At 41.2% G+C, this 557,189-nt stretch overlaps 12 protein-coding genes across 24 annotated transcripts; 6 read left to right on the forward strand and 6 right to left on the reverse strand.

The window, feature by feature from the left end:
• The first annotated feature begins 69,196 nt into the window (after nucleotides 1-69,196).
• Nucleotides 69,197-146,450, forward strand: alcama (activated leukocyte cell adhesion molecule a). Its single transcript, XM_010901756.5, has 15 exons — nucleotides 69,197-69,456; nucleotides 116,358-116,464; nucleotides 116,783-117,002; nucleotides 119,311-119,375; nucleotides 127,680-127,767; nucleotides 128,159-128,329; nucleotides 131,166-131,290; nucleotides 133,298-133,430; nucleotides 134,220-134,332; nucleotides 134,668-134,794; nucleotides 137,064-137,185; nucleotides 139,104-139,231; nucleotides 140,964-141,078; nucleotides 143,873-143,996; nucleotides 144,852-146,450. Exons 1-13 carry the CDS (start codon nucleotides 69,399-69,401, stop codon nucleotides 140,992-140,994), a joined length of 1,488 nt encoding a protein of 495 aa, XP_010900058.2. The 5' UTR covers nucleotides 69,197-69,398; the 3' UTR covers nucleotides 140,995-141,078; nucleotides 143,873-143,996; nucleotides 144,852-146,450.
• Nucleotides 146,451-154,167: 7,717 nt separating this feature from the next.
• On the reverse strand, nucleotides 154,168-278,308 carry cblb (Cbl proto-oncogene B, E3 ubiquitin protein ligase). 3 transcript variants are annotated; one of them, XM_010901758.5, is made up of 19 exons: nucleotides 278,037-278,308; nucleotides 276,170-276,347; nucleotides 275,600-275,850; nucleotides 238,062-238,208; nucleotides 218,613-218,769; nucleotides 199,608-199,729; nucleotides 189,239-189,376; nucleotides 180,127-180,214; nucleotides 179,906-180,037; nucleotides 176,963-177,166; nucleotides 171,488-171,673; nucleotides 170,818-171,183; nucleotides 167,558-167,649; nucleotides 165,316-165,459; nucleotides 163,942-164,006; nucleotides 163,476-163,583; nucleotides 160,808-160,957; nucleotides 158,528-158,656; nucleotides 154,168-158,310 (listed from the first exon to the last, which is right to left on the reverse strand). In XM_010901758.5, exons 2-19 carry the CDS (start codon nucleotides 276,335-276,337, stop codon nucleotides 158,051-158,053), a joined length of 2,907 nt encoding a protein of 968 aa, XP_010900060.2. In that variant the 5' UTR covers nucleotides 276,338-276,347; nucleotides 278,037-278,308; the 3' UTR covers nucleotides 154,168-158,050. The 3 variants fall into 3 exon arrangements, with proteins under 3 accessions (XP_010900060.2, XP_010900061.2, XP_010900059.2); XM_010901759.5 differs by having other exon boundaries at nucleotides 160,808-160,951; nucleotides 171,488-171,676; XM_010901757.5 differs by having other exon boundaries at nucleotides 171,488-171,676.
• Nucleotides 278,309-280,529: 2,221 nt separating this feature from the next.
• LOC105028783 (T-complex protein 1 subunit zeta) lies at nucleotides 280,530-296,316 on the reverse strand. The gene is made up of 13 exons (XM_010901760.5): nucleotides 296,071-296,316; nucleotides 295,512-295,575; nucleotides 291,727-291,861; nucleotides 291,425-291,598; nucleotides 290,063-290,166; nucleotides 289,407-289,677; nucleotides 288,094-288,176; nucleotides 287,633-287,729; nucleotides 287,214-287,361; nucleotides 284,812-284,945; nucleotides 284,364-284,466; nucleotides 282,126-282,198; nucleotides 280,530-281,931 (listed from the first exon to the last, which is right to left on the reverse strand). The coding sequence occupies exons 1-13, from the start codon at nucleotides 296,205-296,207 to the stop codon at nucleotides 281,859-281,861; spliced, it is 1,596 nt and encodes a 531-aa protein (XP_010900062.1). The 5' UTR covers nucleotides 296,208-296,316; the 3' UTR covers nucleotides 280,530-281,858.
• Nucleotides 296,317-297,758: 1,442 nt separating this feature from the next.
• On the forward strand, nucleotides 297,759-379,605 carry cfap54 (cilia and flagella associated protein 54). Of its 8 annotated transcripts, none has more exons than XM_020047754.3 (67): nucleotides 297,759-297,951; nucleotides 298,253-298,358; nucleotides 300,519-300,662; nucleotides 305,330-305,498; nucleotides 305,919-305,977; nucleotides 306,076-306,333; nucleotides 309,535-309,636; nucleotides 309,751-309,943; nucleotides 310,059-310,157; nucleotides 310,501-310,616; nucleotides 311,527-311,644; nucleotides 311,741-311,829; nucleotides 311,935-312,072; nucleotides 312,178-312,328; nucleotides 315,898-316,091; nucleotides 316,568-316,724; nucleotides 316,973-317,071; nucleotides 320,586-320,707; nucleotides 329,277-329,468; nucleotides 330,060-330,152; nucleotides 330,535-330,720; nucleotides 330,937-331,061; nucleotides 331,715-331,862; nucleotides 334,273-334,428; nucleotides 337,390-337,512; nucleotides 337,798-337,923; nucleotides 339,466-339,601; nucleotides 341,222-341,317; nucleotides 341,423-341,549; nucleotides 341,825-341,921; nucleotides 342,038-342,132; nucleotides 342,513-342,713; nucleotides 342,857-343,041; nucleotides 343,510-343,712; nucleotides 346,287-346,496; nucleotides 346,685-346,881; nucleotides 347,035-347,170; nucleotides 348,301-348,424; nucleotides 349,997-350,152; nucleotides 352,146-352,352; nucleotides 354,626-354,713; nucleotides 356,554-356,730; nucleotides 358,649-358,715; nucleotides 358,919-359,104; nucleotides 359,384-359,470; nucleotides 360,912-361,031; nucleotides 361,109-361,162; nucleotides 361,420-361,570; nucleotides 361,833-362,020; nucleotides 364,152-364,306; nucleotides 364,397-364,526; nucleotides 365,678-365,843; nucleotides 366,821-366,981; nucleotides 367,932-368,078; nucleotides 368,390-368,516; nucleotides 368,650-368,889; nucleotides 368,996-369,104; nucleotides 370,968-371,118; nucleotides 371,218-371,316; nucleotides 371,473-371,599; nucleotides 372,138-372,284; nucleotides 372,802-372,971; nucleotides 374,806-374,931; nucleotides 375,111-375,217; nucleotides 378,622-378,781; nucleotides 378,950-379,033; nucleotides 379,327-379,605. In XM_020047754.3, the coding sequence occupies exons 1-67, from the start codon at nucleotides 297,803-297,805 to the stop codon at nucleotides 379,444-379,446; spliced, it is 9,426 nt and encodes a 3,141-aa protein (XP_019903313.2). In that variant the 5' UTR covers nucleotides 297,759-297,802; the 3' UTR covers nucleotides 379,447-379,605. The 8 variants fall into 8 exon arrangements, with proteins under 8 accessions (XP_019903313.2, XP_019903316.2, XP_019903317.2 ...); XM_020047757.3 differs by having other exon boundaries at nucleotides 370,992-371,118; XM_020047758.3 differs by having other exon boundaries at nucleotides 342,914-343,041.
• A 12,823-nt stretch (nucleotides 379,606-392,428) lies between these two features.
• LOC105028787 (amine sulfotransferase-like) lies at nucleotides 392,429-393,310 on the reverse strand. The gene is made up of 2 exons (XM_034293432.1): nucleotides 393,026-393,310; nucleotides 392,429-392,586 (listed from the first exon to the last, which is right to left on the reverse strand). The coding sequence occupies exons 1-2, from the start codon at nucleotides 393,243-393,245 to the stop codon at nucleotides 392,459-392,461; spliced, it is 348 nt and encodes a 115-aa protein (XP_034149323.1). The 5' UTR covers nucleotides 393,246-393,310; the 3' UTR covers nucleotides 392,429-392,458.
• Nucleotides 393,311-397,791: 4,481 nt separating this feature from the next.
• LOC105028784 (protein NipSnap homolog 2-like) lies at nucleotides 397,792-415,438 on the reverse strand. 2 transcript variants are annotated; one of them, NM_001304067.1, is given in 10 exon segments: nucleotides 397,792-398,692; nucleotides 399,077-399,160; nucleotides 403,628-403,722; nucleotides 404,262-404,293; nucleotides 407,517-407,657; nucleotides 409,080-409,150; nucleotides 410,283-410,377; nucleotides 410,499-410,544; nucleotides 411,992-412,131; nucleotides 415,311-415,429. In NM_001304067.1, coding segments are annotated over 10 exon segments (888 nt in total). In that variant the 3' UTR covers nucleotides 397,792-398,627.
• Nucleotides 415,439-416,089: 651 nt separating this feature from the next.
• On the reverse strand, nucleotides 416,090-417,977 carry mrps17 (mitochondrial ribosomal protein S17). Of its 3 annotated transcripts, none has more exons than XM_010901764.4 (3): nucleotides 417,868-417,977; nucleotides 417,484-417,630; nucleotides 416,090-416,923 (listed from the first exon to the last, which is right to left on the reverse strand). In XM_010901764.4, the coding sequence occupies exons 2-3, from the start codon at nucleotides 417,604-417,606 to the stop codon at nucleotides 416,588-416,590; spliced, it is 459 nt and encodes a 152-aa protein (XP_010900066.1). In that variant the 5' UTR covers nucleotides 417,607-417,630; nucleotides 417,868-417,977; the 3' UTR covers nucleotides 416,090-416,587.
• A 59,642-nt stretch (nucleotides 417,978-477,619) lies between these two features.
• On the forward strand, nucleotides 477,620-495,017 carry LOC105006776 (glycine-rich cell wall structural protein 1.8). The gene is made up of 12 exons (XM_034293031.1): nucleotides 477,620-477,722; nucleotides 485,242-485,691; nucleotides 485,833-485,973; nucleotides 486,080-486,106; nucleotides 486,219-486,407; nucleotides 486,493-486,519; nucleotides 487,192-487,680; nucleotides 488,872-488,898; nucleotides 489,031-489,237; nucleotides 494,071-494,247; nucleotides 494,359-494,773; nucleotides 494,937-495,017. Exons 1-12 carry the CDS (start codon nucleotides 477,647-477,649, stop codon nucleotides 495,001-495,003), a joined length of 2,292 nt encoding a protein of 763 aa, XP_034148922.1. The 5' UTR covers nucleotides 477,620-477,646; the 3' UTR covers nucleotides 495,004-495,017.
• Nucleotides 495,018-498,406: 3,389 nt separating this feature from the next.
• On the forward strand, nucleotides 498,407-522,094 carry LOC117592755 (fibroin heavy chain-like). Its single transcript, XM_034293378.1, has 34 exons — nucleotides 498,407-498,421; nucleotides 498,585-498,893; nucleotides 499,378-499,391; nucleotides 499,526-499,743; nucleotides 500,802-500,852; nucleotides 501,130-501,168; nucleotides 501,414-501,503; nucleotides 501,789-501,896; nucleotides 502,013-502,048; nucleotides 502,943-502,960; nucleotides 503,270-503,332; nucleotides 503,451-503,525; nucleotides 503,611-503,643; nucleotides 504,010-504,030; nucleotides 504,132-504,158; nucleotides 504,373-504,396; nucleotides 505,234-505,293; nucleotides 505,449-505,781; nucleotides 505,885-506,037; nucleotides 506,138-506,170; nucleotides 506,368-506,754; nucleotides 507,856-508,152; nucleotides 510,828-510,860; nucleotides 511,028-511,807; nucleotides 511,932-511,964; nucleotides 512,037-512,402; nucleotides 512,516-512,548; nucleotides 512,630-512,932; nucleotides 517,178-517,246; nucleotides 518,075-518,122; nucleotides 518,216-518,260; nucleotides 520,367-520,399; nucleotides 520,698-520,763; nucleotides 520,869-522,094. Exons 1-34 carry the CDS (start codon nucleotides 498,407-498,409, stop codon nucleotides 520,913-520,915), a joined length of 4,260 nt encoding a protein of 1,419 aa, XP_034149269.1. The 3' UTR covers nucleotides 520,916-522,094.
• Nucleotides 522,095-524,801: 2,707 nt separating this feature from the next.
• On the forward strand, nucleotides 524,802-526,311 carry LOC117594748. Its single transcript, XM_034293455.1, has 3 exons — nucleotides 524,802-525,070; nucleotides 525,171-525,453; nucleotides 525,584-526,311. Exons 1-3 carry the CDS (start codon nucleotides 524,889-524,891, stop codon nucleotides 526,169-526,171), a joined length of 1,053 nt encoding a protein of 350 aa, XP_034149346.1. The 5' UTR covers nucleotides 524,802-524,888; the 3' UTR covers nucleotides 526,172-526,311.
• A 3,487-nt stretch (nucleotides 526,312-529,798) lies between these two features.
• LOC109615912 (keratin-associated protein 10-9-like) lies at nucleotides 529,799-530,792 on the reverse strand. Its single transcript, XM_029120981.2, has 2 exons — nucleotides 530,713-530,792; nucleotides 529,799-530,631 (listed from the first exon to the last, which is right to left on the reverse strand). The coding sequence occupies exons 1-2, from the start codon at nucleotides 530,745-530,747 to the stop codon at nucleotides 529,812-529,814; spliced, it is 855 nt and encodes a 284-aa protein (XP_028976814.2). The 5' UTR covers nucleotides 530,748-530,792; the 3' UTR covers nucleotides 529,799-529,811.
• Nucleotides 530,793-533,437: 2,645 nt separating this feature from the next.
• LOC105006773 (LIM domain kinase 1) lies at nucleotides 533,438-553,454 on the forward strand. The gene is made up of 15 exons (XM_010865441.4): nucleotides 533,438-533,750; nucleotides 537,066-537,204; nucleotides 545,265-545,374; nucleotides 545,574-545,756; nucleotides 545,849-545,954; nucleotides 546,696-546,979; nucleotides 547,163-547,331; nucleotides 548,758-548,844; nucleotides 549,693-549,824; nucleotides 549,985-550,044; nucleotides 550,464-550,529; nucleotides 550,672-550,909; nucleotides 551,686-551,741; nucleotides 552,214-552,371; nucleotides 552,534-553,454. Exons 1-15 carry the CDS (start codon nucleotides 533,707-533,709, stop codon nucleotides 553,072-553,074), a joined length of 2,373 nt encoding a protein of 790 aa, XP_010863743.2. The 5' UTR covers nucleotides 533,438-533,706; the 3' UTR covers nucleotides 553,075-553,454.
• The last annotated feature ends 3,735 nt before the right edge of the window (nucleotides 553,455-557,189 follow it).

Consider the following 557,189-nt stretch of genomic DNA (forward strand, 5'->3'; position numbering starts at 1 on the left):
GTATAAACTCCACTTGCCGTGTTTGGAGGAAAAGAAGGATGAGTAGAACCCCAAGAACACCATCCCAACCGTGAAGCATGGAGGTGGAAACATCATTCTTTTGGGATGCTTTTCTGCAAAGGGGACAGGACGACTGCACCGTATTGAGAGGAGGATGGATGGGGCCATGTATTGCGGGATCTTGGCCAACAACCTCCTTCCCTCAGTAAGAGCATTGAAGATGGGTCGTGGCTGGGTCTTCCAGCATGACAACTACCCGAAAAACCCAGCCAGGGCAACTAAGGAGTGGCTCCGTTAGAAGCATCTCAAGTCCTGGAGTGGCCTAGCCAGTCTCCAGACCTGAATCCAATAGAAAATCTTTGGGGGGAGCTGAATGTCCGTATTGCCCAGCGACAGCCCCGAAATCTGAAGGATCTGGAGAAGGTCTGTATGGAGGAGTGGGCCAAAATCCCTGCTGCAGTGTGTGCAAATTAATTACTTTAAAATCATACAATATGATTTTCTGGATTTTTGTTTTAGATTGAACTTCAGAACTGCCTCTCAGATGTCCAGTGACTCTTTAAAGGCACTCTAACCTTCAGAGGTGACTGTGACATCAGTAGAATGGATCTGGCACACAAAATAAGACGACTGCCTTTGAGCTGCTTTCCTTTCTCTGTGAGAACATTTGAGTGATCTGGCCATCATGAGCATAAATCATGACGTGGGCAAACGTCCTATGGCACATCATTGATGATTTTGCCTCAAGAAAGTGCTGAAGAGGATCATTTTGATGTTAAGATTTTTATTCAAACATTCAAATGTTTACACACTTAGTAACATCTAAGATTGTACGGCAAAAGGGCATTTGTGTTAATACCTGCTTAACTATGTGACATACTCTGTTTCTTCCAGACAGTCCAGTTAGACTGGTGCCCATGCTGATGCTGAAAATGCCCAAGTTGTAGAGGGAACCAAAGTTAATCACACAGCTGTATAGGTTTCATTTTACTATGTCGAGACATACAATATAGCTGCAGCCATATTCTATAGGCTTACATTTACATTGTATATAAAAAGCTAATTATATAATATTGTGAGGACTGGACTAATTACCAGGCATCAAAGCCAAAGCACAGTGTTATATTATATAATTTTTTACATTTTGTTTTCTTCTTATTTCTGTTAATATTCATTTAAGATTCTATTGAAAATATTATATTCAATAAATATTGTTTGTTTATACCTCTTTCTGTTCTGTATAGGTCAACTAATTCTTAGACCAACAAGTGGAGCGAACTGTTATAAAGGAGGAAGGATGGTAGTGTGGGAGCACTGGGGTGTCAGGTGTGAATATCCTGTGTGGCAATGGAAAATGGTTTACATGGCTCACGGTTCAGCTAGGAGGGCCCTTCAGCAGAATTTTGCATAGGGCCCCAGGGAGGTCAGGACTGGCTCTGTGCACCTGATTCATACATTAGATATTTTAGTCAATTAAAATGGTCAATGGGTGAACTAACTTTTTCTGCTTAACAAAATTTTTATTTCTGTTGATTATGAAAAATTCATGATTTGTCAAATTGTGTTATCTTTATCATTTAACGTGTTTAGAATCTAGCTCAACTATTAATGTATCCAAATAAAACCAAAAGCTTAAAATTACCTTCCAACTGGTGTGTGCTGACTTCTTCATTTGACTGTAAGTTATAGTGTTAACATTTCACAAGGCAATTTCAGAGAAACAGATTACCATTATAATAGGCATAGAAATTACTTTTGGGTGCTGTCAATTGTATGTTCTGTTGGACAATTCCTTGACAACAGATAGAAATGTACTTTTCAATGCAAGCCAAGGTAGGTCATCTGTACATCAAACAAAGTGATAATAAACTTGACACTGTGTATAACATGAGTTTTATGTTATCAAAATGGGAAGTAGTCATTTGGACTAACAGGTTTTTGTATGACTTCAAAGCATCTTTAAAAATACACAGAATCCCATAAACGTACACCATTTCCTTCATTTAGACAACCAAACATTTGTGAAAGTTAATTAATTAGCCAGCATAATTGGGGTAACTCAGAACATCTGTCAGCAATGAGCCTGATGATAGCATGTAATTGTATTGGGTTCCAATCTAGGTGTTCATCACCCAAATCTGACATTTTCAACCTATCTACCTGTATGAGTATAAAAGACTACTAAACATGCCAAAATGTATGCTGAATAGAAAGAACCTTTATCAAAGTTTAAAAATCTCTGTGAAAGCAGTCCACTTAGTCACAGCAGATTTGAGTCAGAGATGAACCCATCTACATACTTTGAACTATTGCACACTGAGTTGAAGATCTATGTTTTCGTCCTTCTTGGTGGCGTTGCTATGGAGAGGGTCTAAGTCCCCAGAGTGACACATAACCCTAATTACTGCCAATCTCCGCCCACCTGTGCTTCAAATGATGTCAGAAGATAACCTGCCATCCATCACTACGGAACACAGACATGATCAAAAGCCAAACATGCACAAGGAGGAGAAAGAAATTGGGTAGTTATGGGGAAATATGTGCAGCACAAAACATCTCAAAATGGGGGAATCTACCCTTTATACATGTTTTGTCTTTCGAATGTGATTAACAAATAGATTTTTTAACAAAAATATCCATTCATTAAGGAATGATTAATTATTTCACATAATTCCTTCTTCCCCATCACTGAACCTAATATGGTTTGAATATTCCTATGTTCCTTTGCTGAGACAAGGGAATCAATGCAAATAAATGATTTGCTATATACAATGGCCAACAGCACATTTAATTCCTTTGATACTAGGTGGACACGTTTAACGTTTTACACCCCATTGATCTTTCCCTGTATCTATTTTTCTTAACCATTTTTTCAACACATGGATCAAAACTCTGATTAATGCTAACCTGACTCAGAACTTTCGATTTCAACTTTTTAAGAGACCACTGCAAAAATATCAGTTTCTCTCATTTTACTATACTATACAGTGCGGAGAACAAGTATTTGATACACTGTCGATTTTGCAGGTTTTCTTACTTACAAAGCATGTAGAGATCTGTAATTCTTATCATAGGTACTCTTAAACTGTGAGTGACGGAAAATTAAAACAAAAATCCAGAAAATCACATTGTATGATTTTAAAGTAATTAATTTGCATTTTATTGCATGACAAAAGTATTTGATACATCAGAAAAGCAGAACTTAATATTTGGTACAGAAGCCTTTGTTTGCAATTACAGAGATCATACGGTTCCTGTAGTACTTGACCAGGTTTGCACACACTGCAGCAGGGATTTTGGCCCACTCCTCCATACAGACCTTCTCCAGATCCTTCAGGTTTCGGGGCTGTCGCTGGGCAATACAGACTTTCAGCTCCCTCCAAAGATTTTCTATTGGGTTCAGGTCTGGAGACTGGCTAGTCCACACCTGGACCTTGAGATGCTTCTTACGGAGCCACTCCTTAGTTGCCCTGGCTGTGTGTTTCGGGTCGTTGACATGCTGGAAGACCCAGCCACGACCCATCTTCAATGCTCTTACTGAGGGAAGGAGGTTGTTGGCCAAGTTCCCGCAATACATGGCCCCATCCATCCTCCTCTCAATACGGTACAGTTGTCCTGTCCCCTTTGCAGAAAAGCATCCCCAAAGAATGATGTTTCCACCTCCATGCTTCACAGTTGGGATGGTGTTCTTGGGGTTGTACTCATCCTTCTTCTTCCTCCAAACAGATGGTCATTGGCAAACTTCTGATGGGCCTGGACATGCGCTGGCTTGAGCAGGGGGACCTTGCCCCCTTTTAATCCATGACGGCGTAGTGTGTTACTAATGGTTTTCTTTGAGACTGTGGTCCCAGCTCTCTTCAGGTCATTGACCAGGTCCTGCCGTGTAGTTCTGGGCTGATCCTTGATGCCCAATGAGGTGAGATCTTGCATGGAGCCCCAGACCGAGGGAGATTGACCGTCATCTTGAACTTCTTCCATTTTCTAATAATTACGCCAACAGTTGTTGCCTTCTCACCAAGCTGCTTGCCTATTGTCCTGTAATCCATCCCAGCTTTGTGCAGGTCTACAATTTTATCCCTGATGTCCTTACACAGCTCTCTGGTCTTGGCCATTGTGGAGAGGTTGGAGTCTGTTTGATTGAGTGTGTGGACACGTGTCTTTTATACACATAACCAGTTCAAACAGGTGCAGTTAATACAGGTAATGAGTAGAGAACAGGAGGGCTTCTTAAAGAAAAACTAATAGGTCTTTGAGAGCCGGAATTCTTACTGGTTGGTAGGTGATCAAATACTTATGTCATGCAATAAAATGCAAATAAATTATTTAAAAATCTTACTATATGATTTCAGGATTTTTGTTTTAGATTCCGTCACTCACAGTTGAAGTGTACTTATGATAAAAATGACAGGCAGTTTTTCGGTAGTTGTTCGTTCCCTATAAACAACCCTGCCTTATTGGTTTTCGTCGGGAACGCACAACATGAACAGCAGTACGTGTCCCTTGCCCTTATAATTTTTGACCCATGGAACCTGTTCTTTTCATGAAAACAAATATGATCACATTTGCTTTTCCTCGTATTATACCATATTTGGGTCCTGATCTAGAATGCATTATGAATTATGATTGGTCAAAACAGACGAGCCATCAAATTTTATTTGTCAAAAAGATTATACTGGAAGTGTACCACACTGAGGGGGGAGAATAAGCTCCACAGACGCATTTTAATGTGAGAGCAAGTGAAAATTGAAGCGGGAAGAGTGACAAAAATGACAAGCAAACGTTTCTATACAATACTATTAATTTAAATGGGGAATCTGAGAACTGGCCCAGTGACTGTCTTTGTCTACTGGCCCAACGTTAGGTCTCATTGGCCCCGGGCCAGCAGGCCATCGTTAATGTTGAACCCTGGTTCCCAGTCAACTTGCGCATGCAATTTATTAAAAAGTGCTTTTATGAAATAGCAGGTAGATAATAACCTACATTGAATACTTCATATATAAATAATGTAGACCCTATGATGTTTACTGTTGTATATTAAACACAGTATACCCCTTTCATAGGGTTCCCCAGAGTGATTGAGGCCATTGATTGCACCCATATTCCAATAACAACATCACTGGATGAGTAAAGGCGATGTTGTTAATCACAAGTCATTCCACAGCCTCAACATTTAGATAAAGGAAAAATTAGGATAGTCTTTGTTTGGTCATACTGGTCATTGCCTGCACACCAAGGGTTTTCAGAAAAAGCAGTAGGATGGACAATTAAAGGTAAATCCTTTTTAGCACATATAGAAGTATTCACACAGCACAGGTGTCACAGTTGGACTATCGTTCTCCCCTACCATGGAGTCCTTACAAGTGCACATTGATATTTGACTTTTATACTTTTCATATATTTTCTAACATTTGCTACCAAAACGCCAGACTGCCAGGTTTGCAACTGAAAGCAAATGTCTTACACGCCATAAGAATTCATCCAAGCAACACATACATTTAACACTAGAACTGCCAAGCCTTTCAGACGAACATTAACAGCCAAAATGAAAATTACACAGCCAATATAGGTAACATGAATTGTCTACAGGTGACATGAATAAGTTATCGAGAGGAGTTGTTAGAAAAAGACGAGGTCCAATATGAATAGGTTATGTGAATGGCACGTCTTTGCAAGTCTCTCCCGGGGGTTTCAAGTGCAGCTATCGAGTATATTTCAATCGCCAATGCAGTGCTGTAGTCTCCTAGATTAATGATATGCACCGATCAACCATAATATTATGACCACTGACAGGTGACGTGAATAGCACTCATAATTTCATCATCATGGCACTTGTCAGTGGGTGGGATGTATTAGGCAGCAAATTTAAATTCTGTCCTCAAAGTTGATGTGTTAGAAGCAGGAAAAATGGGCATGCTTAAGGCTCTGAGCAACTTTGACTAGGGCAAAATTGTAATGGCTAGACGACTGGGACAGAGCATCTCCAAAACTGCAGCCCTTTTGGGGTATTCCTGGTCTGCAGCAGTCAGTACCTACCAACAGTGGTCCAAGGAAGGAAAAGCTGGCGACAGGGTCATGGGCGACCAAGGCTCATTGATGTACGTGGAGAACAAAGGCTGGCCCGTGTGGTCCGATCCAACAGACGAGTTACTGGAGCTCAAATTGCTGAAAATGTTAATGCTGGTCCTGATAGAAAGGTGTCAGCACTCTAAATGCATGGCAGTTTGTTGCTTTTGGGGCTGCCTAGCCGCAGACCAATGAGTGTGCTCATGTTGACCCCTGTACTGCCGCAAGCGCCTACAATGGGCACGTGAGCAGCAGAACTGGACCATGGAGAAATGGAAGAAGGTGGCCTGGTCTGATGAATCACATTTCCTTTTACATCACGTGGATGGCCGTGTGCGTCGCTTACCTGGAGAACACATGGCAACAGGATGCACTATGGGAAGGAGTCAAGCCGGCGGACACAGTGTGATGCTCTGGGAAACTTGGGTGCTGCCATTAATTTGGATGTTACTTCGACACATACCACCTACCTAAGCATTGTTGCAGATCATGTATGCTGGACTGCGGTTGTTTGGTTTAGTGAAGCCAGCTAACAAGAATAAATCCAGGGAATGTTGAACTTGATTTGTAGTATAAGCCTCTGGTCTCATCAGCTCCTTATTTAGTTCAGTTCATTCTGTTAGTTCTTTTGTGAGGTATTGTTGACTCTACTAAGCCCTTTTCCTAGCTAATTTATGAGATGCAGTTATAGCCTTTTTCCATGTACCGACCAGTATATATTACGGGACCAGTCTTCTGCCCTAGTCTAGCCCCTGTTGTTATGCTACCTTCAGTCCTAGTATTTGATCTTCTGTCTAAACTTGACTACAATTCTGCCTTATTCTTCTGGATTGTTCACCTGCCTGTTTGCCTACCTGTGTATGACCATTGCTTGCCTGTGACCACGATTCCTGCGTTCTGTTTTGGCGCAATAAACACCTGCCACACTCTGCGTGTGAATCCACACTGTTATCTTCCTATTCATTACACTTGGTCCTTGAATAATTTAATATTTGGATTACACACAAAATTTTTCAAGAGAAAAATATGAATGCTTAAATTTTACAAATGAAACCAACCTCTATTCCTCACCTATTTTCTTCTTCCTACACAACCCCCCCCACCCACCAAATGCTGAGCATCCTCCCACCTGCCCCCTAGCCAGCCCAACCCCCCCCAGATCACAAATATTTTGTTGCAATCCCACTGACAAGCTGTTTATTTGCATGCTGGGCCTTTCTCGCATGAGCTTGTACATTGGGGAGAACAAGTATTTGATACACTGCCGATTTTTTTTTTTGATTTTGCAGGTTTTCCTACTTACAAAGCATGTAGAGGTCTGTACATTTTTATCATAGATTTTCAAAAATCCAGAAAAACACATTGTATGATTTGCAAAAAGGAAAAGCCTATCCATTATTTGATGCAAAATTGAATTGTATTACCTAGTTTATTTATGTTGTGGCTATGTTGCTGTAAACAGTAGTCTTTGTACAAAAGGCACTATATACTAAGAAATGTTATCATCACAGTGATCATAATTTTTTGACTATGATGGATCTGACTACATGATACATCCAAGTCAGCAATAACCAGCAATGCAGAACATTCAGGACTTCTTTCTTTTGATACCAATCACCTATGTCAACTACCCCTGGTCTAAGCACATGGAATTCTGTGCAGAGACAAAATAACTCATTCAAATGGTCCATAGACAAAATACAAAGTCAGCCCATGCTGACCCCTGTTGTGACGACTGTGCCTTCTGCTGCCTCTCCTCCCCCTGCAGCAGACAAGCTCCAGCGTTCGACGTCACCGGCCTTCTGACACCGCCGCCCATCTCATTATGCATTTCACCTGTGTCTTGTTTAGCGCACCTGGTTCTCATCCTCATCATTCCCCCCAGTATATATGTTCCCTCTGCTTCCCCTGTCTTTGTGTGTTATTGTCTCTCTTTGTAATAAGAGTACTGTTAAGCTTCGCCGTTGTCGCTATAATTAAACACAGCAAATACACATTGCCTTGTTCTCCTGCTTCTCCTTCCCTCGAAGTCCTTACACCTGTCCACTGCCGAAAGCGCCTACAATGGGCATGTGATCATCAGAACTGGACCATGGAGCAATGGAAGTAGGTGGATCTTCTTTTACACCACATGGATGGGCAAGTGCCCGTGTGTCGCATGCCACCAGGATGCACTATGGGAAGAAGGTAAGCTAGCGGACGCAGTGTGATGCTTTGGGAAATGTTCTGCTGGGAAACCTTGGGTCCTGCCATTCATGTGGATGTTAGGTCGTATCATCATGTGACACGTACCACCTACCTAAGCATTATTGCAGACCATGTGCATCTTTTCATAGAAACAGTATTCCCTGATGGCATTGGCCTCTTTCAGCCGCATAATGCGCCCTGCCACAAAGCAAAAATGGTGCAGGAATGGTTTGAAGAACACAAAAACAAGTTCAAGGTGTTGACTTGGCCAAATTCATTCCAATCAAGCATCTGTGGGATGTGCTGGAAAAACAGGTCTGATCCATGGAGGCCCCACCTCACAGCTTACAGAACTTAAAGGATCTGCTACTAGTTTCTTGGTGCCAGATACCACAGCACACCTGCAGAGGTCTACTGGAGTCCATGCCTCAATGGGTCAGGGCTGTTTTGGCGGCAAAAGGGGGACCTACACAGTATTAGGCAGGTGGTCATAATGTTATGACTGATCGGTGTATATATATATGTAAGGTGCAAGATTTTGTCCATTGAGGGCTGTGTGTGTATTTGGGCATTTTGTGGTCTGCCACAAATAGTTTGGATGAGTACACTGATGCAGTGACATCATGAGGACAGCTGCGTACCAAAACAGACCAGGGTGAGTTACAACAACGACAAACTCTGGTTCACAGCTAAACTCAGCTGGCTGCGTTTGGAAACAATAGTTCTCAGCGAACGACTCTGATTGGAGTGGCCTCCAGCAAATAGCCTAAATCCCCCACTCCATTAATGACCTGCGACTTAATGAGTTCTACTGCAGATTTGAAAGACAAAGGGCAGTCCTGACAACATACCGTCTCCCTGTGTGTCCAGCCATCCACACCAGCCCCCCACCATTGGGGTCCATGCACAATCCTCCATCCCAATTATCCCCTCCTCTGCCACTGCAATAGAACTTTCAATACCGGTGTCTCCCCATCCACCCTAAAGCACTGGGCATATCAATCAATCATTCAAATGTATTTATAAAGCTCTTTTTACAACAGCAGTTGTCACAAAGTGCTTTAAAGAGACACCCAGCCTTAAACCCCAAGGAGCAAACAACAGTAGTGTTGAATTTCTGTGGCTAGGAAAAACTTCTAAGAAGGTCGAATTTTAGGAAGAAACCTAGAGAGGACCCGGGCTCAGAGGGGTGACCAGTCCTCTTCTGGCTGTGCCGGGAGAGATATTAAGAGTCCAATTGGAATAATAAATACATTTCTCTGGGCTAAATCCAGAGTCTATTTGATTTTAGACTAGGTAACACCTTGGAACTGAGAGGGGGGGGGGGGTCCGGTGACACTGTGGCCCTACCCGGGGGAGGCCCCGGACAGGGCCCAAGAGGCAGGAAATCAATCCACCCACATTGCCAGGCATCAACCAAAGGGACACCCACCAACCGCAACCCCCCTGAATGAGGGCCGAGGATTGCTAGCAGCGTACAGCCCAATTGCACAAGTGCGCAACAGAGAGTCAACAACAAGCCAGTGACTCCGAAAGGCATTGGAGGGAGGACATCCCATTGGTGACGAGAGCCCACCTGGCAAGACAGCAAGGGTGGACAGTATCAAGCCTACTGGTCACCTTCACGCCCCCGGGCCAGGCTACACCTAATTATAAACCGTGCTGTAGAGATTAGTTTTTAGTAGACAAGTTTGCACTGAGTTTGCATTTCTAACCTTAATTGGCAAATCATTCCACAGGAGTGGAGCTCTATGAGAAAAGGCCCTGCCGCCAGCTGTTTGTTTAGAAATTCTAGGTACAATTAAAAGGCCTGCATCTTGCGATCTAAGGTTACGTGTAGGTATGTATGGCTTGATCATTTCAGCAAGGTAAGTAGGAGCAAGTCCATGTATTGATTTATAGGTTAAGAGTGAAACCTTAAAATCAGCCCTAACTGTAACAGGCAGCCAGTGTAAGGACGCCAGGAGTAATGTGTTCAAATTTTTTTGTTCTAGTTAGGATTCTAGCAGCCGTGTGCAGCACTAATTGAAGTTTATTAATTAATTTGTCTGGATAACCAGAGAGAAGAGCATTGCAGTAATCAGGTCTAGAAGTAACGAAAGCATGGATAAATTTTTCTGCATCAGTTTTTGATAGAAAGTTTCTTTTTTTTGCAATGTTTCGAAGATGAAAATAAGCAACTCTTGAGACATATTTTATATGTTCTTCAAAGGAGAGGTCAGGGTCAAGGGTAACGCCAAGGTTTTTTACAGTTTTCTGGGATACGACCATGCAGCCGTCGAGGTTCACAGTGAGATCTGCTAACAACGCTCTTTGTTTTTTGGGTCCTAAAACAAGCTTTTCTGTTTTAGTTGAGTTTAAGAGCAAGAAATTCTCTGTCATCCACTTCCTAATATCTGAAACGCATGCTTCCAAAGTAGCTAATTTAGGGGCTTCTCCATGCTTCATTGAAATATATAACTGTGTTTCATCAGCATAACAGTGAGTTATATTAACAAGTTAATATTGTGATTTCGGATTACATCGCCCAGAGGGAGCATAGATAGTGAGAACAATAATGGGCCCAGAACCTAGCCTTGAGGAACTCCAAAGCATACCTTTGACTTGTCAGAGGATATGCCATCCACACTAACGAACTGATATCTTTCAAATAAATAAGATTTAAACCAGGCTAGAACATGTACACGTAGCCCAATATGGGTTTCCAGTCTCTCTAAGAGAAGGGAGTGATCAATAGTGTCAAAAGCAGCACTAAGAACAAGAAGCAACAGGACGGATGCGGAACCTTTGTCTGAGGCCAATAGAAGGTCATTTGTTACCTTTACGAGTGCAGTCTCAGTACTATGATGGGATCTGAAACCGGACTGGAGTATTTCATAAATGTTATTTGTCTTTAGGAAGGCATTCAGTTGTTGGGAAACACATTTTTCTAAGATTTTTGAGAGAAACGGGAGGTTCGATATTGGCCTATAATTGTTTAATATGTCGGGACCCAGATTATAATGTTTTAGAAGAGGCTTAATTTCCGCAATTTTTAGTGAGTTTGGTACGCATCCGGAGGAAAGGGAGCAATTTATTATGTTCAGCATTGGCTGACCTAGCACAGGAAATAGCTCCTTAAGTAATTTTGTTGGAATCGGGTCTAGCTGAGAGTTTGTGGGTTTAGAACTCATTAAAAAAAATTTAAATGTGTCGAGCGATACGGTATCAAAATATTCAAGTGTCCCCATTGACACCTGGTCAGGGAGGTTCAGGCCATTTTTTGGACAACTGAGATTTTGAGGACCATAACTACTTAAGGAGTCAGTTATTTGTTTTCTAATGGTGACGATCTTTTCATCAAAGTAGTTCATGTATTCATTACAACTAAAGTGAAGACCCACTTCACTTGCTAAGCTTTGCTTTTTTGTTAACTTTGCAACTGTATCAAAGATACATTTTGGATTGTTTTTTTTCGCCTCAATCAGGTTGGAGAAATAAGCTGATCGAGCAGATGTGAGTGATTTTCGGTATTGTAGTGTACTGTCTATCCAGGCTAGTCTAAATACTTCCAACTTGGTGGAGCGCCACTTTCGCTCCAATTTTCTGGAGGCTTGCTTAAGTGCTCTAGTATTGTCTGTGTACCAGGGAGCGAGTTTCTTGTTGCGTATTTCTTTTGTTTTTAGTGGTGCAACTGTGTCTAATGTATTTCACAGTATTGAGTTTAGATCCTCGATTTGATCGTTTACAGATTTATTTACTCTGTTGTAAATTCTTGTAAGAATATCAAGGAATTTATTTGTAGTCCGAGAATTTATAGTATGGCTTTTGAAACTCATTGTTTGGGGGGCAAGTGGATTTGTTGTTTTAACGATAAATGTAATAAGACAGTGATCTGATAATCCAGGATTTTGGGGGTAAATTACTAGATCTACAATATCTATTTCTCGTGACAGGACTACAACTAAGGTATGATTGTGGCAATGTGTTGGACCTGAGACATGTTGGATGAAACCCATTGAGTCAATTATGGCTTCAAAGGCTTTTTGAAGAGGATCATTGGACTTGAATATGAATATTGAATATTGAAAATATATGAAATATATGAAATGAATATTGAAAATATATGAAAATTAGAATACTATCTGCCATGACTACAAGGTTAGACAAGAATTCTGGAAATCCATTGAGAAACATTGTGTATGGCCCGGGGGGCCTATAAATAGTAGCTATGTAAAACGATTTATCGGCCTGGTTAACTTTCATGAGTAAAACTTCGAGAATGAAACTCAGTGATATGTTTGAGAGTAACTGTATATTTACTGTCATAAATATTAGCAACACCCCCTCCTTTTCGGGACGCACAAGGGATATGATCTCTAGTATAACCAGGAAGAGAGGCCTCATTTAAGGCATTTAATTCATTAGGCTTTAGCCACGTTTCACATAAACCAATAGCATCTAGTTTATGATCAGAGATTAATTAATTTATTGCAACTGCCTTTGGAGCAAGGGATCTAACATTTAGGATTCCCATTTTGAGATGCGAAGTGATACAATCATTTTTATTTTTGACCGAGGTGGATGGACATATCAGCTTTCTGCTGTGTTTACTGAGATTTTTAACACCTCACTGGAGACATGCTGCATCCCAGCCTGTTTCAAATCGCCCATCATTTTCCCAAGTCCCCAAGAAGTCAAGGATCATAGGACTTAATGACTATGGACCCGTTGCCCTGACCTGTGGTTATGAAGTCATTTGAGCACCGTGTACTGTCCCACCTCAAGACCATCACCGACCCTCTACTAGACCCACTGCAGTTTGCCTACAGAGCCAAAAGGTCTGTGGATGTTGCGGTAAACTTGGCTCTTCACTTCATCCTTCAGCATCAGGACTCCCCTGGAATTCAACAGCATAATTCCCACCTTGCTCCAAGATCTCCAGTTGGAGTGTCGGAGTCCACATGCAGTCAATCAATCAATCAAATGTATTTTTAAAACCTTTTTACAACAGCAGGTGTCACAAAGTGCTTTTACAAAACACCCAAACTGAAACCCCAAGGAGCAAACAACAATAGTGCTGAATTTCAGTGGAAAAACACCCTAAGAAGGCCGAAATTTATGAAGAAACCTAGAGAGGAACCAGGCTCAGAGGAAAGACCAGTCCTATTCTGGCTGTGCCGGGTGAACATATTAAGAGTACAAATTGTAATAATTAATAAATGCGTGTGGGCTGAGTCCAGAGTCTATTTAAACCTAGTCCAGGTCGGAAGCATGACCAGATGGACAAGGATAGGGACAACACTGGGCCCAACACAGGGCCCAACAGGCAGGAAATCAATTCACCTTGCCAAGCATCAACCAAAGGGACACCCACCAACCGCAACCACCCTGAAATGAGGGCAGAGTAGGTGGATCACAGCCTTCTGGTCCAACAGGAGGCAACATGTGAAACTGGGGAAGCACTTGGCTGACCCCCTGACCATCAGCACCGGCTTCCCTCAAGACTGCGTCTGTGGATGACACCACCCTTATCTGACTTATTTCTGATGGAGACGAGTCCACCTACAGGTGGGAGATTGACCATCTTGTGTCCTGGTGCAGTCAAAACAACTTCGAGCTCAACGACCTAAAGACGGTGGAAATGAAAGGAGAAGCCCAGCTGCCCTTCTTCCATCGCCCTGGGTGGCTCCCCAGTCAACTCTGTAGAGTCCTTTTGATTTCTGGACACCACCTTCGACCAGGATCTCAAGTGGGAGCTGAACACCTCTCTTACAAAGAAAGCACACCTCTCTTACAAAGAAAGCACAGCAGAGGATGTACATCCTGTGGTAGCTGAGAAAGTTCAACCTGCCAAAACTATGCATTTCTACACTGCCATTATTGAGTCCATCCTGACCTCCTCCAACACAGGCAGGTTGCCATGCATCATCAGCTCTGCAGAGAGGGTGATTGGCTGCAGTCTACCGTCTCTACACAACCTACACACCTCCAGGATGCGAAGGCGAGTGGGCTGATACGTCTCACCATGGAAACTGACAATTCAGAGCTCTCCCCTTTGGCCGAAGGTTGAGGTCTATCAGGACCAAAACCCCTCACCACAAGACTTTTTTTTTTCTTACAGCAATTGGCCTCATGAACATGCCCACAGAACCAAACTGACTATAGCCCGCTCCCTGCATGCACACACAACCCTCAACTGGACAAATCTATGGACAAATCTGTTGTTTAGAGTAACCGGGCACAAGTTAGCAACAGTTGTTGCACTAAGTGGGACAGATAATGGCAGTGGAAGCATGAACTAACCCAAGACACTCCATACAAAGGATTGGCGAAAGCAGTGTTAAAGTCACATGACATAAGATGTGATCTAAAACATAAAGACAGCTTGGAAGCCTACTTCAAATTATACTGAACTCATTGCCTATAACTATACAGACAAAAGCACCAGCAGTGTTTTGGAGAAAATGCTAAACTCTTTTTATAGTGGATAGCCAATCATTCTTTTTTTTAAATAAACTTTTAACACAAAATAAAAGGTTAGGAAATTAAGTAAGATTGATTTCTGGATTGATGTGTGATTAGTCTTTTTTCTACCTTGTTCATGGAGAAACTAGCCACATATAAGAAATTGTGATTTAATAACAAAGAATTTAGAAACTTTATTATTGTTAGTGTGATATAGGATTTGAGTTCAGACATCTGCTGAATCTGAAATAATGTTTACTTCTTTGTGGTTTTGTCAAACAACAGAGATTCTGGGATGAGTTGACTAGTTACAAGTTTGATAAAAAAAAATGTGACTCTCCATTCTTTGTGAATGAGAGGGAAAAGTCTGAGAATGAAATGCTTTGAAAGGTATGATTCAAGAGAATACTCAGGTAATGATGTGAAAAGGGCATGTCCCCATTGTGTTGTACTGAATGACAGACAAAAGAAACCTTTTTTTGCCTTTTGAAACTTGAAGAATGTATAGGTTAATTAGCGTGTGATTTATTTTACTTGGTAAAACAGGTTAACATTTGCAAAGCCGCATAGACAAACTGACTAACAGGGTAATGCATGTCACATAACTTCATGCGATTTGGACACTGCCCCTAATACAATTTGCAATCCAACCCAGACCAATCTACAGACAACATCATCTTGATCGCGATCCAAACTGCCCTCTGCACATCTGATCAAGGGGAATTCTCATTTGAGAATGCTGCTCTTGGACTACAGCTCAGCATTCAACACCATAATAACTTCCAAGCTCTTAGCTAGCTAAGGATACTGGGGCTGAACCCCTCTCTCCGCAAATCCTGGAGTTCCTGAAGGGAATTTCACAAGTGGCGACAGTAGGCAACACATCCGCAACACTCACCCTGAACACATGTGCCCCTAAGGGGTGCATGCTCAGTGCCTTTCTACGCTTCTTGTTCAGCAATGAAAGTTTGTAAATGACCGAAAGACCAAAGACAACAAGACTGTCTATAGGGAGGGGGTCATAGACACAATCTCACCATCAGCAAGATGATGGAGATTATCAACAAGCAAATGTATTACATTCTCAATACGGAGAATGCCCACATCAACAAGACTTGAGTGGAAAGGGTAAAGAGCTCCCCTGATCTGACACATGCTACTGCATTACCCATAACCCTAGAAACATTATACAGTGAAGGAAAATAAATTTGATCCCCTGCTGATTTTGTACGTTTGCCCACTGACACAAATATATTTTTAATGGTAGGTTTATTTGAACAGTAGAGACAGAATAACAACAAAAGAATCCAGAAAAACGCATGTCATAAATGTTATAAATTGATTTGCATTTTAATGAGTGAAATAGATATTCGACCCCTCTGCAAAACATGACTTAGTACTTGGTGGCAAAACCATTGTTGCCAATCACAGAGGTCAGACGTTTCTTGTAGTTGGCCATCAGGTTTGCACACATCTCAGGAGGGATTTTGGCCCACTCCTCCATACAGACCTTCTCCAAGTCATTAAGGTTTCAAGGCTGACGTTAGGCAACTCGAACCTTCAGCTCCCTCCACAGATTTTCTATGGGATTAAGGTCTGGAGACTGGCTAGGCTACTCCAGGACCTTAATGTGCTTCTTCTTGAGCCATTCCTTTATTGACTGGGCTGTGTGTTTTGGGTCATTGTCATGCTGGAATACCCATCCAAGACCTTTTTTCAATGCCTTGGCTGAGGGAAGGAGGTTCTCACCCAAGATTTGATGGTACATGGCCCCGTCCATTGTACCTTTGATGCAGTGAAGTTGTCCTGTCCCCTTAGCAGAAAAACACCTCCAAAGCGTAATCTTTCCACCGCCATGATTGACGGTGGGGATGGTGTTCATGTGGTCATAGGCAGCATTCCTCCTCCTCCAAACACGGCGAGTTGAGTTGATGCCAAAGAGCTCGATTTTGGTCTCATCTGACAACAACACTTTCACCCAGTTCTCCTCTGAATCATTCGGATGTTAATTGGCAAACTTCAGACAGGCCTGTACATGTGCTTTCTTGAGCAGGGGGACCTTGCGGGCACTGCAGGATTTCAGTCCTTCACAGCATAGTGTGCTACCAATTGTTTTCTTGGTGACTATGATCATTGAGAAGATCCTCCCGTGTAGTTCTGGGCTGATTCCTCACCGTTCTCATGATCATTGCAACTCCACGAGTTGCAACAACTGTTGTCCCCTTCTCACCAAGCTACTTGGCGATGGTCTTGTAGCCTATTCCAGCCTTGTGTAGGTTTACAATCTTGTTCCTGACATCCTTGGACAGCTCTTTGGTCTTGGCCATGGTGGAGAGTTTGGAATCTGATTGACTGATTGCTTCTGTGGACAGGTGTATATTATACAGATAACAAGCTGAGATAAAGAGCGCTCCCTTTAAGAGTGTGTTCCTAATCTCAGCTCGTTACCTGTATAAAAGACACCTGGGAGCCAGAAATCTTTCTGATTGAGAGGGGATCAAATACTTATTTCACTCATTAAAATGCTAATCAATTTATTGACATTCTTTTGTTTTGTTATTCTGTCTCTCACTGTTCAAATAAACCTACCATTAAAATTATTGACTGTGTCAGTGGGCAAACGTACAATATCAGCAGGGAATTAAATATTTATTCACTCACTGTATACCAACTGCACCATTGAGAGGATTCTGGCATATTGTGTCACCACTTGGTACGGTGGGGAAGGCACAAAGCACTTAGAATGTTGGGGCAATGCCTGATTCCCTCATCCATTTTTCAAGTGTTAACATTAACCTGTCATCCAACACCATTAAACCTAATGTTTCTCCTCTGCTCCCCTCACTTGTCTGTCATTGTTGCTTGTCTATGTTAGTGATTGTATGTGTTGAGTGTTTATACCTTTTGTTTCGTATGTTTTTGGTGCTCGTTATTCTTTTAAATTAAATATCACATCATCGACTGCCACTCTGCCTGCGCCTGGTTCCTTCCTTTCCACCCCTACGCCAACCAGTGACACATTTTGGGGTACCTAATGCTTTTGTACATTGTTTCTTTGTTGCGATTGGCATACCTGGCACATACACAATAACACAGCCATGATTTAAAAAAGATAAAGTCAGATAAAGGACAGCTTGCACCCCGGCCCGGCGTCACCACGCTTCACCAGTGGTGTGGACCAAAATGTGTGGCACCTCATTTCCTCCCTCAGGGAACGAAGGTTAAAGACATAATCTCTGGCTTCCTTTCGATTGGTCACTTCGGTGCCATAATGGGGACAATACACAGTGATGCTAAGCCGGAGAGGGAGAATATTGATGTGAGGGGCCAAGGCTACCCACCCAAAAACACGGGCCACAGGAAAACAGCCCTCATGGGCAAGGCTGCCAGGCCATCCATCCCCCAAGCCAAAATCACCAAAGGCGACAGGCCCGGCGCGGAGACAGAAAAGGAGCACAAAATAGATACCTGGAAAAAAAAGTGCCACGCAAATATCAGCCATAGATAAATCCACCCAAGACACACAAGGGCCGCCCCCTCCCTGGTGAAGTGAATACACACCCTGAGAGACAGCATCTGACTCCCACCACAGCCATACACATGCCCACGACAAACCAGAGGAAGAGACATCGCCTGGAGAGCTCACTGCAAGACAAAACAAACACCAGACCGGAACCCCACAGTCTGGTCCAGACAATGCGGAGGCACAACTGTGCAAATGCTGCTGGTCAGTACACGTAAAGGACAGTGAGCACAGCCATACATTCCCACAAGAAAGACCCATAACAATGGTGGAAAAAGAATGGCCTGGCCTCATAACACCTGCAGGAAAGCAAGCACATCTGTGGAACACCCACGCCCTCTCCCAAGGTCTCATTCTATTCCTTTGACCTGCGGTCGAGGTATGGCAGCATTTCCCAAGAGATTTCCGGTGTGGGTGCCTCTGTCTCTCCATTTGGCTGCCCTTCTGGCTTGTCGGGCTCAGCGGGCCGTTTCGGCCTTCTTCTTTATGTGGTTGACTCTTCCGCTGGCAGTAAGCGTTAGAGACATGCCTGACTACCTCTGTGGGGTGGTGAGGGAGGTGTCAGACCTAATTTCTCTGTTGGCACCCCACTGCATTTCCTCGCCATTGGTGTGGGACATGGCTCCACCATGGACCCTCACTCGGTGATGCGTAAGTCTACTGACTTCTGTTTGCTTGTGGCCAGGCTGTTTGGTCTCCCCTTTGGGTTCCTCTATGCACGTGTGGTGGGCCTTTGACCCTTGGTGCCGTACTGACACATGCAATGGCAAAACACAAGCTCACCACAAAGGCAGGCAACACGCCTGCACATACAAAGCGCTCACTCCCTCTTCACTCACTCAACCAGGTGAGCATGGCCGTAGCAACAAATGCAAAGCTGAAGATCGAGGTGAAACGGACCCATTCAACAACAACGTGAGTCAGTTTCAAAGAGACACAACCAAGAAAACCAACAAAACTTTGCCATAAAGAAAAAATAATAATACTCCAGGGGCAGTAATGACCCAACAAGAGAAAACATTTGAAGAAGTGATATCATACAGGCACCTATCATGCTAACAACTTACTTTTTTCTTTCATTCATGAATGACATTTATACAGTAACTATCAATAAAGGTGACGATAACTAACCTTTTCATCAAGTGAAAAGACAAGAGAATCGTGGAATCTACCAGAAATAATGAATAAATGTTGTTGCTCTCAATAGATTCAAACATAGGTCTTCCATATGAGAGACACTGTCTTTAACCACTACGCTACGGCATTACAAGTTTCAGCAGTCGCTAGACTCCATTGTGTTAAATAGGCTTACTAGAATCTATTAACTTCCTAGGAATAATCATGAGAATTGAGCAATTGCTAGCGAGACTGAAGATTAACTATTCCATGCCAGAAACAATATAACTGTATACAATTTCAGTTAAGGCTTAAGATATCGTAACTATGTTGTTAAGTCAGCTAATGTGTTTGTCTATCCTGACCCAAAACGTATGCACGTATGTGTACTTCGAAAATCCACCAGAAAAAGGCGCAGTATAACCGTAAACTGTTTTATTTCAGGCTTACCATAATGTAGATACTAACGGTTTCAGCCAGCAAAGTTTTCGTCTATACGAATCATTCATAATACATACTACGCATCGCCTGCGAGCAGATACAAACTGGAGACCTATAGTTCACAAATCCGCTTCTCTAACCACTACGCTATTTAACAAGGGGTAGTCAGTCAGTCACTCACTCAGTAAGAGACATTCGCTCTTTGTAGCCGGCTTTGCTTACGCAGTCCTGCAAAAAATCTAGTAAAACAGACTTGGGATCTGCTAAATAAGGAAGTATGTGAAAAGCGGTAAATTGGTGAATACAGGTGTAGCTGGGTAATACATTTACATGTGGGGCGCCCAGTTGCTACACACCTGTACGGCCATATCAAGCATGATTGTGTTTGTATTTATGGATATGCTTGACGCATGCCTGTCCCCATGGTTGCACCAAAGTGACCAGCCAAAAGGAAGCTAGGTGTCTAGGTCATTAACAGAGGTTGAAGTACAGTTGTCAAATGAGGTTAGTGACAACAAGATAGCCTTCATAAACAATTCTTTAGTGTTCTCATCCATATAGCGTTTTTGAATAGTATCTGATCTAATATGGATGTCAGGAATAATAGACATACAGCTCACGAAAAAATTTTGAGACCACTGAAAAACTATCAGTTTCTCTGGTTTTACAGTTCATAGGTATGTGTTTGAGTAAAATGAACATTTTGTTTTATTCTATAAACTACTGACACCATTACTCCCAAATTTCAAATAAAAATATTGTAATTTAGAGTATTTATTTGTAGAAAACAACTGGTCAAAATAAACAAAAAAATATGCATTGTTTTCAGACCTCAAATAATGCATAAAGAAAACAAATTAATATAAATGTTTCAACAACAAAATACTAATGTTTTAACTTAGAAAGAATCAATCGGAAATGTGGAGCACTCTACCTTGGAAAGTGGTGTCTCAAGCTGTCAATATCTGCATGTTTATACAACAAAAGACAGTAATATAGCGTCTCGAGTCGTTTTGGAAAATGTACCCTTATTATGAACAAACCCAAAGACCTCTACTCCAACGAGGCTAAGTTCCATAGCAAATTCCATGACCCCTCATCCATGTATGACTAGTGTCAAGCTTCCAAGGCCACATTGCTTCACACCTGGAAATTAACTTTTTTGTGCCTGTTTGAATGTTTACTTGTTTGTTTGATTCTATTTGCTATCCTAGTTCAACTGTAAATGATTCTGCTAAATCCACTTGCTTACAGTTCAAGACAACTTTGACAAAAAAATTACAGTGCTACCACATAGTAGACAAAGTACTTCAACTTCAACCTCTCTAAGTGGCAGAATAAAAATGGGGAGTAATGGGGGAAGTAGTGTTTAATAATAGCATGTAGGAATGGAACGGCAGTTCCCCTTGTGGGTCTGTAGGCCAGTACCATGGTCTTGTAGTTGATGTGAGCTCCACTGAAACTGGTGGAGTGTGCAGAGTAGTTGGGTGACATGGGATGTTGACATGTTGTCTGACATTTCTGGGTCCACAGTGGTCTGTCTAATGCTTTTCTGGATGGAGGAGCAATTGTCTTGTTGGATATTTCCCCAGTTACCTATTTCTAGGAAGATCTTAATTAAGACTTCATGTAGGATGAAATTGATCAGTGTTTAGAATCTTTTCATCCAAGTTTATGGTCCCTGCGAATTCTAAAACATCAAGATCTGTATCTATTTACCTGCCAATCTTGCCAATACAAGCCAGATATTCCGCTGGGTTAATAAAGGTTGTTCAACTAGTGTAGTGTAACGGTCCCAGCCTGAGGAGACCGTCCCACTTCGTGTTTTCTGTTTGCCCTTGACTTGTCTTGTCATTGTATGGTCTTTCCTGTTCTTGTTTCAGTTTATCAGTCTATTCCTTTTACCTGTGTTTAGCCCCCACCTGTTTCTGTTCTCCTTGTTAGTCTGTGTATTTAGTTCAGCCATTTTCTCACTGTCCCTGGTCGGTCATTGTGCTTGTCATGTTATATGTACTCCTGAAACTTTTTGTAGTGCCCGGCACTCTGTTTTGCTTTATTTGTTCATTAAAAGAGAAACGCCTCAATTCGGCGCCTGCCTCCGTCTCCCTCTATGAAACGTGATGTAGAGTGACAAATGTCCGGTAACATTGTTCTCAGTGTGCACAAACGTAACTGAGTGGGAACACCTCAATCTAATTAAAAGTCCCATCCCCATATTGCATTTGGATTCCACAGTCATGCAAACAATACCTAAAAAATGAAATATATAAATACATAATACACATTGCATTTGCATGTTGTACACTTCTGCATCGTCCAAATGCAATAGACATTTCAATTGGATGGTGTGAAGTTGTGTATCGTCCAAATGCAATGGTGCAGGACCTAACCTATTTGATAGAGATGTCCTCATTGTTTTATGCTTGGACCGCAATTGGACATTTGAGAGCAAACTATCAGATGAGCACTGTCTATCAAGTACCACACAAACAAGTTTCAGTGTTTCCTTGTCAGTTATGGATACATAATTAGGTCGCTTTAAGAACTATTTAACCTGTGGCCTGTTTTCAGTTATTTTCATCATCACGTGGAGGACCATAGAAGTGTGTGTGTCTTGGTTGTGCCAGGCTGCCAGCACTGTTCTATAGCACAGTAGTAGGAGTAAACCTTAAGTTATGTCTTACAGCCTTCTGAAAACCAGAAATAGTTACTTAATACATCTATACATGTTAACATAAATTTAATGTTATTGTTTTCCACACTAAGCACTCAGGTCAACCAAATCCAGCTAAAATGTAGCATTTATATCATGAACAATAACTCAATTTCTTTGAAAATTTATAGCTACAGGCCTGTGTAGCGTGTATGTGTCCTGGGCCAATAGCCAGTCATATGGCACACCATTTTTGAGGAACCTCCCCAGTTTTCTCTAAATACGCTCTTTTCAAACTCTCTCTACCCACATAAGCACCAGGGTTTGACAGGTTATAGTAAAAACTTTTCATATCTCTTCAGACATCATAGAGCATTGGGTCAATAATGAGATGTAATATGTGTTAAATATGATTTTAATAAAGTTTTTGGAAGTACATAATGTCCAAGAGTGTTACATACAGCTTTCGTATTATCATTATCCATGTATACATACCTATTCTCACTCAGTGTCTGTATGATATACGACTCCGACTTGAGTTTGTGCAGAAATGGTGTTGGCTACCATGTACATTTTTGTCAATGGTGTTTGAAAACCGAATACATCCAAAGCCTTGGCCAGTACATGTTTCAGTCGCAATGTTAAAACTGTCTCCACAATGTCATCATAATGGGTGTCCAAAAAATAATCAGGCGGGTCAAGACACGAACGTCTTCTTTGGTTCGGGTGGTCCACTTCACATCCATGCATGCTTTGTGGAGAATAGCCGCAACAACATTTTCCAGAATCAAACCCAATGTTGCTTTGATAATCTTTAAAACCTGCGGTGCAAGGCATTTATCCAGTTTGTCATAACTCTTGTCAACATTTGACAGGTATGATAGATTAAGAGGTCCTAGCTGAGAGCCAAGCCGGTCAAGCCAATGGTAGTTTTGTGGTGGGTAAGACGGCTCGAGGGATCAGGGTCCGGGACAGCGTAGCTGGATTCAATGTTGTCATCCAAATCATCACACAACCTCAGCCTTGGGTTCTTCAAACCTAAGGCGGGGCTTCAGGTTTGCACGTCAGTTGGACCGTGTGCAGTCGCAGTGACTCTTTAACACACCAACATTGTCCAGAAATAGCTTCAATAAAACAGAGTCATACTGCTTTATTCCTTCGACGACTCTAAACAGCACATCTACCGTATTATGCGCCCCCCTGCTTTGACCCCAAATAAAACACTTTTTGAAAGGTGATCCATAAACTGGCATTAAAGATAATTTGATCAGTCACACTCTGCTTGAACACCTAGCCTTCAGACAATTCATAAAATGCGACTTTATTTATCAGGGTAAACACCTCGCCTTCGGGGTTGAAAATGTATCCACCAATTTGCCTGTCTTCCAACTTCCATTCCTGTGCTAACATATCCTGGTGTAGTTGGTGAATTCGAGCTAAACGCTGCATCGGTTTCTTCGGAGGTGGCATCTTCATCGTGTCACCCCCCCAATTATATTCTCTTGGCGACTTGCTTTGCAGTGGTTAAGCTGCTAACTTTCACTGATGTTTCAAAACCAATGTTGATCGCCGTACAATCTGCCATGTTTAGTAATGTACACATAGGTTTACTCAGGCTGGTATGAATAACCAACACCAGGGTGCGTGGTTTATAACCAAAACCACTGCGTGGTTTAAATTCACAGACCAAGCCAGCCACCTATGGTGTTGGAAAACATGAAAGGGTACCACCCTGTTTATAGACCATCTGTTGCGCACACATAGCAGTTATCGCAACATCAACTGCCTGGTAATTTAACATTCCTGAACCCTAGAGCCCTATTGTTGAACACCAAACAACTCACTATATTATTGTAGATTTTTTTGCCTAGGGAATTGAACATTCCTCAAACCCTGGCACCTTATTATTAAACATTAAACTTATCGTTACTTATCGTAACATTGAATGTCTGGGGATATAATAAGCCAGACCCATGGAGCACCATTGTTAAACATCCAAGCCACCATAAATTACAAACCACACAGCCCCATACCATATTTCATCCCCCAGAAATGCATATGTCATACCGGACGTTACAGCTCCTAACATACGTCACACAGGAAGTCCCACACCGTGCATAGGTCACACCAGATGTCCCACCCCCGAGCATACGTCACACCAGAATTCCCACCCCAGCATATGTCACAAATGAAGTCCTGCCCCCAAAACCAGAAATCCCACCAACCTGTCAATCATTCATCAAAAGTGACAGAACAAACCCTATATTAACTACTATCGTGAGACCCCTCCCCTTAGTGGAGGCCTCAGAGAATAAAACATTATCAACGCAGTAAATGCGTTTAGCTCTAAATTATATCAAACATGACAAAGCACAACAAAACAGGCTATTTCTTGAATACCTAAATATTTACCATCAAAGTGCTTCTCAAATTAATATTCAATTAGATAAGCCTGGCCATTAACAAGAAAAGTGTTCAGATTTCCAGCTTTCTTGTATGTTTAGGTACGATACATTTTTGGAAATAAACATTTATTTCCCACCTTACGACCCTTGTCCTCTCTCAGCCATCTTGACTTTCTTTTGTCTTTGCTCTTCATATGTACCACATCCTCCATCAGTCCTCCATTCACGACTTCATCAGAGTCCATCTTGCCTAGCCGGAAAACTTTATTTTTCTTTCTGTCCATTTCGATTTCAGGCATCGTTGGTAATGATCCATTTTGTTCTTGTTGTTGTCCATTTTGCGCCATTATATTTAAACCTGAGCACATGCACGTCAGAGGCTGCAGTTTCCCTTCTCCTGTCGTATTTGGACAACAGGATGGCATTATGTTTTATTTGTACAAGTCGCTGTGGAACCGCAGAAAACAAAATATCACATTATGATCTCGCACAAATAACAATGTTAAGCTTCTGCACACTACTGGTGCGGACTCTCTCATTATCACCCGAAGAAAAGTTCACCCAAGTAATATTTCTACATGGCCTAGACACGCAAATTACTAGGACTTACTCATAAGCTTCTACACACTACTCAACTAGTGCAGACTCTCTTATTATAGCGTGAAAAGATATTCACACACACAATTACTTTGTGGCCTAAGCACCAGAGTTACTATGTCTTGTCCTCTCCAGTTTTCCACCCCTAGAAAGTTGCATGATATTAATCGTGGCCTAGTCAGGGACTAACTAGGTCTTCTTTTTGACTACCTAAGCTATTGCTGTCTTGCTTTCATTTGTTTATATGGTGTAGTTTTACGACTCACTTTTCAGTTGTTTTCAGCAACCAGTATTGCTTCCTTGCAATTGCAAAATGAGTAGGCCCATTAGCTCCACAGTTGATTTTCAAAACAACTTTGCGATGTTCAGTAGAATCAGTAAACCTTGTCCATCCGGATTGCTGCAGCATCTGTTGAAATATATATCATTCGTAAAGTGGTTACCTTAGTAAGAACGTACTCGATCGAAAATCAAGGGAGAAAGAAAAGATTTAGAAAAAGCACCATAGCAGAATTGTCTGATCTTCAATCGATCTCACTGTGAAGATCATACCTAGTATGAAGATGGTTGGGAGCAGTTATATACATTGAAGGATGTGTCTATCTAGCACAGATTGCATTTGTTTCACTTTCCTGAGGTTGGCAGAGTGTGACCTACTGAGAGAGTATCTAAACGCATATGTTTCTGTTTTTCTCATTATCTAGGCACATTTACCTTTCAATGAAACATATATTCATATGGTTCTACGTAGCCATTATCCTGTTAAGCAGAAATCAACTGAATTTTTATCAGAAGTATATCTGACACATAAAAGATGACATGAGGTAAAGATCATGTCCTTAATCCCCAGCAAAATTAGCATAGATTTAGTCTATTGTTTGAAGCTATTAATTTTTCATGCTATAAAAATGTGATGCTTATATTGATGTGAACCTCATACACTCACCTAAAGGATTATTAGGAACACCTTACTAATACTGTGTTTGACCCCCTTTCGCCTTCAGAACTGCCTTAATTCTATGTGGCATTGATTCAACAAGGTGCTGAAAGCATTCTTTAGAAATTTTGGCCCATATTGATAGGATAGCATCTTGCAGTTGATGGAGATTTGTGGGATGCACATCCAGGGCACGAAGCTCCCGTTCCACCACATTCAAAATATGCTCTATTGGGTTGAGATCTGGTGACTGTGGGGGCCATTTCGGTACAGTGAACTCATTGTCATGTTCAAGAAACCAAATTGAAAGGATTCAAGCTTTGTGACATGGTGCATTATCCTGCTGGAAGTAGCCATCAGAGGATGGGTACATGGTGGTCATAAAGGGATGGACATGGTCAGAAACAATGCTCAGGTAGGCCGTGGCATTTAAACAATGCCCAATTGGCACTAAGGGGCCTAAAGTGTGCCAAGAAAACATCCCCCACACCATTACACCACCACCACCAGCCTGCACAGTGGTAACAAGGCATGATGGATCCATGTTCTCATTCTGTTTACGCCAAATTCTGACTCTACCATCTGAATGTCTCAACAGAAATTGAGACTCATCAGACCAGGCAACATTTTTCCAGTCTTCAACGGTCCAATTTTGGTGAGCTTGTGCAAATTGTAGCCTCTTTTTCCTATTTGTAGTGGAGATGAATGGTACCCGGTGGGGTCTTCTGCTGTTGTAGCCTATCCGCCTCAAGGTTGTGCGTGTTGTGGCTTCACAAATGCTTTGCTGCATACCCCGGTTGTAACGAGTGGTTATTCCAGTCAAAGTTGCTCTTCTATCAGCTTGAATCAGTCGGCCCATTCTCCTCTGACCTCTAGCATCAACAAGGCATTTTCGCCCACAGGACTGCCGCATACTGGATGTTTTTCCCTTTTCACACCATTCTTTGTAAACCCTAGAAATGGTTGTGCGTGAAAATCCCAGTAACTGAGCAGATTGTGAAATACTCAGAACGGCCCATCTGGCACCAACAACCATGCCAATTTAAAAAATTGGCTTGGTATTACCTTGGTATCGCATGTGCAATGCTGCCTTCAAGATTAAACACTGTATGGAACTTACCCCATCATTTGATCAGAAAAGATGTGTTGGGAAGCACTCTGACCAAGGATGATTATTTGCCTTTGACGCGGCCACATCAACTCCGTCCATGCAGGTTGGCCATGTGAATCTGCTTGCTTTGTATCTCAGAAAATTTTGTTAATTGGTTATCATTGGCTGCTGACGTTATTTACTTTAAGCTAAGAGTGCAGGTTTATAATCACAGTTTATTTCTTTCATTTGCGTTTTGAAAATCCATCACTCGTGGCCATAATAATCGCAGGTTACATTTGCGCTGGTAAATCATATTTTTATGTGGGTGTTCACGATTGCAAACGTGCATTCGCATACCAGGATTTACTTCAACATTTTAATAATGTTGGTTGTGGAGCAAATCATCAGACTACTGCAGATCTTATGCACGAAAAGCTACAGATATCTTAATACACAACAATGTCAATACCCTTTTTGAGTAATTGTTTTTCAATAATGTTTTGAAGCAATTAAAAACATGAATAAAACACAAATAACAGAACAGGCATGATTAGATTTTGGGTTATGTTCAGATAAAAAGTCAGATTCTGGAAGATCAAGGTTTATTGGATTAATTGGAATGACTGAATATCTGACAGACCTTTAGTGTTATGTAGAGATGTAGCCTAAACATATTGAAGTAAAAAGCAATGGTTTAGAAACCCATTTCCAAAGGCCTACACAACCCAAAAGGTCAAATGCAACTTCCATTTTTGGCCAACTATGTAAACCCTAATAGGTGGTGTAGGCTACAGTGCCTACACCAGGTGGTCAGGTGGTTATAGGCTATTCCTGTTTGTTTTCCAATACCTCTTAATATGAAAGTAATCTAAAAGTAATTCAAAGTAATCAGATTATGTTACTGAGTTTGAGTAATCAAAAAGTTACGTTACTGATTACAAATGTGGACAGGTAACGTGTAACTGTAATGGACTACATTTAAAAAGTAATCTACCATACCCTGTGTATGGAGGTTAAATACTTAAAAAATGTAATGTATGGACATTTTGTTGCAAATCTTGAACTTTGACATCAGTAGACTATTGTGATCTGACTTTTTTCCCTTCTTCACCAGAAGGCATGAAAGGTATCTAAAAGTTTCTAGTAAACACGTAAGTGAAACTGTGATCAGGCATTTGTAACACAAATAAAGAGGAAATGAAACGTTATTGGACAAAATAGTAAGGCGGCTGATAATAGAGGACGGTGGACGATAATAGGGATCGTATTTCTTGCCACGTCACTAAACAACTAGCTGAAAATAGTAATATTTCCACTGGAATTTCAGAAATGATAATTAATGACATGATAGTTAACATTTGTATGTATCTAATAATCACTAAACATTGACCACTTGATCAAATGATTACTCAGTACAAGATATTTTTCAAAATGGCTGTTGGCTATGCCGACTGTGCTTGTGTATTATTCATTTATTGTGGTGTGTTTGTGTATATTTTTCTTCTTAGGAAAGAGAGAGAGACACAGACTTCCTTAACGCGCTGAACGACATGGACGACACTAACTGGGCCATCCTGCAGCGAGGACAGGAGCAGCAGGACCAGTATATGCAGTTGCTATACTGAGGAGAGCCGCGCAAAAAGCGATGAGGCGAGAGTCTCAGACGGAAGAAACCGTGTTATGTATACTAACCAGTGGAGTTTTTATATGTAAAATATTTATGGGGCACAAAACATTTCGAAATATAGGATACATACCAGTAAAGCTACAAAACTCCCTCTTGCTACTGATGTGTTTATTTAACACATCAACAAAAAGCGTGACCCCACAAAACACTTTTAACAACAGAGCGGCTTGCTTCTACCAGGTGTTGGAGTACACATACTGAAGAGAGAGACCTTCTTGTGTAATTGCTCTCCTTCTCTCTCACAAACATGTAAAATAGAAGACAACTTTTTAGGGATACAGATCCATTCTATGACAACAACCTTAATAGATAAGCATGGACATTCTGACACTCGTCCCCATCTATATCAATCGATCCAGCACAAAAATATGACCAATGCATGGACCAGCACCACAAAGGCAGGATGATAAAATAAGTTTTCACTCACCAAGGCTGAGGGCTCACTTGAAGAGAAAGGCGGTTCTTCCTCTGGGCAAACTTTTTGATGACTTTGGGAATGTAGCTGCTGAATCAGCTGACTTTCGATGGGCAACGTGGCCAATGAGTTGAGTTGTGGCTGAAGGTTTTTACCCTCTTCAAGGTAGAAAAGTTCCTCTCTGACTCAGATGTCGTCATAGGTATTGTTATGATAATTTTCAGCAGAGTGACGGTCTCAGCAAAAGTCTCCCCTAGGTTGTTCTCATGGATGGAGCTTAACAGAGACAGGGTTGTCTTACTACTGTGAAGCTCAGTGTGGTGGTACAGAGTGGTCAGCTCAGACTTCAACTTTTCCTTGTTTCCTAGATGCCATAGTTTCACCGCACAGTCAAGCTCAGATGTAGGGAATGACAGGACAATTTGTGGTAAGAGCGAGCTGTCAACCAGCTTGGCTGTGATCAGGTGGTCACTTTGTGAAAACCTCTGCTCCACCTGGAAGATGACTGTGTCGGATGCCTCCTTCATCATCGTTGCTGTGTTGGTTACTCGTCGGCCTGGCTAGTCTTTTCCATCGTGAATGGTGGCAGCCCACTCATCAGTTTGCTTCCACATATTCTGGACATTCTCCATGAAACGGGTGAGCACACTGCTAATCGCAGATGCATTGATGCTCTGTTTTTGCAGAGTTGTATGAAACAAACTTCTGGCATAAGGAAGAAAATAAATTCCAGCAGCTGCAGAAAGGCTCGGTCCCAGAGTTTTATTGACAGGCCGTATGCCTCACTTATGGTGGCCTCATCCCATTCTGGTTGTGTGCGTATGTCTTCCCTGCACAGGAACAGCGCAGCACGGTTTTCCCAAACTGCATTGACAGTTCTAGTTTTAAAATTCCATCGTACAGCGGGCGGCCTTGGAAAGCGTCTCTCTGTTGCCTCAGCAAGTGCTGCAACACATTTGGAGTGCAAAAGGTGGCAAAAGCAGTTAAATCTGAAAAAAAACACCTTTGGGATGCTCATCCTTGCTGAACGAAGTTGATGCAAGGTCAGGTTCAGCTGGTGAGCATAGCAGTGAACAACCTGGGCATGTGGATATGTCTCTTTCATTAGCATCTGCACCACTTGGATGTTTCCACTCATTACAGCTCCACCATCATAAGTCTGAGCGATCAGCTTTTCTCCCAGCTTCAGTGGTTCCAGGACATCCTTGATGCTATTAGAGAGGCCGAGTCCAGTTTTATCTTTGACTTCCACAAACTCCAAAAACCTCTCTGTCACTGCACTGTCAGGCAACATGTATCGCAACACAACCACCATTTGGGATTTACAGGAGACATCAGTTGTCTCATCTGCCTGCATGGCAACAAATGATGTCTCGTCCACTTGCTTGGCCATCTCCTCCCTGTACACTTCATACATACATACAACTGTACAACAGTTCGTTTTGTACAGTGTTAGATGTCCCTTTGAAGATGGGCTGAGCGTCATAGTGCCTCTGACATGGAATACAGAAGAGTGCATTCTTTTGTATGCTAACTGTTAGAAAATGTTTCTTCAAAAACCGCTCCACATTAAACCCAGTTACTTTTTCCAGCAGTTTGAGTGATGAAAATATCCCGTGGCTGATGGGCACCTTGTCGTTTTCCTTCAAGTTTCTCCTCCAAATTAAGGGTTTCAAATTGGTGCTTGAGTATGAAATCCATCCATCCATCTTCTTCCGCTTATCCGGGGCCGGGTCGCGGGGGCAGCAGTCTAAGCAGGGATGCCCAGACTTCCCTCTCCCCAGACACTTCCTCTAGCTCTTCCGGGGGGACACCGAGGCGTTCCCAGGCCAGCCGGGAGACATAGTCCCTCCAGCGTGTCCTAGGTCTTTCCCGGGGTCTCCTCCCGGTGGGACGGGACCGGAACACCTTCCCAGGAAGGCGTTCCGGAGGCATCCGAAAAAGATGCCCAAGCCACCTCAGCTGACCCCTCTCGATGTGGAGGAGCAGTGGCTCTACTCTGAGCTCCTCCCGGGTGACCGAGCTTCTCACCCTATCTCTAAGGGATCGCCCAGCCACCCTGCGGAGAAAGCTCATTTCGGCCACCTGTATCCGGGATCTTGTCCTTTCGGTCATGACCCAAAGCTCATGACCATAGGTGAGAGTAGGAACGTAGATTGACTGGTAAATCGAGAGCTTCGCCATGCGGCTCAGCTCTTTCTTCACCACGACAGACCGATACATCGACTGCATTACTGCAGAAGCTGCACCGATCTTTGGATTTGGAGGTACTGATTTTCATCCCCACCGCTTCACACTCGGCTGCAAACCGTCCCAGTGCATGCTGAAGGTCCTGGTTAGAAGGGGCCAACACGACAACATCATCTGCAAAGAGCAGAGACGAAATCGTGTGGTCCCCAAACCTGACACCCTCCGGCCCCTGGCTGCGCCTAGAAATTCTGTCCATAAAAATTACAAACAGAACCGGTGACAAAGGGCAGCCCTGCCGGAGTCCAACATGCACTGGGAACAAGTCTGACTTACTGCCGGCAATGCGGACCAAGCTCCTGCTTCGGTTGTATAGGGACCTGACAGCCCTTAGCAAAGGACCCAGGACCCCATATTCCCCAAGCACCCTCCACAAGATGCCGCGAGGGACACAGTCGAATGCCTTCTCCAAATCCACAAAACACATGTGGATTGGTTGGGCAAACTCCCATGAACCCTCCAACACCCCGTAGAGGGTATAGAGCTGGTCCAGTGTTCCACGGCCCGGACGAAAACCACACTGTTCCTCCTGAATCCGAGGTTCTAGTATGAAATCCACTTTATAAATTTTCTCAAGTTATCTGGCGTTTGTGAAGCTAACAAGCTAGCTAAAACAATCTACCCCCCTCGCTCTTCTTGCCGACTAATGTTGGTGCCAGACAGACAGACAGTCAATCAGGTCGGAAATACGAACTGACACTGTAGTGAGGCTACCGGCTGTCAGCCCCACTTGGCATCAAATTTGTGTGATCTACATTGATCACACTAACATTCTGAGCATGCGTATTAATATTTACACACGTACAATGTACATTTCATTGTGAGAAAGGGGCTAGCCCCACACATAGCTGTTTGTGTAAATCTGAAAACAGAAGAACTTCCACACACTGTCTTGCTCACTGCTGAAATATTTATTAAATCACAGATATAGAACAAACATGTAAAACCCAATGTACTGTAGAGGCCAAGAGTCTAGACTCACATACAAGTCTAATGATGTACTTCAGACCTTCCTGTATGTGTGTTTTATTGGACTGTGTTTTATGCTTGGAACACTGTGATTGGACACTTGAGAAGAAACCATTAGATTAGGGCTGTCAATCATGTAGCACACAGAAGAGTTTCAGTGCTCCCTTGTCCGTTATGGATACATAATTGGGTCGCTTTGAGAACTATTCAGCCAGAGAATTTATGTAATTAGCATGTGGCCTGTTTTCAGTTAGACAATTGCGTAATCAGGTGGAGGACTGGTAAAGTGGGTGTGTCTTGTTTGTGCCAGGCTGCCAGCACCGATCTATAGCTCAATAGTAGGCATAAGCCTTTATGAAATATACAAATTTCACCGTAGCATTGTTTTTTAGTTGCCAATAGAATAAATAAACGCAAGGTGTTAAACAGAGGGAGCTGGGCCTGGTCGGGACAGGCTGGACAAAACAGACAACTTAAGTTTTCCACTTCCCTGTTATAATCGGATTTAACAATCATAACACAACGTTTCTCCCAACACCCATTCAAAATGGTATAGGCCTGAATGTATCAGGCAGACTACGCATAGACCTAAGCAATCTAACATGCCTTATCCAGAGCGGCCTTAATGAGATACTGAAATCGCTTTTTCCTTTCTATTCTCCGTGAGTTGGGACTACTGGTATGTTGTGTTTGTTTCACCATTTATGCAGGGAACACAAGCATGCAGGGTTGCCAAAATAAGTGCGCTGTGCAACTGAAAGATTGTTAACATCTATTGCCTGGTTGCTACTGTTGGTTAGTGGTCAATGTTGTCTCAATATCTTTCTCTAATTGTGTAGCCTCCTAGAAACTATACATTTGAATGGACTTAATACTGCAAAGGATTTTTTTTTTAATACCAAAACTAGCCCAATTTAAAACATGAATTTAGAAAGAATTAGAAAAAAAGCATGGTGTGCTTTGTGGTTTTGGAAAACTGCTTTGCACTTTTTACTGAGAATTTAATATCAATCAAATGTATCATGGCATAATATCGAGTAGGATGTAATTGAACAGTATTGAATATATTTTCATACAAGTTTATGGTGCCTACAAATTGTACCTAAAACGTCTACAAGACCTATATCTGTTAAAACAGCCAATACTTATCGGATTCTTCTGGGTTAATACACATTGCATTTGCTTTGTGTACACTCATGCATCATCCCAATGCAATAAACATTTCATTTGGATGGTTTGAAGTTGTGAGTTGTCCAAATGTAGTGGGGCAGGACTTAACCCATTTGATAGAGCTGTCCTCATTGGACTGTGTGATTTACGCTTGGAACACTGCGATTTAACACTTGAGCAAACTATCAGATGAGTGCTGTCAATCAAGTAGCACACAAATGAGTTTCAGTGTTTCCTTGGGCCGCTTTGAGAACCATTCAACCATTCAATTTATGTTGTTAGCATGTGGCCTGTTTTCAGTTACTGTCATCGCATGATCGGTGGAGGATCGGAAAAATGTATGTGCCCTTGCTTGTGCCAGGCTGCCAGCACCGTCCTCTTTACAAGTTATGTCTTAGAGCCCATCCAGAAAGATACAGATTTCTCTGTAGCATTGTTTTTTAGTTGCCGATAAAATACATAGACGCAATGTGTTAAACAGAGGGAGTTGGGCCAGGTCGGGCAGGCTGGACAAAACATACACAACTCAAGGCATGTTCTCCAGTTTCCCATTTTAATCAGTGTTAATAATAATAACACATTACTCCCAACACCCCCCAAAAATATATATAGCCTAGGCCAAAATGTAGTGGTAAGATGAGATGCCAATGGTGAGGTAATAGTCTCCTCTATTCCAAGACACACACACTTCCTGTCCACCACCTGATCATGCCGTTGCCTCGATGATAGTAACTGAAAACAGGCCACATGCAAAGCACATGTTAACACTAGAACCGTGTATTGGCAATTTCTAAAGTCCAAACAATTTACAGAAATGGTAGGTAAGACCAAGGAAAACTCAATTGCACAATAAACAGTTTTATTCTTGCAAGGAGAGAGTACACAGTTTACCAAGTAACAGTGAATAGTCTCTAAAGCATTTGGAAGTACATTCAATACTTATAGAGGAATGGGTGGGGGTCAGAATCTGCATGGTCGTACCATAAAACAACAAATGTTCCTTATCCATCCTACCCCCTGTTGTGTATCTTGCTCTATCCTGTCCTAAAACCCATTGATCTGCATCAACCCCCGTCCTACTGAAGATTTACATTTACCTCAACACCTCATACTTGCTTTCCCACAGCACAATCAACATTCCTTTTCTCATCTAAACATGGGGGCTCAGTCGTTTAATCATTAAGAATACATCAGTTCAAGAAATTTCCATAACAACCGCCAGGCCTTTTTTACTCCCTATAACCGCCAGAGCCGAACACAGTTTGGCGTCATTAGCATACGATTGTCCCTATTAGCACGGACATTCTCCTCCGCAGCATCACCATCCAGCCAGAGCATCAGTTCATCTACTGGGTCATCATCAAACTAAGTCTAAAAAATAATGAATTACAGAATTTGTCTTTTGTATTTTTCAAATTAACAATTTAAAACAATGTGTTTGAATTGTAGGTCTCATCATACAGAAAAATTACTAAAATAAGAATACATAGAAAGAGACGAGGTCTGAACAAGGTGAACGGCGCGTATTTGCAGGTTTATCCTACAGGTTGTAGTGGGGCTATCAAGATGATTTCATGCCGATGCATGGCTCTAGTCTCATAGATTATTGGCATATAGGATTCTTCTATAGGGGACAAGAATAAGTTATCGAAAAACAGAGAGGAGTTATTAGAAAAAGACGAGGTCCGAAATTAATAGGCTGTGAACGGCACGTATTTGCAGGTTTCTCCCGTGGGTTGTAGTTGGGCTATCGGGTTAATTTCAACGCCAATGCATGGCTCTAGTCTCATAGATTACTGGCATATACAGGTGCTGGTCATATAATTAGAATATCATCAAAAAGTTTATTTATTTCAGTAATTCCATTCAAAAAGTGAAACTTGTATAATGTATACATTCATTCCACATGGACTGATATATTTCAAGTGTTTATTTCTTTTCATTTTTGATGATTATAAATGACAACTAATGAATACCCCAAATTCAGTATCTCAGAAAATTGGAATATTGTGAAAAGATTCAATATTGAAGACAGCTGGTGTCACACTCCGTTACGCCCTGTAACTAGGGGTATCAAAGCATAACATAAAACCAGTTGGAATGAGGTAATAGAAAGGATATTTATTATGGAATCAGGCAAATAATGACAAACAGCGCTCAGCAAAGGATAAGTGGGCCGATGGGTGCTGCAGAAATCAAAAACAGAATATAACAAAAAGGAGAACTTCAAAAGGAAGACTATGTCTAAAGCTAAAAGGAAACAAAAGATTAAACCTGAACCTGATGAGACTAACACACCACAAAGTGACTAACTGCAAGAAGGGTATCAGTTTTTAATGCTTACTCCTAGGCCCACGTCCTTGCAGTCTCAAACAAGTCTGGTCTGGCCGCCCCTCTTCAGCTGCAAACGAGTGGCCTCTTTAAGCTGGAGGCAGACACCTGACTCCTCCTGATTGGCCGGCCAGTGGGGAGCACGCCGCACCAATCAGCAGCTTCTTCCTCCAGGTACTAGGCGGGTCCTTCCTGGTCCATACAATCGCCAGCAGTCGGGAGGGCACAGCCCGCTTTGCATACACCATGTCAACAAACAGGAGGGCATTGACGGCGGCCGTAACACACTCTAATCAGCTAATTAACCCAAAACACCTGCAAAGGCCTTTAAATGGTCTCTCAGTCTAGTTCTGTAGGCAACACAATCATGGAGAAGACTGCTGACTTGACAGCTGTTCAAAAGACGACCATTGACACCTTGCACAAGGAGGGCAAGACACAAAAGGTCATAGCTAAAGAGGCTAGCTGTTCACAGAGCTCTGTGTCCAAGCACATTAATAGAGAGGCGAAGGGAAGGAAAAGATGTGGTAGAATAAAGTGTACAAGCAATAGGGATAACCGCACCCTGGAGAGGATTGTGAAACAAAACCCATTCAAAAATGTGTGGGAGATTCACAAAGAGTGGATTGCAGCGGGAGTCAGTGCTTCAAGAACCACCACGCACAGACATATGCAAGACATGGGCTTCAGCTGTCGCATTCCTTGTGTCAAGCCACTCTTGAACAGCGTCAGAAGCGTCTCGCCTGGGCTAAAGACAAAAAGGACTGGACTGGTGCTGAGTGGTCCAAAGTTATGTTCTCTAATAAAAGTAAATTTAGCATTTCCTTTGGAAATCAAGGTCCCAGAGTCTGGAGGAAGAGAAGAGAGGCACAGAATCCACGTTGCTTGAAGTCCAGTGTAAAGATTCCACAGTCAGTGATGGTTTGGGGTGCCATGTCATCTACTGGTGTTCGTCCACTGTGTTTTCTGAGGTCCAAGGTCAACGCAGCCGTCTACCAGGAGGTTTTAGAGCACTTCATGCTTCCTGCTGCTGACCAACTTTATGGAGATGCAGATTTCATTTTCCGACAGGAAACCAGTACCTGGTTTAAGGACCATGGTATCCCTGTTCTTAATTGGGTATTATGAAGAGAAAGATGCGATACGCCAGACCCAACAATGCAGAAGAGCTGAAGGCCACTATCACAGCAACCTGGGCTCTCATAACACCTGAGCAGTGCCACAGACTGATTGACTCCATGCCATGCTAAATCCTTTTTATGTATTGGTCTTTAGTAATATTCTGAATTTGGGATTTTCATTAGTTGTCAGTTATAATCATCACAATTAAAAGAAATAAACATTTGATATATATCAGTCTGTGTGTAATCATTGAATATAATATACAAGTTTCACTTTTTGAATGGAGTTACTGACATAAATCAACTTTTTGATGATATTTTCTATTATATGACCAGCATCTGTAATATTTATAGGAGTTACTAGAAGAGTATTCATTTTGTGAATAATTGTTTAGCTTAATACATTTGTATAATGTATCCTCTGGGAGTACCGCGCATTTATCCATTGACGTCATGCATTCAGCGAGGGGTGATTACCCATTCGGGTACCAACTGGTATGGGCTGTTGGCAGATTAAGTCGAAAAATAGGTTAAAAAAAAAAGGTAAATAGTCTCTAAATAGTTTTCAGTTTGTCAGTTTAGACGGAACTGAACAATGTAAAGGAAAAGCCTATTTAGGAGAATCATGGAAGGTAGCTTTCAAATTGGAAGTTTGATTTTAATTGGCATAGGCATTTGGCGGTTCTAGTGTTAAACAATTCTCAAAAACAGACATGGAAACAATGGAACTTGTTCGTGTGCTTCTTGATTGACAGCGCTCATGGGATAGTTGGCACTCAAGTATCCAATCAATGTATTTATTACAGCTTTGTCAATGTATTTTTCCCCAATCTTTGCCTTGATGCCAAATCTTTATACATTTTTGACAATATGTACAATCTTGGCATTGAAATGTCACCCACAAGAAATTGATACAAAACAGTCTGATGAGTAATGCAGGAAAAACTAGTGGATCCTAGTTTTTTTTCAAACCCAAGCATGTCAAAATATTCCATTAAAACGTAATAACCTCAAACTACATCTAATCCGCAAAACATGTTTTTAAACTTTTCAGGTGACTACTAGTAGCCTAAAACTAGAGATTTGTTTTTAAAGAGAGATCGCGAGACAAACAAAGATGACAGGTGAAAAGACCATCAAATTAGGGTATGTACTATCACCAAAAACATGAGGTTATATTTGCAATATATGAACGTAACAACACTGGATCAGCGACAGCAGCAGTCAAGGGAGATTAACGATGTGGCATCAAGGCAAAGATTGGGGAAAAATAACTTGTGGCAAGTGTGTAATCAGGTTAGGATGTCCAAAGTCCAGTTTCAGAGAGGGGAGCTGATTCCCAGGTCATGGAGTTTGTTGACCAGCCTAAAGGGGATTACTGTGTTGAGTGCTGAGCTGAAATCTATGAATAGCATTCTCACATATTTGTTGGTTTTGTCCAGGTGGGTCAGGGAAGAGTATAAAGCTATGGAGATGGCATCCTCTGTAGACCTGTTCGACCAGTAGGCAAACTGATAGGAATGTTGGGGGGAGGCAGGACTTGTCTTTCAAAGAACTTCCTTGACAAAGCTGTAATAAATACTGTAGTATTACTAAACTACTAGTATTGGCAAGATTGCCAGGTTAACAGATACAGATATTGATGATGATTTAGATAACATTTGCAGGGACAATAACCTTGGATGACCAGATATGAAATACTGGTCAATATCATCTTACTCGATATTATGCCACGAAGAATAAGACTGATAGTTTTTCTACGTAAAACATGCGAGGCATTTTTCCAAAATCAAAAAGCACATCTTGCTCTCTTTTTAAACAAATTAGCATAATATATTGGGCTAGGTTTTGGGAGTTGAAAGAAAACATTTGCTGTATTAAGCCCATTCAAATGTGTCATTTCTAGGAGACACCACAATTAGAGAAGGGGTGCATATGAACATAATACAGTAGGCTGAAGATTGTCCTCCAACAATGACCACTGACCAACAGTAGCAATCGGCCAATAGATGATAACTACGCACTTATTTTGGCAACACTGCATGCTTGTGTTCACTGCATAAATGGTGAAATAAACACAACATACCAGTAGTCCCAACTCACAGAGAATAGAAAGGAAAAAGCGATTTCAGTAACTCATTAGGCCGCTCTGGATAAGGCATGTCAAATTGCTTTTGTCTATGCGTAATCTGCCTGATACATTCAGGCCTATACCGTTTTGAATGGGTGTTGGGAGAAACATTGTGTTATGATTGTTAAATCCAATTATAACAGGGAAGTGGAACACATGACTTAAGTTGTGTCTGTTTTGTCCAGCCTACCTGGACCTGGTCCTTATGTTTAACACCTTGCATCTATTTATTCTATCGGCAACTAAAAACATTGCTACGGTGAAATCTGTATTTTTCATACCTTCTAAAGGCTTATGCCTACTATTGAGCTATAGATCAGTGCTGGCAGTCTGGCACAAACAAGACACACCCACTTTACCAATCCTCCACCTGATTACACACTTGCCACAATGAAAGTAGCTTAACTGAAAACAGGCTACATGCTAACGACATACATTTTCTGGATAATGTAGATATATTGATTGTATAAGTTATTGAACTGTTGTAAGCAATGAAGCAAAATATTAAGTGTTTGTAACATGAGCTAAAACTGAAGGTGCAAGTAGGAGAACAGGAAATCCTGTTCAAGCTGTTTCCGGGAAGAGAAAGGTTTAGCATGTCTGTCTTCGACAAAACAGGAAACAGGTTAACGACACACACACATAGTCTGACAGACAAGACAGGAAAACATAAAGGGCAAAGATGACGCTTGGGCTGCATTTACACATATAAGGTATAGAACATAAATTGGACCAATGGCACACTTGCTTGGCTAGCTTAACGCCTCCACTTTTAGGCGTGTTTGAAGTATAAGTAATGCTGATGTGACTGTTGATCTTCAAACATTGTGCAGCGACACTCTGTCTCCGGAAGCTTCTGTAATAAATGGATATACGATACAATATTTGACCTGACTCCTGGTGTGTTATTCTCCTTTCCAATAAACCAACTCGGGGAAGTGTTAGACTTCAACAGTAAATAGTTCTCTAAGTGACCCAATTCTGTATCCATAATGACAAGGGCGCATTGAAACTCGTTCATGTGCTAGATGATTGACAGCCTCATCTGATGGTAGGCCTGATCAGTGTCCAATTACAGTGTTCCAAGCATAAAACACACAGTCCAATGTGGACAGCTCTATCAAATGGTTGATGTTGTTGTCAGCGCACCATGGCGCCAGTCACTTTAACTCCTACCTGTAGGCTGACTCGTTATTGTCACTGATCAGGCCTACCACCATGGTGGCGTCTGCAAACTTGACAATGGTGTTAGAACTGTGTACAGGAATGCAGTCATGGGTGAAGAAGAAGTACAGGAGGGGGCTCATCACACAGCCTTGTGGAACACCAGTGTTCAGGATCAGGGTAGAGTAGATACATTTGTCTCTGCAACTGGACTTTGGTTAGGATGTCCAAAGTCCAGTTTCAGAGAGGGGAGCTGATCCCCAGGTCATGGAGTTTGTTGACCAGCCTAAAGGGGATTACTGTGTTGAGTGCTGAGCTGAAATCTATGAATAGCATTCTCACATATTTGTTGGTTTTGTCCAGGTGGGTCAGGGAAGAGTATAAAGCTATGGAGATGGCATCCTCTGTAGACCTGTTCGACCAGTAGGCAAACTGATAGGAATGTGGGCGGGATGCAGGACTTGTCTTTCAAAGAACTTTCTAATTGTGGGGGTGAAGGTGTCAGGTTGTAAGTCATTCAGGCTAAACGCTGTCAACTGCTTCAGCAGTGGCCCAATGTTGGGACAACCGCCTGGTGCAGTGAATGGTTGAAAATGTCAGTCATGACTTGTGGTAGCTGCCCAGCGCATGCTCTGAGCACACGCCCCAGGACGCCATCAGGACCAGCAGCCTTGCGTGCATTCACTCAGTGGTACACACATAGACAGCTGTCCACGTGATGTACAAGAAAATGGGACTCATCGGATCAGGCAAACTCCTTTTAAAGCTCCAAGGCCAAGTTCTGATGCTCGTGTTCCCATTGGAAGTGCTTTCGATGGTAGACAGGGGTTGTCATGGGCACTCTGACTGGTCTGTGGCTATGCAGCCCCATACTTGCACAGTACGGGAGGACTGTGTTGTGACACACAGTTTTCCTCCCGTAACCATAATTAAAATCTTCTGTGATTTCATTGACTACTAGAACTGATTGATCACTTACAATGTAATCTGCCCAGACCTTGACATGTGCCCTTGGTAGGAGATGATCAATGTTATTTGCTTCACCTGTGAATGGTCATAATGTTTTGGCTCATGTGTGCATATGTCTGTTAACATGGTAAGCGCCATTAAAATATAGCATTTCCTAGTTTTAAGCAAAGCACAATATCCAGAATTCGTAGCGATGACCAGCTCTTATTGTAATGATAAATCATGAGATGCAATTTTGTTTTGCCATCTCAAAACTACTAGCTAGCAAGCTCCCAAGATTCTGTAAAAGGAAATAGCCTTTCTTTTAATATGCAAATGGTGAATCACAAAGTCCACAATAATTGATGCAAAACATGACAAAAAATGTAATTTGAATCAAAATGTAATTTTGAGTCAGACAGCAGGCTCAATCAACCAGTGCCGTGATTGGTTGAGGTTTCCCAGTGCTAAATGAAAAAATGTCTGCTTTGATGCTTTACAACTGAATGTTGTACCAATGTGTTTCATTTTTGTAATAACTATAACTATTATTTTCTTACTTTAGTTGTGTTAGTTATGTAGAAATTAGGGCAACTAATGTTAATGAACAGAAATAGGTATGTTTATAGCCAGGGAAAAACCTTTGTCGTAAGAATAATGGGTTTCAGTACTACTTTAAAGTGCAAAATGACATAACTTTCCCTTTAATACCTGCACTACCAGTGAAAGGTTTTAGAACACCTACATTTTTAAATTTTTGAAATAATCATGGAATTGTTTTGTTTAACAAAATGTAATCTGCAAATTTGACCCATCAAAGTAGCCAAACACACTCATGGCATTCGTTCTACAATGGAAATCCAATATTGTTCAGAAGGTTCTTCCCAACAATGTTGCAGAAGTTCCCACAAATGTGTTGCGTCTGTAGGTTGCTTTGCTTTCATCTTTCTGACCAGTTCATCCCAAACCAAAGCGATGGGGTTTAAGTCAGGAGACTTAAAGTGCTAGCCATTTCATGATTTGAATCCTACTCTCTTGTTCTTTTCTTCTAAGGTAGTTCTGACATAGCCTGGACATATGTTTTGGGTCATTATCTTGCTGTTGGATAACCTGCTGTGATAGCTGTTTTGGTTCAGGGAGCCACTCTGTGCAAGTCGCCTTCTCTGAATCCATTTTGGACAGTTGGTGTCACACACAGATGAACCTCAAATAGTCAACACCCTACAAAAACTCTTCATGATGAATTGTAGATTTCAATTTAATTTTGATTGATCAGTCCATAAGATTTTCCAGTCTTCAGTATTTGGCCATGCTTAATGGGCAAGAGAGGCCTCCATTTCTTATTTTGCCATGTTAGGCTTTCTTACTGTCACTCGACTTGACAAACCTGCAGCTCAAATCTTCTCTTCTCAGTAGAAACTGAGATTTTCTTACTTAGAGCAATGTTAAGCTGTGCTTGAAGCTGTTGTCCTGTGAACCACCTATCACACAAGCTGTTGACCCTCAGAAACATCTTATGATTCTGTAGTGGCTTTGGGTCTGCCAGACCTCTTCCTGTCAGATTTTTGTCCTGTTTTTAGGTGCCTTTTCATGGTGTCGGAAGCTTTACTCACTGATACTTGGCCTTTCTTTTCTATTTCTCTAAATGAAAGACCTACATTTATAGGCTTAATAAAGGTCAATCTGTTCCTATACTACTTCCTGCAGTACTATACTGTTCAAATCATGCTTAAGAGAGTGTAGTAACACAGTCTGTTCCAACACTGCTTTCATACAGTTTAATTGGCTAATGAACCTTGTTATGCACTCATTACCGATGAATGTTAAATAGACCTTAACAGTGTATGAGCCACAGAATACGAGGTGAGTACTGTGTACTGTGTTACACACACCTCCTAAATGAGACTAAAACTAGTGTTTATCTCTCAGAACCCCTGAAGGAGACAGGGTGTCAGGAGAATAAACCTGAGATGCCCAACACAACAATGCCTGTCACAAAAGACAAGCACCGGGAGTTTCCTAAATGTCACAGAAAATTTGATGGGAACCATATTCAATGTTATACGACAAAAAATCTGCTTTTTGGCAACAAACATCAGAGGTGGGTAGGACATAAAATAAACCGTGGTCATGGAGAAAATAACCTAATCCCCACTTTAAAGAATGGAAGTGGATCTATGATGTTGTGTGAGTGTTTTACTTACAAAATACCGGTTGCTGGCCAGTAATGGCAACAGAACAGAAATAATTAACCAGCATGAATAAATGTTTCCAATTTACTGATGCTGGTTAATTATTTATGCTGGATAAATACAGTGGGGAGAAACAAGTATTTGATACACTGCCGATTTTGCAGGTTTTCCTGCTTACAAAGTATGTAGAGGTCTGTAATTTTTATCATAGGTACACTTCAATGGTGAGAGATGGAATCTAAAACAAAAATCCAGAAAATCACATTGTATGATTTTTTAATAATTAATTTGCATTTTATTGCATGACATAGGTATTTGATCACCTCCCAACCAGTAAGAATTCCGGCTCTCACAGACCTGTTAGTTTTTCTTTAAGACGCCCTCCTGTTCTCCACTCATTACCTGTATTAACTGCACCTGTTTGAACTTGTTACCTGTATAAAAGACACCTGTCCACACACTCAGTCAAATGGACTCCAACCTCTCCACAATGGCCAAGACCAGAGAGCTGTGTAAGTACATCAGGGATAAAATTGTAGAACTGCACAAGGCTGGGATGGATTACAGGACAATAGGCAAGCAGCTTGGTGAGAAGGCAACAATTGTTGGCGCAATTATTAGAAAATGGAAGAAGTTCAAGATGACGGTCAATCTCCCTCGGTCTGGGGCTCCATGCAAGATCTCACCTCATGGGGCATCAAGGATCAGCCCAGAACTACACGGCAGGACCTGGTCAATGACCTGAAGAGAGTCTCAAAGAAAACCATTAGTAACACACTACGCCGTCATGGATTAAAATCATGCAGTGCACGCAAGGTCCCCCTGCTCAAGCGAGCGCATGTCCAGGCCCGTCTGAAGTTTGCCAATTACCATCTGGATGATCCAGAGGAGGAATGGGAGAAGGTCATGTGGTCTGATGAGACACAAATAGAGCTTTTTGGTCTAAACTTCACTCGCCGTGTTTGGAGGAAGAAAAAGGATGAGTACAACCCCAAGAACACCATCCCAACCGTGAAGCATGGAGGTGGAAACATCATTCTTTGAGGATGCCTTTCTGTAAAGGGGACAGGACGGCTGCACCGTATTGAGGGGAGGATGGATGGGGCCATGTATCGCGGGATCTTGGCCAACAACCTCCGTAACCTCAGTAAGAGCATTGAAGATGGGTCCTGGCTGGGTCTTGCAGCATGACAATGACCCGAAACACACAGCCAGGGCAACTAAGGAGTGGCTCCGTAAGAAGCATCTCAAGGTCCTGGAGTGGCCTAGCCAGTCTCCAGACCTGAACCCAATAGAAAATCTTTGGAGGAAGCTGAAAGTCCGTATTGCCCAGCGACAGCTCCGAAACCTGAAGGATCTGGAGAAGGTCTGTATGGAGGAGTGGGCCAAAATCCCTACTGCAGTGTGTGCAAACCTGGTCAAGAACTACAGGAAACGTATGATCCCTGTAATTGCAAACAAAGGATTCTGTACCAAATATTAAGTTCTGCTTTTCTGATGTATCAAATACTTATGTCATGCAATAAAATGCTAATTAATTACTTGAAAATCATACAATGGGATTATCTGGATTTTTGTTTTAGATTCCGTCACTCACAGTTGAAGAGTACCTATGATAAAAACTACAGACTTCTACATGCTTTGTAAGTGGGAAAACCTGCAAAATCGGCAGTGTATCAAATATTTGTTCTCCCCACTGTATGTGTATATATATATATATATATATATATATATATATATATATATATATATATATAAAACACATACATAAACAATTTGCATTCATACTTTATAAGGATCAATCAACAGATGAGACTACAGCAGCCAGTTTGTCCCCAGAGAAAACACACTTGGAGGCCTTTGGAGCACCATCACATTTTGAAAATTGAAACACAAGTCAACCATGGCAAAGCTTTGTCTGGAGCTCTTTCAGACCCCAGGGATATGCAAACCATTCTCTAAGATGATAGAAAAGGTGTCCCAAAATGAGACAGAGAACCATTCCACTGGATTCTGATCCACTGGCATGGTTAAAGTGCAATGAGGGCAAGTACTCTCATGTCACTTTTCTCATGTGATGGTTAGGGGTTACCTTGCTGTTATCAGAATCGCTATCCCTAGTGAGAGGGTGTTTTCTGCTGCAGAGGGCATTGTAACAGCCACCAGATCTGCCTTAGTAAGGAATGTGAACATCATCTCTGAATAACAGGGGGGAAAATGAATCAGTTACAGCTAATGTACTGGGGCACTATGATCATGAGGCACTGTGGTCTATAATGTTGAACAGTTTTTATGTTTATGATGTATGCTTACTAATCTTTATTTTGGATTTCTGTAACATTATTTAGAAATGTTGTATGTTAATTTAAAAAATGTTTTAATTTAAATGTAAAAGGATGATAACAGTACAGAATATATATATATATATATATATATATATATATATATATATATATATATATATATATATATATATATATATTTATATTCTTTTCATGATTTGGTGAAAATATTCCAGGACAGGCCTATATCGTACAAGGCATGATTAAATAGTTGGCTCATTTGCATATTGGTCTTTATTTTAGATAATGTTCTTGAATAATAATAGCTCAATCTATTCCTGTGCGGAACTGTACATTTTGGCAAATACTATTATAAAAATTAAAACAGATGACAATTATTACACAATAAGAGAAGTTAGTCACAATAAGAGACTGAACACCAAAACATCCAACTATATTTTCCACTCCCCCACCACCAAGAGCCCTGCCTTGATGGAATATGTCAGGCAGATGGGCAGATTGGAATGTCATTTAAACAAAATGCATGTTTGTTTGAGGTTGGGCTCACTTTAATACAACATGAAAACAGAGGGTGTACATTTTTTCAATGCTGGGAGATGCTTTTTTTTTATTTTGTTATTTGGTACTGTAGATATCTTTCTTTTCAGTTGTTTAGACAAGGCAAATGGCCCCTCAAGAATCTCTGTTCATTTCGAGGCTCTGTGTGCAGCAGGTCATTTGATAAGAAATTGTCAAGGCACTAATTTTTCCTACATAATTTCAAGAATATAGGCACACACATAAAGCCATTCTAAAACCTAGCCAAACTCTCCCACTTTCTCCAACAATATTTATGGGGAAATATAAACAAACAATTGCGCTCTCCTTATCCTTCATGACTAATTCTTCTCTAGTTTTGCGTTTTGCTAGTGTCCTTGTCAGTACTATAAGGAGGCGGTACAAGGATGGAGCATGCAGTAAAATGTAGAGTTATTATTAATGAGTAGTAGAGGCGTAACCTTCAGTACAGGACGTTCGGGTAGTACGCGTTGCAAACCCGAATGATTATAGTCTAATTTTAACCACACACGTTACTTTTTTGTGTACAGAACTAATGGAGCTAATCCACTGCATGGTACCGGCTTGATTGAAATGGGTTAATTTCAGTGCCAGTGCATAGGACCATAGCTGTAATTTAAGCGATCGTTTTGTCCCAAAACCCCTCTCGGTTTGTACCTATGCACTGGCGTTAAAATCAACTCATTATCCCCGTGAGAGGCCCACAAATACGCGCCGTTTTTGTAGCTTACAAAAAGACCTCGTCTTTTTCCTCCTCTGGGTTTTTCTATAGGCTAACTGGCATACATTGCACTGGTCAAAGTAATAATGCCAATCCAAACAGAAGCAGCGTACCACGCTTTCTAACCATTTTTGCAGTCTGCAATGTCTGCAGTCTGCAAAAGTTGCTGCTCACGCGTGCTTTCTCGCAACTACCGGGTAAATGCTGCCTCGTGTACTAGTGATGGGAAGTTCGACTCACTTTACTGATCCGAATCGTTTTGAATCATTCAGTAAAAAGAACGAATCTTTCGACTAATTTCGTTAATTTGAGTCAGTTTAATCCAGTCCTGACAGTTACAGTATTAAAAGTATATGTACATTACATAATCACTTGACAGCTGAATAACAGCCGACTCCTAATATATATTTTCTTACATTGGATCATTAAGGATGATGATGATAAATTAGACACTTGTAGATCAGAAAGATTGAGAGACGTATTTCCTCATCATTCTCAGGTGATCCAAAGTACCTAAAGATTCATGGATCATCGTTCATCATTCCTTCCGGTGAACGAGATTCGGAGATTCAAAAGAACCATGGATCATCGTTCATCGTTTTTTTCCGGTGAACGAGATTCGAAGATACTACTGAGATGAATCGTGAATCATCAAAAAGAACGAATCTTTCCCGAACGAACCATCACTATTGTGTACAGTAGGTTACTTGAGCCAGTCCGCGTGGTATTATAACTGGCAATTAATAAGGCAATTGTTTATACTGTTTAATCATGATGGAGGGGTTATGTAGGGTGTTTTAAATGTGTTGGTGTTGAGTTGTTAAGTGTATACCCTTAAATCTAACAGAACATTGCAGTTATGTCTTCTTTTATACTGCAGGGCTATAATTCTAATCTAGTTTTTCACTGTTTTTCAAACAGGGTCTGTGACCATGTTATCCAGATTTAGTTTACTTTTGATTTGCCACTTTACGTTCAAAGCTTGTCAATTTAAAAGAAAATTGATGAAGGATCAAGGCAGGAACTTCATAGAGACATGATTAACTGATAACTGAACGCAGACTATAATAATTAATATAGTTAGTTGATTACTGATGCCATGAAAAAAAAACAGAAGAAAACAAGCAAGGAGTCATTCCCTTTGCCTAAGTAAAAAAGACTAGTGAATGACTGACTCGGTCAGTTTAATCGTTCAATTGGACGGTTGTTTCCTTCATTTGAACGACTAGCAGCTGTGTTCTACCCAAACACTGAGTACGCTGTTAGTTTTACTTTAGAAAAAAATAGACCAAGACAGTAGCATTATAAAGACATGTTTGTAACAGATAATTGGACACATGGTAGGTCTAAAATAATTAATGTAGCAGTTGATTGTAATGATAAACAAATTAAATTGTACACTGTGCCTTTGCCAAAGTAAAAAAGACTTGTGAAGGACTGACTCAGTCAGTTTTATCGTTCTATTGAACTGCTGTTTCATTCATTTGAACATCTGCCAGCGGAGTTCTACCCCGATTGCTGGCTTCCAGCTGTCGACGGGAGTGTGTGATATCTAGTACAGTTGTTGCTCCTCGCTCCCGACATTGTAATCCTTCTAAAAAGCGTCTGGTGACCTAAGCATGTTGCCACTGCAATATTGACCTTGTGATCTTTGCGATTGTGCATCCATAGATACTTTTTTTTTATAACAGCAGCAGAAAGGAAATATATTGTGTTGGTTAACGTGTGTAGTACTGTATTGTTGCAATGACGAATGCCATGTTGGCACAAACCATTTCAAAATATAGGATACCAATCAATAAAGCTACAAGTCTCCCTCTTTAAATTTCTGATATGTTTAAAGAATATAAACCGAGCAGGGCTCTTAGATCCATGAACACAGGTCAGCTAGTAAAGCCCAGAGTCCAAACTAAACAGAAGCTGCGTTTAGCACTTATGCAGTACACAACTAGAATAAACTACCAGAAGATCTTAGACGTGCCCAAAACTTATACATTTTGAAATCCAGGTTAAAAACATTTCTCTTCTCAAACGCCTCTGACTGATCACATAAACTTAGCCACACAGTTTAGCCTCATAGCTTCCTATGTTTTTATCCTATTTTTAATCTTTATGTTTTCTTATTGTATTTTTTACTATTATGATGTATTCATTTGTTTTGATGTTTTCATTTTAGTATTTGTTTTTATGTTATTGTACTTTCATATATTTGTCTTTGTAAAGCACATTGAATTGCTTCAATGTATGAATTGTGCTATATAAATAAACTTGCTTGCTTGCTCTTGCTAGTGATGTGTTTATTTAACAGATCAACAAACAACGTGGCTCCACAAAACACTTAACGACAGGGCGGCTTGCTTCTACCAGGTGTTGTAGTACACATATTGGAGAGAGAGAGAGACCTTGTGTAATTGCTCTCCTTCTCTCTCACACACAAGTAAAATTATCACTGTCACATTTACAAACCTAAATTAGGAATGCAACCAAGCTCAGAACCAATGTGCCTACAGGGCCATTCGCTAACAGCAATGAGCTCAACACCACTGAAGGCCACAACAAAGTGGAAAGACAACTTTTTAGGGATACAGATTCATTCTATGACAACAACCTTAATAGATATGAATGGACACAATGACACTCGTCACCATCTATATCAATCGATCCAGTACAAAAATATGACCAATGTACGGACCAACACCACAAAGGCAGGATGATAAAATACGCTTTCACCCACCAAGGCTAAGGGCTCACTTGAAGAGAAAGGTGGCACGGCGGTTCTTCCTCTGGGCAAACTTTTCGATGACTTTGGGAATTAAGTAATGTAGCTGCTATATCAGCTGGCTTTCGATTGACAACATGGCCAATGTGTTGAGCCGTGGCTGTCCCATGGTATTGTGCCACGGTATTATCCCAAGGTTTTTGCCCTCTTCAAGGTGGAAAAGTTCCTCTCTGACTCAGATGTCATCACAGGTATTGTTATGATAATTTTCTGCAGAGTGACGCTCTCAGCAAAAGCCTCCCCTAGGTTGTTCTCATGGATGGATCTTAACAGAGACAGGGCCGTCTTACCACTGTGAAGCTCAGTGTGGCGGTACAGAGTGGTCAGCTCAGACTTCAACTTTTCCTCGTTTCCTAGAGGCCATAGTTTCACTGCACAGTCAAGCTCAGATGTAGGGAATGACAGGACAATTTGTGGGAAGAGCGAGCTGTCAACCAGCTTGGCAGCGATCAGGTGGTCACTTCGTGAAAACCTCTGCTCCACCTGGGAGATGACTGTGTTGCATTGCCTCCTTCACTGTGTTGTTTACTCATTGGCCTGGCTCCTCTGTTCAATCATGAACGGTGGCAGCGCATTCATCAGTTTGCTTCCGCATATTCTGGACATTCTCCTTGAAAGGGGTGAGCACACTGCTAATCCTAGATGCATCGACGCTCCATTTTTGCAGTGTTTTTTAAAACAAACTTCAGGCATAAGGAAGAAAAAAAAATCCAGCAGCTGCAGAAAGGCTCGGCCCTGGAGTATTTTTGACAGGCCGTATGCCTCACTTATGGTGGCCTCATCCCATCCTGGTTGTGTGTGTGTGTGTATGTCCTCCATACACAGGAGCAGTGCAACACGGTTTTCCCATACTGTATTGATGGTTCTACTTTTAAAGTTCAATTGTACAGCGGGTGGCCTTGGAATGAGTCTCTGTGTTGCCTCAGCAAGTGCCGCAACACGTTTTGGAAAAAGGTGGCAAAAGCAGTTAAATCTGCAAAAAAACACCTTCAGGATGCTCATCCTTGCTGAACAAAGTTGCTACAAGGTCAGGTTCAGCTGGTGAGCATAGCAGGGAACAAACTCTCTTTCATTAGCGTCTGTACCCCTCGGACGTTTCCACTTATTACAGCCGCATAAGTCTGAGCGATCAGCATGTCTAAATACATTTTACGATTGAGCAATCCATGTGCGTTTATCTGTCGTACATATTGTCCGTTGAAATCTCTGGTTTAGGTTGAGCGCAATTAAACCCAGCTGTGTTTGGTAAACACATTTTTGGCCCTTCAAATCTTGGACACTTTGATTGTTAGAGCTTCAGACTTTGTATACGGGCCAGGTAATCGTCTGCAGATTGAGTTGATTGGTGAATCTCTGATATCCCCCGTACACGTGACCATGAGAGCAGATTCATATAATGAACACAGGTTTGGTAATTTACTTGAAAGTGTTATGCAGAGTAATGCTGAGATTATGATTGATGAATCACTAGAGCTGGTGGTACAAATTGTCAAAAACCGTGAGGGTGGTGCCCCGCGAGGTAAAGCACAAACACTGTTGATAGAGCAGATTATCAATAAAAAAAGAAGGCATTTATTTGGCTGTTAATAATGATTCTACATGTTTTTCCGTTTGTTTGATGGGTATGTTGAACCCGCAGTACACATATCCTTAGGTCCAGGTTAGTGGTCGTGAGTTACATACAGGAGCTGGTTTAGCGTTAGATGATTGTGTGTCTTTCTCAGATATTGTTCGGTTTGAAGAAATGACAAGGTATAAAATTGTTGTCTTTCATCGAACACGGGATGGTCACTTTACCAAGTTTCAAAACAGCGAGGACACCCACCCTAGAACCGTCTTTATGTACTTACACGATAACCATTTCTATGGCATCATAAATCTCAAGGCTTTTCTGGGTGTGTTGTATGTTTGTGAGTGGTAATATACAGGTTTCACCACACGTGGTGATCATGGCTGTAAACAAAGCTGTAATGTCTGTCTTCATGAAGATTGTCATACCCAAACCTGTAACACAAAGCAGTGCCCTTACTGTAAATGGATATGTTATTCAGACTTTTGTTATAGACCGGATAAACGCTTGAAACACCACAAAAGTGTGGATCGTTGGGTTAGTAGGTGTGACCAGAAGAAATACTGTGTCGATTACGGCCTTCATTACAAAGTTAGTATTACCAACTATAAAGCGCACAAGTGCATGGATAACATGTGTCCCAATTGTAACATGGATCTGGCGGTTTAAATTAATCATCAGTGTTTCATAAAACCCTCTAATCCTGAAGACCCCATTGAGCGCTACATATTTTATGATTTCGAGACAACTGCCAATCTGGTGAACAGGGGCGGCGGAAGGCCGCGGAGCAGGAACAGGGGCGGCGGAAGGCCGCGGAGCAGGAACAGGGGCGGCGGAAGGCCGCGGAGCAGGAACAGGGGCGGCGGAAGGCCGCGGAGCAGGAACAGGGGCGGCGGAAGGCTGCGGAGTAGGTAGCGGGGTGCGCCTAAAAGCCAGTCTACAGCCTGGCCAGCCTGCTCGGGGACGCTGAGGAACGGGGCCGGGAGCAGACCGGGATGAGCCCAAGGCGGTTTGTTGCCGGCATTGGCGTCACCATGGTTGACGCGGGCCAGGGCTCTGTAGTGGCCACTGGGGTGACTAGCGGTCTAAGGGCTGAAGGTAGGGGTCCTCCTCCTCGGAGTCTGAATCAGGCCATCCGAGGAGTCTGAATCAGGCCATCTGTCACGTTTCAGTAAGGGAGACGGAGGCAGGCGCAGAATTTCTTTTTAATAAACAAAAACAAAGAAAGCAAAAAGGAGTACCGGGCACTGCAAGATACTCAGGACTTCAGGCACACAAAACATAACAGGCACACAAGCACAATGACCAACAGTGACAGGGAGAAAATGGCCAAACTAAATACACAGACAAACAAGAACAGAAACAGGTGGGGGCTAAACACAGGTGAAATTAATATACAGATTAACTGAAACAAGAACAGGAAAGACCATACAAGGACAAGACAGGGACAAACAGAAAACACGAAGTGGAACAGTCCCCTCAGGCAGGGACCGTTACAGTTGCTGTTTTGAAAGGAAATGTTAACTTATATTCACCAACGTGGTATTTAACTGATCAAAGTATAGTCGGGACATTAATGATGTAAAAAACATTTAAGTACATACTGTGACAACTCAATAACACAGAAAACGTTAAGTTTAATTTAAATAAACCAAATGGGTTTCAGCTGGGTTGAATATAATGGAAAATTATTTTCTAGTACCAAACAAGCATTGTAGAATTATTTAAGGATGAGGTGTTGTAAAAACGTCCCTTAGTGTCTTTCAGAATTCACCTAGAAAATGTACACACTGAAAATGGAAAATACTATTGCAAATAATTTTAAAACTAGCCAAGCACCTTTGACATTTCAGTTAGTAAAATACAGGATTGGAACTTTGTTTTTTAAGTGAGGGTGATATTTTTTTTGTAAAGCTCCTGAATTCAAAAATTGTACACAATTGAATATCCTCCTGAGACATGGTGCACCAAGTCATGTAGCCTGAATTACCATGGCAGTGAAACATGTAGAACGTCATTACAGCATGACAGAATGTTTTAATATTAAATAATTTGGTAGATAACTGATAGACCCTCTGATCTCTCCTTAAACGTCCTAATATCAGTCGTCAATCTCTTAGATGATTTCATCTTGACTGATGCTAGATGAGTCAATCAATCAATCAATCAAAATTTATTTATAAAGTGCTTTTTACAACAGCAGTTGTCACAAAGTGCTTTACAGAGACACCCGGCCTTAAACCCCAAGGAGCAAACAACAGTAGTGTTGAATTTCAGTGGCTAGGAAAAACTCCCTAAGAAGGTCGAATTTTAGGAAGAAACCTAGAGAGGACCCAGGCTCAGAGGGGTGACCAGTCCTCTTCTGGCTGTGCCGGGTGAGATATTAAGAGTCCAATTGGAATAATAAATACATTTCTCTTGGCTAAATCCAGAGTATATTTGATTTTAGACTAGGTCAGAAGTATGACCAGGTGGACAAGGACAGGAACAGCAACGGTCCCCCCAAACCAGGTAATCCGCAGGTGTGGACCAGGACCTCATCTCCTTCTAAAATTTAAAATTGGAGGAAACTGAGAAAAGTTAGTAGTACATCCCTCATGTCCCCCAGCACAATAATATAGCAGCGTAACACCTTGGAAACTGAGACGGGGGGGTCCGGTGACACTGTGGCCCTACCCGGGGGAGGCCCCGGACAGGGCCCAACAGGCAGGAAATCAATCCAACCACATTGCCAGGCATCAACCAAAGGGACACCCACCAACCGCAACCCCCCTGAATGAGGGCCGAGTATTGCTAGTAGCGTACAGCCCAACTGCACAAGTGCGCAATAGAGAATCAACAACAAGCCAGTGACTCTTCCCCCGAAGGGCATTGGAGGGAGGGCATCCCAGTGGCGACGAGAGCCCACCTGGCAAGACAGCAAGGGTGGACAGTATCAAGCCTACTGGTCACCTTCACGCCCCCGGGCCAGGCTACACCTAATTATAAACCGTGCTGTAGAGATGAGTTTTTAGTAGACACTTGAAAGTTTGCACTGAGTTTGCATTTCTAACCTTAATTGGCAGATCATTCCACAGGAGTGGAGCTCTATGAGAAAAGGCCCTGCCGCCAATTGTTTGTTTAGAAATTCTAGGTACAATTAAAAGGCCTGCGTCTTGCGATCTAAGGTTACGTGTAGGTATATATGGCTGGATCATTTCAGCAAGGTAAGTAGGAGCAAGTCCATGTATTGATTTATAGGTTAAGAGTAAAACCTTAAAATCAGCCCTAACCCTAACAGGCAGCCAATGTAAGCATGCCAGGACAGGAGTAATGTGTTCAAATTTTTTTGTTCTAGTTAGGATTCTAGCAGCTGTGTGCAGCACTAATTGAAGTTTATTTATTAATTTGTCTGGATAACCAGAGATAAGAGCATTGCAGTAATCTAATCTAGAAGTAACGAAAGCATGGATTAATTTTTCTGCATCAGTTTTTGATAGGAAGTTTCTAATTTTTGCGATGTTTCGAAGATGAAAATAAGCAACTCTTGAGACATATTTTATATGTTCTTCAAAGGAGAGGTCAGGGTCAAGGGTAACGCCAAGGTTTTTTACAGTTTTTTGGGATACGACCATGCAGCCGTCGAGGTTCACAGTGAGATCTGCTAACAACGCTATTTGTTTTTTGGGTCCTAAAAGGAGCATTTCTGTTTTATTTGAGTTTAAGAGCAAGAAATTCTCTGTCATCCACTTCCTAATATCTGAAACGCATGCTTCCAAAATAGCTAATTTAGGGGCTTCTCCATGCTTCATTGAAATATATAACTGTGTGTCATCAGCATAACAGTGAAAGTTAATATTGTGATTTCGGATTACATCGCCCAGAGGGAGCATGTATAGTGAGAAAAGTAATGGGCCCAGAACCGAGCCTTGAGGAACTCCAAAGCATACCTTTGACTTGTCAGAGGATATGCCATCCACACTAACGAACTGATATCTTTCAGATAAATAAGATTTAAACCAGGCTAGAACATGTCCACGTAGCCCAATATTGGTTTCCAGTCTCTCTAAGAGAAGGGAGTGATCAATAGTGTCAAAAGCAGCACTAAGATCAAGAAGCAACAGGACGGATGCGGAACCTTTGTCTGAGGCCATTAGAAGGTCATTTGTTACCTTCACGAGTGCAGTCTCAGTACTATGATGGGATCTAAAACCAGACTGGAATATTTCATAAATGTTTTTTGTCTTTAGGAAGGCATTCAGTTGTTGGGAAACACATTTTTCTAAGATTTTTGAGAGGAACGGGAGGTTCGATATTGGCCTATAATTGTTTAATATGTCGGGATCTAGATTAGATTTTTTTTTAGAAGAGGCTTAATTTCCGCAATTTTTAGTGAGTTTGGTACGCATCCGGAGGAAAGGGAGCAATTTATTATGTTCAGCATTGGCTGACCTAGCACAGGAAATAACTCCTTAAGTAATTTTGTAGGAATCGGGTCTAGCTGAGAGTTTGTGGGTTTAGAACTCATTACAAATTTTGTAAATGTGTCGAGCGATACGGTATCAAAAAACTCAAGTGTCCCCATTGACACCTGATCAGGGAGGCTCCGGAAATTTTCCGGACAACCGAGATTTTTAGGACCATAACTATTTAAGGATTCAGTTATTTGTTTTCTAATGGTGACGATCTTTTCATCAAAGTAGTTCATGTATTCATTACAACTAAAGTGAAGACCCACTTCACTTGCTAAGCTTTGCTTTTTTGTTAACTTTGCAACTGTATCAAAGAGAAATTTTGGATTGTTTTTGTTCGCCTCAATCAGGTTGGAGAAATAAGCTGATCGAGCAGACGTGAGTGATTTTCGGTATTGTACTGTACTGTCTATCCAGGCTAGTCTAAATACTTCCAACTTGGTGGAGCGCCACTTTCGCTCCAATTTTCTGGAGGCTTGCTTAAGTGCTCTAGTATTGTCGGTGTACCAAGGAGCAAGTTTCTTGTTGCGTATTTCTTTAGTTTTTAGTGGTGCAACTATGTCTAATGTATTTCGCAGTATTGAGTTTAGATCCTCGATTTGATCGTTTACAGATTTATTTACTCTGTCATTTAAGAGCGAACTAGTAAGAATATCAAGGAATTTATTTGTAATCCGAGAATTTATAGTACGGCTTTTGAAACTCATTGTTTGGGGGGCAAGTGAATTTCTTGTTTTAACGGTAAATGTAATAAGACAGTGATCCGATAATCCAGGATTTTGGGGGTAAATTATTAGATCTACAATATCTATTTCTCGTGACAGGACTAAATCTAAGGTATGATTGTGGCAATGTGTTGGACCTGAGACATGTTGGATGAAACCCATTGAGTCGATTATGGCTTGAAAGGCTTTTTGAAGAGGATCATGGGGGTTTTCCATATGGATATTGAAATCGCCCAAAATTAGAATACTATCTGCCATGACTACAAGGTTAGACAAGAATTCTGGAAACTCATTGAGGAACAATGTGTATGGCCCGGGGGGCCTATAAATAGTAGCTATGTAAAATGATTTATCGGCCTGGTTAACTTTCATGAGTAAAACTTCGAAAGAATGAAACTCTGTGATATGTTTGAGAGTAAGTTTATATTTACTGTCATAAATATTTGCGACACCCCCTCCTTTTCGGGATGCACGAGGGATATGATCACTAGTATAGCCAGGAGGAGAGGCCTCATTTAAGGCAGTGAATTCTTTAGGCTTTAGCCACGTTTCACATAAACCAATAGCATCTAGTTTATGATCAGAGATTAATTCATTTACCGCAACTGCCTTTGGAGCAAGAGATCTAATATTTAGGAGTCCCATTTTGAGATGCGAAGTGATACAATTATTTTTATTTTTGACCGAGGTGGAGGATGGCTTTATCTTAATAAGGTTGTTTTTGTTAGCACTACCTTGTTTAACTTTTCTCAGCCTGGAACGAGTCACAGTGGCAATAGGTAAAGCTGTACTAACTACTCTGGCTATGCTATTGACAGACTCCACTATGCTAGCAGGCTGGCTAACAGCCTGCAGCCTGACCTGCACCCTATCTCATGTTAAAGCTATAGGAGTGAGACTCCTGTCAATGTTCCTAGACAAAAGAAGAGCACCACTCCAGCTAGGATGGAGTCCGTCGCTCCTCAGCAGATCAGGCCTGGCCCTATTTCTGGGAGAGTCCCAAAAAGAAGGCCAGTTATCTACAAACTCTACCTCCTGCGACGGGCAGAACTCCGTTTTCAGCCAGCGATTGAGTTGCGCAAGTCTGCTGTAGAGCTCGTCACCACCCCTAGCTGGGAGGGGGCCAGAGACAATTACTCGATGCCGACACATCTTTCTAGCTAATTTACACGCTGATGCTATGTTCTGCTTCGTAACCTCTGACTGTTTCATCCTAACATCGTTGGTGCCAACGTGGATAACAATATCTCTGTACTCTCTATACTTGCCAGTTTTAGACTTCGCTAGCACCAACCCCAGATTTGCGGCTACGTCGGTGGCTCTGCCCCCCGGTAAACAATGTACGATCGCCGGCTGATTCTTTAGTCTAATACTGCGTGTGATGGAATCGCCAATGACTAAAGTTTTCAGTTTTTCAAGTCCACCGGTAGAACATGCCTGCCGACCATTCCCCTCCGAAGACGGCTCGGGTCTTGACTCCGACTCCAGTGGGGAAAACCTGTTCAAAGTCTCAGTTGGTTTTAGCAACGATTCAGGTTTAACTGGTCGACGGCATTTCTTCCCAGTGACCAAGAGAAAGTTATTGCCCGGCTGCAGGAGCTGTGCCGGGGGGCTAACAAAACTATCGTTTCTACCTGGTGGCACTGACGCAGATTTTTCTATTTCTACACTAGCATAATCCTTGCCTGGCATTTGCGTCAGAAGCCGAGCCTCTAACTCTGCTATCTTTAACTTAAGACGAACATTCTCCTCCGTGTTGTTGCTACAACAATTACAGTGAAAAGGCATTGTAATGATACTTAGCCTCGGGTTTTCAGGGGTGAGTAGTTCTGTTAATTATGTCCAAAAAGAGTCCCGGTGTAGAAAAGTTGGGTAAGAGGTCAACAGATAAATATTGCGTTGGTAAAACTCTAAAATAGAATTTTGACCAATTAGTTTATATCGAGTAAATTCGAAAAAGTTTGGCAGGTAGCCAGGTAGGTAACAGCAGGCAGGGTACAGCACGTCAACAATCCCACAATGCAGTTCGTCTCAGGAAAAAGCCAGATCAGCTGATGAGTGATCTATAGCCGATCTTAAAACAGATTTGTTAGCTTGTTTATAGTGTAGCTCTCCAGCACAGCACTAATCAACTAGCTAGCGAACTTCATGTAGTGCAATTAGTAAATTAGCTAGCTACAATACTGCATACAAAACAGCTGTAAGATGTTTGGTCGTTATCTGCCATCAACCTTGTTTGATATAGGAACTATCATTAAAATAGCGAGCTAGAGCGGGCAATGTATGCTTTACCTGCTTGTGCACAACATTGTGAGAAATTAGGTTGCTAACTAGCTTAATCAATCACACCTTACCATGCGATATAATGCTTCACTTCAGGAAAACTCACACGCAAGCAGCTTCTGTTGCAAAGAAGTCTAGCTACACATACCAGTACCAGAAATGATTATGAAAAAAAGAGGCGAGATGCCAGAGTTTGATACCCTCTGGCTCTGAGTACTTTTCTGTTGCCTTGACCTGCCTGCCACTATAAAATTATTGCCAGGTGCTGAAGCATGTCATCCTAATTAAGAGAGGCACAATAATGCAATTTCAAAATGCGGAGGGGACAAGTCCCTAGAAAAAATGTCCGCCTATGTAAAATACCATCCATCTTCTTCCGCTTCATCCAGGGCCGGGTCGCGGGCAGTCTAAGCAGAGATGCCCAGACTTCCCTCTCCCCAGACACTTCCTCCAGCTCTTCCGGGGGGACACTGAGGCGTTCCCAGGCCAGCCGGGAGACATAGTCCCTCCAGCGTGTCCTAGGTCTTCCCCGGGGTCTCCTCCCGGTGGGACGGGACCGGAACACCTTCCCAGGAAGGCGTTCCGGAGGCATCCGAAACAGATGCCCAAGCCACCTCAGCTGACCCCTCTCGATGTGGAGGAGCAGCGGCTCTACTCTGAACTCCTCCCGGGTGACCGAGCTTCTCACCCTATCTCTAAGGGATCGCCCAGCCACCCTGTGGAGAAAGCTAATTTCGGCCGCCTGTATCCGGGATCTTGTCCTTTTCGGTCATGACCCAAAGCTCATGACCATAGGTGAGAGTAGGAACGTAGATTGACCAGTAAATCGAGAGCTTCGCCTTGCGGCTCAGCTCTTTCTTCACCACGACAGACCGATACATTGACCGCATTACTGCAGAACCTGCACCGATCCGTCTGTCAATCTCCCGTTCCATCCTTCCCTCACTCGTGAACAAGACCCCTAAATACTTAAACTCCTCCACTTGAGGCATGCACTCTCCACCAACCTGAAGTGGGCAAGCCACCCTTTTCCGACTGAGGACCATGGCCTCAGATTTGGAGGTACTGATTGTCATCCCCACCGCTTCACACTCGGCTGCAAACTGTCCCAGCGCATGCTGAAGGTCCTGGTTTGAAGGGGCCAACACGACAACATCATCCGCAAAGAGCAAAGACGAAATCGTGTGGTCCCTAAACCTGACACCCTCCGGCCCCTGGCTGTGCATAGAAATTCTGTCCATAAAAATTATGAACAGAACCGGCGACAAAGGGCAGCCCTGCCAGAGTCCAACATGCACTGGGAACAAGTCTGACTTACTGCCGGCAATGCGGACCAAGCTTCTGCTTCGGTCGTACAGGGACCTGACAGCCCTTAGCAAAGGACCCAGGACCCCATATTCCCGAAGCACCCTCCACAGGATGCCACAAGGGACACAATCGAATGCCTTCTCCAAATCCACAAAACACATGTGGATTGGTTGGGCAAACTCCCATGAACCCTCCAACACCCCGTAGAGGGTATAGAGCTGGTCCAGTGTTCCACGGCCCGGACGAAAACCACACTGTTCCTCCTGTTTCCGAGGTTCTACTATCGGCCGTATTCTCCTCTCCAGAACCCTGGCATAGACTTTCCCGGGGAGGCTGAGAAGTGTGATCCCCCTATAGTTGGAACACACCCTCCGGTCCCCCTTCTTAAAAAGAGGGACCACCACCCCGGTCTGCCATCCCAGAGGCACTGTCCCCAACCGCCACGCGATGTTGCACAGGCGTGTCAACCAAGACAGCCCCACAACATCCAGAGACTTGAGGTACTCAGGGCGGATCTCATCCACCCCCGGTGCCTTGCCACCGAGGAGTTTTTTGACCACCTCAGTGACTTCAGCCCGGGTGATGGACGAGTCCACCACTGAGCCCTCATCCTCTGCTTCCTCAATGGAAGACGTGACGGCGGGATTGAGGAGATCCTCGAAGTACTCCTTCCACCGCCCGACGACATCCCCAGTTGAGGTCAACAGCTGCCCACCTCTACTGTAAACAGCGTTGGTAGGGCACTGTTTCCCTCTCCTGAGGCGCCGGACGGCTGGCCAGAATCTCTTCGAGGCCAGCCGATAGTCCTTCTCCATGGCCTCACCGAACTCCTCCCAGGCCCGAGTTTTTGCCTCCACAACCACCCGGGCTGCAGTCCGCTAGGCCTGTCGGTACCAGTCAGCTGCCTCAGGAGTCCCACAACCCAACCAGGCCTGATAGGACTCCTTCTTCAGCTTGACGGCATCCCTTACTTCCGGTGTCCACTACCGGGTTCGGGGATTGCCGCCTCGACAGGCACCGGAGACCTTATGGCCACAGCTCCGAGCGGCCGCTTCGACAATGGCGGTGGAGAACATGGTCCACTCGGACTCAATATCTCCAGCCTTCCTCGGGATCCAATCGAAGCTCTGCCGGAGGTGGGAGTTAAAGATCTCTCTGACAGGAGACTCGGCCAGACGTTCCCAGCAGACCCTTACAGTACGCTTGGGCCTGCCGAGTCTGTCCAGCTTCCTCCCCCGCCATCGGATCCAACTCACCACCATGTGGTGATCAGTTGACAGCTCCGCCCCTCTCTTCACCCGAGTGTCCAAGACATACGGCCGCAGGTCAGATGAGACGACAACATAGTCGATCATCGACCTGCGGCCTAGGGTGTCCTGGTGCCACGTGCACTGATGGACACCCTTATGCTTGAACATGGTGTTTGTTATGGACAAACTGTGACTAGCACAGAAGTCCAATAACTGAACACCACTCGGGTTCAGATCAGGGGGGCCGTTCCTCCCAATCACGCCCCTCCAGGTGTCAATGTCGTTGCCCACGTGTGTGTTGAAGTCCCCCAGTAGAACGATAGAGTCCCCAGTCGGAGCACTTTCCAGCACCCCTCCCAGAGACTCCAAGAAGGTCGGGTACTCTGCACTGCCGTTCGGGCCCGTAGGCACAAACAACAGTGAGAGACCTATCCCCGACCCATAGGCGCAGGGAAACGACCCTCTCGTTCACCGGGGTAAACTCCAACACATGGCGGCAGAGCTGGGGAGCTATAAGCAAACCCACACCAGCCCGCCGCCTCTCACCATGGGCAACTCCAGAGTGGTGAAGAGTCCATCCTCTCTCAAGGAGTGTGGTTCCAGAGCCCGAGCCGTGCGTAGAGGTGATCCCGACTACCTCTAATCGGAACCTCTCAACCTCACGCACTAACTCAGGCTCCTTCCCTGCCAGCGAGGTGACATTCCACGTCCCTAGAGCCAGTTTCGGGCTGAGCCCGGCCGGGCCCCATGGGGGAAGGCCCGGCCACCAGGCGCTCGCATATGAGCCCCAACCCCGGGCCTGGCTCCAGGGTGGGGCCCCGGCTGCGCCATACCGGGCGACGTCACGGTACTCAAAATCTTATACATCATTAAGGGGGTTTTGAACCGCTCTTAGTCTGACCCGTCGCCTAAGACCTGTTTGCCTTGGGACACCCTACCAGGGGCATATAGCCCCAGACAACATAGCTCCTAGGGTCACTCGGGTACTCAAACCCCTCCACCACGTTAAGGTGGCAGTTCTTGGAGGGGCCGTTTTTCCAATAGGACACAAATCTAAATCATGTCCATAGCTGTAAACAATATCACATGTATGGTTTTTCCTTTTCACTAGTATCCCCATGTGGCCAAATGGAAACATCTTCCATATAAACTAAACTCACAACCCTGATGATGTGTACCAAATGTAATCACACTTTAATTCTATTGCATCAAATGACCGATGTTGTGTTTGAAAAAAAAATCATAATGAAAAAACATAATGCCCGATTTAATGGGTCCCAAATGCAAATATATTCCTTATGAGGAGATGGATTTATTTACCTCTTTTCAAGGCCGTATCTCAAAAGGGTTGAGCATGGTTACCTTGCTAATGTGAAAAACCTCAATAGCGCCACCGTGTTGTTGATAAACAAAATCCCTGTAGTATTTTTTCCGTATGGTCCTTGTCAACATACGTACCAAGTATATTACTATATCATTATCCTTATAGGAGATGTCTATGTGCAAAACCATGCCCCCTCACATGTTTATTGGTCAATAGCATCCATGTTTTTTAACATACTTGTCACGTGCTGGGGTGTGGAAGGACACAGGCACAGAGTCGAAATAACAGGGATAATCCATGTTTAATAAAAGAAAGACTCAAACAAAACAAAAAGACGCTGCAACCAGTGACGTGGGCTAACTGATACACAGGAAAAATCTAAATGAACCACACTGGAAGTGCAAAAACTTAAATAGGGTCCCCAATTGGAGGCAACGACCGACACCTGCCTCCAATTGGGGAGCCCAAAAGGATTGGAGGTGGCTAGATGTGCCACCTCCTGTCCTGTCCTGACTATGCCCCCAGCCCAGCGCAGAGATGGCTAGAGGCATAGCCAGGACGTGACAATACTGGCCTGATTGATATAACTTTTGAAGACCATCGACCATAGATGCCAAATATCAACGCACGTGAAGATCGGACATTTGGTGCCTGAAGAGTACATTTTATTGTGTTTTTCACAAATTAAAAATGGCTGTCAAACCATTAAAGCAAAGTTAATGAGTCCCAATGGCAAATAGGTTCCTTATGAGGAGGTAGACTTACCTACCTCTTTTCAAGGCAGTATCTCAAACGGGGTGAGTATGGTGACCTTGCTAATGTGAAAAACATCAATAGTGCCACGTGTGGTTGATTAAAAAAATCCTTGCCGTTATTTTTCCCGTATCTTCCTTGTGAACATATGAACCAAGTAGAATTATTATACCATTATCTGTGTAGGAGATGTGTGCATCAATGTGCAAAACCATACCACCTCACACGTTCATTGGTCAATAGCGTTCATGTTTTTTGACAATGTTCTGGCTGATATTGCATTTGAAGAACATGGTCCCTAGATGCCAAATATCAAAGTATGTGAAGATCGGACATTTGGTGGAACTGCTGAAACCCTAATAATAATAATAATAAACAGGAAGAAACACAATAGGGTTTCACCAGTGAACTGCTGAAACCCTAATTTAAAAAATGAACCAGAACAAACACAATAGGTATTCACCAGTGAACTGCTGAAACCTTAATAATAATAATAATAAAATTGAACCAGAACAAACGGCCCGCCAGCAACAGGCCGGTTATAATGTCGTACAGCCAGCGGGCCACCAGCTTTTGCCGCTTTTCTCCTGATCTCAATTTGCCTAAGCTAATATGCATCTCAGGCGGCTTTCCACCAGCGGCCCGACTGCGTCATGCTGGTGGCTAGCCGCCGAAAAGAGGGGGCGTGCGCTTTAGTCTGCTGTATCTGTTTGTGTTGCCATTTTCTTCCAGCAGATATGCTATTGTACCCCTTTTATTCTTACTGATTATTTGATTTATTTTAATATTGTTAAATCTTAGTGTACTGAATTTTGGTCAACATTGGTAGTTAAAATAGCTTGTGTAAAGGACCTTTGTATAGACATGTACAGTAAATACATCTAGCCATTGCTTACCATAATATTTTCCTGAACTAATGGCCATTTTCCACTGCATGGTACTGGCTCAACTACTCGTCTATAGCCTCGACTTTAATGCTTCAGGGGGATAGTTATTTACTGTGTTTAAACAATGCCGTGTCCGTAGATGGCGCTATAGCGAATTGCACATGTGTAAGGCAAGACAATCGCCATATGGATCCCACGCTGCAGTATCATGAAAACTAGAAGGAACATTCATTTTAGCGACTTGGTTCTCTCGTCAATTCTTTTTCAAAGTGTGTAAGGTATAAGCTATATGCTCTGAATTGGACAATACAATGTGGATTATCATATTGTTTTATTACAATTTGATGAACTCCCGATACAAATGAAGATCAAGGATATTTTGGACGCCGAGTTACCTTCATAGCTATGGTGAGTTCTGTTCTGCGCTACTATAAATGACTAGCGTTAAGTGTTGTTAGGTTACTGAGTAAGAACGTAATGACTGTTTTGTATTAAACAATGTTTGCAATATTCTATTAACATTCAAATTCTTTAGTCAAGTTACTGGCAGCTGAATGCAAGTTCTAAACCATTGGCGGGAATACAAGTTATAGAAACTTAGCCTGGAAAAAACAGCGTTGGCCTGAGATTAAATACCTACAGTAACCCTTGTTTCTTTGTGTGTCCACAAGTTTGGTTGCTTACTATTTTTTGTTTCTTTGTTTATCCTCAAGTTCTGATGTTTTGTACTTCTTCGCATATCAACAGTTGAACAGGTATGGTAACATCGTTAGCTAACTTGTCCAAATCGTGTTTCTTAGGGTATCAACAAGTTTGAATTTTATAATATGTGCTTAATCCTTGTACCTTTTATCAACTGATACATAATGTTGGCTAAATCGTGTTTCTTTGTGTAACGTTATCCACACCATGTGGGTAACGTTACTTTTGGCAGTAAATTTAGATGGACTAGCTAAACCTGGACTGCAATTCCGTTACTGACGTGTCTGTGTATCCACATTGTTCTTAGCTAGCCTGTGTGTGTCTTATGCTGATGTTTTTTTAAACCTCTTTTCTAAACATTGCTTTCAGGTGATGACGTTTTCTGTAGTTTTGTTCCCGGAGGAGGATGACTGTGTGGCAGCAGTTCCACGCCTGTGGCTCAAAGGAGGACTTTGCTACTGGCCACCAAACAGCATCACAAGCAGGAAGTCTTTCAGCGACGACAAGTTTGCCAACTGAAGACACCTGGGAGGCTGTCCCTTATAAGTTCATCAAGCATGCCGGTGAATTTGAAAACATAATAACAATTTGAAACATGGAATTAAAATATGTTTTGCAGGGTAAATGCTTACAAAACCTTAACTTTTCCTAGACACGTGAGAGACCGGACGTGTGTATCGCCAGAGGAGTGAAAATCGTTCCAGCGTGGGCCCCTACCCCCCCAAGGACGCACGTCTACACCACAACACCCTGTGGATTGCAGCCCTGGAGGTACAGTGTGGCAAAAAAGTATTTAGTCAGCCACTAATTGTGCAGGTTCTCCCACTTAAAAAGATGAGAGAGGCCTGTAATTTTCATTGTAGGTACACTTCAACTATGAGAGACAAAGTATGAAGAAGAATCCAGAAAATCACATTGTAGGATTTCTTATGAATTTATTGGTAAACTATGGTGGAAAATAAGTATTTGGTCAATAAAAATCTCAATACTTTATTATATACCCTTTGTTGGCAATGACAGAGGTCTGTAAGTCTTCCCAAGGTTTTCACACACTGTTGCTGGTATTTTGGCCCATTCCTCCATGCAGATCTCCTCTAGAGCAGTGATGTTTTGGGGCTGTCACTGGGCAACACAGACTTTCAACTCTCTCCAAAGATTTTCTATGGGGTTGAGATCTGGTGACTGGTTAGGCCACTCAATTTGTTACTTTGGTCCCAGCTCTCTGCAGGTCATTCACTAGGTGTGGTTCTGGGATTTTTGCTCAACGTTCTTGTGATCATTTTGACCCCACGGGGTGAGAACTTGCGTGGAGCCCCGGATCGAGGGAGATTATCAGTGGTCTTGTATGTCTTCCATTCTCTTATAATTGCTCCCACAGTTGATTTCTTCACACCAAGCTGCTTACCTATTGCAGATTCAGTCTTCCCAGCCTGGTGCAGGTGTACAATTTTGTTTCTGGTGTACTTTGACAGCTCTTTGGTCTTGGCCATAGTGGAGTTTGGAGTGTGACTGTTTGAGGTTGTGGACAGGTGTCTTTTATACTGATGACATGTTCAAACAGGTGCCATTAATACAGAGGAGCCTCTTAAAGAAGAAGTTACAGGTCTGTGAGAGACAGAAATCTTTCTTGTTTGTAGGTGACCAAATACTTATTTTATCGTGGAATTTATCAATAAATTAATTAAACCCTTGAAAAGAGGTAAATAAGTCCATCTCCTCATAAAGAAACCCAGATGCTTAAATTGTTATTAAAGCAAGTTGCTTCCAATTTTATTTGTAAATTTCAATTTATTTTTAAGAGCAAGAAGGCAGAGGTAGGGGGACATTTTAGCTCTGCTCATAAAGGTAAGAATGGACATTTTGCTGGACACTGCGATTTGAGTTAGGACTGAATAATTAACTGTTTGTCTTTACTTTCAGAGCATTTGGAGGAGATCAAGTGGCTGACTGAAGAGAAGATCGAGCTGAGATTGTAGAACTGGCTCTACAATCAGGTCAAAACAAGACTATAGTTGCGCTAGCATGTTGTCTTCATGAAGCATTTCATTTGTCTTGAATGCCATGCAATTCTCAATTCTCTGATTACTGTATTACAGGGGTCATAAGGAAGAATCTTTCCAACCGGGATACCACTGATGAGGCTGTCCTGAACCAGGTCCCCAGGTAACAGAAAGGGGCAGCTGACCGTGCAGGTGGGAGATGTCGCACCGGTACAAGGGACCTGCCGTGAATATGAATGAAATCTCCAGCACAACCAATATTGCTGCTAAGCTTCAGTACTGTATTATTATTATTATTTTTTAACTGCTGCTGTGTACAGTGTTATATATGTATGATTGCATTATCCTCTTAATATATTTATAACTCTGTGTGAATGTTCTTAATTCTGACTGAGGTTGTAGTGTTATGCCACCATTCATAAGCTTATTGCACTGATGTATTTATGATATTTAATAACTATTGATTGCTGCTAGGTCATACTTATGTATATTACTGCCATTCTAGCCCTTGTTTATTTTGTATTGTATTATGTATATTTTGTACTTTCAAATTCAAATACTGTAATTTTACTATCTGTTGCTGGACACGTTTTCTTGCACTATTTGATATTGTAACATTTTTATTTTAAATTAATTTGCACATGCTTATTTTGTATGCTTGCTGTATAATTCATGTTTTTTTGTATGCATCTTGCACTATTTTAAATAAATTGTTTAGACTTTATTCAGTTCCTTGTCATTTGTGATATGACCAAAATTATTATAAAGGATTATTATAAATAAAACCTAATATTGGGGTGTTAGGCATCCTTCTGGGTTTATTGCATAAAAGTAGCTAGCCGCCGTCTCGCCGCTGGTGAGCCGCTGATTAGGGTATTGTTAGAAGGCGTTGTCATGAAAGCGGCCCGACTGCGACGCGCGGCTGCCGCAGTGGCAGAGACGCTCGGCAGCCGCAGCCGCAAAAAGCTAGTAGGCCGCGTGTTGGCCACTGGCGTGTTGCTTGCTGGGTATATCGTAATTTTTTTATAATGACATATACCTACTAAAATAAAATAAAAAACTTCCACTATATTATATTATTGCCTCAGCAAATTGAATGGAAAATATAATTAGCTGGGAAAGCTTCTCTTGATTATTAAATAATAGTAGCAGGCTAAATTAGCACTACCAATTGTGTCTTAACTGACAGCAGAATCATCAAATTCAGCAGAATCAGACCTAGCATTCTGCGCCGTGTGGGTGACGTAAGAATATATGTTTTTAATTAACTTAGTATGATCACGATAATGACATTAAATAATAATATAATATATGAATCCTGCAAATTGTTCATACATGTAGCAATACACGTTTTGAGCACAACCCTAGTCAATTATTCCGCAAAATTCGAATAATTTCGATTTTACACTAGATTGGGTTGAGGAGATTTTGAATTATGACACAGGTAGCCTGTAATTGCTGACATTAATAAATTAAGTAATTGTTTTATAGTGAAATGCCTCTTTAAGAATCTTAAGCAAGAGATCTACATAATCTTTAAAGGTCAAAGAAAAAATGAATTTGCAGCAATCGTCTTTATACTTCCAGGTATGAATTAAACCCAACAAAACAATAAAAATAATACGTTTTGAATTTATTTTGCATATTTTATTTAGATTTTTGACACACTATATGACCATATATAAGTTTTTACATTCAGAAACCGAAAACGGAAGACGAGGCGTATTTCGATTCAAATAACCAATGAGTGGAGGATTCGGCGACAGTCTCTGCTCCTTCGAGTCCTTGCGTTTTCACCTGCTCACTTCAGCCGAGAACCAGCACTTCACTTGTTCGGACTTTCCTGCGTTCGAGAAACCAATTCAAAAGTGGGGAAAGAAAATATTATTAAATCGTGTATTATATGACAAGTAAATTCGAAAGGAAGAAATCCTGATATATCGAAGAATGGATTTGACTGCTTGCTTCTTGATCTCCCTTATCACTGCTACGATGTTTCTTCAAGGTAAAGATTCATACGCTGTAATACAAATACAGTAGTTTAATATTTGGTATTGCCTATACTTACACTGTCAGAGCACAAACCCTTGTGAATTATGTTTTTTTTTAAATATAATAGTTCACATGTTTAATATCGTTATTTGGTCCGATCATAAAGAAAAACTATTGCGATAAAAGTTGTATTGCTGTCAACATTATTTTACGACTTACCTATTAGTTTTAATGACGGCAGTATTTTTTTATTTGCGTTTTTTACTTAAATGAAACACTATGGTCTAATGATTATATTGTACGACGATGACGGCTAGACAACAGTAATACAAAGCAGAAGCTCAAACGGCTGAAACATAATCAAAAACGCCGAGCGGGTCTGTATTTAGTCTACTGTCGACGAATGAAATTAACTTCTAAAGCAAGACACTCATTTCCGATAGGGATTTACGTGTAACCGTAATTTTATATTCATGACTCCTAATGTAATTTAGAAGTTTATTTTTATATCCTGGGACAGTGTATGCGTTATTTATTCACTGTATTAAGCGTGGGTATTTTAGATTACGTCACTTTCACGTGTGCGTTTTCATATCTCTAGTGTTCGTGCGTGTGTGGTGGAAGGGGGTAGGTAAATCGAGAATTTTGGAATCGCAAACCATGTGACGAAGCATGCGATCTCATGCGAAATTTCAAATGTTAATTACCTCAGTAACAGTGTGTTCTATGGATGATTCCTTTTGAATTTAATGGTTCTAACCTATTAGGATAAACTTTTTTTTTGTGTACTATTTTCCATCCCTTATCTTTTGCATTATCTGTCATTCCACACTGTTGCTGTTAATAGCATTTCTCTTTGTTTAAGTGACAGGGAGCCATCTGGACATTGGGTGGTATTATTCCTATCTGGTTAGCCATAATGACTGACCCATGAAAGGTGGGCACCAGTTATTTTAGTTTGATTTAAGCCATGCTGAAATTTGCACAGACCTCTGATGACATGATGGATGGTGTTTGATGTTGGTTTGTTGCCAGAGTAGTTGCTCAGTCAAGTGGTCCTTTAGTATTTGAAAAAATCATGTAACTTTTTTTTACTTGCTCAATGGCATTATGGCCTGATCTTTTCCAAACTGCCTAACATTCCAATGCGACTGATTTTAAATTTTATGTTACACAAAGGTGGTTTTATTTCTGTTGAAATGGAAATGTTTCCTTTGGGATCTGTTTCAGTCAGAATATGTTCTATAACAGTCACAGGTGTGTTCCTTTAAATACAATGGTTTAAATGATGCACACAACATGATGTTGGTGACAAATAAGGTGTGGTATTCAGTTTTGGTTTATCTCAGAAGGTTTAGGCTCAGGTAGAAAGATTGTTCCTAATGCTAGTGACCATTGTCTCTGCATGTTAAACCCTCTAAGTTGTTGTTACCAGAAGGAAATACCTTGGTTTAACCCCAGTACAGTGGGGGAGTTCCCATGAGTCACAAGTGCAGTTCTTGTAGTGATATACTGGGTAGATGACCTCACATGGTATTTACCTTCAATTTCCACACAGTTTTGAAAAGGTCCCTTCTGAGCCATTTGAATCAGCATTGTTTCCCCATCAATACAACCGATTCAGTGTGATGATGTTGAATCAATGTTGATTTAGCAAAAGCAAAGTTTTTTTTTTTTCAAAATGTTTACTTAAATTCAATGACATTAGGACTTTCTGCATTGATTTAATGATGGAAGCTCAATCAAATGTAAATCAAAACTAGACTGAATTGACATTTGTGCCTAGTGAGTCAGTGTCCTTTTGAAGCACCCCTGTAAAGCAGTGCCTGTCAGGGGGCCTCAGGCCTGTATGCAGAAAGGCTGCTTGCTTTTGGTGCAGTAGGATTCACTGTTCAGCAGACAGCCTTGAGGTTTAGTGTACAATTCATTGAACCTTTCCCTCACACTCACACATGTAAATACAAAAGGAATGATGCTCACTTCTTGGCTTTCTGTGCATCATCTTTACCAGCCACATTTATTTTGTCAGACTACATACCATGATTAATTAAGGGGCTTCTTTGTAACTTTCATGCTCTTGTTATGTGCCTCTGAACTCTTATGCTGCCGTTTTACACTATAGGTTTCATGCAGAAATAGTTTTTTGTCTCTATAAATGTTTACATATTATTACACAACTGGAGTACCACAACAAACAAAATCAATATCTTGTCAAAACACCACATGTTCCTGATAAAAAGAGTACCAAATAAAGTAATGGGCAACCCAGGCCCTCCTTTACTTTTACATGACCAAATACATGATTCACCCAGACCAGACTAGTAAGTGCATTTTGATTGAAAGCGACAGACAGTTCCTCTTTGCTGATGTCATGGGTAAAATGTAATTTGACTTCCCAGGAACATGTGACGGTATCAGAATGGGGAAGTATAACACATTTTTTGCTCAAGTTTTCGATTTAATGTGAATGCTTTGTTTAATGTGCAGTAAAATGTAAATTCTAGTCCACCATGCCAAAAAGGGACTCCGTGGGGAAATACAAGCTCCAGTAGCAGAATGTGGAGGCTATAGAATGTGCCCATGTTTTCATGCAACTGCATTTTGATTTGTGGACTGAATTGTTTTTCAGCATACAGGGACCCTAGTCAATTCCAATTGGATTTTGAACTAGAAAGTGTGTGCGTAGTTAAAATGGGATTGGCAGATTTCATGTTTTTATTCAATTCATTGAAGCACTGTTTGGGAAGACTCACAGGTGTTTTAAGTAAATGCTGCTTCTGATGACATGTCACCCTCATGAATTAGTCCATTTATTGGTTTTAGAAACCTTAGAGACCACTAAGATGATGTGACAGCTAAGGTAAAATTAAGTAATTAATTTGAAGGTAAGCTTCAAATACATGATCATTTGTGTGCAACCCTCAAAAGCCTCTCACACTTTATATCAGAGATGTTCCTACAAGATTTAGCAATTACTCTTATTACATACCCAGCAAACCCTGGTATCCTGACACCACCTCCTGATGTTCCTGGTCAGTCCTAACAACACTTCTTGGTTTCATAGTAAGCAGCTATCGCTTGGGGCCTGGCTGCCAAGGGCTAGATTGGTGGAGGAGGGGAGGTGAAAGACACCCTTTGCAAACCTGTGATATATTACTGGAAACCTAGGAGTTACCAGTAAACAAACAGAATTTTTGTCCCTTTCACAAATTGAATGTCATTTCTGTGCCGATTTGCACCTCCATCTGCTGAACCACCCAGACACTGTCCATTTAGATTATATGTACACATGGAAAATTCCTGCTATGTATACTTTTGGTAATTAGGGGAAAATATATGTCTATCATATCCGGTAACTACGGTAATTACTGCATTTTAAAAGTTCAAGTAGATTAATTCAAGTAGAAAATACCATATTTTACATAAAATGACCTATATTTTTGGCTATTTACCAAAAGTATAGAAGATGCCGGTAACTTTAAAAAATACTGCTAGCTTTGCAACACTGTCCCTCATCATCAAAGGGTTTTACAGCAAATTGCCTTGACCATGTAACATTTAGAGCATCTGTTAGACTCTTTACACACCACTCCTCCCCCTCAACCCTGACGCCTACACCAACCCCCAACAATCCCCCATTTTTATTGGTGATGCTCAAAAGGGGCCTCTTTATCTGTGAGAGTTTTAAACTTGGATTGTTTTATTTAGATGAGACTTATTGCCAGGTTTGCAACGGATATAAAAAAAAAGTGAATAAATTGTTGCACGTCACCTTCGGAGGAAGCGTGGGACATTTTTCTGACAGATACTCTCTGTGGCTACTGAGGTCTAAAGATGATGTCTCGCTCAGTGGGTTTTTGCAGTGGAATGACTATTGATGTAGGAAGTCTGGTTCTGTAAGTCCTTCCAGCTTCATGAACAGAATCGGAAAAAAGCATATAATTGGAAAGCAACTAAATATATCTCACACTGGCACTGAAACAATTCCACTATCACCAGCAACAACACTTGTGGGAGAGTGGAGAGTTAGTTAACAGGTTACTAACATTGTTAGTAGGTTTATACAGCTTCCAGGTCAGTCTTCCCAAACCGCTCTGCGCTTTGCACTTAGTCACTGTGAGAATGTGCCGTTGCTTGTGTGAATATGAAAATGTATTTACATATTACGTTATTGCTACAAAATTGAAATTGATACAGAACAGTATTGCCTACAGCCAACTCTACAAGACCACACTCTTTTTCTTTATCCTGATAATGTTTGCTGCAACCTGGGTTTACTATTTCAATTTTTACCAACTTTTACCAGCATTTAAAGTATGTATTCAGAGAAAAAAAATTATGTGAGAAGACAAGTTATTTAATATTTGATTGTACTGTATTTGTAAATGTACTCAAATAGAAGTGAATGTATTCCTATAAACTATCCATTTAACCCAATTATTTTGTTTCTGAACATAAACATGAACATAAACAAATACTGAAATAAAGGTATCCAGGCTTATTTAGGAAATAAAGAAATTCACACAAATGTTATTTGAAATACATTTTGGGAAAATATTAAGTACACGTTTTCAACCCCCAGGTACTGTTTTCTATACCCTACTCCCCAACAGACTGGCAATTAAAATAATGTTCTCTGAGAGGTTTTTTGGGGGGTTGGATTGACAGAGTGATCGAGGATTTAAACAGAGTCTGTGCTTGCATGGGAAGATTATTGTTCTCTGTCTCAAAAGACGCAAGGTTCCTGGCTTCTTAAATCACACAATGGAAACTAGGTTTTGGCTAAAATCCTCAGAAAAATACGTTTTGAGTGGGAGACACTTTTAGTCCTACACACAAATTTCTTCATCAGGTATTATGGCCACCAAGTAGGGAAGTTTAGGAAGTTTCTAGAAAAGTGCCTCCCTTCCTCCTGCCAACATAAAACACAGTTTTGGACTGCATTTATTTGAATTGGATTGTGAAAACCTCAGGGCGACCTGTCAGAACTCACTTAAGAGGAAATCAATAGCCATCAACGAAATCTTAACTGGACATGGACTCCTGGGCTGGCAGTGAGGGAAAATGCACCTAATTCTTCCTAGAGAGAACCAAAAGTGGTGATTATGTCAGTCTAGCCTGCTATGAGCTGTTCATGAAGCGAGTGGGATTAATGAGAGCCACCCGCAGCACACTGATCCTAATGAGACAGGCAGTTAACAGTATTGTCCTCTGTGTTCCATGTCGTGTGGTCACAGTCTCAGCTGGCTAGCGAAGCAGACTTTCCCAGACTCAGAACCGGATATCATTTGAAAGCTTTTTACTTGGATGGATCTTCCAGGCAGTGCCGTTTCATCCGCTTTTAACATTTTAGTTCAATACAGACCAAGTAAACCTCTGTAAACGTGGTGATGTTGCAGTCAATGCTGGGGTTGGAGGTCAGAGGCTAAATTACAAAATTACTCTTCAGAATGTGCTTTTTACATGCATTTAGGGGCTATAGCTGCTCCACTCAGCAGTCCACTGACACCTGCTGTGACTAATCTTAGAGCCTACCTAGATTACAATGATAGTTGTGACAACAATTTAATTAAAATTAACATAATATGAAAATACAATGTTCAATAGGCTCTGTGCACAAGTGTATGGACGAACTTCCGCTTTAGCCAGATGTCAGCATATCAGTTTTCGGTTTACTTAAGGCGATCACCCGCGTCGCCCAAAATATCAGTTTTTAGTAGATGTCTCCAAGACCTGCCTAAAATAAGCATTAGTGATGTCCATCGAATTGTTGATGCCTGGTCCCCTGCTCCAACAAGCAAGCGGAACAAGGGATTCAAACTCTACGTATCGAGTTATCTGCACAACTACGAGGGTAAGTAATTTACTGTGGTGTGCCGGCTGGCTATCGGCTAAGCTAGTTAGCGACGTGTTCCTTTTTAGTGTAGTATTAGGCAGGACAATAGAACGCATAAAAATTCACCCCTAGCCTCAAAAACGGCAAAAGAACGCTGGCTGAGCTGGAACGCTAGCGCGTCCCCATAGCAAGTGAATTGAAACGAACCTTCATTCAGTCTCTTCTAACCTGAATGAAGCTTAAAATTCCATTGCCTCAAAAAGCACCAAAACAGGACTTTTATTTTACTACTGTAACCTCATTTCAAAACAAAACTGAAAAAAAAACTACTGGCATAGGAAGTAAACATCTGGTCCTATATGGTATTAATTGCGCTTAAACCTGTGTTACGTGGAAGTATATAAAAAATCGCCTTTTCTAACTGGATGAGTATTAGTAAGTAAACCGGAAACTGCAATGCCGACTTCTAGACAAAAGCGGAAGTTTGTCACTACACTGGTGCACAGAGCCTATTCACACTAGCAACTCAAGGGATCAACCCAAGCGTGCACCATGCCTTTGCCAGACCCCTTACCTGGAAAGCATATAAACCTACTGACAATGTTGTTCGCTTGTTGACTAGGATGTCCAGATTATTTCAAAGCACTGGCTATAACAATAGTCTTAATTTTTGTGAAATGGTCTTGATCATAGTGAAACAGCACAGCATTCTTTCCAATCTAAATTATGACTTAACTTATTCAAGTTTTCATTTGGCAAATTTTAGATTTCAAACTTAATTTACTGTGGTAAATTAGTGTTGTAGATAATACTAGGAAGTTAGCGCACCAGGAACAGGATAGGCAGCCCTGCTTTAAGAGGAACTCATGTTGCTTGTGACATTATGAGAAATTCTAATCAGGAAATCTTATTATTCTTTTCTTTAAATTTTATTTTCTGTCTGCCATTAAACAAAATTTCTGGCAGACAGAATAATTTTTCTGCCTGCCACAAATCGTTTAGTGTCATCAATGGTGAGCCCATTCAAACATACAATGTAGTGACATACTATTGTCTCAATGGCCTTTATGAAAATCTTGAAATAGCTTGATTTCCCCCACTTGAACGTTTCTTTTTGTCTTGTATGGAAGACACAACCAAGGGCGTGTTATTTATCTGAGTGATAATCAGAAGTATATTTGTTCCTGTAACTTGATTCTATGTTATGCCTTGAGCAGGGCTGCGGTAAGTATGGTCAACAACACCTCTTCCCGGCCACCACCTGTGTGTGAAGGGAAGGCAGGCAGCGCAGCACTGGGTGGTTAGTGTGTACACACAAACACACATCACAGGATGGCTTCAGTGCAAGCCGGTTAATCTTGTACAAGGGAAGTGGAGCATAGCCACTCACTTTACAGTGCTGCCTCTGTTCATAGAGACTGATTGCTCCCAACATGGGTGCAAAAGAATTCCAGACAAAGCGGGTCGCCTGCACATTGTTTGCTCTTTATAATTGTGATCTCCCTATGCCTCAACAATATACTAATTCAGCAGCTCTGGGATTTCCCACCTAAATCAAAATGTTTTTGTTAGACCTTTAGGTACTGTTCCCACCTAACAATCTGCCCACTACTAAAGCCATTCTTGTAGAGGCAATGCGGGCCAAAAAGTTCTAAATATTTGTTAAAAAACCAACCAACTGGATATATTTTGAGCAGTGATGATGGGCAGATATCAGTGACTAGACTTATAATTTAGAACTATTTACTTCCTGTAAAAGTAGAATGATGCCTTTTGATACCATCAGTCAACTAAAGTAGAAAAAATACAAAGCAGATCAAAGCTGCCCAACTTTCTTTAAGAGATTATGAATCTGCTGGAATTTAATCTTTCCTGAGTGGTTTGAACATGCTACATAATGGTATTGAAACAGGGTCAAGTGTTATTGTTCACCCCGATTTCGTGCTTGCCTCCCTGTTTTTAATAGGGCTGTATAAATCAAGTACAGGATGCGCCTATTGTTGTCAACATAAATAAAAAATATAATTTAGGTGGTTAGTATGGGGCACCAAGGAGGGAGGTGGGGGGGTTGTGGCTAGATTTTATAATTTTGTATGGACACAGATGAGCTAGATGAAGACCTCCCCAGTGGCAGCTGGCTTTAAGTATTCCTTACCTAGGGGGTCCTGAAATTAAATAAGATTTGAGCTTATTGTTGTGTAACTAACCTTGAGCAACTTGGGCCCTTCATTCAGTGATAACAATAAAAAGTTTTTCGGACATTCAATACTGAAATATTATTCTACAGCAGACAGAGTTGAGGTTGTTTTTATGTTTCACAATGTATAACACTTTTATTAAATGAATATAACTTTAGACCTAGCAGATGAGGACGGGGGTGTTATTTGCCTTATCTCTGGAAAGCTGGTTAGCAGCTTTGATAAAAAGTTGAGAACTTCCAATAGTTCTCAACATGACAATATTGATCTTAAAGCCTCCATGCTGCCTTTATAATTATATTCTAAAATCATCACCATGTCTGTGAAATCACTATCTGCTTGTGTTGTTAGAAAGAAAATTCATATTTATAATAATTAACCTGAGCCTCCTTTGTTAGTCTGTGTAGGCATTTGGAGAAAAATAATTGGCTGATAGGATGGTCTATGGGCAATAGTTCTCTGACATATTGAATAAAATTTAAGAGGCTAGATTATTTTGTTGTGTTAACTTGCAGATATCAATAGCCTGAGATGCCACCTTCCAAGCCATATTTTTGATAGAGCCCCCAGAGAGTTTTGTAAGTGTTAAGACAATTCTGTCAGAATTGTATCAAGTTTCTGTCCAGTCATTGGTCTATTTCAATCAGACTTTTACTACTTTGTGACATCATTTAGCAGGTCAAAAATAACACAAAAGGGGCATAATAATATATATATTTTTTAAATGTGATCATTTTCTTCAAGAAAACAGGGAAATCAAAATTGTTGACTGCACTGGGTCTTTAACACAATTATTTATATTACCTTTTCTCATTATTTTCTGGGAGATGGATCTCCACCGCCCCAGGTAGTTCTTGTAACCAATCATGAGTTAACAAAGGCTTTTGGGGTAATTAAAGCAGTCTCCATACTACAAAGTCAAGATAGAAGACAATTTTCATGAATCAAATTAGTAGCAGCTCACTAGTTCTGGTGTGCATCTCCGTTGCAGTACTGTGTTCTCTCAGAATGGCCTAGCACATAGTGTAAATGATCAACCTTAGAGGATTGGACTTCTGCTTAGTGGCTAAATAATCAGTTATCAACAGGAAACATTTTTCTAGCAGCCCTTTGACACAGGCATGGTCTGTGACTCAAATATTTAATGTTAATGAGTTGTCGTTACTCAGTCCACTCGTTGTGCAGGAGTCAGTATCTTTTTAAACTTATTATACTGTTAAATATTATATTTTTTTATTTGCCCCAGCGTAAGGTCTGACAATGGGTCTGAGGATTTCATCATGTTACCTAACAGCAGTCAGGGTACCGTTAGTTAGCACATGGAGGGCTGTGCGACCCTCCAAGGATATGCCTCCCCAGACCATCACTGACCCACCACCAAACTGGTCATGCTGGATGATGTTCTAGGCAGCATAACGTTCACCACGGCGTCTTCAGACTCTTTCACGTCCGTCACATGTGCTCAGTGTGAACCTGCTCTCATCTGTGAAGAGAACGGGGCGCCAATGCCGGACCTGCAAATTCTGGTTTTGTCAAACTGCACAGTGCCGTGCTGTGAGCAATGGTCCCACTACAGTATGTTGGTCCCTCATGCCACCTTCTTGTAGCTTGTTTCTAACAGTTTGGTCAGAAACATGCACACCAGTTGCCCGCTGGAGGTCATTTGGTAGGGCTCTGGCAGTGCTCCTCCTGTTCTTTCTCACTCAAAGTAGCAGATACCGGTCCTGTTGCTGGGTTGATGCCCTTCTACGGCCTTGTCCAGCTCTCCTTGTTTAACGGATCGTCTCCTGGTATCTCCTCCATGCTCTTGAGACTGTAGTGGGAGACACCGCAAACCTTCTTGCAATGACAAGGACACTAGCAAAATACAAAACTAGAGAAGAATCAGTCAGGAAGCATAAGATGAGAGCAATTGTCTTTGGCCACCACCTGCAAAACCATTCTCTTTTTGGGGGTTGTCTTGCTCTCCAGTGCACCTGTTGTGACTTTCATTTGTATTAAAACAGGTGACATTGATTCACAATCACTTATGTTTCCTAGGTGGACTGATTGATTTCCCTGAAGATTTATGGACGTGGTGTTATACTGTCATGATTACATTTTCCCTTAACTTTTTTGTGAAGTGTATTTGGAAAATATGAAATAATCATACGTAACATACAGCACCGGAATTTATTTATTTCCTTTCCAAAAAAGTTGAAAAGAAAAGTTGAGTGAGGAACAGAAGCGTTCAATTTGCAGTGGTCTCTGTTCCTCACTCAAAACCTTCCTTCAACTTTTTTGGAAAGGAAAGAAAAAGGTGCAGTGGTCTCTTATTTTTTCTGCAGCTGTATAGGGGGGGAGAAAGTGTGAGAGGCTTGATCGTTACAGCAGCACACTCCAGCAACAGGACAGGCATTTTTCTTACAGGAATTTTAATGAATTTTATTTCTCTTTGACAAAAGTATGGTTTTATCTGTCCAAATTGAGTTTTTCCACAAATTCTAAAACGCAGAAAATAAATCTTTGCCATCATTGGTTTGATTGCACTCTTCACATGGACTCAATTTTTTTTTTTTTACCAGTCTGAGGGGTTAAGTACAAAAGGTAACATGTAGAAAAGGGTTGGGCTAAATCCAGCATTTCAGAGTAAAGCTATGCAAGTAAATGTTCAACTATGAACCTAAGGACATAAAGACAGTGGACAGAGCATATTTTCCCCTTAGGTGATGGTCGTCCATTGACCTCAATTTAGCCTCCTGCAGGGCTTTGAGGGATTGCCTCCCAGCCCAACCCCCTTGACTTTGGAGGTCCCTCCAGAATCTTGTCATTGATCAGCCTTTGTGTAAGACTTGAAGAGATGCTTAAATCTTGCAGCTTAACTGGGCGAGTGAGGGTGTACACGCATACCAATGTGTGTGGTTACCATTTGGGGTGTGTGTACGCACATGGGTGTTTGTATACACACACACACTCACATTCAAATAAAAATAAACACTTAAATCCGATAAAAAGTTAGAGTACTCAAAGTGGCTTTTGGCACTCATTCATCATTCTCCTTTTCAGTGATGATTCATAGTTCTCTAAGTGAATTTCAGCAAACATAAGCTGTGTCCTTGACTGGTTGCATTAGCCTGGTGCACTGAAAGAAAGGGCAGAACCAATTGCATGTATAGCCATAGCGTGGCATGCATGGAAGTACATGTTGAAAGCCAGGAGGAGATAATGCCCTCTCCTTTGGCTAATTTTAACCTCTGCGTTGACGGGATCCACTTCTTTCGGCCTTATATGGGATATACTGGACATTGTCAGTGTATAAGCCGAGATAACGGCAAGCTTTTTGAGGATGTCCTCATAGTGTTGGTATTTAAAACAGACATTCTTCCTTCAGGACCCAACCTGTTTTACTCACAGGAAAGGTGTTTTATCCGGAATGATGCTTAAAAATCTATACCCTGGACATTTTTCCTAGCACACTCTAAACCTTCAAAAGAAAACCACACAGCCAAAAGATTTTTCAAAGTGTGTTTACCAGAGATAAGAGAGCCGAATGGTTTTTTTCATGGAACTGCATTTCGGGGTGAATATATCTCACCTGCTCGAGAGAGAAAGACAAAACACTTTTTGTTCCAGTGAACCCACACATGGCTCTTATAAGAGTAGTCATCAGATAATGAAAGTTACCACCATGGTAACCGAGTCCTTTCCGCTGTAGCCCAAGTACAAAGGCCCTTGGAACGTGAGGTAAAAGAAAAGGCCACTATGCAGCCTTTATTTTGAAATTTGAGCCAAATGCTTTATAGTGAAGGTGGCAATTTTCTCTGGCCAATATTAGCCTCTTTCCCAGACACATAGTGGCTAATGGAGCCAGCTGGAGGCTATCCAGGAAGTGGGGCAAACAGAACACAACTGGAGTTTATTATCTTGTCTCTGAAAAGTGAATGACAGTAAATGGTGTGTGCCGGTGGCATGTGGCTCGAGTCTCACTTCCCTCCTCTCTTTCCAATTTTGCTGTGTTGATGCCTTCAGCTCTCTGTAAAGGCTTGCTCTTCATGTGGACAAAAACAGAGCCCCCAAGGCCTTTCCAGAAGCGTCCATAGCCTACTGCCCATTGCCATTTTGTTGGTGTCCAATGCTCAGTCCAGGTCTTACACTAAAATAAATTGGATGTTTCTGAGTTACCTATGTCTGTTGATATTGCCTTGGATAATGCATGGACTCTCATACATCTCTGTCCAAAAGCACTGACTTCGTCCTTGTGAAAATCTCCTGGGTTCTATGTTATGGCTTTTGTCTATTTAATTCCCTATAATGATGTCACGTGGGCTCGTGGGAACTAAATCCTGATGGTGTTTACAGTTTATTACAGTTTGTTACCATTGGATCCATGTATGTTGACATGTGTAGCAGCAGAACTAGAACGCCTTTTGTTCCAGTTAGTAACACCTTTGGGTGTGGCTTGGTAGCCCAATGGGTGATGCAAATCACCATGGCCCAGGCAGATTTGCATTTCTAACTGAGATTATCAGGTGAGAGAACATTTGCTGGACGAGCAGTTTGGAAAAAGGCTAAATATCTTCACACAGATAGGTGAAATGGTTGCAGTGATCTTCAGATCTCCAGAATCCACAGGGTATTGTTACAAGGAGACAGGGCAGTAGATACAATTGCATATTATTATTTCTTTTGCCGATTTATAATTTCCAAAGTTCTTCAAGCTCTGTCACGGTGTTGGGGATCAGATTTTCAAGAATTGCATTACATTTTCAATCAGATTTAAGTGACTATAACTTCACTGCAGCTCTAGTCAAGATTTGGCCATCTGTTCCAGGTTTATTGTCCTGCTGAAAGGTGCATTCCTCTTCCAATTCCTCTCAGCCTGTGCTTAACTCCAGCCCATTCCTTTTGGTTTGGAAAAAATCCTGTCTTTGCAGATTTCAAATAGATTCACCACCATGCTTGAAAGTAAGGAGACTGTTACCCTGGGATGTTTGATTCCCCCCCACATACATAAAGCTTTGAATTAAGACCAAAATGTATTCTATCGCTTTTTTCTGCAGTATTACTATTTTACAAAAAGCATGCATGGTTGCATACAAAGAAGATCCACTGGAAATAGTTCATCTGATGCTTTCGGTTTATTGATTCCAACACCCTACAGTACCGGGTGCCCATCATGGCACATTCTAATCTTAATCTGACGTACCACATTGTATGAGTAGTATGTGAATTGGAATGGGACCATTGTTTAGGAATCGCTTAAATGGTATTTATCAACCCCTACTTTTTCCTATCAAAGTTGTTGAACATAATCCCAGCACCCTTACCCCCTGGGTGGTTTAATACATCATCCACATGATAATTATTAACTTAACAATGCTTAAAAAGACATGCAATGTTATTTGTAATTGTTGACCATTTACCAATCACTGCCCTTCCTCAGACACTTTTATATCTCCCTGGTCTTTGTATTTGAATCTGTGATTGATATGGCAAACTTCATAAAGATGTTTTTTGCACAAGACTGTTATTTTAAAAAATTACACTTATAACGTATAATTCTAAAAACTTTTGCCCGTCAATTTCCAAGGTATTATGAGAAACTTTCCACAAAGATATACGCTTCAGTTACATTGGTCAAAACACAAATGCAGTACTCCTTGAATTTGCTAATTTGATGGAAATAGTTTTGATGGTCAATATTTCCTTTGCGGGTGTGTCTGTGTACCTTTGCCGCTTGCTTTTCGTCTCAGTTGAATTTACTTTTGCTCGCAATATCTCTTAAGTGTTTGTGTACAGATGTTTTTAGTAAATATTGTACCTTACCGGCTGAGAAAAAGCTCTTCAGCCTTTATGACTGGGCTGGTCCAGAGGCATCTGTTAACATCCCTTGTATGGCTTTGCCAGAGGCTGTTTTGCATTGCTTGACATGATTAAAACAACATAAAAGATTCCAGTTTATCCTTTCATTTGGTTCAGGCAGCACAGGGGATTTATTTTTGTCTCTTTTAAATGAAATTTCAAACAAATCTGAAATCAAGAGCAACGCCAAAAGGTAGACCCGGCCCCGAGCAATGTTTAAAGTGAAGTTGGTGTTTGTTTTTGTTTTTTTATCCTTCTCTTTTACTTCACATAAATGGCTACATGGATAAAGGCTTTAAAGGGAATTGATTCAGATCAGTCATTAGGGTCCCACATAAAAGTGTTTATAGATTTGTCAACCAGCTGTTTTGCGGACATTTTCATTGAATGTGATTGAACAAAAAAGCTATAAAATGTTTGACTCCAGTACCTACCATATTTCGTTAGTCCACTTTTCTATATATATCTCATCTCAATGTCCTTTACCACGATGCTCAAAGAGACAATGTGTGGTAACCCAACATCTCCAGGCAAAAGGCTATTTCTCTTTTGTTCTCTTAGAATAGCCTACGCTTATAGTGTATGTAGTTTGGTAAGAACCCAGTTGCAGGCCAACCTGCTCTCAAATCCTTACCGCCCTCCAACGAGTGGTTACAACAAGGGGTTTTCTGACTGACATTGAGCCAAGTAACTGTGGGTTTTGCCCACATGAGACAACCAATGCCACATAAAAGATGTTCAATGTTTAGGATCTGTTGCTGATGATTGGTGGAGGTGTCAGTGATGAAAAGAATCATGTGATGATCCTAAAGCAAGGGTCTTTAACTCTTAAGGGTGGGGCACTCTGCAACGATTGTAGGCTTTGTGATCACCTGCCGTTCGTCATAGGGCTTGTTAACATTATGCTACTTTTTAGAACACATAAAAGAAAATTTGAGGCTAGATTATGTTGTTGTGTAATCTTGCAGATTTTGATTACATTAGACACTACCTTCCAAGGTACTGTGGGAGAAGAGTGGGTTTTTTTATGAGTGAGGACTTTATATTTCCTGCATGCGCGCCCAACTTAACTGAACACATAGCATTCTCTGCTGAGAATGTCCAGTGTGAATGCGATTATTGCTAATGGGAACTCATCTGAGAGAGATGCTAATTGCTGTAGCATGTAAACACAAACCAAGCGCCTATGTGTGCAGGACCCTTTACCTTTTGAGGGCTGGAGCCTGCTGGTCTAAGTCTGAATAAGTACCTGCTTAGAATATTGCAATCAAAAAATGGGCTATACCCCTGTCCTACAGTGTTCTGGCAACCTTTGGGTTTATAAACATAACTTGAATGTAATGTTTCAGTTTATTTATTTGTTTTGTTTATTTTTCATGAATAGGTATGGAACTGTATGGAACCCAAGACTTAGTCGGATAGTTTGCAGAATTATATGCACTTCTTTGGAATATTATATGGCTCTTTGATGTCAGAGGCTTATCAGGATTCAGGGATCTGTCAATATTGTCAAACTGGTCCCTTGATTCAATTGACCTAGAAAGGTTTCCATATTTTGTATTCTTCTGAAGCAGTTCATTTCAAAACAATGGTTGAACATACTGCAATGGTTAAAAGAGAAATCTTCCAACTCCAAGAAAATAATAGAAGAGTTACTGACAAATGCCATTCTCAAAGTTAAACCCACCCTGTTGTGTAACAGTCAATTCACTTAATAACTCAATAATAACTGTTTTTTCTTGTGTGAGTGGACACCCAGCTGTCAGTGAGCTGCATGTAACCATAGTGAAGAAAACCATCACTAACCCTCTCTTTGGCCCTGGGCACAAACTTGAGAGAATCTTCAACCCCAGCAGAGGTTACCATCCTCCACCTTCTCCTGATCTCTATTGTTCCAGTGGCAGATGGTCTTTCACACCTATGTGTTACGGCCTAGGTTGCCAGGGAACAGAGTCAGCTGACCTGGTCAGCTTGGTCCAACCCTCATTCCTGCTTGCGCTTCAGTTGTTACCAAGAGGATAGGTTGTGTAGGATCTTTATAAACTCCTGTTCTCTTCACAACCAGAAAAACAGGTTTTTAGCTGGCTGCATGGCCAAGTCTTCACTGAAATTTCCTCCATCTATATTTTACCGTATTCACTATTCAATACATTGGAAATTATTGGACCTCCCATCAGACTAAAACTATATTTGAATGGGAGAGGAGTGGCTCCCCTGAATGCCATGTCTCTCTGCTTTAATCCAACTGATATGAATGAGAGCACATAGCAAAGATCAAAATCTTCTCATGATTTAAATATGAAGCCTGTCAGGCAGGGCGCACAGCTTTGCCTACAGGCCCAGAATTCAAAGGGGTGTGTGAAACCTTCAAAAATGTTTCCTGTGGCTATCCACTTCAAGACTTTCCCACTCTTCTGTTACTGTTTTAATATATACTGTATTTGTGCACGTCTGCGTGGAAGCATGGGTGGATGCAACATCATTTGGGATAAAGGTGGTCCCAAGTACTTATTTGTTGTACCAACTTCAAAAATCATTTGTGGTTACAATGTAAGAATTGCAGTGCAAAATAATATTTTTTATTTGCATTTAGCTCTCCATGTATGTCATTCTTTTGGTAGTCGAGAATGATCCAGTTTGTTTGAATTTTTAAGCAAACATATTTACACCGGTGTGCTGTTATTTCATGGTTTTAGACTACTGTCAAATTTAGATGCCCTGAATTCACCCTACAGCATGAGGTTTTTCAGGCTCTCTCTGATTATTTAAAATGATGCTACTTTGAAATCCTTGATTCTTATGCTGTTGGACATACTTGGCCAACATCATAAATACACAATGTTGACACCCTACATCTGTAAGACATAGAAAACCAAAGCAGTGGGCCCTTTTTAAACCACAAGCTTGTTATGGCCTAATTATGAGCAAGTTAAAAATGCACCAAAGTCAGAAAAACTCTTTACTCATTCATTTCTCCCTGTTAATTATTCAAGAAATTTGAGGAATCATCTCTGTTTAATACTCACAGTGAGATAAAGCCTGTCTCCGGCCTGTCTCTGTAAATGTCTGGGAATAAGCTAAATGAGCTTTATTGCAGGCTTTGTGTAACTATATTCACCCTGCCTCAAGAACAGTTTTTTTTGTTTGTTTTCAAGCTATTCTTGTTTAAGCTGTTACATTTTTTTTGTTGCCAGTCACACTGAAGAGCCATTTAAGTGCTGTCACCTCAGGATCATTCAGGTAGTTGCTTGGTTACACACGGCATGAGCAAACATGTTACCCAACCAGAAAAATACCTGTAACACTACATTCTTTTGCACATTAGTCATGTAATCCTATCTTGGTGCTCATTTTAATGCAACTTGTCGATGTCCTCTTTCACTGCTCCTGAGACAGTATTTGTTAGAATGTCAGTACCACTGACAATGTTCTTCAATGCCATGGGGAAAATTAGAGGTGCCTTTCACAGATTTCAATCACTCTTCGGCCCTTGGCAGCCATTAACACCGCATTTGACAATGTGACCTCATCAAAGAGAGCTTGGATGCCACCAAAGACCAACGTAAATCCCCCAATCTCAGTTCACGCACGACACACTTACTTGGTTCAGTCCTGACCACGGTATAATAAAGTGGAGGGAACATTTTGCTCCACACAACATTCCACTGAATCAATTTAGAAGCATCTGAAATGGCAGCTCAATACGAGAGATAGCACAGTGTAAAATAAACTTGCGTGGCATTTCATTTTGAGTAATGGATGTGCCATGAGCCATTACAAAACCATTCCTTTTCCAGTTTTTGCTGTTGCCCAAGGCTGGAGGTGAAATTATGTGCAAAATACAGTATGTATAATAAACTGAATGTCTGATTCCTTGATACTTCCCCATTCATTTAATCAGTAGATGGTTGCATGGTCTTTGGTGGTATTTAAATTATCACCAGTGCATTAACCCTTGTTGGTTTTCACTTTAATTGTTGCATTGGAGTTTTTAATGCCCTCTGCAGCATTCATTGTTGGTCTCAGCACACCTCTCACTCATTGTTTTCATACATGCTTAACTTCCCTGTGGAACTGTAGTTTCCCTAAGTATTTAATTTGAATCCTAGAAGAGTATTTTACTTTTCATTGTATCGTATCATTCAGTGACTTATTTAATCCTGGGACACCCAATTAATTTCGTTTATCTACCAGGTAGATTAGAAAACTAGCAGTACTCTGTGTCCCTGGGCTCAGTGTTGAGAGACACCTAACCTGGGGTGTAATATCATATATGTGCTATTGTGCCCTATGTCATTGCAAAGTGGTGCCCTGGCTGGGCCTTTCTCTGTTGACTTATTTCCATGCTAGTTTGCTTAAAATCTGTGTGCTAGGGTGTGTATGTGCTTGTTTTTATGTGCATAGGTGCCATTTGTCATAACATATTGGAAATCCAAATACCTCACAAAATGAAAATTTCATGTCAGGGGACCTTTAAGCTTTCGGCTGAGGCTAGACATTTTTCGTTTGCCTGGCTTCGATGTGCTTGTTTTCCTAATACTGGCAGTTGGTTTTCCGGGGCTCATCCTTTTTCAACTGACCACATCTCGATATAAAGACAGCTTAAGCGAAGGATGTGCAAAAAGGCATTTATTGTTATGTTTGAAATTTCACTACCAATTACTTTTAGTTTGAGATGTTTAATTGGCAATAATCAACATGTTTTTTGTACTCTCCTTTTTAAGGTAAATGAAACATAAAACAATATGGATGGATAAAAAATAATGTGTCACGTTCGATCTGCATTCCATCTCAGTTTGATCTGTATATCAGTGAGTGAAGGGGACTTGCTGTCATTTGGACCACAGGAGTTTTATATGTTCTTTGTCTGGGACACAGAGGAGGGGATTCTTTCACCTAAATTCAAGCCTAGACTGCTATTTCATTGTTCTGTTTGTCAATTCTGCATACAAAAATTATGTAATCAGACCGTATCCCATATCCACTAGTTAGCCGTCTACCTCTAGCCTAAGTAGAAAGATGAGACTGAAATACTTAGGAAATGAGATTAGAGGAACACAGAAAACATGACCTCAATGTCTGGCTAGTGGCTGTCTGCCTGCTAATTTGTGCAAAGATGAATTGACGGATGACTGATGGATGAATTAAATAATAAAGACACCAAATAAATGAATGGACAGCTTTAACTAAGGTAATCTCTGTAATTTATGGATCCATGACAAGCACTGCTGGAATGGGCAAAGCTAACCCCCCACACATCATTTCTTATTACTTCCTAAAATAATGGAAACCTGTGTGGAGCATTGGTTCAGTGGGATCACTCCTAGGTTCAAGCACTTATATGGCTCCCCGCTGGGGACCCTTGCCCGATGCCCTTCTCTACCCTTCACCACCATGATTCCTCTTTAGCTGTCTCCCTATGTCTCCCACTGTCAATAAAAGTATGGAAAATTACAATTAGGAGAGCGAGTGTCTACTCCTTTAATAGGAATGTATAGTATCTTCAATATAAAATGTTAATTATTTAAAATTTGAAACTAATGGAAACCAAACCAACCTAAAAACATTACTTGCTCAGCACTACTTTCATGCCCCACATAATCACATTTAGCCTTTTTGAAAAAGCCTGCGGTCCAGGCATTTCTCAGATAGGGTGACCAATTCTTCCTTGAGCATCTTAACTTGCTACTTAGAAGACTGAGGATTGTGTGGCCAACTACTCAAGTTGGACCAGCGTGGCGTCTTGGAGGTCCAATTTTATCTGAAAGTGCGTGGTAGTCTGTGTTATCTCAGTCTGTAGTGTTTCAATGTGTTATTTTATAATAGAGAAATTCAGCAAGGATCTCAACTTTCAATGATGCCATGATTTCTGGGAGGGTCTCAGTGTTGGCCTTGGTTTGTTGTTGCCTTAGCATGCAGGAGTACGGGTTCAGCCCACAGAGGATCTCACCCCCAAAGTCAAGGTTGCAAGCAAGGTGGATGTTTAATTTTCCCCCTGTTTTCCCTGGTCCTATGCAACTTAAAATGTTCTGCTCATTAACGGATCCTTTGTTGCTCTGGTATTCCAACAAACGTAATTATTCAGGTTTCAAATATTATACATTTTTTGAGTTTTGTTTTAAGAAAATCTATTTGTTTATTATGTTTTATGGAGTCACCCTGGGATGAAACCCACCTTTCCTCTATTAACAGCACCCTGTCATCAGCAATTCTAAGTCAATCATCTAAAACTGCAGGCGCACATACTTTCATTTGCAATTCCTAACCAATTGAACCCAAATTACTTTAGGAGGGAGACAGAGCATTGTCGTACCAATAGGTAAGCATAAACATTTTTAGGTTTGAGTCTTTTCTGAAATGCAGAGGCGGTGTTATTTTTACACCCTATTATCTGTGACCTAATCCTTAGTTACACCGAACCAACATGGTCTTGTTGTTGTGGGGAGATACTGCAATCAGTTTGATGACACGAATTAATGAAGAACTGAGTCTGACATGAGATAGGAATGTGATGGATGGTCAACGGGGGATTAACCATGTGCTCGTGACTGTGTGCTACAGTGCATGTGTGCTGCCTTGTTTCCAGAGGATGAACTACCACTTATGAAGGCTTAGATTTCCTCTTGAAATGGCTGCAACAATGGATGAACGCCATTAGTACCTTATTTAATCCAGCATAACTGCCAGTAACTTTACAGGCCAGTGTGGCAGACACTGTTTAAGTGTGGATTTAAAAAATCAGGCTTAATGGACATAATCTGTGTCCCTATATCAAATACAGTTGTACTGTAAATCTGTGTGGGTGTAGTGCCAGTTGTGTTAATGTACTCAAAGCCACTTTAGAACTGGCGATATCACACTCCAACCACATCTTCCCTTGACTCGCATTGTAATATTCCAGGAAGTTTAGATCAGTGCAGAACTCAGTGCTAGTATATTTCTCCCTCACTCCTCTCTTCTGGTGGGAATGCATGGCGATGTCTTGAAAAGGACAAGAGGTCGCATTGACATGGCTTGTGTGACAGACGGTTGAGGTCCCTTTGGACCCCTTCTCGCTTGCAGGTCAGCTGCAGACTTTGCCTGGTGCTCCACCACTGAATCCTAACGTTCACAATTTGTTTGCAGACGGTGATTTCAAAATTGAAAATGACTAGCGAGGGGGAGAGAGCGTTTCTACAGCTGCCAAGGGTTGATTTGTATCGGTTTTCACTTTCAAAATATTTTATTGGAAAGGACACTAATCTGTATCAGTTCTAAGTACTGTATATGTGAGTGCCCTTAGAATCCCGGAACCGGAGGAAATTGAGCAGTGATTTGGACTGTCTCAGGAGACCCCAAACAACATTTGTCTGCAAAATATGTTGAGTCCTCCTGAGTGACACAGCCAGGATTGCATTTGCATTCCAATATTTTGCTGTGCTTTGTAGATTTTTATTTTGGGACCACTGTGCAACAGAAAAAATACATTGGTTTTCGGGGCTGGTCCAGTGGTAATGCAGTCAGCTTTTAGACCACATTTACCACCTAAAGGCAGCAGTTTAATCCACCTTTCCCTGACTTTTGAAGCTTTACCACTCCCTCCTATATTCCCATCTACATTTCTAACATATATCCTCTTTCATCCTTGTAGCTGCCCTGTCAGTCAAAAGCAGGGAGCACACAGATAGTTCCTCCATGCTGTGTCTGTTTTTCCCAGCATGATCTCAAAAGATCTTTCTGGAAAGAAAACTAAATGTGAATAATTATGTTTAAGGAAGCTGGCATGCCTGACTAAATGCAAATAAAGCACTAATGCTAAATGTTAACTAGCTTGCAAAAAGTGCTTTCATAGTAATGATGATAATAGTAATAACAATATGTTTCATTGGTCGACACCTTTCAGGGCACTCAATGACATCTTACATTGAAAGTAGACCTGCATAAAATCTGGTGTGGGACCTAAGGTCATAAAATCAAGTAGAGTACATTAGCTAATGCAACAGCTATGAAGTAGCAAATGTTGGGGTTATTGCAGGTTGCAACCAACTGTTGTTTTATTACCATGTTTGTGTAATGGCATGTTCATATTCTAAAACCTATTCTATATTGTATAATTGTTAAATTGATTATGTTTGGGTCCCCTGGAAAGCAGGACCAGCAATTTGGTCCATACCAAAATCGCATTTTCACTTTTGGTCACACCAAATGACACCAAGAATGTAATTACAACAATCACTGAAGTGTTTTAGTATTTTGTATCCTTTTTTACCAAGTTCTCATTTACTGAAAAGACCTGAGAGTAATTAGAATAACCTGAATTGCTCAGGGATCACCTGACTTGCTCAGAACAACTGATTTATCACCTTTGCCGGCTCAGGGATTTGATCTTCAACCTTACTGGTTATATGCTCTAAACACTAGCATACCTGCCGCAGGTCAAACTGCAATATTGTTTGGAGAAATAGCAATGTAGCATAGAAATAATACAAAAATATATCTTCTTCAGGAAATAATTCCCAGAAGCTTGAGATATAAAAATGGTGTTAGGAGGTAATTAATAACCATTCAATAATCAAAATCTGCCAGATATAGGCCACTTCTGCATAGAGCTGGATGATATGGACGAAAAGTAATATCACACACATTGATTTATTTTATGCTGTGACAAGTAAGACATAAAAAAAACAAGCTATTTGTTCTGAAATGTTCAGGGAATATATGATGACTGCTTTGATGTGAAGCATGTCCAGGATGATAAGATATCAAGTTTATTTACCTGTGTCTTTATTTTGTGTTATCAGAAATATTGGTTATACAGACAGAAAGCTGAGACTTTTAACAACAGAGTCAAAGACATATTCACTCCCTGTGCAGTGGGGAGAGGGAGGGCGTGAACACTCAAACCAGTAACAGGCCAAACACAAGGCATAGGGCCGAACAATCACATCATTATTGAGATGACTAGGCTTCAAATCTGCTACTGCAGTCTCTCCTTCAACGCTTATGATCAGACAATCCTTATTTGCTAACTACAAATTAGCTACAACTGAACAAATTAGTACTCCATTTCTAAGGTGCACTTGTGAGTCGCTTTGTTGATGATTTCAGTGGAACATAATAAATAATAAACACAAAGTTTTTTGAGTAGTTTCCATCACATTTTATCACAGACTGTTGGTGAAAAACAATCTTTCTTTAAATCACTCTGAAGTGTTTGACATAAACATACACATTTTATTAGCATATTTTAATGATATCGGGAGAGCTCTTTTGCATAGCCCCTGAGACATTCAAGAGTGGGCACTGGCAGATAAACCTGCCTCTCATTACCAGAAACACCAACTCTCTGAACTTTGCCTCTGTCTGTTGGTGTTCTCTAAAACAATGTGAGATTTGCCTTGGGTGGCAAGAGAGAGGCTGGTACCCAATGCTCTGCCGGAGCGGCTGGCCCTTTTCCCAGGATCCCTGTAGTAAAACAGCGGGGGCTGGCTGCCATGACAAGGCCTTCACAGGGCTTATCTTTGTCCGTATGAGCAGATGGCCCATTCCAATGGGCCTCCGTCCTCTGATAAGGTATCATCTCTGGGATTCGGTCAGGAGATCCTCTGACTTGCGGACGGGGCGAGAGCACAGGGATACAGCGGGGGTGGCTCTGAAATCGGGTGACCTCTGTCATGAACATGTGCAAACACGTACACACAAACTGCCAGAGCAGCCAACAGCGGGGCCTCTGTCGCCAGCATCAGTCCCCCCCAAATGCCCTTGTCCACACAGAGGTGGGCAGCTTGTCTTAGGAGCCTGGACTACTATCAGCCAACCCCCACTTACCTTCCTATAATGATTTCATTCATTGCATCTAGGCCAGGTTTCCAGTCAGTCACACCCCTCTCGTTGTCTCATCCTTGTCTTATCCACCCCTCTCAAAGGCTCCATTATTGGGCCTCAGTGAGAGGACTGGCTGGGGCAGGGGTAATGTTCCGCTCGTCATGACAACCTCCCCCTATACCCACGTTTGACCTTCGGGGTTTACTTGCGCCCTTGGTGCGAAGAGAGAGACTCTCCCTGAAATAGATTGAGATTGCGGTTCCGGGTATAGATAAATTACAACACAATATTGTCAGTTTTCCCCCCCGGCTCCATTAGTTAATTTGATACAGGGAGTCTAGAATGACATTGGTTGTCATGTTAACATTGGTGCAAATCCAGATTGCGACAAAGGCCAGGACTAATAATCTTTATTTTAAATTTTTTACTGGTTTGAGCCATGGATTTTAAAATAAGAAACCAAATTCCCACTAGTATGACAGAAATATACTTTTTCCTGTTCATATTGTGTTGGTAACTGGTTCTTTCCTGTAATAACCCACATCAGGGGTTTGCGGTATATTGGCCATATACCACACCCCCTTGTAACTTACTGCTTAAATACATCCTGGATTGTTAGGCTTTGAGGGAACCAACTGCCATATTGGTACTACCCAGAGAAATAATCCATAGGAATTAATGGAATGCTAAAGTATTTCAATTTAAATGTTTGGATAGAATTAAAAGTATTTCAGTATTTATTAATTGAAGATGGTGTGTCAAAATTCTGCCCCGATCCATCACTTTATGTTGCCACTAAGAAAACTGGTTTGATTGCAAAGCAGGAAGTAAATGCTGAGTAAATGTGTGAGCTCTCAGATTAAACCACTACTCAGTTTATGTACAATCTACAAAATAACACGGTTTTATTTAAACAAATATAGATTAGAATGTTCTAAGTAAAATTGCTTATGTTAGTGACCTTTGATATCATGGCTAAATATAGCAACATGGTTATAAAGGTTTCTGTCAAACAAACAATATGTAAAATATATTTAAGAAATAATAATCATCCAGGATACGCATCGTAGGTAGGGACTGCCTTTTGAAATCATTAATGGCGGGGACTGAGTGATATCCTTGCTCGTTAATTTGTCAGGGTGAGAACGTGGGAACTCATTCTGGCGTGGTCATTAATGTTAATCTTCTACCAGGGAAGCTGGGGCAAAGGACATTGAGCTGTTCTCTCTTTTCAATGTCTCAATTTTCATTCCACTAGGCTTTATTTGTCTCAAGGCCAGGATTTTTAAAAGCTACATATCCGGATTTTGCATATCAGATAATTATTATTAAATGCAACGAAATACAATGAACAGAACTGACAAATCATTGAATTGAATAGTGATTCCTGTTCTATTCATTCTATTTGTATGCATTTTATCCAATCCAGCAGCTAGTCAGGATAGGTTAACTTTAACTTTATTAAAAAAAAACTCACAGGGGAGAGTTGCTCAAAGTGACTCTGCAGTCCCAATCAATTCATGGTAAAAATGAGATAACCAACAGACACAAAATTATTTTGTAGTCTTTCATGTCTTTTAATCTTGTTTGTTATCACTGGTCAGGTCAGGACCTTCTTGCCGAGTTGATGGACGTCTGAGTGGGAGTTCTAAGCAGAACCATCCAGCCTGAAATGAGAGATGGTTATTCCTTAAGATTAAGGCTCTGTTTGGGCTCTATGACAACAGCACACTGCTCAATGGAAGGTCAAATAGACTGTGTTTGAGCTAACCCCCTTCCAGTCCCTCCCACCTCCTCTGTTCCCCACCTTCCGGCAAAGAGCCAAGTGTCTGTTTGACGATGAACATGTCAGCGGTTTCAGCGCATAGCCAGTGCAGGAAGCACTTTCACCTCTTGCTCATTTGCTGGAAAGCATCAGTTGGCAGCATGTACCCATTAATATCCACTCAGATAAACATGCAGAGCTAGCTAGGGATTTGGTTCTCCCTTTCCCCTTCCTATAATGGCCCCCCTTCTGACAGTGTTAATTTAGTCAACCATAACTAAGACAAAAAAGTCTCAACCCAAACTTATTTTTCCATATTTAAATGAACAACAGTAACCAGGCTAAGTAAACCAAGTTTGATAGATAAATTGTCAAAGACAAGATGCCCCTAAAAACGTGAAATTGATTAGGCTACCAATTGCTTTTCATTTTTGACAAAAATATAACAAGATGAGAATTCCACATGACACTAATTTACATTGAAGCTCCTTTTCATCTGTTTCGTCCTATCGTAAGCAGACTCCCCTCTTTACAGAATACACAAGGAAAATCTCTCATTGCTTGATAAGATCAGTCTGTTGCATGGCTTATTTAGTGGATCTGGCTGTCCCACACACGCGCGCACACACACACAGCTCCCAGTAACTTCAGTAGCTCATCCGTCTCTCCTTTGAACTGATGCTCAGCCAGGATACTTCAGTAGAAACAAACTAACCTCATTTGGAAACAATTATGTCTTGATCATCTTTCTTTTATATAGGCCATGTTAGCTCTGATCACATTAGAAGCTCTGTTTTGTCATGTGAGCTGTTCATTTGTGTTCCTACTCTTACAGTCTAAAGCGAGTTACAGATGCTTTAAAAATAAATCCCATAATATTAGGAGTATATTAAATTATTTGACATTATTGAAATGCTAATTGCCCATTCAATAAAATCACAGCTATATGCCTCCGCACTAACGGGATATAATCTGAGCAAAATGATTGGCTTAATATTCAATATTATTAGATGGCCTTAGTTACGGTATTGCAACTAAGGTATTCAAAGCAAAGGAAGTAGACCTAGTCGGACATGGCTGAATGTTCTTTAATTAGAACAAAAAAAGGACTATGACTGAAACTAGACTAACAGAGTTTTCGTTGACTGAGAATAACTCAAACGTGTGTCTGCGTGTCTGTCACTAATTAGAAGTCACCACTGAGACTTCATGTGGCTCTCTGTGTAGAGGCAGATTCAATTGCTTCTAAGCCAGACGATTATGTTTATATTTATAACACCAAATCGAGGGCACTCACATGTTTCTCAACACCTTTTCTGAAATGTCGTTCATCCCCTTTCTCATGACAGTTTACACATCTCTTGTAGAAAAGAGCAATGAAAGACCTTCAGTTTTTGTACTTTTAGTTTTATTTGTGGTGTGGCTGTCGATCACCAGTATGTTTTTTTGTTGTTTTTTTACCACTACACAACTGCGTAGATTAGAAGCACAGCCTGATACCAGCTCCTCTACTTCAAACCCTCCTGACACATCTGTGGGTAATAATGATTTCTTCTTATTCTGGACATCATGGTGCCGTGAAGGTTTTGTTTGCGTGCCGCTGTGTCTCGAGGTGACAAACCAAAAGAAATGCTCAGAGGGTGTTCAACTTAGTTTTCCCCTTCTCCCTCCCATCCTCCATTTCAAACACCCGCTGAGGAATTAGAAGTGGCCTCATTCTTTCAGATAGTAATTAGAGAGCATTCGGCTTTCTTATTTTATTTATGGTAAGCAGTGCAGAATGTGTCCCGTTCCGTGCGGATACGCATTAGTCTCCAGACATCTCGGTGCCTAGGTATTTGAAGGCAACTTGCACTCCGTGGAGTTTGAATGAGTGTGAAGTCTCCTGGGTATTCTGCTTCTCCTCAGGGTGGGGTGGGGGGGGGTGGGGTGGGCTAGGGTGGGGTGGGGGGTGACACGTGTGTTTTTCTAAGGTGTGCTCGACTGTATACCCAGGTTTGTGCGCACGTTTCCTTACCAGATGTGCATGTGTGTGTGTGCGCTTCATGTGAAATGCTGTGAGAAGCCAAGAGACTGCCTCCCTGGGGACCCGAGACACCCGGAACCCATAAGCAGGGAGGGTCCTTCTACCGAGCATGAAATTAGCCGTTGCAGTTGGCTCAGTTAAGCTAATGGAATTGGTTCCTGGAAATCATGGTGCGTGCATGTTTCTTTGATAGGGGACCCCTGTAACGTCTCAGTTTGGACCAAATCACTGAACAGAATCTACGCTCCAATGGGAGAACTTCCTATTTTGTGTGATTTAGCTATGGTTATTCTCTATTCTTGCCACGCAGACCACTTAATCCGTAATTATCACCTCATTGCCTTTCAAACATTCCCACTGGATTAATAGGATGCTGCTTTGAGAAGGAGTACGTTCACCTCCACATACCAGACACGTTGTATGTTATCAAGCAGCAATTTTCTTTTGCTTGTACTTCTCTCCTTGCCTTGCGTTACATTAGTTTTAATAGAATTCCCCCCCACAATGTATTATCCCATCTAGCGAACAAAGGTATTACACATGCTGGCTAGGAGAAGAACCGGTCTGGATCTGGTTTCCCTTCCCCCCCGTCACGATGGAAACGAAAATAGATGACCCCCCTCAGAGTGTTCAAAGTAACCACAACATTCCACAGTCGGCAGGCGGTCAGGCAGGCAGGCGGGAAAGGGGCGAGAAAGGTAAATGCACTTATAAATCCTAGCCTCATCCATTTTCCAGCGTGTCTAGAGGGCCACAGCCACTGCCTTGATGACAAAAGCAGCTGCCAGGAAGAGGAGACCACCGCTGACCTCACGTCAGTTCAGAGGCAGAGCGGGATAGTTTGTTTGAACTCTCCTGACCTCCCTCTCCACTTACTTTTACAAGGTGTCTAGAGGTAGAGAAGGAGAGAAAGAGAAAGCGAGGGAGAGAAAACACTGTTGCTTACAGCCACCTGTTCTGATTTCTATCTCCTAGTTAATTAATGTTTGTTGTGTGTACATTTGCATATCCTGCGTTACACCGATTAACTATGCCGAGCAGTAGCTCTCGATGTTCTGCTGGACGTGGGCGGTGGAGAGAAGGACTGGCTTAAAGTCCAGTGGCACTGCCGCTACTCGTACATCCCATGAGAAGACAAATTGAAATAGAATGGAATTGTAATGCCAAGATAAGAATGGAGGGAGCTGATGTTTTATTGTGCTGATGACAAAATACACTCTGTTTTAATCGAGGTCCAAGCCGCTGCCTCCAGTGCATGTACTGCTGCGGCATGGGTCGAATCTGACCTTCTGCCTTTCAGGAAATAATTATTTTCTCAATTTGTTTCTACTTTCCTGTCCAATAAAGCTTGAAATACCTGAAAATATATCAGCAACATCCACAAAGAAACACTGTGTCAGGCATAGAGAAAGGAACTTGACTGCTACGTTCATTTTCATGTTTTTTTTGGGTCCCTGGGAAAGATAATGTGCCAAAACTGTACCTCTTCAGAATGAAGGTTTGGGTCGGCAGCTGTTTGTGGGAACGAAATAATCTAATCTCAGATTAGAGAGAAGAAGGAAACATTTAGAACATGTAGACTCTCATACCTTTGAACCGTCGGCCCTTGATTTTTGTAGCAACTCTGTGTTTTTTTGTCTCCTCAGCCCTGTAACTTCAGCTTCACGGGTCAAAGCCCTGGCTTTGACATCGTGACCAGCCTTGACCTCTGTCACAGCTAGAGTTGCAAAGGGAGCGCATACGACTAGAAACTTTCAAAGTATACTACCAGAAATATGGCAACTTTGTGGTAAATTAAGGATTTTGTGTGCTTTATCACATCTAGCTACCCTTTTTGAGTACATCAGATTATCACAGAAGTCTGTAATCATGTCTGGTCCTCTGTTTGGCCTTCTCACTACACTTGGCCAGCGCTTCTGAGGCTGTATACCTATTCAAATAGGCAGTTCGGTTCACAAGTATAATTCATTAACTGATCCCTCCTGATGAGTCAGTTGATAACAGTACTGTCAGAGGTGATCCCAAATATACATAAAGCATACACTTAGTAATTACCATTGGTATTTAATTCGATTTTTGCTCTGTCAATATGTCTTGGCATTTTGTCTCCAAACTGGTGGAAGTTGAGGCAAACAGTCAATAGCTGGAAAAGTCACAGAATTAATTAAAAACAACAGTGTGAGGGTTTATTTGAGGCATTTTCCATGAATTAGGCTATTCAGTCTCTAACCATATGGTCCACTAGGAACTCATGGACAATATGGACATTGATAGATTTAAAAAAAGTTATTTAAGTCCAAATGACCAAAGTTAACAAAGATTGCAGTAGACTATCTGGTAATTACCTAATTACAGAAAATGCCTGTGACATTGGTAACGTCCAGGGACTTCTACAATCTTAGTCACAGCTAAAGTCACCCACACAGCAGGAATGAAATAACAAGCAAAACTCCCCAGAACATTCCAGAAGTATCGGTCTAACAGACAAAGAGTCATTCAGTAGCTATTTTGGTCCTAGTAGGGGTAAAGAAAGAAGGGTAAATCACCAAACCAGCGGGGATGTATACAAACTAAAACTCCCCTCAAAACATACCAGGGGGTAAAATCTCCTGTGTTGTTCTTTTCTCGATGTGGTCAATAAAAATGATTTGAACCAAAACCAACAAAGCAGTAGTGTCGGTAACTAGGAACAAGTCATTCAAGAGCCTTTTTGGTTCTGATAATGGGGATGGCTGACACCAATTGACCATTAGCCAGATTTACGGAGCCAGGTTCGAGACAGGGTGACGCTGATAAGGCGGCCTTGTATGACTCCGTTCGTCCCAGTGCTTGGTACTAGTTCCGCATCAAACAGGAAAGGGTTTTCTTATCATTCTATCCTCACCCTCCCACTTCCTCCAGCTACTCTGCCTTAGTGCCTTTCTCCCACATCATCTTCCACGGTGAGAAGGAAATACCATCATGCCAATTTAGCAGAACGGAGGAGCAGCTCGGCCACAGGCGTTTTGATTAATGGTTTTGGATGCGGGCGGTTCAGGCTGCCGGTGGGGCTGAGGTGTGTGTTGGCATGTTGCTGTGTGAGTGTGTCCTCAAACGTTTCTGTCCAGAGAGGAAGCAGTAGGAAGCAGACCAATATGTCCATCCAAAGGGGATTATGAAAGCTATATACCGATTGGTCTTTCAAGGAACGATTCATAGCAGCAAAGTGTGGGATTAGGGGAAGATCAAAGAATTTTGTTGGGATTTAGGATTTGGTTATGAATGGTCATGAGAGAAAGAGGCAAACTAATGACAGGGGAGAAAATACACTTAAACATCACTTCAGCACAGCATTGGCAATGCACCAAAAACCTATCGGGATTAGATGGCGCTTTTTTATGTTTCGGGCGTTGTTGCAAAAAAAATAGTGTTTCTGTAAGTAATAAAACATTGTCATTTGTAGAACATCAGGACTGTGACTACATTTAAACTCCTGGTGACCAACTTCTTTTCAGCATTAGAGAAATCGTGGTTTTGATAAATCTTTTGCTCTGCAGTTCTGTTTGATCAAATCTTTCAAGTGATTAAATTTTCTGACACATAGTCTCCTGGAAATAGGTGGCCAGCAAGGTAACAGGTTTTTTGAGCTGGCAAAGAGCAGCACCATCTGCTTCCAATACCCTGCAGGCCCATTTTAGTAATTGCCCTCTGGCTTGAAGTACTGCAAATTTTTTCCCCCTTTTTAAATCAGATCAGTCTTTCCATTTTCATTTCTACTGGGGGAATGGGTGGAACCATGGTTGAAGGGTTAGAGAGACACACGACATGGGTCCTGTAGCAAAAGCGAGCAGATACTAAAGGAGCACATACTGTATCACACGGTGGCATGTTTGGGATACATTTCTTTTGAAAGTGAAAGGCTTGGTTTCTGTCTCCATTTTGAAGTCCATCCTGTGTCATTGAGCTCGCCATTTTAAGTCTGCGTATAGGTGTGTGGGGGTGTTGAGGTGTTAGTAGGTAGTGTTAGTGACACTATTCTCTATAACCACTGACCAACTGTATGTGCTGCACTGGGCTCAGATAAAAGGGTGTGATTCGACCAGCTACTCAAGGGGCACTTCAAAGGGAGGAGTTATTGGGTTGGGGGTCCATGTTATGCGATGAGGGACCACTCAATGCTATGAAGAGGGCGTGCCAAGGTTTTGGTTATGACAGGTCACTGGGCATGTCCCATGGGCTGTTCTTTGTCATTGTGTACTCTTAAATGGGAATACAGCTTTGCTGGCAGCTGGTCTCTGATATAGAATTACCAACTGTCAATTTACCAGCCTGCACGTTTGATAGACTTTTTCAACGTGAGTGTAGTGATGGAATAGGTGCTCCCAATTCCTTCTTTTCTCCTCATTCTGAGAAGGCCTCCTCAGAAAAATGTCATATAACAGCATAGAAATATCCTACTGTGTGTTTTTGTGTTTTGGCGGATCCATTTGCGGCCATGTTTCAGCTTCCTGTCAGTGGCAACAATGTTTTGGACTAAGGTATATGAGTATCCGGTAAAATTGATGATGCAGTTGACCTTACTAAATCCCCAAACACCAGTGAATGTACAATAGTGAAAGATCCACTGCCGTATTTTACAGTAGGTTTGGCTGAAGAGCTCTGATTTCATATCATCCAAAACATGTAGTCTCCTGGAGTTTGCTGAACAGCATTAGTGCTTGGATTAGAACCAGTGCTTTGGTCAGGTTAGTTTGGTGTTGAAATGAAGCTAAGTTAACAAAATATTTGTACTGACAGTGACAATTTAATTATATATCACATAAGACCTTAATGAAAGCTTCAAAGAGAAAGATTCAAGAAGGTTTCATATAAGGGGCATGTTTAATGGAAACCATTTCTAATAAAACTATATTTGTTACATTGCCTGTCCCATTCACCCCTCTATCTTTACAAGACTGTAAATTGGTCGGTATTGCTTCCCGTCTTCATGACAAAAAAAAATCATATGGATATATATAAAAGTGCTTTCATTTGAAAATTATTGACTTTATTTATGGAATATCAATGTGACCTTCAACGGAACAACCCAGTGCCAAATTAATATTCAAGAAATGTTTTGTTTCAACTGTAGTTTTTTTGCAGGGTGAGCAGTTGTATTCCTTTCCACTCTTGAGCTTTGTAAATTGAGGGACCATTTAAATCCAATTCATTTTGTAAACATAACATTGAATGCAAAAGAGGAGTCGTGGAGAACTGGATGGGCAGACTTGGTTGGTTGACCCTATGACCATGACTTGTCTGGCTTTTCTTCCATCTGGGTAGAATATCAGGCTGCTAAGTTGTTCTAATTGGTTTAGGACGGGAAGCAGATGCAGGGAAATGAAACCATTGTTCTTTACCTGCAGACTGCCAATGAGATTGGACTGTAATGATCGCCTGCAGCAGATTGACTGGCAGATGTTGTTGCTGGTACCCCCCACCCACACCCCACCAAATGAGTGATGTTATGAAATGGTCTCTCTATGGCTAATGGTACTAATTTAAACCAGAGAGATGGTTGGAGGAGGCTGTTCTGGTCCCACAGTCTCTCATGTGAGCGTCCCTTGTCCCATCACTTCAGGTACTTCCTGGAAACCCCACATCAGCCCAGCCTACAGTACCATTACCGCCTTAGGGCTTCCCTAAGCCAAGGACATTCATTATTAACAACGTTTTAGCTGTGATTGGAGGCTGCACTTAGTGTATGCATTATATAAATGCCCATCTGTCATGGCATGGCAACTATTTTCTGTTCCTAGCCAATGATGTTCCTATTCATATTTTTATGCCAACAGAAATGTAAACAATATTTATTTGTTGTTGAATTTTTCTGAAAGAATACATAAGCTTCATGCATTTCAGACCTATTGGGTCCTGTTCAAAATAGATTCTGGGACACCTTTTCCTATGTGTCTGATTACCAGACTGTCAATCTCTGCCTATTCTAAGAAACTAAAAAAGTCTGGAGTCTGCAATTTTCTAAAGAGTGGCTACAGGCAATAAGCTGCTTTGGAAACCTACACCCCATGTTGATTCCTCATCCAAGGCTTTGGCAATATAATTTAACAACAATGTGGTCCTGTAACCAGGTTTAAAACCACATCTGTTAAGAATGCAGTTAAAATTTAATGCAGATAAAACGTCAGCAGCTGTATATTTACCAACAACTCCAGAATGCAAGACAGTTTAGTGATGGGATGATGATTGGCATGGTTATATTGTCCCCCATACTTGGCTGCACAGGGGCGGTTTTCTATACTTTTGGAATAATCCTGGAATTAGATTTGTATAATTTCAAAGCGCGATAGTTTGTCTTTTAAAATAATGTATAGTCTAGAAAATCTTTAGAAAAACCGCTGAGTTATAGGGACAGAATACACCAAGCATACTGAGTGAATTATAAACAAAAGTCAGCATTACATAACTGCAGGTAGCAGTAAGTCACCTGCACTTCATTATACTTTGTTTTCAGTTTGTGTTCCAAATCATAACTTGAAAAAGAACTTCTTCAGATTGTAGATCATTCCCTCAGTGGCAATGCCCACGCTCTCACAGATTTAAGGCTGAGTTCTGAGTCACAAAATGAAAGCTAGTTTCCCTAATTCACTCAGTTGATGTATAGAATCAGTTGTGATGGACATTAAACATCATTAAACAAGAGGTGGATTGGGGTCAACTTCAGCTCACCGATCGCCAAGTAGAGTTTCTACAAGGAAGTGAAAGCATAAACCGTAACACGCTTCAGAATGTAAATGCAGTTTGCAATGATACCTTTTTTGTAATGCCCTCAGGTGAATTCCACAAGTAAAATATTAACTCAGTGACTCAAAATCTTGTCAAGAATCTTCACATGGTTTTGTTATGTAATACATGGTTCCAGTGGCCACACCCTCATTCTTCTTTCCACTCATTAGCGTCCTGTTGTTTTGGCGCTTTTTCACAGGTATGACAAACCATTGAGGATAAGATAGCTTGCTGAGTAGTCAGCGAGTTCCTTTGAAGGCAGTACGGCCACATAAGGGCTGACAAGAGTTCAGATTGCAAGGGCCAGTGAAAACCAGTTAGGCATAGTGGAGTTTATGTCAGAAAGAGCTACCTCATGTTATTGACCCATTGCAGTTAGTCGAGTTCCTGAAAACTAAATTTATGTTTTTGGCCGTTAAATAGATTATCCTCCAAGCTCATATGTATTGACAAATTATTCCTGGTGGTGAGCAGTTTGAATAGAAGCAGAAAGGTTTGGTGAGATGTGTTTTGGAGGACAGGTCTCAATCTTTAGCTCTCCTAAGTCTGCTGTATTGCAATATCAAGAGTTTGTGCAAATAGTGTGCTGGCTAGACTGTGTATGAACAGTAAAATTGGTGCTTCGTTCATGTTGTTATCAGACTCTGTAATCAACAGAAGCTGTAACTACAAATAGGAGTTGGAAAAAGAAAATTGTAATACACAGAGTGTGGAAGGAATTGAGTTGTGAAGCAACTAAAATCAAATTTAGTTTTGTTTTTACAGGCCACAGCCTATGAATGTTTAAATTACACCCCCTTCGAGTTATGTTGCAGCAGTAGATACATTTGTAAATTGTTCTATTTCCTCACTTTGAATTATATGTGCCAGAGAAAAAAGTGGAACACAAAATATCTGTGCTTGTGCATGCGAGGTTCTTCACGAGTGCCTTTGTCTCTTTGCACCTGTGTGTCTGTCTGTCTGTGCGTGTGTGTCTGTGTGTGTCTGTGTGAAAACTCTCCTGGCTAGGCTAACTGAGTGTCGTACTCTGGTGCAGGTGGATGAAAAAATGCAACATCTGTCAACTAACCATACAGCAGGGGCTCCTTGTTTGCGTTAGATCACTCACAGTGCAGGAGGCTGATGAAAATTCAGCACCTGTTTGCACACAGTCTGGGACCTCACGAAGAAGATGAAATGGCAAGATATTAGATTTGCCTGCTCTTTTATCTCCGGGGGAGTCCATTGAATGTACGTCTTTTCTTTTTCTTTGTTCACTTTGAGGTCTCATCTTTTCATCGCTGATAATCTTTTTGTGGGCCTTTCTGCAGTGATTTTCAGAGAAATAGCATGGCAAAATGATGAGATTTGACTTTGGCAAACAAAAAGTCAGATGAATAGTCCCCTTAAGAGCTGCCTGGCAAGGTCTGGGGGGACTCCCGTTTGAAATGCCTCCCCATGCTTCATTGACGAAGCACAGGTTTGCTATCAGTGGAGACAATTTCTCAATGCAGACTGGCCCATTTGTGCTGAGCTGGAAGTGCCAACTTTTCCCCTGCAGTCACACAGAAACTCATTGGCTGAAAGGAACAGAGAAAGAGTGTGAGGAAGCAGAATACACATACACATGTGCGTACGTACCTTCAAAGACTTTCTTGGCTGAATTTTGCAGGTGCTTCTCTTAACACCAGATATGTCTCTTTAAAATGTTATTCCCTTCTGTCCCATAATGCAATGTGACTCACACATTTAGACCTGCTTGGCATTGCCAGTAAAGGCCATCCTCTAACCCTAACCCATTTCTAGTGGAGAGATGTGGAGTACCTCTTGGAACATTAACGGTTGGTGCTGCCCCTCTGATATGATGTGGATTATGATGGGTGCTGATTCTTGAGTCTGATCAACCCACACAGGGGAAAGATATAATCGGCTTGCCCTTAAGTTCCAACTGATATTTTGTTTCTGCGTTTACCCCAACCCCCTCTAAATTGGAGAGGTGCGGGGTGCTGCCACTATGAGCGCCAGGGAAGCAATTAGGGTTAACTGCCTTGCTCTGAGACAAGTGTTTTCTCCCTGCTGGCTTGGGGATCTGATCTATCAACCTTTCAATTACTAACCATGTTTCAGTAAAATCTATGATGGGTTAGTCTTTCACTACAGCATTCATTCCAAAGTCCCATAGCTAAGTAACCTTTACCAAAGTCGGGATGAACAGCGAGTGGGTTACACCTCTTACACTATATGTAAGCCTAACACCAGGTTCAAAGGCTTGGGGGTCACCTGTAATCAGTTAAGTGGAAAAACAGAAGGTAAGTAAGAGTTATGGTCTTCAACGTGGTGTAAAAGAGAAAATCATCAGTGAGCTGGAGAAGGGTTTGTATACAGGTTGTGGGCGCATACTTATTTGCTTCTCTTCCGTCTCACACTAACAGATAGGTGACATTCAGCTATAGGACTACAGAATGATTCCCATAGTGAAACACAGATTGACTAATTGAATGAGAACTGCCTGGGGTGAATTAATTCTGCTAAATAAAATGTTACGTTGAACATTGGCAAACAGAACTAAACAGTGATCACCTGACTTTGTCCAAATAAAAATCTGTTTGACGCTAACATTTGTATATTTCATTCATTCTGCTTAGACTCTCATCCAGAGCCACTTACATACATGAGTGATGCATACATTCTACAAAATTGGATTGGAAATTGTTGTAGGACACCAGGCTAAACACCCAAACTCCTCCGATAACATCCCATTCGAAAGACGACACCCTAGGCAGGGCAAAGTCCTCTTCACTGTCCTGAGGCATTGGGATGTTATCTTTAGACCAGAGGGAAGAGTGCCCCCCATTGAACTTCACCATTGGGATGTTATCTTTAGACCAGAGGGAAGAGTGCCCCCCATTGAACTTCACCATTGGGATGTTCCTTTAGACCAGAGGGAAGTGTGCCCCCCATTGAACTTCACCATTGGGATGTTCCTTTAGACCAGAGGGAAGAGTGCCCCCCACTGAACTTCACCATTGGGATGTTATCTTTAGACCAGAGGGAAGAGTGCCCCCCACTGAACTTCACCATTGGTATGTTATCTTTAGACCAGAGGGAAGAGTGCCCCCCACTGAACTTCACCATTGGGATGTTATCTTTAGACCAGAGGGAAGAGTGCCCCCAACTGAACTTCACCATTGGGATGTTCCTTTAGACCAGAGGGAAGAGTGCCCCCCACTGAACTTCACCATTGGTATGTTATCTTTAGACCAGAGGGAAGAGTGCCCCCCACTGAACTTCACCATTGGTATGTTATCTTTAGACCAGAGGAAAGAGTGCCCCTCACTGAACTTCAAACACTACTTGCAGCTATATTTTGTCTCCCATCCAAGGAGTGACCAGCATCAACCCGCTTAGCTTGAATGGCAAGCCAGCAGTTGAATGCTGCTGACAAAATGTTCTGCAACTAAAACGTTACGTTTGACAAAATGAATTAACCCTAACTGGTAATTAAACTGACTGACGGAGCAGACAGCTGTTACTTCGAAAAACATCAGCCTGTGTGACCTCCTCACATCAGAGTTGACAACAAAGTTTGGATGTGTGTTGTCCTTGTTTTCATATTGGAGCAAAACTGACTGTGTTGTAATGGACAAGATGTTTTTCTACCATGAGCAGAAAATGCAGATATCCTGCAAAAGCACCCTGTGGGCTTTCCGGGCTGGTTGTGTTATTGAGCAAAGGGCCGGAACACGGCTCTAGTAATTAGTGCATTTCCTACTTCTCTCACAGTGATACCTGTGTTACTCAGTATTTGTGCCAGCTCTTATGAAGACTAAGTCATCTGAGCAGCATACCACGCAAACTTTTTATATAAGTGGAAGTTTGCATTTGGACATTTTTTGTAACTTTTTAAAGGTTTTTTTAAAGACTGGGGGGTCATACTCCTATCATAATTTGTAGCTGTAAGAGTTTTTTTTTTATTACTGTGAGTGTGAGTCCAATAGGCACAGGGATGTAATTGAACCAATACTCAAGCATACTTTAGATGTGTGCTTGGGTTAACAGCTTTAACCTTTGGACTACACAGGCCAGCATTGTTAAACTTTTGCAAGACTAGTCCAAACGGATCCCCTGTTTTTGAGATGTTTATAGTCCATGGAAGAATGTTAAGAGCTGGTTTGTAAAATTGACAAAACTGCCTTCATTGTGGGTAAAATGGAAGAAATTGGATTTTCTCCTTTCCCCCAGAAGACTAACCTCAGCCCTCAGCATTGTTAGCTGTAGTATTAATCTGAGGATCCACCTCTACAGTATGTAGTGTTTGGTGAATTTAAATTTTTTATCTCCATTTTAATGGTTGTGTTCTCTCAGTAAAACATCAGGGAGCCTATGGTTTTGAGAGTGAATTAAAAATATTATTGGTATCTCAGATTTTTCAGGAGATTATCACGTAAGCATCAGTATGAAAGGACATTTGACATTCTTACATTTTTATCACGAACCATTTTTGAAAATTGCATGACGCAAGTTTCATATGCTGCCATTTAAACACTTTGTAAAACATTTTTTTTTACCATATATGGATCATGGGCACATATTGCCTAATCACAGCCCTCCTATAGGATTGTATATTCAGCAGCCCCAGCAGGGAGATGTGTCCATGATTTGTGGGTTATTCAGTTCTGCACCCACAGCTCTAGTCACCACTGTGATTGTTCCTGTCTCACCCCAACAAAGAAGCAGATGGCCTGTAGTGACTTTTGGTTTGACAGAAAGGCCTGCTCCTGAGCACAGCCAGCTCCCTGCCGCAGTTCCTTAATCAGCTGGTGTAGCAAGCCAGGAGAGAGCAACACCAGCCAGAGAGCATTGTGTGTGTGTGTGTTCTCTTGTTTGTGTGTGTGCTTGTGCCGGTGTGTGTGCCACAGGGATCTGTCGAGAATGGTCTACTTCATTTCATCAAGTCCATTATTTAGTAACACCAGGCTCCCTCTGCCTGAAAGTCTAAACATTGAATAGGTCAATTAGCCTTCTCGCTCATGCTCCTGGAATTAAGACCAATTTATAGTAACACCATAATCAAGATGCCACCTTGCTGGAAAAAATAGAAAATAGGGTATCCGTGCTGAACAAACAGTAGTAGGTACAGTAAAACGTTCAAAGGCCTGATTTTTTTTTTTACTTCAGAAATACTGCACCCAACACCTTAGTTAGATATCACATCCCCCAATGAAATCCCCTCTCCCCTCCACATTGACTATAGATTCCTTATCTTGGATTCATTCTGTCATATTTGAAGTAGTGGTACTGACGTCCTTCATATACTGTGTCATGGAGGACAAAAATCTGTAACTGCCACTTCGAAGCACGTCTCCACGACAGAAATCAATAAATTTTTTCTTGATAAGCAATCGAAAAACACAGTGTATTGGCACATTCAGTCACTAATATTTGAAGTTAATATTTTCCACCACATGCCTTTTCATGACCTCATTTAAAACCATTATTAACTTGACAAATCATAACATTTGTATCGTCACTCAGAGGCGTTTGTTTAAACTACCATCTTTGAGCCTCCTGACTGGGCCTCCCAGTGCAGAGATTTGCCGTTAAACCTGGTTCTAATCCAGCTGTCCGTGACCAGGAAGCCCCAATAGGTGCTGCACAGTTGGCATTGGGAGGGTAGTGTTATTCCTTGTTGCATTGAGCTGACTGAATTCCACAGTCAAATTTTTTTTCTTTGTGTACATTGGTGCAGCTTGGCTGTCTCAGTCTTTACCTCTTATCCCATTATGAGTAGCTGAGATGACACAATGTTCTAACAGAAAATTGGGCACTCCAGTTTTAAGGAAGTATTAGAAGGATGGCACCAGTGTTAAAGTTTCAGTGTCCTGTGGTGTTTTGATTGCACACTTCCCACTCACAATGGTGTGTGCATGTATTATGACTACATTTTGTGGCAAATTGGTTTTGGTCCTTTTAAGTGTTTGAATGAATGCTGTTTGATGCAACTCTCTTTAGGTTCCATTGATCAAGTATGGATTCAATTTTAGAACAAAGCTAGGAAGCAAATGTCAGCTCCACTCTAAAAAAATAAAATCCTGATTTATTTCGTCAAATAACTATCTGAAATTGTGGCATTGATGTTTAAATCATAGAGATGATTAGAGGACTTTACTGGAAATGATTGAATTCTAGTATGGACATAGCCATTGAAGGAATCAGCCATTTTAATATAATCAACTGGGTGGGACTTCTGAATTTATTGGGTGATTGTTCCTAATGGCCTGGTTGATCATGTGATCAACAAGATCATCAGAAGGAACCAGACAATTATACTGAAATTGACTACTTCCACAGCATATGCAGAGACACTGGGATGGCCTCAGTGGCTCTGCTTATGCTGGAACCAACTTTACAATGGCACAGATACAAAGATAAAATCACTCCACCTCTTTCTGGTTGCAATTTATTTTATTGCTACAGTACATACAATCCTTGACAGGTATTTTAAAACAATCTGGTAAAAAGGGGTTTAAGGAGCAACCTAAACTAGACTTTTTCTAAATTAAATCCCTATATGTTCTGGGAAATGCCGATCACTTAATCACTTTCCTTGCCAAATCAACTTATTAGCCTGACAATTCATTAGCCTGACTTAGTCATGCAGCGCTTGACAGACTGGAAACAAATTGAACCCGTCAGCTGAGGAAACAGAAGGGGAAAAAAAGGGATAGAATAGAAGTGTAGATAAATGTTTGTCTGAGGGAGCGATGTGGATACAACTAAACAAAAACCCCTTTTTACGGCAGTCAGATTTGCACAGTGTAGTAACCATCAGCGAGACGATTACATCCACGCCACTGTAATGCCTACACGTCTTCGACACAGCACACTAAACCGACAGCCTCATACATACAGTAGCAGCAGAATTCATCTTAGTGCTCCACTGACAGATCTGAACCCTGGCAGACTAATGTGAGAGACGTAACAATAGCCGGCTGCATTGAGCAGGAACAATTTCCAAAGTCTTTCCATCTATTATATAAACCAAAAGGGGAAATAAGCGTGCAGCTTTTTGTATTCAATTTCTGCTTTCATGCCTGTAAAAGGTAATTCTTATGGTTTGAACAATGTCCTAATCGAAGATAATTACATGCAATCATTTCCATTCAGTAGGTGCAGTGGCCTCCATTTCTTAAAAAAATATATCTAAAGCATATACATGTTCAGGTATTTTTATATCCTTTATTTATAGAGAAACTGAGGAAATATAGAGGGCAGAGTTTTTTGCTGAAAGGGCAGCGGGCTGGATTAGAACCCATGTTGTAGCAGTACATGTGCACTGGAGCCAGACGCTAGACCACTGGACCACCCGAGGCCATCTCCAATACATTTTTAATTCGACTAGCACACGGGACCTCGTGTCGTTACAGATGGCTGCAGAGACTGTTATCGACGTTAATCACTGCACTTATGGAGCGCTTGGATTTTCACAAGGGAAAGATATCCGTTAAGTGTGAGGCAGAAACTGGATCCAGTGGAAGGGACTGACCCCAACCCCTTGGTCCCAAGCCATGGAAGGTGTCCTCTTTCTAAAAACAAACGGGTGTCTGGCCTTGAATGGTACAAGTGCATCCTTTTAAAGTGCTTACACAGAGTCCCCAATTTCTCCCTGCTTGCTTGGCCAAATCCCTATGTTGAGTGAGCCCTTGACTCTTAACCCAGGTCCCCAGAGGAAAGGAGCCAAACCGTCTTGACGGTTCGGAATAAAAATAAGGATTAGGGAAGAGATGGAAGGATCAGACGCTAAACCCCCTGGAGTTTAAATTAGATTTACCTGTGCATTCTTGCGCCCATCGTGACAGCCAAGATGAGTTATCTTCATTCTGAGCGGTGGGTGTTTTGGCTATTTTTCTAAGAATAATTCATCAGAGCGCCTCACCTTCTGGCAGCAGAGTCTGCTCTTAGATCTCATAGCGATGCGTCACCATGCCTTCGCAAAAGCGCGATGCATTTCGATTATCGAAATCCCTAATTAGGGTTTTCTTAAGCAGAACGCTCGATTAACCCTATTTGTGAGACGGTCAAAGGTCAGTGGCATATCACTGCAAGCCCCAGAGGTTGTTTTGGAGCGCGGGAGTCATGCTTGGCCACCTCAAACTCCTAATGTGCTACCCGCTTGGTGTGAGATGTCACCCATGGATCACGCCAATGCTAATTGCCATCTGCTGCACCCACACTTCCCGGACCTGCCACATTACTTGTTTTCAATTACATCTCTTTAAATAAGATTACAGCTCTTATTTTCAGAAGAGTGTCGGGATCATGTCAAACAGGTGAGAGCCATTATGCTGCCATTATGGAGTTCAAGTGGCTATTATGTTTTCCGTCTCATGTTAGATTAGGGCTACGATGGGGTACAGCTGTCTCCCCTTGCTTCCTCCCTCTGGTGAGCATCTTAAAAGGTCGGCTCTGGTTCCTCCTTTGCTCAAAAGCAGCACTTCCGTTTCAAAAAGAAGGTCCAGATCTGTGGATTTCTGGCTGCTTTGAAAGGCTCTGAAATGTTTTTTATTTATTTTTTCTTAACGATCCGTTTTCGCTTTTCCCTGTCCACCCTTTTTTTTATTAAAGCGATGTGAAAAACATGCCACATAACTAACAGGCTATTGAGGGAAGAAAATAAGGGTGAGTTGGATTTTGTTTGGATGTCTTTTTATGAGAACGGGTGCATCGGATTTAGTTTCACTGTCTTTCTACAAATAATTTATTTTTAATGACATTTTGTGTTGAGAACTGAATGTCTATCCTCCACTAATAGAATTCCGCTGCATTATGGGCTTGACGGGAGCTTCATTACTTTCATCAAACCCTTCTTTTGGGATGCATCTAATACAGCCTAATTGATTTAAGGCGTATCTTATTAGGACCTTTGTTCATTCTGAAATGGTCTACAGGCTCACATTACAGTATTTTCTACTGAATACCACAACAGGGGCTGTTGACATTGATCACCAATATTGAGACCGTAAAACAAGAAAAAGAACACAATGGCTAATAAAGCCCATGAATCTAACCACAACTGCCTCATTTGCTAACTTTTCTGTGGCCATTGGCACAATATGCATGCTTCCAATATTGGCAATACAAACAATTTCAAAACACAAGTACATTGTGTCCCTATGCAAGGAACCAGGCTGGTTGTGGGCATTAGGAGGGCAGACATTTAGCTGTCTTACCCTTTTGATGCAGGCCTAGTTAATTTATCACTCATCTTTCTGAGGTAAGAACAGAGGTACTATACAGTCTTTACTGTCATTCCTGCAGTTGGGGCTTGATTGCTTGCGCAGCAGTCATCTCCCGACGGGCACATGCACACATACTGTGCACGAAAAGATGTGGGAGTGTTGATTGACCCGGTGGCAAACAATTTCCAGCTCTGCATCTACCGGGGGAAGCTCTTGCTCGTTAGATGTGTGTGGTTCTACAAGAGGGCAGAGATTTCCTAAAGCTCCGACATGTTATGCCTGGTGCTCGTTGCTGTACTGTCGCCATATGCCAATGGACGAAATTGGGCCATAGGAGGATTGTTTCAAAGTCAATTTGGATGGAACAGTTGATATGAGTAATTACAGTCCAGTGTTTCTGAAAGGACTACAATCTGACTTTAGGAAATAGGTTCCAACACTGGCCAACTTCAGCAATCCTCCTCATTCTTTCAATGTGTTTTCTCAGCAACAATAGCATTGCAGGGGATAGGGTCTTTATGTCGGTGAAGGGTCTTAATGTCTTTATGTCAGCTTTGTGGAAAGGTTTGAACCCTGCAGTAGAGTAGATTCTGTGTATCCATAGATGGTATGAAACATGGACAAGGACAATTTATATTGGATGATAGTGGTTGAAAGAAAACAATATATTTCCCCTTTCTCTCTAGTCCTCCTCATTGCGTCATCCAGCATGTCCTGGTTCCTATTGGTCTCTATGAATAGACTGCTGTTTTAATTTAAACTACTATGACTATCCCTAACCCTCAGGAATGTACTTAGCTGACTAGCACGCTTTGGTTGATTAGCAACTTTGTAGGTGCATAGTAAAGTATACACATTTAGTATAGAGACATTAATAACCCTACTCTTGTTGAAATCAGACACTTTTAGATTTTTGTTTTGTTATAATGGTTGTTAAAACGGTAACATTTTGTTAATGTTTTTAGTTTCTGTAGTTGGGTAGGTACTCTCTTTTTCCACACTACAACACATTTTAATCCTGTCAGGTTGGAATTGTAATAAATTCACAATGAAGATTCAGGTATTGTTTAAAAAAAAAAATTATTGGCACAATTCTTGGGGAGAATTGTATCTTCATTAGCAAAGCACATTTCTCAGTACTTTATCAGTTCTAAGAAATCCGAAATTATTACTATTAGAGGTGGGTGAAGCATGTTATTAGTTTAACTCCCCCTGTGTTTCATCCAAATCCATGTATTACATTTATGACAGTAAAAAAACTGTTCACCAATAATTTCCAGATAGTACAAATATAGTGTCCACTTTAGGAAACCATTTAAAGAATGTAGGTTTAATTATAGCTAGATGACATAGGCTTACTGGAAGTCATACACGTCCCACCCTGTGTTAATATTAATTTGTTATTAGCTTCCTTATTCTAGAGTAACCGTACCTCTGACTTCTTTAGATAACCCTTCCCCTGAAATGCTGTTTGAAGGAGTGCTGGGTAGCATATGTTAGGGTAGGGCAAATATTTTCAGACAGTTGTTGAAAATAGTTTGTAGCATTTCAGTGGACAATAAACCTGGAAAACCTTGATTGTGTTTTTCAAAATTAAGTGGATGAATGCACTACAACTCATTTTCTCATGCTTGTTTCAATTTGTATGAAATTTGAATGAAGAGCCTTTTGGGAGCCAAATGATCGATCTTGAAAGATGGCTCATCGAAAACACTCAGTGCCCATCACCCTTTGGAGCTCCGCCCACGAAACATATTTGATTGGTTTGACCGGTTTCCTAACCCTTTTTATAGATAGTTCCTATTATTGACTTCTCCATGTTCTGGACGAGGCTAGCTTCCCTCCATCTATCTGATAACTTGCTCAGTCATATACTTGAGAATTGAAGTATATAGTAGTTGGGTAATATTGTTTAAAAATATAAACACAATGTGGTTTTTCCATATTTCTCACACATTGATGAGTGTTTTTATTGATGTTGGTGGATCGGCGTTAACGGTTCAGGTTAGCTCAGGTTCTCCATAGGGAGTTGGGCCTGGTAAGGATGTGATGAAAGGACCTGGCGTAGGATTGCTTTTTCCGCCTCATTGCCAAAGGCAGGGGTGCTTTGGCCTATCAATCCCACTGAGGAGAATGTTTGTAGTAAGCCGTCCCTGAATAGACATTGCTGAGAGATGCCCTGAACCCCCTTCCTTTCCTTATGCCTTATTACCTGTTGTCATGGTGTCCCTTACCTGCCGTGGTAGGAAGCTAAAACCATGCCACTGTTTGGTTTACCCACACTGTCTGCCTCTTAAGCAAACAGCATTATTTAAACACAACACAGGCTTTTGTATGTGTACACTGGGAGGCTCGCACCTGGATGGTTTTAAAGGGAACCCAGGTCTCTGATGAGACTGGGCTGTTCAATTCACACCAAAATTCCCTGGTTTCCTTCTTTTGTCATGTGCTTCTAAACAAAACATCTGACCGGTCCAGGTCTCAACAGATGCAAACAGCCTTCATTTGGGGAAATGGATTGAGTGTTTTACTTGAATTAGGCGGAAAATAATAGGTTGTGTCCCATTTGAGTCTGTAAATACACCGTCTTTAAAAAGGCTTGTGTATTCTCAGATTCCAAGCAATAAAATGTGTCGGTGTTTTGTCCCAAACAATGAAGGAACTGTCACATATTTCAACCGATTACTCAATCGAGCTTTGTCAGTTATATTTAGATTTTAACTTTAGCACAGCCCTGTAGCTTTGTGCTGGACTGTCTTGTACCCCGTGTCTTGTATTAGGTGAAAATCACATGTTTTTTCATCAGTGCTGTAATACAATTACATGTAGGACAATGAGGTTGTAAATAGACTGGGAACATAAGGCTACTTTGACAAGTGCAAATGCCCTTCCCTGGCTGTGCGCTGTTGGGGTAGTGTTGCCAATAGCTCAGTGTGTCGGTATGACCAGAATTTGAATTCGGCCTCTTTGGAATGAAAGCTCAACGACTGCAAGGGACATGTGGAAGTGGCCAGAGCATGAAGACCCATCTTGTCCTGCTCCCACTGACCTAAACCATTCTTCTCCTCTGCTACAGCTCTCCATCCCATTTGCCTAGTGGGACCTCTGGTGTCTACGATAGGGTTGGTTCTGTTTGCCTGGAAGTAAATGGGTAGGGACGGGAGCCTTGTTGGGGTGTTAGATCCTATTTTACCACTGTAATGTATATCTCACAGAGAAGCACTTTGAAATTGAAAACATATGATCCAGTGTTTGTTCAGGAAGTTCCTCACCAAAAGTGCAGCACTCAGTGAAATACCCATATCCTTAGTAAGAAAGAAAAAGAAAGATAGATTACTCAGATGCATACGTTGTTTGCCTTCACAAACCTTTTCCAGGTGTTTGTATTACTTTGTTCAGGGGCCCTACAGAAATCTAAAAATGTGTTAATGTAATTTAACATTCTTTCATCTTTTGTTTTTCAGTTCAGTGCACAAAGGCTGTGATCGGCTTGTACGGCCAGACAATCGAAGTGCCGTGCAACAATGGAGCTCCCAAGCCGGATGATCTGATCTTCACTAAATGGAAATATGTGAGTAGCTACTCTTGCCACTGTCCCATTAACCATTGTCTCCCACTGACTGTTTCAGAAACAGATGTAACTGGAGACATGACTGTGTCAGTCAAACTACTTTTAAATCAACACATTTCACAAAGAAATACTCATGATGAAATGTAATGGTAACTTGACAGAAAGCCTGCCTTATAGTTGAAATACAGCTCTCCTGCTGTATTTCACACATATTATTATGAAGTGTGTACCAATTTGGCACAAGATGAAAACCTCTGGCATCTGAATTAAGTGTGAAACCTGATAGTGAGCCCCATACGGCTTTGTTTTTCGAATCAGGATATGGAGGATGGCACTTCCGGAGATCTCCTTGTCAAGCAGGCACATAAGGACGAGGCCCAGATCAAGGCCTTGGATGGCTACAAGTACAGAGTAAGCATCGCAGCCAACTTCAGCCTCATGATCCAGAATGGTTCCATGGTGGACCAGAGGACCTTCACGTGCATGGTGGTGTATGGTTCCAACCTGGACGAGCATCGCGTCAGCGTCTCGGTCTACAGTAAGTAGGAGCTGCATCTGGGTTTGGTTTTGTCAAACAGGGAGGGGCAATCTGACTTTGACCAATAAGGAAACACTTTTTTTCTCTCTGAAACACTTTGCCAAGACGTACCCTAACAAACGTGTCCCAGGGGTAGCTAACTAACCAGCCTGCTGGGAGAGCTACTGGGCATTGGAATCTTTAGCCCTAGGCCTGTTTGAACTAATCAGATGCCCATTAGGATTAGCTGAAGTAACTGAATAAAAGCCTACATATCCCCAGTAGCTGTTTTTGTCCAGCACCTGACATATTTTTCCAAATTTCTTCGGACAGTTTGCTTCCCACCCTAACACTGATAAGCTATAGTCTATCCCTAGGGCGGAAGTGACCTCCCCCAGGCTAACAGTTGGTTACAGTTGTTAGTGAAAACTTTCCCTGTCTATCCAAAAGTATGTAACTTTTGGAGATGTGTTTATGATACATATCTTCACAACTTCGACTATAGGTCTGAGATTTCAGGTCTTTTGATGTCAATACACCCACTTCTTCTCATATTAAACATACTTTTTACCACACCAGTTGTAAACACTTCTAGAAATAATAACACAACACATTTTATATTGCACTTTTAATACTAAGAAAATCTTAAGATGCTTTAAAAAACAACCCATTCGTTGAGTTCTGGCAATGGCTAGGCTGATAGTGTTTGTTTTGATGGATGATGAGTTTTGAGGCAGTTGACAACTCTTTAGACTTGTTTCAGGATTCACAGTACTGAGATTAATTTTGTTTGAAGTCATTAGAGTCAGGACTATTGCATGAAAATAAATAGTATAATATTTGATATATACAGGTTTAACATTGTGTCTGAAAGTCAACACACCCCTGTTTAAATGCCAGGTTCTTGTGATATAAAAGAATGAGACAAAGATAAATCATGTCAGAACTTTCATTCCACCTTTAATGTGACCTATAATGTGAACAATTCAATTGAAAAACAAATTGAAATATTTGAGGGGGAAAATAAAAATTTCACAATAACCTGGTTGCATAAGTGTGCACACCCTTAAACTAATACTTTGTTGAAGCACCTTTTGATTTTATTACAGCACTCAGTCTTTTTGGTAGGAGTCTATTAGCATGGCACATCTTGATGTGGCAATATTTGCACACTCATCTTTGCAAAAGCGCTCCAAATCTGTCAGATTGCGAGGACATCTCCTGTGCATTGCCCTCTTCAGATCACCCCACAGATGTTCAATAGTATTCAGGTCTGGGCTCTGGCTGGGCACTGATGCTGCCACCACCATGCTTCACTGTGGGTATGGTGTTTTTTGGATGATGTGCAGTGTTGTTTTTGTGCCAAACATACCTTTCGGAATTATGGTCAGAAAGTTCAACCTTTTGTTTCATCAGACCATAACACATTTTCCCACGTGCTTTTGGTAGACTTCAGATGGCCTTGGATGTTTTTCTTTGTAAGAAAAGGCTTCAGTCTTGCCACCCTCCCCATAACCCATTCATATGAAGAATGTGGGAGATTGTTGTCACATGTACCACACGGTACTTGCCAGAAATTCCTGCAGTTCCTTTAATGTTGCTGTAGGTCTCTTGGAAGCCTCCCCTCCCAGATTTCTTCTTATCTTTTCATCTGTTTTGGAGGGACGTCCAGTTCTTGGTAATGTCTCTGTTGTGCCATATTTTCTCCACTTGATGATGACTATCTTCACTGTGTTCCATGGTATATCTAATGCTTTGGAAATTCTTGTGTACCTGTCTCCTGACTAATATCTTTCAACAATGAGATCCTTCTTGTGCTTTGGAAGCTCTCTGCGGTGCATGGCTTTTGCTCTGAGATGCAACTAAGAAAATGTCAGGAACAGCTGAACTTTAATTTTGATAAATCGGAGTCACTTTAAATGATGGCAGGTGTGTAATGATATTTAACATGAGTTTGAATATGATTGGTTAATTCTGAACACAGCCACATCCCCAGTTATAAGAGGGTGTGCACATTTATGCAACCAGGTTTTTGTAAGGTTTCTATTTTTCATTTTTCCCCCCTCAAAGTTTTCAGTTTGTTTTTCAATTGAATAGATCACATTATAGGTCACATTAAAAGTGGAAAAGGTTCTGACATGATTTATCTTTGTCTCATTCTTTTACATCACAAAAACCTGCCATTTTAACAGGGGTGTGTAGAATTTTTATATCCACTGTACCTTTGTGTTTAGCATTTAGTTCTTATTTTTGAGGAAGCATTTTTTGCAGTGTGATTGAAGCATTTCCATTATACACAGAGTGTATTTTGTATTTTCTTGTTTTGCAGAGATGCCGTTGCCCCCACAGATAAAAGACAAAGCCAAAGAGCTGGAGAATGGCAAACTGACACCGGTGAGTAAAATAAATGTTGCATAATGTAATGATATAGTGGACTTAACTCACCACCACAGGTACAACATTTTTAACAGCCTTGATAAAGATGAACAAAGAATGTATGACTATCAAATAAGTAAATATTGGATACTAACACAATTGCTTAGAAAATAGTTTTTGTGAAACAAGTAATACTTTTCCCACTTCACAAAAAGATGGGTGTCACAATTCTTGGCATCCCTGTTTTCCATACCTTTCAATACATCACCTTGCAAGTATTTACTGCCACATTGTTGTGGTGCTGAGACCACATTGTTGTGGTGCTGAGTTTATCAAGAATGTTGAAAGATTCTCTACGGAAAAATGTGTTCTCCAATACTGCAAAGTCTTTTAAAAACAGGCATATTGCTGTCATCATTTCCAAGGTGAGGTATTGAAAGTTATTGGTGACAGGGGTGGCAATCATTTTGACACCAACATTTTGTAAGATAACAAAAAATAGCTTGAGGAGGAGGCCATTATAAATACATTTCTTCTCTGGGCAATTGTATTTCTCTGTTAGTATTACAGTGTTTGCATTCGCTATCTGGATCCATATTACAGTATTTCTATTATTCATTTTTAACTGTACTTTTTGCAGATCTTTATCAAAGGTGCCAATAATATTGGACCTGACTTTAGATGGAAACTGTTTGAGTCAGTCCACCAGAAAGCAATGTACATTTAATATGGATTGAGTCTGCTTTTTTATTACTATTCCTGCCCAACAATTTAAACATTATTGAAGGGCTAGGGGCACTTTTGTTCTGTGTGCATGAGAGAGAGTGAGCAAGAGAGGAGAGAGAGGGAGGGACGTCTGGAATGATAACCCGTGAAAAGGATGAGAGAAGGCATGCATGGTTCATACTCCAATCTAATTACAAAAGTACGAGGAAAAAATATTACCTCTGGCACTTGGCAGTCTTGAAATATGGAGGCTTAGAATTATGTGAAATAGGGACTTCACTTTTGCCTGGATACAAGAAACCTGAATGGACCAAGATGTGAGGAATTTGTAATACCAAGTTATTATGTTTAATAAGAATATATGTAATTATTAGAGAGTTGTGTGTGTGTGTGTGTGTGTGTGTTCTTATGACGTCTGGGTTCATTGGTGATTAAAGTTTCTGGTGGTGGTGGCTTTACTGGTACTAGGTCCCTTTTCCTTGTAGTCCTTTCTATATCTTTAAGTGTTTGGGTATGTTGATACTAAGAGAAAGAACTGCAGGGAGGTGGTGGTCCTTTTTTTGAGTGAATGCCCACTGAGGTCTGCTATGTTCAAAGGTCTCTTTTGCTCTCTTAAGCTCCTCTTTCTTTCTTTCTTTCTTTCTCGCACACAATATACCAAATGGAGCACCTTCTCAGACAGCTTACTTTAAGAGCAATGATTCACTTCAACGCCAAAAAATTCCAATTTCAAGGTCACTGGTGGATATGTACAGTTAGTGGCGACTGGTCATTAGGGGCAGGTGGGGCACAGCCCCACAATGTAATGTACATTGTACGTGTGAAAATATTAATATGCATGCTCAGTGTTAGTGTGATCAATGTAGATGACACAAATTTGATGCATTTTCGAGACTGTGTGAGGGCGATTCAAGACTTCAGAGGCACTATGATTCTTCAAAGGGACATCTAGCACTGTACAAAACGAACTGTTAGACTGTATGTATGAAGTGTACAGGGAGGAGATAGCCAAGCAAGGTGGATGATACATCATTTGTTGCCATACAGGCAGATGAGACAACTGATGTCTCCACTAAATCACAAATGGTGGTTGTGTTGTGATACATGTTGCCTGACAATACAGTGACAGAGAGGTTTTTGGAGTTTGTGGAAGTCAAAGATAAAACTGGACTTGGCCTCTCTAATAGCATCAAAGGTGTGCTGGAACCACTGAAGCTGGGAGAAAAGCTGATCGCTCAGACTTATGATGGTGCCTGTAACGAGTGGAAACGTCTGAGGGGTACAGACGCTAATGAGTGAGACATACCCACATGCCCAGTTTGTTCACTGCTATGCTCACCAGCTGAACCTGACCTTGCAGCAACTTTGTTCAGCAAGGATGAGCATCCTAAAGTAGCTTTTTGCAGATTTAACTGCTTTTGCCACCTTTTTCTTGTTCCAAAATGTGTTGCGGCACTTGCTGAGGCAACACAGGGACGCATTCCAAGGCCACCCGCTGTACGATGGAACTTTAAAAGCAGAATTGTCAATGCAGTTTGGGAAAACCGCGCTGCGCTGCTCCTGTGTATGAAGGACATACGCACACAACCAAGATGGGATGAGGCCACCATAAGTGAGGCATACGGTCTGTCAAAAAAACTCAGGGGCCGAGCCTTTCTGCAGCTGCTGGAATTTATTTTCTTCCTTATACCAGTAGTTGATGTTTTGTACAAAACTGCAAAAATGGAGCATCGATGCATCTGGGATTAGCAGTGCGCTCACTCGTTTCAGGGAGAATGTCCAGAAGATGCGCAAGCATCTTGAATGGGTTGCCACCGTTCACGATGGAACAGACGAGCCAGGCCGACGAGTAACCTACACAGCGCCGGTGATGAAGGAGGCATGCGACAGTCATCTCCCAGGTGGAGCAGATGTTTTCGCCTGATCGCTGCCAAGCTGGTTGACAGCTCGCTCTTACCACAATGTATCCTGTCATTCCCTACATCTGAGCTTGACTGTGCGATGAAACTATGGCCTCTAGGAAACGAGGAAAAGTTGAAGTCTGAACTGACCACTCTGTACCGCCACACTGAGCTTCCCACTGGTAAGACGGCCCTGTCTCTGTTAAGATCCATTGATGAGAACAAACTCAAGGACGCTTTTGCTGAGACCGTCACTCTGCTGAAAATTATCGTAACAACACCTATGACGACATCTGAGTCAGAGAGGATCTTTTCCACCTTGAAGAGGGTAAAAACCTTCACTTGCAATACCATGTGACAGCCACGACTCAACACATTGGCCATGTTGTCCATCGAAAGCCAGCTGATTCAGCAGCTACATGACTTCATTCCCAAAGTCATCGAAAAGTTTGCCCAGAGGAAGAACCGCCATATCACCTTTCTCTTCAAGTGAACCCTCAGCTTTGGTGAGTGAAAGCATATTTTATCATCCTGCCTTTATGGTGCTGGTCCGTGCATTGGTCATATTTTTGTGCTTGATCAATTGATATAGATGGTGACGAGTGTCAGTGTGTCCATGTTTATCTATTAAGGTTGTTGTCATAGAATGGATCTTTATCCCTAAAAAGTTGTCTTTCCGCTTTGTTGTGGCTTTCAGTGGTGTTGAGCTCATTGCTGTTCACGATTGGTCCTGTAGGCACATTGGTTCTGAGCTTGGTTGCATTCCTAATTTAGGTTTGTAAATGTGACAGTGATAATTTTACATGTTTGTAAGAGAGAAGGAGAGCAATTACACAAGGTCTCTCTCTCCAGTATGTGTACTACAACACCTGGTAGAAGCAAGCCGCTTTTTGTTGATGTCTTAAATAAACACATCAGTAGCTAGAGGGAGTTTTGTAGCTTTACTGGTATGTGTCCTATATTTTGAAATGGTTTGTGCCCCACTGATTTTTTTCCATATAAAACACCACTGTGTAGAGTATAGACAGTTTTTGTTAATGTGTTTGTTTGTGTGTTTGTGTGATTGTTTGTGTTCGCATGTGCGCACTCAATGTGTATGACATCAAATAATTAGTTGTGTTCCCAGACACTTCCTGCCCAAATACGGTGAAGGTCTGTCTGAACAATGCATCAAACTTGGACTTGTTTGCCAATAAGAATGCTGTGAGAAACTGCTGGAGCGATAGCAGTAGCTTAATCGGCTTAGTCTACCAACCAGTCTTCTCCCACAAAAGGTTTCCCCCAAAGTTTCTTGTGGACCTAAACACCAATCCTTACGTTGTGACATTGTTGTGAGACAGCGGAGTGTACAAGTGCAGCTGCCACTGAGCTGTCACGATACTGCTCGACTTAAAGCAGTATAGGGCTAAAACTGTCTCATTAATTCATTAATTAATTAAAGTAATGTTACTATTGTAGCTAGTTGGTTATCTTCTTTTGTATCACGCTAAGTGGCTGGCTCCGGGTGAAGTTTGGATATCACAAGCAAGTGTTTGCGTGTGTTAAACGCTTCACTGTATTTCGATTTGCAAAAATGTCAGGTGACACGCTTTACTTTGTATTGTCACTTCTATTGATTTATAACGTCACTCCCGCTAGGCCGGGACTTTTTGGTTGAGTCAGGCTTGTGTGCGCTGTGCACAAAATTCCTGTGGAGGAGTTAACAATTGCCATTGGAAGAATTTTAGCCTTGAATTTTTGCTGGCTAAAAATGTTATCCGAGTGGCACAGAAGATTGGGATTCTTTGATTACTTTGCTCGTCAAAATCAGAGACAAACTATCTAGATCTTAAAACAATAGCCTTGTTTATACATGATGCTAACATGTTGCCTTTGTCCTGGACTCCACATTCAGACTGCAGACACATTTATAAAGCTGTAGACCGTTAAAAAGGCATTGTGAATGTGGTTGTGATGAGAAATTGTAAGTGTAAACCATCAAGATAAGTTTGTTGACGTATGTTAAGCCCCGTTAATATCTCATTATAACATGCATCTCAATCTTGATAATGTCCATATACCCCCAAGATAACTGTTCAAAATCAGATACCAATGCATTGTTATCAATTGCCCGACGTATAAACAGGGCTTTAGAGGCTGGTATGAACAGGGATTAAAACCAGCAACCACTGGTTAGAAAACAACTGAACCCTCCTGGTCAAAGAAACCGCATTGGTCTTGAGTCTGCATCCCATCCACATGGGAAGGCTGGACCCCGACACAAGCCGGCAGCAGTGAAGGAGGGCAACAGGATGTATTATTGACGCTGGATTCTCTCTGAGGATCCATTATCTGATACAAGCGTCCAAGTGGGCACCTTTTCTACTTCTGGCGGTGGGTTCGCTTTCTCATTCCACTCAGCACTCCCGAGCCAATGCATCAGTGCCACAAGGCCTGCAATTACGCCCCAACCCAACATGAGCTCTATATCCCCCCCGTCTAGCATATGCATACCACAAAGTTTCCCGCACCACACCTAATCCTGTCAAGTCTTTATTGATGATGCTCCGGCTTCTCCCCTAATAGTCTTTTCGCCCTTCCATTTTTCTCCATCCGACCCGGGTCGGTTGTGTTTGTCAGGGATGTGCTGCCTAACTAAGCCCCTTGCCACCCGGCGCCGACTGTCACACCAGAGCTTTTCCAGATCTTTCACGGTTAGAGAGGGAGCAAGCTGTATCGCTAAGGTAGACAGCCTTTCCTCTTTGAATTTCCAGGATATTACAGGTCTATAGGTCAGTCCAACGGGACACTTTCTGACTACCTGTTCCAGGCTGTTATTCTGGACAAATATTATATTATGAGTGTCTTCATCAGTTACGTAACTTATAGCACTTTGCTGTAAATTTGATCATAAGGTTCATTATAGATTGACATTGTACACTGATGAGCCAAAACATTATGACTACTCACAGGTGAAGTGAAACATTTTAGTCATCTCCTAAAAAGGGCACATGTCAAGATCTGGATAGATTAGATGTTAAGAGAAAAATCTGTTCTTGTAGTCAATGTGTTGGATGCAGGAGAAATGGGCAGTTCTTATCTGAACCGACAGAAAGTCTACTGTGGCACAAGTTAGATAACTTTTTTATGGTAGTTACAGGAGGAATGTGTCACACGACACTGCTGCATATGGGGCTGCGTAGTCGCAGACCAGTCAGAGTGCCCATGATGACCCCTGTCCACCGTTGAAAGCGCCTACAATGGGCATGCAAGTGTCGAAACTGAACCTTAGAGTAGAAGGTCGCTTGGCCTGATGAGTCTTTTTACATCAAGTGAACGTCCGTGCACGTGTGCACTGTTTACCTGGGGAAATGATGGCATCAGGATGCACTGTGGGAAGACGACACGCCGGTGGAGGGAGTGTGATGCTCTGGGCATTGTTCTGCTGGGAAACCCTGGGTCCGGGCATTCATTTGGAAGTAAATTTGACACATGGCATCTACCTAATCATTGTTGCAGACCAGGTATACCCATTCATGGCAAAGGTAATCCCTGATGGCAGTGGCCTCTTTCAGCAGGATAATGCGCCCTGCCACACTGCACACGTGATTTCAAGGTATTGCCCTGGCTTTGAAATTTGCCATATCTCAGTCTGATTTAGCATCTGTGGGATGTGCTGGACCGACAAGTCCAATCCATGCCGGCTCCAATCTTGTAACTTAGAGGAATTGAATGATCTGCTGCTAATAGCTTGGTCCTGGATACCAGGACACATTCAGGGGTTTTGTAGAGTCCATGCCTTGGCAGGTCGGCGTTGTTTTGGCAGCACTCGGAGGACCAACAGCATATTAGGCAGGTGGTCATAATGTTTTGGCTCATCAGTATATATCCATATATCATAGTGTGGTACATTAACAGGAAATGATCTTATGCCCCTAAAACAGAAAAAAGTCAAACACTCTTTAATGATTGAATATTAATGCATCGGAATCAATGTTTTTTCATACTCTGTATGTGGATGTGTCATAAAATCTTTTCAAAATAAAATCATTTCTATTGGTAAACACACAGGTCCTATGTAAGTGTGTGCTGAGTTAAATTGGTTAAAGTGGTGTTTAGCATGATCAGAAATGTCCTCAATATAATCTGTAAAACCTATAGAACTGCTGGTTGTTTAGAAGAAGGACTCAGCTGAAACCCATGTGGCTGAAACTGTAGAATAGGAAATGACACATGATTCTTGTATGAGTAACCTTTGTACTTGTTTCCTCTGATGACGCTGAATGTTTTTACTCTGGTACATTAACCCTAACCCTGGGTTTCCAGCAGTGATTCACCACTGAACTCGTGAGTTCATTCATAAAATGGCTGTACATGTCTCTTTCTCTTTAGTCTTTTAGCACTTGTTCCACTGACACAGATTTTAGCCTGTATCCAATCAGCTGTATATAGGCATTGCAGATATAGCATTCCCCTGGCTCTCCCCTTTTCATTGATGGATTACTGGTTTGTGTCACAAATGGTGCGATATTTACAGATGTCTTAATATCTGTCTCCATTAGGCCACTCCGACACCTCAAAAAGACAGCAAATGACGCATTCTGGTAATGCATTGACCATATTGGCTTATATCGCCTGGTTCGCAAGACTCTGCCAAACAGTAAAAGAAAAAATTGTGCGGCCAGCACAAACATTACAGGATCAGGCAACACATACTGACATGACCACACCCGCATGATGATACTCGTATGGATTAAAGGCGATTCATAGGTTGAATTGAATGACATTTAGAATTAAATAAGTAAAAAAAGATATACTTTCTGTATTGTTACTAACATTGCCTTTAAAAGCCACTGCCTATAACAACCGGATTGAACAACTGCTCTAACTTAATACACAAAGATAACCCGCTTGATCTGTGTATAGGGAACTGTTTTTTTATGTCAAATGTGACAAGGCCCGGGGTGTGGAACCAAGCGCGGACAGAGAGGCAGAGAGGCAGAGAGGAGATGTTGTGCACAGATGTTTATTGTAGGAATAAGCAGGCTCGTGGTTGACAGGCAGGCAGAGGTCATAAAATTAATCAGAATCCTAGAGGTACAGAGGAATTGGCTGGTTCGAGGTTGGGGACAGGCAAAGGTGGTAACGAGGTGTTCTACAAGGCAGAAGCACAGGGGGCAGGCAGGCTCGGGGTCAGGGACAGAAGGGGTTCGGTAACTGGGAAGGCTGAGCAGAGAACGGGTAACAGGAAACCGGTAACTCAGGTGTAAACGCTGGAAATGCGTGAAAAGACAATACAATCTGGCAGCGGGCGAACAGAAAACACAGGCATAAATAAACAAGAGGTAACGGGAACACCTGGTGGGGGGGTGGAGACAATAGTGAGACAGGTAAAACCAATCAGGGTGTGACATAAATGCAGATTTAAATATATGTTATCATCAAAATTTTTATATGTAATGTATTTGAAGTCAACTATATGTTTTGCATTAGAATGTAAATAAAATTTTTGCACTGTCATAAGTATTTAGATACATTTAAGTGAAATACATTAAAGTTCTAATGAAATATGAATTAAGTGCATTAAGTGAAATACATGAAATATATTTGAAATTCTAAGAATTCAGAAAAGTTTATATATATTTAAATATATAGAACATGTTCTTGGGGTAGCTGTTCCTTCTTTGATTTGTTGTGTATATTTTGTCCCTTTCAGCTAGGTGTGTGTGTGGCTGCTGCGGCCAACCCGGCCGCTGAAATTGAATGGTCCAAAAATGGCACACTGCTGGTCTCTGATGACAAGAGTATGTCATCACATCCTGTCCCAGTCTAAAACAATCACAGACACCAACAGCTGCACAAACACAACAGTCAGACAACATTTAAGACAACAGCTACACAACAGTCAGACAACAATTAAGACACACAGGCCGACAACAGTCAAAGCGAGATTCACAGCAGTTCTCATAACATTTTAGTGGAGCATTTGGATCAAACAAAACTACAGAATTATAGAGAAGACACACATACACAGAAAATACTGAGAAATATTAATCACACCGTAGATTACAGTAGTACAACAAAGTACATTTGTCATAATGAAACCCATAATTTTTAGAGAGTCATTATTTTTATTCTCTTTTTACTAACTGCTACTACTAGCTGACTTGTGTTCTTGTTTCTTTACTCTCACAGACATCGCTATCACAACCACCGTGACGGTGGACCCGACAACCGGCTTATCCACCACAAGGTCCAGTCTGCGCTACACGGCGGTGAAAGGCGACATCGGAGCCAAATTCACCTGCAGCGCCAAACACTACCTGCAAACCCAGCAGTCCCCTGCCGAGACCTTTGTCATACACTGTAAGCAGACCGCTTCGCCCCCTGGATGTCTTTGACCTGCATTGCATGTACATGGGCCTGTCACAAGAAGGATTGAGGAATCTTCACGTATTAATAGTCTGTGCTAGGAGTTAATCAGTGGGATTTACAATTAATCCGCACACAGGATATTCAGTGGAAACCAAAAGCAAGAACACTGAGGATGATGGGTCGGGGATTGTCCATCATATTTGTTTTTACGTTTGCGGCCTAGGGTGGTCTGACAGCCTAAGCCTCTGTCTACGCTGCAGTATGAGTTAGAATCTGGCCCACAGCTCTTTCAGGACTGTGTATATCCAATAAAGCATACATGCCTGAAACCTATTTTAGTTTTCTATTTCAAATCCCTTCACTAATTATACAACCCTGGTGCCACAAACCTTCTGCTTCAACCAGCTGAGCCAGAGGAAACATTGCATGTAACCACAGTTCCAAGGTAGAGATGGGATCGGCACAGAGTTGGAAAGGTATTTCAGTTTGGAGAACAGTGGATATGGAAGCTTTCCAGTTATGCTTTCAGACCGTGGAAACCTCCCGCCATGTGGTACAGTGGGGAGAAAGTATTTGATACACTGACGATTTAGCAGGTTTTTCTACTTACAAAGCATGTAGAGGTCTGTACTTTTGATCATAGGGACACTTCAACTGTGAGAGACGGAATCTAAAACAAAAATCCAGAAAATCACATTGTATGATGTTTAAATAATTAATTTGAATTTTTATTGCATGACATAAGTATTTGATCACCTACCAACCAGTAAGAATTCCGGCTCTCACAGACCTGTTAGTTTTTCTTTAAGAAGCCACTCATTACCTGTATTAACTGCACCTGCTTGAACTCGTTACCCGTATAAAAGAAACCTGTCCACACCCTCAATCAAACAGATTCCAACCTCTCCACAATGGCCAAGACCAGAGAGCTGTGAAGGACATAAGGAAAAAATGGTAGACCTGCACAAGGCTTGGATGGGCTACAGGACAATAGGCAAGCAGCTTGGTGAGAAAGCAACAACTGTTGGCACAATTATCCGAAAATGTAAGAAGTTCAAGATGATGTTCAATCTCCCTCGGTCTGGGGCTCCATGCAAGATCTCACCTGGTGGGTATCAATGATCATGAGGAAGGTGAGGGATCAGCCCAGAACTACACGGCAGGACCTGGTCAATGACCTGAAGAGAGCTGGGACCACAGTCTCAAAGAAAACCATTAGTAACACACTACGCCGTCAGGATTAAAATCCTGCCGCACGCAAGGTCCCCCTGCTCAAGCCAGCGCATGTCCAGGCCCGTCTGAAGTTTGACAATGACCATCTGGATGATCCAGAGGAGGAATGGGAGAAGGTCATGTGGTCTGATGAGACAAAAATAGATCTTTTTGGTCTAAACTCCACTCGCCGTGTTTGGAGGAAGAAGGATGAGTACAACCCCAAAAACACCATCCCAACCATGAAGCATGGAGGTGGAAACATCATTCTTTGAGGATGCCTTTCTGCAAAGGGGACAGGACGACTGCACTGTATTGAGGGGAGGATGGATGGGGCCATGTATCGCGGGATCTTGGCCAACAACCTCCGTAACCTCAGTAAGAGCATTGAAGATGGGTCCTGGCTGGGTCTTGCAGCATGACAATGACCCGAAACACACATCCAGGGCAACTAAGGAGTGGCTCCGTAAGAAGCATCTCAAGTCCTGGAGTGGCCTAGCCAGTCTCCAGACCTGAACACAATAGAAAATCTTTGGAGGGAGCTGAAAGTCCGTATTGCCCAGCGACAGCCCCGAAACCTGAAGGATCTGGTGAAGGTATGTATGGAGGAGTGGGCCAAAATCCCTGCTGCAGTGTGTGCAAACCTGGTCAAGAACTACAGGGAACGTATGATCCCTGTAATTGCAAACAAAGGATTCTGTACCAAATATTAAGTTCTGCTTTCCTGATGTATCAAATACTTATGTCATGCAATAAAATGCTAATATATTACTTAAGAATCATACAATGTGATTTTCTGGATTTTTGTTTTAGATTCCGTCACTCACAGTTGAAGAATACCTATGATAAAAATCACAGATTTCTACATGCTTTTGTAAGTGGGAAAACCTGCAAAATCGTCAGTGTATCAAATACTTGTTCTCCCCACTGCATTTTGACGGATCATATCAAGCTGTGTGTAGCTGTCAGCGGGTAACATTGTGTGTTCTACGTTCTACATGTGTGTTCTACGTCATAGAGTCCCAGCATATGTTCGATTATTTTTTTGGGATGTTTACTGCATGTCACCCGGAGTCACAAGACCATCTGTAACTCTTAGTGATTAATGAAATTGGAAACGCGGTCCGTCGGTACGAGCCGGCACTGTGATTCGCTTATTTCCGTCATCCTGTCAAACACTGCTCTGATAATTGAGTCTTTCTGGAGCGTCACACTCCGGGCACCGGTAGCTGAAGGCAGATATGAGCTGCGCCTCAGGGTGCACATACAATATGGCTCGCTTCACCACCCCATTCCATGGCCAACTCCAGCCTGACACTCTGCCAGCCATCGCAAATGACTCGAGAAATGAAGGACCGGGCCCCCCGCCGACGACTTTCCCTCCCTCTTTTGCTCCAGAGGGATTGTCTTTCAGATGACTCTGTTGTCTTTCTGTCTCTGCACAAGATCTGTCCATTCCTATCTCCCTTTTTGTGATTTTTCCCTCTCTCTGTCTTCCCCCTTTCTCTCTCCTCTCTCTCCCTCTCTGTCTTTCTTTACTTACACTATTTCTAGCTGGCTCATCACTCAACCTCTCTCTTCATTCCTTTTAACCCTCTCTCTGTTTGGCTTTCAGATCCAACAGAGAAGTTGAGCCTCCAGGTCCTGGCTAAGGCTCCCATAATTGAGGGTGACAACGTGACGTTGAAGTGCAAGGCAGACGGCAACCCTCCTCCAACCAGCTTCAACTTCAACATCAAGGCAGGTTGCCCCCTAGTGACATATCTCTATGTAGAAGATCTCTGGTCTCACTTTCATTCCATGGGGCCAAGCCATGTGACCTTAATCAATCAATCAATCAATCAATCAAATGAATTTTATAAAGCCCTTTTTACATCAGCAGTTCTCAGAAAGTGCATTTATAGACAACCAGCCTGAAACCAAAAAGTGCAAGCAACAAGATTTAATGTGCAGAGTTTAGGCAGAACACCCTAGTAGGATCCAAATGTAGGAAGAAACAAAGAGAGGAACCAGACACTGAGGGGTGGCCAGTCTTCCTCTGGCTGTCCCGGTCCACGTCATTGTTTTTGCTTGATCTGAAGACAAGCATGCCAATTAGTCCAAGTGGGCTATGACCAGAGTCCTTAAAATCCTAGTCTGCTGCATAACCAGGTAGACATTGACAAGGACAATCAGATGGGGTGTGGGCAGTGACTGCAGGAATCATCAAGCAGCAACTTGATCTGCAGCAACTTGATCTGCAACACATCATCCAGGAGGACTTTGGGGGCCATTTAGTCCTGAGGCATGTTCCAAAGGGTAATGTCCTCCTAAGGTCAACCAGGTAAAGTTAGAGAAAGCATTCCTAGTATTCACAAGGATAGCTAAGCATACTTTTCAGACTGACCCTTGTCCCCAGTTACACATAAACTACTGCAATGTAACAACTGGGACTTAAATTCAATCAAGGGCCCATTTTTAAGAAAACAAATTAGTCCTAAACAACTACTCAGGTAGACTTTAGGTGATAGCAACCTACAGTGTGCATGAACATCAACTAGCCAGAGTGATTAGCCAACATTAAAAAGGAAAAAGGAAATTAACCTTCTCAACTTTTTCATTTGGCTGTCAAATTTTGCTAGCAACGAACATTGTCGCAATGAATACGTCTGTCCGGTGCCCATTAATTTGATTGACATGAGAGATGTGCTAACTGTGGATGACATTAAATAAGTTCATTAAAGGAGCTAGAAAGTAGTGATTCAACTTTCTTGAACTGCACCAATCTATTGCATCAACCCAAAAATGCTTACTCGATCATGGAATGTTTAGTCAAAAGCCTATTTTTTTTTTAAATCTTATATAAACTTGCTATATGCATATTGGTATTTTTTGTGTTCTTTTTAAATATAATGTCTTTGCTTCATATCTGTTAAGTACTTAAAATACTGTTCCAATTTACAGGCAGTGATGTATTTCATAGAAGGACTTGATGATATATTGTAAATAAGTTATATAAGCAGAATGTACCCTACAGTTTTTTATTTGCTGTATAGTAATTATAATACATTTTTGTAATTTACTTAAGTGTTGAGACATTTTGTTACAGATCATGTACTAAATCACAAATGTCATGCTCAATCTAAAAATGTTTAATTGAATGTAAGCATGCATTGAACATCACATTATAGCTCCTCTAGGCTACATCCTTAAAATACTGTTCCAATTTACAGACAGTGATATTTTTTATAGAAGGATCAAGAATCAATAAGCAGAGTGTAGCCTACACTGTTTGTTTAATTCTCTTTACAGTAATTATAAAGCACTTTATTTTTCTAAAGTGCTGGGCCACCATGTTACAGATCAAGTACAAAATCAAGAATGTCACACTATAATGTAAAAACATTTAATTGAATGTAGGCCTGCAATGAAAATCACAAAGGCTCCTTTAGGCATCATCATTAAAATCAAAAGCTATTTCTATATGAAAATGCTATGGGATTTGCTGCACTGGCTTGGTTTGTAGGGCACTGTTATTGGGCCTAAATTATGCTGAAATAGCAACAAGTCTGTTGGCTACTGTTTGAAACTGTAACTGTAAGTGCAATCAGTCTGTGTTCACACTAATTGCATGCCAGACGATGCACATAATTTTTACGTTTACAAGTTTCTGCTCAGGTGACCAGACATTTACAAAGCAACTCAATAATGTGAGGGAACACTAAACCCTAGCTGACACACAGCAGTTCTTTCCACCTCACCCAACAGGGCCAGAAGGTGACAGTGAAAGATTCCGACTCCTACACCCTGACCAGCATCACCCGCGACAACACAGGCAACTACAAGTGCTCGCTGGTCGATGACAGCAAAATGGAGGCCTCAGAAAAGGTTGTCGTGAGTTGTGAGTATACACGACAGCGCTATTGTTTCAAACATCGTCAAGGACAAAGTTAGTGAGCAGACAAACGGCTTCAGTTTTGAAATCTCGGCTGAACTATTTTTTTGTGCCTCCTTAACAAGCTTGTTTCTCAGCTGTAAATGAAGTCACAGGAGCAGGGGAAGGTAATCACATTTATCTTGAAGAGGATTAACTGGTAGGAGAGTGGAGTTTGGGTGAGCAGAGGGAATAACTAATTAGAATTTCTGACATCTGTTGACCAGGCCTAAGCGTTGGAAAGGAAAAGCTCAGGGAAAACAGTGATAAGGCCAATTTCCAATGCCTCGGCCACACACACACACACACACACACACACAAACACACTTAATTACTCCCCTTGTTTCCTGAAGTGTGTGTTACTCCTCGTTAGTTCAGAAAGGCCCCGGCTAAAATTATGTGGATACAGCCACATCTCGCATGTGTCACCACTCCAGTGCATTTCACGCATCTTTAGCCCAAGCTTATTTCCTAACAAGGAAATTGAGTGTGTGTGGGGGGACACAATACATTTGGGAGAAGGAGGGCGGGGAGAAAAGGCTTCAGAGGGAACATGTCCTCCCTGATTTGCAAAGTCACTCACAGAGGCTGTGGGACTGCTTGTGGCACAGGGACGTGGGCACATCTCATCTGAGGTTCTGTTGCCGCTTTGTCGCCAGTGATGAACGCTACAAATGAGGAAACAGTAACTGCCTGCAGCGAACTGATAGGAACTTTTAACAATCCTTCCCCTCTCCCACCCCTCCTATTTCCAAGACCTGGATCTGAGTCTCAGCCCAACGGGTAAGGTCCTTAAGACGGTCGGTGACAACTTGGTGGTGAAGATGGAGCAGAACTCCTCCGGCGAGGCTAAAGTGTCATGGACAAAGGTATGAAGGGCACATTTTCTGCTAGAAAGATGAAAGGTTATGGAATTCAATTAAACAGTCTTTACAGTGTGCAGATTGCTATGTCCAGTCAGTATGGCGGAGCATTTGTGATTGGGAGTGGTTGTAATTAAAAAGCTTATTTCCAATTGCAAATCTTATACAGCTTATTGTATAATGGTTCTCCGCAAAATTTTCAAACAGCAAGTTTGGAATACAACTTATGGTTGTGCCCAGGAACATAGCTTATGTATTCCGGTAATGTGTATAAGCATAGGTTTTACTGCTGCTTGATCTGTTGATCCTAACGATCTGATGGGCTTAATTAACTCTTACAGGACAATGGGAAGTTGGACAAGGTGCCTACATTTGAACGTGTGACGTACTCTGACGCAGGATTCTATGTCTGTGAGGTGTCTGTGCCAGGGTTAAAGCGCAGCCAGTCCTTCCAACTGGAAGTAGAAGGTGCGTATCAATTTCCACCCACTCTGACGTTGGTTCCTAAGCTGGTTTCAGTTTCACTTTCGTTTGTCAGGTTGATCTTGGTGCCCAGGTTGACGTTGGTTCCATGTTGACCTTGGTTTCAGTTTGACCTCGGTTTCTCAGGTTGATCTCTGTTCCCAGGTTGACATTGGTTCCAGTTTTACATTGGTTCTCTAATTGACATCGCTTTCAGGTTGACATTGGTTCCCAGGTTGATACTGTTTCCTGTTGGTTTAAAGTGATTGACCTCTAACATGTTTCCAGAACTCTAAGACTAATCTCAATCTGTTAAATGCCTTATGTTTTATTCCAAAATAAATAAGTGAGATGGGCACCGGAGAAAATAATCATATGCTTTGGTGTCCTTCGCCAATTCATTGAAGCCTGGATTTAATCTCTCAGCCTGTTTTAAGCATTGCAACATTCAAAGGCAATTTCCTAATGAGCCGACGTCTGCAGTATTTTCCTGGTATTATAAAAGTCTGTGAACATTGCCTTTACACTGCAGCAAGACTCTACCGAAGAACAGCATGAACATCTCAAAAATGTCAATGTAACATGAGTCATGCATGTCAAATTATACAAAAAAAGATTGTATGATATGGTCTAATCTCAACATTAGCAAAATGTTAAGGTAACAAGACGGGAAACTACCCTGTGTGCACAATTATTAGGCAAATCGTTTTCCTCACAATTTATTTTATTGTTGAACAAACACAATGCTCTCAGTCAATCCAAAATATAATTGAACACAATGCTCTCAGTCAATCCAAAATATAATTGAACCTCAAACCTGAATGTTTAACAAAGGGAGAAAAAAAATCTGGGGAATACAAAAGTGGGCACAATTAGTGTGCAGAATTATTAGGCAACTAAATTACTAAAATAATTTCTCCAACTCACTTGTATATTTGCAATTTTTAGAGCAGGTGCAACAAATAAGTAACACGAAAAGAAAATTAAATAACATTTCTAGCCTTTAGTGACCAGTATAACCACCCTTTTGAATACCTGCCATGAGCCTTCCATCCATGCAGTCTGTCAGTTTCTTGATCTGTTCACGATCAATTTTCGCTGAAGCAGCAACCACAGCCTCCCAAATGCTTTTCAAAGAGGTGTATTGTCTTCCCTGAGTGTAAATCTCATGTTTGAGAAGGGTCCACAAGTTCTCAACAGGATTTAAGTCAGGTAAGAAAAGGGGCCAAGTCATTATTCAGGCATCTTTGAGGCCCTTGCTTGCTAGCCAAGCAGTGGAGTACTTGGATGCATGTGATGGAGCATTGTCCTGCATACAGAACATGGTCTTCTTGAATGCTGAGGACATCTTCCTGTACCACTGCTTGAAGAAAGTATCTTCCAGAAACTGGCAGTAGGTATGGGAGTTGAGTTTCAGTCCATCTTCAACCCAAAATGTCCAACTACCTCATCCTTAATGATAGCAGCCCATACCAGTATCCCTCCTCCACCTTGCTGGTACCTGACTCAAAGTGGTGCCCTGTGTCCACTAGTGATCCAGCCACAGGCCCATCCATCTGGTCCATCAAGAGTCACTCATTTCATCTGTCCATAAAACCTTAGAAAAATCTGTCTTCAGGTATTTCTTTGCCTAATCTATACGCTTGTGAATCTTATTCAGTGGTGGTCTTCTTTCAGCCTTCTTGACCTTCGCCATGTCTCTGAACACTTGACTCCTTGTACTTCTGGACACTCCAGATAGGTTGCAGTTCTGGAATATGATGACACTGGAGAATAATGGGTTCCTGGGAGCTTAATGTTTAATTCTTCTCAAGTCTTTTGCAGTTAAATTGCGTCTTTTCATCTCCATGCATTTTTTGCACCCCAGTTGACTATTCACAACAAAACGTTTGAGTGTCCGGTGGTCACGCCTCAATAGTTTAGATATTTCAAGAGTGTTGCATCCTTCTGAACGGCATTTTACAATTTACTTTTCAGAGCCAGTTGAATCTATTTTTTGGCCAATTTTACCTGAGGTCATAGAGCTGCCTAATAATTATGCACACATTGATATAAGGTGTTATTCACTGTTGCCACACCCTCCCTCATTACACCAATACATATCACCTGAAAATGATTCAATCCAATGAGCATTCAAATTCATATGGTTTGGAGTTGGAAAATGTGTATAGAAATTATAATATGATCAGAATACTCACTTGCCTAATAATTGTGCACGAAGTGTAGTCATTCAATGGGCTGTGCACAATTGACCTGTTGCTGTGTTTCTTGACAGGCAAACCAGTCATTAACAGGTTGACCAAGCTGCGCAGTGAGGACGGCAGACACAAGGTTCTGATCTGTGAGGCAGAGGGCGCACCCCAGCCCAGTGTCCAGTGGAGCATCAACGGCACAGATGTAAGCCATGCCGTGTGTGTGATTTCCAGGCGAGCTTGTGCTCCTGTTATAGAATCCTATTTTGTCCTTGTCTTGTATTTTGACATTTTATGTGTGGACTCACAGGAAGAGTATGTGCTGCATACGTAATCGCTAATACGGATCTTAATGAACTCTTATGATGACACACAATGGCCAAGCCAGAACAGTCCATAGGGGCAGGAACCATTTTCTTGTTTCTTTATGTTGAGGCAAGTTGATGGAATGGGTTCAAAAGCATCAGGTCAGATTTTTTCAAATCTTTGGAATGACCCCTAACCTCTGAATCTCAGAGCCAGGACACTACGTACGACCCTTTCAGTCTCAGGAAAGAGAATTGAAGTACATGCAGTGTATCACAGAATGTCAAGTTCTTTTCCACTATTTCAAGGACTTTTCAGAGTCAGTTTGTCTCAGCGTGATCATTATTCATCGCCTCATCTGCAGTGACAAGCATCAGTGAAATGTGTCCCCCATGACACTGGGCCTCTTTTGTCTCAGGGCTGAGTTTTTCTTGGATCATTCATGAGAGATAGAAAAGTCTTGAGTCTTGTATTTAATGCACCAAACATAGAGCCATGGTCTCTGTTCTTGCCCTTCATGTATATTCCCCAATGTCCGAGGGAAGGCAAACTAACGACCTTTGCCAGTTTACAGTTTACTTTTTCAAGCAGTTCCTTTTCCTTTGTCTCTGGCAAGAATAGAAGCCAGCAACAGCATTTAACAATTTCCGACAGATACAGTAGCAGATTGTCTGCAATGTGCTTTAAGAAGTGTGTTTGATTTACACGGTTGTATGTCTTGGCTGGAAGGAGTCAAACGGATGTATTGCGGATGTTTTCTGTGATAAAGCCAAGCACAAGCTGTTAGGTGGTTTGACATCTGGCAAATGTTATATTATCTTTCACTTCAGTTTATTTAAGAATACATCTCCCAGGATGCAGCAAATCAATACAGACTTGTAAGCGTCAATCTAGCCCTCAAGTTAACCATAATGTCCTAATGTTGGTTATTACTTGGAGCTGTCAAAACAGACAGTGAGACGCACATTTTCAGATAATCTGTAGCAACCTCTAGTGGTCACATGTAAGTGACCTCAACTCGTGTGTAAAATTTATTTGTCTTCCCCAGTGGTTTGCTTTAGTCTTACATTTGTCAAATATTAGTAGTTTCTGATCAAGGTATTAGTTAGGTAACACACAAATCAACTCCAGTTCACCCAAAAAAACAACCTGGGCATAAAGGTTACATGTGAGGTCACATTAAAGGGTGGAGTTCTTATTTTTGATATCTTTAATCAATGTCATTACATTATGATTATTAGTGTACTCAATAGTACGTTGTCATCTCATGAATTGCTCTGTACTTATACTGTAAGATATTGGAAGCCAGAAAGTTATTGTTGCATGTGGAATAGCTAATTGGGATCCTAATAAACAAAAATAAACCCTTGCCCTTTACAATAGAATTAAATAAAGCTTCATTTTCTGGGAGAGATTCAAAACCGGTTGAAAGCATTTTTGAGACTGTGACCTCCTGCAATTAACCACTGGTGGGATGAAGTACAATTGCTGAAAATCACTTGCCTCCAACCAAATTAATTTGAACTTTGAATATGTCCAGGGCATTATTACTTTGAAGTGTATTTTGTTGTGTGCTGTTATATAACAAATAATTCTGTTAAATTTTAATTTCAGAATTGTGCAAGTGTGCCAATGAATTTGACCGAACTTGGAGATTTTTCTGTTTTACAATTTACCTTGTAATGGGATTTTTTTAATTCCAAAATAGTACATCTCTGCATACATCTGCACCTCTGTGTAAAAGTAAGGCCAACGTACTTGTTGGGAATATTGTCTGCTTGTGTGTGCTCTTAACTGACAATAATTTTTTCCATCAGGAGGAGAGTTCCTATATCAATGGCAAGGCAGTTCACAAGATCACAGTGGTGCCCTCAGGAAACCTGACCGTTACTTGCTTTGTGACCAATAAGCTTGGAGAGATTCAAGGTTATAAATGTCACAACCTGTGAGTGTCCTGGTAACAATCAATGCTTAATAATGCCAAACACTAACTAGAATAGCATAGCTACAATACATCTCAGAGTCTATACTAATCCCTAACCTACATCCCTTCTAACTGTTACCCTAAAGTAGCCTTACAATAAATCATTTTCACTTGACTCTCTGGACCCTACTATGTCCCTGGATTCAATCTGAAAGCTGGTTTTAAAGGCGATAACCAATAGTGCCAATGTATGCAGCCATTTTATCCTGAATGGGAATTTCTGGAAACATTGCCTTTGAAAGCTACAATACTTTCTGATTGAATATCTATATTTTTGTATCTTGTCAGGGTACACATTGAACCACCTCTCTAAGAATCTAATAGTTGAAAAGGGGGTGGTAACTTGTCTATGAAAATTCCAATATGGAAAATAAGACCTACTCATATAGAAGTGAGCTATATGGGACCAAAGTTTTCCCCTGTATGTGGGTTTCATAGTAAATATGGATGGCTATGCTGGATATTCCACACTATAATTCTCATTCACTGGACATTGTACCATTGTCAGATCCTATGTCATCCATCTTGTTTCCTTTCCTCACTGGTCTCTCATGATCTGAATTGGTTTGGTTTGTTGGGTTTGTCTTTGTTGAGGTGCTGGACTGCCCCCCTCTTCTCCCTACTGTCTCTAGGGGTCAAGTTGCATGGACATTTTCCTTCTCACCACTTTGACCAAACATCAGGAATCTTGCTAAGTATACAAGGGCAAACTAAAATGCTTCAAGTTTTCACTTGCTTGCACACCAAATGACATGCTTCTGGCTGGTATTTGGAATATGTTAGACTTTTGTTTTTACAAATGATTTTCCTAGTCACAGTGCATGATTAATTTGATATTATTCATGGAAGTTAATTTTAATTTTATATTGATTCAGTAAATAAGGAGGAAATAAATCAGGTCAGCAAGGTAAGATTTTGCCCCCTAACCCACATGATTTAAATGGGCCCGTTCAACTTTCTGACACAACTACCAGGGTTGGCTGAATTATATACAGTGGGGAGAACAAAGTATTTGATACACTGCGGATTTTGCAGGTTTTTCTTTACTTCTAAAGCATGTAGAGTCTGTAACTGCACCTGTACATTTTCCGGATTTTTGTTTTAGATTCCGTCACTCACAGTTGAATAGTACCTATTGATAAAATTACAGACTTCTACATGCTTTGAAGTGGGAAACCTGCAAAATCCGCCAGTTGTATGAACAATACTGTTCTCCCCACTGTATATCTGTATATATCTCTTTACAATTCATTTGCGTGAGTCGACCACAACCATTTTCACAGCAAAAGCATGAATAAACCCTTTTCTTGAAAACTAAGTTAATCTATTCACAAACATATTTTTCCAAAACCTCAAGAATTATGAAGCTACCTCTCTTCTTGCGCAGAAAGTCTGACAATCTATTATTGATTACCAATTCCTAGCCTCCTGAGAGGTTGGATGGCTTTTTTTTTTTTTTACTCTGTAGGGAACTGAACAACCCGACATGACAAACTCATCACAGACCCTTCATTGTCCACCCCTGACAGATGTCATACCCATAAACATCCAGCCGTATTTACTTAGACAAAAATAGCTCACACATTATCATTTGCTTCGCTAGCCCTACTCCGAGCAGTAACATTAATGATTGAATGAGTGTGTGAGGGACATAGAGGAAGGTATTGCAGTGTTTGACATGATTTGTTTGTAGGGCACCAGGATGGAAGTTCGGACCAGGCTAAGCTGATTGTGGGCATCGTGGTTGGCCTCTTTGTAGCAGCCGTTGTTGTGGCACTGGTCTATTGGCTCTACATGAAGAATTCAAGGTACAACGCACAAACACATTTACATTTTAGTTGTATAGTATGATCATATTCCTGGCAAAACTAAAAAAGAGGTTTACGAATCATATGCAGATATTACTTTACAAACATGAGCTTGTGAGTGATGCGAACATTAGGGACAGAAAAGGAATACTAACGTCTGAGAAAAGTAGACATTAATTTACTGTGCAAAAGCATAGGCTTAGTAAAAATCTTTTTAGATACGAGAGTAAACCATCAATCAATCACATTTATTTATAAAGCCCTTTTTACATCAGCAGTTGTCACAAAGTGCTTTTACAAAACACCCACCCTGAGAGAGAAATGTTGATTATTCATAATCATTAACAATGTCACAGTTACACATTAGCATGTACCAGCAGAGGAGCCAAGAGGGTTACAGTCTCAAGTCGAGACACAAACCACCTTTCAAAAGTTTGGGGTCACTTTCACATTTCATTATTTTCCATGAAAACACATGAAATGAGTGGAATAGGAAATATAGCAAAATGAATAAGAAATATAGTTATTGACAAGGGCCTGGTTTCCCAATAATGTGGCACTTTACGACAGCTTAACGATGCATGCACCCTAAAGATGGACTTGGTTACGAAAGTACTTACGCCTGTTTCCCAAACCACCATGTACGGTTGCTCTTTATGAAGTGCATCGTAAGTGCCATATATACCAGCCATTGGAATGAAATTAGGCCATCTTTGGGGTTTGGAAAGGAATTAAGCCATGAATATGTTTTGAAATATAACCTATTGCATTTCGATAGAGCTTAATTACTTATCAGAAGCATATAATATTGCTGGCAATGTATTCTCCTACTACTTAAGCATCAATAGGAAGAAAAAAAAATCGAAGTAGTAGTGAAATTTAGGGTGTATGAAACTGTTATATTCAACCAATTGGGTGGACTTCAGCCAATCAAATTTCTCCAGAAATCGATAATGATATTCCAATTATCAGTTCCTCCGGTAGCTATATCAACACGACTGGTTAAACTGTAATATAAAAGTAGACGATGGTAATATAAAGGCAGACGAGGTAGAGAGGCACCAGCACCTATCCATCAAAAACAGTACCAGTACTATGCAGGGTTTCAGACTTGTTGATGGGTCATTTTGAACACTTTTTCTTAATTGTTTTACTTTACGTTTTTCTTCATCCTCAGTAACCAATTGCATTCAATTACATCTTACTCACGCAATTATTTATACATCAAAACAGTTTTGATAATTTTTATTTGTTCTATTGCACCTTAATATTAACTGTTTGTGATCACTCCTCGCATGTTGAGGGACGCTCTATTTCACAAAACCGTAAAGTATCTGTACAATGGACTAACGAGTGGTCCCAGAACACTTGTCAATTAACGAGCGATGTTACGTGCCACTTCAGTAACGATGCTTTTGGGAAACGCATTGATAAGATAACGAGGCCCTTACGTGCCTCTTACGATCTTCTTAGTGCTTTGGGAAACTGGGCCAAGGTTATTAATAATTGATTTTTAATTGGAAATCATAATTGTGTCCTTCAAACTTTGCTTTCGTCAAAGAATTCTCCATTTGCAGCAATTACAGCCTTGCAGACCTTTGGCATTGTAGTTGTCAATTTGTTGAGGTAATCTGAAGAGATTTCACCCCATGCATCCTGAAGCACCTCCCAAAAGTTGGATTGGGTTGAGGGACACTTCTACGGCACCATACAGCCAAGCTGCTCCCACAACAGCTCAGTACGGTTGAGATTCAGTCTCTGTGCTGGCCACTCCATTATAGACAGAATACCAGCTCACCTCTTCTTTCTTAAATAGTTCTTGCATAGTTCGGAGCTGTGCTTTTGGTTATTGTCTTGTAGTGGGAAGAAATTGGCTCCAATCAAGTGCCGTCCACAGGGTATGGCAAGGCATTGCAAAATAAACTGTTAACATTCTTTCTCCAAGATCCCTTTTAACCTGTACAAATCTCCCACTTCACCACCACCACCAAAGCACCCTGACATGCATAACAGATGGCGTCAAGCACTCCTCCAGCATCTTTTCATTTAGTCCCCATCTCCTGAATGTTGTTCTTTGTGATCAGAAAACCTCAAACTTGTCATTTCTAACATTAACAATGGCTACATTGTATTTCTGATCCATTCAGTGTTATTTTAAGGGACAAAATATTTGCTTTTTTTTCAGAAACAAGGAACCCCTTAAGTGAACCTAAACTTAGAATGGTAGTGTATGTGGACCCAGCAACTTGACCAGACCCTTATCAGTGACATTTTATTAAACTATGTCATGTAACCTGTATAAAATAAATGTAACCAAAAATAGCAGTAGGCTACTTTCCAGGTCTCTCTGTCATTATCAATCAGTTAATTTTTGTCATGGATCTGTACTTTTTTTTTTTTATACTAATCACAGGAATTAACCATTTGAGCCATGTTCTTTGTTTTAGTTGACTGTTAGTTAATTCCCATTTTCCCACATGAGCTGTCCCTCAAATGTCTGGGTTACACCTCAGAAAGAATAACGTAACTCGCAGCTGATATTTTCAGTACACGCATGTAATCACAATTAGCTACTTGAGAGGTAAAAGCTTGAGGTGAAACCTTTGGACGTTTATTATAAAAACACATCTTTTGGCTTGAGTATTCTTCTATATGATTTATTAAACATATTGTAGAGTTATTTCCGTGTAGGCTCCACACAAAAAATTGCCTTTAAGTTTCTATTGGTGTGTAGTGCCACTTTAAAGAGCTACAGACTGAATTGAGCCCTAGGTAAAGCAAATCTCTTCTTCAGACAAGGGACCTGGAAAACCGGAGAGAAGGAAACCGGAACATCTGAAGAAAGCAAGAAACTAGAAGAGAACAACCACAAAGTGTAGAGACAGCTGGGCGGTATGCATACTCGAGGGACGAAGGAGGTATGAACAGCATCCAACTGACATAAGCAATTAGAACATCTATATTCTTTAGATTATATAGCTCGCTTTCTTGGAACTAAATCAATTTAATATTTTTTTACCTGAATAATTGTTTGATTTATTTAGTTCATATCCTAGTACACAAATTTTATGCACATGGGGTCTCCATTTGTTTGTGCTGTATCTTTTCAATGATGTATGTGTGTTTTTACTGCTCTTGGGAACAGTGCGCAGCAAGTAGTTGCATTCTGTCCCTTCCACAAATTGGCAACTTTAGCATATATTGTCACAGGATGGTATAGTAGGCTGCAAATTTAAAGGACATTATTGAGTGTTATAATAAATAGGGTCTGCCACTTTGATCTCCTACAAGCAAACAAAACTAGCATTAAATGTGCATTTCACATTTTCATATTTTTCATATCATGAAAACCACCAAGTTTAAAGTGCAGTTACAAGATATGGCAACAGAATTTGGTTTTTGAATGGGCAGAAACAACAACATTAACTGTCCAATGGTAAGGATGCAAGACTGTGTTCCCCAACAAATAACGACAAGTGTGTTTCACGGGGGGATTAAATTCATACTACTGTATGTGCAGATTTATAAAGATATGAGGGGAGTTAGGGTTAAAGCACATGAAAACAAATTAAATTATTGCTCTTTTGTTTGTTTAACTGTTGTATCCTCAACTTAATTCTTCCATAATTACCGAACTGTTCCATTTTAATTCTTACTTTTATCCATTTTTCTATTTTTCCTGGAACTAAATATTTCAGTTAAGCCCTATACTTGTGGACCGTTTCACCACGAGTGGCAAGTGTTAACATAAGCACACTGATATCTTTTTACAGGGAAGAAGCAGTTGAGAGAGGTCATGACCTATTGGACTTGCTCTACGATATCAAAATGAAGACACATGATTGGCCGCCTATACCCTCCATCTGGCTTCAGAATGAACAGCACGTATTCCAGATTATTCCCTAAACCAGATGAACAGTCCCACCACTGACCCATGCAGTCTCTGAGAAAAAAAGCGAAACATTTTGTGTCGTGCATTGATTTTGATTCTGCGCTCAAGACTGCTTCTCGTTTAATTTTTGTGTTCCTGGTGAATGCTTGCGCACAGTTAGTGACGTGGGTTTAAGCTCTTGTGTTTTTTTTTTTTTTATATATTTAAATTTAGCGAAAATATGTATAATTCACTGTATACTTTTTAGGCCTGTAATAAATGTTACATGGGTGAGCAAAAGTCACCTGTTCCGTGCCTGGAATAGCAGACCGCCAGGTAGCTTAGCTGCTCTACATTGCACTACTGGTGGTCAGCGGTTCTGGTGGTCCTCCTTCCCAGAGAGAAGAGAATTCACTGCTGTTACCCTTCAGTTCCCCGAGGTTGCATTCATAGTCGTTTGTGTTTCAGCAGCTGTACCTCTTTCAGTTGTTATTGTAGGTTCCTCCCCTACAAGCGGCAAATGGAGATCTCCTGAAATGTTCTATTTTTGTGTCACAGCCAACCACATGCCTCAACAACAAAAGAATATAGCATGATTGTCTGGTGAAAACCTGATCTCCAAAAAATACATTTATCAGGAAATTAAATGACAAAGTAAGCCAATTAACAAATATTCAAAACATTTAGAAGCTACAGTATTTTGAATACATTTTGTAGTCATTAAATTGTCATACTACACTGACAGGAGTGTCTGCTGTCCAATAATGTAAAAACAAATATTGGCACAAATGGATTTTGCTCGGTTTTCATCAGACAGTGGCAACAGGAGACACACAGTTATTTTTGTAATGCAACATTACACATGAAAGGTAAGGCATGTGATGACATGTCGTCTCCTTTCTCTCCACCTCTAATTGATATACCATGACACTAATATTTTGATTGTACATCATTCCCAGATTAATATTAGTTCCAACTGTGTTGTCATCTCCTGTGCGTTGTGTACATCCTTAATTCTCTTTCCTGTGCCTTACTGTAGTTAAAGGCAATTTCTAGTGAAGTATTCATGGTTTAGTTTTTTTGTCATTTGGAGAGGTTCACTGTAAATACGTTGGTTGTGAATGTCCAGCTTGTATTTTGCTCTATTTATACTGCGTGAGATGTCAGGTTAGCAGCAGCATGCTTTCTAGACTTGTTTGTTAAATGTGCATCATTTAAACTGTTGGAAAAGGTATTGTCAGAATATGTAAGTCAGAGAGGCATTTGAAACAGCACGCAGTTTGTGTTTTATTTTTTGGGGGTCAAAGGATTGTAGAAAAGGTGAGGATGATGGTAAAAGTGTGATAGGTAAGTTGTATTCTCATGCATACTGTTCATTTAAGAATCATCAGGTCAGCAGTGAAACCAAAGAGGGTAAAATGAGAAGGCCATACAAGTATTGTAAATACTGACTTTTGTTTTTGTACTTTTGTTGAGAATAAAGTGTACATTTTGAAGAAAAGTGTTCTTTTTCAAGGGATTTGAAAAATGTCAACAAATCTGTTTCCATCATGTATACTATAGACATGTAACTTAAAGAGCATTTGACAAGCAAATTGCTTGAATATATCCTTTCAGGTGAATATATACCTTTACACTTTCCATGTTGTGAAAATGTAACATGATAATTTTTTTGTTTCACTTCATGACTGATACTGAAATGGAATAATCCCCAACCCTATGTCCTAAACTACTTCCTGCGCCTCAGAATAACTTATAGGTATCAATTCAATTCACATGTAAGTAGTCTGCATGAACCAAATTTTCGCTTCCACCAGTGACTTGTTACTTGTAATCAGCTTTTGATAACCCAGTTCACATGAAAGGTAATTTCTTAGGCTACCATGTACATTCCATGTCTTAGAATGTGCACTTTAACCAACCTGGTCTCAGGATTAAATGTAAATGTAACATAGTATAGGTATATCTGTGACAATGACATGGTTTGAATTACAGGAGGGATTGGAGCGGTTTGACCCCCAAATTAAGACCTGGCCCCTCCAAAAAAGGGTAAAAACAACAGGTCGGGGTTCAAAACATTTATATATAGTGTTCTTACTTGTAATCATGAATATTATAATACATTTAATTAGCATATTCATGCCTGGAAAAAAAATCTAATATGATTTCAGACACCCCTAAAGTGGACCATACCATTTCGTAACCTTGACGTCTCATCTGCCTGTCTCACTCCCAACATTGCAACGGCTTATTTTAATGAATGCTCCCCCACATTACAACAGGTAAACTGGAACTATGGAGACATTCATTTATTAAATATAAGGTTGGCGATACACAGTACTTTTGACTTTATGGCAGAGAACATTACACAGTATTATACTTCCATAGATTCAACATTGCCAACCTTATATTGAATGAATGTCTTCATAGTTTCGGTTTACCTGTTGTAGTCAGTTATAGTAGGGGCAGCTTTAATTAATGACACACAAATGACGCATGAGTGACATACTGGCAAAAGTTGGACTGTGTTGTGATGTTCTCTCTCCCCCTTCAAGGGAGTCCCTTGGTTAAACTAGCATGTTTAAAAGTCATTTATTCTGGCTTAAACTGCATGGAAATGTAACTATGAAAAAGTTTTGCCATTGGTTATGGTTGGCAAAAACGGCCGTTACTTGTGTCAAATCTGTCTGAGGCTTCCCCTCATTTGCATATTTTCTGACTCGCTGTGTGCCTATGGCTTGGTATTTCAGCCCAGGAGAGTCAACCCAAATCTCTGTGGTCAATGTTTTAAGGTAAGATGGATTTGATAGAATCTTTTACATTAGGCTACTTTGAAGACTGAAACATTTGCCTAGCTAATAAAGGCATATACCACTCAAATATCAGCCGAATTTGACGGCTGTTTTCTTACCTTGAAAATAGTCTGATACTCTTAGGAAACAGCTGACAAATTTAGAATATTGAGGTGGTCTGTGCCTTTAGTCAGGCACAGGTCTAGATGCTGTATGCTAGTAACACATCTGCGTGCCTTTGGCTCTGGTTTTGTGTGGGTCTGTCTTTGAGTGGAAAGGATGGTCTTGCCGTTATTGCTGCCAGTTTTGCTCTAGAATTCTTTGTTGGTGACCCAAGACTACAATAGTTGTGTGGTTCATGACCCATGAGCTGGTGTAATGGGTTGGATTGATCATCATCTACAGACTGCAGACATTACATTAAACAAGCTAGATTCTGTAAGGATTGTATTACTTCAGTTTACGGAAGCATGCCCCTGCACTGTAATGGGATCCCTTACTGCCCTGGAGAAAAAGTTGACCCTCTCGATTGTAACTGTATAATTCACACTCTGGCCAGCTATTTTCATGTAATATGGTATGCTGCATTAGGGTACATAACATTGAGCTATTACACTCACCTAAAGGATTATTAAGAACACCTGTTCAATTTCTCATTAATGCAATTATCTAATCAACCAATCACATGGCAGTTGCTTCAATGCATTTAGGGGTGTGGTCCTGGTCAAGACAATCTCCTGAACTCCAAACTGAATGTCAGAATGGGAAAGAAAGGTTATTTAAACAATTTTGAGCGTGGCATGGTTGTTGGTGCCAGACGGGCCGGTCTGAGTATTTCACAATCTGCTCAGTTACTGGGATTTTCACGCACAACCATTTCTAGGGTTTACAAAGAATGGTGTGAAAAGGGAAAAACATCCAGTATGCGGCAGGCCTGTGGGCGAAAATGCCTTGTTGATGCTAGAGGTCAGAGGAGAATGGGCCGACTGATTCAAGCTGATAGAAGAGCAACTTTGACTGAACTAACCACTCGTTACAACCGAGGTGTGCAGCAAAGCATTTGTGAAGCCGCAACACGCACAACCTTGAGGCGGATAGGCTACAACAGCAGAAGACCCCACCGGGTACCACTCATCTCCACTACAAATCTACAAATAGGAAAAAGAGGCTACAATTTGCACAAGCTCACCAAAATTGGACAGTTGAAGACTGGAAAAATGTTGCCTGGTCTGATGAGTCGCGATTTCTGTTGAGACATTCAGATGGTAGAGTCAGAATTTGGCGTAAACAGAATGAGAACATGGATCCATCATGCCTTGTTACCACTGTGCAGGCTGCTGGTGGTGGTGTAATGGTGTGGGGGATGTTTTCTTGGCACACCTTAGGCCACTTAGTGCCAACTGGGCATCGTTTAAATGCCACGGCCTACCTGAGCATTGTTTCTGACCGTGTACATCCCTTTATGACCACCATGTACCCATCCTCTGATGGCTACTTCCAGCAGGATAATGCACCATGTCACAAAGCTCGAATCATTTCAAATTGGTTTCTTGAACATGACAATGAGTTCACTGTACTGAAATGGCCCCCACAGTCACCAGATCTCAACCCAATAGAGCATCTTTGGGATGTGGTGGAACGGGAGCTTCGTGCCCTGGATGTGCATCCCAGAAATCTCCATCAACTGCAAGATGCTATCCTATCAATATGGGCCAACATTTCTAAAGAATGCTTTCAGCACCTTGTTGAATCAATGCCACGTAGAATTAAGGCAGTTCTGAAGGCGAAAGGGGGTCAAACACAGTATTAGTATGGTGTTCCTAATAATCCTTTAGGTGAGTGTATAACATATGTGCTAAAATGTGGCCTGTGTTACAATTATTACTGAAACATATCATATCCTAGGAATATCCAACAACTTATGACATTTTACCAATTAAGGTTAAGATTATGCATCACAGTACTGAGGTTAGGAAACAAGTGCAGAACCTTGGTCCATCTGGAACACTCATGGCTCCATGCACAAAATGTGTTTCCTTGCCAAAGACCAGGGATCAAAACCCTTCAACACCTGTCTCCCTATATTTCTAAATGTCAATAAAAGCATTGAAAAAAGTATAATTCATAAAAAAATATATATATTTAAACAAAGAACCAAAACAGACCTCTATTGATTCAAACTTGCTTATAGACTGAATCTGAGGTGTTTTTTACCAAACCATACTTCCCCCAGGCGGTTGGCCTTAACTTAACATTCTACTAATGAGTGTCCCAGATTTAAATAAAGTAAAAAGGATTTAGGGTTTGAGACCATCTTGAGCCAATAGCTTGCTGACAGTGCTGGACTGTTAACATGGAATTATTTATAGGTCAAATATTTTGCCAAGCACCAGTCAGTCACAATCTCTTGAGTCTATTTATGGATCATAACCTTGCACTTTCATTACCTTGTGAAATTAACTAATTTGTAGTCTAAATAAAGTGATATGCAGAGTACACATGGCAAACTATGGAATTCTTACTTTCATGATTCTACTTAACAATCCCCTAAAAAGATCAAATATACTGTAGAAGTAAAATATAAATGGCAACACAAAACAATGGCAGCAATAATTATAATAATATTAGCAAAGATATATTGATATAAGATATACCGACTCCTATTAATTTTCTTATTTGTAGTGTAAATAAAGCTGCTTTAATTCATTTAATTAAAGGCAAACAGTGAAATTCTTTCTGCCAGGTTCCTACTTAACAATGGCAGCAGGGAGAATAACAATTGCATAAAGACAGTATTGGCAGTGATTGTAATACATACCTATTTACAGTATGAGCTAATACATCTTTATTTCGATGGGTGAGTGCGTGAATTTGTGTGAAGGAAAAATGCATGGATACTCTGGGTGCTGCAGAGATAACAATTCAACTGGACCGATTTGGAATGCTGGATTTCTTTCTAGCCTTAGGGAGCAAATGCAGTTGTGTGCTCTTCACAACACTGGTGGCATTGATAGACCCTGAAAAGTCCTCGGTTATATGGACAATAAGGAACTGAAAACTGCTGACTACTGCTGCCCTGTTGATGTGGATCGGGGAGTGTTCCTTCCTCCGTTTCTTGAAGTCAACAATCACCTTTGTTTTTTTAACGTTCCAATAAAGGTTTTTGTCCTGACACAACAATGCTAGTTTGCCTGTAAGCCGGCTCCTAATTGTTTGGTAACATAACTAAAATTGCGGTGTTGTTTGCAAATTTGATGCAGTTAGTGCTGTGTAGAGCCACTCAGTCTTGGGTGAACAGGGGGGTAAAGCGGAAGGCTGATGACACTCCTGGGAAGGAGGTCACAGTGTTAAGCATCAGTGAGAGGTTTTTTCCAATTCTCACAGCTTTACCGGTCAGAAAGTCCAGTATTCAATTGCAAAAGGGTATATCCAGACCCAGCTGTTCTGAACTTAGTGATGAGTTATGAGGGAACAATCATGCTGAACTCTGTAATATAGTCAACAAACAACATTGCCACGTAGGCGTTCCTTTTCTTTAGGTATTTTGCGGCACTGTTAACACCACAATTTCTTACATAATTAAATGTACCCAAACGATAAGAACTTTTTAAACAAATTGTCAAGTAATTACATTTTACAGTCTGGATATTACTGTTTTATGCAGCCTTATAACACGTTTGGAGGAAACAATGTTAATGATCACAGCAAAGTTAAGGTTAAAACTTAAATCAGTTCTCCGCATACACATTTTCCAACACCAGGCCGGCAAGTCTGTTAAATATTTGTAACAGTAGCTGTGTTTCTATTAACGTGTCGAAAGATTTCCAGAGTGGTGTTTTCACCAAACTGACTGCAGTGTATGGTGATTTAGTGCTCATAAAAATACTTTTCAACCTGTTTAATGTGCCAAATAACTGTCTAAAGTTCCACATAATCGGTCCATTAATCACCTTTCCACTGAACAGATGTTTTGCCACAAAAGCTCAGATTTTCACATCTGTAGAGAAAGTTTTTGTAAATTCCAGGTCAACTACATGTATAATGTAGTTTAAAATGTATTCTAGATAACTGCTTTTGAAATCATTAACCCTGATACTGATCATTATTTTATTAATTTACGCACAAAGGAATTTCCACTATTTGTTGCTCTTTTAATTTTACAGCAGGGGTGATAGTAGAAAAAAATCCTGAGCCTGAACTTTTTCTCCCTGGGAGGTAAGCGGGCCTCTAAGCCCTGATCAACATAATTGTCAAGCGGGATCCAGGGGTGTGCTCCCCTGGAAGAACATTTTGATAAATAGTGCCTTAAATTATTATTAAATATTATAGTTTCTGGTTTTGTGGATATAAATGGACATCATTCAGACATGAGATGAACAAACCCAATACAAGCCTATATTACAGTAGCATCTTTTTGTAGAGCACCAGAGCTCCTGGGACCCTGGGCCTGTTCATTAATCCATCCCTGCTTTTACTTATCTTACTTATTTATACAGTCACTTACCTGCATACTTATTGCTTGTATAGCATACTGAGACTACAGATACTACAGCCATATTAAGAAAGGTCAGTGGGTGGCAATTATAATACTTATAATTATAATATCCATGCTTTTGTCCGTGGCCTCATCAATGTTAAGTGAAAACATGTTATTCTTAAGCTTGTCGGACAGATTTCTTTTAACTTCTGGCGAGATGCCGTGTGTAATAAGATAGCCAAGGGCGTAAATCTGATTTAACAGTAGGGGGGGACAATAAACATAACATTTCTGAAGAGCAATTTTTGAAGGGGACACAAATAATACAGCCACAATTATACTTGTAGAGGACGTGCACACAGAGGAAAGCCTTAATACTATCATTAGTGTGGGCTAGCATGGTACCATCATCCTTCTTTTCAGTGTTTCTCTTGATTCAATGAAAAAGCTGACTAAATTAACCATATGACGACTTACTGTACTTACTTTGCGTTTTGGTGTACTGAAAAAGGATCTTATGTCCGTTTTTCTCTTCTCCGTCATTTTATCTGGGCAGCAACACAAATCTTTAACGTCAGATGTCTAAGTATAGGCCTACATTAGGTTCACCACGCGGTCCTATTATAATTATAAAATGATCTTGCTTCAACCACATAAATATTAGGTTTCGTCTGGGACAGAGGATATATATTTAACAGCAGCAAACCCACTGATCAGCCACTTAACATCATATTGAGCAGAACACAACCTGTAGATCTTCAATATTAACCCTAATATCAGTTCACAGATAACGTGGTAACGTTAGTTGCAGTGGCCAGGTGCATTTCTATCCAACAAGCTATTAAACAAGCTAGGTAACGTTACATAATATTACACTAAACATAGCGAACTTTTATGTCATGACTAATTTATTAATTACTCAGCATCATTTCTATTTGAGAAAAGAAAACATTCATCCGATGTTTAATGTGAATAAAATAGCTTTGAAGGGACAACCCTTAGATGGGGGGGGGGTCCTGACCCCCCCGACCCCCCTGGGATTTCCGCCCTTGAAGATAGCCCGCATGCTGCCTCGAGACAGACAGATGCGTGAGAGCGAGTTTATCCTCCGCTAATTTCTGACAGAAAGTGACAGGTGGACGAGCGATTGTAAACGACAGATCAAACTCGGCAATGAAGGAGCACAAGCGAATTTTTAAATCAGCCACGCGATCGGTCATCGAGGCTCGGATATCTGCTGTGGCTGTTGCCCCCGGCAAACGTGAGGTGTGTTGAATTGCTCGGACAGCTGCTTGATGACTAGGGTCTAACTCGTGCGGTGGCAGCACTTTTTTCCCGCTAGTACCATATAATATTTTCCTTGCGCACAAAGTGCAGAAACATGCTCCTGCTTGCCGGAGTTTTTGACACCAGCTTCCAAAGGGCTTTTCGTCTCTACCCACCTCCTCTATCCAAGACCAGCGCCATTTATTCTTTATGCCTTTATCGACGAGTTTGGTGTCTTCCCCTGGCTTCATAAAGTTGCGCTCCATGACTTTTCGCGTTTCGCGCTGCCAGTGTGGGAAACAAAACAAATTCGCACGTGGAGTGACAGCTGAATCAATCTGATTGGCCAAAACCCAAGACCAGCCCCTACCCTATTACCGATTGGCTGAAGTAGGCTTACTGGTGTGGTTTAGTGAAAGCGCCACTCAGATCTTGGGAATTGTCAGATCACGCGAACGCGAAACTGATTTTTTTTTCGCAGTTACATCTGTACGCCGGAAATCCGGCGTGGCGCCGGAGCGCTATCAGCCATGTTACAGACACCAAAAACTTACATCGTCAGCATCTTCAATAATACATTTTCTGTCATGTTTCATTTTTTTTTAATCGCTGTAAAAAAAAGATGGAAACGCACCTATTACCTGAAAAAATATTGGTTGTATATATCATAAAAGACCACAGACCACATGTTAATACTGATTTTTATAAAACATTTTAAACAAGAACAAATTACTGGTTACATTAATTACTGAACAATAAAAATAATATAGAGTGAAGGCTGTCAATGTATAAATTAACTGCACACATCATCACTATGCTTAACACGTTCAACAAGGCATGTTCCTCAAACAGAATTCTTAGCAGGGGAGAGTAAAACAAAATTTGAAAATCTCTCCTTAAAACCAAATCAAGGCCATGACACCCCCCTCTGCCTTACCCATTCTTATGGACCAGATGAAATTAAATATTTTCAGTTTGAGACTTTCAAGTTTAATTGATGAGAAAGAATCAGACCAGTGCAAAATGATGCTTCGATTTCAATAAATTTGTTACAAAGAGGATAAATAATGTAGTTATTGTAATGAAACTTACAAAGTCAGGTTGGTTCTACGTAGTTGACACAGGGCAGTGAAAATTCCTTTTTTTTTTTACAGCATTTTGGGCTTTGGGTGGCATTCCGCTGATACCGACATGAAGCACTTCAAAGTTCCTGATTGTGATTAATAATCTCAGCAGTGTAGTTGATCAGAGCTTCTCTCTGAATGACCCACGTCAATGCAATGCACCCCGTTATTCAAATGCAGTTCATCTCAGTCTGTGTGGGAACGCTTCTGTATGTTCAGCAGAAAAAAGCGAGGCAACAATAAGACTTTCATAATGATATTGGCTTAACTGTGTGATAGTGGTTTTTCTCTTATCATAGGTGATCAATAATCGCAGTCCTTATAGGATTAAAATCCTTGACAAAAACCCCAGTACAAAGACATTTGGGCTTGTTTAAGTCAATCTGTATCGCCAAAGTTATAGAGCGCTTGGAAGTTTAAGGCAATTTTCTATTTAGCAAACACACACTGCCATGCAGAATTGTTGGACCCCTTGGATACGTGAGCAAAAAAAAACTACAATATAAACAAGTAAGCAGCATTTTGCTTAAACATTTTGAGAAATCTAAGGTTTAAATTTTGTCAATTTTGTCTGAACAAATTCAAAAAGCAAAGTAAATATTTATCCCGTGTCACAATGATTCACACACCTGCCTTTAGTACTTTGTGCAACATACCATGCCAAGATGTGACCACTGAATCTTCTACTATAATGTTTGATGACAGCAAGGAATCTGAGACCATTCATTTGTGCAGAATATCTCAGTCCCTTCAGAGTCCTTGGTCATTCCTTGTTGACTCTCCACTTCAGCTCACCCTACAGGTTCTCAATGGCTTTTAGGTCATATGACTGGGATGGCCATTGCAAAAGCTTGATTCTTCTGTCAGTGAGACATTGGAGTGGATCTGGAGAAATACTTTGAATCATTTTCCTGCTGGAAAATTCAACCATGACCCACATTTTGGTCTAAAATCAGCTGGGCACTTGACAGACTCCATGATGCCACGTATCCTTGACATATTCCCAGGGCCTTTGGAAGCAAAAAAGCCCCACAACATCTCATATCCATCACCATTCTTAACAGTAGGGAGCAGGTTTTCTTTTCTGCATGAAAATCCTTCTAAGCCAAACCCACCTCTGGTGTGGTGTCCAAATAGCTGTATTTATTTTTTCATCTGACCATAGAACCTGGTTCCAATCAAAGCTCCAATGAGGTTGAGAAAACTCTAGGCGATGACTTGATGAGAGTAAAGGCTTTCTTCTGGCAAGCCATCCAAATAGCATGTTGGAAAGGAGATGGTGTTTCATTACAGTTTGAGACATGGTGACTCCAAGATTCTTCTTCTAGGGAGTTTAATCAGTTTCAGTTGATTTGAAATGATTAACTATTCCTATAATAGCGAATATGGGTAGTATCAGGTATGTACCATTGTCTTTATTGCCATTGTCTAATTTATGAAGGCCAAGGCATCTTTGTCTCATTTCATTTGTCTGTTCCCTGAACTTCCCCATGTTGATAGATGGGGCATGACATACTAAACAGCAGCGAGCTGCCACTTCCAATTAATTCACAATGGTAGGAAAGCTCCAAGAAGCCACTTGGATGGCACAAGACATTATATGTAATCACGAATTGCTCGCTCAGTGCGGCCAAGGCAGCTCACTGCTCTTTAGTATATCAGGGAAAACAAAGAAGTTTGGTATGTGTGTCTGCTCATATGTATACCCATTGAAAAGGAAATCAAGGATGACCACTTAAGAGTTCCAAATAATACAAGAAGTTTGAGAGACATGTTATATTTGGGAAATCATTTGTAGGACAGCCAATACTCCTGACATGTTTTTGAGGGAAAAATAAATGTTGATTTAGAAAGGTATTTCTTTAAGAAAGGTATTTCTTTTAAAAATATTACCTGGATTAAATATTTTTTGGTGTAAGATTAAGTCGATAAACAACAACGGCATTTTTTCATATACTTTTTTGCTAATCTTTACCAAGGTGTTGAATAATTCTGGAGAGCACTGTTCATTATTTACTGAGAATGCAGTCTCCGTTATGTTCTTAGTTGAACCAGTCTACTCACGTTTAAGAAGCCATCATTCTCCTTTTGGCACATATATATTGGAATATGTTTATCATAATGATCTGAGAAGAAAAGTGTACTAATAGCGGTTTAGGAGTGTCTCAGGAGGATCTCTCATGAGAGCTAATACATTCAGTTTGGTTGTTGTCTTCCACTGAAGAAATTAGAAGAAACACAAACATACACAGGCACGCACAAAACAAGTCAGCATCTGGTTTAGTCTGGGTTTTTAGAGGCAAGCGGAACCATTGGAACCTCCCACCCATATAGTTCATTCACTAGTTTCCTGATGGAGGAAGGAAGTGGGGAGAGCATTAGCCGACCTGAAGAGTGGCCTAATGGGACCTCCTAGAGGATCTGCTACTGACCTGGGAGCCGCTGGGACTGAATCACCACTCAAGACCTATGTCTCTCACAGCCTCTTCCCTACCGCAACAACAGCAGCTCATTAAGATAATTCAGCAAGGGCACCAGGCACTAGTAACACCATCTCCTGGACTGCACAAACAGCAGACACTATTCCTTTCAGTGGAATGAAGTGAGAGGCATTGCGATACAGAGCTGGAGAGGTAGAAGGTTGAGAGAGACAGAGATAATCACAGAGACTGTGATAGGGAGAAATTGAGAGATACTGAGAAAGGGGGAGAGAACTTGATCAGGAAAGAGATTTAGAGATGAGGTGTGCGCACACACAAGCCAGTTCGCTGCTCCAACTGTAAAGAAATTTACTTCACTATATTCAAATGTTTTATGCTTAAAAAATCTTGTCTAATCTAGGATTTACTTGTGTCACCAGAGGCCTGCCAGGCATCTGGCTTTTGGAAAAACCATCAGTCTCATTGACTGGGGCGTCTTCAGTGGAATAAGAACCAAAAGGCAACAATGTCAAAAAACAGAAAAATGTGTGCCAAGGCCAGTTATGCTTTTTACAGCCCATATCCCCACCCTGATTGGCTGATAATTAGAGGCTGGGGGTTGGGCAGTTTGGCAGGGAGGGGCTTTCTCAGCAGCAGCAGTGGAAGTAGTGACAGGAGCAAAAGAGGGCAACCCTCAGACATTGGCTAAATGAGCTGAAGCCAGAGACCAGCACTGGAAAAGCTCACCAGAATGTCTGTAGACTGTAAACAACAAGCTTGTTTCTTAAACATGATATTACATGTTTGTAGACAGATGCTGTTCTCTTTCAAAAAGTTGTGGACAAGCCCTCGATCTATGGAATACTGCAGTCCGCAGATCAGTGTTGTCCAATCTTGCTGTAATTTCTTTTTACGTTTTTTGCAAGCTAGCGAGGGGCAGAAGGAGATAAAAGAAGCCCTTTGCCCTCTACCCCAGAGCACACAGAGGCACAATATGTCCCAATTGGGTCTCCTGCTCAGAGCTAAAGGTTAAGTCTAGGGGCCACTAAGGCAAACTCTCGGAGAATGTTCCGTGCCACATCCACTTTGTTCTGAGCAATCATGAGTGCCCTCTTCACGTCCTCAAAAGAGTAACCCTCTCCCATGAGTTTGGCGATTTTGCCGTCTAGACACTCAGTGCTCGAGTCCAGCCCATGAGGCTTCCTCTGATGGATGTCGGGAGGGCTTTTCCGAGGAAGCGGCTTAGGGGGCCTGGCAGGAGCCTGCAAACAATCTGCTGCCACTGCACAAAAAAAAGGAACAGTGAAGTCAATGGACGATGTGGAGGCAAGAAGCTTCTTTCAAGTGGCTAAGGGGAGCTTTTCAGAAAAGGGATTTATCAATAATGGATTCATGCATTAATGTTAATTGGATTTTAAATAATTTAAAAAAGAGAAATTATTTCAATTATTTATGTCATGCAGCGTGAAATGGCCCAGAGGAGGTTGGGTTTGTTGTACCTTGGGTAGGAGGTAACTGGTCATATTCCTGGGATAGGAGTGTTCGGGATGGGAGCTTCATGTTGTCTCCTGTCAGTCTCCTCACAGGGGGCAGAGGGGCTGCGTTGCTCAGCATATCAAATACAGTGTCTGAAATCAAACAATTTAGAACTGAGGGGAACACATTATCCAACTTTAATAAACAATGATTGTAAGTAGAACATGACCTAGAATGTGCAGACAACATTGGTCTGAACATACTGTTGTACTTTTCGCTCTCTCCCAAGTAGACACACAGATTCTCTTGAACAATAATTTTTCTTGAGGTATTATAGTTATAGATGTTTGTGTGGATTTAAAAAAGGAACACTTGAAAGGGAAGCGGCGTTGATTGTTGGATATGTATTGGCTGTAGATTTTGAGCTAACAAAAGGAAGAAAAAAAAAAGACCAACCATAACAGGCAGCATAGCCCTTTTACAATATACTACTAGCTACCCAGAGGTCAGGAGAATTAAGTTTCAGTCAGACAATTTTTTAACAATACCGTTCACCTTTATTTAATCAGGGCAAACACATTGTACATTTAGTTCACCCACAATTTTTTTTTATATACACAGTTTTGTTACACATGCTACGTCATGCTTATGTTCTCTATTGTTTTCTCCAATTGTTCTTACTCTTCTTAAATAAAGGCCCATTCCACCTTTTCATATATAATATAAAGAAAACAAGGTCAACACTGAAATATACTATGGGCAGTGTGGTATACAGTATCAAATAGTTTAAGCGTAAAAGCTGCTGTGAGCATTGCAATTAGATTCCATGATTTAAAACAGACAAATATGGTCTGGACATAATCAGCTTTACACTCAAAAGACCAAAAGGCTCAATATCTGTAAAATAATTCAATGTTGAGCTTCATCTTCTTTACTAATTTAGCAACATGTGTTTGAATGATAACCTCTCTGATGTCCACTCCAGAACCTTGACCTTTTTCTGATGTAACCACTGGAGGGTCAACTTGGCCTTGTGCTTAGGGTCATTGCTGGGCTGGAAAGTCCAAGAGCATCCCATGCACCGCTTTCATGCAGATCAATGCAAATTGTCTGCCAGTATTTTCAGATAACATGCTGCATTCATCTTGCCATCGATTTTCACAAGATTCCCCATGCCTTCAGAGCTCACCACCCCCCAAAACATCAGTGAGACACCACCATGCTTCACAGTGGGAATGGTATTCTGTTCACTATAGGCCTTGTTGATCCCTCCCCAAATATAGCGCTTATGATTGTGACCATTAAGCTCTATTTTGGTCTCATCACTCATAATTACAGTGTGCCAGAAGCTGTGAGCTGTTATTGTGGCATTGATGCAGTAAAGGCTTCTTTCTGGCAATTTGACCTTGTAGCAAATTTTTGTTCAATAATCGGTGTAGTGATAAACAACCACACCATCTTGTTCCAGAGCAGCCTGTATTTCTCCTGAGGTTAACATATGGGTTTTTCTTTGTATCCCGAACAATTCATCTGGCCGTTTTGGCTGAAATCTTTCTTGGTCTACCTGACCGTGGCTTGGTATCAAGACATCCCTGAATTTTCCACTTCTTAATAAGCGATTCAACAGTACTGACTGGCATTTGCAAGGCTTTGGATATCTTTTTATATCATTTTCTATCTTTATAAAGTTCCATTACCTTGTTAAGCTAGTCTTTTAACAGTTATTTTCTGCTCCCCATGGCTCAGTATCTAGCCTGCTCAGTGAGAGCTAAAAAACTCTGACTATTTATACAAAGACACTAATTGCAATTTAAAAAGCCACAGGTGTGGGAAATTCAACTTTAATTGCCATTTTCACCTGTGTGTGTCACCTTGTGTGTCTGTATCAAGGCCAAAAAATCAAGGGTATGTAAACTTTTGATCAGGGCCTTCTGGATGATTTCTGTTATCATTATGATTTAAAAAGGAGCCAAACAACTGTGACAATAAAGGGCATCATATGATCACTATCCTTAAATAAATTAGTTTTTTTACACGATCAGTCCTATTTTCAAAATCAATGCCACAATTTCACAATTCCTGCCAGGGTACGCAAACTTATGAACACAACTGTACTTAATAGGGACAAGTTTTATTAAAGGATAGTGGAATAGTGATATGGTGAAGGCAAATCTGTGGAGATCAGTGTGATAAAACCTCTGCCAATAGGGCTATATTCTTCAGGGTTAGCAGTGTTATGACTCAACCAGATCTTGGCAGTCAAACTGATTTGCTATTGTGTTTGCAGGGAAAAGCCAGCTTACCAGGGGTTAGCAGGAAGTGGTCATGTCCTGAGGCAGGCCGGGGAGCTCGTGAGCAGGAGGGGGACGAAGAGAGCTCTGTAAAGCTGTGTCTGATAGGCGGAAGGGGAGGCGGTTGCGAGGGAGGATGGTTGTTGAAAAGATCCTCTGTTGCTGAGACACAAGTGAGAGCATGAGCAGATGATGACTGAGCACATATTGAGCTCTTGGTCCAAATCAGCCTGTCATTTATACACAACCTCCACTAGGGGGAGACAAGCACCATTCCCACAAACACATCATCACTAGCTAATTTATGTCAGTGGTGCTATAAGTCAGCACTGCATGCAATCGTGTCGTCTGATTGGGTTTTGTCAGCTATGTATCTTTTAAAAGTAAGTTTACTGCATTCATGTCTACACAACTGTAAATAACCTTTAAGTGGGGCATAGTGACAAAGCATGATCAGATTTAATACTGGCCAAATGTAGCTCCTGGAGGGCCATGTGTCTGCTGTTTTGTTATTCTCTTACAATGCATGTAATGCACCTTGAATACCATGTGAGGGGAGTTCATACCTCATCAATTACATCAACTGACAAATCCAGTACAAGGAATGTAAACCCGGGAACATACAACTATTTTGAGTTTGACGCGCATGTAAATACCTTATTCTTTACTGACACTGAATAATGTATTTACAACTAACGGAGATAATCCACTTGAGCACAACACTGGTCATTGATAAAACGTGTAATGATTTATGACAATGTGACACGATAAATGTCAAAAGATGTATTCTGTGACATTATATTAAATATTAGTTTGTTTTAGTCATTTACTTTATTAATGTACCTTTCTTTAACCAGAAAAAGCCCATTAGGAAAGAGTATTTATTTCAAAGGGAGACCTGCCCAAGAAAGCAGCAGCAATCTATACAATATATAACACACAACAACCAGAAAACATTTACACTCTGAACAAAGTCATCAGAGTTAGAAAACCATTGAGATAGACTAACACACTGAGCCGTAGCATATATTGTAGGCTATTCCATGCCACTGGGGCACAATAGAAAAGGGCAATATTGCCTCAGTAAAGGCTCTGGGGACATTAAGTACCAGCTATTTTGTAGATCTTGTCTGTTAACTGATAGCGGTGATGATGAGCAAGCTAGAGAGGTAGTGTAGGAGTTCACCTAGAAGAGCTTTGGAAATTAACAATGTGTTAACTGTCCATGCATATGAAGCAAGCTCCAAAGTGACTGAGCATTTGTAACAAATCATAGAAAAGTCCAGTCTCAGTAACACAAAAGTGGCTGAATGCATAAACAATAAGTCACCATAATCAATTATAGAGAGAACAATGTCTTTTCCTTTTTGTTAGAATAGGAAGCAAGCTATATTACGGAAATAAAACAACAATTTCAGTTTTAAGCTTCCTCACAACATAATCCATATAAACTTTAATGGACAGTATGTCATCTACTGAAACTGAACAACTAGGTATATGTGGGATTAAACCTTCCTAATAGAAGTGCCTTTGGATAAGAAAGAGCACGCTCTGTAAAGTAAATTATTTTGGGGTTTTAATGTATGTATTCAAATCCTGTTCACGGCAATTTAGAGAGTCTTGCAGTGACTGAAAGACAGTTTGAAGCTCTTTAACAGCCCTGAAACTGAGATGGAGCATTTTAGTAAATGACTGTATCATCTGCATACAAATGCAACTTGCTTTTTGATTTTTATTAGGATCCCCATTAGTTGCAGCCAAACAACAGCTATTCCTCCCAACATCCCATTAATCAAAATTGAGAACAGCACAAGAGCAAAAATGGATCCCTGCGAGACACGTCTATAGGAGGCTAGACACGTTGTGGTCTGTCAGCAAGGCAATTCCAAAAGCAATGGTGAAGCGCCTTCACTGGGACCATTGTTTCTGAGTCAGGCAAACAAGAGCTTGTGGTCAACTAAATCAAAGCTCTTTGTTAAATCAACAAACAAAGCAGCCCACCCCTGTTTTTTTAATCAAGTGTATTTATCATATAATTTGCCATTGCTGTAGTTATAGTATGCTATGCCCCAACCATGAAACCAAACCCAGCAGAACCCAGATGCTCAGCATCTTAGGACTGTAATTCTAGTCCCAAGGTCTTGTAATGTTTTTTTATATTATAACTGATAACCAGCATGGACACATTACTTTTAGTTAATGGTTGATGCAGCATGTTGGCTATTAGCCAATCATTTTTGTCTAAGAGTTAAAAGCATGTGAATGCCTCTGATTGGTTTTAACGACTTAACTGGTACAGCAACTTCCCACCTCATACCTACATGGTTATGAACAAAGAATTAAAAAAGAATGATTGTGGTTGAGCATCTACTCAGTTTCAAGTGTAACAAAATGTAATAGAATTTCATGTCAGTTGACTTATGAACAAAACTAATTTCATAGTGGCAATATTAAAATTGTGGAAAGGTAAGTCGGTCACACTTGTTTTTCATCGTCATCAAATTAAGATACATTTCGCAAGTAAAAACGTATGTAAAAACCTAAAGAATTTTGGGCTTCCAGGACCAGAGTTAACTTCCCTGACGTAGTATTTCAAAATTAACAAAAAATCTTAAACCTGCACAGTCCTGACACAGACAAACTGGCAGGGGTGAGCAGGGGTGGGTGAAAGACTTGCTACCTTGAGGGGGAAGTAGAATGTCGTAGTCAGAGGGCGTCCTGTTGTGATATGGGCAGAGGGCGGCGCGAGTTGCCCCTGAGAGCAATGTTCCTGATTCAAATTGGCAACCTGAGAAACACAAGGATAGGTTAACGTGAACGGTAATGGCAGGCAATGAGCCCATAGACACGACGCCAAAACGTTATTTAAGACTGGGATATCCCCTTTCCCTGTCCACTGGGGTTGATTCAGTCAATACACAGAAACCAGAAGGGATTTGTGTCAAATCATGGAGTTAATGATGAAAGCGACAAAAATGAGCCCTTAGCATTAAGTGTCAACCTGAATTTCTTTCACATGGAACCCCCAGTAATTTGAAGAGCCGACTAAATTAAGTAGAGAACTTGACTTCACCACTTGGTGGTGCTGTCTGGCAGCTGTCCACACATTCTGTATCAAGTTTTGCTGAACAGGCTTTCATCTTTACCATTCTCAGAGGGCTTGAGCTTCTTTTCCTCTGCTGAAGAGTCTGATGAGCCATTTTCAAGATTTCTGAAAAGAGAATAAATAAAAAAGAAATACGTAGTTTTCTTAAATTGTTGTTTGTCCATACATCAACTGAGACTGTTTAGTGTCTTGAATGTTAATTATAAGTGAATGGTCTTGTGTAAAGATACCTCAATGAAGGGGCCATGAGGACAACATAATAAATGCCTTATACGGTACTGTTGTGAATCCCAAAAAATTATGTTAGCATCAAATCGTCACCTTACTAAAATAATGGCCTAAGTAATTTTTGGACAAAATGATTTTCTTTCCTAAATCTTCTCCTCATGGTGCTGGCCACCTCTGGTAAAATTGCCTACATCCTCAGTTGAACAGGTCATGTGATTCTACACCTTTAGTATAATGGCCTATGTGAAGAGTATGTCAGTATTTGGTTCAGTTTTTTGTGTTTTCTGAAAAATCTGAAAGAATTACCTGGGCCATTATTTTAGTAAGGTGACGAAATGTACCACTGTTATGCAATACAATGTTAGTTGCCGTATTGCAGTGATATTCTTTAAATAAATGGTGGTCAGGGAAAATCTGTCTCATTTCCTGGTTCCTCTTATTTGTTTCTAATTTTCACTGTCCAAACGTACAACAGTGTTCACTCACAACTCCATAGCTTTGTCATGATCTCAGCTTTCATTCTCATTCATATCCTTCTGCTGAGCATAAAGTGGCTTCACATCTACAAATTGTTATTGAGTTGTTGTAATTTCATTTTTTAAATCAATGTATGTTTGTCCTAGAAAGATGGAATGCCACAGCTTGACAGACTGTCTGATCAGCAAATTAGCTTAAGGCAGGCCTCGCAGGCCTTCAATGGCTGTGGATATTGTAACCCTATACCCCAGCATCATCCAAGGCATAGAGAAGCATGGCTGTCTACTGCAATAATCACAAAACAAATTGGCGGAAATTAAGCTGATTTATAACCAACATTACCTCGCAACCCCATAAAAACCCAGTTGAATGTTGAATACTTTATACCTACAGTCACCATTGAAGGGGACTTTACATCTAAGAGGATTATACCACACAGCCCTCTAGTTGTTGCTGTACAATAAAACAGGTTCATATTTGCTGACAAATAGAAACAATCCAGCTTAATCCAGTCATTCATTCTTTCTAATGTTACTCCTACAAGCTTGAACCAATGTATATTTTGATGGGTTTTTTGTTATTCCCAAGGGGGGACCATATTCCCCACATAATGCACTATTTGGAACCAGAGCTCTGTTTTCCCTGGTTAAACATCATCCTCTGTTTAGGAAATAAGGGGCCATTTGGGATATACTGTCTGCATTGCTACCTGTTAGGGATCCACACCGAGATGCAGACTGGAGGCTGGGACAGACACACCGGGTGGGATGAAGGGATCTTATACTCATCGTCAACTCGCTCTGTCGTTCCTCTGGCTCTCTCCAAGCTGACTGTATTGAAGGGGTTGAGGGGTCTGCGAGACAAAGCATATTGATCATATTTGAAAAACATGCAGGGTTTAACAGTAAGAAATCCACTGCACTTTTTCTTTAGTCATAAACTACATGACATCATATGTACACAACCTGCAAGTATAAAACTAAAATAGTGTATAATAAAATGCTATCCTACTTAACACAAATACTATGAATTTGTATTGCCAGCCTAGGCATAGAACTCAAATTGTTTATAGTGGAATGTGTTTAGACTTTCTCGGGATAATACTTTTGGTCAAATTAGCTTTCCTAATAGCCAGTTAACAATAAAACTTTAAGAAATGAATTTGTTAACATCTGCCAACATTGGGGTGTTTTGATCATACAAACATAAATGCAATTAATTGGCATGCAGTAGCAGTGATGAATTCTGAGAATTTCAGCAAAACTCAAAAGTTGCTGTTGACCACTTGTTACTGATTCAAAGATAATCTACAATGCACATGGGTCATAAGGCATGTCATTGTGAAAAAGTCAAATTGTCTTGATATCACCAACATTTCCCACATTGCCCTATTATGTATAAATAAACAACACACCCCTGTATTCAGAAGACCTGGCTCTTTTGGAGCTTCTTCTGCCTTCTTCTAGCCTGTGTACACTAGATGGTGACACCATTGCTCATGTCCAAAGTCTGGGCTTCTCAACTGACTTAAAGTTATCCTTTAAAAAGCATGTTGAGTTACTTTCGAAATTGAGAATCACATTTTGCTTTTTATCTATGACTGTCACTAAACAGCAGAAAATAATTAATTAATTAATTAGACAATATTGAAAGGGCCTGGAAATGCCATGTTATTTCAGCCACTGGACACAGTTTATCATAGCAAACTACTCTCTATTATGGGCAACTGGTGCAGTACACATCATTTTATTCTTCATGTCTTACATAAACCTCCATTGTGACGCATATTTTCCTGACATACAAACATGGAAGACATCTGACCCGATCTCAGGGTTGCCTTATTCTGAGTTAAGAATATCTACTCTTAGTTATATTCCACCTTACTTGTCTCCAAAACTCTCTAAAATTGAATACATTTGTGCTTCTGCCACCATACAGATAAAAGTGTGCAGACCGTTTTCACTGAATAATGTGTTTTCAGCTGTCTAAAGCCTTGAATGCATCTCATCTGCTGGAGCCTTGAAGTACATCGAACTTTGTAGTCCAGACCAACACTTGTGTCATTCATCTTTTTTTTATTGATGGTTGTTTTGCTTTTCAAGTTCTTTGAAATCTCTTTACTTGTCTGTATTTACTTTGAGCTGCCAAGTATGGCTTTGCTGTCACTGCTACTACTACAATTATATTTGAATTATGAATACATTTTCATTTAGCCAGCCACAGATATGCGAAGACAGGCACTAAGATAAATGCAATTGCAAATGCAAAAGGATGACTATTCTGAAACTGTTGACAGAGCATTAACACACAAAATCAACAGGAAGATTCAGAATAATTTGAGCTTGTGTAAGAAACAGCATATTTGTTTGTGTGTGTGTTGCCAAATCAAAGTACTCTAGAAAGGCAGTTTCACCCTGTGGCCTCACGGTTCATGTTCAAAAGCCAACATGATACACAATCTTTACTGCACTATTGCCCCTAACATCCACTGGGCAATACAATCCAAATCAAATCAAATCAATTTATCAGCCAAAAGGAAATGCAACATTCTGCACCCAACAATCACAGAACCACTCTCAATCATGACTGGAACCTACAGCCGTCATATCAAACCAATAGCACAAGGCCAAGTGTTTCAGCTGAATAAAAGAGTGCAAGAGTGGAGAGTCAGTAACATTGGTTGGAGTCATTTCTTATGTCAACCCAGTCCAATCAGGAAGTACATTGAAATGAAAAATTAACAAAAGGTTCAACAAAAGGTTTATGAGGATTAAATTCACAAACACAATAAACATCACGTTCTTCATGAACAGACTGCACAGAAAATGGAACTGATCGTACCCCTTGTTTGAGAACATAAGTGCAGTTCTTTTCATAGACAACTGATGCATGTGTGCAAACAAATCTTGCCAATAGAGAATTGTGCATGTTTATTGTGGTGATAGACTTACTTATGGCTGCAGGTGAGACTAGGCAACGGAGGAGAATGTCTGGGAGGAGGGACGTCGTACTCGTCGCTGACATTGAGACCATTCGAGGAAGGCTGCAGACAGACAGACCAAGAGACAGAAAGGACTAAAACATTAGTATGAAGTGCACAAGAACAAAGTAAATACATCATGTCTAAATGCTGGATGGATACTGCAGACATCCATTTTGCTTCAAAACATTCTCAGTGAACAGACTCTGACCAGGACATTTGTCAATAAGAGGCAATTAAGTTAGGTATTCCAACTTTTATAATCAGGGTTGTAATTGTGATTTTGTTCGCTAAGATATCACACCACGGTAAATGCTGAAATATGACGGCTTAAACTTTAATAGTCCATTGTGCCATGAGCATTCTTATCGAATTCCGGTTCCGATTCCAATATTTTTGGGTGAGAATAAATTAATTTATATGAAATTAAAAAATATTATTTCTTATAAGGAATGATCAACAAAAACAATTAAAAACCAAACCTATTTAAATAAATAGTACAAAAAATGTCAACTCATCTGTGTTAGAGAATGGAGAGAGAACGGAGATGAGGCATACATTAGGCTGTCTGGCTAAGTGGGCTTTCAAGTTTTAAAGAAATAAATAACCAACAAGCTGGGTAGATTACATTAATTTACTCACAGACCAGTTGGTAGGTTATATATATATATATATATATATATATATATATATATATATATATATATATATATATTACAGTAAACTAGCTAGCTAGGTGTCTTAGTATAGTATGTTCACTTTAGCTAGCTAGCTTGCCACCAGTCAGTACCCTCCACGTTGGCTAGCTTGCAGTATATTGATGTCTATTGACAATAAATTGATGTGCTAAATTTGAGGATTAATATTCGACTATAACTCTAATATTAAAAATAAGGAATGCAATTTGAATAGTATTACAGAGGAAGAGTTACAGCCCTACTGTGTTTTGTGTACCTGAGCGTGAGACGTTACTGTGGCTGGAACTGGGAGACCGCAACTTTTATGGACCGTAAAATGTGCGACCGAAATGCACGTGTCTTTTCAATTACACGGTTCTTGGAAATTTGGAACCGGTTCTTGATAGCCAACCCTACCTTAAACTGCAGACTGCACAGTCCCTTACATCTAAAACCATCCATCTGCTCTTTAATCCTTTCCACAACAAAGGTGGGGTTTTTTTTCTTCTAAAATACATTTAAACCATGCTGCAGCATTAAGTGATTGGAGGCGGTGACATAGACCACTGGACGCACCCAGGCCACATACGCAGATTTTCCTAAATGATAAAAATTACTACAGAACAAATGCAATTGACTAAGCCAGACATTGCCTGAATGCTGCACTGAAACACTGGCTAAAGGTGGACTACTCACAACCATATCTACTGTTTCCTCTGGATGTTGCTTTCTACAAACAATCCTTTTAAAAGCTTGAAGTGCCCAGTAATTGGCATTATTAAACCTGACAAGGCAAGGCAGGCAAGCCGGAACACAGCCTAAGAAACCTACATGGGTCACTCAGTATCTAGATGCCATTCAGACCAGGTCAATGACGGGAAGCTAGCAGATAGGGTTGTGGTGAATAGAGATTAAAAGAGAGAACAGACAAACATAATTCTTTATTTAAGCATTGGCAAGCAAAGGAAAAAGGGGTATATTACAATTCTAGACACTGCAGGAGTAATAGGAAAAAGAGGTGTGAGGTTTTGCCTCAAAACTGGACACAAATTTCAAATAGAACATTTTGAGGAAAAGAAGGACAACTGCCAAACAACTGTATTGGAATTAAGCCTTTACCCCTAGTATATACATCAAGCAAAGTAGCTCAGCTGTACAGAGAGAACCTGTGATCTATAAGGAAAGCTGTCTGAGTGACCTTATGATTGAGCCAGCAGTTGCCATGGCAATTATTTAATCTACCCATGTGATCCTGTTTTAACAAGGATATCAATGTAAAGTCACCTCCAAATCATTTTGAGACAATGTTTTCTGCAACAGCTATTAAGGTTAATTATGAATCAAAAATGATCCATTGTGGAACACACAAGAGATTGAATACCCACAGCCATATTAACCTGACTCAGCAAGACTGACTTAAGCTGGCGGAGCTAATGAAAGCTGCTTTACTGTACTGAGTGGGGAGTGCATCTCAGTAAATCACAGATTCTGATGAATATGCAAATAGCTGATCAGGCTACAGATTAAGGGGTTATCCAGCTCAATTGACTAGGTACTGGCATTTTATTCTGTACTACAAAAATATTGGGATAATATTAAAACCATGTTCCACTGAAAATATATGCGACAGAAAAAAAAAAGACTGAAAAAAAGAAAAAACTGTTCAAATTCATCAAGCCTTTCACAAAGAACCTTTTGTATGTTCCAATACAATGCATTCAATAGGACATAAATGCAATTGGTTAAATTAGCTAGTACACAACACTTGCAAGAAAAGTAACTTCAGTGGTACTGTATGTAGTGAAACAATTACGTTATGTACAGCCAAATTTAAGAATAGTGTGAACAGGGTAGTAGTTGCTAAGTAACAGATCAGAAAAAAAAGGAAATGTTTTTCTCCATGTTTAAATAGATGTGAAAGAGCAGAAGTGCTTTGCTTGAAGTGAATTGAGTGATACTGAAAGTATTCATGCTTCCAAATTAAGAGAAAATTAAGGCTTCCAGACACTTCAACCTTAATGGTTTTGGGCACTGGAGCTCTAGTTTATTTGTATTCTTTGACTATTTGAATTAAAATAAATATTTTTCCAGCATAGAGACCTGTTAGGCAGTTGAGCCATAATCAGCCTAAGAATCTGTCATTATGCAATCTTCTATTTCAAATCAAAATCTACTCATCCATGTATTCCTCAGAATATCCCACAATCACTACTCTCTTACCGCAAAAAAGGTTCCAATCAAAAGAGGCTTCACAATTTCAACCACTGTTACTGTGGAAAGCAGCCCAATCAACTCCCACATCAGTACACATCACTGTCACAGTGAAGCTGATGGTCGATGACTGAAAGATCACAACTGACCGGCGAAACGGTACGCAGGAATCAGTCAAATGTCACAGCTGAATGTACAAAACGATTTTCAAATATTTTACATGAAAGTGGGAGCACATTTTTTGTTGTTGTTCTTCCTGGAAAGCAACTTCAAATCAGGAAAGCAAAATCCCAAGGGGTTACATAATTAGCAATAGATGCTAATAAAAACTATAGATGCTCACCTTGGGACACTCCATGAAAGCCTCTGTCCTGGGTTGCGAGCGCCCAATGTCAGCATCTGGCAATGGGAAGCTAAGTGGTCTTCCATTGACGTGAGAGGGTGCGGAGTTGGCCAGCTTGGGGGAGCGGTCAGACCCAGTAGCAGTCCTGTGGGGGTCCACCATGGGCGTCTCTTTGGGGCACCAGGCTTCAGTGGCTAGCACAGGGTCAGAGGGCACAGCGCCACTGGAAGCAGAGACCCAGGAAACACGCCCGTCTGGTGGGATGGGTGGTGGACGTTCAGGAGGTGGTGGGGGCGGAGGGTCCCTCTGGGGGGGCGGGGGGGCAGGCAGAGGTTTGTTTTGCTTTCGGTCCATCCCTGGAGAGGACTGTAGAAGGCAGACATGACATAAAAATAAGTAATAAAGCAGACTTCAATCAATCCCCATCAATGATCTGTATTTTATAAAGCCTTTTTAAGGACAGTTGTTGCAAATTGCTTTATAGACACCTGGCAGAAACCTAGTAGCAAGGAAAAGCTCCCCAAAAGGCAGAATCTAGGAAGAAACCTGGAGAGGAACCTGTAGCTAGAGATTTTGGAGTACAGGTGTCTATTAAGCATAGGTTGTTTACCAACCATACAGATACTGGTAGTACCAACCACCATGAGAAACATCCACACCCTGAAATTACCTTTGGAGAGCCGGAGGGGCTTGCAGAGGGGGATCGAATGACACCTTTTTGGATAAGGTCCAGGCGTGGAGGTACAGGGGGCAGGCTAAGGTGCTGGATGCTCTGGGACTCTGCGTGGGCTTTCCTCCTCTGGGCCACAGGGGAGGAGTTTGGCGAGATAACGGGCGAGTTTGGCCATTCAGAACACTGCTGATAAATATACAGTGAAAAACAATGTGTTGTAAACACTGAAACACATGCAAATTACATTTATAATGCCTTCGGCAAGTATTCAGACCGCTTCAAGTTCTCCTATAGACCAAATGTTTAATTGATAAAATTCAAAAAAGATGCCATAAATCAACACACAATATCCCATAATGACAAAGTGAAATTATTAAATAGTAATTTAAATTAAATAGTCTCATGTACTTAAGTATTCAGACCCTTTACTACAACTGTAAGACTTGGGTATGCCTCTACCACCTTTGCACACCTGGGTTTGGGCAAGATTTCCTATTATTCCTTGTAGATCCTCTCAAGCAATGATCAGATGGGGAGCGTCAGTGAACTTGCGATCTTCAGGTCTCCCCACAAATGTTCAATGGCATTCAAGTCAGGGCTTTGGTCGGGCCACTCAAGGACATTCACAGATATGTCCCAAAGCCACTCCAATGTTGTCTTGTGTTTCAGGTTGTTGTTGTGCTGATGATGAGTATTTGCCCAAGTCTGAGTCCTGTGCGAGATGGATAAGGTTCTCAAGGACTCTCTGTATTACAGCAAATTCATCCTTCCCTCAATCCTGGCCAGTCACCCAGTGCTTGCTTTTGAGAAGCATACCCCTAGCATGATGCTACCACTCACCACAATTCACCATAGGCTTGTTATTAGCCAGGTGGTGAGCGGTAACTGGTTTCTCGATCGGTGTAGAGCTTGACAGGTCTAATAGCTCAATTCAGAGTCCATGCTCTCAGAGTCCTTCAGCCGGCATGTCATATGCCTTTTACTCACGAGTGGCTTTCATCTAGCTACTCTACCAAAAAGCCCTGATCGACGGAGTTCTGCAGAGATGGTTGTCTTTCTGGCTGGTTCTCCCAGAGAAATTATGTAGCTCTGTTTAAGTGGCCATTTAGTTCTTGGTCACCTCCCTGACTAAGGCCCTTCTTGCCAAGTTGGTTTGGCCAGATGGCCAGCTCTGGGAAGAGTGTTGGTGGTTCCAAACTACCTCCATTTCACAATGATGTAGCCCTTTCTGCTCCTGGAAACTTCTATTGCAATGTCTCTATAACCTTACCCAGATCTAAACACAATTCTATGTCATTGCTTTTTTATTGTAGGTATTCAGTGTAGATTGTTGGCAAAAAATACTTTTATTTATTTATTTATAAATTAAGACTGAGCGTGAAAAAGATGAAGGGATCTTCATCCTTTCCATTGTGATATATCTTTTAATCCAGAACTAGGCTTAATCTCTGTCCGCAAAACTCAGCCACAGCGCTAATACCCATAAATATATTTCTGTTTGTTTTTTTCATAACCCAGCAAAGGCATCTGTGTATTCAATATTTAGACAAATGTCAGTGTATGTGAATGTCTGAGCCATAATATCGGAGCTATATTTGCATGATAAACAAAAAAGCCTTTATTTCACACCTTTTCGTTCCTCAAAAGTAACAACCTTCCCTCCTTCTTGTCAATGTCACACAACATTATTGTCTAATTAAACACTTTCTGTCTTTGCTAATATTTACGTCTTGCAAATTGGGAACACAAAAGAGGGATTGAGAAAAGTTCAATTTCCAAAGGGCATTAAATAGAGAAGTTAAGTGCTGAGGCAGACTTGGTCTTCAGGGGTTTGGACGACACTTAACTCTGTGGCTAATCAGCTAATTGTTGCATTAACCTCTCAATCACTAGAGACTGTGGCATTGAATAGGATTATTTATTTTCCTGGCACAGTATTAAGGTTTCATGAAATGGCTAGTACTGCTTTGAATCTGTAAATCTGGCATTTAAAAAAGTATGTAATATTAATAATAATAATAATAATTATTATTAAACAGGCAAGCACTGTTGTACATGATTCATTATCATTTATTGGCCTTAATGAACTATTTCTGAGTTGAGACAAACGCACCGTATGTTCATAGTTGCACCAGCATCAAATGGATGTTTCATCCAGTACAACTGTGCCCTCATGTGGACAAATGTGGACATACATTAGCTATATATATAACCTTGAGCATGCATGCCAAACGTAATCGTGTTTCACAAATTGAGAAAAGCACCAATAGGGTCCCAACAGCAAAAATATTCCCTGTATATGTACCAATTTACAAGAATTTAGGTCTCATACAGGGAATGAGTTTGCAAAGTTTAGTAGAGGTGTGTTACAGCGCCACCAAGAGGCATGTCATTGGCAGGGAAATGATTTTGAATACTTCTTATAGCAGGAATACATAATTGATAAAACACAGCTCAAAAAAATTAAGGGAACACAATCATCACAGTATAGAACCAAGTCAATTAAACTTCAGGGATATCAATCTGTCCAGTTGGGAAGCATAAGCGATTCTGAATCAATATCACTTGTTTTGGTGCAAATGAAACTGACAACAGGGGCACTTTCAGTCAGTTACAGAAAATATTTTAAAGTGGTTCTTTTGTCTATAAATCAATGAATGGTTTAGGCCTCGAAAACATTTCCGATATGTTTAAAGAGTATAAACCCAGCAGGTTTCATAGATCCATTAACACAGGTCAGCAACTAGAACCCAGAGTCCAAACTAAACATGGTCAAGCTGCGTTTAGTAGTTACGCTGCTCAAAACTGGAACAAACTACCAGAAGATCATAGAAGTGCCCTAAATGTATCCATTTTTTAAATCCAGGTTAAAAACACTCTTTTCACACGAAAATGACTGAGTGCCCAAACGTAACCACACTGTTTAGCCTTACAGCTTTTACAGCTTCCTCATTGAATTCTATTTATTCTATTTTCCTATTCATTGTTTAATTATCATGATGTTTTATTGTTGTTTATTGTTCTTATTGTAGTATTTGTTGCTATTCTATTGTAATTTTTTTCTTTGTAAAGCACATTGAATTGCTTCTATGTATGAATTGTGCTACATAAATAAACTTGCTTGCTGGAGAAGCAACAGCAAGACAACCTCCAAAAAGGGATTGGTTTTGCAGGTGGTTGCCACAGGCAATTGCTCTCGCCTTATCCTTCCTGACTGATTTTTCTCTAGTTTTGCATTTTGCAAGTGTCCTTGTCACCACAGGTAGCAGAAGGCAGTACCTGCAGCCCAATCTTTTTGCCCAGGCATTCCAGCACATCCATACGTGCCGTCACAAGGTTTGCTGTGTCTCCAAGTACAGTCTCAAGAGCATGGAGGAGATACCAGGAGACAGGCCATTACACGAGGAGAGCTGGACAGGGCCGTAGAACGGCATCAAGCCAGCAGAAGGACTGGTATCTGCTCCTTTGTCTGAGGAGGAGCAGGAGGAGCCCTGCTAGAGCCCTACAAAATGACCTCCAGCAGGTTACTGCTGTGCATGTTTCTGACCAAACTGTCATAAACAAACTCCATGAGGCATGAGGGCCCAACATCCTCCAGTGGGACCTGTGCTCACACCCCAGCACCATGCAGCTTGATTGGCATTCGCCAGACAACACCGGAATTTGCAGGTCCGCCATTGGTACCCCATTCTCCTCACAGATGAGAACAGATTCACACTAGGGGGGGCATACACACTACTGAGTCACATTATGAGTTGTCGTGATTAAATGAATGCAAGTTGGAACAGCCTGTGATTTCAATCGTTTACTTAGTTTTTCGGTGCGAGTTTGAATCCAGATGTGAGTCGGTTAGTGATTTTGGTGTCCATTGACCACTGTTACGTAATTTTGTAGTCAACAAATTACACAATGTACAGTAACGTTTTGATCTTTAATATGTTTCGTTCATCGAGATGCAATGTGGAATTTAAATGTTCCCTTAATGTTTTTGAGCAGAGTAGTTGGAAATATTATACAGTGAATGTGGTGTTTCCTTAGCTAATATCTTTTAAGAAAATGTATCAAGTATTATCCTGATTGTAGGTTGTTACCTTGCCTTGTGGGAGCCTGCAGTCTGTAGTGGTAACAAAGCGTTTTATGTATTTTGTACAGTGGGTGCAACGATGATGAACTGCAACTATTTTGCATGACAGATGTCTCTGTATTTTTTATCATATAAAGTGTTGTTGGGACTTTTGCATTGTAGATACACTGTTATAACATAGGTTAACAATTGCCCCAGTCAGTGAGCGCCAAACTAAGATTTCCTGAATAAATACCTGACTAATAGCAAATTGTGAAGTCCTCAAACATTGAACAAAACACTGTTACAGGGGCTGCTAATTATTTGATTATGTTATGGATGTTATGTCATTGTTTTTACATCATAAAAAAACTTTTACAATATAATAGTATGTAATTGAAGCCTAAACGGTCTGCAGTTTCTTAATGCCACATCATTTCGCAGAGTACAATAATCAAACAACAGCTTGACATTTACAACAAGTGTCCCCTCAGAATAAAATACATTTCTAAAACGTCCTTTTGAAGGCAGATTTGTTTCATTATGAAAAATCATGTTCCTAAGAATCAATTGCAAAAAGCAAACTGACAAAATGGCTTTTTCTTCTCAGACTCAATAATACTAAGAGGTTGGAAGTCGCCACTGGGCAGCCTTTGACAGCTCTTTTATTTCCTTTGTCTCTTATATAAAAACAGATTCCACTTAAGCCAACAGAGGAAAAGTGAGCCTTCAGACATAGTTTGAGAAGATTATTAAATGTTACCTCACTGAGTGTCTTTCAAGGTCTGTCTCTTGAAATATTTTTACAAAATTAGACAACAGGTTGCTGCTGAAAAGCTTTAACTAAAGTTCTGGGGTAACAAATATTATTCAGGTATATTTTCTACCTGCTAATTTCACACTCCTGGTGTACCAGGTCTGAATAAGTCACTTTGCTTTTAAGGAGACAGTGAAAACATATTTTTGCTCCTCCAGGTCTGTAGAAAACTAGCCCTACCGTAAAGCCTTAAGAGAAAATATACTACCAGCCATACAGTCCTGAAGTACTTCTTACAGATTTTCTCTATTCAGGAGACTGGGACATATTTGCCATCACATTTGAGTATTTAGACCGATTCACTCATCCATTGCAACTTGCAATTAGTGCACTGCCCTTAAGATTCTAATTTCACTGACTTTCTTTCCAAAAAAAAAGAAGCCAGATCGACTAAATGAAGCCCATAAGACATCCCAGAATGTTTCTATCCTGATATTTAATTTAACGGATGCTCTCATCCAAATTGAACAGTGTCATACTGGCCATGTGCAGAAATCATATTATACAACCCAGCCATTGTAAGCGCTATTATTTTTACCAAGTGAGCTATACAGAACCATATTGAAAGTATAAAGTAAATAGTGATAAGTACCTTCCGGATGGAGGCCAGTCCGTTCATGACCAGGCAATCCTCTCTGTCCTCGTCTAGATCGTCCAGGTCCAGCATGGGCGAGCTAAAGTGATCCAGGAAGAAGCACTTGGCCCCCGTGTTCCGTGGGTCAAAAGGGTCCACGATGATAGGCTCTGTACCTTTGATTTCACACCGGCAGAAAGGGCAACCCTGTCCATCTGATTCCTGCAGAGAGACCAGCCATCTAGTTTAAGTTTGCTAAAACACAGTCACACAATTAATTAATGTGCCCATTATCAAGAGATAATCTCTCTCTCTTTCGGAATCTCATCTATCTAATTTCCCTAGCCCTAAAACTAACCGCACATCTTCAAACTAACCCCTAACACTAATTGTAAGCTAACTCCTAACATTCATATTACACCAAACCCTTGAAAATATACTTTTATTTTTGCACTGTCAGTCCCATTACCCTTGTTGTGGGGATTTTCCCCACCAGGTTATTAAAAGTTGAACACGCACTGCTGTCCTATTCACAATACCTGATGCGCTATTTTGGGAAACACAAGGAAACATTTCTGCTGAAGGATCTAACGTAAGAGAGGCAATTGCAGCCAGCTGGGACACACATGGATTCATTCAGCAAAACCTGCAGGCCTTGGTAAGACATTTCTTCTTTTCCCCCAGAGAAGAGATCTGGAGCACAGCAAACCCATGCACACAAGCACATAAGCCATTCTGACAATCTTACAACCCTTCAAGCCCCAAATACAGATTACACAAGGCAGATGGCAAAAGGGACCCGGCACTGAAAAAATAAATAAATAGAAAGGCCTCATCTTTCATGATGAGGTTTTCCTCTCTTTAAACTACCGAATCAAAGGGAGGCGATATTTACAAGAACAAAAGACAGAGTACAGCATCCATCTGGTCGGGGGACTTGCGAAAGGCATCAAAGGCATTTCTGGAAACCTAATCCTAATTAGAGTGGGAGGCCACTCAGGCTCGCTGACACTACAGAAAAATGTCCCCCGTCCTTAAAAACGGGCCCCCCGTGCGCTTATCCACCCACGGACACATTTTGCGCAGGCATCCTCTGAGACTTTGGCTGAAAACGAGAACCAGTGTTTCTGGCTGGATAGCAAATGCAGATGATCCCAAAGCCAGTCGACGTTCAAGGTTTGGTCATAGATTTGATACCAGTTTGATCAATCCAAAGAGACGATTTGTCGGACAGCTGTGTAGGTACACCTTTTCCTACAGTAAATGCAAGACAACACCCAGATCTGATCGGAAAAGAGAAGGAAAGTAAAACAAACTAATATCAAATTGATGGGAATAGATTTCATCAAGAATATTTCAGTATCGGCAGATGTTTTCCATTTGTTTCGAATTAGAAGTAGTTATACAAGATGAGTATGATAATATGAGGAGGGAACCCCCCTGTTCCTGACTCAACTGGAACATATCTGGGGTTGTAAGTCATCCAAATGCGAGAATGGAGGTTCCCTCTGTGACTCACACAGCCCACACATGACGTCACTGCAAAGACACGCACACAAGAAGTAACTGGGTCTGCTTTAGATGGAACCGAGGGAATCACTGGTGAAACAGTAGACATCAAAAATGTAACGGACAGGTTTAGTCATAAACATTAACCCATAACCAACTTCACATCAGCCGCACAGGGAGCAGACTCAGCTGAGGGATTAGGACTGTGAAACTGAAACAGACCAAAACTAGATATTGTACCTCTTCCATTACCAAGTTCATATTTTCATAGTATGCACACCAGAAAAATTGCATGTCTGCTGCTGACGTGTATCTACAGTAATCTAAAAACCAGTTCCTGTATGAATAATAAACCTACAGAATCCACCAGTAATATAGAACTTCTAACAGCTCCCAAAAGGTGCTTCTTGTAGGTGAGTGTGAGCGTGTTTCTGCTGAAAATTGATAAGTCAGCAGTGAACAAAAATCCTAGATGTACAGGGAACCTTCAAGAGACTGTGTAATGGTCCTGTAGACGTCCTCAGGATGTCCCCTGTTTGCTGGGCAGACACTGATGTCCTGGTATCTGTTTACTCAGGAAAAGCAGCACAAATGTCCCACAATTGGAGGAGGGTGATAATGGCTCTGGCACTGTCCCTAATGACTCATTATGACAGCAATTACATACATAAAAACATTGCCAGGCTAGGCAATCTGATGCACACAGACTGAACAGACAATTTTGCTTTCTCTGCAGACGTACCACAAACTCAAAGACCAAATAACTGTAGTAGGTATACGGTCTACTGTACAGGAAAACATTAATAGTGGAAACAGAAATGCCTTGTTTGTACCATTCGCTCAAATAGACAAATAAGGCACAGGATGTTTAGTTTTCGATACACTTTCACTCGGCCTACATTTAATGCCAAGAATGAAGCTGATAATTTAACAGGATCTGTCCGTGTAATGGCGAACTGAGATTCAAACCAGAGTTATGTTCTCTGCAAAAATGCTCAAAATGTGTTAGCCCATTTGGAATGCTAAATACTGCTGAACGCCTAGTGATGTACAGTGTGGGTCTGACAGTTACATGGCGGTCCAGGCCAGAGGCATCAGTATTTCATGTCTCAGGCATGGCAAGTACAGATGGCATACCTTCATTTGAGCACGCATCCATTGCAGGCTATTTCCCACACAGCAGGAAATGCTAACTGTTTGTGGTATTCAGCATTAAATTAAAAAGTTACATACAAAGAAAGGCCCCTTCATAATATTGTAAACAACAATTCACATTTCCTGTTGCTGCAGGGTGTAAAGGATGATACGATATTCCCACAATACCATACGCGCTGGATTACCCACTGGCTCACAAATATTTTCTTTGTAACCCATGCATAATGTCCCCACCATCCCCTGCAGAAAAAAGTTTATCCATTGAGCTTTAACTGTAAATTATCTGGTTCTGATTACCTGCCATGCAGTCAGGCAGGACGTGCACATGAGGTGTCCACAAGGTTCGATCTTCACATCCTTGTCATTCTCTGCGCAGATTTTACACAGCTGGAAGGTGGAGCCCATCTCGCAGTAGAGCTCATACTGCTCCTGTAGGACCACAGACGTTGGGGTCAGTTAAAAAGCAGCACACACGAACACACACATGTCCCTACACAGGGTCACACACACTCACTGACCTGCGTGACTTTAATGTGATCATGGGGGGTGGGTTCACACAAGCCTGTGAGGTCAGGGTTGTAGCTGCGTCCGTCGGGAAACAAATAACTGAGGGGAGGGAGAAGGATTAGATGTGACAGCATCGCTCACAGACGGACGACAAAAGAAAACTAGGAATGACACCGAAATGGAAACACTTAAATTTAAAATTCATGCATAAACGCATGACAGGGCATGGCACTGGGAATTAGGAACTACAAGGCACATTTGGAACAGAATACACATTTTGGGGGAAATTATTAGTTTAAAAAAAGATTTAATAAGGAATGTTGTAGTAATACTACGCACTACACTCCCTATTTTATGTCACTCTGAATATGATCATCTTTCAAATCCCTGAAATGTCTGTACAGTGAAATGCCTGTGTTACTATTTCCTAGTTGCTGCTTCATTGCCTGTTCATCCTGGCTCCATATTCCTGTACCGCCTGCCAGGAAGTAGCATGGTGAATAGTCAGCGGCTTGGGTGGCTGGCATCTCTAATTACCTTCACTTCTTCAACACGTAGTGGTGTAAATCTCTTGAAAGGCAGGCAGCGTGGCCCCTATGGTTCAATTGGCTGAGTGTACCACCCTCTGAAAAGCCCCATAATGACCTTGAACTACATTACCCAAAATAACCCCTAGAACATCCCAAACTGTTAATCTAAAGTACACAAATGAAAACAAACTACCCAGAGTAAAGCAAAGAATTCACAACAGAACCCAAAACTACCTGAAAGTACTCAGAACATGTACCCAAATAAAACACACAAAAAAACACCAAAACAACACAAAAGAACCCTAAAGGTTACAGTAATTAATACCGAAATAACAACAAACTCAAAAGAACATAAAAGAGGAAAGAAAATAGCACAAGGTTTATAGAGTTTGTGCAATTTGAGTGTAGCAAATCCTCAATCTGTAATCTAAAATCATCTATTGTCATAAATTCTTGTAGATATCAAAACATTGGGCATAAAAAAGGGTAATAGCAAAAACTAAAGACCAAAACATTTATGTAAATATAGATGGTATGACATGATAATGGGAGATTGGATTAAAGATCTTTCGATGTAAACATGATTTAGGCCAATTTAAACCATATTGTCTTTGGATAATACATACATTCTGATTTTTATCATGTCCAGTGCCAACCATAACTGAGCGTGCAGGAATCAGGCCAACTACAAGGAGCCTGGATGGTGCAGTTACAATTCACACACTCTCTATGAGGCAGTCTTCAGTCTTCTGAAGTCCAAAATCAGGTCCTTGGTTTCATAGATGTTATCAGATTAACCACACCTCTAGAGCTTGAAAACCTTTGTGTGATGCCTTCCCCCAGACCACAGACAAGTAGTTGAACCAAGGTCACCTTGTGATGTTGCCATTTCGTAGATAATTTGTTTTCTGCAATTTGTCAAACCATGACAGCTCTATAATGACAACACTATAAAGATTGTAATTGCAATGCACTTCAAATAAGCGCTACCTCAAAATGGAGTCCCTATGATCCTAACGCCTCCTTCACCGTGCAGAGAGAGCCCTGCGCCTAATGTGCTTTCATGCATAAGTGTATCTTAGGCTGCCTCCATTAAAACATTTGCAGAAGAAGAGGGGCCACCTTTTCTCTTCTCCCAATTGCGCTCTCAACAGAAAACACTCTGGTGTGTGGAGAGAGAGGTCAAAAAATACAGAGGCACTTGTCGACAGAGCAGAGCAGTCAGAGAGGAACTAAGAAAGTGAATCAATGGCTGCATCCCCAAAATACTCCTCTTGCTCAATTGACATTTGTATAACCGGACCCAATTCCCATACCACGATTTCCTCTTTGCTCTAACCCATCACTTACAGATCTGAAAAGTGTAATCGAAAAGTAAGGTCTTGTTTGTCAGAGTTAATAAACATCGCAAAAAAATAAAACCTTAACTGCAGTTCAACTGGCCTCACAATTGCAGACTAAGTGTAACCAAACTAGTCCAGGGTCTCTTCAACCGTGGTGTCATCTGGGAACAGCCACCGAGACAGATGATGAAACTATTGGTTTGCACAACCGAACAATTTATTTTTAAAATATATTTTTTTCCAGGCATTATATGCTATAAGGGATATGAAAGTTGTGAAATATGAAGGAGAGAGTTTTGGTTGAAAAAGCATTAGATTGGATCCACACTGCAGCAGTACATGCACCGCTAGACCAACCAAAAACACAAACTGTCAGAAACAGTCTCAAGGAAGCTTATTTGACCTGACTGGGCCCTTGACCTAACTGTGGTTCAGTGTCATATCAAACTAGGGAAGTGTGCTGTTCACAGATGAATCTCGGTTTCAAATGTACTGGGAATTAATTTGCTACACGTTGCATTTGTATTTTTGTTTAGTACACACCGTGCTAATGCCTCTGTGAAGAGCTCAGGGTGGAAGCTATACCTTCTCATATCTATCCAAACTGAAAGCATGTTAGGGCCATGAGGATGGGGTCACACTGTCTTGGCTGTCAAAGCACTGAACACAATCCATTAAGCACTTGACAGAGGAAGTTATTAAATAAACCTCTGTTAATTCAGTGATTGGGGGATTGCTAGAGGGAAAAGATGGGTCTGAGAAACGTTAGTATTCACAAGTAATATAGACCTAACACAGTACACTGTAAAAATTATTCACAGGATAAGAAACTATTACCTCCAAAATGTATCATCTCTGGGTGTACCTCATTTATGTGTTCAAAAAGTATGAATTAGCAACAAAAAAAAATGTATATGTTGCTAAATTTGAATTGTTAAGTATTTGTGAACCTAACCAACAACTTAAAAATATGATGTCATAATTAAATGCTACATATGTCACATATGTTGGGACATAATATTTTTATGACAGAAATTTCATGAAATATTTTAAGTTCTCCCAACAATTTATCACATGGCCTGGTTCTATGAGGATAGTGAGTAATTCACCATTTGTAGATTTTAAGATACATTTACAAATGTTGTAAAACACATATTGTAAAAAACATATTAATATAAGTACATATATGTATATATTAATATTATGCCACTTGTTGTGCAATGAAGAGAGATGGACCATGATTAGCAGACATCAAAAGCGTCCAAAAACTTGAAATTCAATGATAACCACTGATTTCCAGCATTGGTATTTACACTGACAGAGACGAAAATTATTGTTGTCTCTGGTTACTGTAGGAGGGCCGAGTAGTGTGCACAACCATTCTGGTATATTCCAATGTAAAATAAAAATCACAAGGGATAACTGACTAAAACATTAAGTTGGATGAAACAGAAGTGACTAAAAGTTTTGCTGTAAGTTATTTGTACCAAATGTATTTGTGTTTGGGAAACACCAGAAGCCAATGATATTTTACTTAAACCCAGATCCACTGCACCATTTATGTTTATGTACTGATTGTTGCCAAGAGAACAGAAATTCACAATGCTTCATAAAGACAACAAAGCTCTAAATCAAGCAGACATAAACAAAGCCCGCCTCAAAGACAAGAAAGATGTCGTGTCAGGATCAGACAGGAATATTGAGCTTAACAGTAAGACAGTAGGGCTACTACTCTTCCAGCAGACAAAATACTTCCTTCAACATCTGCCATTCCAGACAGTGCTCTTCATCAAGAGCAGCCTTTCATAGCAGATGTTTCATCAGGGTCTTTCCTATTTTCATTTTTTAAGATGATTGCTAAAGCATGTGGGGAGTACTCAGTGAGGAAGTGGCAGAAACCAAACCACTAGTGCAGCAAGACAAGTGCTTATGATGGTTCTCATGTAAGAAAACAATTGAAACTGAACTGTGGGCATAGTTAGAACTTATACATTTATACATTTATGAAGCAAACCCCCAAAGCATTAACTTGGATTCAGATGAACCATAGTTCTGTGGTCTGTGGGAAGGCATTATAAGGACAGGCTGCAGATTGTATAGAACAAAGTAGACAGGACAATTCTAGGATGGAAATATGAATCTTCTGTCCAGGCATGCACAATATTCTCTGTTGGTCGTCAAGAAAATTCAAGACAAAATCTCACTTTCACAATATACACCATTTCACACTGATACAGGTCCATTTACAACAGGACAAACTTTGTAAGAGATGAACACTCATCAGTAACATCTTATCTTAGTAAACAACAGAAATAGGTAAAAAAAAAAACATTTTGATTCAGAGCAATACAACCAAAATGATTATTATATCTGAGCAAACCAACATGTTTTTGGTATATACATTCAAACAATACATTAGTACCACTCTAATATAACACATACAGAAATTACGTATGACAAGATGACGAATAAACTAATTTTCAAATAGATAACCTGTTGATTGGTTTTGGTTTTGTCATGTCAATATGTCAGGGAATTATGTCTTGTTTGCAATAATGGGTGCATTTTGAAAGTACTCACAGTGCTTCACTTTCTTAATATTTTTGCCATTGATCTAAACACAATATTGTCCCATGAAAAAACTAAAAATAAGAAGTGTGCAAATTTGTTATTATGTACAGTGCATTCTGAACATATTCTAACCCCATCACTTTTTCCACATTTTGTTACTACAAACTTATTCTACAATGGATGTTCAAGGACATTCACAGACTTGTTCCAAAGCCACTCCAATAATGTCTTTAGGGATACACTGATTAATCGGCCAGCAATCGGTATTGGCCGATTATAGGCAAAAAATGTAATCGGTATCAGCTAATTTTAAATGGCTGATTACTTGCGACGGATTTTAGTGTCTGAATGACAGGTAATAAAGTACCAGGCTGCTTTGTTGTATATAAGGTGAGAGCTTTCACACTTAGTCAATAAGAATATTGGCAGTGTGGACATATTTTAAAGTTCAACAAAAAATGTCAACACATCGATCTCGATACAGTATCAAAAAGCAAGATGCACAAAGGAGCGTGGCGAGTTTCTACAAATGACAGTTGCAGCTAAGACCACCGTCCCTCCAAACAACCGGACTCCAGTAGCCACACTATTTGAAAATGCTAGAAATATTAGCCAGGAAAGTGTATAAAACAAAGGTATCACAGAGAAACTCAGAGAAACGTCTTAGATGACCAGCCTTTCTCAGTTGTGGAAAACATTGGTTTTCGAAGGTTGATGGAGTACACTGAACTATGCTATACACTGCCTAATAGGCTTTTTTTTTTTCTGATGTGTTTTTAAGTCACGGTTCGGTACGATTTGGAAAAAGACATTCAAAACTAACTTTTCTATTAATTTATTATGAAGTACTACACTTGTAAACAGTGGCAAATGGGCCATAATACCCTGAACAAAGGAAGGTTTGACTTGTCGTTTGCGTTCGTCATATTTACGAGGTTGCATCACATGTGCTTGGCTACTTCAGTTGCTAAGTTACGTCTCCAAGATCCATCTACGGGGGAAACACAAGGCGTTTCTCAATGTCAAGGAAGGATCCTTGACATTGAGAAACAGCTACAGTTTAGAATTTTAGTTCCGCACATGTGCATTTTTAATTAACCTACTGCATTAGCCTGTATTGTCCTTTACTAAATACACTTATCTGAAAAGAAATCACAGATAATGTGTTCTTATTGAAACTATTACCACAGTTTTATTTTCTCAAATGCACCGAACAACACAGTGTCATCCTGCACAAGGAAATTCTTGCGACATGGCACACGACAACTACGTAGTGAGAGTTAAGAAGAAAAACATACAAGGAAAGACGTAGCTAGACAAAAAGAGAGCAATAATATACATAAAACTGTACGCTAGCAGTAGTTTATTAAGTGTACTGTAAACTAGCAACAATCTGGGTAACAGTATCGAACATTATAGATTAGGCAAGTATAGCAATAATATACGTAATGTAAACTAGCAGCAATTAGGTAGAATTATTGAATATTAGAGATACATAATAGTGTAATAAGCTTATGATGCTGGCATAGCACACTACAACTAAATAGTGAGAAAAAAATATATACAGCAAAAATATAGCAAAGAAATTAAGAAAAAATATACATATCACTTTACAAAGCAGCAGTTTAAAAAGAGTACTGAAAAGTTTCACGTTTCAATGTTTATTTGTCAAAGGCACCGAACAACACAGCTTCATCCTGCACAATGAAATTCTAGTAACATGGCACCTGACAACTACGTAGTAAGAGGTAAGAAGAAGAGTATAAAAGCAAAAATATAGCTAAACAGAAAATAATAATGAAATAAAGCAACAATATACATAACACTGTGTTTATTGATGATGTGACAGAAGACAGAAGCAGCCAGATGAGTTCTGAAGTGTATAGGGATATATTGTCTGCTCAGATTCAGCCAAATTCAGCAACGTTGGTTGGATGGCACTTCACTTTACAGATGGACAATGATCCAAAACATACAGCGAAAGCAACCCAGGAGTTTTAGGTAAAGAAGTGTAATGTTCTGCAATGGCTGAGTCAATCACCTGATCTCAACCTGATCTCAACCCGATCAAGCAAGCATTTCAAAACTTAAGGCAGAAAGACACATGAACAAACAACAACTGAAGACAGCTGCAGTAAAGGCTTGGCAAAGCATCACAAAGGAGGAAACCCAGCGTTTGGTGATGCCCATGCGTTCAAGACTTCAAGCAGTTATTGCCTGCAAAGGATTCTCGAATAGGTATTAAAAATGAACATTTTATTTAAAATGTTAATTTGTCCAATTACATTTGAGCCCCTGAAATAAGGGGACTTTGTATGAAAATGGTTGCAATTCCTAAACATTTCATGCAATATTTTTGTTCAACCCATTGAATTAAAGCTCAAAGTCTGCACTTCAATTTCATTTCGGTTGTACAGAGCCAACAGAAATTGGTTCAGTGTCCAAATATTTCCGGACCTAACTCTAAGTCTTTTCTTATTCAAACATATGGGAAAATAAATGAAAATAAGCTGAAATTATCAGCCTTATCAGAAGCAAAATATGTATCTAATTTGTGACAGGACAGAAAGTTACAGAAATGTCAAAACAGCGGCTATCAGTATCGGCCAATCATTTTCTAATCAGTGCATCCGTAATTGTCTCGGCTTTGTGCTTCGGGTCATTGTCTTGCTGAAAGATTCATATTTGTCTGAGGTCCTGTGCACTCTGTATCAGGTTATCTTCAAGGACATCTCTATATTTTGCTTCTTTCCTCCTTCTCTCAATCCTGACCAGCCTCCCAGTCTCTGTCACGGAGAAGCATCCCCATAGCATGATGCTTCCACCACCATGCTATGGTATCAGCCGGGTGATGATTGGTACCTTGTTTTGCCGGTTGTAGCGCTTGTCATTCATGCCTAATATATATATTTTTGGTTCATCGGAAAAGATAATATTTTTCCTCATGCTCTTAGAATCTTTCAGGTGGCATGTCATATGCCTTTTACTCAAGAGTGGCTTATGATTGATGGAGTGTTGGAAATATGGTGGTCCATTTAAAAGATTTTCTCATCTCCGCAGAGAAACTCTGAAGCTCTGTTACCTCCTTGACAGAGGTCCTTCTTATTCAGTTAATTTGTTTGGCCAGACAGCCAGCACTACGAAGATGGTGGTTTCAAACTATCTAGTTCAAAATAATGGAATCTACTGTGCTCCCGGGAACTTTCAATCCTTTAGCAACTTTTCTATAACCCAATTCTCTCGGACGCCTACAGATAGGAGAGTTCCTTAGACTTCATGGCTTGGTGATATGAACTGTGAATGTGGAAACTTATGTAGAAAGGTGTGCGCCTTTCAAAATCAACTGAAATCGCAACAGGTGGACAATCAAAGGACACATAATGCATTTAGCATAGCATTTAGCATCATCTTCCGCTTATCCGGGGCCGGGTCGCGGGGGCAGCAGTCTAAGCAGGGATGCCCAGACTTCCCTCTCCCCAGACACTTCCTCCAGCTCTTCCGGGGGGACACCGAGGCGTTCCCAGGCCAGCCGGGAGACATAGTCCCTCCAGCGTGTCCTAGGTCTTCCCCGGGGTCTCCTCCCGGTGGGACGGGACCGGAACACCTTCCCAGGAAGGCGTTCCGGAGGCATCCGAAAAAGATGCCCAAGCCACCTCAGCTGACCCCTCTCGATGTGGAGGAGCAGCGGCTCTACTCTGAGCTCCTCCCGGGTGACCGAGCTTCTCACCCTATCTCTAAGGGATCGCCCGGCCACCCTGCGGAGAAAGCTCATTTCGGCCGCCTGTATCCGGGATCTTGTCCTTTCGGTCATGACCCAAAGCTCATGACCATAGGTGAGAGTTGGAACGTAGATTGCGGCTCAGCTCTTTCTTCACCACGACAGACCAATACATCGACTGCATTACTGCAGAAGCTGCACCGATCCGTCTGTCAATCTCCCGTTCCATCCTTCCCTCACTCGTGAACAGGACCCCTAGATACTTAAACTCCTCCACTTGAGGCAGGCACTCTCCACCAACCTGAAGTGGGCAAGCCACCCTTTTCCGACTGAGGACCATGGCCTCGGATTTGGAGATACTGATTTTCATCCCCACCGCTTCACACTCGGCTGCAAACCGTCCAAGTGCATGCTGAAGGTCCTGGCTTGAAGGGGCCAACACGACAACATCATCCGCAAAGAGCAGAGACGAAATCGTGTGGTCCCCAAACCTGACACCCTCCGGCCCCTGGCTGCACCTAGAAATTCTGTCCATAAAAATTACGAACAGAACCGGTGACAAAGGGCAGCCCTGCCGGAGTCCAACATGCACATGGAACAAGTCTGACTTACTGCCGGCAATGCGGACCAAGCTCCTGCATTTGAATTTAACTCAATTTGAAGTTTCATAGCAAAGGGTCTAAATAGTTATTGCAGATTGTGTTGGCACAAAATCCAATGTCTTTCCTTGTTCATTATGTGGTAATGTGCATGGATGGCAATTTTTTTATAAATTGAATTGAAATTAAGTCTATAAAAATAAAATGTGGAGAAAGTGAAGGGGTCTGAATACACTCTGAAAGAGTATTCAATTATAATCTGCAATTAAATGTTTCAGGTCTTTTGGAATAAATAGGCCAATGAGCACCAAACAAGATCCTACTGAATAAAATCAATACCCATGTTTCTTTTTGTTACTTACAAGCCTTCCCTGCAGCCATCGATGAGAGCCTGGAAGAGGGGCTTGTTGTGGGGTATGGTCTGCAGGATGTTTCCATCGTTGGTGACATAGCCGATGGCCCATTGGCCCAGTCGAGTGCAGCTTAATCTAAAGATGTAGCTACAAAAAGATGGGCAAAAAGGGAGATGAGACAAACCTAGACCAGTCCTTTTTCTGTCCTTAACATAATAAAAAATCAGATGGACATAACCTTAAAGTTTTTAAAACATAAATAGCAATAGTAGACTGCGTTACCATCTTATTCTCCCAAGTCATATTATCAATCAACTTCATTGCGCAATAATTTTTAATGAACCAAAACAAATGAATTCGGTCCACAGTGCATCCAGTGTTTTCCATTGTTGGAACAGCTGTAAACACATTAACCATCCCCTTAATGTGTAGTTGAGCCACATGAAGTATTAAATGGCAGCCCATTCGAACAAATAAACCTTTTTGTTCACTATTCTGAAATCCAATATTGAATTTTTTTGAGGGGGGGGGGCGTTTATACATACAGTGGGGAGAACAAGTATTTGATACACTGCTGATTTTGCAGGTTTCCCTACTTACAAAGCATGAGTTTCAAATGGTCGTCATCTGGTAAGTGTCAGAGCTTTTTGTTTTGCAGCTCGCTTGCTGTTAGACTGAGCGTAAGTTTTGCATTCAAACTTTGCATGTTGAACTTCATAAAATATGTCCTGCAATGGGAAGTAATACATTTGAAAATGTGTTCTGTATTGTCATGTCTGGGGTGTACTTAAAGGCTAATTACTTCCACAAAAAAAATTGTGTGCTTTTTCAGTTTGCTGTTAATTTAGTAATCTTTTCTGTAGATCTGGTAGAACGGTCTTCTAAAATGTGCCTAGCTTACATGGAGTGTATACTGTCACTGTTGTGGTTATGTCACCATAGCTGTACTATAACTTGGTTAGTGCGCTGGGTGGGTGTTGTAGTCATCACAACATTCTAAGATGATAAGACACTGTTGTCTTGCTGCCCAAAGTAAAGGCCGGCATATGTAAGCAAAGGTAAATGGCCGGTACTCCAACTCATCACTCACTAAGCGCTCCTATCCTGGTGTGCAAAATTCATTTTCCCACTCCACTAAAAGTTATTCCATGCTTGCTCCATATTGGCTCTACTTTGTTTTAAGAACTGAACGAACATCAACTCTACTCCTGTAATTATTTACACTACCAATCAAGCTCTGAAAAAAATTCCAGACTGGCTAGTTGAAGGCATGCCAAAAACAAATGTAGATCATTTAAATCAAGGCTAAGAACCATTTAGCCCCTATTGTTCTGAAATTAACTTAACTGTAAGATGCTAATGTGAAACCAGAGCCTATTTTAGCCAGTATGCGTTCAGTGATGAGTACTATCTAATAACATATTTAATGTGATGGAGCATGTGACTGGCAAAAAAACATCAGCCAGAAGCATTCAGACCGTCAAAGGAAAATGTTAATGTATCAACATACAGAAACTTGTAATTGCTGTCCACCAGAACAATCTACACAACGGAGAAGTTTTTCTTGTAGTTGTAGAATTTAGATCCAGACAGGGTGGGGAAGGGGGTGGGGGATTCCTTGAATTGTAATTACCCCCACATGGAAGAGATAAGACAGGCTCTTGTAACTTTCCACTTTAAATATATAACCATTTTATACTCATTAGCAACTGATCTATACAAACTCATCATTCAACATATGCAGGGGGGAGAACAGGTATTTGATACAATGACGGTTTTGCAGGTTTTACCACTTACAAAGCATGTAGAAGTCTATAGTTTTTATCATAGGTACTCTTCAATTGAGTGTGATGGAATATAAAATATAAAACAAAAAAACAAAAATCACATTGTATGATTTTTAAGTAATTAATTTGCATTATATTGCATGACATAAGTATTTGATACATCAGAAAAGCAGAACTTAATATTTAGTACAGAAACCTTTGTTTGCAATTACAGAGATCATATGTTTCCTGTAGTTCTTGACCAGGTTTGCACACACTGCAGCAGGGATTTTGGCCCACTCCTCCATACAGACCTTCTCCAGATCCTTCAGGTTTCGGGGCTGTCGCTGGGCAATACAGACTTTCAGCTCCCTCCAAAGATTTTCTATTGGGTTCAGGTCTGGAGACTGGCTAGTCCACACCTGGACCTTGAGATGCTTCTTACGGAGCCACTCCTTAGTTGCCCTGGCTGTGTGTTTCGGGTTGTTGTCATGCTGGAAGACCCAGCCACGACCCATCTTAAATGCTCTTACTGAAGGAAGGAGGTTGTTGGCCAAGATCTCGCGATACATGGCCCCATCCATCCTCCCCTCAATACGGTGCAGTCGTCCTGTCCCCTTTGCAGAAAAGCATCCCCAAAGAATGATGTTTCCACCTCCATGCTTCACGGTTGGGATGTGTCCTTAGGGGTTGTACTCATCCTTCTTCTTCCTCCAAACACAGGGAGTGGAGTTTAGACCAAAAAGCTCTATTTTTGTCTCATCAGACCACATGATCTTCTCCCATTCCTCCTCTGGATCATCCAGATGGTCATTGGCAAACTTCAGACGGGCCTGGACATGCGCAGTATTTTAATCCATGACGGCGTAGTGTGTTACTAACGGTTTTCTTTGAGACTGTGGTCCCAGCTCTCTTCAGGTCATTGACCAGGTCCTGCCGTGTAGTTCTGGGCTGATCCCTCACCTTCGTCATGATCATTGATGCCCCACAAGCAGAGATCTTGCATGGAGCTCCAGACCGAGGGAGATTGACATCATTTTGATCTTCTTCCATTTTCTAATAATTGCGCCAACAGTTGTTGCCTTCTCACCAAGCTGCTTGCCTATTGTCCTGTAGCCCATCCCAGCCTTGTGCAGGTCTACAATTTTATCCCTGATGTCCTTACACAGCTCTCTGGTCTTGGCCATTGTGGAGAGGTTGGAGTCTGTTTGTTTGGAGAACAGGAGGGCTTTTTAAAGAAAAACTAACAGGTCTGTGAGAGCCGGAATTCTTACTGGTTGGTAGGTGATCAAATACTTATGTCATGCAATAAAATGCAAATTAATTATTTAAAAATCATACAATGTGATTTTCTGGATTTTTGTTTTAGATTCTGTCTCTCACAATTGAAGTGTACCTATGATAAAAATGACAGACCTCTACATGCTTTGTAAGTAGGAAAACCTGCAAAATCGGCAGTGTATCAAATACTTGTTCTCCCCACTGTAAATACAAATTAATTGTATGTTTAATCACAATACTGTTATGAATGTTCATTATCAGACCAATGTCGAACAGAGCATGCATCCTCAATAGGAGATGATGAAGATTTGGTCAAAAGTATTTCCTACCATTCCATCTCTAAGGGAACTAATTAGTAGCTAAACTATGTCATCATTTTATTTTTAGACCTGGTATAACACTAACTAATTATTCATTATTGATGGGAGTCAACCAAATGTTGACTACAGTAGCTAATTTCAGCATCCCAAGCTATTCGTGACTAACTTTGACAACATTGCCATCAATCAAAGTACATATGAAAATGTCCCAGTGAATGCGATTCCAGCACATGGGCATGTTGCTATTAGCTTACCTGTTGACAAGAAGTGATGTGTATTCATGAGTTGTTCTCCTATGAGATGCAATCCCTGGAGGCTTTATTCTTAATTTGGATTGGAGGAATGACCAACTTTGTCAATATGTGGAACTGTTCTGGAAAGAATATGCCAAATTCTTGAAATGTCTAATTGAATGCGCTTCTAGCACTTTGTGTTGTTTCAGCATCCACTGTTTAACCTATATTCTGCAGTAAAAATTATCTGTCTCTTCCTCCTCAATCAGTGTTTCCAAATACTGGTCCTGGGGTCCCCAAGGGCTGCACATTTTTTGTTTTAGCCCTAACCTTCCCACACCTAATTCAAATGTTGCCCTTCCAAATACACACTTGATTGACGTAATCAACCTATCATCAACCAAGTCATGCCCAAGTCAAAGCATGTCTCACATACATTTTTCTCAGCAGATCTCCCAGCTTGTCTTTGGGAGTAAAAAGTAAATGCATCAGCCACCTGCTAGTACCAGCAACTGCTAGCATGTCATTCAACATTCAACCTGCCCGCAACCAACCCACTATTCATCCGAAAAACATTTTCAGACCTTAATCTTGATTCATCTTGCACATCACTTATCTTCAGTTCATTTCAGTAGCATTTTTGCCTTCAGTCAACCCTTCAGCACATCAAATGAAATCCACGCACAATTAGATTCAGGTTGGGTGACTGTCTTGGCCAGTCAAGAAAATCCCACTTTTTAGCCCTGAAAAACTCCTTGCTTGATTTAGTGGTATGTTAGGGGTCATTGTTCGGCTGAAAGGTGAAGTGCTGTCTAATGAATTGAGGCATTTGGTTTGATCTGAGATGTTTCTGTGTAGTTCCGAATTCATCAAACAGCTGCCTACAGCAATTATGTCATCAATGAAGACAAGTGAATAAGTTCCAGTCGCAGGCATTCAGTACCAAGCCAAAACACTAACTCCACCATGTTTAACAGTAAGCTTTGGATAATGAGCAGTTCCATTCTTCCTCTACACTTTGCCAACTCCATCAATCTGGCTATGATTCTGCGTCTCATATGTCCATAAGATTTTGCATAGGTTGTGTACAGGTTGTTTATGTACTTTAGCAAACTGTAACCTGTTCTTGAAGCTTACTAGTAGTTTGCATCTGGTGATGAACCCTAAAAGATTATCCTATGTAGTATCTCTTAATGGCACTATTTGACACATTTATTTCCACGGCCTAGAGTGTTCTAGACAGTTGAGAAGAGGTTTTGCTTCACAATTAAAAGCATTATTTGATCATCCACTACTGTGGTCTTTTGTGGGCTACCTGGTCGTTTGCTATTGCTGACCTCGCCAGTTTGATTTTGACACACCTAGCAACTGCATGTTGCTAGCTGTACTGGCATTACTCGAGACACCAGCCACAGAATCCAAATGCAAATTACCTATAATCCCTTGTAAAACTTTTGTTAGCTCTCTTGAGCGTTAACTAAAAATACAAAGACTAAGAATAGGTGAAATGTGAAATTTGCTAAATGTTTAAACTGGAATGTTTTTGCAGGACCACTTAAGCGGAGATGGCCAAGAAGAGTGAATGTCTCTTACTGAGTGACTGACTGACTACGCCTATGTTAAATAGCGCAGTGGTTAGAGAAACAGACCTGCAAACTATAGGTCCCGCGTTCGTATCTCCTCACAGTCAAAACAAATTATGCATTAGGATTTGACAAAAACTTTGTTGGCTATAACCTTCAGTATCTACAAAAAAACTGTTTGTGGTTATATTGCAACTGTTTTTGGTGGATTTTCGAAATACGCATCCGTACATGCTTTTTGGGTCAGGATAGACAAAACTTGGCTGGCTACAACATTCAGTAATTATGTAATAGTTAGCCTAAACTATACTGTATAGTATTGTGACTATTTCTGGTGGATTTTCGAAGTATGCATCCGTTAATGCTTTTTGGGGGTAATATAGGCTTTATCAAAACCCCTTGGGCAGTAAAAGTGTAGGGGTTTCTACGATTCTCTCACTTGTTAGTTATTGTATGAATGTCATTCACAAATGAAAGAAAAACAAATGATTTTGTGTCATGAAATGAAATAGCTTTGGCAGGGAAAAGTACATCTTCAGTCTCGCTAGCAATTGCTCAATTATTATGACTACTCCAATTAGTAAGTTAGATACCAGTAAACCTATTACTGGCTAATAAGCTATTAAAACGTCCAGTGGCAAAAGCCATACAGTGGAAGTAAACTTAATAAGAACCGGTAGTCAGTTTAACACAATGCTTAATGGTGTCTCGTGACTGGGCGAATGTATATCACTCTGTGGCATAGTGGTTAAAAACACAGCTTCTCACATGGGAGACCTGAGTTTGAAAAATAAAATATTGTTCCAATTAACACTAGCTAGCACAATAATGGTTTTTCATTTCTAGCCATCAACAAGTCTCTGAAATATGGCAATGCATCTAACACAATAGATAGCCCAGGTGACATTTTGATTTAGCGGTTTGCTTTGTTTATTCCATGTTCCGTACTTATGGAAAGGACCCATCAACTTCAAACCCATCTAAAACAAAAGTCTTCGTGCTCATTGCTCCAGCATCGACAGTTGGAGGTGACACTGCTTCAGACTGGTCAGTATGCTGATACAGTAGTTAGTATTGATAGTGTCCGAATTGGAGTTATAGAACCAACATTTTACATAATTCAAAACTTGCACAATGCACCTTTAAGGAAGTTAAAACACATGGCATTTGATTACTTTTATGCAACTTACTTCCTTGCAGCACATCTGGCAAACTTCTGCACTTGTAACAGTAACAGATAGAACAAAACTTTTAATGCAGCGGAATTACTTCTATTGTGATGCGGAACAGTGATTTAAATTATTAGGTAAAATGTTCCGTAGGGCAACGCTTCGGTCCAATTTGTTTGCAGAAGACCATACTCGCTCACATTTTGTCTTGTGCTGATAGAAGTGATTGCTCATACTAACAAATGTCACTTGTCATATACTATACGACAAAAAGTACGTGGACACCCCTACAAATGATTGAGTTCAAGTGTTTCAGCAACACCCACTGCTCACAGGTGAAGAAAATACAGCACATTGCCATGAAATCTCAACAGACAAACATTACAATGGGGTAGTACAATGGGTCATACTGAAGAGCTCAGTGACTTTAGGATGCCACTTATGCCACAAGTCAGTTTTTGAAATTTCTGCCCTATTAGATTTGCCTCAATCAACAGTCAGTGCTAAAATTGTGAAATGGGAGTGTCTAGGAACCACAACTGCCCAGCTACAAAGTGGTAGACCAAGCAAACTCACAGAGCGGGGCTGCCGAGTGCGCATAGTGTGTAATAATCGCCTATCATCTGTTGGATCACTAACCACAGAGTTTCAAACTCTGGAAGCAACATCAGCACAAGAACTGTGCGTCAGGAGCTTCATGAAATGGGTTTCCGTGGCCAAGCAGTTGTACGCAAGCCTCACACAAACATGCGCAATACCAAGCGTGGGACTTGAGCCGCCTGCAAAGAGTCTTGACCTGAACCCCACTGAACACCTTTGGAATGAACTAAAATGGTGATTGCAAGCCATGCCTTCTCATCCAAATGAGTGCCTGACCTCACAAAAGCTGTTTTGGTTAAATGGGCACAAATTCCCAGAGACACTGCAAAATCTTTTGGAAAGCATTCCCAGAAGTGTGGGGACTGAAACAGTTGCAAAGGGGGGGGACAACTCCATATTAATGCCCATGGTTTGGGAATGGGATGTCCAACAAGCTCATGTAGGTGTGATGATTGGGTGTCCACATACTTTTTGCCACATTGTGGAGTACCTCATAAATTCTATATTTTCAATTTGTGCGTAGCTTTTCGTTACGGAGGTACAACTGGAAGTTCATTAAACACAGACTATAGCTTGATAGCTAAACAACAGTTTCCCAATACAGCTAACAAGATACCTAAAATATTCAGGAAATTAATTAATTCAAAAACTAATTATCTTTGTCAAGCCAGAGAGCTAGCCAACTACAAAACGAACGACTATCTCAAAATAGCAACCACATAGTTTCCACTATGGGATAATGGGACCATGGGATAAATCTTATGAATGTTTAATGCTAAGAAACCTAGAAATAGAGTTAAGTAGAGCTATTAAGAAATACAGATTTTCTCCAAAGCTGGATCTACAATCAATTACAGGGTTCTTGGTTGAACCACTACTAGAGTGTTCTGGGTACAATCTTTTGAAGATAAATTGGTGCTCAGTAGAACCTTTAATATAAGGGATGTGCGTTGGACAAAATTTTACTATCCGAACAGTATGTTATTATTCAAATAGTGTTTGGTTAACTGGAATAGATATTTTAAAAAACTAACAATACACCATGAGCGCTACTACATAACGCGCAAAGGACTGGGTGTAGTTCCCATGAACATTGGCTTAATGACTGTTTGTGATACAAAAGAGTGAGCGTGCATATGGAGGAAGCAGTGTTGTATACATGAAAAACCTGGCTACAGAACTAGAAGACAATATTTATCAACACATAACATTTCATTTATTGGATGGAGGAGTCTAAAAAAGCTAGTTAGCTAAGCTAGCCAACTATATGCTATTTGCTCAACTCACCGTTTTCTGCACTCTCAACTTTGAGTAGCCAAATAATTTTTCCGTAGGTAACATTAATTCAGTAAATATATTCCATCTTCACTTGAATTAGTTAACTTCCATCCAATTGATAACAGCAGGCTATGCTGTATATATCGCATCATTCTGACTGGGCCACCACACTACTACCACTTTGGCTGACGATGGCAAACAACAAATATGTGTGAAGGAGCGCGTGTAATAAACAAGAAACCAGGCAAAGCCTAGTTCATCCGGCACGCAAAACAAAGTCCTGCCCTGTCAAGATTCGAACCTAGGTCATCCACATGAAAGGCTGTGTTGTTAAACACTACACCACAGAGCTGCTCATTTCCCAGGTGTCAGTATAGCCTTGTGTCTATCCTGAACAAATCCTCTTTTGCCACTGGCCGTTTTAACAGTTAATTGGCCATTTGTGAATGACATTGATACAGTTAAACTGACTAACATTTCTTACTAAATTGATCTCCACCACAAATAGCATCTATGTATGGCATTTGCCACTGGCAATTTTAACAGCTTATTAGCCAGTTATAAGCTTTACCGGTATCTACTAACTTACTGGAATAGTCACAAGAATTGAGCAATTGCTAGCGAGTCTGCCAAAGCTATTTCATTTCATGGCATAAGAACATATTTTTTTCTTTCATGGCAAAACAACATACTTTTTTCTTTCATTTGTGAATGACATTTACACAATAACTCAATAAAGGTGACGATAACTATTTAATTAAGTGAAAAGATGAGAGAATCGTGGAATCTACCAGAAATAATAAATGTTGTTGCTGTCAATAGATTTGAACTTATGTCTTCCACGTTAGAGGTACTGTCTTTAAACACTACGCCACAACAATACACATTTCTGCAGTCGCTAGACTTCTCTTAAGTTCATAGCAAAATGTTCATCAATGTAGACAAACTGCAGAAGCCTCCTGTATACGTTTCTAATTAGCACCTTTATATTCTAGGACTGTAGTCTCACCTTCCTCAGGCAGACTAATGGTAAATTGTGTTAATTCCAAACATTTGTGAGACTTGTGTCCCTCAGGTGCCTATCATACTCTGTGTTCTATATTTCACAGCGTGTGGTGTCTCTCCACTCTGGGATGAGCAGCTACATGTTCCTACCTCATCCTGCTTCCGCAATAACAGACAGACACACATGTATACTCACAAACAGCTGCGCATGCGGCATTCAGGAGATTGGTATTTGCAGGCCTTGATTCACAGGAGTCTCCAGACCGACCACCCACCATCCCTCCCACCGTTCCCCCAGGCCAAGGCTGTATGAACACACACACTTTTGTATCTGCCCCTTGTTAAAATCTGATTCAGGACAGGAGGAGCCCTGTCATTTGAAACTCGTCCTTTTTATTGCCTTGTCAGTTTCCTAGCCCCACCACCAAACTATGATGAACAGGCCTTAATCACACAGGCCGTTTGTGCCCCTGGGCTCTTGAAATCACAGCTCAGTACCATACAATAGTGTTGTTGTTATCAGCTAGCTGGATCTAAATTTCTCCCTGCAATTGTACTGGAACCACCAATTAAGTGGAACAATGCAGCCAGTTTAATTTAGTTAAGTCTACAGAACAACGGGCCTACTATTGAATTTGTATTTGAATTTTAAAACAAAATTTTATGTCATTTCGCAGACACTTATCAAGAACAACTTGTATTAATGAGTACATACATTTTTGTACCGACCCCACCCCACCTCCCTGGCAGTGCAAGTGCCCTTAACCCATATCACATTATGTTGAATGATTGATAGGACATGATAAATTAAATTATTGCTCATATATTTAGCCACATTATAAAATACTATCAAAAAAGCTGAAAGCAGTTTACAAATGTGTGCTGCCCACATGCTTATTCAAGTGAAGGTCATTTACAATAAGTACAGAATTGGTCAACTGTAGATTAGGGCAGCCCTAGTTCTTTTTTCTTTTCGTCACACATACTCACTGATGGCCAACAATTCAGGCAGAAATAGCAGGCAGAAATAACTCACCAGGAACCAAGGAATAGCTGCTGCAGCAGGTGGAGCAGCTAATGAACACGGATCCTAATTAACAGGTTCCTCAGAACAACAAACTCCTTCCTGTAGCATGTACTTACCTGCCTGGCTTGTTGATGTACTTCTGTAGACGGGCCTTGACCTCATCGTAGGTCAGGAAGGCCATATAGCCAGGGTGGGTCACAGCAAGGAAGTTCCAGTTTCTCAGGATGGAGCCCCATGGCTAAGAGATGGGAGAGAATTAAAGGGGTCACACACTTTATTTGGATCAACAATATAACACATTGCGTGCAAGGACTTCTACTTCCAGAAGATGACAGATTTACAGATAAACTCAAAAACACAATAAGTTAAGTACCACACACAAACAGGACATGAGATGGGAGCATGTACTTGCTTATCCCGGATGAGACACACACACCTTTGCTGCATTACATTACAAGATGAGGAGGCCTCACATTAAATCCTACCTTCCATACAGTGTCCTAAACTGGGGTCACTTCTACCGAGCCTGCATCTGATCAGAACAGCAAGTGCCCAATTTCATGGAGCAGGGGGGAAAAAACCCAATAATTGATAATGGTGCTTAGAGAAATGGCACTGCAAGCTTTTCTAAAAAGAGAATGAGTATCCAATCCTTTATTATACGATCAAACTGCCCTTCAAGGTCGGATGAAAAGTCTCTCAGCAGTGTCAGTCTTTCCAAAAATAGTACTGGTCAGGTTTCACACTGTCTAGCGCTATAATTGTAGGTTAGAAATGAGAGAGTAAGGTCATAGTTGGAAAGTTCATCAGACCGAAAAAAACACACCACAGTTCACTTAGAAATGTCCGTGTTTTACATGAAAACATCAATAAAATGAGTTTGAATAGTAAATATTGCAAAATGAATAGGAAATATAGACACTGACATGGTTAGAAATAATGATTTTTAATTGAAATAATAGTGTCCTTCAAATTTTGCTTCATCAAAGAATCCTCTATTTGCAACAATTACAGCTTTGCGAACCTTTGGCATTCTAGTTGTCAATTTGTTGGGGTAATATGAAGAAATTTCACCCCACGCTTCCTGAAGCACCTCCCACAAGTTGGATTGGCTTTCATCAAGTGCCGTTCATAAGGTATGGCAAGGCATTGCAAAATGGAATGATAGCCTTCCAACCACCAAAGTACCCCCAGAACATCACATCGCTTCCATTATGCTTGACAGATGGCGTCAAGCACCCCTCCATCATCTTTTCATTTGGTTTGTGTCTCACAAATGTTCTTCTTTGTTCTGAACACCTTAAACTTTGATTTGTCAGTCCATTTTTCCAATCTTCCTCTGACCAGTGTCTGTGTTCTTTTGCCCGTCTTAATCTTTTCTATTTATCGTCCAGTCTGAGATATGGCATTTTCTTCTCAACTCTTGGAGAAGGCAAGCATCCCAGAGTCGCTTCTTCATTGTTGACATTGAGAATCATGTTTTGCGGTACGATTTAATGAAGCTGCCATTTGAGGACCTGTGAGGCATCTTTTTCTCAAACTAGACACTCTAATGTATTTGTCCTCTTGCTCAATTGTGCATCGGGGCATCCCAATCCGCTTTCTATTCTGGTTGGAGCCATTTAGCGCTGTTCTGTGAAGGGTGTTTTATACAGCGTTGTACAAGATCTTCAGTTTCTTGGCAAGTTCTCACATGGAATAGCATTTATTTCTCAGTTTTCTTTTTATCTGTAATCACACCCACAATAGCAGATGCTCCAGATACTCAACTTTTCTAAAGAAGGTCAGTTTTATTGCTTCTTTAATCAGCACAACAGTTTTCAGCTGGGTGCAAAAGGGTTCTAGATTGATTTGACAGGTAGGAGGGACATCCGGTTTGCTGGGTGGGACTTCCTGTATGACGTGTGTTAGGGCGGGACTTCTGGAATGATGTATGCATGTCCGGTGACTTTGTAATTTATGACTGCATTGTTGTGTCCATGTTTGACGTTTTACAACGACTGATAAACACCCCAGACAAGTGTTATAACAGGTGCGCTATTTATGATGTTTAACAATGGTGTCTTAGGGTTCCGGAATGTTAAATTCCCAGGCAATAAATAAGTGTTATATCAGCGGCAAGATGTTTGGTGTTTAACAAAAGGGCGCCAGGTTTCAGCAATGCAATAACCCCCACCGCTGCATTTGATATTCTGACAAGTGGTACCACAGATGTCCTACAACCAGTGGGTGTTAACCTTCCATGTTTTGTGCATGTAGCATGGTGTGTTTTTCCACATGCACAGAATGTGGGAAACATGTTTTTTTTGTGTAAGATATATAGAAGGCTCGGGACTTACGATTTTGGCGAGTTTCAGCCCATTTTTCATTTTAACAGATGGGCCTTAAGATCAGATCTGCCCGTAGTAATAGTCCCTAAATAACCAACAGTACAAACTGTAGTATATGCAGGCTGAAAAACGTCCCATGTTTCACACAATGTTTGTAATCCAACAAAGCAAGACAGTACACAAACATTGCATGATCAATGCTATTATTTTGAAGGAATAATCAATGCCTGGGCCGACCACATATTATGACTAGGTTGATTGTGTCGTGGTTGGGTTTAAAATATTGTTCAAAATAAAATCAATGATTTTGGTATATGTGTATGTATGAGCAATGGTGATTTTTTGTTTGTTTTAAGTCAGCATTAACTTTTAAGTTGCATTATATGGCAAAACGTTACAAAGTTACCTGGAAGGTAGCGTATACATTTGCATGAACAATGGTGAATCGTTGACAGGTCAAGATGTTATTTCAGGTAAACAAAACTTTTGTAAACGCGTCTTATGAAATTGTACAATGGGGATCAATGCGAGATTGTTTTCTTCACATTGGTAGAAATGTTTAACAGGCAACAATGGTTACAAACTGTAGTATTTGCGAGTTAGAGAATACTGGTCTGTGTTAGTGTGGGCGGATGCTGGGACTTCCGTGTAAGATGTTCTGCATTCTCGTAATGACTTGAAGCAACTTGTGAAATCCGATTTTTGATTGCTGTATTATGGACTTGTGTTTTTTAAACGTTTAAGATATTAATGGCGATATGATGACAATAGCCAGCGTTTATATGTAAGCGGATGAGTTCATCATTAATAGGTAAAATTTAATGACGTGATGTCACAGTTGAGGCTCGATAACTAACGAGAACGGCGTTTCTACCGGACAGGACGTATCAATATATTAGGTTGTCAAACATCAACTATCTGAACTAACTAGTTAAGCTTTATCCACAATTTTAATCATTGTAGCCGGTATAGTTCTAACGTGAAGAACGATGACGTGTAACCAATGACAAAGTTAAGAGGCATGACCTGCTGGAGGTGCCCCAGCTGCGATGTAAAGACAATATTAAATCCTCGGCTTCCACAGAAGACAGCTGTTGTTTCCAGTGTGGAGTATGCCGTTTACATTGTAAGTACAAGTTATTTTATTATAAATAACTGATTTGAATTGCATTGCAATTATAAACACTAACAAACGAAACCTTTGAACTTTTTAAGAATGTGTAAATCTATTTTACGATTGAGCAATACATTTCCTTTTATATGGTTTTCATATTGTCTGTTTTATATCTCTGGTTTAGGTTGAGCGGAATTAAACCCAGCCATGTTTGGTAAACACATTTTTGGGCCTTCAAATCTTGGTAAGTAGACTTTTAACATTATTGTTAAACAGCTTGAAAATACCTGTAAGCGCTTGTTAACCCTATTGTTAACACTATTTGTATTTATTTCACAAATGTCAGTTGGACTGTGCGGTTGTGATCTTACACAACCTGAACAGATACTTTTTGTGTAAGTCTAATTATTTACAGTCTTGTACTAAAATGTTATTAACATTAAGACAATATGCATACAGCTGAACCTTTGTACTCTGTTTACCAACCAACGGATTGAGGACCCCAGGTGATGATACAGAGTACATCACCATAATGGCTTCAGTTACGGACACCCCACCTTGTGGCTGCACAGCGTCAGGGGATTTTTGTTTCATTGTTTTCTTTCATGTTTGAAAGTTGAATGTAATACATATTTTACTATAAACTCATCAAAACTGTGATGTATGTAAATGTATTAATAATAAATGTATGAATAATAATAGAATACTACTTGAACCTGTAAGTGGATCGTAATTTACACGTTAAGTTAGAGAAATGGCAAAAGATACAGCAAACAACAGACCAAATGCAGAAACTAACATCTATACATATTTTTCACATGATCTAGTTGAATCTCCTCTGAGCTCTCTGATGAAAACTCATTGCACTGATGACGATGTTAGAGTTATACAACGTAATGTGTTTGACAACGTTGAATTACGACGAAATACTGGTGAAGATGGGGATTTTGGCACATTCTATGCACTCATTATGGCTGGCTTGGATACTTTGATTGTTAGAGCTTCAGACTTTGTACAAGGACCTGGTGATCGTTTGCAGATTGAGTTGATTGGTGAATCTCTGACCAGATGAATATAATGAACGCACGTTTGGTAATTTACTTGAAAGTGTTATGAATAGTAATGGTGAAATTATGGTTGATGAATCACTAGAGCGTGGTAAAAATGTTAAAAAACCGTGAGGGTGGTGCCCCGTGACGTAAAGCTAAAACACTGTCGATAGAGCCGATTATAAATAAAAAATAATGCATTTATATGTGGCTGTGAATAATTATTCCACATGTTTTTCCATTTGTTTGATGGTTATGTTGAACCCACTGTACACATATGCTGAGGCCCTGGTTAGTGGTCGTGAGTTACATACGGGAGCTGGTTTAGTGTTGGATGATTGTGTGTCTTTCACAGATATTGTTCGGTTTGAAGAAATTAAAGGGTGTAAAATGTTTGTCTTTCATCGAACAGGGGATGGTCACTTTACCAAGTTTCAAAACAGCGAGGACACACACCCTAGAACCGTCTTTATGTACTTACCATTCTACCATTTCTATGGCATCATGAATCTGAAGGGTTTTCTGGGTGTGTCATATGTTTGTGAGTGGTGTTATACACGTTTTAACACCCGTGGTGATAATGATTGTAAACATAGCTGTAGTGTCTGTCTTCATGAAGATTGTCATACCCAACCCCGTAACACAAAGCAGTGCCCGGACTGTAAGCGCATGTTATTCTGACTTTTGTTATGGACAGCATAAACTCTTGAAGCACCAAAAAGGTGTGGGTCGTTGGGTTAGCAGGTGTGACCAGAAGAAATACTGTGTCGATTGCAGCCTTCATTACAAAGTTAGTATTACCAACTATAAACAGTGCACGGCTAATGTGTCCCAATTGTAATGTGGAACTGGCGGTTGAAATGAATCATCAGTGTTTCATAAAACCCTCCAATCCCAAGGACCCCAGTGAGCGCTACATATTTTATGATTTTGAGACAATTGCCAACCCGGTGAATGGTGTACACACAGCAAAACTTTGTGTGCGCAATATGCTTTGATAACGAGACGTGGTGTTCAGCCAGAGATGGTTGTGTCGAGCTTTTTTCCAAAAGTTTAGGTAACCGAAATATAATGACTACACATTTATAGCACACAACTCTAAAGGTTTCAATGGTTACATCTTGATGCAGTACCTTGCTAACAATTGTATTGGCACGACACTTATTGCTAATGGTAGCAAGCTCATGATTTTTACAGACAGCACATTCAATCAGAGATACATTGATAGTCATTGCTTCCTACCAATGAAGCTGGCGGCCTTGCCGCATGCTATGGGTTTTAAGGATTCGACAAAAGGCTACTTTCCTTACAAGTTTAACATCAAGGAGAATGAGAACTATGTTGGCCCCCATCCAGAACCACATTACTACGGTGAGAATACCATGATGGCTAAAGAAAAAGATGAGTTTTTGCAATGGTATGCAACTGTTTCCGCAGAACCCTTAGTCATGCAGGATGAAATAAAGGCTTACTGCATGAATGATGTGGTCATCTTGAGAGAGGGTTGTATGCGCTACAGACTCGAGTTCCTGGAGGGTGGTGTTGTTGACCCATTCCAATTAGGATTGCTTCAGCTTGAATGAAAGTCTTTTGCAACAGATTCCTCACCAAGGACACCATTGAATTGGTCCCCTCAGACAACTACAACCGTTGTCAGAAGACATTCTCAAAAAGCTAAATCCAATGGCTTGAATATGTGGGCTCTGATGAGAATAAATCAATACTGCACACCCTGAACAGGGGTGAAGAGAATCCGGTGACAAAGATTCTGTACGGGTTGATGCACCAACAATGGTTGAAAAAGCTTGAGGCTCTAAAAGAACAACACAACGTACATGTTCAATACATATGCGAATGTGAGTGCAATCAGCTTAAAAACACATCCGCAGATGTCCAAGCTATCTTGAAGACCTTTGATGCTCCACAGCACCTTGACCCTCGGGATGCTCTTTTTGGTGGTCATACCAACGCAATTAATTTGAAGTTTACGGCTCGAGAAGGGGAGACTATTCAGTATAACAATGTATGTAGTCTTTACCCATTCTGCAACAAGACAAGACAAGACTTATCCAATTGTGCATCCAGACATAATCGTTTGAGATTTCAAACCGCTAGACACCTACTTTGGTATTGTTAAGGCTACGGTGTGTCCACCGAAAGGCCTTAATCACCCAGTTTTACCTCACGGTAAGCTGTTCTTTCCTTTGTGTAGATTATGTGCAGACTCAGAAAACCAGGTAACTGATTGTTCACACACTGATTCAGAAAGATCTTTAACTGGTACCTGTGTTTCTATTGGTGGTTAAGGCTGTTGAGAAAGGTTATCGCATTGTGAAAATATTCAATGTCTGGGATTTCACCAGGACATCAGATGATCTTTTTGCAGATTACATGAGAACATTCCTGAAGCACAAGCATCTGTGGTTGACGATGATGCAAAAGAACAGCATATCCGTGCATATCATGAAAAGGAGGGTGTGCAGCTTGACAAGGATTTTTTTTTGTAAACAGTGCTAGGCGATCTTTGGCTAAATAGGCAATGAATAGTCTTTGGGGTAAGATGGGTGAACGGTCTAACTTTATGAACACAATGCTAATTACAGATCTGGAGGAGTTTAGACCCTACCTTTTTTGCAGTGAAATAGAAGTTGGTTATTTCTCTTTAATCTCAGACACAGTTGTGATGGTACAGAGGCGTTACACAAAACAGACACCAAACCATGTTACGGCAAAAAATGTATTGCCGCGTTCACAACCGCTTATGCTAGACTCAAGTTGTATTCACTTTTGGAGAAGTTGGATGCCCCCACTGGGGCCATTCTTGGGTGACTTGACCGATGAGTTACCAGAAATTAATTTGTTAGTAGTGGGCCAAAGACATACGGTTACAAAACCGTTAAAGGTTTTACCTGTCTCAAAACAAAAGACATTACACTCAACAGCTACAACACAACCATTGTTAATTTGGAGACGCTGACACGGCTGGTTGAAAACTTTGTACGAGGTGAGGGTGGTGATGAAGATCACGTCCTTGCTAATGCAGCCACAATTGCGAGAGATAAAAGAACATTCACATTGAAAAACGAGTAGTGACTAAGCGTTTCAGAGTTGTGTACAACAAGCGTGTACTGCTCCCTGATTAAAGCACAAGGCCTTACGGGTACTAAATCACATTCTAGGATGGATACTGGTTTTGACCCGCGACTTCAACACCCATTCAGCTGTGTCATGAGTGGCCCCAGTAACTCGGGTAAAACATATTTTGTGAAGACGTTGTTGGATAATGTTGACATTGTTTTCTCTAAAGAAATTCAGAATACCATCTAGGTTTATTCATGTCGGCAGCCACTGTATGACGAAATGTTTAAGGTGAGGGAGATTACTTTTATACCAACATCGCTGTGTGATGACAATCTGCTACCGATTGAGAAAAACAACCTTTTAATTATTGACGATTTAATGAAAGGTGCATCAGAGAGTTTGGAGATGGAGAGAGTTTTCACACAATATTCACACCACAGTATCCTGAGTGCAATTTACCTTGTCCAAAACATGTTTGTTAAAGGCAAATCTAGTACAACTATTAACTTGAACACAAACTACCTCATCTTGTTTAAAAACCCCTGTGACAATCAGCAGATAGTTATTTTAGACTGATATATCCCGGTCTTCTCGGTTCTTCATGGAGAGTTTTAAAGATGCAACACATCCGCCTTTTGGTTATTTACTTATTGACTTTGAAGCTACAACACCAGAAGACTACCGTCTGGGAACAGGGTTGTTTTTAGGGGATTGGCCTGTTGTCCTCATTCCTAAAAAATTTTGACAATGTCTAAACAAATTCGTAGAAATTTACCACTTTTGAAGATGCTATTTAATGCACTGGCAAGTCAATTAAAAGTTATTTTAGAATCAGCATGCACCGACCTCATTCTATCAGTCTGTGAAATAGCTCTTAATCTAACGCGTGGAAATATACCTTTAACAGAATCTCTACTCCGAAAAGTAAAGAGACAACATTATATACATGTCTAGAAAGAACACTTCAGTCACAAAGAAAAGAAAAACCATCAACCAATCTGGAGGATTTCTACTACTGTTACTAAGTGCGGCAGTACCGTTTCTAACCAGTCTAATTGCATCGAGACAGGATTAAACAACATGGATCATGCTCAGAACATTTTTCTGGTGTCACAACATCAGTATGAAAAACCGCGAGAATCCAAAACGACTAGCACTGATGTAAGACAATCTGTTTAAAATGATTTGGACTCATCAATTCGCAATATACTGTTGAAGCCTAATATGGATTTACATCAGAAATCTAGGAGATACTCTGCCATTTTACAATGATTTTTGACTGTTGTGAGACACAGGGAGCTTGACACAAATACACTAACTTTAAGTCTACCCGGGTCTGAGACTGGGGCTGATGTAGTAAACATGACTGAGACTATCCTTGTTGATGACATTTTGGATAATGCCTGCGAGGCATGTCTCAAGATGCCTTTTACAACTATTCAAAATGAGCTTGTAAGGCTTAAAATCCATCCATCCATCATCTTCCGCTTATCCGGGGCCGGGTCACGGGGGCAGCAGTCTAAGCAGGGATGCCCAGACTTCCCTCTCACCAGACCCTTCCTCCAGCTCTTCTGGGGAGACACCGAGGCGTTCCCAGGCCAGCCGGGAGACATAGTCCCTCCAGCGTGTCCTAGGTCTTCCCTGGGGTCTCCTCCCGGTGGGACGGGACCGGAACACCTTCCCAGGAAGGCGTTCCGGAGGCATCCGAAACAGATGCCCAAGCCACCTCAGCTGACCCCTCTCGATGTGGAGGAGCAGCGGCTCTACTCTTGAGCTCCTCCCAGGTGACCGAGCTTCTCACCCTATCTCTAAGGGATCGCCCAGCCACCCTGCGGAGAAAACTCATTTCGGCCGCCTGTATCCGGGATCTTGTCCTTTCGGTCATGACCCAAAGCTCATGACCATAGGTGAGAGTAGGAACGTAGATTGACTGGTAAATCGAGAGCTTCGCCTTGCGGCTCAGCTCTTTCTTCACCACGACAGACCGATACATCGACTGCATTACTGCAGAAGCTGCACCGATCCGTCTGTCAATCTCCCGTTCCATCCTTCCCTCACTCGTGAACAAGACCCCTAGATACTTAAACTCCTCCACTTGAGGCAGGCACTCTCCACCAACCTGAAGTGGGCAAGCCACCCCTTTCCGACTGAGGACCATGGCCTCGGATTTGGAGGTACTGATTTTCATCCCCACCGCTTCACACTCGGCTGCAAACCGTCCCAGTGCATGCTGAAGGTCCTGGTTAGAAGGGGCCAACACGACAACATCATCTGCAAAGAGCAGAGATGAAATTGTGTGGTCCCCAAACCTGACACCCTCCGGCCCCTGGCTGCGCCTAGACATTCTGTCCATAAAAATTACAAACAGAACCGGTGACAAAGGGCAGCCCTGCCGGAGTCCAACATGCACTGGGAACAAGTCTGACTTACTGCCTGCAATGCAGACCAAGCTCCTGCTTCGGTCGTACAGGGACCTGACAGCCCTTAGCAAAGGACCCAGGACCCCATATTCCCGAAGCACCCTCCACAGGATGCCGCGAGGGACACAGTCGAATGCCTTCTCCAAATCCACAAAACACATGTGGATTGGTTGGGCAAACTCCCATGAACCCTCCATCACCCTGTAGAGGGTATAGAGCTGGTCCAGTGTTCCACGGGCCTGGACGAAAACCACACTGTTCCTCCTGAATCCAAGGTTCTACTATCGGCCGTATTCTCCTCTCCAGAACTCTGGCATAGACTTTCCCGGGGAGGCTGAGAAGTGTGATCCCCTATAGTTGGAACACACCCTCCGGTTCCCCTTCTTAAAAAGAGGGACCACCACCCCGGTCTGCCATCCCAGAGGCACTGTCCCGACTGCCATGCGATGTGGCACAGGCGTGTCAGCCAAGACAGCCCCACAACATCCAGAGACTTGAGGTACTCAGGGCGGATCTCATCCACCCCCGGTGCCTTGCCACCGAGGAGTTTCTTAACCACCTCGGTGACTTCAGCCCGGGTGATGGACGAGTCCACCTCTGAGCCCTCATCCTCTGCTTCCTCAGTGGAAGACGTGACGGCGGGATTGAGGAGATCCTCGAAGTACTCCTTACACCGCCCGACGACATCCCCAGTTGAGGTCAACAGCTGCCCACCTCTACTGTAAACAGCGTTGGTAGGGCACTGTTTCCCTCTCCTGAGGCGCCGGATGGTTTGCCAGAATCTCTTTGAGGCCAGCCGATAGTCCTTCTCCATGGCCTCACCGAACTCCTCCCAGGCGAGTTTTTGCCTCCACAACCACCCGGGCTGCAGTCCGTTGGCCTGTCGGTACCCGTCAGCTGCCTCAGGAGTCCCACAAGCCAACCAGGCCTGATAGGACTCCTTCTTCAGCTTGACAGCATCCCTTACTTCCGGTGTTCACCACCGGGTTCGGTGATTGCCACCTCGACAGGCACCGGAGACCTTACGGCCACAGCTCCGAGCGGCCACTTCGACAATGGCGGTGGAGAACATGGTCCACTCGGACTCAATATCTCCAGCCTCCCTCGGGATCCAGTCGAAGCTCTGCCGGAGGTGGGAGTTAAAGATCTCTCTGACAGGAGACTCGGACAGACGTTCCCAGCAGACCCTTACAGTACGCTTGGGCCTGCCGAGTCTGTCCAGCTTCCTCCCCCGCCATCGGATCCAACTCACAACCAGGTGGTGATCAGTTGACAGCTCCGCCCCTCTCTTCACCCGAGTGTCCAAGACATACGGCCGCAGGTCAGATGAAACGACAACAAAGTTGATCATCGACCTGCGGCCTAGGGTGTCCTGGTGCCACGTGCACTGATGGACACCCTTATGCTTGAACATGGTGTTCGTTATGGACAAACTGTGACTAGCACAGAAGTCCAATAACTGAACACCGCTCTGGTTCAGATCAGGGGGGCCGTTCCTCCCAATCACGCCCCTCCAGGTGTCACTGTCGTTGCCCACGTGGGCGTTGAAGTCCCCCAGTAGAATGATAGAGTCCCCAGTCGGAGCACTTTCCAGCACCCCTCCCAGAGACTCCAAGAAGGTCGGGTACTCTGCACTGCCGTTCGGCCCGTAGGCACAAACAACAGTGAGAGACCTATTCCCGACCCGTAGGCGCAGGGAAACGACCCTCTCGTTCACCGGGGTAAACTCCAACACATGGCGGCAGAGCTGGAGAGCTATAAGCAAACCCACACCATAAGCTTATAGGCTTAAAATCAATTTGTATAAACAAACATCGGGCAACACAATGGATGATTTAGCCACTCCCCTAGCAATTGGTTATCAACAAACCAAAGCTTTCTTTGTACCCCCTTCCACGGACCCCACAAAATGGCTTCCATTTTAATGTGTTTTTATTTTATGGTTGATCATTTGTGATTCATTGTCTTTATAACACAGACCTCTTGTCATTAGATAAAGAACACACAATTTTGTCCACACATGGTTGAAATCACATCCTTTTGCAGATTGCAGAAAGGCACTGATTGACTTGGCAAAATATGTCAAATCTGGGGGGTTTCCAAATCTGTCATAAAACCTTCCAGTGCCATCGTCTGTTATGTAAATAGCCAGCCAGTTTTCCCCGGGGTGATTGCTTGGGTGTGTATTAATAATTATTATTGATGCAAAATCTCGGACTGGTCCATTAGGTAGTTGGTCGCATGCCAGCACACCATAGAAATGTTAATTGATTCACCAACCAGGTCAACGCTGCAGTATTCATATCCACACCGTTTTCCTAAAAGTTGTCAACCATAACTTGTCGCCGGTTTGACACTTCGATAATGGAGTCAAAAGTTGAATAAACAACCAAATTAATTGTGTGGGGTAGTGGTTGTCTGAACCTCATCTCAAGTCGTACATTCCCTGACTTGATCAAGGATAGGTGCTGAGCGCATTCTTCATCCAGCACACAGTTGAATGCATAAAGGGCATAGCCGTCTAAGAAGTCAGACCTGTCAATAGCCAAGGCTTGGTCCTTTAGGTGTTTTCCTGAAGCTAAGGCCAATTGGTCAAATTCACACACTGCTGCCCCCGTTGTGTCATTTGGTTGGAATGGTTTGCTAGGAAATTGCTGACCGTCTACATACATAGCCATGAACTCCAAATTTTAATGTTTCAAATTAAGTAGATTTTTTGTGTAACTATCTGTAATACTGTCATTGTCCACCAATCCAATGACAATACATTTTGGCAGAGGTCCTACAAATAGGTTTTCCTGGTTGCAAACGCGACCCCCTGCCGGTAAACTAAATTTTCATACACACTCTTTCAACTGGGTACTTGGCATTGGTTGAGATTAGCGCTTGAGCGTGTCCAAGTATCACGGCTGGACAAATAGTGACGCAGATAATATATTCAAATGATAACGCATATCCCCGGCCCCCATAAGACAGAACTCATCTTTACCGCGCACCATCCTAACCTTTATGTCAATGCCGTTTAACATGAGTTTCTCAAGAAAGAAGATATCGCTATGAACAGGGCCGATCATTTCAAATGTTGTACTATCTGCTGAATAGGCAGTGACGTGACCTGCGGCGTCCTTGTAAAACAAACTAGCTGAAAACTGTGTCTTTAATGTATCACATCCGTAATTCAGAATGCTCTCTATAACGGCTCTGTAGGGGTATGTGTTGCTACTCTGGCTAATTAAATGATCACCCAAGGAGACATCCATTTGTGAAAATAGGGTGGTTATCGGGTTGTTAATAACCCCCAACACGTTCTCCGGCATCAATATTAGTTCCGTCCGGTTTAGTGACTTTTACACGTAGGTACAACCAAGTATTGTTTAGGTCAACGTAGTCTGTGCCATTTCCTGCAATAAAGAACTCCAGAGGGGCTGTGTCTGATATTGCTGATAGGGTTGGTATTTCAATATATGTATTTTTCTCAATAGATGTCTGTGTGAAAGGAACTGTGAATAAAGTCTTCCACGTATGCAGGTATTTGAATTCTATCAATGATACTTCCCAATCACCTTTCAAATCTATACCTTTGGCAAATTTTGTGGTATAGCTCAAACTAAAATTTTTGGATAGACATGTCTCGACGAGTTACTGGGCAGCGTTATGTAGAAACCACAGTCACCCATGCTGATCACAGTCAATGTAAATGATGTGATCCTGAAAATCCTGGAGTTTCATCCAGTTTCTAAGTCAAGGACTTGTTCCGATGGTATCCAGCTTGTGAATATCTCAGGCCAACCAAGCCATTTCACAAGACTCATTTTCTTCCCTTTCTGTACTTTCTAATCCAGAACTGCTTCCACTTTTATAGTTTTATTCTTAGCCATTGTTGAAGTCTAACACTTCCCCGAGTTGGTTTGTTGGAAAGGAGAATAAAACACCAGGAGTCAGGGCAATTACCGTATTATATGTCCATTTATTACAGAAGCTTCTGGAGACACGTGTCGCCGCACAATGTCTAAGGATCAACATTCAACAGATCATTTTATACTTCTACTACGCCCAAAAGATAGAGTCGTTAAATTCACAGAACAAGTGTGCTATTGGTCCAGTTCCAATTCTATTCCTTATAAGGATAAACGCAAACATCTTCTTGTCTCCTCCTGGTTTCTGTCTGGCCTGTCAGACTATGTGTGTGTGTCTCTAACCTGTGTCCTGTTTCTCAAAAGACAGACATACTAAATATTTCTCTCCCCAGCAACTGCTTAAACAGGATTTCCTATTCTCCTACTTGCTCCTTCAGTTTCAGCTCATATTACAGACATTTAATATTTTGTTTCATTGGTTACAACAGCTTACAACAGTTCACTAACTCATACAATCACTACATCTACACCATGATTATTTTCAGTAATTCCTGTACATAAAAGGTCCCAACTAACACATCACCATCGAAAATCTTTTGTTTTATACACAGGAGGTACCCGCGGAATGCATTCTGTTATTGTAAAATATTCATCTTTGTACCCTTTTTCATAGCCTTTTGTAAACGATCCTCTCAACTTTGAGTCTCACAGTATCCCCAACCCGGAACGATTACCATTTCTCATTATTGTTGTACCATACAGGTTCTTGAGAACTAGTCTAATATTTTCTTCACAAACGTAAGCAGGCTTTATCTTAATAGACCGTTGGTAGCTATGGTTGTAACCATGAACTAAATCTTGAATAACCTCAACGTAGCGATGAGTGTTGAAACCTCCAAATTCGTGATTTAATTGTTTTATTAAATCTCAATGATACTCGCTTTGACATGTTGAAATTTATGTTGTACTTCTTCATTAATATTTCAAAATGTGAATTAAAAAACTTTTTGTGGTGCTCTTCCTTCTTCAAATGCTAGCTTTACCTCGACAGCGCTTTTTTTTCTCAGCACACGAATCCATGCGTATTTGCTTAAAACATCTATAGACGTTAACATAAATGTCACGTTATCGTTTTCCACACTATAAGCACATGTCAAGCAAATCCCGCTGAAATTGGGAATTTATATCATGAACAATAACTGTATTTGTTTGAACATTTATAGCTACAGGCCTGTGTAGTGTGTATGTATCCTGGGTGATTAGCCAGTCATTTGCCCTGCATTTTCCCTACGCTCTTTTCAATCCATCTCTACCCACATATGAACCAGGGTAAATACTTTTCAGACAGTATTCACCAGGGTAAATACTTTTCATAAATACTTTTCATAACCTGTTTAGACATCATAGAGCATTCGGGCAATAATGAGAAGTAAAACATGTATTTGAGTTTTCAAAATTACACCTCATCCAAAAAATTCAGAAACATTACACAAACATTCAGATTTCTGGTGATTAGAAAATCTGTAAACAATTTGGAAATACATTCTACATCCACAGCATCCTTACTCAACAATTTTACCACACAAACACCTGTTACATATGTAAACAAACATAACAGGTGCCCAATTTTAAAGTGTTTGTTATCAGCATTTGAAAATGTTAGAAGTTTATACATTAAGATGTTTAGAGCCTTTGATTCAACACTGTTTGACAACAATTGCAGCCAATCATCAGATGTCTTCCTGAACGTTTCCATATGCTTTTTCAGATTTAAACGCTTTATACCGACATGGTCTCATTTATTAAAAGGTCTACAAACATCAATAACGCTCTTGATAGCTTTGTGCATCAACTGTTTAATCAATAATCCCACATACGATTTGTTTAGATACATGTAAACACGACAACTGAAGTTACCCATACTTAGACAGCAGACTATGTATTCGTCACACCAAGACGCAACTGCATGGCATACAGCATCCTCATTAAATGTATCCATGTATTAATCCCTGTTCTCACTCAGTCTCTGTGTGATGTTTGGCTCCAACTTGAGCTCATTCATAAAGTTCTCAGTGGCCACGTGAACATCGGTCAGCGGTGCATGAAACCCTGATGAGTTCAAAGCCTTGACCAACACATGTTTCAGTTGCAGTGTTAAAACTGTCTCCACAATGTCATCATAATGGGTCTCAAAAAAATTATCAGGTGGATCAAGACAAGAATGTCTCCTCTGGCTCGGGTGATCAACTTCACATCCGATTCATGCTTTGTGGAGAACAGCCGCAACATTGTTTTCCAGAATCATGCCCAATGTTGCTTTGATGATCTTTAAAACTTGTGGTGCACTGCATTTGTCCATTTTCTGATAACTAGTCAGCATTTGAAAGGTAAGACAGATTAAGAGGTCCTAGCTGATCACCAAACCGGTCAATCCAATGGTAGTTTCTTGTTGGGAATTACGGTGGAATCGAGCTGTCAGGGTCAGGGGTTCCGTAGAAGGCTTCAGCGTTATCATCCCAGGCATCACACAGCCAGTCCTCAGCCTTGAGTTCTTCAATCACCGCTTGGTTGTAATCTTGAGACGTTTCGTAAATTCTTCTGACAGCCTGATAGTCACCGGCGGTCTGTCTGTTTTTATGCTGTGTTGAGGACTGTGTTAGCTCAAGGCGGGGCTTCAGGGTCTTACGTCAGTCAAACAGTCACAATCTTGCTGAAATTTTCCGGAAATAGTTCCAATCTAACAGAGTCATACTGTTTCAGTCCTTCGACAACTTTAAACAGTACATCTACCGTATTATATGTCCCCTGTTTTGGCTCCAAATAAAACACTTTCTGAAAGGTGTTCCATAAACTGGCATTAAAAACCATTTGATCAGTCACACCAGCCTTAAACTCTTAGCCTTTGGGTAATTCATAAAATGCAACCTCTGGTATCTCTGGGTTGAAAATGTATCCACCGATCCGACCATCGTCCAACTTCCATTCCTGTGCCAACATATCCTGGTGTAGTTTATGGTTTTGGGTTAAACTCTGCATTGGTTTCTCCGGGTCAGGCTTGTTGATTGCGTCTCTGCAGTCAATTTCTAATCTTTTGCCGACTCGCTGAGCTGCAGTTAAGCTGTTAGCTTTCAATGGAGTTTCACCCAAAATGCTGATCGCTGCACAATCCACCCTGGTTTGTAATGTGTAGGTAAATTTACTCAGGCAATACTGAATGACCATCACTGGGGTCTGCGTGGTTTAAATACACAGACCACGCCAATCAGCACATAAAAAATGAAAGATTAACACCCACTGGTTGTAGGACATCTGTTGTAGCACTTATCGGAACATAAAATGCCGGGGGTTATAGCATTGCTGAAACCTGGCGACCTTTTGTTAAACACCAAACATTTTGCCGCTGACCTAGCACTTATTTACTGACTGGGAATTTAACATCCCGGAACCCTAAGACACCATTGTTAAACAACAAACATTTGTCCGGGGTGCTTATCAGTCATTGTAAAACATCAAACATGGACACAACAATGCAATCATAAATTGCAAATCTCTGCACATGCATAAGTCATTACGGAAGTCCCGCTCTAACCCACGTCATACAGGAAGTCCATACGTCACACCAGAAGTCCTACCCAGCAAACTGGATGTCCTGCCCACCTGTCAAATCAATCTGGAGGCCCTGCCTAAATCACCAAAGTGACACAATATACCCTACATTTACAACTTACCCCTATGAGATATTCCATAAAAAATCTGCCATTTCGACCTATAATGGTCAATAACAATGCCTACACTGTATTTCTGATCAATTTGAGGTTATTTTAATGGACAAAAATGTTGCTTTTCTTTCATAAACAGGAACATTTCTAAGTGACTCCAAACCTTTGAACGGTAATGTAAATAAAGTTGATACAGTCTGGTTAAATGTTGGCCTTTGATAAAGATGCACAAAAAATAATATTAAATAAATTACACAAATACGGAGCTATATATTCTGCTTTGAGAAACTGGGAATATTTGAAAGATTTTAGACCCTTCCCAATAATTAATCTTTCCAGATCCTTCATAGCTTTGGTCCGTGCTTAGGGACTGTCCTCTTTAATTCAAATCACAGGTTTAAAATGATGTCCAGAGACAACCCCTGCCTCCAGGGAAATAATGTTGTCTGGGGGCATCTGGCCTTCTACCACTAGAACAGCCCACACACAGAAAACTAAAATTTCATGTCACTTGACCATAGCACTGGTTTCAACCAAAGTGCCAATATCGCCAAAATGTACATTGGTCGGATGAGAACATTTTAGTTTTTTTATCTGGGGAGCCAATTCACGGGTCTTACATTGCGGAAGCGAAAACCTTTCCAACTCCATGTAGCCAAGAATGACAACTAACAAAAATAATACAGGATAAAAGAAAAAGATGGATGCAATGATTTCTAGGCGCACTCTATATTATCCATTCTGTCTCTGGTGTGACGTGTCAAATGGCAGCTGTGTCATTATTATTATTATTATATTTATTTTTTGCATCTGTTGGCCAGGTAAATAAACATTCAATGACTCTTTCCCATGCTTTTCATTTCCATCTCACTGTGAAACAGGATTTTGGCCTGTTTTTCTTCTCAGTGGTGGTCACATAATGGGTAGTTAGTGTTTCAGCGGCCAAACTGGCCCCCACAGCTCAGCCCCATGATTCCCTGCCAGTGAATGAGATGATCCCTGCCCAACAGTGGCAATGGTGGGAGCCGCTTGGTCGTCTGAGCCATTATATGACTCACCCATTGGCAAATCCTATCTTTTTAAACGAATTCTCAGATTGAAAATGTACTGTTAGTTTACCAAGTAAGCTGACTAAGAACATTCCCATTAATAGCAACAACCTGGGAGCAATCCTAGTTTTCTTGTCCAAATGGAGGAATATGAACCTGTGAAAATCACCATAGGTACAATATTGTCACATTTAGTAAGAGGAATAATAGATTTTTTTCCCCACATGGGCTAACATTTTATCACCTAGAGCTATATCCATTTGCATCTTGTCTTAAGAAATGGGGCAGGGAAGTTTTCCTGTAAATGAGACAACACACCCACATTCTGAGGGGTGAACCCTGGTTTCAGTTTTCATCTTGCTCAAACCGCAATGACAGACTGTTTCTGCCATTTGGGTAACCTGTGGAAGAAGAAAGGTGCTGGCAAATTCTTCCGAATTCTGCTAAAACAGCAAGTGGAAAAAAAAGAAAAAAAGGTGGAGAAAATGAACAATATATGTACCTGGAACAGCCTGGTGAATATGTCGAACTCAAAGACAGAGATGTAGTCGTTGCAGGTGAGATCGATGGTGGACTTAAGGGCCATGGCTTCCAGGCCAGAGCTGATGTGATGCATTTCATGAAGGCACTGTCGGAACACTTTCCATGGCACAATGGTCCTGGAGAGCACAACCAGACCACAAACCAAAAGTCAGTTGAGTTGAATAACTGTCAGCAAAGTGACCTACTCATTGCTCATAATAAGCTCCCGGGTCTCTAGTTGTTGCAGATACCAGTGATCATCTATAGGACAACATAATGCATTTTTATGCTGTGCACCAACAAATCCAAAAAAGAACACTTAAACACAGCATAACATATGTGGTGAACAAAGTATTTGCATCCATAGCTTGATGAATGATTTGTGTTTTTATTTCTCCAGTCCTACCTCTAACCCATTCAAAATCAGCCGGGAAAAAAACTAAAGGAACTAACACATTGAGGTGAAGCTGCTCAAGCTTTCTGTGAGGCAGACAGAGCAGTACACATCCTGTCACAAGACAATAACTCTGGGTATAGCAGTAGTGCGCATACATTTTTTCTTCTTCACAAAACACCCTCTAAAAACCACACAGGAAGCCAAGCATTAATTTTATCAGAAAGAAAATAATAATGCTCAATCCTCTTGAGAGCGGTTACCAGCGGCAAATTCAGTTTGCAGTGGTAGGTCCATCAATTTAATCGGATGAAGGAAACTGGGAGCTGACTGGACAATGTACCAACTACACTAATTATTTTGTCAAAAGTAACCATGCTCATGTCGATGTTGTGCAGTGGATTATAATTTACGAAATCTGTCTTTCAATCTTTTATTTTTTTTATAGAACCTGAATGGCAGGTTGAAACTAGACAATGCAGCAGGTATCCAGGGTAAGAAAAGGTCATCTCACATAGAGATCTAAACCCCAAGTCCCACATGTCACCCGTCCTCAAAAAACTAAAAAACTAAAACTTAAAATAAATGAAAAGTTGTTCCTATAACATTTTCGCCCTGATGAATCATTACACGTGAGAAAAGAGAACAATATGCAATACAAATACACCGATCAGCCCTAACATTATGACCACCTAATACTGTGTCGGTCCCCCTGTTGCCGGCAAAACCGCCCTGACCCTTCGAGGCATGGACTCCACTAGGCATCTGAAGGTGTGCTGTGGTATCTGGCACCAAGACGTTAGCAGCAGATCCTTTAAGTCCTGTAAGTTGTGAGGTGGGGCCTCCATGGATCAGACCTGTTTGTCCAACACATCTCACAGATGCTCGATTGGATCGAGATCTGGGGAATTTGAAGGCCAAGTCAACGCCTTGAACTCATTGTTGTGTTCCTCCAACCATTCCTGAACCATTTTTTCTTTGTGGCAGGGCACATTATCCTGCTGAAAGAGGCCAATGCCATCAGGGAATACCGTTGACATGGTCTGCAACAATGCTCAGGTAGGTGGTATGTGTCAAAGTAACATCCACATGAATGGCAGGACCCAAGGTTTCCCAGCAGAACATTGCCCAAAGCATCACACTGCCTCTATGACGCACACACACCTGGCCATCCACGTGATGTAAAAGAAAACGTGATTCATCAGACCAGGCCACCTTCTTCCATTGCTCTGTGGTCTACGCAGTCCCATATGCAACAAACTGTGATGCACTGTGTGTTCTGACACCTTTCTATCAGTACCAGCATTAACATTTTCAGCAATTTGAGCTACAGTAGGTCGTCTATTGGATCTGACAACAGGGGTCAGCCTTCGCTCCCCACATGCATCATTGAGCCTTGGCCGCCCATGACCCTGTCGCCGGTTCACCAATTTTCCTTCCTTTGACCACTTTTGACAGGTACTGACCACTACAGACCAGGAACACCCCGCAAGGGCTACAGTTTTGGAGATGCTCTGACCCAATCATCTAGCCATCACAATTTGGACAGTGTCGATTATATCTTTTCATGATATAATCGACACTGAAGAAATGACACTGCTACAATGTAAAGTAATGAGTCTAAAGCTTGTATAACAGTGTAAATTTGCTGTCCCCTCAAAATAACTCTAATAACTCAAAAGTGAGTACACTGCGGTGTCGGAACTGCACCTGGAGTCTATCAATAAAGTCCCCATTGTGACTTGTGATTAGCAGCTATTATTAAAGATCTAAACAATTAACCTTTCTTTGTCTTTCTGTCTGTCTGTCCCTGTCTCTCTCTCTTTTATTCCTGTCTCTCTGCTCCTGTCTCTCTCTTTCTCTCTCTGTTCCTTTCTCACATGGTTCCTGTCTCTCTCTGTTCTTGTCTCTGTCTCCCTCTCCAGAGTCTCTCTCCAGAGTCTCTCTCCAGAGTCTCTCTCCAGAGTCTCTCTCCAGAGTCTCTCTCCTGAGTCTCTCTCTGTCTCATTACAATTTCTAATTCAAAAGGCTTGGTATTTGTTAATACATACATCACCAAAGTAATCAAATATGAAATAATATCAAAAGAACACTGAATAACAATTACAGTAAGAAGAGAATAGTGGATTCAGATACAGGTATTCATTTTAGAATCCTGAATCATTGTTCAGCTGGTTGTCCCTAGGGGTGTGCCAGTGAGCTACACACTGTGCTGCTCATATGGAAGAACAGGGGGTTTCTCCCAAAATGTATTGCATTTTTCACAATTTCTGTTGTTCTTTCAATTCGTTATTTTTGAAAAAGAAAATTGGGGAAAATACTTAACGTGCTGTACATCTGCATAGTTTCCGCGGTACAAGAGAAAATGCATCTATGTCCCTCTGTGCTCACTGAGTTTGTACATTGTCAGTAAGTGTTCTATCTGTCACAGTGGTCAGGAAGTCTGTTACTGAGTATAGTCTGTTAAGAGACAAATTATGTTGTGAGTTTGCTTTGGTTTTGTGGTGTATTTTCACTAGCTGATATAATTTTATTTTTGATGAGTGACTATTTGAATGTCATCCTGGGGCTTTATTGTGTTGTTACGGGTTTGTGAACTTAGTCTGAGAAATAGCTGGCTAAGAGGGCTCTTCTATGTTTTCCTCCTGTCTTTGTAGCACTTTGTAGTGGTAGGAGTTGGGTTGCTTGTGTTCAAATTATTATAAAATATTGTGGCTCCCTTTTGGATATCAATCAGAAGAGGGAATTGACCTAGCTCTGCTCTGCATGCCTTGTTTTGAGTTTCCTCTGGGCTCTTACAGAGTTGTGCATGTAGGCTTTCATTTGGGGGGTTGTCTCATTTGTCTAATTCTTGTTTTGTACGCGGGCCCCACAGTGCCATATAGTGTAATTGGTTCAATTATTGATTTAAATATTTTGAACCAGATTCAAATTAGTATGTCTAATTTGTTACATTTTGAAAGTCATTTTGGTCAATTCGTTAATATAGATGTTACTTCAGCTTGAGCTAAAGTTGTTCCCTTGTTTTGCTCTGCAATCTGTGTGTTTATCTCCAATTTTAAATGCACGTCATGTTTTTACACCCACACCACTTTCAATTAATTAGAGTGAATTTCCTCATGCCAGTTTGAATCAAATGCTTTTTGAAAATCTGTGAAGCAGGAGAAAATCTTTGTTTTGATTTACGTGTTTTGATGAGGGTATGAAGGGTATAAATATGGTCTGATGTTAGATGTTTTGGTAAGAATCTAATTTGACTTTTGAAGACAAAATGTGTTCACTAAGATAATTCAGTAAAATAGCTGTTCATGATAGCACAGAATAGTTTTCTTTTGAAACAAATGCTACGCAAGTTGTAGGGATCAAATCTGTCACCATTCATATTAAAAAAAAAATATTAGTCCTTGGTTTCAGATGTCTGGGAAATATCCTACACTCAGAACTTGGTTAAAAAGCTTGAGTACAGATGTTGTGAATTTCTGTGTATTTTATCATTTCATTTAAAATACTATCGTTACTGCAATCTTTTTAGGGTTATAAGGGCCTGAATTTTTTACAATACGTTTTCTGTTATTTGGAAATGTACTGGGTTTTGGTCTTCTTTAATGGCAGATTCAAGATTTTTGAGTTGTTCATATTTCCTTGTGTTCTTCAAAGTGGTTTCTCCACATGTCACCATTTTGGATAGCCAATTCTTCTCACTGGGGTTTGTTTAGGGAGTTCAAATGTTGCCAGACATTTTTTAAATTAATAGATTCTTTCATTTCAGTCTCTGTCTCTCTATTCCATTTTCCCTATTTATATCTTTATATTTCTGTCTCTCAGTTTCTTTGTGTAAGATTGTGCGTGTAAGTGTATGATAGGCTAACAGACCCAGTCTAAGCCTGTACAAGTTTGTACAACACATTGCAATTCTTTACCTGGATAAATGTGGATCTTTTTCAGGCCTGCAGAGAAGATCTAAGAGCTTTTCTTCGTGTTTGAAATACACCATATATAATTTGGTCATAGTAGGTTTGCATGCGAGGATGTAAAGTCAAAGTGAAGATGACAATTAGAAAAATATTTTTTCACAGACATGCAGGCACACATATAAACACATACAGGCACACAAACAGAACCAAAACCACACAAGATTACATTTGAATGTGAGCCTGTATGGCTTTGAGGCTGACTATGAATTGATGAAACAACAGGTTTGAAGTGATATGACCTTGTTCTCAATGGTGAATTTGCAAAACACTAGTTCTAAACCTTCAATTTTAAAAGGCTAAATGTTCTTGTTTCTCATAGCATAGTGGTCAATTGGGGCAGAATTGTCGAAGTGCAACTTGCTGGTCAAAGCGATTATGTCCGATTTACAAACGCTGTATTGGCAAACTAAAATTGCTGACAAAGCTGTAAATGATCCAATACTTCTTCATGAAAGCATCCTTAAGGGTTAGGGTTTTAAATCAGCAGGATACTCCCACTCCCCCATCACCAGCCCCCATTATCCACCACTATCCTCTTACCTCTGCCCCATTCCTCGACAGACTCCTTTTCCCTCTAAGCCATCCCTGGACCCCCCCTCACTCTCCCTTCTTTCAAGTCCATCCTGAAGAGACAAAATGTACCCTGTCGACTACAGACCTGTAGCACTCACCTCGGGCATCAGGAAGTACCTGTTGTGCCGGCCCACCCTACTCATTCTCTATGTCCTCAAATAGCCCAACCACACAAGGCCATATGCAAGAATACAGTTTGGTGAGTTAAGCTCAGCATTAAACACCATTATCCCAGAGCTGTAGCACAACAAACTCATCCAGCCAATCGTATGCAACTTTATCTGCCAGTGGCAGCGTATCACTGACTTCCTAACAAATATGACACAACATGTGAGGCTAGAAAACACCTTTCAGATTTTCCATCCCTTTGTTGTTAAATGTCCAACACATCTGTCCAACTATGCTTGTTTTTGGATTACACCGCTCAGGGCAGTCTCATATCCATTGACTATGTGTCATTTGACTATAAATGGAACTGGAATCTGAAATGTATCCCTGGATGTGCATCACAACCTCAACAGTCTAGGAAGCAGGACAGCTAATGCTGATGCCCAAACTCTGACAAACCTACACAGTGTGAAAACCATGAAACAAAGCCAGTCTTCAAGCTTTATTTTGCTCTATTTGTGATATTTTACCTCGCCACACTGACTTGTTAGCTTGCTAATGTAGGTAAACAGGCCTGGCATTTTTATAGGTGATAAAGATCAGATTCAGTGTTTGCACATACAGCACTAAGTTATGTGAATTTATTCACTATTTAAACAAATATTTTGTCAATATGTGCCCACCTTTTCATGATTGGGTCAGGAAACTGGCCTATTCTGTTTGCATTCTGTGCACTGTCTATTGCTGGCAGCACCTGTTCAACATGACAGAGTCTTGGCATTTGTAAATATGTAGTTGACAAACAATTCTAATGGAACATTCTGTTAATAAAACAATAACACATGTTTTGACTGACTGGTAAAAGAGCTCACAATGTAGAGAGCCAAGCATATTGCAATTGCTGCAGATTGTGGCTAGGTTTCATTATCATGTTCTATTTTCTATGTAGAATTACATGTACTGTGTTTTACTGTTTCCTACCATTCTACACATTATGAATGGAAGAGAAGATTTTGCTGTGGGGTCAAGGAAAGATTTGGGAATTATTTATTCACTTATTTCCCATAATTCCCAAATTATCCTTGGGGTGGAAATACATTTTAGCAAGTCAAATATGATATAGAAGTAAAGAAAGCAATGGGGAGGCCGTGATGACTATATCAGTTTACAAAGCTGGTTGATAGAGCTACACTAATGACTAATAACCAATCTAAAATTGTATTGAACAAAGAAGTGTAAATATTCTAACTATGTTTTGGGGCGACAGGAAAGCCTAGCAGTTGGGCCAGTAAAGGTCACAAGCTCTAACCCCTGTGCTGACAAGATGAAATCCGTTTTCATTCTGTCCTGAAACATTACCATAGTTTTGAATGCAAAACCATATCTGTCATGAAAAAAAATATGTAAACAATATTTTGTGATGGAGCACCACACAGTCCATCACTGCTGGTTTGCAAAGTAGTGTCTCTCTATTTTGCAGTCTGTAAATAATTGACATACTGACATCACATTTCAGTCTTACAAAAGTTTCTAAAACAATAATCGACAGACAAGGCAAATGCATCCCACACACATGCGCGTGCACACAAACTAGGGAAACACTGACTAAAGAGAACTCATGAAGTATGAGTCAAAAATGGACAAAAAGACGTGGTACAGCCATGGTTTCACTGCGCACAGTATCAGTACAAAGATCATTTGTTAGCACACCATTTCCACCTCCCAAACAAGTTTCACATGGGAAAATAAAACAGGTCAATGATCTTGGACAGTGGCCTTCGGTGTTCCTGCTCAAGAAAAAAGCGCTTATAGAGTTCAGGTGACAGTTTGAAAGTAGAACCGTGCTTGTGAGATGAGTTGACCATTTAACCAAGGAGTAAGTTCATCATAGTCAACAAGGGTCCCATTAGAATACATCTTAACAAATGTCAGCATTTCTATCTCTTCCGAGGCTTTAGACAGCAGTAAAATAGACTAGAATTGATTAAAAGCACAGAGTGGTCTAACGCTAAGGTGACACACACACACACACACACACAAAGGGGAAAGTATTTCAATTTCCACATACCGTGTAGATGTACAATGAAGGAAATGTAGGGTTGGAGGATTCATTGCTTAAACAATTTGTACCACATCATACATGATCAATGCTAGCTGAAATGTATTTATTAATAACCAAGACACCCTTGCACACACATCATTATCACTTTAGCCATATCCTCTTTTCAATAAAACATCACAATACGCTACAGCTAGCTCTGCCAAACCAATAATACCTTAATCTCTTTTCAATAGATTGTTAGTTCAATGTTTCATTTGGTGTCATTTATTTATTTTTACTTATTGAACCATTTAGCAAAGAAATTTAGATGACACTGATTAAATGATAATAATAACATCCACCATTACGGATGTGAGATTTCTCACTAAAGAAATCTAAAGAAATTGCCTCATAGAAATTACTTAATGAGGAAAAATGAACACTATAATGTATATTTGTAAAATCCCACAGAAGTGTAGAAACAAAATTGTAAGTAATCCCACTTTATGTTAACAGAACAACAAAACTTGCATCATGAATGTGATGGAAATAGACAGGCATTTTTGGGAGAAATAGAAACATTGACAAATGTCTTGGTAAAATATGAATATCCACTTTTAAATGATGGCTTGCCTGCATTAAAAAAAATAATTAAGAAAATATTTTAATGTTGGCACTGATTGTAATAATATCCATGTCTTCTATAAGTGAGGGGGCCCAGGCATATATCTTTTTAGGGGGCCCAGGATTCCTGGGGAAGGGTCTGCATTCTACTACTGAGTTGCATGATTGTTCCACCTAGCTTTCTTAAAATGAATGCACTAATTATAAGTCCTCTGCATAACAGCATCTGCCAAATGACTAAAATGCAAATGTTAAGGTGTGAGCTGAGATGGATATGGCATTTACCTACAAAATAACTTAAATAAGTTGGTACCAGTGAGTCAGGCATTGTTCACGTAACAAGTGCCAGTTAACCAGAGTGTAAAGGTCACAGTAATGAGTGTTGGGGGGGCTTAGGTTACAAAGCTGTTGTAAATTCCATCAAATGTATAATGGAGCATTTTAGTAGCAAGCCCATGGACTACATCACCATAGTGGAGAATTGGCAGCATGGACATGTTTGACAGGGTACACAGCAGCATGGACATGTTTGACAGGGTACACAGCAGCATGGACATGTTTGACAGGGTACACAGCAGCATGGACATGTTTGACAGGGTACACAGCAGCATGGACATGTTTGACAGGGTACACAGCAGCATGGACATGTTTGACAGGGTACACAGCAGCATGGACATGTTTGACAGGGTACACAGCAGCATGGACATGTTTGACAGGGTACACAGCAGCATGGGAACTACAGGGTACACAGCAGCATGGACATGTTTGACAGGGTACACAGCAGCATGGACATGTTTGACAGGGTACACAGCAGCATGGGAACTACAGGGTACACAGCAGCATGGACATGTTTGACAGGGTACACAGCAGCATGGGAACTACAGGGTACACACCTTGCTGTGGACCTACAAAGCAATTCTGATTTAACTTTAGACTGAAGGTGGGTGATATGAGTAGTGAATGAGAGTGAGCAGTCAAGACATATACAAAGATCTTTGCAGATATTGACATTCTCTAACTATAACAAATTCACAATAGCTGATGTTCTGACTTGTAGTTGTGATGATAATAGTAACACATTATTTTACCAGAACTAGCAGTGAGTCAAGTTCCTTCCGAAGCAGAATATCTGATAACAAGCACCCTAAAAGACAAGTTCAGTAATTTGCTTTATGACGAGTAAGCTATACTTCACTGATCTGAAATCATGATCAACTGATGTTTACTGAAACACACACACACAAACACACAAACACACACTAACCCAACCTAACACACACTAACACACACTAACACACACTAACACACACTAACACACACTAACACATAGTGATGTGTACAGAAACATTTATGCTGCAAAAATGTATTGATGGAGCTAAATGTGTTCAAAAGATCTACATGAACAACTGGAAGCTTAAGAGTTGTTATTGTGCTCCTCAAACTATGATAATTACAAACAAATAGTTAAAACATATTTAACAACTCCTTGAATGCAACACACAAGCAACATTCTGTCACTTAACGTGATGTTTTATTGAAAACGACCTGTTGGCAAAACAAAAGCAAATCAAATAAACTGGAGAACAAATTGAATTGAGGAATTTTGATGAAGTCTTTCCGCAATTCTCTCTGGGTATCCCTGACAAACGTGCTTCCTTTAACTACTGCAGGAAACGAAGCCTTGTAATAATAATTAACAATAATAATATCAATTTTGTCAGTTTTGTCAGTGGGTATGAGTTGGGGACTGCTGACCTGCCTTAAAGGAGTAATCCACCCAAAACCAGAGATTTCAATTATATACATATTTCTGTTGGATAAAGAAAGTATATTGTTAGACTATATTTTGTCATGACGATATAGTGTTCTACTATGCTCATACCATAAACTGGATGATTTGGCAATCTGGAGTGTAAATAGGGCTGCCACAATTATGACATTCTAGTTGATTATAAATTGTCACACAAATAATTATGTAAATAATTATAAAACTAGTGCTGTCAAACGATTAAAATAATTACGATTAATCGCATAATCTTCTGTAGTTCCATCCATCCATCTTCTTCCGCTTATCCGGGGCCGGGTCGCGGGGGCAGCAGTCTAAGCAGGGATGCCCAGACTTCCCTCTCCCCAGACCCTTCCTCTAGCTCTTCCGGGGGGACACCGAGGCGTTCCCAGGCCAGCCGGGAGACATAGTCCCTCCAGCGTGTCCTAGGTCTTCCCCGGGGTCTCTTCCCAGTGGGACGGGACCGGAACACCTTCCCAGGAAGGCGTTCCGGAGGCATCCGAAAAAGATGCCCAAGCCACCTCAGCTGACCCCTCTCGATGTGGAGGAGCAGCGGCTCTACTCTGAGCTCCTCCCGGGTGACCGAGCTTCTCACCCTATCTCTAAGGGATCGCCCGGCCACCCTGCGGAGAAAGCTCATTTCGGCCGCCTGTATCCGGGATCTTGTCCTTTCGGTCATGACCCAAAGCTCATGACCATAGGTGAGAGTAGGAACGTAGATTGACTGGTAAATCGAGAGCTTCGCCTTGCGGCTCAACTCTTTCTTCACCACGACAGACCGATACATCGACTGCATTACTGCAGAAGCTGCACCGATCCGTCTGTCAATCTCCCGTTCCATCCTTCCCTCACTCGTGAACAAGACCCCTAGATACTTAAACTCCTCCACTTGAGGCAGGCACTCTCCACCAACCTGAAGTGGGCAAGCCACCCTTTTCCGACTGAGGACCATGGCTTCGGATTTGGAGGTACTGATTTTCATCCCCACTGCTTCACACTCGGCTGCAAACCGTCCCAGTGCATGCTGAAGGTCCTGGTTAGAAGGGGCCAACACGACAACATCATCTGCAAAGAGCAGAGACGAAATTGTGTGGTCCCCAAACCTGACACCCTCCGGCCCCTGGCTGCGCCTAGAAATTCTGTCCATAAAAATTACGAACAGAACCGGTGACAAAGGGCAGCCCTGCCAGAGTCCAACATGCACTGGGAACAAGTCTGACTTACTGCCGGCAATGCGGACCAAGCTCCTGCTTCGGTTGTACAGGGACCTGACAGCCCTTAGCAAAGGACCCAGGACCCCATATTCCCCAAGCACCCTCCATAAGATGCCGCGAGGGACACAGTCGAATGCCTTCTCCAAATCCACAAAACACATGTGGATTGGTTGGGCAAACTCCCATGAACCCTCCAACACCCCGTAGAGGGTATAGAGCTGGTCCAGTGTTCCACGTCCCGGACGAAAACCACACTGTTCCTCCTGAATCCGAGGTTCTACTATCGGCCGTATTCTCCTCTCCAGAACCCTGGCATAGACTTTCCCGGGGAGGCTGAGAAGTGTGATCCCCCTATAGTTGGAACACACCCTCCGGTTCCCCTTCTTAAAAAGAGGGACCACCACCCCGGTCTGCCATCCCAGAGGCACTGTCCCCGACCGCCACGCGATGTTGCACAGGCGTGTCAACCAAGACAGCCCCACAACATCCAGAGACTTGAGGTACTCAGGGCGGATCTCATCCACCCCCGGTGCCTTGCCACCGAGGAGTTTCTTGACCACCTCTGTGACTTCAGCCCGGGTGATGGACGAGTCCACCTCTGAGCCCTCATCCTCTGCTTCCTCAATGGAAGACGTGTCAGCGGGATTGAGGAGATCCTCGAAGTACTCCTTCCACCGCCCGACGACATCCTCAGTTGAGGTCAACAGCTGCCCACCTCTACTGTAAACAGCGTTGGTAGGGCACTGTTTCCCTCTCCTGAGGCGCCGGATGGTTTGCCAGAATCTCTTCGAGGCCAGCCGATAGTCATTCTCCATGGCCTCACCGAACTCCTCCCAGGCCCGAGTTTTTGCCTCCACAACCACCCGGGCTGCAGCCCGCTTGGCCTGTCGGTACCCGTCAGCTGCCTCATGAGTCTCACAAGCCAACCAGGCCTGATAGGACTCCTTCTTCAGCTTGACGGCATCCCTTACTTCCGGTGTCCACCACCGGGTTCGGGGATTGCCGCCTCGACAGGCACCGGAGACCTTACGGCCACAGCTCCGAGCGGCCGCTTCAACAATGGCGGTGGAGAACATGGTCCACTCGGACTCAATATCTCCAACCTCCCTCGGGATCCAGTCGAAACTCTGCCGGAGGTGGGAGTTAAAGATCTCTCTGACAGGAGACTCAGCCAGACGTTCCCAGCAGACCCTTACAGTACGCTTGGGCCTGCCGAGTCTGTCCAGCTTCCTCCCCCGCCATCGGATCCAACTCACCACCAGGTGGTGATCAGTTGACAGCTCCGCCCCTCTCTTCACCCGAGTGTCCAAGACATACGGCCGCAGGTCAGATGAAACGACAACAAAGTCGATCATCGACCTGCGGCCTAGGGTGTCCTGGTGCCACGTGCACTGATGGACACCCTTATGCTTGAACATGGTGTTCGTTATGGACAAACTGTGACTAGCACAGAAGTCCAATAAGTGAACACCACTCGGGTTCAGATCCGGGGGGCCGTTCCTCCCAATCACGCCCCTCCAGGTGTCACTGTCGTTGCCCACGTGGGCGTTGAAGTCCCCCAATAGAACAATAGAGTCCCCAGTCGGAGCACTTTCCAGCACCCCTCCCAGAGACTCCAAGAAGGTCGGGTACTCTGCACTGCCATTCGGCCCGTAGGCACAAACAACAGTGAGAGACCTATCCCCGACCCGTAGGCGCAGGGAAACGACCCTCTCGTTCACCGGGGTAAACTCCAACACATGGCGGCAGAGCTGGGGAGCTATGAGCAAACCCACACCAGCCCGCCGCCTCTCACCATGGGCAACTCCAGAGTGGTGAAGAGTCCATCCTCTCTCAAGGAGTGTGGTTCCAGAGCCCAAGCCGTGTGTAGAGGTGATCCCGATTACCTCTAATCGGAACCTCTCAACCTCACGCACCATCTTCTGTAGTTAATTGCGATTAATTGCACATTTAAAATGTGTTCAAATTTTGCACTTAATAAACACCCTTTCTCTTTAAAAAGCATTGCATTCTAGTAAAGACGCCTGTAAACATTTGATTTCCTGAAATATGGTTAGCCACAACCAAATACTTTTATCTCTATTAAATAATTCCCAAATTCAACCAAATGCATAAGGTTTGACTACTTGAAAAGGCAATGGCATAAGGTAGTAATGGTGGCTAGAGATGTTATATACAAACATTAAAGCAGGGGACATTTGTAATAATTGCAAAGCACAGTTGTTTGTTAATTCCACTACGAGAATATGCATTGGTGGAAACATTCCTACTTAGCTAAATAATGACAACTTACCATGCTACAAGCAAAGCGTTAGCAGGTGGATTCATGCAACAGAGCTAGGAGAGCCATGGCTAGAATTCTCGTTTGATAGGTTTTTGGAGTGAGACTCGGGTGCAGAATGCAAGAAGGGATATTCCCATTTCCTCACATCCATTGTATTAAAATGATGGATGTGTAGCCTACTAACATTTTTAGGATGTTGTTGTCAAACTAGTGCAGAGTAAACACGATTCATGACATGAATGCCAAGTCCCCAATGATATATTGAAAAATATGCCTGTGAAGCGCTCAGGTCAAGCCAACCGCCAAAAAAATTTAGCGGTGCAACCCTGTCAGCACCCGCTAAACTGTTACTGGATGACGCTGAGGCTAAAAAATTTAAAATACGTTTGCGGCAAATAAATAAATAAATTGAAGGCGTTAAGTATTTTTAATTAATCACACATATTAACATGTTAACTTTGAAAGCCCTAAAAAATACTCTTGGCGGATCCGGAGATGATTCTTAAGATTTGTGGTGTTTGCGCTTTTGAGCACCACCTTTCTGGAGCAAATCCAGCAATTTGCCTCCTCCAAATGATTGTGCTTATAAACCAAAATGCACCCAGAGCAGTGCAGTGGTGTTCAGCTTTGGAACTACTACTAAATCAATCTTGTTAACGATCTTATTCAAAGTTTAATATGCAATAATACAACATACATTTCCATTCACAAAATGTTACGCAGTATTTAATTAGGAAATACAGCTGGAAATTACAAAAAACCTTATTAGCAAAAATGATTTTGTCGATCAGAGTTGATGCAACATATAAGCGACTGAAATGCATTTGTCTATTAAATAATAATGTTGCGAAATTACATAATGGTGCATTAGTGCAAAACAATTTTAAACTAGGTTTAAACATATTAAAGTAAATATTTCAGTAAATGATCTGCATCTCTAACTTTCCGCAGAGCTGTTAAACACTTCTGCTGATGGAAACAGACATAATCCACATGATAATTGTTGAGACCTTTCTAACATTGGTCTAAAAACACATTATTCAGATTGGAAAAGTGATTTTGGAAATAATCGCAATCAGGCAATTATGTAATAATTCCGACAGCCCTAAGTGTAAATAATTGTTTGAAAAGAGACATGACATACAATAGCAATTGATGGTGGATAATAACTCCTTTAAGCAATATAGATAATCAGGTCTGATTCAATATCAGGCTTCCCCTTTGCCCTGTCTGGATTGCAAAGACACAGAAAAGCCAACACTGACACTAAAAACAAATGCCAAATCAGTAAGAGCAAGAACACAGCCTAGTTCAGCCGGACCGCAATATAAAGTGTTGCCACCTCGAGATTGGGTCGCCCACATACCTGGGTCGCCCACATACAGTTAAACTGACTAAGTTTACCTCCACCACAAATAGCGTCTGTGTATGCTGTTTGCCACTGGCCATTTTAACAGCGTATTAGTAATAATATTTACCGGTATCTACTAACTTACTGGAGTAGTCATGAGAATTGAGCAATTGCTAGCGAGTCTGCCAAAGCTATTTCATTTCATGGCATAAGAACGTATTTTATTTCTTTCATGGCAAAACAACACTTTTTCTTTCATTCGTGAATGACATTTATACACTCACTATCAATAAAGGCGACGATAACTAACTTTTTCATCAAGTGAAAAGACGACAATCGTGGAATCTACCAGAAATAATTAATAAATATCGCTGCTCTCAATAGATTTGAACTAGGGTCTTCCACATAAGAGGCACATGTATTTAACCACTATGCCACAGCATTACACGTTTCATCACTCTCTAGACACCATTGAGGATTGTGTTAAACTGACTATCGTTTCTTATTAAGTTTACCTCCACCATAGCGTCTATGAACTGCATTACTTTTGCCACTGGCCGTTTTAACCGCTTATTAGCCAGTAATAGGCTTACTAGTATCTACTAACTTCCTAGGAATAATCATAAGAATTGAGCAATTGCTAGCAAGACTGAAGATGAAACAGTCGCAATATAACCGTATACAGTTTCAGTTAAGGCTTACTATAACGTAACTACTGTATGTTAAGCCAGCAAATGTGTTTGTCTATCCTGACCGGCGCATGCACAGATGCGTACTTCGCATCCACCAGAAACAGTCGTAGTATAACCGTAAAGTGTTTTATTTCAGGCTTACTATAATGTAGATACTAACGGTTTTAGCCAGCAAAGTTTTAGTCTATATGGAATCATTCATAATGCATACTTCGCTTCGCCTGTGAGGAGATACGAACTCGGGACCTATAGTCCAAGTCCGCTTCTCTAACCACTACGCTATTTAACAAGGGGTAGTCAGTCTTACGCGGCCCGGCATAAAGGATACACTATCACTTTTAGATTTTGCTTTAGAATGCCTTTTAAGTTTCAAAAAACTTCCAATTAGCACAACATCACTTTCATTACATTGACCTACCACTAAGTCTCCTTTGGCAGAATGTTGCCTCAGATATGCACTAAAAAATGCAGCAGCTGCTTTATACAGTATGAATTAAGCATATCCACTTTCACTGGATTAAAGCACTTAATAGGACCTAGAAATTCAAAAAACCAAGGAGGATCTTGAATTCAGCACAAGAAATAAAACGTATCAACAACAAATTCAATGGTTCCTAAAGCTGTCAGACATTTGAACAGCCTTTCGTTGGACAGAGCATACCACTCAGCGAGCAATTAGAAGTAAACTACTAGTGATTGGAGGCTAGCCTACAGATGAACTGTATAGCAAGGAGGGCATGCTGTCATGGTCATCCTTTTGTACGTTCATTCAATTTAAATGGCAGACAGAATTGCAAGTCAAAGATTTTAGGAAGCTATTGTGGTTCTCTACTTTTATTTTTCTTTCTTTTTTCTTTCGAATGGAGGTTAACTTGACTTGAAATGTAATTGACTCAAATGCTAATAAACCCAAACGCTGATAAACACGGGCCAAAAAGCAATGTGAGAACACAAATCAAATTTTGATTGAAATACACAACATTTCTATAAGAGATGTAATCATTTAAAGCTGTGAGAAAGAGTGAAAAAAAATTGTTTCCTGTTAAACTGATGCACAATCAATTCAACTGAGGTTGAAGCAAAATATACTGATATAAGCATTCAGACACCTTTACTTTCTCCACATATTGTTGTGTTAGAAACTTCATTTATAATAGATTAATACCTTTTTTGCCATAAATCTAAGCACAAAACACCCATAATGACAAAATAATTACTTTGTGCCAATTCATTGAAAATATTAAACATTTTATGTACACATCATGTATTCCAAGCTTCCTTGTAGATCCTTGGATGGGCAGTGTCAGTGAACTGTGATCTTCATGTCTCCCCAGAGATTTTCAATAGGGTTCAGGTCCAGGCCTTGGCTGACTCACACAAGGACATTCACAGACCTGTCCTGCGGCTACTCTGGTGTTGGCTGTGTGCTTTGTTTCGTGCAGTAAGCCCAATCTCCTCCTCCAGCCTGAGGTCCTTTATGCTCTGGAACAGGTTTGAGGACCTCAATGTATTTGTCTCCATTAATTATTCCTTCAATCCTGACAAGTCTCCCAGTCCCTCTTGAGGAGAAGCAACCCTTTAGCAAGATGCTCCCACCACTATTAGTCAATTGATGAGAGGTCCCTTGTTTTCACCAGACGTAGAACTTGGCACTAAGGGCTAATAGTTTGAATCCTTTACGCGGCTTGTCATATGCCTTTTTCTCAAGAGCGGCTTCCATCTAGTCCCTCTGTGACCATTGGTTTCTTTGTGACCTTCATTACTAAGGCCCTTCCTGCCTGGTTACTTAGTTTGGTAGGACGACCAGCTCTAGGAACAGTCTTGGTGATTTCAATCTTTTTACAAGGATGGAGACCATTGTGTTCTCGGGAACTTTCTATGCTTTTGCACACTTTTTATTACCTTCCCAAGATCAATGCCTTGACCCAATTCTCGTGGTTCCACAGATAGTTCCATGAACTTCATTGCTTGATTTCTGCCCTAACATGCAATGTGAAGTGTGGGTCCTTATATAGACAGGTCGGCCTCCTAAATCATGTCCATTCAATTGAATCTGCACCAGCTGGAATACAATCAAGTTCTAGAAACATCTCAAAGATTATCACAGGATACATCTGAGCTCTCTTTGTAGTGTCATGGCAAAGGGTCTGAATACTTATGTACATGATATATTTTAGTTTTTTCCTTTTCATTTAACTGACACTTTGTTATTATGGGGTACTGTGTGTAGATTCAGTTCAAGTTACCCTAAAGAAGCCAAACGTCCTACAACAGCCAAAACACAAACATATTAAGCCATCTGCTTGGCTCCTTTTTCCACTACTAGACACATTGGCCCTCATTTATCAAAAGTGCGTACACCAAATTTCCAGCGTACACCTGGCGTACACCCACAACCACGGTGACTTTGAGATTTATCAATATGGACGTTGGCGTACGGCACTCTCAAATCCTACGCCAGCTCAGGAGGTGGTGTACGCACGTTTTGAGTTAGTGCGGAAATGCGCATGTTGAGTTATATGTTCTCATTATTTATGTTATATTATGTTGTTTAATTATGATACTGACTGTTGTATACCCAAAATTGTGCAAGAGTTAATTGTGCGCATGTGTGAAGAGACGGGACTTTTATTTTGACCTGTCTCAAGTAAAAAATGTGTAGCCGTATACTCAGCCCCTGCTGCAGTTCCCTCGTGCACTGATGTTATGCCAGTGCAGAGATGTAAACTGAAAATAAAACAGTATTAATAGTTATATTTGGAGTGATCTTTGGTGGATGGATGACAACAAAATACTGCACATGGACATGGCGGAGAGAAATGAAACCTTAACAGCGCAGAAAAGAAAATCCTAACGCACTGACAAACTAAAAGATGTGATATATTATGACCTACTGTAAAAAAAAAAAAATAACATAATTACAAACTTCAGTGTTTATTTTTGTGCAACATGGACTTCAAGGTTTCATTTGTGTGACTTTACCAAAGCATTTGACTTGTATGTATTCCTTCAGATGCGAGCCTGTGCGCTTTACATGACGTTTCAGGGTTAGGCCCGGCAGTTGCGCATGGACTGGGTTCAGTAATAAAAGGCTTTGAATTACCAAAATATAATTCAGACTGACAAAATAATAAAAATGACATTCTTCTTCTTTTAGACAATAATAGAAATAATAATAATAACGACATTCTTCTTCTAAATAACAATAAACGTCATTGATAAATATGAATTACATGAAATAATAAGACGAATATTACAAATTGTCATGCAGTTATTAATGTGAATGAATGGTACTCCACATCACATCATCATCTTTTATTCCGCTTTTTAAACTGCCAAATGAAACAATTTTATTTCTTTCTACCTCCCTGGTGATCGTCTCAATCTCCACGTCAGAGAAGTTTCTCTTTTTTGCCGTCTTCCGTGTGTCCATGGCGTAAAATGAGGGCCTGGGGGAAGCGGAGACTTGAATATATAGGGGCGTGTTATTCTAATGACGATCGTTTTCATCCGCGGCATTTATCAAGGGAAGGTATTGCGTACACCTGGATTTTAAAGGTACGCACAGTTTCATAAATCAGGCGATGAGAGGAGTGTAAGCAAAATCTTACGCCAACATATACGCCCGTTTCTACGCAAGAATGATAAATGAGGGCCATTATCACCAGAATTAAAACAGGCTCCTCTGAAAACCACGTTTGTAAATGTGTGCTGTTGATGGGAACACCTGTGCTAAGTGAATGAGAAGACTTAGGCCAAAGACAACCCAAATAGAGCACCTGTTTCAGAAGAAGCGTGACCTCTCTTTCAAAGGTGCAAGAGACAGTGACCTTTCACTTCGGGGGGCACAACATTTTTTATCTTACCACTAAGAGGTCTTCTAAACAGCACATGTTTCCTTTTAAAACCAATCCACAAAGCAGCTAAGACCAACTTTTACTAAGAGAAAGGTTGACCCTGCTGCTATAGATGATGTCCTCTTGATTACTGCAAACTTTTCCCAGATTTAGGAGCTGGTTTTAGCACTAAAATTCTTTGTGAAATACACTTAGACCAAAAATGTAGGAGTCCTAAAGTTAGGACAAACACACCAATTATTTTTTAAGAGTTGCTCCTAATCAAGCAAGTTTGGAGCTACTTTTAGCCTTAAGATGTTTTGTGAAAATTGGCCCCTGGTTTTCTATGGAGATAATAACATGAAAGAAGTGACATGTCAGACATTGATATTAGCATGACAATCAAAGGCAAATCCAATTATTTCCACATACTAACTGGAGAAGACACACCAATTGGTTTTGAAGCACAGGGAGCAAATAACCATCCAAATGAACAGTACAAACAATGCTCAAATTGGTGCCACAGGTAAAGAAAATAAGGAAGAAACTAACTTTTCTCCAAAGTATCTCCTCCAGAACTCCGCCGCATCTGCTTTGGTAATGCGAAACGTGTCTCCCTGGAACTGGCCCCCAGGAAAGATGGCCTTGATCTCGGCTAGCATGTGGCTAAAGATGAGCGAAAGCTTGGTCAGGTTCCGTCTGTTAGTAGAGACAGAACGAGAGATCAGTAAACTCAGTAACATAATAACATGTTTTTTCATTTGAAAATCTGGCAGGCTGTGGTGAACAGGAGGCCAAGGTTGAACCCTGGTCAGTCACACATATGGTACAATCATGATTAAATGCTAATTACCCAAACTTTCGTGGTTGTCTACTAGGTAGCAACACTTCAATGGCACTGAATACATATTACAAAAAAAGAAAATACCAGAAAGTGCTTTGTTTCTTCATAACCTCTCTGAAAATACCCCACACAGAAGTATAATATATTGACATATCTTTCGAAAACATATTTTTTATATGTGACACATATTTAAACATATACTAATATGCATTATATGTATTACTAATGCATTGCCATATATGTCATACATATATTTACATTTTAGATTTTGGCCATTTTCAAATGTTTAACATATATCAAATATGTCTTGAAGGTTAATTCCATGTTGTGTTGATGAGAATACTTAATGTACTGCATATTCATAATGTACTGCATAATTATTTTAACACATGATATTCAACGTTAAAATATATGACATGCATTGTATTATGATATTTGTTATATATTTCAAGTTATATATTTAATTAACATATTCAGGGTACATATGTAAATATATGTTAAGAAATCCTCTACATATATGTACATATATGTTTTGCAACAGTTTTCCGAGTGGGACAAGCTGAAACAGGACTGTGAAACGCTGTATTCCCTTTAACTGACTATTGATGTATGACGAGATGTCTCCTCTGTCAAATCCCATTGACGCTGTTAGATTGTGGCTCATATTTTGAGTTATGTCCAAATGTGTGGTAAGGGTATGCTTGAACCCATAATTTTGATTGCTAGTACCAAACAAATTAAAATATTGGTCAGTACCATAGAATAGATTAGTAATCAGATATGACTAAAATTCAATCAATTTATTTGTGTATTAATTCAAAACTATTAAGTAGTGAATAACTAAATGTGCCATGTGACTGTTAGAACATTTCAGGAAATTGTATTTTTGATACACCAGGCTTAATGTATTTTATTAAGTAAAAATATATTTCTAAAATAGCAATAAGCTGTTAGAAATCCTATTAAATGTAATTGTGAGCTATTACTAGCCACTGTGCATCAAACTCTTGTTATTTCTTGCTCTTCGTGGTTTTCGTTGGGTATCTGCACAAGCACCTTTTTGACTGCTGATGTTAAAAGGGCTTTAAAAAATAAATTTGACACTTTGAATTGACCAATATGAAGGGATATCAAAACCATTTGGCAAATTGATGATTTATAATAAGACACACCAATACTTCCACTGAGAATGTAACGTACAGCACAGAGATTACAGCAGCATTCTGTGACGCTACAGCTCTGTCACCAGCTACTGCTGCCAGAGGAATGAGCACTATGCCCCCTACGCTGGGTATAAGTGACAGATTTTTATATACATAAAAAAATATTGTAATACTTACAGAGAACAAATAACTAATGAGGGCTGATCAAGTGGACATGATGCTATATTTCTATGTTCACAACAAATTGAATTAGTTCATAAAACACAAAAGATATAAGTATTATAGCTTAATGTTATAAGGGAGGCAACATCACTTTAAATTTGATGTATCATCACTACAATATTTTGAGCTGAGTAACTCAAGCAATTTATAGCAACGGTTTTCCATTCAAAAATGAAGTGAGTTGAGTTAGCTTAACTAATGATTTTAAGAGTGTATAATACAATGTACTTTATAGTACTGACCTATATTGTATTGAACTCAATTCTGCTCTGCTGTCGGTAACAGGATGACTGGAGTTAAAGATAACATACACTGCTCAAACAAATTAAGGGAACACATAATCATCACAGTATAACACCAAGTCAATTGAACTTCAAGGATATCAATTTGTCCAGTTAGGAAGCATAAGCGATTGTGAATCAATTTCACTTGTTTTAGTGCAAATGAAAGTGACAGCAGGTGCAATGGAGAGGCAACAGCAAGACAACCCCGCAAAACAGAATGATTTTGCAGGTGGTGGCCACAGACAGTTAACTCTCTCCTTATACTTCCTTACTGATTCTTCTCTAGTTTTGCATTTTGCTAGTGTCCTTGTCCCTGTGATTTCAATTGTTTACTTTGATTTTCGGTGTGAGTTTGAATCCAGACCTTAATTGGTTGGTGATTTTGGTTTCCATTGACCGTTATGTCATTTTGTTGCCAATTAATTACAAAGTAAAGATTTTGAGCTTTAATATATTTCCTTCATTGAGACCCAGTGTTTTACTTTAGCATTTCCCTTAATTATTTTGAGCAGTGTACTTTTAGATACTAATGTCAAATATATGCCAACTCCTCCTCCTTCAAATAACTAACAATTTTTTTTTGTTAGTGCTTTGTGAGGAATCAACCACCACATATTCAACATTACCACTCTTCACACACCTTTGTTGTGTGGTAAGATCAGTGACAGTGAAATGTTGAACATCTTTCAGAAGTTAATGTGCCTCGTTCCAGTTTAGGCAAGTCATGGTGGATATTTACAATCTTATGCCTGGCATGAATAGCATGCCAGAAGAGTAGGGGAAATGACACACCATCATCCAAAACAGGGCACCGTAATGGATGACGGCGTCTCACACCATGTGCCTTTGCCACAGACGTCCGCAGAGCAGATATGAAACTGAAAAATAACACTTGGGCTAGTATAGGAATTGAGAAGAAGTACTAAAAAAGCTCAAGTTAGAGTTGAAAATCAACAAAATGGCAAAACACAATAATATTTACGGTGTCCTACTTGTCACTCTAGCAGCACTTTCGTGGGAACCGCTGACTGAAAACTAAAGAACGTAGGGAGGAAAGTTACAATGTTCTACTAGATAGAGAAGGCGGGCATTAAAGTACCCCTTAACATGTACATCAGCAGAACCTGACCATCTTCCCAGTGAGGGATTAGTGAGAGGTAAACACAGAAACACTGTGACGAAAAAAATCAACATTCTAATAGCATTCAATTGGACAGGGTGACTTTGCCCAAGGTGTGTGTGAGTAGGACAAAAAGCTCAGAAGGGCTGCAAGTTGCTGATAACTGGCTGTGTAAGGGAGGGGGAGGAGGAAAGACGAGACAGGGAAAAAAGTAATGAAGTGTACTGCCACATTTAAGAACATATTAGAAAGAATATACAGCGGGGAGAACAAGTATTTGATACACTGCCGATTTTGCAGATTTTCCCACTTACAAAGCATGTAGAAGTTTGTTATTTTTATCATAGGTAGCAGGAGGTTTTTTAGATTCCGGCTCGCATAGTTGAAGTGTACCTATGATAAAAATTACAGACCTTTACATGCTTTGTAAGTAGTCAAACCAGCAAAATCGCAAGTGTTTCAAATACTTGTTCTCCCCACTGTACTCGCACCTCATATTGCCAAAGAACTCTATGGTTAAGTCGTCTGACCATAGCACTGGTCCGAATCCATATGCTAATACTGTTTTGTATAACTGGGGTGGGGTTGGTGCCAAAATTAAATTGTATGTGACCAACAAAACAATGCCATATAATAAGTCAAATATGGTGATGTATCTGATGTCATGAGGATCTTTTTCTTCAGTTGGTCCTGGGGCTCTTATGCAGGTCAAAATCCCAAAATAGCCACAATATCAACCTTAAGGTAATCTGTTTCCAGACCTGAAATCCATCAAAAAGTTTTGAACAGTCAATACCACTTGCTTCATATTCATATGTTAATATTCATAGTTTTAATTTCATACCCGATGTTATACCCAGTGGTGAATAAATCTTACTGAGATAAGAAATTGTGTGAGCAATTTATATTACCTCTGTGGGTGTAGTAGATTTATTCCATCATTAAAAATATAGTTGTGGCTTGAACACAATGTTTTTCTCTGACTGTCAAACACCTACTGCTCACAAAATAATGTCAGCATCCAAACGTGACATTCTGCAACTGACAATCATTCTCAATCTCTGACAATGATCGTTGCTGTGGCAACACTGCATTGAAATACCACATGGTTTCTAGGACATTATGATTGAAGAATGAAAGAAAAATATAGTACAAACAGAAAAGCTATCTCCAACAACAGTCTAAACCTGAAGCCAACATAAAATAAGTTGAATGTTTGTTCCCACATACATTTCATCAGGATTTACTAAATAAAACACAAAAATAAAACACTTTGTGTTTACAGCCACAGTGTAAACACAAAGTTTTACGCTGGCATGAGACATTCACCTATATACACAACAGTTCAGAAGTTTAGGGGTCACATAGAAATGTCCTAGTTTTTAAAAGAAAAGCAAATGTTTTGTCCTTACATTGTTTCTCATACAATGCTATGTAATACTCCCTTCACAGAACAGTGCAAACTGACTCTAACCAGAATAAAAAGAGTGGGAGGCCCCGATGCACAACTAACCAAGAGGACAAATACATTAGTGTCCAGTTTGAGAAAGACACCTCACAGGTCCACAACTGGCAGCTTCATTAATAAACAGTAACTGCAAAACACCAGCCTCAATGTCAACAGTGACTCTGGGATGCTGGTCTTTTACGCACAGCTGAAAAGAAAAAGCAATACATCAAACTGGAACACTGGAACATAGTTATGGACAGACGAGTCTAAGTTTAAGGCATTCAGATCAAAAAGAATAACTCTCAAGAGGCTCATACTAAATGAGATCATGCTGGAAGAGTGCTTGATGCCATCTATCAAGCATGGTTGAGGCAATGTGAAAGTCTGGGGGTGCTTTGGTGTTTGTAAAGTGGGAGATTTCTACAGGATAAATGGGATCTTGTAGAAGGAAGGCTATTAGGGTTGTAACGGTACATGTATCCGTACCGTAATGTTTGGTATAAGATGTTTTGTTCGGTACATGCTGTGATCTGGATGAATACAGACTCATTTTAACTATGCACGCTACTTTTTTGTTTGTGAAACAAAAATTTGAAACTCCCCCAGAAATGGATTTTGGTGCTGTAACTTTGCAACTGAAGTTGCCTATGGCTGAATCTCAATCGCATTCTATGCACTAGGTGTGTAACGATACACGTATCTGTACTGAATTGTTCGGTACAGGACGTTCAGTTTGGAACACGTTGTGATCTGAATGAATTTAGTCCAGCTTTAACCACACTTCTTACTATTTTGTGTCTTTTAAACTCAGAGTTTCCCCTCGGAGACAGATCTTGGAGCCGTAACTTAGCAACTGAAGTAACCTAGAACATGTAACACAGCCTCATAAAAAAATATGGCGAACACAAACGACAAGCCAGAACTTGAGGACCCTCCCGTATCCTTCAGGTCTCCCATTTGAGAAAGTAACAGCCTTCCAGTTGAAGCTCAACTAGGTAGGATTGGTTCATTAAAAAAAGTTTGTCCCCTATAAATATATTGCGCAAGCTGATGAGGCCTTCTAAGAGTTGTTTAGCAACTCATTCAGTTCAGTGAAATTTCTAATTATAATTTTTTGATATACTTTCTGGACAATTCTGTTCCAACAGTCCCATTCCAGCCAATCGCATTCTGCAAGGCAGGCTTTCCTCCTTGGTTAATTTTGTGAACATGCATTTTACCCGGATATATACAATGGATATAAAAAGTCTACACACCCCTGTTAAAATGCCAGGTTTTTGTGATGTAAAAGAATCAGACAAAGATAAATCATGCCAGAACCTTTTCCACTTTTAATGTGACCTATAATGTGAACAATTCAATTAAAAAACAAATTGAAATCTTTGAGGGGGAAAAATGAAAAATGAAAAACTTACAATAACCTGGTTGCATAAGTGTGCACACCCTCTTATAACTGGGGATGTGGCTGTGTTCAGAATTAACCAATCACATTCAAACTAAATGTTAAATAGATGTCAATACACACATGCCATCATTTAAAGTGACTTATCACAAATAAAGTTCAGCAGTATTTTCTTAGTGGCATCTCAGAGCAAAAGCCATGATCCACAGAGAGCTTCCAAAGCATCAGAGGGATCTCATTGTTGAAAGAAATCAGTCAGGAGAACGGTACAAAATAATTTCCAAAGCATTAGATATGCCATGGAACACAGTGAACACAGTCATCATCAAGTGGAGAAAATATGGCACAACAGAGACATTACCAAGAACTGGACATCCCTCCAAAATGTATGAAAAAACTAGAAGAAAACTGGTTAGGGAGGCTTCCAAGAGGCCTACAGAAACATTAAAGGAATTGCAGGAATTTCTGGCAAGTACTGGCTGTGTGCTACATGTGACAACAATCTCCCGTATTCTTCATATGAATGGTCCATGGGGTAGGGTGGCAAGACGGAAACCTTATCTTACAAAGAAAAACATCCAAGCCCGGCTGAAGTTTGCAAAAACAAACATCAAGTCCCCCAAAAGCACGTGGAAAAATGTGTTATGGTCTGATGAAAAAGGTTGAACTTTTTGGCCATAATTCCAAAATGTATATTTGGCGCAAAAACAACACGGCACATTACCCAAAGAACGCCATACACACAGTGAAGCATGGTTTGGAGCGATTTTGCAAAGAAGAGTGAGCAAATATTGTCACGTCAAGATGTGCCATGCTAATAGACTCCTACCAAAAAAGACAGTGCTGTAATAAAATCAAAAGGTGCTTCAACAAAGTATTAGTTTGCGCACTTATGCAACCAGGTTATTGAGAGTTTTTTTTTCCTCAAAGATTTAAATTGAATTGTTCACGTTATAGGAACGTTGACATTTTTGGGTGGTCCCTTAACTTTTTCCAGAGCTGTATACACACACACACACACACCTCTATATACAGTAGGGAGAACAAGTACTTGATACACTGCCGATTTTGCAGGTTTTCCTACTTACAAAGCATGTAGAGGTCTGTCATTTTGATCATAGGTACACTTCACTACACTGTGAGAGACGGAATCTAAAACAAAAATCCAGAAAATCACATTGTAGGATTTTTTTTAATAATTGATTTGTATTTTATTGCATGACATGAGTATTTGATCAACTACCAACCAGTAAGAATTCCATCTCTCATGGCCTGTTCGTTTTTCTTTAAGAAGCCCTCCTGTTCTCCACTCATTACCTGTATTAACTGCACCTGTTTGAACACGTTACCTGTATAAAAGACACCTATCAACACACTCAATCAAACAGACTCCAACCTCTCCACAATGGCAAATACCAGAGAGCTGTGTAAGGACATCAGGGATAAAATTGTAGACCTGCACAAGGCTGGGCTACAGGACAATAGGCAAGCAGCTTGGTGAAACTGGTGGTGAAACTATTAGAAAATGGAAGAAGTTCAAGATGACGATCAATCTCCCTCGGTCTGGGGCTCCATGCAAGATCTCACCTCGTGGGGCATCAATGATCATGAGGAAGGTGAGGGATCAGCCCAGAACTACACGGGAGGACCTGGTCAATGACCTGAAGAGAGCTGGGACCACAGTCTCAAAAAAAAAACATTAGTAACACACTACGCCTTCATGGATTAAAAATTAAGGTCCCCCTGCTCAAGCCAGCACATGTCCAGGCCCGTCTGAAGTTTACCAATGACCATCTGGATGATCCAGAGGAGAAATGGGAGAAGGTCATGTGGTCTGATGAGACGAAAATAGCCATGTTTGGAGGAAGAAGAAGGGTGAGTACACCCCCAAGAACACCATCCCAACCGTGAAGCATAGAGGTGGAAACATCATTCTTTGGGGATGCTTTTCTGCAAAGAGGACAGGACGACTTCACCGTATTGAGGGGAGGATGGATGGGGCCATGTATTGCGATCTTGGCCAACAACCTCCTTCCCTCAGTAAGAGCATTGAAGATGGTTCGTGGCTGGGTCTTCAAGCATGACAACAATCCGAAACACACAACCAGGGCAAATAAGGAGTGGCTCCTTAAGAAGCATCTCAAGGTCCTGGAGTGGCCAAGCCAGTCTCCAGGCCTGAAACCAATAGAAAATCTTTGGAGGGAGCTGAAAGTCCGTATTGCACAGCGACAGCCCCGAAACCTGAAGGATCTGGAGAAGGTCTGTATGAAGGAGTGGGCCAAAATCCATGTATGATCTCTGTAATTGTAAACAAATATTAAGTTCTGCTTTTCTGATGTATCAAATACTTATGTCATGCAATAAAATGCAAATCAATTACTTAAAATTCATACAACGTGATTTTCTGGATTTTTGTTTTAGATTCCATCACTCACAGTTAAAGAGTACCTATGATAGAAATTAAAGACTTCTACATGCTTTGTAAGTGGGAAAACCTGCAAAATCGGCAGTGTATCAAATACTTATGCTATACAGTGGGGAGAACAAGTACGGGAACAAAGTTTGCTTACAGTAAGAAACTATAATGGCAGCTAGAGACCAGGATGAAAAACTGCCAATTCCTCCCTTGTCTACTATAGAATACACTACAAAAACTGCAAAGAAAACAAAGGAATACTTAGACTACGTCGCTATAGCTAGCATTCAGGAACCCTAAACCAACGTTATCAAGGCTAATAATAACATTGAACTCTGAGTTAGCGCTTTTTTGGAACAGGTAATTCTATTTTTCCTATTATTGTTCGGAACTTCATTCTCTACAAGGTATTGGTACAGAACCGCTTTCTGACTGGTGAGTACTGTAATTGCAAAACGCTGCAATTGTTTTTTTATCCGAACTAGTGCAGCTTTAACTACAATGGCAATGGACCAAGTTTATAACTTTACTACAAGTACGTACTGTTTAGTACATAGTACTGTAAGCCATTTTGCCAGTATTGGAACTGATAGGGACTTACTAACTTTACACTTTCATTTCATGCCACAGCAACATTAGATATTCTTTCATTTCTGAATAACATTGATACAATAACTATCAAAATAGGTGAAGATATGTTACTTTTTTGTTAATTGAAAACACAAGAGAATTGCGGAAACACCCTACTCTTTTGCTGCTTAAGGGTTTGTGATCTAGTCTATATTACCCCAAAAAGCATGTATGGATGCATATTTTGAAACTCCACCAGAAATAGTCACAATACAACCGGGAAGTTTTATTTTAGGCTTACTACAACGTAAATACTGAAGGTTATAACCAGCAAAGCGTTTGTCTCTCTGGAACAAATCCTAATGGATCATTTGTTTAAACTATGATGAGATACGAACGCGATACCTGTTGTTTAGCTGGCGTCTCTAACCACTATGCAATTTTACAAAGGGTAGCAAGTCAGTTAGTCAACCTACACACCCACCCACACACTCTGTAAGAGACATTCGCTCTTCTTGGCCGGCTCCACTTACATGGCACGGCAGTTACAAACTAATATGGGCCCCCCAGGTGTTAAAAGGCTCCCAAAACGGTATTAAAAGAAGTACCAATGAAGTGATTGTTACTATACAATTGCATATGATTTCCTCTTGTAGAACATTGAAACTCTGGCCCCTGTAAATCTATGTACATGAGCATTGATCTGCTGCCCTGGGTTTGTCTTCGCACTCTGGAGGGACCATAGAGATTTACACAATGCAAGTCATGTTAATGATTGTCTACACCAGACAGGGAAAACTCACAACTTCAACTGAATAGATGTGGCCCTGTGGCCTTTTAAACAGCTTCTTATAGCACCTGCCTGTGGTAAAGAATGGATTGAGGGGGGAACAGAAGGCTAAGCGACTGTACTGGACCCAACCCATCTATGTGAATACAGATATGATCAAGGGCCATTCAGACAACCCAATTCATGATATTTCAAACAATTACCACAGCAGCAACATTTATAAAATGGTCAACATTGATACTGACATATGTGGTGGCTCTGTTAAACTATTTAATGTAACCAAGCATCTGCCGCCAGCTGTGAACAACAGTGTACTCACTGCTTTGATGTAAAATCAGACATAGTTGCCCTAAATATATTTAAAGTATAAAATAAATTATATATCTTTCAGCTGTAATGGTAACATCAAAAAATCCAAAGTGGAGGTAGTATTTTGAAAATGTTGCAGATTACATATTCAAATACAATCTAACAACCTAATAATGGTCATTATATTCACAACATGTCATAAGGGAAACAAACATTATATTAAAAGCAGATGCTTGATTGTGTATAAAGAGTAGATAGATAAGTGTGGCAGTTGAAATACAACCCACAACTCTGGCACAATAGCAAACTCCATTCCAGTAACCAGAACCCCAAGCCTAACCTTTGGAGACAAGCAGAGATAGCAAATCCATCTTCATTGAATCAATTTCAAAGTATTGCACATCTTATCAGCCCTCTGTAAATCATGGTTCTGGACCGTGATGGGTAAGGAGGGAACAAAACAAAGACATTCAATAAGTACCATCTTCAATTGTGTGCTTCGACTACCAACTCGGCTTCCTAGTTGTGTAATTTCATGCTTTTCAAGCAATAATTTGGTCCTTAATCAAGAGAAGAGGCAAATGCTTCATTGAGATGCAAAGGCAAGGACTGCAGATGCTTATAAAATGATGCTAATTTCAAAGATCGGGACGCTGAAGCCTGTGTGGACTCATTAACCGCCTCCTATGCTGAATGACACCAGAGCACAAATATGTTCGAAGAAGTTGTGAACAAGGACCATGTGTGCAACATGTTCAAGAGGGAATGTCATTTATGTCACAGTGAATCACAAATGGACAATATTATTGTCTGAGACCTAAAAAAAGAAACATTTATTAAGAGTATATCATTTGTGCTTCAGCAGACAAAGACAAGGAGAAGAGGGGTAATCCACAAGAATGAGAAAAAGCATGAAAAAGACATACTGCCAAAAAGACAAAATTGAGGCAAACATTGTGGAAGCACTCAACAAAAAAGCAGAAAAGCATTACCTTAGCAACCGTGCCTCAGAGGAATTATGTTCGTATGGAACTATTTTGTAAACTGTGATTGTGTACAGTGTGTACAAAAGTTGGTACAATATCATTCGCTATCAACATATTCTCAGTGCTATTGGTCCTTAATGACTAGCTATTATGTAGCTTTTTAACATCTTGCTATTATGTTGGTCCTTAACTGATTCAAAATTAAAACCACCTTTTTACAAATAACATTTACGGCTAAGGTTAGGTAAAGTAGATTTAAAAAATAATTACATATGCACATTTTCCAAAATAGTTAACCATCCACATAATGCCTGGAATGATGTGTTGTACTTTAAGCTAAATTTAAGTGGTTTGTACAAAGCAATTTTCACAGACGGTTCAGAATGGACCCAAAAGAACCCTTTTAACAGTGACTGACTGAAAATCGTTATTTACATCTTGGCATCCTACTATGTAATGGCCACAATTTAAAGCACTTTCACGCTATTACTTTTCAAATAAAGTTGGCACTTCAATGTACAGTATATGAAAGTGGTTTGTTTTGGAAATTACTTAATGTTTTGAAAGCCCTTGTTGATTTTCCCACAGAATGGCCCCAGTATGGCTTCTCTATTGTAGTCTACTGACGGGTTGCAAACAGTTTGATGTACCATAATCAGACTAGAATATTCTGAGCTACAGAACATAAATATACCAGAAAATAATTAATTTGAAAAGTATTCACCCCCTTTGGTCAACATTTAGCAGAGGCACCTTATGCAGCAATTACAGGCATGCATCTATTTTGATAGGTTTCTCCTGATGAGAGACGCATCCACATAGCATGATGCTACCACCACCATACTTTCCGGTAGATACAGTGTTCTCAGAATTAGGCTTTTGCCAAATATAGTACTTAGGATTGAGGCCAAAAGGCAATTTTTTGGTTTCATTACACTATATATTCATCCACTTGATCTCAGAGTCACCCACAGACCTTCTGGCACTCTAGCTGAGATTTGTTGTGAGTGTTGTTTTTTTTCCCCACTCAACCAATTAGGCCACTTTTGAGAAGCACTCAGGTTATTTTTGCAGTATGAGTATCTCCCAGTTGGACTGTAACTAATTTAGAGTAGCTAGAGGCCTCTTGGTGGCCTCCCTGACTAGTGACCTTCTCACCCAGATTCTCTGTTTTTGAGGACGGCCTGTTTCAGACAGATTCACAGTTGTGCCATATTCTCTCCATGTCTTGTTAATGGACTTTACCGTGTTCAGGGTGACATCCAATGCATTGGAAATGGTCTAATATCATTCCCTTGGTTGGTGCATTTGGAAAAATTTATTCCACATTTGCTTTGGATATTCCTTGTTCTTCATGATGTAGTTTCTGTTTGGAATTGTACTAACTAAATGTGCAAATTCCCAGACAGAGGCATTTAACAAAAAATCTTATGAAACACCTTGACAGCACCAGGGCGGACTCCATGATTTACAAACATAATTGGTTGTACCATGGCTCATTTAGACAGGTCATAGAAGAGGTGGTGAACACTAATGAAACATTTTCTGTTTCATATTTTTAATTCAATTTAAAAAGCAATCACTTTGACGTTATGTGTTGATCAGTGGCAAAAAACTCAGAATAAATGAATTTATATTTCACACAGTAACACAATAAAATGTGGTATAGTCCATTTTTGAAAGCCACAGTCCATATGCACCCAGGCACAGGATGACAGTTCTGTATTCACATGCACCTTCCCCCCCCCCCCAACCCCCCACAGGCTCAAAACCACTGAAGCCAGTCTATAACAACAACCAGGAAAATCATCGATTTCTGAAGAAGTGGATCAATTTGCACCCATGTTAGTGTTCCTGGAGCAAATTGAGTGACAGGTTCAGCATTTGCTTCACTGCAGGTAACAGTGCACGTTGAACACATTTCCAAAGGCCTCTCTCTACTTCCTACACTTCACTTTAAATGCAAAGCCTAGTTACCATAGCAGCCTTCAATTTTCCGCTCTGGTGGGAGAGTGAAAATGACAGGATGTTTCGCAGACCACAATCTACCATATGGATTCACTGGCTGGCTACTCTATCACTTCAACGTGCTCTGCTGTGATTGGTGAACTGGACATTGCCCCAGGAAACAATGCTCATTGATTGGACTAATGGCCTAACCATTAACAGTGGAGACAGCTATTCAGCTAACCATTGTTCCTCTTTTCCTGCAGACAACCGAAGGTCTTCAGTCACTCAGTCAAATGACGGAACAGACATCCTAAACAAAGCCCGAATCGAGATTGACAGCAAGATAAGGTGCAAAAAAATTACTGTAATAACACACCAGTGTAAGACAAACCTATTCCAGGTCTATTGTCACAGTCGTGGTGACACCTGCGTTGATGAAGCTCAACGGCCTATGTGACATGTCCCCGTTTTACTGTCACCTGTGAGACCGTCCTAACCGGTCTTTCTGACGAGCATGTTCCTATCTAGGTCATTGCGGTGCACGTTCCCAACATCGCCTCCTGTGCCACAATGTAGGGGTATTGTCAGGAAACTGATCAAATGCGGCGACCAAATGTTTTTGCGCCTGTGTCATTTACAAACCACAGATCGCTCGAGCACATCTCTGTCAAAAATAAAAATGTCCACATCACAGCAAAGAAGCTTTGGAGGTCCAAGGGCTGTGGCTGACGTACAGGCTTTTGCAGTGGCCATCGTAAAACACATCCCATGTCGCCTGTACGCATGTGATGCGAGGCAGCGGCTGACCTCCTGTCGGGTAAGCCTTCCAACCCAACACACGCCAGCCCCACCTCACAAGCCACCTCCCCTCTGCTTATCTCCGCGGCGCCTCGCCTCGCAGCAAGACGGTCGGGTGAACGAGGTCGCAATGAATCATCATCGACTCCCAACCCGGCGGGGCTAAAGATTGACAGCTGGGGCCCACTTGGGGGTGGGGATGCCCATTATCCCAGCCAGCTGATGGTGGAGATAGTGGCAAAAGTGGATGGACTCTAATGGTCTTGCCCGAGCCTATCACACGGATGAGATACGTATCAGGGCTCCCTGCCAGCATGCAAGCTGCTGCCACCGCGACAGGAGCCAGGAGGTTGCGTAAAAAAGGGAGGGGGTATAAAAAAGGGAGGGGGGATTCAACGTATGTTCCCCCTTTTAATTGTTTCTATGAATCGTCATTTCCATCAATTATACAAAACGTTGTGAATCGTTGCAGAGGAATAGGGAAGCATGCCATTCCATTAAAGGGGCACAGCGAGAGGAACAAGAGTGGCGTAGAGGAGGAGACATTTTAAAGAGGAACAAGAGTGGCGTAGAGGAGGAGACATTTTAAAGAGGAACAAGAGTGGCGTAGAGGAGGAGACATTTTAAAGAGGAACAAGAGTGGCGTAGAGGAGGAGACATTTTAAAGAGGAACAAGAGTGGCGTAGAGGAGGAGACATTTTAAAGAGGAACAAGAGTGGCGTAGAGGAGGAGACATTTTAAAGAGGAACAAGAGTGGCGTAGAGGAGGAGACATTTTAAAGAGGAACAAAACGAGTGCACTCAAATACAATAAGTATTGAGCAAGTCAGAAGAGACAAGTGGAGCCCGTCACAAGTATATATTTGTTTTTATTTTATCTCAGTAGGCTCCCTGAATCATTGAACACTTATTGGTTTTGGCTTTCTCTTGCCTGGAATCAATACCTGAAGGAAGCACTGACACAGATATATAGTAATACATGTCAAAAGGTTATATCATAGCCATACAGTAGGTCATCCCATTGGCCCTCATTTATCAAAAGTGCGTACACCAAATTTCCAGCGTACACTTGGCGTACACCCAAAACCACGGTGACTTTGAGATTTATCAATATGGACGTTGGCGTACGGCACTCTCAAATCCTACGCCAGCTCAGAAGGTGGTGTACGCACGTTTTGAGTTAGTGTGGAAATGACCCACTGTAAAAAAAAAACAGCAACATAATAATTACAAACTTCAGTGTTTATTTTTGTGCAACATGGACTTCAATGTTTAATTTGTGTGACTTTACCAAAGCATTTGATTTATATGTATTCCTTCAGATGCGAGCCTGTGCGCTTTACATGACGTTTCAGGGTTAGGCCCGGCAGTTGCACACGGACTGGGTTCAGTAATAAAAGGCTTTTAATGACCAAAATATAATTCAGACTGACAAAATAATAAAAATGACATTCTTCTTCTTTAAAATAATAATAATATAAATAATAATAACGACATTCTTCTTCTAAATAACAATAAATGTCATTAATAATAAATATCATAAAATAATAAGACGAATATTACAAATTGTCATGCAATTATTAATGTGAATGAATGGTACTCCACATCAGATCATCATCTTTTATTCCGCTTTTTAACTGCCAAATGAAACAATTTTATTTCTTTCTACCTCCCTGGTGATCGTCTCAATCTCCACGTCAGAGAAGTTTCTCTTTTTTGCCGTCTTCCGTGTGTCCATGGCGTAAAATGAGGGCGTGGGGGAAGCGGAGACTTGAATATATAGGGGCGTGTTATTCTAATGACGATCGTTTTAAGCCGCAGCATTTATCAAGGGCAGGTATTGCGTACACCTGGATTTTAAAGGTACGCACAGCTTCATAAATCAGGCGGTGAGAGGAGTGTAAGCAAAATCTTACGCCAACATATACACCCGTTTCTACGCAAGAATGATAAATGAGGGCCATTGTGTTTGGGGAAAATCAAATGTCAAGTATAAGCAGCAATTAGTATCAAATGTGTTAGTACTGTGAAGTCCAGCCGTTTCAGAGTTTTCCTACAGCATATAAACTTCTGGAAGCACAATGATGCTTAACAACAATGTGCAGCTCATGCAAATAACCTCCCCTCATTCAAATCCCAAAGCAAATAATATGCAAATCCTTAACTTCACATTTATCCACACACAAAACCTATGCTGATAAAACGTTGCCCTCATTTTTGATGATCACCGTGACACAGAAAGTATGTTGAGTACAAACATATCCCAGTTCTGCAAAGAAACGTCAGCATGACCATCTTTTTGCCGATAGGTACATTTTTGGCTTGTTAGCCTACTGGGATGTGGCTGGGTGTCAGTGCCTTTGTTCAAACCAATGCCAACCTAATGGAATCAGGTAGAAGGTAGAATGGTCCCCCCTTAGAGCAATGGATGCATGGATGGGTGACCCTGGAAACCTACCGTGTCTGTGACCATTCAGACAGCCAGGGCACTGCTCCCTCCCCAACCTTCTCCATATGTTTGACTTTTCAAGCTCATTAAATTAAAAAAGTGGTGACAAAAAGAGACAGTTGGGAAGGCTCACTGCATGTCCTCTCGACACTGTGTTAACGTGTCCCTGGCTACTTCACTCATTAAGGCAAGATGTGTCAAATATTTCACAGGCTCTAGGCTTTGCTGCTTCAAAAATATTCCCAACATGATAATGTATAAATGGAATCAAAATTGCTCTATATTGCTGTCCTCAGGGATTATTAAATAGAGGATATCAATGTGAATGATGAAACATTCACCTTTACATATGCATAATTAATGGAAAGTCACTATGCTGCCAATTAGCTAACTGTAGGAGGGATAACAAACCTCTCAGTGGATTGGTCAATGTGTATATGAACGTAGGATGAATACACACATGGTGGTTAGGTTAGCTGAACCCATTTAGCTCCCTAAGCAGAGCGACTGTGAATGTGCTAGAGAAACGAGTTGCCGTCGTTGCACTGGGATCCGCCATCTACAGTGGGGAGAACAAGTATCTGATACACTGCCGATTTTGCAGGTTTTCCTACTTACAAAGCATGTAGAGAATTACACGGCAGGACCTGGTCAATGACCTGAAGAGAGCTGGGACCACAGTCTCAAAGAAAACCATTAGTAACACACTACGCCGTCATGGATTAAAATCCTGCAGCGCACGCAAGGTCCCCCTGCTCAAGCCAGCGCATGTCCAGGCCCGTCTGAAGTTTGCCAATGACCATCTGGATGATCCAGAGGAGGAATGGGAGAAGGTCATGTGGTCTGATGAGACAAAAATAGAGCTTTTTGGTCTAAACTCCACTTGCCATGTTTGGAGGAAGAAGAAGGATGAGTACAACCCCAAGAACACCATCCCAACCGTAAGCATGGAGGTGGAAACATCATTCTTTGGGTATGCTTTTCTGCACAGGGGACAGGACGACTGCACTGTATTGAGGGGAGGATGGATTGAGCCATGTACCGCGAGATCTTGGCCAACAACCTCCTTCCCTCAGTAAGAGCATTGAAGATGGTTCGTGGCTGGGTCTTCCAGCATGACAACGACCCGAAACACACAGCCAACAGCCAACTAAGGAGTGGCTCCGTAAGAAGCATCTTAAGGTCCTGGAGTGACCTAGCCAGTCTCCAGACCTGAACCCAATAGAAAATCTTTGGAGGGAGCTGAAAGTCTGTATTGCCCAGTGACAGCCCCGAAACCTGAAGGATCTGGAGAAGGTCTGTATGGAGGAGTGGGCCAAAATCCCTACCTCAGTGTGTGCAAACCTGGTCAAGAACTACAGGAAACGTATGATCTCTGTAATTGCAAACAAAGGTATCTGTACCAAATATGAAGTTCTGCTTTTCTGATGTATCAAATACTTATGTCATGCAATAAAAAGCAAATCAATTACTTAAAAATCATACAATGTGATTTTCTGGATTTTTGTTTTAGATTCCGTCTCTCACAGTTGAAGAGTACCTATGATAAAAATTACAGAATTCTACATGCTTTGTAAGTGGGAAAACCTGCAAAATCGGCAGTGAATCAAATACTTGTTCTCTCCACTGTATATCATGGCAGCTTGGATGCAGCACTCCCTAACTAGATGGGAAACCACAGCCTAATTAGCATGGGGCACACACAAACTCACACACAGTTTTGGAAGCAGTTGTCACACAAAGACAGAAAGGTCACAAGTAATTGGCAAAGGGCCAAAGTACGAAACCAGCACGGCCTTCATTTGTACAGACCAAGACAAAGAAAGAGACGGGGGAGAGAGAGAGAGAGAGAGAGAGAGAGAGGGGAAAGAGAAGAGAGAGTAAAAAGAAAAAGAAAGAGGAAAGTTAAAATAGACAATGTGAGAAGACCTGGCTACTGTTTTTAAACTGTACAGGAGAACACCAATGTGCCACCAAGAAGCATTATAAGGACCAGAAAAACATCAAACTGTCATATTGCAGACCTCTGAAAAATGGGGATGGATGACAGGATGATGATTGTCCCCACCCCAAAAAAGTCACACATTTTCAAGTATACCTAATCATACAATAGCGCATGTCATATCCAATTTCATCTGTGTTCAAGCTTCTCAGATTGTTCCTAGCCTGAGAGCATTTTTAGATTATGAGAGAGAAAATGGACCTTATTTACATAATAATTTACATAATGTTTCAGAATACACTAGCATCGACCAACAGACAAGCCAAGGGATATGTGCATGAAGGTACTTGGCCAGCTCCTTATCAGTGTTTACTGCCCGGACATAATTTATTGGGCTAGAGACGGTAGCCTACACACATATTTAGCAAAGCTGAATAATATCAGTAGGTTGCTTGTGAATTTCTTGCTCTTTCTTTATCACCTTTGAAACAGGTCTATCTGTCAATACCACTCAGTCCATTCTTGTCACTGATCTGGTGACAAACATATACACATCTTCACTTATGTTTTCAAACTGGAGGAATTATCGACCTTACCCATGTTCTTTGGTTAAGGTGATCAAACAGACGTCCTGGTCTTCCAATGTAAGAAGGTTGCAGCCTGAGAGTGAGATATATGAGCCACAAAATAGTCTATGGGCTCAAGTATTCTTAAATATGTATGAAAGCACTATAGTAATGTAAAACAACCATTAGACTTTCCTAAAAGAATAATACTAAAAAAAAAAATTCTGCTATGTAGGGGGGGAAATTACTTTAAAAAAGATATACCTATCCACCCACTCAAACGTACAGAATCTACAATGTGGATTCATCCCATAGTCTTTACTAAGCAAGCGCCTCAAGATCCACCCTACCTACCACAGATGTAAACTCTGCTGAATTTTTATACACTACTTACAGGAGCAATTTGACTTCCAGTTAGAGTTAAAATTATAATTCTTCACAAACCGATTCAATAAGCCACTATCAAAAGTAATCAAGGACTTTATCTTTGAATCATTTAGTGGACTATTTATTTATTGCTTTTCTTTTAACCACATACTCTTCTGTGACTGAGCTGTAAAACATCTTCTAGTTCAAACATAGCAGATGGCAGTTTATAGAAGGATTATTGTCAGCAAGAGAAATAGCTTCACTGGATCCTTCCTTTGACAGCAATGTAGGGAAAGGGGGGCTAACACTGGGTATCAGGTAATCAGTGACAGTTCGCCGGGAGCTTTCACGGCTTTGAAGAAGACAAAGCAACTACAGCAAATGCAAAGTAGAGAAAGAAGGCAATAGGAATATAGGAATATAACAGGATATTATTTCCACAACCTGGATGTACAAATAAAATAACCCTCCCCTGATGTGATAGGTAATCAAGTTATATTCATAGTCCAAAGTCATACTGACCAGTTCTTTGTTAAACCATGGATTAGACTAAATTGTATTTTTGATCCAAAACATATTTCCTATTACTGTACAAAGTATCCTCATGGTAAAACATTAGACAATTGTATTAGATTTTCATAATGTCAGCCTAAGAAAATTAATTGTTTGCCAGCTGAGCTGGGAAGTTGATTTGGTTACCAAGGCAACTACTGTAGCTAGTAAACTTGCATTCTACTGGCATATGAATACATGAAGTAGCAAATACTTACAACTACAGTCAAGGTGAAAAAACGGAGGAATCGAATAGGAGCTTTATGCATTTTGTAATAAAGAACTCCATGGAAGATTAGTTCTAATCCATTAACACAATGTGAAAAATCTTCCACACTGCGTATTTTCCAGATAACTCAAAAGATCCTTGTTTATCCCTTACACAACATTATTTCTTCTGTTTCATGAAAAGTCTATTCATTTCTTTTGATAACCCTGGCAAATAATAACCTGGAGATTTAAGGAAAATCGAAAATCGATCAAACACAGTAACATATTGGGAACATTATTGTTTTTATTATTTAAACAGGGAAGCTGAGACCATTGTCTCTTTTACAGTTGAGCCCATTGATCCAGAAAGAAGACTACAGCACAATCTTGTCGATGAAATGAATGGGAAAAAATGTATGTCTGGTTTAAACTTATATAGGAAAGATGTGTTGTTTGACACAGTGATAAAAGCCAAAGGGCCTTGGGGTAAGATTGAAGAGATGTGCAAAGGAAATGGGATGATAGGACATGTAAATCTGAGGTGGAAGAGGAGCAAGAGGCTGGGAGAGGAGGGTGGGACGCTGTGGTTGCCCCTTACAGTGATCCACTGCTTCGTCATGGCCAGGGCTCCGGCTTGAGTTAGTAAATAGGAATGTTATTTGGAAATGTTTGGGAAAAAGCTGCTGCTACCTAAACAGCTGACACTCTTCCACCGCTTAAGCCAAAGCCTTAGTCAGAGTGCGAGGGAGTGAGAACCATCCACCCCAATGCATCCAGGGCTATAGCTCCTGGCTTGCGACTGGGCTCGCTCACTTCCACTTGAGGACCCACACTTCCTTCCCAGATGGCTCCACTTACAAACCACCCCTTTATGTGACATTATTCTCTTTGTTGAGGGGGGCACGCCTTTTAAGGGAACCACTATGCTTCATTGACGTCATCCATCCTGTCCGGTCATGGCCCTGTCATGGTTGTAGTATGTAATCCTTTAGTATGTGAAAATGAAAGGTGTTCACTGATATTTCAAATGACTCGTTTACAATTTAAATTTTTTGTAAATGATCTAACCCTACAACAGTGAGTTGGCCCCCTAAAATGATCTAATGGAATTCTTTGTCATTTTACATGACAACACAATGACCAAAATGACAATCTACTCTTACATTGACATAGCCTACCCTATTGAGATCAATGAAACCAATAGGACATTTTGAAAGCACAGACAGATTGCAGCATAAAATAAAATAGTTGTCCTGTAACTGTGCTTTAAAATATTGCAAAAAAGCATTTGTAAGAACATTTCATATTTTTTTGCCTTATTTCACTACATAAATTGTCTGACAACAAATTACCTTACAGCAATGATCAAGTTACAGGTGTACATTTGTCAGTTGGAAGCTGAGGGCGATTTAACATATACCATGGTGGTATCTGGAACAGATTGGAAATGTGGCAATGACACCAAGGTTAAAACCCCTACTCTTAAACTCAGAACAATGAGATCTTTAGTGACCACAGAGTGTCAGGACACTCGTTTATCATCCCATATGAAAGAATGAACATTATGCAAAGCAATGTCGCTTTCAATGCAGGGGGACATTGGGATTTGATCTTTAGACCAGAGAGAATAGAACCTCCTACTGGCTCCCCAAAACCACTTCCAGCAGAACCTGGGCTCCCATCCAGCCACTCCATGCACTGTGCTCTCCCTACAGGCAAATAGCCTTTTTTTTTTTATATGAATTTAATGGATTTTGGTGATCAGTAAGACCAATGAGGTGACTGAATTGGTGGACCTTATTGTCAACTACAATACCATTTGAATAATCTATAAGCAAGTATCTTACAATTAAGTACAAGGGAAGTCAAAATAAAGCTAATGGAGCAAGATATTGATTTAAACCATATTACAGCATGCTACATTTTGATAGATGAGAAAACAGTTAGATATGAACACCACATCCACTTATTGCAAAGCAGAGATGAATAACCAAAACACAGGCCACAGAAAGATAGCTAGATAAAATTATTATTGATTGAGACACAGGCTCTAAGTTGGGGTAACCTATATCCAAAGTACATGACATACATACACAACATACATACACAACATATAAATGTTTTGTTTGTTTCTGTTCCTGTTAATTTTGTACAGCATCTTTGGGTCCCTGAAAAGCGCTATATAAATATAATGTATTATTATTATTTATTTACATATACATGTTTATTCAGTCCCAATAAATTTGATCGATTTATGATACGAACCCATCTTAGCTTAACATTTCCTAGTCTTCTTATAAGCATACATTATTATACACATACCTGAAATTCAGCGACAACATACAATCTAACATTGATTGATTTAACAAAGTCCCCATGCTTGTTTTAGAACAATGGAATGGTGGTGTCCTAATCAAAGTGGGGCGTTATTGACCACACAGCATTGCTTTATTACCTAAATTATTCTTATTCTTATTATACCAGTTTGACGACATGGCAAGGTTGTTTTTAGGGCCTCCTTCCAGGTCTTTTTTTTTTTAAGATTTTAATTGACTTTTGGGAAAAGGATTGACAAATATTCACCAACAAATAGGAAAATGTATAAGGCTAATTGAGGCCTTGCAGAAAAAAACATTAATATTACTATTTTACTACTGTACTAGATAAAACATTTTAAAACATTGTAAAAACACTTCACAGTGCCAAATGTGTGAAAATATTTGTTGTGATTGGTAAGATTGTGGCATCCCCTAAAACATTATATATAAGGTACTAATCCATGAGCATGACTTGAAGAAAGAAAATTGTTCAGTATTTTCTAAGATGTCATTTTGAAGGATTTTGATTTGTGAACAAACATTCTGAACCAGAGCTGGAGGTAGTTCTTTGAAGTCAGAGTTTCTTCCTTACGAAAAACGAAAAACTTAATACATTTTGATGTCGATGCTGAACATCAAAATAACTAAAATACATTATTTGATTTCCTTTGCATGGCTTATGATTTGAGAAAATGTCCGTTGCCAGTTCTATATTTTAAATAAAGAACAACTAATCATTACGAAATGTTAGTTGGTGCTTTTTTGCACAACATTTTACATAAGGTGCTTAAAAATAAATAAGGACATTCAGAACCAGCATGAACAACAAAGAAGAATACTTAAGTCCTCTAAGGATTACAATTAAAACACACAATCGTTCTTGCGTGAGAGACCAGTGTAAGAAAGAGAATAATATTCATTACAAGGATATCCTGATGTAAGAGGGGTGTCCATAAAAAGAGTGATTTGCCATCCCTACCACATCAGTATTTCAGATTTACTCTGGCTTCCTTGAGAATGTAAAGGAAACCTTTAAAAGTTATACTCAGTACAGCAGTCATCTTTCTCCTAACGTTGGATCCATCTGACTACTGCCTATATTTGCATGTGCAAAAAAGGATTAACTTGTCAACCTGTTTAAGACTTCAAAGGAGCAGTCCACGTCTTGTCATATCAGGCCATTTCAAGAAGCGTATTAAACAATCCTTCGGTCATCTAACCACTATAATATCTGGTGTTTGTTTTCCCACTTGTAAAACATGCTTTACATTACTTGGACCTATTTTTGTCCATCCCCAATTTCATTATATCCCATTTGTGATTAAGGCTCCACTTCATTGCAACATCTCCCAGCAGACTTGTGACAGTCAAAGCACATTCAAAGTCATTCTGCTTATTTTCACGCCTCACACAACCAAGAACTGTAGGCCAGAAACTTTACATACCAAAGGGAACATGCTTTCTACCCAACACCTGCGATAGAGCACACAGGGGACCAAGCTGGCACAAGGAGTGACTACAGTGTGACAAGACAAGGCAACCATATTCAATGACTGACCCAAACTCCAACAGTTCGATTTCTTACTGAGTGAAGTATTTTTAATTAATAGCTGGCGAGATTTTGAGTGGATTGAGATTCTTGAGTTAGTGTTCACAAACCCATATTTCATAATATGGAAGTGTGTGTGTGTGTGTGTGTGTGTGTGTGGAGCTTGTCAATGTATTGAATGACAAATCAAATCTCATTTGTCATTTTAGACCGATGTGTAACCATGGGTGGTCACAGTCAAACCATTGTTTTTGTACATTTATTTCAACATTATTTATTCAGAAAAATCTCAATTATAATGACAGCAAGCAAGAGAAAAGGGAAAAGGACAAAAAATAATAAAATGACATCTGTAAAGCTCTAGAAACAAGAAACCAGGCAAGCCTATTTCAGCCGGCCTACAATAGAAAGTGGTGATCGTGGCTGTCCTCTCGAGATTCGAACACTTGTCGCCCACATAAAAGGCTGTGTCTTTAACCACTACGCCACAGGGCTGATCACTCGCGGTGTGTCAGTATAGCAAATTGACATTATATAATATTGTCATGCATTAACATCACGTCAAGTTTGAATATTTCATTAGACACCATTAATCATTCGTGTTAAACTGAGTAACGTTTCTTATTAAGGTTACTTCCACCACAAATAGTATCTATGATACTGGCCATTTTAAAAGCTTATTAGCCAGTAATATGTCGCTAGATGCCATTACGCAGTTTGTTAAACTTTGTAAAGTCTTATTAATTTTACCACCACCACAAATAGCATCTATTAACTGTATGGCTTTTGCCACTGGCCGTTTTAACAGCTTATTAGCCATTCGTGAAAGACATTGAAACAAAAACTACAGTATCAATATAGGTGACGATAACTGACTTTTACTTCAAGTGAAAAGACGAGAGAATCGTGTAGCCAGCAAAGTGTCTGTCTATCCTGAATAAATACTAATATCCAGCAGAACTGTTTTACTTCAGGCTTCCTATCACGTAGCTACGTAGGGTTGTAGCCAGTGAAGTTTTTGTCTGTCCTGAACCTCAGGCATAATGCATTTGACTGTTACAGGAGTTGAACTCGGGACCTGTTGTTCTGTAGCCCGCGTCTCTAACCACTACGCTATTTAACACGGACTCACTCACTCAGTAAGAGACATTCGCTCTTCTAGGCCGGGTCCACTTACGCGGCCCGGCAAAAACAGCTGCTGCATTACTATTAGCTAATGGTGATTTGAATACTAAATACTATAAATATATTTTGTACATTTGATCTTTGTTGGGACATTTCAGGATTTGGGTAAAATTCATTACATTTTGAGATTACCCAGGCCTTTTTCAGATTTTACTCTGCAGATGGTATGCAGTCTGGTGTCATTTTAAACCTCAGAGATCGATGCAATAACACAAAAACCTGGAGCCATACTTAATCAGTAAAATAATTCCAATGGCTCATGTTGAAGCCAGGAACAACTACAAACTCAGCATACAAAACAGGGCTGTTTGACTGCATATGATGAAGCCTAGGGCCCCCGGGCTGATATTTATGCATATATTTTATTAATTTATATAAATAAATAAAATCAGTTATGGGCTGATATTTAATGTAGCTAGTAGAACATACCAGATGCAATAAAACATTTGGTTCTGTCTTTTTCTTTTTCTGTTAGTCAACGACTAACCACGTCAGCAATAAACTTTGAGATTGGTGACTAGTTCAGCCAGCCATCTGTAGTTGGAGAATTGTTTGGCAGAATGCAGACAGGAGGGACGGCGAATGTGCCCAAGCAGAGCTGACATCCATTTTTGTATTTCCCACTCAGATATTATAAGGCATTAATCATGGCAAACTATCCTGAGTTGCAAGAATTTAGCTTTAAAATGTTGAATGAAAGTAATCATGAACGTAAATCCCAACAGTGTAAACGTAAATCCCAGAGTGCACTGAATAAATTCCTATGTTCAAAATTCCCATTTTACCTCTACTGAGGGTTTTGAAAGCTTTAATAGCAAATGGCACTGTCAAGTTCATCATAACTTATTTCATACGTAGCCTTATAAACTGCATTCCTGACTCCTTTTTACTTCAATATTATGTTTATTATATGAGTATTTGTGTATAGTGTTGTTCACATCAATTCAATGCATAATTTGTTTAACCGACACAAAAAAATTTCACCTTTTGAAAGTGTATTTTGCTTTGTCAACTGAAGTTTACCAACGAATGTTTCCTTCCAGCCTTTCTTGACATGTTTTTATCATTATCTTTTTGTCTTTTTATGAAAAATCATAGTCACCACAACATCTTTAACTACCAACCACATTAATGTTACACATCCTGACAAAAAGATTAGAACAACAAAGAGACTGACAAAAAGACCATTACTAAAAAACTAACAGATCTAAAACCCAAAAGACAAAGACCTACACACAGATTGACAGACCTACAGACAGAATGAAAGACCAACAGACTGACAGGCAGATCAACAGACAGACACATAGACAAAGACCAATTGACAGTAAGGCTGCTTTATACTGTACAAGGCCATTACAAGGTCTCCCTTCAGTGAGGTAAATCCAGACAGCAAATCTTTCCCCACAGCAACATTTTGCTTCCTGGCAAAAACACAGCACTTTCAGTCCAGCAGATTCGGAGGCAATCACTTTAGGAAGCTGCTAAAGGCATGGCTGTCAAGCTGGCAATAAAATGTCCTAACTTACTTCAGCTCACAGAAGAAATTATTTCATGTGCACTCAACAGCCAAAAAGCAAAAGAGAGTAACTCTTCAGAAAAGTAATGAACACAGCATTAGGATTATTAAGATACACTGTTATATTAGGCTAACATTAAGTCCAGTCAGTGGGTGGCAGACAATGTATTCCCTTAAAACCATTGGTTCAACAAATTATTTAGGAATTTTTTCAAGGAACAGTATTATTAGTTGGTAAAAAGTTACATGATTCCCCTAAAAAGCAGTGCTTTAACAGCCAATATGATTTGAGTGGGGTTTCATTCTATCAAAGAAAAGAGAAACTTCTACCTTTAGAATGCATCCAGCACAAAACATTCCTGACATGTAAGGGAGCTAACTGTTCTCAGACCCAGGGGATGTCTGTTTGACAACCGCAGGACACCATGACCTTAATTTTGGTTGAGAAGTATTTTTGAATATATGAACAGTACATACAGTACGAGTTAAAGGTTGGTGCATGCCATTTCTTCAAGGGTGTTTCTTTAGTTGTACTATTTTCCTCATTGCAGCATAATAGGGAAGACAGCAGAACTATTAAATACATTTCATACAGTAGATTCTTCAAAGTAGCCACCCTTTGCCTTGATGACAGCTTTGCACACTCTTGGTGCACCTAATGTATTTAACAAGTAGAAATGATTTAACAAGTATGCCAAAGGATTAAAGAAGAGCTGCGGGGGCCGCATAAAGTAGCAAACCCTAAAAGGGAGCAATGACGGTACGCTGCTTTACTCAAGGCCAAAACAAAATCTATCAATCTAGTAACCTTTCAGTTCCTGACCCAACATTCCTAACAGCTAGAATTGGGACCTCTACTCAGCAACAATACAACAAGCCTTTAACAGTAGGAGGACATATCCGTAATCTCTGACTATACCAAACCCAAAAAGATCACTAACAGAACTGTTTTGGTGGTTCTCTCCCTCCGGCATACATGATGCTGCTTCTCATCAGCACAGCTTTTTTGAGACTGGCCACGGATCAATAGTCGAGCTGTCGGAGGATGAAGGAGCATATCCGATCCAGCTGGGAAGGCCACAGTAGGTTTCTCCAACTGAGAGATTGACAGGCTGAGTGCTTATCTCCCTGGGAATATACTGAGTCCAGACAAGTCATTGCTGCAAGGGATACAGGTGTTACTGTACATGGGCTTTTAATTAAAAAGGTTGCAGCAAAGTGAAGGAGATTAATTAGCCTAATTAAGAGAACATGTATTAGGAAATTAACTTCCTCTAGATCCCAGAATAAATAAGCCAGTGAATAAGTAAATTAAACGAACAGAACAAGTGTTGGGAACACCGTGCATGTCTTAAAACTGACTTTAGAAAGGTGGATAACCTCCAACAGCACAGAAGTGCTTAATTCATTACTTTTATACAGTATACACACAGCTGTACATAAATACCGTAAGGTCAATCTAATAAATATTTTGGAATGAACCAACTGCTGTAGGCCACTCCTGTAGAATTATAGAATGTACTCATTCTAATTTTGACATTGAACAAGAACAACATTGAAACAATTTATTAGAAAGTGCATGTATACATACAAATGGAGGTTCTTGCATGTCTATTTTAAGCAGTTTGTCTTGAAATCCGAAACTGAAACCAATCCATTATATTCAAAGATGCATATGTTTATTTTTATTTATTTGGTTTTAGGGTGGGGGTTGTTCACATATGGAGGCAGTGGAGACTGGCGAGGGGATCAGATGGCCGGAGGTTTGGGGTATAATAAGTAAACATGGTTGTGGGGCGCACATATCCCAATTAATCAAGCCAAAAGAACAGACTCCCAGCAGACCAGCAACAACAAAGACCACAAGACTGCATATGGACAGTCATGGAAACGGACCAGGCACATTTGCAGCCTAGATTTGTTTCTCTCCTATTGAACACATGTCACTGTCTATCTTGCCTTGGCTGGAGCCTAACTATTGACATGACACACCCCGCTTAATGAAAATAAAGACAGTGCCTCTCTAGCACAATGCCTCTCTAGCACCTGTCCACCTTCCCGGGGACAGCTTCCTGTAACAGCTGCTGTCCTGACGAGTATTGATCGTGACACTGAATGGCATTTTTGTTCATCCCCAACATGTATCCCGGTGAGTCAAGATAATGCTTTAACCGTGTGCCCCGAGAGAACAAAATGAAGGTATTCTCATGTTTCAAAGACTAACGTTTGGAGGGTTACGAAAATCATAATGACATCCGCCCACAAGGTACGAACACAAGAGGAACCCATGGCACCTGAAACTGAGGACAGTGGGAGAAATGGAGAGAGAAAAAAGGTTGAGGGGGATGATAGTGAAAAAGAGAATGCCAGAAAGGCCGGGGGGAGGAGGGAGGGCCAGGGGGGAGGAGGGAGGGCCGGGAGAACAGATGTTCCTGGCACTCAAAACCCACCAGCATCAACACAAAATAAAGCTTGTCGGTAAATCATCCTCATTAAAGGAATATTTCACATCTGCGACTTCGAAATGTGTCGACCGCGTGCGCTCTTGTGTTGTGGTCAATCTCGATGACATCCGCACGGGCAGGCAGCCTTTTGGGAAATAGGATGGAGGGTGGGTGGGGGATGATGGGAGGGGGAAGGTTTGGGTCCGTCTACAAGGGGAGGGAGGTCCCAGTCCCTCAGGCTCTAGGGGAAGAGACAGATCAGAGGCCCTGAATAGCCCTCGTCTTTGTGAGGTGATAATTAAAAAGAGTGAAAGCTAAAAGGAAACACATGAACAGGATGTAACGACGGCTTTTCGACTCCCCTCCTCGGTTTTAGATATTAAAGGAAAGAATTGGCACAAATGACAAAAAGAGAAATCTTTTGAGGCCATGTGGTTTGGGACAGGCATTCTACCAGCATACTCAGGTCCTTTTGAACAAACATGATGTGCTTGGTTACCCTATGTTGCAAATAAAGTCTTATCATCAAGGCCTGTCATATCGCTTTTATTCTGACTTTTTAATTTTTACTGTAATTTTACCAGGTAAGCATGCTAAGCATGTATTCGTATTTACAGCAACAATCTGGGAGCAATTAGAGTTAACAGTTGCTCAGGGACAAAACGACTGGGTTTTTAACATCGTTGGCTCTGAGATTAGAACCAGCAACCTTTCGTTTATGAAACCATATGCACTCAAAAATGTAAGTCGCTCTGGATAAGAGCATTTGTTATAAAATATATACAAATTAATCCCATCTCTTTGCTTGCCAGGGAAAATTCTTACATATTCCAATATTTACACTTGAATGGTGGTAGTAGTACATAAGTGACAATACACAAGATAAATATGGTCTTGGTACACAATTTGGAGGCTAAAAAAGCAGGGCCAGCCAGGTGCTTCCTGTTTCACGATTGGTTCTTGTTCAAGGAGAATAAAAAAAAAAAAGAACAATTAGATATGACTTCTTTCCCCACTAACGGGAAACCACCAAGAAGTTAGACTTGCTAGAAATGCTTCAAGCTGCTGTGTTCGAAAGCTGCCTGTTTGAAAAATAGCATCCAAAAAAACTATTTTTACTCCACACCTTGTTTAAAGCCCCTGCCAAACCCATTCCTCCCTCAAACAAAATCATAATGACTTACTGATGCATTTGTAAAGTAAATGATTATAAACAGGTGTGCAACAAGGAATATATCGTTCAGACAATGATGTGGCCCACTACCCACTCATAACATCAAACTGCATCTGCTCTTGATAGTGGTTCTCACTAGGGTTTGACAGGAAGCAGCGTTGTGGACATTAAAAGCACAGTGGATTTCAAAAATATACACACCCTTACTGAAAATGATGCTTTTGTTGTGAATGTCAAGACAAATCATGTCAGACCTTTTTCACCTTTAAGATCGTATAACCTACAATATTTGTTGTAGTTGAAAGAATATAGAACATTATTTAAAAGCAAAAGAATTGTCAATGCATACAGCAGCAAGTCAGTTTGTATATGTCTCTATCAACGTAACAAACCTGGATTTAACTATTTTAGCCCACTCTTCTTTGCAGAGGAGTTGGGAGAAATTGTGATATCTCCTGCGTACATCCCGCTTCAGGTCAGTCCACAGATTTTTATTGAACTGAGGTTGGGTTTCTGACAGGGCCATTTGAGGACAATGATCTGCCTTTATTCAAGCCATTCATTGGTTGACTTTGCTGTTTGCTTTGGTTCATTGTAGGGATGTGCACAAAAAATATTTTCACTATAAATCCTCAGCTTTTGTCGTCGAATAGTCGACCCCACCCACTTGTGCCAAAAAGGTACTACAGATATGCACAAATTGCCTTACATTAGCTAACGTCTGTGTCAATGTTTTCTGGCCATTACAACAAAATACTAAATGTATTAGACCATCTAGCCAGCTTTCCAAACGAAACTACAATTAATATATAGACTAACAGAGTTACATTACAGCCTGCATTAAATCAGACAAACCATCCGATGTGTTCAAGTTCCAGGAATAAAAAAATATCCTTGGAAGGAAGCTAAATAGTAATAAGTTATTTAAACAAATTATATAAACAAAACAAATTTGGCTAGATCCAAGATGTTAACAAAAATGTAAAGAATCATTAGGCAATGTCCATATTATTATGAAAATGTATTCTTATTTAGAAAAATGTGCATGTCCACGTGCTCTCTGAGTAGACGAGTAGGCTTACGTAGTCTGTTGACTTTCAGGCCTGCAGCCCAGAAAACCTTTTCAGCCTGTACAGATGTTGCTGGGATGCACAGGTATGCTTTCGCAAGCCGTGATAATTTCATGTACTTGGCCGTTAGCCAGATTTGTATAGTTTATAAGAAATAATCCATTATTACTGCCACCAAGTAAGTCAATCAGCAGTACAGATTTTGTTTGGTTATTTCAAAATTTTTATCAACTTGCCAGTAAATGCCATCCTTGTTGAAATGTCGACAATATGACTATTTATTCTCAGCCCTAGTTCTCTTCAAAATAAAAGCTCTTGCATTTCACCTTTCTGGCAGAGTGCAGTAGAGTTTGGGTCAAAATACCTTAGTTTTATCCTCTTTCCTGACCAGAGCTGGTTGCCGCTGAAGAGAAGCAACCCCATAGCAAGATGCTGCTGCCACCATGTTTGATAGTAGATACCGTGTACTTTGGCTAATGAACCGTGTTGGTTGCCCCAACATGTATTTAGGGATGAAGGCCAAAAGGTTATGCATCTTCTCCACAGGATTTTGAGAGATTGAATGTCTTGTTACAAAATGGCGCAACTTCCAAAACAGAATACATCGATTTTTAGCCTTTAAGTACAGCCTTAGAGGGAGAATGTTTTTCTATTAATTTATTAATTCAATGACATTTTGTAAAGATTGCAGATATTGAATAGGTCCAATGTTTCAACCTTCCCTGTAGAACAGTGTCTCCCAACCTTTTTCAGTTACTGTACCCCCAAAATGTTTTTGCACTGCTTTCAGTACCCCTGAAGTACCCCCTCATGTTAATTTCACTAGTAAGTCTATGGTGTCATGAGTGTTTTCAAGTACCCCCTGTGGAGATGCCAAGTACCCCCAGGGGTCCTAGTACCCCTGGTTGGGAACCACTGCTGTAGAAGATACATATTGTCTTTCAGCGAGACCAGTAGAGAGGACACAATGTAATCCACTAACCAACATACAAGTATTTCTAACAAGCTTTCATTACTGGTACATTACAGTGAGGGAAAAAATACTTTATCCCCTGCTGATTTAATACATTTGCCCACTGACAAAGAAATGATCAGTCCATAACTTTAATGGTAGGTTTATTTGAACAGTGAGAGACAGAATAACAACAAAACAATGCAGAAAAACACATGTTAAAAATGTTCTAAATTGATTAGCATTTTGATGAGTGAAATATGTATTTGATCCCCTCTCCATCAGAAAGATTTCTGGTTCCCAGGTGTCTTTTATACAGGTGATGAGTTGAGATTAGGAGCACACTCTTAAAGGGAGTGCTCCTAATCTCAGTTTGTTACCTGTAAAAAAGACACTTGTCCACAGAAGTAATCAATCAGATTCCAAACTATCCACCATGGCCAAGACCAAAGAGCTGTCCAAGGATGTTAGGACATGATTGTAGACCTACAAACAGCTGGAACGGGCTATAAGACCATATCCAAGCAGCTTGGTGAGAAGGTGACAACAGTTGGTGCGATTATTCGCAAAAGAAAGAAACACAAAAGAACTCTCAATCTCCCTCAGTCTGGGGCTCCATACAAGATCTCACCTCGTGGGGGTGGCATTGATCATGAGAATGGTGATTAATCAGCCCAGAACTACACGGGAGGATCGTGTCATTGATCTCAAGGCAGCTGGGACCATAGTCACCAAGAAAACAATTGGTAACACACTACGCCGTGAAGGACTGAAATCCTGCAGTGCCCGCACAGTCCCCCTGCTCAAGAAAGCACATGTACAGGCCTGTCTGATGTTTGCCAATGAACATCTGAATGATTCAGAGGAGAACTGGGTGAAAGTGTTGTGGTCAGATGAGACCAAAATCGACCTCTTTGGCTTCAATTCAACATGCCGTGTTTGGAGGAGGAATGCTTCCTATGACCCCAAGAACACCATCCCCACCGAAAAAAACATGGATGTGGAAACATTATGCTTTGGGGGTGTTTCTCTGCTAAGGGGACAGGATAACTTCACCGCATCAAAGAGACGATCGATGGGGGCATGTACCGTCAAATCGTGGGTGAGAACCTGCTTCCCTCATCCAGGGCATTGAAAATGGCTCATGGATGGGTATTCCAGCATGAAAATGACCCAAAACACACGGCCAAGGCAACAAAGGAGTGGCTCAAGAAGAAGAACATTAAGGTCCTGGAGTGGCCTAGCCAATCTCCAGACAAGGGTTTTGCCACCAAGTACTAAGTCATGTTTTGCAGAGGGGTCGAATACTTACTTCAATCATTAAAATGCAAATCAATTTATAACATTTTGGACATGCGTTTTTCTGGATTTTGTTGTTGTTATTCTGTCTCTCACTGTTCAAATAAATCTACCATTAGAATTATAGACTGATCATTTCTATGTCAGTGGGCAAATGTATAAAATCAGCAAGGGATCAAATATTTTTTGATTTTTTCCTCACTGTATGAACATTTTGCATGCAACAGTATCCTATCGGCTTGTGCTGTTACGCCTTTGAGCAAGGCTCTTTAAATCCCTGAATATTTTCCAAAAGTGCTACAAAGCCAAAGATCCTGGCTTCCAGTGTGTGTGTGACACAGCTGTCTTTTCCTTCCACTACAAAAGTGTTTGATGACATTGACATACACCGCTCTTCCACACTGCTGTCTCAATATTATGTGCTATTTATTTGTTCTTAAAAATAATCTCCTACATCCGAAACACCCTCTAACTCTGCAAGTCAATACTAATTGATGGTAATGCACTTAGGTCACTTGAGTCAAAGGAAATGGTACATGCCCTTATAATAAAACGTCCTGCACTCATCGAAAGGACATGGCGGGTGTAGAGCCCGTGGCCTAGTGGTAATGTGCTTGTGTCTCTAAGTACTGAGCCCTGCCAGACACAGGGGGTTTGGATCCCTGGCAACCACTTTAATGGCTGTCAATCTCTTTGCATCCAATATCAGTCCGGACAAAGTACGCATTCTCTAAAATGTTAAAATAAAAAAGACATGGTGGACAAACAACATGATCACCTGAATGCCATCACACACAAGTTACCCCGAAATGATCAGATACATACTTCCACTCAATCCAAGTACAATGGGAATTCATACATTATAGACACGTTTCTACATTCTTGCCTCTTTATTGTCCAATGGCACAAGCAAGGCAATTCCTATTACCTACCAGCTAAAGGCATCTGAATCATGGATGTCTGCACTGAAGTAGATAATACTGTCATTAACCCTTTACTCAAAAGAGGCACGTTCATACTCAAACTCAGACTAAGAGTCGACCGTAGCCAGTGGGACGATCCGAAATTCCAAACGCAAGGACTAATGTTGCTTACTACAGCAAGAGGTACTAAAAACACATTACAACCCTTTCTCTTTGTCTTTCGAGCCAGACGGTTGGCCCAAAGACTACCTCCCGGCCATACTTTTCATTCAGGTTTTGTTTTCATTTAACCTTTATTTAACCAGGCAAGTCAATTAAGAACAAATTGGTATTTACAATGACACCCTGGCAAGAGGCGTAAAGGCCTCCTGTGGGGAAGGAGGGTTTAGAAGAAAAGAATGTACGAAACAGACAAACCCAGACATATGCACTGGCAAGAAGCACTACTACAACAGCGAACAAACAGTGGATGTGTCTGTGTGTGTCCAGGCATGCTTCTGGCGTGTGTGTATTGACATGTCCAAAGTAACACAATAAGGCAACGCAACTTGTGACATCAGGGGACAACTATAAACATCTACATGCCTCCACACCCTGTTTATCTATTTTGTATTTAACCCCACTATGGACACAAGGTCATGTTGTTTTAGGTTGGCTTGTAGGAAATTCCAAGAGCAGGGGGCTAATGAAGATACTTTTTGGACAGTCTGGCAGCATATTCAAATTCTAAATTCAATTCTACCCCCTATGTGTTCTCCCTGCCTATGGTTATGAGTGCTAATACATTACTCAAGCGGTATCAAGTGATCTTAGCTTGTATGCATTTTCAATTTGAGTTAAACGATATATACACAACTGTTTTTATACTAAAATAGTGTTATGATTAACATATTTCGGTACCACCTCCACTCTCCTATCTCTTTCAGTTTTTAAAAGTCTAATGCCCTTCAACGCAGACTAAGAAAGGCAATGTCTGTGATTGAAGCGACAGGCTTGACAGTTGCAGGCCACCCACATGCAGGGGTGCTAAATATGTCAGCTTTCATATACACATGTGGTGGGGCAGACTGTTGTTGTGCAGCCCAGGGTTAACAACATCTGTGTTCTTTCATTCACCCCTAGCCAGGTGGGCAAACCTACCACCAAATTCATTTCTCATCTCCACCAGGGCTGCATCACAATCTTACACTCCATCCATTTCCTTAAAGATACATTTTTTACAACCCACACACATTTTTGTTTAGCCTAGTAACAACAACAACAAATTCAACAATTACTATCAGCATTAATACAATGAACCAAAACATCTCTATTGAAGCAGCAATAAGAACCTATTTGCTGTATTGACTAGTGGTTGTATTTTGTATAGTAGTTTGTGTTGCCATATCGGGGTGTCATTACTCCCATAAACATTTGTGTCACAGGTTACTTGACCCCACTGACGGTTGCCGGCACACGGTGCCCACCTTTGCAACCCTGTGAGCTTGGCACCAGGAGAGTAGCATTGCCTGGTGATGGCTCTCCACATGTTAATGACCTTTATTGAATGTGTAAATGAGACAACAGTAAATTTGGCCAAACGTGATATTATGTGGCAAGATGTCAAGATGCATCATTCATGATACGGTGTCGGTGATAACACCATGAACAAACTGATACATGTTGGTAGCCCCTCCCCCACTTTTATTCTTGGGGACAATGAGCATTTTTGGCGTAGCATATATCGTATGAACAACTAAAGTGGGTGACTCTTCTTATAGTGCACGATTAATTTGAATCACCCAGTTACGATGCCTAGTGAAAACCTACATACGATTATTGCACAGCTGTGACACCTGCTGCCTTCTCTTAAAAAACGATGTTCCTTTTATCTACACAACCTGCATCACGATGTTCCTTTTATCTACACAACCTGCATCACGTTTCCCCAAGTGTTCAGTTAATGTGGTGGATGCACCGTTGTCAGCAAACACATCTGTAAATTATTTTGAATAGGATTCTACCTACTCTTAGGGCAACATTACGTGTTAATAAATGAAGGTGTATCAAAACTGCTTAAGTGTCAGAAAGAATGCCTTCCCCTCCAGTGCGAAAGCCCAGGTGAAACCTTTTGCTTGAGCAAGCTGTGTAATAAGAAGCTTGAATGCATGGTGAGTTGCACACCCAAGAATGCGTCAAAGTTTACCTTCAAAAGAGTTGCTGCAGCTGGGCAAGGCCATAATCCTACATTTTGTGTCCACAAAAATCGATTGAATTTAAACTGCATTGGTTTTGGGAATTACTGATGGACAGCACTATTCAAACTTTCTCTGAAATGTTCTATAATTTATCTCAACCGACAATGGACCACTTAGGAAAACAACACCTTTTTGGTGGTTCTTTGGTATACTTTTTTTTTTTTATTGTCACTCAGCTATTCCAGGAGTAGGTCTGAAGGCCCCAGTTTTTGAATATTGTCTATCTACTATAAAATTAAATGCATTCAAATAAAATTTATTGAACTGGATTCCTCATTGAACTCAATCATTAATCCATTGAATTTTTAATTTGTATGTGTAAGTAATACTGCAAAACGGAATGGAATAGAAATTAACTGACTGGCCTTAGATAAAAACAGATTGTTTTGGGTAAATTTAATACAATAAATGACAGAGGGAAACCCTATTAATTTTCAAAATATTGTGGTGGCATTATCATGTCATGGGTATGTCTGGCACTACAGTAGCAGGGACTGGGGAATTTGGCATGATCAAAATAAATATGAAGAAAGCAAAGCCCAGGTTCTTTGTGGGTTTTTCATATGTGCCTACGATAGGTCTTCTTGGAAGATCCACATGCCTACCAAGTGTACATCTCCTGGCAGAGGATAAAGGATTTTATCTGAAAATGTCCCTGATACTTGGTAAAGTTCATGATGCTTAACAGGGGTCACATAAACAGATGAAGCAAAACGGTCCTGTACAATTTCTTTACTGTAGGTAAGAAGTACATATCTGCATGTGATTCTGTTTTTCAACAACCAAATAACAATATTTTCTTGTCAACTGACATTTTTTATTTATTTTGTATAAATACATAATAGGGCACAGTATTTGGATTAAGCTAATATATTATTTTTACAGTATTTTTTGCTTTTCTTTATTAAAGGAAGGAGGCAATAATTATATGATCTGCCTATATTGACATTATTTGAACATGAGTTGTCAGCCAAACCATAAGCATGAATATTCCACAAACAATGGCGTGCTAGGTAGGTTTTATACCCTTACCTGTCCTGGGACTGCTCCTCATACATCCTCTCCTTGCCTTCTTTGAAAAGCCGGATAGCCCTTTTCGATTTCTTCATTAAGCTATCGATGTAGACCTTAAAGAAATCATTCTCGCTAAGCTGAATCAGTCTCTGGATTTCTTCGTATTTGCCCAGTATTAGCCGCAGATGCTGGTATGTGTCAGGTAAAATATCCAAGATGTATGGGGGGCTGTTTTTGAGCTGGAGTCTTGGGTTCTGACACAGGCGAACCTGCAGAAAAGCATTTTCAATGCCATCAGTTATTAGGAGTTTAGTTGAGGAGTACAATCTGTTAGTGTTGTCCTGCCTATAACTACAATTGCAATTTCCTTTAGACATTAAACTTAATGTATTGTATGACCAACCAGCATTGTGTTTTGACCAATGAATAAACAACAAATAATGTGTCTAAACATGTGGGGAGGACGAGCAATTCAGTTTTACAGGATACAAAATTGAAAGTATATAATTTAAACCACAGCTGAAGGCTGAAAGTCAGTTCACTGCAGGTTTGCGGAAGCAGAAATTCTTCAATTTAATTTAAACGTACCACTTTGTCCATGAGTTTCCACGTTTTCTCAACCGTTCTGCGGTCAGCAGCTGCCTGTTTTGGTGGTCCTACTGCATCCTGGATGGCATCAATAATGCCTAAAATCCGGCCTTTGCGTTGGTTTGGTCCGCGTCCACCTGGGTTACGGCCACTTAAAGCAGTTGCCATTGTCTTTACACTAAAATAAACAGAAAACTTTTCAGGATCTACAGTATGGTAACACTTTCCATCAGGCAAAATGCATTATGATGTGGTTATAATCCTCTGAGATTTGTCATTCCTTTATCATGTCTTTATCTTGTAATAACAGTCCTCAACTACCCATATGTGACTTGAATAGGTTAAAGATACATTGTTAGATTCACAAAACAACAAAATGCTCCTATTTCAGAATACATTGAAAGAATGGAGATCAGGGAAACCGTTCTCAGGTTCCTAGACCACGTTCTAAAAGCAGGGACTGACAATCCAGGTACTAGTTTTTAAATATAACTGTGTTCATATTTTTTTTTACTTTTATAAACAATGAAGCAATACAAATTAGTTATTTTTGGGTTAAGACAGAAAAACTGCTGAGCTCATGGAGCATTAATCATTTATGTTTTGCATCTTCAATTACAAATTAAGTAATTATCAGTAGTTAAATGAACAGATTCACAGATTGCAGAGTGTAGCTTTTAATAATTTGATACGTAAAGAGATATAACATGTCCTGAACCTTGTAATATGACATTATAAAGGCTCACACTGTGTAAACACAGCGTAACTTCAAAAAAACACAAATTAACGTCTTGCAAGTGTACCCTATGACAAAGAAACAAAAGTCAACCATGTATATAAGGCCTATAGTAGGCTATAATTGTGCTGAAAAGTTGCCAAGTCTACTCTAAGTTAATTTAATATTTACTATTTACATAAGGTGGCATGCCAGACAAATGACCAACTGCTGAACCATTCTGTTACAGGCCCACTCCTCAACTTGACAAATGAAAAAAAACACAGCTCAACCCTCCACTTGATCTGTCATTAAGCTTAGGGATGAAGAAAACTCATGGAAGATTACTAGATGGCTGTGAATGCAGGGGATGAATTCCTTACAAAAACGTTTTGAAACAGCAGTAAAAATGAATTAACTGCAACCAAAGATTTTGGATACTATAACTACAGAAAGAGTTCAACTGATGTTGAACTGCAGTTCAACTGTGAAATGAACACAAACAAAACCCCAAACATATTTTGGATGCAGTATATGCATTGATAATACACCCCATATTGTACTGCAGTTATTCTGTACTATAAATGGAAGATGTGACTTCAATATCCATAATAAAGAATCTGATAAAGGTAGCTGCATATGCATACAAAATATTAATATTTTGAGTAGAAGCCCACGAGGAATGTATACATTATACAGTAACTATAGTTTATGGGGCATAAGTAGTTGGCTATTCAAACCTCTAAAATGAGTAGGCTATATTGTTGATCTAAAATACCAAAAGGGCAGATAAACGAGTGGGCCTTTAAGTTTTGAATCAGCAAAGAGTAGGGTTCATTACACGGAATAAGTAAACGAGCCTATTACACAAAATGAAAGTAGCTTTCAATTTTTTTGACAACATTGTGGCGACTTGAACATATATTCCACACTCGTGGACAGATTTGACGTTCACAACAACATTTCTCAAACTTTAAAGAGTACAAAATACTGATGTTTACAAAAGAGCTCTGCTGTATATGCTAAAATAAATTCAATTCGCAACGTTATTCCATGTTTCGTGAAGAACAGTGCAGGCTTGAACTTCATTTAGTTTATAATAGTTGGTGATAGTAATAGTTTTAACTACAGATAAATAAATCCTTAACTTACTGCGCACCACACAGGGAATGTCGATGGAATGATTGTGGTTCGAGGCTTGAGGAAGCAGCAACCCGACTTGAAGTGACAAATAGAGAGGAAATGTACGTGGAAACTACCACATATCGCTCGACACGGTCATTCGGAATCAATCATCTCTCTTTTGTCGTTCCAAAATCAATGTTTATAGATACAATTCCATTTTCCCGATCTGAAGGGTTCAGTACAATCAGTTTGCTACGTGGAAACGTAATGAACTGTGGGCAATGAGAATGATTATACGTCCCACTCCTGACATCAGTGGAACTGGTAGGAGGGGCAGTTGGCCACGGTTAGAATTTCGCAAATAGGCCTATACATGTAGGCTGTTTTGCAGGAACCTATAGAAATGTCCCTATGGTTTAAGTCCCGTTCGCGAACTGATGGTGTCTCCTCCACACTAATACAAATTATGCGCAAATCATCAATCTCACAACGCCCAGAGAAGTGTTTAAAGTCTTAGGAACCTTTAATATTTAAATTCCCATTGCAACTGGGCCTATAATAAACAGCTGAGGTCATAACGTCGCAGATAAAACCTTTTTCTATTTTTTATTTCCTTTTTGTACTGCTAAATATAAATAAAAAATAAAAACTTAGGAAGTGTGGAGGTTCCAAATAGTTAATTGGGTCACTTGAGTATTTGTCTTTTATTTGAATACAGTTTGATATGGCCTTTGGTAGTCCAGGAGTCGAAAGCCTTGTCTCCAGTACGTCATCTGCCGCTTGAATCCGACACTGCATAAAAAAGAGACCAGAAATCCGGAAAATTCCTTGGTAGGGCATAGTTTTTAGGTAGTTACTTTATGGCCACCCTTTGAGAGTATCATTTTGGTGTCATATCGTTTCTGTTGTATTGGTTTTACATGCTGTAGGTAGACACGATTAAACCTGTAGCTTTAAGACTTATACATGTAAAAGTATTGTATTTCGAGGTGGAATATTGATGCAATGTTGGGATATGTTTCATCTCAATTTTGCAGTGTTCAAACATTTAGTCTCAGTGGTGACAGATAGACCTAATCTGAAGGCCACGCTCTTAATAGGCCACTCCCCTGGAAATAATATATGGATCACATTAAAGATGGATTCCAGGATTTTTGGCCACTGGTTGTAAAAGCAGCACTGTTGAGCCAAAGCAGGTCCCTGAATAAAATGTAGTCAAGTGTGATATGTGACCCTTGTCATCCAAACAACTCTTGGAAGTTCTTGGCTTAATTGTACCTAGAGACCATGCACATGAACAATATATTACACAACTAGATAAAAATGTAAGGTTTGAAAAAAGTATCCTGTAAAGTCCCAATCTGCTTCTTTAAAAAGACTCTGCTGATCAGTCAACCCAACAGATGGGTTAATCGAAAATAAAAATAACCTAGAGCATGTGTTCTGTTCACTATTTAACCTGTACTGGGTTACCATATAAGTGTGTTAACACAGTTCAGATATGGTATTAGTAACTCAATGTGTTACTTGGTGTTTTGAATAACTAGTTGTTATGAATGCCTTCAAAAATGTACACACACAGCAGTATTGATGTGGAGATAATTGTAGGGTCAAAACTGTTTTGTAAAATGTGACAAAGATTTTGTATACCTTTATTTTACATTCTACCAAGTACCTTGATTGTTCTGCAGTCTAGTTCTTACACTCCTTAATGGAAAGACACACAGATCTCTGTTGGAGGTCTGATATAGATATGGACCCACATTGAATGCATAGAAGGGTGCATTTGGCATTGGTTTAATTTTAAGGTCACTTTAAATTTAGAGTGATTGACATAATGACAACATACACATTACAATAGATTTCTGTAATACAATTCAACTGCTGAAATCCAATACTGCAGCTTCAGTCCATGAATTGAATGTGATATATGTTTGGATATAATTCTTATTGTGTGCATTAAATACATTTGTATCTTTGAACATCCCAACAGAAATCACTTACTTTCATTACTACCCAGGTTATAGTCTTTAGTTTAAAAAAGAAAGCATAATATCACCACCTGCTGGTGAATATCTGACTCTACATCCATTTCAATCACAAGAAAATCATTCCCAGAACATTCAACATAATTGCCTACACTACCAATTCCACAGGTAGCGAAACTCATGTTCCTCAGCATGCGTGCCAAATGTCATCAGTGCACGGTACTACATTTCGTTGTACTGTAATTGTACTGTTCAATGACAAAGTTGAATCTAATCTAAAGAGCGACTGTTTGGTTGATAGTTTTATACAAACTTGTACCAATTACAATTAGTATAAAATATCCAGACTGATTTATATTGTCACTGTCAGATGCAAACCCTTTTTGTCTATGAAGTTTTAAATTGGTCAGTCATCATGAAATGTAACATTTCAAGTTATGGATTGTCCATTTTTCAAATAATTTGTTACTCTGTTCAGAGAAAAGCAAATATATTAGTCAATAGATAATTAATCACACGCCAAAAGACAGGGAACATTAAGCTCCAAGTGCACCAAAGGACCTGTAGTTTATTCTGTGTGGCAAAGAGAAAACAACCACAGCAAGCAGTCAGGCACAAGACAGGAATACTAGGCTATGCATGCACCACCAGAACTGTAGCCTTTCCAGGAAAAATTTTGAAATGAGCAAGCGATGAGCTTGATAAATACTCATAACATTATGTAATTGATAGTGAAATACAGTATTGTCAGAAAGTTTGGGCACTCGTCTGCCTGTGGTTAAGGTTCAAACACAGCAACTTGTGATCAAGGTTATTCTTTATAAATTCCAAAATATTTCATGCATGTCAATTAGTGAAATAGCAATATATTCACTCAGTCAGACCATTCCAATCATTAAGAGAACAGTTTGGCTATTAATGTTTTTTGGTAAACCAAATTATTTTAATACCGGGAAAAAGTAGTCAAATGGTGAACTTTCCACTACGTAAATCATTTTGGAAGACTTTTCCACAGATTTTACAGATAAAAGGTTTGCATCCAACAGCTAGTATTTGCCTGACTAGCACTATGTGAACTTCCATTGATAACTAGCCATTGCTTTGTTTAAAAAAAATATTGTTTTGTGTGATCTTTGTTCAGATGTGGCAAAACAAGTTTCATGCAGATGGGTATATCGTTACCAGGAGTAAGTCATCACAAAATCAAACAAAGGCAGGAAATCCATTGTGGTGGACCTACTGGGTTCCTGAGGCAAAATTGAGATGGAAAGAGACTGAAAGATTGCCACAGATTGTTATGACGCCAACATTAACAAATCAGTATAATTCATACAATTATATTGGGGGTCTTGAAAGATTCAATTGAAGACTGCAATAATTTAGCCTCCTGGAGGAGGCATCCAAGTTTTTGGAAAAAATATTCTGGTACTGGGTAAAGTGCTTCACCCATCACATTGCTATACATTTGTTAGGTGACAAGACCAAGCTCTTCGCCCTCTTGTCTGCCTCAAAGTATAACCACCCACACACTCACACAGCCTTATTTCAAGAGCCAAGAAAATGTTTAATGGGGAAAAACAAAACCGAGTGGTACAGTTCAGTGCTTTTAACATAATCACATAAATAAACCAATCAGCCATTTTGGATGGAAGAGACAACAGATCCATGAGGGAACTAATGCTGCACACCAACATGGACGCCATGGGGTAAAAAGTAGGTTATTTGTCATTGTGTTGGTCTGACAAAGTTGCCGTTACACATAAGGGACGCAATGCAGTGAATTTCCTTACATGTACCTAGCTATCCCCATGGTAAGGACCCCTGATAGGGAGGGGGGGCGGAGAGTAGCGCTGCTTAACCTTTAACCTTTTAGAGACGACATTCCAGCTCTCATGATCTCATCGACAAGCAGGATGTTACTGGCAATTACCGTGCTGGGAAGCAAAAAAAGGGGGAAAACCAGAGGACAGGAGGGAGAAAGAATACATTTGTTAACAATGCAAAAGATACCTGTTACCATTGCAAAGACAACCAACACAAATACAGGTTTAGACCAAAAAAAACCAATTTGCTTCAAACAACAAATGTACAACAAAGAAAATAACATTACAACTGTGTCCATACTCACCATGAATGGAGAAGCTGTTTCTTAACGCTGTAGTTGTCCCAAACACCGGCCTCTGATGCTACCATGGGCTCACCTGGGAGGGCAAGGAAAGATGCAAATGTAGAAAACAGAAGAAAAGAAAAAAGGGGCATTTCTAGTATTCTTCTCGGCAGATCCTCTCAAGCTCTCTCAGGTTGGGTTGGGAATGTTGCTATACAACCATTTTAAAGTCTCTCCAGAAATCAGGCTCTAGCTGGACCACTCACAGACATTCACAGACTTGTGCCTAAGTCACTCCTGCATCGTCTTGACTATGTGTTTAGAGTTGTTGTCCTGTTGGAAGGTTAACTTTAACCCTAGTCTGAGATCCTGAACACTCCGTAGTAGCATCAAGGATCTGTTTGTACTTCGCTCTTATCATCTTCCCCTACATCCTGCTTGTCTCCCAGTCCCTGCCGCTGAAAAACATTCCCACAGCGTTATGCAGTTGCCACCATGCTTCAACGTAGGAATGGTATAAGTGATATTAGCAGTGCCTGATTTCCTCCAGATGTGGCACTTGGATGTCAGGCCAAATCAATTCAAGCCTGGTTTCATCAGACCACAGAATATTGTTTATCATGGCCTGAGAGTCCTTGAGGTGCCTTTTGGCAAACTCCAAGAGTTGTCATGTGCTATTTACTGAGGAGTCTTCCATCTGGCCAAACTACAAGAACTTTAGTTCTTGGTCACCTCCCTGACCACGGCCCTTCTCCCCCGATAGCTTAGTTTGGCTGGGCAGCTCTGGGAAGAGTCTTGGTGCTAAACTTCCATTTTAAGAATGACAGAGGCCAGTCTTCCTGTAATATTTGTTTTTAAAACATTTGCAAAGAAATGAAAGACCTGTTTAAACTTTGTCATTACTAGGTATTGTGTGTATATTGATGAGGAAAAATCTGTATAATCCATCATAAAATAAGGCTTTAACCAAACAAAATGTGGAAAAAGAAAATAAGCCTGAATACCCTCCGAATGCACTGCATATCGGCATTACACCACATACCCCAGAGATGCCAAATTACTTTTATAAACCTGTTACCATCTAACTCAGACACGTATAAAGAGGTTTTATGTCATATCCTTGTGGTAATACTGTCTAAAATACAACAGCTATCAGCACAGTGTTCCCATTTTTTTTTAACCAGCTTCTTTTGCAATTAGGATGTGCTAAATAAAGAAATACAACTTTAGACTTGTTCAGTATCTTCAGCATTAGCACGTTCGATTACAGGCTCAAAATGTCTAGAACTATTTTCTGAAACTCATCTTTTTGTGAAGGCTATTCCATGCAAGAAATTGCCAAGAAACTAAAGACCTCGTACAACGCTGTGTACTACTCCCAACCCAACTTGTGGGAGATGCTTCAGGAAGCATAGGGTGAAATCTCTTCAGATCACCTCAACAAATTGACAACCAGAATGTCAAACATCTGCAAGACTAATTGATGCAAATGGAGCATTCTTTGACAAAGCAATTACTGTTGACTATTACGGTTTCAATAAAAAATAAACTAAAATTCTAACCTTGTCAATGACTATATTTCCAATTATTTTCTAAGTGAACAACATCTCTGAATAAGTACACACCCCCACCCACCAACCCACCCTGAAATTTTATTGTTGCTGTCGAATCTCAAATGTTGCCTACATGATGCCAAGCAGTTTTAGCCGAATGTAGCAATCGAGTTGTAACAGTTAGCTAGCTTCTTATCTTCAGGTGTCTCTTGACGATGGCTACTTGCATTATGTATGTGACAGCCACTTACCGAGAGTTCCACACATATGTACACAGACACAGCCAATTACGTTTCTCTGACCATACTCACTAACTTGATACTCCGAATGTCAAATGCAGGACATTGCTGCTCTACTCTGATGCTTGCACGTTAGTAAACGGAGCGTGCTATTAAATTGCACTAAATTACGTAAAAAAGCATTGCATTTCATTTAAAAAAGAAAAAATCTGTGGCAGCACATCACGATTCAGCAGTGGTGGAGCAACGCTCTGATTACAGTAAGAGAGAAACACTAACAAATCAGCATTTTCAATCCCAACTACCTAGTTATATTTAATAATTAACATTTAGTCTTGACATAAAAATCATGTTCTATGAATTGAGAATCAAAATTTTTCAGTTCAAAGCTGTCTAATTTGACTGGGTAGAACCATCATATATTATTATTGCACAGGATTTTTAAATGTTGTAGCATTGGGACAGACCTGTGCCGAGATCTACTCCTACAAGCTGACCAGACTCTTTATACTCCGTCTGTAGTTTAACCAGGGTCTCCTGGGCATCATAGCCTGAGTTCTGGGCCAGAACCTGAAAAAAATTAGGAGATGGGGGTGGAGTTAAAAAACATCATTGTATTTGGTCATAATCCAATTTTTAACGAGAGACGATAAATATAGGGGAAGAATTCAAACACATTGCTGTAAACTAAAGGGTGATGCGCATACAAGATCGAAATGAGCAGTATATAATAAGTAGTAAATAATGTACATTTAATGTTGATGCAAGCATTTAATAGTATCAGTTCAGAATAGGTAGCAGATTTTTAATTTAGCAAAAGAAGTGTGCATGTGAGATTGAAAACTTGAAACAGTCAGCTGAATAAATCACACTCCACTAAGGGGACCAAGAGGACAAAGCGTGTTGATGTCTGACCTTAGGGATGATGAGGAGAGCGTCAGCGAAGGCCTGGACGCCCAGCTGAGCTCTGCCCTTCACCTTGGGCTTGTGGTTTATCAGAGCATCATGCACAGCCACCTCAAAAGCGCCCGCTCCCGGTACCACGCTACCTACACAAGGGGAGGGGATCAATGCCACATGAGCTCACAGTAGGGCTCAGCAGTATGGCCCAAAATCACATCACGAGAATATTAAACATTTTGGACAGTAACAGAATAAACATTTTGCTAATAATTGCATGAAAAAACATGATCAAGGACTACAAGACCCTAGGATTATAACTACATACATTTAGGTGTTAAGTATAGGTTTTCTACTGTGCTGTTCCTTTAGTATGTCTATTAGGCCAAATGTCCCAAATACAATAATCTTCTGAGTAAAACAAACGGATAGCTAAACCAAATGTTAAAATAAAAACTTACAAAATAAGGTACTCCAGAATTTCAACTTAGGCAGTGATGTCTGCATTGTGGTTTTTGTTTGACACAAGGGTTGCAGAATATTGACAAAAAGTGATTGTGACAATGATCATGAATATTGCGATATCAATATTAATTTCGATATTCTTAAACATAAAAGTTATGAGAAAAACACAAAGGTTTATTTCAACTGACAGTCATATTGGACTTGTACAACTTGAATAAATAAAGACCACGCTACAGAATAGGACATGTTGTACTGGGGGTACAGCAGACCTAACAACCCTATCCAACTTTTTAGAGTACCAGACACGTACGGCAAATTGGGGTTCAGAACTGCCATTTGCACTTGTATACAGTGAGGGGAAAAAAGTATTTGATCCCCTGCAGATTTTGTACGTTTGCCCACAGACAAAGAAATTATCAGTCTATAATTTTAACAGTAGGTTTATTAGAACAGTAAGAGAAAAAATAACAAAAAATCCAGAAAAACATGTCAAAAATGTTTATTTGCATTGTAATGAGTGAAATAAGTATTTGACCCCTCTGCAAAACATGACTTAATACTTGGTGGCAAAACCCTTGTTGGCAATCAAAGAGGTCAGACGTTTCTTGTAGTTGGCCACCAGGTTTGCACACATCTCAGGAGGGATTTTGTCCCACTCCTCTTTGCAGATCTTCTCCAAGTCATTAAGGTTTCGAGGTTGAGGTTCGGCAACTCGAACCTTCAACTCCCTCCACAGATTTTCTATGGGATTAAGGTCTGGAGAATGGCTAGGCCACTCCAGGACCTTAATGTGCTTCTTTTGGTCTCGTCAGACCACAACATCCAGTTTCTCCTCTGAATCATTCAGATGCTCGTTGGCAAACTTCAGACGGGCCTGTACATGCAGGCACTGCAGGATTTCAGTCCTTCATGGTGTAGTGTTACCAATTGTTTTCTCGGTGACTATGGTCCCAGCTGGCTTGAGATCACTGACAAGATTCTCCCGTGTAGTTCTGGGCTGATTCCTCACCAGTCTCATGATCATTGCAACACCACGAGGTGAGATCTTGCATGGAGCCCCAGACTGAGGGGATTGACAGTTCTTTTGTGTTTCTTCCATTTGGGAATAATCGCACCAACTGTTGACACCTTCTCACCCAGCTGCTTGGCGATGGTCTTGTAGCCCATTCCAGCCTTATGTAGGTCTATAATCTTGTCCCTGACATCCTTGGACAGATCTTTGGTCTTGGCCATGTCTTTTATACAGGTAACGAGTTCAAACAGGTGCAGTTAATACAGGTAATGAGTGGAGAACAGGAGGGCTTCATAAAGAAAAACTAACAGGATTGTGAAAGCCGGAATTCTTACTGGTTGGTAGGTGATCAAATACTTATGTCATGCAATAAAATGCAAATTAATTACTTTAAAAAAATCATACAATGTGATTTTCTGGATTTTTGTTTTAGATTCCCTCACTCACAGTTGAAGAGTACCCATGATAAAAATGTCAGACTTGTACATGCTTTGTAAGAGGGAAAACCTGCAAAATCGGCAGTGTATCAAATACTTGTTCTCCCCACTGTACATTATACCTAATACTTGTATATTTTCTGCCCTTTTCTATTTGCACTTCTATTTAGATGCTTAACGCATTTCATTTTACTGTACTTGTACGTTACATGACAATATAGATGAATATAATCTAATCTAAAGTTTTTCTTAGTATATGCCCCAAAGTTTAGTCTCTACAGTAGAGGAACCCTTGTCAACTCACAAACAGGGCCAATCACTGATACTGGCTTTTTAAACAAGGTTAATCACTGCTTCATGTTCATTGCTGCAGAGTTGGCTTGAATCTTCCAGCAAAAAACTGTTTCACTGCATTCCTTTCCAAAAAGCACACACAATGCCTGAAAATATAAATATGAACACAAGCCCAATCAGCCCTTAGTTCCTTCCACCTAGCCTCTTACCGTCCTCAATGGCGTTCTTAACAGCCCGGAGCCCGTCCCTGACCGCGTCCTTGATCTGAGTCAGTGTGTGTTTGTTGGGACCCTTCACCAGCAGGGTCACGGATCGGGGGTTCCCACATTTCTCTATGAATGTGAACTTCTCCTCTCCCTAGGAGGAAGGGGTGAAGGTCGTTCATTTAGTAAGACAACTTCATTGTCATTTCACAATCTAAATGTCACATAGGTCATAACATTTCTTCTCAGTGGTGCATGAGACCGCATACCACAGCTCACCATAATAAAAAAGCAGAAATGGCTAATGTAAACTGTTGAAATGATCATATAATGATTATCACACCTATTGAAAACAATGACTAATCTTTGGCGTAGCGGTCCTGTTTTGGTTTGACTCATACTGCACGGTTGAAAAGGTGCCTCACCAGGGTGTGCTCGTATACCAGCCCAGCATGGCCCAGGCATTCAGGAGTCAAGTCGTCTACAGAATTCATTGCGATGCCTCCACAGGCCAGAGTGAGTCTGAGGAGTGAAGCGCACACCGTATCAAACACGACCGCAAACACGTCAGATGCAGCTCAACCACACACAATTGCGCATTACGCAGTATTAGCAGCTAGAGTTTATTCATTTGGATAGTTAGGTTCATTCAATCAAAACATTTACATGTAGACACTACAGACTGAATATTGACAGTAAAAATAACAGGAACTGAAAGAGCATAGGACAGGCTTAGCTGAAAGGAATGGTACGGCAATGACAGTAAGGTATTCAATCCAAGTAATCCACCCTGAAGCGAAGTGGAAACATGGGACAGCAATTACCGCCCATGTCATATAGTCGCAACAGTAATAATACAGTCAATACGTAGAATGTAAGAATTTACCTCTCCATGTTCCTCCTCTTGGCTCTTCGCAGAGCCACAATGCCCTCCTTGGCCAGAGCATCCAGGGAATACGGGTCAACGCCCTGTTAAGGGACACAATCAAAATGTTCATGAGGATTTGGGCTCTTCATAAATAACCGGTGTCAATCATTGAGGTCAAGATGTTTTTCAAAGGAACAAATAATTGTTGTCATTGTGAAGTGAAATATAACGAATTTGAGGCAACAATACCCTGCACTCAGAAAATACATTATCTATGTAACTGTATTGATTATTTCTCCCAGTAATGTACTGGTCCGCTGAGCACATGTAGAGGAGAACACAGCTCTCCCAAAGCAGATGTAACAGAGCACTGACACTGGAGGCCAACAAGTATCCTTGAGTGTTCCCTGGGTAGTGAACACACACACCAACGTACACTGAGGAAGGAGTAGCAGGGAGGGCATTTCACCTGGGGAGGATTCATTCTGCCTAACAAAGACATTTATCAGCCAAACGCTTTGTCCAAAAAAAACCAACTAGCAACACATTTTCATTGCAAAGCATTTTACAATCATGTAGGGGAAATGGGCCCTCTACATAATCAATGGATTTAGGAAATGCCGGTTTAAAACAAAACAGCAAATTGTCCAACATCAACCAAAAACTTTGTCAATGACTGTTAGGATTCTACCTAACCATTGCTGCATATATTAAATGATTTATGTAATTCCTTTATATTGCTTTAACCAGAAAATGGCAATGATGACAATCTTCAACAAATGTTCAAGAAATAATCCAACAGCGTAAATGGGGGCAAATCAGACAGCCAGACATTCTGTTGTGTAAAAACATCAATAACATGCTAATTCAATGACACCTGGGGTGCCAGGTGGCACCTAACTAGTAACCAAAAGGTTGCAAATTAAATTCCCCAAGTTAGCAATGTCAAATGGGCAAAGCAGTGAACCCTAATTATAGAAAGGTTAGGAAAATACACATTTCCATAGGAACTATAATCACCTGGAATACAAAAAAATCACTAGATGAACACCTGTAACATTTATCATTTTCATTGGGACAGGTCGTTAAAAAAACATCCATCGCTCTTAAGTCGTAGCTGTAAATGATAATGTGCTCTCAAGTCAACTTGCCTGGTAAAATAAGGATACCAAATAAAATCAACTATAGGTGAGGTCACGATATCCTGGTACGTGTCCCAAAATGCACCCTTTTGAAGGGACCCCTTAGACCAATGTAGGGTGGTGCACTATGAATGTAAACCAGGCTGACTGTTAGGGACACCATTCTCCGTATGCAAAGCCATCACCCACCTTCTGGTTAATGACCACAAAGCCCTTGGATCCATCCGCGCACACAGCGTTTTTCAGGGCAATGATCTTCTGCACGCGCTCCTCGATGAACTTCCTCTCAGCGGCCACCAGTTTCTCCCGCTCACCGGCGCTCTTGTAAAAGAAACCTGAGTTGACCTCCGTCTTCTCATACTCCAGGGACACGTTGCAGGTCAGCACATAGGCGTTCTCCACACGTTTCTTCATGTCCGGGTGTCTCGCTCCATGGTCCAGCACCAAGCCCTGGATCAGTCTGAACAAGGGAGAATAATAGGAATTTCTATGCACTCAGTACTGGAAGTTGTTGTGGATAAGTGTCTGCTGAATGACTGCAATATAAATGCAGGGAGACAGTCATCGTGGAAACAAGTAACTACTGACAGTCTGAGCACAGTAGCTAAATCTGGGCCATTAGGGTTACTATTAGCCATAGCAACAGTAAGTGAAACACAGAGAGAGAGCAGAGAAAGACAGCATATACTAAAAATCCTGAGAAAGTTTTCACAAGACTGTTCCGTATGCAGATGTTCAGGCTGATTAATTGCTGTGAATTTCAATGAACCAGACAGAGGAATATTATAAATGAATCAGTGTTTCATAATGCAGTCCAGAGAAAGGGGTGCGGGGAAGTGGCTTACTGTGTGTCGCTGTCAGTCTTGTGTTTCATCTCCATGATCTCCACCATGAACAGGTCGATAGGCTCGTTGGGTTTACGGATGGCAAGAACGGCATCTACAACCGCCTGGAGTAAAACCAACAGTTTGAATCCAACAGAGAACATGTGACCAGCATCCACAAACCCATTCTTTACACAATACATTAACATATATGACCAGGGCAGCACTATATTGCCCAGAGATAATGTTTTTTGTATTCCAAAACTCTAAACGTGCACACATTGTCTGCATTCACACCCAAATATGCAACCCTATGACAGATTTCTATTTCAACATATACTTCTTAAACACTATCTTCTGTAGTTAATCACGATTAATCGTAATTTTAGAATGTGTTAAAATGTTGTCTGTAAACATTTTCTGTTTAAAAAGCAGTGCATGATGTTAATTACATACTGTGTTCTATGGACAGTGCTTCACTTAATAAAATAAATGCAAGTTGTCACAGACCTTAGTTTAATATATATAAAATGTCTGTCCATAACTTACCACAAAAATTGGCTGCATCAAAATGCAGCCCATGTAAATCTAAATAGAAAGTTGCTGGTCTATGATGCCATAGGTTCTATTTTCTCATAAACTCCTCTTGATCAACACACCAAGGACAATAACTACTACATTAGGTTACTTATCTGGAAAGCAAAAGTGTGTGCAGGTATTTAACCCACAGAGTCACACCTAAGCTGGTCAAGGTATTGTCTTTTGATGTTTAGGGTGAAATGTGGTTAGAATGGGGTTCAGGTGGGGGCCTGTAAACATTAGATTACCTAAAATATGGTTAGCCACAACCAAATACTTGTATCTCTATTAAATAATTCCCAAATTCAACCACATGCATAAGGCTTGGCTACTTGAATAGGCAATGGCATAGTCATGGTGGCTAGAGATGTTATCTACAAACATTAATCAGGGGACATTTGTAATTCATGGAGAGCACAGATATTGTTTGTTACAATTAGAGTATGTTTTGGTGGACATTAATGCTTAGATTAGCAAAAACATTACATAATGACAAATGACCATGCTACAAGCAAAGTATTAGCAAACAGATTCACGCAACACAGCACCTCCATACCATTTGAAGAGTTAAGAGATATGGCTAGTACTCTCTTTTGATGAGTTTAAATAAATAAATGTTGTAAAAAAAAGGCAAACAATAAGTGTGTGCTAGTTGTGCGATCCTGACAGCTCCTGTTACAGTCAAGCTTTGACTATGGATGGCTCTGACATTCAAAAATCAAAAATGCGTTAACAGGGACAAAAATGTTTAAATGTTGACCTAGACAGCTGCGGACACCTGTTCTGTAAGCCCTGCAGTCTCACCTCTGTGAGCAGGTCGGCCAGCTCAGCGTGGACCTTGGTTCGGAGGGAGGTGCGGGCCACGTGGATCAGGGTCTCTCTGTCCATCTCCTTAGTAACCTTCAACTCTTCCAGCACTGCCAGAGCCTTGTCCTTCGCTGCCTCGAAGCCTTCTGCGATTATTCTGGGATGGAGTCCCTGAGGAAAGAGACAACAATTGATCAGCACATTTATAGGATTCTCTGTTTGAGACTTTTATCTACAACTGTGGCAAAATGGCTTCAAGATGAGGGTCTATGGATAAAATTGGTCAGTTAATCTCTCACCTCTGACACGTAGAGGTCAGCCTGTTTGAGAAGCTCCCCGATGATGAGGACGTTGGAGGTAGTTCCGTCTCCGGTGATGTCATCCTGTGCAGTGGCAACCTTGGCAATCAAAGACGCCGTTGGATGCTGGATTTGCTGATTTCCCGAAAGGAGAAAAAAATGCAAATACAAATGCAAATAAATAAACAGAAATGGTATAAATACTAGGGGTGTAACGGTATGCAAAAGTCACAGTTCAGTAAGTATCGGGAAAAAAATGGTGGTACGATTTCAGGTACAATGGAAAAAGACATGCTAAACATAACATTTCTCTTAATTTATTGCAAATTTATAAACTTTGTCCATTTCCACTGTAGTTAAATCTGCACTAGGTAAAAAAAACTATTAAAGCATTTTGTAATTACTCACTGGTCAGAAAGCGGTTCCGCACCAATGCCCAATAGAGAATGAAGTTCTGAATAATAATATGAAAAATAGATTTACCTGTTCCAAAATAAGGTAACTAACTCAGAGTTCAATGTTAGCCTTGATTACATTAGCTTAGGGTTCCTCGTTGCTAGCTATAGTGAGCTAATCTAAGTATTTTCTTTCACTTCTTTGCAGTTCTTTGTGTATGCTGTACTAGACAAGGGAAGAATTGGCAGTTTCGTGAACACGGCTGCCATTATAGTTCCTTACAGTAAGCAAACTTCATTCCCGTACTTAAGATAAATATATATAATAAAGGTAAAATGCGCATTCACAAAATAAACCAAGGAGGCAAGCCCGCCTCGCAGAAGGCAATTGGCTGAAACGGGATTGCAGGAAAATAATAGTCTGGAAAGTTGCCGCAGGCTCCTATAGGTGTCTATACTGACACCTGGCATCTGTATATCCTGAACAAATCCTCTTTTGCCACTGGCCGTTTTAATAGTTAATTGGCCATTGATGAATGACATTGATACAGTTAAACTGACAAACGTTTCTTACTATGTTTACCTCAACGAGAAATAGCATCTATGTATGGCGTTTGCCACTGGCCATTTTAACAGCGTATTAGCCAGTAATAAGCTTTGCCGGTATCTACTAACTTACTGGAATAATCATAAGAATTGAGCAATTGCTAGTGAGTCTGCCAAAGCCATTTCATTTCATGGCATAAGAAAATATTTTTTTCTTTACATTGGTGAATTACATTTATACAGTAACTATCAATAAAAGCGACGATAACTAACTTTTTCATCAAGTGAAAAGACGAGAGAATCATGGAATCTACCAGAAATAATTAATAAATACAGTTGCTCTCAATAGATTCAAACTTAGGTCTTCCACATAAGAGGCACTGTCTTTAACCACTACGCCACAGCATTACACGTTTCAGCATTTGCTAGACTCCATTGAGGATTGTGTTAAACTGACTAAAGTTTCTTATTAAGTTTACCTCCACCATAGCGTCTATGAACTGTATTGCTTTTGCCACTGGCCGTTTTAACAGCTTATTAGCCAGTAATAGGCTTACTAGTATCTACTAACTTCCTAGGAATTAAGCGATTGCTAGCGAGAGGAAAGAGGAACTTTTCCATGCCAGAAACAGTCAAAATAAAGTTTCAGTTAAGGCTTACTATAACGTAACTACTGTATGTTAACCAGCAAATGTGTTTGTCTACCCTGACCCAAAACGCATGCACTAACACCACCAGAAATAGTTGCAATATAATGGTAAACTGTTTTATTTCAGGCTTACTATAATGTAGATAACTTCACTGGCTAAAATCATTTGTTCCGTCTATACGGAATAATTCATAATGCATATATCGCTTCGCCTGTGAGGAGATACGAACTCGGGACCTATAGTCACTCACTCAGTCAGTCATTAAGAAACATTCGCTTCACTTACTCAGCAAAAACATGAAACAAAATGTATTTATTTTTCTCCCAAAAATAGATTGTATTGGTCCACTGAATGTATGTAGGAGACAACTTTCTCCCAATGCAGATGTAATTAAGCACAGATACTGGAGCCAAGCGAAAGCTTTCAGAGCAGGTGAAAAGTGGCCATGTTTGTTTACGAAAATGAAAATTGAAGTATCTTTGAACTTTGTGGATAATTCGTATATTTCAAACAAGGGCTTTAGACAGTACCAGCATTTCACTCTTTCCGCAGCCAACACAATTGCCTACAAATCATTAAAAATATACATTGTATAATTAGGGAAATTTTGGCCGGTAAACAATCTGAGTGGCTGGCAGACTTTCTAACTGCAACAATGCCCAGTCGGTCAAATATCATCTCTCAGACTAATCATCATCCCAGTCAAAACCAGACTTTAACAACTAGAGTTACTGTGGCTTGCCATTCTGACATTAAAGTTGAATAGCAGAGAATTAGAGGACGAGACTAAACACATTTGCCGTCCCTAGTTTAAACGGTTCAAAGCATAATGTTATACGGTAATTAATCCTAAGTATGCAAAAGTCTTCAAATTCATGTAATCATAGTCAATACCTATTTGATCACTGGTGATAGCCTAAACGCCGGGGGGGGGGGAAGTTTGGTCTCTGAAGCTTGAACAGAGAGTTTTAGGGTTAGTTATTACTAATTACTGAGACATACCAGGCATGAACTCACTGACATTTTCTCTCCCTTAAATGCAGTGTGAGGAGTGGCGTTCAAAATAACTCATTTGAAGATTGTTGGGGGAGAAACTGTACTGTCAGTTTCAATTGGCTAGAATTGGTGATCACTTATGGCGGTTTTCCACTGCATGGTACCAGCTTGACTCTACTTGCCTCACATCTACTCGCTTTGGGAGCTATTCCACTGGCCAAATACTTTTTAGTACCTGCTACGTTAAGGTTCCAAGCCAGCTGAGGCGATACCACATGGTGACGTGAAAACACGGAAGATGTCTGATTGGACAAGAGTGACTCAAAGCCTGCAGCAAAGTAAAACAAGCTGTTCTGCTGTTAGCCATCCAGTGTCAGAGAATGGTTTTATGAGACGAGAACAGCGCGTCTTTGTGGGTATGTCCCAGGAGTCCTTTTATTGAAATGGGTTAATTTCAGTGCCAGTGCATAGGACCAGACTCATATTTTGAGCCATCGTATTTTCCCAAAACTCCTCTCAGTTTGGATCTATGTACTGGCATTGAAATCAACTCATTATCTCTGTGAGAGACCCACAAAAACATGCCGTTTTTGTAGCCTACAAAAGGACCATATCATTTTCCTCCTCTGGGTTTTTCAATAGGCTAACTGGCATACATTGCACTGGTCAAAATAGTAATGTCAATCGAAACAGAAGCAGCCTACCAAGCGTTCTAACTATTTTTGCAGTCTGCTATGTATTAAGACAAAAGTTACTGCTCGCACATGATTCCTCGCTACTACCGGTATAAACGATGCCTTGTTAACAATAGGCTACTTTTGAGTCAATCGGTGTGGTATTATAGCCAGCAATTATTTATACCGTTTAATCGAGATGGGGGTGTTTTACGTAGGTTGTTTTAAATGTTTTGGTGTTGAGCTGTTAGGTGTATACACTGAAATCGAACAGAACATTGCAGTTATGTCATCTTTTATACTGCAGGGCGATAATTCTATTCTACTTTTTACATACGGTTTCCAGTATGTAAAAGAAAAAAAGGAACAACATTAAAACAATGTTCCACAAAAAGCAGAATTATCAAGGGGCGTGGCCATAGAGACATCAGTTTGCATGGTGACTCTGTGACAAGACAATTTCCTTATATGGAAGTAACTATTATTATTGTATTAATTTGTCAACGAAGATGATAACATCTTACCATCTCATGCAACAAGACATTGCCGTCTTTGGTCAACTTGATGTCTCCAGCGCCAGACACGAGCCTATGAGCGAGACAAACAGGACTTAATGACAGTTGACATGAGTGTGGCTTTAGTTACAGTCAGTAACTAAGCTGTTAGCACAGTAAAACATCCAGAGCAGACAATACTATTGGGATCTTCTATTATTATTAACCATGTTAAGATTTCAAATTATTTTCTGAATGGCACTAGCTTCCCAACGTTACATGTAAACCATGAGGATGACACAGGCGAACTATGACCATGTGAGTCCGGTTAGCAATAACGTTACCTTAACTACTGTGTAGGCCTCATATCATCGTCCTAGTCTGTTCGGTTAAATACAACTTGTTAATTATCAAACTACTAACCGACACAATATGTAAAGGTGGTTGTGTAACAAAAACGTAGTTATACCTCTGTTGCCATTTCACTTGCTAACGTACGCACTTAGCTCGCAGTTAGCATGTTAGCAACAGCACGCGTGTGCTCAACAAAGGTTGTGCGCATGCTTTTCAGTTATAGGTGGGGACTCACATTTTCATGGTTCCCTTTGGTCCCAAATTACTCTTCAGTACATCCTGGAGTCCCCGTGCCGCGCTGATATTGACGGCTAGGGCTGCCTGGGCCCTTGCTACCTCCGCCTTTGGGTTTAGCGCTTTAATGGCACTCATGTTGACACAACAGAGCCAGCGAAATAGGAAAAATACCGCCGGTTAGGAGCGAAGAGTTGATGAGGCGGGTTGCGGAAGGGGAGTCGGTTTCCAGAAGTCTCGAGCATGTGTTCTTTAGACCGCCCCTCGCATCGCGTTGGTTAGACCGGTGTCATGTTAACCTTTGTGATTGGTTAAGCAGGATAATAGTCATAACCACAGAGATGTGCCTTGTCTTTTTAACGCTTCGCCTTTGACCATCTCATCCAATTGGTCAAGTATGGAAAAGGCTTTTACAATAATCCCTCAAAGGTCATGAAAGGGTCAAAAATAAATAATACTGGGCAGGGAGAAATCCAAGCCAGTAAATGATTGCAATTCAGAAATTGTCAGAAATTGTGATTGTCACCATTAGTTTATTAGAAATACAGTTGTTATACCAATATTGTGTATACATAGTCAATATTATCCTTCACTGTTTTATAAAATACTAGATAATGCCTAAAGTTTGCATCCCATTGATCACCACATTTTGGTGTCTTCTCTGGTGGTGATCTAACAGACCTGTAATGCAGCCATCTTGAGTTGTTTTTTTATGATTTTTATCCCTTTAATCTTTTCAGCAAATTAAAAGCATGTTGAATTACATTTAAATCTGGAGATGAACTTGTCAATGCAAGATCTTGCACCCTTTTGGCCATAATAAAAATTCATAGTTGCTTTACCAGTACCACCATGTTGTAATTTGCTTTCCTTGTACAATATGTTTCTGAACACTCTAGAATACATTCTGCTAATAACATCAGTGTCATCAATGAAGCCATAGTGGAAGACATAGTTGCCCAAGTCATGAATCCCATTTCACAATATTTACAGATTAGTTGGTATGCTGAGATTTTTTTTTTATTCTCATCTTCTTCTTTGGTTACATATTCCTGTTTTTAAATATGTTCATGTTTCCCACTTTCAGTAAGCAACAAAACAGACAGTTCACTGAATGTCAGTGTGACATATTTCAAAACTCAATTTTTAGGGGATACACAGCCAGAGTTTAAACCAGTACATTTTCTATCCCCTGTCTTTTTTCCCACCAACATTAAATTACCCAGAAACCATAAGGAAAACCTCTTCTCCTCAATAAAAACCTTTAATCTAGGATATTCAGGTCTCATTCAATGTATGATTAAAAAAATCAAACACTCCCATTATATCAACATTTGTGTCTGTGTTGGAAAATATGCACATGCTTCATATCTTTTTACCTATAAAATGCATTCCACAACTAATTAAATTATTTTGTTCAACCCCCAAATAAACTTTAATGGACGAGTGTAGAAAAAAACCCTACTTTCATTTTCATAAATAGTTTCTTAACACTGGGGTCCCCTGGGTCAGGGAGGAAAGGAGGACACATTTAAACAGTTCATAAAGCATCTTCTATTAGTCCCTTTAGGCCACTGGAAGGTCGTTTTTTAAGCACAGTGTCCAGCAGATGCCGCTAAATCAACCGAAATGTTGTTTCGCTACCATGACAACTAGTCCAGCTTCTATTGTACCATGTAGTTTGTTGTTGGATATGAAGTAGTGGTGAAGTGAAGGGTCTTTTACCGACCAAAATGAACCCACTGCAAGCTTCATTTTACGGGAAAATTGATCAAAGAAACCCGGTTATATCAGCATTTGATGGCGATATAAAAGAGTTTATGTCGTTTATGAAACGAATTAGTAATTTGCCGACGTACGACCACAACTCTTATGCAAGAGGGTGAGATCAATTTATACTTGCAATCTAAATCAAGTGTACTGAACTGTAACTAAATGTACTACTTTATGACTATTGTTGATGTAAAAAGGGTTTATAACATACATTGAACTGGTTGACACTGGGTTTAGTTATCTACCGAACTTTTTATCAACTTATCTTAAGTACTGACGTAGGCCAAACATGGTTTGAAACTCTGGAAATAACGTTAGCTAGCTAGCTATATTCAGTTGACAATTTAACTAATTACAGTACTGTAGCTTGTCTACTATTGCTACCTGATGAATTGCTTGTATGTTACTAGGGCCAAAACTCTTTTTAAGATATGGAACGAGTACAAACCTCGGCTACCAACCAGCTACTATGAAGAGCACATGCTGCAAGTTGCTGATTTTCTCTTTGATGTCAAGGTTTGTTGGTATTTCTCTCGACCTTTCTCTCCCTCACAGATCTCTGAGATAATTGTCTTTAAAGTTTAAAACCCTTAAATTGTTATTGATCGAGGCGTCTGTTGAACATAAGGTCCACTGTTTTACATACAGGTGCTGGTCATAAAATTAGAATATCATCAAAAAGTTGATTTATTTCAGTAATTCCATTAAAAAAGTGAAACTTGTATAGTATATTCATTCATTACACACAGACTGATATATTTCAAATGTAATTTTTTTTTTAATTGTTATGATTATAACTGACAACTAATTCAGTATCTCAGAAAATTAGAATATTACTTAAGACCAATACAAAAAAATATATTTTTAGAAATGTTGGCCAACTGAAAAGTATGAACATGAAAAGTATACATGTACAGCACTCAATACTTAGTTGGGGCTCATTTTGCCTGAATTAATACAGCAACGCGGCGTGGCATGGAGTCGATCAGTCTGTGGCACTGCTCAGGTGTTATGAGAGCCCAGGTTGCTCTGATAGTGGCCTTTAGCTCTTCTGCATTGTTGGGTCTGGCATATCGCATCTTCCTCTTAACAATACCCCATAGATTTTCTATAGGGTTAAGGTCAGGCGAGTTTGCTGGCCAATTAAGAACAGGGACACCATGGTCCTTAAACCAGCTACTGGTAGCTTTGGCACTGTGTGCAGGTGCCAAGTCCTGTTGGAAAATGAAATCTGCATCTCCATAAAGTTGGTCAGCAGCAGGAAGCATGAAGTGCTCTAAAACTTCCTGGTAGACGGCTGAGTTGACCTTGGACCTCAGAAAACAGTAGACCAACACCAGCAGATGACATGGCACCCCAAACCATCACTGACTGTGGAAACTTTACACTGGACTTCAAGCAACGTGGATTCTGTGTCTCTCCTCTCTTCCTCCAGACTCTGGGACCTTGATTTCCAAAGGAAATGCAAAATGTACTTTCATCAAAGAACATAACTCAGCAGCAGTCCAGTCCTTTTTGTCTTTAGCTCAGGCGAGACGCTTCTGACGCTGTGTCTTGTTCAAGAGTGGCTTGACACAAGGAATGCAACAGCTGAAACCGATGTCTTGAATACTTCTGTGCGTGGTGGTTCTTGAAGCACTGACTCCAGCTGCAGTCCACTCTTTGTGAATCTCCCCCACATTTTTGAATGGGTTTTGTTTCACAATCCTCTCCAGGGTGCGGTTATCCCTATTGCTTGTACACTTTCTTTCTACCACATCTTTTCCTTCCCTTCGACTCTCTATTAATGTGCTTGGACACAGAGCTCTATGAACTGCCAGCCTCTTTAGCAATTACTTTTTGTTTCTTGCCCTCCTTGTGCAAGGTGTCAATGGTCGTCTTTTGGACAGCAGTCTTCCCCATGATTGTGTTTCCTACATAACTAGACTGAGAGACCATTTAAAGGTCTTTGCGGGTGTTTTGGGTTAATTAGCTGATTAGAGTGTGGCACCAGGTGTCCGGGCACCAGGTGTCTTCAATATGGAACCTTTTTACAATATTCAAATTTTCTGAGATACTGATTTTGGGGTTTTCATTAGTTGTCAGTTATAATCATCAAAATTAAAAGAAATAAACACTTGAAATATATCCGTCTGTGTGGAATGAATGTATAGATTATACAAGTTTCACTTTTTGAATGGAATTACTGAAATAAATCAAATTTGATGATATTAAAATTTTATGACCAGCACCTGTACAAGTTGGAGAGGTGCAGCCAGGGCTGCCACATTGAGAGCCCAGTGAGCAATATACTGTAACTGTACTGTCTTTATCAAGAACAACACTTTTTTCCCCACTTCCCGGTTTGGGGATTTTATCTAGCACCCTTTTGTTTACTGGAAAGAGATTTAGCAGCCTTTTGGTTACTAGAAATATGCTCTAACCACTTGGTTACCGTACCCCCATTAGTTAGGAAAGTATTAGCATTTTTTTTAACATTGTGATGTTTTGAGTACTGCAAGAGGTAGAGAAGATTGAACAGACGAAAGCGTTGTTAATTAGATTTTCATAATTGCAAGTAGAACTTTGCAGTCCAAAACGCTTGTCCTGTTTCACATGAATGTAGCAACATAATATTTGATTTGACCACAAGGATGGTTCACCATATCTTATCCTTTTGCATTCCTCTCACTCCAGTTATACAGACTAGCACTATGGCAGGGCTACAGTCGCTATTTGCAGCAGTTCAGGACTGTGAACATAGAGGAAATTAGGGATGTTGACCACTTCCAGATGACTTTCTTCCCCAAGGGGTTCGACACAGACCAAGCCAGGCTGACGGTGAGGGCAATGTTTGTACAGTCATTAGAAAGTGTAAGTGCACCCCCTGGAAAGTTGTCTTTTAAAACAATTAGGCATATGGATATGTAATCTTCAACAGGTTTGTCAGGGAAAGATTGCCTAATAAAACAAATGAAGTCTTTTATCTTTGTTATTTAGAAGCCACAAGCTTTGTAGCTCCTTGGTTTTCGGGACTGGCCATGCATCCACCTTCATCTCCTCCATTTTCATGCCACGGGTGACAGTGGAGGTGTGGAAAATGCATTTCCCCCCTTTAGCAAACAGTTGGTGTAGTTACAAGCGTAGTCATCAATGTAGACTACCACATACCTCCCCAACATATCCTGGAACACCTCATTTAAGAATGCCTAGAATACCGCCGGTTCATTAGCTAGCCCGTATGGCATTATCAGGTATTCATAGTGGCCTGATGTCATGCTGACCGCTGTCTTCCACTCATCTCCCTTCCGGATTACGCACAAGGTTGTATGTGTTCTGGAGGTCCAGCTTCATGATGAGGCGTGCCCCCCTCAGCTGCTCTATGGCCGATGGGACGAGGGGCATCGGGTACCGGTATTTTGTGGTAATGGTGTTGAGTCCCCTGTAATCTATACACAGCCTAAGCCCCTGTCTTCTTTTTTCACAAAGAAAAAGCTGGCTGAAGCAGGGGAGGTGGAATGGGGGATGTGCCCCTCCTCCAGCGACTTCTTGATATAGGTCTCCATGGCATCCGTTCTGGCCACAGAGAGCAGGTAGATCTTGTTCCTGTGGGGCACAGCCTCTGGCAGGAGATCAATTGCGCAGATCCAGGAGTGGTGAGGAGGGAGACACCTGGCCTTTTTGGTGGAGAACACTCCGCTTAGGTCTGCGTACTTCGGCGGGATGTTTGCTGGTAGGGTGCCATGTCACCATCAGGCAGGTCTTCCGGGCACCCCGTCAACCATCTCAGGATCTTCCGTTTGCTCCAAGCGATTTTGGGGTTGTGCTGTTGGAGCCAGGATGACAGGGTGTATGGACGACGTCATAACCAGCAGTTCCAATCTGTCTTGATGGCAGCCGTTGATGGTGAGCGTGAGAGGACGAGTCACGTAGGTTATCGAGCTGGACCCGACGGGACAAATTGTGATGGCTAGACGACTGGGTCAGGGCATCTCCAAAACTGCAGCCATTGTGGGGTGTCTGCAGTGGTCAGTACCTATCAAAAGTGGAAGGAAAAGCGGTGAACTAGCGACAGGATCTTGGGCTCATTGATGGACGTGGGGAGCGAAGGCTGGCCTGTGGGGTCCGATCCAACAGGCGAGCTACTGTAGCTCAGATTGCTGAAAAACGTAATGTTGGTGCTGATAGAAAGGTGTCAAAACACATTGCATCGCTGTTTGTTGCGTATGGGACTCTGTAGCTGCAGTCCACTGCCGAAAGCCCCGGCGCAATGGAAGAAGGAGGCCTGGTCTGATTAATCACTTTTTCTTTTACATCACGTGGATGGCCGGGGGCGTGTGCGTCGTATAGCTGGAGAAAAACATTGCACATACAGGATGCACTATAAGAAAAAGGCAAGCCAGCGGATGTAGTTTGATGCTTTGGACAATATTCTGCTGAAAGACCTGGGGTCCTGCCATTCATATGAAAGTTACTTTGACACGTACCACCTACCTGAGCATTGTTGCAGACCATGTGCACCCTTTCATGGCAACAGTATTCCCAGATAGCATTGTCCCTATTCAGCAGAATAATGCGCCCTGCCTCAAAGCAAAAATGGTTCAGGAATGGTTTGAGGAACACAACAAGTTCAAGGCGTTGACTTGGCCTCTAAATTCCCCAGATCTCAGTCCAATCGAGCATCTGTGGGATGTGCTGGGCAAACAGGTCCGATCCATGGAGGCTCCACCTTGCATCTTACAGGACTTAAAAGATCTGCTGCTAACGTCTTGGTGCCAGATACCACAGCACAACTTCGGGGGGGGGTGCCCCCGATGCTCAGGTAGCGTCTAACAGACGGCAGCATTGTGAACAGACCATAGCCTGGGTGGCTGTGATCTTTGGTAATGTTCTGTGCTTTTCTCAGGCATTGTGTATGGGAGATGGGGGCCGATGATGCGCTCTGCAGACTTTGCCACCCTCTGGAGAGACTTGCAGTATGCAGAGGAGCCACTGTCGTAAACAGACTCTTTGAAATTCCCCAAATTTTGATAGGATTATGATCTAGGCTTTGACAATGCATTTTGGCAACCCTCCGTTTCTTCTTTTTAGCCTTTCTGTTGAAGCTTTGCTTGTGCGTTTTGGATCATTGTCTGGTTGCAAGATCCAAATTTTGTTGAGCTTCAGCTTTTTGACAGATGGCCCCACTTGTCCTCAGTAATTCTCTAGTACCACATGGAATAATGGTTGACTTGATGATGGCAAGATGGCCTGGCCCAGAGGCAGGAAAGGGTGCCCTAAACCACAATGCCACAGCCTCCATGCTTTACAGTTGGTATGAGGTTCCTCTGTTAAAAGGCAGTGTTTCGTTTTTGAATAAGAGCTCCATCTTTGACTCACCTGTCTGGAACAGGTTGTCCCAGTAGTTCTTGTCTTCACTCAGGTGTTGTCTGGCAAACATCAGTCATGTGTTCCTTCCTGACCTCCCGTGTAGGCCAGGTTTGTGTAGCGGTTTTCTGACAGTTTGCTCAGAGGCCTGTAGATACCTTGGTGATACCCTGGGTTCTTAGGGACTTTCGGTCACCTCTGGAAATATTTATGAAAGGCTGGACTCTCCCAAGTTATGATTTTCTAATAATCTGCACCTTTTCTGGTGCACCCGATTTATTTTAGCTATTTTTTGTGAGGGTGAGTCATCTTTCACCATGAATGTGTTTTGAGTTTACCTCAGATATCAATGTGTCCAAATATATTTACAAAAAACTTTCCACGGGGTGTACTGTGTTTTTGTGTGTACGTGTGATTCCTATTCAGTGGAGAGAACAAGTATTTGATAACCTGCAAAATCGGCAGTGTTTCCCACTTACAAAGCAATTTCTGTAATTTCTATGATAGGTACTCTTCAACTGTGAGTGACGGAATCTAAAACAAAAATACTGAAAATCACATTGTATGATTTTTAAATAATGAATTTGCATTTTATTGCATGACATAAGTATTTGGTACATCAAAAAAGCAGAACTTAATATTTGGTACAGAAACCTTTGTAATTACAGAGATCATATGTTTCCTGTAGTTATTGACCAGGTTTGCACACACTGCATCAGAGATTTTAGCCCACTCCTCCATACAGACCTTCTCCAGATCCTTTAGGTTTCGGGGCTATCGCTGGGCAATACGGACTTTCAGCTCCCTCCAAAGATTTTCTATTGGGTTCAGGTCTGGAGACTGGCTAGGCCACTCCAGGATCTTGAGATGCTTCTTACGGAGCCACTCCTTAGTTGTCCTGGCTGTGTGTTTCGGGTCATTGTCATGCTGGAAGACCCAGCCACGACCCATCTTCAATGCTCTTACTGAGGGAAGGAGGTTGTTGTCCAAGATCTCGCGATACATGGCCCAATCCATCCTCCCCTCAATATGGTGCAGTCGTCCTGTCCCCTTTGCAGAAAAGCATCCCCAAAGAACTATGTTTCCACCTCCATGCTTCACGGTTGGGATGGTGTTCTTGGGGTTGTACTCATCCTTCTTCTTCCTCCAAACACGGCGAATGGAGTTTAGACCAAAAAGCTCTATTTTTGTCTCATCAGACCAAATGACCTTCTCCCATTCCTCCTCTGGATCATCCAGATGGTCATTGGCAAACTTCAGACGGGGCTGGACATGCGCTGGCTTGATCAGGGGGACCTTGCGTGTGCTGCAGGATTTTAATCCATGACGGCGTAGTGTGTTACTAATGGTTTTCTTTGAGACTGTGGTCCCAGCTCTCTTCAGGTCATAAACCAGGTCCTGCCATGTAGTTCGGGGCTGATCCCTTACCTTCCTCCTGATCATTGATGCCCCACGAGGTGAGATCTTGCATGGAGCCCCAGACCGAGGGAGATTGAACGTCATCTTGAACTTCTTCCATTTTCTAATAATTGCGCCAACAGTTGTTGCCTTCTCACCAAGCTGCTTGCCTATTGTCCTGTACTCCATCCCAGCCTTGTGCAGGTGAACAATTTTATCCCTGATGTCCTTACACAGCTCTCTGGTCTTGGCCATTGTGGAGAGGTTGGAATCTGTTTGATTGATTGTGTGGACAGGTGTCTTTTATACAGGTAACGAGTTCAAACAGGTGCAGTTAATACAGGTAATGAGTGGAGAACATGAGGGCTTCTTAAAGAAAAACAAACAGGCCGTGAGAGACGGAATTCTTACTGGTTGGTAGGTGATCAAATACTTATGTCATGCAATAAAATGCACATTAAATATTTAAAAATCATACAATCTGATTTTCTGGATTTTTGTTTTAGATTCCGTCTCTCACAGTTGAAGTGTACCTATGATAAAAATTACAGACCTCTACATGCTTTATAAGTAGGAAAACCTGCAAAATCGGCAGTGTATCAAATACTTGTTCACCCCACTGTACCTGCAGATTTGTTGTTGAACCGAACAAAGTAGATGAGGACACACCTCACTCAATGGGATCGTCATTATTTTGTGGTAGTTCTTTATGAATGCCTCTGTATTCTGTGTGTGTGTGTTAGTTCCGGGCTCTGCAGGGCGTCTGCCTGTGTGCCTTTCAGCTGGAGAGAGAAAAGGTTAGCCATCCAACCCAGGAAGGGATTCAGGAACTTCTCAACATCCTGGGGTTTGTCAGGATCCTGATGCAAGCTGTGCTTCCCCATGAACATCTCTGCTGGGTTCTCTACAATGGTAATAGCAATTGCAATTGCCAGGGGCTATCAAATAGGTAAAGGGGATATGTGTCCACACAATGTCCAACCAGAGATTTGGCTTTCGATTTTTACTCAACCCCAACAAATTGGAAACGTTTGGAAAGCTACAAATTTGAGTGCCCGGGCAGAGAGCATTTACGATCAATGTCATTGTTCTGGGACAGAATAACAGATTTTCATTTTACTGGCTTTGGAATTTTATTTCGACACCCTACTACCTGTCGACAGGATCACAAAATAAGTAGCTTTTGTCAGTGTCTGCATGAAAATATACACAATAATTGTTGTATTAATTGGGTTTCTCTGTCCTGCAGCCCGAGATTCCCTGTGGGCAGATTAATTACAAATTCTTCTTTACATCGGAGCTCTTTAACAAAATGTATATTCAATTCTGCAGGCTCACTTTGTATATACAACATCTGTAGATACCTGATGTCCATGAGCTACACTTCACAGGTAAGCTGTCTGACATCATATCTTCTGTGATGGTTTCTTCTATGTAGTGGATATGGGGTTGTTCCTAACGCTTCTATTGTCCCATTCCTCCACTCCAGGCGATGGAGTTCCTGCTGTGGGCCTGTATTTGTCTGGAGACCTCTATTCCCCTCATGACTGCCAAGTTCCTGGCCTGGAGGGTCACACTGTACTGCGCTGTGTGCCAATGCCACTACGACAGCCAGGCCAATGTACAGGCTGAAGCATTTGCACGACGAGCCCTCTGCAAAGTTAGTGAGCTGGGCAAACTGGAAGAGATGAGTGGTCTGGCCGCCACCACTGAGACTCAGAGAACATACAAAGAGGCCACCGTTAAGGTATGATGTGGGTTTATAAAAAATTGTCTAAATGTTTTCCAGTGGCTAACAACATACATCCAAAAGGCGTGATACACTGTCTTTAAGCCTGCAACGGTCCATGTAACGCCTATCAGTTTATTCATCTAATCAATATCTGTAAATAGAACATTTAAAAAATGGATTGAAAATTCAAATAAAAACAAAGAATTCTGTCAAAACAAACAAAAAATTACAGTGGATTGTTGCCCTCTGAGGCAAAACTGGATCATGTTCTTATTTCCAGCTCAGATGGGCTGTGGCGTTGGACTAAACCATATCACAAAGGGGGAGACTGAGGTGGTTGGTTAGCCTTTTTTATTGGTCAGTTGTGTTTTTTAATTGTAGCCTACAACATACCCAACATCTGCATCTGACCCAGTTAAGGGGTTGCTTGTACGGCTTGAAGCCATGTCCATGTCTCCATGTTGTATAGAGACTATAGCCATAATCATATGACATTTTTTGAAAGTGAAAATCAACTGCAATATTAAAAAAGCTGTCCCTCTACCGGTACTGAAATTACTGAACTTAGCTAACGTTAACTAGCCTCTACATTGCACTGAATAACGTTAGCTAGCTGATCGAAAAGTCGGAGCAAATTCATAAATTAGCCGTTTCTTAAATAAAATAAGCAAATATTCAGCGAATACAATGCCCATTTCTCGCAACATTCTTTTTCAGATGCTGATTTACAGGTGCCGTTTACCTGAAATAAGAAAAGTTAAAACGTATTACAGTTGTTGAGTTCTTCCTGCTCTCCTGACATCTATAAATGACTTCTGGGATATCAGATTCGTTCTCGCTGAACAAGTCACCAACCCATGCATCCTCGATAAAAGAGGCGGATCAAGTACACATCCGGGCATTTTAGGGGTTCTTGGTAACTTGCGTTCTTTGGATTGGAACCATACTTGGGCCATGAAAGATGATGCCAAACGAGTTCACAAGAACGGACAAAAACGCGGATTGATAAACGGCCAATAACATGATCCAGTTTTGCCTCCAAGGCCAAAAATATATTTTTTTATTTTTCAGTCGATAAACCAATAATCAAAATTTTTTTTGCAAGTTTAAAACCATAACCATACATGATGTGAAGCGCAGTGAACGCTCAAATAACCTATTTTCCAACTGCAAAGCATAGTTGTTTTACATTATATGATCTTCATTATTTACATGATATGTTCTTATTATTATAGGCTAGGCTATCATTTCGGATATAGTCGGTATTTTATCACACCGATCCGAGAACCATGGCAACCAAGCTTGATCCGACTCGGGATCCGACGGTCAACTAGGCCTACTTAATGTTGTACCGGATCAAGTCGGATAACGAGTCGGATCTCGTATAATCGGATTTCGGATGTATCCGTGAAGACCTCTACCTCCTCTTCAGTATGTATCATACATAGGCTGTGCTATCATATTTATGTTATTGATTTTTTTTTTTAATGGCTGTCAGTTAAGCATCCATAACTACAACTGTAACCAAATCTGAAACCGGTGGTGTTCCTGTAGTAAGAACCAGAGTGCCTCCAACATTGTTTTTCATTGCAGCCTAAGATGTGGATGCTCCTTAACTACAGAAACTAAACATTCACAGTGAATTCAATAACTTTGTTATTGCTGTTGTTCATGGCAGCCTATTACATTTACTTGTGATATTATTTTAACATAATATTTTAACTGTTGAAAAAAATGAACAAGGTTAATTCAGTTACATTAATATTTTTGTGAGTCATTAAACAGAGTGCTATTATAGTAAACAACAATGTCCTACCATGATATAGAGATGGAATTCAGAGCTTGGACAAAAATATTTATTAAATGAATCAGTGATTCAAATGATCCGAATCTTTTCAAAGAACTGTACTGAATGATTCAGTTCTCTTTAGTGATTCTGAATGCCCATCACTAGTAGATAAAGTACTCGCTCCCCTTTGAATTCCTTATTGAATCTGAAGAACATGGCTGAATCTCAAATCGCATAGGCCCTACTACATACTACATACTACAAGTACCTACTTCGCGGATGAAGGTGAAATACGTGGCTACTATTAAGTATAGAGTAAGCTAGTATTGGGACCAATTGGGACATACTACCTCGTCATAAAATTGCGTCTGACATTTGGTAATTTTTTCACGCATTAACATCACACCAAGTTTTAATATTTAGCTAGACACCATTAAGCATTGTGTTAAACTGACTCAAAGTGTAGAACATGTATGATATTTATTAGAAAGACATCACAATGTCCATTTTTCGTAGCTGGATTTGTATAAATTAAGTGGACATAATAGAATGTCCACTTAATTTATACAAATTTATATTAAATGGACCAACAATAGAATGATACGCCACCTTTGAATTTCAACTTGCCGTCCTTCTGCCAACCCATGTAAAATATTCTAGAAACGCCACTGGCTATGTCTATATCAAAAGTGTACATACCCACACAAGGTGACTTCATGCAGGTGAAAATGGCAATTAAAGGTGAATTTCCCACACTTGTGGCTTTTTAAATTGCAGGTAGTGTATAAATAGTCAATGAGTTTGTTAGCTCTCATGTGGATACACTGAGCAGGGTAGATACTGAGCCATGGGGAGTAGAAAATAACTGTCAAAAGACCTGCGTAAACAAGGTAATGGAACTTTATAAAGATGAAAAAGCTTATAAAAAGATATCCAGAGCCTGGCAAATGCCAGTCAGTAGTGTTCAATCACTTATTAAGAAGTCTAAAATTCTGGGATCTCTTGATAACAAGCCAAGGTCAGGTAGACCAAGAAAGATTTCAGCCAAAACTGCCAGAAAAAATGTTCGGGATACAAAGAAAAACCCACAGGTAACCTCAGGAGAAAAACAGAAAAATAGGTCTATACCATCCAGTTTGTAGCTAAGCCATAAGGCACAAGGAGGAGTGGTATATTGCCAATATATCACAGCTAAGAGCTTTTCTTAGGCAGCAGCAGTGGATAAAGCATTTACCCGTTGTCTACTGTATATTGGCAGTATACTGCAAACCCCCTGAGATGCCTTACTGCCATTTTAAACCGGTGACCAACATAATTCAACCAGTTAAAATGAATGTGATACGGTCTCATATATGGCAATCAGAATTCAGGATTAAACCCACCCGGTTTATAATTGTGTATAACCACTTTATTGTACTCATCTACAGCTAGCAGCCATGGTGTTTAAGCGGTCGGTGTATGAACATAGGAGAAAACCTAAAGGGCTCTTGAGACCCAAGCAGAAGAGTAACCTCAAAGAGATTCATAACGTAAGCACTATTGTCAGTCCTCCCAGAATCCTGCATTATCCGGATACTATGAAAACAGCCTAGTGCTTTCTCACCCCACCCCCCCACTTTCTCCCCTCGTCCCTCCCTCTCTAGATGCAATGGCCTCGCACCCCGACAGAACGGGCGTTGATGGAGATGTTTGAGGGAAACTCTGCCCGGTTCCTGGCAATAGTGGAGGCTTTGTGGGACAGCTCCCGTCGCCTGCTACAGACAGGCATGCCTGAAGAGTCTGAGATACAGGAGGTCTGTTTGGAACTCATGACTGCAGGCATCAGCATACTGTCTGGTTAGTAGCTGTTTTACCTTCATTAGACTACATTTTATTGCCCTCAGCTTCAGCTGTCTGTCAAGACCAATGTTGATTAGTCAGATTAATGCTTTTTCCTTCATTATGTGTTTAGGAATTGGAGGCTCCACAGAGCCAACCAGGGATGACAGTCTCCCCACTTGTTTAAATGCTGTGACAGGGAACTTTACTCTGATTGAAATGGCAGCCGCTGGTGAGAACTTTGAAGCACTGTTTTTCCATATAAGCCATTAGGGCGTTGAAATTAAAGTCTACCTGGAAAAACCAACACTTTTTAACAATTTTACAAGTTTACCCCAATTTCTAAATGGCTGACTCTGGATTATGCCTTTATGTTGTCATAACATCTCTAAAACGCAATTGGCTGAGTCAAAGTTTGAGACTCCTGTGATATGTATCCTGCTAAGCTGTTCTACTTCTTTTCACACTGCTTGCTCAACTAGAATGTTTTTTTTTTCCGGAACATGCAATGAAGGTGAACGTCCATAATTGGAAACCACTGTCAATGTTGTTAAGAAGACTGTTTTGTTTCCCAGGGGAGAGCAAGGTGTCTGTGGATGCTGCAGTGAAGTTTGTCAAGCTTCTGTTCCATTACGAGCAGTGGGAGATGTTCTGTATCCTCTCAGATGCTATGAAACACAGTGTGCTGCCGGTAACACACCTTTACTAGGACAGGTTACACACATTGCTTTATTTTAGTTTCATACACAATTGACTTAGCTGGCATTTGATCTATAAAATCAGAACAATCTTTTTGTCCATATGAACATGACTTTAAGAGCAAGACTTTAAGAGCAAGAGTTTAATACACAGTAAGCCTCTGTGATATGTTTATTGTAAGGATATTAATTCACATATAGTAGTTGGAACCATGCTAAAGAAATTAAAAATTGTACATATTTACTAGGACATGTATGGCTCGTAGTCATACACTGATCAGCCATAACATTATAACAACCTAGGTCCCGCTTTGCCGCCAAAACAGCCTTGACCCGTCGAGGCATGGACTCCACTAGACCTCTGAAGATGCTGTGGTATCTGGCACCAAGACGTTAGCAGCAGATCTTTTAAGTCCTGTAAGTTGTGAGGTAGGGCCTCCATGGATCAGACTTGTTTGTCTAGCACATCCCAGAGATGCTAGATTGGATTGAGATCTGGGGAATTTGGAGGCCAAGTCAACACCTTGAACTCTTTTTTGTGTTCCTCAAACCATTCCTGAACCATTTTTGCTTTGTGTCAGGGCACATTATCCTGCTGAAAGAGGCCAATGCCTTCAGGGGATCTGCTGCTAACGACTTGGTGCCAGATACCATAGCACACCTTCAGAGGTTTAGTGGAGTCCATGCCTCGACAGGTCTGGGCTCTTTTTGCAGCAAAAGGGGGACCTACACAATATTAGGCAGGTGGTCATAATGTTATGGCTGATTTGTTTATATTTTATTGTCATGTCTGAAATACCATGTAATACCATCACACCGTAACAAAATAAGATAAATACTGTGATGGGATATTTTGTCCAAATGGCCCATCCCTAAACTATAACATGCATGTTTATGTGATAGAAGATGGAGGGGCAATCTTACAGAAAATCCAAGCTGGAACTGTGCATGTTAGACTCAATGGAGCGCTTCCTATCTGCACAGAGGAATAAATTCCACAGCAAGGAGGACACTGTGTCAGGTACTGTTACGTGTTAAGTCAAGCTGAAATGGCAAATAACAAAAGAGTGACAGACATGGATTTCAAAGGTTTGCATATCATCGTCTGTCTCCGCAGAGAAGGACAGGCAACTGGGTGGGGTGATGAGCGAAGAGTTTGTCTCTCTGGTACAGACTCTACACACCTGTGTCTGTGACTCAGCTCAGGTTAGACCTCACTCCGTAGAAACCAATCTGTATGCTGTGTCTATGCTATAGTGAATCATTGACCGCTTAACCCCTACTGTATGTGGATACCTCATCACTTTGCAGGATGTGCTGCCCGACAGGGACCTGGTGATGGACATAGTACTCAATCTGTGGTCCAAATGTAAGACTGTGTTCCAGAGAGCGCAAGTTCGACACTGGGACCCTGTGCGCTTCCTGAACAAGATGGAGAACCAGGAGAAAGTAAAGTATCTCTACAGTAATCAGTCACTGCAAATGTATGTACTTTACATGATAGCTGCTTCTTTTATACTGTTTTATTCTCTCTCTGTCTTTCTGTCTCTGTAGTGGGTGTGGACACTTTCTGTCCTCAGCGAGGTGTCTCATGTGTGCGGGCTGGCAGACTCTGACCCGATGGTGTTTGCTGAGATGACCATCAGGCTGGCCATGGTGCTGGAGAGCACAGCTGACTCCACTTTCCGCTCAGGCAGGAATACAGGTAGCTAACAGCCACTCTAATTTGCACACCTTTTTGCCGGGCCAAGAAGAGTGAATGTCTCTTACTGAGTGACTGACTGACTACCCCTTTTTAAATAGTATAGTGGTTAGAGACACGGATTGACGAGGGGGCAGCCAGGGTTCGAACCTCACCACAGATAGAACAAAGTATGCATTAGGATTTCTTCAGGATAGACAAAAACTTTGCCTGCTACAAGCTTCAGTAGCTATGTTATAGTAAGCCTAAAATACTACTGTTTATGGTTATATTGCAACTATTTCTGATGGGTTTTTGAAGGATGCATCCGTGCATGCTTTTTGGGGTAATATAGACTACAACCCCTTGCGCTGTAAAAAAGGGAGGGTTTCCACGATTCTCTCGTCTTTGCACTTGACGTAAAAGTCAGTAACCTTCTCCTATATTGATAATTGTTGTATCAATGTCATTCACAAATGAAACAACTTTGTTGTGCCATGATATGAAATAGCTTTGGTAGTGTACAGTTCATCTTCAGTCTTGCTAGCAATTGCTCAATTCTTATAACTATTCAAAGTAGTAAGTAGGTACTAGTAGGCCTATTACTGGGAAATAAAAGCCCTACAGTTCATAGATGCTATTTGTGCTGGAAGTAAACTTAATAAGAAACGTTAGTCAGTTTAGCACAATTAATAAATGGTGTCTAGCTAAATATTCAAAGTTGGCGTGATGTTAACGTGTGACAAAATGATCTAATGTCGAGACAAAAAGGTAGTATGTCCCAATCGGTCCCATTACTGGCATACTAGCTTACTATATACAAACTGTATGTACTTCACCATCATCCACAAAGAACATACTTTTGAGATTCAGCCAATGCTTTCGATTTGCTCGTAGTTCACATAGCGTAGTGGTTATCTGTTCAATTGTTATTGTATGGACAACCATCTACAGTAATCTTTGCTCAAGAGTACACCTTAGTTCCATTAATGAACATTCTGTTGCCCACGTTATTTCAGCAAAAATTGAATGACTGGCACAAAAGTTGCATTTGGAGACTACGGAGGTGGACTGACTACCAGTTGTGGTCTTGTGGGAACATCCCTGACCTTCAATATTATGACCCCGGTTTGATCCCCCTCTCAGAAATTCCAATTTTTGTCTCTCAATATTTATTCACTCTGTACTTTTCAGCCGTAACACAACAATACACTCACCTAAAGGATTATTAGGAACACCATACTAATACTGTGTTTGACCCCCTATCGCCTTCAGAACTGCCTTAATTCTACGTGGCATTGATTCAACAAGGTGCTGAAAGCATTCTTTAGAAATGTTGGCCCATATTGATAGGATAGCATCTTGCAGTTGATGGAGATTTGTGAGATGCACATCCAGGGCACGAAGCTCCCGTTCCACCACATCCCAAAGATGCTCTATTGGGTTGAGATCTGGTGACTGTGGGGGCCATTTCAGTACAGTGAACTCATTGTCATGTTCAAGAAACCAATTTGAAATGATTCGAGCTTTGTGACATGGTGCATTATCCTGCTGGAAGTAGCCATCAGAGGATGGGTACATGGTGGTCATAAAGGGATGGACATGGTCAGAAACAATGCTCAGGTAGGCCGTGGCATTTAAACGATGCCAAATTGGCACTAAGGGGCCTAAATTGTGCCAAGAAAACATCCCCCACACCATTACACCACCACCGCCAGCCTGCACAGTGGTAACAAGGCATGATGGATCCATGTTCTCATTCTGTTTAATCCAAATTCGGACTCTACCATCTGAATGTCTCAACAGAAATCGAGACTCATCAGACCAGGCAACATTCTTCCAGTCTTCAACTGTCCAATTTTGGTGAGCTCGTGCAAATTGTAGCTTCTTTTTCCTTTTTGTAGTGGGGATGAGTGGTACCCGGTTGGGTCTTCTGCTGTTGTAGCCTATCCGCCTCAAGGTTGTGTGTGTTGTGGTTTCACAAATGCTTTGCTGCATACCTCGGTTGTAACGAGTGGTTATTTCTGTCAAAGTTGCTCTTCTATCAGATTGAATCAGTCGGCCCATTCTCCTCTGACCTCTAGCATCAACAAGGCATTTTCGCCCACAGGACTGCCGCATACTGGATGTTTTTCCCTTTTCACACCATTCTTTGTAAACCCTAGAAATGGTTGTGTGTGAAAATCCCAGTAACTGAGCAGATTGTGAAATACACCAACAACCATGCTACGCTCAAAATTGCTTAAATCATCTTTCTTTCCCATTCTGACATTCAGTTTGGAGTTCAGGAGATTGTATTGACCAGGACAACACCCCTAAATGCATTGAAGCAACTGCCATGTGATTGGTTGATTAGATAATTGCATTAATGAGAAATTTAACAGGTGTTCCTAATAATCCTCTAGGTGAGTGTATATCCACTCTGTAATACCATGAATTTCATATATTTAAGAAAATAATTGTGTTACTTGGCCCTTATATACTGTTATTGTTTTCTAAAGAAACATACTAGCTATGGAGTGATCAGAGTCATTTTTCTGTTATAGGTAGGCTGTATAATTTTTAGCTAGCCATCTACAGTAATCTTTGCACAAGTGTACACTTTAGTTCTGTTAATAAACATTCTGTTGCCCACGATATTTCAGCAAAAATGTAATGGGGTAAAAGTTACATTTCAGCTGTTTAAATAGCAATCTGCCAGCCAGGAACAACAACATTCATCCCTTCTAATCACGGACCGGCTTGTCTGGTTCCTTTTCTGGTTACTAAAGCCCTTATAGGGCAATAACAATGAATATCAAAAATATTTGTAAGTTCATAAATTGCTTTTAAGTAATTGTTGGACTGTCACTCAATGTACGCAACTCTCTTAATCAGGGAGCAGGGTCGAGCTAGCGTGATTCCTCTTCCTTCACTTATGACATTTGATTCTTTGTGAAATAACAATTATTTATGTTAAAAACAAAAGTTCTGTCACAGCGAATATACAAAATAGGAGAACACCAATCGATTTTGGTACAAGCCAAGCCAAATACATACATTTCAGTCACAGATTTTGTAACATCTCCCCCATAGACCGCTTGTGTGGACTACAGCAGTGAATACAGACAATGTTTAGATATTCATTGTTATTCCCCTTTAATGAGCCAAAGAAGTTCACTACACTTCCAGAAAAGGATTCCAAATTAGGCTGTCTGTGTAGAAGTCATGTTTTTAGTTTCAGGTAAAACCCATTTTAGTTCCAGGGAGAACTCTTTCCTGGTTAAAGGTAGAACCCTCTCTGGAAAGAATTGCATATACAGACCAACCATTCAGGGACAACCTTAGAATCATTTTAGAAGCCTGTTTGTCTGGGAAAATATAGTCTCATTGGAGATTTTCCCTGACTTTTTTTCAATATCAATAGGAAACATTACCCTGGTTGAATTACACTCATGTATATTTTCTGTGTTTGCATTATTTTCTGTGGCGACTTTGTTCACATTAAAATCTAATCAAATGTTTAATCTAACTTGCACAGCAGTCAGTGCGTCCCTATCAAGGAGGCTCATGGGTAGGTTTACTGATGTGTTCTTTCCAATGTTGCCCCACAGCCTCAAGCGAAGACAACAGCGTGGCATCGATGCCTGCAGAGAAAAACACTTACAACTTTTCCAACAAGTCGCCATCGGGGCAACTGCAGTCAGTGTGGGAGGTGGTGGAGAGAGGTCTGAAAGGACTAATCAGTAGCTGGACCAGACTAATGCCATGCGATGGATCAGCCATTTCTGACACGGTATTCATGCAAGTAAGGCACCTTTAAACCTAATGTTTTTTTCTTTCCTCTATAGCGATATACTAAACAAAAAGGGTTCTTTATTTTCAGGAAAGGTTTATCTGCTCTGTAATGATAGAATATAACCCTTTTTGGTTATATACTCTGATTCAGTCCTATCGTAGGGGAATATATGTTTCTCATTCACCCCCTGCAAAAAAGGTGTTTTAAATTTTGCTGTTGTATTCTTGTCATTTTGTGTTAATAAAAGTAATTGAAGTAGTTTCATACTAAGAACCTCAATATTTGAGACATTGTTAACCTCCCTTACTAAAACAGTATTGTGTGTGCATGTAAACAAGACCATAGTGATTGGTTGCAGACAAAAACAGATTCTCTGACGTTAAAAAAACAAAAATACATTTTTTCCAAGTGAACCACCTTCAAGGTAGTAGCATGGCAGCTATTATCTTACAGATCTCTCACCTGACATAATTGTTCATTTCCAGAAGTTTGCTCACCATTCCACTCCAGAAGGAAAAGACAACAAGCCGGTGAATAGTCCCTCCCTGTCACTCTCCTTGTCTCCAGCCCCAATGGACCTTTATGTGGAACTTCTGTTTGTCCAGCACAGAGTCTCCCTAAAGCTGATCTACACTTGCCCAGGTCTGTCAGCAGGGTCCACAGACAAACAGTCAATCAGAATCCCAGTATTCTGTCTATGAGACCCGCCCTGCTTTTTTATCCACTATGTCAGCATCTGTTAAATCACACAAACCTAACTTGTGTTCCTGTTTTTGTAATATATTACTGTTGCGCTAATCTTACAAAATCTGCTGCACTCTCTACCCTAACCTTCCCTCTGTATGTTAAGTCCAGCCTGTTTCTGTGAATTTCTCTGTTCTGTTCCATAGCTGAGATTAAGCAACATGCCGGGGACAGCAGGAGTTCTCTGAGGCCTCCTGTTTGTGTGGAGGCACAGTCTGAGGCCATGGATAACAAAGCCAAAGGAGGTGAGATGCCCTCACACCTGGCCCCTGCATTTAATCCCGTTTAGACCCAAGTGGTGGTATATGTGAGCTGATGTTTTGCTCTTTATGAGACAGCATTTACCCTGCAGTCCAAAAGTTTTTGGACAGTGACAACATTTTTGTCGCTTTGGCTTTTTACTCCAACACACTGGATTATAAAAGAAATATTGACTACAGTGCAGTTTTGATTAGACATTTGGATTTGCATCCATAAACCGAGAACCGTGTAAGAATTGCAGCCCAAATTATATAGAACCCCTTACATTTTAGATTACTAAAATAATTAAAACGAAATGCTAAGGTATGCATACATTTGATATACAGTGGGGAGAACAAGTATTTGATACACTGCCGATTTTGCAGGTTTTCCTACTTGCAAAGCATGTAGAGGTCTGTAATTTTTATCATAGGTACACTTCAACTGTGAGAGACGAAAATCCAGAAAATCACATTGTAAGATTTTTAAATAATTAATTTGCATTTTATTTCATGACAGAAGTATTTGAGTATTTGCATGACATAAGTATTTGAAACCTGCAAAAAACCTACCAACCAGTAAGAATTCCGGCTCTAACAGACCTGTTAGATTTTCTTTAAGAAGCCCTCCTGTTCTCCACCTGTATTAATTGCACCTGTTTGAACTCGTTACCTTCATAAAAGACACCTGTCCACACACTCAGTCAAACAGACTCCAACCTCTCCACAATGGCCAAGACCAGAGAGCTGTGTAAGGACATCTGGGATAAAATTGTAGACCTGCACAAGGCTGGGATGGAGTACAGGACAATAGGCAAGCAGCTTGGTGAGAAGGCAACAACTGTTGGCGCAATTATTAGAAAAATGGAAGAAGTTCAAGATGACAGTCAATCTCCCTCAGTCTGGGCCTCCATGCAAGATCTCACCTCGTGGGGGGGCATCAGTGATCAGGAGGAAGGTGAGGGATCAGCCCAGAACTACATGGCAGGACCTGGTCAATGACCTGAAGAGAGCTGGGACCACAGTCTCAAAGAAAACCATTAGTAACCCACTACGCCATCATGGATTAAAATCCTGCAGCGTATGCAAGGTCCCCATGCTCAAGCCAGCGCATGTCCAGGCCCGACTTAAGTTTGCCAATGATCATCTGGATGATCCAGAGGAGGAATGGGAGAAGGTCATGTGGTCTGATGAGACAAAAATAGAGCTTTTTGGTCTAAACTCCACTCGCCGTGTTTGGAGGAAGAAGAAGGATGAGTACAACCTCAAGAACACCATCCCAACCGTGAAGCATGGAGGTGGAAACATAATTCTTTGGGGATGCTTTTCTGCACAGGGGACAGGACGACTGCACTGTATTGAGGGGAGGATGGATGGGGCCATGTATCGTGAGATCTTGGCCAACAACCTCCTTCCCTCAGTCAGAGCATTGAAGATGGGTCGTGGCTGGGTCTTGCAGCATGACAACGACCCGAAACACACAGTCAGGACAACTAACGAGTGGCTCCGTAAGAAGCATCTCAAGATCCTGGAGTGGCCTAGCCAGTCTCCAGACCTGAACCCAATAGAAAATCTTTGGAGGGAGCTGAAAGTCTGTATTGCCCAGTGACAGCCCCGAAACCTGAAGGATCTGGACAAGGTCTCTATGGAGGAGTGGGCCAAAATCTCTGCTGCAGTGTGTGCAAACCTGGTCAAGAACTACAGGAAACATATGATCTCTGTAATTGCAAACAAAGGTTTCTGTACCAAATATTAGGTTCAGCTTTTCTGATGTATCAAATACCTATGTCATGAAATAAAATGCAAATTAATTACTTAAAAATCATACAATGTGATTTCCTGTATTTTTGTTTTAGATCCCATCACTCAAAGAAGAGTACCTATGATAAAAATTACAGACTTCTACATGCTTTGTAAGTGGGAAAACCTGCAAAATCGGCAGTGTATCAAATACTTGTTCTCCCCACTGTATTTAAGGCGAATACATACTCATAACAGGTGTGTGTGTGTGTATGTATATATGTATGGATATAGGTGACTTTTCCTGAAAAATTGTGAAGTTTACAAAACTTCCAAAACTGCCGTAAGGAACTTCAGTGAAGTGTCCCCTTACCCTGAAAAAACTGTCAATGATTGCTTTGTTATCCCAATTTTCAGTAAGGCGATGGAAAGGGGATTGTCTTCAAAATCGAATAAAGACAGCCTTAACATCCGGCCTTCAGGAGAAAAATATCACCAGGCTTATTTGCATCACAAGCTGCTCAAAGATTTGGGCAGTTTCGATTTCACCACAGCAGTATCTCACTTTGAGCAGGCCAAGATCTAGTTACAGACTTGCTCCACTGATATGCTAAATAAGTGTGTGCCGTGAAAAGGAAGCTCCCATTGTGCATCGTTACCCAAAATATGGGTCTGGTGCTGCGTCTGGTTTTGAGGCACTTTTTGGGTTGATTATTAACTGGGCAAAATGACTATCTCTGCAAATAATGACTGATTTAGGATATTAAACCTGTGTATATTCATTTCTGTGTAGGTAGATTTCTTTATTAAAACATTTATGATTTACCAGTGAAGACGTAGTAGCATCTTAATAGCATTTTTATTAGTTCTGTATGCTAATTGTGTCCGGTACAATTCTCAAATATGTAAAATCAAATACCACCAATCAGATTGTCTGGCAACAAATTTCCCCAACGGAAGCCCTGATACATTGGTAGGTACCAACACAAGTACAGTGTGCTGAACGAAGAAGATAATGAATTGAAATGTACTGTATTAGTGAGCCTGTAGGCCTGTGATGGCCGAGATTAACTAAAATACAGACTTAATCATGTTCCCTCGAGTCTGGAATGCCACCAATACGCAGCCTATTTTATTTGTGCCAAGGTGTGGGTACCAGTGCCTACTACTTATTGCAGTACTGTGGTTGGCGCTGTCCATGGTAGTTTTGTATTTGGCTGCTTGTGTCTGTGTAAGGTTGGTGTGAGTGGGGGTGCATTTTCCCAGAGTCAGACATTATGCTAATATTTTTGTAATATATCTGGTTTACAGATAGATAATGTTTTCTTGCACATGGCTTATCTACTCCCCACCCAAAAATAAACAAAAAATAGTTTATATTTTTTTAGAAAAATAATTTGTTAGTACTTGGTTGTCCTTTGTATTGGATGAGTGATAGGTTTCCCACCCACAGACATAACCAGACGCTGGGAATGCTCACTGGTGATGCTCACTGGTGATGCTATGCCAGGCATGCACTGCAGCCATCTTCATGTTTGTTTTGGGGCATTTTTGCCAGTGTTATCTTTGACAAGCATGCTCAGTCGAATTCAGCTCAGGAATATCATTTCATAACCTCTTAGTGTTTCAAATTTTAATTCCGATGTATACAGAGCATAGAGGCAAAAGAACAAAACGTATGTCAATGTCAAAATATGTAAGGACTGCAATGTAGATACTGTTATGATCAGAAGACATTTCCGTGGTAACTGTGTGGTCCCTTTAACCTCTGTATCTGCAGAGTCAGCGCTGCTGGAACGTATCAAGAAGAATAAGATCTCCAAAGCTCTGTTCCTGGTCCAGAAGGCTCTGTTGTGCCAAAGGAAAGACCAGAAAAGTAGCACCATCAAGAGGCTTTTAGAGGTAAAGACACACAAGGCAACTCCATTACTTATATTTATTGCATCATGCCAATATCATTGCTTACATGATATTGGCATGATGCATTACTTACTATCATACAATGGCATATTATTATGACACTTGCCATTGTGTTCAAAGTTCCTTTTGGGTCAGTTAACCAACTGAGATTTCAACTCGATGTTTCCTCAAAGGGAACTGATGAAGATTTAACAGTGCATCAAGATTTAAAAGTGCATGTCTGAAGTGCATTAGTAAGGCTTAAATAAACAATACCACCTCTAAAGAAGGCTAATTAACTAATTAGTAGTTAAACCACTTATAATAATTTCGAAGGTAATCAAATTGATTTTACATGCAGTATAAGATTAGCTAGCTCGTTTTTTGAAAGGTTTCAACAGAATTTTATTTCCTACGAATTGACAGACAACATTACCAAATGACGATTACAACAACTGTTAGACCTCAACATCAATGTAGGTCTAGTACGCTGGATCAGGAACGTTATTACTGATCACCCACAGAATGGAGCCCTCTCTGATTTACTTTGAATACCCCCAGGAGTGTGTCCTCTCCCCATTACCCTGAGTACAGGTGTACCCCAGGACTGCATCCTCTCCCCATTTCCCTGAATACAGGTGTACCCCAGGAGTGTGTCCTCTCCCCATGGTTCTTCTCCATCTTCACTAGCAAGATGAAGATTAATAGGGATAAAGTATTTTTAAATATGCAGATGACATGGCCCTAGGGGACTATTTTCTAGAGATGCCACTATTTTAATTAGGTTAAAAATATCCACAGTGGTGCCAGTCCGGCTGCCTACACAATGTGGACAAGACAAAGGAGCTTTTCATCAGTGGCAATAGCCTGTCAACATCCCATCCACTCAATAACCAGCCAGTAGAGGTGGTTGACTGTTTGTTTGAAATATTTAGGGACACAAATTGATAACAAGCTGTGCTTTATAGAGAATGCAGGATGTATTTTCAAAATGGCAAGCTAGTGACCATTTTTTATCATGAAACTCAAGGAGTTTGGGATTAGCAAGGAGGTTCTGGATCGGGTATACTCCAGTCTGGTGGAAAGCATCTTGACATTCAATATGGCTGTCTGGTATGGAAACCTGGGCATCATTCGATTTTAGATTAGATTAGATAGAACTTTATTGTCATTGAACAATTACAAGTACAGTACAACAAAATGCAGTTTGCATCTAACCTGAAGTGCAAATAGAGGAGGGCAGAAAATGTACAAGTATTAAGTATACAGGTGCTGGTCATATAATTAGAATATCATCAAAACATTTTTTTATTTCAGTAATTCCATTCAAAAAAGTGAAACTTGTATAATGTATACATTCATTCCACACAGACTGATATTTTTCAAGTGTTTATTTCTTTTTATTGTGATGATTATAACTGACAACTAATGAAAACCCCAAATTCAGTATCTCAGAAAATTATAATAATATTATAATTATAACTCAAAACACCTGCAAAGGCCTTTAAATGGTCTCTCAGTCTAGTTCTGTAGGCTACACAATCATGGGGAAGACTGCTGACTAAAGACGACCATTGACACCTTGCACAAGGAGGGCAAGAAACAAAAGGTCATAGCTAAAGAGGCTGGCTGTTCACAGAGCTCTGTGTCCAATCACATTAATAGAGAGGCGAAGTGAAGTAAAACATCTGGTAGAAAAAAGTGTACAAGCAATTGGGATAACCACACCCTGGAGAGGATTGTGAAACAAAACCCATTCAAAAATGTGGGGGAGATTCACAAAGAGTGGACTGCAGCTGGAGTCAGTGCTTCAAGAACCACCACGCACAGACGTATGCAAGACATGGGTTTCAGCTATCGCATTCCTTGTGTCAAGCCACTCTTGAACAAGACACAGCGTCTGAAGCGTCTCGCCTGGGCTAAAGACAAAAAGGACTGGACTGCTGCTGAGTGGTCCAAGTTATGTTGTCTGATGAAAGTAAATTTAGCATTTCCTTTGGAAATCAAGGTCCCAGAGTCTGGAGGAAGAGAGGAGAGGCACAGAATCCACGTTGCTTGAAGTCCAGTGTAAAGTTTCCACAGTCAGTGATGGTTTGGGGTGCCATGTCATCTGCTGGTGTTGGTCTACTGTGTTTTCTGAGGTCCAAGGTCAACACAGACGTCTACCAGGAAGTTTTAGAGCACTTCATGCTTCCTGCTGCTGACCAACTTTATGGAGATGCAGATTTCATTTTACAACAGGACTTGGCACCTGCACACAGTGTGAAAGCTACCAGTAGCTGGTTTAAGGACCAATGGTATCCCTGTTCTTAATTGGCCAGCAAACTCGCCTGACCTTAACCCTATAGAAAATCTATGGGGTATTGTTAAGAGGAAGATGCGATATGCCAGACCCAACAATGCATAAGAACTGAAGGCCACTATCAGAGCAACCTGGGCTCTCATAACACCTGAGCAGTGTCACAGACTGATCGACTCTATGCCACACCGCATTTCTGCAGTAATTCAGGCAAAATGAGCCCCAACTAAGTATTGAGTGCTGTACATGCTCATACTTTTTGTGTTCATACATTTCAATTTTTTTTTTTTTTATTGGTCTTTAGTAATATTCAATTTTTCTGAGATACTGAATTTGGGATTTTCATTAGTTGTCAGTTATAATCATCACAATTGAAAGAAATAAACATTTGAAATATATCAGTCTGTGTGTAATGAATATAATATACAAGTTTCCCTTTTTGAATGGAATTACTGACAAATCAACTTTTTGATGGTATTCTAATTATATGACCAGCACCTGTATGTATGTACAAATGAAATTTACAGATGTGCAATTAATGCAAATGCATTACATATGGGAATTCTAAATGTGCAGTGGAAAATGTATAACTGTACAGAAACTTTTGAAGTAATAAGTATAATGTATGTAAAAGTGGGATAAATAGTTGTGCGGGTAATTCTCAATGGCATTCTGAATTTGCAATTGAGACAAGTTAGTAGGGTAGCATGCGCAACTGAAATGCAGGGATAGCAGCAATGTGATTCCCAAAGTACAGTGGCAGATCTAAATGTGCGATGAGGGCAAGTTTAAGGTGCAAGTCGGCATGTGCAAATGAAATACAGGAATAGCGGCTAAGACGCGTACCTGTAGACAACTGAAAACTTGCTCATCGGACTTGGAAGGCACTGACAGAGTCCAGTTGTGCAACGGGTGGGTATAGTTAGTGAGCCTGCTGGTGTGAGAACGGAGAGAACTGCACCACCTGCCTGATGGGAGGAGGGCAAACAGTTTGTGGCATGGCAGCAGACCAGACCTTGTCAGACTTCCTGAACCACTCCTCCACAACCTGGATGTCGCTGGAACCCCCCACTCAGGGGCACAACAGGGGCTGGAAACCAAGGACCAACTGGAAGCGGGTGAGACCTGTGGAGGAATGGCGCAGGAACCGCATACTCCGCCCAGGGGAGAAAATGTGTCCACTCGCCTGGTCTGTCGTGGCAGTCAGACTGGAGGAACCTCCCGAGTTCTTGGTTGATGCACTCTGCCCTGGAGAAGTATGACGGGGTGGTGCCTGGCAGGGGTCCTGTGTTGCTGGGAGAGGACTGCCCCCACCCCGACCTTGGACGCGTCCACCTCAGCCGTGAATGGCTTGAGCAGATGTGGATGGCGCAGCAGGGGAGCGGTGAAGACGTGAAGACATGCACCCCCCTCAGCTGCTTGATGGCCGATGGGATGAGGGGCATGGGGTACCTGTAGTAGATCGGGATGTTGTTCAGCCCCCGGTAGTCAATACAGGGCCGAAGCCCCCTGTCCTTCTTCTTAATGAAGAAGAAGCTCGCTGAAGCTGGGGAGATGGAGTAGAGTATGTGTCCTTGCTCCAGCATTTCCTTGAAGTACATCTCCATTGCTTTGTTTTCAGCCACCAAGAGAGGGTATATCCAGCTTCAGGGGTGCGTGGATTCTGGTTGTGGCACAGTCACAGGAACGGTGAAGACGGAGACACCGGGCTTTCTCGCTGGAAAACACCCCCCCAAGTCTGTGTACTCAGGCGGGATGTTGGCTGGGAGGGAGCCATCCAGGCTTTCCACCGACGTAGATCCACACGTGATGGTTAGGCAGGTCTTCTGGCACTCCAGGGACCATCCTGAGATCTTCCACTTGCTCCAGGTGATGTTGGGGTTGTGTCTCTGGAGCCACACAATATCCAGGTTGATGGGGTGTATGGACGACGTCATCGCCACCAGTTCCAGTCTCTCCCAAATACAGCTGTTGATGCTGAGAGTGAGCGGGCGGGTCACGTGGGTAATGGAACTGGACCCCACAGGACGGCGATCTAGAGCCTGGATGGCCATCGAGGACCTCAAACAGCGCAATGGCAGCCCAAGAGCAGAGACCAGGGAACGGTTGATGAAGCTTCCCGCAGCTCCAGAGTTAATCAGGGCTGTGGATGTATAAGAGGGAAAGCCACCAGACAACAACCCCAAGCAAAAGAAAGGGCTTGCAAATGCAAGGCACCTACTGTGTCAGCCTGCGCTGCCTGGCTACTCAACCCCTTCCTGTCCCGCACCAGGGCCGAGGCACACCCCTTCCAGAAGTGCCCCTTCTCACCACAGAACAGGCACTGACCCCGCTGACTCCGTCGTTCTCTCTCCTCTGCTGTGAGCCTCGTGATTCCCAGTTCCACAGGCTCAGGTTCCGGCTCCACCCGAGAGGAAGGGAGATGGCCCGGCACGCCAAACGGTCAAGGTCCCGGGGCTGCCTGTCGATGGCAGTATCTCGGGCGATGTAGACATCCCGTGGCATGGAATCGCTGACACACACTACCTCCATCTGGACTTCAGTTTGCAGTCCCTGCAAATAGCAGTCTGCAGAGCTGGCTCATTCCAGCCACTGGACAACACCACTGTCCGGAATGACAGGGCGTACTCAGAGGCAGTGCTTGTTCCCTGCCTAAGGCACATAAGTCGCTCAACCCCATCCTGGCCCTCTTCGGTATGATCAAACATTGCTAGAAACAACCTCAGTTCCCCAGACCGGCTGTCCCATAGTGTCGTTGCCTATTTTAGGGCGAGCCCAGTTAAAAGGGTGATTATTGTGGTCGTCTCGTAATCTGTATAATGTTCATCCCCAAAATACAATTCACATTGGAGAAGGAAACCACGACAGCCCTCCGGATTACCATCATAGGCCTTTTTTTTCAGGCAAAGCTCCCTGGAGTTCTCTTACCTGGGCGCAGCTAGACTCCACACAGTCGACAACTGAGGAGCAGCAACACTCAATAGGGCTCTCCCCTCCCGACCGTGCTGCCATGTGCGACATCATTTCGCCACACACTGTTACCAATCTGGCAATCTGTCTCTTCATGACACAGAGTCTATCCTCTAGCTCCAGCACATGACCCGAGGCTCCAGCCCCATCCCCGTGCCCACCCTGATTCATCTCAAATTAGGCAGTGCTGGGAAAACAAAAAGAAAACCCCCAAAATAAAATGCCTCTATGGGGATGAGAAACCTACATAGGCATCATAATTGCTAACTGAAAACAGGTGTGTACACTGCTGCGCTCTGTTCCAGCCATTGGTTAGAACACCGGCGAGGTGGAGTGCCGGAGCGGGAGAGAGCATGCAGCGCCAAGCAGAGCAGCCGTCACACCAGGATTCTTGATGATTTCACTTAAACTTTTTTTTTTTTGGTTGTTTTTCTCAGCTCTTGTCAATCTTCTGTGATCAGCTGATATTGTTTTCCTTTTTTTGCCAATTAAAGAAGATGCCAGTGATTTCTCTCTTTTTCAGGAAATGTTTAACTCTTTATTTGGCTACACTCAACCTTTGTGCTATGAGTCTAATTCAGTTCCTCTTTTTCTTTAGCATCCAAATCGCTTGGTTTTTCTTTCAAAGGTTGGTCTTCATGTTATATTAAGCCTACTGAGACCAAACTCAGACTACAATGGCAAAAGCAAAAGACAGAACTGAGACTGCGCATTCACAGATCTTTCATGTGTAAACAATCAATGCAACATGAAACATCTATGAGCCTAAAGTCCCAATACTTATACTCACATAAAATGGGGGGATGGAACTCTGACAGCGCTGTTATTGATTAAAACTACTGTTATGGATGGCACTGTAGCAGCTGCCTTTACTCTTAAATTATTTTGTAGTTCAAGAAATATTTTTGGTATTATAGCTAGTCATTTTGGTTGTTGCACCATATGATTCAAAATTACAATACATAGACATTTTTATAGAAAGAGACTGAAAGTGGAATACTACAACAATGTGACTAGACTTTTAATATAAGATACAATATATTTTTATATTTTCTTTCACATTAAATCACAATTATTTAATACAACCAGTTATTTGTAAAATACTGCCACAAAAAACATTTGTACTGTCCCCTCACATTCTCCTGTCAACATTTGCCATGACATTCTCCAGAAAACATGCAACATTTCTTAGCTATGATCTATATAGAACTCCAAAAAAGTTGAAAAGGAAAGTTTTGAGTGAGGAACAGAAGCGTTCAATTTGCAGTGGTCTCTTAATTTGAACCCTTCTGTTCCTCACTCAAAACCTTCCTTTTCCACTTTTTTGGAAAGGAAAGAAAAAGGTGCAGTGGTCTCTTAATTTGCTTCAAGTCACAAATGTTTTATTTAATCAAAATAGCATCCACTTGATGAACATTATATTGTACTAAAATGAACCAATATAGAAAATATTAAAACATGACTTGATTGTCAAGACTGGTGTGTTTGGTTTTGTGGCAGAGAGGAAGGAACCAGGCGCAGGCAGAATGGCAGTCGATGTTTGTTATTTTAAAGCACTTGAACAGACTAAACGAAACAGTCACCACATAAATGAACGTAAACGGAGACATGGAACAATGATCGACAAATGAGGGGAACAGATGAGCAACATTTAAACACATACTGGTGACTTAATTGGGACCTGGTGTGAGTGACAATTGGCGACAAGACAAATGAAGGAGTCCGGGGTGAGTTCATAAACCATGGGAAACCAGGAGAAGTGGCTGATGACGGAGCTGTCTGTTACCTCACCTTCACATTGATTGAATTAGATTCAATGGTTTTTCAGGATTTTCTGTGAGCTTTATTTTCCGAGTGGCTGCTTTATTTACATTATTATCCAAGCAAATGTTAAATCTAACTTAAGCTGTCTTTCTTGTCAGTGTGTCCATAAACACAGCATAATGATGGCTAACAAGTATTCTCAGGTGGGCGTGGCTTGACCCTGTATATTACATGGGAATGACTAGTGCCTTTCATTGGTATGACAAATATATTGCCTTTGGAAAGTATTCAGACCCCTTCACCTGCTCCACATCTTGTTGTGTTATGGACTTTGAGTCTTCTTAGATATGCCTGGTTTGTACACCTGGATTTGGGCAGTTTTTCCCTTTCTTCCTTATGGATCCTCTCAAGCTCTGTCAAATTGGATGGAGAGTGTTGATGAACTGCGATCTTCAAGTTTCCCCACAGATAGTACAATGTTCCATTCCGTCTAGTCACTCTACGTGGAAGGCAGAGATGATTGTTGTTTGGCAAGTTCATTTGGGGGGACGGTCAGCTCTAGAAAGAGTCTTGGTGTTTCCAAACTTCTTCCATTTAACAGTGATTGAGCTCACTGTGTTCTTTGAAACTTGGAGTGCTTTAGATGGTTTTTGCTCCTACATACGTGTGGGAATTGCCGGCTCTAGCCTTTTGCAGGCCCTTAGCAACATTTCATTTGGGGCCCCCTGTCCACTATTTGTTGGGGGCTCCCTGGCAGATGGAGGCCCCCTAGCAGTCAGTGGACCTAAGCGACCTCTAACGTGTGGGACTCTACACATAAGTATGTATGTCCCTTTCTAAAGCATGATCCAATCAATAGATATTTTTTATCACCTAAGATGAAATAATGATAGTGGTCAGAACTGAGAAAGGATATAATTCTAGTGTGATTCCATGCGTACCTGAGTCTCTAAAATACAATTAAACATTTCCAAATTAAACCTTTTTCCTTTTTAAATGTGTGCACACCTTCACCCCCACACACTCCCACCTCAATCAGACACACATCTGCAATCAAACCAAAACTATCAGGGACAGCGCTGACCACTGCACCACGATCCACAGCAGGCCAATCAATGAATTAGCCCCAGTAAGACTCCAGTCAAGTTCTAAAGACGTATTAAGGATAAGCATAAGACCCAGGATGCATCTGATCTCAAGTTGGAGTGTCTTGGCTAAGTGTTTGAGTACTCTACTTATGTATATGCTGTATTTCATATTCTTTATCATTATGGGGTAGATATGTAAACAATTTTATTGTACTTGTACTTGTCCTCCCAGCTAAAACTATTCCAGTCTCGTTTGGTAAGGCAAGGGGAGGAGGAGACCAGTTGTGTCATTGTTTAAAATTCAGTGTTGGAAACAGGATTCTACGCATTGCACCTTGATGTCTATAACACAACAACATGTGGAGAAAGTGAAGGAACTTTAAATTAACAGTTGTGGTAGCCATCCTTTTTGAGGTTTTACCTTTCCTTTGTTCCTCTGCATTGGTCACAGGAGGCTGTCGTCCTGATAGAGAAGGCAGAGGTGGAAGAGAAAAGGTTGTTCAGCACCAGTGGTCCCTCAGAGAGGAAGAAGGGAGCAGTCGAGGAGGAGAGAAAGACTAGACCTCCCCCTGCTCCTGTCCTCCTTTCCCGCACCAACAATTCCATGACCTTCACCTCTGCACCCTACGCGCTGGAGGATCAGGTGATAGGCACCTAGATTAAGCAGGGATGGGTTAGGACCAGTCAGTTTTTAGCATACAGTATTATATTGGGATTCCCATTATCTAAGGCCTAGGCACAAAGTAAAACTCAATACACATAGTGAGCTCTAAATGTATTTGGACAGTGACCCTTTTTTTAACTCTGTATTCCAGCACTTTGGATTTCAAAGAATACAGTTACTATGGGGTTACAATATAGGCTATCATCTTCAATGTATCCATATTAAATTAACATTTTAGAGTTTTGGGGGGATAGCAACCAAATCATGTGCTTTTGCCACAAACATAAAAATAATCGATGTGCCCCCAGCGGAAATTGTTAGTCTGGAGTCCTGACGTTCTGTAAAACATTTTGACACAACTAAATGATGAAACCAATATGTAAATATCCTGAAATAAAAGCTAAGAATGTAAACTTGTAAATGCCGAAAGTTAACATGCAGAGGGCACTATTACATTTCAAATATATTTTAACAGGATGTCATATGACAGTTTGATAGTTTTTTCTACCATAATAAGTCTCATCTTAGCGACAGTGGCATGTTGTCTCTTCGTGGCTGTCTATGATGCAGGTATGCTGGTACCATATCTATGGACGAGAGGCTGAAGGTCTCAACCTGAAAGTCAGACTAGGAGACAACAACTTGGTGGGCACCGGGGACAAGGTAGGTTATGGTTGGATGGCAGGGACCTATGGCTTTCTCATCCAATGGGTTTGGTGACAGGAGGAGAGCAATGACATGACAGGATGAGGAAACTGAACAGGCTTGTGACAGTTAAATGTGTCTTCTCTCTTTAGATACACAGTTAAAATACCCTGATGAGTGAAAAATATATAATTTCATCTGACCTCGTAGAACGTCTGGAATTTTGATTCATTTTTTAATACATATTGCCATAGGTTTGTGTTACAGCTGTTGTTTGTCAACACAGCCCCCACTCATTATTACCAAAGCACCTGTACTCATGGCTAGGCTAAGTACTAAGTACTGTACATTCAAAGAAATAGAATGAATAAATTATCATGAGCTCTGTGTTTCTGCCCAGGTTCCTGCATCTGGGAAGAGACTGCTTCAAGTGGAAGGCTTGGAGCCGAACCAAAAGTATGTGTTTGCCGTAGCGGCCTACGACACCCAGGGCAAACTGGTCGGCGGTGCCATCGGAGAGACGACCAGGCCTCTGCTGGCCTCTGTGCCTCTTCCCCTGCTGACCACTTGGGCACACCTGGCACAGGTATTGATGGAGAATTCCTAAACCTGAAAGACGTATCCTGTAAATAGATATTCAGTTCATGTCGCTGTTGTTACCGATTGAAGACTCGAGAGAAAGTTTGAGTCTTCACTACAATGACTTCTTGTGTCAGTACTCGGCCCTACGTGATGTCAGTATGGGTTACTGTACGTGTGAAATGTAGAACCCCTTGTCCTGTCTGTATTGTGTTCCATGCAGGCAGCATACCAGACAGGGCAACATGCTGTGGCCAAGAGAGCCTGCAGTGAACTGTGGAGTCACTTCACTCTGCCTAAAGACCTTCAGGAGCCTGGGGCCGCTGCAGAAGGGTTGGCTCAGACAAGGTGAAGCCAACTAACTCTGACTGAGGACGTGTGTTTGTTTGACATACTTATTTCCTTAGGTTCCTTTCTTTTCATGATAATATTAAAAAATAATTTATATATTTTTTTTTAAATTAAAATAACAAATTAAGTGCCCAGTTGAGCAGAGTAATCGTGAGGTGGTGGTACAGGTCAAGTCTTCAGTAGCATAATGGCTTGTAGATAGAAACGGTCCCCAAGCCATTAGCTCGAGATCCTATGTCTAGGTACAGTCAGGTGATCAGGATCTGACCTACAAGTAGACTTGGGTGTGAAGGATCCTTTATAATACTGCAGGCATTTGTCAGGTATCATATTGGCAAACTGCTTATGTTTCGAGCTCCTAAACAACAGATTAAATGATGATGTTACCAGTAATATTCAACGAGACGTAGGAAGTCGGAACAAGTCCAATCAGAATCAGCCAATAGTCCAGATCGTAGGCTGTACATATTCACAGCACAAGTAACACTGCAGAAATGCACTTAGCACAGAAATACAAACCATAGCAACAGACAAGGTCTAATAGGAAGTGTGGATAAAGATGAGCCCAAACAGGCTGAACAGCCCAGGAATTGTGCGACAGGTAATTCCCTCCTAATCTCTTACACTTTCTCTTTCTTCTTCCTGAACAGGTTGCGTTTGGAGACTCTGCAGCGTTCCTCTCCTCTTCTGCTTCACCTCTTCCTCTCCTCCATTCTCATGCAGACAGAGATCCACATCCAGGAGGGGATGCTGTTCTGTGACACCCTCTGTGACAGGGGACCACCCATCGGGGGTCAGGTAAGCTCAGGACTTTAAGTTGTCCATCAAGTGCAGTCTGGAAATGTAACCTTTTTAATTTCCAAACGTAATAAGTTAAGTGTTTGTGTTGTCCGATAATCTAAGGGTATTCAAACAGACAAGGTTTCTTTCATTCAGATTTTATAAACGGCAGCCAGCCCCAAAAAGTTAACAATGCAGGCTGCAATTAGAAATACCACTTTAAGATACAGTGGGTATACCACTCAATTTTCTGTCTTAAACTTGCCCAGTTTCTGGCTTACATTTTGGCTGAAATGTTTTATTGCCATCTAAAAATAAATACTGTTCCTTTTCATTGTACTGATGTTTATTTGTATTTATTCAAATATTTTGTTTTGAAACACTTATATTATAACAATATATACTGTAATTCCCCAAACACTGTGTTTGGGCAAGGATTCTTCAAAAAAAGGTAAGATCATACAGCATACATTCACAAAATGTCCAGTTTTAAAACTATGCAGCATATGGTTATTGTTTTAGTGCTGTCTCTAGAAGAAAAGGGTAATTATCCTACATTTTATTTCAAGTATGCAGACTTACAGTTTAATACAAATACAAAATGATCTGCTTTGATGGTCATGACCTTTTACAATAAAAGGGGGTAATAACTTGTTCTGCACACAATCATTCAGGGATTTACAGTGGATATAAAAAGTCTACACACCCCTGTTAAAATGCCAGGTTCTTGTGATGTAAAAGAATGAGACAAAGATAAAGCATGTCAGAGCTTTTTCCACCTTTAATGTGACCTAAAACGTGAACAATTCAATTGAAAAACAAACTGAAATGTTTGAGGGGGAAAAATTTTAAACTCACAATAACCTGGTTGCATAAGTGTGCACACCCTTAAACTAATACTTTGGTGTTGAAGCATCTTTTGATTTTATTGCAGCACTCAGTCTTTTTGGGTATGAGCATGGCACATCTTGACGTGGCAATATTTGCCCACTCTTCTTTGCAAAAGTGCTCCAAATCTGTCAGATTGCGGGGACATCTCCTGTGCACAACCCCCTTCAGATCACCCCACAGATGTTCAATTGGATTCAGGTCTGGGCTCTGGCTGGGCCATTCCAAAACGTTAATCTTCTTCTGGTGAAGCCATGCTTTTGTGGATTTGAATGTGTGCTTTGGGTCATTGTTGTGCTGAAAGGTGAACTTCATCTACAGCTTTCTAACGGACGTCTGAAGGTTTTGTGCCAAAATTGCCTGGTATTTGGAATTGTTCATAATTCCCTCCACCCTGACTAAGGCCCCGGTCCCAGCTGAAAAAAAACAGCCCCAAAGCATGATGCTGCCACCACCATTCTTCACTGTGGGTATGGTGTTATTTGGGTGATGTGCAGTGTTGTTTTTGCGCCAAACCTACCTTTTGGAATTATGGCTAAAAAGTTCAACCTTGGTTTCATCAGACCATAACACATTTTCCCACATGCTTTTGGGGGACTTGATGTTTGTTTTTGCAAACTTCAGCTGGGCTTGGATGTTTTTCTTTGTAAGAAAAGGCATCCGTTTTGCCACCCTACCCCATAGCCCATTCATATGAAGAATACAGGAGATTGTTGTCACATGTAGAACACAGCCAGTACTTCCTGCAGTTCTTTGAATGTTGCTTTAGGCCTCTTGGATGCGTCCCTGACCAGTTTTCTCGTCTTTTCATAGATTTTTGAGGGACATCCAGTTCTTGGTAATGTCTCTGTTGTGCCATATTTTCTCCACTTGATGATGACTGTCTTCACTGTGATCCATGGTATATGTAATGCTTTGGAGATTCTTTTGTACCCTTCTCCTGACTGATATCTTTCAACAATGAGATCCCTCTGATGCTTTGGAAGCTCTCTGCGGACCATGGCTTATGCTCTGAGATGCAACTAAGAAAATGTCAGGAAAATCCTATTAGAACAGCTGAACTTTATTTGTGATTAATCAGTCACTTGAAATGATGGCAGGTGTGTAATGACTTCTATTTAACATGAGTTTGAATGTGATTGGTTAATTCTGAACACAGCCCGGTTATAAGAGGTCATTTTAAGTTTTTTTTTTTTCATTTACCCCCCTCAAAGATTTCGGTTTGTTTTTCAATTGAATTGTTCACATTATTGGTCACATTAAAAGTGGGAAAGGTTCTGACATGATTTATCTTTGTCTCATTCTTTTACATCACAAATACCTGGCATTTTAACAGGGGTGTGTAGACTTTTTATATCCACTGTAGTTTCTGTCATAGGATTTTTTTGCTCTTTACCCCTATAGGATTATTCAGTCAGTGTTTAGTTATTGTTTAAACTGTGCTCTGGGAAATAAATTGGTTTATTTTATTGAAGAAGAAAAAGAAAGAGTCAAACAATAACATCACCGGAAAAGCTTAAATAACCTTAAACCCCTGTAGGAGGCCAGGCTGGCAGAGTGTGAGCGGATGCTTGTGGCTATAGACTTGTCTCTGTGGCTAAATGACAGCAGCGCCGCCCTGCAGGCCGTGGTGGGTTGTTACGGCCTTCTGGCCCCGTTGATGTTTCACCAGATTCCCGTGGAGCCTGTTGTACAGGTAAGGTACAGTACATTAAATTCCCTGAGTCACTCGTAGACTGTGTTTCTTAAAAATCTCTCAAGAACAGCGTTTGAGGAACAGTTGTAATAGTGAGGACAAGCTGAGGAATATTTGCTTGTACTAAGCATTGTGAAGATGTCCAGTGGCTACATGACTCAAGCTATTTTCCAGAGTAGCAATCTTTCAGATGTTCACTACATTCCTCTGATTCAGGTTGACTATGTCCTGTAAGGCCTGACACATCAAATAATAGCTTGAAAATTCTAATATTTTTAAATTGAAGTCTTTATTGGACCCTTTGACAAAATATCACAAAGAAAATGTAAAAATATAATTGACATATATTCAAAATATTTTGTATCATGTTAGATTCATCAGGCATTTATGGCAATTTATTGATCACTACAATTTTTATTTTAGAAAACCAAATAAACATTGTTTATTGCGTTTGGACAATATCAGCTGGTTTAAAAAAAATTATAAATAATGGAACCATTTTTTCCCCTTTTTATTTTGCTGTGTCCGGTTCTAGAGAGCATAGTGGTCTGCCACACCTCTACTTCTGCACTAGTCTGGTCAACATTTTAATCTCAAAAGTCTTCCTCATCCCTACTATCTGAGCTTCCCTCAGTAAGCATTGGAGTCCATTTCTCATCCTCCTCATCTTCCCCATGTCACCTCAATTCCCATCCATAGTCATGCTGATGACATTTTGAACACTGTACTTCTTTCATTAGTTTCATTAGTTTAATAAAAAAAATCTAAATTGTGTATTTGGCATATTGGTAGGCATAAAGCAGATTGCATCATGAAATCCAATGCCATGACGATTGAGGGATTTATTTCCTTATATACCTGCTGTTTCATATTTGATACACAGATTATCAACATGATTTTACTATAAAATAAGGTACGAAATATTAAGTCATTATAAGTTGCTTCAATACAGTAAATATTCATATTGAAATATTACTAACAATATAAATGTTATTCTTACTGTAACTTTTTCAAAATTAGCAAAGATTTCCCTATAAAAAACTGGTGAGTCTCTATATGAAAGCAGACATTTTGGCTCAGGTATTCAAAAAGCCCGCTACTGCCTGCAGTGCACAGATTATCCACTAGGGGGCAACATACATGTATCAGATTGCATACAAAACAGGTTTTTAGCAATAGTGTTGATCATGTTGATGACGTAGAGGTCTCAGAAACTCATGTATCAAATATGATACAATTGGCATTACAGGTTAAGCTAGTCTACTAATAATGTAAGAACCACTATGAAAACTATGTCGTTATGATTATTTTTATAACTTAGTCAGGGCCAGTTTAATTTTTTTTGACCTATTGTTCACCTTTAAGTCACCTTCAATGTAAACTCTTCAGAGAGCATAATTTTTTTGTCAAGGGGTATTCTTTTATATGTTAACTGGTATGGTATGTTGTTTGGATGTCTGTTTAAATGTGTCTGTAGACATTATGGATGTCTGTTTAAATGTGACTGTAGACAGTATGGATGTCTGTTTAAATGTGACTGTAGACATTATGGATGTCTGTTTAAATGTGACTAGACATTATGGATGTCTGTTAAAATGTGACTAGACATTATGGATGTCTGTTAAAATGTGACTAGACATTATGGATGTCTGTTAAAATGTGACTAGACATTATGGATGTCTGTTTAAATGTTACTAGACATTATGGATGTCTGTTTAAATGTGACTGTAGACAGTATGGATGTCTGTTTAAATGTGACTAGACATTATGGATGTCTGTTTAAATGTGACTAGACATTATGGATGTCTGTTTAAATGTGACTAGACAGTATGGATGTCTGTTTAAATGTGACTAGACATTATGGATGTCTGTTTAAATGTGACTGTAGACATTATGGATGTCTGTTAAAATGTGACTAGACATTATGGATGTCTGTTTAAATGTTACTAGACAGTATGGATGTCTGTTTAAATGTGACTAGACATTATGGATGTCTGTTTAAATGTGACTGTAGACAGTATGGATGTCTGTTTAAATGTGACTAGACATTATGGATGTCTGTTTAAATGTGACTGTAGACATTATGGATGTCTGTTTAAATGTGACTAGACAGTATGGATGTCTGTTTAAATGTGACTGTAGACAGTATGGATGTCTGTTTAAATGTGACTGTAGACATTATGGATGTATGTTTAAATGTGACTAGACATTATGGATGTATGTTTAAATGTGACTGTACACATTATGGATGTCTGTTTTAATGTGACTGTAGACATTATGGATGTCTGTTTAAATGTGACTAGACATTATGGATTTCTGTTTAAATGTGACTAGACATTATGGATGTCTGTTTAAATGTGACTAGACATTATGGATGTCTGTTTAAATGTGACTAGACATTATGGATGTCTGTTTAAATGTGACTGTTGGCAGTATGGATGTCTGTTTAAATGTGACTAGACATTATGGATATCTGTTTAAATGTGACTGTAGACAGTATGGATGTCTGTTTAAATGTGACTAGACATTATGGATGTCTGTTTAAATGTGACTGTAGACAGTATGGATGTCTGTTTAAATGTGACTAGACATTATGGATGTCTGTTTAAATGTGACTAGACATTATGGATGTCTGTTTAAATGTGACTGTAGACATTATGGATGTCTGTTTAAATGTGACTGTAGACATTATGGATGTCTGTTTAAATGTGACTGTAGACAGTATGGATGTCTGTTTAAATGTGACTAGACATTATGGATGTCTGTTTAAATGTGACTAGACATTATGGATGTCTGTTAAAATGTGACTGTAGGCATTATGGATGTCTGTTTAAATGTGACTAGACAGTATGGATGTCTGTTTAAATGTGACTGTAGACAGTATGGATGTCTGTTTAAATGTGACTAGACAGTATGGATGTCTGTTTAAATGTGACTAGACATTATGGATGTCTGTTCCAGGTGCTGATTAAATGTCTGATGGTGCTGACAGAGATTTCAGGAGTTGTCAAACAGAAACGCTCAGCCGCCACCACAGAGTCTCTTCTTCACATGATAGCCTGTATAACATATTTTGTTGCCAAGGTAATTGTGCGATTTTGTGTTTCTACACGTATTCCTGTACTTTAAAGTACCAGAAAGCCTCAGAACTAGGAACACAAGGACAATCTGGCTAAGTGAGGACATTTGACCAGTTCTCACTTATATATCACTTATATAAAAAGTTGTCTTTTGTCTTGGGGTCATGTTAAGGGTCATAATTTAGGTGAAAATTATATTTAGGCTTTATAAGTTAAGGTTAGGTTTAATAATAGGTTTAATAATAGTTATATGTCGATCTATTGAGACCTGCAATCTTCTAACACGTAGGTTCTCCGCACCATGGAGAAGCATCGCATGGCAGCTGAAGTGATAGACCAGGGAAAGATACTCCTCCATGATGTCCTGGAGACCATGCAGGGATTCAGCAAGCCCCTTGTAGTTGAGCCAGATGGGGTATGTACTGTTCAACACGATACCATACACTGCCTTTCAATCAACACTCATCAAAGCAAACCTACATGCACATCCTAAGCCATAGTATTTGGTCTACGTTTCATTTGGCAAACATTTAAGCCAAAATAGCATTTGGCTACATTTAAATGAATAAGAATAACATTTCGGTTCCCTATTCACACTTGGAAACCTAGATTAAAATGTGTTCATTGGTCAGTTGATTGTAACTGGGATAGCTACATTTTGTCTGATGATATGAAATATGCAGCCAATGGAGGCTATCGCTTGTGTGTCTTGGTTACATTGGTATTCAAGCATATATTTTTTGTATTTGTTTCTCCGGTTTTGATCAACAGGCTTTTTGGCAGTAGCTCTGGATGGAGCTATTCGTTATGTGTTGAACGTGGGCTCTATCAAGGCTACATTGCACTATGGCTTGTTTTAAGTATTTTAATAGGCAGTGCATAACTACCAACATGGGGCAGGTCCACATTTCTACCAACATAGGGCAGGGCCACATTACTGCCAACCTGGGGAGGTGCCACAAAATAACAAACCTGGGGAGGGGCCACAAAATAACAAACCTGGGGAGGGGCCACAAAATAACAAACCTGGGGAGGGGCCACAAAATAACAAACCTGGGGAGGGGCCACAAAATAACAAACCTGGGGAGGGGCCACAAAATAACAAACCTGGGGAGGGGCCACAAAATAACAAACCTGGGGATGGGCCACAAAATAACAAACCTGGGGATGGGCCACAAAATAACAAACCTGGGGAGGGGCCACAAAATAACAAACCTGGGGATGGGCCACAAAATAACAAACCTGGGGAGGTGCCACAAAATAACAAACCTGGGGAGGTGCCACAAAATAACAAACCTGGGGCAGGGCCACATTACTGCCAACCTGGGGAGGGGCCACAAAATAACAAACCTGGGGAGGTGCCACAAAATAACAAACCTGGGGAGGTGCCACAAAATAACAAACCTGGGGAGGTGCCACAAAATAACAAACCTGGGGCAGGGCCACATTACTGCCAACCTGGGGAGGGGCCACAAAATAACAAACCTGGGGAGGTGCCACAAAATAACAAACCTGGGGAGGTGCCACAAAATAACAAACCTGGGGATGGGCCACAAAATAACAAACCTGGGGAGGGGCCACAAAATAACAAACCTGGGGATGGGCCACAAAATAACAAACCTGGGGAGGTGCCACAAAATAACAAACCTGGGGAGGGGCCACAAAATAACAAACCTGGGGATGGGCCACAAAATTACCAACCTGGGGAGGGGCCACAAAATAACAAACCTGGGGATGGGCCACAAAATAACAAACCTGGGGAGGGGCCACAAAATTACCAACCTAAGGAGGGGCCACAAAATTACCAACCTGGGGAGGGACATGAAATTACCAACCTGGGGAGGGACATGAAATTACCAACCTGTGGAGGGGCCACAAAAACTGCATTTGTGTTTCACATTGAGAATGTGCAAGTTTATGTGTGTTTGCGTGCATCTCTATGTGTGATGTGGTTGAGAAGGTGCCGCGGAAAGCAGGCACCATCCATGGAGAGGAGGAGCAGAATGAGCAGATGATGGCTCTGGAGGGCAGCGTCATGAAGAACAATAAGACTGGAACCTTTGCACAGCATGACAGCTCAGCTTGGAGTAGAGGTTAGAGTTCCCACCTTAGTTTGCCAACTGTCCTGTTACTAAGATTATCACCTTTAAAAGAAATTTGCAAAATTACATAAGTAACACCATACTATAATTATTAACACTAATTGTGTTCACCTTCAGAACTGCCTTAATTCTACGTGGCATTGATTCAACAAGGTGCTGAAAGCATTCTTTAGAAATGTTGGCCCATATTGATAGGATAGCGTCTTGCAGTTGATGGAGATTTGTGGGATGCACATCCAGGGCACAAAGCTCCCGTTCCACCACATCCCAAAGATGCTCTATTGGGTTGAGATCTGGTGACTGTGGGGGCCATTTCAGTACAGTGAACTCATTGTCATGTTCAAGAAACCAATTTGAAATGATTCAAGCTTTGTGACATGGTGCATTATCCTGCTGGAAGTAGCCATCAGAGGATGGGTACATGGTGGTCATAAAGCGATGGACATGTTCAGAAACAATGCTCACGTACGTCGTGGCATTTAAACGATACCCAATTGGCACTAAGGGGCCTAAATTGTGCCAAGAAAACATCCCCCACACCATTACAACACCACGACCAGCCTGCACAGTGGTAACAAGGCATGATGGATCCATGTTCTCATTCTGTTTACGCCAAATTCTGACTCATCGAGACTCATCAGACCAGGCAACATTCTTCCAGTCTTCAACTGTCCAATTTTGGTGAGCTCGTGCAAATTGTAGCTTCTTTTTCCTATTTGTAGTGGAGATGAGTGGTACTCGGTGGGGTCTTCTGCTGTTGTAGCCCCTCCGCTTCAAGGTTGTGCGTGTTGTGGCTTCACAAATGCTTTGCTGCATACCTCGGTTGTAACGAGTGGTTATTTCAGTCAAAGTTGCTCTTCTATCAGCTTGAATCAGTCGGCCCATTCTCCTCTGACCTCTAGCATCAACAAGGCATTTTTGCCCACAGGACTGCCGCATACTGGATGTTTTTCCCTTTTCTCACCATTCTTTGTAAAACCTAGAAATGGTTGTGCGTGAAAATCCCAGTAACTGAGCAGATTGTGAAATACTCAGACCAGCCCGTCTGGCACCAAAAACCATGCCACGCTCAAAATTGCTTAAATCACCTTTCTTTCCCATTCTGACATTCAGTTTGGAGTTCAGGAGATTGTCTTGACCAGGACCACACCCCTAAACGCATTGAAGCAACTGCCATGTGATTGGTTGATTAGATAATTGCATTAATGAGAAATTGAACAGGTGTTCCTAACAATCTTTTAGGTGAGTGTATATCCATCACATAATATTGGGTATTTAATAATTACTTTTTCAATTGCCCAAAACCCTTAAAAATATTTTGGTTCCTTGCAATGTCAGTGTGCAGACGTGTTAAATCTTGGACTAAGTTGCTTTCATATGCAGTGGACTCAATGGAAAACATTACTGTATTTCATTTAGAAGAAGACATATCATAGAAATGAGTGGCTAGGAGTCTAGAGACTAAAATGAAATCCATGAATCCAGCAATGTTTTTTGCCCCACTCAAATAAATGACTTGGATTGTATCAGAGATCCACCAATAGGCACGGCTTGCCTCGCACTTAGCTAATGATATGTGTATCATCGGAGGTACATTTCTTTTTTTCTTAGCTATGAACCATGGTCATGAACTTACTGGACATGAGGACCCCATTCTGCTGTACACCATTGTCACCAACAGCCCACTGAAGGCTGCTTTCAAAGATCGTACGTATCATAGACCATTGCTCAACCTGCACTAGGAATTCACTTTACTGTATGTATCCTGGTGTTTTTCTGTACTCTCTGTGAATTCTTTCTCGTGTGTTTTAGTGATGAAGTTTAAGCGCAAGTCGTGCTTTATGGAGTTTTCTGTGCTGCTTCTTCAGAGGACTATGCAGGAAGAACAACTAGAGCTGGTTGTGCAGTGGGGCCACGACATCTTCAGCTGGCTTTGCCGGTAGAGTATAGCACCACCTGTATTAATTCATCACATTTAATTTCTAGGTTGTGTTAATGGGAAGTGCTGTTGGCAACATTTTGGCTGCTGGTCAGATACTCTAAATGCTAGGCTACCTGCCATCCCAGGTGCAGCAGAGTTATGTGTTTTATCACATCTCAAGTCCAGGAAAAACCTTTGGAGGTCGGGTCAGATTCATGTAATTGTATATTCACGTATTTCATACATGTGTATTTGTATATGTTTATTAGTATGTGTGGCTGTATCCGTGACAGGCGTGATGAAGGACTGACTAGCCCTAAGAAGGACCTCTGGGAAAGCCCAATGTTAGGGAAAGATCAGAAGTTCTCCTTGTCCGTCGTGGACAAGAAGGTAAGCTCTGCCGATACAATATTTTCACTTTTCTATTTTGCTGTCCCAAACTATTTCCCAACAATGTTTGGACACAGTAAAATCTTTTTGATAGTAGTTGGTTTTTCCACATTTAGAAAAATAAAGCTAGCACATGCCAGACTGACAAGAAGAACAAAGAGTTCCTTCAGAGGAAACAGCTGACCGCTCTCAAAGCCCAGAACACTAGGAGGTGGGTACAGTTCTCTTCGTGGTGTGGGATCCTTGGGACGTTGAGGTTACTGTTGAGGGGATTTCCCATGGATCCCAAGACTACGGTATCTCTTTGTAATAATGGCTTAGTCCTGTCAAAAATGTACCCAAAGGAATAAGTGGATGCAATTGAAGACAGTTTAGAACCACTTCCAATTTTCATTGATAACCAGGCCAAAATGCATTCCATAGCAGGACACGACAACACACAAAATTACATCGAGTGATATAAAAAAGAGATACTAATGAACACCACACACAACGGAATGGACTATAAACATGGAATTACTCAAAATGAATATAGAGAAAAGGATGCATTTCCCACAGATGTCATTTTGACCCTGTATGTGTGTGTGTCAGAGAGTGTAAGGCGGTGGAAATCATGTTGAACCAGCTAGCCCCCCTGGTGCGTCGCCACCAGCATCGGAGGCATCTGAGACAGTTGTGTTCTGAAGAGGGCCTGTGGAAGTGTCACCTCAACCTTAGCGTGGCTCGAGCTCATCTGGGATTACTGAGGAGAAGCTTAGAGCACCACCAAGGCTTTGGGGCCCTACAACACAAGTAAATATAGTAATATACACACTGTAGACTTGTCACCTCCTGACTAGGCTTTACTATATTGTTTTAGTTCACGTTCATAGTATGTACTTATCCATATAACATATGTGGTAGAGGATTGCAATACATTTCTCTGGTTTGTACAGCTACAGCCAGCTGCCTCCATCCATGTTCTCCCTGGCCCACTCTGGTACCCTGGTAAGGTGGAGGAACATGCCCCAGCAAATCAGAGACCCTGAGCTGACCAACATGCCCAACAAAACCTCACCGCAGCCCTGCCTCAGGTCCTATGTCAAAGCCGTCATTGGCAAGGGAAAGGAGAGCGGCTCAGGTGAGGGAGAAACAAACTCAATCGTCCTTGCCACTCTTCTTCTCACTCTGTATTGCCCTCTATTTCTTTCCATCTCTCTAACACACACTTTAAATCACTCTCACTTTAAAACACATTTCTCTTTCTCTCAATTTATTTTATTATACATACATTGAAAACATTTACATTGCATAAGCAACTAAAAATAAGAGAAATAACAATGATTATTTTTATGACGGGAGCAGAGGTGAGAGAGTAGAAGAAATAGTGCATGCTGGTTAAATGAGGCTAGAGTACCTGTGAAGAACTTTCCTGCCATGCAAGAATTAGAAATACCTTTTTTATTTTATCCCTTTTCCCAATTTTTCGCACCAATTTTGTTATATTCAATTCATGCCATGCAACTTCCAGCGTACTCGTGACAGTTAATGTCAATATATGTGTTTGTCATTCTTACCCTACTCTTTCTTCCCTATGTCCGACCTTCAGCTGCCACCACCACCAGTGGAGAGGATTCCTGCACAACAGAGAGCAGCGAGCAGGGCAGCGAGCCAAACTCCCCCCGTACCCAGGCATCTGTGGACCCTGACTGCAGTGAGCCATCAGTTGCGGCCAGCAGCCTGACAAGGCATTTCGCCACTCAGTTGCTGGACTCAATCAACAAGGCAGCCTTGCACCTCCGCAGAGCCATGGTACATTGGTTTTCAAACCTCTCCTTGGGGGCCCTCTGGATTTCGATTTATATAATCCAGAGACAGCACACCTGGTTAACAATATCAACCAATCATCGAGCTGTTAGTAAGTAAATTAGGAGGGCAAATTCAGGGCTAAAACAAAATGGTGGAACATCTAGGGGTCTCTGGTTAAAATTTGGAGAACCACTGGACTTAAATCCAAACCCCTATTTCCCGAGATCCTGGATCAGATCAGGCTAGATCTGGACAATAATGTGAAATATCGACCAGAATCTGAAATTACTTTTGAAGAAGAAAGATTCTTCATACAGTGCCTTCTGTTAATATTGGGGCTACAAACCCATTTAAAAAAAAGTTGGGACACTTAGTAAAATGCAACTAAAAACAGAATGCAATGATCCCTATATTTAATTGAAAATAGTACAAAGAGAACATATCAAATGTTGATACTATGAGATGTTATTGTTTTTGGAAAAATACGTGCTCATTTTGAATTTGATGCCAGTCACAGGTTTCAAAAATGTTGGGACAGGGGCATGTTTATTACTGTGTTGCATCACTTCTTCTTTTAACAATACTCTCTAAGCGTTTGGGTACTGAGACTAGTTGCTGTAGTTTTGAAAGAAATGTTTTGAAATGTTTTCCAATTCTTGCTTGATATAGGATTTCTGCAGCTCAAAAGTTGGGGGTCTCCTTTGTCATATTTTAGTTTTTATTATGTGCCAAATGATTTCAATGGAGGACAGGTCTGGACTGTAGGCAGCCAGTTTAGCATCCACACTGTTTTACTTCAGATCCATACTTTCGTAAAACATGCAAAATGTGGTTTGGCGTTGTCTTGCTGAAATAAGCAAGGCCTTCTCTGAAAATGTTTGTCTGGATGGCAGCATATGTTGCACCAAAACCTGTATATATTGTTCAGCATTAATGGTGCCTTCACAGATGTGCAAGTCACCTATGCCATGTGCACTAATGTACTTTGTCGTATCCTTATGATCAAACTCACGTCTGGTTGGAGACCGTGTAAACCAATGTCAAAAAATATCATGCTTGAATCGCAAAAAGAACATAATTATCACAAAAATCAACAATCCTAACAGCCTCAGTAAGAACAAGCACCATTATAATAATAGGTCATACAAAATGAGATGACCAGGAATATAACACATACAAACGTACCACAATATTAAATATTGTATCACTACCAGGAAGGAACTCGGAGTAGAGCCGCTGCTCCTTTGCGTCGAAAGGAGCCAGTTGAGGTGGTTCGGGCATCTGGTAAGGATGCCCCCAGGACGTCTCCCTAGGGAGGTGTTCCAGGCACATCCAGCTGGGAGGAGACCTCGGGGTAGGCCCAGGTCCAGGTGGAGAGATTATATTTCGACACTGGCCTGGGAACGCCTCGGGATCCCCCAGTCAGAGCTGACAAATGTGGCTCGGGAAAGGGAAGTTTGGTTCCCCTGCTGGAGCTGCTGCCCCCGCGACCCGATACGGATAAGCGGATGAAGATTAGATGAGATGAAGATGAGATGAGATGTATCACTACCATAGGCTATTGTTTTATTATATATGTATTTCACTTTATTATGCATTTTCTCTCTTATTTTTGTTGTTAATGCGTTTGTAAGATTGAAATGCCTTTGTGTGTGTAATGCGCTAGAATAATAAACGTATTAGTCACTCAGGCCGTCTACTTGGAGATCATAAATGGTGGTTATAATTTTGGTGACTGACATCTTGATTAGTTAACAGATCTTAAATTGACTAGTGAGAGGACAAACAAACCAGTGGTTCTGGGTTGAGCAGTTACCCTAATGATGGCAGAGCTTGCTCTTTTGAAGGACTTCGGCTCTGGTCTGAGATGTGAATGTGTTCTGTACCAGCGCTGATTTTGTCCTTGACAACGGAAAAATTGTTAATTAGCTGTATTAGGCTATAATATATGTTAAAATCTGTCAATTCATTGGTTGCTGATCGCCGCACCCTCATACATTACGGGTGTGTCATATGTAAATAAGGACAGGTGCAGCGCGTTCTCGCGTCCGATTTATCAATCTGCTATGACATCTCTGTTCATTTCGACCAGGTGCTACAGTTTGATGAATGATCATAAGTATAAAGATGATCGTAAGTCTCTCCCAGTGTTGAAATCTGAGATCTATTCTTATTTGATCTATTATTATTTTTAAAAAATAAAATGTCATTTTGTTTTTCTTTACATATCACACTGCCAACGTTTTTGGAAACGGGGTTGTAAGTTAAAGTATAAATTAACAGCTTTTAAGATACATATTGGTTTCAAAATTTTGAAATGCCAACATGTCTACATAGTCCCCTTTCTTCATATCATCAAAATGATTGAGATTAATTAACAATCTAATTTTCTTTATTTAGTGTTTGCAGAGGTTTTTGTATTTTGTCCTTTGCATGCAATAAATGCTTGAAGTTTGCAAACCATTTTCCTTCGATCAGGTGCTGTGTATCTTCTATAAGGAATAACCAGCATTTTAGTATGTTTAATTTCTTATGTATGGCGTTCATAAGTGTGTGTACGTGTGTGTCTGTGCACAGGTTCTCGCCCATCGTGGGGGCCACTGGACAACTCTGCAGTGTGTATGTCGGTCGCTTTGGGACCAGGGCTATACCATTGCTCTACTAGTGGAAAGGGGTGCATCCATGGAGCCCCCCATCCCTTTAACCTTGGACCAGTTTTACTCTTTTCTAGCTCCTTTGTTTGAGCTAGCCACAGACCTACTCATGGACATGATGGAGAGGCTGCAGGTCTCACTCACTTTAACATTTTCTCATGCAGTCCTATATGCTTTTGTGCAAAGCTAAATCATTGTAGCACTCTTCACAGTTTAAATAAGATTTTTTCACTTGGACATTCTTTTTTTAAACAGTTCACACTACTCTACCACTATAAGTGTTCATCTGTGCATTGTTTCCCCGCCATCGTCCGTCCCCAGCTGTGGCAGCTATTCGAGAAGGTGGAGGAGCACGAGATGGAGGCCAGCATGCACTTCTCCCCTCCATTCGATGACTGCACCCTGGTGGACCTGAGATGGATCAGGAGTCTCATTCTTCACACCCTGGAGCTGCTCTACCTCAAGGCTCGCTGGGAGAACTTGGCTCACCTCAGTCTTCTCCTTAACTCACACACACGGTAGGTAACACGCACACAATGAAATCACACAAGTTGGGAAGTGTGTTGAAGGGGTGGGATAGTGTGTTTATTGGAGTGTTTGCGTGTGCGATACTGTATATGTTGTCCCTGGATAACATTGCTGTTTCCATGCTATGTTTTTTTGTATCCCAGAGAGCGTTACACCCACATTATCACTCCTCTCCTGGTCCATGCTCAGAGGAGACTGCTGGAGAGGATTAGCTCCTTCGGAGGGCCACCAGTCCCTCAGCCACACCACATAGAAACGCAGAAAGTCACCGGGCAAAAGGTTAGAGGGGATAGCCTTTTACCACTTAATGAAATACGGAACAAGATTTCACACTCCAAATGGTCAGAATGTCTCTGATTAAAAGACAAGAAAAAAAGCTGAAAGTTGGATTTGTGGGCTAAGAATGTGTTTTGGAAATAACGTTACTAATATAATACATCTTTATATTATTTTAGTTACAGTACAGTAGGGAGGAGAGGCTATGGAAACTGGAATGGGAGACTGAGAGGAAGGGCACAGACTACTGGCCAAGGCTCGAACCCCCATCACATGTGTTCCTGAGTCAAGAGCTCCTGACTCATATCAATCAATCTAATTTATATTATAAAGCCCTTTTATAAAGCCATTTTTACATCAGCAGTTGTCACAAAGTGCTTTTACAAAAACACCCAGCCTGAAGCCCCAAGGAGCAAGCAACAATGGTGTTGAAGCACAGTGGGTTGGAAAAACTCCCTAAAAGGGGCCAACATTTAGGAAGAAACATATAGAGGAACCAGACTCAGAGGGGTGACCAGTCCTCTTCTGGCTGTGCCGGGTGGACATTTTAAGAGTACAAATTGTAGGGCTGTGTGTAGGGCATGTGGGCTGTGTCAAAAGTCTATTAAATCTAATCTAGGTCAGAATCATGACCAGGTGGACAAGAACCGGGACAACTGGGGGAAGGGGGGTGGTCAGCAGAGTGGCAGCTGTAATCATCAGGTATTGTCATGATCTGCGACAACCAGGAGGTCTTTGGATAGGAACAGCTTCTAGTCTGGTACCCCTGAAGTGTAGGCCTAGACCTCATGTCCTAAGTTTAAACGGAGCAGGTGACAAAGAAAATTGACATAGAGAGCGCATTCCTTAGATTTCCAAATAATGTACAGTGGAGAAGGAGAACTGGCCATAATCCCCCGGCACAATAATATAACAGTGTAAGACTTGTGGCTGAGACAGGGGGGTCCAGTGACACTGTGGCCCTATCCGGGAGGAGGCACCGGACAGGGCCCAACAGGAAGCAAGTCAATCCACCCACTTTGCCAAACATCAACTGCAGGGACAGCAACCAACTGCAACCACACTGAAATGCTCTTGACCACTAGGCCATCCTGTCATGTGTGTGTTGACCAGTCTCTCTCCCTTTGTGTCAGATCACCTGTAAGAACTATGCAGGGACACAGCTTCTGATAGGCTGGACTCCCCTTGCTGTGCCATCCCCCAGACAGGGGAACAACGCTCCTAGCAACCGAAACACTGAGCGTCTCGAACTCTCTGGTATGGGAATCCCATTGCATCTGAAAATCAATCAACCAATCAAATCTTTGCGTTGAAATACAGTATCACTCAAAAGTTAATCAAGGGTATTTATTTATTGTTATTATTTTACAATTTTACACACTAGAATAAAAGTGAAAGCATATAAACTATTAAATTACACATTTGGAATCTTGTAGCAACCAAAAAAAGTGTTACACAAATAAGAATACATTTTAATTTTAGATTCTTCAAAGTATCAACCCTTTGTCTTGATGACACTCTTGGCATTCTCTCTCTCTTCATGAGGTGGTCATCTGGAATGCTTTTCCAACAGTCTTGAAGGAGTGCCCGCATATGCTGAGCACGTGCTGACAGCTTTCCCTTCACTCTGTGGTCTAACTCATCCCAGTTAATCTGTGATTGTGCAGTCCAATTAATCTGATGCAGCAAAATCATTTTTCTTGGTCAAATAGCCGTTACACAGCCTGGAGGTCTGCCCTAGGTCATTGTCCTGTTGAAAAACAAATGGAAATCCCACTAAGCACAAAACAGATGGGATGACATATTGCTGTTGAATGCTCTGGTAGCCATGCTGGTTGAGTGTGCCTTGAATTCTAAGTAAATCACAGACAGTGCCACCAGCAAAACACCTGCACACTATCACACCTCATCCATGCTTCACGGTGGGAAACACATGTGGAGATTATTCGTTCACGTACTCTGCGTCTCACAAAGAACCAGAAATCTCAAATTTGGACTCTGCAGGTCTAATGTCAATTTCTTATGTTTCTTAGCCCAATCAAGTCTATTCTCCTATTGTTGTCCTACAGTAGTAGTTTCTTTGCAGCAATTCAACCATGAAGGCCTGATTCACACAGTCTCCTCTGAACAGTTGATGTTGATATTTGTTTGTTACTTGAACTTGGGCCACAACTCTATTAAGTTCTTTAGAGTTGCTCTAAGGCTGGTAACTCTAATGAACTTGCAGCAGAGGTAACTCTGGGTCTTCATTTCCTCTGGCGGTCCTCATGAGAGCCAGTTTCATCAAAGTACTTTTTGGGGTTTTTGTGACTGCACTTGAAGAAATGTTTAAAGTTCTTGTAATGTGCAGGATTGACTGACCTTTGTCCTAAAGGGATTATGGACTGGTGTTTCTCTATGATTATTTGAGCAGTTCTGGTCATAACATGGACTACTACAGTACAGACATAAAGATGGTTGGGTGGTTACATTGAAAAATCTACAATATGAAATGTATTTGGATCTGTTTAATACTTTTTTTGTATGATTCTGTATTTGTTATTTCATAGTTTTGACTATTATTCTGCATTTCATAGTCTTCACTATTATTCTACAATGTGGAAAATAGGAAAGCTAAAGAAATAAACTTTTGACTGGTACTGTATGTAGGTCAGTAAAGATAACACTTTTATTAATATCATCCTTACACAACGTGGCCCCTTAACCTTTGAATGCTTATTCTACTACTGATTCAACTATTCCATTTCTACTCACACATCTGTCCATCTGGTCTGTGTGTTTGCTGGTGTTGCTGATGTGGGTTGGTGTGTTGGTGATAATGTGTTGTAGAGGTGCGTCGGGCCATGTGCTTGGTGTGTGTTCCTCTGGATGTGGAGGATACACTTTGCTGTTTCCGAGAGACCCTGGAGAACGGAAGTCACACTGTACAAAACTTCAGACACAGCCGCACACTACTACTGCTGCTGCTGGCCCACACACAGCCCTGTGAGTGGATCCTGTCACTGCTCTTACTACAATACAAATCTCTTTGGTTTGATAACTCAGATTAAATCAATCAGAGACACAGAAAAACATTAGTCAGGCCAAAATCAGATGTTTGACATAACTAATGAGATGAAAGTAAGCACTGGTTTGACCAGCAATGGCAAATGACCTGGTAGACCAAGACCTCAACAGTGGATGACCAAAGAATGCTCATTTTAATAAAGAAAAAGAATAGACACTCCAGGAGATATGTGTGAACAAGGGCGTTGTTTGTATTGTTTATTTGGGGGGGGGGGGGGGGGGGGGGGGTCAGGATCAATGGATCCCAGGATTTTCACTGTTTTCCAGGGGGGTCATTGACCTGTCTGTAATATGGAGGGTGGTTGAATATGTCAGCTACTACCATTCGCAGAAGACTTCACCAGCCAAAATACTGACAAATTAACTAAATTAACATACTGAAAGATGTAAAAACTCTAGTTTGTTTTAAATAAACTGATGGCCTAAAATATTTTGTTTTGGAAAAAGGCATTGTGCAAAGATGAGAAAATTTTTATCAAGAACCAGAGTGATGGCAAGAGGAAGTAAAAGAAAAAAAGGAACTGTCATACCAACTTATCTGTGAAATAAGGTGAAAGGGGTGTTACATTTTGGTCAAGTATGGCTGGAACTGGGTCACTTGTCTTCAGTGATGATGTGACTGCTGATGACAGCAATGAATTCTGAAGTTTGCCGAAACAGCTTGTCTTTTTAGATACAACCAAATGGCGTAAAACCCATTGAATGGCATTTCGCATTGCAGCAGGACAGTGATGCTTAACTAACCCAGTTGTTTTTCAGGGCCAAAAAGTTTAATGGCCATGTCAGTCCTGAATCCCACTGAAAATGTGCTTCACTTACTGAAGACAAGACTGAAGGAAAAAATGGCCCAAAGAAAAGGGAACAGAAGATGAATGCATACAGGCCTGGTAGTGTCTGGTGATGGGTCACAGAATTCATGCAGTTGAAATGGGACAGCCAAAGGAAATGGACACAGAGCATGAAATAATTGGATTGGGAGGGGAGATGAGGATGTAATCAAACTTAAAAGAACAAGCGCTTTGCAGGGGAGTCGGTTTTATCTCCGGAGGGGACATCCCGGTGGCGGTTTGGGAGGAACAGGCTTAGAAGGTTCTCCTGGTCATCTTTCTTCTTCCCTGGACCTTTCGCTTTCTTCTTTATTTTTGGGTTGTTCTTTCAGCTGCTCCTTGGGAGCTCTTACATGCCTCTCATGATAAGGTCCTGGTGAAAGGCAGCTGTGCAGGGTGGGGCTTCCGGAACGCTGTGCAGGGGCGGGGTTTCCGGAACGCTGTGCTGGGGCAGGGCTTCCGGAACACTGTGCTGGGGCTGGAGCGCGTTTGCACCACTCAGTAACCAAATGCAAAGTATTTGAAATGCAAAGTACTACATATGATGACTTTAATGTTTGGTATGTTAATTTCTTCAATTACTTTTGTTTCACTTAAATGGGTGAGTTTATCTGAAAAGGTCTGCAATTTCTATAAATATTGTGGTTCTAAACACCCTGAAATTAAAGCTAACAATTAGCACTTTAACCTCTTAGTCATCATTTTATTACAGCTCCAATGTACGTTAGAGAGCCAGAACAAAACCTGTGTCACTGTCCAAATAATTAAGGAATGTACTGTATAGTGCTTATAAGATGTGTAATTATGTTTTTTGCTTCTTTTTTCTTTGCTAACCTATATCAGTGGTAGTGGTACAAAAAATGTAAATGTTTTAAAGTAATATTCTGTTTATTTGTAGGCTCAGACTACTGTAGGCTGTAGATACACCATACCAGCTTTGACAGCCCCTCTAAAACAACTGACACATTGTTCTTAGCTTCAAAAAGCCAAATTGGCACACTGTACAGCTGTGAAGACTAAACATTTTTTGGCCCAACTGATTGTTTTGCATGTATGAAACAAACATTTCTGTGTCTCTGTGCCAGTGTATAAGGTTCCCTTCTGTAGGGAGAGCAAAAGTCGTGCTCAGGGTCACGGCAGAGTGGACTTTAATTTGACGGCGTGCAAGGCCCCAGCCATTGGCCCTCCAGACCTGAGCAGTGAGGACTTCAGCACGCTGAGCTCCATTTACGGCTGCCCTCTGCCCCCAAACCAGATACACACTGTCATCAACTCATACAGCAACACCATACGTAAGATTCTAAACGTGTACATTTGAATTGTTAAGCTGAAGCTCACCCAGGGCAGCTTACATTAGCAGTTAGGGTTAGGGCCCTTTTTTCAGGCCCTTGATCCCTGACTTGGGGAAGTTGCGCGCTATATCATGATGATATAAGGAAATCCTTGCTAACGGAAATAATGTTTGTTTTTTTGTCATCAATGTTATTTTACTGCTAATATAGAATGATCAGTCGTTTTCAATTTATCATGGGAATATTGGGCCGCAACTGAACTGAGACAACTGGTTGTAGTCTAGGAATTTTGGCATTTTAGGGGCAAGCCATTTGGCCTTCGGTGTAACAATTTTTTTTGTTACATTGAAGTGCAGAGTGCATATTTAAAATGACTAATACTACAAGGATGTTAGTAACATCTCAGTCAGGCATGTTAGTCAAGCTTTAAGTTTTCCAATCTGCTCCTATAGACCGCCTTGAATTACTACGTCTTACTATCTTACCTGTTAGTTTGTGGCCTCTCTCCCTCGCTCAGCCTACCTTTTTGATCCATGCAATTGTTATGACTGCCTCTCTCCTGAATGAAGTAAACACATATAATACAATCCTAAATTCAGCTGCTGTCCTGCTATCAGAGATCCTATTCAATTACTCTGATTTACATGATGACAGATCAACAGTCTATCACTTTCCTGCCATGATCATACATAGCATGAACCAAATTCTTAAAATATTAAATATGCTTTAGCTATATCTAGATGATTCAAAACATAAACAGAATTTTAAAAATGTACAGCTTTTGTGTGTATATTGTTACCAAGAAGCTACTAACACTCCATTCTTGACTGGTTCTGGCTCGTCCATTACTTAGCTAGCTACTTGCAGACCCTCTGGTAAAGACTAAGACAGAGATTGTGTAAATCATTTTAGCAGGCGTTATTCCTTTCAAATCATTCACTATCACACAGCCTTAGGAACTACTCAGTGTTATCTAGCAAGCAAGCTACTGTAATGTTTGTTGGATTAAACTTCAAAATAATCTTAACAGTTTTTTGCCAGAAGAAAACTTATATTTTGTAATGTTTGTTCTATAGCTATGAAAATGTATTGACGTTTATATACGTTGTACTAACTGTGAAAACAAAACTTAAAGCTACAGTAATTCACTAAACCAGCCTACACACACTGCTCGTCATGAAAGAATAAATGAGAATGTTGGATTTGGTCGCACAGACATGACAAGTTCCAAAGCGTCAGTTTTTCAAAATAAAAGTATTATGCAAAACAATGTTATTGGGTGGGACACTTTAACACTTTTCTAATAACGGGGGGGACATGCCCCCCTTGGCTTCTACGCCCTTGTTTGCAGCTATCTATTGATCGATGCATTTAGTCCATTCTTGTGGTTCTCAAATGCGAACTACAAACAAACATACTGACTAATTTGCCCTACAAGTTACCATCATTAAACATTGGTGGTGCAAGTTCTAGAAGCGTAAAACATAATTGAGCCATGAAAACGATTATTTGATCTCAGAGCTCAGGGAAACCTTAATCAGCAACTCCCTGTTTTCTGAGCTCATGGATACAAGCAATCTTTGCTGATATTCTCATCTTCCCAAGGGCTTCAAAGACAAGCCACAGAGCCATTTTTCGTCCCAATATTGTTGCTCATTAGTCTCAAGAGTACAGTAAGGAGAAAGACAGTGCAAAGGTGTTGATCTTCACACACACAGAAATCCAAACTGTGTACCTTATTGTTCATCAACCTCTCTTAACAATTAAATGCGGAAAAATCAAAGACAAATGGACTGTTTAGAAAAATAGTAATATGGGCCCTTAGGCCCAAGTGACCTGTTTAAACGTTTTAACAAGTGTGTGATTGTGTGAGTACAGATACATTTTATGAAAATACCCCTACAGTCCCCAGGCATGAACCAGTTGAGAACAACTGCACCTAAGGCTGTCGGCAGTCCCTTAACCCATTTAAAACAGTTTAAAACTGCTGTAGTCAGGGCCACACTGTTACTGTTAACCAGTGTTGCTGTTCACTGGTCTCAACACAGAAAAAACACAGAACCATCAGAACCGTATTTAACATGCTCCCACCAAAGTCAAGACTGTGATTAGGGTTGCAAAATTTCAACTTTTAATACATCTTAACAACATGGATTTTAGTTCCTGATATAATTGGGATTGATTTGTCTGATGTTGCTGGATGTTTTTTGGAAGTGCTTTGTATTTAACTAAGAGGGGCACATGACATCCTTTTTCTCTTTGCTTGTATCTAGAGTACCTTGAGGCCAACAACCATAACTCTCTCAGGGTACAGGCTCTTCATGACCTGGGAAATCTGCACTATTATAATGGAAACAGAAGGTAAGATACATTTTATATATATGTTCCTCTATGTACTTATAATGTAGGCTAATGTCAGATCTTTTGTTTAAAGTGTCTTGCAAAAAGTATTCTACCCCCTGACCAATAAACTACTTGACTTGAATTACAAATAACACATTAACATTTTATTCTGTGGGATGTCTTTTGTTACATTTCTGGGCATGGATATTTGATTTACATTCCAACCAAATGCATTGATAAAGCTAACTGAATTTAACAATTACACAAAAGATTTACTTTGAAACCATTTATGCAATTAAAATATACAGAAATGCAATTCCCTTAAAATGTTAGTACACCCGCCCTTTACCATACATAAAATGGCAAACATTTAAAATTACAAAAAAGGTGCAAATAATTAGAAATTGAGTAACTTGAGAGGGTCGTGACTTTGAATATTGGAAGTTGGAATGAAGATGAAGATTAGAAACTTGGTCTGGTTTGATCTTAACCTTATGGGTGTGTGGAAACACATTATGCCAAGATCAGATGACCTATCTGAGGCACTCAGAAAAAACATTATTAACACCCATAAGTGGGAGGGCTTGCAAAAGCTATTTTCAAGCAGTTAAGATTCGTAGAGCATGGAGGCAGTGTCATTATGATTTGGGGATTCTTTTCTGCCAAAAAGGTGAACTGAACATGGATCTTGCAACAGGACAGTGATCCAAAATACACAAGCAAAGCTACAACAGAATGGATGTAATAGAAGAAATGAAGGTGTATAAAATGGCTGAGTCAAAGCCCAGATCTTAATCCTATCAACATTCTGTGTGGTGGAAGAGACATTTTAGATAAAGGAATACAAATGCATGGATTAGTTGCCACTAAGTGGAAGCTTCATCACAACCCCTAGGCGCTGCCCATAAAAAGCTGTTCAACAAAACTTAATGCTCCAGTAAGAAGGGAACTTAGCGATTTAGCACATCAGCACATTTAGTGTATCCGTTTATAATCTCTGGAATTGCTGCTTTTTTGCTTTATATAATATTTTCCTTTATATTTTTCTTAATTCTTACTGCGTAAATGTTGCGTCATGTCACAATAATTTAATTGTTCAGAATAACGCTGTTATTCAGTGCATTTGATAAATGGAGAGAAACCCAGCTGCAATGTGTGGATAGGTTTTGTGTTCAGATTAGCTTTTTGGCCATAACTAAAGCACTGTGTGGTTTAATCCTAACACTGCCCATGCCTCAATACATGAACATTGCTGCAGTGAAACATGATATCCCCAAAGCCTGATGCTGTGGGAATGCTTCGCATCTCCACTGACTGGACATCTTGTTAAAAGTTAAATAAAAATGGATGTAGCAAAATACAGTGAAAAACTGCAAGTGAACCATGCACTAAACAAAAGCTTGTGAGCAAATTCACTGATCATCAGGACAGTGATCCTAAGTACCAAGCCAAAGAGACATTGGAGTGGCTCAAGGGAAAGGTGATTTGACTCCAGAGGCCCACAAAGAGTGCCTATCTCAATGCATAAAACAGTACTGTTTTAAAAATTTCGGTACGCAGATATTGTCCAACAAACTTTAACAAACTGAAGAAAATTTGCCTAGACGAATGAGCCAAAATCACAACATTTACAGTTTTTGCAAAGCGGGTACATACTAAAAAACATAATTTACAAAATATTCATATTTTGGGGTTGAATACTTAACCAACATATTTTCTTTTCCTAGAAAGTCTCAGTGTTTTAAGATAAAATATCAAACAGAACAACATTTTAATGTAGCATTTGTAATTTAGTCAAGGGGTTTAATACTCTTCCTAGGTACTGTATATTCTGAATCTAATCTGCTTGGATCCTTAGGGCAGCTCATTCCTACTGGAGCAAAGCAGTAGACTGTGCCCTGCAGAGCTCTGGGATACTGGATTCGTGGGACGGGGTGTTGTGGGCAACAGATTCCCCCCAACACCGAAACATCCTGCAACAGGCTGGAGTCTGGGGTTGTCTGCAGGGGGCTATAATGACTGCGAAGATTGCTCAGTGAGTCTGAGATTTAACATAGCTTTGAAGTCTTTCCAATTTTCTATGAAAAATGACCTACAGTTGGGTCCGGAAACTGTTGGGACACTGACACAATTTTCATAATTTTGGCTCTGTATGCCACCACATCGGATTTGAAATGAAACAACCGAGATGCAATTAAAGTACAGACTTCCAACATCAATTGAAGTTGAACAAAAATATCGTATGAAATGTTTATACACATTTTCATACACAGTCCCCATTGTCAGGGGCTCAAATCTAATTGGATAAATTAACACAATCATAAATAAAATGTAAATTTTTAATACTTTCAAGAATCCTTTGCAAGCAATGACTGCTTGAAGTCTGGAACACATGGACATCACCAAACGCTGGGTTTTGTCTTCAAGAGAAATGCATGCTCGATCGGGTTGAGATCAGGTGATTGACTCGGCCATTGCAGAATATTCCACTTCTTTGCCTTAAAAAACTCTTGGGTTGCTTTCACAGTATGTTTTTGAGCCATTGTCCATCTGTGGTCCAATCAACTTCACTGAATTGGGATGAATCTGAGCAGACAGTGCATCCCTATACAGTTCAGAATTAATCTGGCTGCTTCTGTCTTCTGTCACATCATCAATAAACACTAGTGACCCAGTGCCATTGGAAGCCAGTTTTACAGATGATATGGTATGCTTTGGATCATGAGCCTTTCCAAGCGTTCTCCATAGTTTTTTCTTCCCGTCATTCTGGTACAGGTTGATCTTAGTTTCATCTGTCCAAAGAATGATGTTTCAGAACTGGTTTTTTAGATGTTTTTTAGCGATCTGGGTTTTCTATTCTTCAGGCTTATGAATGGTTTGCACCTTGTGGTGAACCCTCTGTATTTGTCTTCTCATTATGGTAGGCTTGAATAATGATATGCCTACCCCCTGGAGAGTGTTCTTCTCTTGGCTGGATGTTGTGAAGGGGTTTTTCTTTACCATTGGAAAGGATCCTACGATCATCCACCACAGTTGTCTTCTGTGGACGTCCAGGCCTTTTTGTGTTGCAGAGCTCACCAGTGTTTTTTTTCTCAGAATGTACCAAACTGTTGATTTGGTCACTCCTAATGTTCTTGCTATCTCTGATGGATTTTTTTTTGCAGCCTAAGCATGCCCTGTTTCACTTGCATTGAGAGCTCCTTTGACCGCATGTTGTGGATTCACAACAACAGCTTTCAAGTGCAAATGCCACACCTGAAATCAATTCCAGACCTTTTACCTGCTTAATTAATGTAGGAATAGCCCACACCCGTCCATGAAACAGGTTTTGAGTCAACGGTCCAATTACTTTTGGTCCCTTAAAAAGAGGGGGCTACATATTAAAGAGCTGTAATTCCTAATCCTTTCTCCAAATCAGATACGAATACCTTCACATTAAAGCTGAGAGACTGCACTTAAAGCCCATATTCATTATTTAACTGTATCTTTAATATATTTAGGTAAATAGCCAAAATAACAAAACTTGTGTCAGTCAGTGTCCAATTATTTCTGGACGTAACTGTATATTTCTTTACATTATGAGAGATATGGTTTTCCTTTTCTTTGTTGGAACGATGTGGGCAGATTGGTGTAGGGCTATACTGTTCATAAAATACATTAACGTGTATAATGTGTAAGGTGATTGGTCAGCTAGCTCATACTTTGGGTTTATGACGTTATTGTCTCAAATGTATTCTGCATCCCCAAATAAAATTATATTATATGAGTCCACAACATTATTTGGGTTTTAGAAAAGTTAGCAGAATCTAGATTTTCAGTAGGCAGTTACCCAACTTCAGTAAACAGAAACATGCAGTCAAATAAATGATCAATCATTCAGTAAGTCAATGCAGTTGTTTTCACAAATGTATTGAAGGGATGTAACCGTGGCCTCATTGTATCTTCACATATAGGTTTGCTTTCACCACCAATATCAGTCAGCGCACAAAATTCTCCCTCCTGTCTGCTCAGCTTTTCAAGGTATTATTGTCTGTGTGTTGTGTTTGTACCTTTGGAGCTCCAGCACAACATGTGCATCCAATAAACCTGTCAAGAACATAATTTGTTGAATTTCTTTAGTGTCTGGTTTTTGTTACAGAACAGCCAACTTACCCTGAATATCTCTTCTACCAAGTTAAACCACCGGTGCAGCTAATCGTGCCCTGTGTTTCTTTTTCGGCCAGTGTCTTCTGCAGGCCTCCCTGCCACACCCTCAGAGTGACCTGCAGTACTCATCCTATACTGTAGGGGAGGAGCTGATTCCTGGTCTGGACCTGTTTTCTGAACCTGACAGAGGACCTCTCGGAACCACTGTGTCCAGCCTGGCCTTCCTCTGCCACTGGCTCTACACCTCGGGACACCATATCACCGTACCTACTCAGACATCTGGCACTTTTTGATTTAATTTAGTAGTTTTGGGGAAGAGTCCATTGAAATCTGATCTGAATGTGCTTGTTTGTTTAGTGTCTGTTAACCCATGAGGTGCTTGTTTCCTCATTGTCTATGGGGCTGATTATATTGGCATATTAGTTAAATATGTAAGGGAGAACTTGGTCTCAAATGACTCCCTGTTTAATTAAATGTAAATAAATTAGGCTTTAATTGCGATGGATTATTCAATTGGATTTTGAGTTGTCTTTCTGTTACAGGCTCTGCCTATACTGGCTCTCTACCTTCACTTTGTGGGAACTCTGTGTCGGGACCCACGCCTCACCATTAAAGGAAGGATACTGAAGGTTTGTAGAAATCCGTCATCTGAACTGTTACTGAAAGGTTGCTACATTGAGCCAGCAAAGGTGAAATGTCTGTAATTCTGTCTCTGACCAAGAAAGTCAACCCTAACCGCTCCTGTCGGTAAGTAGACGTATCATAATTGCCTTTTACAGGTAGTTAGAAATATCATAACTTGGAACATATTTCCTTATGTTTTTCTACCCTGTTTGTCTTCCACATAACCAGCGGTTTAAAACTGTACACTCTTTCAGATGACAGTTTATACCTTTAGGCTTAAGTTGTGGCCAAAAGTGTTGGCAAAAACCCTTACAAAATGTTTCGTCTCCACACATTTTTATATCAATGCTATTATACCAACTTTTGTTTTTGATTCACAAAGCAACATATCCTTTTAAATCAGAAAATAAACAGAAATGGCATTAACAAAATTAGTGACACCCTAGACTTGATATTTCTTGTCTCTCTCAGCAGTGGGTTTCCTACCATATAACCCCCTTTAACTGAGTTGGTGATAGACTGTCACGGACTGTCGGTAGAAACAGGAGCCAAACGCAGGGAGGTAGCTTGCGTCCTTTTATTTAGGTAGGGCAAGCGTAGTAGGGTGCCGATCAGGCCGTCGATAATAACACTGGGACAATAGTAAAAGCGCCCAGGAAAAGGGAAGAACATAGGTGTCGACAGAACGTCGTCAAACAAACCCACAAGATATAATATAACCCACAATAACCCCCTAACAAACAGATACCAAACGTAATTACACATAACAAGCAACAGGTGCGCTGGTGTACCAGAGGGAAGGGGGTGGTGGTTTCAGAACCCAGGTGCACCAGCAGGGGGAGCCCCAGGGGAGGGAGTGGTGACAGACTGTGTGAGTTGTTACTGTGGTGCCTGAAGAAAAGCTTGAATTGGTTGAGGTGCTTACTCAACCATTCAAACAATCGTTCGCTGCAATCTTCTATCAAGTTTACACTTGTGGCCACGCCCACGGAGGTTGACCACAGTGGCCCCAGGAAGGTAGCCAGCCTACTTCTCTGTAACATTTGTACGTGGAATCTGGAACATCACAGTCTCTGGAGATGGACTTGTAGCCTTGAGATTTTCTTTGTGCCTGTCTGTGGTTTTAATTTCTCAATAATTATGCTATACACAGTGACCCAAGACAGGAGAGTCCTTTTTTCTAGTCAAACTGGTTAGTAAAAGAATAGAGCAGCGGCGGCCCTACGTTTTTGTTGTGGTGTAGTTTTTGAGGAAAGTTAAGTATGAATGAGTAAAACCCGAAAAAAATCTGTGCTTTTACTTCACTGACATTTGTAACTGTTCATCCCCTCACTTTTCCGGTGTAGCAGCCCGAAAACCACATTGACGGCGCTATGGCGGGGTGCCCTCGGGTCGGTCCTGGTGTGGCTTCCTTGTGGAATGATGTGGTTTTTCTACTGTGTGCAGGTGAAGGTGCTGACGGAGCTGGGGCTTTACAACCAGGCTATGAAAGAGATGGCCCGGGTCACACAGGCACAGGAGATCCCACTAGCTGACGGATGTTACAGCAACATAGAAAAACATGTGGTACGACTGACAAGCACCCATTCTCACCCAGTCTCTTTGAACATCATTTGTATTTGATTGATTGATTTGATTTGCAGACAATCCGAAAGTTCCACTTGAACAAGCCTATCATGGACTCTGCAAACATACAGGTAGGATTTCATTGTGTGGGCCAACTGCCTGTATGCGTGAGAGAGAACGGGTTTTACGACATAAATGGGAACATTTCCTAAACCTGTGGAAAACTGCAATTGGCATAAGTGTAAAAAGTTACTATTGAGGTTAAGATTAGGCTACGGTTAAGATTATGGTTAGAATAAGTACAATTTAGACTTTTAAGGGAATACATTTTGATGTCCCCATTCAGATAAATGAGTCAGTCATGTGAGTGTCTCTGCCCCGTGTCCAGGCTCTGGAGGACCTGGTTAACCTTCATCTGAGCTCAGAGGCCAGTGACTTGTACGGCCCCAGACTGAGCAGACATCTCACCCTGGCCAGAGTACAGCTCATCCTGGCCTTCAGTTCCACCATACACTCCATGCCGGAACCGCTAGGACAGGGTAACAATTCAGAACTCACTCTTACTGACATCTTGACCTCCTGATTTCTCCTGAAAACCACCTCGCTTTATTGCTTTCATCACCTAACACCTAGCAGAATCCCACTGTTGCTTGAGCAAGGCTTTTGCTCCTATGGAGTTGCCCCAGATAAGAACGAAGCACACTTTTCCCATTCATTTTTGTATGCACTGTTTTGGAAATATGTGGCATGGGAATACACAATAGGGCCTACATATTGCCTTAGTTTTTTTATATTCTCCAGATATCTCAGATGGGACGGTGTGTACCAGCTTTGTTAGTAAGACCTCCAGCAACCCAAACTCTCCCCCTGGAGGGAGGGATCATGACAGTGAAAAGTCTCACAGTGGATCCCCAAGTATGAAGAACAAGGAGGCCAAAGGAGCGCAGTTTGACCTCCAGACAGACAAACTCACCCTTAGCAAACTCAAGGTGTGTGTCCATGTGTAGTGTGTACAAAACAAAGCCAGTGTAAGTGGTTTGTAGGCCAACTTGGAAAAAGACAGGTAGGGGAGAGTGGGGTGATTTGTGCCAGGGGGGAAGTAGATCCACCCCTTGTTTCTGGAAAACCATAGAAGAAATTTGAAATGTGACCACATCATTTTGAAAAGCCATCCATTGTACTCATCCTCCAGAGAAGAGAGAGACATGGCATGAGAGGTAAGCACATTTTAGCTCAAAAAACTGTTTTTTTCCTTTCAAAGTAACATTTCTATGATTAAGTTTTTTTTTATTGTAGTGTCTGAACAATTATAGACAAGTTTGAAAACATTTCACACATGTTTTAGTGCTTTAACAGGCTACACAATGAGTCTATAGAGTTAGCATGATGTTAGTTCTTAACTGCTAGATCATGCTAGTTTTTCAAACTTGTGGGTCTGGGGTGATTTGTGCCAAAGGGCCTGGGTTAAGTTGTGCCAGTGGCACAACTCACCCCCACTTGAGATTATTTTCAACATATTATTAATTTCTAATTGTTCTCTTCCATTTTTAATTTTAGACCAAAACCCATCATGCCACGCACTTATAAAAAGAAAGTGACTGTCTACAGTTGCTCAGAAGAGAGTGACATCTCCATTCCACTTAACGACACCACTGATTATGATAGTTCAGATGTCCAGAAAGATGATGATGATGATGATGGTGACAATGATCTGTCTGCTGGTGACTTTGTCATTGTGAGCTTTGCTGGTAAAACCAAATCCTATAACTACGTTGGATTGGTGGAGAAGGTTGAGGGTGCAGACATCAGCGCAAAATTTCTAAGGCAAAGTTGTAAGAAGTCTGTGGATGGAAAGCCCATCTTTCCATTTAAAGAAAATGATGGAGTCATCCCTAGACGTGATGTGCTCAAAAAACTACCCCACACCCCAAAAACTTGGTGGTACAGCCAGAAGGGAGCAGAAGTTTATATTCCCTGCAGCATTGACAAGTGGGATGTTAAGTAGTAGGTCAGATCCAGACCACCTAGACCTACATACTCACAGGGGATAATCTAGAGAAGTGAGGAGGTGGTCATACCTCATCAGTGTTTGACTTAGGCCTACCTGCCATGTGTTTAATTTAGCTGACACTGATTTCAGTTTTGAGTTTGCACTATGTTATTAAAGTTTGCCTAAGTCAGATGTTTAGAAATTAGCCTAGTCACTTTATTCTTATATGTTACATTGACAGACAGCGTTCTATGTATGTCAACAGGCATCTGTTGCCAAAGCCTTTTGTCTGAAATGATTCACAAATATCACATAGGCTATTGTGTATTTAAGTTTTTTGTGTTTTCCCGAAAACTACAAAATATGACTTTATCCAACAGTATTATAGGGTGACAATATCTAAATAAACCTTAAATGAGTAATTTTGTATTGAATTTGTCTTGCTTTCATATAGCGTTACAGTTCATAACATTAAAATGTTCTGTTTTACTTCAGAAATCCCTGGCACAATTTACCCCAATGTATTCCCCCAAAAGGCACAACTTACCCCATACCAGGGGCATGTTGTACCACGAGACCACTTTTTTCCCAAAAGTTATTGTTCTCAGGGATGCACCACGTCCTGAAATATATGTACATCCTTAAGTTGAAGGCATTACTGTCATGGCCTCACTTTAAAGTCACTTTGAGTAAAAACTGGCACAGCTCACCCCACTTTCCCCTACTGCATGTATTTCATTCTGTGTCAAACACTTTATGCTGCCTAAAGAACAAGTAACACAGACCAATCCGCGTGTTCTTTAATTCCTCATAAAAGAGTGCTACAATATAAAAAATAGAAGTGGCAAAAATGTTCAACCCTTTCCACTTTTTTCATACTGTGAAACGGTTCGAGTGCAAGTATCTTTTGGTCTCTGCAGCAGCTGAACCGTCATCAAACCTTGCATTAGTCAGTGTATTTTAAGCCTTTCTAATTGCTTCTCTCCTAACAATTGCTTTAAACAGATTCAACCTCATGTCACTGTGGAGAGAAGCCTCTGTTATACCATATAGTATACAGTCAAACTTGAAAAGAATTGTTCTGGGTGTTCTCTTCTATATCTGACCCTAAACTCTCTCCTGTTCGGTAGGCATTCCTACTGAGAGACGCGTGTCATCTCCTGAACCTCCAGCAGCAGCTCTGCTCCTCCCAACCCCACTTTGACCCAGAGGAAATGGAACTGGCTGTAGACACCTACCTGCTGCTGTCAAGCCTCTACCTGCAGCAAGGCAAAACCGCTCAGAGGTGAGGTGCAAGGCGGTGTCCTGTGTGTTATTTTTGGGTGTATCCGTCATCCACACAGCCACCCAAATCCTTTCCGTTTGTTCTCCTCAGTGCTGACACGGCAGTGTCTGCCATGACGCTGCTTCAGAACTCCCCCGTCACTCAGAGTGGAAGCCCCTCCCCTGCCCACAGACCCTTAACCTCTTCCATCAGAAGACAGTCCATGCCCAAGAGTGAACAGGTACCGACAATCACCGAGCTACCTGACGTAACTGTACCAGGAAACACATTGTGCAGCACCTTTTTTAAGTCATGGCTTGAAAGGACCAAGTGTGTTCTTTTATTATAATCCCACTGCCCCACTGACCCAGGGAAGACAAAGTAGCCTGGTGTCATAGACCAGATGTAACATAATGTTACGTTTGGTATGGTTACATCCAGGGTCGGAAATCTGACATCAACTTTGGAGTGGACAATTACATACATTTTTTGAAGGGACAGCAAAAATAATGCTGTAATACTGTTTTAGTTTGCACTATTGGTTTGCTTACCACTGTAGGTCTGCAAATTCAGCTGTTGTGAACCCTACCAACATAAAACACGTTTACTGGATTAGCCTCATGTTAGCTACGTGCATTGAGTGCCTTTCAGACGGTAGACACGAACACTGTCACTTTACCAACTAAGGAACGCTACATTGCAGTGCAAGCTTCTCTCATTAACTTGAATTCAAACAGCTGGTTGATGTTACTGTAGCTTGCTAGCAAACATCAGCTAACTGCTAGCTAACAAAAACTGTGACCTGTAATTCAGTGCAGCGAAAATTAAGGCTGCTGAAAGGCAGTCACCAACAACAGACTCTGTCAAATTCCCACACACTCACAGTACCTGCACAATGTCCCACTGCTGAGGGCTGTGGGGGGGCAGAGGATCAAACCACTTAAAAACACACTATTGTGTATAATCAGCACTATTAGTAGTATTGTATCTTATTAGTAGTGCTTTTAATCCGTCTTATTAGTATTATTGAAATTGCATAGTTATGCAATTTCAATACATTTCAATAAATGAAATGTTTACATCAGACACATTGTTACTGCAGTCTTTTAAGTAATTAGCAACTTTTCAACTAGTTAGCATTGTAGCTAAGCTTAACATTTTTACCCTAGTGGGTTAAATCCAACCCACTGCTCTTTCAACAAATACTCTATCTTCCACCAATTCCATTTAAATAAAGCATAAAATGTCACAAAAGTCAAATGTCTGAGAATAGATTTAGTTAACCAAGTGGACATTAATAAATAAATAAAAACCATTCAAAATGCAACATAACATACCAGATGAACAGAGAAGTCAAAATGTCTGTGTCATGACCTGTTATCTCCTTTCAAGGGCGGTGTGTGGGAGGCCGAGCACAGTGCCCCCTGCCCCCAGACAGGTGACAGTCCCCAGGCAGTAGAGGCCAGAGAGAGGATGGACCGGGCCCTGTGGCTCCGCTGTAGACTGGCTGTGGTACGCAGTCTGGTTGCACACATCCCCGCCACAGCCATCTACCCAGGTACAATGGATATAGGATGGAAATAACATTTTTGTTTAACTTACAACTGTGTTTTGGTAAAAAAAAGAAAACTGATTTAAAGTGTTGTCAGGATGTTAAACCTGATTTTCCACTTCCTTTTAGTACTGAACTTGAAACATCATCCAGACAGTTTTTGTGATCAAATTTCAATTTCTGAGATTTAATTGACTGTTTAGTTGCACAAGCCATACTGCAGTGACTGGACGGTCTTCAATTCATATTCTAAAGGCAAACGTATTCAGGGCCATCAAAAATGGAAACATCACCAGTTGTGCATTTGAAGAAGCTAGCTACTTCAGCCTTGATAGGTTCTGCGTCATTCCCCTAACTGATGAAATGGAGTAGACGTGCCATCTCTTGCTTGTCTGCACAGGCTGTGTGTTTACACATACTGAAATATAGATTAAACATTTTAGAGCTATAAAGTGGCATGAACACTATTATCCTTGAGAACCAGGCTTTGTGGAAGATGAGAGGTGTACGTGGCTATGCAACAGTGGGGAAAAAAATAGTTTTTGCATTGACAGGCCTTTTATAGACCTTGAAGACATGAGATGGTTGTGTAGTTTATTGAAGGGAAGTTGAATTTTTTTGGCCACAGCAGTATATGGCTCGTGCAAACAAATAGACAAATATATATATCACTTTAACCAAAGAAACTGTCTGGATGATGACACAACAACAATTAAGTGGAAAATATTGTCTAACAGGGTAATTTTTTTTATATCCCTGTAATAAGATAAATCAAGGCATATCAGCAGTGCCTGGAGTAGGTTGTGCACATTGGTTTGGGCACATTTTCAGACTGTGACTCAGATACGGCCAAACAGCATTGCGATATTGTAAAAAAATCGTTGAACCATATTTGGTAAAATTTTGTCCTGAAATGTAACGATTTATACTCTGGCAGGATTAGATGTGTGTGTCTTACCCTGTGTGTCCGTGTGTGTGAGAAGGTGTTGACAGCAGTGTGGAGGCGGCTAGGCTGTTGAAGGAGGGTCTACAGGAGGCTGAGGCGTGGGGAGACCCAGACACCAAAGCCCTGTTTCTCCTCCAAGGGGCTAAACTGGACACACACAGAGGAAGACCCCGCGAGGACAGCATTTCGCTGCTACAGGTCACACATTCTTATTGATAAGTGCATACAATACCCTTAATAAGTATAAGATCAAAGATATTTTTTCTTCATTTGAATCTAAACTCTGAATTTCTTTTTTTTTATCCAACAGTTCCTATGAAGTTTATGTTTTGAGTCTTAGCTTTTATTTGAGGGTGTCATTTTGTTGCTGCCATTAGCAGTTACATCATCAATAAAGACAAGTGAGCCAGTTCCAGTTGCAGCCATACATGCCCATGCATGTTTTAAATAACCCCTTTATGTTATTTTTAATAATTTCACATGTTTTGTAAATCAATTTTGTTGTTGTGACTGTTTCTGTGATTCTGTGTAATTTGTGTAATTGTTGCCCCAGGGCTCCCTTGTAAAAGAGATTTGACTATCCCAATGGGACATCCCCTGGTAAAATAAAGGATAAATAAAAAATAAAATGTTACACCAACTCTGTATTTCAGAGATTAAGTGGTATTCTCAGGATCTTGGGCCATTCCTTTCTTTCTCCACATAATCTTTATCTTATCTATCTACGATACCTTTTCCTCGAACTCTGCAGGCTTTTTAGGTACTTTTAGCAAACTGTTACCTGGCCATCCAAATTTGAACTACTATCCACATCCACAATCTATACCAAAAGGCGATAGTTCAACTGCAATGAGAAGGCATAGTGCTACTCAGCTTCGGCTGATCAATAACCTCAAATTAAAGTTGAGAGTCTGTACTTTAACCTCATTGTGATTGGATCATTTACAATCCAATGTGCTGTCCAAATACTTATGGGTGAACTGTATTAAAAAATGCTACTTGACTGAAAGTGTGGAAAGTTTTTCCTACAAAAGCAGTGGGAAGGATTTAAATCCATGCTGCAGCTTACATGCGCACCCGTGGAACAGACAAAGACTGTTTATACACAACTCTACAGTGTAGACTAATGAATGTCTTGTGTTCTGTAGGAGGCTGTGAGTCTTCTGTCCGGTCGCTCCTGTCTGTCTCCTCGCTCCAGCATAACGTTGGCCCAGGCAACTTTATTACTCAGTGACCTGAGAGGGCCAGGCAGCCAGGTCCTACACCTGCTCACACAGAAACTACTGAAGCAACAGGTCTGTCGGACATCCCTCTCCCTAGGACCTCCGACCAATCTTCTTCCTATCAACACTCCCAATACATACTGATATGTATTATACATAGAAAACTATTGCCAAATAATATTTCCAAATAAATAAAATAATTGTACGCATTTTAAAATGCATACAAAAACATGTATACATTTCCTTTGCGTTCGAAAATGTGTCATGAAAAGGTACCTAATGTATTTTATCCCTCCATGTTGAGACCACTTGTTCTCGTGTGGCTATCACAACATTCCATTGTCACTCTTGAGCGTTGCCTTAATGTGGATGTTATCTCTCAGCTGTGTGTGTTGGGGGAGAACGTGTCATCTGGAGAGGGAGGCATAGTGACCCTTCCTCCAGACCCTGGCCTCTCCAACATCTACCTCCCACAACTCCCTCTGCTAGCCAAGGCCACCATGCGCTTGGGTAGGACTCATACTGTACCACAACAGTTGCAACCCTTTATCTTGATAACATATATTACCTTTAGCTTCTTCAAGCCTATCCGGAACCTATTTTATGAACAAGTTCTATTTCTTTGTCTGCTGTATGCTAACAGGTCACTGCTTGGCTGTTCAGGCCATGACCAGTGCCCATTCCTCTGGTCCGTCTAGCCCCTCCAACCAGTCAACTCCCTCAAGCAAATCCAACCTGGCCACCATTTCAAGCTCCTCTTCCCCCAGCCCATACAGCCAGCCCTGGGTGTGCGCTTTGGAGGTGCTGCAGTCCGCCCTGCTTCTTTGCCAGGCCTGTGCTGCCAGAGACAGACAACTAGAGGCAGATATTCTGTACTGCAAGGGTTAGACACATATTTACAAGATGAAGTGTGTGTGTGTGTGTGTCTGTACTCAGTATATGCCTGAATAACCTTTTAAGTTACAATTTGTTTGTGTGTGTGTATCCAGGGATGGTGGAGCGCTGTCTCATGTGTCTCGGTGACTTTCAACCTCAGACAGTCACGGAGACACTACTGGACTCTATCAATATCTCTGTATCCCACAGCCACAATTCACAGTAAGTGTCTACTGTCATGTCTGGGCTATTATAGTGGATGGCATAAATATCCCCCCCTCTTCAACTTTTTCATATTTTGTCACATTGTGAAATGTAATAATTTGTTTTTTATGAACTGCCTCAAAATGCCTCAAAGTGAGGAAGATTTAGTGTAATGTTTTCAATAAAAAATAATACACATACACTCACCTAAAGGATTATTAGGAACACCTGTTCAATTTCTCATTGATGCAATTATCTAATCAACCAATCACATGGCAGTTGCTTCAATACATTTAGGGGTGTGGTCCTAGTCAAGACAATCTCCTGAACTCCAAACTGAATGTCAGAATGGGAAAGAAAGGTGATTTAAGCAATTTTGAGCGTGGCATGGTTGTTGGTGCCAGATGGGCCGGTCTGAGTATTTCACTATCTGCTCAGTTACTGGGATTTTCACGCAAAAACATTTCTAGGGTTTACAAAGAATGGTGTGAAAAAGGAAAAACATCCAGTATGCGGCAGTCCTGTGGGTGAAAATGCCTTGTTGATGCTAGAGGTCAGAGGAGAATGGGCCGACTGATTCAAGCTGATAGAAGAGCAACTTTGACTGAAATAACCACTCGTTACAACCGAGGTATGCAGCAAAGCATTTGTGAAGCCACAACACGCACAACCTTGAGGCGGATGGGCTACAACAGCAGAAGACCCCACCGGGTACCACTCATCTCCACTACAAATAGGAAAGAGGCTACAATTTGCACGAGCTCACCAAAATTGGACAGTTGAAGACTGGAAGAATGTTGCCTAGCCTGATGAGTCTCGATTTCTGTTGAGACATTCAGATGGTAGAGTCAGAATTTGGCGTTAACAGAATGAGAACATGCATCCATCATGACCTGTTACCACTGTGCAGGCTGGTGGTGGTGCTGTAATGGTGTAATGGTGTGTGGGATGTTTTCTTGAACATGACAATGAGTTCACTGTACTGAAATGGCCCCCACAGTCACCAGATCTCAACCCATTAGAGCATCTTTGGGATGTGGTGGAATGGGAGCTTGGTGCCCTGGATGTGCATCCCACAAATCTCCATTAACTGCAATATGCTATCCTATCAATATGGGCCAACATTTCTAAAGAATGCTTTCAGCACCTTGTTGAATCAATGCCACGTAGAATTAAGGCAGTTCTGAAGGCAAAAGGGGGTCGAACACAGTATTAGTATGGTGTTCCTAATAATCCTTTAGGTGAGTGTGTATATATGTGTGTTTGTATGTATGTATGTATGTGTGTATGTGTGTATGTGTGTATGTGTGTATGTGTGTATGTGTGTATGTGTGTATGTGTGTATGTATGTATATATGTATGTATATATGTATATATGTATGTATATATGTATATATGTATGTATATATGTATATATGTATGTATGTATGTATATATGTATGTATGTATGTATATATGTATGTATGTATGTATATATGTATGTATGTATATATATATGTATGTATGTATGTATATATGTATGTATGTATATATGTATATGTATATATATGTATATGTGTGTAGTGATATTGCCCGTTATAGAGCAGAGGCAGACCCAGCTGCAATTTGGGCACCAACTATTTGGCCTCCCTGGAACTTGATAAGTTGCCTGATGTTGCTTTGAAAACTCAAATATCAAAGTGCCAGACCTCTTTATAGCTAAAATATGTGTACTGCTTATTGGCAATCAACTTAATGTCAACTCCTACAGCTGTTGTTTGATTTAGTTATTTCAATGTAACAGTCAGGCTCAGTGCTGCACAGAGTGGACGAGTGGATGTCACCTTGTGGTGCCTGTGAGCGCAATCGTGGTCGTTGGCTCTGTTCTTGTTTGAATTAAAGCCTCAGCATATGTGTTCGTGTCAGGCTGATCCGCAAGTGTTATCTGGAGATGGCCCTAGTGTACCTGTATCAGTGGGAGCAAAGCAGCACAGCTAAACAGGAACATCAGAACCCCATACTGCCATCACCACCTAAAAATGCCATACAGAAGGTACCGTAGAATGTGTCTCAAAACATGCAATTGTAGTCCTCCATGGCAGTATTCTTCTGAAAGGTGTATACATACTCATCATTGTGTTTTTCTTATTAGCCCAGTTTGAAGAGCCTCAGAACTTCTCTGAACAGAGGTCTGACTACAAGGGAGACCTATCTACTTCTCTACTGGGTCTCTGTCAGAGCTGCAAAAAAGGTAAATAGATTGAACACACACACATTTCAGGGTTTTCTTTCCTTTAAGATACATGAAACATTAAAATAAAAAAAATTCTCAAGGGGAGTATTTCAACAGAGTTTCTCTAATTTTTTTTGTCCTCTCAAGTAAAACACTGCAGTTTCTGTTCTTCAGGCGTGTGAGGCCATGTTTTCGTTTAGCCAGCTGTGTGGTACTACCAGGGCTAAAGAAGGAAACCTGCCTCTCGATTCCCTCAGGGCCCTGCCTGACTTTGCCACCAACGATCTGCTTAACCCTTGTGGTAGGATTCTATTAGGATTCCCCTAAAAAGCAGCAGCTCTTTCTGGTTTCTCCTAAGCTGTGTGGTTCTTTCACCTAGCTTTCTTGAAATGTATTCACTTTCTGTAAGTTGCTGTAATGTAAATGTATGTCCACACAAAATTACGTAATAACATTAAGACAAGGGTGAAGTGCGCAGATAGACCTACATTATAGAATTCAGACTACACACTGTTAAAATTACACAAAAATCCATGAATCAACTGCATTAAAATAATAAAATGGTAAATAGCTGGCCCACCTTAGGCCACTTCAGTATGATTTGTTTGTCCATTTCCCCAGTCTCTGCCACCATTCTGTCCTATTATAATATCTCACGATATCAGCCATCATGAAAGTCATATAACAACTATTTGAATGGGTTTAGGGGGGTAGTAGAATGTGTTTTCTATGGCAGTGAGGTTCCTGCCCATGTTCTGCCCACATTCAACCATGTTATACTCAGTGAAATGTTGTCTTTTTTACTGTAACATCTCTTTTGTGTTGTTTGATTGTACCAGGCGGGCTGGGCATGATGGCGAGGACTACCTCCACCCCGGAGAACGATCCTGAACAAAGCAGAAGGAAACACAACCAGCTCACCTGGGTCCATCTGTCCCGCTACTTCACTCACCTGTTCAACCTGCAACGCATGGCCACGCGCCAAGGTATGCTAACAGCAGACAGCTGTGTGCGTTTCCTACGGCAAGGATTTTGGGCACAAAGCAGTTTTACTTACTCAAACATTCAGAGGGCAGAAAGAAGAGGCGAACACCCAATCAAAATGGAGAGGAGGCGGTCCTCATGAACAATTCAAATTACATCAAGAAGCGCGCAATTCTGCTAACGTCTGCGAAAGAGTTAATAATAATGAACATTACTTGATTACATGCTGAATGTGATGTAACGTAGCTAACATTCAGTGGTAAAGTTTTGGTCTAGATAACATTCACTTGCTCGATTCGATCCAGCTTGACATGTTCATGAGCATCACCTCCTCTCCATTTTGATTGGGTGTTCACCTGAACTAATCATATTTCTTCTGCCCTCTGAACACGTAAGTACAAGTTATTTGCGGATTCTGGGGAGAGTGGACACCGAATAAGAATGGAATATGGCCGTGTCCTTTATTCATTTTGTTCACTGACACTGAGAGATGTTAATCTGTTTGTGTGTGTCTTCCAGTTGTTCCCCAGTGTGTGGAGGGCTTGGTATCGCAATCTGTTGACAGCAGTCTGGCTCTGAGGTTGGTTCAGCTCCAGAACTTCTTCTGTTCCCATTTGGCGGGCTACAGTGAGTCCTGCAGCGCCCCTGAACCGCCTACTGAATTAATTATGCAGCCACAGATTTTACAGGTAAACACACATACCAACAGGCGCCGTTCATGTATTGAATCGTCGTTCAAACCCTCTCACAATGATGTGGGATGTATCAGAATGTGTTTCATCAGAATTTGGACAAGATTGAGACTGGCTGCAGGTATAAACTAGGATTTATAGACACTGCTGTATCCTAAAGCAATGCACTAATTTGTAATAGCATACGTATATTAGGAGGCTCAAGTTGTAAGGCTGGACTGTAGGAGGCTGGACTGTAAGTGGTCAGTCCTAAAACTATCACCAATGACAGTTGGTGTAAGTTAAGTGAGGTGTGGGATGTATTGGTCATGTATCCCAAACCCAGGAGATGCTTGAGATCATGGCTATAACATCACATCATCATTTACTGCTCTTATTGCTTTGGTAACTGGTTTTATAAGAGCTGTAAATGATGATGTGATGTTATAGCCATGATGTTATAGCCATGATGTTATAGCTGTGGAGATAAACGCACGTATATCATACATCCACCAAAACTTCCTAGAGCTGTCCATCCAGCCAAACGTACCCGGTAAGAAGGGCCTTGGTCAGGCCTCCATGGTAGAGTACGCTAGATGGAAGCCACTCTTGAATAAAAGGCTAATTATATGCTGCCTAGGGTTTGTCAAACGTCACGAGGACGAGGACTATGAGTATGAAGAATATAAAATGAAATGGACACTGAGAGAATTTGGAAAATTATTTGGCCTACAATCTTGTGAAAACAAGATACTGCTCATCACCTGGCCAATACCATAGCTATAGTGTAAGCATTGGTGTTATGTTGTGTGTATTTTTCAAAGTGTCAGGGATTAGGGAAGGATGAACAGAACAAAATACAAAGGTCATTGAATAACACAGGATCACAAAATAAAGATGAATAACACAGGACCACAGGAAAGATTTCTTTCAGCATGACAAAAACCTGAAACACACAGCCAAGACTGGAGTGACTTCTGGAAAGTCTGTGAATATCCTTGAGTGGCCCATCCAAAGCCTGTATTTAATGAACGTGGAAACATGGGGTGACCTGAAGATCACAGTTGACCAACACTCATCATCCAATCTGACAGAGATCCAGATTTGCAAAGCTCATAGAGGCATTCCCAAGAAGGCGCAAAGCTGTGATTGCTGCCAAAGGTGCTTCTACAAAGTACTGAATACTGTATTTTCACAAATTTCTAAAAGCTTGTTTTCGCTTTGTCATAGAGGGCTATTGTGGGTAAATTGATGGTGAAACATTTTACTGAATTATAAATTAAGTCTATAATACAACTGTAGCCTTGTACAGAGGCAATGGTCTTTTATTTGTAGACCGCAGGTGCACAGAGCACGGAATAACAACAGTAAACAAACTTAAGTTACTGGAATAACAGCAGTAAACTAACTTTAGCTACTGGAATAACAACAGTACACTACCTTTAGTTACTGGAATAACAACAGTAAACTAACTTTAGTTACTGTAATAACAAAGTAGCAAGTAGCCGGTAAAGGAGAAGCCACAGCTCTAACTCAGCATACAATAATATGCTGATAATGACCAGACTGTCCAGGGTGCGTTTGTTTGTAAAAGGAAAATATAATAAAATCTGGGGTAGTGGAACGGTGGCAGCTAGAAGCCCTCCTGGACCAGGAGAGGGAGCAACTCCAGGGGAAATGTTACAACATCAGAATGGGGAGAAAGCAAAGGGGTCTGAATACATTCTAAATGCACTGGATATAATAACTACAAATCCACAAGAATTTTCAGTGTTCACTTTGAATCTGAAGGCTGTCTCCTGGGGTTGTCCACAGTCAATTGTGTGTGTTTGTGTGTGTGTACATGTTATAGATGTGTCCCACAGTAAGAGGCACAATGGGTGTACAGCTGTGCCCTTGGTCCTTTGCTGACAAAAAGCAGCTGTGTATCCATTGGCACCGGCCAGCTCTCAGCCACAAAAGGGAAAACACAGACACGGTACAGTACACCACTGGTGACCTACTAACTATTAAAATATCCAACCAGTCACGCTAATTATAAACATAAACCATTGCCTGGTTTCACATCTTTTCGTGCTATCTTGACAATTCCTTGGTAATGTCTGCTTTAAAAGTTGGTCTTTGAAACATTTCTTCTCATCTCACTGTGTTCCCCAGATCCTGTTGCTGTTCACTCTGAACAGCATGCCTCTGTCGGCCATGAAAGCCACAGCCAGCGCGGTCGTAGAACTGCAGTGTGGACAGAAAGCCGTTAGCATGGAGAGGTATGTGAAGGCTAACCATGTAATGCAGCCTAGGTGGGCTGGGAAGGAGCTGTAAAGAGGGTAGTATAATAAGCATTTTTGAGATCCCTCTTTAACAAACAGGTTGATAGAAGAATCAATATTTATTAACATTGATAAGTGTCTGACCGCACATCTGTTACCGCTTTTTCTGTCGTTTACATACATTTTGTATTAATCTACTTGTAGTAGAATTCCCTCAAAAATGATGTCTACTTTATATTTCAAATGTAACATTAGCAGCCTAGTCATGTGACATGACATTGGACTGCTGCTGTAGCGGCCTGCCTCTACACCTAGCTGGTTTGTTCTGACATTGTTTAGGTCCGGGTAACAGACCAGAGACGGAGGATGCTACCAAAGGCAGCATGTACCAGAAGGGACCTGGTCTGCAACCTCAAAAGTCTGGTTTTCCCAGTGTGTTTGCATGGAGAGGAGGTTGAAGTAGTTGCGGCGCATAGTGTAGCCATTGTATTCTTAGCCCAGTATCACATCTAACATCCTATGCTCTATTTTTTTGGATCCTGTCCCACTGGCTTCTATTAAAACCAGATTGGTGCACTTGCATCACACGTATGTGGTAGTAATGGGAAACAATATTATTGTTTTTGATACAGTATAATTTGAATTATATTTTTGCACTAGTTTGCTGTATCCACAGCTTTTTCTTTAAAACTTGTTCTCCATCTTTGGGAATTAATGAGTTCCTTACACTTTTACATCCGTGACTGACCTAAACTATCATTGCTGTGTTGTGCCTCTGCAGCATTCATATGGCAAGCTACGTTTGGAACATTGAATCACAATCACAATTCATACAGAATTGTGAAAATCACGACAATCGCAATACATACCTTGTACATACTTTCTAACTTCCTAAGAAGGAACAGGCTTTCTTGTAGATTGAATCCACTTATTCTGTCCGATGACGATCTGCGTGTATGAACAATCCTAGGATTTTCTTGGCTTCAATTGTCAGGAGCTTGTGGTAGATCAGCTGTTGTTCTGAGGAAGGTGTGAATTACTTTGGGTGGTTGTCACGCTGAAAGATGGTTTTCTTCACGGACCTCACCTCTGTGTATTTTGTTCTGTTTAGCCTTCCCTTGCCCTTGATCAGTCTCCTAGTCACTGCCTCTGAAAGCATCCCGATGCTGCCACCACCATGCGTCACGGTAATGATGGTGTTCTTAGGACAGAGGTATAAAATACACAAAGTAAAAGTACTCAGCTGGGTTCAGCTGTGTTCACCAATTTAGGAATGTTTGTAATTAAGACCTAAATAACCAGGTACTGTATAGGGAGTTTGTAATTAACCAGTGGGTAACACATTAAAAACGAAGAGTGAATTTATGTCACTGGTTAGTTATGAACTTTTACTTGGTAATTTAAATCTTAATTAGGAACTTCCCAAAACTGGTGAACAAAACCAAGTTCTTTTACTTTGTTCTTTTACATCTTTGTCTCAGAATCATGTGCAGTGTTAGACTCGCACCAAACAAAGCGTGTAAAAAAAGCAGTGTCATCAAACCACATTCAATAAAAGGCACTTGTGAAGCAAACAGACTGTCTCTCAGCTTAGCTGTGGAAGTTTATTTATATAGCACAATTCATAAATAGAAACAATTCAATGTGCTTTACAAAGAAAAAGAAAAAATATAGAAATACAATAGCATAAAAACAAATACTCAAATGAAAACATCAAAACAACATAAAAATAAGAAAACAGAATAAGAAAAATAGAAAAAGAATAAAAATGTGATATAAACATAGGAAGCTATAAAAGCTGTAAGGCTAAACAGTGTGGTTAAATTTAAGTGCTCAGTCATAGGCACGTGAAAAGAGAAGTGTTTTTAACCTGGATTTAAAAATGTATATGTTTGGGGCACGTTTAAGATCTTCTGGTAGTTTATTCCAGTACTGTACAGCATAACTACTAAACGCAGCTTCTCCATGTTTAGTTTGTACTCTGGGCTCTACTAGCTGACCTGTGTTCATGGATCTAAGAGCCCTGCTCGGTTTATATTCATCAAACAAATGTAATCGGGTCCTAAACCATTCAGAGATTTATAAACTAAAAGCACCACTTTAAAATATATTCTGTAACTGACAGGAAGCCAATGCAAATATTTAAGAACCAGAGTGATGTGCTCCGTTCTCTTGGTCCTGGTTAACATTCTAGCAGCAACATTCTGAATGAGCTGCAGCTGTTTTACAGTCTTTTTTGGGAGTCCAGTTAAGAGGCCATTACAGTAGTCAACCCTACTAGATATAAAAGCATGGATGAGCTTTTCTTGGTCTTTTTGGGACACCAGGCCTTTGTTTCTGGCTATATTTTTTAGATGATAGAATGTTATTTTGGTGACCGATTTGATATGACTGTTAAATGTGAGGTCTGTGTCTGAACACCAAGATTACGCACGTGATCCCTGTTTTTAAGGGCCCGAGAATCCAGCTCTTTACTAATATTTGTTCTTTTTTTTTTGTTGCCAAACACAAAAATCTCAATAGTTTTATCTTGGTTGAATTGTAGACAATTTTGGTTCATTCAGGTATTTATGTGCTCTATACAGTGACACAGAGAGTCTGTTGAGCTGTTGTCATACGTTTCGAAAGCCATATATATTTGAGTATCATCGGCATAGCTGTGGTCGTTAATGTTGTGGTTCAGTAGAATTTGGCCCAGAAGTAGCATATAGAGATTGAACAGAAGCGGTCCGAGAACTGATCCTTGTGGAACTCTGCATGTCATAGCCACCCTATCAGATTCATGATAACCAATGGTGACAAAGTAACTCCCGCCATCTAGATAAGATCTGAACCAATCAAGGACTGTCCTGGGGAATCCTACCCAATTTTCCAGCCTATCTATAAGTGTTCTATGATCTACAGTGTCAAATGCTGCACTGAGATGTAATAGAACTAGAACTGTTATTTTATATGAATCAGTATTCAGCCGTATATCATTTAAAACTTTAAGCCGTTTCAGTACTGTGGTGAGGTTGGAAGCATGACCTCAAGAAACCGCTTGAGGTCACAAAATTGCTGAGTTGATTGAAGACAACCTTCTCAATGATCTTGGCTATAAAAGGGAGATTTTATAAAGGTCTATAGTTGTTCATTATAAATGCATCCAGTGTTGTCTTTTTTAATAGGGGCTTAATGGCATCTGTTTTTAGAGACGTTGGGAAAATGCCTGATTGCAGAGAGCTATTAACTATTTACCGTAGGTCCATTGTTATAGAGTTATAAATGTTTTTCAAAAGTCTGATGCCAGTGTGTCGAGACAACATGTGGAAGCTTTAAGATGTCGAACTCTGTTCTAGGGAGTTTTGATCAATTGTATTAAATTGCGACATACTAGCAACGCTCCATGTGCTCTTCTCCAGACTGGGCCTTGTCCACGCTCAGCTGGTGTCAGCCTGTGTTGGGGCTAACATCTCCTGTCCACTTGCTGACAGCGTGACCCCCACCCCCAGCCCTAAGATGGAGAAGCAACGCCGCTCCAAGACCCCAGACAAGACTGTGGCCCTCAGCCCTCACGTACAGGTCGGTGTGATGCTGGCTACACCTCTTACAAATCGTCGAACGGTGTTGTGGCTTCTCACACTTTTCTATCCATCGCAGAATAAAATGCAAATAAATATCTAAGAAACTTACACAGATTTGGGTTTTCAACAGTGCATTTAAGTTTTGTGTGTTTGTTGGTTGCGTCAGATGCTGCAGGAGAAGACCAGACGTTGCTTTGCCGCCATTAAGGATTTACTGCAGGCTGGTTCTGAGACAGTTACACACACTGAGGTAGGCTGAACACAACACACACTCATCCAGCGCCCCAGAATGTGTACAACCCAAAAATACTGTGCTGTATTGACCTAATGGCTTCAGTGTGTAAAATATTTAATCTTATTGGTCTTTTATGGCATTTGTGTACCCAAATACCCTGTTAATTTTTCGTTTGCCATTGTTGTCATTTAGACTTACAGTTAAGTTTGTTTGACATGAAATGAAGCACAAATGCCTGAGAAGTATATTTTTAAGTTTGTTCCTCATGCAGAGTTTACCTGTGAAGTTCTTCCCTCGCCATGTTGCAGGTTCCGTTTGAGGCCAGCCTACAGACTCTGTGTGATCTGGAGCGCTGCTTTAACCCAGCCAGCGGAGCCATTGTGGAGGAAAACCTGCTGATAACATGGCTTATCTCCTTGCTAGCCTGATGCCATATCTGGTCTATGGACGAGCAGCATAGACAATGAAAATCCAGATGGCCATGACCAAAGATGATTTACTGCACCTACCTAATTGATTATCATCACTTCACTCTGTAATAATTGAGCATGGAAAAAGATTTGTTTTGTTATAACTAAGCGTTTACAGACTAATAAAATATTTAGATTGTTAATAATTTTATTGTAAACGTTTTTTCATGTATGATAACACAAAAACAACCAAACATATAGTTGCAAGCAACCATGGGATAGGGTTCTCCTGTGACATGGTGAGCACAGGGAATCAGTCATAACATGTATGCATATGGCAGCAGAAATAATCACATGGTAAGTGCTTTCATATATTTTTTTACTGTGGTCAGCCATATTGTCCGCCATCTTGTATTATTTCTCTTAGTTTTAAACACCCTATAAGGAGACATCTATTAGACACATTTGCTGAGTTATTGTTGATTTTATGTAGATTTATTTAGGTTTCATGAAATTTTCACAAAAAGATATCTAACATGGCAGACATGATAGGTTCTTGATGCAATTTTGTACATCCTGGGGAACAACCATTCTAGGTCAATCGGGGTGGAAATTGCATATGAAAAATGCATTAAGGCATGGCCTGTGGCGCCCCTTGTGGAAGAATCGGTTTCATCTATCTATGTGGATAATATACACTCACCTAAAGGATTATTAGGAACACCTGTTCAATTTCTCATTAATGCAATTATCTAATCAACCAATCACATGGCAGTTGCTTCAATACATTTAGGGGTGTGGTCCTGGTCAAGACAATCTCCTGAACTCCAAACTGAATGTCAGAATGGGAAAGAAAGGTGATTTAAGCAATTTTGAGCGTGGCATGGTTGTTGGTGCCAGACGGGCTGGTCTGAGTATTTCACAATCTGCTCAGTTACTGGGATTTTCACGCAAAAACATTTCTAGGGTTTACAAAGAATGGTGTGAAAAGGGAAAAACATCCAGTATGCGGCAGTCCTGTGGGCGAAAATACCTTGTTGATGCTAGAGGTCAGAGGAGAATGGGCCGACTGATTCAAGCTGACAGAAGAGCAACTTTGACTGAAATAACCACTCGTTACAACCGAGGTATGCAGCAAAGCATTTGTGAAGCCACAACACGCACAACCTTGAGGCGGATGGGCTACAACAGCAGAAGACCCCACCGGGTACCACTCATCTCCACTACAAATAGGAAAAAGGGGCTACAATTTGTACAAGCTCACCCCAACGTGTCCATCCACCTTAACTGCATTCACCACTAAAAAACCTGCAAAGAAATGTATATACAGCTCTGGAAAAAATTGCCACTGCTAAATTATCAGTTTCTCTGGTTTTACTATTCATAGGTATGTGTTTGAGTAAAATAAAAATGTTTGTTTCATTCTATTAACTACTGACAACATTACACCCAAATTCCAAATAAAAATATTGTCATTTAGAGTATTTATTTGTAGAAAACAACAACTGGTCAAAATAACGAAATAAATATGCATTGTTTTCAGACCTCAAATAATGCAAAAAAACAAATTAATATTCATTTTTCAACTACCGAATACTAATGTTTTAACTTAGGAAGAGTTCAAAAATCAATATTTGGTGGAATAACCCTGATTTTTAATCACAGCTTTCATGCATCTTGGCATGCTCTCCACCAGTCTGTCACATTGCTGTTGGGTGACTTTATGCCACTCCTGGCACAAAAACTAAAGTAGCTCGGATTTGTTTGATGACTTGTGACCATCCATCTTCCTCTTGATCAAATTCCAGAGGATTTCAATGGGGTTCAGACCTGGAGATTGGGCTGGCCATGACAGGGTCTTGATCTGGTGGTTCTCCTTTCACACCTTAATTGACCTGACTGTGTGGCATTGTCCTGCTGGAAAAACCAATTATCAGAGTTGGGGAACATTGTCAGAGCAGAAGGAAGCATGTTTTCTTCCAGGATAACCTTGTACTTGGCTTGATTCATGTGTCCTTCAAAAGACAAATCTACCCGATTCCAGCCTTGCTGAAGCATCCCCAGGTCATCACCGATCCTCCACCAAATTTCACAGTGGGTGCGAAACATTGTGGCTTGTAGGCCTCTCCAGGTCTCCGTCTAACCATCAGACGACCAGGTGAAAATGTTAATCATCAGAGAAGATGACCTTACTTCATTCCTCTACGGTCCAATCCTTATGGCCTTTTGCAAACTTCAGCCTGGCACTTCTTTGCTTCTCATTGATGAAGGGCCTTTTTCTAGCTTTGCACGACTTCAGCCCTGCCCCTAGGAGCCTGTTTCAAACCGACCTCACTGTGCACTTCACCCTAGCTACTGTTTGCCATTCTTTTTGTAGGTCACTTGATGTCATCCTACGGTTGTTGAGTGACATTCAAATGAGTTGACGGTCATCTTGGTCATTGGACAGTCGTTTTCGCCCTCTGCCAGTCTGTTGCTTTGTTGTCCCCAATGTCTGTTGCTTGACCTTGTTCTTATGAACTGCCATCTTTGAAATTTTCAGAATGGAAGCAACCTGACGCTCACTGTATACAAACCCTTATTTTCCTCACTCAACGCTTTTCTTTTCAACTCTTTTGTCATGCTGAATAGTTCTTTTTTTATTCAAATTACCTTTGAGGTATTACTTGCTTTTTTTGCCATCCCGCTGGTCCCATTGCAAGAGGTTAGTGATGACAACAGCAGTGGTTTTTATACTTTTCCTCGTTAAATTAGATTTGTTTCAGGTAATCACCTAATCAGTACCTCATTAAGTAAAATGAGGTGTGCCTGTGTTGGAATTTAACAAACACTGGAATGGAATGGCTGCCATACATGTAGAGATGCTGATTTAAAAAAACTTAGGAGCTCTTTTTCCAGAGCTATATATATATATATATATATATATATATATATATATATATATATATACATGGTGGCGTCGTTAGGCCTGGGTGTCAGGGGCTATAGCCATGGATTTTTTATGGATAGCCCCGGATCTCAAATTGACCAAAAATAATAATAATAAAAAAACAGCCTCTGATAAATTCATCCATAATTCCAATTGCGCGTTATGATAATGTTTGCGTGTATAGGCCGCTAGCATGCGCTTCAAAGTTTTCTTCTAGCATGTACATTCAGAACCCTGTACTTTCTGTCCCGGGGGACAGAATCAGATTTTATCTGATATATTTATCATATACAATATTGAAAATACATAAATATCTTGTAGGTATAACATCAAGCAGGGACATACAATTTGATAGGTAGCTATAACATAATATTTTTTAAACAGGAAATCTGATAGACGTGACAATATACAGTTTCTAAGACCTGACAGGTATGACATCATACAGTATCAACATATCTGAAATGTTTCTAATCATACAGAATATGATATGATAGGGAACTGGTGACACAGAATATATTATACATGTTCTTGTGACACCTGATAAAGACACTGACCTTAGCCGTGTGGACATACAGTGGGGCAAAAAAGTATTTAGTCTGCAAAAATTGTGCAAGTTCTCCCACTTAAAAAGATGATAGAGGCCTGTAATTTTCATCATAGGTACACTTCAACTACGAGAGACAAAATGACATTGTCATTTGGTCATAAAACTACCAGAAAATCACATTGTAGGATTTTTAATGAATTCATTGGTAAATTCCTCAGTAAAATAAGTATTTGGTCAAAATACTTATTTTATTTTGACCAGTACTCAGTACTCAGCGGGCAGTACTCAGTGGTGCCTGAGACAGAGGGGTGTCGGTCTAAAGCCCAGCTCACCAGAATACTTGTGGTACGACTCCTCCTTCAGCAGGTCGCTGCAGCCGAAGTCGATCAGCTTCACTTGGAGAGTGTCCATTTGAAGAAGCAAATTGTCTGACCTTTGCCAAAAAATTGTGCCTGCAAACGCCCCAAAACGTTGCGGCATATTTCCCAGAGCTTGGGCAGAGGCATCCACCAGGAACATGCTGAAATTGAGGCGACGCTCACACGGCTCTTCTTGGCCACACTGAGGTCCTCTGTGTCCAAGTCCAGGGAAGACGTGTCCCTCTTTCTCTTGGAACTCTGGACAGACCAGCATGCATGGTCATGTTGGGTCGGTGGGTTCCATTGTCTTGCCTTCTGCGGCAGTAGTTTCCTTCTGGCTGAAGCCCTGGTTTTCATCACCCATCTGCTACATGAGTCTTCTCCTTCAGGGAGACGGCTCTGTGTTGACCGGGGAACTACACACTCCAGGGGGCACCAAGGAAATCCGCTTGGCAGTGCTTTCTTTTTCTCAAGCGTTTTCGGGAAGGGCCTTCGTTGCTCTCCGAATCCAACTGACTCTTCCTCTTCATCCTCAGCTCCGTGAGGGCTGTCAGTACTCTTTTTATTTTTCGAGGCAAATAAGGGTAAACAATTGATTAATTGTATCACAATTGTTTATCTCAAGACATTGTGCTGTTACACTGACACAAAGAGTATATTATATATACATTTTTTAGATTAGATTAGTTTAAACTTTATTGTCATTGAACAAGTACAAGTACAGTACAACAAGATGACTTTAATATCTAACCAGAGGTGCAAATAGAAGAGGGCAGAACATTTACAAGAGACAACAGGGCCTAAAATGAACACCCATCCCTGGCCAAATTAAGGTAGGCCTACATTTTACCATTGGTGGATTAATTATTATTTACTATTTGGTCACAATGGGTTCTGTACAGCCTATTCTATTCTCACTCACTGTTTGGGTCATAAAAGTACTCTGAAGTCAGTAATGAGTATGCTTAAATAGTGATTTAAAATGTTGTTAATGCTATAGTTATTAAGAAAGTGCATAGACCACGGTAGCCTACAGTTATTAGCTGCCACTCAGGAAACCGCTTGAATGTGTGGCATTACATTTTCAAATGTTCGCGCGTGTCCCTACCAGCGTGCACGATGCACTTAAACTTCACAAAAATAAAAGTTCATCAATATTGTAAGCAGATTATTCTGATATGTTCAACAAGCCTCATAAATTGACATGCTGTATATCTCCAATACACTACTTGGGGAATTAAGAAGATTACACACAATCCTGGAAAGAATGGGACATATAGACCTAGTGTACGATCCTACTAATGCTATGGAAACTCCAATGCAGTCATTCTGCAAAAGGCCTATGCATATATATATTTAATTGAATTTATGGTGTTATTGGTAGAATAAAATATTATGTGGCAATCTCCATCTTATTATTGTGCTATATAGTTATATCAGAATAAATATCTCAGGGTCATGTCATTAAATATATCACCCGGCACAGCCAGATGAGGACTGCTCACCCCTCTGAGCCTGGGTCCTCTCTAGGTTTCTTCCTAAAATTCGGCCTTCTTAGGGAGTTTTTCCTGGCCACTGAAATTCAACACAACTGTTGCTCCTTGGGGTTTAAGGCTGGGTGTCTCTGTAAAGCACTTTGTAACAACTGCTGTTGTAAAAAGGGCTTTATAAATAAATGTAGGCCTAGGTTACAACTTACCAGAAGTTATCGCAGCGGTGTCGTGCTCATATCTGAACTAATTCTCAATCAACTGTCCACTTAACAGAGATGTTGAAAATGTAGGAAAGCAGGTGACCTTCTACAGTGTACATCGCAGATTATGACCTTTTCATTGTAATAAATAAACGGTTTAATCAGTGGTGTAGTCTACGTGATACGCAGGTATACGCCGTATACCCACTAGGAAAAGTCAAGGATATCCGTATACCCACTTACAAAAGCGCGATGATACGTAACAACATCGTTGTGACAGAACGTTCTCATTTTCATTCATAAATTCACCCCGTCTGTGTTGTGAAGCACTGACACTTGGACCTTTGAGGCTTCCGTGGCGGTGCCCTGGTTACCTATGGTTACCTTATATACCGTATATATGTCAATGAACGTTACTAAGCAACAACAAGTTGTTTCTCGCAACTAGCTAGCTAGGTAGAGCAGAGCCAATGAAACGTAAACAGACCCAAAAACACTATTTCAGTGTTTTAAAAAGTCCGTCCCTGAAGCTACTGCCGCGTCGGGTGACACAGCTGCCGCAGATCATGACGACCGGATTACCGTTACAGAAAACCAGCCCGACAATCCAACTGCAACGTTACTGTTACCTGGTAAGTGACAGTATCATAGATATATTGTTCAATAAAAGCCTTGAATTTGGTATATAAAGTCTTGGATTTCGTTACAAATGTCTTATATTGTTTGCCTTCCCTAGGATTAAGTTCATACCATAACTAAATGAACTGTTACTAATGTAGGCTAATTAAAAACTGACCGGAGCGAGGACTGAGACACAAAGTAAACACGCCTCTCTGACCGGTACCGGGGGGGGGGGGGTAGCTTCAGACAAAGCTCAAGGTAACAGGCAAACGGCTTATTAGCTAGCCAAACACCGAGCGGCTCCATTAATCTGCTCTTATAACAAACCGAGCATCTGTGATCCGTGCAGGACTTCACTGTGAGCGGACTGTTTAGAGACCATGTTACCGGCAGGTAACGTTAAAGGTTCGCTGCTACTGTAGCGGAGCTGCAGGTAAACCACCAGGCTCTCAAGTGTCACACATTGAGCGTGACAGTCAACGTAAAAAGCAAACGGGGCTCTGTGTCTGTCAGACGGTCTGAGATTTACCCTATCAGCAGAGCAATCACGTAATGCACAGCAGACTATGGTGCAGGTAGATTATTTTTATAGTTTTTTTAAGGTACTTTATTTCTCTCAAAATATCACGACTCCTCCAAATCTCAGAGAACACGGATATATTTTGAATGTGCACAAAGTTTTGAACATGAGCAGAAATCTTGCTCAAAACACATCTGAAATATTACAGTCCAGGGGTGTATTAATTCATTAAAATGAATGAATTTATCATTGAGGTGAATAATTGTCATATGCACATTAAAGGAGGTTACTTCCTCAAAAAAGGTGTCACTCTTGTCCTTAAAACTTAAGAGCCCTGAGTAAACGCTGACCTGAGCTATATGTTTTCAGTGTTAAACACAGCTGCAGGTATTCATGCACAACTGTTGTTGGTGATTTACAGAGGTGGAAGATCGTGTATTGCAGTAAAAGTAGAAAAAAACAGTGTTGTAGAGTTACAAATTACTTGTCAGTTACAAGTCCTGCATTCAACATTGTCCTTAAGTAATAGTACAAAAGTATTATCAAAATATACTGTAGGCTACTTAAAGTATCAAAAGTAAAAGTGCTCATTATCAGTTTAATATATCTTATTTTATTGGATTATATTATAATCCAATAAATTGTATTAAATGACTGATACTTTAAATATAACTGTTATATTAACTCGCCTTAAACTTGAGACATTAGTTAATGAGTGGCCTGTTGATACCTTGAACCTGTTATGGATGGATAATCTCTAAGGGAAGAGCATGGCTGGTTTTCTTAGTGTGTGATGTCCTGTGGTGTTCAGGTTCAGTTGCATTTTTCGAAAAGTTAAATATGTCTCATCTGTTCTCAACTTTAAGTGTTTTTCCAGGGCTTTCAATAAACGCCATCAATACTGAAGCAGTTGTCCGTGTATACTAGTTTGTATATGGAAACGTCACAGTGCTTAGTGTATGGGGTGTTGCTCTGGGACAGGCGAGTATGAGGCTGGGAGGGGAAATCATAGTATACTCACTACAAAAATATAGACTACACCACTGGGTTTAATTGAAGTTTAATTTTCATATTAAATGTAAGCCTATAAATAGCCTAGTCCAGGGCTTGTTTTAGTCAGGTATGTATTTATTCTAGTAATAAACACATTTAGAAGTTTCTTTTTCCACACAATGAAATGAAAACATTTCTTAATTCAGCCTTCCCACATTCCACTAATTCAACTTTTAAATTTCAGCCAAGCCCTGTAAGTAGCTTGGCTATTTTTATGTCAGCTGACTTTGTAATCCTATATTATTTGGGATGGATATATTTAATGTATAAAATGTTTTATTAAATCTGTGCTAGGTCCAATGTATAGGTTATATATCATAATTTTCTTATGATTTCCACAATTATCTAGACATTCTATTTCACCGCATTTTAGGAGTGCTCCTAATCTCAGTTTGTTAGCTGTATAAAAAACACCTGTCCACTGAAGCAATCAATCAACCAGATTCCAAACTCCATGCCCAAGACCAAAGAGCTGTCCAAGGATGTCAGGGACAAGATTGTAGACCTACACAAGGCTGGAATGGGCTACAAGTCCATCGCCAAGAAGCTTGGTGAGAAGGTGACAACAGTTGGTGCGATTATTCGCAAATGGAAGAAACATAAAAGAACTGTCTCCCTCAGTCTGGGGCTCCATGCAAGATCTCACCTCGTGGTGTTGCAATGATCATGAGAACGGTGAGGAATCTGCCCAGAACTACACGGGAGGATCTTGTCAATGATCTCAAGGCAGCTGGGACCAAAGTCACCAAGAAAACAATTGGTAACCCATTACGCCGTGAAGGACTGAAATCCTGCAGCGACCACAAGGTCCCCCTGCTCAAGAATGCACATGTACCGGCACATCTGAAGTTTGCCAATGAACATCTGAATGATTCAGAGGAGAACTTGGTGTAAGTTTTGAGGTCAGATGACCAAAATCAAGCTCTTTGGCATCAACTCAACTTGCTGTGTTTGGAGGATGAGGAATGCTGCATATGACCCCAAGAACACCATCCCTACCATCAAACATGGAGGTGGAAACATTATGCTTTGGGGTTGTTTTTCTGCTAAGGGAACGGGACAGACCCAACCAGGGGCATATAGCCTCAGACAACATAGCTCCTAGGGTCACTCAGGTACTCAAACCCCTCCACTACGTTAAGGTGGCAGTTCATGGAGCTTAGGCGACGGGTCAGACTAAGAGCGGTTCAAAACCCCCTTAATGATGCGTAAGATTTTGAGTTCCGTGACGTCGCCCGGTATGGCACAGCCGGGGCCCCACCCTGGAGCCAGGCCCGGGGTTGGGGCTCGTATGCGAGCGCCTGGTGGCCGGGCCTTTCTCCATGGGGCCCGGCGGGGCTCAGCCCGAACGGGCGACGTGGGGCCGCCTTCCCGTGGGTTCACCACCCACAGGAGGGACCATAAGGGGCCGGTGCGAAGAGGATCGGGCGGCAGTCGAAGGCAGGGGCCTAGACAACCCGATCTCTGGAGATGGAAACTGGCTCTAGGGACGTGGAATGTCACCTCGCTGGCGGGAAAGGAGCCTGAGATCGTGCGTGAGGTTGAGAGGTTCCGATTAGAGGTAGTCGGGATCACCTCTATGCACGGCTTGGGCTCTGGAACCACACTCCTTGAGAGAGGATGGACTCTTCACCACTCTGGAGTTGCCCATGGTGAGAGGCGGCGGGCTGGTGTGGGTTTGCTTATAGCTCCCCAGCTCTGCCGCCATGTGTTGGAGTTTACCCCGGTGAACGAGAGGGTCGTTTCCCTGCGCCTACGGGTCGGGGATAGGTCTCTCACTGTTGTTTGTGCCTACGGGCCGAACGGCAGTGCAGAGTACCCAACCTTCTTGGAGTCTCTGGGAGGGGTGCTGGAAAGTGCTCCAACTGGGGACTCTATCGTTCTACTGGGGGACTTCAACGCCCACGTGGGCAACGACAGTGACACCTGGAGGGGCGTGATTGGGAGGAACGGCCCCCCTGATCTGAACTGACTTCTGTGCTAGTCACAGTTTGTCCATAACGAACACCATGTTCATGCATAAGGGTGTCCACCAGCACGTGGCACCAGGACACCCTAGGCCGCAGGTCGATGATCGACTTTGTTGTCGTCTCATCTGACCTGCAGCGTATGTCTTGGACACTCGGGTGAAGAGAGGGGCGGAGCTGTCAACTGATCACCACCTGGTGGTGAGTTGGATCCGATGGAGGGGGAGGAAGCTGGACAGACTCGGCAGGCCCAAGCGTACTGTAAGGGTCTGCTGGGAACGTCTGGCCGAGTCTCCTGTCAAAGAGATATTTAACTCGCACCTCCGGCAGAGCTTCGACTGGATCCCGAGGGAGGCTGGAGATATTGAGTCCGAGGGGACCATGTTCTCCACCGCCATTGTCGAAGCTGCCTCTCTGAGCTGTGGCCGTAAGGTCTCCGGTGCCTGTCGAGGCGGCAATCCCCGAACCCGGTGGTGGACACCGGAAGTAAGGGATGCCGTCAAGCTAAAGAAGGAGTCCTATCAGGCCTGGTTGGCTTGTGGGACTCCTGAGGCAGCTGACGGGTACCGACAGGCCAAGCGGGCTGCAGCCCGAGTGGTTGTGGAGGCAAAAACTCGGGCCTGGGTGGCAAGGCACCGGGGGTGGATGAGATCCGCCCTGAGTACCCTGAGTATGTTGTGGGGCTGTCTTGGTTGACACGCCTGTGCAACATCGCGTGGCGGTCGGGGACAGTGCCTCTGGGATGGCAGACCGGGGTGGTGGTCCCTCTTTTTAAGAAGGGGGACTGGAGGGTGTGTTCCAACTATAGGGGGATCACACTTCTCAGCCTCCCCGGGAAAGTCTATGCCAGGGTTCTGGAGAGGAGAATACGGCCGATAGTAGAACCTCGGATTCAGGAGGAACAGTGTGGTTTTCGTCTGGGCCGTGGAACACTCTATGGGGTGTTGGAGGGTTCATGGGAGTTTGCCCAACCAATCCACATGTGTTTTGTGGATTTGGCGAAGGCATTCGACTGTGTCCCTCGCGGCATCTTGTGGAGAGTGCTTTGGGAATATGGGGTCCTGGGTCCTTTGCTAAGGGCTGTCAGGTCCTTGTACAACCGAAGCAGGAGCTTGGTCCGCATTGCCGGCTTTAAGTCAGACTTGTTCCCAGTGCATGTTGGACTCCGGCAGGGCTGCCCTTTGTCACCGGTTCTGTTCGTAATTTTTATGGACAGAATTTCTAGGTGCAGCCAGGGGCCGGAGGGTGTCAGGTTTGGTGACCACACAATTTCGTCTCTGCTCTTTGCAGATGATGTTGTCGTGTTGGCCCCTTCTAACCAGGACCTTCAGCATGCACTGGGATGGTTTGCAGCCGAGTGTGAAGCGATGGGGATGAAGATCAGTACCTCCAAATCCGAGGCCATGGTCCTCAGTCGGAAAAGGGTGGCTTGCCCACTTCAGGTTGGTGGAGAGTGCCTGCCTCAAGTGGAGGAGTTTATGTATCTAGGGGTCTTGTTCATGAGTGAGGAAAGGATGGAGCGGGAGATTGACAAACGGATCGGTGCAGCTTCTGCAGTAATGCAGTCGATGTATTGTTCTGTCGTAGTGAAGAAAGAGCTGAGCCGCAAGGCGAAGCTCTCGATTTACCGGTCAATCTACGTTCCTACTCTCACCTATGGTCATGAGCTTTGGGTCATGACCGAAAGGACAAGATCCCGGATACAGGTGGCTGAAATGAGCTTTCTCCGCAGGGTGGCTGGGCGATCCCTTAGAGATAGGGTGAGAAGCTCGGTCACCCAGGAGGAGCTCAGAGTAGAGCCGCTGCTGCTCCACATCGAGAGGGGTCAGCTGAGGTGGCTTGGGCATCTGTTTCGGCATTCCTGGGAAGGTGTTCCGGTCCCGTCCCACCGGGTGGAGGCCCCGGGGAAGACCTAGGACACGCTGGAGGGACTATGTCTCCAGGCTGGCCTGGGAACGCCTCGGTGTCCCCCCGGAAGAGCTAGAGGAAGTGTCTGGGGAGAGGGAAGTCTGGGCATCCCTGCTTAGACTGCTGCACCCGCGACCCGGCCCCGGATAAGTGGAAGATGATGGATGGATGGATGGATGGGGACGGGACTACTTCACCGCATCAAAGGGACGTTGGACGGGGCCATGAACCGCCAAATCTTGGGTGATAACCTCCTTCCCTCAGCCAGGGCATTGAAAATGGGTCGTGGACACACGGTCAAGGCAACAAAGGATTGGCTCAAGAAGAAACACATAAAGGTCCTGGAGTGGCCTAGCCAGTCTCCAGACCTTAATCCCATAGAAAATATGTGGAGGGAGCTGAAGGTTCGAGTTGCCAAACGTCAGCCTCAAAACCTTAATGACTTGGAGAAGATCTGCAAAAAGGAATGGGACATAATCCGTCCTGAGATGTGTGCAAACCTGGTGGCCAACTACAAGAAACATTTGACCTCTGTGTTTGCAAACAAGGGATTTGCCACCAAGTACTAAATCATGTTTTGCAGAGGGGTTGAATACTTATTTCACTCATTAAATTGCAAATTAATTTATACCATTTCTGACTTTTTTTCTGGATTTATTTTTGTTATTCTCTCTCTCACTGTTCAAATAAACCTACCATTTATATTATAGACTGATATTTTCTTTGTCAATGGGCAAACAGAAAATCTGATTTTTTCCCTCACTGTACATAATTTTCTTTGCCATTATTCTCTCCACCCAATTTTGTGACGACCATCTCAAAAGCAGCCACAGGATGGTCAAACACCAAACCATTGCTTCCTCCAAGAATGTTTTACCCAGCCATGTGAGGCTGATGGTTATCACCGTGTTTGATCAACACTGATGCTTTTTGCTAGTGCACATGAGGTTGAGGTAGACCAGCCCATTCTCCAGCTACACAGCTGTTATTGAGTTCACACTGGAGTATGTGTAGTGCAACGTACTCCCGGCCATTGCCCAATGAGAGAAATAGCCTATGTGACACAGTAAGTAAAACATAACTCTCTAGCTCCTACACAGTTATTTAATAACCTGGTGATGTCACATTGCCTCATGTGACAATCAACCTCTGGGGGGTTTATGGATAAGTATTGAGATAATAAACTGGGAAAGATATCCTTAAGGTATTTATTTCATTTTCATTCACATTACTAAACAAATGTTTGACATTCATATTGAACATAATATTGTGTGTGCGTGTTTGTGTGCAGGTGGGAGAATATGTGTGTGTCTGTCAGTCAGTGTCTATGGTGCATGTCTTTATTTCTGTGCGTGTGTGTGTGTGTGTGTGTTTGTGTGTGTGTGTGTGTGTGTGTGCGCGCATTCGCATATGTGTGTGTATGTATGTCTGTATCAGCCCGGCAGCTCAGTGATGTCTCGGATGAAGTTGAGAGGTAAGTCCTTCATCTTCTCCTGGTGGAACCGGTCAAAACCTTCACTCTGGGCCACTGTCAATGAGTTCTTCCAGTCTCCTATTGTCTCTGAGAGAGAGAGAGAGATGGAGGGAAAGAACAGAAAGGAGATCGAGAGATGGAGGGAGGAGTGAGCGACAGACAGAGAAGCAGAGATAGAGACAACAATGGAGAGGAACAGAGAGGGAGTTAGAGATACATGTCATTAAGGAGCAGCTTCGGGATCTGACCACAGCATAAATGTACCACCATCCAATCTGCCGCAATTAGGTGACTGCAACAGCACGAACAAACAACCCTCTGGTGTTTGTCCATAGAGAACGTCCTCCTCTCTTCTATATCTTATCCTCTCCGCTTTTATTCTCTTTCTCATCTCTTCTCCTCTCCACTCTCCTCCCCTCCACTCCTCTCTTACTCTCCACTCTCCTCCCCTCTGCTCCCCTCCACTCCTCTCTTCCTCTCCACTCCTCCACTCTGCTCCTCTCTACTCCTCCCCTCTGATCGTTACCTTTGCGGAGGAAATTCCCCTTGTTTTTGTCCTTGATGTCTTCAGGTAGGAACTTGTAGTTGGCCTTGTCATCTTTCTCCATATTATGGAAGGTGACCAGTTTCACTATGCTGTCAATCGCTGCTCCAGACAGATTCTTCACCAGGAACTCCGCCAGACACACTACCACCGACCTCACGTCCTGTTTCAGGAGGAAACATCCAATAATAGCGTGAAACATGAAAGAGCTGAGCCATGTGCGACTGGATTACTGCTGGATTACATGCAGCAGTGCATGTTTTGACCCTGATGAAACCAGTGATACTCTGACTCAAGCACTGTGACCAAAATAGTTCCTAGCTACAGCCCAACAATACATTATAATGGTCATATTAAACACTCCTCCCAAGGGCCTTATTGCCATGATAAACTGGGCAACATCAACGGAATAGTAAAAAAAACATACACGTTGTAAAGTCATTTAACCCAACTCTTAGCCAATCAATATTTAAGACTCAAGCACTTCAGCCAGTCAGCACCCAGGAGCCAAACTATCTGGTTAACAACTGTGCAAGTACATTGATCTCACATTCGGAACGTGACGTTTCCATTGCCATGGACAACACGGAGGAGACATAACAGAGTCTCTGTGAGGTGTTTAGATCAATGCTAGTATTGGTGCATGTTGCAGGCTGGAAAGCACCAGTGGGCGTAGCCAAAGCCCAGTGAGACACAGGTGCCGGCCGTCTTAAATGGAAAGTCTGAGCCTTTTGTGTAAAACACTGGGGCGAGTCCCAGTGAAAAGTGTAGCCTTATTAGAGTGGCCCTCGGGTCTGTGGGATCGTGTGTCATCTACTTACCTTGATCATTTCTTCGTAGGTGAGGAACATGATGTACTATTTGTCCTGGTTGTGGTGCCATCCTCTGACATGATCAAACCGACAGCCTCCCACCACTGGACCGACATGTCCCCATCGAAGAACGGTTCCATGGATGCATGGATCATTTTTTTTACTACTGTACAACGTAACTTGTATCAATTAGTGCATATTTTTTTAGCACTGTGTAACATAACATATATTACTGTAATATCTTACTACAGCATAGTATAACATTACAGATTACTGAATAGTTCAGATCACCTTGGACTGACAATTTGACAATGGCTAGGCTAATTTAGGTCTCAGTCAGGTGTGGGCTAGCCTCCAAATACCCTGCCATGCTGTGGAAGGTGACTGACAAAACAAAACAAATGATTAAGATTTGCAGTTCATCCCCTGACGTATTGAAGTACTGATTAAATTTCTCAATAAATTTATACATTTGTATTCTACATTTCCGACTGACGATATTTATATTTATTGTTATTGCATTGATAAATATAAATGTATGAAGGCATCTTTGTAAACATCTTCTTTGTGAAATGCATATGACACAAAATATACTTTTTATTGTCCAGTTCCAACACATTGATGGCTTCATGATTCATGATGTAGCTAGTGTGAAATAGTATGTACAGTGGATATAAAAAGTCTACAAACCCCTGTGAAAATGCCAGGTTTTTGTGATGTAAAAGAATGAGACAAAGATAAATCATGTCAGAACTTATTCCACTTTTAATGTGACCTATAATGTGAACAATTCAATTGAAAAACAAACAAATGAAAAATAAAAACCTTAAAATAACCTGGTTGCATAAGTGTGCACACCCTCTTTTAACTGGATGTGGCTGTGTTGAGAATTAACCAATCAAATTCAAACTCATGTTAAATAGAAAATCATTACACACCTGCCATCATTCAAAGTGACTCTGATTAATCACAAATACATTTCAGCTGTTCTAGTAGGGTTTTCCTGACATTTTCTTAGTTACATCTCAGAGCAAAAGGCATGGTCTGCTGAGAGCTTCCAAAGCATCAGAGGGATCTCATTGTTGGAAGATATCAGTCAGGAGAAGGGTACTAAATAATTTCCAAAGCATTTGATACACCATGGAACACAGTGAAGACAACAACATTAAAGGAACTGCAGGAATTTCTGGCAAGTACTGGCTGTGTGCTACATGTGACAACAATTTCCTGTATTCTTTATATGAATGGGCTATGGGGTAGGGTGGCAAGATGGAAGCTTTTTCTTACAAAGAAAAACATCCAAGCCTGGCTGAAGTTAGCAAAAACAAACATCAAGTCCCCCAAAAGTATGTGGGAAAATGTGTTATGTTCTGATGAAACCAAGGTCGAACTTTTTGGTCATAATTCCAAAATGTATGTTTGGTGCAAAAACAACACTGCACATCTCCCAAATAACGCCATACCCACTGAAAATGTACTGAAAAGACAAGTGACACATATGCTAAGTAACTTAAAGGTAATGTAAACACATACATATATGATTGTTTAAAAGTGCAGTGCTGATCTTAATTGGATAAAGACAACAGAACAGCATCATTGCACTGCAAAATAAGTTTAGAGGGGCCTACAGTGAACATATACAACTGCAGTGTGTGTGTGTGTGTGTGTGGAATATGGGCCAATGCTCTTTAAGCAAAGCCTTTTAACTCCATATTTCGTCTGTCAATAAAGTATAAATGTGATGAGTACCACCGGAAGAACTCCTCCACACTTTCGGATCACATGGTCCTTTTACATCTGTCAAAAACAAAACACTGCATTTATACACCGCCCAAAGAAATTAGGGGAACACTTAAATCATACATCTGGTCTCGATAAACTAAATCTATTAAAGATTGAAATCTTCACTAATTTGTTGAGAACTAAATATTGTAACAACAGTCAATGGAAACCAACATCACCAACTGAGGGCTGGATTCAAACTTACACCTAGATAAAATTAAACAATTGAAATCATAGGCTGTTCCAACTTGCGTGAATTTCATCATGGCAACTCATAATGTGACTCAGTAGTGTGTATGGCCCCCACGTGCCTGTATGCACTCCTGACAATGTCTAGATATGCTCCTGGTGAGACAGCGGATAATGTCCTGGGGGATCTCCTCCCAGACCTGGATCAGGGCATCAGTGAGCTCCTGGACAGTCTGTGGCGCTAGTTGGCGGTGTCGGATGCACAGATACATAATGTTCCAGAGGTTCTCAATTGGATTCAGGTCTGGGGAACGTGAGGGCCAGTCAATGACATCAATGCCTTCATCATCCAGGGACAGCCTACACACTCTGGCCACATGAGGCCGGGCATTGTCCTGCACCAGGAGGAACCCAGGGCACACTGCACCTGCGTAAGATCTGACGATGGGTCTGAGGTTTTCATCCCGATACCTAACAGCAGTCAGGGTACCATTGGCTAGAATGTCGAGGTCTGTGCGACCCTCCAAGGATATGCCTCTCCAGACCTGGCCAAACCAGTCATGCTGGTTGATGTTGCAGGCAGCATAACGTTCACCATGGTGTCTCCAGACTTTCATGTCTGTCACATGCTCTGTGTGAACCTGCTCTCAATTGTGAAGAGGACGGGCTGCCAATGGTGGATCTGCCAATTCTGGTGTTCTCTGGCAAATGCCAATTGAGGTGCATGGTGCTGGGCTGTGAGCACAGGTCCCATTATACTACATGCACAGCAGTAGCCCACTGGAGGTCATTTTGAAGGGCAACTTGTTTTAGATTGGCTTTCTGCATGTTCCAGACACGCTTCCGATTCAGATCACAGGTACTGGAGATTGCCAGACATTAAGTATTTGCTGATACAGAACAAAATGTATGATTCCTTCAAAGATGGCTAGTCTTTCAGGTCTTTTTACAGCAAAGGACCCCAAAACATCACATTGATTTTTGATGTGCCAATACTATGGATAGAATAGAATGTACTTTGTTTTGCCATGGGTGGTTTTAGGTGAGAACAGTTTAGGATTGCAAGATACACTATTGGTTAAAAGTGTTGGAACACTATTTTCTTTTTTTTTTTTTTATTCACACAAATGAATGTCTTTATTTACTCTGAAATTAAAGCATAGAACAAAAACAATTGTAGACAAAAAGAAATCATAGAATTTTGTTTAACAAAACTTTTTCTATCCATCAAAGTAGCCACATTTTCAAAATGTAACAGCCAAACACATTTGTGGCATTGTCTCTACAATGGAAATTAATTATTGTTTTGAAAGTTCTTCCCAACACTGCTGCAGAAGTTCCCACAAATGGGTTGCACTTGTCGGTTGCTTTGCTTTCACCCTTATGGCCAGATAATCCCAAACCAGCACAATGGGGTTTTAGTCTGGAGACTGCACTGGCCATTCCATGTTTTAGAGCTTACTGTCTTTTCTTCTAAGGTATTTCTGACATAGCCTGGAGGTATGTTTCGTGTCTTTATCTTGCAGTAGGATGATCTCCTAAACAACTAGGCATACACCAGAGGGTATTGCATGGCGCTGCAAAATGCCATGGTAGCAGTGTTAGTTCAGGGTGCCACTCTGTGCAAGTAGCCAACTCTGAATCCAGCAAAACAGCCCCAGACCATCAGGCCTCCTCATCCATGTTTGACAGTTGGGGTCACACTGAGAAACCCATGCTTGATGAACCAAACAAATTAGATTTCATTTTGAGTCATGAAGACCTTCCAGTCTTCAAAACTTTTGACCAGAGGTGTAGGTATGTGGATTCTACTTGTACACTGATAAATAATAATCTCCATCCAGACCATTGCCAGCTAGGAAATGTCCAAATAGTGGAGTATCCCAAGTTAATTACAATTTTTATACCAGACCACACATTCCACTCCCACTCCCTTAAGATAAGAGTTTGAGAAAAAAAGTATTTCATCAGAAGTTTAATGAAATATGTACAACTAATCTTAATGAAGCACTGCATTTCACATTCAACACAAAAATTGTTCCTCTTCCAAAGCCCCATTCTAGCAATATGGGACAATCACACACTGACTTGTCAATTACAATAAAAATCTCTACGTCTGGTCAAAGCCCTACTATCTACATTCTGATTTCTAAACACATTCTCTGGGTTAGAGTAACCAGATTTGTTAATTGCTATGATTAGGAGAAACCTGATTGGTTGATGAAGGGACGTCAAGGCCAACCCAATCAATCAATTATCGGGTGGTGGGGGGTTGCCTGAACTGATTAGTCTGCCATGAGTTATTTTATATTTACAAAGAAAAAGAGTCATCAAAAAGAGTTCTCTCTATCCCTCTATCATCTTCCTTTGTCTTCTGCCTCAGTTACCAATTCAGAGAGATGTGCTGGAGCAAAAAGGAACACTCCTCTTCTATCAGGGCAAATGAAAAAAACTCAAGCACCATGATATGAAGGACTGCTGGTGAGGTGACTGGCTCAGTGATTAAATCCCAAATAAACCCCTAAGCACTAAGAACTTTCGGGTATCTAAGGTATTTCATTTGTAACTCAACTCTATATGGAGTGTATGCATCAGTAACAAATAATTTTCAGTAACAGAAACAGTTATCTCAGTGTCAGTAATTTTTAACTAGGGATCAAACCAGAAGGGCAAAGCATGCTGATGTCATTGCTGAGACTTCTGGAAGCACAGTGAAAGCACATTCGTGGTTGGTTACGCTTTCTTTGGATAAGGGTTAGTAGGTCTGGTGCTCATGGCTCTTCCCAGGTGCTGCCAGAGAATTACTTCAGAGGGGATGTCTTCATGGGGATCATTATCCTGGACTCCATGTGCTGGATCAGAGGAACTAGCAGAGGGGAGGATAGAAGACATCACTACACATTTAGGGCTTCATACATACATACATGAAGGGCCAGTAAAGGGCACTCTTCCCACTGGTCTAAACATCAAATCCCAACCCTCCAGGGCAGTGGAGGGTTACATTACCTTGCTTGGGACATTAGAAGGGTGTCCTGAAACCAGTCACTAAAGATCCCATGGCACTAACTATAAATAGTGGTGTTAAACACAGTGTAAAACCATCCCAGCTTTCAGTTGGCTAATTATTTCCCTCCTGCCTCCTCAACAAAATAATAATATTAAAATGACTATGACAACTAATGTAAATCATAGGATAGGAGCATCAGCTAAATGACTGCAATATAAACATGGATGGATGGACCCAACTGACCTGTGTAATAGACCACCTCATCCCAGCCGTCATGACGCCAAGCTGCGTTCCTGGTTTCTTCTCTCGACTGCAGGTCCTTGTAGGCTACAGCAGACAGAAAGCATTCAGTTCCACTGAGAAATACCCTGCTGTACAGATATAGCCAGGTTTTGTTAATGCTAGATTTGTTTCAGGCTTGTTGAGTACATAGAAATGTTGAATAAACCATGCAAAACTGAAATTGTTTTCCAGCTACATATCATGGTGGTATTTGATACAGCAGCAGCAATCTGCGATATTCATAGACAAATTGTAATTATGGCAGGCATGGGCATGTTAATAACCTTTTAATCTACTTGAGTAGACAAGAATGTCACTATAGTGTGTTGTATGATGATATGAGAGTCCACCCTTTCAAAATAAAATGCATTATTATTTCCTTACTATTCGCTATTGCAGAGATTATTTTACGCTGTCCTCTGCCTATGCTGTCTGCTTAGCTTAACATTTTCCAAGCCTTTCTCTTAATACATCACCACCAAGTTAAGAAACAGGTTTGATTTATGTTTGACACATGGCTAGATATGTCCACGTTTCTGCTTTTGTAAGAGACAATCACTCCCCCATTTCTGACCAGAAATTTGAAATTAAATTACCTGCAGTAATAAGTCAGTAACAAGCAACCAATATTTAAAAATTGCTAAATTAAAAAGGGTATGCACCACAAAATCTGCAATTTTAATGAACATAATCAACATTTCAACTACAGCCAGTGTAATTAGTATCACCCATGTATGAAAAATCTATAGAACTGCTGTCAGCAGTTATATAGCCCTCTCCATGAACTGCCACCATAACGTGGTGGAGGGGTTTGAGTACCCGAGTGACCCTAGGAGCTATGTTGTCTGGGGCTATATGCCCCTGGTAGGGTCTCCCAAGGCAAACAGGTCCTGGGCGACGGGTCAGACTAAGAGCGGTTCAAATACCCTTTGAGGACCGTGACGTCGCCCGGTATGGCGCAGCCGGGGCCCCACCCGGGAGCCAGGCCCGGGATTGGGGCTCGTATGCGAGCGCCTGGTGGCCGGGCCTTTCCCCATGGGGTCCGGCCGGGCTCAGCCCGAAGGAGCGACGTGGGGCCGCCTTCCTGTGGGCTCACCACCTGCAGGAGAGACCATAAGGGGCCGGTGCGTAGAGGATCGGGCGGCAGTCGAAGGCGGGGGCCTCGACAACCCGATCCCAGGACACGGAAACTAGTTCTAGGGACATGGAACGTGTCAGGGAAATTTCTTTATACAATGTATTCTCACTTATTAAAGGACTGAGTCCCATTGTTTAGATAGGTAGAGGAGGATCTGGTGGGGGATCTGGTATTTGCATAGGGGGCATCATTGACTGGTATCAGCTGATGAAAGGGTTACTCTTTATCTCCTTATCTGTATAACTCATCAGGGCATCTATTGTCTGTTCGGGTTCGGTTGGAACTCTTGAATTGAAGAAGGTATTTATGGGAGGAAGGAGAGCTATCCTTTGTGTGATGTTTAGGTTATACTGGAACAAAGGGAATCTGTCCTGTTGAGCTGGAATGTGCAGGATTTGTCACACCCCTCTTCTGTCCTTAAATACTGTCGATTGACTGTTTTTATTTAGAGACTATTCACTGTTACTTTGTAACCTGCGTACTCTCTCCTTGCAAGTATATTAAAGCTGTTTATTGTGCAATTGATTTCTCCTGTCTTACCTACCATTTACATAGAACTGTTTTGAACTTTAGAAATTGCCATCACAAACGTCACCTCGCTGGCGGGGAAGGAGCCTGAGATTGTGCGTAAGGTTGAGAGGTTCCGACTAGAGCTAGACGGGATCACCTCTACACACGGCTTGGGCTCTGGAACCACACTCCTTGAGAGGAGTCACCACCTGGTGGTGAGTTGGATTCGATGGCGGGGGAGGAAGCTGGACAGACTCGGCAGACCTAAGCGTACTGTAAGGGTCTGCTGGGAACGTCTGGCCGAGTCTCCTGTCAGAGAGATCTTTAACTTCCACCTCCGGCAGAGCTTCGACTGGATCCCGAGGGAGGCTGGAGATATTGAGTTCAAGTGGACCATGTTCTCCACCGCCATTGTCGAAGCGGCCGCTCTGAGCTGTGGCCGTAAGGTCTCCGGTGCCTGTTGAGGCGGCAATCCCCGAACCCGGTGGTGGACACCGGAAGTAAGGGATGCCGTCAAGCTGAAGGAGTAGTCCTATCAGGCCTGGTTGGCTTGTGGGACTCCTGAGGCAGCTGATGGGTACCGGCAGGCCAAGCGGATTTCAGCCCGGGTGGTTGTGGAGTCAAAAACTCGGGCCTGGGAGGAGTTCGGTGAGGCCATGGAGAATGACTATCGGCTGGCCTCGAAGAGATTCTGGCAAACCGTCCGGCGCCTCAGGAGAGGGAAACAGTGCCCTACCAATGCTGTTTACAGTGGAGGTGGGCAGCTGTTGACCTCAACTGGGGATGTCGTCGGGCGGTGGAAGGAGTACTTCAAGGATCTCCTCAATCCCGCCGTCACGTCTTCCATTGAGGAAGCAGAGGATGAGGGTTCAGGGGTGGACTCGTCCATCACCCGGGCTGAAGTCACTGAGGTAGTCAAGAAACTCCTCGGTGGCAAGGCACCGGGGGTGGATGAGATCCGCCCTGAGTACCTCAAGTCTCTGGATGTTGTGGGGCTGTCTTGGTTGACACGCCTCTGCAGCATCGCGTGGCGGTCGGGGACAGTGCCTCTGGGATGGCAGACCGGGGTGGTGGTCCCTCTTTTTAAGAAGGGGGACCGGAGGGTGTGTTCCAACTACAGGAGGATCACACTTCTCAGCCTCCTCGGGAAAGTCTATGCCAGGGTACTGGAGAGGAGAATACGGCCGATAGTAGAACCTCGGATTCAGGAGGAACAGTGTGGTTTTCGTCCGGGCCGTGGAACACTGGACCAGCTCTATACCCTCTATAGGGTGCTGGAGGGTTCATGGGAGTTTGCCCAACCATTCCACATGCGAGGGACTGTGTCCCTCGCGGCATCCTTTGGAGGGTGCTTCGGGAGTATGGGGTCCTGGGTCCTTTGCTAAGGGCTGTCAGGTCCCTGTACGACCAAAGCAGGAGCTTGGTTCGCATTGCCGGCAGTAAGTCAGACTTGTTCCCAGTGCGTGTTGGACTCCGGCAGGGCTGCCCTTTGTCACCGGTTCTGTTCGTAATTTTTATGGACAGAATTTCTAGGCGCAGCCAGGGGCCGGAGGGTGTCAGGTTTGGGGACCACACAATTTCGTCTCTGCTCTTTGCGGATGATGTTGTCATGTTGGCCCCCTCAAACCAGGACCTTCAGTATGCACTGGGACGGTTTGCAGCCGAGTGTGAAGCGGTGGGGATGAGAATCACTACCTCCAAATCCGAGGCCATGGTCCTCAGTCGGAAAAGGGTGGCTTGCCCACTTCAGGTTGGTGGAGAGTGCCTGCCTCAAGTGGATGAGTTTAAGTATCTAGGGGTCTTGTTCACGAGTGGGGGAAGGATGGAACGGGAGATTGACAGACGGATTGGTGCAGCTTCTGCAGTAATGCGGTCGATGTATCGATCTGTCGTGGTGAAGAAAGAGCTGAGCCGCAAGGCGAAGCTCTCGATTTACCAGTCAATCTACGTCCCTACTCTCACCTATGATCATGAGCTTTGGGTCATGACCAAAAGGACAAGATCTTGGATACAGGCGGCCGAAATGAGCTTTCTCCGCAGGATGGCTGGGCGATCCCTTAGAGATAGGGTGAGAAACTCGGTCACCCGGGAGGAGCTCAGAGTAGAGCCGCTGTTCCTCCACATCGAGAGGGGTCAGGTGAGGTGGCTTGGGCATCTGTTCCGGATGCCTCCTGGACGCCTTCCCGGGAAGGTGTTCCGGCCCGTCCCACCGGGAGGAGACCCCGGGGAAGACCTAGGACACGCTGGAGGGACTATGTCTCCCGGGTGGCCTGGGAACGCCTTGGTGTCCCCCCGGAAGAGCTGGAGGAAGTGTCTAGGGAGAGGGAAGTCTGGGCATCTCTGCTTAGACTGCTGCCCCCGCGACCCGGCCGCGGATAAGCGGAAGAAGATGGATGGATGGATGGATGGATGCTGTCAGCATAGCCTTATTGGACTTGAAGGGGCACTGTGTAGAATCCTGCCTCTAAATAATAACACGACTTGTCTCCTCCTCCTCCTCATCCCTTGTTAAATCAGGGTGGTATAGGGTGGGACGGATAATACCGCGAGTGTCTATAACGAGATTACAAGTCAATGCAAACTGATAGATTGACCAGCGAGAAAGTTTCAATGGGGAATTTCAGTCACCCTTATAAATTGAGTAGAAAAATTTATAAAAATGTTCCACCCAAATTTGAATGTGTACAGCCTATTACTTGTCATTCTCCATTTCAGAAAGCCACATATCAGACAGCTAGCTTCACCTCAACAGGATATGGCACCTCTGATTTGGCTCAGTTTGTTCCGGCACATATTTTGCCCAGTTTTGTCAGAAGCAAGGAAGCCCAGGGAAAAACATTATCATATTTATCATATTTTCTTACCCCAGAGATGATGTACCATGTAGAGGCTGCCAATCTGAGAGAAGAACCCTCCCACCGCCTCACTGTTCTGCTGTCGGAACTCTATGGCCCGAGCCCTGCAGAACACACATTGGTTACACGGCAAACAGCAGCCAGTCAAACAGCCTTATGACCAAAGTTGTTTCTCCTGTGCTGAATTGAATGATTACAAAAGAGTACAGGGGGAATACTGATGATCAGGGGCATCACCAGACCTGGGCTTTCGGGGTTCTAGCCCCAGAGGCTTTTTGGTCAGCTCGGAGTGTTTTGCGAGCCGGACATGTTGCCATGTAAAGCGCGGCACAACGGGAGTGCTTCTTTTCAATTGCACAGGGTTTTATGACATTTCAGAGGAGCCCATGATGACATTCATTTTGTCCATCAGTACCAATTTCATCAAACATATTGTATATTCAGTCTCTGAACTGGACTGTGTTCACTTGATTATTCCCTCATCCATTTTGAGTCTTGCTTAAGAAGTCCTGCAACAGACGTGCATGTCAGAGGTAACGTACAGGTGTCAATTACATGATATAAAGAACCAAGTTCTTTACCAGTGTCTAGGAAAAAGTTACACTTAAATGAAACACTAAAAATAATGAAAAAGCAGCCATACCAGTAGTTTCCCCACTCAATCATAGTTCCAGGCTTAAAGAAAAGAAAATAATAAGTATTAAACAGCAGCCAGTGAAGAGAAAGAGAATGAGAAAAACCTCAAAATATAATCACACCAGGAATTACATTCTGTTTTACTCCCTTCATACAGAAATATTTTTTTGAAAAATTCCTTCATTTAAATATACAGGTGCTGGTCATATAATTAGAATATCATCAAAAAGTTGATTTATTTCAGTAATTCCATTCAAAAAGTGAAACTTGTATAATGTATACATTCATTCCACACAGACTGATATATTTCAAGTGTTTATTTCTTTTAATTTTGATGATTATAACTGACAACTAATGAAAACCCCAAATTCAATATCTCAGAAAATTTGAATATTGTGAAAAGGTTCAATATTGAAGACACCTGGTGCCACACTCTAATCAGCTAATTAACCCAAAACACCTGCAAAGGCCTTTAAATGGTCTCTCAGTCTAGTTCTGTAGGTTACACAATCATGGGGAAGACTGCTGACTTGACAGCTGTCCAAAAGACGACCATTGACACCTTGCACAAGGAGGGCAAGACACAAAAGGTCATAGCTGAAGAGGCTGGCTGTTCACAGAGCTCTGTGTCCAAGCACATTAATAGAGAGGTGAAGGGAAGGAAAAGATGTGGTAGAAAGAAGTGTACAAGCAATAGGGATAACCGCACCCTGGAGAGGATTGTGAAACAAAACCCATTCAAAAATGTGGGGGAGATTCACAAAGAGTGGACTGCAGCTGGAGTCAGTGCTTCAAGAACCACCACGCACAGACGTATGCAAGACATGGGTTTCAGCTGTCGCATTCCTTGTGTCAATCCACTCACACAGCATCAGAAGCGTCTCACCTGGGCTAAAGACAAAAAGGACTGGTCCAAAGTTATGTTCTCTGATGAAAGTAAATTTAGCATTTCCTTTGGAAATCAAGGTCCCAGAGTCTGGAGGAAGAGAGGAGAGGCACAGAATCCACGTTGCTTGAAGTCCAGTGTAAAGTGTCCACAGGCAATGATGGTTTGGGGTGCCATGTCATCTGCTGGTGTTGGTCCACTGTGTTTTCTGAGGTCCAAGGTCAACGCAGCCGTCTACCAGGAAGTTTTAGAGCACTTCATGCTTCCTGCTGCTGATCAACTTTATGGAGATGCAGATTTCATTTTCCGACAGGACTTGGCATCTGCACACAGTGCCAAAGCTACCAGTACCTGGTTGAAGGACCATGGTATCCGTTTTCTTAATTGGCCAGCAAACTCGCCTGACCTTAACCCTATAGAAAATCTATGGGGTATAGTGAAGAGGAAGATGAGATACGCCAGACCCAACAATGCAGAAGAGCTGAAGGCACCTGAGCAGTGCCACAGACTGATTGACTCCATGCCACGCCGCATTTCTGCAATAATTCAGGCAAAAGGAGCCCCAACTAAGTATTGAGTGCTGTACATGCTTATACTTTTCATTTCATACTTTGCAGTTGGCCAACATTTCTAAAAATTATTTTTTTGTATTGGTCTTAAGTAATATTCAAATTTGTCAGTTGTCAGTTATAATCATCAAATTAAAAGAAATAAACACTCGAAATATATCAGTCTGTGTGGAATGAATGTATACATTATACAAGTTTCACTTTATGAATGGAATTACTGAAATAAATCAACTTTTTGAAGATATTCTAATTATATGACCAGCACCTGTATACAGCTCCGGAAAAAAAGAGACTGAACAAAATTATAAACGCAACATTTTTGTTTTTGCCCCCATTTATGATGGGCTGGACTCAAAGATCTAATACTTTCTCTATGTACACAAAAGGTATATTTCTCTCAAATATTGTTCACAAATCTGTCTAAATCTGTGTTAGTGAGCACTTCTCCTTTGCCGAGATAATCCATCCACCTCACAGGTGTGGCACATCAAGATGATGATTAGACAGCTTGATTATTGCACAGGTGTGCCTTAGGCTGGCCACAATAAAAGGCCACTCTAAAATGTGCAGTTCCATCACACAGCATAATGCCACAGATGTCGCAAATTATGAGGGAGTGTGCAATTGGCATGCTGACTGCAGGGATGTTCACCAGAGCTGTTGCCCATGAATTGAATGTTTATTTCTCTACCATAAGGCGTTTCAGAGAATTTGTCAGTACATCCAACCAGCCTCACAACCGCAGACCACGTGTAACCACACCAGCCCAGGACCTCCACATCCAGCATCTTCACCTCCAAGATCGTCTGAGACAAGCCAACTGGACAGCTGCTGCAACAATCGGTTAGCATAACCAAAGAATTCCTGCACAAACTGTCAGAAACCATCTCAGGGAAGCTCATCTGCATGCTCGTCGTCCTCATCGGGGTCTTGACCTGACTGCAGTTTGTCTTCATAACCGACTTGAGTGGGCAAATGCTCACATTCGATGGCGTCTGGCACTTTGGAGAGGTGTTCTTTTCACGGATGAATCCTGGTTTTCACTGTACAGGGCAGATGGCAGACAGCGTGTATGGCGTTGTGTGGCTGAGCGGTTTGCTGATGTCAACGTTGTGGATCGAGTGGCCCATGGTGGCGGTGGGGTTATGGTATGGGCAGGCGTGTGTTATGGACAACGAACACAGGTGCATTTTATTGATGGCATTTTGAATGCACAGAGATACCGTGACGAGATCCTGAGGCACATTCATCACCTCATTTTACATGATAATGCAGGGCCCCATGTTGCACGGATCCGTACACAATTCCTGGAAGCTGAAAACATCCCAGTTCTTGCATGGCCAGCATACTCACCGGACATGTCACCCATTGAGAATGTTGGGATGCTCTGGATCGGCGTATACGACAGTGTGTTCCAGGTCCTGCCAATATCCAGCAACTTCGCTCAGCCATTGAAGAGGAGTTGACCAACATTCCACAGGCCCCAATCAACAACCAGATCAAGTCTATGAGAAGGAGATTGCACTGCCTGAGGCAAATGGTGGTCACACCAGATACTGACTGGTTTTCAGACCCCCCCCAATACAGTGAAACTGCACCTGGCCTTTTATTGTTGCCAGCCTAAGGCACACCTGTGCAATAATCTTGCTGTCTAATCAGCATCTTGATATGCCACACCTGTGAGGTGGATGGATTATCTAGGCAACTGCAAATTGAACGCTTCTGTTCCTCACTCAAAACGTACATTTTTTCCAGAGCTGTATTTTAGAGAGAGAGACAGACAGACAGGTAAAGAAGTCAGTCTAACCCGGAGTTGGTATGAGCGGAGCTCATAGATGTTGGGTCCTGGGCGGGGAGTAGGCTCATTCCAGAAGCTGAACTCAAGCAGCAGCTGGTTACGACGAGATAGTAACATCTTCCCCCGCTCGTTCCTGTACTCTAGAAACAACTAGAAAACCACATGAAATGGTTAAAGACCTGGAAAGGGAATGCACTCACAAATCTGATAGTAAAAATATTACGTTTTTTTTCGATATGTACAGTGGCTTTGAAAAGACTCCCCATTTTGTTGTGTTATAAACTGAATCTAAAGTGTAGACCGACACACATCTGTATATATACAGATCCCATACAGGTCCCATACTTCACTGTCATGTCCGAGCAAAAACCAAGCCATGAAGTCCAAGCAACTTCCTGTAAACCTCTGAGATAGAATTGTGTCAAGGCTTAAATCTGGGGAAGCGTATACAAAAATTGCTAAAGAACTGAAAGTTCCCAGGAGCACAGTGGGCTCCATCATTGGGAACACCTCCATTGGGGGCTCCTCCTAGAGCTGGCCATTAGCCAAATTAAGTAACCAGACTTGAAGGGACAAGAAGGTGACCTAGAAGACAATGGCCACTAACAGCTTCAGTGTTTCTCTGCAGAGATGGTGTACCACTTAGCACCTAGCTAATACCATCCATACACTAGTGGTGGGAGCATCAAGCTATTGAGATTAGGGCTGTCACGATATCAGATTTTCACTATACGATTATCGTGGCCAAAATAATTCACAATAACGATATTATTGCGATAACTATAGAAAATGTTAAGATAAAATTATAGCAATACTAATTCAAATTCATCTTCAACTTTGTTTATTTTGTGTTTTGTCTCTTTTTTTACAAATGAATTACACTCAAAATACAAGTGTACGGTGGTGGAGAAAGAGTCTAACCCAACTGTACAAATAAAAAAATAAAAGCATGCAAAAAGAACAATTACACTAAATGAACAGTGAAAAGGCAACCAGATGAACTGATAAACAAAAGATCCACAATGGCTAACACCAAGAAGAGGTTTTGGAAAAATCCAGACTCGTACTTACAAGCACATGCATAATTTGTCTATTGCTGTCATGAATAAGCTGGGAGGAGTTCATGCTTTCTTCAAAACCAAGAGGTGTTTTTGGCAAAATAGGCTACAAAAACGCCGCGTCTTTCTGGGTCTGTCCCAGGAGTTTGTGGAGTGATACAATGTCTTTTCTGCCTAGTGAATACGATAATATCATGTGTATTATTAACATTTCATTTTTGAAATATCACTGTTATCATCAATACTGGCATATCACGACACCCCTAATTGAGATGCTTCTTGGCGGCAGGTGCTGGGACAGGGAGACTTGCCAGGGTTAAGAGAAGGATGAACGGAGCAAATTTACAGTGAGGTCTTTGAAGATTACCTAATCCACAGTGCACAAGAAATCATACTTCCAGTAAGACGACCCAAAACACAGCCAAGACAACACTGGAGTGGCTATGGAACCAATCTGACTTAACATTACAGAAATCATAATTAGCTATATTTGTCAGCTGGCTTTTGTACTAACCTTATTCTGCATGAGTTTGTTCATGGCCTCTGTCAGGGCTGGGTAGCCTCCCCGATATCTCCACAGGTGAACTGGGGCACAGGATGGGAGGGGACAGCGTGTGTGTGTGTGTGGTTAGGGTTAGTTCGGGTTAGGGTAGGGTAAGCATACCTATTATGGTCAACAACAACAACAACAACAAAAACTTTCTGGCATTTTTAAAAGATACTGCTAATAAAAATTTAAACAGAGTGAAGATAAAATGTAAGATTAATCTCTCTAAAGTTTAATGAATTTAATGGCAAAACAAATATACACTAATAGTCATCATATCATTGAAAAATTCTAAACATTAACAAACTGAACAATGGTTTTATAGAAATTCATATTAAAGCCTATGTACAACTTTATATCTTTTGGTGGTCTTGTTCCAATTAGTTCTTAATTGTCCTGGTTGGAATTCACCTCAAATTACACAGTGGAGTTGATGAATCTGTACACTACAGAGACAAACAGTAAGAACTCACAAACTATCTTAACACCAAAATAAATTGGAAAATCAGCAGTTATCAAACACGCTCACAAGACTGCTTAGTCTCAGGGCATGTTTACATTAAGCTAAATTTTTCAAAAGTTGAGAGTAGAGACGCTAGATTATTTTGCTGTGTAAACTAGCAGATACTGATAGCTTGAGACGCCCCTTCTGAGGTAGCGTGCCCCACATTTTTGATAGAACCATGTCTGGAGTTTTGCAAGTGTGAAGAAAATTGTCGGTACTGTATGAACTTTCTGTGAAGTGTACAGGCATAATGCATGATTTTCCCACTTTTTCATAACCGTTTTAATACTATGTTTTTTTTCTTACGTTTTATTTGCTGTAAAACAGGGCTCGGCTGTAAAAGGGACCTAGTTCTCAGTCTAACTATCTGTACAAATATAGGTTAAATAAATGAAAAGACACTGCATGCTGTAGCAGCAAAGCTCATTGTATTTTTCTACTAGCAAACTTTTATAATAAGCCTTCAATTCATGCATTGGCTCCACACCATCCTATCAGCCAATCAGGGCTGTGCATGTAAATTACTTCACATTTATTTTCTAGGAGGCAGAGGAAAGTGAAATATATTTCTTTAATTCAGATTTTCATTAAATAAATCACACAGGAACACAGTAAATATTTTTTAAAAGTAACTACAAAGACTGTCCTTGTGCATGCATACGTACCTGCCTGGTCCTGTTCTCCATACCATGTGTTCCAGGTGCCAATCAGCTCACAGGGGTAGTGAGCGTCAGTGTTGATTGAGGGCAGAACCTCCTCACTGAGGATATACAACAAAAGAAACACTTTGAAATAATAATAATATTAATCGTAAATAATCCTAAAGAATCTTTGTAATTACTAGATCACAGCCCCAATGTCCAGTGCCATGTGTATCTTACCAAAGTGAGTTGTAAGCATCCAGGCACTCGGGCTTGACGTTGTGAACTGGCGGAGAGAAACATTGTTGGGATTCTGGCAGTGGTCTGGGGAACTAATCTGGTACCCTTTAACCAACAGCCCTGTTTCCAAAAAAGTTGGGTCGCTTTGCAAAATGTATAGAAAAGCAGAATGCACTGATGTGCAAATCATGTAAACCCTATATTCAATAGAAAATCGTACAAAGACAACATATCAAATTTTGAAACTGAGAAATGTTATTGTTTCTTGAAAAATATATATATACCCACATTGAATTTTATGCCAGCAACACATTCCAAAGCTGGGACAAGGGGAACAAAAGACTGGAAAAGTTAATGCAAAAAAAAATCTCACAGCTAATTAGGTTAATGGGCAAACCGGTCAGTAACATTATTGGGTATAAAAAGGGTATCCCAGAGAGGATAAGTCTTTCAGAAGTAAAGATGGGGAGGGGTCCACCACTCTGTGAAAGACTGCACAGGCAAATAGTGAAACAATTTAAGAGTTTGGGGATCTCATCATCTACAGTACATAACATAAGAAATGTCTGTATTCAGGGGACAAGGCTGAAAACCGTTGCTGCATCCACCAATACTAGTTAAAACTCCATGGCAAAAACACCAGATATTAACAAGATCCAGAAATGAGGGTGGACTGAGCCAAATTAAAAAACATTTTTGTTGGGAATCATGGATGCCGTGTCCTCCGGGCTAAAGAGGAGAGGGACCCTCTGGCTTCTTATCAATGCACAGTTCAAAAGACTGCATCCATTATGGTATGGGGGTGCATTAGTAAACATGGCATGGGTAGCTTGCACATTGGTGAAGGCACTATTAATGCTGAACAATATATACAGGTTTTGAAGCAACATATGCTGCCATCCAGACCTCTTTGTCAGGGAAGGCCTTGCTTATTTAGCAAGACAATGCCAAACATTCTGCACTTATTACAACAGCATGGCTCTGTAGTAAAACTGTCTGGGTGCTAAACTGGCCAGCCTGCAGTCCAGACCGGTCACCTACTGAAATAATGTGCCGCATTATGAAACGAGAAAAATGACAAAGGACACAAAGAAATGTTGAGCAGTTGAAATAATTTATCAAGCAAGAATGGGAAAACATTACATTTTTTAAAACTACAGCAATTGGGCTCCTCCGTTCACAAACGCTTCCAGAGTATTGTTAAAAGAAGAGGTGAAGCAACACAATGGTAAACATGCCCCTGTCCCAACTTTTTTGAAACATGTTGCTGGCATCAAATTCAAAATGGTTAATGGATTTTTCCATAAACATTTCTCAGTTTCAACATTTGACATGTTGTCTTTGTACTATTTTCAATTAAATACAGGGATAAATTATTTGCACATCATTGCATTCAGTTTTTATGGAAACAGGGTTGTATATCACTCAGTGAATCTTGTGTTTTTGAAAACATACGGTACCCCACTGTTGCTTTTGTGCATGTGTTAACCTACACTGTATTTTGTAGAGATTGGTGTCTTCCTTCTTGGCCAGTAGTTGAGAGTGGGCATCCTTTCTGGGGTCGACTTTCCTTACAAATAGAGACTTGAACCAGCTGTCCTCACCGTTCCTATTATTGGATGCAGACAGACTCCTGGAAAAGAAACAGTGTTGAGACACACAGAACACTATAAGAGCAGGTGTTAACATGGTTTGATTCCAGCACAGTGCCAAAACTTAAATATACACCAATCAGCCATAACATTATGACCACATGCCTAAAAATGTGTAGGTCCCTCTTTTGCCGCCAAAACAGCCCTGACCCGTTGAGGCATGGACTCCACTAGACCTCTGAAGGTGTGCTGTGGTATCTGGCACCAAGATGTTAACAGCAGACCTTTTAAGTTGTAAGTGGGGTCCCCATGGATCGGACCTGTTTGTCCAGCACATCCCACATAAGCTCGATTGGATTGAGATCTGGAGAATTTGGAGGTCAAATCAACACCTTGAACTCGTTGTTGTGTTCCTCAATCCATTCCTGAACATTTTTAGCTATGTGGCAGGGTGCATTATCCTGCTGAAAGAGGCCAATGCCATCAGGGAATACCGTTGCCATGAAAGGGTGCACATGGTCTGCAACAATGCTCAAATAGGTGGCACGTGTCAAAGTAAAATTCACATGAATGGCAGGACCCACGTTTTCCAAGCACACACTGTGATGCCCAGTGTGTGCTGACACCATTCTATCAGTACCAGCATTAACTGTTTCAGCAATTTGAGCTACAGTAGCTCGTCTGTTGGATCGGACCACATGGGCAAGCCTTCACTCCTGTCGCCGGTTCACTGCTTTTCCTTCTTTGGACCACTTTTCATAGGTACTGACCAAGGCAGACCGAGAAAACCCCACAAGGGCTGCAGTTTTGGAGACTCTCTGACCCAGTCATCTAGCCATCACAAATTGGCCCTTGTCAAAGTCACTCAGATCCTTAAGCTTACCCATTTTTCCTGCTTCTAACACACCACTAACAGGTGCCATGATAGCGAGATTATCAGTGTTATTCACTTCACCTGTCAGTGGTCATAATGATATGGCTGATCGGTGTATGACAATATTATGTTGGCATTCACTACTGTACACCGCTCTGGATTTGAGGGTCTGCTCAATAACTTAAATGTTAATCAAGAATACACACACTAATACAATTTTCAAATATAATTCCACTGCAGTAACGTGACTAAAGAGGTATACATACATCTTTAGTCACATTACATACACACATGTAAACATGGAGGGGTTTATTGTTAATGGAAAAACAATAATAAAATACTGATGGGCTTATCTCTGGACATGGTAGTGTTGATCTATCAGATTAAATATGGATACCGTACCAGAGAACGATGGATGGCTATTAATGAATGGGTACATTTTGTTGTTTTAAGTTTTATTCCCTCAGCCAGATAGGTTTACTGATATAAGCAATATGTTGAAAGTGTAGGAAAATAAGAACATTTTGCCCAAAGCTTATTTCTATTAACCATGTTTAAGCTGACCTACGAAACAAAAAAATACACTTAATCAAGTCATATACATATCCAATCTCTTTTTCATTTTAGATAGTATTTTGTAATCTCATATAGTCTCATTAGCAAAGAACCACCCAAGCTTCATTCCATACCAAAGGATTTACAACTGAAGACTTAGCTACTGTATGACAAGCCTCCAAGCAAATACTGACAGACACCATACCCTTTGCATATTTCTTTTATGGACAATTCAGCTTTGAGACACCATAGATCAAGCGAGTTAAACAGAACGCTGTTTCACTTTTCCAATGCCATACAGGCCAAGGAAAAATAGTTCCGAAAATAATGAAAATGTATACACTCAATACTGTAAATCATTATTGGTATGAATATCTGCTAAATGACTTAAATGTAGAAACTGAATCCAAACTTGGATCCAAGATAAAAAGGCTATTCAATGTAAAATGTCTGGTAATCATAGACATACAGTTAAAGTTATGCAATAAGCAAAGAGACCCTTTTTTTCCAGTTAATTTCTATAGGGTTTACTGAGTAGTACCCCTTGTTATTGACCCAAAAAGATCCACAGGTAAGGCAGTACACAAGTAAACCCAATACAACTATTGAGACTCAAACAACCCCTTTGTGATCCATACAATTATGAAAGTACTGCTTTTTTGTTCAATTCATACAACATTAATATATATTATAGAGCAAACCTTCTGCCTTATTTAGTTCAATTTGGCAAGATAAAAAAAAATTATGAACCATTTTCAATTGCTCTGACTTATTGTCAAGGCAAAGCAGCCGCATTGTTTAAACTTTAAAAATTGATCCAATAAAGATAATCATTTCTAGTTTGTCATCTGTGAATGCTTGTGCACCACCATCCAGTCAATCGATATTTTGAAGTGGTCAATTTTCTTTACGCTTATAACTCATTGGCCAATTCCTGATTGGTTCAATCGAGTTGAACTACACCCATGACCAGAAATTACTTTTCGGTGGCAAATTAGGATAATTTGTGCAGCAGGTTAAGATAATTACCGTGGCAGTTTATGAAACGTATGTTACGGTTAGGTTAGGTGTTATCTTAACCTCGTAAAACACCAGGCTTCCATAAAGGCTGTGAGTGTAGTCGTCCTTAGATCCCGCCCATGCAACAAAAACAAATGACCAACACGCCTACATGGGCAAGTCTAATCTCTATCCTCTCCTAGTCTGGTAATCTGCTATGAACTATGTTCTAATTGGTCTCATTAGGAGGGATCAGCAAAACATTTTTTTTAATGTATTTTAAAATGATGAATGTCCAGTTCATGCCAATTTAATTCATTATTATTCACCTTTGCCATCACTACAGATTGGTCTACAAACTAATGTATTACACTACCGACTACACTAGCCTACCGACTGCAGTGCAGTTCCACGGGCAAGCTTCCTGCAAATTAAGTGTCATGACTCATGCGTTACACTGATTTGTAACGATGAAAGCAGTTAGCTTTATAAACGCTACAAAACACGCTGAAATGTATTTTGAAAACATTTGTATAAATCTTCTGGCAAAGAATACCCATATGTGAAAATGTACTGGTTTAGCATGTTAGCTAGCTGGTTGCCTACACAGGATTCACAACCACAAACGTCAACACAGCTAAATAGTTGGCTAGGCTAACAAAGTTGCCATTGGTAGGCACTGGAATGACACAAGCTTCTGTGGGAAGTGTGAAGAGTTTCTAACTTCTAAAAAATATAATGGAATGCAATTGCTTTTAACATGTACGTTGCTAATTCAAATATCCATCTAACCTGATTATATGTGTGACTTGTCCGTTCGTCCGGACACCATTTCTTGTCTGTTTCAGGCTGTTGCCCACATTCTGAAGGACGCGGGTCGCCATCTTTCCCTTAATGCTTCCAAGTATCATAACATGAAATTCGCCTTCTCCCCTAGATGGCGATAAAGCCACTTTCATTAATAATTTACCTGCCAAAATGGATTGAAAAAATGATCCCTGCTGTGGTATGTGAAATCATTAAGTTATCAGAAACATTTTAGATACTTAGTGGCCAGTTCAATGGGTACATCTCCAGGGGGAAATGTCCATCTGGTCTAAACACCTTGCCCAGTTTGTGCCATCTATCAAAAGGCCAATAAATGGTGTCCTGACAATGGTTACTAAAGATCCCATGGCTCTTACAATAGAATTGTTCATTTCTGGCCTTCATATCAACATGGCCACCTAATCATCCCTAGCTTGTAATTGTCTCATTCATCCCCTCTTTTCATTAACCAAAAATGTGTGTAAATAATAATGTAAGTCATATCTAAGAACATTAGATATGACTAAAATGTAAGCTGCCGTTCCATCTAAATACCATACTTATGTAAACTGAACCAGGATTTGTCTGTAATGTCTAGCACTTTTCAAGTTTAACGTTGCACTCTACATGGCTGCTGGGGCCACTTCTAGTTTTTAAATAAAATGGTTTAAATGGTTGTCTTTGGCAACAGTTCACCAGGAACACATACAGACCATTTGCACATTCAGAGATGCTGTTCCACAAACCTCTGTTGAACTGCACTGTTCTTTGGTATTTGTTATTTATTCAACCTGTTTGCACATGACAGGATGTTTTGTGGCATCAATGTATGTAAAACCTACAGGATGAGGTGAGTACAAGTAATGAAACAATCTGTGGGGGAACAATTGCAAAGCAAAAATGTTTTTCTATTTCAGTTGGATGATGCAATTAAGCTATATGGCATTAGATGTGATTATTACATTGCAACATGTATTAACACATCTGAATACATTTTACAATTTTACATTTAATCAATGACAAAAGATGATCAAATAATCAGTTAGAATTGGTGCATGTACAGTAAGGGATAGTCCTCTCCACCAAGCACTAAAAATGTTAGACATAGAAAAGGGGAAATAATCCCAATTAAATAACAAAGGGAAGTCAAGGTGCTGACACCCATAGCTCGGGTACCAGCCTGTTTAGCTAACATTCCACCCCTTTAATTATCATTGCCAAAAAGGCAATGAAATCTCCATGTACAATTTAGCATGAGAAAACTATGGCACTCCTGCTGTTGTTGGTAAGGCAGAGGTTTCACTAGAAAGGGTAGCAGTTGAAATGTTGAGTTTCTGTAGTTTCTCTGTTAGTGTCATCCCCTCTTGTTGTTCCAGACTGTCTGTAGACTCGGTTAGGGGCTCTAGAAACTCGTTTCCTGCCACCCTCTTCCCAGTCAGTGGGTCCACCACGTTGCCCACTTTGTAGACTATTTCTGCCAGTTCATGTTTTACATGCCTTGTCCTGCGCTCTGGCAGGGCCTTCAGAAGGACAATATCTCCCACAGTGCACTGCTGCAAAGCATCATGGGCGAAGTAGGTCTTCCTCTTGTTGTAGTACTGAAAAGGACAAAGGTTAAAATGACAAAATGTACAGTTAAACATCTACAGATGGGAGATGCTGCAGTGCATTGAACAAACCCCAATATGCTAAACAAGTAACTAACATAATTGATAAATTGGGTGTTTGCTAGTGTGTCCAAAGTCATTAGACTGTTTTGATTAGACTGTTTTGTAGTTTGCTTCCATGAGCAGTGGCCAGGAATGTATGAAATCCAATTGCTTTATGCTACCCATCAAAAATGGATTCCACAGCTTTACTCTTGAACCGCACGCTCTCACCTGTAGTAACCATATACAGTTGTCAATGCATTGTTCTTGCTTTGAACACACAATTGTCTGTAATTCCCGCCCATCAATTGTTTGCACCCACAGACAGGAATACAAGTAAAACATGTAAACAACACTCTTAAAAGACAGGATTTATTTGTTTATTGTTCCTTGCACAGCTCTGATCCAATATTTGGCTCTCTCTACCTGAGAGAGAATGGTCAAGACTTTGGTTTCCGCAGTTTTTCAGATCAGGCCTGTAAGGATGGACAAGCCCTCTCTGTATTTACCTTGAGCAAGTAGGGGTCCAGAACCAGCCTGGTGACTCTAACTTTGGCTGTCTTCTGCATCTTGGTCCCGATCACTTTGCCTATGACCCATTTGGCATGAACCGATGCCTGCTTCACAGACATCCTTTAAATAAGGCTTACAGGATCCTAGAATACACACATTAAAGAATGCAATAATAATCAATACTTTTATTGAACATGAAAACTGTAGTAAATCACACTTGATTGGAAAGCAACATGATTAATTTGCTAACGTACTAGCATTTTGATCATCTGATTTCGCGTTAGCATGTTCAAAAAATACACAAACAAAATATTAACCTAAAAACCGAAATAAACAGTAATGTTATTTTTATGTTATAATATAAAAAAACAAATCCACACCTACGTTATTAAGTAACTCAAATGAAGTTAACCCAAATGGAGGTCAGAAATGCATCAATGCGATTCGAAATGTCCCTATGCCTTCCTACTCTGTCTTGTTTTGATGACGTAACTACGGGGTACAAGAAGGACAACCATTTTACGTTTACGAAAAAAGAACTATTTTACGTTTGGTTGGATTTGGTTACCCACATTGCGTCGGTATTTCATTAGGCTATATAGTGATATTCACAGCCAGAGAAGTCTTTTTTTTTCTTGTTGTTTATCCAAATTCATAAAGGTTAGCGCTTAGAAAACACAAGTCTATTGAATGTTCATTAAGCAATGTGTAATGCTACATTTATAGCCAGTTGGAAGGTTGCATGCTACTACTATGGAAATCCATGTGAACTGTGCCAATCCTTTGGTTATGAATAAAACCTTAATTCCTTTAGGGAAGGGATGAATTTATTAATAGAGTCTGTGCACCAGCATAGTGACGAACTTCCACCTTTGTCTAGAAGTCGGTATTGCAGTTTCCGGTTTTCTTACTAATACTCATCCGCATTAGTAAACACCTAAACTCACAACAAGATGAGTGATGCTGTTGTACGGAGAAAAAAAAAAAAATATATAATGTACGTGACTCATTTAAGTTTCAAAAGGGCCATCATTTTAATGAGGAGAATGTCCTCTTTGTAATAAAATATGGCTTGCGCCATTCAATGACTTCAAACGCTAGACTAGAAATAGTCAGAAAAGGCGATTTTTTTATATACTTCCACGTAACGCAGTTTTAAGCGCAATCAATACCATATGGGACCAGGTGTTTACTTCCTATGCCAGTTGTTATTTTTCAGTTTCGTTGTGAAATGAGGTTACAGTAGTAAAATAAAAGAGGAGACCTGTTTTGGTGCTTTTTTGAGGCTATGGAATTTTAAGCTTCATTCAGGTTAGAAGAGGCTGAATGAAGTTTCGTTTCAATTCACTTGCTATGGGGACGCGCTAGCGTTCCAGCTCAGCCAGCGTTCTTTTGCCGTTTTTGAGGCTAGGTTGAATTTTTCTGCATTCTATTGTCCTGCCTAATAAAACAATAAAAAGGAACAGGTCGCTAACTAGCTTAGTCAATAGCCTGCCGGCACACCACAGTAAACTACTTACCCTCGTAGTTGTGCAGATCACTCGATATGTAGAGTTTGAATCCCTTGTTCCGCTTTCTTGTTGGAGCAGGGGACCAGGCATCAACAATTCGATGGACATCACTAATGCTTATTTTAGGCAGGTCTTGGAGACATCTACTAAAAATTGAAATGTTGGGCGACGCGGGTGATCGCCTTAAGTAAACCGGAAAATGATATGCCGACATCTGGCTAAAGTTCGTCCATACGCTTGTGCACAGAGGCTATTATTACCTTATTAATTTTACTCTTAATATGTTCACCCGGCACAGCCAGAAGAGGACTGGTCACCCCTCTGAGCCTGGGTCCTCTCTAGGTTTCTTCCTAAATTTTGGCCTTCTTAGGGAGTTTTTCCTAGCCACTGAAATTCAACACTACAACACTACTGTTGTTGGTTCCTTGGGGTTTAAGGCCAGGTGTTTATAAATAAATATGATTGATTGATTGATGAGGCACCACCTAAGGGGATAATACAGAGTGCCACTTAAGCCAGAGAGGCGGAACCCTGAAGTGATAGGCTGATGCAACCCGCCAAAAATGAGAGACGATAGAAAGCAGGCCTTAATGGGCAACGCTGCCAGGCATTCTGTCCTGCAAGCCGAAAGCACCAAAGGTTCCAGTCCAGGGACAGTAACAAAGGCAGCAGAACCGTACAAATGTGTGAAGCCCAAACAGCCAATAGTACAACCTTTAGTCATAGACATCCCATAAAGGGTCGCCACGCCCTAATGGAATGTAACCCAGGAAGCTGCCCCTGGCCCTTTCTACTACAAGCCATAGAAATTAAACAAACTTCACAAAAATGTGGCCCCACTATTTGGTCCAGAAAATGAGGAGATTACAACCATGCATATGCTGGTGGTCAGTGGATGCACAGGGAGGGGCAGAAGGGAAAGAGGTGTAACCAGACTGGTAGGTTCGTTCAAACAAAATGTAGGAGAAATGGATTGAAAACGCGTGGGAAACCGACTTACTAGGCCGACGTCAAGGCCAAAAATAATGCTGGCTAGGAGATCAAACCACACCATCATTTATCCGACTGGTAAAGGCCCAAACAGGGTCACACACGGCATTACGTTACATGAACAATTGCCACACAGCATGTCATAGTAATTGTGGAAAAAGAATGGCCACGCCCCAAAACTCTGTCAGGAGAGCCAGCACATCTGCAACCAAGTTATGGAGTGCAGAAATAATTCGCCCCAGCAACAAGAGTCAGGGGCTGGATGCAGACATCACTCTTTCAGGCTGACAATGGGTGTTTTCCTTACGTCATATACAAATGATATACATTACCGTTCAAAAGTTTGGGGTCACGTAGAAAAGCAATTTTTTTGTCCATTAAAATAACATCAAATTAAACTGGAATACTGTGTTGACTTTGTTAATGATTTAAATGACTATAGTAGCTAGAAATGGCTGAATTTTAATGGAATATCTACATAGGCGTTCAGAGGCCCATTATCAGAAACAATCACTCCTGTGTTCCAATGGAACATTGTGTTTGCTAATCCGAGTTTTATAAGGCTAATTGATCGCTACAAAACCCTTTTGACATTTTGCTAAAAATCGCAAAAAATGTTTTTCATATTAAAGAAGCAATACAATTGGCCTTCTTCAGACTAGCTGAGTATCTGGAGCATCAGTAAATGTGGGTTTGATTACAGGCTCAAGAAACAAAGAACTTTCTTCTGAAAGTCGTCAGTCAATTCTTGTTCTGAGAAATGAAGGCTACTCCATGCAAAAAATAGCCAAGAAACGGAAAATCATGTGCAAACCTGTGTACTACTCCCTTTACAGAACAGTGCAACCTGTCTATAACCAGAGTAGAAAGAGGAGTGGGAGGTGCACAACTGAGCAAGAGGACAAATACATTAGAGTGTCTAGTTTGAGAAACAGGTGCTTCACAAGTCCTTCACATATGCTGCCATCCAGACAATGTATTTTCCATGGAAGGCCTTGCTTATTTCAGCAAGACAATGCCAAAGCACATTTTGCACGTATAACAACAGCATGGCTCCATAGTAAGAGTCCGGGTGCTAAACTGGCCTGCCTGCAGTCCAGTCCTGACCCCCAGTGAAGAAATGTGGCACATTATGAAATGACAAATGACACAGGAGACCCTGAAAATGTTGGCAGCTTACATCCTATATCAAGCAAACACTTACAGTGTTGTTAAGGTGATGCAACACTGTGGTACAATGCCCCTGTCCCAGCTTTTTTGAAACGTGTTGCTGGCATCTTGGGTATATATATTTGGGTATATATTTTTCCAAAAACAATAAAAAAAATGTTTTAAACATCTGATATGTTGTCTTTGTACTATTGTCTGTTCAATATAGGGATTAAATGATTTGTTCATCATTGCATTCTGTTTTTATTTACATTTTATGCAGCGTCCCAACTATTTCGGAAACGGGGTGTTATATCGGCATTGCCATTGAGATGGACGAATATACAGGTTGAAAATCGTGCATACTAGACTACACTAAGCTTGCTTCTTACACTCCATCTAAGTAGCAAGTGAACTACACAGTATTAAGTTACCCATGCTTTTCATTCAGATGTATATTACCCTTTCTCTGAAGCGCTACTTACCTCACAGTAAAGTTTTCATACACACACGTGCCTGACTGGGCTGAGCAAGTAATAATTTCTCATTTAAATCAATGGAGCCACACATTTTTTTTCAATCAAGTTTAAGAAATGAAGGGTACACATTGTTAAACTTGTTTGCCAATAATAACTGAAAGAAAAAAACATCCAGATGTCAAATATGAAGCTCTGTCTGTCCTGCTTCACCAGCTTAAGACAATATCAAAAAAAGTTTTTGTTTTGTTAAAATTATAGATAGATAGTTATGTTTGTTAGAGTTTTAAATACACTGTTTCTGCTATTCCCTTTGTTGACACTAGAGGGAGGATGGGGGATCTTGACAATTTCTCTTTTAACTGCACCAAGAAGGCCTATTTAAAATTAAGGTTTGAAAATAAATCTTTGTCAGATGAAGTGACATATCAAGTTTCCTGTAGACCGGTCAGTCATTGCCAGTGGATTAGCGTTTTAAGTGTTTGCCAATATTCAAAATGAATCCATCATGGTGGAAATCATTTGTTCTTGATGCAAATGTTTAACAGTCCTTCTGTAAATTAATTGTGGGGGGCAATAAAAAGTAACAGTAAAAAACAAATGACAATTGGTAATCAGTGAGGTACCACTCTAACTGACTTCTGCTTGTTTTTAGTTTGCTGATGAAAATGATGAGGACTGCACTCTGTGGGTATGTTGAAGCAATGCTGTGCTGGGTTTGAAAATTAACATGACGCTTTAGGAAACCTCATCTTGTGTTGCTTTTCCTTTCTTTCAGAAGCTTACAAAAAGAAAGAAAAGAAAGGAGCGAAGAGTTTCTTCTTAAGAGTTTGGAAGTCATTGAAGGGATTCACTACCTGTGTCTGTCTGAGTTCTAACTAAACACATGTATTATATTTTAGTAAATATATTTCTGTTGAAATCAAAATAAACTAGCTTGCATAATAATTGTTTCTATTTAATTTAGCATACTTTCAATATAAACAAAATCTGGAATAATAACAGATAACAGATTTTTTTAGATTGGCTACACGTCTGCTCTCTAAAACATGATATTTGGTTTGTCTGACTTAACTGTTAGGTCTCAGGCATTGACATCAATTTGGGTTGTTTTCTTTTAAAAGTCTTGTTAAATGGATACTGGTTGCTGGGTAATTAAGATATGATCAACATGATATTTGGTTTGTCTGACTTAACTGTTAGGTCTCAGGCATTGACATCAATTTGGGTTGTTTTCTTTTAAAAGTCTTGTTAAATGGATACTGGTTGCTGGGTAATTAAGATATGATCAAGCGGGTGAGACCGTAAACCTGACAGGTTTCTGATTGTATTTTGTCACTTTCGCCACTACTTAGAGTAAATATAATGAATCTATTTTGTTGTAGTGTTACCATATACTGAAGGTGGATGCTGCAAGATTAAACAGATAAATTTACCCATGATACATAACAACTTTGATGATCGCCAACAAGGACTTCATTTCAGTTAAGAGGGTAGTGGCCAGACTGGCTGTCATGAATCACTCAGCAAGTCTGAAGTGGTGTGGATCCAGACGCAGAGCGACAGGCAGATTTATTAAAGGGTTTGGGCAGGTAATCGTGGTCAGGCAGGCAAAAGGTCAAAACACAGAGAAAACACAGGCAACAGTACCGAAACACGAGGCAGGCAAATAGTCGAGAAGGCAGGCAAAAATAAAAGGCAGGCAGAACGGTCAAAAAATAATCAGGCTAGCCTAGTTCAGCCGACCCGCAATAGAAAATGCTGCCATCTTGAGATCCAAACCTGGGTCGCCCACATGAAAGGTTCTGTCATTAACCACTAAACCACAGAGCTGTACATTTGCCAGGTGTCAGTATAGCCTCTTGTCTCAATCCTGAACAAATCCTGTTTTGCCACTGGCCTTTTGACAGTTAATTGGCCATTTGTGAATGACATTGATACAGTTAAACTGACGATCGTTTCTTACCAAGTTTACCTCCACGAGAAATAGCATCTATGTATGGCGTTTGCCACTGGCCATTTTAACAGCATATTAGCCAGTAATAAGCTTTACCGGTATTTACCAACTTACTGGAATTGTCATAAGAATTTAACAATTGCTAGCAAGTCTGCCAAAGCAATTTCATTTCATGGCATAAAAACATATTTTTTTCTTTCATGGCAAAGCAACGTACTTTTTTCTTTTATTCGTGAAAGTGAAAAGACAAGAGAATCTACCAGAAATAATTAATAAATGTTGTTGCTCTTAACAGATTCGATCTTAGGTCTTCCACATGAGAGGCACTGTCTTTTACCACTACGCCACAGCATTACACGTTTCTGTAGTCACTAGATTCCATTGAGCATTGTGTTTAACTGACTAACTTTTCTTATAAGTTTACCTCCACCATAGCGTCTATGAACTGTATTCCTTTTGCCACTGGCCATTTTAACAGCTTATTAGCCAGTAATAGGTTTACTAGTATCTACTAACTTCCTAGGAATAATTATAAAAATGTAGCAATTTCTTGCAAGACTGAATATGAACCTTTCCATGCCAGAAACAGTCGCAATATAACTGTATACAGTTTCAGTTAAGGCTTACTATAACGTTACTAATGTATGTTGTAGCCAGAAAATGTTTGTCTACCCTGACCCAAAACGCATGCACTAATGCATACTTCTAAAATCCACCAGAAACAGTTGCAATACAACCGTAAAATGGTTAATTTCAGGCTTACTGTAATGTAGATACTAATGGTTTTTGTTTGTACAGAATAATAATAATGTGTATTTCGCTTTGCCTGCGAGGAGATACAAACTCAGGACTTAAAGTTTACAAGTCTGCTTCTCTAACCACTACATTACTTAACAAGAGTCTGTAAGCCAGCCACTCACTCACTCACTCAGTAAGAGACATTCGCTATGCTTGGCTGGCTCCACTTATGCGGTCTGGCAAAAAGGGTCTGCCAGGAGATTGGTAGTGTCTGTAGAGTCGGTACACTGAGAGGGTGAAAACCGAACAATTTAAGCTGGCTTAGTATGCTGAGCACAAGCGACAAACCGCAATACCTCACACTGAGGTAACAGAACTGAACAAACTATGTAGGGAATGCTAAGTGGGAACAGGTGTGTGACACAGGTGGGGCTGACAACAAAGGACACAAGCTACTTTCAAGATAATAAACAACAACAAACAGAAACCAAAATACAAGAACATAGAAAACAGGAAAAAAACAACAGAACACGGAACAGACACGGAACCTCACACTGCCATGTTAATTGTATTTAATTTATTTTTTTACCCCTGCTTTACAGTGCTTTTTCAATGTGTCATAGGACACGTTTTGTACAAAACAAAAAAAACTGAATCAAAATGACTGTGGTATATTGAAAAAAAATTCTGCTGATCCTTAATGAGAATTGGCTAACAAGGAGGGAAAACTGAGGCATCAAAACCAATATGTATAATAAGAAACCATGGTATTTACAGGTGCTGGTCATAAAATTAGAATATCATCAAAAAGTTGATTTATTTCAGTAATTCCATTAAAAAAGTTAAACTTATATAATGTATACATTCATTCCACACACACTGATATATTTCAAGTGTTTATTTATTTTAATTTGATGATTATAACTGACAACTAATGAAAAACCCAAATTCAGTATCTCAGAAAATTAGAATATTGTGAAAAGGTTCAATATTGAAGACACCTGGTGCCACACTCTAATCAGCTAATTAACCCAAAATACCTGCAAAGGCCTTTAAATGTCTCTCAGTCTAGTTCTGTAGGCAACACAATCATGGGGAAGACTGCTGACTTGACAGCTGTCCAAAAGACGACCATTGACACCTTGCACAAGGAGGGCAAGACACAAAAGGTCATAGATAAAGAGGCTGGCTGTTCACAGAGCCCTGTGTTCAAGAGGCAAAGGGAAGGAAAATATGTGGTAGAAAAAGGTGTACAAGCAATAGGGATAACCGCACCCTGGAGAGGATTGTGAAACAAAACCCATTCAAAAATGTGGGGGAGATTCACAAAGAGTGGACTGCAGTTGGAGTCAATGCTTCAAGAACCACCACGCACAGCCATATGCAAAGACATGGGTTTCAGCTGTCGCATTCCTTGTGTCAAGCCACTCTTGAACAAGACACAGCGTCTCGTCTGGGCTAAAGACAAAAAGGACTGGACTGCTACTGAGTTATGTTCTCTGATGAAAGTACATTTTGCATTTCCTTTGGAAATCAAGGTCCCAGAGTCTGGAGGAAGAGAGGAGAGGCACAGAATCCACGTTGCTTGAAGTCCAGTGTAAGTTTCCACAGTCAGTGATGGTTTTGGGATGCCATGTCATCTGCTGGTGTTGGTCCACTGTGTTTTCTGAGGTCCACGGTCAACGCACCCATCTACCAGGAAGTTTTAGAGCACTTCATGCTTCCTGCTGCTGATCAACTTTATGGAGATGCAGATTTCATTTTCCAACAGGACTTGGCACCTGCACACAGTGCCAAAATTACCAGTTTGTTTTAAATATGACTCCTCATACTCCTCACAAAGCCTAAGTCTATTTCATTTAACATCTTTTAACATGCTAATTTCATCCATCATGATGGAATCACCCTTCTAATCAAATGAAGCATTCATCATTGGAATGATGCCTGCTTTGATTTTCCCTAGAGGTGAGAGAAAAAGGTCAAGTCAGAAACTATACAAAAATATGCATTGTAGAGAGTAACTAACAGCTTTCTACATCCCTGAATGGGAATTGGCTGTGTCTCAGAACCAACCAACCACATCCAGTCTGGTTTTAATCAGGCCCATACTGAGAAGAGGAGGAAATAGGGCTGGTTCTACATCGGTTCGTTTCCCATTTAAGGCAGTGTGCTGTAGATATGTGTAGTCTGGGTGAAGCTAGACTTATCTTCATGTTTTCTGTTAGCACAGTATGGAAAACACAACTGTTATTTTGCATGTATACAATTCACTGTGCATCGACTGTTTGAGTGGGTTAATGAAGTTTGTTTTCACTGTGCCTCAAACATGCCATGTCTTGTCCCACCAATTTACTCAGCCCATAGAAAGGGATTGTTAGGGTCAGGTGATTGAATACCTAGGTAAACAACAAGCCCAGATTTAGGCCAGCCCTTCAATTTGGCCACATTCTATTGAGTTATAGACTTAATTAATACTTTTCAAAGTCACTGTACAATGCGCAGGGCTGGCCTAAATCTGGGCTTGTTGTTTACCAAGGTATTCAATCACCTGACCCTAACACTTTGCATCCAGTGTCCTGTGATCAACTTTTAGATTCCTCTAGAACTTGATTAGAGTCCACCTTTCAAACTGTCTATAAAAAGTCCCATATTCCATGGTGCACTTAAGAGCAAAAATCAAGCCCTGAAATGCAAGGAGCTCTTCATAGACCTCTGAGATAGAATTGTGTCAAGGAATAGATCAGAAGTTCAAAGTTAATTTATCAAATGAACTGAAAAACACAGTGTCATTCTGCACAATGAAATTCTTGTGACATGACACACGACATCTAGGAATTTAGAAATATATAAAGCAAAAATATACATAACAATGTTATGTATATTATTACATCTCATCTCATCTTCATGTATTATCCAAAAATAATATGTTGAGGAGAAGATTCCAGGAGCGCCATCATTGTAAAATGGAAGGAATTTGGAACTACCAAGACTCATCCTGGAGCTCGCCGTCCAGCCAAGCTAAGTTACTGGGCAAGAACACAATGGCCTCTAACAAAGCCTCAAAGTTTCTCTAGAGAGACGAGAGAACTTGCCAAAAGGAATGGTATGATAAAACCAAAATCGAAGACCACTGAGTTGTATTAAGACTGAATGCCAAGTGTACATAATATATTTCAGTTTTCTCAATGAATTTGATCACATTTTCTTAAATGGAATTTGATGAGTGGCAAGTGAATAATTTAGCATGTTTTGATGATCGGTGGTCAAAAAATACAGATGGGTGTTCAGGCACCATTCATCTCTGACGCCTTAACACACTTAGCACTTGCTTATCTCCAGTCAGATTTTTCACTCCTATAAAAAATCCATTGTTGATCTTAAGCTGGTACTGAATCTATCATGCTGCCTTGCGGTTTATTACTGGTGCCAATTGAACAAACACCCATTGTATTTTCTGTACTCTTTTAGTGGCCAGGAGGACCACACATTGGTTATTTTTTGTCTATAAGGCCATAATGCATAAACGTCCCAGCTATCTAACCTCTAAAATATATGGGAAAGTTGGCGGATATCAGACCAAAGATTGGTTAGTCCAAGAGATTGCTCAGACGCATTTAGACGGACGGAAAATTGCCTTTGAATAGGTGAGGTGGAATGCCGGATAGGAAGAGGAGCTGCGGTGCCACATGGAGCAGACGTCACAGAGTCACTAGACCAAGGAGTCCTAAGGTACGGTTTAAGGACTCAGGTCATGCCTTGGAATCAACAGGACACCAGATTAATTTGACTAAACATAGCATTACCAAGCTTCAGACCACCACAGTACTTTTCAAAGGCACTGTAAATTTGACTAACTTTGTCACTTGGCTTCAGATAGACGTTGTGAGCACAGTGGTTCCAAAGCCACATAATTTCACGTTAAAAGAAGATCCGGAATATCTCCGGAAATGTTGCTTATGGATACCAGTCTGAAAAGGATTACAAAGGTTCTGTGTCCCAAATGGAGAAAGACTGGGACAATAGTAATTCTGGGCCTTCCTGACAAAATTCTTCCAAAATCAAGAAAGGCAGAAGAACCCTAGAAAAACATCCAGGCACCTATAAGCCCTCACACCTCAGCTAAGGTCAGTATTCATGACTCCACCATTAGAAAGACACTGGGCAAAAATGGGATTCATGGAGTAGCAAGGCAGAAACGACTAATCACTGATTTGCATAAGAGAAGTGTACAGGAGGCCTGGCCATCTGTCCATAGGCTGAAACTGAAGTGCAGCTGAGTCATGCAGCAAATACATCATTAGGTCTGCATGATAATGACTGAAGAACAAGAAATGTGATTTTTGAAAAGAAATCATCAAAGTCCAGACTTGAAGCTGTTCATGCTCGAAATAAACATCCTGATGTCTCACACCTGCGACATGTGTGTCTGAGCTCCACTGCCTCTGAGGTCCATTGCATTCTCGGATTCAGTATTTTAGTATCATACAGTAAGATGTATGGCACAGCAATGAAAAATATGTTCTATTGAAGGCCCTTGACTTTTGCCTCAAGTATTGTGGCATAATATTGGCAGGAAGTCACAAAACTATAACTGACCAGTTGTAACTTTGTTCCACTGTCTGCTCACAGTGACCTCGTCTGTAAAACCCAGACAATCTGATTGGAGGATGACAGTGCCAACCTCAACCATCGTCTTTTTGGCTGTAGGTGAATTAGTTCAACAACCTTCGTGTCCCATTAGTCAATAATGACAGCAGCACAAAACATGACATCCTGGCTTTTCCTTGGCCTCCGCGTACATCATAACTTCCCTCAAAGAGCCTTTAACATTATACTTGAGCATGCACTTAACTTACTCCCCTACTTGTCATTCTGTCTCCACAGCCAAATAATAATAATACAAATGAATGGTGACTGTTGAAACCTTTATTTATCCATGGATGTGTCACTGTTTTCTGTTTGTGTCAGAAGTGTACACAGGTGTTGTTTGACACAGGCCAGAGTGTGTTGTCTGTCTGACGCAGACCTATTACATCATCTGTCGGAGTGGCAGGTCCTTGGGGAGAAAAGGTCATAAATCATATAATAATTACAACAATAATATTCCACCCATATGGGTTGGGTAAGTATTTTCAGGATCATAAAACCCACACACACAATCATGAACACGCGGACCTCATGAGAACTTCTTCACAGAATCTGTGAATCCACAAGGCCTATAATGCCCTGTCAATGAGCCACAATGAGCTGTATTAACTTTTACATTATGCGTCCTTTCCATGCCTCTTCCACTTCTCCTTCATAGCGTTTGAGTAATACTTTTTTGTTATCGTTATTATTCTTTTCTTATTTACTTTTAATTTCATAGATAGTTCTTTTTTATTTTAAAATGTAAAATAACGATACCTTTTCTGTACTGTGCAGTTGCAGAGTACTCTGCAAGTATAATATGGAACCCAGAAAGAGTAGCAGCTGCATATTCAATAGCTAACAGGGATCCAAATAAACTGAACTACACTGCTAAACAAATTAAGGGAACACTTAAATCACAAATCGGTTCTCGATGAAAGAAATATATTAAAGATCAAAATCTTTACGGTACATTGTGTAATTCGTTGAGACAATGGTCAGTGGAAACCAAAATCACAAACAAATTGAGGGCTGGATTCAAAATCAAAGTAAACTGTTGAAATCACAGGCTGTTCCAACTTGTGAATTTAATCACAGCAACTCATAATGTGTCTCCGTAGCGTGTATGACTCCACGTGCCTCTATGCACTCCCAACAACGCCTGGACATGCTCCTGATGAGATGTGGATGGTGTCCTGGGGGATCTCGTCCCAGACCTGGATCAACGAACTCTAGGACAGTCTGTGGTGCTACTGGGCAGCGTCAAATGCACCGATACATAATGTCCCAGAGGTTCTCAATTGGATTCAGGACTCGAGAGCGTGCGGGCCAGTCAAAGGCATCAATGACTTTGTCATCCAGGAACTGACTACACACTCTGGCCACATGAGGTCGAGCATTGTCCTGCACCAGGAGGAACCCAGGGCCCACTGCACCAGTGTAAGGTCTGACAATGGGTCTGAAGATTTCACCCCAGCAGTCAGGGCACCGCTGGCTAGCACATGGAGGTCTGTGTGACCCTCCAAGGATATGCCTCTCCCGACCATCACTGACCCACTGTCAAACCGGTCATGCTGGATGATGTGAATTGCTGTAGTTCACAAAACCCAGTTCAAATGCGGCCCCATCACTGTGTCAGAATTCCTTTTTTAGGTGCTTATACGTTCTATTCACTGCCTTGAGACAGTTTTATGTGTTATGGTTTAATGCCCTCCAAAATGATCTCCAAATTCATGCCAGAATTTCCCTGGTGGAGAAAAATGACCATATCATTGTGGCAGGGGATTTCAATTTCCATATTGATAATCCCTCAAATATTACAGCCACTGACTTTATAGACATGCTGTGTCATTTACCATGTGGCCAGAAATCTGGGAGTTTTTTTGATCCAGACCTACAATTTCAATACAACACAAACAAATGGTGCAGTCATGCTTTTACCAACTTAGAGACATTGCCAAAATAAGATTGGTTTTATCTTATGAGGACACTGAGAAAAGTATACTTGCTTTCATTTAATCTCACCTAGACTACTGTAATGCTTTGTTTAAATGTAATGCTAGGTAAACTTCAAGTTGCACAGAATTGTTCTCAATAGATTAAAACTTAGGTCTTCCACGTGAGAGGCACTGTCTTTAACCACTACGCCACGTCAATATACGTTTAAGCAGTCACTAGACACCATAGCATCTATGACCTGTATTGCTTTTGCCGCTGGCCGTTTTAACAGCTTATTATCCAGTAATAGGCTTACTAGTATCTACTGACTTCCTAGGAAGAATCACAAAAATGTAGCAATTGCTAGCGAGACTGAAGATGAACTTTTACAGGCCAGAAACCGTTGCAATATAGCTGTATATAGTTTAAGTTAAGGCTTACTATAATGTAACTAATGTATGTTGTAGCCAGCAAATGTGTTTGTCTATCCTGACCCAAGACGCATACTTTGAAAATCCACCAGAAACAGTCGCAATATAAAGGTAAACTATTTTATTTCAGGCTTACGATAATGTAGATACTGAAGGTTTTAGCCAACAAAGATTTCGTCCATACAGAATAATTCATACTTTGCAAGGAGATATGAACTCGGGACCTATAGTTTACAGTTTCACTTCTCTAACCACTACGCTATTTAACAAGAGGTATTTTGTTAGTCAGTCACTCAGTCAGTCACTCAATAAGAGACATTCGCTGTTCTTGGTCGGCTCCTCCTCTCATGCCGTCCGGCAAAAAAATATAAATGTTTTCATATATATATATATTTATATATTTAATTATTATTTCAATGTATTTCTATTTTTATTGTGTTTAAATCTACTAGAAAAGTGCTTTATAAATAAAGTTATTCTTATATATTATTATGGTGTATATAACTATACAGTAATCTACTGTATCTATTTTTTGACGCAAAGCTGAGTTTTGACTGCAGTAAAGTGCAGCTGTTTAAGGGGCCGTTTGTAAGACTTCCACATTACAAATGTAGAAGAATGTTAATCAGTACACTTGGTATTAGGGAAAGGTGTTCTTTGAAGTTGAGTACTCCAAATACTTCTCAAGTAGTCTGTTATTGTCAGTGTACTCATGCTCATAGTTTTGATGTGTTCCAAATGATGTATTCTTGTTTATTTTGGTCCTGTCATTACGGATCTCGAAACAATTGGGCTAAAAAAGGACAAAACTCAACTATAGGCATTAATTTCAAGCGATGGAGGAATACATGGGCTGATATGGACTTGAAAAGCAAGATATTGGCCATGTTTTTCTTTCACGTAAGCACTTCATCTGAACAGCAAGTTCACTACCTAGTACTAATAGTAAACTATTGACGCCACTAAACCTAGGACAAGTCAATCAATCAATCAAATGTATTTATAAAGCCCTTTTTACATCAGCAGTTGCCACAAAGTACTTTTACAAAACACCCAGCCTGAAACCCCAAGGAGCAAGCAACAACAGTGTTGAAGCACAGTGGCTAGGAAGAACTCAACATTTTGGAAGAAACTTAGAGAGGAACCAGGCTCGGAAGGGTGACCAGTCCTCATCTGGCTGTGCTGGGTGAACATTTTAAGAGTACAAATTGTAAAAATTAATACATGCATGTGGGATCTATCCAGAGTCAGGTATCGTCTTGATCTAAAGACTTGGGGTGACGAGTCTTTCGAGCCTGGTACTCAGGAGGTATTGGCCAAGACCTCATGTCTTCATACTTTTAAATGGAGCAGGACACAGGGATAATTTAGAGAGTGGATTCCTTAGACTTACAGTGGAGAAGGAGAACTGATCCTACTCTCTCGACACATTAATATAGCAGTGTAAAACCTTGGGGCTGAGATGGGGGGGGTCCAGTGACACTGCGGCCCTACACGGGGGAGGCCCCAGACAGGGCCCAACAGGCAGGAATCCAACCACATTACCAAGCATCAACCAAAGGGACACCAACCAACCGCAACCACCCTGAAATGAGGGCTAAATATTGCCAGCAGAGTTCACCCCAATTACACAATGAGCACAACGAAGAGACAACAGCAAGCCAGTGACTCCGTCCCCGAATGGCATTGGAGAGAGGGCAACCCAGTGATGATGAGAACCCATCTGGCAAGACAGCAAGGGTAAACAGTTTCAAGCACAAGTACCAGTAAACAAAAAGTGTTTGTTCATTCAATTACAGTAATTTGTTGGGCACTATAGAATATAGAAATGGGAACTCTAAGAAGCCTATTAGGCGTCAATGTTTTTAATCCATTTTCAAATGTTTTAATACATTCCCTTAACTTTTTGCAAACCTGGTCAAGAACTACAGGAAACGTATGATCTCTGTAATTGCAAACAAAGGTTTCTGTACAAAATATTAAGTTCTGCTTTTCTGATGTATCAAATACTTATGTCATGCAATAAAATGCAAATTATATATTTAATCATACAATGTGATTTTCTGAAGTTTTGTTTTAGATTCTGTCTCTTACAGTTTAAGTTGGCCTATGATAAAAATTACAGACCTCAACATGCTTTGTAAGTAGGAAAACCTGCAAAATCGTCAGTGTATCAAATACTTGTTCTCCCCACTGTATGTGTGATTTTACATATTTGTATGTATGTGTGTTTTTGTGAATAAAAATTATGGATTAATCCCACTGATATTCCGCTAGTAATCTCGGGAACATAAATATTTTCATTTTCACAAGTGTGTCTGAACGGTCAACATGTTTTTTTGATGCACACCATTTTTGAAGTCAGTGGCATTTTTGACTGATGCTCTGGGTGCCTTCGGATGCCAAGGCATGTGGGTGGTGCATCTTTTTTTATTGTAACACACGATAAAACTTCTGTGTGCTACAGGCTGCTTCGAGAAGCACTCTAGTGACATATATTATATCCTCCAATCCTCCCTGATATGTGACCTGAAGTGTGGCCAGTGAAGAGGGCTGGTTAGCCAATGACTGATAAGATCCCAACTGTGATATCGGGAAACCCTAAGACAGGCACAGTAGTGCATCTGGCCACAATCCACAATATACATATCTGAGGTACAAGTGTACGTAACCCAGAAACTGGACCTATGCTGAACAAATAGCATAATGACTAGACCAAGAACATGTGGTGCATTCCAGGTCCGGGGAGGTTTTCGAGTGTCATATGAACTGGATTCCCAAATGCACACATTGTTACAGTCGCACTCGAGATTGGTGCACCAACCCACATGCCGATTGTTTTTGTTGTTTTTCTGGAGTGTGTATCCTCATATCTCACAGATATACAGTGGATATAAAAAGTCTACACACCCCTGTTAAAATGCCAGGTTCTTGTGATGTAAAAGAATGAGACAACGATAAATCATGTCAGAACTTTTTCCACCTTTAATGTGACCTATAACGTGAACAATTCAATTGAAAAGCAAACTGAAATCTTTGAGGCGGAAAAAAAACGAATAAAAAACTCACAATAACCTGGTTGCATAAGTGTGCACACCCTTAAACTAATACTATGTTGAAGCACCTTTTGATTTTATTACAGCAGTCTTTTTGGGTAGGAGTCTGTTAGCATGGCATATCTTGACATGGCAATATTTGCCCACTCTTCTTTGCAAAAGCGCGCCAAATCTGTCAGATTGCGAGGACATCCTGTGCATAGCCCTCTTCAGATCACCCCACAGATGTTCAATTGGATTCAGGTCTGGACTCTGACTGGGCCATTCCAAAACTTTAATCTTCTTCTGGTGAAGCCATGCTTTTGTGGATTTGGATGTGTGCTTTGGGTCGTCATGCTGAAAGGTGAACTTCATCTTCAGCTTTCTAACGGACGCCTGAAGGTGTTGTGCCAAAATTGCCTGGGATTTGGAACTGTTCATAGTTCCCTCCGCCCTGACTAAGGCCCCGGTTCCAGCTGAAGAAAAATAGCCCCAAAGCATGATGCTGCCACCACCATGCTTCACTGTGGGTATGGTGTTCTTTGGGTGATGTGCAGTGAAGTGTTTTTGGAATTATGGCCAAAAAGTTCAACCTTGGTTTCATCAGACCATAACACATTTTCCCACATACTTTTGGGGGACTTGATGTTTGTTTTTGCAAACTTCAGCCAGGCTTGGATATTTTTCTTTGTAAGAAAAGGCTTCAGTCTTGCCACCTTACTTGCTAGACACCATTAAGCATTGTGTTAAACTGATTAACGTTTCTTATTCATTTTACTTCCACCACAAATAGCATCTATGAACTGTATGGCCTTTGCCACTGGCTGTTTTAACAGCTTATTAGCCAGTAATAGGCATACTAGTATATACTAACATACTACTTGGAATAGTCATAAGAATTGAGCAATTGCTAGTGAGACTGAAAATGAATTTTACACTGCCAAAGCTATTTCATTTCATGGCACAAACGCTTGTTTTTCTTTCATTCGTGAATTACATAATACAATAACTATAAAAATAACAAACATTTTGTCAAGTGAGAAGAAGACAGAATCGTTGAAGCCTCTCCTCTTTTACTGCCCAAGGGATTGTGATTTAGCCTATATTCCTCCAAAAAGCATGCAGTTGGAATATAACTGTAAAAGTTTTATTTTAAGCTTACAATAACATAGCTTCTGAAGGTTGTGGCTAGTTAAGTTTTGGTCTTTCCTGAACAAATCCTAATGCATACTTTGCTTTGACTGCAACAAGGCTCAAACACTGGGCCCGTGTGTGAGAGTCCACATCGCTAACCACCGCGCTATGAAACAAGGGTCAGTCAGTCAGTCACTCACTCACTCACTCACTCAGTAAGAGACATTCACTCTTCTTGCTCAGCTCTGCTTACACAGTCTGACAAAAAAAATAAGGGAGTGGATTAAAAAGTTGAGGGAAGGATTCAAAAGTTGGGGGAATTAATTAGCCTGACATTTAACCATAAGCTTGTAAAATTCTGTACCACATATTGTATAATGTTAGTTAAAATTAACTAACTAACTAGTTAATTAGATAGCTGGATTAAGCAATTTTTTGGGTCAATGACAAATATGGTTTTAAAATATATAAGCCTATATAAGCAGACACAGATTAAGCCTAGTAAACAAGCTCAATGGACTTCTCTAGATTATTTTTGTCCTAGACTAGGCTTAATCCATGTCTGTGAAACTGGCCCTATGTCCTCTTGAGTGAGTGAACTTTCATGTTTTCTCTCTACACAGTACTTTTCACAATGTGTTCTTTTTACAGTGTTCTCAACTTGTCCTTCTGACAAAGGTAGTTCAGGGCCACCATGATAATTTTTTTGCATGTTTTCTGATTATTATTATTTATGAAATTAGAATAAAATAAACATATGAAGGTTTTCTAAGATTCAACATTAAATGCATAATAAGTGTAATATAATGAATAGTATGTGAATAGAATGTTTTTTAACCACTTTTCACTAGATCACCCCTAAAATTGAATGTCAGCTACAAATTCAGTTAGGAATATGAAATGTCCTTGTTTTTATCTCATTGGCAGAGCAAATTTTACATTTAAAAATCAAATAATTTAATTGTAGTTTACACTGAATACAATGGTTATACCTGTCACAGTTGGAAGATAGGACCTGAGACACAGAGAGGTTGTGGGCAAACATTCCTTTAATGGCATCTTTACAAAACAACAAAAGGAGCGGTAGTAACCGAGTACCTGTTTGTGTTTCACATCAGTAAGATTCTAAGTTTTTAATAACTTCCTTAGGCCTAACCATAATCTAAAAAGCCCATTCTTTGTGGAGAACCCACAGCTGTAACTATTATTTAATCTCACCATATGCTTAGGCTACTTTTTACATTAAGAGTTTTACTGAATTTTATTGTTTGATCCCTTCAAGACCTGAAAAAAGTCTTCACATATTTATCCATGATGTCACATCCTGCCACATGGCTATAATCATTTGATTGAACCCAAAATAGTGACATAATATTGGTTACACCGAATGATAATGATGAAAGAGAATTTCCTGGACAAAATTATTTTAACTATTCAAAACTTTTCTACATAAAATGTCTTGACCATTTAGCAGTTTAGTCAAATTGACCACTGCAAAATCTTGTTAGCATAAGCTTTTGACATTTTCATTGGGACTGAAAATATTTTGTTAACATTCATAAATAATTTATTTTTCTTTGGACGGTTGCACCAAAAATCTTTTTGTTTTACTTTTCAGCATTAATTATTTAAGGACACAATAAAAGACAAATTTATAACGTCTTCATATTTGTACTTGAGTTTTGAAAATACTTCCCTCGTACTCATCACCCATAAACAAAATATTACACCTCCAGCCCAAAATGGGAAGTTTAAAAAAAAAAAAAACTTATTCACAAAACTCCCAGATGGCATTTTTAATTGTTTGGAGCAGGTTTGTGTTTGTTAAGGGCCACTTCATAGGGAAAATAAACTGTTCAGTTGGCTGGAGTGGAGGAGGTCATCAATGATCCCGCATGCCTCCTATAATGGGCAAGGTGTCTTTGTTCTGTAAGACAGAGAAAGGAAGTAAATGACAAATAAACAAACACAGAATTTGGGGTTTTCTTGAGGTGTGTATGTGTGTGTGCTGTGGTTGTACTGCTTGATACTTTCCCTCTGCATGCTGATGCTCAATGCCTATCGCCAAACTTCACAAGAGGTCAAGGGTGACAATGTGGAATTGTTTTGTTTAATGTGTTATGAATTAAACAGCCATTCGGGAGGCTTTTTGGATGTTCCTTGGGTGGTAACATCATCTCTCCCTCCACTGCTAGTCCCTGACCTTTGCAATGTACTCACCACAGTGAAACAATACTCTAAAAACCCATTGGCCTCTCAGTTTTATACATCGCTCTGATTGGCCCCGTCTCTTGTTCCTTTAACCAAATTGAAGATGTTGCTGAGAAAACCTTGGTAGATTATCTACAGGATAAACCCCCAAATACTTTTGCTCCGTAAGGCCTTATGTGGCAGACGGGAGAATGCCTCACCCCTTAGTTATTGTTAGTCCTCTGCAAGGAGGGTCCTCTATAACCTTAAGCAATGTTCTTATGATGGGGAAAATATGGGGATGAAAATATGGGGATGTGTATGGTTTACATTAAGAAAGCAGGCATGTATCTTGACTCAATTAAATGTGTCAAGATGATAGTGTCACGGCTTAGGTTGAGGAAGCAAAGGAGGAACCGGAGAAGGCGTGGCGGATGAAGGTTTTTATATATATATCAATAGAACAAATAAACAGAACGAGCGTCTTAACAAAGCGCATACAGCTCTGACTGTGGCAGAGAACAATCACACACAAAGACAGGGGGAGCAGAGGGAACATATATACCGGGGGAAACAGGATGATGATGAACAGGTGCACGAAACGAGACACAGGTGAAATGCATGATGAGACGGTGGTGTTAGAAAGCCGGTGACGTCGACCGCCAGGGCCCGCCCGCTGCAGGGGGAGGTGCACCAGCAGAGGTCGTAGTCGTCACAGTACCGACGACACCGGCCTCGGGGCCGACCCGGAGGGCGCAGAGCAGGGCGATCCGGCCGACGCTGGTGGAAGTCGCGGACAAGGACGGGAGCCAGGACGTCCTTCACCGGAACCCAGCTCCGCTCCTCCGGGCCGTACCCCTCCCACTCCACGAGGTACTGGAGGCCCCCCGCCCGGCGCCTCGAGTCGATGATGGAGCGGACAGAGTACACCGGGGCCCCCTCGACGTCCAGAGGGGGAGGGGGTACCTCCCGCACCTCACACCCCTGAAGGGGACCAGCCACCACCGGCCTGAGGAGAGACACATGGAACGAGGGGTTAATACGGTAGTCAGGGGGAAGGCGTAACCGATATGTTACCTCGTTGACTCTCCTCAGGACTTTAAAGGGCCCCACAAACCGCGGGGCCAGCTTCCGGCAGGGCAGGCGGAGGGGCAGGTCCCTGGACGAGAGCCAGACCCGGTCGCCCGGCCGATACACCGGGGCCTCCCCGCGGTGGCGGTCCGCAGAGGCCTTCTGACGGCGGACAGCGAGCCAGAGGCGGGATTGTACTGCCTCCCATGTGCCCGCTGCCCGCCGGAACCAGTCGTCCACCGCAGGGGTACCGGTCTGGCTCGGCGTCCAGGGCGCCAGGACCGGCTGGTAGCCCAGGACGCACTGGAAAGGCGTCACGCCCATGGAGGAGTGGTGCAGAGAATTCAGTGCATATTCTGCCCATGGCAAAAACTCTGCCCACTCCCCCGGCCGGTCCTGGCAGTAGGACCGGAGGAACCTACCCACTTCTTGGTTCACCCGTTCCACCTGCCCGTTGGATTGGGGATGGTAGCCCGAGGTCAGGCTGACCGAGATCCCCAGGTGCTGCATAAATGCTTTCCACACCCTAGACGTGAATTGGGGACCCCGGTCAGACACGATGTCCTCGGGCACCCCATAGTGCCGGAAGACGTGTGTAAACAGGGCCTCCGCGGTCTGTAGGGCAGTAGGAAGGCCGGGCAGAGGCAAGAGGCGGCAGGACTTCGAGAACCGATCCACAAAGACCAGGATGGTGGTATGGCCCTGGGAAGGGGGGAGATCCGTCAAAAAATCAACAGAGATGTGGGACCATGGTCGTTGTGGAATGGGCAAGGGGTGCAACTTGCCCACAGGTAGGTGCCGGGGTGCCTTACTCTGGGCGCACACCGAGCAGGAAGAGACGTATACCCTCACGTCCTTGGCTAAAGTGGGCCACCAGTACTTACCGGCCAGGGCGCGCACTGTTGGCCCGATGCCAGGATGACCGGAGGAGGGAGATGTATGCGCCCAGTAGATGAGGCGGTCGCGGACAGACGCCGGCACATACGTACGGCCCTCAGGGCATGTGGGCGGAGAGGGCTCGTCGCGCTGCGCTCCGGCGATGTCCGCGTCCAGTTCCCATACCACCGGTGCCACGATGCATGACTCCGGGAGCACGGGAGCATCATCCACTGGCCTCTCCTCTGTGTCATGCTGGCGGGACAGCGCGTCAGCCCCGACGTTCTTACTCCCCGGCCTGTAGGTAAGAGTAAACACAAACCGGGTGAAGAACATAGCCCACCTTGCCTGGCGAGGGGTCAGCCATCTCGATGCCCGCATGTACTCCAGGTTCCGGTGGTCAGTCCAGACGAGGAAAGGGTGTTTAGCCCCCTCTAACCAGTGCCTCCACGCCGACAGGGCTCGAACCACGGCCAGCAGCTCACGATCACCTATGTCGTAGTTCCGCTCCGCCGCACTGAGCTTCTGGGAGAAGAAGGCACAGGGACGGAGCGTGTTACGACACCCCGTCCGTTGGGAGAGGATGGCACCGAGCCCACAATCGGACGCGTCCACCTCCACGATGAACTGGAGCGACGGGTCGGGATGGGCCAGGACCGGAGCGGTGGTGAAACGGTGTTTCAGTTCCACAAACGCCCGCTCCGCCTCCACGGTCCACCGCAACCGGGTCGCCCCCCCCTTCAGAAGGGAGGTGATCGGAGCCGCGACCTGGCTAAAGCCCCGGATAAACCTCCTGTAGTAATTATAGAAGCCTAAGAAACGTTGCACGTCCTTAACCGTGGTTGGGGTCGGCCAATTACGCACGGCGTCAATGTGAGGCTCCTCCATAGCCACACCTGTGCTGGAAAAGCGATATCCCAGGAAGGACACAGACGACTGGAAAAACAGACACTTCTCGGCTTTCACGTACAGGTCATGCTCCAGCAGTCGAGCCAGCACTCTGCGCACTAACGAGACATGTTTAGCGTGGGTGGCAGTGAATATCAAGATGTCATCAATATACACTACCACTCCTTCGCACAACAAGTCCCGGAATACGTCGTTTACGAAGGACTGGAAGACTGAAGGAGCATTCATCAACCCGTACGGCATCACTAAATACTCGTAATGGCCGGACGTGGTACTAAAGGCAGTTTTCCACTCGTCTCCTTCCCGGATACACACCAGGTTGTAGGCACTCCTGAGGTCTAATTTAGTGAAAAAGCGGGCCCCGTGCATCCTCTCCACCTCCGCAGAGATCAAAGGGAGAGGGTAGCGGAACGGAATGGTGATTTTGTTCAGCGCCCGGTAATCGATGCACGGGCGCAAACCACCGTCCTTCTTTTTCACAAAAAAGAAACTCGAGGAGACCTGTGACTTGGAGGGCCTAATGTAGCCCTGTTCCAACGCTTCCGTAACGTAGGCGTTCATAGTCTCCGTTTCGGTGCGGGACAGTGGATACACGTGACCCTTCGGGAGTGCGGCTCCGTCAATGAGGTCTATCGCACAATCCCCCAGCCGGTGTGGTGGCAACACAGCAGCCTTGGCCTTGGAGAAAACCGTAGCCAAGTCCCTGTATTCGGGGGGAATGGGCACGGCAGGCGCACTGTCTGGACTCTCCACCGAGGTCGAGCCAACGGAAACACCCAAACACCTACCCTGGCACTTCCGCGACCACCCCGACAGACGTCGACTAGACCAAGAGATGACAGGGTCATGTAGGGACAACCAGGGGAAACCTAAAACGACTGGGAACGTGGGTGAGTCGATCACGTGAAATTAAATGGTTTCACTGTGTCGGTTGTCGGTAACCAGGAGGAGAGGAATAGTGCAACTTGTGACCAGCCCTGACCCTAGTGGCCGGCTGTCTAGAGCTCTCACGGGCAGGGGGGTGTCGAGGGCCTGGAGGGGTATGTGCGACCGTAGGGCAAAAGACCTATCCATGAAATTCCCGGCTGCGCCTGAGTCTACCAGCGCCTTACACCGGGCAAGCAGCGGAAATCCGGGGAACCTAACAGGGACAGTGCACATAGAGAGGGAAGAGGTTAGTGGCGAATGTGCATGTGCTACCTGGGGTGATGCGGAAGTGCCCTGCCTGTCGCCTCTTGACTCAGGGAGGGAGGTGCGGTGTGGTGCAGTAAGACGGCCTCGTTGCCCCCTGGAGGCACTCCGCACCTGTCCTCCCCGACGTCTGCCCGGCAGTGCAGCCGCCCCCAATTCCATGGGGACGGCGGTGTCGGGTTGGTAGGGTTGGTAGGGTGGAACGGACGGGCCTCTTCCGGGACGTCCTCGGGCAGCCAGCAGGTTGTCGAGACGGATGGACATGTCAACCAGCTGGTCGAGGGAGAGGGACACGTCTCGACAAGCTAGCTCCCTCCGGACGTCCTCGCGAAGGCTACAGCGGTAGTGGTCGATCAGAGCCCGTTCGTTCCACCCCGATCCCGCTGCCAGGGTCCGGAACTCCAGTGCGAACTCCTGCGCCGACCTCGTCCCCTGCCGAAGGTGGAACAGCCGTTCACCCGCCTCTCTTCCTTCGTGCGGGTGGTCAAACACGGCTCGGAAGCGGCGGGTGAACTCGGCGTAGCTGCCCTGGGTGGGCTGCTCGGTGTTCCAGACGGCGGTGGCCCACTCCAGGGCTTTTCCGGAAAGGCAGGAGACGAGCGAGGTGATCTTCTGTGCCTCGGTCGGCGCAGGGTGCATCGCCTGGAGCGCGATGTCCAGTTGCAATAGGAATCCCTGGCAGCGGTCCGCCGCCCCGTTGTAACCCCTAGGCAAGGGGAGATGCAACGGCCCCATGGCTGGTGGCGAGGCTGGGGCAGGCGGAGAGACGGCCGGTGTTGCGGGGTGCTGCTGACTCAGCTCTAGGCGCTGCACCGCTTTCAGAACATTGTCCATCGCGGCGCCTAGGCTGGCCAGCATTGTTGAATGCACCTGGACTGCCTCCGCAACACCGACCTCGCCTGTGGCTCCTTCGGGCTCCATATCCTTGCTGTTTTCTTGAGGTGTGTGATTCTGTCACGGCTTAGGTTGAGGAAGCAAAGGAGGAACCGGAGAAGGCGTGGCGGATGAAGGTTTTTATATATATATCAATAGAACAAATAAACAGAACGAGCGTCTTAACAAAGCGCATACAGCTCTGACTGTGGCAGAGAACAATCACACACAAAGACAGGGGGAGCAGAGGGAACATATATACCGGGGGAAACAGGATGATGATGAACAGGTGCACGAAACGAGACACAGGTGAAATGCATGATGAGACGGTGGTGTTAGAAAGCCGGTGACGTCGACCGCCGGGGCCCGCCCGCTGCAGGGGGAGGTGCACCAGCAGAGGTCGTAGTCGTCACAGATAGAATAATTCTGGTAGATACAGTTTGTGTTTGGTGTACAGTAGGGTGGCAGTGTTTGGGTAACTTTCTCTGAAATCAAGGTTGTATAATTCCAGGAATCAGGAATAAGCCAGAATTCTATAATCCTTGAACTAGATGTTCTGGAAAACAAGGGGGGAAGGAAGGGGAGTTACCCCAGTTCTGTGGCAGAATATTATAGCAATAAACAAATACATATAGATTGGTGTTTAATTATACTTCAGAAATAAAGTAACTGTCCTGTCAAGTTATTTATCTAGTGACCCGATACCAGATAAGCGGATGAAGATGAGATGAGATGTGTAGAATCTAAAATATTTGGTACTTTTTCTCTGAACATATTTGACAACATCCTTGGAACAATGAAGCACACTCTTTATATTATTTGCCATTTAATAGTCTAACTAGACAATAGACTAGATATAGTTGTCAAATTTAAGGGTATACACCAGTCAAATAATCATCTAGGAAATCTCTTTCATGCAAAAAATTTGTGTAGAGCAGTGATTCTTAACCCTTGGGGGCCCCAGACGTTCCACAACTTAGCTGTAGCCCTATTTCACTAATCAAAGGCTTCAGGATTGGTATACAAGAGGAGTGGGTGGAGACATGTAGATATGTGTATACCAACTGTTGAAAAATAAAAATGAAAATGCAAGCACAATGGCAATTCTAAATGTGCAAAGAGGCAAATTGAATGTACAAGGTGCATGTGCCACTGAAATGCAGGGATAGCAGCGGTGAGGTTCCTGAGGTAGACACATACCTGCAACAACTGAAAAACTTTTGTTTGCAGACTTAGCAAGGCAGTGTCAGAGTAGTACAAGGGCGTAGTGCAACAAGAACCTGAGTTCTCTGGGTCACAGAGTTCAGCAGGGTTACAGTAGATGGGAAGAAACTGTACCTGAGCCAGCTGGTGCGGGACTAAAGCGACCTGTACCGCCTTCCTAATGGATGGAGGAAAACAGTTTGTGGCATGGGTGTGAAGGGACTCTGATGATCCTGTGCGCCCTGCGCAGACACTGCTTGCACTGGAGGTCTACGATGGCAGGAAGCTGGGCACCAGTGATGTGCTGGGCGGTTTTTATCACCTGTTGCAGGGCCTTCTGGTCAGCTATAGAGCAGCTGCTAAACTGGTGCAGTTTGTAAGAATGCTCTTGATTGTGCATCGGAAGAAGTTCACAAGGATCCTGGAAGACAGACAGGTCTTCTTCAGCCTCCTCAAAAGTACAGGCGCTGCTGCGCCTCTTTGAGCTGAGGTGTTGAATCTAATCTCATCTAATGAATGTAGGGTACAGATCTTGTTGTACCTGTTATTGGTTTGGAGTTTGTTTGCCCACTCAAACCACCCTTGACTTTCATATGGACATTGTTTCAATAGAGAGCATCAAGGCAACCATATTGCAAGGTAGACTCTACTGTGCCTTTGCTTAAGAACAAAGCTCTCAGAGAGATTTACTATTTGAGCTTTTCATTCAGACTGCAAAACCTGGTGGAGTCTTACTAGTCTCAGAATTATGAGGTAAGCCTATCTATCTATTTACTTCACTAGCATTATGCTGTGGACAGCGAGTGCGTCAAGGCTGATGAAATCATCACGTCCATGGTCTTGACCCGGTCGGCCCAGGCTCCTTGTCAACAGCCACGTCAGGTCTCAGATGAGAAAAAGCACCAAGGGGGTACTGGGGGTTCCTCTAATAAGCCTTTTCCACCGCCTGTCTGTCTCGCTCTATCTACTGCCAAAACCCCGGAACCAACCCTGGACCCCAGACAGGAGACAATAAACATGACGGTGTGTGTATGTGTATGTGTGTTAATTGATAGCTACTCATTCAATACAGAATATTTTATATGCTACAGACCGAAGACCATACACAAACCTGCAATAGCAGCAAGAACAGGAGAGCATTTCAAGGAAGAGAGGAAATAGCACAGATACAGAACCGCGTTCATATACACGCAGTTACGCTTGGTATAGCAGAGTAACCCTAATTTCACATCTTTCCCTCTGCTTTTATTTAAAGGTGCACAACAGGCACATGATCAAGATTACACTGTTTGAAAAAAGAAAAGTGATCTCACCTGTGTAGATGTTATCTCACTATATTTCAGACAGATCACCACCAATCACAACCCAGTCTAAATGAGGCTCAGCGTCTACCCAGTTTTTGCAAATTAACAGTAATTTACTTAATAGTTCTTAGCACTGGAAAGAGTTTTTGACAACTTTTCCCCTTCCACTGGAGATCGTAAGGACCCCCTGGGAGATGCTATTTGCATTGCCGACTCTGTGAACTCTGTGACCCATCACTTAACACACCACTTAACACACCCCACCTCTCAGGGATCTACACATTCTACTTGTAATATACATATACTTAATATTTGTAAATACTTGTGCATTTTCTGCCCTCCATTTGCACTTGTGGTTAGTTGCTTACTGCATTTCGTTGTACTGTACTTGTAATGTCCAATGACAATAAAGTTGAATCTAATCTATATACAAAGGAGCAAAGGTTTGTGGTTACAGGCGTGCTTGTGAATGCCTGCATGTGTGCATACATTTGTATGTGAATGTGTTCCTTTCATGTGGCTCATGGCAACTTGAGAACAAATTTGAGAATGTATGTAACGCTGTATGTCAGGCGTGAGGGATGAGTGTAACATTTACGTCATGTTTTGTCTCTGTCTGGATGCTATAACCTGTCCACAAAAGTGCTTAAAGACATTTTCATTCAGCAGTATTGACATTTATAGATGTAGATATTTACTTTGAGCTACATCAAGACAGATAATCAGGATGCATGCGCATTCATTTGAATCCCACACTGTGTCACTGCATGGAATCCATCAGAAGAACTCCAGTGCTGATCGTGTGAAAGCTTATCACAAACATCTTCACTCTGACAGATTCTGACTGTGATGTCACCATTAAAACATTGATGACGGTAGAATACATGAGATGTTTTCCACCCAAGTGCTCTGAGGTCATGGCTGAAGTCTGGACCCTAAACAGATAAGGCAATTATTGGCTTTAGTCCTATCTTACAGAGCTGTGAGTGCATGTGCATGTCTGCTTGAATGTTCGCACACGTGTGCATAGATAGGCTTTGTCTTATTTCTTACATTCACGTTTTAGTTACTTAGCAGACACTCTTATCCTCTGTCTCTGTTCATCTGATTCTGGACTACTCATAACACTCAAGGGTATACTGAATCATTTTCTTAAATTCCAAAGTTATTCTGCATTGAGGTGATCAACTTAAGATCCAACATCTGTTATGTCCCCCTTCTTCCTCTCTGTCAGTTTACCAATCCTGTTTTTGAAAGGTTTCAAGTTGTTTAGTTTCTAGATTTGAAAAGAAAAATCTTAATCAGGAAATAAACATTGCACCTCTGCAGATTCTTATCAACCTAATCTAATATACAGCATACAGTGCTCTCCATAATTATTGGCACCCTGGGTGAATACGGAAAGTATTCAGACCCCTTCACATATTATTATGTTCCAGCCTTATTTAAAAAAAAAAATCCTCATCAATCTATACCAGTGTTAGGGGTAACACGTTAAAGAGATATATCTTATAAAGTTCCATTACCTTGTTAAGCAGGTCTTTTGACAGTTCTTTTCTGCTCCCTATGGCTCAGTATCTAGCCTGCTCAGTGCATCCACATGAGAGCTAACAAACTCATTGACTATTTATACACAGACACTAATAGCAATTTAAAAATCCAAAGGTGTGGAAAAATGACCTTAAATTGCCATTTTCACCTGTGTGTGTCACCTTGTGTGTCTGTAATAAAGCCAAACAATCAAGGGTATGTAAACTTTAGCTCAGGGCCATTTGGGTGATTTCTGTTATCATTATGATTTAAAAAAGAGCCAAATAACTATGTCATAATAAAGGGCTTCATATGATCACTATCCTTAAATAAAAGACAGGTAATTTTTTTTATTAATGCCAAAATTCCACAATTTCTGCCAGGGTATGCAAACTTATGAGCACAAATGTATGCACAATTACAGCCAAACCTTTCTGTCTATGTAGCACACAGTTATCCTTTCATCTGGCAGATGTGGCACGGGCGCCCTCTTCAACATGTTGAACTTCAGTAAGTGCATTTTCCCGTGGTAAATGTTGATCGCTGTTTTTGTATCCTGATTGCTTGGATAACCCATCAACTTCCCCTTTTGCATTAACATTAGGCAAAGAGAGATAGAACAATCCATTCTGATTCTTCCCGTCTCCCACTGGTGGAGGGAAGGACCAGGTATAGGCTTAGCCCCTGTATGCCTAAACACTGTGGTGTTTAGTGGCCACACAGGAAATCCTGAATATCACCTAGACTGTCTAAACACAGAGACAGTTGTTCATTGTTAATCCATGATGTTACTCACATGTTGGCAGAGAGAGAGAGGTGATGGTCAACACTTCATAGGTCTGGATAGTTTTCGTCGATCTACCATAACATATGCATAAGACAAAGACAGTCACATACTAGAGGTCTTTACGAATGCATCCACAATTCTATTATCTGAGACCCAATCCAATAATTGGCTTTATCGGATACATTAGCCTAGTTGAACGTTGGATCCCCAGTTCTGAAGCTCCGTAGCTTATGGAGGGCAGTTCATGTAATTATTTCAGCCTACTATTAGACATCCCGCATGCACTTTTATAGGCCTATAGTTGCACAGGCCAGGTCATCCAAATGCTCAAGCAATAGTATGAAAGTGCTTGAATTAGCAGAAGACAGAGAGGGATCTTCCAACACAGACCGCATTTTAAAATACATAGAACCTTCTGAAAAAGAAATATGTATAGCATAACAGTCTCATTGAAAATCCTGCTGAAGACCTCTAATGTGCACCTGTTTGAAATAGCTTATACTGTAGCACAAGGCTTGTTATTATCACATTAAAACCACCAACATCTTTCTTCTTTGTGTTTACCAAACACCAAAAATGTATGGAAGCGAGACAAACAAATAACTGATTAATTAATTAACCAAAGAACTAAGTAATTAACTAGTGTGAAGGCTAGCTAGATGGAGCAGACAACGTTAGCTATAGTCTTTTAGTCTGAAAAACGTTCGTTCCTGTAGCCAGGCGTAGCCTCTCTGCGCACCTGTGTTCATTATTCTACCTTGTATTCTGCCCTGTTGGAACAGGTTTGCGGAGCAGAAACCGACTGGCCCCCCAGAGCCGACGACCTCGCGCCTGCAAGCAGCATAGCCACCGCGGGCAGTGCCCCAAGAGAACCCCTGCTGTCCCCTCCCAAGCGATATGGTGGAAAGCCGTTAGTTTCTTTCTCAGTGCTCCCTTGTGTTCGAGCTACAGGCCTCCTCATTCCCCACAGAGCGCTCTAGAATCGCTTACCTGATCACCCTCATGTCCAGAAGAGCCCTGACATGGGCCACGGCCATATTCGACCAGCAAGCCTCCATTTGCCACCAATACGAGGACTTTACCACCAAAGTCCGGAGGGTGTTTGAGGCTCAATTTTCATATCGACGGACGCATGAGGGAAGGAAACAGAGAAAATAGGCTGCTTGCCTCCTCCTTGCCGTCCTGCTGTTCTGCCTGCTTCCTGTGCTGTTCGGCCAGAGCTGCCGAGTCAACCCGAGTACCCCCAAAACCAGCTGAAGTACACTGCACCTTTTCTGGGTCTGGCGGAACAACCCAGAGAGCAGGCATGGTAGATAAACTCCCCAGCGCCCAAACCCATGCAGGTGGGATGAACAAGATTGACCCCAGAGGAGCGCCAGTGGAGAATGGCAAACAACCGGTGCATATATTGTGGGGAATCCGGTCACTACATAACCACCTGTCCATTAAAAGACCAGGCCTGCCGGTAGATGTGGGAATACTGGTGGACCAGGCTATCGTCTATCAGTACTGGCTTTGATCAACTCCGGGGCAGATGAAAGCTTCACTGACACCGCCTTGGTTGAACAGTTGGGTATTACTGTCCATGCCTTGTCCATTCCGGCTGAGGCAAGAGCTCTTGATGGCCATCCTTTTGGCGCCATCACCCACGTCATGGCCCCAGCTGCTTCCCATCCGTTCTCCTAATATTCCAATCGTCCTCGGCCATTCCTGGCTTAAGAGCCCCATCCCCTACATCGACTGGTCTACTGGCTTGTTCTGCCACGCCGATTGCCTTCAGTCTGCTCAGAGCCCCTCCATCGCGGACCTCCATCTCAGAGCCCCTCCATCCCTACCATCTCACCGACACTACGATGGCGCCATTGACCTCCTCCCCGGAATGTCGCCCCCTCGCAGCAGGCTGTACTCCCTGTTGGAGCCAGAGACCTAGGCCATGAATGCCTACATAGAGGCATCCCTTGCTAACGGCTCCATCCGACTCTCTTCGTCCCCTGCTGGTGCAGGTTTTTTCTTTGTCAAAAAGAAGGACGAGACCCTTCGGTTATGCATCGATTACCAAGGTCTCCTTCTCCTCTCTTCCGCCTTCGAGGTTCTCCAGGGTGCTACAATCTTTACCAAACTGGACCTTCGTAACACCTACCATCAAGGGGATGAATGGAAGACCGCCTTCAACACCACCAGCGGGCACTACGAATATCTTGTCATACCTTTTGGCCTCACGAATGCCCCTGCCATCTTCCAGGCCTTGGTGAATGACGTGTTCAGGGACGCCTTGGACAAATACGTTTTTGTGTACCTCGACGACATCCTTGTTTCCTCACACACCCCCCAAGAACATGTTGGCATGTCCGTCAGGTCCTCCAACGCCTCCTTGAGAACCAGCTTTTCGTTAAGGCAGAGAAGTGCGAGTTCCACCAGTCCACCATATCCTTCTTGGGTTACGTCATCACTGCCAGGAACATCCAGATGGACCACAAGAAGGTACAGGCCGTTGTCACCTGGCCACAACCCACATCCCGAGTCGACCTCCAATGTTTCCTGGGCTTTGACAATTTTTACTGCCACTAAAGCTCCGCTTAACCACAGCCCCCATCCTTGTTCATCCCGACCCCTCTTGGCAGTTCGTCGTCGAAGTGGACGCCTCAGACACTGGCGTCGGGGCTGTACTCTTCCAGCGGTCCCCAAAAGACCACAAGTTGCACCCTTGTGCCTTCCTTTCGCGCCGTCTAACCCCAGCTGAGCGGAACTACGAAATCGGGAACAGAGAACTCCTGGCAGTCAAGACAGCCCTGGAAGAATGGTAGCACTGGCTGGAAGGATCGGAACACCCCCTTTCCTCATTTGGACTGAGGCCAGGCCAGATAGGCGCTGCTGTTCTCCCGGTTCTGCTTCGCCTTGTCATACCGCCCCAGATCCAGGAACACCAACCCCGATGCCGTCTTACGCGTTTTCGGTCCCGTCCCTTCCTCCTTGGGTACCATTCTTCCTGTTTCCTGCCTGGTGTCTGCCATCTCCTGGGGCATCGAGGAGACCATGCGTCAGGCCCAACAGCAGCACCCAGCTGGTCATCTTTTCGTCCCCGATACGGTCCGCTCCAACGTTTTGCAATGGGGCCACTCCTCTAACCTCTCCTGCCACCAGGGCTCCCGCAGGACCCTTGCTTTCATTCGTCGTCAGTTCTGGTGGCCCACCATGGGCGTTGCCGCCTGTGTCACCTGTGTCACCTGTGCCCGGAACAAACCGCCCCGTCATGCACCCTCTGGTCTCCTTCAGCCGCTCTCCATCCAGCATGTCCCTAGTCCCACACCGCCTTGGATTTTGTCACCGGCCTTCCCCTCTCTAACGACAACACTACCATTCTGACGGTGGTCGACCGTTTCTCCAAGGCCGCCCATCAGCCACCTCTTCTTCATCATCTTTTAGTTCAACGTAAATTTGGAAATCATTATTATTAATATTATAACACCGGAAAGAGTAGCTCAGAAAGAACTTTGTCGTACTATAGACTATTAAATTCAGGATGGACATTTTTTTATTGTCAGTTTCAAGTGCCTGATATGCGCTCAAACACTAGAGCAGTTAACACCTCCCAGATGAGTCCCAATTAGCAGTAATTTATTTTGTACTGGCCAGCGAATGCTTTGTAGAATACTGGTCCCCGTCCCTCATTTACTTCATAATTGACTTTACTAGCGCTTTCTTTTCCAATTTTCTGATTGGCACAGGAGTCATAAATTGCATCTGCAGGCTAAGTGCTAGCCATGAAGTGTCAATAAAACACAGCATGAGCACAGGATAAGGAGACTTAGAGATTGGAGGTGAGACAAATGCCAAGTGATCGCAAAGCCTAGAATCGCTGCAGTGTGAACCACCTTTAAATGGAGTGAGAGGCCAATCACTGACGTTTTTAACTAGCTGCAGTGGGTCAGAATCTGCATTGCATTGAGTTGGTAGAAAGTGTGACGTACAGTACTATATGGACACTTTTGGCTTGGGGATGCATTTCATACTGCAGTGCCGTTTTCAGTGGTTGAGCTATTTCCTTTTGATTCAAAGATAAAGCAGTCCTTTGTCAAGTGCCTTACTCTACTTACTAGTAAAGTTAGTCAGTGCTTGTAAGGTTATTATTATGTTATTTCGTTATTGGTCGATCAGTCTTTCTGGGTAGGAACATCTGTGTTATGACAGTCTGCATGACATACTTAGTGACGCATTGTCACCATGAGGGAAAGCAACATCAGTGCTGGGTGTGAAGCATATATGCCAGAGGTACAGTATGGTTAAGCAAGGGCCTAACTCTAATGTGCGAAGCCATTCTGTCCTTTTTTTATGATTAATGGTATGTCACAGAGCAGCACAGACAGACTGTAAAAAAGCTACAGTAAGGCTACAGTTTACCCTTTTGATTGATTAAAAATAGTAACTGTTCATAGTTTTAGGGTTTACCTCACATTTCGCGCTTGCCAAAACATCTAAACATAATATTTATATCACAACTCAGTTTAGTGGTCTGTGATAGGGGCTGATTCTATTTATGGTCAGGAGAGAAGAATGCAGGTATGTTGTCACTAATGGAGCTGTTGGTTACTGCTGCCAGAATTCTATCAAGCTGGCTCAATCTCTCTCTCGCGCTCTCTAGCAAGCATTTCTGACTCTCTCCCTGTCTCTCTGCCTTGAATGATTACATTCTTGTGTTTGTTCAGTGATTCAGAGTTCTGAATTAGGTGATGCCTGCTCATAACTGTGGCATGCACTGACATATTTACCATAGACACACACACTTACAAACCTTCTCTGCTGTAACCTGTGCGTTTGCGCTCGTCAGTTGTGTGCCCTCTTGCCTGCAATAGAGGATATCAACAACCATGCCTCATCATTGTATAAGGCCAATAGGAACAATTTATGCCTAAAAGGCATTCACTGAAAGCCCACTACTCCCTACGCAAATCATAAACTGGATCAAAAATACATCAAAAAACAACATTTTACTGGTATGTCAGGGACCAATAGACTGTCATTTACATCTTCCTGACCAACGCCAAGTTTCCAGAAACACATCACCAGCCCACTTTCAGCTTATGAGCGTCAAAGCTTTATCACACCCCTGCGAATATACAGCTAAGTAAAACTGAAGAGACCACTGCACCTTTTTCTTTCCTTCCAAAAAAGTCAAAAAGGAAGGTGTTGATGTGAGGAACAGAAGGGTTAAAAATAAGAAGAGCACTGCAAATAGTACCCCTTTTTGCATTAATCTGCTTCAAATTCTGAATCTGGCCATTCTCCTCTGGTCCTCATTACGGTGTTTTCGCCCACTACTTCCACTTGTCTGTAAAGTTGAGAAAGGTCATCTGTTGCTGAGATGCTGGAAACACCACAACCGCCACCAACAATCACACCTCGGTCAAAGTCACTTACATCACATTTTCCCCATTCTAATGTTTCATCAAACAAAAACAAAAAAACTCTTGACCATATCTGCGTGCTTTATATACTGAGTTGCATCCACATAATTTGCTGTTAAAAAAAAAAATTAGATTTGATTAGATTAAACTTTACTGTCATTGAACAAGCAGAAGTACAGTACAACAAAATTTAGTTTGCATCTAACCAGAAGTGCAAATAGAAGAGTGCAGGAAATGTACAAGTATTTATAAGTTTTAAGTAGAGTTATAAGTTTGCATTAGTTTGCATACTCTGGCAGAAATTGTGACATTTTTGCATTGATTTGGAAAATATGACTGATCATGCAAAGAAAACTGTCCTTTATTTAAGGATAGTGATCATATGAAGCCATTTATTATCATATAGTTGTTAGGCTCCTTTTAAATCATAATGATAACAGAAATCACCCAAATGGCCCTGATCAAAAGCTTACATACCCTTGAATGTTTGGCCTTGTTATAGACACACATGGTGATACACACAGAAAATGGCAATTAAAGTTGAATTTCCCACACCTATGGCTTATTAATTTGCAATTAGTGTCTGTGTATAAATAGTCAGTTTTGTTAGCTCTCACATGGATACACTGAGCAGGCTAGATACTGAGCCATGGAGAGCAGAAAATAATTGTTAAAAGACCTGCGTAACAAGGTAATGGAACTTTATAAAGATGGAAAAGCTTATAAAAAGATATCCGAAGCCTTGCAAGTGCCAGTCAATACTGTTCAGTTCACTTATGAAGAAGTGGAAAATTTGGGGATCTCTTGATACCAAGCCAAGGTCAGGTAGACCAAGAAAGATTTCAGCCAAAACTGCCAGAAGAATTGTTCGGGATACAAAGAAAAACCCACAGTTAACCTCAGGAGAAATACAAGCTGCTCTGGAAAAAAACAGTGTGGTTGTTTCAAGGAGCACAATACGATGATACTTGAACAAAAATGAGCTGCATGGTCGAATAGCCAGAAAGAAGACTTTACTGCGCCAATTCCACAAAAAAGCCTGATTACAATATGCCCAACAACGCTTTGACAGGCCTCACAGCTTCTGGCACACTGTAATTTGGAGTGACGAGTCCTAAATAGAGCTGTGTGAGCTCTAAAGGCACAGTGAAGCTTGTGAAAGATGAATGCAGAATGATATCAGAAAATACTGGCAGACAATTTGCATTCTTCTGTACAAAAGCTGTGCATGGGACTCCCTTGAACTTTCCAGCAGGACAATGACCCTAAGCACAAGACCAAGTTGACCCTCCAGTAGATGTAGTAGCATAACCTGGAGGCATTTTGCCAAGACGAATAGGCAGCTGCAAGAATTCAGGGACTCATTCACATCTATTACAAAAGACTGCACGCTGTCATTGATGCCAAAGGGGGCAATTTAAGAACTAAGGATATGTAGAAATGTGAACAGGGGTCAGTTCATTTTTTTCTTTGTTGCCATGTTTTGTTTTATGATTTTACCATTCTGTTATGACCTACAGTTGAATGTGAATCCCATAAGAAATGAAAGACGTGTTGCTCACTCGTGTTTTCTTTAAATATTGTACATATATGATCAATTCTCCACTTTTGAGCAAAACTGTATATGTATTTCAAGTGTAATGTATAGATGTGCAATGAAGCCAAATGCAGTGCAAATGGAAATACTAAAACTACAATTAAGGCAAATAGAGGAGGGCAGAAAATTTTAAAGTATTAAGTATAGTGTATGTTACAAGTGGGATAGTAGTTCTTTGGGTACAAATGTCAATTCTAAATGGCATTCTAGATGTGCAATTGAAGAAAATCGAAGGAGTAAGGTAGCATGTGCAACCGGGATGCAGAGATAGCAGCAATGAGGTCCCTGAGCTAGACATGCGATTAACCACTGTAAAAATGCAAGCACAATGGCAATTTTAATGTGCAAAGAGGAAATTTAATGTGCCAGTGTGAAAGAACTGGTGAAGGAACTTTGACCCTTTTAAGATTTATTCCCAATAGTAAATTAATTAATGTAAGCAATCAATTTAATATATAAAGAGAGTATTACAATTACAGTCCAAGTAAAAAAGATAAAAAGTTATCCGTAGATTGACAATGCAGACAGGAGGAAAGTAAAATTCAAGAGAGCTACCTCAAAGCCTCGCTCTGGTTATATCCTAAAACTCAAGTAGTGGGGGTTGGTCAACTGACATAAGGAAAACAAAACCAGTCGTGTAGAATAGACCCCTTATCAATCCCTGGGGCTCTTCCTATGACACAGGGGTATTATCTCAAGGATCACGCAAGCTAGGCAATTAAAAGCAACCCTTTTGTCTCTGCATTTGCTCCTTACAGAAACAAAAGTTAACCATAAACATTCCAAAGACTGCCTACAAGAATAGAAATTAAGTACATAGGTATGCATGTCTATAATAAATAATGAAGAATCATTGAATGTGTAAATAGATATAGAATTGACATTTTTCGGTTCCTTCAGGTACATGTGCAACTGAAATGCAGTGATAGCAGTAGTGAGGTTCCCGAGCTACACACGTACCTGTTACAAATGAAAAATTCCATTATCAGAATTTGCAAGGCAGTGTCGGAGTATTACAAAGGGAGTAGTGCAACAAGGTCCCTGAGAGGCAGGGGGTATGTTAAGTGATAAGTCACAGAGTTCACAGACTTCTCTGGGTCACAGAGTTAATCAGTGTTACAATAGATGGAAAGAAATTGTTCCTGAGCCTGCTGGTGCGGGAATGAAGAATGAAGAAACTTGTAGTGCCTGCCTGATGGTTGGAGGCTAACAGTTTGTGGGATGGATGTGATGGGTCCCTGATGATCCCACATGCCCTGCGTAGACACCGCTTGCTCTGGAAGCTGGGCCCCAGTGATGTGCTGGGTGGTTTTCACCACCCATTGCAGGACCTTCTGGTCAGCAACGGAGTAACTGCTAAACTGCTAAACCATTTTGTCAGAATGGTCTCGATTGTGCAGTGGTAGAAGTTCACAAGGATCTTGGAGGACAGACAGGCTTTCTTCAGTTTTCTCAAAATGTACAGGCACTGCTGCACCTTATTAACCGGGGTTGAGTTGTTAAGGGACCAGGAGAGGTCCTCGGAGATGTGGACACCCAGGAATTTGAAGCTGGGCACATACTCAGTGCCATCGATGAGAACTGGGGCATGACTGCAGCCTTTAGACTTCCTGTAATTCACAATAATCTCCTTGGTTTTCTTTGCATTGAGGGCCAGGTTGTTGTCAGCGCACCACGACACCAGGCACTTGACCTCCTCCCTGTAGGCTGACTCGTCATTGTCACTGAACAGACTTACCACCGTGGTGTGGTCTGCGAACTTGACAATGGTGTTGGAACAAGGGTGAAGAGGGAGTACAGGAGAGGGCTCAATACACAGCCTTGTGGAACATCAATGTTAAGGATCAGGGTGGAGGAGGTGAAGTTGTTTAACCTGACAGACTGGGCTATGTTGGTTAGGAAGTCTAGTTGCAGAGAGAGGGGCTGATCTCCGGGTCATGGAGTTTGTTGACCAGCCTAGAGGGGATTACCTTGTTGAATGCTGAACTAAAGTCTATGAATAGCACTCTCACATAGGTGTTGGTTTTGTCCAGGTGTGTTAGGGCAGAGTGTAAAGCTGTGGAGATGGCGTACTGTAGACCTGTTCGATTGGTAGGCAAACTGGTAGGGATCCAGTGTTGGGGGGAGGCAGAACTTAAGGTGGGCCAGAACTAGTCTTTTGAAGCACTTCATGATCATGGGGTTGAGGGTGACAGGTTGGAAATCCTTCAGGCTAGACGCAGTCGACTGCTTCGGCACTGGCACAATAGTTATGGTCTTGAAGCACGTTGGAACAACCGCCTGGGCCAGTGAATGGTTGAAAATGTCAGTGAAGACCTCAGCCAGCTGCCCAGTACATGCTCTGAGCATGTGCCCGGGTACGCCATCAGATCCAGCAGCCTTGCGTGCATTCACCCTGCTCAGTGCAGACGACACAACTTGTTGGTGAAGGAGACTTCACTGGCTGTGGGGTTAGTGTCCTTTGGCCGGTAGTCAGTGATGGTTTGGATGCCCTGCCACACGCATTGGACTTCAGAGTTGTTGCTAAAGTACTCCTCAATCCGCTGTTTGTGGTCATTTCTAGCCATCTTGATGCCCCTTTTCAGGTTGGCCCTGTATGAGCCGTAGGTCTCTGCATCTCCTGATCTGAAAGCAGTGTTGCGTGCCTTTAGCCTTTTTCAGACCTCTCTGTTCATCCAAGGCTTCTGATTGGGGAAGGTCTTTATTCATTTGTGAGTGGTGACATTGTTGATGCAGATTTTGATGTAATCCAGATCGGAGGAACCCAGCAAGCAACACGCCAGTGGCAAGCATTTCTGCAAAGTCCCTGGCCGGTGGGCCGCTGGCAGCAGCCCCTTTTTTTAATAGCGCGCGTCACAGTCGGGCCGCTGGTAGGCCGGTTTCATGACGATGCCGTCCAACAATACCTTGACCCGACAAAGGCTAGCCACTTTTATGCACTAAACCCAGCGCGATGCCTCACGCCCCAATATTAGGTTTTATTTATAATAATTTGTCATACCACAAATGACAATGAACTGAATAAAATCTAAACAATTTATTTCAAATAGTGCAAGATGCATACAAAAAAACATGCATTATACAGCAAGCATACAAAATAAACATGTGCAAATGAATTGAAATTAAATCTTTACATAATCAAATAGTGCAAGAAAACATGTCCAGCAACAAATATAGTAAAATTACAGTATTTGAATGTGAAAGTACAAAATAAACAAGGGCTAGAATGGCAGTAACATACAAAAGTATGACCTAGCAGCAATCGATAATTATTGAATATCATACATACATCAGTGCAATAAGCTTATGAATGGTGACATAACACTACAACCTCAGACAGAATTAAGAACATTCACACAGAGCTATAAATATATTAAGAGGATAATGCAATTATTTATATAACACTGTACGTAGCAGAAGTACAAAAAAAAAAGATATACAGTAATGCAGCTTAGCAGCAATATTATTATGTTATGCTGGACATGTCATTCATATTCACGGCAGGACCCTTGTACCGCCTCAACATCTTCTCCTACCTGGGTACCTGGTTCTGGACAGCCTCATCAGTGGCATCCCGTTTGGAAAGATTTGTCCGAATGGCTCCTGTAATACAGTAATCAGATGGGTCTGACATGGTTAAATGGTCTGACATGATTTTGAGAATTGCATGACATTCAAGACAAATGAAATGTTTCATGAAGACAACATGCTAGCGCAACTAAAGTCTTGTTTTTACCTGATTGTAGAGCCAGCTGTGCCCTCGGCTTGACATTCTTTTCAGTCAGACATTTATCAGAAGCTAAAAAGAACAATGAAATGTCAATAGCTTAATAGTGAAATAAACAAAACTGCCATATACATGTAATTTCAGAAAGGCTGTACAGTATTGCATTTTAGTAAAGGGCACACATTCAGACAAATGCAGTTTCATTAAGACAAGATGCTAGCGTAACTATAGTCTTGTTTTTACCTGATTGTAGAGCCAGCTGTGCCCTCAGCTCAACCTTCTCTTCAGTCAGCCACTTGATCTTCTCCAAATGTTCTGAAAGTACCAAAATGTTAATTCTTACCCCATGTGCAGAGCTTAAACTTCCCCTTACCTCTGCCTTCTTGCCCTTAAAAATAAATTTAAATTGACAAATAAAATTGGAAGCAACATGCTTTAATAACAAGTTAAGCATCTGGGTTAAGTGAATGAAACCACATTTACCTATGTAGCCATCCTCTACATGGAGTATGTGGAGTACATCTCTGGTGCCTTGGAGTACAGAGCTTGCTCCATCCTAAAAATAAACATAAAAGTTGGTGAACAGGTAAATATGGTGAAACCAAGTAAACATTGCAGCAATTACGAGATCAACATGTAATTCACATACCTCCAGGGCTGAAATCCACAGGGCGTTGTGGTATAGATGTGCGTCCTTGGGGTGGTAGGAGCTGAAGGACTTCCTGCTGGTGATGCTGTTTGGTGGCCAGTAGCAAAGTCCTCCTTTGAGCCACAGGCGTGGAACTATACTGCCACACAGTCATCCTCCTCGGGAACAAAACTACAGAAAACGTCATCACCTGAAAGCAATTTAGAAAAGAGGTTTATAAAAACGGCAGCATAAGACACACACAGTCTAGCTAAGAACAATGTGGATACACAAAGACACCTCAATAACGGAATTGTAACAAGTGCAGGTTTAGCTAGTTTAGCTAAATTTACTGCCAAGAGTAACGTTATCCACATGATGTGGACAACGTTACACAAAGAAACACGATTTAGCTAACGTTACGTATCAGTTGATAAAAGTTACAAGGAGTAAGCACATATAGCATTCAAACTTGTTGATATCTAAATAGTGTTTCTTAGTGTAAGTTAGCTAACGATGTTACCATACCTGTTCAATTGTTGATATGCGAAGAAGCACAAAAAATCCCAACTTGAGGATAAACGAAGAAACAAAAAATAGTAAGCAACCAAACGTGTGGGCACACGAAGAAACAAGTGTTACTGTAGGTATTTCATCTCAGGCCAACACTGTTTTTTTCAAGCTCAGTTTCTATTACTTGTTTTCCCGCCAATGGTTTAGAACTTGTGTTCAGCTACCAGTAACTTGACTAAAGAATTTTAATGTTAGTATAATATTGCAAACAGTCATTGTTTAATACAAAACAGTCATTATGTTCTAACTCTGTATTTCTAAACTACCAATGTTGACCAAAATTCTGTACACAAAAATTTAACAATATTAAAATAAATCAAATAATCAGTACAAGAATAAAAGGGGTACAATAGCATCTCTGCTGGAAGAAAATGGCAACAGATACAGCAGACTAAAGCGCACGCCCTCTTTTCGGCGTATAGCCGCCAGCGTAACGCAGTCGGGCTGGTGGAAAGCCGCCTGAGATGCAAATTAGCTAATCCATGAGATCAGGAGAAAAGCGGCAAAAGCTGGTGGCCCGCAGGCTGTATGACATTATAGCCGCCGGCGACCCGCCAGCAGAAAAACGCAGACGGCCCGCCAGCGATTGCTCACTGGATTAGAGTTTGTACACATTGTTTTGTTTACATAAATGCACAGCCCACCTCCTCTGCTCTAAAGACATCATTCCCTTCCAACTCAATTACAGTGGGAAAAACAAGTATTTGATACAATGCCGATTTTGCAGGTTTTCCTACTTACAAAGCATGTAGAGGTCTGTAATTTTTATCATAGGTACACTTCAACTGTGAGAGACGGAATCTAAAAAAAAATAATCAGAAAATGACATTGTATGATTTTTTTAATAATGAATATACATTTTATTGCATGACATAAGTAGTTGATCACCTACCCACCTGTAAGAATTCCGGCTCTCACAGACCTGTTCGTTTTTCTTCATGAGTGGAGAACAAGCCCTCCTGTTCTCCACTCATTACCTGTATTAACTGCACCTGTTTGAACTTGTTACCTGTATAAAAGACACCTGTCCACACACTCAATCAAACAGACTCCAACCTCTCCACAATGGCCAAGACAAGAGAGCTCTGTTAGGACATCAGGGATAAGATTGTAGACCTGCACAAGGCTGGGATGGGCTACAGGACAATAGGCAAGCAGCTTGGTGAGAAGGCAACAACTGTTGGCACAATTATTAGAAAATGGAAGAAGTTCAAGATGACGGTCAATCTCCCTCGGTCTGGGCCTCCATGCAAGATCTCACCTGTGGGGCATCAATGATCATGAGGATCAGCCCAGAACTACACGGCAGGACCTAGTCAATAACCTGAAGAGAGCTGGGACCACAGTCTCAAAGAAAACCATTAGTAACACACTACGCCGCCATGGATTAAAATCCTGCAGTGCACACAAGGTCCCCCTGCTCAAGTCCAGGCCCGTCTGAAGTTTGCCAATGACCATCTGGATGATCCAGAGGAGGAATGGGAGAAGGTCATATGGTCTGATGAGACAAAAATAGAGCTTTCTGGTCTAAACTCCATTCGCCGTGTTTGGATGAAGAAGACCACCCAAGAACACCATCCCAACCGTCAAGCATGGAGGTGGAAACATAATTCCTTGGAGATTCTTTTCTGCAAAGGGGACAGGACGACTGTACCATATTGAGGGGAGGATGGATGGGGCCATGTATTGCAAGATCTTGGCCAACAACCTCCTTCCCTCAGTAAGAGCATTGAAGATGGGTCGTGGCTGGATCTTCCTGCATGACAACGACCCGAAACACACAGCCAGGGCAACTAAGGAATGGCTCCGTAAGGAGCATCTCAAGATCCTGGAGTGGCCTAGCCAGTCTCCAGACCTGAACCCAATAGAAAATCTTTGGTGGGAGTTGAAAGTCCGTATTGCCCAGCGACAGCCTCGGAACCTGAAGGATCTGGAGAAGGTCTGTATGGAGGAGTGGGCCAAAATCCCTGCCACAGTGTATGCAAACCTGGTCAAGAACTACAGGAAATGTATGATCTCTGTAATTGCAAACAAAGGTTTCTGTACCAAATATTAAGTTCTGCTTTTCTGATGTATCAAATACTTATGTCATGCAATAAAATGCTAATTAATTACTTAAAAATCATACAATGTGATTTTCAGTATTTTTGTTTTAGATTCCGTCACTCACAGTTGAAGATTACCTATGATAACAATTACAGACATTACATTACATGCTTTGTAAGTGGGAAAACCTGCAAAATCGGCAGTGTATCAAATACTTGTTCTCCCCACAGTATATTTTCAGGCAGAAGCCAGAATAATATCAGAGGAACCGAAAAGAGTAGGCTGTACTTTTTCATTTTACAGTAGGTTGCTAGCCACAGATCTCAATAGTTTATTCCCGCATGCACGGTTTTTAATAAGCAAGACAAAAATCAGTTTCCATTTTAATGACATCAGCCTTATACAAAAAGTGTATGCTTTACAAGTTTTTGAGAAGGATATTTTTTGAACAATTTAGATTTCTCTCATATAAGTGTCCAATGAAGCTGATAAACAACAATTTAATTTGCTTATCTTTACCAAGGGGCCAGTCATTCTGGAGTGCATTGTAACTAGGTGGAGACCTACACAATCAAGCTGTAGAAGGGACACACTACTCAATGAAATAATGTAAATAGCAAGTATTCACAGAAAGTAATGCTGTGAAGCAGGTACAGATGTTTTCTCTCCGTGAGAATGACATAAGCAATGGAGGGCAGAGGTGTAAAAAGTACAAAGTAAAAGTACTCAACTGGGTTCGGCTGTGTTCACCACTTTTGGGAAGTTCCTAAAGAAGGGTTAAATGACCATGTAAACAGAGTTAATAATTCATCAGTGTCCTTAATAGATAATTTACACTCTTCCTTTTTATTTAATTGATCACTAGTTAGTTTTGAACTCCCTTTACCTGGTTATTTATATCTTAATTAGATGCTTCCCTAAAGTGGTGAACACAGCCGAACCCAGTTGAGTACTTTTACTTTGAACTTTTTACACCTCTGATGGAGGGCCACCGCCGGGGTTTCTTAAGGCATGTGCCCTGAGGTCCTGATCAGTTTGCAGCCCTAGTTCATTTAACTGCTGCTGATGTGCTTGAAAAATGTATTAACTTTTAAACTGTTGCCCTCAGCCTATCATATACATTTTTTCAATGTTACTGTTTATTTTTGTTATTGGGAGTTATTTTCTCCCCATAAAAATTTAACTACACTTCCTCTCAGCAGTAAATTGACATGCCAACTGTGTTCATATAACATGCCTCCTAGGGCCCTATGCAGCTGCTGAAGTTGTTCAATGTGAAGCTATGGATACTGCCAGTCGGTTGAAAAAAATAGTTGTTTTGTATCTATTATGGCGCTTTCAGATTTTTCTTTAAGTTGTCAACCAATCATGGATCATTAATTCATTTTGACATTTTCATTTATTACTCAAATGTATTGCTTTTTTTATTCCATTTGCAGGCATTACGGCACCAAACAATGACTCTGCATGTCTTAAACTCAGTTAATACGGCCTCTGTTAATGTAAGCAAGTGTGGCCTTCCTATATAAATAAAACAGCAAGCTTAAATCAGACTCTATGGTCCAATGACCAGCACTATTACATGGCCGTGCCATTTGGCAAAAACGTGGTATCATCCTATTGTTTTTGCCACCCATCTGTCTGTTTATCTTTTGTTCTCAGAAGAACCCGTTCTTTCCTTAAGAAAAACAACTCTCTTCTATTTTTCTATATTTTACTATGGTTACAGCTGTGTTCTGCCTTAATGTTGTGGATGATACCACTATGGTCATACTCATCACGGAAGGCAATGATACAATGTACCATGGAGGGGTCAATCACCTGGTGCATTCATTCATTCCACCTAGAGCAACGCCCCTCTCCTCCTTGAGGCATCAGCTGTTTTGCTGAATCCTTAACATTTTTTGGGACCATCTTTTCCCGCAGTCTCAGGTGGACATCTCATTATGTTAGCAGCATCATTACACCAAGTTGAATTCTAGGTATGAGTTCATTTGCCTAACGATCAAAAGTGATTTCTGGTTCTATAGAATATCTTGACCCTTGTGTGTAGTGAAGAAAAGGCAGTATGTTTTCAAGGGGTATGCACACACTAGCACACAAACCCTTTTCACACACAAATCTTCATAGACAACAATTTATGCAAACACAATATCTAGGCTGAAATAGAAAACAATCTTAAATGCCAAGGAAAATGTCTCAGTCAAGCAGACAGGGCTGTTGAATGTAGCTATGACTGACGTGCATTTAAATTATGAGGCTAAGGTATGGAGTGGGATCTTGCCTGTATAAAGGCAGATTGTTGATAAGTCAATGTTAAATGTCTTGTGTCAGCCAAAAACCTTGTGCCACTTGCCTGCCTGTCAGCCTGTTGTAACCGTCGCACTCTGATTAAATCAATCATAGCGATAAGCCTGTGACGGCCAGGGGCAACATGGTTAGTTTCTTAGCTTGTCCCCGCAGGAGTTCCTCACAGGCCGCGTCCTTAATGGCTTTCATTATGTATATAAGATAGGGTGCAAATTGAAAAGTGAGAGATTGGTACGGCAATGCTGAGCATCAAGAACTGCATACAATGTCTTTTGGGTGTTTTCCAAGCCCAGCACTAACACAGTTGATTAAACTAGACAACATAATATTCCAATTATAAGAGTAGTGTAGTCAAATCAAGTAGTGGAATCAAGTGTGTTAAAGTTGGGCTGGATCAAAAGCCTGCACACACACAAAAAACACAGTTGAAGAAGTACTTTTTCATACATGTGATATTACAGAAGCCCTTAACTGTACAGTGATTTGTTTATGTTTTATTTCTATGTAAATCTCGTTATTTCGAGATACTGTCCTATTACATTGATGATAATAAGAATAATTATAACCAAATCAAGAAGAATTAAAATAGGTGCACCTAAACTGTATTGACAGTTGATATTATCTTGTTATAAATAGACAAAAATCTCCTAATTACAAGGTAAACTTTTTTTATATATTTCTCTTGTTTACGTTTTTCTTGTTATTATGACATAGTTATCTTTTTATTATGAAGTAGTTATCTCGTTATTACGAGATAGCTATCACGTTATTACATGAGAGTTATAGTTATCGTGTTATTATGAGATTAACTTAGAGATGCTGTACCCACATTTAGTTTTTCCCCTTACGGTTCAACTCACAAGGGTCCAAGGGTCTTTTTCTTGGGTACATTAGGTGCCACATAAATTATTTGTATTGTATATGTTGGGCAGGGTCTGTAACAAACGAGTGCTTTCTCTTTAAATGTATGTGCTTTTTTGAGTGTATTGTGTTTGCCAGCAAGCAATCAGTCTGTTTTTGCAGACATCTGTGTGGGTTTATGTGTTCTCCCTTCCCATTGAACACTACTATTAATGTGATCAGACAACAGGTTATTGCTCCCACAGGGAGAAGCAGGGAAAGTTTCAGCTCTCTTATCAGAATGGCTGTTCTCCATCCCTCATTAAAACTTCTAAAAGACTAGCAAATTGCTCCCTTTGGGGAAGTTGGTTGACTCTGCAAAGCCAATCATTCTGAACCAATATCTTTTTGGATATTAGAACCAGAAGAAAAACTGAAAACTCTTTCCTGAAGCATTGGAAGAAAAGAGGGAGCATGAGAAAGGTAGAGAGAGAGAAGTGGAGGGTATAAATGTGTTGGGTAGTGTGTACATGGATGTGTATTTCTGGGTGTTTTTAGAAAGTCAATAAGAAGGGTTCAGTTTTGGCATTAATTCCTAGAGTATGTATTACACACAAACCAGTCTCACAGAATAGATGTGTTAAAAAAGGTCAATTGAATGCAGACCGTTGGGGATACAAGAAGGATGCTGTCATTGCCAGACAATCAACAATGCTGATGTAACTAAGTTAACATCCTTTCTGAGTTATTTACTGTAACAAGACCACGTTGTAGTTACTTAAGTTCAGTTTTGATACATGTGTCTGTTTTAGATGCATAACATTGCACATTTTACACTTAATGTAATTATGATGATTGCGTAGCTCCAGTGGCGTAGCGTGATGATGCCGGGCCATGGTGCAACCGGTCCCCCACATGTAAAATGATTATGCGATATATATGCATGCAAAGCCGGTCCACTCCTAGGTTAACCTCACAGCCCACGTCTGAATGTGACCACATAGAACAAAGCAATATCAAATAAATATACACTACATATTTAATATAAAGGCCAAGCACAGGCGCCGCACCCACTGCAGGTGGTGACGTAGCTGTCACCGCCTGCACCGCTGGCAGATATGCCACTGCATAGAAGCAGTAGCATGTAGCAGAAATCTAGGTTGTTATAAAATTACCAATTATTGCTGACAATGACATGAACATATATTGGCGTTCACCTCCATACATGATGCTCTAATGTTTAATACTCTAATGTTTAATACTCTAATGTTTATTACTCTAATGTTTATTACTCTAATGTTTAAAACTCTAATGTTTATTACTCTAATGTTTAATACTCTAATGTTTAGCGCAACAAAGTGTGAAATACACTTACAAATAATAGTCTAAATGTAGGATAATTCTGCGGGTCAGTGAGAAGATGCAATGTGTTTCCATTGTTTTGTTTAAGTTCCATTTACTTTTATAGGAGTGATTGAAAGTTCTAACATAATATGGATTACATTTTTATAGAGGACAATATAGCCTTCAAAATTCCATTCTATACTCCAAGCCTATATTATTAGAACATGACCCATTTAATGTGCTCTGAATAGAAACTCATTGAAACCCACAGAATTGAATTTGAATTGCATCAGGATAAAGGTTTGACCATTTGATCTTGGAAACTGAAACTCTTCCATCAGACTCAAGTGAGTTTTTAATTGGGTTGCTGAATGCTGAAAAGGGGGACAAGTCATTTATGGAGCCTTAATCATGTCCAGATGAGACGTCAGAGTCCTGATGTTGTATTGCTGACAAGGAGCAACTCATCTGCTGTGTCCTCTCCTCCTGCCTTGAGTGAGGGGTGACTTCATGTTGCATGTTGGGCGCTAAAAAAAGGAGAAAGACACATTAGATACAGGATCGTTTATAGAATCATGTTACATGGCTGACCCGTTTGGGACTGTGCTGATGAGCCAAACATAGCTAGATTTCAATGTACCCTACAACCTACACTGCCTGCGATGCAAATGGATACACATGTGGGTACAGAGACCACAGCTGCACCCATGTTTGAGTAGAAAGCATATTGTTAAGTGAAATTGATACTATCATGCAAGATAACTTAGTACATTTTTGCAGTTGGGCTTGGGATAATGGTCTAGGCAAGGTATGGAACACTTAGTCAGTGCAGAGGGCTGTAAACTATGTAAGTCCTGAAGGTCAGGTTTAAACACATGAAGTGAACATGAGCAGTTAAATACTTTCAAAATGACCTGTAACACTCACTAGTCTATTGTTATAAGTTGTTAAAGATAAATTGTCATGTTCAAGCATTTGTATGCATTAGGTGATAGGAAAGTAGGGAAAGGTAGAGGAAGAGAGATTTTGCTGAAAGAGGCTTAGAATGCTGGATCTCCCTACGTCCACTGCAGAGTTTTGAAAATAATTTCAGCCAATACTGATGCTTATGAGCAAACACAGGCCTCCGGGTTTGTGTGCTACATATACCAAATGTGTTGGTGACAGGGAGGGAGGGTGGGGATGTTAGCAGCGTCTAAATAAAAAAGAGTTTATGTTCTCTGGTTGAGATTGAGAATAGAACAGTTAACTTAACGATAAATAATGTACATCATTTAAGCTTTTTTTACTTCAAGCTTTGCTCTAATCTCAGAACTCACTTCTAAATCTGCGCAGTGCTAATCTTGCATACCCAATACATGATCTGGAAAAAAATAAGTGAAGGAACTGACAAATCGCACATTAGATTTACGGCATGTTCATCAAAATAAATGTGTTAATAAGGCATCATGACCATCATGATCATCAGGGAGACGGACCATGTGATCATCATAATCAACACCACTATCACCATCATGATCATCAGGGAGACGAACCATGTGATCATCATTATCAACATTACTATCACCATCATGATCATCAGGGAGACGGACCATGTGATCATCATTATCAACATCACTATCACCATCATGACCATCAGGGAGACGGACCATGTGATCATCATTATCAACATCACTATCGACATTGCCATGACTTTGTTCATCATAGACTGTCACCAGGTCCGGAGGTGTCATGCACACAAGCAGTACTTGTGCTAGCTGCAGCATTTTCCATATCATTAGATACCAGTAGAGAGTAAAAGGCAGTTACCTTATGGAGTTCCATTTTTACTCTAATCTTTTTTCTTGCATTTTTCAGCCTTGCTCGGGTAACTGTTGCATTTGGTTGATTGTTCTTTAGTATTGATTTCCCACGTCTTCTACTTTTTCTGTAACATTAACTAACTGACTTCAGCTGGCATGCTTTGCGCGTAGCTGATCAGTGGCAGTGCTTCAAAGGAATAGTATGGAGTAAGAGGGGAGGCCTGTGTTGACACATAGAATAAACGCTCTGTTGGCGTTGTTGTTGATATTTCTGGGGGAGTATGTCTTTTTTATTTTCTATTTTTGTTGTTATTATTGATTATCCAATGTGTATGTTATGGGGTCTTTAATGGGGCCGGCCCCTTGCTGCTGGGCGTCCCAGACAGTTGCCTACCTCGCCTCCTGGCAAAGTCCACCTCTGCATGGAGGAGTGAGTGTGAGGGTGCTTTTCTGGTGATCTTCTCTGTAATTTATTCAGAATTCAAGTCACACTTGCATAACTTATACCAAGCGATACGCCATCCCATCTGGTTTGCGTTTAGTAGGACTATCACTTGCTTTTCAAATGGACAGTGTTCCAAAACACACCGTCATGCTGTGTAAGTGCTATTTGACCAAGAAAGAGAATGATGGTGTTGCATTGCCTGACAGTAGGTAGTCTGTAGCATGAACACAAATGTAGTGTTTTTGTGAAATGTAGTATTTTTTTAAGACTTGACAGTATTCAGAGCAGCGAACATCAGTAATGTTTTGAAAAACACTTACCATTTGGGCTTGAATTAAGTAACCCAAAGCACTCCTTTAGTTTTTGAAGGCTGGGAAACATTACAGGGGGCATGACATTGGAATAATGTTACAGGGGGCATGACATTGGAATAATGTTACAGGGGGCATGACATTGGAATAATGTTACAGGGGGCATGGCATTGGAATAATGTTACAGGGGGCATGACATTGGAATAAGGTTACAGGGGGCATGACATTGGAATAATGTTACAGGGAGCATGACATTGGAATAATGTTACAGGGGGCATGACATTTGAATAATGCCTCTGACAAACCCCCAAATCATCTCCCTATAATAACTATACCCCTACCCCTAATGTATCCTTACCACTTAACCCTGAACCTAACCACAAACCCCCAAATCATAACTCCCTATAATAACTATACCCCTACCCCTAATTTCAACTCCTAAGGCCACAATAACTAGGAGAGGTAAATGTGCTAATTTGTGTGCATTTTCTTGGTTTACTTTTTTTTACTTTTAAGATGTTCTGGTGTAGAATTTCAAGTATACACAGTCTGTTTTTATTTAATTTTCATGGGGTAATCGTATAGTTTAGTGTAAAGACAGAAAGTTGGCAGAAAGTTGACTGTCTATATTTCATATCTGTATTCCAAGTTCTGACATCACTGTTAAATTCTAATTTAGGCTGAGTTCATTCTGTGCAGTGTATGTGTATGTATGTGCCAGTATGCCTCTGTAGAGCCTCTGTGTGCTCAAAAATAGGCAAGCCTTCCTCCGTCCTTAACATGTCATTCCCGCATCAGTTCTCCCTGTCTGCTCTCTGCAACAGTTTGATGTATGGTTCTCTCTGTACTGTATTATGTTGAAGGGTTGATGTAAGGCCCTGCTATTGTTTTAAGTTGTTCTGACCCCCCAAGGGTAGCTATGAGTCATGGGAAGGGGCATGATAGCATCAGACGACATCTTGCCGTATAACTCATGTTGTGTCACACTTCTTTGTGTGTGTATGTGTGTGTGTCTGTGCGTGTGTGCGTGTGTGTGTGTGCATGTGTGTGTTCATTTATCTTGGGTGACAATCCCCTTTAATGTTTCAGTTCACAATGCTTAAAGTGACACTTTGTAAATGGTCATTCAGCCAAGTGGTATCCATTACACAAGTTTAATAAGTGTTAAAAATGGAGCAAGTCATTCTTTAAATGGGGGTTAATATTTTTTTTTCTTAGCCACTAGGATTTGACATTGTCATTATTTGCTCTTTAGTGTTTCAGTTTGACTATAGTTGTGCTCATAATTTTGCATACCCTGGCAGAAATTGTGATATTTTGGCATTGATTTTGAAAATATGACAGATCTTGCAAAGAAACTGTCTTTTATTTAAGGATAGTGATCATATGAAGCCATTTATTATCACATAGTTATTTGGCTCCTTTTTAAATCATAATGAGAACAGAAATCACCAAAATGGCTCTGATCAAAGGTTTACATACCCTTGAATGTTTGGCCTTGTTACAGACACACAAGGTGACACACACTGTTAAAAATTGCAATTAAAGGTTAATTTCCCACACCTGTGGCTTTTTAAATTGCAATTAGTGTCTGTGTATGAATAGTCAATGAGTTTGTTAGCTCTCACATGGATGTACTGAGCAGGATAGATACTGAGACATGGGGAGCAGAAAACTGTCAAAACACCTCCATAACAAGGTAATGGAAATTTATAAAGATGGAAAAGGATATCAAAAGATATCAAAAGCCTTGCAAATGCCAGTCAATACTGTTCAATCCCTTATTAAGAAGTGGAAAATTCAGGGATCTCTTGATACCAAGCAAAGGTCAGGTAGACCAAGAAAGATTTCAGCCAAAACAGCCAGAAGAATTGTTGGGGATACAAAGAAAAACCCACAGGTAACCTCAGGAGAAATACAGGCTGCTCTGGAAAAAGATGGTGTGGTGGTATAATAATACGGGAGCATAATAAGATGATACTTGAACAAAAATGAGCTGCATGGTCGAGTTGCCAGAAAGAAGCATTTACTACGCCAATTCCACAAAAAAACCTGGGTACAATATGCCTGACAACACCTTGACAGGCCTCACAACTTCTGGCACACTGTAATTTGGAGTGATGAGACCAAACCAGAGATTTATGGTCACAACCATAAGCACTATGTTTGGAGAGGGGTCAACAAGGCCTATAGTGAACAGAATACCATCCCCTCTGGCCTTAAGCACAAGGCCAAGTTGACACTCCAGTGGTTACAGCAGAAAAAGGTGAAACTCCTGGAGTGGCCACCACAGTCTCCTGACCTTAATATTGTTGAGCAACTCTGGGGAGATCTCAAACATGCGGTTCAAGACTAACAAAGATTTAGCATGACCTGGAGACATTTTGCCAGAACAACTGGACAGCTACACCACCTGCAATAATTCAGGGCCTCATAGACAACTATTACAAAAGTCTGCACACTGCCATTGATGCTAAAGGGGGCAATGCACAGTATTAAGAACTAAGGGTATGCAGACTTTTGAATAGGGGTTAGTTGATTTTTTTCTGTGTTGCCATGTTTTGTTTTATGATTGTGCCACTCTGTTATGAGCAACAGTTGAATGTGAATCCCATAAGAATATATGTATTTTCCTGCTCACTCATGTTTAATTTACATATGGTACATATATTATCAATTCTCCAAGGGTATGCAAGGGTAACTTTTGAGCACAACAGTGTGTGTAAAGTACTTAATGAAAAGTGCTGGTGCAAAAATTGGATTTCTAAAATTTCTGATCAAAGAATTCTGTTTTTGATTTCAACCAAACTATTGGAGCATGAGAATGAATTTATCTCAGTGATACCTGTGATGTTTTTGGGTTAATCCAATAGTGCCTGTTGTTACTAAAGGGCGCTCCAGGCTGATTGTTGTTGTGTGCAGAAGTGGTCAAATAAATAAAAGAAATAAACTAGTTGATTCTCTTCTACACACCGTGTGATACATTTGTTCCTAAAAGCAAGTAGATATAATCAATGTTATACTATCATATTGATGCAGACATAACAATACCCTTAGTGTATTTACCATTTCTGTCTCTATGCTTAGCCCTGCAAAAAGGAGAGTCTTCTAGTTGGCCTCATACTGTATGCAACACATCCTGGCCTGTACGCCACACACCCCCATCTCTCCCATATTTCCTGCCCTGGCCCAGTCACGCACACATTCACACGCAAACCCAGTATCAGTCGACAATATTCATAAAAACCTTACAACAAGGGGAAAAAAACATGCTACAAATTTGACAACTGTTCCTTCTTCATCATTAGCATGCTAGTGATGTGACGGTATAGCCAGAAAATGTAGAAAAGGTGTGTGATTTATAACATCCGCATTCCCTAAACAACATCCATTCTGTGTGATTGATTTCAGACCTGCAGTAGGTTTTGGTCCACAAACTGAAGTGTGGAGGTGGGGGCAAGGATATAGAGGGGTGTAATGCTTTGGCTAGGCTCGACACTGAAAGCAATGCCAGAGCTAGAACCAGACCTGAGGCTGACAAATAACAGCACTCACTTGTATAAGGACTTCTCAGAGGACAGTGTGAGCTTGCTCTGTTTTTACCCTTCTCTGTCTTTTTGAATGTCTCTCTTTCTTCCTCTCTTCCTTTCTTTCTCATTCTCTTTCCTTCTTTCTGTCCTTTATCGCTCTTTCTTCTCTTCATCCTCTCTCCACCCCCTGGTGTACCATGCTGGTGAAGGTATACAGAGTAAATCAGAGCGGTGCTCCCTGCAGGTCCTTATAAAGGCAGCAGACGTTAGGTAAATGCTAGGTAGACATTAGGTAAACTGAAACATGCAGCACTCAGCCGGCGGTTTAATACAACACTCTGATATGCCTCTTTGAGCTGGCAAGGACCACAGTAGAGAAAACTCTGTACAATGCATGGGGATGAGAGCGTGTGGCAGTGAGTGAGTGAGTGTCTCCCAGTCTGTAGGTCTGGATAAGTGTCACGAAAAAGCAGGTACGGATAGGTAAGAGATGGGTCAAAATAGGGGTCAGTATGCAGATCCAGGTGTGTCGAGGTGATGGGCTCATTGTCTAGCTGAACAACCAAATAAATGGACAGAGGAACCTATTACTCTCCCACCCCTTTTGTTTGTTGTACTGTTGAACTACAACCCTGTTTCCAAAGAAAGTTGGGACGCTGCATAAAATGTATATAAAAAGGAATGCAGTGACATGCAAAAAATGTATCCCTACATTAATTTGAAAATAGTACAAAGACAACATATCAAATGTTGAAATTGAGAAATGTTATATTTTGGAAAAATACATGCCCATTTTGAATTTGATACGAGCAACACATTTCAAAAACATTGGGACAGGGGCATGTTTATCACTGTGTTGCATCATCTCTTCTTTTAACAATACTCTGTATGCATTTGGGAACTGAGGAAAACAATTACTGTAGTTTTCAAAGTGAAATGTATTCCCTTTCTTGCTTGATATAGGATTTCAGCTATTCAACAGTTCAAGGTCTCCATCAAATTTTTTTCGTTTCATAATGCACCACATGTTTTCAGTGGGTGATAGGTCTAGACTGCAGGCAGGCCAGTTTAGCACCCAGACTTTTACTATGGAGCCATGCTGTTGTAATACATGAAAAATGTGTTTTGTCATTGTCTGGCTAAGGCCTTGTCTGAAAAATACATTGTCTGGATGTCAACATAATTATGTTGCTCCAAAACCTGTGTATATTGTCCAGCATTAATGGTGCCTTCACCCATACCATGTGCACTAATGCACCCCCATACCATCACATATGCTGGCTTTTGAACTGATAACAAGCTAGATGGTCCCGCTCCTCTTTTGTCCAGAAGATGCAGTGTCCATGATTCCCAAAAATAATTAACATTTTTGATTTATCAGACCACAAGACAGTTTTTCACTTCGCCTCATCCATCTTAAATGAACAGAGAAGGCAGTGGCGTTTATGGATCTTTTTTATATAAGGTTTCTTGCCCAGATTGGTGAAGCATTTCCCATTATTTATTCTGAAAGGCTCATCCTCTCTGGGGTCCTTTTTTATACTAAATAATGTTGTGAGATGTTCCACCAGGTTTTCTTTGCTTTACCCACTTTTTCCAGTCTATTGTTGCCCCTGTCCCATCTTTTATGAAACTTGTTACTGGCATCAAATTCAAATTTGGCATATCCTTTTCAAGAAACAATACAATTTCTCAGTTGCAACATTTGAAATGTTGTCTTTGTATAATTTTCTATTGAATATAGAATAGATAAATGATTTGCACATCATTGCAATTTGTTTTTCTTGACATTTTACTCTGCGTTCCAACTTTTTTGGAAACAGGGCTGCACAAGAGGCTCCTGCTAAAAGACCCAACAGTCACTTCATTGGGAAAGTTTATAGATGAGGTTAATTGTCATGCTTGGAAGGAACAAAACCCTTTCCTAGTTATTTCCTCTACATTAAATGTATTAAATGTCCTTTGCTACCATTACCACTGGCTTGTCTTTTGTATAACATAGAAGATGAGTTTGTGTTCAAAGGGACTGGTCAAACTAAAATCGTGATTGTGAAAAACCTCTTACCTGGGATTGTATCTGAAGGCCCATGGTGTCATGTTTCATAACAATACATTCTTCTGTCCCAGCCTGGAGTTTGCATCATTAGCTCTGTTAAGATTCATGAATTGTAACCGTGCAACCCGAACTATCAAAAGCTGCATTGGAAGAAGAAGCTTTCAGCCAGATGTGATTATAGGTTGACCTGTCCCTTAAATCTCTTTCTTCTCTTTTGGATGTATTTCTTGAGAGAAGGAAAACTACATAATGTTCTGTATATATTACACCCCACCTGATTCTTTATTCACTTCTTTATTTTGGTCTTATTCCACGACATAACTATGTTACCTCATCAAAAGCATACAAACCAGTTTACAAAAAATGGCCAATAAAATATACGCTGTAAGCCCAATTATGGCAGCTCAGGTTGTACTTCATACAGAAATGTACACACACACTCAATCCTAGACACACACACACCAACAACCAGAAAAGTTATTTCAGACTGGTTGCTGAGCCAGCAGTGTCAGCCTGATGAAATCCATAATGATACCGTACCAGATATGGGTCGCTGTCTGTCTGGAGAAATGGGCGTTTTTTGGCCTGTATCTACTCAGTAAACTATAGTTAAGGTACACCTGTGTTGGTGTGTAAATCTTTTTTCATTGATCTTACCACATTTCTTTATCTCCCTTTCTTTATTTTTTCCTGTCTTTCTTTGTTGCCTCTTTCTTTGTCTTGTTTTCTTAGTGTTTTTTGTATTCATTGACTAGGGGCACAATAAAGGATGGTTAAAATGAAATTCTCTCTCTTTTTCTGTCATTTTTCTGTGTGTTTAGATACAAGTAGTTACCTCAGAATCCTTGGCCCAGGTCTGGTATAGACACATGCAGACCCACTTCACCCGGAGAGCACTCAGACTAGACCAGACCAGTCCAATCCAGACAACAAGTCCTAATCAGCCAGCCCAAACAAGGAGAAAAAGACACACTCAAATCTGGAGGTTCAGCTACAGAACGAATGGTTCTGTTCATGATAATTTGTTTCTAGGAAAAAAACCTTAGCGTTCCTTTACGGAGGCAGAGTGCCAACCAGACTGACTGACAGGTACCTCCCTCCCACCCCACAGAGTACTAACCATACTGTAAAAAACTTGTAAGCATATGACTGATGGGCTGTGCTGGGAAAAAGTGTGATCCAATCACAGGAGGCCAAATACATACAGTGAGCAAAATAGCAGTGATGTCATCACCTATGGATAGTGATACAAGATTTGATACCTCAACAGACAGAGAGAAAAAGAATAACAGAGAGATAGGGCAACCGAGAGAGAAATAGAATTATAGAAAGAGAACAGAAACAGAGAAAGACAGAGAAGTGAATGGGGGATATGTCCACCTAAAGTGGCCCTTTAAAGTATTGATCCCCATGGCCTTTTTCAGATTTTATTACAACATGACATTTAAAATGTATTTATAATTAGGAGTTTTTGTCACTGATTGACACAAAAAGTCCATAATGTCAAAGTGAAAAACAAAATCAGAAAACTGTTGTAAATACATTTAAAATATAACAGAAAATTAACAGAAAAAGCATTGACCTTCTTTTCTTTGATACTTAAATGAGCTCTAGTGCAACCAATTTTCTTTACAACACATGTTGAATGGAGTCCACCTGTGTGCAATTAAGGTATACAAGATTTCAGGTTAAATAAATCTGTCTCTGGACGGTCCCACCTTTGGCTAAATCAATTAACAAAAACATAATGGACACGATGGATAGAAAAACTTAAAATGACAGTTAATATCCCCTGGAGCACAGTGAAGTCCATAATTAAGAGAATACGGCAGAACTAGTCCATAATTAAGACATGGAGAGAATGTGGCAGAACTAGTCCATTATTAAGACAGAGAGAATATGGCAGAACTAGTTCATTATTAAGACAGAGAGAATATGGCAGAACTAGTCCATAATTAAGACATGGAGAGAATATGGCAGAAATAGTCCATTATTAAGACAGAGAGAATATGGCAGAACTAGTTCATTATTAAGACAGAGAGAATATGGCAGAACTAGTCCATAATTAAGACATGGAGAGAATATGGCAGAAATAGTCCATTATTAAGACAGAGAGAATATGGCAGAACTAGTCCATTATTAAGACAGAGAGAATATGGCAGAACTAGTCTAGAATGAGAGAAAAGAGCTCTAGTCATGGAGGTCACCAACACACCAATGGTAAATCTAAACGAGTTATAGTCTTCCACATTAGCCTGGGTGCTTCAAAAAAAGTGGCCTTTATATAAGTGTTTTGTTGAGTTTGCCGGAAGGCATGAGACCAAGTGGGAAACAATTCTCATCCGGAGAACCCTGATGTGAAGCATGGTGGAAGCCTTGCTTCATTGAAAGCCTGGACCTTACCCACCTCTCTAAGTGCTAATAAAGTGACCTAGAGAGATCAATTACTTTTCTAAATAACAGGTACCGCACTTTAACCCCATAAAAAACATCTCAATAGGTACCATCATCATTATTAATATCATTAGAAACTGGCCTTGTTGTACTTGTATACACTTATACACTCAAAAAAAATATGTGTGTGTTTCTGACTTAACTGCATAACAGAGACAAAAATAGTCCAAACTATGATTATGTCATTAAATACACTTACCAGTATACTAAAACAAGGACATGTGTCGAAGTAAGGATTTATTCTGGTCATTTATTCACTACTCTATTGTGTGTCTGTGTGTGTGTGTGTGTGTGTTTGTGTGTTTGTGTGTATGTGTCACAGTAATGGCAATAGGGGGTGCACATTTTTTTCTGGCTGATATATCTCCTATTTCTTAACTATGTCTTTCTATGAATAACAAGTTTACATTTCAGTTTCCTCTGTTAGTGACATGACTTCATGCACTCCTCAGAAAAGGACTTTGTTGAATGGAAGGCAAGGACTCTCCACCCCTCCTAAACACACAAGGATGCACACACACACCTCTGGGTCTGAGGTTGTGTGTGCACAGTTAGAGGGGTGTTTCGAGTGACAAGTGAGGTTTATCAGTCTTATGCAGTGCTGAATCCACTGTTCTGGAGTGGTCCTTGGATCCACTGTTCTGGAGTGGTCCTTGGATCCACTGTTCTAGAGTGGTCCTTGGATCTGCTGTTCCTGAAAGGTGTCAATCCTTCAGTTACATTCAGCAACCAAAAAATGTCTCTCACACAACCCCCCCTCCACCTCCCACCTCTTTCTCTCCCTCTCCCCATCCACCATCCACAAATCCATCTCTACATCTTACTCCCTCTCTCTTTCTCCCTCTTCATATCTTTTATTTTCCCCTCTCTATCTTAGTATCCCCTCCTTCCCCCCACACACCCTCAATCTATTCCAGCCAACCTTGGTTTGCTCATTGGGGGGGGGGGGACCCACTGGTACGATGAAGTGATCCATTCAACACTTTCTCTCTGTCTCTCTCTCTCTCCTAACTAATTACGTAGTGTTCAGTCCTGCATCTTTTCTCTTTTTTTCTGTCTCTCTCTAAATGTGTATTCCCCTCCTTCTTTGCTGAAGGCCTGGGTGAGCCCTGATAGCCTTGCTGGGGATAAAACCAGGGGTTTAGGAGAGGAGAAGGACATTTTGGAGCGAGATGGCGAGAGGGATGGTGGCATCGTTCCTTTATGGATTCCTGCTCCTGGCTTGGTGGAGACCTTCACTGCAAGGAGGTAGGACTAACTACTGTAGGGATGTGTGGTATTCACATAGACACCTTGGTTTCAGGTGCCTCTATGAGCTTCTTTATGGGGGGGTAACAGGAAGGTTAGCCCAATACCTTTTCAGAGCTTTTATTCTGAAGTGATGTTTAACAGTTTTCATTGTTGTGGTGGTTAGGAGGCCACTCCTCTTGTCCACCGCAAGTGTGTGCTGTTTGGAACTTGGATGGTGCCGTAGGCGGCACACAGCCAAAGGCTAGTTTGGAAACTGTATTTTTCTTCCGTAGATTTGACAACTGTGAGCATGTGCAGTCAAAATTCCCTCTCTGTAGCCATAGTAACTGCAGCATCCTTATAATCCTGCTCAGGATATGGGTTATGTAGGTCACCTGGTGTGGAATGTGCATTGATCTATAGAACAGGCAAGGGTGTTTGAGGGTTGTTCCAGTTTACTCAGAGTCTCTCAATAAAATGATGTCTTTCTTAATTTAAGACTTTTGTCCCTCCATAGTTTTTAAGACTAAATATTGAAAATGTTATTTTAATTAGCTTGTAGAGCTTTCTCAAATTACTCTGCTGTTCTGTGGAGTGATATACTATTAGACCGTGAAGCTTTGAAGGATCAAAGCTGTATATTTGTCTGCTTGTAATCCCTCCTCATGTAAAAGGAGAGTGCTTGTAATCTGTGATCTGATTGCTCAACACTCTGTCCCTGATTCCCTTCAGTTGGTTACATTACTCTGAATTACCCATAATGTCTTCCATCAGGCGCACAGTGGGGAGGATAGATATGTTTGATTAGGTTTGGTTTAGGATGATGTAATGTTAATTAAAGGGTTACAAGATTCTTTGATATCTCCGCTCAATGAAATGGACAACAAATAGCTCTGAGATAGGGAAATGATAATAGCTATGTTTAAAAGACTGTAATAAGCATTTAATAACACTGTAATTGAAGTGTTATTACAATGTAATATCATATCACATGTCCAACAAAAGTGTATTAATGCCAGGATATATTGGATGAGTTTGAATAGAAAATGCTTTTGCATTATACAGGCAGTGGCGGTCCTGCTGAAGTTCATATGTAATGGGATTGATTTGGATAACTTGATTAAGGTTTGAAACCCCTAATGATAATGCAATAGTTGTTCAGCACTGGGCCTCTTCAAGGTTTTAATTCACAGCTCTGGAAAAAATTAAGGGACCACAGCACTTTTTCTTTCCTTTCCGAAAAAGTTGAAAAGGAAAGTTTTAAATGAGGAACAGAAGTGTTCAATTTGCAGTGGTCTCTTAATTTTAACCCTTCTGTTCCTCACTCAAACATTCCTTTTCAACTTTTTGGAAAGGAAAGAAAAAGGTGCAGTGGCCTCTTAATTTTTTCTGGAGCTGTACAAGACAAAAGATCAACATTTGAGAAATATTATATAAGCAAGCAATAAATCTGTCTCTTATTTTCTGCTGAAACTTACCATATTGTCTTTTTACTGAGGAATACTTTTTTTTCTATGATATGGTCCTTCTATCAAGGCACCTAAAATGTAATATTGACTATGATTAATGCCTAGCAAGTACACGTCCGTGTGTTTCGTCAGTCTGTTCATGTTTTGAGAAATGAAGGCTATTCCATTAGAGAATTTGCCAAGAAGCTGAAGATCTTGTGCAATGCTGTGTTGTAATCCCTTCACAGAACCGCGCAAACTGTCTCTAACCAGAATAGAAAAAGGAGTGGGAGGCCCTGGTGAACAGCTGAACTAGAAGACAAATATATTACAGTGTCTAGTTTGAGAAACAGATGTCATCATAGGTCTTCAACTAGCAGCTTCATTAAGTATCCGCAAAACACCAGTCTCAACATTAACAGTGAAGATGTGACTCTGGGATGCTTGCCTTCTAAGCAGAGTTGCAAAGAAAAAGCGATATCTGAGACTGACTAATAAAAAGAAAAGATTAAGATGGGCAAAAAAACACAGACACTGGAAAGAAGAAGAACTTGACCTAGAAGGGTCCATTCTGACTGTAAATGCTCCCACTGATCTCACTGGCAGTGAGTATATGTATAGTGTGGAAACATCAGCATGCATACATAATCATGTAAGCTTCTTGTAAGAGGCAAATCATTTGTAAAAATTAAGAAATATTCAAATGGCCCAAAGAAATTGCCCTAGCAAACATCACACTACGTTATTGTACATTGGTTGGGTTTAATAAGGAGCTCTCCAACCGTGAAGTTTTTTCAATTACAAACTACAACCATGATTCCAAATAAGTTGGAGGCTGTGTGAAATGCAAAAAAAAAAACAGAATGCAATGATGCGCAAATCATTTATCTCTATGATTTATCTCTAAATAGTACATAGACAACATATTAAATGTTGAAACTGAGAACAGAAACTGTTTTTGGACAAATATATGCCCAGCAACATTTACAGCAACATTTATCAGGAATGATCAACAAGAACATCAATAATACCCACACTCTATTTGTCATGGTCGACAAGCTTACAAACCCAATAAAGCAGATAGCATCAAAACTCATGTCCACTGTGAAATGTAATGAATTTGCATGTTTCTTCAGTGAAAAAAGTATTGGACGGACCATCAGAACTACACAGTCTAACATGGACACTGTACCGTCACCACAACCAACCAGACATAACTTGGATATTATGTCGCAATTTAATACAATTGATAAAAAATCCCTAGAAGAAACAGTTCGACATTTTAAAGCTTCTATATTTCATTCAGGCTTCCGACCTCACCACAGTACTGAAACGGCCCTGACTTAAAGTTTTAAATGATATACGGCTGAATACTGATTCATATAAAATAACAGTTCTAGTTCTATTACATCTCAGTGCAGCATTTGACACTGTAGATCATAGAACACTTATAGATAGGCTGGAAAATTGGGTAGGATGCCCCAGGACAGTCCTTGATTGGTTCAGATCTTATCAAGTTGGCGGGAGTTACTTTGTCACCATTGGTAATCATGAATCTGATAGGGTGGCTATGACATGCGGTGTTCCACAAGGATATGTTCTCGGACCGCTTCTGTTCAATCTCTATATGCTACCTCTGGGCCAAATTCTACTGAACCACAACATTAACGACCATAGCTATGCCGATGATACTCAAATATACATGGCTCTTGTACCATTTGACAACAGCTCAATAGACTCTCTGTGTCACGGTATAGAGCACATAAATACCTGGATGAACCAAAATTGTCTACAATTAAACCAAGATGTAATTTTTTTTTAGTTTTTTTCCCCTCAAAGATTTCAGTTTGTTTTATCAATTGAATTGTCCACGTTATAGGTCACATTAAAGGTGGAAAAGTTCTGACGTAATTTATCTTTGTCTCATTCCTCTACATCACAAGAACCTGGAATTTTAACAGGGGTGTGTAGACTTTTTATATCCACTGTAAATAAACTTGCTTGCTTGCATTTTAAATTTGATGCCAGCAACACGTTTAAAAACGTTTGCACAGGGGCATGTTTACCACTGTGTTGCATCACCTTTTAACAATACTCTGGAAGCGTTTGGGAAGACCAACTGCTATAGTTCTGAAAGTAAAATAATTTCCTGTTCTTTTCCTGATATAGAATTTCAACTGTTCAACTGCTCGGGTTCTCCTTTGTCGTATTTCATGTTGTCATAATATGTGCAAAATATGGTTTGTCATTGTCATGCTGAAATAAACAAGGCCTTCCCTGAAAAAGACGTCGACTGGATGGTAGCATATGTTGCTCCGAAACCTGTATATACTGTATTGTTCAGCATTATTGGTGACTTCACAGATGTGCAAGTCACCCATGCCATGTGTACTAATGCATTCCCACACCATCATGGATACTGGCTTTTGAACTATGCACTGATAACAAGCCAGATGGTCCCTCTCATCTTTAGCCTGGAGGACACGACATTCATGATTCCCGAAAATAATCTCAGATTTTGATTAATCAGACCACAGGACATTTCCCCACTTTTCCTCAGTCCATCTTAAATGAGCTTGGGCCCAGAGAAGGCATTTTTGTATGTTGCTTAAATATAGTTTCTTCTTTGCATTGGTAGAGATTTAACTTTCATTTGTGGATGCAGCAATGTAGTGTGTTCACAGACAATGGTTTTTGGAAATGTTTCTGAGACCATGCAGTGATATCCACTTTTTTTAATGCACTGATGTCTGAGGGCCTGAATATCATGGCCATCCAATATTGGTTTTTGGCCTTGTGCCTTGCGTACAGAGATTTCCTCGTATTCTCTGAATCTTTAAATGATATCATGTACCATAAATGATTAGATCCCCAAAACCTTTGCAATTCATGTTGAGAAACATTATTGTAATTCTTAATCTGTTGCAATTTTTGTCCGCGCAATCTTCACAGAGTGGTGAACCCCTCTTCATCTTTACTTCTGAAAGACTGATCTTCTCTGGGCTGCTCTTTTTATACCCAATCATGTTACGGACCTGTTGCCAGTTAACCTAATTAGTTGTGAGATTTTTCCACCAGGTTTTTCTTTTTAGCATTACACAAAGCTATATTGAATATAGGGTTTAGAAGATTTGATCAATAACATCAAACAGCAACAAATATTATTTATTATTGATTTGTAGTAACCAATCAATGAAAATACGAACGTATACAATTCTCGGTATTCAGTCAGTGCAGCGCAAGATGTGTTCCCACTCCTATAACCATGTTGAACGTCGTGTTCTTTGAAAAATATCAGTGTAGTAGCATGGCTAAACACACAGTCAAAAATCAGCAGGAAGTGCCCCCCCCCGCTCTGTATGTTTGCATAGTCTACCATTTTGTGGCGGGGCTGTTGTTGCTACTAGACAGTGCCACTGTTAAAGTCACTGAGCTCTTCAGTACGCCCCATTGCACTGTCAATGTTTGTCAAAAGAGATTTCATTGCTACTGTATGTACTGGACTTTTTGCACCTGTGAGCAATGGGTGTGGCTGAAACAATTGAATTAGTTGGGGTGTCCACATACTTTTGGATATATAGTGAATATAGGAAAACCCAGTGGGGAAAGAAGATTTGGTTACCTTTAGATATTGAAGCTTGTGTGATATAGCATAACCATATTCATGTTCCAGCATCTCTAGTTGTATAATAGGCAGGTAAGGTATGTCTTTGCCCCTCTAAATCCTACGTTTTCACAACTTCCAAGGAACCATATTTAGAGCCAATGGGGGACCAAAATTTACCAAAAACTAGACTTCTTATTTGACAATAATGGATACCCATTACCACTGAAACAGTAAGGCTTTTTCTCCAGTTGCTTAGAAATCAAACATGGCATTGATGAATGACTGAAAAGGAAAATGACCAGGCATTTTCTAGTGATTTGAAATTGCCATTCTTTCATAATCCCATAATATCTATTTTTGGTACTGCTTCCTTTTGTAGTTGTTGACCTTTTCGGCTATTTTTGGCTATCTTTTGCTCTGTGCAACTTTATACAGGTGCTGAAATTTGTGAGAATTCTGGCCAATTTAACATGCATGTCTACAGAGTGCAGGATTTTCTCGTATTGGCTGCTTTTGGTACGGCTGGCATCCTGTCAGAAATTTGACTGATGTTTCACATACTTGCATTTGGTGCATCTTTTCTTAAAAGCTGATTTGTATGTCACTCTCAGACTCAAAACCCCAAGCAAGATTTCATTAAAAAAAAATCACATATATATATTCACATATACACTCACCTAAAGGGTTATTAGGAACACCTGTTCAATTTCTCATTAATGCAATTATCTAATCAACCAATCACATGGCAGTTGCTTCAATGCATTTAGGGGTGTGGTCCTGGTCAAGACAATCTCCTGAACTCCAAACTGAATGGGAAAGAAAGGTGATTTAAGCAATTTTGAGCGTGGCGTGGTTGTTGGTGCCGGTCTGAGTATTTCACAATCTGCTCAGTTACTGGGATTTTCACGCACAACCATTTCTAGGGTTCACAAAGAATGGTGTGAAAAGGGAAAAACATCCAGCATGCGGCAGTCCTGTGGGCGAAAATGCCTTGTTGATGCTAGAGGTCAGAGGAGAATTGGCCGACTGATTCAAACTGATAGAACATCAACTTTGACTGAAATAACCACTTGTTACAAACGAGGTATGCAGCAAAGCATTTGTGAAGCCACAACACGCACAACCATGAGGCGGATGGGCTACAACAGCAGAAGACCCCACCAGGTACCACTCATCTCCACTACAAATAGGAAAAAGAGGCTACAATTTGCATGAGCTCACCAAAATTGGACAGTTGAAGACTGGAAGAATGTTGCCTGGTCTGATGAGTCTTGATTACTGTTGAGACATTCAGATGGTAGAGTCAGAATTTGACGTAAACAGAATGAGAACATAGATCCATCATGCCTTGTTACCACTGTGCAGGCTGGTGGTGGTGGTGTAATGGTGTGGGGGATGTTTTCTTGGCACACTTTAGGCCCCTTAGTACCAATTGGGCATCGTTTAAATGCCACAGCCTACCTGAGCATTGTTTCTGACCATGTCCATCCCTTTATGACCACCATGTACCCATCCTCTGATGGGTACCATGTCACAAAGCTCGAATCATTTCAAATTGGTTTCTTGAACATGACAATGAGTTCACTATACTGAAATGGCCCCCACAGTCACCAGATCTCAACCCAATAGAGCATCTTTGGGATGTGGTGGAACGGGAGCTTCGTGCCCTGGATGTGCATCCCACAAATCTCCATCAACTGCAAGACGCTATCCTATCAATATGGGCCAACATTTCTAAAGAATGCTTTCAGCACCTTGTTGAATCAATACCACATAGAATTAAGGCAGTTCTGAAGGCGAAAGGGGGTCAAACACATTATTAGTATGGTGTTCCTAATATTCCTTTAGGTGAGTGTATATATATATATTTTTTTTTCACATATACACATATATTCTAATAGTTCATAGAAACCAGCTTTGAATAAATTCACAGAGCATATTAAACAGTCCTAAATTCTGTGGGCAATAGAAAAAAATAATCTCTGCTTCATTAGATATGACAGATGATTCATAGAAATGCAAAGGTTGTCCGTGTTCAGTTGAGAATCCAGAACAATGAAAACATGGTACAAAATTAGATGGTTATTTATGAACAGAAATGGCCAGCCCTTTTGCATTTGATGAGGTCAGATTAACATGGAAAGTCTAGTCATAAAATCAGCACTCTCCTGTGGCCTGAAGGAATAAAAAATATAAAGAAGGAACAGAGCCAGGAAAGAAAATACTAGATATGTTTTTCAGATTGTGCTCTCACGGCCAACCAACCAGCCTCCACCCTCTATTCACCATTGCTGTTTGCGAACTAATGCTAGAGATACATCTTTAATGTTGCTTTGTTTACTATAAGAGCCCTGTTCTTTAGTATGTGCTACTGGCTTTGTTGTTGGTCTGTGTTTGTGGTCTGTAAGTGTATGTGTCAGTGTATGTGTAGAGGTTTAACTTGTGCTTAGCTGTTGTTTACCTTGGTTGTGCTGTGTTTCAGGTGTATACATACCTACTGGGGCTGGATTAGGAACTGGAGCAGAACCCGGAACAGGATTTGGACCGGGTAGACCTGGCACCGGCTTTGGGCCTGGTGGTGCAGGTACTGGATTTGGGCCAGGTGGCGCAGCTGGAGTTGGACCAGGAGGAGCTGGCACAGGCTTTGGGCCTGGTGGGGCAGGTACTGGATTCGGGCCTAGTGGCGGAGCTGGAGTTGGACCTGGAAGAGCTGGCACAGGCTTTGGGCCGGGTGGTGCAGGTACTGGATTTGGGCCAGGTGGTGTAGCTGGAGTTGGACCAGGAGGAGCTGGCGCTGGATATGGGCCTGGTGGTGCAGGAACCGGATATGGGCCAGGTGGTGGAGGTGGGGTTGGACCAAGTGGAGGAGCTGGGGCAGGTCCCAGTGGGGCTGGCACTGGTGGAGGTTACATCAAGCCAGGGAAGACAGGAGGTGAGAACAGAAACCATCTTTTTATATTGCAAAGTATTTTATTGAGGTCCTGTTGATATAACTGCCTTCATTTATCAACTGCACTGAGCGATATCTGTGTTTTCATTTGTAACTATGCCAGTATGACTGATATTCCTACAGCTGGCTACAGTGGTCAGGGTATAGGCCAAGGATCGCTGGGGGCCGGAGGTCTGGGAGGAGGAGGTCTTAGGCCAGGAGGAGTTGGACCAGGAAGCTTTGGGCCTGGCGGGGGACTAGAAGTTGGAGGCCTTGGGGCAGGAGGTGTTGTATGAGCTATATCCAGTTTGTGTTTTTTATATCGGCATTTACTTGGCCAATATGTTGTCTGAGCAGAGAGGTATTTTAGTAATACATTCTATTGCTCCAGGAGCTGGTGGGAAGCCATCAAAAACAGGTAGGTTATCTTTCAACATTCCTTCACCACAGGTCATATTACAAACAACTACTATGAATGGAACAAAGATATAATGGAAGGGTGGAATTAATGCTTGAGTCTTCCTCTCCAGGAGCTGGCTATGGAAGTCGGGGTCCTGGAGGACAATGGGGTGGACTGGGAGCTGGAGGTCTGGGTGGAGGAGATCTCAGACCAGAAGGGGTTGGTCAGGGAGGTTATGGACCAGGTGCTGGTCGCGGCCCTGGTTTCGGTGGTGGTTACGGACCTGGTGGTGGTTTAGGTGCTGGGGGTCTTGGAGCAGGTAATAATTTCTTTATTTGATCCGATCAGTTATTATCGTATCTGTTTATTTTGCAGCCAAGTAAACACATTTGGGGTTTTCACAGGAGCTGGAGGAAAGGCTGGAAAGACAGGTAAGGCTAATGTCAGGTCTTGATGACTAAATTATTGACTAATTATTAAATTACTCAATGTCCCTTCCTTAGTATAACTATATACAATTAATTCAATAAAATATTTGGACAGTGACAAAAACAAGGTGGGCTCCATATTCCAGCAATTTAAAAAGGTATTCTCATGCATGTAAGATTTACCTTAATAAATTACATATACATACAGTGGATATAAAAGGTCTACACACCCCTGTTAAAATTCCAGGTTCTTGTGATGTAAAAGAATGAGAAGATAAATAATGTCAGAACTTTTTCCACCTTTAATGTGACCTATAACATGAACAATTCAATTGAAAAACAAACTGAAATCTTTGAGGGGGAAAAATAAAAAACTCACAATAACCTGGTCCTTAGGGGTGTACTCACTTTTGTTGCCAGTGGTTTAGACATTAATGGCTGTTTGTTGAGTTATTTTGAGGGGACAGCAAATTTACACTGTTATACAAGCTGTACACTCACTACTTAACATTGTAGCAAAGTGTAATTTCTTCAGTGTTGTCACATGAAAAGATATAATCAAATATTTACAAAAATGTGAGGGGTGTACTCACTTTTGTGAAATATTGTGTATTTATATATGTATATATATATGACAAAACCCCAATTGATAATGTTATCAATCTTGATCCCCAGGTTCTGGCTATAGAGGACATGGTCCTGGAAGACAGGGGTCTGGAATAGTAGCTGGAGGCTATGGGCCCGGTGGTGCCGGAGCTGGACCAGGTGGAGCTGGAACTGGACCAGGTGGAGCTGGAACTGGACCAGGTGGAGTTGGAGTTGGACCAGGTGGTTATGGGCCAGGTGGAGCTGGAACTGGACCAGGTGGTTATGGACCTGGTGGCGTTGGAGCTGGACCAGGTGGTTATGGGCCAGGTGGAGCTGGAACTGGACCAGGTGGTTATGGACCTGGTGGAGTTGGAGCTGGACCAGGTGGTTATGGACCTGGTGGAGTTGGGGCTGGACCAGGTGGAGTTGGGGCTGGACCAAGTGGTTATGGACCTGGTGGTTATGGACCAGGTGGAGTTGGGGCTGGATTAGGTGGCTTTGGTCCTGGTACAAGTCTTGTTCCTGGAGGAGCTGGGGCCGGTCTGGGTGGTGGTTATGGATCTGGCAGAGGAGCAGGTAACAAACCCTAAGGTTCACAAATTGATTACATTTACATTTAAATAATTTATCAGTTGCCGTCATCTGCAGTTTAGAATAATGAGTGTATACTAACTTCCTGCATGATCAGTGCAGTCTATCAACATTTAAGTGGTGTCCCATGTACCTCAGTAAGTAGGTTATGGTGTTTACAATGCCAGGGTTGATGGTTAATTTCCCATGGGGGGCCAGTAAAAAAAACATGTGCATTGCTCTACCAACAACCGTTCATATGTTTGGGGTCACTTAGAAATGTCCTGTTTTTTTTTAACAGAAATAAAGTGTAGACATTGTTAATGTCGACTATTGTAGGTGGAAACAGCTGATTGTTTATGGAATAACTACATAGGCGTACAGAGGTCCACTATTATCAACCATCACTCTGGTGTTCTATGGCACATTGTATTTGCTAATCCAAGTTAACCATTTTAAAAAGATAAACCTTTTTAAAAAGAAAACCCCATTGCGATTATGTTAGCACTGTTGAAAACTGTTGTGCTGATTAAAGAAGCAATAAAACTGTCCTTCAGACTAGTATCTTTCAGCATCAGCATTTTTGGGTTTAATTATAGGCTCAAAATGGCCAGAAACTTGTCAATCTATTCTTGTTTAAAGAAATTAAGGCTATTCCATGTGGGAAATTGTCAAGAAACTGAAGATCTTGTACAACAATGTGTTGTAATCCCTTCACAGAACAGCGCAAACTGGCAATAACTAGAATAGAAAGGAGAGTGGGAGGCAACTGGGCAAGAAGGCAAATACAAGAGTGTCTAATTTGAGAAACAGACGCCTCACAAGTTTTTAACTGGCAACTTAATTAAATAGTACCCGCAAAACACCAGTCTCAACATCAAAAGTGAAGAAGCAACTCCAAGATGCTCTAGGATGCTTTTATTTTAATGGACAAAAAATTTCCTTTTCTTTAAAGAAAAAGGACATTTCTAAGTGACCCCAAACTTTTGAATGGTAGTGTATATGGGACTCTATGTTGTCAACTGAGCTACATTGCACCTAACTGCACAACAATAGTGTATAGGGGAATAGCTTGACATTTGGGATACAAACAATGATTATGAAAAAGTGGCCTCAGTATTTAGTATTTTATTTGTTGTATGTCCAGATCTTGTTTGATCATATGACCTATGTTGCTGTTGCTCAATCTTTCTACAGGAGAGGGTGGAAAGCCTTCCAAAACAGGTATATATCCTCTTCCTATGCCTGTACAATGTACAACCTGTGTATGTCTTCTGGACTCTGCTTTAATTAATTTATTGTACTTGAGAACGCTTTTCCCTAGACTGATGTTCCCCAGACTGATATTGTTCTCAGGAGCTGGTTACGGAGGTCAGGGTCCTGGAGGACAGGGGGGTGGACTTGGAGCTGGAGGATATGGGCCTGGTGGAGCTGGGACTGGACACGGAGGAAATGGGCCTGGTGCTGTTCTTAGCCAGGGAGGGGGTGGACCTGCGGGCTACGGAAATGTTCTTGGACCTAGTGGAGCTGGTTCGGGTGGTGTTGGTAGTGGACTTGGAGCTGGTAGGGTTTACAGCCCTTGGAACAATACTTAAATTCAGCCACATTGATGTGGTTGTACATTTCATCTGTTCCCATCACCTAAGCCTACACAGTCAGCTAGTAATGGCCATTCGAGGCTTCATTAGCGTAATTTTAGCAGCAGGATATTATGCTAGCAGCATTCAGATTTTTTTTATCACAATAAAAGCCATCATTGAAATTTATAAGGCAATATAGTTAATAATATAGTCTGTAAAAAAGAACCGACAAGAATAACATTGGAACGGACATTAAACATACAATGTACAAACTACATTGTTAACTATTTTGCCTTATATATTTCAATGATGGCTTTTATTTTGGAAAATAACATCTGCGTTAGCGCTGTTAGAAGAAACGGTCACTGCAGTCAGCCATGTGTTAACCTCAGCAAGTGGTCCTGTCTTATTTCCTGGTTACTTCCTGCATGATCAATGCAATCTATCAACATTTAAGTGGGGTCCCACGTAGCTCAGTAAGTAAATTATGGTGTTTAGAATGCTGTGGGTTTGTTTCCCATGGGGGCCAGTAAGAAAACACACAACTGCTGCAACAAAGTTACTCTGAATAACGCTTCAAATTACACCTACAGTGTCAATGTCCTTTGGTACACCAGATGTTAAATTATGTTTTGTCTTTTTTAACTACAAACTTCTCTCTAGATCCTTGATTCATCAGTAATTTTTGCAAGTTAATAAGGCTTAAAAACTCCTCTCAAAGGGGCTTTGATTACATGTGTTTGATCATCTCCAACAGCATCAACATTGTAATTTGCTGAATTTTACTAAAGTAACTATGAATTCAATGGGCTGATGCTTAGGTATTCTCATTTGCCAGATTCGTAATGGTCAAATTTAGTTTAGGATCCCCATTGACTATTGCAATCTTCCTGATGTCCATGTCAAATCTCAAAGTAAATGAGGTGCAGAGCGATTATAGACAAGACAAACATACTATTGATTTTATACCTTTCTATTAAAAAACATAAACAAAATAAATATAATAATAAACAAAAAAGTTGTCTTACTCTCCCACGATGCATGGTGTTGATGTTAGTTCTGAGTGTGCAGTTGAGGACAAGGCATACTGCTCTGTTTTCAGAGAGTTGCACTTTTATTAGGTTTTTCTTTGCTGCAGTGGACCATATTACTGGACAGTAATCAAGATTGGACAAGTCTAAGATAGTCAGTGATCCTCTTTTATGGCCGAAAGATTAAAGATAGAGGAGCTGAAAGTGGGCTGTTTTGTGTTAAGTTTGTTAGGATATGATTTTCTATCGCACATTAATATTCTACTTTTCCGAGGGTCCACATAGAACAAAAAACACATGGCACAATAACAAACATTTTAAAACTATGAGTAGAATGTCAGAACAACACCAACAACTGTTTACTCAGTATTTTTATAATAATATACAAACCCGATTCCAAAAAAGTTGTGACACTGTCCAGTTGTGAATAAAAACAGAATGCAATGATGTGGAAGTTTCAAATTTCAATATTTTATTCAGAATAAAACATAGATGACATATCAAATTTAAACTGAGAAAATGTATCACTTTAAGGGAAAAATTTGTTGATTTAAAATTTCATGGCATCAATACATCTCAAAAAAATTGGGACAAGGCCATGTTTACCACTGTGTGGCATCCCCTCTTCTTTTTATAGCAGACTGCAAACGTCTGGGGAATGAGGAGACAAGTTGCTCAAGTTTATGAATATGAATGTTGTCCCATTTTTGTCTAATACAGGCTTCTAGTTGCTCAACTGTCTTAGGTCTTCTTTGTTGCACCTTCCTCTTTATGATGGCGCCAAAAGTTTTCTATGGGTGAAAGATATGGACTGCAGGCTGGCCATTTCAGTACCCGGATCCTTCTTCTATGCAGCCATGACATTGTAATTGATGCAGTATGTTGTCTGGCATTGTCATGTTGGAAAATGCAAGGTCTTCCCTGAAAGAGACGACGCCTGGATGGGAGCATATGTTGTTCTAGAACTTAGAAATAACTGTCAGCATTGATGGTGCCTTTCCAGATGTGTAGGCTGCCCATGCCACACGCACTCATGCAACCCCATACCATCAGAGATGCAGGCTTCTGAACTGAGCGCTGATAACAACTTGGGTTGTCCTTGTCCTCTTTAGTCTGGATGACATGGTGTCCCAGTTTTCCAAAATGAACAAATTTTGGTTCTCCAGCTTGGAACCGGTTCTCGATACCCAACCCTACTCACACTCACTTTAGACTGAAGTGTTGTGATAAGTGTTGTGTAGATAATTGAAACACTAGTTTGAAAGGCTAACAGTAAGTGAAAGACTAATTTACACTCAATGTATAAACTCGGAGGGACTGACACAACATGGAAATGTTCTCTCTACCATTTCCCACTGTCCCTGTTCTTAAAGTATCATATAAATCAATTTAACAATCTAAAAAAAACATAATTAGAAATAAACAAGAATCTATAAAAGATGGATTCTCACTGAATTACATTACATAGACATATAAAAAAATAAAACAACGACAAATGAAAGTTATGGATTAATTTATCCAACTGAACCAGCAACTGAACCAACAGCTAAACCACCCCCAAGCTTTAAGAAAGTCAAAGTCTGAACAGGATTACTGGCGACCAAATAGTGAGGGGCAATAATACATCTGAAAAGACACTCTCATCTGAAAAGCTCTACTGGTTCTCATTTTGGGAGGTTACTTTTTATGATCCCAGTCAGCAAAATAGCATCATAAATATGTTGAAAAGATGACTCAAATTGTTGTACAGAATTTGTGAAGTGAAGTATATTTATTTATATATTGATAAGTATTTTATGGTAGGACTAAATATACAGGTCTCGAAAAAATTAAGAGATCACAGCAAAAGTATCAGTTTCTCTGGTTTTACTATTCATGTGTTTGAGCAAAAGGAACAGTTTTGTTTTATTCTATAAACTACTGGCAACATTAATCCCAAATTCCAAATAAATATTTGGTGGAATAATCCAGATTATTTTATCACAGTTTTTATGCGTTTTGGCATGCACTCCACCAGACTGTCACATTGCTGTTAGGTCACTTTATGCCACTCCTGGCACAAAAATTCAAGTCGCTTGGCTTTATTTGATGGCTTGTGAACATCCATTTTCCTCTTGATCAAATTCCAGAGGTTTTCAATGGGGATCAGGGCTTGAGATTGGGCTGGCCATGCCAGGGTCTTGATCTGGTGGTCCTCCATCAACAACTTGATTGACCTGGCTGTGTGGCATGGAGCATTGTCCTTCTGGAAAAGCCAATTCTCAGAGTCTGGAACATTGTCGGGGCAGAAGGAAGCAGATGTTCTTCTATGGTAATGTTGTACTTGGCTTGATTCATGCGTCTTTCACAAAGAGAAATCTACCCAGCCTTGTGGAAGCATCCAAGATCATCACCGATCCTCCACCAAATTTCACAGTGGGTGCGAGACACTGTGTCTTGTAGGCCTCTCCAGGTCTCCATCTAACCATTAGACGACAAGGTGTTGGGCAAAGCTGAAAATCTGACTCTTCAGAGAAGATGACCATACTCCATTCCTCTATGGTCCAATCCTTATGGTCTTTTGCTAACTTCAGCTTGGCTCTTCTTTGTTTCTCATTGATGAAGGGCTTTTTTCTAGCTTTGCACGACTTCAGCCCTGCCCCTAGGAGCCTGTTTTGAACCGTCCTCACCATGCACTTCACCCTAGCTGCTGTTTGCCATTCTTTTTGTAGGTCACTTGATGTCATCGCACGGTTGTTGAGTGACATTCTCAAGAGTTGACGTCATCTCGGTCAATGGACAGTCATTTTCGCCCTCTGTCAGTCTGTAGTTTTTTTTACCCCAATGTCTGTTGCTTGACCTTGTTCTTATGCCGCCGTCTTTGACATTTTCAGAATGGAAGCAACCTGATGCTCACTGTATAATTCTGCCAGTAAAGCCAGAATTTTCCTCACTCAAAGCTTTTCTTTTCAACTCTTTTGTCATGATGAATAGTTTTTTTTTTAATTCAAATTACCTTTGAGGTCCTACTTGCACTGTTTTTGCCATCCAGCTGGTCCTATTGCAAGAGGATAGTGATGACCACACTAGTGGTTTTTATACTTTTCCTCATTAAATTAGATTTGGTTCAGGTAATCACCTAATCAGCACCTCATTAAGTAAAATGAGGTGTGCCTGTGTTGGAATTCAACAGATACTGGAATGGAATGGCAGCCATACATATAGAGATTTTGAGTGGTCTCTTAAGTTTTTCCAGAGCTGTATATAATAGCTATGTTCATCAATAACACTTTTTGGTACAAATCAAGATGAAACCAGACTAGCCCAGTAAGCAACATTTGTGGATGCTCAAATTGAGGCCAGTGCTGATTGATCACTTTCAACATAGAATTAACATCCTTTGATCTCATGCATCTATTGATGCTCAGTTCCTTCATTCTAGCAAACGTAGAGGATCAGGTTTCCTCTCCATGATACTTTAAACCACCACCTTGCAACTGGAGCCCAGCCTGTTAAGGGTCTTAAATGGTTAGACTTGCACAGCCTTACTTCATAAAAGTCCTTCTAAGCCCTTCCTGGGAAATGTAGGCAGAGGATTTCTGTGTTCTAACTCACAATAAACCATGGATCACTATGAAAACATAGTTTTGAGTATCTAGGGTGGAGGCTAGGCACACTGGAACATATGGAATTGATGCCTGAATGAGGTACAGGGCAGAATACTGTAATCGTGTATAATGCACATTATACAATTAAACATTTTAGCTGTTGAGTTTTTATATTGTGTTGTCTTGTGTTTTAAACAGGAGGACTCAGTGCTGGTGGCTTGGGGGCAGGAGGTCAGGGAGCAGCAGGCCTTGGTGCTGGAGGCTTGGGAGGAGGAGGTCAAGGAGCCGGATTCAGACCAGGAGGAGGCTATGGTGGTCCAGCTGGCGGTTTATACCCTGGATCTGGAGGAGCAGGCCAGAAGCCCCCCAAAACAGGTACGTGGGGGAGGTTTGAGCAATTGCCGCAGGTCACAGATGTGAGTTTGAATAATATTTTGTCCATCTTGTTCCTGATTGTTCTGTGCATATCTTTCACATCTGTATTAGGAGCAGGAGGTACACTAGGAGGAACTGGGCCTGGTGGGGCAGGGGGATATGGTCCTGGAGGTGCAGGAACTGGACCTGGTGGTGCGGGTGGATTTGGTCCTGGCGGTGCAGGAACTGGGCCTGGTGGGGCAGGGGTATATGGTCTTGGAGGTGCAGGAACTGGGCCTGGTGGTGCAGGTGGATTTGGTCCTGGCGGTGCAGGAACTGGGCCTGGTGGTGCAGGGGGATATGGTCCTGGAGGTGTGGGAACTGGTCCGGGTGGTGCCGGTGGATTTGGTCCTGGCGGTGCAGGAACTGGGCCAGGTGGTGCAGGGGGATTTGGTCCTGGCGGTGCAGGAACTGGGCCAGGTGGTGCAGGTGGAGTTTTCCCCCGGTGGTGGTTTTGGGCCTGGTGGCGCAACTTTGCCAGCTGGAGGTTAGTGTTAACAACACATATGGCACTGCTACATCCACAGAGAACATGCAAAATTGAGTATATACTACTTCATTCTCTGAATTAAATAAACAAGTGACCGGAAATGAAAGGAGAAGAGACAGTATGCAGCAAAATAAATCTCTGATGTGTCTTGTTGCGGCAGCTTTACTTCCGCGTACTGGAGTCCCTGGTGGTGGAGTCGGGGGGAAGAGCGCTGGGAAGGCCAGTAAACAAGTGCCAGGTGAACGCCATTCTCAAAGCCCAAAACCCATATCTTAATGTACTGCAGTACAGATGTGAATGTTGTTGTTGTATTTCTATATATAAGTTTAGTAGAATTGTCTTATTCCTTTTTTTATCAACACAGGTGTTTGCCCGTACCTGGACTCTATCAAGGTGGAATTGTACCTGGTGAAGGTTTGTCTGCCAATCTTTTCTGTTTGGAATGATGCTACATCGTGAGATTCAATTAGCTAAGATTAGCACCTTTTCAGGACTTTGCGTCAGTGCTCTTTCAATTCCTCTCTGTTATTGTGCTTAGGTTTCGGAGGGCGTGGGGTTCTCCCAGGTGTTGCTACAGGATCAGGACTTTCTCCCCAGACAGGTGAATTTGTCATCCACTGTCATAGAGGGGAAGAGTACAGAACATTACCTTGAAAAAGTAGGGTATTAGTTAAGGTATAAGGCAAGAGAGAACAATCCTTCCAGCGCATAAAGATTCCAGTCTAGAGCTCCTGGTGGAGCGAGCTGTGTGATAAGAACCAGAACTGCATCGGCTGTGCTTCGTTAATCCTGAGTCCATTGGGATTGGTTACGATGAAGCAGGGCCTTAATCACAAATGGGATGTCACGAAACTGGGGAGATAAAAATGTAATCAAATAAAGTAATTTGAGTGCATCACACACCTGACTGTGTAAAAGTATCGTCATAACAAATGATTGACAGAAAAGCAGCTGAAGCACCGGAATGTAACAGAGCAGTACCAGGCAGTAGAATGGACTAAGCATAGCACTCAATATCCACAATACTGGTAGTTTCTCAACTTGACCCCTCAAGCTTCAGTGGCCAAGCCCAGAAGTGAATGATTGGTTTACAACCCGTAATGAATATGAATGCACACCTGCTGAACAACTGATCTTTGACTCCTAAATATAACTTTGCATTCTAAATAGTTGACCACTTCTCATCTTCCCTACAGGAACCAGTGTGCTTGGCCAGGGTGGTATTGGAACTGGAGCAGGCACTGGAGGTAAATGATTATCAAACAGAAGCAAGAGTGTAATAATCATACTATTATAAACTTTTTACCATTGCAATTACACCAGTAAAAAGTAGTGTGAGGTCTCATTTACCACGCCTTTCAGCCAGTCAGCATTTAGTAATCAAACTTTTTTTGTTTCTGTAGCAAAGGTACAGTATAGAAACTCTCATGTATAATAGAATATGCATTATTATACTCCACATGAATGTACATTAAACACACTGTGAAAAATTTGTATCTTTCCCTACAGGTGGCCGTGGCAGTTTAAATGGAGTGTTCCGTGGATATCCCCTCATATCACCTAAAGCTGGAGGTACTGGAACACGAGAAACAAACAATTGGTATCTGTTCTCCTGGTATCACACATTGCTTATTTCCTCCTTTGTTCTCTACCAACTTAAGGGGCCAGTGGCAAATCAGTCAAGTCCCAGGCCAAGCTTGCTGCTAAATACGGTAAGAAATTATTTAGGAGGTAGGTTTACTGTTAGAGCCCTTAAGAAGGTCATTAACAACAGTATTCATCCAGGTATTGAGTGATTGAGGTGTGTTGTCTGGGTGTTTGTGATGTTGTGGGGGTCTCCCTGGCCAGGCGGAGCTGGGGCCGGAGGTGTACATGGCCAAGGGGGTGTGGCTGGAGCTGGAGGAGTTCCAGGTGGTGTACCTAGTTACGGAGGTGGAGTGGGAGCAGGAGGCGTACCTGGATTTGGAGGCGTACCAGGTGGAGTTCCTTTACCTGGAGCAGGGGGCGTACCTGGCTCAGGTGGGTATGGATACCCAGGAGGTTACCCAAGTAGAGGGTGGTACTCAGTGCCTCCCCTCAGTGCCTCACCTGGAGGTGAGTTACAGACATAAAGGAAAAGAACGTAGAGTACTTGCTGCAAAGTTTTGTGACATTTCTCCCACATTTGTTAAATCTTTGAATCTAACAATACTCTGCCTTGGGTGAAGACAAAGCCCTGGGTGAAAAGAAACATTTTGCTTGTATTTCTTCATTTACTTCTATAAATTGATACTTCAAATGAAAATAAGTTTACTTAAAGGCCTATTGCAGTCTGAGAGATGACACAACATAATCATACATTTTGAAAATTATAAAATGATGATAATACCCTATTTGTGTAGGGTCTGTGTATCAGAATTGTTTTCCTAGCCTTGGTCTCAAATGATTCCCTGACTAAATAAAGGTTAAATAAAATAATGATTATTAGACAAAATGCTAATTTGGGGTTCTTGAATCACAATATTTTAAAGGAGAAATGTGTCCTTTGTTGCTTCAGTAGCAGTAGCCCATAACTATGAAGATGTCTATATGTACTTTTAACCCTCAAATTCAAGTTTGCCATTCATACGTTAATAGATAGTTGCCTCCCTCTATCCAGGCCAGGGTGGAGCAGGCACCGGAGCTGGGCTCAGCCAGGGAGGAGTGCCTGCATCTGGAGTCGGAACTGGAGTACAGACTTACAGGCCTGGTGGTGGCATTGGACCTGCAGGTGGAGTTAGACCAGGTGGAGCCGGTTTTGGACCAGGTGGAGCTTGGACAGGACCTGGTGGTACCAGCTATGGACCAGGTGGTACCAGCTACGGACCAGGTGGAGCCGGCTATGGACCAGGTGGAGCCAGCTATGGACCAGGTGTAGCTGGCACAGGTCAAGGAACTGGAGGTACAGCTTCAAGTGATATAGTATTTTGTGTCGATGTCTTCCATGTTAACTGAGAAGAATGCTCTATGAAACAGGAAAACTGTATTGTATTTCATTACAAATGTGTTCTGTTACAGGATATGATGCAAATGCCAAGGCACGCAAATATGGTATGTCCAATATCCTTGTGTGTTGGAAAATTAGGAAGAAAACACAAAGAAAAGTAATTGTGTTCTTTTAACTTAATTAAAATAACCTGTTTTATTAGCAAAAATGAATGACAATATGCATTTAATAATAACTATTATTAATGTTTATTTTAGTTGAGAGAAATGTAAAGAAATACTAATATTATCATATACTAACGAGCATTCATATATCAATGCAATAATTTAACTTGTCGATAGAGACTCAGTAATGCAGGACGCTTGAACAACTCACACAGATACAAACAAGTACATGTAACAGGTATTATTGGTCAATAAGTGCTGCAGTTGACACAGATAGCATTTCAATCAGTTACATCACTCACTCTGAATACTTGAAGTGGTTGTTTGTGTAATGATATTTTGTGGATGACAGCGATCATTGTGTTTACAGATTCATTGGTTCGAGCCTCATGTGGGTTGTTCGGAGCAAGACTTTGAATACCTAAACGAGGATCTGAAATATAATAGCATAAAGAAAGCCCTTTGGACTGGCCAAACAGTTTTGACTCACTTTCTCGAAAGATGCTCAATCAAATGGTCTCAAACTGATTTTCACTGTAAAGGCTAAATACATTTTTAAAAAACGAATAAAATGAACACTGATTTGTAATGCCTCCAATGACAGGTATGAAGAATAGTCTTGGCCCTGATAAATTTATACCACTGACAGGTATGCTAAGTGGTGCCCTTGGGACCCCAGGAGGAGGACAAGCAGCTGGCCAGGGAGGTGTACCAGGAGTGGGAGCAGGGACTGGACAAGGCCAGGGATGGGTGCCAGGATCTGGGCTTGGTGGTAGTGGAGGAGTCCCTGGAGGTTATGGTCCAGGTACTGGTTATGGACCTAGTGGTTATGCACCAGGAGGGGGTGCTGGGACCGGACTTGGCCAAGGTGCAGGGCCTGGATCTGGGCTTGGTTCTGGGGGAGTGCCTGGTTCTGGATACAGACCTGGAGGTGGTTTACCTGGTAGTGGGATTGTTGCTGGCTATGGACCTGGTGCTGGTTCTGAAGGTACATTAAATATGTTGCTCTAAACATTGTAGAGATTTCATATGACCTTGTAACTTGAGCAGGACTAGAACACAGTGTGTATCTGGACCAATTGTCACAATGACCCTGTATAATGCTATGTTTTTTTACAGCACCATTGTGTTGCCAGTGGTTACATTAACATAAACTCTAGTGTTATGTTTTGAAAACTGTTTCCATGTAGCTCATTCTGACACCAAGGATTTGTTTAGGGCAATCATCAAAACAAGGTGTTTGTGACAAGGGGTTAAACAATGTTTACAGTTAGCTATTAATAATGCATGTTCAGAAGTACCCCAATGGCTAGGACTCAGCCCCACGTTAGAACAGGGCTGTCCAGGCACAGGTGCCAGCCAATGGATGGAAACAAACGTGTTAGAAAACTTGTAAGATACAAACAAATCATAATGTATAGGTATTATTTTACCTTATATAAATATCTCCTTTTATGTTGTCTCTCTCAAAGGATATCCTGGTGGGGCTAAGTCTCTCAAATATGGTAAGAATTATTGAGAAAGCTTTTTTTTGTAAAATGATGAAAATCCATAAATATTAGGGCTGTCATATTTATCTGTTTTCGGAATCTATCTTTTTCCCTTTTACTGTCCTGACAGGTCCAGGGGGAGGTGGAGGAGCTCCAGGAGGAGGCCTGGGTGTGCAGTTCGGTTTGCCTGCAGGAGGTTTGCCAGGTGGAGCCTATGGACCAGGGGTGGCTTTAGGAGGCAGGAGGAGGAGTACCTGGGGGTGGATATGGGACAGGGAGCTGGTCCTGGTGCTGGGTTTGCTCAGGGAGCAGGAGGAGTCCCTGGAGGAGGCTATGGACCTGGAGGAGGGTTAGTCAACAGCAGAGCCAGGATTCCTTAGGACACGCTCAGGTGCTACTGACAAAGCAACATTCTTTGTGTTGTACTTTGAGACAATTTTATCGGTTCTGTAAGCCTTTGTTTATATTCCAGAAACATTATTTGTTGCGCTTAAAGTAGCATTTCCCTGCTGCCCTCTTTACTTATTTACAGAATGTCCATTATGATGGTTTTAACATACGCCATCCAAATTGTTAATTTCTTCAAGCAACGAAAACAAGCGTTTCTACGTTTCATCAGTAGAAACAGACAAATACAATTTCATGGTTGAGAGCAAACCAAAATATCCAGATTTCATAGAAAAGTCCAGCTTTTCTTGTAATAAGGAATCATTAGATTGTTTTGCAATCTCAAAAAGACTCACAACCATCTGTAAAAACTAGTACTGCACCTGTTTTGAAAAACCTAACTTCAAGAGTGGAAACCTAGCTAGTTACTTTAAGGCACTCTGGATAAATGTGTCAGGTAAAATGTAATGTTTTTGCATTGTTGAGACAAGTTTAATAGCTCCATTGAACGAGCAAAACCATATCTATTCAATACTAGCAAAACACAAAGGCTACAATAACTGCTACAAAACAGAACTACATTTTTAGAAGACGGCTGCCTCAATCAACCAATTATGTAAACTTTCCTGGTGAAAATATTTATAAATATTCATTGTGGTGAATAATTGTCTAAATCTGTACACAATCATGTAGGAAGACAAAAAAGTGGTAGATTCATAATATGCTAAATAGTTTGGGTAATCTTTTTGTGCTGATTTCAGTTCAACATTCAAGCAGTTCAATTGGTCAGTAAGATTAACATCTTGTGTTGTTATACAAGATATGGACCTTGATCAAAAGATTCTGAATACGGACAAGGCATGGGTCAGGGTGATGGGTTTCTCTTTGAAGCATGTAGGTTTTATGGTCTTACCTTGTCCATAGACAGCTTACAGGGCAATAATGGGTGATATAATGGTAAATAGATCAAGTGATATAAAGCTATATACATTTCTGGGGATGACCTCTTTCTTCCTTAGCCGAAGGGGTACCAGGCAGCTATGGTGCTGGACAAGGTGGCTTTGGACCAGGTGAGAATATTATCTAGATTTGAGTTTGCCTCTCAAAGCTCCTTTCTGAATCACCACAGTTAAGCTGAAAACAGGACCCAAAACCACACTGCAACACCTCGTTCCACAGAAAACAGAGCATTATGTCATTACTGTACATATTAACATGCCATATACAAAGGAGACAATTGAGTTGGACCAGATGGTTATGGACAGCTTGTACTGGACCAGGAGGTTAAATTATGGTCCAGGAGGTTTGGTTGATTGTGGTCTCTGTGTCTTTGGTTACGATTGGCAGGTTACGGAACTCAGTCTGGATCTAAAGCACCCAAATATGGTAAGAATTTGTTATCCAAAATTATTAGATAGCAGCTAAATGTCCATTGCAAATTGGAATTATTTCTTAATAGATTTGGTTAGTAATGGCTAAATAAAAAAAAAAAGACAAAGTGGCCAGAAGAGGAATAAGTAATGAAACATGTTCACCTGTTCCCAGAGTTAAAACCAGTGTCATTCCCTCTCCTTTCTGTTGAATTCAATCAGTGTCATCAAACTTTCACTAATTAATATGTTCCTTTATAGGCCCAGGTGGGGCAGCAGGGGACCTTGGTGCTGGAGCAGCTGTCGGGACTGTGGCAGGGACAGGGACCAGGGACAGGGTGGGCGCTGGAGGTAAAAGTTGCTTATATTAAGGACAGAGTCTGGGGGATGCAGGGCTTATGGTTCCTATCATATCTGTTCTTTAATTGTGCCTGTCGAAGCAACCATGATGAATACAGTGAGTTTCAAACATGATGAATATAGTGAGTTTCAAACATGATGAATACAGTGAGTTTCAAACATGATGAATATAGTGAGTTTCAAACATGATGAATACAGTGAGTTTCAAACATGATGATGAAGATGTGGATGTTGAGGATGATGACGATAATAATGAAGACTTCTATTGGTACTTAGGAGTTGCAGGAGGTGTCGGAGCCACGCCTAGACCAGGCATAGGAGCGGGAGGAGATGGCACTGGGATAGGAGCTGGGACAAACGGGACAGGCATAGGAGGAGCAGAAGGTAGGCTACATTCTCAGGAGCAATTAGTCAAACTCTAAGGCAGTTTTATTTCAACAGGAATCCTGTTTGAATTGGTTTTGACACCTATTCATCTAATTTCTCCTGCTGTTCTCCAGGTGTTGGTGCTTGGAAGGATGGAGAAGAAGGTCTAAGTACGTGTTCAGATATGGGATATTTAGGGCATTGATGTAAATGTTTGTATCCCAAAGGGAAACCTATCAACTATATAGTGCACAACATCACGACCATTTGAGCCCTTAGTGAAGTCCATAAGTATTGGGACAGATACACACATCTTTTGTTTTGACTCCGTACTGCACATATTGGAAATAAAATGAAACAATTAATGGGAGGTTAAAGTGCACACTGTCAGCTTCCTACTGGAGGGTATTTTCATCCATACATTGTGAACTGTGTATGAATTGCAGCCCTTATATCATCATACCCCATTTAAGGGGGACCAAAAGGACAATTGACTGCTCAGATTGTTTCTTGGCCAAGTGTGTTGTTAGCTAACAAAAGGTCTAATGTGATTCTAGGTGTAGTGTTTGCATTTGGAGTTAGTTACTATTGTCTCTTAACATGAGGGACTAGAGAATTATCAATTTAGTAAAGCAGGCAATGAAGCAGAAACCGTCTTCATAGAAATAACTAAAATCATGAGGCAGAAAAGTCAAGTCAAAGAAATGACCTAAACAAGAGGTGTATAGAAATCAACTCTTTGGTAAATTGTCAGGAAGCAGGAAAAAAAAGACAGTTCAATAGAAAACTCCATTGAGCTTATCGTTTAGTCCTAGACTAGACTTAATCTGTGTCTGCGAAACCGGCGCTTTGTAATTTAAAGGTTACAGTCAAAAACATTTACAGCCCCTCATTTCATTCAGACAGACAAGCTCCTGCAATTCCATGCCATTCTCACTTAATTCCAACTAAAAGGGCCAGAGAACTGGAAGAAGTTTTATGTCTGTATATATCATTCTGGCAGAAATTGGAGGTTTAAATAAGACTTTTCCCCTTTTTTGTTGCACTTGAAACTTGGAATGCAGATGGAACCAAAGCACCAGGTGAGATAAATTTTTGTCACTGCATGGATCATAGCCATTCTAAAAATATTTAAAATGCTACCAGTTTGTAGTAGTTACTTTGAAGCCTGGGTGTTAGTCTCTTTAACTTGCATTTCATTCCCTTTACTCCATGTCATGTGTCAAATGTCATCTTCAAATATGAAATAATTTTCATTGGTGAGTTCAAGGAGAATAGGGGATTTAATCAAGATTCTATACAATGATCATCCAATCATTATGCAAATACTGGAACAACATACTGTAACATGCAGTAGATACATTTGAAGACTAGTTACTTTGTACCTCCAGGTGAGCCTGGTATTGCCGGTGGGGCTCTAGAAGGATCTGAAGGTTCTGGTGGCCCTGGAGACGGTGGGTGTTGAGGGATATTCAATTAGTGCATTTGCTGGCGCAAGCAGACATTTATACACTAAGATGTATTTTTTCTTGACTAAGAAAATGTTATAAACATTGGATCACGTAATGACAGGTTCCAGCCTTGCAGGCGGTGCTGCTGGAGGAACTGTCAGGGGTGATGGTCTTGGAGGAATTGGAGAAAAAACAGGTATTCCAGAAAACAACCCTTTCAAACATCACTAGTCCCAGTGTTAAGCTTTTGATGTTTGTGTGAATAAATTTTTTATTTTTAGCAGATAAATCTGGGGTCAGAGGCACGGCAATTGGTATGTTCACCTGACCACTTTGAGAGAAAACAACCATTTTCAATGGCTCTCTGCTTTAACATACACAACATTTACATATAATTAATGTAAACGATTTTCTTATCCACCATCATTAGATCTTTCTGCATTTCTAGTATAAAGAAAATGTAAAGTGATGGCAGTAAGGGTGGTATATAAACCACAGGACATAATAAAAACCTCAAGCCATATAATCCTGTTGACACATTTCTTTGGATCCTTGCTTTCACCTCAATTTTTTTATTTTCCCATTCTTTTCTTTACATGCTAACATTCATTAATATTATCTAACATATGCACATACTATTGTCCCGCTAATTAAAATGCTGATTCGGTTCCTTTCTGTAGCAGGAACTGAAGTGCCAGAAAGTAAGTAATTTAGAATGTTGTTCTACAACCCAAAGTATATACTACACACTCATTCAAGTGTTCTTTGGTTGGAATTCAAATCTTATTTTTCGTTTTTACAGTTGTTGCTGGAGTGGTTCAACCCAGTGGTGAGTTTGTGGTGCATTGATGTAATATCGGTGTCTGATTCATGGTTACATAGTCATTTTTAAATATTTTGTATGATATTCGGATAAAAAAATTCTGATCATTTGTCTTCATGTGCAACTATTAATGGAAATACATTGATATTAAATAAGAGTTTTTTTTCAATTGCATGCATTTGTGGCTGTCTCTAACCTCTCTCATATTCTTTCTCTGTAGGTGGATCAGGAGTGTCATCTGCCGGTGAGAAATAGCATGACCACATACTTGTATTAAAATTCAAATTAGTTTTCATCATTGCAAATTATAGATAAGAACTGGATTTGGATTTTCATTGTGTCTATTTTTCTATTCTGTGGTATGTACTTGGGTCATTTATAGTACCGTAACTCATGATGTGGACTCAGGTCAATACACATTGTTGACTTAAGAACTGGAGGTATGCCTGTACTGGCCAGTATTCACTACCAATAGCATCATGAAGAAAATAAATCACTTGATTTGATAATAGTTTGAGTAATTACATGGATTTGTTAATAAAGACACTTTAACAGAGCAAACTTTTGATGAGCCCATTTTATACCAACAATTTCTGTTTTAAAGAATACTAATCATATCCAGGTGTTCATCATTTTAAGCTTAAAAAATATTTTAATGCCAGTGAACAAATAATGTAAGTCTGCCTGGTCCAGGGTTAACGCTAGCCACATTTTGGATTAATCCTTTGCTGTGTGGCTATCTAAGCCAGTTGGAATTTTGTGCCCAAAATACTAATCAACATGTCTTCAATTGTGACAAAATGGTGCTAAAATAACTTTTTTGGCACCCCGTCTGTTTAAAAAGAAAAATCAAACATAAATTATAAGTAAAGTGTATCAACTATTTGCAACTAAGCAATTATAATCTATAAATGTGAAATAGCTGCAAAGTAACATTACCAACAGTCTAAAAATGACTGAAAAAATAACCAAGAACATGGAAACGTGATCTAGCTCAGGCTCTATAATCGTCAGTATATACACACAGCACATACTACATGTACCTGTACAGGCAGTGTCATGTAAAGTCCTTCTTCAATAGGTGTGGGAACAGGGGTTGGTGTCGGTGCTGACGGAAAACCTTCTAAGGAAGGAGAAACAGGTGATGGTTTTATAATATACATGATTTCACCAAAACAATCTGCTATAAAATATAAACCATTAAAACACTTCAAGTATTCGGTTTTGTTATGTTTCTCATCAAGGTGTCATGAAAAAGCTGGTCTGAAAGCTGTTGTCTCCTTATTGGTTCTAAAGGTGCTGCTCTTGGTGACGTAATTGGAGCGGGGACCCTACCTGTAGCTAAACCTCTGAAACCTCCAAGAGGTGACACACCTGGTGAAGGAGATGCAGATGCAGGTGCAATTCCTAGTGGTGTTGAAACAGGAAGACCTGGTGGATTTGGAACAGGAGGACCTGGTGGAGTTGGAACAGGAGGACCTGGTGCAGTTGGAACAGGAGGACCTGGTGCAGTTGGAACAGGAGGACCTGGTGCAGTTGGAACAGGAGGACCTGGTGGAGTTGGAACAGGAGGACCTGGTGGAGTTGGGAGAGGAGATGGACCAAGCAGCACTGATAAACCACCCAAAAGTACATATTTTTTTAAACACTTAGATAAGACAGTGACTGTCAACGTAACTCATATTAAAGAAGACATTTTCATACTATAATCTGCTGGTTTCTTTAACTTTAGGCTACGGAGCAGGTGCAGCTGGCAGCCTGGGTGCAGGAGGTGTTGGAGGAGGTCCTGGAGGAATAGGTCCGGACGGGGCAGCAGGAACCGGCATTGTCCCTGGGACTGGTGGTGCTGGTAGTGTAGTAGCTGGAACCCCCAAACCAGGAAAAAGTAATTCTTTATATCAAACAAGTGCTAGGAAATCAACTCAGCACCACAACAAGATTGTCCTGATGTCTTCAATAAGGTGATGTTTGTTTCTGTCTTTCAGGCTACAGAGTTGGTGGAGTCCTGCCAGGTCGAGGTATGCCGTAGTCAGCCATACACACATTGTTGATTTTGCAAGAGCATTAATAACTGGGGCTGGAGTAAAATTGGGCTCAGAGAAGCCATGCATAGGTCATTTTGAGTCATTTTAAGTTATCTGCATGTCTTTCTGGGTTTTTCTCTTGTATCTTTCAGCACATGCACATCCATTATATTTCTCAATCCTTCATTTAGGATATGGTGATGGCCAAGTTGGAGCAGCAGGACGAGGTCTTGGAGGGTATGGATATGGAGCCGGTCCTGGAGGATACGGCATTGGACCGGGTAGCTATGGGTCCGTACCTGGTGGTTATGAAGCTGGTGCCGGTCCAGGGGGTTATGGAGCTGGTCAAGGTGGCTATGGGGTTGGCCCTGGAAGATATGGGGCTGGAGCCGGTCCTGGTGGCTCTGGTGGATCCAAGACAGGGAAGACTGGAGCTGCTGGTGGAGGTCTGACTGGAGCTGGTAGCCTGGGTGCTGGAGCAGGTATAGGAGGAGGTCAAGGTGGAGCTGGAACAGGTGGCTATGGATCAGGCGGAGCTGGCACTGGAATTGGTACAGGCCCTGGAAAACCACTTAAAAGTATGTTAGAAATGTCATGCAACATTTATTTTTGTATACACAACTGGTCAATAGTTTTGGGGCACCCCCATTTTTCCAGTTTTTATTGAAGTTTAAGTAGTCCAAGTCCAGTGAATAACCTGAAATGGTACAATGGTAAGTAGTAAACTGCCAGAGGTTAAAAAAAAAGTTATTTGACCATAAACTGAAAAATAATGTGCATTAAAGAGTAATACAAAATGCATTTTTAAGTAAGGGGTTAATTTACAGTTGTCCTGTAGGAATGGAAGTAAATAAAGCCTTGAAGGTTGATACTAACAATTCATACAGGTGTCCCAAATTCTGTTGATTACTTACAAACTCGCTGTCTGTATAAAAGCAGTGTTGGAACAGACAGTGTTACTACACCCTCTTAACATTATTTGGACAGAATTGTACTGCAGGATATACAATTATTATTTGCCTTTGTTAATTGCCTTGTTGGTCAGGGTTCATCCTACAGCAATATAATGACCCAAAACATACCTTCAGGTGGAACTACCTTAGAAGAAAAAAACAACATGGTAGGCTTCAAATCGTGGAATGGCTAGGACAGTCTCCACACATAAATACCATCAAGCTGGTTTGGGACGAACCGGGCAGAAAGGTGAAAGCAAAACAACCTACAAGTAAAACACATTTGTGGGAACTACTGCAACATTGTTGGGAAGAACTGTCCGAACAATATTGGATTTCCATTGTTGAATGATTCCCATGAGTGTGTTCGGCTGTTATGCTTGAAAAGTTTGCTACTTTGATTAGTCAAACTTTTTGATTACATTTTGTGGGGGGGGGGGGATTGTCTTCCATTTGTTTATTTGTCCTATGCTTTACTTTCAGAGTATATTAACGAATTTCATTAAATACTGGAAAAATGTTGGTGTTCTAAAACGTTTACTCCATTACTGTACATTTATTAAGTGCTTTTAATAATTACTTCATTGAAAATGCATTTTCAATGGGGAATTAATGTTGCACCCTTTCCTTTACATTTTTTTAATTATGTAAAAAATTGCAGTCATATGATGTTGCTAAACCAAATGTATTCTTGTACTTTAGAATTCAATTTTGCATTGGTTTCAGGGCATGGGGGAACCAGTGGAGGGCCTGGTGGTTACGGTGCTGGACCTGGTGGCTATGGACCAGGAGGAACTGCAGCTGGTCTAGGTGGAGCAGGCACCCGACCAGGTGGGGCTGGACAAATGGGATATGGTGCCGGACCTGGGAGTTATGGACCAGGTGGAGTAGGGACCAGACCAGTTGGTGCAGGAACCGGACTAGGTGGCTATGGTGCTGGGACTGGAGGTATTGGGGCTGGACCTGGTGGCTATGGACAAGGTGAAGCTGGACGTGGGGCTGAACAGGGAACTGGAGCAAGAGGTACTTGGGTTATCATGGGCTGTAATTTAACAAACCTAACACAATTGTAAATATTAGTATGGGTAGTATAGGTCCATGTGTGTTAGAAGATGTTAACTACAGTGGGGAGAACAAGTATTTGATACACTGCCGATGTTTTCCTACTTACAAAGCATGTAGAGGAGTGTAATTTAGGTACACTTCAACTGTGAGAAATGGAATCTAAAACAAAAATCCAGAAAATCACATTGTAGGATTTTTAAATAATTAATTTACATTTATTGCATGACATAAGTATTTGATCACCTACCAACCTGTAAGAATTCCGGCTCTCACAGACCTGTTAGTTTTTCTTTAAGAAGCCCTCCTGTTCTTCAATCATAACCTGTATTAACTGCACCTGTTTGAACTGGTTACGTGTATAAAAGACACGTGTCCACACACTCAATCAAACAGACTCCAACCTCTCCACAGTGGCCAAGACCAGAGAGCTATGTAAGGACATCAGGGATAAAATTGTAGACCTGCACAAGGCTGGGATGGGCTACAGGACAATAGGCAAGCAGCTTGGTGAGAAGGGCAACAACTATCGGCACAATCATTAGAAAATGGAAGAAGTTCAAGATGGCTTTTCTGATGTATCAAATACTTATGTCATGCAATAAAATACAAATTAATTACTTAAAAATCATACAATGTGATTATCTGGAGTTTTGTTTTAGATTCTGTCACTCACAGTTGAAGATTACCTATGATAAAAATTACAGACTTCTACATGCTTTGTAAGTGGGAAAACCTGCAAAATCGGCAGTGTATCAAATACTTGCTCTCCCCACTGTATTTATACAGCTGGAATTGTAAACTTTATATTTCAATCAAAAGGACTGGGTTTAAATAAATAAATCAATGGTAGAGACAAGGGCTTGTCCTCATTGGCCAATCAGCACGCTCCATTCATTTATTTGGTTATTGCATTGTCAACAACTCCACTTAAACTGGGGAAAACAAGAGACCATCCAATCCTTTATAATTCGGCTATTAATGTCCCACATAATTCTGAAGGTCTTTGCTGCTTATATGAGCATATTTCAGATATTTACACATCCATGTACTTTGACCGGGGCAAAAAACATGATGTACAGTGGCTCTCAAAGGTATTCAACCCCACATTTTGTGTTGCAACTTGAAATCAAAATGGATTTAATTAGGAATTTCTGTCACTTCTGAACACAAAAAAAAATCCATAATGTCAAACTAAAAAAATAAAATCTAGAAGATTATTGATGCATAAGTAGTCACACCCTTTTACTCTGACACACCTGAATAAGCTGTGGGGAAACTAGTTGTCTTTGGAATTCATGTAATAACTGTAGTTGAATAGAGTCCGCCTGTGTGCAAATACAGTGTTTTACCTTATTCCTAACAACACAAAATGTTGTACATTTCCTAAAGAATCTAAAATAAACTTCTTCAAATGCACCAATCATGGTAGGATAAGATAGTTTTAAAAGGCATTGAATATCGCAAGAGCAACAGAAAAGTTAATTATTAAGAAAGGAAGGGAATTAGGCACAACTCAAAAACTGAGTATCTGGACGAGAAGGGGCATTAATCAGAGAGATCACTCTAAAAGAATGAATAGTCTTTCAGACTGAGAAGGGAGACACTGTGCACATTGCAACAACCTACTGACAACCTACTGACGTCTTCAAATGACCTGGGACTTGCGAGATGATTAAACAGGGACAATTACCTAAAAGATACAGCCAAAACGACATGGGAATAGCTTATAAACAAATAATTTAATTTGTGTAGTGGCCCAATCAATGGTGTGTACAATTGTGCATGATGAAAATTGTTGTTTACCACAAGTCCCCATCTAACTTGATGGAGTTTGAGCAATTTTGCAAAGTGGAGTGGGAAAAAGATTGCTGTGTCCAGATGTGCAATGCTCATAAAGACTTGGTTGAGCCAAAGGTGCCTTAAACCAAATTCGGATTTAGTGTTTGAATACCTATGCAGTCAAATATTGTTTATTTTCAATTTTGTATTAATGTAGAACAATTTTTAGAATTCAGTTTTTACTTTGACATTTAATCCACTATGATTTAATGTTATAGCACAATAAGAGTGTGTATATTTTCGAGAGTCATTGTATATTATGAGGTAATTTTGTAGACGTCAAAGGCAACTACTCATAGTGGTGTCAAATTACAGTAATTTACTTCATTGCTGCAACTGGTATTCTGTGGTGTTGGCAGCATTATCTACAAAAGCGCAACGCTACTGACTAACGTGATGTACTCCACTATGATTGCAAAATTCTTTGGTATAATGAGTATGATTGTTTTTTCGAAGTGTAGGGTGTCGGTAATTATTGAAATTGTCTTCAATTGTATACAATACTACATGTTAAAAAAAAAATTTAAGAGAAGTGAAATAATGGGCTGCATGAATTGCGCATGTGGTGTACTTATAAGCAATATATAATCTATCGGTTATTGACTGACTAATTGGATGTTTTGTGGAACACTTTTTGTAAACAGATATATATATTTTTTAACAGTTTGAAATTGCCAATTAGTATGTGTTTGACAACTCTGCTGGCTAAACGCCAACTGAGAACAGAATCCTATTTCTTTGTATTCATACACATCTCGTCTTAGATTTTTTTAAAATTATGTTTTGTATTGCAGGGTATGATGCAAATGCAAAAGCTCGTAAATACGGTGAGTATATCATCTTTTGACACAGAGCAATTTATCTTCGCTCCAGAAGGCCAAAACACTTTCAACCAGTCATGTTAAGTGCAGTTAACTGGAAGTTAGGAAAGGAAAAACAAATGTTTTGGCTCTCTGGGACCGGAGTTGTCCTGAATACATTTTTTCACTGACAGGTATGCTAAGTAGTCCCTTTGGAGGACAAGGAGCCAGCCAGGGAGTGCCAGGAGCAGGGACTGGATTAAGCCAGGAAGGAGTTTCTGGAGTTGGTGGTGGAAGAGGAGTCCCTGGTGGTTATGGTCCTGGTGCTGGGTATGTCCCTGGTCAGGGAGGTGCTGGGGTCAGACCAGGCAGTTATGGGCCAGGTGGAACTGGGGCCGGACCAGGCGGTTATGGGCCAGGTGGAACTGGGGCCGGACCAGGCGGTTATGGGCCAGGTGGAACTGGGACCGGACCAGGCGGTTATGGGCCAGGTGGAACTGGGATCGGACCAGGCGGTTATGGGCCAGGTGGAACTGGGGCCGGACAGGGTGGTTATGGGCCAGGTGGAACTGGGGCCGGACAGGGTGGTTATGGGCCAGGTGGAACTGGGGCCGGACCAGGTGGTTATGGGCCAGGTGGTTATGGGCCAGGTGGAACTGGGGCCGGACCAGGTGGTTATGGGTCAGGTGGAACTGGGGCCGGACCAGGTGGTTATGGGCCAGGTGGAACTGGGGCCGGACCAGGCGGTTATGGGCCAGGAGGAACTGGGGCCGGACCAGGTGGTTATGGGCCAGGTGGAACTGGGGCCGGACCAGGTGGTTATGGGCCAGGTGGAACTGGGGCCGGACCAGGTGGTTATGGGCCAGGTGGAACTGGGGCCGGACCAGGCGGTTATGGGCCAGGAGGAACTGGGGCCGGACCAGGTGGTTATGGACACGGTGGAGCTGGCATCAGACAGGGAACTGGAACTAGAGGTAATTGGACTGAAAATGACTGCTTTTAACTTCAGATCAATGGAGATCATCCTTTTGTTTTAATGCACATTTCCACTCAGATTATAATATAATGTGTAATGTGTGAACATGCTTTGCTTTACAGTATACGATGCCAATGCAAAAGCTCGTAAATATGGTATGTCATATTTTCAGATCTTCCATCAATTCTTGCAAGAAAATACTTTATCCTGATAAAGTTATCTCACAGGTATGCTAAGTGGTGCCCTTGGGACCGCAGGAGGAGGACAAACAACAGGTCAGGGAGGTGTACCAGGAGTGGGAGCAGGGACTGGACAAGGCCAAGGAGGTATACCAGGAGGGGCAACAGGGACTGGACAAGGCCAGGGAGGAGTTCCTGGATCTGGGTTTGGTGGTGGAAGAGGAGTACCTAGTGGTTATGGTCCTGGTGCTGGGTTTGTTCCTGGTGGTGGTTATGGACCAGGAGGGGGCACTGGGACTGGACCTGGCCTGGGAGGAGCTGACGCCAGACCAGGTGGTTATGGACCTGGTGGTGCTGGAACAGGACCAGGTGGTTATGGACCTGGTGGTGCTGGACAAGGACCTGGAGCTGGAGGTACTTGGATTGTAAATTGCTGTCTTTAACTTGGGATCAATTCATTCACTCAGAAGAATACAGATTTAGATTCAACATAATGTGTAATTTGTGACACATGCTTTGTATTGCAGGGTATGATGCAAATGCGAAGGCTCGTAAATATGGTGAGGACATCGTCTTTTCAGATCTTCCATAAATAGCAATGAAGAATATTCTTGGCCCTGATAAAGTTATACCACTGACAGGTATGCTAAGTGGTGCCCTTGGGACCCCAGGAGGAGGACAAACAGCTGGCCAGGGAGGTGTACCAGGAGCAGGGCCTGGACTAAGTCAGGGAGGATATGTCCCTGGAAGTGGACTAGTTGGCAGTTATGGGCTAAGAGGGGGCGCTGGGACTGGATTTGGCCAGGGTGGAGTTGGGACCGGACCAGGAGGCTACGGGGCTGGGTCTAGTGGTTATGGACCAGGTGGTACCGGTGAGGGTGCAGTGAAGCCAAACAAGTCAGGTTATAGCTCCACATCCTTACGGGGATCTCGCTATGGACCAGGTGAGTGAAGAAAAGGTCTTTTTTTATTATTATTTTTTTTTAAACATATTTGGACACATGAATATTTGAGGTAAATTCCAAACATATTAATTGATGAGGTTCACCCAATTTCATGAATCACAAAATATCAATAGAAACTACCTATACAGTTAAAATAAACAGAAATCTAATTTCTTTATGTTGAAAAAGTACACCCCAACCTGTACTATCAAATAAAATAGCTAAAATCATAATCAGGTGCACCAAAACAGGTGCAAATTATTAGAAAATCATTGGAGAGTAACTCTGCAGTGTCCAGCCCTCTATAAAGATTTGACATTGGTAACAAGATCAAAGTACTTTGAGGCCTTCAGAAGAAAGATGTGAGTGGGAGGGGTTACAAAACCATTTCCAAGCAATTCAAAGTGCATAACTACACTGTCCGACAGATTCTAAAAATGGAGAAAAGTCCAGACCACTGGCATTCGGCATAGGACAGGATGTCCCATTGAGTCAACTATGAATTCCATATTGTACCAGAGAATTGTTAAGGTAAATGTGAGGCCATCCGTCCAAAAGCTGAACCAAAAAAGGATCTTGCAACAGGAAAAAACACAAAGAAATAGTGATGGTCAAACAAGGCTTCATTAGAGTTATTTGGCAGCACTCAGATGTTCTTTATCACAATAAAAACCTTCATTGAAATGTATATGACAATATTGTTAACAATCTAGTCTATACAGTTTCTAAGACCAAGTCACAAACAATCCTATAAGGGCAGCTGCCAGCATTTATTGGTACTGAGCTTATATAACTCAGTCATCTGTCAGTAGAATATTACATTAAACAATAAATGCCCTCTCCAGATCCCATATTGTGCAAAAAAATTATTTGGGTTCCTCATGATGGCCATAGTTCAAACCCCCCGTGTAGTTGGTGCTGGGACACATAATTACATGAATTATCACCATCAAAAGATTAACATGCATTTCTTTACAACCTGCCAGACATTTAAGAGGCTGACAATTAGCTGAACATATGTTGACCAGTCAGTACATCATTCTTGGTTTCATGTTTAATCAGTTATCCAGCCTACATTAAAATTTTAATACAAACCCGATTCCAAAAAATTTGGGACACTGTACAATTGTGAATGATGTGGAAGTTTCAAATTTCAATATTTCATTCAGAATACAACATAGATGACATATCAACAGTTTAAACTGAGAAAATGTATCACTTTTTAGGGAAAAATAAGTTGTTGTTTTTTTTCTTCTTTTTATAACAGACTGCAAACGTGTGGGGACTGAGGAGACAAGTTGCTCAAGTTTATGAATAGGAATGTTGTCCCATTCTTGTCTAATACAGGCTTCTAGTTGCTCAACTGTCTTAGGTCTTCTTTGTCGCACCTTCCACTTTATGATGCGCCAAATGTTTTCTATGGGTGAAAGATCTGGACTGCAGGCTGGCCATTTCAGTATCTGGATCCTTCTTCTATGCAGCCATGACATTGTAATTGATGCAGTATGTGGTCTGGCATTGTCATGTTGGAAAATGCAAGGTCTTCCCTGAAAGAGACGACGTCTGGATGGGAGCATATGTTGTTCTAGAACTTGGATATATCTGTCAGCATTGATGGTGCCTTTCCAGATGTGTAGGCTGCCCATGCCACACACACTCATGCAACCCCATACCATCAGAGATGCAGGCTTCTGAACTGAGCGCTGATAACAACTTGGGTTGTCCTTGTCCTCTTTAGTCGGAATGGCATCCCAGTTTTCCAAAATGAACTTCAAATTTTGATTCGTCTGACCACAGAACACTTTTCCACTTCGCCACAGTCCATTTTAAATGATCCTTGGCCCAGAGAAAACGCCTGCGCTTCTGTATCCTCTTAAGATACAGATTCTTTTTTTTACCTTTTTTTGAGTTTTAGCCGGCAACGGCGTAATGGCACAGTGGATTGTGTTCACCGACAATGTTTTCTGGAAGTATTCCTGAGCCCATGTTGTGATTTCCATTACAGTTTCATTCCTGTATGTGATGCAGTGCCGTCTGAGGGCCCGAAGATCATGGGCATCCAGTATGGTTTTCTGGCCTTGACCCTTACGCACAGAGATTGTTCCAGATTCTCTGAATCTTTGGATGATATTATGCACTATAGATGATGATGACTTCAAACTCTTTGCAATCTTTCTCTGAGAAACTCCTTTCTTATATTGCTCCACTATCTTTCGCCGCAGCATTGGGGGAATTGGTAATCCTCTGCCCATCTTGACTTCTGAGAGACACTGCCACTCTGAGAGGCTCTTTTTATACCCAATCATGTTGCCAATTGACATAATATGTTGCAAATTGGTCCTCCAGCTGTTCCTTATCTGTACATTTAACTTTTCCGGCCTCTTATTGCTACTTGTCCCAACTTTTTTGGAATGTGTAGCTCTCATGAAATCCAAAATGAGCCAATATTTGGCATGACATTACAAAATTTCTCACTTTCAACATTCGATATGTTATCTATATTGTATTGTGAATTAAATATACGTTTATGAGTGTCCCAACTTTTTTGGAATTGGGTTTGTATATTTACTTCAATATGGCATGACACATTCTTCTACAGCATTGCTATGATGAATTCACTGACAGAGACCTCCCCTATTAGCCAATCACGGTGCGCATAGTAAGTAAGCTTGTTTGTGGAACACATCAACCCCGCCCTCTCTCTTAGCTTAAGACTTCACCTCGTTCCTTAGTACATTTGCTCTTAGCAACTTTGTGAATAGGTATTAAGAGGAAACCAAGGAATTTTAGTGCTGTTTAGGAGTCCTCCTAGTGGTAAGATAAAATTTTTTGTGAATACGGCCCCTGGGTTTGGTATATACAGCTCCAGGAAAAATGTTGACCTTTTTCTTTCCTTTCCAAAAAAGTTGAAAAGGAAGGTTTTGAGTGAGGAACAGAAGGGTTAAAATTAAGAAACCACTGCAAATTAAATGCTTATGTTCCTCACTCAAAAGTTTACTTTTCAACTTTTCTGGAAAGGAAAGAAAAAGGTGCAATGGTCAAAAATATTTCCAGAGCTGTACTACTAGGCAAAAGTTTTAGAGCACCTACATTTTTCTAGTTTTTATGTAAATTCACAGTGACTTAAAGAACTCTGAAATTAAAGCATAGAACAAATGAACAATTGGAAACAAAAATAAATTAGGGAATAAGTTTGTTTAACAAAATGTTATCTACAATTTTGACTCCTCAGGAGCCATGTTTTTGCAGCCATAAAAGCCAAACACACTCATGGGTTTCTTTCTACAATGGAAATCAAATATTGTTCGAAAAGTTCTTCTCAACACTGTTTAGAAGTTAGAATGAAAGTATTGAACTTGTAGGTTGCTTTGCTTTCACCCTTCTGCCCAGTTCATCCAAACCAGCTTGATGGGGTTTAAGTCTGGAGACTGTGGTAGTTCCGATATAACCTGGAGGAATGTTTTGGGTCATTATCTTGCTCTAGGATGAACAATGACGTACACCATTGCAAAATGTTGTGGCAGCTGTTTTGGTTCTGGGTGTGATTCACTCTGTGCAAGCCTCTAACTCTGGATCCAGCAAAAGAGCTGCAAACGATTACACTTTCTCCTCATTTTTGACAGTTGGTGTCACACACTGAGGAACCATCCTTTTGCCTATTCTTTTCCTGTTAGTTTCCTCCAGTTTTAAAGTGCCTTTAGTGTAAGAAATTGTACTCACTTTGGCTTTTTGGCAATTTCTCTAAAAGAAAGACCTATACTTTTAAGACTTATAATGGTCAGTCTGCCTTCCTTTGTTAATTGCTTTTTCCTCACAATTATGATTGCAATATCCTACAGTACAATGCTGTCTAAATAATGCTTACGACTGTGTAGTCTGTACCAACACTGCTTTTACATAGATAGAGATAAGTAATCAATATAATTTGGGACACCTGTAGGAATTGTTTGCATTAACTTTCAAGGCTTGATTCACTTCCATTGCTGCATTACAGCTGTAAGTTGTTAATGCTTATTTTTTTTATAACTGTGAACTGTACATTATTGTTTTGTTTTTGGTGACCTAAACTTTTTTTTAACCTCTGGCATACCTTTTTTCCATTTCAAGTTATTCACAGTACTTGAATTAATTAGACTTAAATAAAAAACTGGAAAAAATAAGATGTTCTAAAAGCTAAATCAGGTGTGCTGTGTTTACCTGTGTTGGTCAATTATAATCTTACACATACATACACCTGTTCTCTAGGTGGTGGAGCAGGACATGTACCTGGAGCTGGAGTGACTGGGGGAACAGGGGGAATGGGAGGAGTACTAGGTGAGTTACTAGGGGTGTAGCTATGAGGAGTACTAGGTGAGTTACTAGGGGTGTAGCTATGAGGAGTACTAGGTGAGTTACTAGGGGTGTAGCTATGAGGAGTACTAGGTGAGTTACTAGGGGTGTAGCTATGAGGAGTACTAGGTGAGTTACTAGGGGTGTAGCTATGAGGAGTACTAGGTGAGTTACTAGGGGTGTAGCTATGAGGAGTACTAGGTGAGTTACTAGGGGTGTAGCTATGAGGAGTACTATAGACAAAGGATGTATCAGCCGGTAGGCAGGCCTACAGTTGATTACACTGCCAGGTGTAGATATTCTATATGGCCTCTCTCTTAGTAGTTCAGACTGGGTGGCTTTTTCACTGTGTCCTCTTTCTAGATTATTATGGCTCCCAGGGTGGAGCTCACTATCAACCAGCTGAGAGAGACAGCAAGGGCCTATTAACTTTAATACCAGTGTTATCTTACATCTGTCGCTAAATATGGTTGTGAATTCAGACATGCTGGCTGTAGCTAGTTGTTTTTGTATCAGTATTCATGTACATACATTTACCTGTTTTGTGTTAGTGCAGGTGTAGATACAAACATACTTTAGTTAAGCCTGGATTAAATCCATTACCGGGTTATAGATATTGCAGCTTTAAAAGGTAATTTCTGATTGAGCAGCATATAATCTCTGTGAGCATTGCTTTTAAAAGCTGCAATGCATATAATCTACTTTTGGATAGAAGTGGAGCCTAACACACACACACTCACTAACATGTTGTTATAGTTAGCCCAGGTCATACTCCATAACACACCTGTAACTTTTCCCCATGCGCTGGAGCAGGAGGGGTACCTGGTGTTGGAGTGGCTGGTGGAGTGGGAGGAGTACCAGGTGGGTTACCAGATGAGATTATTGTTAGTGTGGATCATAGACTATATAAAAAATTGGTACAGCAGTTTGTTAATACTTCTTTCTCCATTGCAGGGGCTGGTGTCCCAGGCTATGGAGGTGTTGCTGGTGGATATCCAGGTAAAGGAGAACCACTTTTAACTCTGTCTATGGAAAGCAGAGACCTCACACTATTCTTATACTGTATTTTACTACAACCCTGTTTCCAAAAAAGTTGGGACATTGAGTAAAATGCTAATAAAAACAGAACACAATGATGTGTAACTCGTTTATCCCTATATTTAATTGAAAATAGTAAAAAGACAACATATCAAATGTTGAAACTGAGAAATGTTATTGTTTCTGGAAAAAGACATGCCTATTTTAAATAAAGTTGGGACAGGGCATGTGTTGCATCACTTTTTCTTTTACCAATACTCTGTAAGTGTTTTGGAACTGAGGAGACAAAGTAAAATGTTTCCCCATTCTTGCTTGATATAGGATTTCAGCTGCTCTACAGTTCAGGGTCTCCTTTGTCATATTATCAGTTTCATAATGCGCCAAATGTTTTCAATGGGTGACAGGTCTGGAATGCAGGCAGGCCAGTTTAGCGCCATGCTGTCAATTTTTTATTAATTAGAATCACAGAACAGTTTTCCACTTCGCCTTAGTCCATCTTAAATGAACTTGGGCCCAGAGAAGGTGGCAGTGTTTCTGGATCTTGTCTATATATGGTTTCTTCTTTGCATGGTAGAGTTTTAACTTGCATTTGTGGAAGCAGTGTCGTACTGTGTTCACAGATATTGGTTTTCAGAAGTGTTCCTGAGCCCATGCAGTGATTTCCACTACAGAGGACCCGAAGATCATGGCCATTCAATATTGGTTTTCGGCCTTGTCCCTTGCATACAGAGATTTCTCCAGATTATCTGAATCTTTCAGTGATATTACCGTAGATGATGAGACCACCAAACTCTTTGCAATTTTACTTTGAGGAACGTTGTGCTTAAATTGTTGCACTATTTGCCAGTTCAGTCTTTCATCGAGTGCGGAACCCCTCCCCATCTTTACTTCTGAATGACTCATCCTCTCTGGGCTGCTCTTTTTATACCCAGTCATGATAGTGACCTGTTGCCAATTCACTGAATTAGTTGTGAGATGTTCCACCAGCTTTTTTTTTTGCATTACATTACTTTTCCAATCTATTGTTGCCCCTGTACCAGCTTTTTTTAAACATGTTGTTGGCATCAAATTCAAAGTGGTCATTTTTCAAGAAACAACATTTCTCAGTTTCAACATTTGATATACTGTATTTGTATGATTTTCTATTGAATATAGGGTTTACAGCATTGGCACATCATTGCATTCAGTTTTTATTTACATTTTACACAATATCCCAGCTTTTTTGGAAATGGGGTTATAGATGGAGATTAGTTTTACCATAGATATTTACTCAAGGAGGCCATTTAGCTGAGCCGCATAGCTATCCAAGCTCCCGACTCAGGATCTGGTAGCACAGGTTTGAACCCTGGCTCGGCCACTTAATTACACCTTCTGTCCGTATCCCTCCCCATTACCCATCTTCCATAACATGTTTCTAAGCAGGGGTTAAACTGGGATGGAGCTAAGCTCCAGCACATATGGTCCAAATGAGACGTAGGGGGAGATAAGCTCCAGCACATATGGTCCAAATGAGACGTAGGGGGAGATAAGCTCCAGCACATATGGTCCAAATGAGACGTAGGGGGAGATAAGCTCCAGCACATATGGTCCAAATGAGACGTAGGGGTAGCTAAGCTCCATCACATATGGTCCAAATGAGACGTAGGGGGAGCTGAGATCCCGTACTTCCACTGGCCAGCAGTTTAACATTTTAGATACTACTGGAAAGTAGAAAGCAGTACTCCCCCACTTCCCAAATCCCACTTAACCCCTGCTTCTAAGTGTCAATAAAATAAGGAACAAATTGTAGCTGCTGGACCCCAATGTTGTGTAATATTACTGGCAGGGGCACATTTTTATTGACCAAATATTTAATCAGGTAGTCAACTTAGACATAAGTCTCATTTACAATTGAGCCCTGCATTCGATCTAAAAAAATCTCAGAAATACACAACTGTTTCAATTCCTTCAAACCGACCCAGAGGTACTCATTTCAGATACCAAGATATTTATCGGAAGGAACTTGTAGGAAATAATTTGTTCCATAAGGATCTACTGTGCTGATTTCCTGTTGTATTTCTTCTGTAGGAGGATATGGAACAGGAGGGGCGGGGCAGAAATGTAAGACATCCTGCTCTATCAGGGGTCTGGGTGGAACCTCACTGCAAACACATTATAATTCTTTACTGTCTAGATGTTGAAATACACCCGTGCACATGCTTGCATACACCCACACATGCTTGCACACAGTTAACAAATGTTAATCTTGATCTTGTTTGCTATTTCTCTGTCATTTAGGGAAATGGCTCACTGTTTTGCTTAGTATTTAATTGAATATCAATGTGTCAATCTGTGACACATGCTTCCTGAGCGTTGCTGGACACAAGGTCACAGTTTGTCACTTTTCTTTCTCTTTCAGCCAATGCACAGAAGGCAGCCAAGTATGCAGCCATGCAGGGCTTTTTGGGAGCAGGCAGCTACAGAGGTAATTGAGTATAACAATAATCCATATTTACCTTTAATTGCATATCAGGTATTCAATCAATGGCTCACATGGCTCTGACATGCTGTGATGCTGTTAATCCTTCAGGTGGCGCCAGCTGCCAGGGGAAATACTGCGGACGGAGGAAGAAGTGAGTGAGCAGCAGAAGGAAATGACCTCATCAACAACATTGTGGTGCTACCGCTTAAATTTAGACTATGGAGATTCTTCAATGACCAACAGTGTCCCCTTTACGTCTTTTGAAAGTTTGTATCTCTGGCTTTGTGTGACCTTTTATTCTGAAACTGTGATCATTAACGTCAAACTGTAGAGTTTGACCTATTGTAACAGAGTTTAGGATGATCATTGTTAATTTTATAATCACCTGTACACCTTTATCTGAAGTCATGCAGTACCCCTTTACCCATGTAGCTCCTACTTGTTTTAAACACTGATACTAAGGCCTCTCAACAGAGTGTCTCTAGACCTGTGTGTTTGCTGACATTGAACCACCACATTTGACTGTCTGTTTCCTTACTAACATCACTGAAGTGTACAACACCGCTGTCTGAAAGTATGCTATGGACAAGAAGGCCAAGACTCAACATTTGTACTTGCACTTTTCAATTTGCTGTACCTAATTTTTGTTTAACCCACAAATGTCTAGTTGCAAATGTTTAAAAAAAATCTGTCTTAAGGCATCTTGACATGGCAATATACACACTGCTGCTATTTTGACAGGCTGTCATGGGAGTTCACTTTAGCATGGTTTCACAGCCACTGTTTAAGATTTAGTACAGTATCCCCTCTGATCAACAGCGAAGCTTGTTCTCAGTATTCTTAGCAAGGTTGTGAGATCAACTGTATTCAATTACAATGCTTTAACTGAATATATAATAAGGTTTTAATGAGGCACCTGCAGACTGCTGAGATCCTACTATCACTGATGCAGAACTATGGGCTTTATTCAAGCCGTATTGTGCAAGCTCTGTATTTCAGAATAATTAAAATCTGAATTAAATGTAAATGCAGCATATGCCAGCTCAAATCACCTCTGAAATTCTACTGTACCAATACGGGTTAAATAGAGCGCCATGTCCTTTTACTCTGAACTTTACTTGTTTCTAAGTTAATTTTGGCTTTTTAAATTATGAAGAAAAAATGCTCACACATTTATCTAAATGTTTAATCTCCGTGTAGGATTTGAGTAATTGTGATTGTTTGACATTTAATTTGTAAAATTTTTATAAAGTGCTTTATTTTCTATATTTTCTTTAAATGCTCTGTCATGATTTACCAGAAGAGTCATGTTACATTATGTTAAATTTTGTAATAATGATTGTTATATTTCATCTTTGGGCTTTAGTGTTAATATCGTTGAGCCCAGACAAAGATCAACTGTGTTTTACCTTTTGAAAAGAGTGATATGAATAAAGACTTACCTGAATCATGATGTAAGTCTAAACATGTCCATAGTGGTATTTGAACACGCATGTACACTTATCTTTGCCCTGAAATAGCATATCTATACACACTACCATTCCAAAGTTAAGCATCTTAGAAATGTCTTCATTTTCCAAGAAAACATACAGTGGGGAGAACAAGTATTTGATACACTGCCGATTTTGCAGGTTTTCCCACTTACAAAGCATGTAGAAGTTTGTCATTTTTATCATAGGTAATCTTCAACTGTGAGTGATTGAATCGAAAACAAAAATCCAGAAAATCACATTGTATGATTTTTAAGTAATTAATTTGCATTTTATTGTATGACATAAGTATTTGATACATCAGAAAAGCAGAACTTAACATTTGGTACAGAAACCTTTGTTTGCAATTACAGAGATCATATGTTTCCTGTAGTTCTTGACCAGGTTTGCACACACTGCAGCAGGGATTTTTGCCCACTCCTCCATACACTCCTCCATAAGAAGCATCTCCAGATCATTCAGGTTTCGGGGCTGTCGCTGAGCAATACGGACTTTCAGCTCCCTCCTAAGATTTTCTATTGGGTTCAGGTCTAGAGACTGGCCAGACCACTCCAGGATCTTGAGATGCTTCATACAGAGCCACTCCTTAGTTGCCCAGGCTGTGCGTTTCAGGTCGTTGTCATGCTGGAAGACCCAGCCATGACCCATCTTCAATGTTCTTACTGAGGGAAGGAGGTTGTTAACCAAGATCTCGCAATACATGGCCCCATCCATCCTCCCCTCAATACGGTGCAGTCGTCCTGTCCCCTTTGCAGAAAAGCATCCCCTTTGTGTGCGCTGCAGGATTTTAATCCATGACGGCATAGTGTGTTACTAATGGTTTTCTTTGAGACTGATGTCCCAGCTCTCTTCAGGTCATTGACCAGGTCCTGCTGTGTAGTTCTGGGCTGATCCCTCACCTTCCACATGGTCATTGATGATCATTGAATACGCTGTGGGGAAACCAGTTGTCTTTAGAATTCATGTAATAACTGTAGTTGAATAGAGTCCACCTGTGTGCAAATACATTGTTTCACCTTTAATTAATGGTTGTTTTGATAAATCTTGTGTCAAGTAAAGTCTATCCATGGAACTGCTGTTTCAGTGTTTGCTGGTCAGACAATTCCAATGTAATAGGGATATTGTGTTTCAGATGTCCACATCTCTTCATGAGGCATTGACAAGTGGTTGCTGCTCCAGAAGGCAAAATGTTAAAAATTAATTATGCAATTTCAATTTAGTGTCCCTGACTGATCCTTTCCTATTTCAGTTCTCTTAATTTATCTCTGGAAACCATCTCTAACAATGGTGGACTAATATGACATTTTGTATTTATGAGAACTTATGTAACATTTCAATCAAGTCATCGTCCATCTGTAAATATTAGTATACATAAATAAGGGGCAAGTGCGCAAAGACAGATCATTCCGATCCCTTCGGCGTCAGACACTACAAAGGGTTGAAGATTGACAATTCAAATTCTATGTATTAGACGATCCATGTATTAGATGATACTGTAATGTTAATTTGATATTTTGACAGTTTAACACAGTCTGTTGTGAAAATTAATTTAAAGTTCTTCATAACACAGACTGATTCTATAAATGTAATAGATGGAACAACCATTCGATGCGAACAGAAGGAAACCTGACTCCGAATCAATTCTGGTAGATGGGACAGCTACATAATGCACTCCCAGAGAACGATGAGGTATGTTTTTTATATAAATATATTTAAAACATTTATTAAGGTACAATAACTACAGTATTACAGTTTTTTTCAGTCGCTAACAAGCGTTTGTCCAAACAGTAGTCACATTTTCAAAACTCTAAACACAATTAACACAGCATCGGTCTTTTGTGGCCATACCATTCACACATTTAATGTCGTTTTCACACAATATGCAGTCAGTGAACACATTTCCACAATGCTTACATTTTCTTAACAGACAAGCTATACCTCCCAACAAAATTATGGATTGTTTTTGTAGTATTTACAAATGTTAACACACAACATCCCACAATAGCAAAAACAATATTCCAAACCTTAAATACAGTATAAAAACCTCTGCTTCTGAAATGATATCAGTTCAAAAACAAAATATATCAAAAATATATCTCAGCTGATAATAAACAAACAATTGAATAATTGACACAGCTGATTTATGTTTGGTGAATTGGGCCAACCACAGCTGATTCCAGTCTGGCTTAGACTCAGTGGCAGGGGCTTATTTTTTCTATTACTATAAAAGGAGGACTTTAAGGAGTGATGTTTTTGGAAACAGTAACAGAAAAAGACAAACATTGTAATGTCTGGACGAGGAAGAGGAAGAGCAAGGGGCCCAGGGAGAAGACCAGGTCCAGTGAGAGATGCAGAAGGAGGTGCAGTGAGAGGTGGAGGTGCAGTGAGAGGAGCAGTAAGAGGTGCAGTGAGAGGAGCAGTAAGAGGTGCAGTGAGAGGAGCAGTAAGAGGTGCAGTGAGAGGAGCAGTAAGAGGTGCAGTGAGAGGTGGAGGGGCAGTGAGAGGAGCAGTAAGAGGTGCAGTGAGAGGTGGAGGTGCAGTGAGAGGAGCAGTAAGAGGTGCAGTGAGAGGAGCAGTGAGAGGAGCAGTGAGAGGTGCAGGTGCAGGCCCAAGGAGAGGGCAAGGTAGAGGTGTAAGAATGCGTGGTGGTGGCATTCCAAGGGCTGCAAGAACAGTAGTCAGTGATGAAATTCGTGCCACTATCATTGACCATGTAATCAACCACGGTCTCTCACTAAGAGAGGCTGGTGAAAGAGTCCAACCCAATTTGAGTCGGTCAACGGTTGCCTCCATTATTCGCATCTTTCAACAAACCAACAGGTAAGTATTGCATTTTACATGGTTTGTTTCTATTCTCATTTGACATGTCAATAAGGTCATACAGTAATGCATATGTTGATATTTTTATTTTTCTCTACAGAATGCAACGTCTTCCACCCTCTGGGGGAAGAGGAAAGCTCCTCAATAATGATCAAGAGCTTGCCATTGTAGAAATGGTTGTTGCAAATAATGCAATTAAACTGCATGAAATCAAAACTAGAATTGTGGAGGACCATGAGATATTTGCCAATATAGAAAGCATCAGCCTCACAACCATTACGCGGACATTGTCCAAACACCGAGTGCGGATGAAGCAGCTCTACACTGTTCCCTTTGAAAGGAACAGTGAGAGAGTCAAGGAGCTACGACGACAATATGTCCAGGTATAGTGTATATTCAATTCAATGTCCAGTTATATAACCTTTGCACTTTGCAAGTAGGTTACCTACACAGTAATAGGTTACAGTACAGTATGGTAGACACAGTAATGACATGACTTAAACTTTGTTTCAGAGAGTTATGGAATTGGAAGCCAACCAGGCCCCTCATGAATTCATTTACATCGATGAGCCAGGATTCAATCTGTCCAAAAGGCGTCGACGTGGACGAAATATAATTGGAAAAAGGGCCACAGTTGATGTGCCAGGACAGAGAGGGGCAAACATTACTATGTGTGCAGCAATGGCAAATACAGGATTACTCCTTCACAGATGCCAGGTTGGACCTTATAATACTGAGCGCCTCCTTGCGTTTCTTAATGATCTCCACCAGCGCCTGGTACCAGAGCAGGGTCAGGAGGGTGAAAACATGAGGACCTTTGTAATTACCTGGGACAATGTTGCTTTCCATCATTCACAAGCAATAACAGCATGGTTTGAAGTCCACCCAGTACTGGTGAGTCTCTTCCTTCCACCCTATTCACCTTTCCTCAACCCCATAGAGGAGTTCTTTTCTGCATGGAGGTGGTTTATGACCATCAGCCACATGACCAGATGTCCCTACTTGAAGCCATGGATGCTGGATGCAGGGATATCACAGTTCAAGATTGCCAAGGGTGGATCCGACATACCAAGCGGTTTTATCCCAGGTGCATCGCCTTAGATGATATCAGATGTGATGTTGACGAAAACATGTGGCCTAACCCTGAAGATCGCAGGGATTAGATACATAAATTTTGTGCCATTTTTAGTTCCCCCCCTTTTTATTTGGGCTTTTTGCTGGGTTTTTTTGGTCAGAATGCTCTTGTGTTTCATGGATATTTTGTAAATAAACCTTGAAAATACAGTTTTTAACAATTGCTATGACAGTTTTTTCAATACATTTAACAAGTTTCCTAAACTCTTAACACGGCTAGCACAACATCCATCTTTGTAGGCTATACATTTAACACATTTCTTGTTGCTTTGACACAAAATGCATACAGTTAACACAAATTTAAAATGCTTGAACTTCTTTTACACACAAGCTCAACCAAGACCAAAACAATGTAATTTTACAGTCAAATTTACAAATGCTTTCACACTGTATGTCAGAACAGATAACACCATGTTCTAAACCTAACCTTACAGGCTAAAGTCAAGGTAAACAGCTGTGTATATTGTGAATTGAAACACAAATATATTCCCTGTATCTTATTCCATTGCTAATGAGAAACAGCTTATTGAAGTTATGCAAATATATAAATCACAGCTGATTCCCATCTAGGAAGCACACTCAGGTGTTGAGGTACCTTCAATCGCATGATCATATGTTCTAAAAGAGTACTCTTTGGGCTGATATTGTGTGGAAAAGGAACAATATGGAGCAACACAAAGAAAGAAAGAAAGAAAGAAAGAAAGAAAGAAAGAAAAAAATGCCTGCACGACGGAGAGGAAGACGAGTACCAGGACAAGGGAGAGGAGTGGGACAAGGACAAGGACAAGGGAGAGGAGTGGGACAAGAACAAGGACAAGGGAGAGGAGTGGGACAAGGACAAGGGAGAGGAGTGGGACAAGGACAAGGACAAGGGAGAGGAGTGGGGCAAGGACAAGGACAAGGGAGAGGAGTGGGACAAGGACAAGGACAAGGGAGAGGAGTGGGGCAAGGACAAGGGAGAGGAGTGGGGCAAGGACAAGGGAGAGGAGTGGGGCAAGGACAAGGGAGAGGAGTGGGGCAAGGTAGAGGATGAGAACATGTGGCCAAATGCAGAAGACCTTTTTCTGTTTGTATATCTTGCAGCAATGTCCTTTTACAAATAAAGTCTTTACTGCAGCAATTCTGTCTCTGTCTTTTTTTTTCATAAACTGTACATTCTATAAAGCTACTCTAAGATGGTCATTCATTTTTTGTATTGAATTTCTGCAGCAAAAGAAACAAATTGCATGCATTTACGAAACCCAACAAAACAAAAATGTAGAGAGGCATCAAAAGAAACTGCAGTGCAAAACACAATCTATGATCAATACAATATACTGTCTATTGTATAAGGGAAGACCTGATACATAAAATAATGCAGTTTCTGTAATTTCAGCTGATGATAGTGTTTTTTATGTCATTGTGTTATGATTGACTAAATGTTCCTGTTGGAAGAGAACATGTGTTAGTATTTTGAATAATTATTTGATTTTGAAACATGTTTGCAGTGTTTTGTTAGACATAGTGTATTGTGTTAGTGTATTATTGTATTTTGTAAATTAGTTTTGGAGTTTAGTTTACAATGTGTGATTTTGAGCATGAAATTAACTGTTTTGCCAATTGTGTGTTTTAGGTGTGTTGGTGCGTTAAGAGTTTAGGAAACTTGTTAAATGTATTGAAAAAACTGTCATAGCGATTGTAAAAAACTGTAAAATAAACCTTGTCTGTTCTACTGTACCTTCTTTGGTAAACAGTTACTGTAAGAAATATCTGATTTGCTTTTTACTGGAATGCGTTTGAATGTGAACATTACTGTACATGTGCACATACAGTTCCAAACCAATAAATTTAGTGTAAACGGTGGATTGCATGTTACCTGAAACATAAAAATCTATGCAGTTTTTATAATTTTAACAATAGCCAGAATTTTGAAACCTGGTGTACTTCGTTTGACTGCATGTACCTTGTGAAGTGAAAACAAATGTTACTCTTTGACAGAATTATTTCATTTTGAGTCAGATTTCCAGTGTTTTGGTAAAGTTAGTGTGTGTAGAGAAAAACATGTTCTGTTTTGAAATTAAGAGTTAGTATATATTGAACAAAATGTGTTTTTGAGAAGAAAATGAACAATTTGGCCAATTGTGTTTTGTAGGTGTGAGTCTGTGTTAAGAGTTTAGAAAAATTATCTAAAGTATGGGCAAGCGCTTGTTAGCGATTGAAAAAAACTGTAATCATTATGTTGTTAATTTGCACTCTATATATTGTTCATTCAGGTGTGCAAAATAGTAAAATGTTACATCAGATGTATAGGATGAACAAGAATGTTTAGCCAAATGCAATATAATGAAGAACAAGGCCATCAGAATAGACAGAAAACATTTGGGTCTACACATTGCAGGACTAGAAAATCCCCCATATTGACTGGGAGAGCAGTGGTCTCCCTACTGACACAACCACTCACATTGTGGTGCCAATCACTAAGTGCCCATTGACAGTTGAGGAGTTTGTAGGACCAATAGCAGCTGTTGACCCAGTGGGACCAGTGTCTTTCGGCGGTGACATACTGTATACATGGCAGCATGTTGTTTCATTTTAATGGTGTTACTGGAGCACAAGCACTAGCAGCGCCTTTCTCTGGGCAAGTACTGACTATTGTTTTGGATGCTAACCTTTTTCAGAAATGTTATACTTTATTAGACTGTAAAGTAGAGAAAGATATGACAGTTTTTCCTGAAAGAGCAGTAGGTCAGACTGCAACACTGCATGTGCACTGGAGGGAACGGTTTATTCAAGATGAGATTTTAGTGCAATTATCAAAGTTCCATCGCATTGTCTGATTTCAGAGTTACAGTAATCGAAATATGTATATTTTTTTATGTAGCAGACATTACTCAAGGACATAGTGACTGTGTAGCACTGCCTCTCAACCCAAAAGATATATTTTTGGTAACAGTTCAGAAATTGGTTTGACCCACAGAAGACACAGGTTTGTGTCCAATCATGTGCATCATAAAGGTTAGGATAACGTTTAATGCAACACCATTGCTTTGTCCCAGAGAACAGGAAGTTCACATCTAGCCCATGTTGTCTTATCCATCAGGACCTTCCACTCAGACCACAGTCCCATAGACATAAGAGTAGTAAATATTATGCTTGACCAGATCAGCAACCTTCCCATATATAATACATGATTACCATAGCTCTGACTACACTGATGTCACTAACATGATTCTAACTACTTCTACAATACATGATAACAGTAATTCTCACTCATAGCACATGTAACACAGCTGTTGTTTATTACACATCTTATTTGCGTAATTTGTTTATTGTGCACAAAGGACATTTTTTGTGAGACCTTACCTGAGAAGTTCTCACAAATAACATTTCTGTTATACTTTTTTTATGAAGGTTTTACTTAAACATTAAAACAATGATCTAACTCTAAATCCTTTTGAAAATTCTAATAATAACTTTCATACAGGGTCAGTGGGTGTTGGATACCTTTTTACCCTTAGAAAATAAAATGATAATTTAAACACAATGTTGTGTTTTCTTTTACTTGTATTACATTTTGTTTGAAGATCTGAAACAATTCAGTGTGACAAACATGCAATAACAGAATAAATCAGGAAGGGGCAAACATCTTTTCACTGCACCGTATATTAGAATTAAAATAGAACCCCATGTGTGTGCCCCTGAAGATAAGTTGTGTATTTAAGATATTTTTACCCAAGAGAATTCTGAAAGGCATTAAACTGATTACTAGGCTAAGATTCAGACCCTGTGGTATAACAAAACCGTACATACCTGTCAGCACTGAAAGGAACCCAAATGCAAGACCGGATGAGTGAAGTGCAAAAATGAGTTTAATATGAGAGGGGAAGGTACGAGGGCAGGAGTTGGTGCAGGGTAGTCGTGGGCAAGCAGAGGGTTCGGTACACGGGCTGGTGGCGGAGGCACAGGCAGGTAGTAGGCAGAGGAGTAGTGGGCGGGCAGGAGGTTGGTACACAGACAGGCGGCGGAGGCACAGGCAGGTAGTAGGCAGAGGAGTAGTGGGCGGGCAGGAGGTTGGTACACAGACAGGCGGCGGAGGCACAGGCAGGTAGTAGGCAGAGGAGTAGTGGGCGGGCAGGAGGTTGGTACACAGACAGGCGGCGGAGGCACAGGCAGGTAGTAGGCAGAGGAGTAGTGGGCGGGCAGGAGGTTGGTACACAGACAGGCGGCGGAGGCACAGGCAGGTAGTAGGCAGAGGAGTAGTGGGCGGGCAGGAGGTTGGTACACAGACAGGCGGCGGAGGCACAGGCAGGTAGTAGGCAGAGGAGTAGTGGGCGGGCAGGAGGTCGGTACACGGGCTGGCGGCAGAGGTACAGGCAGGGAGCAAGCAGAGTAGTAGTGGACGGGCAGGAGGTCGGTACACGAGCTGATGATGGTCGTCAGGAAGATTCCTATAGTCACAGGGAGACAAGATAGTTTAGATCAAATAGCAAAGCGTATTTCAGGATTTTGTAATGAGCCGTAACACATACAAATGTGGATCAACGATCCGGCAGGGACGGGTCATCAGGGCTCCTCAGATATACACTACTCTACTCCAAGGAGTGACGCCACGCCCCCTAATGCGTTTCCCCGACAACCTAGAGAAACCAAAACACGGCACCTGAAGGGAGGGAGGACGTGACAATACCCAGAATATGACAAAGCTATATTTTTGGAACGTGTTTGAGAGGAAATTGTTGTATATAACACAAATATCTCCAGGTAAGGTTAAGGTATAGGTTTATTCAAATCCCATAATGAAGGGCTCTACCTGTAGGCCTAAGACACCTGGATTACCACCAATGGGACATTGTCTGGTTGCACATTTCTCCTTTGCTTCACCTGCCTGATTGTTATCTCTTTTGGGTGTTTGGAAAAACAATGTACACAAGCCTTTGGTTGTAAGGAAGCAAACAATTAAAAAATATTTATGGATGGTCTTATCCAAACCATGTCTTTTGCTAAGGAATCTTGCCCCTTATCAGTTATTTGATTCCTTAAATTGTTCATGACAAACACATTTTACAAAAGAAATTCAGGCTGTACACGTAATCTCAATGATGAAAGATAATTGTTAAAGATGGGGTATGAAGTAACATTAGTGTTTCTTGCTAGTCTGTCAGTACATGTGGTGGAGCACCAAGGGGAGCATTCAGACAGTAATATTGGTATTAACACTATTAACTATTGTATAGGGACGTTTGGTAGCTAAAGTAGTAAGCTTTGCTCAATGTACAGCGAGCGTGGTGCTTTTTGTTAGCCACCTCTGGCATACAGTAACATAATATTAGCTGGTTAGCTCATCTCAGCCTTGTTAGCTCTACGTATTTTTAACTGTTAGGCTAATAGTTGTTCATGACGATTGGTATAGATTGCGTTGTCTATTAGGTAACTTGCCAGAGTAGACAGACTGGCAAAATACAATTTGGTAGCTGGGTGACTGAACGTTAAAACTCATTTGACCGGGTTCACTTGACATCTTGTTCAAAGTAAATTTTCGTCTTTATGGTTTCTAAATAGAAGTCCACACAATGCTGTGAGCTGTAGAGATCAACAACATACAGCCTAAAGTAATGCTGAATTGTAAACTGTGTAAACATAATTAATATTTATTATCCAACACTTTATTTATACAAGTAAATATGAGCTTTGTTATTTTGAAACTACATTTTAAACCTATGTGGTTTCTGGAGTCTAAGCATAACTAGAACTAAGTAGGTCCTAATCTGGATTCTGTGACGAACTGATCCATAAAATGCAACTCACAAATATGTACCCGTACTCACAAATATGTGGAGCAACTCGCAAATATGTAAGGCCACTCACAAATGTAATGCATGGCACAAATCTGTAAAATGTAGGTGACAAATGGTATGACATTCACAAGAACATTTAAAAAAAAGAAAAAAAAAGAAATACATTTATTTGCTAATCCTACTTAGGTTATATTAACAATTAATGATTTGTTTTCGGATTTTGACATAAGTTTGTGAAACTGTATGCACATATTTGTTGACTGTTATTTGCATTTGACAGTTGCATTATATATTTGTGACTTTCAGTATATATTTGTGACTCGCAACTTTTTGATAGAAATCTATCTCCATAGATCTAAAACATGCAGGGCAGGGGGCACCCAGGAGCAGGGTTGAGAAATATTGATCTAGTACTTCAAGCATTGAATTACAGTCAACTCCAAAAGTATTTGGACAGTGACAATCATTTTAAGGAGGAACAGGGTTAAAGTTCAGAGGTCTACAGAGAGTTTCTTGGACTTGGTTTGGTTTTCACTGTGAAGTGTGATTCCTTATATAGACAGAGCATCATCATGGAATATATCAAGGATCTGGTGGTGGTAGACTTCAGGCAATTATTTCATGCAACAGACAGGCAGTCAAGGACTAAACATGACAACTAAATTCTACATAATGTTAATTTGTCCTAACACTTTTGTCATTCTTAAATGGTGGTACTATGTACAAAACGTGCTATAATGTCCATGTAGCTTTAAACGTTTTAATGTTTAAACATTCTCCCCTGTTGTCCCCATACATTTTATAACTCTCATGATTTTTTGCCAGAATTTGCCGGTACCCGATATCAAAGTAATATTAATAGTATTGGTGCTACACATGTGCAAAATAATTTCTTGAAATAACAATGTATCAAAAGTCTACACAATTGTAAATGCACGCAGTTCCACATGAAGAGATGGAATTGAATCTCCTGGGTGTCCCTTCCCATGGCCTATAACCTGTGGAAGAATGGGGTAGTTTATCTAGCCCAGGACAGTGTAGTAACTGGAGCAGACATAATGAGATTACGTCTGGTCCGGTCATGTGCTAATTGCTACACAAATTGATTTGTTTGGTGACTGGCCTGGAAAACACAGGGGTGCACCAACACACACAAACACAGTGCAAATGCATAGAGAAATATAAAGAGAGAAGTATGTAACAGGCGCATTTTGCCCCAGTAAGCATCATTAGGCATGTATTGTATGCAGCATCAATAAACACATTTGGAGGGGAGGAGTGATTAACTCTATCGCCTTGAGTGTGCACACTACAAAAATGTTTTTAGAGATTGTACTCTGTGAATTCACTGGTGAGGACAACCAGCAGGGGGAGTTGAGGTTAGACAGATCCACTGGGTCTTTTTGGAATGTAACCCACAGGGGGTTTACACACCACAGGAAGTCTTGGCTCATGAGGAAAGAACACAGGCTGCTAGCGGCAAGAGCACTGTGACAGAACCACCACTCCAACACTCACACGGACACAGGCAGCTTTCAGGCTCTTTACTCATCTGTTTTCTCATTTCTTCTATCCCTGACGTCAGCTTTTTCTCTTTTATTCTCCACTTCTCTATTTTTTTTAATTCTGTTTTTATTTCTCTCCCAACTGTTTACTTTCATCCTCTCATTTTGTGGGTCAGGGCAGATTGTTGTGAGTGACAGCTCTGTCGTTGGCCGTCAGTTTGGAATGTCTCGACGGGACCAGCGCTACCGGAGAGGACTGAAAGGAAGGTAAGGCTGTTTTTGTGTAGCGATGCTTATGAAGAACCTTGTAAAAATATAAACTAAGGGGAATTTGGACAAGTGAAGACCTTTCGCTGGTCCTAAAAATGAAAACAAACTATCTTAGACTTAGGGGTTAGAGTTCAATTAGTATTAAAGTCGGGTTAGGAAGAAAGGGGAGGTAGGTCTGTTTTTGTTTAACTGTACTTGTGAGGACCAACATTTCCGACAAGAACAGTAAAGCAATGAGAATTTGGAGCAAGAAAAGTAAGGACCTTGACTGGTCCGAAAAAACTAAAGATTTTTGGTTCAAGGGTTAGAATTCAGATAGCATTATGGTTAGATTTAGAAGTGTTGGTCATTCAGCACATCTGCTGTTTCAACATCTCTGATGTGATTGCAACATATCATGGCATCTATTTGAGTTGCCAACAACCAACAAAGCTATGCATACGAAGCACAGCGTGATCTTTAACACTCAAATTCATCTTCATAAATGACTAAAGCCATTTGTTACTATGTTTTTATTTGCTTAGGCTGCAGTACAGTACTGTGCGTTATTAATGTTTTCAAAGGAAGTCCCATGGAGTGATACAAGAACGAAAACAGGGAGGAAGGGCGTCATCAGCATACATTTTTGACCCTAGTGATGGCGCAACAAGATTAAAGGTTATGTGGTTGTTTGAAACATTCCATGTCTATTGTGTCTGAGAATGCAAAACAAGTTGTCAGCTACTTGCGCTGCAGGAACTGGGATGAGTTTGGAGGATAAAGAGGGCAAGAAGGGTACAAATAGTACATTTTGGACGGAAAGGAGGAAAGAAGGGTGAGAGTGAGGGGAACTCCAGAGCTGGAGAATTCTAGTTGTTCCACCGGTGTTCTTTCTTGCCAAGTGTTCCTGACATTTCAGTGGAACAGAAAACCAGATGTTCAGCTCCTAAGTCACACATCCTCGTTCTTCACACAGCTGGAGGCACAACAAAAGGACAGAAATACACTTACCTATCTAGCTGGCTGTCTGACTAACTAGCATCCACCAAAAGAACTAACCAAGAAACTGGTGGTAATTAATTATTTAGTTTTGCTGTTATTTCAGTAATATCACAAATCAGAGGAGCACTGAGCTCATTCCCAGATAATGGTTTCTGTTGTCTCCAGGCTTCATGTGACGGCATTTCACAAGAATTCTCATGAGCTCTGTGCACAATGTATCAGTATATTTACAAAGTGATACAACAGAGTCTCTATTGATGGCTTAATGATTTTGCCATGGGCTTTATTGACATAACTATCACAAAAATAGCACATTGTCATTGGAATTGCGCAGATGGTGGTAGGAGAGGTTCTATAAAATGCGCACTCATTTGTATTGGATGGGCAAAGCCATTCAGTTTTTCCACACACAGATATGAAGTAGTCAGCAAAGGTTCAGAAACAGGAAAAAAGCTGTTTTAATCTCTTCCTCCAAAGATTTTACTCTCCATTGTGTGGCACAGTTTTTATCCTCCATTGTGAATGAATGGGCGTGGCCATTACAGTACATACACAGAGAGAGGGAGGGAGGGAGGGAGGGAGGGAGGGAGGGAGGGAGGGAGGGAAAGCATGATGCCGGGGAAGTATAGCCTCCTACTCCTAGAGATAAGGACAAGGGTTTTTGTACAGCATGCCTGGTCTGACAAATGTCCCTTGTTTTAACCATCGCATGTATAACCTTTAGTGTTAGATTACCTAAAAGACAAGAGAAAAGCTACAGTGATGAAGGATTGCGCCACCTAGTCTTAGGAGACTATGAGCAATATCGCTTACAACTATCCATTTCCTTCACATTTAAACACAAAACCAGTTGAAGTTATAAGGGAAGGGTGAAAGGTTGTTCTGGGATAGGACTGCATTCTCTGAGGCAGATTTAGAAAACTATTCAGCGGAAAGAGTCTTTCAAACAATGGTCGTTTTGGAAAAGCTGCATTCCAGCTGGAATGCTCTGTATTTTACCTTTCTTATTGACTAACGAGAATGTTCAGACATTTTCATAGGTTTTTGTTAAAAATATGTGATAAACGTGAATGAAATGTAGGCCGTGAGAGAAAGAGACATTGACACAGTTGAAAACTTACTGTACATGAAGTGGAGAAACTGTAATGATAAACAGAATCTCACTTCAGAAAAAGTAACTGGTAAATGCTACCACCTGTTGTTACAGTAAAAGCTAGAAGAATATCTAGCATACAGAAATTGGTGTTTGTAGTCAAAGTTGTTTTTAGGTTTAATGCAGGTTATTAGTGACAATGACAAGAACATATATTGTGTGGTTCATTATCACTTATTTTCCAAGTACACCACCATTCAAAAGTTTGGTGTCACTTAGAATATTCCTTGTTTTTGAAAGAAAAGCACATTTTATAACATTAAATTAATCAGAAATACTGGAAACGGCTGATATTTAGTTGAATACCAACATAGGTGTACAGAGTCTATGTAGATATTCAATTATCAGTTTATCAGTGATCATTACAAAACCCTTTTGCAATTATGTTAGCCCAGCTAAAAACTGTTTTATTCCAGGCAAAATGTAATGTAAAAACACCTGCGATCCTGTGGCTCACAAATCAACTGTTGACAAACACTATAACATTTATGTAACTCCGTAAAGAATTTGGAAGTGCTCACATTTACCGATTGAGTAAATCTATTACTCAGTTAATTTGTAACCCCATGTGGATGCTCACACTACACAACGGTCCCCAGTTGACCACGTCCTGTGTTTGTTGTCATAATTTTTTTGTTTTAATACACCTGGTGAGTGACCAGTAAACAGCCCCACACTACATGAGCAAAGACGAGTTTCAGTGCATACATCTTAATAATTTTCCATTGTCCCTCTTTCAGAGTCAAACCCACCACTCTAGCGTTGCAAGCTACACAGGACACTCACAACCACGCGTGTCATGGTGCCAGTTGACCTTCTTCCTATTTACCAGACAGTATCTCACTTGTCCTGGAGCTAACAGAGACACTCTCCACTCAGGTGCAAACAGTGGCACACTCCCCTCCACTGATTGGTGGTTGTAAATGTGTTGTACTGCTGGAACAGCACTTCACTTAGCAAGGCATTTCACTTAAATCCATAGCCGTGCCCCAGAATCTTTATTTTATTGAGTCTATGCTACTCCACCAGTGATATGAGTGTTGTCTGAAGCATGTGGGACAAATATATGTTTGTCATAGAGGGACAATAACATAGTCCTTGACTCCTCACTTAGAGGCTGTCTTCTCTGACCGGATCCCTTTGTTTTTCTTGTCTTTCTCCTCCCCCTTTCTCCTTAGGTGCTGTGAGTGTGGCTGTATCCTGTCCCACTGGTACTATGAGCGGGAGGGCCAACTGTACTGTAAGGGTCATTACTGGGGTCGCTATGGAGAACACTGTCACGGCTGCACAGAGCCCATCAGCACAGGGCTCATCATGGTGAGATGGTAACGTTTTACCAAACACTCTCACCACACAAAAGCATATCATTAACGCCAAACCTTACCTTACCAAACCAAACATCACCAAACAAACATCCCAACAGACAGGATTGACAATAATATCTAATAATTATAATTTGTTTAATTTGTAAAGCAGTTTTCTCTCACCCACAGCACAAAAAAATTCAATTCAATGTAAACCACTGATAATGGCAAGTGAACAATCAATACTATAAGTACTTCATATAGTTGTCATCACATCCAGTAAATGAGAACAGAATTAACATTGTTCCTCTAAAGCTTTTGTAAACCTTAGCTGTGTTTTAAATAATACCAGTGAATCTGCAGATCTGGCATTATGTGGAAGTGCATTCCACAATCAATAATCAAAGTGAGACAATACCATTATACATAACACAACCATGTAAACTATTTGTAACTAAAAGGGTGTACCAAACCTTCCATAACGTTACCTACTTCACACCAGATTATATCATTTCATAGCTTATAAACACATTACCATACTTATAAAACTGGGCAACCATGCACCCAAACATAGTAAATATGACACTTCTTAGTAATATAGTCAGCTCTGTCCAAATATAATATAATGTACCAATACCTCAAGTCTCTGGATGTTGTGGAGCTGTCTTGGTTGACACGCCTGTGCAACATCGCGTGGCGGTCGGGGACAGTGCCTCTGGGATGGCAGACCGGGGTGGTGGTCCCTCTTTTTAAGAAGGGATACCGGAGGGTGTGTTCCAACTATAGGGGGATCACACTTCTCAGCCTCCCCGGGAAAGTCTATGCAGGAGGAACAGTGTTGTTATCATCCGAGCCGTGGAACACTGGACCAGCTCTATACCCTCTACGGGGTGCTGGAGGGTTCATGGGAGTTTGCCCAACCAATCCACATGTGTTTTGTGGATTTGGAGATTCGACTGTGTCCCTCGCGGCATCCGGTGGAGAGTGCTTCTGCAGTAATGCGGTCGATGTATCGGTCTGTCGTGGTGAAGGCAGAGCTGAGCCGCAAGGCGAAGGCGATTTACAGGTCAATCTACGTTCCTACTCTCACCTATGGTCATGATCTTAGGGTCCCAGATACAGGCGGCCAAAATGAGCTTTCTCCGCATGGTGGCTAGGCGATCCCTTAGAGATAGGGTGAGAAGCTCGGTCACCCGGGAGGAGCTCAGAGTAGAGCCGCTGCTCCTCCACATCGAGAGGGGTCAGCTGAGGTGGCTTGGGCATCTGTTTCAGATGCCTCCTGGACGCCTTCCTGGGAAGGTGTTCTGGTCCCGTCCCACCGGGAGGAGACCCCGGGGAAGACGTAGGACACGCTGGAGGGACTATGTCTCCCGGCTGGCCTGGGAACGCCTCGGTGTCCCCCCGGAAGAGCTGGAGGAAGTGTCTGGGGAGAGGGAAGTCTGGGCATCCCTGCTTATACTGCTGCCCCCGCGACCCGGCCCCGGATAAGTGGAAGATAATGAATACCTTAGTGTTTCCCAAACAGTGGGTTGGGTCCTGAGAGAGGACAAAAGCTTTATTTTTTCAAATTTGGTCACCCCCAGACTAACAGCATGCTGTGGAAATACTTAGTATTTCTGTTAACTATGAAATGAACACAAAGGCCACTATTCTATTATTATACTTCCAAAGCACAATTTAGGACATCATTTGCAGTGTCTGACTACTGGCATATGAACAGAGGTAGGCAGTTAAGACCAGTTTTGCTGTAAATCCACAAGCCTATTTACCCACCTCACTGATCCCATTATTGACATTAATACCAGTCATACAGTATTATGGGGGGATTGTCAACAGGGGGTATTTCACCCTTATGCGTGGAACATTAAGGGTGGCAAGTAGGGGAGGGGTTGAAACAGTGCTTGTAATGTAATATAACAGCTATTTAAACAGAGACAGAAAACAGGCCGATTCCATCTGGCAGATACAGGAGCACCAGGCTATAAGAATAATAAACAGACACCACTAGCTGTCTACCTGCCCTGCACATCAGAGAAATGTTTGCACACACTTTGTGCCTCTGTTTTAGAATGATCTGTAATCATGGTAGAATCCACATCCACAAGGGTTCTGAATCTATTCTTATTTACAATACAATGTACTCCAAAAATACATGATTTCCCTTTAATTTCCATTTGGGAGAAAGCAAAACAAACTGGAAATGCATCCAACAAGATTATACTAACAAATAAATAAATATAATATTTAAATTACACAACACTATAGGTTAACATTACATGCTAAGACTATGGGTTCAAATACTGGACTTTTGACTATGCATTTAGTAAATTATCCATAGACTATTTTATGTTTACCTTTTGGGTATTGGTAGCTAGCCTAGCGGGTACGGCATCTAACCAGTAACCAAAATGTTGCTATATCCAATTCCTGAGCCCATAAGGTGAAACATTTGTTGTTCTGTCGATGAGCTAAAAAGCTAAACTTCATTACTCCCTGACCAGCTGATAGTCTACACCTTAACCTCCGTCACTGTAACATTTCAAATTCCCAAACAAAATGTATACATATGTACACTTTCCAAATCATTTTGGAACCCACTGTATTACCACTTTGGTGTTGCCAAAACATGTATACTGATAAATACCCGTATATAGACTCAACACGTATTACAAACGCGTGCACACGCACACACATGCGCGCGCGCTCCTTGGCATGCGACACAAGAACACAAAGTACATCGTATAACAAAAACATGAATAAGAGGGTGTGCATGTGTATAATGGAAACATGTCATTTTGTTGTCACTGGGTCCCAAACCTCCATGACGCACTAAAACCAGAACAGGTTTGGCGCAAAACAGGGTCAGCATTACCCGTGTATCAGTTTCCGGGACAATGCACTTTACCCATGGCCAACATGGCAGTATGAGATGTTCTAAAAAGGGATGTACAGGATCCCACCGATCGCAGGTATAGGATATATGCAGAGTACTTCCTGGTGTGATGAGAAGCAGAACTGTTTGGCGAGATGTGAAATTAAGGACATTTCTTGATCTTCCACTCTCCTGAACCAGCTGGGGATTTGTTGCGATGAAGCATGGCCATAACTTCAAAATCACCACAGAATATTTTTTTAATGTGTATGTGAAATGGTAACGAGTAACATGACATTGGTTCTGTAAACCATGCTTGTGTGATTAGAAATATTTTTGACACCTAAAGAGGTTTAAGTGGCATGCTAGCAATCCCAGGACTGACAGGTGTGAGTTAACACACACAAGATTACTACAGACGTAAAATAAATCCAAATAAACAAGCACACTTTTAGGCACAAACAAAGTTAAGATGGGTCTTCTTAACCTGGTCTATCACAAAGTTTACTGATCATGATACACATCCTGTTGTGTGGTTTTGGGTGGGTAGCTGGGTACTATAAAAGACAAGTTCCTGTTGAAACCTCCTGGTGTGTATGTATGAGAGTCTGTGTGTGTGTGTCTGTCTGTATGTATGTTTGTAAACAGGTTAAAACCCCTTCAATATAAATGGACTAATATGATTTCAGCCATAACTGTCCTCCCAACACAGTCAGTTAAACCATTGCATGCAAAAGCCAGTCAAGCTCCCCTTATCCCTAAAAAAAAAGCAGACACTCTTCTCATATAAGACTGAATTTAATTAAGTGACAGAGGTACCCCAGATCTGGGGTATTACATATTAAACTACATAAATGATTAAAAGAATTGTCCCCAAACTCTGGTTACCTCAGAATAATTTTAGAAATGTTTCTTGTCCTCATTTTGAAAAAGGAGATTTTGGGGGCTGACGTGTTAAATTATTCATCAAAACTATATTACTCATCAGCAAGTAATAAAATATTGACACAGTGAATCATTGGTTTTCGTTAAAGTTTTGTCTGTCATCAACTATAGACCTTTCTTGGCCTACCAGAGCATTTACAATTTCAGAGCTCAACAGTATTTTTCTACTTTTTAATTATTTTCCAAACTTTTAGCCTAAGGTTTTAACAGTGTTTAAACATTCTTTCGGCATATGATTTTTTGCTCATAAGGACTTGACTTTCAGTGACACTGCTTTGGTACTCATCTTGACAGACACCAATAGCATATCCTAAAGGACAATGCAAAGCCTAGAATCTAGACTAGATACAGCTTTCTTACATCCGCACCAATAATGGGACAAAACACTTGAATAACCATGAAACACCTATCAGTTCAATTGTCCAAAATAATATGGTGCCCTGAATTAAGGGGACTATGTAAACAACAGTTTAAAAGTTTGGGGTCACTTAGAAATGTCAACCGTGAAGAGGTGACTCAGGGATGCTGGCCTTCTAGGCAAAGCTCTTCCTCTGTCCAGTCTGTGTTCTTTTTGGCCAGTCTGAGATATGGCTCTTTATTTGCAACATGGCCTACAAGGCCAGCATCCTGGAGTTGCCTCTTCCATGTTGAGACTGGTGTTTTGCAGGGAACTATTTAATGAACCTGCGGTTGAGGACCTGTGTGGCATGTGTTTCTCAAACTAGACACTAATGTATTAGTCCTCTGGCTCAGGCCTCCCACTTCTCTTTCTATTCTGGTTAGAGACAGTTTGCACTTTTTTGGGGAAGGGAGTACTACACATCATTGCACTATACTTTCAGTTTCTTGGCAATTTCTCACATGGAATAGCCTACATTTTCACAGAACAAGAATAGGCTGACGGCTTTCAGAAGGAAGTTATTTGTTTCTGGCCATTTTCAGCCTGTAGATGTCATCCGGAACTACAGTGTACATTTTCACAGTTATGCTGATGACACAGTTGTATATTTTGATAAAATATGGAGAAACCAGAAAATTAGCTACATTGGAATGATGCGTTTCAGATATTAGGAAGTGGATGATGGAGAACTTCTTGCTTTTAAAATCTGAAAAATCAAATGCTTGTTTTAGGACCCAAGAAAGAGTTTTGTTGGCAGATTCCACAGCGAATCTCAACGATTCTATACCAAAAAACAGCGAGAAACCTCTGTGTTAAGGTGCCTGCACGAGGGCCGCGGTGGCGGGGAAGGTCAGACTTTCAACTGCCGCAGTTTGGGGCCCATCGTCCTACGCCAACTGAAAGTCTATGAGACCTTCAGCGCCACCGCAGCCTGTGTGCAGCACCTTTATCCTCAACCCTGATCTATCCTTTGATGGACATATAAAACAGGGTTCGAAATTACCTATGACTCTTAGGGGGTCCCCTAAAATATAATTATAATTTAGCTATCTTATCCATCTCTTTTCCACTTTTTAATGTTCAGAAATCTTATGTTTGAAAACTGAACCGTGCGGTCTGGTATGTGTTGTGATCCGAATTAATATAGTCTAGTTTTAACAACAAACAGGTTTACTTTTCTGAGTGTGAAACTAACATTCTAAATGAGTTTCCCCCCGGGGACGGATCTTGGAGTCATAACTTATAAGCTTAAGTAGCCTAGAACATGTAACTTAGCTTGCCGGCAGTGGGCAACAGCCAATCATAAAAGGCATGTCTGGTAAAATAATACTAAAATGTACCTGGCCGGCCTGAGTTGAGGTGGGCTGTACTTTGCTTGACGTTTTTGACTGTACAGTACTCTATGATGCAAAATATTGTTACCATGAATAATTAATGAATTGCTGTGTTAAAACATTCAGCTTTATTACATTAAATCAATTTCCATGACAAAATATGAGAATAATCAATAACTAGGACAATGTCTAAAATGTCTTCATTACCTATGTTATCATGTCATGATGCCACGATTCTAGTTTCAGAAAAAACATTTTAGCTGTACTGTAACTACCAGGCTCTCAGACTCATGCACACACACACACATTCATGCTCAAATGAAATTAAGTCAATCAAGTAACAAACTTGCAGTTTATCCTGGTATTACTAATCACTGGCTGGGTAGCCGGTTGTTAAAGCGAGCTACGAATAACTACATTACGGCAGCTGTTAGGTCAGCTAGTAGCAGCTAATTTGGCTTGAATATTGCCCAGCTAGCTAGCAAATAACACTGGGAAAATGTGTCTTCTAAAAATAACGTGGGGTATATAATAAATGCAACGTTTGATAGAGGATCAGCTAATATTGTACTATAAGCAATTACAGAGAGATCAACATCAAGCACTTTATGTACTTACAAGATTTTCATTCATTTATTGTAGTCGTTTTCAGTCAGAAAGCTGTCAAATTAAATGTGTGCGTGCGGTTTGCCGCGTTCAGCTCCATTCATGCGCGAGCAGCACAATAATCGCTGATGATGCGGAATTAAAATCGCTGGGCGATCGGACTCACCATCCAGGCTACCCGACCACAGCTGTCACTCTTTCGGCTAAAACTATTTACTCATCTGTAGAAGAACACGTCGAAAACCGACATTTACTTTTCATTTAAAGTTGGACGAACAACTAGCTAGCTTTGCAAAATAGTACTGTTAGTGTTAGCTATAGCCATACTTGCTTTACCTAACTAAAGCATGGCAAAATAGTACTATTATTGTTAGATACAATTGTGGCAGCAATATTGATAGCTACATTTAAATATAACTACATTTCACTGAGCAGTTGGCTAATTAACACAGCCATGCAAAACAAACCACTGGTACATGTAAAATGAACGCAACAGAATCACTGGAGTATACACTTTTAGTACTTTCAGTTTAGGATGAGGTTTAGTTTCTCCAATAACGTGACTAAAATATTCGTTTACTCCCAGTTCATAGGGATAACTCCAGTGTTCTGAGAAAAACGTCAATTAAGTTTAGTTTTTGTTCCTACAAATCTTAAAACTTTACTGGCCAGTTAGCCAACTTTGTAGTAGAAGTAATCAACACCGAATTTGCCAATTTGAAAAACTGAACTTCACTCGTTTGTGCCCTATCCAAATTGGAGTTGGTTCACCGTTGTATTGCCCGGACAGCCAAGAAAGCATTATACAAAACGGCGGTACTTTTTTTCCCCTTTCCACATCTTGCATCTCGTCTTCGTTGATACAGTAAGTCAAATGTGGCAACTTTGGCCGGAATTCTGTACTCCGTACATCCCTTCCTCCGTCATCCAAACAATTATCGTTTTTGCGGTTCAAATACGCGTAGCTACGTGCTTTTAGATTTTTGAGCTGGTGCGTGAAAATGATCGGTCTTCAAGGACTGACTCCCTCCAATGTCATTTGGGGGTCAGAGTCACTTGGTTGCTGTTGTCTCTCCGTTGCGCCCCTCGGGCAATTGGAGTGAACTCTGCTGGCAATACTTGGCCATTCAGGGTGGTTGTGGTTCGTTGGTGTCCCTTTGGTTGGTGCTTGGCAATGTGGGTGGATTGACTTGCTGCCTGTTAGGCCCTGCCCATTAAATGTCTACACTGTATTTCTGATCAATTTGATTTTATTTTTAAATGTGCTTTTCTTTCAAATACAAGGACATTTGGAAGGGATCCCAAAACTTTTGAACGGCAGCGTATAATTTATTGTTGTTATTTTAACAAAACACATATATGCTCAAAAAAATACCTTCACTGTCCTAATAAATGCAGGTGGCACTTTTGATTAAATTAATAACATACTCAATTTAAATAAAAATAATACTCATTCTAGAAGAACAGAACTAGTTAAACTTTTGTACACCATCCAAACCCAAAATATAACCTGGTTTTCATCCAATGTTTGTTAACAATATACTTGCAAACGCACAAAGTATAGCCTCAAAACATGTTTATCTGCAGGTTGCAGCTGGATTTCTTTACACACTAGTATGGGGGGATTAATGTGAGAACCAACCAAAAAAATGAAATAACTTGTTGCATTGAAATAAATGGCGTAATAAATGTCATGCTGATCTGCGCTGTGTGAAGCTGTATTTCTTTTACTAGAAAGCAGAAATGACATTTTAAAGTGAGCAGCTTTCACTTGTCCTTCCACAATTAAATAACATCTCAACAACTGATGGCTTGTTATTGTTTGAATTGCTTGATTTATAATGCATGAAAATATTGTTTCTGTGTTCTTTTCCTTCCTATCCTCCTTTGCTACCTCCATATGTTTCTCTGAGTAGTTTGCTGGAGAGCAGAAGTTCCACCCCGAGTGTTTCATCTGTAGAAGCTGTGGGAGATTCATTGGAGATGGAGACTCATTCACACTAGTGGAATGCTCCAAGCTCTACTGGTCAGTCTATGCAGCAGTATAATGGGTGAAAATGAGAAAAAAAAAAAATATTTCACATGAACATGTGGTAGTAAAAGGAGGAAGGGAAGTTGAGTGAATGTTCATAGTTGAAATGATTTTGAACTGGTAAAGGTATGACTCAAATACAGTATGTTTTCAAATTATGCAAAAATAACCTCTCTCGTTTGTCTGTCTGCAGTGGTCAGTGTTTTTCTAAGGGTGTGGTATCTTCCGTGGGAGGACCAACCTCTCCATTAACCTGGAGCTCCCACACAGTGGCGCTGGTGTCACTCCCTCCCCCTGTCTGTGGTCACAGAGTACTCACTGTATCCACAGAAACAGACTTCAGCCAGGAGAACGAAACGGTTGTTACCGTGACAGAGTAAGTTGAAAGTCACATAAATTAGTTTGCCCACCATGAAATGTAATTATTCAACTTCTCACCAATTCCTCCTCTCCTCCTGTGATATCCAGTCTGGACTCTAACCTTCTGACCCCTGATCTGCTGACTTCCCTCCATATTGGTGACAGAATTTTAGAGGTCAATGGAACACCTGTTCGGAATATTTTACCAGATGAAGTAAGCACTGAAAAACAAAATGACAATGCAATTGACTGTCAGAGCAATAGAAATGTAACGCAGGGTCCAAGATTCAAAGTAATCTACTCCAAATAGTAGCAACCTAAGGTTAATCCAGTATCACAAAACCTAGAAAACATTGAATGAACATGTGTAGGATGACTGGCTACTTCAACTACCGTTACTTGCTCTCTTGGTTTAAAGAGTTAAAAACAGCAGTCTGCCCTCTGTTGGCATTATTGTACAGTGGCCGTCTAGTGGACATGTTTAAGTTTTTACCCACAATTTGTGATTAATTTAAGACCCTGCTCGATCAAAGAAATTGAAGCACATCAGATGCCATATTGGTACTTATCATGCTGCTTGCTTCAACAAGGAAGTCTATGCCAGTATCCTTACAAGCCGTCCAGAAAAATACTTTCCAGCCTTCTACTTTGACAGAGTTCACAGGCGTCCAAACTGCACAAAGAGTTGCTAATACTCAATGACTCAAGGCAACCAGATTTGATTACTAACTCACAAAACCCAGGTGGTGCTAGACAGTTGCACAGCCCTCCATGGGACACCCTAGGCTAATCTGAGGGCAGGATTTGAACAGTGGTCTTGACATACTTTATTTAAGATTGAATTTAAGATACTCATGTGTTGCTTCTATTTTTTGGAAGGACTGTGGACAACGTAACATAGAATCACATAAAAACAGACCCGACCCTAACTCACGCTCATCCCTTTTACCATCAGATTACCAGAGTTATTCAGGACCCCAGTAGACCTCTACAGGTGACTATAGAACACAACCCACATCCACCTGAAGACCCAGAAGACCTTGGTTCCTCTGATGACCCACCTGACAATAACTGCCCAGAGCCCCGCATCCACGGCAACCTCTGTGGACCCCATGGCGACCTTCCGAGCCTGAGTGAAGAGCCGAACCCTGAGGAGTACGCAGCCGGACCAATCAGAAGCCACCTCTCGCCCCCCCGGAACCACCAAGGCACCATGGGAATGCGCTCCAGACACATCTTGTAAGGGGGCCACAGTATCTCTCTCACCATCAGTTCAGCACATGCACACAAGACATTCAGCTGATGTATACGTTTGTAAAACCATGTTTTACCTCTCCCTCCACCTCCTTCTTATCCAAATCCGTCCTGTACGTTCACACCTGTACTCCTATTCCTCCTCCTCTCCCCCACTCCTTCTCTCAGGCGAAGCTGCAGTATAGACAGGGCCCCCCTTTCCCCCCGCTCGATGTTGCGTTCCGAGTCTCTGCGTGTAGACCCCGGCCACGGGGAGAGGACTCAGCGCATCTTCAGACCATCAGACCTCATCTACGGGGAGGTGCTGGGCAAGGGCAGTTTCGGACAAGCCGTTAAGGTACCGGGATAGACAGCCAATCAGAGATGCATGTAGGGCTTCATAACTTTAGGCAGACTGGTTGATTGGCCTAGGGGCATTGTGCCACTTCTATGGAGTGCAGTGCAAGCAATCTTATGCAGCAGTTTGCAGGATTGGATTGAAAGGTTGGTCTAACTGCTTAGAGTATTGGACCGCCTGGCTCCTTGAAGGCTGTGCAATGTTACATCAATTAAAGTTGCCACATCTTCCATAAAATACAGAATCGTTATGCATTTCACTGATATAATTGATGTTCCGTTTTCCAAATTATGCTTCCTGTATTTCTCCATTTTATTAACCAAAGTCATTTTCTGTGAGTCCATTTTAAATTGCTTCACAGTCAACACAGCCTTTAATTTATCTTGTCATTGATCAGCTCAAGACCCCTAAAACCTGTATTAAACCATGCTGTGTGTGTGTGTGTGTAAACACTTTTCATACCTTCTGGGGAATGTAAAAATACTGCAGAAGGTATGTAAAACATGTACAATTGACCATGTGGGGACGTCCCCACTAGGAAAATCTAGATTTACTGACTTAAGGGTTAGGTTTAGGATATGGGTTAGGCATTAGGGCTAGGTTAAGTTTAGGTACAAAGGTTAGGTTATTGAGGTTAAGTTTAGGGTTAAGGTTAAAGTAGATTAAAGTTTGACTTAAATTTAGTCTATAAACTCTCAAGATTAGGGTGGCACCTTGGGTGGTGTAAATAATTTACATTAATGATAAAAATATACATACAGTCTGTACTAGACATTAGGCATCTCATTGGAATTGTTCTAGTAAATAAGCCTGATATGCGCTCTCCCGACTTTCGGCACCAAAACCGATTGGTCATTAATTGGTTTAACTATCAAGATAAGATGAACTTATCATTTCTGATGCATAAACTAAATGTTTTTGGCACAAATGTAACCCCTTTGTTAACCCCTTTGCATTTTGTTATGCATTATTTAAACCAAACTGAACATATTTAATTATTTATATCAGACTAAATAAATTGTATTTAATCTATTATATCAAGAAGTTACAATACATATTCACTGTTCATTGACTAATGTTGTAATTGTTATTATTAAAAAATATACATAAATCTGGCTTTTGGATCTCCCAATAATTAGTATTGGCTTTAAAACATAATAATCATTCAACATCTAGTCATAACACATTTATATCTGATCAGTGTGACTTTAATGAGCCTGGACAAGAACAACAATAAAGACTCATTGGCAGATCCTGACTGCTAGTGGTCATTAGAAACGTTTCCATAGTTTCCACTGTAATTGGGCCTCATACTATAATGGTCAACTAATTATGGCTACAGTAATAAATAGACCAACACAACCAGTGGAAACCAGAGGTAATCAAAAAACGAATTACAGTAATGAGCATTTGTTGTGTTCTCAAGGTGACACATAAGGAAACTGGAGAAGTGATGGTGATGAAGGAGCTGATTCGTTTCGACGAAGAGACTCAGAAGACCTTCCTCAAGGAGGTGAGACCTATACAAACACATCTGTATAACAGATTACCCCCATTAACAGTGTTCCTGATTGTCTAGAAGTGCAACAAAGAAGAATGGGCATTAAAACCTGTCTTTTTACATACTTGGATATTTCAGCAAAATTCCAACCACATTTATTGATAAAGGTAACCCATTTAAGCAAATCACTCAAATATAAATAAACTTTGAAACAACTGTTGCAATTAAAATAAACATATGCAACTTCCTTAGGTGGAAAATGTTAGACCCAAATGGCATTGTGAATAGGCCTGCATTCTTGGTGAATTTCCTGCCTCCACAGACTGTTCAACCGATTTGGCTGTATTTTCCTTTTGGCTTGTTTGCTTGGTTTACTGTATGTAGCATACTGATGCTTGATCCAGCTTATCCTCAGCTAATCTTTCTTGTCCCTGGCCATATTTCATACTTGGTCTACTGTTTCTGAGACATTCACTCTTTTTGGTCGGCTCTGCTTACACGGTCTGAATGTACTTTACTTGATCGTATGTCTTAAGCAAATCAATGCTAGCTATGTCCATCCTTGTTGAACCTGCTGTTACAGTCCTCAGTTTTGATTTGTTGGTTGTTGGGTTAGCTTTTTGATACATTGGCCCTCTGTGATACTTTGTGTGTAGAAGCAAGTACAGGCCACATAACACATACCTGTGTGCCTTATTACTTTAATAAGCTGTAAAACAGCCTAAGTGTGGTAGGATACAACACCACAATTACTGTCAATTTCAGAATCAAACATTAAAAGATATTTTGCTAAACACATTTTTAAGAAATCCGCTGGTCTCAAACCCAAAGATATAATCGTATTATTCTGTCCTTTCCAGGTGAAGGTGATGCGCTGCCTTAACCACCCAAATGTGCTCAGGTTCATTGGTCTGCTTTACAAAGACAACCGCCTCAACTTCATCTCTGAGTTTGTCAAGGGAGGGACGCTCAGAGAGACCATCAAGAAAATGGTAAAGAACTATTCACTGTCATGTTATCGCAGCTGAATTTGAATGCATGATATTTATATTTTGAATGCAATATAATTGGAGTGTGAATTTGTATGTGTGTAACATGTACCGTATGACAGGAACCAGTCTGTGTTATCATCTATCATTTCACCCTGTGTAGGAGAGCGATTTTTCCTGGAGATTGCGAGTGAGCTATGCAAAAGATATTGCTGCTGGGATGGTGAGTCTAGTCTGTCCTCCACAATATTCATGGGTTGAACATCAGTTTTGAACGTTTGTTTATTGGGGCTGATGCCCAACTGAGCATTCTACTCAATGCATCCTCAAAGGGAACTGATTTGGCTTAATGTGCATTACAGAGGTTTGAAAACCTCATTTCTAAATAAAGCAATGAATTAGTAGCTAAACCTATTGTTGGACTTTTAATGTCACCATATGAATATTATATGCAGTTTAACATTAGGTAGCTGGAAAAACAAAAAAACCTCAGCAATTTCCTTGTATTTCCAAGCTCCCATTGTGTTGTTTGTAGAATTCTATAATTTTATCACATACAATTACTTGTTGCCTTGACTAGTTTGTATTTTCTTTTGTTCCCTTTTCTCTCTGTTTCTCTAACTGCTTCCCTCACACAATTAGGCATATTTACACTCTATGAATGTAATCCACCGCGACTTAAACTCTGAAAACTGTCTGGTCAGAGAAGTGAGTATAGAACACACTACAGTATGTGTAGGCCTTTTTATAACAGGTTATTGGCTAGACAGCCCATTCATAAAATTGTTTATGAAAATTCCCCATTGGTTAATCTAGCAGTCTCTACCTTCATCTCTCCTCTTGATCTCAGAACCAGAGTGTGGTGGTGGCAGACTTTGGTCTGGCCAGGCTGGTGATGGAGGAGAAGGCCCAGAGCAGGCTTTCCTCTGGGGGGAAATCCTCAGCAGTACTAGGCCTAAAGACAAAACCAGGGCTAGAAGGACCAGGGTCAGTGCCAGGAAGGGTGACTGACCTACGGAGACTAGACAGGCGAAAGAGGTACACCGTGGTTGGAAACCCCTACTGGATGGCCCCTGAGATGATCCATGGTATGTAAGGGTTATGGGTCAGGGGGCAGAGGGTGCAGTGATGAGGGTGGAAGGTTGGGTGCAGGGGCTCCGTTCAACTCAATGAGAAATATTCAGTTGATATGGGTTAACGTGTTGATATGGGTTGATATGGGTTAATGTGTTGATATGGGTTGATATGGGTTAATGTGTTGATATGGGTTGATATGGGTTAATGTGTTGATATGGGTTGATATGGGTTAATGTGTTGATATGGGTTGATATGGGTTAATGTGTTGATATGGGTTGATATGGGTTAATGTGTTGATATGGGTTGATATGGGTTAACGTGTTGATATGGGTTGATATGGGTTAACGTGTTGATATGGGTTGATATGGGTTAACGTGTTGATATGGGTTGATATGGGTTAACGTGTTGATATGGGTTGATATGGGTTAATGTGTTGATATGGGTTGATATGGGTTAACGTGTTGATATGGGTTGATATGGGTTAATGTGTTGATATGGGTTGATATGGGTTAACGTGTTGATATGGGTTGATATGGGTTAACGTGTTGATATGGGTTGATATGGGTTAACGTGTTGATATGGGTTGATATGGGTTAACGTGTTGATATGGGTTGATATGGGTTAATGTGTTGATATGGGTTGATATGGGTTAACGTGTTGATATGGGTTGATATGGGTTAATGTGTTGATATGGGTTGATATGGGTTAACGTGTTGGCCTGGACAGTATATTGATGGAAAGACTGACGATTTTGTCGTACTTCATTTCAATCCGCTCTGTGTCCCAGGGAAGAGCTACGACGAGCGGGTTGACATCTTCTCCTTTGGCATCATGATGTGTGAGGTGAGAGCCTGAGGACTAGTCAGTCTGTATTAAGATGGTCTGAGAATAACGTAATATTTAATATGAAATTAAACAAATATTTTGGTGTAAAGCTAGAATCTTCTAAATGGTTGCACTGTAAAGACAATATATAACACAATATGTTATTCTTTTGGAGTCAGTCTACAACCTGGAGTCTTCAATATTGAACCTTTTCACAATATTCTAATTTTCTGAGATACTGAATTTGGGGTTTTCATTAATTGTCAGTAATAATCATCAAAATTAAAAGAAATAAACACTTGATATCAGTCTGTGTGGAATGAATGTATGTTATAGAATATGTTATTCTTTTGGAGTCAGTCTACAACCTGCCCTTCTCACGTGATAAGACAAGGCACCTAAACTCTTGCTATATACAGCATGTAGAACTAAAACTATTAATTATATGTGCCATCCTCTCCCGCTCATGCTAAAATGCTAAACTCCCCAGGTGATAGGCAGAGTGAGTGCGGACCCAGACTACCTACCCAGGACCTCAGACTTTGGCCTGAATGTCCCGGGCTTCCTGGAACGCTACCATCCCCCAGAATGCCCCTCTGCCTTCATGCCTTTGGCTGCCCTCTGCTGTGACCTGGAGTCAGACACCCGGTAAGACAGCATTATTTATTTCCTCTGACCCAAACCCTCTGCTGTGACATGGAGGCAATTACACAGCAAGACTTCAGCAATAAAACTAGTATGTTTTCAGAGAAATTGAGAAAACACATGTTGGCTTATTGTCTTGTTCAAATTTCTCTCTCTCTTTCCCAGTCCTTCATTTATTAAGCTGGAGGAGTGGCTGAATAATTTGTTGATGCACCTCGACATCGGTCTGCCACTACTGTCCGAGCTGGACCAGCTCCGACAGGCCTTCTGGAAGAAACACGGACAGGAACGTGACTGCAACCACTTAGTACCACTGAATCAAAACCATAACCAATCTGAGCCTGAGAACAATAAACATAACCACAACCACTCTTTGGACACTGACGGATCCAAGCACAAGCAAACCCATTCACAGTCACAGGACATTGAACATGTCCATTCACAGCCACAAAATCACAAAGCCACTCACAAAAAACACGATCACGGTCAATCAGAGCCTCAGAGCCACAGTGACAGTGGCAAACTCAACTGTCCTCTTGATGGTGGACACAGCAACAATGACCAGCTGGAGCCCAACTCGCACCATGACTGCTCTGTGAGTCCACACCAGGATGGCACCCATCTAAAGCTTAGCTCTGTTCCGGCCCAAGGCAATACAACCGGCAAGGTATTATGGGACAGAACGAGTGAGGACACCTTCCTCTGAATTTAAGTTGTGGACAGACTGTAGAAGCTATCCACAGAATCAGGAGCAAATTTTTCCTGATTCTGGAAGTAGTCTATGTTTGACAAGGTGTCTTATGATTTTGTCATTGAATACCAACTGTGAAACACCTATTGCACTTTAAAGAAACTCAGGTGGATTGAAACATACTTTCTTATATTTAAAAACCCCTGTGTTGGTCTTGATGTATACACTGTATACAGTTGGGTCCGGAAATATTTGGACACTGACACAATTTTCATAGCTCATGGCTCTGTACCCCACCACACTGGAATTTAAATGAAACAGCCGAGATGCAATTGAAGTGCAGACTTTCAGCTTTAATTCAATGGTTTGAGCAAAAATATAATATGAAACGTTTAGGAATTGAAAATATTTTCATACATAGTCCCCTAAATTCAGGGGCTCAAATGTAATTGAACAAATTAAAACAATCATAAATACAATTTCAATTTTTAATACTTTGTCGAGAATCCTTTGCAGGCAATGACTGCTTGAAGACTGGAACACATGGACATCACCAAATGCTGGGTTTCTTCCTCTGTGATGCTTTGCCAGGCCTTTACTTGAACATCAGTTTTGAACATTTGTTTATTGGGGCTAATGCCCAACTGAGCATTCTACTCAATGCATCCTCAAAGGGAACTGATTTGGCTTAATGTGCATTACATTACTTAAGTTTTTGTTTGTTCGTGGGTCTTTCTGCCTTAGGTTGTCTTCAGCAAGTGAAATGCATGCTCAATCGGGTTGAGATTAGGTGATTGACTCAGCCATTGCAGAATATTCCACTTCTTTGCCTTAAACTCCTGGGTTGCTTTCGCAGTATGTTTTGGGTAATTGTCCATCTGTAAAGTGAAGCGCCGTCCAATCAAATTCACTGAAGTTGGCTGAATCTGGCAGAATCTGAGCAGAAAATATGTCCCTATACATTTCATTTCATCCGGCTGCTTCTGTCTTCTGCCACATAATCAGTTAACACTAGTGACCCAGTGCCATTGGAAGCCATGCATGCCCATGCCATCACATTCCTTCCACTGTGTTTTACAGATGATGTGGTATGCTTCGGATCATGAGCTAGTCGAAGCCTTCTCAATACAATTTTCTTCCCATCATTCTGATACAGGTTGATCTTAGTTTCATCTGTCCAAAGAATGCTGTTCAAGGACTGAGCTGGCTTTTTTTAAGATGTTTTTTGTCTAATCTGACCTTTCTATTCTTGAGGCTTCTGAATGGTTTGCACCTTGTTGTGAACCCTCTGTATTTGCTCTTGTGAGGTCTTCTCATTATGGTAGAATTTGATAATGATATGCCTACCTCTTGGAGAGTGTTCTTCACTTGGCTGGATTTGGGGAGGGGTTTTTCTTTTCCATGGAAAGATTCCTACGATCATCCACCACTGTAGTATTCCGTGGACGTCAAGGCCTTTTTGTGTTGCAGAGCTCACTATTGCATTGTTTTTTCTCAGAATATACCAAACTGTTGATTTGGTCACTCCTAATGTTCCTGCTATCTCTGTTATGGATTTCTTTTTTGCAGCCTATGGATGGCATGTTTCACTTGCATTGAGAGCTCCTGTTACCACATGTTGGTTCACAGCAACAGCTTCCAAATGCAAGTGCCACACCTTTTACCTTTTACCAGACCTTTTACCTGCTTAATTGATGAAGAAATAATGAAGCAATAGCCCACACCTGTCCATGAAATAGCTTTTGAGTCAATTGTCCAATTACTTTTGGTCCCTTGAAAAGAGAGGGCTACATATTAAAGAGCTACAATTCCTAAACCCTTCCTCCAATTTGGATGTGAATACCCTCCAATTAAAGCTGAGAAACTAAGCTTTAAGCCCATATTGCAACTTGAATATATTTTGGTATACAGCCAAAATAAAACTTATGGCAATGTTCAATTATTTCCAGACCTATGTATACAAACTACAGTCTATTCCCTATGAAAAAGGCCACAATAACCTTACATTCTAGCCCACCATCATAAAGTGGATGAAGGTGGAGAGGTTGTTACTGAATGCAAGCTCTGGAGCAAGTGGCCCTCAGCAATATATATTTTGAGAAAAGCAAAAGTACTTTAAATACATGGATCAAATCCATTCATCTTAAGTAAGAAAATATCCTTAAAAGGATGTTAGATTCATTAGACATTTGTACTTTAAGTAGTAAATAATAGTCAGAATGTTGCTAGCTCAGAAACCAAAAATTAGCATGAAATACATGAACAACATAAACACTTTTCAGAGATCTGACTTTCTGAATTGTGACAAATGTACTTTCAAAGGATTCTAAAACAACATACATCACAGCATGTGGAAAAACAAAATGCATTTCACAACAAAGATATACATCCTTCACTTGTTAAATGGTAATTTCAGAAACTTCAATTACTGTGCTACACCGTGTGGAACCAGCTAAAAAAATCAGCAAAAACTATCAAATATGTATTATCCAAAATCCATAGACATAGGATTTCAGTATTATATTTAATAGCTCTGCCATCCTACAACTGAAAAAGCCATCATCAACAGAACTTGAAGTACAATGCGGAGTACCAACCTGGGTGCCCATATTAATAAAAGTCTAAATAAATTGTGGTGATCTTAAGAGAGAAAATGCAAAGCAAGAAGCCTAACTAAGCAAAGCAACTGTCAGCTTCAAAACGTGGCCTTTTTAAAATGTCTTCCCATCAAGTGAGGAGATTTTGTAAGGAGGTCAATAGGACTGGTGAATTTTGTCAAAACTCCTATTGAATCTTGTTTGAGACATACAGGTGTTGGTCATAAAATTTGAATATCATCAAAAAGTTGATTTATTTCAGTAATTCCATTTAAAAAGTGAAACTTGTATAATGTATACATTCATTCCACACAGACTGATATCAAGTGTTTATTTCTTTTAATTTTGATGATTATTACTGACAATTAATGAAAACCCCAAATTCAGTATCTCAGAAAATTAGAATATTGTGAAAAGGTTCAATATTGAAGACACCTGGTGCCACACTCTAATCAGCTAATTAACCCAAAATACCTGCAAAGGCCTTTAAATGGTCTCTCAGTCTAGTTCCGTAGGCAACACAATCATGGGGAAGACTGCAACTTGACAGCTGTCCAAAAGACGACCATTGACACCTTGCACAAGGAGGGCAAGACACAAAAGGTCATTGCTAAAGAGGCTGGCTGTTCACAGAGCTCTGTGTCCAAGCACATTAATAAAGAGGCGAAGGGAAGGAAAAGATGTGGTAGAAAAAAGTGTACTAGCAATAGAGATAACCGCACCCTGGAGAGGATTGTGAAACAAAACCCATTCAAAAATGTGGGGGAGATTCACAAAGAGAGGACTGCAGCTGGAGTCAGTGCTTCAAGAACCACCATGCACAGACGTATGCAAGACATGGGTTTCAGCTGTCGCATTCCTTGTGTCAAGCCACTCTTGAACAAGACACAGCGTCAGAAGAGTCTCGCCTGGGCTAAAGACAAAAAGGACTGGACTGCTGCTGAGTTATGTTCTCTGATGAAAGTACATTTTGCATTACCTTTGGAAATCAAGGTCCCAGAGTCTGGAGGAAGAGAGGAGAGGCACAGAATCCACGTTGCTTGAAGTCCAGTGTAAAGATTCCACAGTCAGTGATGGTTTGGGGTGCCATGTCATCTGCTGGTGTTGGTCCACTGTGTTTTCTGAGGTCCAAGGTCAACGCAGCCTTCTACCAGGAAGTTTTAGATCACTTCATGCTTCCTGCTGCTGACCAACTTTATGGAGATGCAGATTTAATTTTCCGACAGGACTTGGCACCTGCACACAGTGCCAAAGCTACCAGTACCTGGTTTAAGGACCAGCCAGCAAACTTGCCTGACCTTAACCCTATAGAAAATCTATGGGGTATTGTGAAGAGGAAGATGCGATACGCCAGACCCAACAATGCAGAAGAGCTGAAGGCCACTATCAGAGCAACCTGGGCTCTCATAACACCTGAGCAGTGCCACAGACTGATCGACTCCATGCCACGCTGCATTTCTGCAGTAATTCAGGCAAAAGGAGCCCCAACTAAGTATTGAGTGCTGTACATGCTCATACTGTTCATGTTCATAC

This window comes from Esox lucius, chromosome 7 (genome assembly GCF_011004845.1).
Source record: "Esox lucius isolate fEsoLuc1 chromosome 7, fEsoLuc1.pri, whole genome shotgun sequence".
Classification (NCBI taxonomy): domain Eukaryota; kingdom Metazoa; phylum Chordata; class Actinopteri; order Esociformes; family Esocidae; genus Esox; species Esox lucius.

Bases quoted from the DNA above. Each gene is read 5' to 3' on its own strand.
- alcama (XM_010901756.5), top strand. From the start codon at position 69,399: ATGGATTTGACTGCTTGCTTCTTGATCTCCCTTATCACTGCTACGATG. The intron at 127,768-128,158 runs GTATGTCATCAC...TTACTCTCACAG, and splicing joins GCTGGTCTCTGATGACAAGA to ACATCGCTATCACAACCACC. The intron at 133,431-134,219 runs GTGAGTATACAC...CCTATTTCCAAG, and splicing joins AGAAAAGGTTGTCGTGAGTT to ACCTGGATCTGAGTCTCAGC.
- cblb (XM_010901757.5), bottom strand. From the start codon at position 276,337: ATGGCAACTGCTTTAAGTGGCCGTAACCCAGGTGGACGCGGACCAAAC. The intron at 218,770-238,061 runs GTTAGTTTCTTC...TGTGCTCTCCAG, and splicing joins AGGAGATACTTTGGAGAAAA to GACCATTGTGCCATGGAAAG. The intron at 189,377-199,607 runs GTAAGTACATGC...ATCTTTTTGTAG, and splicing joins TACATCAACAAGCCAGGCAG to CTACATCTTTAGATTAAGCT.
- LOC105028783 (XM_010901760.5), bottom strand. From the start codon at position 296,207: ATGAGTGCCATTAAAGCGCTAAACCCAAAGGCGGAGGTAGCAAGGGCC. The intron at 291,862-295,511 runs GTAAGATGTTAT...TCGGGAAATCAG, and splicing joins ATGTCTTGTTGCATGAGATG to CAAATCCAGCATCCAACGGC. The intron at 282,199-284,363 runs GTCTGTCCCAAT...TTGCCCTCCCAG, and splicing joins AGGAGTAGATCTCGGCACAG to GTGAGCCCATGGTAGCATCA.
- cfap54 (XM_020047754.3), top strand. From the start codon at position 297,803: ATGAACCCACTGCAAGCTTCATTTTACGGGAAAATTGATCAAAGAAAC. The intron at 346,497-346,684 runs GTCTCACTCACT...GTCCGTCCCCAG, and splicing joins ACATGATGGAGAGGCTGCAG to CTGTGGCAGCTATTCGAGAA. The intron at 371,317-371,472 runs GTAAATAGATTG...TCTGTTCTTCAG, and splicing joins CTGTCAGAGCTGCAAAAAAG to GCGTGTGAGGCCATGTTTTC.
- LOC105028787 (XM_034293432.1), bottom strand. From the start codon at position 393,245: ATGTTTCACGCTATTATTGGATGTTTCCTCCTGAAACAGGACGTGAGG. The intron at 392,587-393,025 runs GTAACGATCAGA...TCTCTCTCTCAG, and splicing joins GGGGAATTTCCTCCGCAAAG to AGACAATAGGAGACTGGAAG.
- LOC105028784 (XM_034292962.1), bottom strand. From the start codon at position 415,429: ATGATACTTGGAAGCATTAAGGGAAAGATGGCGACCCGCGTCCTTCAG. The intron at 412,132-415,310 runs GTTAGATGGATA...TTTCTTTTCCAG, and splicing joins CAAGTCACACATATAATCAG to GAGTCTGTCTGCATCCAATA. The intron at 409,151-410,282 runs GTACGTATGCAT...CCTGTGCCCCAG, and splicing joins TGGAGAACAGGACCAGGCAG to TTCACCTGTGGAGATATCGG.
- mrps17 (XM_010901764.4), bottom strand. From the start codon at position 417,606: ATGTCTGTGAAGCAGGCATCGGTTCATGCCAAATGGGTCATAGGCAAA. The intron at 416,924-417,483 runs GTAAATACAGAG...TGTCCTTTTCAG, and splicing joins TGGACCCCTACTTGCTCAAG to TACTACAACAAGAGGAAGAC.
- LOC105006776 (XM_034293031.1), top strand. From the start codon at position 477,647: ATGGCGAGAGGGATGGTGGCATCGTTCCTTTATGGATTCCTGCTCCTG. The intron at 494,248-494,358 runs GTACGTGGGGGA...CATCTGTATTAG, and splicing joins CCAGAAGCCCCCCAAAACAG to GAGCAGGAGGTACACTAGGA. The intron at 494,774-494,936 runs GTTAGTGTTAAC...TTGTTGCGGCAG, and splicing joins CGCAACTTTGCCAGCTGGAG to CTTTACTTCCGCGTACTGGA.
- LOC117592755 (XM_034293378.1), top strand. The intron at 504,031-504,131 runs GTAAGTAATTTA...TCGTTTTTACAG, and splicing joins AGGAACTGAAGTGCCAGAAA to TTGTTGCTGGAGTGGTTCAA. The intron at 508,153-510,827 runs GTACTTGGGTTA...TTTGTATTGCAG, and splicing joins ACAGGGAACTGGAGCAAGAG to GGTATGATGCAAATGCAAAA.
- LOC117594748 (XM_034293455.1), top strand. From the start codon at position 524,889: ATGCGTGGTGGTGGCATTCCAAGGGCTGCAAGAACAGTAGTCAGTGAT. The intron at 525,071-525,170 runs GTAAGTATTGCA...TTTTCTCTACAG, and splicing joins ATCTTTCAACAAACCAACAG to AATGCAACGTCTTCCACCCT. The intron at 525,454-525,583 runs GTATAGTGTATA...ACTTTGTTTCAG, and splicing joins TACGACGACAATATGTCCAG to AGAGTTATGGAATTGGAAGC.
- LOC109615912 (XM_029120981.2), bottom strand. From the start codon at position 530,747: ATGACCCGTCCCTGCCGGATCGTTGATCCACATTT. The intron at 530,632-530,712 runs GTATGTGTTACG...CTGTGACTATAG, and splicing joins CGGATCGTTGATCCACATTT to GAATCTTCCTGACGACCATC.
- LOC105006773 (XM_010865441.4), top strand. From the start codon at position 533,707: ATGTCTCGACGGGACCAGCGCTACCGGAGAGGACTGAAAGGAAG. The intron at 533,751-537,065 runs GTAAGGCTGTTT...CTTTCTCCTTAG, and splicing joins CGGAGAGGACTGAAAGGAAG to GTGCTGTGAGTGTGGCTGTA. The intron at 552,372-552,533 runs GTAAGACAGCAT...TCTCTTTCCCAG, and splicing joins GACCTGGAGTCAGACACCCG to TCCTTCATTTATTAAGCTGG.